The sequence below is a fragment of the Giraffa tippelskirchi genome, chromosome 2 (genome assembly GCF_054371585.1).
Source record: "Giraffa tippelskirchi isolate mGirTip1 chromosome 2, T2T-mGirTip1v1.2.pri, whole genome shotgun sequence".
Lineage (NCBI taxonomy): Eukaryota > Metazoa > Chordata > Mammalia > Artiodactyla > Giraffidae > Giraffa > Giraffa tippelskirchi.
In genome coordinates, this window is record NC_137276.1 from 124,752,924 (window position 1) to 125,329,639 (window position 576,716).

The window sequence follows — 576,716 nt, forward strand, 5'->3', positions numbered from 1 at the left end:
CCATTGTATATGTGTACCACATCTTCTTTATCCATTCATCTGCCCATGGGCATTTAGGTTGCTTCCATATTTTGGCTATTGTAAATAGTGCTGCTATGAACAGTGGGGTATGTGTATCTTTCTGAATTAGAGTTTTTGTCTTTTCTAGACATATGCCCAGGAGTACGATTGCTGGATCATATGGTAGCTCCACTTTTACTTTTTTAAGGACCCTCTGTACTATTCTCCATAGTGGTCATACCAATTTACATTCCTACCAACGGTATAGGAAGTTTTCCTTTTCTCCACATCCTCTCCAGCGTTTATTATTTGTAGACATTTTGATGATGACCATTCTGACTAGTGTGAGGTGATGCCTCACTAGTTTTGATTTGCATTTCTCTAATAATTAGAGATACTGAGTATTTCTTCATATGCCTACTGGTTATCTGTATGCCTTCTTTGGAGAAAGCTCTGTTTCAGTTTTCTGCCCATTGTTTGATTTGGTTGTTTATTTTATTATTATTACTATTTTTTTTATTGATCTGTATGAGTGGTTTATGTATTTTGGAAATTAATACTTTGTTGGTCATATCATTTGCAAATATTTTCTTCCATTCCATAGGTTGTCTTTTCACTTTGTTGATGGTTTCTTTTGCTGTTAAATTGCCTGTTTATTTAATGAAGCAAATAACATTCCTGTTATTCTGAAATATCTAATTTTCGGTGAATGTAAAATTAAAATAGAAGCATTTAAGCTTAGGCAGTCATTATTATTTAGAGTTGGAAGAAACTGTACTAAGTGCTCTGTTTTTTCCAGAGATTGTAAACTTGATGACCACAAGTTACATGTTTTAAACAACTTTGCATTATAGGCACAAGATAAGTATCTGCTTATTTAAAGCAGGGATTACAAATATGGCCTGTCGGCAACTGGCTATCTGTTTTGAAAATAAAGTTTTATTGAAACACAGCCACATTTAATGATCTCAGTATTGCCTGTGGTGCTTTCACACTGCAACTGTATAATTAAGTATCTGTGACAGAGATATGATACCTTGCAAAGCCTAAAGTGTTTACTGTTTCTCTAAAGAAAAAGTTTGTAGACTTCTACTTTAAAGCATGTTAACTTAAAAATATGTGTTGAATGAATAAATGAATGAATATTGGAGCAAGTGGAGTTATACCCATTAGTGTGAGGCAGAAAAGTAGCACTAATATGAAATATTAGTGAAATATTAGCACTAATATTACATGTATAATATATATTAGAGAATCTGAGACATTCTTTGAGCCAAATTTACTTTTATAACTATTGTTTCTATCATATTGATATATGAAAAATACCTATTTTTTAATGTGTCCTAATAATATGACCAGTTCAGTATTACATAATGGCTTTTCCTTCAAAGGATAAAAGTAATTTTTTATATCATTTCATGAACTATTATTGGCCAATAGTTTTGGATAATATTAGAAGGTATGACAGGGAAGTTACTAAATTCACAGTGTTGCCTTAAAAATGTTTATTTAGAACAAAACCTGCTAAGTTTCACTAAGAGTTGAGCTAATTGGTTTCTCTGTCCTTTCTCTGGTGCATAGATATCAATGTTTATAAATTCTTTATGAATCACTTTTCATGTGGAGCAAACCCCTAATTTAGAAATAGAATTCAAGTTGGTAAAATGTGTTTGACCAGCTGAGTGGCATTTTAATAGGTAAAGTTATCTCAGGCAGCAAAGAATTAGGTTTTGTTTATTCACTGGCCAATTTAAACACACAGTCTCCCTTCCTGACTTCTGACTTAAGTGACTCATATCAATTTTTTTTAAATTCTAGGTATTATAAACCTACCTTGATAGTATTTTTGGGACTGCTAAACAGAGATTTCTTAAATCTACTATAACTGTTCACCTTAAGTTTTAAAATCATAAAATCATCTTGTCAGTATCTGTGCAGCTGCATTGGATCAACTCAAGAAAATTTAAAATATTGCTAAACTACACAATTGTTCATTAGTTGCTCATTAATTATTATTAGACCTATCAATATGAAATGGAAAAAAGTGTAAGGATTTAAAACCTTTGTTTTGGTTTCCAGTGGAAACCAAAAAAAAAAAAAAACTGACAGTGCCTTTTCTTTCTTGCATTCTGGTGTTGGTAATCAGTGGTAGACAGTATGTATTTGTTGTTGTGTCTGTTAGGAAGAATATGAACAGCTATTATAAACCACAGTTAATTGTTCAATAGGTTTTCTTTATGGAACTTGTTGATTTGAATCACAGTGAGTTTCAAGTAACCTGATAAACTACTTGTCAGAATTTTTGAGTGTCAGAAAAAGTGCTGAAATGTACAACTTGGAGGAATGGTTTTCCTTAATGGGGTCCTGAATGGTGCCATCCTTGGGCTCTCAAGGTACTTTAATGAAGAAAGGATGTAGAGATAATTGAGTTCAAAAGGGATGTTAGCAAAAGTTGACAAGATGCAATTCTTGGAGCTCAGGGTGGCTAAATGCCACCAACCCCTCCAGACTACTTTTCAAATATTTTGGATTCCACAAAGATGAAAGCTTTTGGCCAAATTCTTCTTTTCTCTTACTCCATTTTAAACCCTGAATATGTACTTTTGAAGGAAATTTGAAACAGGACTTCTGAATAGCACCTAGTTAAGCAATCCAAAGTGGAATTTTCCCTAGATTATATGTATGTCTCTCAGCCCTGAGAACTAGTAGCTGGAAGGTGGATCACTGTATTTTCAGTCTTAATTCTGGTTGGAAGATACTGAGGCCTAGGAGACCCAACCAAGTTTAAGTCAGGCCTTTTATAACCTGATGTCCATTATTGAACTTTTGTGGAGGTCTGTGAAATCTTGGAAATGGCACACATATTTTTATATTATCTTTATCTGTTTATTTTGCTGGTATAACATCCATGATTTCATCAGGCTCTCAAAGTCTGTGAAACTAAAAATGTTGAAAGTGATACATAAGATAAATTGTTTTACAGAAAAGTTCATTGTTCCACTTAATTTTCACTACAATCCTATGGATTGGCTAAGTATCACAGTGGAAAGTTAAGATAGATTCTGCAAACAGACTGCCAAGATTCCAATCCCAGCTCTACTGATCATTGACTACATGTCCTAACTTCCTGTACTTCAGTTTCCTCACCTGCAAAGTGAAAAGTAACAGTTACCCTCATGGGATTGTGATGAAAAAATGAGTTAATATATATAAAGGGCCTAGTCATGGCTGTATAATAAATATATATAAAAAGCTAATCTAACGAAGGTGATATATATGTGTATATTTGTCATTCCCATCTCTGTGGAAAATTCTTAAAGAGATAGCAATACCAGACCACCTTACCTGCTTCCTGTGAAACCTGTATGCAGGTCAAGAAAAAACAGTTAGAACCAGACATGGAACAATGGAAAGGAGTATGTCAAAGCTGTATATTGTCACCCTGCTTATTTAACTTATATGCAGAGTACATCATGCAAAATGCCAGACTGGATGAAGCACAAGCTGGAATCAAGATTGCAGGGAGAAATATCAATAACCTCAGATATGCAGATGACCCCACCCTTATAGCAGAAAACGAAAAGGAACTAAAGAGCCTCTTGATGAAGGTGAAAGAGGAGAGTGAAAAGGCTGGCTTAAAACTCAACATTCAAAAAACTCATGGCATCCAGTCCCATCACTTCATGGAAAATAGATAGGGAAGCAATGGAAAGAGTGAGAGACTTTATTTTCTTGGGCTCCAAAATCACTGTAGACAGTGACTGCAGCCATGAAATTAAAATGCTAGCTCCTTGGGGAAAAGCTATGAGAAACCTAGAGAGTGTATTAAAAAAGCAGAGACATTGCTTTGCTGACAAAGGTCCGTATCATCAAAGCTATGGTTTTTCTAGTAGTCATGTATGGATGTGAGAGTTGGACCATAACAAAGGCTGAGAGCCAAAAAATTGATACTTTTGAGCTGTGTTGGAGAAGATTCTTGAGAGTTGCTTGGACTACAAGGAGATCAAACCAGTCAATCCTCAAGGAAATAAATCCTGAATATTCACTGGAAGGACTGATGCTGAAGCTGAAACTCCAATACTTTGGCCACCTGATGTGAAGAACGGACTCATTGGAAAAGATCCTGATGCCAGGAAAGATTGAAAGCAGGAGGAAAAGGGGATGACAGAGGATGAGATGGTTGAATGGCATCACTGATTCGATGGACATGAGTTTGAGCAAGTTCCAGGAGATGGTGAAAGACAGGGAAGCCTGGTGTGCTGAAGTCTATGGAGTCACAAAAAGTCAGACAGGACTAAGTGACTGAAAAACAACAATGTATCAGGTAGCAAGGCTAGACTTATGTTTATATATAAATATATATGTGAAAATATAAAACAATTTAAAGAACCTTGATATTAGCAAATGGATAAAGAAGATGTGATATATATATATATATATATATATATATATATACACACATACATACAGTGGAATACTATTCAGCCATAAAAAATGAAATAGTACCATTTGCAGCATCATGCATGGACCTAGAGATGATCATAGTAAGTGAAGTAAGTCACACAAAGAAAGACAAATATATGATGTCACTTATATGTAGAATCTAAAAAAAAAGTATGATACAAGTCAATTTATTTATAAAACAGACTCACAGACATAGAAAATAAATGGTTACCAAAGGGGAAAAAGGGTTAGAGGAGAATAAATTAGGAGTTTGGGATTAGCAGATACAAACAACTGTATGTAAAATAGATAAACAACAAGGTCCTACTTGCGGCACTTTGCTGTCCACCAGAAACTAACACAGCTAAGTAAATCAACTAAACTTCAAAGAAATTTATTTTTAGTTTCCTGGTTTTAGATGATGAAAGTGGTATAAGGATTTTGCCTAAAATCACATTGTTTGTAAGAGGAAGAACCAGGTCTAAAATTTGTGAGAGTAATTTTTTTTTATTTTTTCAGTTTAAATTCTGCCAATTATTGGTCCTTATCGGTTCTATATGGATGGCTCTTAGCTTCTATTCTTCTCTATTAAACCTGTCCAGAGTTTCAATTTGAAGACCACCTTCCACTCCATTGTACTCACAAACCCTCACAATCTCCCCAATTATTCATTTTGGGTCAAACTTTAAATTTTTGACAAGAACCAGATTAAAGGTAAAAGAAAGAATTGTTGTAGCACTAATCTCTGAGAGGTGGTGAATTATTGATGAAATAATAACATAAAAATTTGTTTATACAAACTTCTCTCTTGGAAAGTAAAATAAAGTACCTTTAAAATAGCTTTAAAATAGAGTAGAGGAGAAAGTTTCACAGACATCTTCCCTCCCATAGCATGTGCACACACACATTCACACACACCCCTATACCTCAAACAAACTCAATCCAAATTGCCAAATTGTTCTAATTTGTGTTTTTCTTTTGCCTAAAAAAGTGTGTAATTTTGGTGACAAATTCAAATTTTCTTAATGGGGGAGGGGAAGTTGATCCCCACTGTCAGTGTTGACGTTTACCTTTCTCCACACAGCTCTCAGCTTCAGAATTTTAAATTGTGGAACAAATACCCAAAGAATAAAAGTTCGAAGGGGCATCAATTATTAAGCCTTCCAAGAGACCAGTTTATCATCTTTCTTGGATGCCCTTGAGTCTTCATTTAGCCCTGCTTCTGACTATGATTTATTAAATCTTTTGGTGTATAATCTTGCCTCACCTGGATTATCCTTTATTGTCTGGATTAGAATCCATGGAGCATTCTAGTCCTTTAAGCCTATTTCTCTCTCCCAGCCTTCATTCCTCCTCAAACCAGCTACCCTCTATGTAGGGAGTGGTTTTTCTTTTCCAGGACTGCCAGAAACATTATGTAGTAGCAAACATTCCATTGGTGAAGTCATTTTCAAATCTTTATTCTCCAGTTGCTTGTGGTGTGATCTAGAGATGTTTATTTAGTCTCTGAGCTTCCTTTTCTTTTTGAGCTATAAAACTGGAAAATAGCATCTACCTCAAGGGTTGATATAAGGATGAAATGAAATAGTATACAAAAAAGATCCTGTCACAGAGCAGCTGCTCAGTAAAAAATAAATTCTTTCATTAAATGGTAGCTAAAGATTTATTCTACAAATATAATCTGTTACATTTTTTAGTGTTTTTAAACATGGAATTCTCCAGGCCAGAATACTGGAGTAGGTAGCCTTTTCCTTCTCCAGGGGATCTTCCCAATTCAGGGATCAAACCCAGGTCTCCCACATTGCAGGTGGATTCTTTATCAGCTGAGCCACAAGGGAAGACCAAGAATACCAGAGTGGGTAGCCTTTCCCTTCTCTAGGGCATCTTCCCGACCCAGGAATCAAACTGGTGTCTCTTGCATTGCAGGCGGATTCTTTACCAGCTGAGCTATCAGGGAAACCCTTTAAAGAGTTTACACAAAGAGTTTTTATGGGTGGTCCTACATGGCATGGCTCGTAGTTTCATTGAGTTAGACAAGGCTGTGGTCCACGTGATTAGATTGGTTAGTTTCCAGATGTTCAAGCTGGTTTTAGAAAAGGCAGAGGAACCAGAGATCAAATTGCCAATATCCGCTGGATCATCGAAAAAGCAAGAGAGTTCCAGAAAAACATCTATTTTTGCTTTATTGACTATGCCAAAGCCTTTGACTGTGTGGATCACAATAAACTGTGGAAAATTCTGAAAGAGATTGGAATACCAGACCATCTGACCTGCCTCTTGAGAAACCTGTATGCAGGTCAGGAAGCAACAGTTGGAACTGGACATGGAACAACAGACTGGATCCAAATAGGAAAAGGAGTACGTCAAGGCTATATATTGTCACCCTGCTTATTTAACTTATATGCAGAGTACATCATGAGAAACGCCGGGCTGGAAGAAACACAAGCTGGAATCAAGATTGCTGGGAGAAATATCAATAACCTCAGATATGCAGATGACACCACCCTTATGGCAGAAAGTGAAGAAGAAGTAAAGAGCCTCTTGATGAAAGTGAAAGAGGAGAGTGAAAAAGTTGGCTTAAAGCTTAACGTTCAGAAAAAGAAAATCATGGCATCTGGTCCCATCACTTCATGGGAAATAGATGGGGAAACAGTAGAAACAGTGTCAGACTTTATTTTTTTGTGCTCCAAAATCACTGCAGATGATGATTGCAGCCATGAAATTAAAAGACACTTACTCCTTGGAAGGAAGGTTATGGCCAACCTAGATAGTATATTTAAAAGCAGAGACATTACTTTGCCAACAAAAGTCCATCTAGTCAAGGCTATGGTTTTTCCAGTGGTCATGTATGGATGTGAGAGTTGGACGGTGAAGAAAGCTGAGCGCCGCAGAATTGATGCTTATGAACTGTGGTGTTGGAGAAGACTCTTGAGAGTCCCTTGGACTGCAAGGATATCTAATCATTCCATCCTAAAGGAGATCAATCCTGGGTGTTCATTGGAAGGACTAATGTTGAAGCTGAAACTCCAATACTTTGGCCACCTCATGCAAAGAGTTGACTCATTGGAAAAGACCCTAATGCTGGGTAGGATTGGGGGCAGGAGGAGAAGGGGACGACAGAGGATGAGATGGTTGGATGGCATCACCGACTCGATGGACGTGGGTTTGGGTAAACTCCGGGAGTTGGTGATGGATAGGGAGGCCTGGCGTGCTGCAATTCATGGGGTCGCAAAGAGTCGGATATGACTGAGTGACTGAACTGAACTGAGTTTCCTGTGATTGTGGTTTTCAGTCTGTCTGCCCTCTAATGGAGAAGGATAAGAGGCTTAAGGAAGCTTCCCGATGGGAGAGAGTGACTGAGGGGGAAACTGGGTCTTGTTCTGATGGGCAGGGCCATGCTCAGTAAATCTTTAATCCAATTTTCTGTTGATGGGAGGAGGTGTGTTCCCTCCCTGCTATTTACCTGGGGCCAAACTATGGTGGAGGCAATGAAGATAATGTGGACCTCATCAAAAGATCCCATGGATGTACTGCTACACTCAGTGCCCCCAACCCTGCAGCAGGCGACCACTGACCCATGCCTCCACTGGGGACTCCTGGACACTCACCGGCAACTCTGGGTCAGTTTCTTGTGGGGTCACTGCTCCTTTCTCCTGGGTCAGCAGTGAGCGGCAGAGAGGAGATACACCACGTCCAAGGTCAGAGAAACCGCAGTAAGATGGTAGGCGCTGGAGTGACTGTGAGGAGATACTCCACATCCAAGGGCAAAAGAGAAGCCCCAGCAAGATGGTAGGAGGAGCGAATTTGCACTTAGAATCAAACCCTATTTCCGCCAGAGACGCTAAGAGGGCTCAAACAAACCTCGTGTACATCAGGACCCAGGGACCCCACAGACACTGAAACAGAACTGTGTTTGAGCGTCTCCTGTGGAGGTACGGGTCAGCAGTGGACTGCCGCAGGGTCAGGGGCTCTGGGTGCAGTCGACTTGGGTAAGGCATGAGCCCTCTTGGAGGAGGTCACCATTAACCCCACCATAGAGCTGTCAGAACTTACACAGGACTGGGAAACAGAAACTGTGGGAAATTCTGAAAGAAATGGGAATACTAGACCACCTGACCTGCCTCCTGAGAAATCTGTATGCAGGTCAGGAAGCAACAGTTAGAACTTGACATGGCACAACAAACTGGTTCCAAATAAGAAAAGGAGTACATCAAGGCTGTATATTGTCACCCTGCTTATTTACCTTATATGCAGAGTACATCATGAGAAATGCTGGGCTGGATGAAGCACAAGCTGGAATCAAGATTGCTGGGAGAAATATCAATGACCTCAGATAACCAGATCATACCACCCTTATGGCAGAAAGTGAAGAAGAACTAATGAGCCTCTTGATGAATGTGAAAGAGGAGAGTGGAAAAGTTGGCTTAAAGCTCAACATTCAGAAAACTAAGAGCATGGCATCTGGTCCCATCACTTCATGGCAAATCGATGGGGAAACAGTGGAAACAGTGGCAGACTTTATTTTGGGGGTTCCAAAATCACTGAAGATGGTGACTGCAGCCATGAAATTAAAAGACACTTACTCCTTGGAAGAAAAGTTATGACCAACCTAGATAGCATATTAAAAAGCAGAGACATTACTTTGCCAACAAAGGTCAAGGCTATGGTTTTTCCAGTAGTAGTGTATGGATGTAAGAGTTGGGCTATAAAGAAAGTTGAGCACTGAAGAATTGATGCTTTTGAACTGTGGTGTTGGAGAAGACTCTTGAGAGTCCCTTGGACTGCAAGGAGATCCAACCAGTCCATCCTAAAGGAGATCAGTCCTGGGTGTTCATTGGAACGACTGATGTTGAAGCTGAAACTCCAATACTTTGGCCACCTGATGTGAAGAACTGACCCATTGGAAAAGACCCTGATGCTGGGAAAGATTGAAGATGGAAGGAGAAGGGGACGACAGAGGATGAGATGGTTGGATGGCATCACTGACTCAATGGACATGAGTTTGGGTAAACTCCGGGAGTTGGTGATGGACGGGGAGGCCTGATGTGCTACAGTCCATGGGGTCACAAAGAGTCAGACATGACTGAGCAACTGAACTGACCTGACCTGAGTTTTTCCTTTCAACTATATGTCATTGGCACTTAAGAAACTTTCAAAGAATTTGATAGTCATTTTAAACCCAGTTTTTTCCTGTGTTGTGTCACTTAACATTCATATTTCTTAGTTCCCTCATTTGTTAAATAAAAGAACAGAGCTAGATATTCTTTTAAATTGCTTGGCTATGTAGTTAGAATACCAAACAAACTAACATTCTCTCAATTTCCATAGCATCTAAAACATTAAAGCTGATTTCTGTTTTTTTTACTTAGTATGAAAAATTACTTATGATTAATTATTTTTTTAACCATGTATCAATATTATTGCTTAAGTTGTTTTTCCATAAGAATAATTAACTGAACTTCAAAATGACAGTGTAAGAATGTGTAATCATGTGGTATAATGATATTAAAGCAGTTCGTGAAATTTTCCCAAAAGTTTACTTTCTAGTCTTTAAATTCTTTGGTCTCAATTAAAAATAGAGAACTAAAAATTAGAACTGCCAGACTGTAATGTTATCTTAAATTACTGTAAAATTTTTATGCTTAATGTATTCTCTCCAACTGATAATCACTCCCTGCTGTTTCCAAGAATTAATGTGAATAAAACATGAAGTATTTACCTTTTACACCCAAATGACTTTGGTTTCTCTGTTTACATATGGCCTTTCAAAATAAGAGGAAGAGAAGTATATTCCAAAACAAACACTGAACTATGAGTGTTCTCTTCCTTTTCTTAGTTAATTGCATTGTCATTTATCTGTAAGTTAGAAAACAGCTTATGCTGAATTTTCCCACAAACTCACCTGTGCCTAAACATTCCCCTATTTAATCTGCCACTAAAACACCCCTTAAATGTGATGGGTTCTCTGTACTACCAACACTGTATCTCTTCTTAGACTATCAAAATTTGTTTCTATCATGTCTTCTTACCCCCAGGCTCTTTCATACTCTTCTTTTTCCAAGTGATCTTCCTATAATACACAAATTAATCATTTCCCTCCACTGCCTAGGATCCTTCATTGTTTTTTCCTCTTGACCATTGCCTTCTAGATAATGACCAAACCTCTCAGCAGGTAGTTTCTTCATGATTTGATTTTAGGACCCTTCTCTTTAGTCTTCTATTTAGACCTCACTAACTATATACCTTATACATGTATCATACAAATTATTCTCAGGGATACATGTCTTTGCATGTTTTCCTTGGTCCATATTTCTATAAACCTCTCCCTGACTGCCTCCCAATATGGAGAGCCCATGCTCATCTTATCAATAGCAACTCAAGTATTAGTTACTCTGGGAAGATTCCCTCAACTCTTCCCTCTACCTATGCAGAATTATGTGTCCTATTTCTGTGATACCATAGGTTTTGTACAATGTCTTTTATAGGATTTCTGCTGCATTTAATTAATTACTTGCCTGTCTATATTCTTCATTAGATTATGAGATCTTGAACCTGTGTCTGATTTATCTTATACCTCACAGCCAACATTAGGCCTAGTACATACCAGGTCATTAAAGGAGACATATACTGAATGAATGACAAATGCAAATTTTTAGTATTGATCCCATAGTTTATTGATTATGCTCTTCACTGGTCCCTAAATCAAAGAGAGTCAACAATGTTGGTGACTTAAAATAGTTGGCATGACAGACAGATGATGGTGGAAGCATTAATTAACAGTATGGGCTACAAATTGACAAAGCTTATATACATGACAAACAGCCAAATAAATGCATTAGATAGTAAGTGCTATAAATTCAGAGGCAGAGACTAGTGAACTTGAGTGATTTGGTAAAGGTTTTTAAAGGAGTAATTCAAGTTGAAACTTAAAGAGTATGTAGGATTTAATTAGCTAAATAGGAAGGGAGAGGGTAGTGGGAAAAGGGGATGAAATATGATGAAAGGCATAGAGATAGAAGAAAGTAAAGAAAATTCCTAAAGCAATAAGTTGACAAATTATGCTAGACTGAAAAATTAGGATGTGGCCACACAGTACATGGTTCTATGTGCCATGCTGAGAATAAGAGATCGTATCTGGAAAGCAAGGCTAAGTCATGACAATGCATGTAAGTAGGGATTATCATGGTATGAGTTGTGCTGTTAAAAGAATCTCTGGGTTGTGATACCACTGGAAAACTTGGTTGTGGATTTCAGAATCTGCCCTAAGGTGAAGTCAGTGAAACATTATAAAGAATACTATGAAACTGACACATTTAGGGGCTTCCCTCATGGTCCAGTGGCTAAGATTCCATGCTCCCAATGCAGGGGCCTGGGTTCGATCCCTGGTCAGGGGACTAGATTCCACATGCTACAACTAAAGATCTCATGTGCCACAACTAAGAAAAATCCCATAGGCCACAACTAAGATGGAATGAAGCCAAATAAACAAAATTAAATTTAAAAAAAAAAAGAAGAAAAAACTGACAGAGTTAGTGTCCGATAAGACCTGGGGCTATTGGTTAAAGAAAACAATAGAAACAACTCAAGTTCAAACCAGGAAAATCAAGTAATAGTAGTAATGTTAATAAAAGCTATTGTTATGTTAGCTAATATGTTAGCTATATTAAAAATAGCTAACATATGGAGAACAACCATGTATTATATGTTTGATGGATATTGTTTTCACCCTTCAAAAAAACTTCGAGTGTTGCAGTATTACTTTTAACTGATGAAAAGAGTGGCATTCAGGGAAGCTAAGTAACTTGCATTGACTTAGAACCCCGATGTGTATTATTTCAATTCCTATGGAAGATCCTGCAACTTGAACATATTTCCAGGAACAAAAAATTAAAAAACAAAACCGAAACATCTAAACAAAACAAAACACTAAAGCTGAGACGATCTAGAACTTCCAGTATCACCAGGAAGTGGGATATGGTGGCCAGGTTTCTTGTCTTACTTGGTTTTTGGATTAACCCTCCAAGTACCAGTTTAGTTCACTTTCTGGCCACTCCTGATGGAGCACATTCTATTCCTCACCAGCCTTTCTACTGGTAAAAGTCAAAATGTTAGTCACTCAGTTGCATCTGACTCTTTGCCACCCCATGGGCTGTAGCCCAACAGGCTCCCCTGTCCATGGAAGAGGCAAGAATACTGGAGTGGGTAGCCATTCCCTTCTCCAGGGGAATCTTCTCAACCCAGGGATCGAACCCAGGTCTCCTGCATTTCAGGTGGATTCTTTACCATCTGAGCCACCAGAGAATCCCTATCTTCTGGAAGCAACATTCAAAATACAAAGGAAGCCAAATGGAGCAACCAATTCATAAAAAATAATGGATTTCATTGTTAAATATAAATCATCAATACAAATGCCAGGCAGAAATATTCATCCCAGTATTGGAAATGTAGACCAGGATTTCAGGATGCAGATTAAGGCTATACAATACAGCCTTTAATTTAGAGGAATTTATTGAGAAGATTGGAGAAAATGGGAGCTCAAAGGGATTAAATAGAGCAGGATGGAAAACTGAAACTAGAGTAAAGTGTATCATTGGAGGACAGCTTAGAAAAGAAAAGCCACCCATAGAAAAGAATCTGGAGGGTGAAGTGATGCAGAAACTACAAGAGATGTCTTCAAGAATAGAGTAGTCAAGAGTGTTAATTATTACAAAAAGGTCAAGGAGGATATGCATTAAGAAGAAATGAATTAACCTGTCAATTAAGAAATAATAGGCAATTAGGAAATAATAGGCTTGAACAGAGTGCCTACTACATGTTGGTATCCTCTTAATCACCCACTATGGAGTTTATTGGGTTAAATAGAAAATTATCTCTCGACTTAAACTCTAAACTGGAAAAGAATCAGCACAAATCAAGTTAACATTTTGCCAGTATAAACCACCATTGGGCCAAAGAAGACACTGAGATAAATGATGCTTGCGTTTAGTCTTTGTGTGCCAATTCCTTTCTGCAAATGAGTGTCCTTCCTTCTGTGACTGCCTATGTGGAAAGTTGTGTCCATTCCAAAGACTGTATGTCAGTTCCCTCCTTCATCATTCGTTTATTCTTCTATCCACTCAATTATTCATTAGATGAGTAAATAAACATTTATGACTTGTCATTTCTGCCTGTTGCTTTTAATAATTCAATGAAAATATTTATGTTATTGAAATTCTCTGATCTCTGCCAAAAACAGTAGGAGCAAAAAGCCTGAACTTTCTTTGACGAGCTGTAACAATATTGTGTTTTATTTCCCATAATGTAGATTAAAAATAATAGAATGGAAGGAAGCTAAGAAAATCCAGGGGAAAAAGTCTTTTCCAACAGAGTTTATTTTCAGAAAACATTTATGGCTTTATCTTCAGCTTTAATCAGAGCCAAAATTATTTTGTTGGCCAAAATTATTATGTTGACATTTGTTTTTGAGGTCAACAGCCTCCCTTTTCTAGAATTTAATTTAGTTGATAGCACTGAAATGCTTTCCTATTCTTTTGCCTCCTATCAAAATCTCTTCAGGAAATGGCCACATCAGTTATCAATACCTTATTTTAACTGGAAGTCAAAAAGAATATTGGCATTTTAAACCTTCATTCCAATCATTGAATAAATAGACTTTGTCTCTTTTAAGAGATTTAAGAATCATCAAGGAGATAGGGAGAGAACTATTTTCAAAGAAGAGATCCCAGAGCTGAAAGCCAGAGCCACAAGAAAGCCAAACCTTCTCACTAACTACCACTACTGTCCTATACTATAACACAGTGGTGCTTGTAAAGCTGCTCTTCGCTCACAGAAATGGTATAATGTAAAGAAGTTACACTCAGGGAAAGCCATAACAATAATATAATCCTTTTGTATGTCCTACAAAGGCTCCCTTTTTAAAAATCACCCATTTTGAATTGTGTGCAGTGATCTCAGTATACTGACTTATTTTCTCTCAGCTTTCACATCTGAGTGTTATTTCTTTTTAAGATGATACTGTAACCAAGCATTTTTAAAAAGCATTTCATAACTTTTTATTTGATGATGACCATATGTTTTATAAACATGGCTGTTGGCCAAGAAAGCTCTTTATAAGGAAGTCATCAAAGCCTGTTTTGGGCAAAGCCAATCTGACCCATGTGTCACTGTAACTTTTAATGCTTCACTTACAGTTAACAATATCATATTGTATATTCAAATGTTGCTAAGAGAATAGATCTTAAAAGTTCTCATAAATTGTTATTACTAGATACTGGAGATACCATGTATTCATATTAAAAATGTATGCTGTTGTTGTATTGTGCTCACTGAGTTGTGTCTGACTCTTAGCAATCCCATGTAGCCCACCAGGCTCCTCTGTACATGAGATTTTCCAGGCAAGAATCTTGAAGTGGGTTGTCATTTCCTACTCCAGATGATCTTTCTGACCCAGGGATAGAATCCACATCTCCTGCATCTCCTGCATTGGTGGCGGATTCTTTACCACTGAGCCACCTGGTAAGCCCCAAAATGTATTCTAGTTGTATTCATTTTCCTCAAAACATATGGTTTATTTAGCTATAACACAAAAATTAACAAATATGTATGAGTTCTTTGAAATATTACCCTTCGTCTACAATGAGTTACATTTTATTCATTTTCCCTTGTGTTAATCTAAGAATTGAGGTCAAATGCCAAGTATTCCAGAACCAACCTCCACCACAGTCTCCCACACTGATTTTGCTCTCTGCTTTATTGTCTGGAGTTGCCACACAAAAGGAATGCATACAAACCTGGATGAAATCTTGCAGATTAAGTTATTTATTCTTTTAGTCAACAAATGTTTCCTAAAAGGGTATTTTGGTATGATGAATGTTAGGCAATGATGTGCCTGCTCTCATAAAACTTAAAGCTGGCAGAGCTGAAACAAAACCAAACAAATAGTTAAAATCTATTAAGCACTGGTGGCTCAGTGGTAAAGAATCTGCCTGCAATGCAGGAGACCCGGGTTCAATCTCTGGGTCAGGAAGATCCCCTGGAGAAGGATATGGCTACCCACTCCAGTATTCTTGGGGCTTCCCTGGTGGCTCAGATGGTAAAGAATCTGCCTGCAGCGTGAGAGACCTGGGTTTGATCCCTGAGTGTGGGAGATCTCCTGGAGAAGGGAATGGCTATCCATTCCAGGATTCTTACCTGGAGAATTCCGTGGACAGAGGAGCCTGGTGGGCTACAGTCCATGGAGTCACAAAGAGTTAGACACAACTGAACAACTTCACTTTCACTTTCTTTTCATTAAGCACCTACTATACGGAAGGCATTGTTGTAAGGGCTCTGTATATCATCTCCTCTTCAAATTTAATCCTAAACTCGGTGAGGTAGGAACTATTGTCCCCATTTTACAGATAAAGAAACAGCAGTACAGAGCTATTAAGTTGCTTGGTTAACCAGCTAGTAAGTGATGGAGTTGGAATTTTAACTCTTGTAATTTTTGGATCTAGAGCCTTTACTTTTAAATGAAGGAACTACATGCATAGGCATAAAAGCACCACAATGCTAAGGGCTATGAAAGAGAGAGAGATGGTACTACAAGAACATAGAATAACAATATAATTTGGGAAGATGGGGAGCCTGGTCAGTGCCAACTGATATCTTAAGGATGACTGGGAGTTAAGCTCTCATTTTTTTTTAGTTGAAGAAGGTGGCACTAATGGTAAAGAACCTGCCAGAGGAGACATAAGAGTTGTGAGTTCTATCCATCGGTCAGGCATGGCAACCCACTCTTGTATTCTTGCCTGGAGAATCCCATGGACAGAGGAGCCTGGTGGGCTACAGAACATGGGGTCAGACACTACTGAAGTGACTTAGCATAGATGCACATAACTGACATAATGTTATATTAGTTATAGGTATACAACATAATCACTTGATATTTGTATATATTGCAAAGTGATTTCCACAATAAGTCCAGTTAACATCTGTCATCATACATAGTTGCAGATTTTTTTTTGTTGAGATAAAAACTTTTAAGATCTACCATCTTAGCAACTTTCAAATATGCAATATAGAATTATGAACTATAGTCACAATGCTGTTCATTATATCCCCATGACTTATTTGTTTTATAATTGGAAGTTTGTACCTTTTGACTGCCTTCACCCATTTCACCTCCACCCCACTTCCTACACTCTCATCTTAACAATGGAGTGTTCATAAGTAAAAAGCCACTTCTTCTTATTCTCCCTTTTCAGGTCAAAGAAAAATGGTGCTTAAACTGCCTTCAAAAAGGTCAATATATACCTCTCACAGCATAAACCACCTCTTTTGAGCCACAAGACTCTTTCCTGGAAAACCCACTCCTACTTTTCCTTTCCAGAGGTACTGCTTGCAGTGAGTCTGTGGTAAAACAATAAAAAAAAAAGATCTAAGAAAGAGTGCACAGTTTATGGTTCTTTTCTAAGAGACTCTGGGCACATTGGGGATGGAGTACCCCTGCCCCCCAGTAAGAGAGCATATATGTAGTTCAGTGGAATGTGTTTACACTGAGCTATGAAGTTTTACCATGGAAACAGCATATAGCATACTGAGGCAGAAACATCTACTCATGTGGAAATATGTAATATCTTTGGGAGTGTTGGCAATAATCTTGCATTATTTGCTTAAAATCGTTCCTTTCTTCTCAAGAGCTCTCAGTTTTATAAGATCTTCCAAGATCTTTAACTTGAAACATAAAACTCATTAATGGCCCCAGAGATAAGAGTCCACTTTGTATGTTTACTCAGAATTTGTTCTCCACCAAAGTTTCAAGATATTAAATAAAGATAAAAGGAAGGTTTGAACTTTAGTGCTTTTCTGATTCATACTAGCATTATGATTTTGGAAAGTCCCTCTTTTAAAACAAAGAGTGTTAACATCTCATACTCGCGGTAGTCAAACAGTCAATTCTTGCTTCCTCTGTTTGCTCCCCAAAGAGGCTCTTGGCAGAAGATGTGCATACTACACTTTATAATTTAGGAAACAGTTTCACAATCTTCATCACCTTGGTCTTCACAACAGCATCACAATGGAAAAGCAAGTGTGTTTTTCACAGTCACACTGACTCAGGGAGGTCAGTTTAGAGTCAATCTCTGCCCAAATACCAATAACAACTCATCAAAACATAGTTCACTGCTTCCAAAGTAACAGGTTTCAACCCTTTGGCATTCCTAAAATACCTGATGGTGGTGGTGATGGTGGTTTTGTTGCTAAGTCATGTCCAATTCTTGCAACCCCATGGTGCTAGTGGTGCTAGGGTTAGAAGCTGCTTCATAAAATTTTGTTAAAATAAGAGAACATCCAGAAATTCTTACCTATTTCTTTTCCACTCAGTTTAGGGGGTAAGCATATTTAGAATAAAAAAGAATGATGTTCCTAATTAAATTTTAATTTCTTCCATTCCCTCGTTTATTGTTTTCATCAAATAATATAAATGCTTAGTGGCACCCAGCACATCTATCTAATACGCCAGGGTCCTAAGTGCACAAAATCTAGTTGGGAGAAGAACCGGTAAATCATGAGGATAGTGCATTATGGGGAGCACCGGCATAGAGGCGACCCGGGCAGGGAGGTTAGAAAGAGGTCATTAAGTCAACTGGGAGTTGATCAGGGAAAGCTTTGCAGAATAGATGTCATTACAATGTATTGCATTTGACTGCTTCATTTTTTTTTTTTTGGTAAGAAAACAAACACCCCCCACACACATACACACAAAATTGTGCAGTCCTAACTTGGTTAGCTATTAGTTTCTAGGAGTAAACACTGTGCATGGCCGGTGGTCATGTCAGGAGCAAGGAATCAGTGGTGATTGGAGGGAAAGCCAAGTTTAACCAATGATGATCATCCTTGCTAGCCCAGTAATCTACTTCCTCACAATCTTTTAACTTAAAGGCAGAGGGAATACCTGGAAGAAGAATGAAAGAAGCTGATGGCACAGCAGGATGATAGATAGGATCTGGGACTTGGGAGGCTAAACGCGGGGTATGGTCCCCTCACCCACCCTTCTCTATCATCCAGGAGAGAAGGGAGAGAGCAGAAGTTTCCGTACCTTCTGCACTTGGATGGACACATCTGCTCCAGCACCTCTTTTACTTCCTGAAATCTGCGTCCCTGCTGTGTTTCCGTCTGGTCCACATCTAGCATTTCAAAAGCAGTTACTATCAAGAAAGAAACTTTCTTGCATCTCCACTCAGTACTGCTTAGTCCTCATAAACACGAATAGTTAACTAAGCAAAACTGTCAGAAAATGCTTCTGCTGAATTGGTTGGAAAGGTCTTCATTTCATCTTCTTGATGTCCTCATGTTCCATTCCAAGAGCCATCATAGGATACATGTCACTCATTAGAGAAGCTTCTGAACTATATTCACTGAGTTCACAATCTATATTTTGGGCCACATAAAGGAGCTAAAACCTGATGTCCAGGAGCCTTTGGAACTGTTGTTGTTGTTTAGTCACTCAGTCATGTCTGATTCTTTTGTGATCCATGGACTGTAGCCTGCCAGGCTCCTGTGTCCATGGCATTTTCTAGGCAAGAATACTGCAATGGCAATGTTCATTGCAGCACTATTTACAATAGCTAGGACATGGAAGCAACCTAGATGTCCGTCGACAGATGAATGGATAAAGAAACTGTGGTACATATATACAATGGAATATTAGTCATAAAAAGGAATGCATTTGAGTCAGTTCTAGTGAGGTGGATGAACCTAGAGCCTATTATACAGAGTGAAGTAAGTCAGAAAGAAAAACAAATATCGTATGTTAATATACATACATGGAATCTAGAAAGGTGGTACTGAGGAACCTATTTGCAGGGTAGTAATGGAGATGCAGACGTAGAGAATAGACTTGTAGACACAGTGGGGAAAGGAAAGGGTGGGACAGATTGAGAGAGTAGCATGGATACATATGCACTGCCATATGTAAAATAGATAGCTAGTGGGAATTTGCTGTATAATGCAGGGAGCTCAAACTGGTGCTCTGTGACAACCTAGAGGGGCGGAGTGGAGTGGAAGTGGGAGTGAGGTTCAAGAGGGAGGGAACACTGTATACTTATGTCTGATTCATGTTGATATATGGCAGAAATCAACACAATATTGTAAGGAAATTATCCTCCAACAAAAATAAATTAATTAAAAACAAAAAACAAAAAACAGAATGCTGGAGTGGGTTGCCATTTTCCCTTCCAAGGGCTCTTCCTGACCCAGGGATTGAACCTGTGTCTCCTGCATTGGCCGGCAGATTCTTTACCCCGAACCACCAAGGAAGCCCTTTGGCCCTGTTAACTAGTATATAAATCCTTGAATTCTTCCCTGAAGTATGTTATCACAAAAATACTGAAATAATTTTTTTTAATTTGTTTAATTTGGCTATTTTGGCAGCATTTGCCTCTGGTTTCCATGAAGTCACTTCTGCATCACTCATTCCTCATATTCTTGCAGGGCACTTGGGTGTTCCAGACACTGTGGGACAGGGATGACCCTCAAGGAGGTTACAGTTTAGTGAATAATACAGACAGGTGAACAAACTCTTCAGTACACTCAGCTTCATCCTTTTAGAGGTAACTTTCAAAAGACTACTGGATGATGTCAACTATGAAACACAGAAATAGGTCAGGGTATTTTTTTTCAGTTTGGCCATAAAACTAGCTTATGACTACTTTTGAGGGCAATTTACTGAGGCTTTCTTTGTACTTCTGGAAAAGGTGTTGAGAATTTTTAATAATATCTCTAACTTATGTGTTTATCTGTATTGAAGCAAAATTCTAAATAACCATGTAAGCAAGAAAATCCTGAATCAAATCCTTTTTAAAAGGAAATTTTATTTCTTAATACCAGAATATAAATAGGTGGGATACAAAACAAGGACTCCATATTAAAAGTAGTTGATGAAAGAAATACCAGCATGCATATTTTCAGGTTGTTGTGAAGCAAGAAATGCTAAAACTATATTGCATAGGTTAAGCATGTCATGAATTACATGAGTTTGTGTAGGTTCTACGTTTACATTTTCCTCCCTGTGTTATGTAGCCTCTAAAATGTGCCCCAGTGATCCCTATCTCCAGGCATTCACACCTTTGTGTAATCCTCTCCTCTTGAGTGTGGGTTAGACTCAGTGATTCCCCTCTAATGAATAAAATAAGCAAATGTGGTGGGATGGTATTCCTGAGATTCAGTTCAGTTGCTCAGTTGTGTCTGATTCTTTGCGACTGCATGGACTGCAGCACGCCAGGCTTAGGTTACACAAAGGCTCTAACTTCATCCTGCTTTCTCTCTCTCTCTCTGTCTCTTTCTCTCTTGCTTTGAGTGAAACCAGCTGCCCTATGGAGTGAGAATACTCCACATGACAAGACACTGAGTGTTCCCTGCCAACAGACAGCATGAAACTGAGGTCCTCAGTTCAACAACTGATAATAAATGTAATCTTGAAACAACCACACAAATAAGCTTGTAAAGATATCCCCCTCCAGCCAAGCAGAGATCTGTGCAGCTCAAATGATGTGACAATACCTTAATCAGCCTTATGGAAGCCTTGAGTCAGAGCTCCAACTAGGTTGCAGCCAGATTCCTGACCCATAGAAACTAAGAGATGACAAATACTAACTCTTTTAAACTATTAATTATGGAGCAATAGATATCAAATGCACCTTCCTCTCAAAAATGAGGAAACTTTGGATTGGATCTTGAAAGAAATAAAAAGTCTGCTTTTGCAGGACCGTGAGCAAGTGGGGATGACTGATCTCGTCATAATCTTCCTTGTGTCTCTGTTTTTCCTCCTGTGTACTTCAGTAGCCCCTCTCTTCAGTCCTTCCTTCCCTGAGGCACAGAAGGTTAGAGGGAGCTGCAGAGGTTCCTCAGAGGAAATGTTCAGCGTGTGGGATAATGTTGGGGATGAGGCATGAGCAAAACCTTCTGCTCACTTCTTTCAGAGACACTCCATTTTTATGTAAATCCCAAATTGAGATTCCACTTAAAATTTCATGTGAAGAAAGCATCTCATTTAAAAAGCAAGTCTGAACTCTCATAAAGCACTTATCTAGCACTTGTTCTTTCTATAACGAAGGGCTGGGTGTTTGAATGGATGAGCCTTTTCCTGGGCCTGCTACACAGTTCCTGGAGTCCCAGTTTCCTCCTGTCTCTCAGATGAAATTACCTGTCCCTCCTTCATCACAAGATCATTGAGACGCTTATCTGTGAGGACTGTGCATGCCATCTGTTCCTGTGGCCTGGAACACTCCAGCCAGATATCTTAGGGCTTGTTCTCGTTTCATTCTGGATTCACCATAGATGTGAATCTTCCCTGACCTTCTCCTCAGATCACCTTGCCACCCCATCACTCTATTCTTTAACTCTGCTGACACATTTTCTTTTAGTCTCTCTAATCATCACCTGATACATTTCGTGTTTATTTGTCTGAGGTTTTAAAGATTTATTTGTCTACATCGCCCTAGGATACAAGCTTCAGGAGGTCACAGACTTAGTCTGTTTGGTTGTATTCCATATCCTCGGACTTACAACTGCCTGACACTTATGGGTGCTCAATAGACATGTCCTAAATGGGATAATGGGCTTCCCAGGTGGCGCTAGTGATAAAGAACCCACCTGCTAATGCAGAAGACATTAGAGTTAGAGGTTCAATCCCTGGGAAGGTCCCCTGGAGGAGGAAATGGCAATACACTCCAGTATTCTTGCCTGGAGAATCCCAAGGACAGAAGAGCCTGGCAGGCTACAGTCCATAGGGTCGCTAAGACTCAGACACAACTGGAGTGACTTAGCACACACGCAAATTGGATAATGAGTGAATGAATCAATGAGTGAAATGAGACAATAGCATGTGCTCCTAATATATTTAATGTGAAATTCCAAAATAAGTTCATCTTATGGAACTCCTAGGTAACAGCATCCCTTGGAGGCAAACACAACAGTAATAGATTTACCCCACCTCCAGAAGTTACTGCCCCTTGGTATTTTCAAAGTAACCAAGAGTTTCCAAACCAGCTCATCTGTACACATATTCTCTTTTAAATTTGATTTTTTCAAAAGAAAATGCTACATAAGATAAAAGCGCAGCTGCCACTCTTCCTCCACATTCCAGCGCAGGCGCATTATTGCACATTATTGCTATGACATCTCCCCCCTAGGAGCCCCTTGAAGAATCTGTGATGAGGTTCACATACCAAACCTTGTTACAACTCCCCCACCCTGCTGGCATCTGGAAAGCTTCCAGACCCTTAGCTGAGGGAAGCAAAATTTGGAGGCATAAAAGGAAGAAACAAAGTAACTCAGTTATGCTCCTTCATAATGTGAAGCTTTGTTTTGTGATACATTTTGGATTCCTGAGTTGGGTTTGAGAAGTGGTTTGTAAATAATTTAATATGAAGGAAAGCTAAAGAACAGCAAACAGTGTTTTGTTTTTTTTTTTTAAATTACTCTTCCCATTACAGTAAATATTGATTCAGGATTGCTAAACTTTTGAAATGACTTGAAATAATTTAACAAGTAATGCATTTCTAAGTACTGTATATGTGAGAGATACATTACTAACCCAAAGCTTTAAAGTATAATCCTCTGAAATATTTTCAGTTAGAAACATTATTTTTTCCCCCAATGATTTATTCCTTTAGGAAAAATAGGACACCAAAGAGCTGTCTTTTCTTCTCCCTTTGTACATAATCTCATTTTCAAGGTAAAGGTACTTAGCTTTCACCTGAGTGCTGATTTTCTAGCTACAAAAGATGATCTGAAGAATGGTAAGAATGAATTAGTTCATTCTTGAGTAGGTATGCAGAGTGGGTCCCTTAGAGCTACCACCTCAGCCAGCTATTGCCATCTTCATCTTGCTCCCAGGAAAGACTGAAGTTCAGCTTCCATCACATGCCCTGGAAATACTGGTTGTTTGCAACCAGCATATGTTCCCTTTGGACTGCTATATATTCAGATTAATTGTTGCCTGTGCTATCTGAATTGTTAAATATCTTAAGTACACTGCCCTTCACTGTAACCCTGAATTCCCACCAGGGATGCAGATGGTTCCAGAGATACTTAAGACTAAAGATGTAACCTTGGCTTCAGAGATTGCTCAAGAGTCGGCTAGTGAAGTGACCTCAAATTGGCTGGCAATTCCAGGACAGAAAGGCTCTTACTAGTTTTAGGTATTGGGAGGTGTAGTTGTGAGGGCTGGACCTGCTGCAATCACTTTGTCACCATGAAGAAAACTAGCCTGAGGAAAAAGCTGAGGCACAGTAAAGAGCAGATCTAGAGTATGGTAGAAAATTGTAGGTAGATTCCAGTAGAAGTTATATCTGAAATGTATTCTACCTCTGAACTTTTTGAGCTATGTGAACAAATACATCCCCTTGAATGATTTAGCCAATTGAATATAGATTTTTTAAATAATTTGAAACAAAAGTAACTTCAAATCATAGGGGAGTGATTTATCACTAGGGAGGGTAGGGTACTATTTTTAATAATACCATCTCTAGATGTCCAGAAACTTAATGATAGTGAAGAAGTTACAATTTATATCTATTATTTCTCAGTTACTTCACAATTATTAAATTTAATGTTGAAACAGTCCTATTAGAAGAAGAATAGTATCCCATTTACCAGAGAAGCCAAATAAAGCTCAGAGAGAATGTATTCCTAAGACCAACCAGATGATCAAACCAGAATTGAAACCCAGGACTCCTTGATTCTAAAATTTTTCAGAATCTTCAGCTTCCCATGCTACTCTGCCTCACACTGAACTAGATTGCTATACTTGACTGGATAGTAAACGGCCTTGCTTGCCACACTAATAAGTTTCAGAGAATATTATTTTTGGGTAAAGGAAGCCATGTCACAGTACATTGAGAATCCATTGAAATTTATTGACACTCTTCTTATGAAAAACATACTTACTGCTCAAACAATTTTCTGAGTGTAACTCCAGGGGGTTCACAGACCTCCAAGAAGGTCATGCACTTCTTCATCACCCCACTTCCAGTTTGAGAACTCTAGTATATTCTTTGTAGAATTATAGACAATTTTAAGTTAAATAATTGACAAAATGAGATTTGCATTCTGCAAACATAATTCTGGTAGCTTCCAGAGGACAGACTGGAGGGAACAGTGGCTGCAGGTAGGAAGCTGCATTAGAGTTTAGGACAAACTTCATCTGTGAGCCATGAGATTGGCATACACCCCAGTGAGAGGGCAGAGAAAATATGTAATGTGTGGGATGCAGAGAATGAAGCAGAAAGAGGCTTTGGAGATGGCTCCAAGGTCCTTACATTAGGTGACTTGACAGATGGATATAATTAGAGATATAAATAAGGTAGCAGTTGAAGAAATGGATTTAAATGATCGATATTATGATAAAGGGTGTGACTTGGGGTTAAGGTTCACATGAGAACTGTTTCCTAATGTGAATAAGCAGGGCTGGGGGCGGCCGGGTGGTGTGGTTCAGGAAATAGAGAGGTGTTGCATATATAAGAAACCTTATCTAAGAGCATGGAAAATTGCAAAGGAATATGGGCCAATGGAGAGTTGAAGAGTGTGTTTGCTTTTTCTCAAGAGGATATTTCAGTGATTATGCAATCTGCATTTCCCAGGTCATATTGGCCTGGGAGTAAAAACAGGAACAGAAGAGCAGAAACAAACAGTAATTTTGAGGGTCAACTTCCTTTACCATGGACCAGCCTCTTCACATGCATGTGAGAGCAGATCTCTTGCTTTTTCTGCCTTAACTGCTCAGCTAATACCTGAGAGCTGCAACGATCAAGAGGCAGCTGGTCTTGTAGTCTTGCTCAGACCCCTAAGGCTGGCCTCTATTCTGCTTTGTCCCATGCTGTCCGATGTTCTCAAGGACCAGAAGTCTGTAAAGGACCCTCCTTTGTATCTCCTAAATAAATACCCAGGCTTCCCAGGTGGCACTAGTGCTAAAGAACCTGCCTGCCAATGCAGGAGACATAAGAGATGTGGGTTCTATCCCTGGGTTGGGAAGAGTCCCTGGAGGAGGGCATGGCAACCCACTCCAGTATTCCTGTCTGGAGAACCCATGGACAGAGGAGCCTGGTGGACTCCAGTCCATAGGGTTGAAAAAAGTCGGACACGACTGAAGCAACTTAACATACTTAGCACACAAACAAATAAATACCCAGGTGATTGATGGGGGAAAAAGAGGTAAATCTTTTTATTGTATGGTTGCCAGTCCTTTTCCCTGAGCACCCTCTCCCATCTCTCTCTCACTCTTCCCTAGGAAAACTGGAGACAGATGCTCCACTGTATTCAAAATTGCCACCTTCCCTTTATCTTTGACCTAGGAATTAGCTTGTATACTTTAGATATCTATCCTTCAAAAGTTTGGTCTCTGCTACAAGTTGTTTGTGAAACACTATCCTAATAAGTTCCCTAGAAAATGCTACCACTATAAATTCCAGGAGGAAACCATTTTGTATTTATATCATACTGTTCCTGAGATAACAAAATGATTTTTAAAAATGAGGTCAGGGAATATTGTTTGATGTTGTTGCTTGTTTGTTGACATAGAATTACATTTTTAAAAATTCCAGTGTAAAACTTTTTTTCCCCTCAGAATTAACAACACAACAAACAAAACCACAGAAAAGTTGTATTGATTTAGTGTCTAGATTTTTGTTATGTAAATAGCTCAATATCATCTCAAGGAACTAAATTATACACTGAAAATAGAAACCCAAATCATCTTGGCTCTTGGTTTATGCTGATATCTCAAACCACAAGTGAGAGTAGAAGAGTTGGCTTTTTAGAGCCAGACCTCCCAACAAGATTCACCCCTCTGGCTTCTGTGGTTTCTCAGGCTGTGTTTGATGTTGCTACCGTATGTATTCTGTGGAGAGTCTCCTTCCTGGGAAACATTACCACATCACTAATTTGCTTTGAGTAAAAAAAGTAAAAGGAAAATAGGAAAGAAGGAAAAGAAGTCTCAAAAAAGACAGTAAAATGTCAAATTTTACAATTCAAATTGGGCCCCAAATTCACACGTGGAACTGTCAAATTAATCCCTTCTTCAGGCTTCCTCCAGGCTTATGGATAGCAAAAATTGTTATATTTCATAATAGACTATGAGTATCATGGACCAAAAGCAAGGATAGAGTGTCAGAAAACATTGCGCAGCAACCCTGAAGCAGCTTTACAAAACACACACACACAAAGAAGCAGTAACATTACACAGACAGCCAAGTATACTTGGAATCAGTTGGCAATGGAGAGGAACTTCCTGGAGGACATGCTTAAAAGCCAAATATGAGTGTGATAGAGAGAGATTCAAATGTGTCTCTCAACTAAATGTGTCTCTCAGCCACAAATTCTCAAATGGTCTTGGCACACTCTACAAAGGGTTGTTAGCTGCTTCTCAAGCTTTTCCAACCCGCTGGTGGTTCAGGCAGTGAAGAATCCACCTGCAATAGCAGGAGACCCAGGTTCGACCCCTGGATCAGAAAGATCCCCTGGAGAATGGAATGGCTACCCACTCCAGTATTCTTGCCTGGAGAATTTCATGGACAGAGAAGCCTGGTTGGCTACAGCCCATGAAGTCACAAAGAGTTGGACCCAACTGAGTGGCTAACACACAAGCACACAAATAGTAACTACCATGGATAAGGACTTCTTCTAGCAAGAAACACTGCAGCAGCCATTAATACAGATTATTTGATTATTAATTTGTGTATTAATATTTACACTGTATTTTTCCTGTATTAATTTTTACTACACTTCTTTGTAGTGAAGGCTGCCTTTGCAGGTTTAGGAATAGAGGCAACCATTTCAAATCTTTAAGGGAAAAATTCTCCCCCCATATTTATTGTAATTAACATTGTTCAAGTTTAAGGTGTACAAGTTGATGTTTTGATATACATATATATTGCAAAACAATTACCAAAATAAGGTTAGTTAACACATCCACCAACTCAGTTATGTGTGTGTTTGTGAAAAATTTTAAGATCTACTCTCTTAACAACTTTCAAGTATACAATTCAGTATTGTTGACTATGGTCACCATGCTGTACACCTGTAATTTATATTTTGGTTTGAGGTAGGAGTAAAGTCTCAATTTTTTCAATATTAATATTTTAATTGACCAGTTATTTTATTGCTAAGACTTGTCTTTTCCCTATAGGTTGGCAGTCCTAATGTTAGCATTTATCAAGTGTCTGTATTGTGTTGGTGCTTTCTGGGCTCTCTATTCTATATTATTGGTGTATGTTAGTCAATACTTCATCGTTTTAATTAATGCTGCTTTTCATTAAGTCTTGATGCCTAGTACTGGAAGTCTAGAGAGGGTCTAGGAAATAGGTTCTCTTTGCAGGTGCTGCCTTAAAACTTGGTTCTGGTTTCATGTGGTGGGGTGAATGAGAGGAGGGCATAGAGATCTGTCTCAGGGATCCATTAATATTTCAGCTTTCTCTACTTTTCCTCTGACTCATTTTCTTTACCAGCCAAGAGACACTTAATCTAGTCTCAATAATGGAAAACCTGGGCCCTTTGCCTAATCATGTATCCTTCTAAATCTGTTTTTTTATGTTCTGAATTCTTCCCTACACTCTCCTGAGAGAGGCTGTTGAAATCAAAAGTCCCAAGATTTACTTCTGCTTTCTGTTGCATCATTCCTCCCCTGAGGTAGTGGATTATTATGACTGAATTGATAGCAGAGTAAAAGTTATAAGAAAATGTTGAGGAGAAAACTTTAAATCATATCTCAAAACATCCCACTGAATTTGTCTAGAGTTCAAAAGATAGATATGGGTCAAAGACAAACATTGGAAAATCAAGTGAAAATTGATGATGAGTTTGAGTAAAATGTTGGGAAAAGACATTATAAATTATATAAATTAAAATTAATTAAATAATCTTATCTGAAAGTTCATTGGCTATAACTTACTCATCAGTGGCCAAAGGCAGTTGTTAACCAGGGCGAGTTAAAATAGCTATGCCATCGCTGTCTTCAGTGAATCAAATGAACTGCATATGTTTAGTTATCATAGAACTGCCTTGAGCCTAATTTATGGAGAACAGTATGGTTTTTGTATGAATATTTGGTGACTGCCTATTAGGAATTCCTGTTATAATAAAACCATCAAAGGTTGATAATATACATTGTTTTAAAATGTTATATTTAAATACACTTAAAAATGGAAAAGTAAGAAAAGCAAGATTTTGAAATATGATTTATGTTTCCATTTAGGGTATACTCAGAAGTTAGTAGTTTTCATAATTTTACTACTATTTTTAAATAATCCATTTTTTAAATAAATCCATAAAATTAACACAATCTTTCATGAAGGATTTTCTTGGAAACCAAAGAAAGTGTAAAGTCAATTTGCAAGCCTGGGGAATTCCTATTAATTTTCCATATCTTCCCATTAGCAGGGGCTTCCCTCATAGCTCAGTTGGTAAAGAATCTGCCTGCAATGCAGGAGACCCTGGTTCGATTCCTGGGTCAGGATGATCCACTTGAGAAGGGATAGGCTATCCAATCCAATATTCTTGGACTTCCCTGGTGGCTCAGCTGGTAAAGAATCTGCCTGCAATGTGGGAGACTTGGGTACAAATCCCTGGGATGGGAAAATCCCCTGGAGAAGGGACAGGCTACCCACTCCAGTATTCTGGCCTGGAGAATTCCATGGAATGTACACTCCATGAAGTCGCAAAGAGTCAGACATGACTGAGTGACTTTCACTTTCATTTCACCTTCCCATTAGCCACCATTAAGAGCATTTGTGTTGCCTTCCAGGCTGTATTAATCCCTGCCGTAGACAGATCTACATAGCACCATCGCTATGCTGGCGACACTAGTGTCTATATTTTTTCTCTCAGATTATAGATCCAAATACTTATTGAATATACTTGATTGAGCATCTACTCAGGTGCCCAAGATCTCAATGTCATTCTTGAGTCCTCTCTTTCCGTCACCTCTCACATCTAATAAATTACCAAAACTTCTTGGTTATTCTGAGTCTCTTCTTTCCTCTCCTTACTTACTACCACCACCCTAGACCAGGGTATTATCATAAGGGACTGAAAAACTACAAAAGATACTCCTGTTTCCACTCTTGTCATCCTCTAATCTATCATCCACATTGTAGAAAAGAAGATCTTTCTAAATTGCACATCTGACCACTCTGCTCTCTTACTTAAAAAGTTTTAATTTCAGCTTACTGCAACTCATTACCAAAGCACTAACAACCCCTGTTCTGTCTATCCAAAGCTGAATTATGTGTTCTTCATGAATTTTCCTTCTCAGAATAAATTGTGGTTTGATTTTCTCTTTCCCTTTCCCAAAGGGAAGAAACTGTGTTCTCTTCTTTTTTTAATTGTATCTCAAATACCAAGGGCACACTTAATAAATTTTTGTTCATTTACTATGAATATATCATATACTTAGGATTTCTTATCAGCTTCATGAGTGAAAAATGTGTCTACTTTTTACAGTAGAATTAGAGAGAAACTGGATAATAAGTGCTTTTAGTAGTAAGGCCTTTGACAGTCATAGTCTCTTTGGTTAAGGAGTTAAAGCTCATAGTAAATGAAGGGTTCTATATAATCAATGAGGCGGACAGTCTTTAGGAAGACCCATAGTGACTTTTACTCAAGGTTAGAGTCACACTGTACCATTTCATTGACAATAGTGTGTCAGGGGACGTTCAGCTTTAAGGTATCCAATATGTTATTCTTTTCTTTTGTGTGCCGTTTCTCAAGGATTCTCTATTCCTTATCAGTTCCTGGAAAACAGGAACGAGCAGAGCTGCATGCAATTCTCAGGACTGAGATCATGAGAGAGGGCACGTGCTTGGATTCCTTTCCGTGACTCCCTTCAATGACCTTACTTAAATGTAATCTATTCAGTTATGCCCCTCTTACTCAGGATATGGAATGCTTTCTGGCCCTTTGAAGACTGTTATTTGCTTGGCTTTGTTTTTGCTCAATTTTTTTTACTGCCTAAAGCTGCCTTGTATTAAGATATAAAAACATTCATTTCTGCAAATAAAGCACCCTTGTTTCACTCGAGACTTGGGTCCCCTGCGTCCCTCTTCTCATTGACTCCAGTCCCCAGGTCCCGGTCTGTAAAAGACCATAACAAGTGGCGCCCGAACAGGGACCTGTAGAACGCCATTGGCAAGTGGACGGAGTGACTGGGGACCTACTGTGGTCAGTAAGTGCGGGGTTATGGGACAAACAGCTAAAAAGTCCCCACGACTTTTCTACTTTACTTCATCATTTAGTTAAGATTCAAGGACTTTCGGTTTCACATCAACGGATAGAGGCTTTTCTCCAAATAGTGGTTGAATATAATCCCTGGTTCCCTGATGAAGGCAGTTTCGATTTAGAAATTTGGAACTGGGTCAAAGAGAATGTTGAATGAGCCACTAGATGGGGAGAAAATATTCCAATAGATTTCTGGCCCTTATGGGCCCTCATTAAAGCCGTGATCTTGCCGTTTCAAGACAACTCTAGCCCCCCTGATATTCATCAACAAGCAGAACGCACATTATATGAATATAAATTAGATGATGAAACTTTACAAAAGGCACAATTAGAGCAACATAAAATGTTTCAAAACTTTCCCACCATCCCTGCTCCAGCTGTCCCAAGTGTTCCTCCTCCCCTAGTAACAAGCACGAAACTGAAAGTCCCCTAAATTAGAGGACAAAAATGAATCTGATGATGATTCTTTTGATGCTCTCTTTGACACTAAAACCAACAATACTTTTTTTTGATGACAATGATAAACCCCTAACACACACTCATATTTATGAAAACAGACAATCCACTCATTCTCCTTCACGATGAAGGCTTTCTGATTTACTGGCTTTGCAATCTCGAGTCTCTGAGGCCAATGATCTTTTTGCCTTTCCTGTGTTAAGAAATATTAACACTCAAGGACAACTAATACCTCAATATGAAGACATTGATTTTTCTCACATGCAACAAATGAAAAAGGCTGTAACTATGTGCGGCCCTCATTCACCTTTCACTAAAGAACTTCTAAACGCTATGGCATCTTCTATTGGAAATTTTATTCCTTATGATTGGTGAATTTTGATAAAAGCTCTTCTTAAACCAGGAGAATATCTTCAATAGATAATGTGGTTTCATGATGTGGCCCGAGATCATGCCAATTCCAATGCTCAAGCTGGTGCTCCCCAAAACCAAATTACTATTATTTTATTTTATTTTTTAATTTAAATTAGTTTATTTATCTACTTTTTAACTTTACAATATTGTAATTGTTTTGCCATACATTGACATGAATCCACCATGGGTGTACATGTGTTCCCCTTCCAGAAGCCCCCTTCCACCTCCCTCCCCATCCCATCCCCCCAGGTCATCCCAGTGCACCAGCCCTGAGCACCCTGTATCATGCGTCGAACCTGGATTGGCAATTCCTTTCACATATGATAATTTACATGCTTCAGTGCCATCATCCCATATCATCCCGCCCTTGCCCTCTCCCACAGAGTCCATAATACTGTTCTATTTATCTGTGTCTCTTTTGATGTCTCGCATACAGGGTTATCTTTTACAATTAACTAAATACCATAAATATGTGTTAGTATACTGTATTGGTGTTTTTCTTTCTGGCTTACTTCACTCTGTATAATAGGCTCCAGTTTCATTCTCCTCATTAGAACTGATTTGAATGTATTCTTTTTAATGGCTGAGTAATATTCCATTGTGGATATGTACCACTGCTTCCTTATCCATTCATCTGCCTATGGGCATCTAGGCTGCTTCCATGTCCTGGCTATTATAAACTGCTGTGATGAACATTGGGGTACACGTGTCTCTTTCAATTCTGGTTTCCTCAGTGTGTATGCCCAGCAATGGGATTGCTGGGTCATATGGCAGTTCTATTTCCAGCTTCTTGAGGAATCTCCACACTGCTCTCCATAGTGGCTGAACTAGTTTGCATTCCCACCAGCAGCATAAGAGGGTTCCCTTTTCTCCACACCCTCTCCAGCATTTATTTCATGTAGTCTTTTGGATAGCAGCCATTCTGACGGGCATGACATGGTACCTCATTGTGGTTTTGATTTGCATTTCTCTGATAATGAGTGATGTTGAGCATCTTTTCATGTGTTCGTTAGCCATCTGTATGTCTTCTTTGGAGAAGTGTCTGTTTAGTTCTTTGGCCCACTTTTTGATCGGGTCGTTTATTTTCCTGGAATTGAGCTGCAGGAGTTGCTTGTATATTTTTGAGATTAATTGTTTGTCCATTGCTTCATTTGCTATTATTTTCTCCCATTCTGAAGGCTCTTTTCACCTTGCTTACAGTTTCCTTTGTTGTGCAAAAGCTTTTAATTTTAATTGGGTCCCATTTGTTTATTTTTGCTTTTATTTCCAATATTCTGGGAGGTGGGTCATAGAGGATCCTGCTGTGGTTTATGTCAGATAGTGTTTTGCCTATGTTTTCCTCTAGGAGTTTTATAGTTTCTGGTCTTACTTTTAGATCTTTAATCCATTTTGAGTTTATTTTTGTGTATGGTGTTAGAAAGTGTTCTAGTTTCGTTCTTTTACAAGTGGCTGACCAGCTTTCCCAACACCACTTGTTAAAGAGATTGTCTTTTTTCCATTGTATATTCTTGCCTCTTTTGTCAAAGATAAGTTGTCCATAGATGTGTGGATTTATCTCTGGGCTTTCTGTTTTGTTCCATTGATCTATATTTCTATCTTTGTGCCAGTACCATACTGTCTTGATGACTGTGGCTTTGTAGTAGAGCCTGAAGTCAGGCAGGTTGATTCCTCCAGTTCCATTCTTCTTTCTCAAGATTGCTTTGGCTATTCAAGGTTTTTTGTATTTCCATACAAACTGTGAAGTTATTTATTCTAGTTCTCTGAGGAATACCGTTGGTAGCTTGATAGGGGTTGCATTGAATCTATAGATTGCTTTGGGTAGTATACTCATTTTCACTATATTGATTCTTCCGATCCATGAACACGGTATATTTCTCCATCTATTTGTGTCCTCTTTGATTTCTTTCACCAGTGTTGTATAGTTTTCTATATATAGGTCTTTTGTTTCTTTAGGTAGATATATTCCTAAGTATTTTATTCTTTTCGTTGAGATGGTGAATGGAATTGTTTCCTTAATTTCTCTTTCTGTTTTCTCGTTGTTAGTGTATAAGAATGCCAGGGATTTCTGTGTGTTAATTTTATATCCTGCAACTTTACTATATTCATTGATTAGCTCTAGTAATTTTCTGGTGGAGTCTTTAGGGTTTTCTATGTGGAGGATCATGTCATCTGCAAACAGTGAGAGTTTTATTTCTTCTTTTCCAACCTGGATTCCTTTTATTTCTTTTTCTGCTCTGATTGCCGTGGCAAAAATTTCCAAAACTATGTTGAGTAGTAGTGGTGAGAGTGGGCAACCTTGCCTTGTTCCTGACTTTAGGGGGAATGCTTTCAGTTTTTCACCATTTAGGATAATGTTTGCTGTGGGCTTGTCATATATAGCTTTTATTATGTTGAGGTATGTTCCTTCTATTCCTGCTTTTTGGAGGGTTTTTATCATAAATGGATGTTGAATTTTGTCAAAGACTTTCTCTGCATCTATTGAAATAATCATATGGTTTTTATTTTTCATTTTGTTTATGTGGTGTATTACATTGATTGATTTGCACATATTTAAGAATCCTTGCATCCCTGGGATAAAGCCCGCTTGGTCATGATATATGATCTTTTTAATGTGTTGTTGGATTCTGTTTGCTAGGGTTTTGTTAAGGATTTTTGCATCTATGTTCCTCAGTGATATTGTCCTGTAGTTTTCTTTTTTTGTGGCATCTTTGTCAGGTTTTGGTATTAGGGTGATGGTGGCCTCATAGAATGAGTTTGGAAATTTACCATCCTCTGCAATTTTCTGGAAGAGTTTGAGTAGGATAGGTGTTAGCTCTTCCCTAAATTTTTGGTAAAATTCAGCTGTTAAGCCATCTGGCCCTAGGCTTTTGTTTGCTGGAAGATTTCTGATTACAGTTTCAATTTCCTTGCTTGTGATGGGTCTGTTGAGATTTTCTATTTCTTCCTGGTTCAATTTTGGGAAGTCGTACTTTTCTAAGAATTTGTCCATTTCTTCCAAGTTGTCCATTTTATTTGCATATAGTTGCAGATAATAGTCTCTTATGATCCTTTGTATTTCTGTGTTGTCTGTTGTGATCTCTCCGTTTTCATTTCTAATTTTGTTGATCTGATTCTTCTCCCTTTGTTTCTTGATGAGTCTGGCTAATGGCTTGTCAATTTTATTTATCTTCTCAAAGAACCAGCTTTTGGCTTTGTTGATTTTTGCTATGGTCTCTTTTGTTTCTTTTGCATTTATTTCTGCCCTAATTTTTAAGATTCCTTTCCTTCTACTCACCCTGAGTTTCTTCATTTCTTTCTTTTCTAGTTGCTTTAGGTGTAGAGTTAGGTTATTTATTTGGCTTTTTTCTTGTTTCTTGAGGTGAGCCTGTATTGCTATGAATCTTCCCCTTAGCACTGCTTTTACAGTGTCCCATAGGTTTTGGGTTGTTGTGTTTTCATTTTCGTTCATTTCTATCCATATTTTGATTTCTTTTTTGATTTCTTCTGTGATTTGTTGATTATTCAGCAGTGTGTTGTTCAGCTTCCATATGTTGGAGTTTTTAATTGTTTTTCTTCTGTAATTGACATTTAATCTTACTGCATTGTGGTCAGAAAAGATGCTTGGAATGATTTCAATTTTTTTGAATTTGCCAAGACTAAATTTATGGCCCAGGATGTGATCTATTCTGGAGAACATTCCGTGTGCGCTTGAGAAAAAGGTGTAATTCATTGTTTTGCAGTGAAATGACCTGTAGATATCAATTAGGTCTAACTGGTCTATTTTATCATTTAAAGTATGTATTTCCTTGTTAATTTTCTGTTTAGTTGATCTGTCCATAGGTGTGAGTGGGGTATTAAAGTCTCCCACTATTACTGTGTTATTGTTAATTTCCCCTTTCATACTTGCTAGCATTTGCCTTACATATTGCAGTGCTCCTATGTTGGCTGCATATATATTTATAATTGTTATATCTTCTTCTTGGATTGATCCTTTGATCATTATGTAGTGTCCCTCTTTGCCTCTTTTCACAGCCTTTGTTTTAAAGTCTATTGTATCTGATATGAGTATTGCTGCTCCTGCTTTCTTTTGGTCTCTATTTACATGAAATATCTTTTTCCAGTCCTTCACTTTCAGTCTGTATGTGTCCCTTGTTTCGAGGTGGGTCTCTTGTAGACAACATATATAGGAGTCTTGTTTTTGTATCTATTCAGCCAGTCTTTGTCTTTTGGTTGGGGCTTTCAACCCATTTACATTTAAGGTAATTATTGATAAATATGATCCTGTTGCCATTTACTTTATTGTTTTGGGTTCAAGATTATACACCCTTTCTGTGTTTTCTGTCTAGAGAAGATCCTTTAGCATTTGTTGGAGAGCTGGTTTGGTGGTGCTGAATTCTCTGAGCTTTTGCTTGTCTGTAAAGCTTTTGATTTCTCCTTCGTATTTGAATGAGATTCTTGCAGGATACAATAATCTGGGCTGTAGATTATTTTCTTTCATCACTTTAATTATGTCCTGCCATTCCCTCTGGCCTGAAGAGTTTCTATTGAAAGATCAGCTGTTATCCTTATGGGAATCCCCTTGTGTGTTATTTGTTGTTTTTCCCTTGCTGCTTTTAATATTTGTTCTTTGTGTTTGATCTTTGTTAATTTGATTATTATGTATCTTGGGGTGTTTCGCCTTGGGTTTATCCTGTTTGGGACTCTCTGGGTTTCTTGTTCTTGGGCGATTATTTCCTTCCCCACTTTAGGGAAGTTATCAACTATTATCTCCTCGAGTATTTTCTCATGGTCGTTCTTTTTGTCTTCTTCTTCTGGGACTCCTATGACTCACATGTTGGTGGGTTTAACATTGTCCCAGAGTCTCTGAGGTTGTCCTCATTTCTTTTCATTCTTTTTTCTTTTTTCCTCTCTTGTTCATTTATTTCTATCATTCTATCTTCTACCTCACTTATCCTATCTTCTGCTTCCATTATTCTACTGTTGGTTCCCTCCAGAGTGTTTTTGATCTCATTTATTGCATTATTCATTATATATTGACTCTTTTATTTCTTCTAAGTCCTTGTTAAACCTTTCTTGCATCTTCTCGATCTTTGTCTCCAGGTTATTTATCTGTAACTCCAATTTGTTTTCCAGATTTTGGAACATTTTCACTATCATTATTTGGAATTCTTTATCTGGTAGATTCCCTATCTCTTCCTCTTTTGTTTGATTTGGAGGGCATTTATCCTGTTCCTTTACCTGCTGGGTATTTCTCTGCCTTTTCATGTTGTTTATATTGTTGTGGTTCGGGTGGCCTTTTTGTTTTCTGGCAGTTTGTGGTTCCTCTTTATTGTGGAGGTTCCTTGCTGTGGGTGGGGTTAGACAGGTGGCTTGTCAAGGTTTCCTGGTTGGGGAAGCTTGTGTCGGTGTTCTGGTGGGTGGAGCTGGATTTCTTCTCTCTGGAGTGCAATGAAGTATCCAGTAATGAGTTTTGAGATGTCAGTGGGTTTGGTGTGACTTTGCTGCTGCTAAGTCGCTTCAGTCGTGTCTGACTCTGTGCAACCCCATAGACGGCAGCCCACCAGGCTCCCCCCGTTCCTGGGATTCTCCAGGCAAGAACACTGGAGTGGGTTGCCATTTCCTTTTCCAATGCATGAAAGTGAAAAGTGAAAGTGAAGTCGCTCAGTTGTGTCCGACTCTTAGCGACCCCATGGACTGCAGCCCACCAGGCTCCTCTGTCCATGGGCTTCTCCAGGCAAGAGTACTGGAGTGGGGTGCCATTGCCTTCTCCGGTGTGACTTTGGGCAGCCTGTATATTGAAGCTCAGGGCTATGTTCCTGTGTTGCTGGAGAATTTGAGTGGTGTATCTTACTCTGGAACTTGTTGGCCCTTGAAAAATATGGAACACTTCACAAATTTGCGTGTCATCCTTGCGCAGGGGCCATGCTAATCTTCTCTATATCGTTCCAATTTTAGTATATGTGCTGCCGAAGGGAGCACCAAATTACTTTTTAAATGTTAACTGGTACAGGACAATTTGATTTGGTGGAAGTTCAGATACAATGTCCTCCTTTGTTGCATGAGCAATTGAAAGAAGTTGCCCTTGAAGCTTGGGATCAAATTACTCCTCAAAGAAAACCTAAAGATAGCTACACAAAGATATCACAAGGGCCTAATGAAGCCTATGCTGATTTTTTAGCTAGACTGGGAGTTACTATCTCCCATAGTGTTGTCAGAGAGAAAGCCAAAGTACAATTAGAAAAACTGCTTACATATGAAAATGCAAATCAGAAATGTCAGAGAGCCATCGCTCCGATACATGAGACCAGAAATGTTATTAATTATTTAAAGGCTTATCACAACTTAAGATCGAAAACTCAGAAAATACAAATGTTAGCTGAAGCAATGGCTGCTACCTTTAAAAGGAAAAATGAAAGATATTTTATTTGTGGAGATAAGAGCCATTTGAAAAAAGGATTGCCCAATTACTTCTTTTATCTTACATTTCTATTAACTCCTCTTATGGTATACAGACAGATAAATTTGGTAATACAGATTAAAAACAATCCTTATGGACATCAATAATATCTAAATATGCATGACCAAATATAAATATCAAAATTAATGACAAAAGATTTTCTGGTCTTCTTGATACTGGATCCAATATTACTATTATTTCCAAACATTTATGGCCCAAATCTTGGCCTATACAGAGAATTTCTTGCCAAGTTGCAGGAGTTTCTCAAACCAAAATACAAGAGGTTTATCAAAGTGTCCAAATATATCCACGTGAGAGACCAGAAGACTCGCCTACATTACAACCGTATGTGATAGATACACCCCTTAATTTAATAGGAAGAGATTTACTTATACAATGACAAACTCAAATATATATTCCACATTTTTCCTAGGGGCCACTGCTCATTTAACAAACAATACAATTATTAAAATAACTTGAAAAAATGACGAGCCTATTTGGACAGAGAAGTGGCCCCTTACAAAAAAAAAAAAAGAATAACATATTGGATCCCTTAAAGCTGAATGTTCCCTGACAATAGTGAAGGATTTTTAAATTTTATAACCACTTTTTAGAAAGTTACCTATATTTTAATATATAAACCATTAAGTCATGATTTTCTTTAACTCTCTAACCAACGAGACTTTGACTGTCAAAGACCTTACTATTAACAGCACTTACTATCCACTAATTCTACTGTAGAAAAAACTCACAGTTTTTACTCATGAGGCTGACAAGAAATCAAAGCTATATGATACATTCACTCAACAGCAACATGAATATTTGTAATTATTGTGTCTTTCAGTAACAGTATAGTTTATGCCTATCAGGTATGTCTCTGTTTTTACTTTCTGAAGAAAACTAAGCTTTTTCTCCTATCTTCAGATCACTAGCTTAGCTGAGAGTCATATAAAATAATTTTATGTTGTCTGTTTCCTCAGTAACCATCGTTAGTAGGATCATGTGCTTTTTTTTCATTTGAAATAAATCTTTGAGGACTGGGAAATATACATCCAAGCTACATCAGAACATAATTTTGAAAACATATCTAAAGGACAAAAACCTTTACATGATTATAAAACATAGATACTTCTTCATAAGTATCATTTCAAAATGTCACCTCTCAGTGAGGTCAATTTCCATCCTCAATAACGTGATATCAGCTTCATTTTCGATACAAATAAACTGAGCCTCACAAAACACACATGAACATACTTGATGCATAGTTTTAACCTCTGTTTCCTTAGAAATCTTGCCGTGACTACCATGGCCAGCTGAGACTCACAGTAACAGACCCCTTTCATAAGTGAGTCCCAGCTCATTAAGTGTTGTCAGTCTAAATGCCACTGCTGCTGCTGCTGCTGCTGCTAAGTCACTTCACTCGTGTCTGACTCTGTGTGACCCCATAGATGGCAACCCACCAGGCTCCCCCGTCTCTGGGATTCTCTATCCAGACATAAATATCCAGTTCTTTTAAATGAATCCATACATTTTTTAAAAAAATCTTAGAAATATGGATCTCATCCTCTGTAAATAAAAAAAAGAGTGAAAGAGAAAAAAACAAGGAAGAAAGAAATCCTAAATGAGCAAGCCATGGAGATTCTTCAGTTAAATACAGGATGAACAGAGGTCAAAGGAGAGAATGACTGGGGGACCTCCGTCTGAAGCAGAGAAGACTGAAAAGGAGCCAGCCAGCCAGAGACTCTTAAAAGGAGGGGAAGGGGTAGAACAGCGGGATGACTCATGAGAGCAGGTGCTGCTTGCCAGGCCCATTGCTTTTGTTCCTTTCTAGCCCCTTTCCTGCTCTGCATTCTGCCCTCTGGTTTCTATTTAAATGCAGTTACTTCCTTTATTCATAGTTTTCATCCTGGATGTAACTATGTCTGTTATCAGCATCCGTGTTGCTTCAATGGTGCTTCCTCGTGTCCTTGAAGCATTTCCTGAGGTATGACTCCAACTGTTTGGATTCCAGGTGTCATCGGTGCCAACCATTAATCAAACATGTGCATCCTTGCTCCCACAGATGACTAGGCTGTTTGTTTATAGTTCTGTCTAGAAGGAGTCACTGTAAGGATGAGGAAGAACTTTAATTGCTCCCCAAATGTGTAATCACACCTTACACACTCCACAGAATAGAAAATCATTTCTAAATAAAAGAGAATGATAAAACACTATCACAAGTTTCTTTATCTAGGTAAATAATCTATATAAAAGCACTAGAGCATTAACAGACCTTTAAAAAATTGAATTATTTATTTCAGAAATGTGGCATGTTTTCAAAGCACTTCTATTAATGTTCCATTTTCATAATTGGCTTCAGAGTTGCTTGGCAATCTATTTCTAGTTTGTGAACTTCTTAGGAACTACATCTGTGTGCCCCTCTCTTCTTCATGTATCAGCAGCTAATTTTAAGAGTAAGCTTTCTTATTGTCACATATGTAACAAGAAATCTAAGAAGGACACATTTAGACAGCAGCTGCTCAATCATTATACAGCAAGACCAAGATCCAGTGAATAATCAACATAGAAATGGTTTTATTTTGTTTATAATATATCAAATGATAGGTCTGCTTATTTCAATATTGTTTTGGGTGACTCAATTGTCATACTTATGAGAACTAAGAATTTTTAGAACAAGGACCACCTGTCTTGGTATCTTATAATATGCCTATTATAACTTAGGGCTTTACATTTAATTGGTGAGTAATTAGCATTTATTGAATGAAAATACATTTTACCAAATAAAAGAAAGCAAAATTGATGAGACTGAAACCTGTTTACCTTTCCATGCTTTAGTATTTGGCCCAGAGTAATTTTCCACAAATAAAGTAACTCATAAATCAGGAAGAAATTAATATTGGAAGCATTAAGTAAAAAAAAAAAAAAAATCCTTTAGAAAAGAAAACATGTAATTGATTTTTATCCTCTTGTTAAAAATACAAGTCTGCACCAAAAGGTTTTTGAGATATGAGTACATTGGATTTCCTTTGGAACACAAAAAGTAACAAACTTTCTGTTCAGGAGTTTTAAAAATAATATCAAGTAGTTCTTGTTCTTGAGTGTGTATTTGTGATTTGTATTGAATCTTCAGGCAGGTTACTTATCAATTGTTTATTTGGTGGAAAAAAGGAGCAACATAAAAATAATAACCCACATACATGAATGATTGATCAGGCTCTCCAACACAAAATGTTTTGAGAAATTCTGTAACAAATGTCTCTTAACTTTATTTACACTACAGAACAAAATCATAATTCTCTCCTACCATGAATAGTCTGCAAAAGTAAAAAGAGACCTTCTTACTTAGAACTGAGAAGACTTAAACCCGTATATATTTGGTTTGTTTGTTTCAGAATCACTAAATTGTTTATCATTATTACATGTGAAGAGGTAGAATTCAGAAAAGGCAAGGTAGCAACTTAGAGTGGGTTAATTTCTAATTGGTCATCTATTTTCAATTAGCATATGATTTACAAGTAATAAATTGTGAATCTTTTTATTCATAATTATGAATAATTGAATATAATATCAAAATCTGCTACGAATCAAGCTTTCTATTTATTTCAATTATTTCTAATGAGTGTTAAGTCTCCAAATCGTGTTTGACTCTTGCCACCCCATGGACTGTAGTCTGACAGGCTCCTTTGTTCATGGAATTCTCCAGGCAAGAATATTTGAGTGGGTTGCCATTTCCTTCTCCAGGTGATCTTCGTGATCCAGGGATTGAACCCGGGTCACTTGCATTGCAGGTGGATTCTTTACCACTGAGCTACTAATGAATGTTTAGGCTCTTCCAACTAATTTTGGTGTTTCTGAAAGCATCTGTTGTTTCTCTTTCCTAGATGAAAAGACTTTTATATCTACAAAGGGAGTATTGTTTAAATGATATTTGATTCTTATCACTGTCCAGCAGCATTTTTAATGTTGATTTGTTACATGTTAGTGTCTGTTATCATCAGAATGGAATTTGATAAAAACTGTTTTTGTTGCACATTGACATATAGTAAGATGGTGTAGATGTGAACAAAGCAATGAGTTTCAAGTAAACAGTAAGTTTGGTAACACTGAAGATGATCAGTTTTACATTGTGGTTTAAAACCTTTACTCTCTGGGAACTTGTTCAAATAGGAATATTTTTAATAACTTTCTTTTTAATTTTCAATATGTTCTTATTTACGATGAAGACAAAATCAAAGCTTTGTTTACCATAAAATAATTGTATTTTTCTATCACATATCTTGGGATATCTTTAAATTAAATTTTGTAATTGAAAATTTTAAGTCCATTAGGTGAGAATATTCTTATTTAGAGGAAAAAACTCATAAAACTCTATGTACAACAGTTTCTCTGATGTTATAAACTGAAACAGAAGTTGGCAAACTTTTAAGGCCTAAACTTTAAAAACAGTTTTTCCATTTTTAAAGGGTGTTTAATAAAAAAGAATTATATGCAACCAAGATCTCACAAGCGGCAAACAAAGTCTAAAATACTTACCAACTGGCTCTTTACGAAAAAAAAAAAGTTTGTCAACCCCTAATCTGCAGGTAACCACTGACCTTTGAATAATAATAGTTCAGTTCAGTTGCTCAGTCATGTCCGACTCTGCGACCCCATGGACTGCAGCACGCCAGGTTTCCCTGTCCATCACCAACTCCCGGAGCTTGCTCAGACCCATGTCCATCGAGTCAGTGATGCCATCCAACCATGTCTTCCTCTGTCGTCCCCTTCTCCTCCTGCCTTCAATCTTTGGATAATAATAGAAATATCTACAAATCTGTCCGAGAGTCACAGTATCTCAATGTTAGGAAATATCTTAGGAGTAATTGATTCTTGACTCTGGTGGTTCAGGTGGTAAAGAATCTGCCTGGAATGCAGGAGACCGGGATTCGATCCCTGGGTCAGGAAGATCCTCTGCGGAAGGAAATGGCAACCCATTCCTCTGTTCTTGCCTGAAGAATTCCATGGACTGAGGAACCTGGCAGGCTCCAGTCCATGGGGTCACAAAGAGTTGGACACAGCTGAAGGCAACTAAAATACACAGTTGATTCCTATTATACTCATCAGAGACATCCTCCTCCTCAAGTGGTCAGACTCTATTCTTGTTACTGGTTAAGTTGCTTAACACAGTTTAAAGCAAGATGAAAGCTACAATGTGTGCTGTGCTGCGCTTAGTTGCTCAGTCGTGTCCGACTCTTTGCAACCCTATGGACTATTGCCCACCAGGCTCCTCTGTCCATGGGATTCTCCAGGCAAGAATACTGGAATGGGTTGCCATGCCCTCATCCAGGGGATCTTCCCAACCCAGGAACTGAAACCAGGTCTCCCTCATTGCAGGTGGATTCTTTACCGACTAAGCCACCAGGGAAGCCCAAGAATAGTGGAGTGGGTAGCCTATTGCTTCTCAAGGGGAAAGTTACAATACTTGTACCATAAAGTGTCATCACTAAAATCTTCCAGCTCATCAACAAATAGAACTTATTATTACAAAGGAGGCTGGAATAGTAAAAATAATATATTACATCACATAAATGTCATTGTTTTCAAGGCATTCAGATTGGACTGTCCCATAGTGAGTAGTTCTGGGGCAGAGTAGGAAGACTCCAAAAGCAGGCCTCTTTTCCTTCATTTAGTTGTCCCATACCCACAGCAAACTTTACCTATACTAACCTTAGAACTCCTTCCCAATAAACATGGATGCAGCCTTTTCATCTTTCTTCACACACTTCTCTTGATGGTTAGTCACTATCAATTAATCACAGTTGTCAGTTAACACATGAGAGCTTTCTGTCACATTTGTTCCTGAAAAATTACATGGAAGGGAGAGAGGAAGAGCAGTTGAAAGGGGATCTTTCAGCAGCTGAAAGGGGATCTGGTTGTAATAGAGAAGGGGAAAGCCAGAGGTAAGGTAAAAGAGGGAGGAAAGAAAAGGAGACAGCAACTTTCAGTGAAATGAGTTACATTATCCTTTTTGGAATAAACTAGCAAAGTATTTCAGAATTGTGTTTCAAGAATGAAATAAGCACCCAGGAAATGGCTGCATGATTTTCCAAAAGGCAGAAAATGGATTAGAAGAAGTTTAAACGCTCAAAAGATGAGGCTAGCAATGATAGAAAGGGAGAAGGGAAATTACAGAGACAGATCAAAGGGGATGTGTATATGTACATGTTTATGCCCCAGGGATTAACCTTAATAAAAGAGTAAGCCACATGGCTTACGAAAAATGCTTCTAATATCTAGGATAGATCTTTAAGGAGATAGAAATCCAGGGTGCTTAGCAGGCTGACAGAAACATTAGGACACAGTCAAGTCAGAATAGAATATCAGAGGTACCCAATGGTGTCAATTGCCTATACAGGGAATGGAAGTCTCATCAACCTTAGTGCTAAGTCTGTTTAGAAAAGCTGAGTCGCTTCACCAGAAAATACTTGGTGATTTTCTGTAGATCAGATATGTAATAGTGAATAGATGGGTCACCCAGTGATTTTGTTAATTAAATAATTTAAAGCATTTGTCATAATTTAGAACTGGACTGAGAAGTATCCAGCTTCACAAATGACATATTTTGTGCTTCCAGTGCTGGAGGTATGGGTTCAATCCCTGCCCAGGGAGCTAGTATCCCACGTGCTGCACATGAGGCAGCTAAAAAGAAATGACACATTTCAAGGGTCTATTATAAAATGAATGATTGTAGAGGCCAAACGTGCTCTCAGTAACAATATAGTCCTGCCTCCCCAGGTCATAGTTGAAATCTAAGCTCAAGTAGTTGAGACAGAATCTCAGCATTGCCACCCAGCCCTGCTGACTCAGTGTCCTTTAAACTATACCCTGTAGCCACTATGTCACTGAAATGTACAGAACCTCTTCACCTCAGAACCCTTGAGGCTAAGAAATAGCCTTGCTAAACATTTCTCACGTAGTATGGAAACTCTGTTGTCAGTTCTCAATAAAGCCAACAGAATTTCTTGACTGCTGCCTAAAATAAGACTATCTTTCACCCACAAGTGAGTTTAGAAGCATATTTAATCCTACATCTACTACATAATGCTAGCTGGTATGTGATGACATAAACAGAGAAAATGAGCCATCTTGAAATAATATGCTAACCAGGTCTTGCTGTAGATATAAGCAAATGAAGCCAATTAGGGATGATAAAATTCTGTAACATTCCATTTTTTAAATTAAATTGTCTTGTATATTTTTCTCAACTCTTTTCAAACATACATTTATGAAAATCCAGAGAAAAAGCCAAGAAAAAAAGAAAACATTTGCCCATGTACCAATATAAAATATAAACAAAAATGTGAAAATAGTTCTGAGATTAAATCTGCTGGATACCAATGTGTTGCTAACACAATCTATACTATAAGAGTTCAAGACTAAGCCCTGTTCATCCCTTGGGGATCCAGGAATTTGAACAAATGGAGGAAATTGCTTTCCATTCAAGTTTCTTAAATGAGCATAAAAAGGCATTGGCTACCAAGCTTCAGTATTTCTGAGAAAGAAGATGTTGACTTTTAAAGAAGAAAACTAAAGGGTTGAAAAGTTCTAGTCTTTATTTCTGAAGAAAATAAACTCAGTTTCCAAGACACTGAGTAATCTATCATTCTTACACCTAAAAAAATGAAAGATAGGGATGATTAATAAACACAAGGTAGTAAAACATACATTCGTCACATAAGAGAGACATAGTGAAAATCCAGTGAAAACTTGGTCCTTGTAATAACTTTGAAACAGATTGAACTGCTGTAAAAGAATAACACATATTATCATTAAGGTCTAATGTGACATTTAAAACTGATATTAGGGTTAATAAGTCATGACAGTAAAGAGTCAGTGATTGGCTCTCAAATAGAGATAACCTGGTGAAGTTTTCCAGAAAAAAAATAAATGATCCATGTCTTTGAAAATGAGGACTATATAGCGCTCAGAAAACAGCCTTTCAGTAATTTGTCTTTTTTAAGGTTCTCCAAATATAGAGGAATGGGAGCTTCACTGCAGCTTCTAAAAGCCAAGTCTGGGTTTTGCCCTTACTAATATCTGCCACAAATCAGAAATTTGTTATTGGCAAAGCTACTCAAATATAGCAAACCACTTTAAAATACACTATTATGCAGTAAAGCAGGTTAGACAAATGATTACAATTATTTTTCAAAATGGGAAATCAAAAATAAGTTAAATGTAAAATTGCTTCAACTGAACTGAGAAAATATTTACTCTCGTGACGCTGATTTCAGTAAACTTGCTTCTTCAGAGTTTTATGGCCCACTAGTTTTTGTGTTTATATTTCTGACTTAAGACTGAGTTATCACAGAGATTCTCTAAGATGGGTTTGTTTGTGTGCTTGGAGATTCTTGGAGTGGCTCTTTCAGAATTATAAATTTGAATCATAAATTTCCAGTAGTCATGTATGGATGTGAGAGTTAGACCATAAAGAAGGTTGAGTGCTGGAGAATTGATGCTTTTGAATTACGGTGTTGGGGAGGACTCTTGAGAATCCTTTGGACTGCAAGGAGATTAAACCTGTCAATTCTAAAAGAAATCAACCCTGAATGTTCATTGGAAGGACTGATGCTGAAGCTGAAGTTCCAATACTTTGGCCACCTGATGTGAAGAGCTGACTCTTTGGAAAAGACCCTGATGCTGGGAAAGAATGAATGCAGGAGGAGAAGGGGACCACAGAGGACAAGATGGTTAGATGACCTCACTGACTCAATGAACATGAGTTTGAGCAAGTGCCGGGAGTTGGTGATGGACAAGGAAGCCTGATGTGTTGCAGTCCATAGGGTAGCAAAGAATCAGACACGACTGAGCAACTGAACTAAACTGAGCTGAATCTCATCACTAGTTGAGGAAGATCTATATGTAGTATATTAATAATGTGATGAGAACAAGAAGTGATGCAAATATTCCTAAGATGAGCATGGGGAATGGAAAACACAGAAAAAGTTGTGGCAGAGATTATTATGTTCACAAATATACATTATTGTTTTCCCTCTTACTCAGATATCATATATTTTTCCAGTTTTTCTTATAGCTTCATGAGGTCATGTGAATTCTAAACAATGCAAAGTGGGCAGAATGATATATACCACCTCTTGGCATCAGTTCAGTGACTCAGTTGTGTCCAACTCTTTGAGACCCCATGGACTTCAGCACACCAGGCCTCCCTGTCCATCACCAACTCCTGGAGTTTACCCAAACTCATGTCCATTGAATCGGTGATGCCATCCAACCATCTCATCCTCTGTTGTCCCCTTCTCCTCCCACCTTCAGTCTTTCCCAGCATCAAGGTCTTTGCAAATGAGTCAGTTCTTTGCATCAGGTGACTAAAGTATTGGAGCTTCAGCTTCAGCATCAGTCCTTCCAATGAATATTCAGGACTGATTGCCTTTAGGATGGACTGGGACAGCCCAAGGGACTCTCAAAGGTCTTCTCCAACACTACAGTTCAAAAGCATCAATTCTTCAGCACTCAGCTTTCTTTATAGTCCAACTCTCATATCCATACATGACTGCTGGAAAAACCATAGCCTTGACTAGATGGACCTTTGTTGGCGAAGTAATGTCTTTGCTTTTTAATGTGCTATCTAGGTTGGTCATAAGTTTTCTTCCAAGGAGTAAACGTCTTTTAATTTCACAGCTGCAGTCACCATTTGCAGTGATTTTGGAGCCCAAAAAAATAAAGTCTGTCACTGTTTCCACCATTTCCCCATCTATTTTCCATGAAGCGATGGGACCGATGCCATGATCTTAAAATCTGAATGTTGAGTTTTAAACCAGCTTTTTCACTCTCCTCTTTCACTTTCCTCAAGAGGCTCTTTAGTTTTTCTTCATTTTCTGCCATAAGGGTGGTGTCATCTGCATATCCGAGGTTATTGATATTTCTCCCAGTGATCTTGATTCCAGCTTGTGCTTCATCTAGCCCAGTGTTTCTCATGATGTACTCTGCATAGAAGTTAAACAAACTTTTGGATACCAGAGGAGAAAAGATGAAAGTGATAAGGTGGGAGATTGGGTTTGACATATACTCACCACTATACATATATATTATAAATTAGATAACTAATAAGAAACTACTGTATAACACAGGGAACTCTAATCAATACTCTGTAATGACCTGTTGAAGCAGAAGATATTAAGAAGAGATGGCAAGAATACACAGAAGAACTGTACAAAAAAGGTCTTAATGACCTGGATAACCACGATAGAGTGATCACTTACCTGGAGCCAGATATCCTGGAGTGTGAAGTCAAGTGTCTCTTAGGAAGCATCACTACGAGCAAAGTTAGTGGAGGTGATAGAATTCCACCTGAGCTATTTCAAATCCTAAAAGATGATGCTGTTAAAGTGTTGCATTCAATATGCCAGCAAATTTGGAAAATTCAGCAGTGGTCATAGGACTGGAAAAGGTCAATTTTCATTCCAATCCCAAAGAAGAGAAATGCCAAAGAATGTTTAAACTACCATACAATTACTTTCATTTCACATGCTAGTAAGGCAATGCTCAAAATCCTTCAAGTCAGGCTTCAACAGTAAGTGAACCAACTTATACTTCCAGATGTACAAGTTGGATTTAGAAAAGGCAGAGGGACAGAGATCTAACTACCAACATCCACTGGATCATAGAAAAAGCAAGGGAATTCCAGAAAAACATCTGCTACATTGACTGCACTAAAGCCTTTGACTGTGTGGATCATAAAAAACTGTGGAAATTCATAAAGATATGGAAATATCAGACCACCTTACCTGACTCTTGTGAAACCTGTATACAGGTCAAGAAGCAATAGAACCAGACATGGAACAAGGGACTGGTTCCAAACTGAGAAAGTAATACATCAAGGCTGTATATTGTCACCCTGCTTATTTAACTTATATGCAGTGTATAGCATGAGAAATGCCAGGCTGGATGAAGCTGAAGCTGGAATCAAGATTGTGAGGAGAGATGTCAGTAATTTCTGATATGCAGATGATACTGCCCTTATGTCAGAAAGCAAAGAGTAACTATAGAGCCTCTTGGTGAAAGTGAAAGAGGAGAGTGAAAAAGCTGGCTTAAACTCAACATTCAAGAAACTAAGATCATGGCATCTGGTCCCATCACTTCATGGAAAATAGATGGGGAAACAATGGAAAAATGACAGACTTTATTTTCTTGGGCTCCAAAGTCACTGTGGATAGTGACTGCAGCCATGAAATTAAAAGACACTTGTTCCTTGGAAGAAAAGTATGACCAATCTAGACAGCATATTAAAAAGCAGAGACATTACTTTGCTGACAAATGTCCGTCTAGTTAAAGCCATGGCTTTTCCAGCAGTCATGTATGGATGTTAGAGTTGGATCATAAGAAAAGGCTGAAAGCTGAAGGATTGATGATTTCCCACTGTGGTGTTGGAGAAAACTCTTGAGAGTCCCTCAGAGTGCAAGAAGATCAAACCAGTCAATCCTAATGGAAATCAACCCTGAATATTTATTGGAAGGACTGATGCTGAAGCTGATGTTCCAGTACTTTGGCCACCTGATGCAAAGAGCCAACTCATTGGAAAAGACCTTGATGCTGGGAAAGATTGAAGGCAGGAGGAGAATGGGGTGACAGAGGATGAGATGGTTGAATGGCATCATTGACTCATTGAACATGAGTTTGGGCAAACTCTAGGAGAGAGTGAAGGACAGGGAAGCATGACATGCTGAAGTCCATGGGGTTGCAAGAGTTGGACATGACTGAGTGACTGAACAACAACAACCATGACCTATATGAGAAAAAAAGTTGAAAAAAGAGTGGATATATGTATTTCTAGATATATGTTATTCTTTGTGCTGTATTGCAGAAATTAACACAACATTGTAAATCAACTAAACTCCAATAAATATTTATAAACTATACATAGCTGAAGATTCAGTGTATTTGAAGAAATATTTGAGGGAATAAGTTAGATTTCAACACAGGAAGTTGAAGAGATGAAAAATGTGAGAGAGTTTAAGAAACACTGAAGAAATAATAAAAAGACAATATGTAAAAATAGAAGTTTCAGAAGAGAAGACAAATGATGAAAAGCCATAATTTTAAATATGGCTGAGAATTTTCCACAATTACAAAAATGTGAATCCTAAAATTAAAGGAATTGGAAAAGTCCTGGTTACAATAATTTAAAGGAATTTTACTTTGACTATATTCTAGTGAAATTTTACGTATCTAAAAGAAAATAAAGAAGAAAATATAAATGCTATCAGAAAGAAAAATTCATAATTAACAACAACAAAAATTTATTTTGCAGTAGTCAATTGCCCTGGAGAAGGCAATGACAACCCACTCCAGCACTCTTGCCTGGAATCCCATGGACGGAGGAGCCTGGTAGGCTGCAGTCCATGGGATCGCGAAGAGTCGGACACGACTGAGCGACTTCACTTTCCCTTTTCCCTTTTATGCATTGGAGAATGAAATGGCAACCCACTCCAGTGATCTTGCCTGGAGAATCCCAGGGACGGCCGAGCCTGGTGGGCTGCCATCTATGGGGTCGCACAGAGTCGCACACGACTGAAGTGACTTAGCAGCAGCAGTCAATTGCCCAAATAAATCCTGGAAGACTAGAATAACATTCCCATAGTTCTAAAGGTAAATATCAATTAACCAAAAATTTTTATACACAAAGTGTATCATGAAGATATGGATAAAAGGAGGGTATTTTTAGTCAAAAACTAAGAGAATTTGCCACTCACATTCCCTCCTTACCAGTTCTATTAAAGGTTGTACTTCAGGAAGAAATTTATTAAAACTCAGGTAGCTTTTTCAGTGCAAAATCAGCATAAATATAAATAGCAAATCCCACTAAAAGTAAAATAGAAATAAGATCCCAGTCACAAGAGCAACAAAATATATTAAGAATCTAAGATACATTTAGTACAAGATATCCAAGAACTTAATGAGTCAACAGACAATTTATATGTAAGAATTTGTTGTGTAGGTGAAATAATATCTTATGTCAGCAGAGATATTTAGTGATAAACATCAAAAAAGCAAGAGAGTTCCAGAAGAACATCTATTTCTGCTTTATTGACTATGCCAAAGCCTTTGACTGTGTGGATCACAATAAACTGTGGAAAATTCTGAAAGAGATTGGAATACCAGACCATCTGACCTGTCTCTTGAGAAACCTGTATGCAGGTCAGGAAGCAACAGTTAGAACTGGACATGGAACAACAGACTGGTTCCAAATAGGAAAAGGAGTACATCAAGGCTGTATATTGTCACCCTGCTTACTTAACTTCTATGCAGAGTACATCATGAGAAACGCTGGGCTGGAAGAAACACAAGCTGGAATCAAGATTGCCGGGAGAAATATCAATAACCTCAGATATGCAGATGACACCACCCTTATGGCTGAAAGCAAAGAAGAACTAAAGAGCCTCTTGATGAAAGTGAAAGAGGAGAGTGAAAAAGTCGGCTTAAAGCTCAACATTCAGAAAACTAAGATCATGGCATCTGGTCCTGTCACCTCATGGGAAATAGATGGGGAAACAGTGCATAGAGTGTCAGACTTTATATTTTTGGGCTCCAAAATCACTGCTGATGGTGATTGCAGCCATGAAATTAAAAGACGCTTACTCCTTGGAAGGAGGGTTATGACCAACCTAGATAGCATATTGAAAAGCAGAAACATTACTTTGCCAACAAAAGTCTGTCTAGTCAAGGCTATGGTTTTTCCAGTGGTCATGTATGGATGTGAGAGTTGGACTCTAAAGAAAGCTGAGTGCCAAAGAATTGATGCTTTTGAACTGTGGTTTTGGAGAAGACTCTTGAGAGTCCCTTGGACTGCAAAAAGATCCAACCAGTCCATCCTAAGAGAGATCAGTCCTGAGTGTTCATTGCAAGGACTGATGTTGAAGCTGAAACTCCAATACTTTGGCCACCTCATGCAAAGAGTTGACTCATTGGAAAAGACCCTGATGCTGGGAAGGATTGGGGGCAGGAGGAGAAGGGGACGACAGAGGATGAGATGGCAGGATGAAATCACCGACTCGATGGACATGGGTTTGGGTAGACTCCGGGAGTTGGTGATGGACAGCGAGGCCTGGCCTGCTGCGATTCATGGGGTTGCAAAGAGTCAGACACGACTGAGCGGCTGAACTGAACTGAACTGAATTTATTAAGAGAATTTTAAGACTTGACTGTCTCTATGGAATAATTCAATTGAATACCTTGTTTATACAGTGTGGAAAAATTAAATCAATATGAATAATAATCTAGACGTAAATTGTAAAGTAAGAGCCTGGCAGCCTACAATCCATGGGTCACAAAGTATTGGACATGACTGAGCGACTGAGCACACACACACAGTTGTATAAAATGACGCATCACTGTTGAAAACAATTTGGCAGTTCCTCAAAAAGTTAAATACATAGTTACCTTATGACCCAGAAACGCCAACCCTGGTTATACAAAAGAGAATTTAAAACATTTGTTTATAGAAAAATATGTACATGAATTTTTTCAGCCTCAATATTTGTAATATTCCCAAACTGGAAACACCGAAAATGTTCATTAATAAGTAAATTCATAAACAAAGTGAGCTAAATTCATACAATGGAAAATTATTTGACAATAAAGAGGAATGGCGTACTAATACATGCTATGGTATGGATGAACCTTGAAAGGTTCACTAAATGAAAGAAACCAAACACAAATGTCACTGTGTCGTTGGTTTCCAAGACTACCTCAGTCTCAATGATTCACTAGAAGAGTTCCTAAGAACCAGAGCTATTATGTTTATAGTTATGATTTACCATAGTGAAAAGATACAGATCAAAATCAGCAAAAATGAAAAAGTACATGGAGAGACATCTGGGAGAAACCAGGTATAAGCTTCCAGGTGTACTCTCCAAATGAGGTCACATAGGATGTGTTTAATTTTCATAACAACAATGTGTGAAAACACAAGCAAAGTATTACCACTCAGGGAAGTTGACATAAGCTTTGGTATCCAAAATTTTTATGTGGAATCAGTTCATAGACATGGACACCTACTCACACTTAGATACTCAATTTAGCTATTCAGACTCTAGACCCCAAGAGCAAAAAATAGGTGGTCACCATAAATCACATTGTTAGCATAAATCATCTGACACACCTTGCTTCAAGTCCTCCAGCATGCAAAAACACTCTTACCAGGTTGAGCATTTCAAGGGCTCAAAACACAGCTCCTAGGAGCTGGCCAAGGGCCAGTCTGAAAAATAGACCTTACCTGGGAATGTGCAAAGTTTAAGTAACCTAAGAAAGATGTGCTGACCTTCTCCTGAACAACCACATATTCTGTGGTTCCATTAAATGAAATATCCAAGATAAGCAAAACCATACAGACAGAAAATAGAGTAGTCATTGAGAAGAAATGTGGGAAAGGGGAATGGAGAATGACTGCTAATGGTTATGAGGCATTTGGGGGGCCACTTCCATTTTTATTAATTGGAGAATTATACAGCAATCATTTAAACTGAAAAGAACTGCATTTGGTGGATAATACATTTGGCTATCCCTAATACTTTTTTTCAGTGAAATGTTTATTTTCATCCTGTTATTAAGTTATTTTTAGTGTTGGGAAGTTTTCATTTTTTTAAATTGAAGTATAGTTAATTTACAGTGTTGTATTAGTTTTGGGTATTCAACAAAGTGATTTACATATAGATAGACAGATAGGTAGGTAAGTAGATATGTTTGTAGATAGATAGATATTGAATATACATACAGTATGTATCTATATATAGTATCTACCTATCAATCCCAAATTAGTAATGTATTTCCCCTACCTCCTGCTCTTCCCTTTGGTAACCATAACTTTGTTTACCATGTTTGAGTTTATTTCTATTTTATAGTAAGTTTATTTATATCATTTTTTTTAGATTTCACATATAAGTGATGTCCTATGGCATATGTTTTTCTCTGTCTGATCTACTTCACTTAATATGTTAATCCATGTTGCTGCAAATGGCATTATTTTACTGTTTTTTATGGCAGAGTAATACCCCATTGTGTATATTTTCCTAATCTTCTTTATTCACTCATACGTCGAGTGACATTTAGGTTGCTTCCATGTCTTGGCAATTGTGACTAGTGCTGCTGTAAACACTAGGATGCATGTAGCTTCATAAATTAGAGTTTTGTGGAGTTTTTTTTTTCTGGATATATGCTGAGGAATTGAAATGGAGGATCATATAGTAACTCTATTTTTAGGTTCAAAGAACCTCCATACTGTTTTTCATGGTGGCTGTACCAACTCGTTATACATTCCCACTAACAGTGTAGGAGAGTTCCCTTTTCTCCACACCCTCTCCAACATTTATTATTTGTAGACATTTTAATAATGACCTTTCTTACCAGTATAAGGTGATACCTCATTGTAATTTACATTTTTCTAATAATTAGCAGCGTTCATGTGCCTGTTAGACATCTGTATGTCTTCTTTGGAGAAATGTCTATTAAGGTCATCTGCCCATTTTTGATTGTGTTTGTTTTCTGATATTAAGCTGTATGAACTGTTTATATATTTGGAAAACTAATCCGTTGTCAGTAATATCACTTGCAAATATTTTCTCCTACTCTATTGGTTGGTCTCTTCATTTTATCTATGGTTTCCCTTTCTGTGCAAAAGCTTTTAAGTTTAGTTAGGTCCCATTTGTTTATTTTTGTTTTTATTTCCATTACTCTAGGAGATGGATCCAAAAAGAAATTGCTGTGATTTAAGTCAAAAAGTATTCTGCATATGTTTTCCTCTAAGAGTTTTATAGTATCTGGTCCTATATTTAGATCTTCAATCTATTTTTAGTTTATTGTTGTATATGGTGTTAGAGAATGTTCTAATTTCATTTTTTAGACATTTAGCTATCCAGCTTTCCAAGCACCACTTAATGTCTTTTCTGCGTTGTATGTTCTTGTCCCCTTTATCATAAATCAGTTGACCATAAGTGTGTGGTTTTATTTCTGGGTTATGTGGCACTTTTGATGAAAATGCTTATAAATTAGATAGTAGTGATTGGTACACAATTTTGTGAATATACTATAAACAAATGAGTTGTATACTTTAAAATAGTGAGTTTCATTATATTCACCATTATGTTAAAAATAAAATAATAAAATATTTTATTATAATAAAATAATAATAAAAATATTAATGAAATAATACAAATATAAAATATTTTATACTTTAAAGTTTTAAAGTCACTGTTTGAAGAATGTATTAATAGTAAGTATAGAAAATAGAAAATAATTTATGAAGCTACTGCAATAGTTCACATAAATTATTAAAATCCATTATGATAACAACATAGCAGGAAAAGTATATACAATGAGTATATAAAAGTATATACAATGGAGATGAGTCCTCCAGTAAGAAATGAATCTCTTTTAATGTTGTAAAAGGTTGATGATGAAACAGTAAGTGAGAATAATTTGGAAGTATGCCACAAAAGTCCTAAAATATAAATATTTGGCCAAAGAAAATCAATTAAATAAATTGCATCCTATATGATGACATAGCATGCAGTCATTAAATTACTTAAAGTATAGTTAATGACATGCTAAATACTCATAATATCAAGTAACATGCTAAAAAATTACATATTAAAAATAAACAATTTAAAAATAACTACTATAGGGGATTTCCCTAGTGGTGCAGTAAGAATCTGCTTGCCAGTGCAGGGGACATGGGTTAGATCCCTGGTCTGGAAAGACTCCACATACCCTGGAGAAACTAAGCCCATGTGCCACAGCTACTGAACCCATGCTCTAGAGCCCACAAGCTGCAACTACTGAACCTGTACGCTGCAACTACTGAAGCCTGCATGCTATAGAGTCTGTGCTCTGCAACAAGAGAAGCTGCTGCAGTGAGAAGTCCATGCACCATAACAAAGAGTAGCCCCTGACCGCCACAAATAGAGAAAAGCCCAGCAATGAAAACTCAGCACATCCAAAAAGAAATAAAGAAACAAATATTTTTTTAAAAATTTTTTTACCAATAATTACTAGATAAAAATGTAACCAAATATTTATCATTTTATGAAGAGATTTAGATACATTTGCTTACAAAATATTATGGTTTTATATTCAGAAAAAAAAATGCCCAAGATTATAATCTTTAAAAAATAAATACGAGGGAAATGATATGTTAGAGCTCAGGTATCTAGCATACTTAGGCATTGCTTACTAAATGTATGTTCTAGGTTCTGGGATTTGATTCACTGATGCTTTAATTTCCTCACTTGGAAAAAATATGATAATACCTAACGTAAAAGTCATTGGTATTAAAGTCATGAAATACACAGTTAGAAAAGAGAGGTGTTTAAAAAGTGACAGATATTAAAGAATTATTTAAAAATTCTTAAAATGTTCAGATGATAAACAGAAATAAATCTTATATAGCATTTTACATTAATCCTGGATATTTTGACTATGTGTAGTGCTCACTAGGGAGGTTTCAGAAACTGGAGAGAAAGGTTAGGTCAAGTCTTCTAAAACAAGTTAAAAAGTTTGGATTTCCAGAATTAGATAAAGATGCCACACACACAAAAAGAAAATCACAATCCAATATCACTGATAAACATAGATGTAAAAATACTCAACAAAATATTAGTAAACCAAATTCAACAATACATTAAAAGAATCATACACTATGATCAAGTGGGATTTATTTCAGGGATGCAAGGATGATTCAATATCCACAAGTCAGTCAGTGTTGATACACAACATTAACAGTTTGAAGAATAAAAGTCATGATCATCCCAATAAATAGAGAAAAAGCTTTAGACAAAATTCAGCATCCACTTATGATTTAAAAAATCCTCAGCAAAGTGGTTATAGAAGGGACAAAGCTTAACATGACAAAAGTCACATATGTCAAACCCACAGCCAACATTACATTCAACGCTGAAAAGGTGAAAGCACTTTCCCTAAGATCAGGAATAAAATAAGGATGCCCATTCTCACCACTTTCATTCAACATAGTATTGGAAGTCCTAGCCACAGTGATCAGACAAGAAAAATAAATAATAGAAATTCAAATTGGAAATAAAGAAGTAAAATTGTTGCTGCGGATGACATGACATTATATATAGAAAGTTCTAAAGATGCCATGAAAAAAATTATTATAATTAATAAAAGAATCAGGGTACAAAAGATACAAGATAAAAAACTAATATACAAAAATCTGTTGCCTTTTTATATATTAACAATGAACTATCAAAAAGAGAAATTAGGAAAACAGTTTGATACACAGTTTCATCAAAAGAATAAAATACTTAGGTCTAATCAAGGTAGTAAAAGTCCTGAACTCATAAAACTATAAGACAATAATGAAAGAAAGTGAAGACAACACAAACGAATTGAAAAATATACTGCACTCATCAATGGAAGAATTAATATTGTTAAAATGACCATACTATCCAAGGCAACCTACAGATTCAATGAAATCCTTATCAAAGTACCAATGGAATTATTCACAGAACTGGAATGAATATTAATATTGGAATAATGCTGGAGTAATAAATTGGTGTAGCCACTATGGAAAATAGGATTCCTTTACACATAAAGACTGGAATGACCATACTATCCATCAAATCCACTTCTGGATATCTATCCAAAGGAAACAAAAACACTAATTCAAAAAGATATATGCATCCCTGTGCCACCTGATGTTCGTTGTAGCACTCTTTACAATATCCAAGACATGGAAGCAAGCTAAATAACCACCAACAGATAAATAGATAAATAAGATGTGGTATATGTGTAATGGAATATTAGTCAGCCAGAAAAAAATAAATCTTGCCATTTACAACATCATAAAAGGCTTTAGAGGGTACTGTGCTAAGTGAAACAAGTCAGAGAGAAAAAGACAACTACCATGTAATATTACTTATAAGTGGAATATAAAAATTCAAACAAATAAAAAGAAACAGATTCATAGAACCAATGGATGGTTGCCAGAGAGGAGGGGTTAAGGGAAGAGGGGAATAGGTTAAGGTTATTAAGAGATACAAACCTCTGTTACAAAATAAATAAGCCACAAGGATGTAATACATAGCATTAGGAATAGATTTTAATAACTTTGTATAGGGACATAGAGTTACTAAATTAATAATGGTAATCATTTCATAATATGCAAATATAAATTAACTATGTAGTACATCTGAAAGCAACATAATATTGTATATCAACCATGTTTCAATTTAAAAGTTTGGATTTAAATACAAACAAATTAATAAATAATCTGATCACATTTATTAAGGCAAATCTTGTGGTAGAATGGAGAACAGACTAGCGAGTGCAGAGACTAGAGGTGAGGTGATGAGATATGCCTACTGGACAATGCTTGCAAGACAACAGTTTGAGCTGGGCTGTAGTGAAGACATTAAGGGGAAACTGAGTTCATAAGTCAGTACTATCCTTTTTATGGGAAACACAAATGTCCTCATCTATTAATTAAATTATATTCTTTGCTTATTTTATTTTTTATTTTTGTTACAGTAGGTCCTTGTTGGTTATCTATTTTAAATATAGCAGTGTGTATATGTCAGTCCCAAACTTCTAATCTATCTCTTCCCTCCACCCTTCCCCTTTGGTAACCATAGTTCATTTTCTAAGTCTGTGAGTCTGCTTCACTTTTGTAAATAAGTTCATTTGTATCATTTTTTTCTTTAGATTCCACATATAAGCTATATCATTCCATGTTTAAGATATTAAACCAGACTTTCCTCCTTTTTTCTTTTTCATTTTTTATGGAAGGGGTTAGGAATATGGCATTTCTTGTTTATACATAAAATACAGTCTCTTCTAAGAGAAGGTAGATTTTTTTTTTAAAGTAATGGATGAAAATGGTACAATAATGATTAATGTGATAATGATACATTTGTGTGGAACACTGTAGTTTACAAACTGCTTTTATAAACATAATTTTGATTTCTCATCAGTCTTGTGTGATGGGTAGAGTCATAACTGTACTCTCATTTTAAATGTGAGTAATCTCAGATTTGGAAATTTTTAATGACTTACTCAATCTCATCCGACTAGTTAATAATATATCTAGAACTCAAAATTATGGATTCTGATATAATGTCCATTGCAGCTACACTATAGGTAAAACACTTTCACAGAATTAGTCATCCAGTTGCTATAGAGAATGGATAAAAACATATCTTCAGATCACAATAAATACCATTCCCTGCTATAAATCATAGTGTATGGCTGAGTTATCTATATGGATCAAATTCACTTTTAAAATTTAGTTCTTTTTCATTACCTGTAGGAAGCCTCAATCTGTCAGAAAGTAACTCACTCTATGAAATAACAGTTGTTTACTTAAGACTGTAAATAACTCAAATGATAAATACTGAATTACATTCCTACTTCTTCCTCCAGACTAGATATAGAAAGTGTCTGTGATATGCTAATGAAGTTAAATAGCATCATGAATAATTCTCAAGTGTCTGGGGGGAAGCCTACAATATTTTTATACTGCTTTCAACATTTTTCTCAGTAGAATTTCTCTTACTCGAAGTTACACATTTGTGAACCAAAAGCAACTTTATATTATCAACATCATTCCATACTTTTATTATTCTCATTGAATACATGTAAGAAAATTTGATAATAAAGAAATTAAGTTAGAAAATATGTGCTATTTTGAAACCTTTCCATACAGGTATCATAATCATAGAACTGATAGACCTAAATTTCTTTGAGTGTTTTTTCCTCATTTTGACTCTATTTGCCCATCTAAGAAATGTCTCAGTGGATTTCTTATTCAGAATATATTCAATAGGTAGGTTTGAAAGAAATAGCAGGACAGAAACTCCAATCTGGAAAAAATTAAGAGCAAACAAAAAATGTTATTATTTTCTTTGTAATGAGTAACATGCTGATTTAAGGGCAAAATTGCCTTAAAGAGCAAATTTAACCCTGTTGAAGTTGAATATAGTTTTCTCTTTTAAAATTTTTGTTTGATAATATTGAAACATACTTGTTATAAAATGAAGCAATACAGTACAGAGATATTAAAAAGCAAAGCTAACTATCTCACCTCCCTCTACTACATTATCAGATAAACAAAATTTGAAGGGCTTTGTCACCAGCAGATGTGCACAATAAATATACTAGGGAAAATCTTGAAGCTGGAAGAAAATGTCATATAGAATTTCACTTCTCATAGAAATGAATAGAACTAGAATGTTTAATATGTGGGTAAATATATAATGTTTTTCCTCATTATTTAATTTTTTTTAAAAATAAATGATTGATTGGACTTTATCAAAATTAACTTTTATGCAATAAAAGGCACTATGAAGAAAGTGAAACCATAACCTATACAATAGGAAAAGAATTTTTAAATGATATATACAATGACTCTAGTATCTTAAGTATTTTTTTGAAAAAACTATAAAAAATTAAGAAAAAGAACCCAATTTTAAGATAAGCAAAATAGACATTTGGAGAATAGACATTTCTCCTAAGAAGATAGGCAAATGGCCAATAATCACAAGAAAATATACTCAACATCATTAGTCATCAGGGAAATGCAAATCAAAACAATAATGAAATACCTTTTTACACTCATTAGGATGGCTATTATCATAAAACTAAAAAGGAAATCAATTGTTGGTAAGAGTGTGGAGAAATTAAAACCATTATTCATTGCTGTTGGAGATAGTAAAATGGTGTAGGCAATGTAGACAATGGTTTCGTAGTTCATCATAGAGTTTACCATATTACTTCAAAATTCCACTTCTAGGTATATATCCAAGCAAAGTGAAAGCATATTTTCACACACACACATACATACATACATACATACGTATATGTGTATATATATATATATATATGTATATATATATATATTCATAGCAAAATTATTCATAAATACGCAAAAGTGGAAACAACCCAAATGCCCAACAACTGGTAGATTTTAAAATGTGGTATATCCATGCAATGAAATATTATTCAGTGACAAAAAGGAATAAAAGTTAAAAACAACTCATGTCCACTAGAATATAACAGATAAACAGAATATCTATAGGACTATTCATACAATGGAATCATACTCAAAAAGAATGACTTGATACACGCTACAATATGGATGAACTTTGTAAACATTAATGTATTTCAAGAAACGAAACACAAAAAAGCTAATTATTATATGATTCCAATTATACAAAATACCCAGAATAGGCAAATCTATAGAGACAGAAAGAGTAGTGGTTTCCATGTGACAGGGTAAGGGAACTGGGAGTGACTGCTAACAGGTACAGGGTTATTTGGGGATAATGAAAATATTCTGGAAGTAGATACGACAGCAGTTGCACAACATTGTAAATTTACTAAAAGTCACTGAGTTGTAGACTTTAAAATGATGCATTTTAGGTTACATGAATTTTATCTCAGTGAAAAGTTTTACATGAATAAATAATTGCTTAAAGCAATAATAATAATATATTATGGGACTTATAAGTAGAAATAGGAGGGAGAAGAAAAGTATATTGTTGAATAATTCTTACATAATATATGAAATATTAATAGAATAATATTATTTTTAAAAAGCTATAACATATATTCATATTATAAGCCATTGAGCAATCAAAAAAAGTTATAAATAATAAGTCAAGAGTATAGACAAAATGCTCAACTAATGCAAAAGAAGGCAAGGAAAAAATATATGGTAACAAAGATCAGACGGAAAAAGAGAAAACAGCATGATGAAAGATTTAAATTCAACAATATTGATAACATTAAACATAAGTATTATAAATATTATAATTAAAAGGCAGAGATTGACAGAATAGACAAACCAACCAACACCAAGCTATATATTGTCCATAAGAAACACAGTTTAATACAAAGTTACAAATGGAATAGACATAAAAGTATGAGTAGATATAGGTTACTAACACTAATGATAATAAGGCAGGTGCAAATTTGTTAGTATCAGATAAATTTAGGACATTGAATACCACATTGCTAGTTACCTTGAATATTACCAGAAATACAGAGCAGTATTTCATAATGGTAAATGAGTACTGAAGAGCTGATGCTTTCAAATTGTGGTGCCGGAGAAGACTCTTGAGAGTCCCTTGGACTGCAAGGAGATCAAACCAGTCAATCTTAAAGGAAAACAGCCCTGAATATTCATTGGAAGGTCTAATGCAGAAGCTGAAGCTCCAATACTTTGGTCACCTAATGCGAAGAGCCGACTCATTGGAAAAGACCCTGATGCTGGGAAAGATCGAAGGCAAAAGGAGAAGGGGACAGCAGAGGATAAGATGGTTAGATAGCATCACTGACTCAATGGACATGAATCTGAGCAAGCTCTGGGAGATAGTGGAGGACAGAGGAGCTCGGTGTGCTACAGTCTAAGGAGTCTCAAAGAGTTGGAGGTGACTTAGCGACTGAACAACAACAAAAGGGAAAGTTCATTGAAAGAACATAATAGTACATATGCTTGAATCTAATAACAAAGATTTAAAATTCAATCTATACATTGTTTTTACTAGTGTGCCTCAGTTTTATAATTATTTAATCTTGTCATTTGAAATATATAATTCTATTTCTTCTTATCAAATGTTTATGATTGTTTCATTTTCCTATTTTATATTCATAAGTACCTTTAAAATGTGTGATGTTCAAACAAGTGATTTATCTTTTTGGATGTATATTCCTGTTTCAAATTTTTATTTTATATTGGAGTATAATTGATTTACAATGTTGTGTTAGAGTCTGCTGTAAGCAAGGTGATTCAGTTATGTGCTGTGCTGTACTAAGTCTCTTACATATACATATATCTATTCCTTTTCAGTTTCTTTACCCATATAGGTTGTTAGAGAGTTTTGAATAGAGTTCCCTGTGCTCTATAATAGGTCTTTTTTGATTATCTGTTTTAGATATAGTAATATGGATATGTTAATCTCAACTTCCTAATTTATCCCCTTCCACCTTTCTCCATAAATTAGTTTTCTAAGTATGTGCATACATTTCTGCTTTGTAAATAAGTTCATTTGTTTCACATTTTAGATTCCACATTTAAGTGATATCATATGATATTTCTCTTTCTCTGTCTGATTTGCTTCACTTAGCATGATAACCTCTAGGTCACTCCATGTCGCTGCAAATGGCATTATTTCATTCTTTCTAATGGCTGAGTATTCCATTGTATACATGTACCAGATCTTCTTTATCCATTCATCTATCCATGGACAAGAATGGTTCCTTGTCTTGGCTATCATAAATAGTGCAGCAGGGAACTTGGGGTGCATGTATCTTTTCAAATTATGGTTTTCTCCAGATAGATGCCCAGGAGTGGGATTGCAGGGTCATATAGTAGCTCTATTTCTAGTTTTTTTTTTTTTTTAGAAACCTCCATACTGTTCTCCATTGTGATGGTACCAGTTTACATTCCCACAAACTGTAGGAGAGTATTCTTTTTTCCATACGCTCTCCCGGCATTTATTGTTAGTAGACTTTTTGATGATGGTCATTCTGACCAATGTGATACCTCATTGTAGATTTGATTTGCATTTCTCTAATAATTAGTGATGGTGAGCATCTTTTCATGTATCTTTGGCCATCTGTATGTCTTCTTTGGAGAAATGTCTGTTTAGATCTTTGCCCATCTTTTGATTGGGTTATTGTTTTGTTTTGTTTTATGTTGAGCTGCATGAGCTGTTTGTAAATTTTGGACATTAATTCCTTGTTGATTGTATCATTTGCAAATACTTTCTCCAATTCTGTGGGTTGCTTTTTTGTTTTATTTATGGTTTTCCTTGCCATGCAGAAGCTTTGAGTTTAATTAAGTCCCATTTATTTATTTTTGAATTTGTTTCCATTACTCTAGGAGGTGGATCCAAAAAAGTATTGCTGCAATTTATGTCAAAAAGTGTTCTGTTTATATTTTCTTCTAAGTGTTTTATAGTATCTAGTCCTACATTTTAGTCTTTAATCCATTTTGAGTTTATTTTTATGTAATGATGTTAGAGAATGTTCTCATTTCATTCTTTTACATTGGCTGTCTAGTTTTCCCAACACAATTATTGAAGGGTCAATCTTTTCTCCTTTATATATTCTTGCCTCCCCTGTTGTAGATTAATTGACCATAGGTGTTTGGGTTTAATTTGGGGCTTTCTATCCTGTGCCACTAATCTTTGTGTCTGTTTATGTGCCAGTATCATGCTTTTTTGATACTATAGCTTTATAGTATAGTCTGAAATCAGGGAGCCTGATTCCTCCTCCATTTTTCTTTCTCAAGATTGCTTTGACTATTCAGTCTTTTGTGTTTCCATACATATTTTAAGGTTTTTGCTTTATATCTGCAAAAGTACCATTGGTAATTTGATAGGGATTGCATTGAATCTGTAGATTGCCTTATGCATTATAGTCATTTTAATGATACTGATTCTTCTAGTCTAAGAACATGGCATATATTTCCATCTATTTGTGTCATCTTTGATTTAATTCATCAACATCTTATAGTTTTTTGAGTACAGGGCTTTTGCCTCCTTTAGTTCAGTTCAGTCGCTCAGTCGTGTCCGACTCTTTGCAACCCCATGAATTGCAGCACGCCAGGCCTCTCTGTCCATCACCAACTCCCGCAGTCTACCCAAACCCATGTCCATCGAGTCGGTGATGCCATCCAACCATCTCATCCTCTGTCGTCCCCTTCTCCTCCCACCCCCAATCCTACCCAGCATTAGGGTCTTTTCCAATGAGTCAACTCTTCGTATGAGGTGGCCAAAGTATTGGAGTTTCAGCTTCAACATCAGACCTTCCAGTGAACACCCAGGATTAATCTCTTTTAGGATGGATTGATTGGATCTCCTTGCAGTCCAAGGGACTCTCAAGAGTCTTCTCCAACACCACAGTTCAAAAGCATCAATTCTTCAGTGCTCAGCTTTCTTCACCGTCCAACTCTTGCCTCCTTAGGTAGAAGTATTTTCCGAGGTACTTTATTCTTTTTGATGCAGTGGTAAATGAGATTTTTTTCTTAATTTCTTTTTCTGATCTTTTGTCATTAGGGTACAGAAATTGAACAGATTTTTATGTATTAATTTTGTATCCTCTGACTTTACTGAATGCATCGCAGAGCTCTAGTCATTTTCTGGTGGCATCTTTAGTATTTTCTTCATAGAGTATCAAGTCATCTGCAAGCAGTGACACTTTTAATTCCTCTTGTTCAGTTTGGATTCTTTTTATTTCTTTTTATTCTCTGATTTCCATGGCTAGGACTTCCAAAACTATGTTCATTAAATGTGGAGAGAGTAGTCATCCTTGTCTTTGTTCCTGATCTTTGAGGAAACACTTTTTGCTTTTTATCATTCAGTATGATATTAGCTGTAGGTCTTTCATATATGATCTTTATTATGTTGAGGTAGGTTCCCTCTATGCCCACTTTCTGGAGAGTTTTTATCATAAACGGATGTTGAATTTTATCAGGAGTTTTCTCTGAATCTATTGAGATGATCATATGGTTTTTTTTCTTCAGTTTATTAATGTAGTGTTTCAATATTATCCACACTGATTTGTGGATATTGGAAAATCTTTGCATTCCTGGGATAAATACCACTTGATCATGGTACATGATCCTTTTAATATATTGTTGGATTTAGCTTGCTAGTATTTTGTTGAAGATTTATGTGTCTATGTTCAGTAATATAGGCCTGTAATTTTCTTTTATTGTGGTATCTTTGTCTGTTTTATAATCAGAGTGATGATGGCCTCATACAATGAGTTTGGAAGTGTTTCCTCCTCTGCAATTTTTTGAAATAGTTTCAGAAGGATAGGTGTTAACTCTTCTCTAAATGTCAAACATATGGTTTAAAATGTAAAATGCCTTATGAATTCCTTTGTTTTGATTAAACTAACAAAAGTAGTAAGATTTGATAAATGAATCCTTTACACAAACAACTACTAATCATTAAAATTACCAGAAAATAAGAAAATGTTTTTTCAGTTGCTTTTTGTCTTGAACTGTCATCTCAAAGTTCCTTTTTTTAAAAAAAAAATTACATCTCTTTTATAAAGTCAGTTTACAAATAGTCAGGCTATGAGGTAAGGATAGTGTAGGTCAAGATAGCAGTTTACAGGGAAAAAAAAAAAGCATAGTAAATATTTTTGTGAACTGTTTAATAGGTAGACTTTTCCTCTGAAACTATTGTTTTTGTTTCTAAATTAAATGTATCTTTCTGGATAATATTATAAAATATGACTAATAAATGCTTTTTAATATTGAGGAAGAGTAAGAAATTAGTATGCTGTTTGTACTTATTAAGGGAATGTTCCAAACTTTCCATTACAGAGATTGTATTCCCATCATTTAAGAGAGAAGCTTCATTTTAATTTACTACATGAAGAAATAATAATCAAAATGCAGAGCAATCTTATTTTTATTACTACAAATTCGCACACTAAATTTCTACTGGGAAGTTATGAGGGATTATATTTTTACATTCAGTATTATATCACAACAAAATTGTTTCTTTCAGAATGATAAGAGCCCAAATAAGCAAAACATAAGATACAAAAACTCAGTCGACATTAGTATAAGAATTAAGTCGACTTTATAATGTAATGGAGCCTCTTGTTTATATTGAAATAAAATAGAATTTGACTTTTTAATTGTGCTAGAAACCTTTTGTGTTAAGATTATGACTCATTAATGTGAAACCCCTTGGAGAAGGAAATGGCAACCCACTTCAGTATTCTTGCCTGGAGAATCACAGGGACGGGGGAGCCTGGTGGGCTGCCATCTATGGGGTCGCACAGAGTCAGCCACAACTGAAGCGACTTAGCAGCAGCAGCAAAGGTAACTGGATCCTGAATTAAAACTTGGAGGTAGGGATGGGGAAGAATTAACATCATACTCTAAAATATTACTGAATACCATACCATGAACTATATAAAAAGGCAAAAAAAATAGGACACTGAAAGGTGAACTCCCCAGGTTGGTAAGTGCCCAGTATGCTACTGGAGAACAGTGGAGAAATAACTATAGAAAGAATGAAGAGATGGAGCCAAAGCAAAAACAACATCCAGTTGTGGATGTGACTAGTGATGGAAGTAAAGTCTGATGGTGTAAAGAGCAATATTGCATAGGAACCTGGAATGTTAGGTCCATGAATCAAGGTAAATTGGAAGTGATCAAACAGGAGATGGCAAGAGTGAACATCGACATTTTAGGAATCGGTGAAGTAACATAGACAAGAATCAGTGACTTTAATTCAGATGACAATTATATCTACTACTGTGGGCAAGAATCCCTTAGAAGAAATGGAGTAGCCCTCATAGTCAACAGAAGAGTCCAAAATACAGTACTTAGATGCAATCTCAAAAATGACAGAATGATCTCTGTTCATTTCCAAGGCAAACCATTCAATATCACAGTAATACAAGTCTGTGCCCCACCCAGTAATGCTGAAAAGCTGAATTTGAATGGTTCTATGAAGACATAGAAGACCTTCTAGAACTAACACCCCCAAAAAATGTCCTTTTCAGTATAAGGGACTAGAATGCAAAAGGAGGGAGTCAAGAGATACCTGGAGTAACAGGCAAACTTGGCTTTGGAGTACAAAATGATGCAGTTCAAAGGCTAGCAGAGTTTTGCCAAGACAACGCACTGGTCATAACAAACACCCTCTTCCAACAACACAAGCAAAGACACTAGACATGGACATCAACAGGTGGTCGATACCAAAATCAGACTGATTATATTTGTTGCAGCCAAAGATGGAGAAGCTCTATAGAGTCAGCAAAAACAAGACCGGGAGCCGACTGTGGCTCAGATCATGAACTCCTTATTGCCAAATACAGACTTCAATTGAAGAAAGTAGGGAAAACCACTAGACCATTCAGGTATGACCTAAATCAAATCCCTTACAATTATACAGAGGAAGTGAGAAACAGATTCAAGGGATTTAATCTGATAGAGCGCCTGAAGAACTATGGACAGAGGTTCGTGACATTGTACAGAAGGCCGTGAACAAGACCATACCCAAGAAAAAGAAATGCAAAAAAGCAAAATGGTTGCCTGAGGAGGCCTTACAAGGAGCCAAGAAAAAAAGGGAAGCTAAAGGTAAAGGAGAAAAGGAAAGATATTCCCATTTGAATACAGAGTTCCAAAGAATAGCCAGTAGACATAAGAAGGTCTTCCTCAGTGACCAATGCAAAGATATAAAGGAAAACAATACAATGGGAAAGACTAGAAATCTCTTCAAAAAAATTAGAGATACCAAGGGAACTTTGCATGCAAATATGGGCACAATAAAGGACAGAAATGGTATGAACCTAACAGAAGCAGAAGATATTAAGAAGAGGTGGCAAGAATACACAGAAGAACTGTACAAAAAAGATGTTCATGACCCAGATAACCATGAAGGTGTGATCGCTCATCTAGAGCCAGACATCCTGGAATGTGAAGTCAAGTGGGCCTTAGGAAGCATCACTATGAATGAAGCTAGTGGAGGTGATGGAATTCCAATTGAGCTATTTCAAGTCTTAAAATATGATGCTGTGAAAGTGCTGCACTCAATATGCCTGCAAATTTGGAAAACTCAGCAGTGGCCACAGGACTAGAAAAGGTCAGTTTTCATTCCAATCCCAAAGAAAGGCAATGCCAAGGAATGTTTAAACTACCTCACAATTGCACTCATCTCACGCTAGTAGAGAAATGGTCAAAATTCTCCAAGCCAGGCTTCAACAGTACGTGAACCATGAACTTCCAGATGTTCAAGCTGGCTTTAGAAAAGGCAGAGGAACCAGAGATCAAATTGCCAACTTCAGTTGGATTATCGAAAAAGCAAGAGAGTTTCAGAAAAACATCTACTTCTGCTTTATCGACTATGCCAAAGTCTTTGATTGTGTGGATCAGAACAAAGTGTGGAAAATTCTGAAAGAGATGGGACTACCAGGTCACCTGACCTGCCTCCTGAGAAATCTGTATGCAGGTCAGGAAGCAACATTTAGAATTGAACATGGAACAACAAACTGGTTCCAAATTGGGAAACGAGTATGTCAAGGCTATATATTGTTTCCCTGCTTATTTAACTTATATGCAGAGTACATCATCAGAAATGCTGGGCTGGATGAAGCACAGGCTGGAATCAAGATTGCTGAGAGAAATATCAATAACCTCTAATATGCAGATGACACCATCCTTATGGCAGACAGTGAAGAAGAGCTAAAGAGCCTCTTGATGAAAGTGAAAGAGGAGAGTGAAAAAGTTAGCTTAAAACTCGACATTCAGAAAACGAAAATCATGGCATCTGTTCCATCACTTCATGGCAAATAGATGGGGAAACAATGGAAGTAGTGAGAGACTTCATTTTTTTGTGCTCCAAAATCACTGCAGATGGTGACTGCAGCCGTGAAATTAAAAGATGCTTGCTCCTTGGAAGAAAAGCTATGACCAATGTAGACAGCATATTAAAAAGCAGAGATACTACTTTGCCAACAAAGGTCCATCTAGTCAAAGTTATGACTTTTCCAGTAGTCATGTATGGATATGAGAGTTGGACTATAAAGAAAGCTGAGCAGTTAAGAATTGATGCTTTTGAACTGTGGTGTTGGAGAAAACTCTTGAGAGTCCCTTAGACTGAAAAGAGATCCAGTCAGTCAATCCTAAAGGAGATCAGTCCTGAATATTCATTGGAAGGACTGATGCTGAAGCTCAAACTCTAATATCTTGGCCACCTGATGTGAAGAACTGACTCATTGGAAAAGACCCTGATACTGAGAAAGATTGAAGGCTGGAGGAGAAGAGGCCAACAGAGGATGAGATGGTTGGATGGCATCACCTACTCGATGGACATGAGTTTGAGTAAGCTCCAGAAATTGGTGATGGACAGGGAAGCCTGGCATGCTGCAGTCCATGGGTTTGCAAAGAGTTGGACACAACTGAGTGACTGAACTGAACTGAAGTGAAAAATGTTACTATATAATTATCTGTTTTACTGGTTTGAACAACAGTTAATTCCCAGGTTTAAATAGCATGATGAAATACAGTATGTTTTTGTCAGAGAGGTGGTAAACTCCATGTTACTACACTTCTAGTTTAATCATTGATCAAAATCAAATTCAGTGAAGTATGGGAACTATATATTATATATTGCAGGATACCACCATAATATATCAACTGTTTCTATACCAGTAGCACTCATTCCCGTTCATTCAGAAGAAACCTTCAGTTTTCATGTTTCTACTATATTATCTTTCCATAAAATGAAGTAAAACAGAAAGCATAGCATTTGATATTGCAGCTGCTGGGAACATATGGAAGGGTAAACTGGATCAGGACCATAGGCAATGAGATTAACACACGCATGGCTAAGAAACAAAAATTTTTTTCCAGCTTCTATCTTACAATATCCATGAGTCTGGAGGAATAGAGAAAGGTGAGAAGGAGAGATTTACCCATTTTATTTTTCTCCTACAGCTTTGGACTCTTAAAGATTAATGATGCTCCTTTAAAATTAACATTGATAGGAATTTTAGAGCTGATTTGCTCAAAGTGAGTTTGCCAGAATCAAGCCATTCTCCTCCCCCATAAAGCTAGTAGGTTGAATGGGGTGTCAGTTGGCAAATCAGGATGATAGGTTTAGTGTCTGGAGACCACTTGAAGGAGGGTGTTCTGGTCATAACAGAGCCAGTAAAAAAAATTCTGGGACTTCTAAGAGTGAGCTTCATCAATGTGAGAATGATTGAGGGGGAAAAAACAGATGAATTTTAAATAATTACCGTGAACTATCGGAAACTTAAGTCTTGATTTCATAGGTTAGCAGATGTGAATTCAAGGGCGGGTCAGAATGTAAAGATTTGGGGTCAAAATATATATTTAGAGGCTAAAACCATCATCTCTAAAAATTTTTCATATTAATTTTGTTATTTATTCTTTAATCAACAAGCATTTATTTAAGACATGCCTTTTGTATGGAACACAGAAATTTGGAGTACAAAAGAAAATTCAACATCTTTCTTTAAGAAATGTATGATTATCCCAGATGTAGAAAAGTAATCTTTCAGATTAGTGGTATTCTAAGTTGATTATGTTTTCACGTATCTACAATTAGGTTTGATTTAACTGAGTAGTGCTAGAAAGATTGAGTTAGGTACAATAGAAGAAGCAATTAATAACAGTCTAGTTAATTTTGTGGTTCAGATTCCATAGGTATTTACTCCACTAGGTTTTTGTCTCAATAACTCCTAGGTAATTTTTGGAAAAGAAGTGATGTGTAAACCTCTCACGTTGATCCATTTGTCATATTGAAATAATGCCCAAGACTTAATCTTACCTGATTTAATTTTCTGATCATCTATCCCATCACTACTCACCTACATTATCTATCGTACCCTTTCGTCTCTTCACTCTATAAATTCCTCTTCACTTTTTTAAGGATAATTCAAAGTAATTTCTCAGCCTGAAGGTTAGGTGAAATATCTGAAGAATGTAATCAATAAAATGTGTTGTATGATGGTTAGAACAATAGAAATATTATAAGAAATATTTTTTGTATGAATAAAGTTGAGAGTTAACACACTGGTAAAAGTTATTAACCTATTAGCAATCAATAATACCACTCAAATTTCTAAGAAATAGTAAATATCTCTTCCTTTAACTATACTTCATATTATCTTTAAAATATGACTGAAGCTGAGTTTAATCTTTTTGCCTCAGTACATTTCGATTTACTACAGTAATTTCTTGGGATATTTGTCTTATTATTATTTTTTTTTTTACTTCAACTGGATTTTTAATTCTATTTAAAGTTTTTTTGAAGTATTGTTGATTTACAATGTTGTGTTAATTTCAGGTGTACAGCAAAGTGACTCAGTTATATATAATATATATTGCTGGTTAGGTATTTTAAATTCAGTGACCATTATGGTGGTTAGAACACATTTGTTTAGTTATTTATTTTTGTTGCCTGGACAGGGACTTGAACCCTGAGCCCTCAGATTAAAAGTCTGATGCTCTACCAGCTGAGCTACCCAGGCTCTATTTTATATATAGCAGTATGTATATGTTAATTCCAAACTCCTTGTTTGCCCCTCCCCTCCCCCCTTTCCCTTTGGTAACCTTAAGCGTGTTTTCTATGTCTGTGGTTCTCCTTCTGTTTTGTATATAGGTTCATTTGTATCATTTTTTTAGATTCTACATATAAGCAATATCATATGATATTTGTCTCTGTCTGTCTTACTTCACTTAGTATGATAATCTCTAGGTCCATCCATGTTACTACAAATACATTATTTCCATTCATTTTTATGACTGAGTAATATTTCAATATATATACTCAGTTTCTTTATCTATTCATCTGTTGCTAGACATCTAGGTTGCTTCCATGTCTTAGCTACTGTGAATAGTGCTTCAGTAAACATTGGGTTAACATGTACCTTTTCAAATTATGGTTTTCTCTAGATATATGCCCAGGAGTGGAATTGCAGGATCATATGGTAGTTCTAGCTTCAATTTTTTAAGGAACCTCCATGCTGTTCTCCCTAATGACTATACCAATTTATAGTCTTACCAACAGGGTATCATTTATACTTAGAGACAAATAAAAAATGAAAGCATGATGATCCAAAACCTATGGTACACAGCAAAAGCAGTTCTAAGAGGGAAAGAAGTTTATAGCAGTAAAATCCTACCTCAGGACACAAGAAAAATCTCAATTAAACAGCCTAAACTTATACCTAAAGCGATTAGAGTAAACAGAACAAACAAAACCCAAAGTTGGTAGAAGGAAAGAAATCACAAAGATCAGAGCAGAAATCGATGGAGATGAAGAAAACAAAATGAACAAAACCAAAAGCTGGTTCTTTAAAAAGTAAGCAAAATTGATACATCTTTAGCCAGATTCATCAAGGGAAAAAGAGGGTCCAAAACAATAAAACTATAAATGATAAAGGAGAATTACAACTGACACCACAGAAATACAAAGGACCATAGAGACAACTACAAGCAACTGTATGCCAATAAAATGAACAACCCTCTTTCCAAGAAATGGATAAATTCTTCAGTTCAGTTCAGTTCAGTCTCTCGGTCCTGTCTGACTCTTTGCAACCCCATGAACCACAGCACACCAGACCTCCCTGTCCATCACCAACTCCCTGAGTCCACCCAAACCCATGTCCATTGAGTCGATGCTATCCAGCCATCTCATCCTCTGTCGTCCCCTTCTCCTCCTGCCCTCAATCTTTCCCAGCAACAGTCTTTTCCAATGAGTCAGCTCTTCACATCAGGTGGCCAAAGTATTGGAGTTTCAGCTTCAACAGCAGTCCTTCCAATGAACACCCAGGACTGATCTCCTTTAGGATGGACTGATTAGATCTTCTTGCAGTCCAAGGGACTCTCAAGAGTCTTCTCCAACACCACAGTTCAAAAGCATCAATTCTTCAGCGCTCAGCTTTCTTTATAGTCCAACTCTCACATCCATACATGACCACTGGAAAAATCATAGCCTTGACTAGACAGACCTTTGTTGGCAAAGTAATGTGTCTGCTTTTTAATATGCTATCTAGGTTGGTGATAACTTTCTTTCCAAAGAGTAAGCATCTTTTAATTTCATGGCTGCAGTTACCATCTGCAGTGATTTTGGAGCCCAGAAAACTAAAGTCAGCCACTGTTTCTACTGTTTCCCCATCTATCTGCCATGAAGTGATGGGACCAGATGCCATGATTTTCTTATTCTGAATGTTGAGCTTTAAGCCAACCTTTTCACTCTCCTCTTTCACTTTCATCAAGAGGCTCTTTAATTCTTCTTTGTTTTCTGCCATAAGGGTGGTGTGATCTGCATATCTGAGGTTACTGATATTTCTCCCGGCAGTCTAGACTCCAGCTTGTGCTTCATTCGGCCCAGCATTTCGGATGATGTACTCTGCATATAAGTTAAATAAGCAGGGTGACAATATACAGCCTTGACGTCCTCCTTTTCCTATTTGGAACCAGTCTGTTGTTCCATGTCCAGTTCTAACTGTTGCTTCCTGACCTGCATACAGGTTTCTCAAGAGGCAGGTCAGGTGGTCTGGAATTCCCATCTCTTTAAGAATTTTCCACAGTTTATTGTGATCCACACAGTCAAAGGCTTTGGCATAGTCAATAAAGCAAAAATAGATGTTTTTCTGGAACTCTCTTGCTTTTTCGATGATCCAGCGAATGTTGGCTATTTGATCTCTGGTTCCTCTGCCTTTTCTAAAACCAGCTTGAACATCTGGAAGTTCATGGTTCACATATTGCTGAAGCCTGGCTTGGAGAATTTTAAGCATTACTTTACTAGCGTGTGAGATGAGTGCAATTGTGCGGTAGTTTGAGCATTCTTTGGCATTGCCTTTCTTTCAGACTGGAATGAAAACTGACCTTTCCCAGTCCTGTGGCCACTGCTGAGTTTTCCATATTTGCTGGCATATCGAGTGCAGCACTTTCACAGCATCATCTTTCAGGATTTGAAATAGCTCAACTGGAATTCCATCACCTCCACTAGCTTTGTTCGTAGTGATGCTTTCTAAGGCCCACTTGACTTCACATTCCAGGATGTCTGTCTCTAGGTGAGTGATCACACTGTTTGTGATTATCTGGGTTGTGAAGATCTTTTTTGTACAGTTCTTCTGTGTATTCTTGCCACCTCTTCTTAATATCTTCTGCTTCTGTTAGGTCCATACCATCTCTGTCCTTTATTGAGCCCATCTTTGCATGAAATGTTCCCTTGGTATCTCTAATTTTCTTGAAGAGATCTCTAGTCTTTCCCATTCTATTGTTTTCCTCTATTTCTTTGCCCTGATCACTGAGGAAGGCTTTCTTATCTCTCCTTCCTATTCTTTGGAACTCTGCATTCAAATGGGTATATCTTTCCTTTTCTCCTTTGCTTTTCACTTCCCATCTTTTCTCAGCTATTTGTAATGCCTCCTCAGACAGCCATTTTGCTTTTTTGTATTTTTTTTCTTGGGGGTGGTCTTAATTCCTGTCTCCTGTACAATGTCACGAACCTCCATCCATAGTTCATCAGGCATTCTGACTATCAGATCTAGTCCTTTAAATCTATTTCTCACTTCCACTGTATAGTCATAATGGATTTGATTTAGGTCATACCTGAATGGTCTAATGGTTTTCCCCGCTTTCTTCAATTTCAGTCTGAATTTGGCAATAAGGTGTTCATGATCTGAGCCACAGTCAGCTCCCGGTCTTGTTTTTGCTGACTGTATAGAGCTTCTCCATCTTTGGCTGCAAAGAATATATTGTAAAAATAAATGCATTAGTTTCTTATTATCTTTTGATTTATAAGAGTTCTCTATATAGTCTAGATACTAATCCTTCAATTTTATGTATTGTTTTCGCTGTTTGAGACTTTTCCAGTTTACGATGACTTTCCACATGTAGAAGTTAATTTTAGTGTTGTCTAGTTTACAAGTTACTTCTTTTATAGTCAGTGATTTTTTTAATAAAATTAAAATATCAGGATTCATTGCCTTTGGAGCAACAGAAGACAACTTACATTACCATAAAAAGACAAATAAAAATCGTGTCATTATTGCAAGAGTCTTTTAGTAATGATATCTTTTGGTACAGCTTGATTCAGGAGCAAATAACCATCAGAATTCCTCTCTCTGTTCATACTCATGAGAGTTGACTCTGTTCTTCATTCTCACACACCAGAAAATAGGCACTGGTAACCTTAGACTCATCTTGGTCATCACAAGATAACTGCACTCCAGATCCATACTCTCTTACTATCAAGTCTGCAGGAAATAGAGAAAACTTCTCTTTCCCAGAAGTCCAAATACTAGCTCATGATTTATCAGCTATCATTTGCATACAAGCCTATAATGAACCCATTATTATGGACAAAATGGGGCATGCTGACTGAGTCAGATCAATTTGAGTCCCCTCGTGCATCTGGAAACCTAGTCAACCCTTGAAAAGCACATGGGCTCAGAGTAGAAAAATAAGGGTAAGATTACCAAAAAATACTAACCTTCTGGGGCTAGGTGGCCCAAAAACCAATTAATGTCCAGATAATAATTACTTCTCATTTCATAAGTGATGCTGATAAATGATTGCTACTAAATTTAAGGATAGAAACTAGGTATCAAATACTGGCCTTTCCATCTAGTATATGATAATTATCTACTTTCTCTAAGTTACGGTGCTTCATATTTAAAATGGAATTGATAATATTTTTTAAGGTTATTGTGGATCAGGTAGAAATTATATGTAAACAGCTTGACCCACGCTTGATAAACACAGTACCATAACTGCTATTAACATTTGAGTGTTAATTGAAAGCTATGTGCCTCCTTTTCTAGAGGCAGTCACATGTGAAGCTGCCTCTCTGCTTATGGTATTAGTCCTTTGTTAACTGGACATCAGTTAAAGGAGATGAAGCCAGAGTGTAACACTCATTTTGAATGAGTGCCTGCCCCACTGAAATCCAGTCCAGGTTGATCTGTTCTGTTGATTGATGAAGAGAAGCCACACAGATGCTCATTCTCAAAAGCCTGACTGTTCTGTTTTAATCTGTTAACCTCAAGTTCTAGCTTTTTGCTTAAAAAAATGTACATTTAAGCAATTTAATTAGCCTTTCAGTGATTTCCTCATCTATAAAATGGGCAATAATATCACCTAAGATAATAAAAGCTAGATTTATCCTAGCACTTAGCCAAAATAGGGACTTGCAAACACAAATCCCTCCCTACTCCCCCTTTCCCTGCACTAACTGCAGGGTCTTTCTAGTCTTCCACATTTCTTTCATCTTCTTTCTAAGTCAACATATACCAACAAAAGCACACATCCTTTCAAGAAAACATTTGTTCTTAGGATTTCTCTAAGAAAATGCATTCCCAAGAAAAACCATCAGCCAAGGAATAGTTAAGGGAGAGAGCACAGTACTTCCCCTTTACTGTAAGAACATTACAGGAGGGCAGGGAGTCATATTTTTAATTTATTTTGCTTTGGTTTCTTGTGGTCAGTTTTGAACTCTTGCCTACACTTAGGGAAATTCCTCTTACAACACTTAGACTGAGAGGGAGAGATTTTGAGGGCAGTTAAGAAGCAGATGCACTTAATATAAATGTCTGGGGCCTTTTAAAATAGCCCGTTATTTGCTATTTGAGAAAGACTATCACAAAACAAAGTTCTACTGTTAATGTTCCATGAGAATATATTATATTATTATTACTAGTGTAAGAAGTAAAAGAAGCTGGTATTTATTTAACTAACCCACTAGAATGTCATACATTTCAAAATAGATCTCAAAGTACATTTTTACTGAGTGCCATGGATGTACCTACCACCATGCTAAGTGGATAAGGATAACCAAAGAAATGATCATTTTTTAAAAACATGAATGACTGCAGGCATGGCAGAATGTTAGCTTACCTTATGCACAAAAAGTGCTAACATAATCCAGTGAGGAGTAGCTGAAATATTCAAAAATCACGAGCCCTTTATTTGTCTTCTTCTATGTGTTCCTGAGAGGAGCTTGAAATTCAACTAGTACAGGATTTCAAAATCAAATTCTTGTATATTGGACCTATGTAAAAATTTTGGTAATTTCTACTCACCCAGAATATCTTGAGCCGATGGTTTATATAATTGAAGTTACAAAAAAAAAAATGGTTTTAAAAGATTTGAATAATAATAGTAGTAATAATAATAATAGTAATGAAAATAAATTATTCAGTTTGAATTACATGAATAATTGATCTTGTTACTTAATTAAAAAATCTTGAGATGGTTTTTTTTTATTATTCCACATGTCATCTTGCTCTTTGAAGCCTCAGAATCCAGAAGGCTGGGAAAGGTGCTCAACTGAAAATAAAGAGTTGTTGGTGGGAAGGAGCCTGGGGCATTCCACCTATGGGAGGGAGGAAGGTCAAGCTAGAAAAATATTTCAGACAGTTTGATAACCTGGACCACTCCAGCGGTAGTCCTGCACAGCTGCGGGAAGGTTTGGGCAACTTTCTACCAACTTCTCCAGGAAAAAGTGCAAGTGCTTCACTTTGGTAACAGTTGTCTCTTTATTAAGAGATCCAGTAAAAGAGGAGAGTGAAAAAGTTGGCTTAAAGCTCAACATTCAGAAGACTAAGATCATGGCAGGCTTAAAGCTCAACATTCAGAAGACTAAGATCATGGCATCCGGTCCCATCACTTCATGGCAGATAGACAGGGAAACAGTGGAAACAGTGGCTGACTTTATTTTTCTGGGCTCCAAAATCACTGCAGATGGTGACTGCAGCCATGAAATTAAAAGACGCTTACTCCTTGGAAGGAAAGTTATGACCAACCTAGACAGCATATTAAAAAGCAGAGGCATTACTTTGCCAACAGAGGTGTGTCTAGTCAAGGCTATGATTTTTCCAGTGGTCATGTATGGATGTGAGAGTTGGACTATAAAGAAAGCTGAGCGCTGAAGAATTGATGCTTTTGGACTGTGGTGTTGGAGAAGACTCTTGAGAGTCCCTTGGACTGCAAGGAGATCTAACCAGTCCATTCTAAAGGAGATCAGTCCTGGGTGTTCATTGGAAGGACTGATGTTGAAGCTGAAACGCCAATACTTTGGCCACCTGATAGGAAGAGCTGACTCATTGGAAAAGACCCTGATGCTGGGAAGGATTGGGGGCAGGAGGAGAAGGGGATGACAGAGGATGAGGTGGCAGGATGGCATCACCGACTCGATGGACATGGATTTGGGTGGACTCAGGGAGTTGGTGATGGACAGGGAGGCCTGGCGTGCTGTGGTTCATGGGGTCGCAAAGAGTCGGACGTGACTGAGCAACGGAACTGAACTGACTGAGTGGCTATTTGTTTGATGATGCATGATTCATTGATGAACTTAACAGAAATGGTCTAAAAAGGAGAAGTTTCCCTTTCAGTCAATCAGCAACCAATGAATTAGGTGGAGATGAGATGGTCCAATGATTTAGTCACTGCTGGGTTCACCCTGGTTTCCAGAGATGGCTGAGGGAGGAAATCTAGGCAGTGAGGAAACAGGAGAAAATGTAAGATGAAAAAGAAGTAACTATATGGGTGGTGGGGTGGTGATGAATGGGGAAGGACTACTCTAGCATCTTTTTTCCTTGATTAATTTTTATTTAAACTCATAATTTTATCCCCAATAGAAAGTCCTTGTGCACTGAGATAAGATCGTTTCTGAGCAATGAAAGGAGGTTCTTCCGATAGGAATATGATGCTATGTTTAGGAGATGATAAAAGAAGGAAATAGACTGCACTATGAAAATAATAAATAACAATATCAAAAATAATAATTGCCAATATTGTTTACCACCCATTTGCTCATGGCTTATGAGTTAATGTTTGTGTAGACTTCTGAGTTCATAGTGTGAGAGTAAATAGAAATAATTACCATTAAATACCAAGTCCTCATCCTAAAATACATTAGTTATAGGAGATGTTTTAAACACATCTCTGCAGAACAGTTAGCCAAATTGACCAAAGAAGAGGACCTTAGCTGAGAGCACTATAATTCAGCAATCACTGCATCATCTTAGTGTTGTAAAGAACATAGGGTAGCACTGAAATAAAGTATCCTGAACTACAATTTTATAGTCCCTTGTTTCTAACCCAAATGTGAAGGATTTATTTATCTTTTTAAAGTCATAGCTTTGGTATTGTTAAAATTGGATAATAATAACATTCTTTTAAGGTTGCTATGAGGATTAAGAATAGCATATATAAAATTCATCTAAAAGTATTAGCACATATTAGAGATACAATAAACTCTAGCTATTACAATGGTGGTCACAGGTATCTCATAAAAAGTCCCTACATTTTAGCTACTCTGTGTACTCTCTTACCTTTTTTTCAAAATCTATTAGCTCTATGCTAATATTTCAGTTATCTTTTTGCTTAATACTTAATTTTTAGTTGTCTGATTATCTGAAGAATAATTGGAATCCACTGTCTGCTTGATTTTCTTCATTCCAGCTTCACTCCTCAATGCCATATGCTGTATCTCCTCTAGAGCAGATGATCTTCAAGTGCCACTCAGTCCCTGCATCTATCCAGTTTAGAAGTGAACAGTCAGGGCATATCAATGAAGACTTTATGAATGAACTAGAGTATGACCTACAGCTTGAAGGAGAAGCACAATTGAAATTAAAGGGACTGTACATTTGCTTTTCAATATTCCATGTAGACTACAGAGTTCTGTTTTGTGTTTTCTCTCACAATGCCATCCTTCTTACTTCAACATTTTGACACAGCCTTTCTGTGTTCCAAGAATGGATGATGTAATCATCAGAGACTTAAGAAGTTGGCTTAATTTCTTTTTCTTATGGTAGGTCCTTAGACCTACCATAAGTTGGTTATCTGTTTTAAATATAACGGCATATACATATCAATCCCATGTACATATTAACTCCCAATCTATCACTTCACAATTCCCCCCTGGTAACCATAGATTCATTCTCTAAGTCTGTTTATGTTGTATAAATAAGTTCATTTGAATCATTTTAAAATAAGTTCACTGGTATCATTTTTTAATATTCTACATGTAAGTGATATCATAAGATATGTTTCTTTCTCTGACTTACTTTACTTAGTATGATAATCTTGAGGTTCATCCATGTTGCTGCAAATGGCATTATTTCATTCTTTTTAATGACTGGGTAATATGCCATTGTGTATATAAATATCACATCTACTTTATCCATTCATCTGTCAATGGACATTTAGATTACTTCGATGTCTTGGCTATTGTAAATAGTGCTGCTGTGAACATTGGGGTGCATCTATCATTTTGAACTATGCTTTTCTCCAGATATATTCCCTAGAATAGGATTGCTGGATAATATGGTAGCTCTATTTTTAGTGAAGTTGGCTTAGTTTTTACTGAAAACCAATTGGGTTGATTATTTCTTGGTAATATCATAGAACTTTTATTCTGTTGTTAGGTTCATAAACTCCTGTGCTGGTGGGATCATGAGTTCAATTGTTTTCAAATTGTCATTTGTGAAGCTGATGAGTTCCAAGGAAATATCCCAGGGCTCCTCCTAGGAAATTTAAGAGTATAAGTCATCTAAGCGTGCAGGCTGCATGTCTCTAACCTGAACATTCCATTTCTATTGCTTCATACTGGGTTCTAGGTAACATTTTATTTAGAAAATAGAAAAGAATTACACAGCTTCAAAAACAAACATATTTTGGAGACTCTCTGTTTCATATATAAGGAACCACAATCTAATCTATTAGCATGACCTATGTTGCACTGTTTACCTTTAAACTATTTAGATATTTAGCTCATCCAGTATTTACTGAGCATCTTTTCAGTGTGTGGTATGGCACTCATGCCTGACTATGATGGTGGTGGTGGTTTAGTCCCTCTGTTGTGTCCAACTCTTTGCGACCCCATGGATTACAGCCTGCCAGGCTCCTCTGTCCATGGGATTCTCCAGGCAAGAATACTGGAGTGGGTTGCCATTTCCTCCTCCAGGGGATCTTCCCAACCCAGGAATCGAACCCAGGTCTCCTGCATTGCAGGCAGATTCTTTACCAACTGAGCTACAAGGGAAGCCCCATACAAGGAGACAATCTCTGTCCTTACAGTGTAGATACCCTAGGGTAGCAGTGATTGCTGGATGACTACTCAATTTCCCTCCTTCCTTTCTTCCTTTCTAGTAGAATCACAATATAAAGCCAAGCAGCAATGTGCCCAATTAGAATATAATATTTCCTAGTCACTCCTGTAGTTAGGGTTAGCCAACAAGAAATGAGCTAAGGTATTGGGTGAGACTTGCAGGAAAGTACTTTAGAAGAAAACTTACGAGCTTGAATATACCTTTTATCTATTGCATTCTCTTCCTTCCTGCTGTCTGATAAGCAGATGTGATGGCTGGAGTTACCTTGGATATGCGGCAACTTTAGGTATGGAAACCATATGCTGAGTGTTTCAGTTCAGAAAAAATAAAAGGTCCTAGAAATCTGATGAGCTTGAAGCTGTCACACAAGTTCAGGACTGCTCACTTCTGGGTTTTCTTTACGTAAGATAAAAATAAACCTCCAACTTGTCTAAATAATTGTTGTTATTATTATTAATGTTAAGTCAAACTTAATCCTAATGGTTATAGACAAGAATGTAAAGAGGGAAATTCAAGAGGGTGATAAATTAGGGTGTTCAGTCACTCAGTCATGTCCAACTCTTTCGTGACCCCATGGACTATTGCCTGCAAGCTTCCTCTGTTCATGGGATTTTCCAGGCAAGAATACTGGAGTGGGTTGCCATTTCCTTCTCCAGGAGATCTTCCCAACTCAGGGATCAAACCTGCAGCTCTTGCATCTTCCAGATTGTCAGGCAAGTTCTTTACCACTGTACCACCTTGGAAGCCAAATTAGGGTAGGGATAGAAATTTTAGGAAACTATGAGGCTAAAATGTAGCCCAGGCATGCAAGTTTGGGAAAGATTTCTTAAAAGAAGTGATGTCTCAACTGAATTCTGTAAAATGAGTTGTAGTTAGCCAAGCAAAGAGTACAGGATGGGATATCAGGGATGTAGAACAGTGTGTGCCGGAACCTGGGGGCTGGGAAGTAGGGAGATGACCTAGTGCATTCTGGGAATTTAAAGTATTTCAGTGAAGATAGGGCAAAAGAGTGCATGGATGGGGGAGTGTAAGGCATGAGAAAGAATCATAAAGCATCTTGGCTGATTAAAAAGGGAGGCCACTAAAGTATTCTAAGCAGGGGAGTAGCATGATAATATTTGGATTTTAGACATATCATTTTAAATTGAAGTGATGGAAACCCAATTAGGAGACTGTTTTGATAATACTGACAAAAGTAGAGCAAAAGAAAAAGATTAAGAGGAAAATTTTAAGAACTGTGGCTATTGACAAATTGGATGGAGAAGATGCATCCATGAGGAAGAGAGAAGAAGCAAGGTTGATGGGTTTCTGAGTGGATAATTTCATTCCCTGATATAAGGAATCTGGGAAGAAGAACAGATTTGCTGTTTTCAAAGGTCACCAAAAGGTGAGTTAGATCTGCATATGGGAACATTTGTAAATGCCAATCGTAAAAGGTAAGACTTCTGAGACTGCTAGCTCAGTCTTTCCATGATTTAGCTGCCTTATTTCCTTTCATTTCATCTATTTCCAGCATCTATTCACTGATCTTCATATGGGATGGAAAACAATGGATGATTTTCTAAATCTAAATATTTTTCATCCTTTAACATAAAAGATCTGTCCTGATTTGTCCAATTTGAAAAGCATATGATACAATAGAGGAAAACACATATTTCAATAATAATTCTACTCTTTCCTGTCACTGGCTTTTTTTTCATTTTTTTAGTTGGTATCAGAAAATTCAGACAATACTTTGTGTAGCAGGGACACATTGATCAAATTATCCAACTCTCATGTCAGATTTCTTATATTCAACTATCCATACACTTTCTCTGCAACATACATTTTATCTTCAGTAGTGGATGTTGTGAAAATTTAATTTAATCCTAGTCATTGTAGTGAGATCAGATTCAAGAAGGAACTGCTAGGGAGTCTATACTCCTGAGGTAAAATAATGCAAGATTGCTTTGGATGGATGTAAAATGAATAAGGATGCTCACTAGCAGTTGCTGTTGTTCAATACCTAAGTCATGTGTGACTTTTTGTGACCCCATGGATTGCAACATGCCAGGTTTCCCTGTCCTTCACTGTTTCCCAGAGTTTGCTCAAACTCATGTCCATTGAGTCAGTGATGCCATCCAACCACCTCATCTTCTGTTACCCCCTTTTCCTCCTGCCCGCAAACTTTCCCAACATTAGTCTTTTCCATTGAGTCAGCTCTTTGTATCAGGTGGCCAAAGTATTGGAGCTTCAGTTTCAGCATCCATTCTTCCCATGAATAGTCAAGGTTGATTTCTTTTAGGATTGACTAGTTTCACCTCCTTGCTTTCCAAGACCCTCTACAGTAGTTACATACAAACAACAAATATATCTAAAGTTCTGGAACCCAAGGAAAGCAGATAATCAGGCAGTAAATAACAAAGAATCTCAAACAATATTGCTTTTTTTTTTTTTACTAATTTCTTCAACTGTTATGTATTAAACACCTACCATATTCTCATGAAGCTGAGAATCTAGCAACTGAGACAAATATTCAAGTAAATATGTAATTACAAATTATAACAAGTACTCTGGAAGAAATGTCAAGTGTAATAAAAGACTGTAACAGAGGGCTTGATTTACACTGAGGACAGGCCCTATACCATGCAAGGTTCAGGCTGCAGATAGCAGAAGCTATATTAGATGGCTTAAGCAGAAAGGTATTTGTTATAGAATATTAAATGGCTTTCAGAATGAGTGGTGAAACCACAGACCCTAGAATGAGCTGCCATGAACTGTTTCCAAAGCCATACCACAGAATTGGACCATTCTTACTGCTGACCACAGGATCATATCCCCTCTGCTAAGATATATACCATAAAAATGGGTGCCTTGCACCCTACTTTTCTCTTCAGTTGACTCAGTTCTTAAATCAAACCATCCATGGGAGCTTATATTTGGTAAACACAAGTCACATTCAGAACACAGAGAGCAAGGAAGTATGAGTAGTATAATTTTGATCTTTTCAGTTTCTTTGTTCAAGAGGCCACACCAAAGAAGGTTGGAAGAGGCAGTTAGCCAGAGAATCAGATTACCTGCTGCAAGTATAAGAGAAGGTCTTCCAGAGGAAATAAGTGAAAACTGACCCAGGCCAGGTCATACAGAACCTCATAGGTCATGTTAACAATTTTAACAATTTAAATTTAATGATATAATTTTTCTCCTAAGTAACATTGGAAGACATTTAAGAGTTTTAAGCTGAAAATTACTATGCTTAAATTAGCATCTAAAAAAACATCTCTGGCTGCTGCATGTAGAATCCATTTTAGGAGGGAGCCAGATCAAAGGTAAGGAGGCTGTTGGGAGGCTTCTGTTGTAGACCCAGTAAGTGGAGCTGTAGAGACAGAACTAAGGACATCACCTGGAGGGAGAGGAGCAACAGAACAGTAAACAAGGGAGAAAACAATGTACTAGCATTTACAGTAAATAAGAAAAAATTATTATTATATAATGCAATGCATTTCCCCCTGTCCCTCCCCTCCATGTAAAATGGTAATTCTTATATCAGTATATCAGGCTTCAACAGTACATGAACTGTGAACTTCCAGATGTACAAGCAGGATTTAGAAAAGCCAGAGGAACCAGAGATCAAATTGCCAACTCCGTTGAATCATCAAAAAAGCAAGAGATTTCCAGAAAAACATCTACTTCTGCTTTATTGACTATGCCAAACTCTTTGACTGTGTGGACCACAACAAACTGCGGAAAATTCTTGAAGAGATGGGAATACCAGACCACCTGACCTGCCTCCTGAGAAATTTGTATGCAGGTCAGGAAGCAACAGTTAGAACTGGACATGGAACAACAGACTGGTTCCAAATCAGGAAAGGAGTATGTGAAGGCTGTATATTGTCACCTTGCTTATTTAACTTATACGCAAAATACATCATGCGAAATGCTGAGCTGGATGAAGCACAAGCTGGAGTCAAGATTGCTGGGAGAAATATCCATAACCTCAGATACGCAGATCACACCACCCTTATGGCAGAAAACAAAGAAGACTAAAGAGCCTCTTGATGAAAGTGAGAGGAGAGTGAAACAGTTGGCTTAAAATTCAACATTCAGAAAACGAAAATCATGGCATCTGGTCCCATCATTTTATGGCAAATAGATGGGGAAACAGTGACAGACTTTATTTTTTTGTGCTCTAAAGTCACTGCAGATGGTGCCTCCAGCCATGAAATTAAAAGATGCTTACTCCTTGGAAGAAAAGTTATGACCAACATAGACAGCATATTAAAAAGCAGAGACAACTTTGCCAACAAAGGTCCATCTAGTCAAAGCTACAGTTTTTCCAGTAGTCATGTATGGATGTGACAGTTGGACTATAAAGAAAGTTGAGCACCGAAGAATTGATGCTTTTGAAGTGTGGTGTTGGAGAAGACTCTTGAGAGTCCCTTGGACTGCAAGGAGATCCAACCAGTCCATCCTAAAGGCAATCAGTCCTGAATATTCATTGGAAGGACTGATGCTGAAACTGAAGCTCCAATACTTTGGCTACCTGATGCAAAGAACCGACTCATTTGAAAAGACCCTGATGCTGGGAAAGATTGAAGGCAGGAGGAGAAGGGGACAACAGAGGATGAGATGGTTGGATGGCATCACTGACTCAATGGAAATGAGTCTGAGTAAACCTGGGAGTTGGTGATGGACAGGGAGGCCTGGCATGCTGCAGTCCATGGGGTTGCAAAGAGTTGAACACGACTGAGCAACTGAACTGGACTGATATCAGTATTGTTAAAAAAAGATGAAAGTGTAAATGACATTCATCCATTACTTGGATAAATACCCAACGTACACCATTTGTTTATCAGGTGGTATTAACTCTGTGTGGTCTTATTTCTTTAGTTCATCCTTCCTTTGTTGTTGTTTTGATGTGCTGTGTTTTTTACAAATATAAAATTGATTACTGTATTCTACCTAATACACTTTTCACTCAGAAAAACAACACTAAGGCTCCAGCTTTATTATGTCATATAGGCCCCCCAAATAAGGAAGCAATGATAGAAAGAATGAAAACAACTGAAGTAAATATAAAAGATGCATGAAAGACTGCAGGTTACAGAGAAATCAGCAAATGACTAGGAATTTGCAGAAGACACACAAAAGGCATACACAAAGTGATTTTCAAAAGTCAGTTTTGAAAAGGGATAGCAAAGTAGCATTTAAATGAATATACTTCATGCTCCAGTACATGATATTTCTCTTCAAGACCTTGTTTATGCATTTTTAACCTACGTAAGAAACATTTTCTATGCCTGCAGTCCTCCTCATAAGGAAGAGATATAGATCACTCAGTGTGATGTGAGCAAGGAAACAGGAAGCTAAACATCAAACAACAAAGTGCCATCAAGGGGGAAGAGGAGATTAACATTGAAATGCAGATAATGCAGAAAAGGGGAGAAAACTAGAGCAAAACAAAGGACTTAATGGAGTAGGAGGAAAGTGACAAATAGCCCCCAAATTTCTAAATTTATCTCTTCTACCTATTCTGTTACTTATTCTTTTTCTTAAAGTCCTACAATCTGGCTTCTCACCAGTCTCCTGAAGCTATCCTAGACTTTGTTGACCTAGTTCCTCAAGATAAAGGCCTTTTCCATAATTATTTTCTGTCTGTTCCACTTTAAAATGAAGTTTTATGCATCCTTTTCCCTAAATTTAAATGCTTCACTGTTTTACTAACCATAAAAATAATACTGAATATTTGTAAAAATAAACAAAATCACTCCAAAATTCAGGGCAAAAACTTACAAAGCATTAGATGAACATGCTTACTGACATTCTTTTTTTTTTTTATAAATTTATTTATTTTAGTTGGGGGCTAATTACTTTACAATATTGTAATAGTTTTTGCCATACATTGACATGAATCAGCCATGCTTTCTCATGGATGTATATGTACATGCTCACACCTAAAGAAGTGTATGCAGTTTTATCTGTACATGTTGTTTTGCCTTTTTTTCACAGTAAAATTTCATTTGTATAATCAAAACTATTATAACATATGGCAAAATAGATGGCTAATGACACTATCTTATTTGTATATATCATAACAGTTTACAAAGTACTTTCATTTACATTATTTCAATTAAATTCAATGAGTTGATTAATGGTGATTTTTGTTTCCAATAGTCTCTTCAGTATTAAAGCAGGAAAGGTAATGAATCCAATGTTCACTCTAATTTTCAATGAACTTTATATGTTTATAAATGTGAACTACAATAATTTCATTTTTACATTAAACTTAAAAAATCTTGATATTGAACCTGAAGCAAAATTTATAGAAATAATTAATTAGTTAATTGTTTAATATTTATTGAATATCTGCTATTCCCCAGAGAAGAGATTAGGGTATTCAAAGGTTTAAAAGAGAATTTTTACAAATCTAAAACTTGTCTCACTAGAAATGTTTTTCTAGCCTGCATTTTTAATTCAATAATATCAGTAAAGATTTGCGTCATCAATTTTAATGATATTGTAGCTTTCTTTTGCCTCTTTTGATAAACATTTCAGTTGTCTCTACTTTTTACTAAAATGTTTCAGAACATAAAGAAAGAAGAGAATCTCAGTTCATTAATTGAAAATACCAAAATGCTAATGTCAAAACTGACAGAATACACCAAAATAAACCATGCACTTCTCATTTGAGTGTTGAGTTGCTTGCAGGATTATTTTCTTGTGTTTATCAATAGTAGCTGGATCACTAGACTAAAAAAAAAAGATGTGTTTTCCATTTTCATACATATTTTAAATGCTGTTTTAAAAAGTCACTCAAATGTATATTTTAACTAAGACTGTCTATAAAGTTTCCAAAACCTTATAAATATTGAGTTTTGTCATGTGTTTCATTCTTCAAAATATTCATTCCTAGTTTCTTTCTTTGAGATGGATATCCTTTCAAATGTTCATTAGTCATATATACTTTTCCTTTCTGAAATGCCTTTCAACTCTTTTGTCTTTCTTCCTATCATGATGTGTACAGCTTTAATATACTTTAATCAATTTATTGAAATTAAAGAAATTAACTCTCTATATGTGATAGGTATTATAAATATTTCTCTTTAGTTCCTGAGGTTATCTTTAAACTCACTTATTGTATTTCTGCAGCTCTCTGTTATTTGGTCAAGATCTGTTCATACTTTCTTTTCTTCTTTCTCACTTCCTGTCTCCTTTGGTTTTGTGTGTGTGTGTATGCTTAGAAGCTTAGAAAGAACGTCCTCAACAAGATATTGTACATATTTTGACTTATACATTATTCTACTAATTTTAGGATTTAATTTTCCTCAAATATTTGGTGAACCCAGAATACGTTTTGAATGTTTTATTTTTCTAAATTGTTACTCAGTTATTATATCATTATCTTTTTTGCATAATGAATGTTTCTCCCTCCACATCACTTTAGATGTCGTGTTTATTACATTAAATTCTCACATGTTTAAGTTTATTTCATAGTTGCTCTGGTCAGCTGCATTAATGTTAGTCTACTTCTGTACCATACAGGTATTTTTATAAATGCTGTTTAGTGATATATTTTTCTATATGAAAGTATATACTTCTTTTTTTCTTCAGAATTCTCTCGATGTTTTTCCACATTTATACTTCCAGTTAAAGTTTAGAATCATTTCTATCAAATTAAGAAAACATCCAGTTGGTGTAGAGTCAGACACGACTGAGCAACTGAACTGAACTGAACTGAATGCACTTATAAGCCCTCATAGGAAGAATTGACATTTTAAAAATATTTATCATTAGATGTAAGATTAAGAACTGTTTTTCTATTTAAGTCTTTTATGGACCTTGGTAGTTTGAGTTTTCCTCACACTTGTGCTACATATTTCTATTATTAATTAGATAATTTGATATTTTGGAATGTTAATATTATAAATTATATCCTTCTATTATATTTTCTAATTAATTTTTACTCATTAAAATTATCTTTTTACTTATTAACTTTATTATTGGGCACCTTTATAAACTCTTAATTTACATCATATTTTTCTTTTTCTTTTTAAACTTTTTATTTTGTATTGGGGTATAGTCGATTAACAATGTTGTGACAGTTCCAGGTGAACAGTGAAGGGTCTCAGCCACACATATACATGTATCCATTCTCAGCTAAACTCCCCTCCCATCAGGCTGCCACATAACATTGAGCAGAGTTCCATGTACTATATAGTAGGTCCTTGTTGGTTATCCATTTTATTATAACAGTATGTATATGTCCATCCCAAACTCCCTAACTATCCCTTCCGCCCATCCTTCCCCCTGGTAACCATAAGTTCGTTCTCTGAGTCTATGAGTCTCTTTCTCGTTTGTAAGTTAGTTCATTTGTATCATTTCTTTTTATATTTCATATATAAAGGATGTCATATGATATTTCTCCTTCTTTGTCTGACTTACTTCACTCAGCATGACAATCTCTAGGTCCATCCATGTTGCTGCAAATGGCATTATTTCATTCTTTTTAATGGCTGAGTAATATTCCATTGTATATACATGTACCATATGTTCTTTATCCATTCCTCTGTTGATGGACATTTAGGTTGCTTCCATGTCTTGGTTATTGTAAACAGTGCTGCAGTGAACATTGGGGTACATGTATTCTTTTAGATCATGCTTTTCTCTGTATATATGCCCAGGAGTGGGATTGCAAGGTCATATGGTAGTGCCAGTTTTAGTGTTTTAAGGAACCACCATGCTGCTCTCCACACTGGCTGATTACCAGTTTACATTCTCACCAACAGTGTTGGAGATTTCCCTTCTCTCCACACCCTCTCCAGTGTTTATTGTTTGTGGATTTTTTGATGATAGGCATTCTGGTTGGTGTGAGATGATACCTCATTGTAGTTTTGATTTGCATTTCTCTAATAATTAGCAGTGTTGAACATCTTTTCACATACCTCTTAGCCATCATATGCCTTCTTTGGAGAATGTCTATTTAGGTCTTCTGCCCATTTTTTGATTAGGTCATTTGCTTTGATGCTGTTAAGCTTCATGTGCTGTTTATAAATTTTGGAGACTAATTGCTTGTCAATCAAATCACTTCAAATATTTTCTCACAATCTGTAGGTTGCATTTTTCATTTTGTTTATTGTTTCCTTGGCTGTGCAAAAGCTTTTGAGTTTATGTTGGTCCCATTTGTTTATTTTTGTTTTTATTTCCATTATTCTGGCATATGGATTAAAAAAGATACTGTTATGATTTATGTCAGAGAGTGTTCTGCCTATGTTTTCCTCTAGGAGTTTTATACTTTTTGGTCGCACATTTAGCTCTTTAAACCATTTTGAGCTTATTTTTGTGTATGGTGTTAAAGAATGATCTAGTTTCATTTTTTAAACATGTAGCTTGTTGAGGTCCTTTAATGGGCCGGAACCTGGTGGTACAGAGTTGACGATAAGAAAGAAAGAAGGAAAAAAAGAGGCTGATATTCCCTGGTTTACACAGTATGTCAATATAACTCTAGACAAAGAGTTAGCACCATCTATGTAGGCACAGGGCACCCTCTCCAGGAGGTCTTGAAAGCCCGGGCAAGTAAATAGACACAGTGGACACCTGTGCTCTGTGGAAACAGCCTGAAAGAGAGAGAGACAGAGGAAAATGAAGAAAGACACGGCGTTTATTCAACATATTGTGGGCATATATATACTATCTTACAAGATAGCTTTTTCAGCAGAGATAGGGATCAAAAATCTTATAAGTTATCCAGGAAGCCTGAGGCTAAAATCATTCTCAAGAGAGGGAATTGTAAGTTACTTTCCATATCAGAAGGGAAGAGAGTTGTAAATGGCTACTTTTCACCGTATGGAAAGGCTACTTTCCATACGAATGAGATACATAAATTCCTATTATTCCCGGGAGCTGGCTTGCCAGCCCCTCTCGCACCGGCATTCAGGGGCTTATAAGGAAAATAGGATTTATGCAAGACCGAAAGCAGCACACAGGAAGCTTCCTGTTAAATTGTTTCCTGACATAGCTGTCTAGTTTTCCCGGAACTATTTGTTGAAAAGACTCTTTTCAATACTCTGTAGTCTTGCCTCTTTGTGTGCTAAGTCACTTCAGTTGTGTCTGACTCTGTGTGACCCTATGGACTGAGCCCACCAGGCTCCTCTGTCCATGAGATTCTTCAGGCAAGAATACTGGAGTGCATTGCCATTTCCTTCTCCAGGGGATCTTCCTGACCCAGGGATCAGAACCATGTCTCCTGTATTGGCAGGCAGATTTTTTACAACTAACGCCACCTGGGAAGCTCTTTTAGTCCAGTTCAGTCGCTCAGTCATGTCCAACTCTTTGCAGCCCCATGGATTGCAGCATGTCAGGCTTCCCTGTCCATCATCAACTCCCGGAGCTTGCTGAAACACATGTCCATCGAGTTAGTGATGCCATCCAACCATCTCATCCTCTGTCATCCCCTTCTCCTCCCACCTTCAGTCTTCCCCAGCATCAAAGTCTTTTCCTAGGAGGCAATTCTTCCCATCAGGTGGCCAAACTATTGGAGTTTTAGCTTCAGCATCAGTCTTTCCAATGAATATTCAGGACTGATTTCCTTTAGGATTGACTAGTTTGATCTCCTTGCAGTCCAAGGAATCTCAAGAGTCTTCTCCAACACCACAGTTCAAAAGCATCAATGCTTTGGTGCTCAGCTTTCTTTATAGTCCAACTGTCACATCCATACATGACTACTGGAAAAACCATAGCTTTGACTAGACGGACATTTGCTGGCAAAGTAATGTCTGTGCTTTTAATATGCTATCTAGGTTGGTCATAGTTTTTCTTCCAAGGAGCAGGCATCTTTTAATTTCATGGCTGCAGTCACCATCTGCAGTGATTTTGGAGCCCAAGAAAATAAAGTCTCTCACTCTTTCCCTTGTTTGCCCATGTATTTGCCATGAGTTAATGGGACCAGAAGCCATGATTTTAGTTTTCTGAATGTTTTTTTTTTTTTTAACTTTACAATATTGCATTTGTTTTGCCCTACATTGACGTGAATCCACCATGGGTGTACATGTTTTCCCCTTCCAAAAACCCCCTTCCACCTCCCTCCCTATCCCATCCCTCCGGGTCATCCTGGTGTACCAGCCCTAAGCACCCTGTATTATGTGTCGAACCTGGACTGGCGATTCCTTTCACATATGATAATTTCCATGCTTCAATGCCAAGTTTTAAGCCACCTTTTTCACTCTCCTCTTTCACTTTTATTAAGAGGCTCTTTAGTTATTCTTCGCTTTCTGCCATAAGGGTGGTATCATCTGCATATTTGAGGTTATTCATATTTCTCCCAGCAATCTTGATTCCAGCTTGTGCTTCATCCAGCCTGGCATTTCGCATGATGTACCCTGCATATAAGTTAAATAAGCAGGATGACAATATACAACCTTGATGTAGTCCTTTCCCAATTTGGAACCAGTCTGTTGTTAGTCATAGATAACTGACCATAGGTGCATGGGTTTATTTCTGGGTTTTCTATCCTATTCCACTGATCTACTAAACTCTCAACTTATCTTATATTTTTCAATGTTTTCTTACAAATTCTATTCAAATATATTATCTGTATAATAATTTCACTTCTTTAATAGCAAGACATCATATTTTATTCTGTTATCTAATTGCAGTGACTAGATGACAATTATGTTCTTGATTTGAATGGAAATTTTTTAGTATAGATATTCAGAAATTATAAGAGGAGAAAATCTTCTGGACCATGATAATAGGTGAGCTGGGAAAAGAGGCCTCAGATTTGTTAGTTTATCCATTAAATAATTTAAACAATTTTCTTTTATACGGTGACTCAGAGTTCTTAAGATGTCTTTTATGTCTTTTACATTTCACAGACTTTTAGGATGTTCTTAATGGAGAAATTCCTAAGATTATTTGATCATATTTTCCAGAGTTAACCTTCTTAGATACACAATTAAGCCCAGTAAGACTTTTAGTTTTATGTGTAGAATATATACCATGAGTTTGTATGTGTGTGTATGTGAGAGCCTGTAGTGTGTTAGGTAAAACCTATATAATCTTTTCATTAAAAAATCAGAAATGAATGTGAGTTTTACTAAATACTTTTTGGGAAATCTATGGGAACAATAGTATTGCTCACTTGCGCATTATAATAATGATCATTTACAGCAATAGATTTTCTAGTGAGTTTCCTAGCATTGTTGTATTGAGTCTGTGTTGATCATGGAATTATAAGGCTTTCCATATTTTCCTGGATTCTAATTGTTAACATTTTATTTAGGATCCTTATATGAATATTTATAAGTGGGGCTGGACTGAAATTTTACCCTTTTTTGTTTTTATTAATAAGTAATATTTTTGAGTTTTGTTGACTTCATTTAAAATATGGAGCTAGCTTTTGTTCTTTATGTTCTGCATACATGCTAAGTCACTTCAGTGTGTCCGACTCTTTGTGACCCTGTGGACCATAGCCCGCCAGGCTCCTCTTTCTATGAGATTCTCCAGGCTAGAATCCTGGAGTGGGTTGCCATGCCCTCCTCCAGGGAAATCTTCCTAACCCAGGGATCAAACCTGCATGTTCTTTATTGGCAGGCAGGTTCTTTACCACTAGCACCACCTGTGAAACCTTTTTTGTACTATGGAATAGTTTAAATCACTTGGAAGTTATTTGTAACTTGAAGCCTTTTTGGTGTTTTTTTTTTTTCTCAGCAGCTAGATTTTTAACATTAATAACATTCTGCCATGTTTACTGTGTTTCTTTTAAAGCAAAACCCGATTCTTAAATATTTAAGAAGCACTGCTATAAAAATGGCATTTTCTTATATAACTACAGTATTGATATTGTGATACCAAGCAAAATTAGCAGGAAATTTTTATTATCTAATTTCTTCACCGTTCTTCAGATTTCCCTGGATATCTCCAATGTGTCATTGCTTTTAATAATTTTTATTTTATGTTGAAGTATAGTTGATTTACAATGTTGTGTTAGTTTCAAATGTACAGTAAAGTGATTCAATTATTTGTTGTTCATTCACTCAATTGTGGCAACTCTTTGCGACCCCATGGACTGCAGCACTTCAGGCTTCCTTGTCCTTCGCTGTCTCCCAGAGTTTGTTCAAACTCATGTCCATTGGGTCGATGCCATCCAACAATCTCATGCTCTGTCATCCGCTTCTCTTCCTGCCCCCAATCTTTCTCAGCATCAGGGTCTTTTCCAATGAATCAGCTCTTCGCATCAGGTAGCCGAAGTATTGGAGCTTCAGCAACAGTCTTTCTAATGAATATTCAGGACTGATTTCCTTTATAATTGACAGGTTTGATCTCCTTGCAGTCCAAGGGACTCACAAGAATTTTCTCCAATACCACAGTTCGAAAGCATCAATTCCCTGGCACTCAGACTTCTTTATGGTCCAGCTCTCACATCTGTACATGAATGCTGGAAAAACCACAGCTTTGATTATATGGACATTTGTTGGCAAAGCGATGTCTCTGCTTTTTAATACGCTGTCTAGGTTTGTCATAGCTTTTCTTCCAAGGAGCAAGTGTCTTTTAATTTCATTGCTGCACTTGCTGTCCATAGTGATTTTGAAGTCCAAGAAAATAAAATCTGTCACTGTTTGCATTGTTTCCTCATCTATTTGTTATGAAGTATTAGAACCAAATGCCATGATCCTAGTTTTTTGAATGTTGAGTTTTAAGACAGCTTTTTCACTCTCCTCTTTCACATTCATCAAGAGGCTCTTTAGTTTCTCTTCACTTTCTGCCATTAGGGTATTTCATCTGCATATCTGAGGTTATTGATATTTCTTCTGGCAATCTTGATTCCAGCTTGTGCTTCATCAAGCCCAGCATTTTGCATGATATAGTCTGCACAGAAGTTAAATAAGGAGGGTGACAATATACACCCTTGACATTGTCCTTTCCCCATTTTGAACCAGTCCATTGTTCCATGTCATTTCTGACTGTTGCTTCTTGACCTGCATACAGGCTTCTCAGGAGGCAGGTAAGGTGGTCTTGTATTCTCACAGTTTGTAATCTACACAGTCAAAGGTTTAGCATCATCAGTGAAGCAGAAGTAAATACTTTTTCTGGAATTTTCTTTCTTTCTCTATGTGCCTACATTCTTTGTCATTGCCTTTGGTAGTTTGAACTTTCTTTGGCGTTGCCCTTCTTTGCAACTGGAATGAAAACTGACCTTTTCCAGTCCTGTGGCCACTGTTAAGTTTTCCAAATTTACTGGCATATTGAGTGCAGCACTTTAACAGCATCAACTTTTAGGATTTTTTTTTTAATAAATTTGTTTATTTTAGTTTGGGGCTAATTACTTTACAATATTGTAATAGTTTTTGCCATACATTGACATGAATCAGCCATGGGTTTACATGTGTTCCCCTTCCTGGACCCTTCACCCACCTCCCTCCCCATCCCATCCCTCTGGGTCATCCCATTGCCCCGGCCCTGAGCCCTTGTCTCATGCATCGAACATGGAATGGTGTTCTGTTTCACATATGATAATATACATGTTTCAATGCTATTCTCCCAGAACGTCCCACCCTCACCTTCTCCCTCAGAGTCCATAAAATTGTTCTATGCATCTGTGTCTCTTATTCTGTCTCGCATATAGGGTTATCGTTACCATCTTTCAAATTCCATATATATGCATTAGTATACTGTATTGTTGTTTTTCTTTCTGGCTTACTTCACTCTGTATAATGGGCTCCAGTTTCATCCATCTCAGTAGAACCGATTCAAATGTATTTTTTTAATGGCTGAGTAATATTCCATTGTGTATATGTACCACAGCTTCCTTATCCATTCGTCTGCTGATGGACATCTAGGTTGCTTCCATGTCCTGGCTATTGTAAACAGTGCTGCGATGAACATTGGGGTACACGCGTCTCTTTCAATTCTGGTTTCTTCGGTGTATATGCCCAGCAGTGGGATTGCTGGGTCATATGGCAGTTCTATTCCCAGTTTTTTAAGGAATCTCCACACTGTTCTCCATAGTGGCTGTACTAGTTTGCATTCCCACCAACAGTGTAAGAGGGTTCCCTTTTCTCCACACCCTCTCCAGCATTTATTGCTTGTAGACTTTTGGATAGCAGCCATTCTGACTGGTGTGAAATGATACCTCATTGTGGTTTTGATTTGCATTTCTCTAATAATGAGTGATGTTGAGCATCTTTTCATGTGTTTGTTAGCCATCTGTATTTCTTCTTTGGAGAAATGTCTGTTTAGTTCTTTGGCCCATTTTTTGATTGGGTCGTTTATTTTTCTGGAATTCAGCTGCAGAAGTTGCTTGTATTTTTTTTTTTTTGCCCATAATCAAAACTTTATTGAAAAACTGACACCAAAATAGGAGAGCGCTGCTGTATACCTTACAAAATTAAATGTAATTACATTATCTTGGTAGATTAACTGGAATTACTGAACTGATAAGGCTTTCTGCGATAGAACACAAATTCAAGAAGTATATTTTTGAGATTAATTGTTTGTCTGTTGCTTCGTTTGCTATTATTTTCTCCCATTCTGAAGGCTGTCTTTTCACCTTGCTTATAGTTTCCTTTGTTGTGCAAAAGCTTTTAATTTTAATTAGGTCCCATTTGTTTATTTTTGCTTTTATTTCCAATATTCTGGGAGGTGGGTCATGGAGGATCCTGCTGTGATTTATGTCGGAGAGTGTTTTGCCTATGTTCTCCTCTAGGAGTTTTATAGTTTCTGGTCTTACGTTTAGATATTTAATCCATTTTGAGTTTATTTTTGTGTATGGTGTTAGGAAGTGTTCTAGTTTCATTCTTTTACAAGTGGTTGACCAGTTTTCCCAGCACCACTTGTTAAAGAGATTGTCTTTCTCCATTGTATGTTTTGCCTCCTTTGTCGAAGATAAGGTGTCCATATGTGCGTGGGTGTATCTCTGGGCTTTCTATTTTGTTCCATTGATCTATATTTCTGTCTTTGTGCCAGTACCATACTGTCTTGATGACTGTGGCTTTGTAGTAGAGCCTGAAGTCAGGAAGGTTGATTCCTCCAGTTCCATTCTTCTTTCTCAAGATTGCTTTGGCTATTCGAGGTTTCTTATATTTCCATACAAATTGTGAGATGATTTGTTCTAGTTCTGTGAAAAATACCATTGGTAGCTTGATAGGGATTGCATTGAATCTATAGATTGCTTTGGGTAGTATACTCATTTTCACTATATTAATTCTTCCAATCTATGAACATGGTATATTTCTCCATCTGTTTGTGTCCTCTTTGATTTCTTTCATCAGTGTTTTATAGTTTTCTATATATAAGTCTTTTGTTTCTTTAGGTAGATATATTCCTAAGTATTTTATTCTTTTTGTTGCAGTGGTGAATGGTATTGTTTCCTTAATTTCTCTTTCTGTTTTCTCATTATTGGAGTATAGGAATGCAAGGGATTTCTGTGTGTTAATTTTATATCCTGCAACTTTACTATATTCATTGATTAACTCTAGTAATTTTCTAGTAGAGTCTTTAGGGTTTTCTATGTAGAGGATCATGTCATCTGCAAACAGTGAGAGTTTTACTTCTTCTTTTCCTATCTGTATTCCTTTTATTTCTTTTTCAGCTCTGATTGCTGTGGCCAAAACTTCCAAAACTATGTTGAATAGTAGTGGTGAAAGTGGGCATCCTTGCCTTGTTCCTGACTTTAGGGGAAATGCTTTCAATTTTTCACCATTGAGGATAATATTTGCTGTGGGTTTGTCATATATAGCTTTTATTATGTTGAGATATGTTCCTTCTATTCCTGCTTTCTGGAGGGTTTTTGTCATAAATGGATGCTGAATTTTGTTAAAGGCTTTTTCTGCATCTATTGAGATAACCATATGGTTTTTTTCTTTCAATTTGTTAATGTGGTGTATTACATTGATTGATTTGCGGATGTTAAAAAAACCTTGCATTACTGGGATAAAGCCCACTTGGTCATGATGTATGATCTTTTTAATATGATGTTGGATTCTGTTTGCTAGAATTTTATTAAGGATTTTTGCATCTATGTTCATCAGTGATATTGGCCTGTAGTTTTCCTTTTTTGTGACATCTTTGTCTGGTTTTGGAATTAGGGTGATGGTGGCCTCATAGAATGAGTTTGGAAGTTTACCATCTTCTGCAATTTTCTGGAAGAGTTTGAGTAGGATAGGTGTTAGCTCTTCTGTAAATTTTTGGTAGAATTCCGCTGTGAAGCCGTCTGGTCCTGGGCTTTTGTTTGCTGGAAGATTTCTGATTACAGTTTCGATTTCCGTGCTTGTGATGGGTCTGTTAAGATCTTCTATTTCTTCCTGGTTCAGTTTTGGAAAGTTATACTTTTCTAAGAATTTGTCCATTTCTTCCAAGTTGTCCATTTTATTGGCATATAGCTGTTGGTAGTAGTCTCTTATGGTCCTTTGTATTTCTGTGGAGTCTGTTGTGATCTCTCCATTTTCATTTCTAATTTTGTTGATCTGATTCTTCTCCCTTTGTTTCTTGATGAGTCTGGCTAATGGCTTGTCAATTTTGTTTATCTTCTCGAAAAACCAGCTTTTAGTTTTGTTGATTTTTGCTATGGTCTCTTTTGTTTCTTTTGCATTTATTTCTGCCCTAATTTTTAAGATTTCTTTCCTTCTACTGACCCTGGGGTTCTTCATTTCTTCCTTCTCTAGTTGCTTTAGGTGTAGAGTTAGTTGATTTATTTGATTTTTTTCTTGTTTCTTGAGGTACGCCTGTATTGCTATGAACCTTCCCCTTACTATTGCTTTTACAGTGTCCCATAGGTTTTGGGTTTTTGTGTTTTCATTTTCATTCGTTTCTATGCATAATTTTATTTCTTTTTTGATTTCTTCTGTGATTTGTTGGTTATTCAGAAGCGTGTTGTTTAGCCTCCATATGTTGGAATTTTTAATAGTTTTTTTCCTGTAATTGAGGTCTAATCATACTGCATTGTGGTCAGAGAAGATGCCTGGGATGATTTCAATTTTTTTGAATTTACCAAGGCTAGATTTATGGCCCAGGATGTGATCTATCCTGGAGAAAGTTCCATGTGCACTTGAGAAAAAGGTAAAATTGATTGTTTTGGGGTGGAAAGTCCTGTAAATATCAATTAAATCTAATTTGTCTATTGTATCATTTAAAGTTTGTGTTTCCTTGTTAATTTTCTGTTTAGTTGATCTATCCATATGCGTGAGTGGAGTATTAAAGTCTCCCACTATTATTGTGTTATTGTTAATTTCCCCTTTCATACTTGTTAGTATTTGCCTTATATATTGTGGTGCTCCTATGTTGGGTGCATATATATTTATGATTGTTACATCTTCTTCTTGGATTGATCCTTTGATCTTTATGTAGTGTCCTTCTTTGTCCCTTTTCACATCCTTTATTTGAAAGTCTATTTTATCTGAAATGAGTATTGCGACTCCTGCTTTCTTTTGGTCTCCATTTGCATGAAATATGTTTTTCCATCCCTTCACTTTCAGCCTGTGTGTGTCCCTAATTTTGAGGTGGGTCTCTTGTAGACAGCATATATAGGGGTCTTGTTTTTGTATCCATTCAGCAAGCCTTTGTCTTTTGGTTGGGGCATTCAACCCGTTTACATTTAAGGTAATTATTGATAAGTATGATCCCGTTGCCATTTACTTTGTTGTTTTGAGTTCGTGTTGAAACATCCTTTCTGTGTTTCCTGTTTAGAGAAGATCCTTTAGCATTTGTTGGAGAGCTGGTTTGGTGGTGCTGAATTCCCTCAGCTCTTGCTTGTCTGTAAAGCTTTTGAATTCTCCTTCATATGTGAATGAGATCCTTGCTGGGTACAGTAATCTGGGTTGTAGATTATTCTCTTTCATTACTTTAAGTATGTCCTGCCATTCCCTTCTAGCCTGAAGGGTTTCTATTGAAAGATCAGCTGTTATCCTTATGGGGATCCCCTTGTGTGTTATTTGTTGTTTTTCCCTTGCTGCTTTTAATATTCGTTCTTTGTGTTTGATCTTTGTTAATTTGATTAATATGTGTCTTGGGGTGTTTCGCCTTGGGTTTATCCTGTTTGGAACTCTCTGCGTTTCTTGGACTTCTGTGACTATTTTTTTCCTCATTTTAGGGAAATTTTCAACTATTATCTCCTCGAGTATTTTTTCATGGCCTTTCCTTTTATCTTCTTCTTCTGGGACTCCTATGATTCGAATGTTGGGGCGTTTCATATTGTCCCAGAGGTCCCTGAGGTTTTCCTCATTTCCTTTGATTCTTTTTTCTTTTTTCCTCTCTGCTTCGTTTATTTCCATCATTCTATCTTCTACCTCACTTATCCTATCTTCTGCCTCCGTTATTCTACTGTTGGTTCCCTCCAGAGTGTCTTTTATCTCCTTTATTTCATTATTCATTCTATATTGACTCCTTTTTATTTCTTCTAAGTCCTTGATAAACATTTCTTGCATCTTCTCAATCCTTGTCTCCAGGCTATTTATCTGTAACTCCATTTTGCTTTCAAGATTTTGGATCATTTTTATTATCATTATTCTAAATTCTTTTTCAGATAGATTCCCTATCTCCTCCTCTTTTGTTTGGTTTTGTGGGCATTTCTCATTTTCCTTTACTTGCTGAGTATTTCTCTGCCTTTTCATCTTGTTTAGATTGCTGTGTTAGGCGTGGCCCTTCTGTATTCTGGTAGTATGAAGTTCCTCTTTATTGTGGAGGTTCCTCACTGTGGTTGGGGTTGGACAGGTGGCTTGTCAAGGCTTCCTGGTTGGGGGAGCTTGTGTCGGTGTTCTGGTGGGTGGAGCTGGATTTCTGCTCTCTAGAGTGTAATGGAGTGACCAGTATTAATTTTTGAGATGTCTATGGATTTGGTGTGCCTCTGGGCAGCCTGTATATTGATGCTCAGGGCTATGTTCCTGCGTTGCTGGAGAATTTGCATGGTATGTCTTGCTCTGGAACTTATTGGCTCTTGGGTGGAGCTTGGTTTCAGTGTATATGTGGAGGCTATTGGATGGTCTCTTATTAATTAATGTTTCCCCTGGCTTTCAATCTTATTCTTGCAGTAGCCTCAAGACTTCTCCTTCCATACAGCATCAATAATAAAACTTTTAGGTTGATGGTGAAAAGATTCTCCACAGTGAGGGATACCCAGAAAGGTTCACTGAGTTACATGGAGAGATGAGGTGGGGGGGGGGGGTTGAGGTGACCAGGAGGGGAAGAGGGGAATTCAAATGTGGAGAGAGCAATCTAGCCAGTAAGCACTTCCCTCTGTGCTTTCCACAGTTTGGAACCCTCAGAGTGGTTCACAGAGATACATAGAGAGGGGGGAGGAAGGTAATAGAGGTGAGCATGAGTAGAAGGGAGGAATCAAGAGGGGAGAGAGAGATCTGGGCAGTATCCTGTTCCTGAAGTGTCTTCCGGTACCTAGAACACCCTCAGAGATTCGCAGAATTGGGTTGAGAAGAGAAGGAGGAGGGTGGGATATAGAGGTTCCCTGGGGGAGAAGAAAGAGCATCAATAGGGGGAGAGAGTAATCAGCCCAGTGATCACACTCCTGAGTAAAAATGGGTCCTAAAGATTGGGTTCCTAAATGTACAAAATTGATATCAAATATGTAAAACAAAGATTAAAAATCTAGAGTAGAGGTTAGACTCTTATAAAACTTACAATATAAAAAAAAAGAAAAAAGAAAACAGTGTAAAAAGAAAAAAAACAGTAAAACAGTAAAAAAAGAAACAGTAAAAAAAGTAAAACAGGAAAAAAACCGTAAAAAAAGAAAACACAAAAGGTATAAGATATATGTATGCAGTTTTGCTTCAAAATTAGGGTTTTTTTTTGCAAGTTAATAGTGGGTTATGAAAATGAAAGTTAAAAGTGTAATAGAGGACTTGAAAAAAAAGAAAAGAAGAGAAAAAAAATTTTTTTTAATTTAAAAAAAAAATTAAAAAAAAAAAATAATAATAGTAAAAAATATATATATCCCGGACTTTCTCTGGAGCTGTTGTGAGCAGTGTGGAGTCTGCTCAGTTTCAGATAGATCCTTGTTCCTGCTTATACTTTTCAAGATCTATAGGTCCTTTTCAATGCAGTCGGTATTAACTACAGGGATTTTAATCTGTTGGCCTGTCCCTTCCAAAGCGCTTCCCTCTGTTTATTTGGCTTCTGTTTGGAGGTCTCTTCAGTATCTAATTTCCGCCCTGCAACAGAGGGGTGGAGGTGGTCTCTTTAGGTTCGCTTGTTCAGTCGTGCTGTGGGGAGGAAGGAACACTGCAACCTGGCGTGTGTGTGGTGAACTCGCAGTGTCTCGGCCGCACTGGGTTCGCCCCCGCTCACGGCGTGTGTGCTTTCCCTGTCTACCCTGCTCAGGCTTCAGGTTACTCGGCCGGGGAGTGGGCCGGGGAGTGGGCCCTGAGATGCGTGCACTTCCCAGGTCTAAGCCGCTCATGTTCAGGCTCCCGGTTACTCCATAAAGGCGCAGACTCGGTTTCGCCTACGGCTTGTGCTGTTCCCGGTCGGAGCTGCTCAGGCGGCCAGGAACTCGCTCTGTAAAACAAAGATTAAAAATCTAGAGTAGAGGTAAAACAAAGCGTTTTGGCGAACGCGCTCTCCCCTGTTGGGGCGGTGCGGCTTATCACCTCCCTGGTCCCCGCCTCGGTGTACGGGTGCGCCCGGCTCCGGTGTGCTTTGTGTCGGTTCTGGGGAGCTGGTCTCTGGCTGCGACCCTCCCGGCGGCTGTCGACCCTCTGGGATCTCAGGCAGTCTTTGCTTAGAAACTGGGAGCCTGTTTGCAGTTTGGTAGGGGGTGCCCTCAACTTTTAGGATTTTAAATAGCTCAGCTGGGATTCTATCACCTCCGCTAGCTTGTTGGCAGTAATGGTTCCTAAAGCCCACTTAAGTTCACACTCCAGGATGTCTTGCTCTAGGTGAATGATCACACCATTGTGTTTATCCAGGTCATCAAGACTTTTCTTTGTACAATTCTTCTGTGTATTCTTGCTGCTTCTTAACATCTTCTGCTTCTGTTAGGTCTATACCCTTTCTGTCCTTTATTGGGCCCATCTTTGCATCTTTGTCTGACTCTTTGCAACCCCATGGAGTGTAGCCCACCCAGCTCCTTGGTCCATGGAATTCTCCAGGCAAGAATATTGGAGTGGGTTGCCATTCCCTACTCCAGAGGGTTTTCCAGGGATTGACCCAGGGGTCCTGCATTGCACGCAGATTCTTTACCATTTGAGACACCTGGGAAGCCCAATTCAGTTAATCATATACATATATCTATTCTATTTCAGATTATTTTCCTATATAGGTTAATACAGAATATTGAATAGAGTTCCCTGTGCTGTATGGTAGGTCCTTGCTATTTATCTGTTTTATGTATAGTAGTGCGTATATGTTAATCCCAAACTCCTAATTTATCCCTCCCCTACTTTCTCCTTTGATAACAATAATTTGTTTTCTATGTCTATGAGTCTCTTTCTATTTTGTAAATAACTTGTATATATTTCTTTTTAAATTCCACATATAAGAAATACCATATTTGTCTTTCTCTGATTTACTTCACTTAGTATGATAATTTCTTGGTCCATCCATTGTGCTGCAGATGGAATTATTTTATTATTTTTTATGACTGAATCATATTCCACTGTCTACACTAACTTTAAATCCATTCACTTTGCACTCTCTCCACTAACAATCCTAATCTAAGCCAGTTATATCTTGCCTAGATTACTGAAGTGAATTCTCAAGTGATCTCCTAATTCTACTCTCGGTTCTCACATAGTATTTAAAAATAACTCTGTTGTTTAGTTAAATGAGCTTCACTGCTTAACCCTTCCAACAGATTTCTGTCCCTACCCCACTTAGAGTAAATTCACACTTTTAGCTCTGCTCACAAAGTATACAGATGCAGCTTGAGCCTGTCTATCAGTATCTTTCTCCTCTTTCCCCACCACCTCCAAACACACTGGCTATTTCCTTACTTCTCAAGTAGGTCAATGTTTTTCACTGTTTGAGTGTCTGCATTAGTGATTTGCATTTTCTGGAATGCTCTTTGCCCAGTTTTGTGCATGGAAGTTTCCTTCTTGTATTTTTATCTTACCTGAAATAGCAGTGTCTCAGAAATCTCTGATCAGATAGGCACTTCATATTTACTATATACCACGCTTCTTTTCTTCTCTCTACAGAACTCACTATTTTTGAAGCAATGAAATTTATTAAATTTTGATTATACAGCACTCACTATTAATCATTTTATTTTGAGATATTTATTAGTCTATTTCTGCATTCTATTAGAAATATTTTGAGAGCAGAAATATTGACTCTTTTAAAATTACTCAGTTACAGAAAAGTGTCAGCACATGGTAGACAGTCAAAATTTGTGAAATGGGTGATGAGTTATAATTGTAACACTCTACCTTAAAGATTTGTACTTAAATCCAAGTTTGTCTGATTTTAGCATGGTGACATCTGTGTCTGTATGATGGAATAACAGAGATGGGGATTTATCTCCCACATTGCACAACTAGAAAACCATACAGAATATATGAAACAACAGTTCTCAGGCATTGAACAACAGATAACACAGGTCAGTGGTTTGTAAGAAAAGGGAAACAAGTAAATTGAGACCTATGAATGCTCTCAGAGCAAGTTTCTGAATGTCAACAGAAGGAAGACAGAATGTGGAAGACTTGCTGAGTTTAAGAATTTAAAGTTCAGGAAAAGCCAAGATAAATAGGATTTGCAAGGCTGAGTACCAGGAAGGAGAGAACTGTATGAAGGGAGTGTAGGAGATGTGCTGAAATGTCCCCTCAATTTACTGGCTCAGTGTTGATCTGCACCTGTGTATTAGGAAGCAGCCCAACACTGGTGAAAGAATCACTGGAAAGGAATAAGCAAAATAATGCCAAGAGTGTACACAGGGACAAGCATAGTTTGTACTCCCAGCAGCTAGGGTAGAAAGCCTTACTAGTATGCAGAAAATTTGTCAGTCCTAATAAAATATTGCCTCAGTGATGGGGCCAAATTAAGCCTAGACTAAAGACTGTCCAGAATCGCTTTAACAAACCTTAAAAGCAAGGTTGCAAAGGACCAAATTGTTACAAGTAACATGCTGAGTGACAGAAAAATGCCCAATAATATTTAAAGGAAAGAAAAAGTAAAAAAGAACACCAAATATTATAAATACACACACAAATGAGACTCAGAACAAGCAATTTTAGAAAGGAAATAAATGTCCCCTTGGTAACCAAAAATTTATTTGTTTTGTCTGTGAGTCATTTCTGTTTTGTAAATAAGTTCCTTGGTATCATTGTTTTTAAATTCCACATATAAGTGATACCATATGATATTTGTTTTTCCTCTTTTTCACTTTACTCAATATTTCTCTAGGTCCATTCATGTTGCTGTAAATGGCATTATTTCACTCTTTTTTATGGCTGAGTAATATTCCACAGTGTGTGTGTATATATATATCACATCTTCTTTATCCATCACCATTGATTGATGGACATTTAGGTTACTTCCATGTCTTGGCTATTGTAAATAGTTCTGCCATGAACACTGAGGTGCATTTATCTTCAAATTTGAGTTTTCTTCAGATACATGCCCAGGAGTAAGATTGCAGGATCATACAGTAACTCTATTTTCAATTTTTTAAAGAACCTCCATACTGTTTTCCATAGTGACTGCAACAATTTACATTCGTACCAATAGTGTAGGAGAGTTCCCTTTTCTCCAGACCCTTTCCAGCATTTATTAATGGAGACTTTTTGGTGATGGCCGTTCTGAGTGGTGTGAGGTGATACATCATTGCAGCTTAGATTTGCATTTGTCTAGTAATAAGGAATATTCAGTATCTTTTCATGTGCCTATTGGCCATCTATATGTCTTCCTTGGAGAACTGCCTGTTTAGACTGCTATTTAGACTTTGGAACTGCCTATTTTCTCCTCATTTTTTAATTGGGTTTTTCTTTATATTAAGCTGTTTGAGCTGATAGAATATTTTAGAAATTAATCCCTTGTCAGTCACATCATTTGCAAATATTTTCTCACATTTGGTGGATTGCCTTTTCATTTTGTTTATGGTTTTCTTTAAGCACAAAAGCTTTTAAATTTAATTAGGCCCCATTTGTTTATTTTTGTTTTTATTTTCATTATTCTAGGCTCTTGTTCAGTCGCTAAGTCATATCCAACTCTTTGTGACCCCATGGACTATAGCCTACCAGGCTCCTCTGTCCTCCACTATCTCCTGAAGTTTTCTCAAATTCATGTCCATTGAGTCAGTGATGGTATCTAACCATCTCATCCTCTGCTGCTCCATTCTCCTTTTGCCTTCAATCTTTTCCAGCGCAAGGTCTTTTCCGATGAGTCAACTCTTCACATCAGGTGGCTAAAGTATTGGAGCTTCAGCAACAGTCTTTCCAGTGAATATTCTGGGTTGATTTCCTTTAGGATTGACAGCTTTAATCTCCTTGCTATCCAAGGGACTCTCAGGAGTCTTCTACACCACAATGTGAAAGCACCAAACTTTGGTGCTCAGTCTTATTTGTGGGCCAATTCTCACATCCATATGACTACTGCAAAAACCATAATTTTGACTATACAGCCCTTTGTCAGCAAAGTGATGTCTCTGCTTTTTAATACACTGTCTAGGTTTGTTATAGCTTTCCTTCCAACAAGCAAGCATTTTTTAATTTCATAGCTGCAGTCACCATCAGCAGTGAATTTAGAGCCCAAGAAAATAAAATCTGTCACTGCTTTCAATTTTTCCCCTTTTATTTGCCGTGAAATGATGGGACTGGATGCCATGATCTTAGTTTTTTGAATGTTGAGTTTTTAGCAAGCATTTAATGCTCCTCTTTGATCTTCATCAAGAGGTTCTTTAGTTCCTCTTCACTTTCTGCCATTAGATTGGTATAATCTGCACTTCATAGGTTGTTGATATTTCACCTGACAATCTTGATTCCAGCTTGTGCTTCATCCAGCCCAGCATTTCACATGATATACTCTGCATATAAGTTAAATAAACAGGGTGACAATATACAGTCTTGTACACCTTTCCCGGTTTTGAACCAGTCAGTTCAGTTCAGTTCAGTCACTCAGTCGTGTCCAACTCTTCAGGACCCCATGGACCACAGCATACCAGGCCTCCCTGTCCATCACCAACTCCCGGAGCCGAATCAAACTCATCTCCATTGAGTCGGTGATCCATCCAACCATCTCATCCTCTGTCATCCCCTTCTCCTCCTGCCTTCAATCTTTCCCAGCAACAGGGTCTTTTCAAATAAATCAGCTCTTCGCATCAGGTGGCCAAAGTATTGGAGTTTCAGCTTCAACATCAGTCCTTCCAATGAACACTCAGGGCCGATCTCCTTTAGGATGAACTGGTTGGATCTCCTTGCAGTCCAAGGGATTCTCAAGAGTCTTCTCCAACACCACAGTTCAAAAGCATCAATTCTTTGGTGCTCAGCTTTCTTTAGAGTCCAACTCTCATATCCATACATGACTACTGGAAAAACAATAGCCTTGACTAGACGGACCTTTGTTGGCAAAGTAATGTCTCTGCTTTTTAATATGCTATCTAGGTTGGTCATAACTTTTCTTCCAAGGAGTAAGCGTCTTTTAATTTCATGGCTGCAGTCACCATCTGCAGTGATTTTGGAGCCCCCCCAAATAAAGCATGACGCTGTTTCCACTGTTTCCCCATCAATTTGCCATGAAGTGATGGAACTGGATGCCATGATTTAAGATTTCTGAATGTTGAGCTTTAAGCTAACTTTTTCACTCTCCTCTTTCACTTTCATCAAGAGGCTCTTTAGTTCTTCTTCACTTTCTGCCATAAAGGTGGTGTCATCTGCATATCTCAGGTTATTGATATTTCTCCAAGAAAACTTGATTCCAGTTTGTGCTTCATCCAGCCCAGTGTTTCTCATGATGTACTCTGCATATAAGGTAAATAAGCAGGGTGACAATATACAGCCTTGATGTACTCCTTTTCCTATTTGGAACCAGTCTGTTGTTCCATGACCAGTACTAACTGTTGCTTCCTGACCTGCATACAGATTTCTCAAGACGCAGGTCATATGGTCTGGTATTCCCATCTCTTTCAGAATTTTTCACAGTTTATTGTGATCCACATAGTCAAAGGCTTTGGCATAGTCAATAAAGCAGAAATAGATGTTTTTCTGGAACTCTCTTGCTTTTTCTATGATCCAGCGGATGCTGGCAATTTGATCTCTGGTTCCTTGTCTATTCTAAAACCAGCTTGAACATCTGGAAGTTCATGGTTCACATATTGCTGGAGCCTGGCTTGGAGATTTTTGAGCATTACTTTACTGCCGTGTGAGATGAATGCAATTGTGGGGTAGTTTGAGCATTCTTTGGCATTGCCTTTCTTTGGGATTGGAATGAAAACTGAACTTTTCCAATCCTGTGGCCATTGCTGAGTTTTCCAAATTTGCTGGCATATTGAATGCAGCACTTTCACAACATCATCTTTTAGGGTTTGAAATAGATCAACTGGGATTCCATCACCTCCACTAGCTTTGTTTGTAGTGATGCTTCCTAAGACCCACTTGACTTCACATTCCAGGATGAGTTGTCCCATATCCGGTTCTGACTGTTGCTTCTTGACCCACATACAGGTTTCTTAAGAGAGAGGTAAAGTAGTCTGGTACTTCCATCTCCTTAAGAATTTTCCATAGCTTGTTGTGATTCACACAGTCAAAGGCTTTAGCATAGTCAATGAAGCTGAAGTAGATGTTTTCTGAAACTCCCTTGCTTTCCCCATTATCCAATGAATGTTAGCAATTTGATCTCTGGTTCCTCTGCCTCTTTGAAACCCAGCTTGCACATCTAGAAGTTCTTGCTTCACTGTGGCCTACAAATCCCCCCTAAAAATACTGCTGTGATTTATGTTGAGGAGTGTTCTGCCTATGTTTTCCTCTAGGAGCTTAATAGTATCTGGTCTTACATTTAGGTCTTTAATACATTTTGAGATCTTTTTTTTTAATAGGGAGTTAGAGAATGTTCTAATTTCATTCTTTTACATGTAGTTGTCTAATTTTCCCAACACCACTTATTGAAGTGGTATTTTTTGCATCCTTTGTCATAGATTAATTGATCATGGTGCATTATGCTTAGTCTCTCAGTCATGTCTGACTCTTTGTGACCCCATGGACTGTATAGGCTGCTAGGCTCCTCTGTTCATGGGGATTCTCCAGGCAAGAATACTGGAGTCAGATGCCCTGCCCTCCTCCAGGGGATCTTCCCAAAACAGGGATCAAACCCAGGTTTCCCACATTGCAGGCAGATTCTATACTGTCTGAGCAACTAAGTGTGTGGATTTATTTCTGGGCTTTCTATCCTTTTCCGTTGATCTATGTGTCTATGTACCAGTACCATATTGTTTTGACTTACCATAACTTTACAGTATAGTCTGAAGTCAGGGAGCATGATTCCTCTAGCTCCATTTTTCTTTCTCTAGATTGTTCTGGCTATTCAGGGTCTTCTGTGTTTCCATTCAAATTTAAACTTCTTTTTATTGTTCTATGAAAAATGGAACTGTTAATTTGATAGGGATTGCATTGAAACTGTAGATCTCCTTGGGTGGTATGGTCATTTTAATAATATTTATTCTTCCAGTCCAAAACACAGTATGTCTTTCCATATGTTTGTGTCATCTTCAGTTTCTTTCATCGCATCTTACAGTTTTAGTAATACAGAGCTTTTGCTTCTGTAGGTTTGTTCCTAGGCATTTTTATTCTTTTTAATGTGATGGTAAATGGGATTGTTTCCTTAATTTCTCTTTCTGATATTTCATTGTTAGTGTACAGAAATGCAACAGATTTCTACATAATAGTTATATATCCAGCAACTTGATCGAATTCACTTATGAGCTTGAGTTTTCTAGTGGTGTCTTTAGGATTTTATGTTTAGGCAAGCATTTATAGGTCTAGTTCTTTCTTCTAGTTTGGATTCACTTTATTTATTTTTCTTGTCTGATGGCTGTAGCTAAGGACTTACAAACCTATGTTGAATAAAAGTCATGAGAGTGGGGAATCTTTGTCTTATAATTGATCTTAGAGGACATGCTATCAGCTTTTAACCATTGAGTATTTTGTTAGCTGTTGTTGTTCAGGCACTCAGTCGTGTCTGACTATTTACGACCCCATGGGATGCAGCACACCAGACTTCCCTGTCCTTCACAGTCTCCCAGAGTTTGCTCAAACTCATGTCCATTGAGTTGATGGTGCCATCCAAACATCTGATCCCCTGTCCAACCCTTCTCCTCCTGCCCTCAATCTTTCCCAGCATCAGGGTCTTTTTCAATGAGTCAGCTCTTCGCATCAGGTGGCCAAAATATTGGAGCTTCAGCTTCAGCATCAGTCCTTCAAATGAACATTCAGGGTTGATTTCCTTTAGGATTGGCTGGTTTGATCTCCTTGCTATCCAAGGGACTCTCAGGAGTCTTTCCTAGCACCACAATTCAAAAGCATCAATTCTTCAGCCCTCAGCCTTCTTTATGGTCTCACATTCATACATGAGTACTGGAAAAAACATAGCTTTGACTAGATGGACCTTTGTTGGCAAAGTGATGTCTCTGCCTTTTAATATGCTGTCTAGGTTTGTTATAACCTTTCTTCCATGGAGCAAGCTGTGGTTTTGTCATATTAATATATGGCCTTTATTGTGTTGAAGTATCTTTCCTCTGTGCCCACTTTCTGAAGACTTTTATCGTAAAATGGATGCTGAATTTTATCAAGAACTCTTTCTGCACCTATTAAAATGATTATATGGTTTTCATTCTTAAATTTGTTAATGTGGATTGGTCTGTGGTCTGTGGATATGGAAAAATCCTTGCAAACCTGGGGTAAATCCCACTTGATTATGGTGAAGAATAGGTGTTAACTCCTTTCTAAAGTGTCTTTAAAGATGACTATTTCACTTAAAACTATTACTAACAGGCATATTTGACTTTACATCCTTCATTTTATTTTTCTTTCCTTTGGGTTTAATATTTTGTGATACAGTCTCTTTTATTTGTTTTTTTTTACCCCTGTGACTGCATCATAGACATCCTCATCCACTAACCCAAATCAACACAACATTCCTTAAGTAATCGGCAGGGTACAGATCATCTAATATTTTCCCTTAGTGTTTGCTTTTGCCCATTAAAACACATCTCTCCATTTACAAATGAGTTTAAAGACACATCTGTTGATTTTTTTACCATGATAGTTAAAGAAATTAAAGCAATTTTATCAACTCGTACTCACCAGTATAGTCCGTTGGTTTGCTTATTTGTGAATTCTTCATTTTAATGCATTTTTTGGTGTGACTAGAATACACTTGCAAATAAATTTTTTAGAACAGACACATGCAGACTTTTGAATCATGTATTCAAGCCTATTTTTCTAAAATGATATGTGAAAAGCTTAATTGAATATTTAATTCTTAGTTCACAATTTTATATTCAATACCTGTTAATAATATTTTTTATTGCTTTCCTATATCCAAAATTTCTAAAAGAGAAGTCTGATATCACTTGTTAATCTTTGTGTTGATCCACTTCTTTTACTTGCAGGATGAATGATCTTTTAAAATCATTGAAAATGATTCACCAGTATTACCTCTCTCTCCTTCTCTGTCTTGTCTCTCTCGTCTCTAATGGACAGTGAGTTTCTGAATTAAGAACCATGTTAATTCATTAAAGTATTTTAATTCTTGTATTTCTTCAAATATTTTTTCTGTTTTGTTTTTCAGAAAATCAAGTATCCATGTATTGGAATCTAATGTCTATTTTATAATTCTCAGTTAAGAATTTTTTCTTGATATTTTTAAAATGAAGTTCTCAAGTCAGTTACTGATTCTATTTTCTGGATGTGTCCTGATTTAAAATTAATTCTTTTATTTTAGAACAACATTTTTCTTCACTAGTTTTCTCCTTAGTATTGTTGTATTTATTGATGGATCATTTTACATCAAATTTTAAAGACATTTGGAATAAAAAATTTCCACATCATCTTCAGTTTTCTTGATAATGCAATACTGTTATGGTTTAGGCTTGTCTCCCATCTTAGGAAATGTAATATTCATTTTAGGAACTTTTTTTGCTTTATCAGATTTTCTTTTATATTTTGATCTGCTCATAACAATAATAATAACAGTTGCCGCCATCCTTACTGGTACTACCATATTATTGCTATGACTACTACCAATACAACTACTCCTGCTAATTATCACCACCAAAAGTTAACCCTTTTTAAATTATTCTTTATTTCTAGGCCCTGCATCAAAATTCTATTAGCAAAAAAAAAAAAAAATCCAATTCAGAAGATTCAAGAAATGTTTACCCAAGTAGCCTTTACAGAGCTGTGGTCAGGACTAAGGAAACCAATAAAGGATGTTGAGAAGCCCAGAGACCAGCAACAATGGGGAACACTTATGGCTTCCTTGATATGAAGAGGTAAGAGAAGAAAAATGGCATTGCTTGAGAACTAATCTGGGGGACCAAACAGAGAATAACTAGCAGAGTCATGTGCTAAATATCTTAAATATGTTATGTCTTTTAATATCCACAAGATAATACTACTATTACTTGCACTGTATATATGAGAGTATAGAGCACTATATAATTTGTCCAAGGCACAAAGCCAAGAAGATGCAGAAGTAGTCCTCTTAACCATCCCTCTAACTTCAGAATCCATACTCCTACCTTCTGTAATATAATTTGTTCATCAAAGTTTTAAGGAGCCCCCTTTATGCCAGGTGCTGCCAGAGGTACTGGGCATAGAATGATGAACAAAGTCATATGGTACTTTCCCTCATGCAACTTCCTTAACTTTGACTGGGGGCATACCTACATGTTCTGCTCAGTTCAGTTCAGTTGCTCAGTCGTGTCTGACTCTCTGCAACCCCATGGACTGCAGCATGCCAGGCCTCCCTGTCCATCACCAACTCCCAAGGTTTACTCAAACTCATGTCCATTGAGTCAGTGATGCCATCCAACCATCTCATCCTCTGTCGTCCCCTTTTCCTCCCACCTTCAATCTTTACCAGCACCAGGGTCTTTTCCAATGAGTCAGTTCTTCACATCAGGTGTCCAAAGTATTGGAGTTTCAGCTTCAACATCAGTCCTTCCAATGAATACTCAGGACCGATCTCCTTTAGGATGGACTGGTTGGATCTCCTTGCAGTCCAAGGGACTTTCAAGAATCTTCTCCAACACCACAGTTCAAAAGCATCAATTCTTTGGCGCTCAGCTTTCTTTAGAGTCCAACTCTCACATCCATACATGACTACTGGAATAAACCATAGCTTTGACTAGACGGACCTTTGTTGGCAAAGTAACGTCTCTGCTTTTTAATGTGCTGTCTAGATTGGTCATAACTTTTCTTCCAAGGAGCAAGCATCTTTTAAATTCATGGCTGTAATCACCATCTGCAGTGATTTTGGAGGCCCCCAAAATAAAATATGTCACTGTTTCCACTATTTCTCCATCTATTTTCTATTTTCCTTAAAATAAGGAGGGAGACATCTCCATGACTCCCTTCAGATCTTCCTCTTCACAAACTATATAGATGGAGGTTTGCAGGCTTAAGTTCTTATTCATTTTCTGAGGACCAAAGGAAGGAAAGTGGGGACATAGGTAACGTGGTCAAAGAGATTTCTCCTGCTGTTTCCCTCAGGGTTTATTGGAAGTCCAGGCTCCACATTTAGCAAGCCTGACATGCCACAACAGTACAGGTGGTGGTACTGGGAATTGGTTTGTTCTCCTGCTTCAGTCTGTCCACTTCTGAATGAAAAGTCAGCCAGATTGACATTCTATACCTCTGTTTTTAGTCCTTGAGTGTTTGGTCATTCGTTGTCTGAAGTTTGTTTCACTGTAGACCTGCTTTTAGATCATAACCCCTCTCAAGTAAGAACCTGCTTAGTTTAGGGCTTTCTCAGATTCTGGCTGAGTTGTAGTTGAGGAATTGACTCAAGACAATATTTCTGTTCTTTCCCACAGTCCATTCATGTTTATAGACTACACCTCTCTAGATAGTAGGGATTAATATTTTTAAAGCCCTACATATTCATGTGTTTGCTTGTTTCTGCAACATTTTTATTTCTTTCACTTAAGTGACAATTATTGTTCTGTGTTGAGAAACTAGTGTCCTGTGTAAATCAGACTGAACTTATATCTTGATGATGTTGTTGGGTTTTTATTATGAGGTTAAGACCTTTCTAAAGGTCAGCACAGATGGTTTTAGTTGTTCTTTTTTTAAAAAGTTCTTTTGGTTAGCTTTACTGCTATCAGGGAGGGGAGCTCTTGTAAATGTGTCTTTATGCCTACAAATATCCCACACCTGTTTGAAAGGATAAATGTTTTGGAGAGAATTTAGCTATAGCAAATAAAAGAAGAATGAGACCAAGCTCTCCTAATAGGTGACTGAACAAAGAGAAAAATAAGTAAGGTAGTATAATACAGCAGTTATTTTGAAAGAATGAGTTCATATTTTCTGTTCTTGGATTTGAGAAGAGAATAAGATGTTAAAAAAGAAATTTCCTGCGTGTAGCTGCAAATACGGACTTGTACTCAAACTCTAGGGCTGGCCTCAATGAGAAATGGGACAAATAGAGCAAATTGAGGGAGGAGAAGAAAATCTTGGGAAACAGTACAGAGCGGGAATAGGAACTGTATTTAACAAAGGAGATAGGAAGATAATGCGTATAGTGTTGGCCTATAAAAGTGCCCTATAATACTTCTTTTGAAGTATTTTTTAAGAGTTTAGCATCAAGAAATCCTTTGTCTCCAGGTTACAGATTTTTTCTGCTATCATTGATATTTCTGCCTTCTTTATTTTGTATATGCTTTGTCTTTTCCAATTAATTTAGGCACACTTTCGTTATTAAGACAACATTCAATAATGTAGCAATTCTGACTGGATGTCCTTATTAAAACAAACCTAAGTGTTGTACAACATAAAACCTCCATCACAGAATGAAAGTTAACAAGTCATTTTCATAGGAAATCTGTAATAGACAAATTTATGCTCCATGATTATTAACCCGGAAGTCTGATTTCTAAAATAAAAATCATTTGCACGCTATTTCTCATTTGATAACCAGATAGCTTTCATGATGCTAATTCTCTTTTGGTAGCAATGGTTACAGACAAGATCTGCTGGTCACAGATGCACTTCCCTACTCTAGGACTTCTATTCATTTGTTTAACATACTTTAATTAAGCCTGCCTCTATAATATAGTTTCCCAGGTTCCAAAAACAATTCAAAGATAATATCAGAAGAGTCTCTGTCTTCAAGGAGATTACTTTACAGGGATTATTAATAGTCATTGGAATCAATTTTTAAAATTACTTTGTTTTTGTTGAAGTCTTTTGGTATCTTTAGAACCTATGTAACAATGTAGAAAAAATTGTCATTTTCCAATTGAAAAATCTAATTAATTCATTCAAAGGAGAAAAGAAACATGAATTTAGGAACAAGGGAAATTAAACTCTTACCTTTCAAATTGAATGCTTCTCTCAGAAGGTATATCTGACATTAAAGGAATCATCCTTGAAGAATATTAGCATTGAGTCATAATGCTCTTCAATGGTTGATAATAATTTTTTTTAAATATAATTAATGATTATTTAGTGAGTCACTAATATAGGCCCTCATTTTGTCCAGTGCAATGCTAGATATGAGAGAATTTTAAAGTAATTATCACATGAATTAAGAACCAGAAGTAACATACAAAGTAAATTTAAATACACAAAACAGTACTTTATTGTTTACAAAGCATAGTCATGAACATTGCCTTATTTGATTATATATTATTGTCTCTTTTGAGCTGGCATAAATACCATAGAGTAGACAATCATTATTCAGTGGGGCAGATTAAAATGTTGCAGAAAGCAAAGAAGAGCAAAACCAGTTTGGACTGGAGTAGCAGGGGAATTTTCCTTAAAATTGCAATGTATTGTTCTCTATCTTTCAAAATTCTCTTTTCCTAGCTAGATGCCTCAATGTTCTTTTTTAATTCAGTTGTAATGTAGATTTGAGTGAACAATTAAGGGGGAAGTAGGTACTATTAAAGGCAAGTCTATAGGAAACAAAATAACATTCTTATAAAAATCATCATTGAAAGGAGTACAAAGAAGAGGTGACTATATGCTATTTCTTTTAGAGCTACTTCCTCATTTCCACTAAATCCTCTTTCTGGATTCCTTTCTGCACTGAGCATGCTGTGGGCCAAGGCTGCTTTCTCATGAATGTCCTGTTCTGGTCATAACTCCTGCCAGGAATGTGAGGAAGTGTTGTTTAGATCAACCCAGACAATTATGTGCTTTGTGCACATGTTTAACTAGACCAGTGATCAGAAATGACATTTTACTGCGAAATGACAAATTTGGATAGGGTGAGTGAACATTCCCTTGGTCCCTTTAATTCTCTCTGGGCCAAACAAAATAACTAAACACACATGCATACACAGCTGAAAAGTGCTTTTAAATACCTCAGGTTTTTGTATGTTTTTAAAAAATTTTCCCAAGACAGCTTGTACAAACCATTGCATTTTAATAATGGTGGCGGTAGTGACTTAAGTGCTGAGGTGCCTGTGCTCATCAAAGTTCTCTCCCAAGCCTCCCTCTGTCCCTCTCCTGTTTCTGCCTTTCTGTGTTACATTGCAGGCCTCATGTGTGCAGGTCACAGGTACAGGTTAGAGGAGATCACCATGGGGAAATAAGAGAAAGATAAAGGGAATCTTACCATATCTCAGTTCCTATGCGAGGAAGCATTTTATATTTCTTCAGTCAAAGGGGCATATAGGTCAGTCTTGGCCCTCTTATTTGAACTCGATGCTTAAAAGTGATTCAGACAAGACAGGAAATGGAATTTATTTGAGTAGAAGTATGTCATTTTTTAATGCATACACACAATATGAGTACAGTTTTTAAAAATTATAGTTAATTTACAAGTTTGTGTTAGTTTCTGGTGTAAAACAAAGTGATTCAATTATACATACATATATAAATACAATCTTTTTTATATTCTTCTCAACTTTAGTCTAAGATATTCACTATATTTCCCTGTGCTGTACAGTAGGACCTTGTTGTTTATATATTTCACATATAGTAGTTTGTATCTGCTAATCCCAAACTCCTAATTTATCCCTCACCCTCTTCCCCTTTGGTAACCATGAGTATGTTTTCTATGTCTGTGAATCTGTTTCTGTCTTTCAAACAAGTTCATTTGTATCATATTTTAGATTCCACATATAAGTGGTATATTTTTATTTCTCTGATTTGCCTCTTTTAGTACGATAACCTCTAGGTTCATCCATTTTGCTCCACATGGCATTATTTCATTCTATTTTATGATTGAGTAATATTACATTGTATATATGTACCACATCTTGTTTAACTGTTCATCTGTCATTGGACATTTAGGTTGATTCCATGTCTTGGCTATTGTAAACAGTGTTGCTATGAACATTGGGGGCCATGTATATTCAAATTGATTTTCTCAGGATATATGCCCAGGAGTGGGATTGTTGGATCATATGGTAAGTCCACTTTCAGTTTTTTAAGGAACCTCCATACTGTTTTCCATAGTGGCTGTACCAGTTTACATTCCCACTGACAGTGCAAGAGGGTTCTTTTTTCTCCACACCTTCTCCAGCATTTACTGTTTGTAGACTTTTTGATAATGGCCATTCTGAGTGGTATGAGGTTATACCTCATTGTAGATTTGATTTGCATTTCTCTACTAATGAGCTATACTGAATATCTCTTCATGTTCCTAGTGGCTATCTGTATGTCTTCTTTGGAAAAATGTCTGTCTAGTACTAGTACATTTAAAACTTAAAATTAGCATATAAAATAATCACAGTAGTGCCTCATGGCACTCTAGTTGGATAACATAGATCCAACATAGAATAGCCAGAGAATAAGTACCAGGTTGTATACTAACTAACTGCTAAATTATTAGTTAAAAGCAATAAAACCCAATACTGCCATATTTATTCTCTTATGTAAATACATACTTTTGAAAACCATTTTTGTTGGAATAACTATTCTACTCTCGGATTTATCACTATCTTCCAAAATGAAAAACATCCAAATTTCAACATACAGGATTCAGCTGCTGCAGCTGTAGCACCAAAAAAAAAAGGCAAATTCAAACCTAAGATGAACATATTTACTAAATAGCATTTTCTTTCTTTGTTGGCTTTCAGTCATTGTTATTTTGGATGATTTGATTTGGAGAGCTGACATTCAATGTTTTAACATTTCTAAGCCCCTTTTGGAGACCCCAACTGGAAACAGAAAAAGTACGAGGTAATTCAAAACTATTGAAATACTGAAAGTAAATAAATTCTTCAGGGGAATAAAACCTTTTATAAACCAAGAAAAGGAGGTAAAAGGCAAGAGGGTATAGAGAAACCAAAAAGACAAATTTGGAATAGAATAAAGAAAATAATAAAATGTATCACATTGTTACAAAAATACATAAATAAAGTCAGCATAAGGAAATCAGATGGAAAGGGAGAAATTGAAGGAAAAGGTATTCTCTAAAGTCAAAAGGCAGTTGCACATGAGACAGAAGACACGGGTTCCAACCTCACCTGTTGCTCATGGGTTGTGTGGCTCTACCGGATGTCCAAAGTTTCTGGGCTTCACTTTCAACTCTGTAAAATCACTTGAAATTCTCAAATTCTTTGAAAGAAGACATATTTGCATCTTTTCATTTCTTCTTTGCTATTTACTGCTGAACAATTAGCAGTAGTGAACTTGCTACTTTAGACTGACTAAAAATAGACATACTAATATAATACAGCCTGTTTTACAGGGTTAAAATAGCTGACAAGTCAAGTGGGTAAATAAGTCTTTTTTTCTCTAGGTCTAGTTTCCTGCAACTGTTCATAATTCTCCTGAGCGTATGTAGCCCACTGATACACTTAGAATGCCTAGCTGTGGACTGGTATCCCAGAAATACTAAATATTTCGTTAATGCTTCCTGACTAAAATGAAAACAAGAAAAGAGAGTGTGAATAATTTGTCTGTGGCAGCTGAGAATAAAAAGCAGACTGAAGGCTGTGGTTTTATAAAGACAAAAGAAATTATTCAGGCTGTTTCTACATTTTGCAAATGTATTGCTTCCACTTTGCTTTTAAGCATTTCATTTAGTATTTACACTTTGATTATAACTCATAACCAAAATGAGACAATCTATGTAAAGTGCTTATAGAGTGCCTAGTACATGGTAAGTGTTCAATAAATATTAGCCTACTATTGTTAACTTGAAAGTGTGTTTGTATTTTACAACTTTTACTTTCTATATAAAAAGATGGTTTAGCAGAGGCAGATTCATGCATTAATAGTAAAGGTGGAAACAAATAAAATAATAAAAAACCATAAGGAAGGCAGATTTGGGAAAGAAAGGAGACATAGATATACACATTAATTACTAAAATGAATTTGGGGCCATGATTTGTTCTATTCCACACTCTGTCAGTGTCCACACACACCCACACACACACAAACTTTAGAAATCCTTGTCCACAGTCAGAAGGAATATTTTTTTTTAATTCATGAATTAGAATTTGATTTATCACAAAAGGAAGTATCTTTTGGGCCTACATTTCTTATCAGCATATCTTAAAAATTGCTTTGTTTTTGTTTAGAAGGATATTCTGCCCCCTGCTCCAGTACATTCAGAAGAAAATAGCAATGCTACTTTGTGAACAGAAAGCATGTATCTGACAAAATCTACCTTTAAAAATAATAACAGAACACGCGGAGCCACTGCAGTGTATATGAAGTTTCCATCAAGAAGGAGGAGTTGGTAGAGTGAGAAGGACATATTGTGAGGAAAATCTTGTTCTCACTGGAAAGAAAGGATCATGATAGTGTAGGATGGTCTGAGAAAAATTAGATGTGATTGATCTTGATTTATAAATTCAGGTCACACACACAAAAATAAAGATGGGGCAACCACTAAGGCAGGTGAATGTGGTTCAGAGCCTTCCTTAGATTAATGTAAAGTTCGAGTCACAAAAAGCCACTTCTGCCCCCAAAATGTTTCCAATTAGGATTGAATAGTGAGGGCATTTCAATGGTGGGAACACTAAGGGGGAACACAGAACTATCTCACTGATGGATCTAATTTAGAGAAAGACAGGCTGTTAAACTCAAAAGTTTAAGCTTAAAATATTAATATCATCCCAAACCACCAGGAACATAGATGCATATCAGTTCTAATACTTTGCAATACTAAAAGCCAATAAATTGAAAAGTGAAAGTTATCATTAGAGGAGAATGAGGAAGCCAAAAGATGGACTAATCAATGACTGATCCAGCTGAGAATGGATATGAGAAAAAAAGCCACATAACACTTTTTTGATATTTCTTTTACTATTATTATAAAGTTGACATATTGTTCATAGTTGAGGAAGCCTTTTATATGACAGACACTGTGTTGGATAATAGAAAAATGTTGGCTGGCTTGAAGTTTCCTATCCAACCAGAGCTCAAACTTTTATGGATTTTAAGAAAAGAAATAAATTATTAAAGCATTGAGTTCTGGATGTTGAACATGTTCTAGGGAAGAAGACAGTGCTGTGGAAGCACAGTGCAGGGAGCAGCCCACACTGAGTGGGAATGATGGAGAAGGCATCTCAAGCAGGTGAGAGCTGAGATGAGCCTTGAAAAATGAGGTCAAGTTTTCTAGGCAGAGAAGAAGGAAGAGAGAAGAGAGTCCACACAGAATAAACAGCATGAACAAAATACAAATAAAAAAACAACAAAATACAAAAATAAAAAATCAAAGGCCAGAGACCATCTGGGGAAATGTGAAGGGTCTAAGGTGAAGGACATACTCAAGTATTGTGAGGACACCTGAGCCTGGAGATGAGGTGGCTTGCTTGGCCAAATGTGGAAGCTGGTTTTGTAGGTCCTGCTGAAGAGTTAGAACCTTATCCTGCAGGCCATGGGGATGAGTCACACTGAAGGATGTGTGCTTTTGAGAAATGACACTCATAATAATGTAGATGGTAGAAGAAAGAGGTTAAAGATAGAAGGCCTGTTATCATGCAGGTAAGGAAAAAGAAAGTCTTCGATGAAAATAGTGTCAGGGACGCAGAGATAATGAGGAGGGCCATTGGGGTTGAGTGATAGGACATCAAATGGAAGGTGGAGGAGAAAGAGCATCAGTGGTAACTTTGGTTTCTGTCTAGAGGAATGATGCTGCATAGTGAAGGGGATGAAGAGGAGGAACAAGGGACGGGTTTCAGTAGAGTCGGATAAGGCTTTTAATACCAGTGAGAAATCCTGGTGATTTCATTAGGAAGCCCCAAAGATCCATCCTGGAGATACAGATCAGGGGTTCAATATCTAATGGGTGTTACTTAAAAGTCATAGGAGTGAATGAGATAACCAGTGGAGCATATGTAAGAAAAAGTTAGATAGAATGAGCCAAGGAGAGAATCCTTGGAAATGCTGAAGATGCCAACAGGGGGAGCAAAGACACAACACTGTGCTGAAAGCAGCACTCAGAAGACAAGTGGGAGAAAAACTAAGAGAGTTATATTTTGGCCAAAGCATCATGTGAAAGATAGGAACATGTGCTAATATGTTACTATTATGTATCCTAATATGGGCAAATCTAATTTGTGGTCCTACAAAGTCATAACTAGATATCCCCACTCTCCTTGTGGAAATAACCAGAATTGCAGGCACAATAACTATAAGAAAATGTTATTCTAGGACTTCCCTGGTGGGATGGTGGATGAGAATCCACCTGCCAAGGCAGGGGACATGAGTTTGATCCCTGGTCCAGGAAGATTCCACATGCTGCAGGCAACTAAAGCCCACGTGCCACAACTACTGAACCCACGTGCCACAACTACTGAAGCCCATACACGTAGAGACTGTGCTCTGCAACAAGAGAAGCCACCACAATGAGAAGCCCATGCACCATAAGGAAGAGTAGCCCCTGCTCACCAAAACTAGAGAAAACCCACGTGCAGCAGTGGTGACCCAGTGCAACCAAAAAATAAATACATAAGTGTAAAAGAAGCAAACGTTATTCTAGAACTAGATAAGCAATGCAAAATCAATAAAGTGAAAGCAATTCCTATAAGATATTAAATATTGACTGAACCTAGACCCAGTTTGATTAAAAAATACATGCAATAAGATATCATTTTATAGGAGGCACTAAGGATTAATGAGGGTATAGACGAAGTGAAGTGACAGTCACTCAGTCATGTTGGGCTATTTGTGACCCCATGGACTATACAGTCCATGGAATTCTCCAGGCCAGAATACTGGAGTGGGTAGCCTTTCCTTTCTCCAGGGGATCTTACCAACCCAGGGATCGAACCCAGGTCTCCTGCATTGCAGGTGGATTCTTTACTAGCTGAGCCACCAGGGAACCCTAAGAATACTGGAGTGAGTAGCCTATCCCTTCTCCAGCGGATCTTCCCGGCCCAGGAATTGAACTGGAGTCTCCTACACTGCAGGCAGATTCTTTACCAACTGAACTATGAGGGAAGCCCCAAGGTATAAATGCTGAGTCCTGAAAAATAAATTTGGCCGTAAGCAGGTGAAAGACTCCAAATTAATGATGTTTCACTTATTTTCCTTTGCTTCAAATATTATTCAAATTATGCATTGAATAGATGTTCCTGTGCTCTTCACATTCTTCATAATATGTTTGCCTACACACATACATACACACAGAAGTGATGTACATAGCATGTACTATTTTGGACCCCTTTAAAAACACCAAGGTAACTATTCAGCCAGTAAAACTTAAATGATGTCTCTTTTCTGTTTCCAAGGGAAAAACATTACACAGCACTTACAAACTGAGTGTGTTTTTTCCATCAGTAAATATATGTCATATGTCAAAATAAACTGGCCAAGGAAATGTAAATAAATGATTCAGTACAACCCATTACTAGTACTGGAAAAAGACTCAAAAGTGTAACGCCTACAGATTGTGAGCCAGGAACACCAGGTTTTCACTAATGGGTGGTACATGCTGTAATGAGAAGCAGGGGATGGAGGGGAAGCTGTAACATGGATGGGTGCCAAGGCATCTTGTGCACACAGACTCACCATAACATGTTGCGATGCCCTATTTTGGGGCCTGTCTCCTCCAACTGTAAGTCTTCTCAAGGGAAAAAAAATAGCTTATATTCACCTTTTTACCACTATACATAACACAATTTAAACACTAAACAGATCCATTAGGCTGAATCAACTTATTCGAACCAGTTGATGTCAAGAGCCATGATAAACAGGTTAAGAAGGGCATGGCATTGTTCAACATAGTTCTGGAAGTCCTAGGTATAGCAATCAAAGAAAAAGAAATAAAAGGAATCCAGATCAGAAAAGAAGAAGTAAAGCTCTCACTGTTTGCAGATGATATGATACTGTACATAGAAAACCCTAAAGATAGTATCACAAAATTACTAGAACTAATCAGTGAATTTAGCAAAGTTGCAGGATACAAAATCAATACACAGAAATCACTTGCATTTCTATATACTAACAATGAAAAAATCAGAAAGAGAAATTAAGGAATTAATCCCATTCACCACTGCAACAAAAAGAATTAAATATCTAGGAATAAACTTACCCAAGGAGACAAAAGAACTGTACACAGAAAATTATAAGACACTAATGAAAAAAATCAAAGATGACATAAACAGACGGAGAGATATTCCATGTTCCTGGGTAGGAAGGATCAATATTGTGAAAATGACTATACTACCAGATGCAATCTACAGATTCAATGTGAGCCCTATCAAATTACCAATGGCATTTTTCATAGAACTAGGACAAAAAAATTTCACAATTCATATGGAAACACAAAAGACCTCAAATAGCCAAAGCAGTCTTGAGAAAGAGGAATGGAGCTGGAGGAATCAATACCTCCTGACTTCAGATTACACTACAATGCTACAGTCATGAAGACAGTATGGTACTGGCACAAAAACAGAGATATAGACCAATGGAACAAAATAGAAAGCCCAGAAATACACCCATGCACCTATGGGTACCTTATTTTTGACAAAGGAGGCAAGAATATACAATGAGGCAAAGACAGCCTCTTCGATAAATGGTGCTGGGAAAATTGGACAACTACATGTAAAAGAATGAAATTAGAATACTTTCTAACACCATACACAAAGATAAACTCAAAATGGATTAAAGACCTAAATGTAAGACCAGAAACTATAAAACTCTTAGAGGAAAACATAGGCAGACATAAATCAAAGCAAGATCCTCTATGACCCACCTTTAGAGTAACAGAAATAAAAACAAAAGTAAACAAATGGGACCTGATTAAACTTAAAAGCTTTTGCACAGCAAAGGAAACTATAAGCAAGGTGAAAAAACAACCCTCAGAATGGGAGAAAATAATAGCAAATGAAACAACTGATGAAGGATTAATTTCCAAAATATGCAAGCATCTCATACAACTCAATGCTAGGAAAACAAACAACCCAATCAAAAAGTGGGAAAAAGACTTAAACAGACATTTCTCCAAAGAAGACATAGAGATGGCTAACAAACGCATGAAAAGATGCCCAACATCACTCATTATTAGAGAAATACAAATCAAAATTACAATGAGATATCACCTCACACTGCTCAGAACGTCCATCATCAAAAAGTCTACAAACAATAAATGCTGGAGAGGGTGTGGAGAAAAGGGAAGGCGATTGCACTGTTGGTGGGAATGTGAACTGATACAGCCACTATGGAAGAGGGTATGGAGATTCCTTAAAAACTAGGAATAAAACCACCATATGACCCAGCAATCCCACTCCTAGGCATCCCACTCCTAGACTCTGAGGAAACCAAAATTGAAAACGACACAGGTATCCCATTGTTCATTTCAGCACTGTTTACAATAGCTAGAACATGGAAGCAACCTAGATGTCCATCGAAAGATGAATGGATAAAGAAGTTGTGGTACACATACACAATGGAATGTTCAGTTCAGTTCAATTCAGTCGTTCATTCGTGTCCGACTCTTTGCAACCCCATGAATCGCAGCACGCCAGGCTTCCCTGTCCATCATCAACTCCTGGAGTTTACCCAAACTCATGTCCATTGAGTCGGTGATGCCATCCAACCATCTCATCCTCTGTCATCCCCTTCTCCTCCTGCCCCCAATCCTTCCCAGCATCAGGGTCTTTTCCAGTGAGTCAACTCTTCGCATCAGGTGGCCAAAGTATTGGAGTTTCAGCTTCAACATCAGGCCTTCCAATGAACACCCAGGACTGATCTCCTTTAGGATGGACTGGTTGGATCTCCTTGCAGTCCAAGGGACTCTCAAGAGTCTTCTCCAACACCACAGTTCAAAAGCATCAATTCTGTGGCGCTCAGCTTTCTTCACTATCCAACTCTCACATCCATACATGACTACTGGAAAAACCATAGCCTTGACTAGATGGACCTTTGTTGGCAAAGTAATGTCTTGCTTTTTAATATGCTATCTAGGTTGGTCATAACTTTCCTTCTACAGAGTAAGCATCTTTTAATTTCATGGCTGCAATCACCATCTGCAATGATTTTGGAGCCCAAAAAAATAAAGTCTGACACTGTTTCCACTCTTTCCCCATCTATTTGCCATGAATTTGATGGGACCAGATGCCATGATCTTAGTTTTCTGAATGTTGGGCTTTAAGCCAACTTTTTCACTCTCCTCTTTCACTTTCATCAAGAGGCTCTTTAGTTCTTCTTCACTTTCTGCCATAAGGGTGATGTCATCTGCATATCTACTCAGCCATAAAAAGGAATCCATTTGAGTCAGTTCTTATGAGGTCAATTAACCTAGAACCTATTATACAGAGTGAAGTGAGTCAGAAAGAGAAAGATAAATATTGTATGCTAACACATATATACGGAATCTAGAAAAATGGTACTGAAGAATTTATTTACAAGGCAACAATAGAGAAACAGACATAGAGAATAGACTTATGGACTTGGGGATAGGTGAGGAGAGGGTGAGATGTATGCAAGAGTAACATGGAAACTTACATTATCATATGTAAAAGAGAGAGCCAATGGGATTTTGCTGTATGGCTCAGAAAACTCAAGCAGGGGCTCTATATCAAACTGGAGGGGTGGGATGGAGTGGGAGATGGGAGGGAGGTTCAAAAGGGAGGGGATATATGTTTACCTATGGCTGATTCATGTTGAAGTTTGACAGAAAACAGCAAAATTCTGTAAACAATTATGCTTCAATAAAAAAATAAACTAAAAAAAAAACATACAAAAAAAGAAAGGTATAGCAAGACTGTTTACCACACCTGGGAAATGTTTAAACTGATCTAAACAAGTGAAGCATGTGGTTGTCTGCAGGAAGCTCAGATAAGAAATAAGATGAAACCATGCAGAAACATGTGCTCTCCTCAAGCAGAGAAGAGAACAAACTGTAAGTGTTGTCAGTTAAAAGGGCCAGAATTCAGTAGGGAAGGGAACCTTACTTCAGCCAAGGTAGACAAAGCAATGCCATTCATGCCCCTGGCCAAGTGTCTAGCCATGCTTTACATTAAATTCTAAATTTATCTTTGTGGCGCTTTTATTTGTTGTTTGAACACAACTCCTCTGACTTTATTAGATTATAGGAAGTTGTCAGCAAGTAACACTGTGCCTGGAACATAGTGAAAATCACAAAAAATATCCAAATGAATATATTTGAATTTTCCCACTCAAACTGGCTATTATTAACTATAGCTACCATTAACTGTGGCTGAGAAATGACCACATGCCATTCTTGACTGAGCCCAAGCCTGGGCAGTAATAACACTAACAATACTGTTAGTAACAACCAACACAACATTTCAATAGTGCCAGTCATTCTTCTCAGTTGTTCATATGCATTAACTCATTTAGTCTTCACTGATAATCCTATTATTCTCCCAACTTTGTAGAAGAGGAAACTGAGGCATAGAAAGACAAGCAGAAATGAGCGACACATAAACACGAGGATAAAGAATCCCCCTCCAAGCTCTTATTGAGGAAGACCTGGCTGTTCCCAATTACCAAGTCACAGGTCCACCAGTTGTTAGAGTTCTGCTGAATATGAGGGACCGAGAATGGAGGGTATGGAACAAAGAAAGGCCATGTGCCAGGTGCTGCTGGCTCTCCTGGGATGCAGTGAAAAAAATCAAAGCTGGTGCACCCGGATGTCAGGAAGTAGCCATAGACCACCACAGTGGTAGCAATTTAGAAAGACCATGACTCTGTGTATAGAAGTCGGGCTTCATAATTATGTTCCAAGTGCTATATATAACCTTTGAGAATGACTCCATTTGATAGAGGGGAGAAAACCACCAGTATCTTGTCAAGTTGACAGCTCTTCAATTCTGGAATTTGGCATCACAGCCCAGGGAGTGCTGGGATGAATCTTGCAGGGAGAGGACTCTACTAAGCAAGGGATGACTGGAAAAAGGTAAATTTAAACTTCTTCAAGTCACACATTTAATCCCATTTTGAGTTTGAGAACTCACAGTTGGATTCAGGCATTTATACAGTGAAATTTAGACTGCATCATTGAAATTCAGGTCAGCTTTTCAAGTGGTATTTGAGATTATCCAATTCAGTTCAAACGTCTTCCTTCTGCCGTAAACAGGTACTTGTTTAAGTTGATGAGTTTTCTATCTACAAAAGACCAAGTGTAACTGAGGAAGGCAGTTTTACTGATCTAATAAGTAACACATCTAATAAATAAAGAAACATATAGAATAAATAGGACTCTCCATCCTGGTAATAAACCAAAATTTCATTTTCCAGGAAGGTGATGTTACCAGGAGAGGGCAAGATGAGGCTTTTATCTGTGATTCTTCTGAAACTCTAAGCAACGGTTTATGATCATGCGTTTTTTATGGAAAGAGTATCCTTAGCTTTTGTCTAATTGCTAAATCAGTCATGAACCTAGAAAATATTTAAAAATCACAAGTATAAAGATAGCGTGTTAGAATTAAGAAAATGTCCACTTTCCACACTGAATTGAAGGGATACCAAAAAGTATTTTCACCAGAGGTTAAACTGATCATCACTATTCATGCTCTTCTCTTATATACATTTGCATTTTAGTGGAATGCATCATAATAACTGGATAAGAGCCTGCCCTACTGTCACATCCTCAGGTTCAAATCCCAGATCCACTTATTGCCAGCTGTATAAACTGGAGATGTTGCCTAAGATTTTTCTTGTTTAGTCTTCTCATATAATAGCATCTACCTCCTACTGCTCTTGAGATTAAATTACGTCAAGTTTACAAAGCCCTTCTCAAAGCACCTGGCACTTAAGAAAGTAAGCTATTGTGGTTGTATACTTGTGGTAAAATTTTATGTTAAAATTTTTTCCAATTTGCAAGTTTTTTCTCAGAAATTCATGACGGCTCAGTTGTCAATCATAAAGAAAACAGATTGTATTGTCCTTTTGACTATTTTGTTAGGTACCAACAAATCAAAAGCTGCTTTTGTTTTCCAGTGTTGACATATTGCCAGATTTTTGCCAGTTTTCCTCAAATATGAGTTGTAATTTAATTAGTAAAACTTGAGACTCCCTTATCTTTGGGAAAATAGAGCTTCCTCTTCTTAAGACAAAGACTTAAAGACGTATTTTGAGTTTATACAAAACAACATGTGTGTATAAGGAATTAAGTAATCCAAAAATATATAATTAAATTTCCCTTAAAATAAGCATTCTTTCAGCTCTTATGTTTTTGATTAGAAGAGAAACATTTCCTAAGCATTGAGTTAGTTCTCTGAATTTTCAAGGATGACACACATGAAGAAAAAAAGGTAAAATGTTTACCCAAAATTCACTTGAAAGTGAAGTATGGTTTGTCTTAAGAATTTACGTATGGAAAAAGGGAAGAGTTTATTCATGTAATGATTTCACTTATTCCTTGAGAGAACACAGGCAGTCTAGCTTAAAATTATTGTCCCCAGAGACAGAAAAAAGACCCTGTGAAGATGGAGGTGGAGAGATTAAAGTCCTAAGAAAAAAATTATTGTGCAATTTTTAGTGAAACTTACTTGTTTTTATATTGTCATTAACAAAACCTCCCAAATGCTTATGTTCCTTTGTATTTTGTGAAAACAATTTTATATTTGGAAGTTAAGCTGAGGACATGTAGATCAGAAAATTTAATCATTGTAGCATTGATTATATTGTACTTAAAAATTATAGCTGTTTTTTCAAGCGACTTGCAAGTGCAAAATTACAGTTGTCTTGTTAAAGAAACACACTAAACTGAGAGGACAATGCATTTTTAAAAAGCCAGTTTTAACTCAACTCTGCAATAATAAAATAGTTTTAATTTTTATTATTTCTGGCATGAAAGGAAATAAATTGACCCAAATAATCTTTAAAGATCCACAATAATAGGGGAATTTACTACAAATAAACCTTTAGTCTATCTCCCAGTTTCTAGGCTGAATAATTTCTTAGCCATTCAAAATTACATTTATTCTCCCCAAAGTACAATTTCGAGAACCTTGTATAATAACGCATTCTAGGAAGTAAAATAGACTCAGATATATCATGTTTTCTTTTATCTTCCTGTCTGTGAAATGTGTTCATCATTTAACTCTGTTAAAAATCTTTAACTGAATTTCTTTAGTATTTTTTTCCAGTACTTCCAACACAGATGTCAAATTATTTATTGTTTTGAGTGGAGTTATCTTGTTAACATAGGCATATTTCCATGCACAGATGATCTATTATTTTGAAAATATTGTTTTCTAACCATGGCAGTTATTAGTTATTCCATCAATCCATCCCTCCACAGTGATCTGTTTCTCCATTTACAGAGCTAGACAACATTAACATTTCTAGGGTATTAATAAGTGCCAATCTCCTTTTTAGGTCACTTTAACTTCAATTAGCACTTATTAAATGCCTACTATGTATGAGGCACCTTACTTGCTGCTTTCACTAACATATATATAAACTGTCTTGAATGAGATTACTTTACATACTAAGATTATTTCGTAGGTCTTTGTGAGTGATAGCAACACAAGGGAAGTGTATACATATATGCTAAATCTACATTAGATGTCCAAATACTGTTCTGGCCAGTTACTTTACATACTAAGATTATTTCCTAGGTCTTTGTGAGTAATATCAACACAAGGGAAGTATAGACATATTTGCTAAATCTATATTGCTGCTGCTGCTGCTACTGCTAAGTCGCTTCAGTCGTGTCCGACTCTGTGCGACCCCATAGACGGCAGCCCACCAGGCTCCGCCGTCCCTAGGATTCTCCAGGCAAGAATACTGGAGTGGGTTGCCGTTTCCTTCTCCAGTGAATGAAAGGGAAAAGTGGAAGTGAAGTCGCTCAGTCGTGTCCGACTCTTAGCGACCCCATGGACTGTAGCCTACCAGGCTCCTCCGTCCATGGGATTTTCCAGGCAAGAGTACTGGAGTGGGGTGCCATTGATGCCCGAATATTCTTCTGGCCTTGCATTTTGAAATATCCTTTTTCCAAATGCTAACCAATACAAATTATATAAAAATATGTTCTCAAATGTTTACTATAAATTTAGAGCAGCTTACAAGTATCAACAATAAAGAAGTCAGACAGAGGTTTAATAAGTACTTTAGAAGACCAATGTTGTTGTTGTCATTGTTTAGTTGTAAGTCATTCTGATTCTTTCCAACCCCATGGACTGTAGCACACCATTCTCCTCTCTCCTCCACTATCTCCTGGAGTTTGCTTAAATTATGTCCATTGAGTCAGTGATACTATCTAACCATCTCATCCTCTGCCACCCTCTTCTCTTTTGCCTTCAATCTTTCCCAGCATCAGGGTCTTTTCCAGTGAGTCAGCTCTTTGCATCAGGTAGCCAAAGTATTGGAGCTTCAGCTTCAGTCATAGTCCTTCCAATGAAAATTCAGTGTTGATTTCCTTTAAGACTGACTGGTTTGATCTCCAACATACAAAATATCAAAATATGCTTGGCATAACACATAAGACTGAATGAGTTATGTCTGTACTTGAGATCAATTAGGGAAAAAAAATCCTTGGATTTTTCAGACTGAAAAAGTAAAGCTTTAAAGATGTGATATTACACTATATGTGGGAAAGTGTGGTTAAAAATCACCACACTTTCCCACAAATAATACTAAATTTTAAAATCACAAACAAATATAAATGTCCCCATCTACAAAACTAGGTAAATGAAGTGAAAATTCAAGTAGGTTTTCAGTTGGTTTAGGAGAATGAAACATCTGTACTTTTCTAAATGGCCTGGTGTTTAAGTCATCAAATATTTTGATCATCTTCTCTTCTTCTTTCTCATGCAACAATACTCTCCTGACATTCACTAGACTACTGTTAATATTAGCACTTCTGCAAAGCTCCTAGATCTGTGCCCCCATCCTGACATTGCTCCAGCACTAATATCCAAAAAGCTGCTCCATATTTCTACTTGCATATCCTACCTATACTTGAAGCTCAGTATGCACCAAAGTGAATACAGCCTCATCTCTCACACATATATTCCTGTATACTGATTCAGTTTATGACAGAAATATTGATGAAACTCATCAACATTTGCGTTCAAATTGGATGAAATATGCTATTGGTTATACAACTGGCAGATCTAGAATACATTCCCATCCCTGTAACTTCACGCGCATGCTCACAATCCAAACACTCTATCTTTCTTGCTTTGGCTACTGTGTTCTGTTAAATCCTTTTTCTGATATTTGCAGCTGCATCTATCTTTACAGCCTTACATCTTAGGCTATTGTTGGATAGATACAGCTTTACAAGCCAGTCTCTTCTCACACCTGGAGTAAGCACACCAGTCCTCTTCCCAACTTGCAGAACATGCTCCCACTGAATTCAGAGCACATTTAAATGAGCACCAGCGTACTTTATAGATTTTGCCCTTCCCTGCATCCTAATTCAAGTTTTAGTTGTGTTTTCTGCATTTTGCAATCAAAAGTGTTTCTGTTCCATAGCCTCAACTTCAGTTAGAATGAAAACCTTTTAACTCTGCTCAATGCCATCTTGTCAAGAGGGTATCCCTGAATCTCCCAGCTATGCATAAGTAAGCTGCTCAGGTATAACAGTTTATTTACATCTCTCCTGTGGCACCCTCTAATTTATTTCTAACTTCTATAATAATATTAGCATATGTGCATAACTTTCTCCCCTTCTAAGCTCTTTAGCAGAAAGACCTTGTCTATAATAAACACCCAATAAATATTCATTGAATAAATAAACGATTGGATGAGTGAAGAAAAAAAATCTTTGCAAAGGATTCTCTAAGGCTTTCAGTTTTTTTACCCAGATGTTTGGCTTCACAGAGACACTTGTGAAAAGGAAATAAATAAATTGGTAATAAACAACGTTTTTTCTCAGCTTCCCTTCAAATCATTGTAAACCCATATCAGCACAATGTTCTAGCTGCATGTTTGTGCTTCCTCAACTTTCACAGCCAAACACCTGCAGTTAACAAACCACACATACCAAAGTATTTTTAACATGACTCAAATTGACCTGGGGAGTTGACAGCTTGTCAGCATCCAGATGAATACCAAACTAAATGTCAGTATTTTCACAGAGACTCCTTTAATAACATGGGGAAGCCTGAGATTTCTCTTCTCTCATGGAACAATGCACTGATCTGAGTAAGCCTGTGCTTACTCTGTTCTATGTTCTTCCCCTGGGTGAACAACACGAACGTTCTATTGTGGATCCACTGAAACGATCTGGAAGTCCTAAAATTTTTATTTTCAAATGCTGCACATTAAGGTTTTTGACCCATTATCATTCCAGACAACTAGACTGAAAGAAAATGCGATTGATCCTAAGCTATTACAGCCTCTCTCACAGACTCTCCTTCCATTTCAATCCGTGGGTTTCAAGTTAAAAATGCTACTTAAATTCTTTTTCTCTTTAGAACAACAGTAATACCAGCTACATCACTACCTATCACTTTTAAAACAAGCTCCATGGCTTTCAAAATCCAGGTCAAATTGTTCTATGCTCAAGTCATCAAAAATATTTCCTTTAATAACTTTGTGTTTTAGAACGTTCCATCCTAAAGGAGATCAATCCTGGGTGTTCATTGGAAGGACTGATGTTGAAGCTGAGGCTCCAATACTTTGGCCACCTCATGTGGGGAGTTCACTCATTGGAAAAGACCCAAATGCTGGGTGGGATTGGGGGCAGGAGGAGAAGGGGATGACAGAGGATGAGATGGTTGGATGGCATCACTGACTCGATGGACATGGGTTTGGGTAGACTCCAGGAGTTGGTGATGGACAGGGAGGCCTAGCGTGCTGCAATTCATGGGGTCGCAAAGAGTCGGACACGACTGAGCGACTGAACTGAACTGAACTGAAGCTAGCTTTGTTCAAGATTATCTTTATAAAATTATCTCTGCAAAATCAGTAATACATGGCTAAATTTTTTTCCTGTATAACTAACATTGTTTTGTAAAGTTTGTAGTTATTTTTTAGCAACCAGACAGAATAATATTTCAGTTTAGATTTTGAATCCCTTAAGAAAACACCACCAAGGAATCCATTATTTATATTGTAATGACTAATGAATATGTTTTAAATATAATAGGATTATTAATGATTTTATAGTTAAAAGAAAAAAAGCTTTTGATTTGGGGAAAAAATTCATTTCTCTACTGAACAAAACTCAAAGCCGTATAGCATATTGATTTTAAGGGGTTTGCACGTAAGCAGAGGATGAGATGGTTGGATGTCACCACCGACTCAATGGACATGAGTCTCAGCAAACTCCAGGGGACAGTGAAAAACAAGGAAGCCTGGTGTGCTGCAGTCCATGGGGCCACAAATAGTTGGACATGACTGAACAACAAAAACAAATGTAAGCAAAATCAGTAACAAAATTGAACCTCAGAAGTATTAAATACCTACTATGAACATGACATCCTACTATGTTTTAAGCAGCATCAAACAGTTGACTTTTTATTTTCCAGAGGCTAGTTACATATTTTGAAGATTGTATAAAAATTATATATACACATCACTGTATATCCTCAACAGTGTTGCTTTAGATGTATTTTCTTGGACTGCTCTTAAAACCAAAAGGTGAATGTGCTATTTGAAAACCTTCTACATTAACCTTCTTATTCCTTGGCTTGCTTCTGAGACTACCTGTCCTCAAGGTGGTTGCTTCTATAATGTGCCTTGAAATCTCCCATCCCCTAATCTGTGATCTATGAGTCTAATAACGAGATCTAAAATCCCCACCATTATTATTATTATTCTAGGTTATGTTATTTTTCTGTTTCAGGGATAAATTTGACAAACTGAAGGGAAAAAGAGAAATACCAGAAACGTAGAGTGCAGTTGTAGGAGATCTTCAAGCTACTGAATGACAAGTTCTCTCTAACCTTTCACTGAATGAAATTGTATTACAACTTGCTATTACCTTCTATTTCTGAGTTTAGGTTTGCTTTGTTTTACTTTTTTGATATTTTATGCAGGAAAAAAAAGATCTTCATATGGGTGGGAGAGTGATTCAGGCTACTTTGAACCCTTCTAACCAGGCAACAAGGCTATTTTGCCTAGAACTCTTTTGAACTTCTCCCTGGGATCTCACAGAGCTTGGTGTAGGTGGAGTTTCCTGGGGATTTGGCTCTCTCCAGGTATTTTTAATTGCTTCCACATGAAGAATTGTGTTGCTCCAGACTGAAATTAGCCAGGCATATGAAAGCTACCATCCCCTTGAAACCTGGAAAAAAAAAATGGCAAAAATTGGTAGTCAGGTTGTTGCTACAATCAAACCATAGCATTTAATTCTATATGCATTTTTTAAGAAAAATATGTTTAAGGCACTGAACATGACCTCATGGTGTTTCACACATTGAGATAAAGAAGACTCTTACCGAAACCTACATGGTATATCTTTTAGTCTTTGCTTATAGGAGAAAGAAGCTGGGAAATGGATTCATAGTTATACTTAATTTTGATTTTGAGAAATGGGACCCAGGACTAAATAACCTTGAAAAAGACTATAAAAGACTAGCAAAAAATTCATTTTTGAGGTTACCAAGTGCAATAATTTAAGGCCTTCAAGTGTTCTTAATAAATTTGAACTATTATGTTTGTTATTGCAATTACTTTCTGTTTAACAACTAAAACCACATTTTTTTTTTCCACCTGTGAGAATCTGAGAGATCAGAAAACTAACATACATTGGGCAGCTAATCCACATCAGGCCCTACGCTAGGGATTAGTCATACATCTTTCAGCTTAGAGCAGTGCCAAAGTTGACCTTGGCACTCCAAAATGTTGCCAGGAAAACTAGAACATGTTTTAATTCCTAATCTAAAGGAATTATTTCTCCATGAAATAATTCCAAGCTTTGTCTGCAGCAAATTCTCAGGACATTAAATGCACTCATTTTCAAACGCAAAGGTAAATGCTAATGAAGTCTGAATTATCAACTGATTGGGACTCACTTCATTAACAGTGCTGAGCAGAGCCACGTTCGGGTTCAGTTCAGTCGCTCAGTCATGTCCCACTCTTTGCCAACCCACGGACTGCAGCATGCCAGTATTCGCTGTCCATCACCAACTCCTGGAGCTGGCTCAAACTCATGTCCATTGAGTCGGTAGTGCCATCCAACCATCTCATTCTCTGTCGTCCCCTTCTCCTCCTGTCTTCAATCTTTCCCAGCATCAGAGTCTTTTCCAATGAGTTAGTTCTTCGCATCAGGTGGTCAAAATATTGGAGTTTCAGTTTCAGCATTAGTCCTTCCAATGAATATTCAGGACTGATTTCCTTTAGGATTTACTCGTTTGATCTCCTTGCACTCCAAGGGACTCTCAAGAGTCCTCTCCAATACCACAGTTTAAAAGCATCAATTATTTGGTGCTCAGCTTTCTTTACAGTTCAACTCTCACACCCATACATGACTACTGGACAAATCATAGCTTTGACTAGACGGACCATGTTGGAGTAGACAAAAGAAAAATTATGTATTATATCTTTCCCTGTTTTGAACAAAGTAAAAAAAGTTAATAAAATTCTATGATGAAAATACTGTTCACGTACAAGTGTCAACTCTCATAGACCACCTGTCAGAGGGCACGAGGGGCACTGGCTGGGAACTATGAGCTGATTGGAAACAGTTGTGCAACAATGCAGGGTGGTCAAATAAATAAACAGCTTGCCTTTATTTAAAATTTTTATTTTGTTCATCATGGATGCGGAGAAGGCAATAGCACCCCACTCCAGTACTCTTGCCTGGAAAATCCCATGGACGGAGGAGCCTGGTAGGCTGTAGTCTATGGGGTCGCGAAGAGTCGGACACGACTGAGTGACTTCACTTTCACTTTTCACTTTCATGCATTGGAGAAGAAAATGACAACCCACTCCAGTGTTCTTGCCTGGAGAATCCCAGGAACGGGGGGAGCCTGATGGGCTGCCGTCTATGGGGTTGCACAGAGTCAGACACGAATGAAGCGACTTAGCAGCAGCAGCATCATAGATGTTTTGTGTATTGCAGTAAACATTGCATTAAAACTTTATTTTTTGAGTGCCCCTTAAATTTTACTTCAAAGCAAGTGGTACTAATGCTAGTCCAGCTCTGTCCATTATTGCAATTAACTTAAGGTTTAATTCAGTTTCAAAGTTTCTTTTCCATTCAGCTTGTTCAGTGAACCAAGCCTTTGGAACCTTTCTCGGGAACAGTTAGGTGATTAAAAAGTCAGACAGGATAGGAAAGGAATTTTAAAAATGAAGATTGATAATGTAAAACAAAACAGCAAGAAAGCAATGTACTGATATGTAAAAGTTGACTGTATTTCCCTAATAGTTTTCACTTGTGGTATTTTGAATGGTTTAATCTTATTTTGAGCAACATTAAGGTTTGCTATTTACTAGTGTTTTCTTTTCTATTTTCAGAGATACTATTACAATTATTTTGTTTACAGCTCAGCTGTAGATATTCGATCCTTAATGTAGATTTAAAGTAAATAAACTTTTTGAAAGGAAAAAATATTATCATTAAGAATTACAAAAGTAATACATTTTTTTTGTCTATGACTTTATGTCACTATATACTGCAGAGTCCATGAATAATACAGGAATCCTGATTAACTCACTTCTAGACTGTTTCAAGTGGAAATACCATTTCTTGAGTAACTTAACTGAACACATTTTACTCAGCTAAGTGGCAGAGATCAAATATGGAGAGATACAGTAAATTTGCCTTTTGGTGAATTTTTTTTCTAAATTGAATGCTGATTATTAGCATACATTATAGGCTCATTCAAAGACAGAAAAATATATTTCTTCAGTGTATTTGATCTAAATCTCAGAGTGAAGAAACTATCTATAATAAAGTAACTGGCTGAATGAATCCCTCTAAGTCCTTTAGAAAACAGAGCAAACATTTGAGGTCACAAAAAGTATTACCTGGCTACATCTGCATATCAGTAGGTGAACTTGGAAAATTGATGCATTTGTTTCCTACAGTTGACAAAATAACTAATGCCCTAGAGTCATAATTTTGTAGCAGGAAATGGCAACCCACCCCAGGGGGTATAGGTAATGAGTTTAGAGGTAGAAATATTTTGCATGTTATTAGGTTGGTGCAAAAGTAATTGCGGTTTTGCACTGTTGACCTTTGCTTTTTTATATTGGAATGCATTCTTAAATAAATGTTATGTTATACATCATTTTAATGTGCATTTCTCACTTTAGTTTTATTTATTTATTTATTTGGCTAATGACATTACTTGCTATTTATTTAATATTTGTTTTAGACTAGGGAAATGAGGTTAGGCAAAAAGCAAATTTGAGCTGTTTTCTTATTCAAGTCCAAAATGGGTTGTAAAGCAGCAGAGACAACTCACAACATCAACAATGCATTTTGTTCAGGAACTGCTAATGAACGTACAGTGCAGTTTGCAAAGGAGACAAGAGCCCGGAAGATATGAGCACAGTGGCTGGCCATCAGAAGTTGACAATGACCAACTGAGAAGATCATTAAAGCTGATCCTCTTACAACTACACAAGAAGCTGCCAAAGAACTCAAACTCGACTATTCTACAGTCATTCAGTCATTTCAAGCAAATTAGAAAGGTGAAAAAGTTTGATACATGAGTGCCTTATGAGCTGACCACAAATCAAAAAAATTGTTTTAGAGTGTTGTCTTCTCTTATTCTATGCAACAACAATGAAACATTTCTCAATCAGATTGTGACTTTCTACAAAAAGTGGATTTTATATGACAACCAGTGATAACCAGTTCAGTGTTTGGACCAAGAAGAAGCTCCAAAGCAATTTCCAAAGCCAAACTTGCACCAAAAAAGGTCATGGTCACTGTTTAGTGGTCTGGTGACCATCTACAGCTTGCTGAATGCCAGTGAAACCATTACATCTGGGAATTATGCTCAGCAAATCAGTGAGATGCACTGAAAACTGTAATGCCTGAAGCCGGCATTGGTCAACAGAAAAGGGCCCAATTCTTCTCCGTAACTACACAAATGCATGTTGTTAAACCAGTGCTTCAAAAGTTGAACGAATTGGGCTACGAAATTTTGTCTCTTCCACCATATTTACCTAATCTCTCACCAAATGACTACTACTTCTTCAAGCATCTCAACAACTTTTTGCAGGGAAAATGCTTCCATAACCAACAGGAGCCAGAATATGCTTTCCAAGAGTTCTTTGAATCCCAAAGCACAGATTTTTATACTATAGTAATAAACAAACTTATTTCTCATTGGCAAAAATGTGTTGATTGTAATGGTTCTTATTTTAATTAATAAAAATGTATTTGAGCCTAGTTATAATGATTTAAAATTCATGGTCCAAAATTGCAATTACTTTTTGACCAACCTGAATAATTTGGATCTGATTCGTTAGACATGGTTAAAAGATCCTCTCACTGTTTACAGTAGAATTTTAAGACTATTTTAAAACAACAATCTGTATTTTCTTTAATTTCTTAATTTCCTTTTGCATTCCAAATTACCATTGCATGTATATACTACATCTTGCTTTTCTTCATTATGAAGCAAATGATTGCTTTTATTTTGTCCCAGGTATACAACTTGATCAAGATTGACTCTGTCCTTTGCTGAAGTAATAATTTCGATCTCCTACACTACACTTAGCTTTCCCTCATTCTTTCCCCTTTTCTTTCCAAAGACAGTAGATCTTCTTTCTCTCTCTGTGTGTGTGTGTGTGTGTGTGTGTGTGTGTGTGCACACACATGCTTAGTTACTCAGTCATGTCTGATTCTTTGGGACCCCATGGACCATAGCCCTTCAGGCTCCTCTGTTCATGGAATTCTCCAGGCAAGAATACTGGAATAGGTAGCCATTCCCTTCTTCAGGAGATCTTCCTGACCCAGGAATCAAACCCACATCTCCTGAATCACAGGCAGATTCTTTACTGTCTGAGCCACATGGAACCCTAGATCTTCTTTCTACCTTAACACATTTAGTGAATCACTTTTAATTTTGGACCTCCAAGGAAACATTTCAGGAATGTGTTTAGAACTTTTGTTTTCTGATAAACTAACTCATCACTTGTTTCAGAGTCAGATTTTATTTGAACTCCAACTCCTACACCACCAAGTGATCCTAGTTTAGGTAAATTACATTACTCTTCTGATTCCCTTTCTGGCCAGATTCCTGTAGGCAGTAATGCTTACCTCAAAGCAGAATTGTAGGGATTAAAGCAGTAATATTATATCTAAGGTGCCTACTATTTATTGCCAGCAATTTCAAATGGTTCAGCTCAATGGATGCTGCCTTTCGTCCTTTCCCTGGAAAGAGGCAGGCCATTAAAGGACTTTCCAAACCAACTGACTTGCCTGAGGTGAAATGCAATGTATCCCCATGCAAATTCCATAGAAAACAAGCTGGACAATAAACCTAGGATACTAATCTTTGTAGTTTTCTAAGATGGTTGGTTTGCCTTTTTGGCTTTTGTTTTGGTAGACATTCAGCCAAAAGCTGGCTCTGCCCTTTCTTTTACAGAACTTTTCTAGAGGTATGTAAAATAAGTTCCTTTCCATATCTTTGGTCATTTCCCAGTTCTCTAAGGGTCATATTTGCTGAAGCACACAGTGACTTTTTTTATCTTTTCTGCCATAAGAACGTCCAAGATGGAATCTTAACTTCTTAAACAGTCAGTGTTTTGTTAAATTCCTGTCACAAGTTTTTATGATCTCTGATAAGAAAAGACTTTCAAAAAAGACTAGAGAGACCACAGGACACTCACTACTGCTTACAGATACTACTATTTCTAAAAGGCAATTGAATGAAAACTTCTAAATCACTAAAGTCAAATGTTGCCACAGCTTCTATATCAAATAACAAAGATATCTGAAAAAGTTTTATTTCAACTTCTAGACACACTTTTTTGCTTCTTTAACAAAAGCTAACTTCCTTTTCCTTTACTCATTCCCACTGGGCAAATCCTCATTCTGTTCCTAAAACCCATCAGTTTCCTGCCTCAGGGCAAAGTGCCATTTGACATTACTGGGAGCTCCAAACCTGGCCCAGAAATGTGGGGACAGGACACAGGGATAAGACTGTTAACCAGGCCATGGAATTTAATATTCAAAACCTCAGATTTACTTCCCATGATATTCAAGCAAAGGAATGAAAATAGATCAGCATTCAGTAAAACTCTTGCTATTCTTGCTAGCTTTATCATTAATTTATTTAGAAAGATGGTTGACAGAAATGGTTTGAGGATAGGAGGGAGACTGTAGAAACTTGAACTAGAGTTACAGATGGAATCCTGTTTTTCTCTAAAGGTTAGTCTAACATTTTCAACATGTTTTCACAGATTTTTCATTCCTTCCTCATCAGGTTTAAGCGCTGTGTAAACTGCAGTTTTGCCAACCCAAAACATCGTGACACTGAAAATCAGCTTTTCTGAATCAAAGCAAAATTGGCACAGACTAGTAATGAAACTAGTAAGTTACATCAATTCTTATAAATGTCCTTTAATCACATATAGGTAATTATAGGGCTTCCCAGGTGGCACTAGTGGTAAAGAACCTGCCTACCAATGCAGGAGACTTAAGAGATGGGGTTCAAACCCTGGGTCAGGAAGATATCCTGGAGGAGGGCACGGTAACCCACTCCAGCATTCTTGCCTGGAGAATCCCATGGACAGAGGAGGCTGGCAGGCCATGGTCTATAGGGTCACAAAGAGTCGGACATGACTGAAGCGACTTAGCACTCTTGCACAATCAATTTAAAGGAATCTTGGTCAAACCTCTGCACTTCTGGTATGTAAAACTAAGAAGTGATAATTGCTAGTTGTTCAATTATCGATGATTTATGAATGAATTGGTTATATTTTATTCAAGTTTTAATTGGGAACACTAGGGGTGGGAATTATAATTCCCACCATCTCAAAATGAAATTTTGTCCATGGCCATCTAGAGGTGATTTATAGCTAACCCAAAATGTTAATCATGGATAATTCTAGATGAGTATGGATGATTTTCCTTTTCTTTTGTTTTTTCTCTGTATTTTCTATAGCAATCATACTGTTTTAGTAATAACTTAAAGAATTTTAATCAAATGAGATGTAAGCTAACTTTTCCCAAGGACAAAGTTGCTCACAGTTTTGTGGAGGGGGTGTGTTTTGAACAAGATTCTGAACAGAGGTAGTGTTTTCACTTGTAGAGAGGAGCAGAGCTCAGAGAGCAGTAACAGATGAGGATTATTTCACAGAAAGCATCATCTGATGGCCAGCTTCGAAGTACATTTGAAAGTGCTTACAACTTATGGAAATTTATATTTACTGTAATTTTCCCAGCAAGGACAGTAAAAGGCAAATTTGTACTTTAAAATGACAATTCCTATATAGCAATGCTTGCACAAGTTAGATACTTTGTTAACAAATTCTCTTTGATTGATTGCTGATTACTACTCTGTCCAGTTCATTGGCTTTCAAACGTTTTTTGTTCATACTTACTCTATAAGAAATATATTTTATATAACAACTCAGCATACACACATACATTTACTTCATTACCTATATCTATATCAATAATCATAGCTACATTTATGTAAAAAGAATTGTTGTGCTATAATACTGACCCTTACTATACTTCTATTCTATTTAAAAAGAAATACTCATCATAATCAAGTAAATCAATCCTGTGATATACTTATGGATAGTGACCCATAGTTTTAAACATATTAATTAGTACATTCTTGGGTTACATAGTCCACAGCTTGAAAACAGAAATATAGCAATTACGTTATTGCAGCAGTCCTGGCTTAATATAAAAATAGTTTTAAACATACTAGATTAGTACACTCTCAGGTTACAAAGTCCCCAGCTTGAAAACAGAAGTATAGCAAATATATTATCGCAGCAGTCCTGGCTTAATAAAAAAATGCCCAGACTGATGGAAATAGAAAGCACAAAATAAGGTTCTAGAAACAGAACCATCATGACACAGAGACTTTTTGATGGAGGCAAGAGAGAACTGAAGATGACTCTAGTGTTATATACCTACAGGGTCTAAGGCAAAGTCACTCTGTGGATAGTGTTGGAAACACCAGAAATGGGTGATGATTTGAAAATACAACATGGCCTTTTACTTTTAATCACCTACTGAAATGTTTTATTAATTTTTCATCCATTTCAAACTTCTCAGTTTGTCTTTTTTCCTACTTTACTTTTTATGACTTTTTTGTCTTTTATCCTATATTAATTTTTAACTTACACTGGGAGTTATCCTGATTTCTACTTCCTTTTTCATTTGCCATAGTACTGAGTATGGTATTCTGCAAGGACTTGCGTGCCAGGTCTGTTAAAAATTGAACTGGTTTACTGAGATACGCTTCTTAAAAACCGCACGTGTACGCTTTTCTCCTCCTTGTTCTCCATTTCTCAGTGACCATTAGAAGGCATAGTCTGTACTCGAAAATTTCAACAGGAGTTTGACTTAAGACAGAGCTTAGTTCAAATCCCATCTCCTGACACCTAAATGTCTTGTTGTAACCATGGAGAAGAGCATAGTTTCTTGATTAGTCAGAGTGTTTTCAGTGGCAAGTGACAGAATCCCATCTCAACCTTCTCTGAGCAGAAAGGGAAACTGTTGGCTCACGTGATTAAGTCATTATATTGTAAATACTGATTCCAGGAATCCCCAGTTATTTCTGTCAATCCTCCTTCCTCTCTGTTGGCTTTATTCTCAAATCTTACAATATTTCTACTTGTGGTAGGAAAAAGCTTTCTAGCAGCTCCAAACTTACATTCCATAGCTTAACAACTCCAAGTGAAAGAGAATTTCTTTCCCAGTTTTTCCAGAAAAATGTCCTGAGGCTAATGCTGATTGTCTCTAATTTACCTGAGTTGGGTCATATGCACATCTCCAAGCCAATCATTCTAGCAAAGAGAATCCACTACCCTCATTTGCTAAGCCTGCAATAGGAACCCAGGTCTGGAGCCAAGGAATGATCCAACTGTCTGAGCACATGGATGGACAGTAAGAGTTCTCCAAAGGAAAATGAGGATATTCTTCTAAGGAGAAGAAAAGGCAAAAAATATAGATGTCTGCTTTATCTCTTAAAGCCTTAGCTCCCTTATTATTAAAATATGATTGATGTCACCTATGGTTGGGGTGAGGATTAGAAATGACAAGCAGATAAAGGCCATGGTAAAAGAGTAGGTATTCAATGAAAGTAAATAAAAAATGATAAAGCAAATGGGGTAAATTAGTAACAATAAGTTTAAAAAAAGAAGTTTTGAGAGTAGATTCTCAATAGCTATTTTTAATATTTCTCCCAAACCTAGGTCAACCATATTCAAGGTTACAAAATCTCTATAAGATAGCATTGCTTTTGGTCCTTCTAATTGTGTTAGAATCTTATACTATTAACAAATGCAATTTAATACAGATGTTGGTTGCCAGAGGAGTTAAATAAGCAATCTTTAAAAATTCTCTGAAGGTAGGTAAAGCTAGAAATACAATCATATTCATAGTTTTTTTATCATGCATCATAAATATTATAAAATATCAATCAGGGAAAATTCTATTGATCACCAGAGAGTCCCAGAGCTCCACTGGAAAATAATTTTACTCTAGATATGAAGCTCTTTGTATTTGATGAAGAAATCTATTCAGCCACTAAAATGATAGGAGAATAATTGAGAAATAAAGGTCCAAAGGGCTGCTCTAAGAATAAAGGAGCAAGGGGTTGCCATTATTTCTCAAGGCAGAAAAACAAGAAATAAAAAATGTATGAGGACAATCATAACCCATTTAGGAATTTTTAAAAATCACTTATATTTGAATTTACAAGAAAAAAAAATTTCTGTGAGCCATTGAAAAATTACTGTAAACTGTTGAGAACCTTGATTTGATCAACAGAACTCCCATTGTATCACATAATCAGATGTAGTTTGTGCTGTATGATATGAACAGCCCTGGAATGCCCTCTCTTGCTGAGGAATGAATGACTGAGCCCTCAAAACTGACAAGAGACAGGCTATACAAATCTTAAGACTGTCAGATTGGCCAGTCTATATGTTGGAGTACATTTTCTCATAGTTAAAAGCAAAACCACCCTTATGGACCATGGAAAATGTGAGATTTGTACCACTTGCATAAAAATGGAACTCAGGATAAAATGTCTGTATTCCTCAGACTTACTATCCTAAAAAAAAAAAAAAAAAGTGTCAGTTCACTTTTTACACTATTTAGCTCACTAAAGGGGAAAAGGGAAATGTGGAAATAGACATGAGGAAACAAATAGCAGTGAAAGGAAAATAACCACTAAAGTTAAACGTGACCTATTTTCGTTTTTTTCCTTGGACCAAATCTGACTGAAAGTTAAGGTTTCTGAAGGGAAAATAAGAACCTACATGCCTGAATATCATAAGTATTTAGGCCAGAAGGAAGTATTTAGCTTAGCTTTATTGAGCTTAAAAGAATGAGGACTTAGGTGAAGGAGTTCACTTTTCTGAATTACAAAGAAAAAGTATTTATTTATTCAGCAAAAAGTACATAACTCAGCACAGATGCAGATAAAAGCAAAGGAACCCTTAGATGACCATAGTGCCAAAAGTGTTTATTGTTGTTTAAGAATTCCCTGGCTTACCTGTTCTTAGTCTCCTGTGTTTAGTATCACATATCAGCAATGGGTTTGTGTGCATTTATTTCAGACTATTCCTGAGAGAAGTCCAGGGCAACTGAGAAGAGCTGGGTAGCAGAAGAAAATTAATTCTTCTGGAAAAAAACTAAATAAGGATCCCCCTACTAAGTTTCAGAACCTAGACATACAACATCTTTGTGTAGCATTGCCATGTACACAGTATATTTGTTGAGTTTTTGTTGTCGGCATCCATTCCTCTTGATGTATTCTCAGCCCTTTGGGTGAATCCTGCCTCACTGATATGTGTGCCAAGATCGTTTCTCCAAGCATCTCTAGTTAAATGATAGGCTTATGAGTTAAGCCAAGCCAACTAGATTCTCCTTTGAAGAACTATACATCTTGAGTCAAAATAGAAAGCCCTAAAACCTATAATTTTAATTTTAAAATGGAAGAGACGGCTCACCATTTCCTGCCACTTTCTCCTAGTTCCTGTCTTTCCCTGAATCGACACCTTCCTCTTTTGTTCAGTGGACCTAGCCAATATAATTTCATTTATTTGTGGCTGCGTTGGGTCTTTGTTGCTTTGAGCGGGCTTTTTCTAATTGCAGCAAGTGGGGGAATATTCTTTAGTTGTGGTGCACGGGCTTCTCATTGCAGCAGCTTCTTTTATTGCAGAGCACAGGTACTAGGCACTCAGACTTCAGTAGTTGAAGCCTGTGGGCTCAGTAGTTGTTGTTCATGGGCTCTAGAGTGTGGGCTTAGTAGTTGTGGCACAGGGGCTAAGTTGCTCAGAGACATGTGGAGTCTTCCCAGATCAGGGAACGAACTCAAGTCCCCTGCATTGGCAAGTAGATTCTTATCCACTGCACCATCAGGGAAGTCCTAGCCAATATAATTTTAAGTCATGTATTTTCTGTTTAAATCTCAGTCCTCAGATTACCCACAGCTTAGTAGGGGGAATGCTATATCTCAAGACCTAGTGCACTGTCCACTAGTTAGAAAACCTTCAATAGATATTTTTATGTAACTATTGTGATCAAGGTAAATGTTGGCCACCATTGAACCATACAAGGTGATAACTGTACATGATCTTGGGGTAGGTGTAGGAAAGGATTACGGAAGAACATGATTGAATAAGTAATCTTTTTATTCCCTCAATGCCCTGTACAGAGTAGGTCTTCAATAAATGTTTGGATCAAAAACATGAAATCCTGTAAAAATATGTTTCAGTGAAACTCAAAATAATATAGTTTTGTTAATTCTTTTTTACAACCTTCTAAGATTTGTTGTATTGTATTGAATAAGCCAACTTAGACAAAATTACAGCCAAAGTTGGGAATTCTCATTCCTCTTGCACTTTGCCATTGAATAACATTCAGTTCAGTTCAGTCGCTCAGTCGTGTCCGACTCTCTGCGACCCCATGAATTGCAGCACGCCGGGCCTCCCTGTCCATCACCAACTCCCGGAGTTCACCCAAACCCATGTTCATCCAGTCGGTGATGCCATCCAACCATCTCATCCTCTGTCGTCCCCTTCTCCTCCCGCCCCCAATCCTACCCAGCATTAGGGTCTTTTCCAATGAGTCAACCCTTCGCATGAGGTGGCCAAAGTATTGGAGCTTCAGCTTCAACATCAGACCTTCCAATGAACACCCAGGATTGATCTCTTTTAGGATGGATTGGTTGGATCTCCTTACAGTCCAAGAAACTCTCAAGAGTCTTCTCCAACACCACAGTTCAAAAGCATCAATTCTGCGGCGCTCAGCTTTCTTCACCGTCCAACTCTCACATCCATACATGACCACTGGAAAAACCATAGTCTTGACTAGACGGACTTTTGTTGGCAAAGTAATGTCTCTGCTTTTAAATATGCTATCTAGGTTGGCCATAACCTTCCTTCCAAGGAGTAAGCATCTTTTAATTTCATGGCTGCAGTCACCATCAGCAGTGATTCTGGAGCCCAAAAAAGTAAAGTCTGACACTGTTTCCACTGTTTCCCCACCTATTTCCCATGGAATGATGGGACCAGATGCCATGATCTTAGTTTTCTGAACGTTGAGCTTTAAGCCAACTTTTTCACTCTCCTCCTTCACCTTCATCAAGAGGCTCTTTAGTTCTTCTTCACTTTCTGCCATAAGGGTGGTGTCATCCACATATCTGAGGTTATTGATATTTCTCCCGGCAATCTTGATTCCAGCTTGTGTTTCTTCCAGCCCAGCGTTTCTCATGATGTACTCTGCATATAAGTTAAATAAGCAGGGTGACAATATACAGCCTTGACAGGCTCCTTTTCCTATTTGGAACCAGTCTGTTGTTCCATGTCCATTTCTAACTGTTGCTTCCTGACCTGCATACAGGTTTCTCAAGAGACAGGTCAGATGATCTGGTATTCCCATCTCTTTCAGAATTTTCCACAGTTTATTGTGATCCACACAGTCAAAGGCTTTGGCATAGTCAATAAAGCAGAAATAGATGTTTTTCTGGAACTCTCTTGCTTTTTCAATGATCCAGCAGATATTGGCAATTTGATCTCTGGTTCCTCTGCCTTTTCTAAAACCAGCTTGAACATCTGGAAGTTCACGGTTCACATATTGCTGAAGCCTGGCTTGGAGAATTTTGAGCATTACTTTACTAGCATGTGAGATGAGTGCAATTGTGCGGTAGTTTGAGCATTCTTTGGCATTGCCTTTCTTTGGGATTGGAACGAAGACTGACCTCTTCCAGTCCTGTGGCCACTGTTGAGTTTTCCAAATTTGCTGGCATATCGAGTGCAGCACTTTCACACCATCCCCTAAAAGAAAAAGGGCTGAGTACTTTCTCATCCAGGTCTAAGGAATAACAAACAGCCCTGCCTTTCTTTGAGTGCTAGAGCCAATAACAGGGAAGACTGGAGAAAATTCTCAGGAGGAAAAGCTAATTTGAAACCCTCTCCACAAAATGTTGACATTTGGCAGCTCTGTGTTTTCAGAATCTGTCATCAAGGTGTTAGAATAAAAGACGTATTTTAAGTTATAAACAGGGTTTGGAGTTCTTTGAAGAGAACCAACATGGGTTCTGGGAATTGGAAATATTTATTAGTCCTATGTAAAATTTGAGGAACTTTGACAATGTATTTTTTGCCCATAACCTTCTTAGTCTTTACTTCTGGGCCTCAAACAGCATTTTTTTCTTCTTTTACTACCAACGGTGAAGCACTGGGAAAACTACATACTTATTGAAAATATATCAAGAAAGACTTAAGAGTAGAATTACTGCCTACAATCTACCACTTTAGGATACTGCAAATAGGTTAAAATCGTATCCTGAGCCCAAGCAGCAATCTCTCATAATCATCCCTATTCTACTTAGGCTTCTGAGTTTTATAAGCATTGACAACTAGAGTATAGCAAAGTGCCCAAGAAGTTCTCAAAGAATTTGGGATACACCTTAGTGGGAAAAAAGTCAGTTCCAAACTTTTGTCATTTGGGACAAATGATAGGATAATGTAGGTCAATTATAGAACCAAATGGGTGAACAACAATCAGGAGATATGAGCTTGAGTCACTTTTGGTTACCAGCTGGAAAAATCATTTAGTCTCTGAGTTCTAGGTTCTTCATCTGCAAAAAATAATAGTATTTTTTATAAAGTGCTTGTGAGGTTTAAATGAAATAATATACATGAAAGCATTTTGTCCACTGTTAGATGCTATATAACAGATGATGAGGATGATAAGCAGAAAGAAGAAAAAAAAAAGTCACTTTAAAAGTAACATACCTTCACAAATCAGGCAAAGAGGTCAAATCACATCAGTGTCACATTCAGGTTGATCTAGAGGACTCTGCCACCTTTGCTGAGAATCTTTATTGTGCCTTTTCCTGCCCAAACTGGTGTTTTCTTCTACTATTCTGCTTTTCTTTTGTTTATTGTCTAATAACCTCTAAGCAAAGACTTGAAGCACAAGCACGGGGAAGGAGAATATTGGCGAACTTAGAAGGGGTGATGTGGTTTCACATCAGAACTGGGGTGGTCCCAGGAAAACTGCCCTCTGAACAGATAAGTCTCTATTGCTAGAAGGAAAGGAAGAATCAGAACTAGGTCTCTGGGCTCCTGGTGAAATTATACCCAGCAATGGTTTTGCAACTACTTAGCCATCTTCTGACTCTACCCGTTCGGGGCTGTTTCAGAACCCCAGGTGCCATGTTGGATGGCAGGTGGTGATGAAAAGCCTGATGAGTTTCTTATTGAGAAGTTGTTGTAGGGGCAGGCCAAGTAAACTTCACCTCTCCTTTCTAGGTCCAAGAGCAGAAATCTAGCCCCTTTCACCCTCCAGGGAAACTTTCTGTGGAAATTGCACAGCTGCCAACCATCCCAGTGCCGCTAATTCTGCTTCTAGGAGCTTTTACTACAGCTTCTTCACATTTTTCCTCCCTTAGTCCTTCAGGACTTTTCTTTTACATCTACTGTTAGATCAGTAAAAATGCGTAATATGTAGTGTGCTGATTCTAATCAGGCCCAGTAGCCTCATAAAAGAGAAAAATAAAGAAGGAACCAGAAAAAGATTCATATGTATAATAAAGAGCTCTTGTAATTTTTCTATTTGTTCAACAGCTTGACTACTAAAATTTAAAAGTCTGAAGATTTCCTCAACCAGTCTATTGGTATGTCAACAGTCATGAAAATTAACAGGGTATAAAGCATTTTACTAAATGAGTAAGATTATTAAAAACAGGCAGTCCCCTCCCTCAAACATTTTAGAATTTTCCAAAAAGCTTACAATAAATAAAATTCCCACTAGATGTCAATTTTCCAAAGAGCATGTTATAAAACTATGGGACTATTCATGTCAATTTTTTTTTAATCTTTTTTATTCAGATTATAAATTTGCTAAGCCCAGTACACAGAATAAATTAGTTTAAAATCAGATAAATGTAGAAATCACCCATAGTCTTACCACCAAGAGTTAACTTAAATTTGATATAGTTCTCTCCTTCTATGCTTATTTTCTGAGTGGTGTCTGTAGTATATATTCAATTTTCTAACCTATTTTTTCACTTGTTATGTGCATTCTCACTCATTAGAGAACATATATGTATAGTGTTTTAATGAATAACTGTTAAATAAATAGTGTACTAGTAAATTATATAATAGACATTCATTAAAACTCTATTCATGAAAATTTTTCTAATTAATATATATGATTTCAGTATATTTACTAGTATATTAATATATTTAATGTCTAAATGAAAGGTAAATCTAGAGGTAGTTTTACATCTTTTTAAATATTTGATGTGATTAATATTTCTGTGCCTTAAGTCTGTCTGTATCTTGGATTATTTCTTTCTGATATATTTTTCAAGTGGAGATATTAGATCAAACCACTAGAACTTAGTTTTTGTGTTATAATTACTTGGAAATCTTGATATATGGGACCACAGCAAATTTTAAATTCTGGGCCAATTTCATTCCAATTTACATTGAAGCCATAAAAATATGAGAATTATTTTTAATAACAGAGAGCGTTATTTACCTGTTTATCTATGCTCTTCTAAATTATTTACATACTGGATACCACTTAAATCTCCAATGATCCTAATCGGTAGGCTCTGTTTATTAAGCTAGTTTAACAGTATAGAACAGTGAGGACCAGAGAGTTGAAATTGACATAAGATTACAGTTAGGGATAGTCTGTGTCAGAATTTGAACCAAAGCAACCTGACTCCAGACCTCCATGTTTCACTACCTCCTGCCCACTAATAAGATAGAAAATTTCTAGCCCTCAAGACAGAAAAGCAGCAAACTCCCCCCTATAGAGTGTTAGCATTATTATTTGTTATCTGCTTCTTTCCATTAAGAAAGACAATCTAACTTGAATGTCAGCAGGATAAAATTAATCAAAGCACACACTGGCTGGCAGGGCTGAGATAGGATCCTGCTGAAAGGAGTAGATGTTCATAAAAAGTACATTTTAGGAGGAAACCACAGAGGGATGTGATAGAGGAAAGTCTATTTGGAGCATTCAGTCATAGCTCTTAACTAATGTTCCAGGTTTAACTGAATATAAAGGGCAACAGAGGGAAAAATTTGGTTTGGATGGAGTGTGAGAACCAGGAAATAACAGCTAGTTGAGCAGGAAAATTGATCCACTAACTTGTAAGTGCTCGAAAAGGACTCATGTCTTTTCTGCAATTATACACCAGTACGCAACTTACTGGGTTCCCCAGGTGGCTCTGTGGTAAAGAATCCACCTGCCAGTGTAGGAGACACAGGAGATGTGGGTTTAATCCCTGGGTCGAGAAGATCTCCTGGAGGAGGAAATGGAAACTTACTTCAGTATTCTTGCCTGGATAATCCCATGGGCAGAGGAGCCTGGCAGGCTGTAATCCATGGGTTACAGTCCATGAGGTCACAAAGAGTCCGACACAGCTGAGCGACTGAGCACTCACACACGCGCTCAACATACTGCCTAGCATACAGAAGCCTTCAATAAATGACTGTTGAACAAAAGTGAATTATGCTACTTGCCAGAGAGCCTCTGGAGGTCAACCCTCCAATCAGGGACAACTGAGAACCCAAGCTTATGAACAACCTGGTACTGTTCTTACTATGATATGAACAGTATGAAATAAAAAGAATGGATTTGTAAGAAGATATTCAACCTTCAGGAAGAGCAAGTGAAAGTTGAAGTTGTGAGCAGATTATAAGAAATAAGAGCCTACCTAAGACATTTTTACACAGAACATGTTTTGATTTTGTCTACAAACTCAGATAGTTTGAGCAGAATTGTACTAAAATTTTACATTTTTTTAAGAAATATTTCTTGAGTTAATTGTCAGTAAAATACAGAGAAGGACCTGACAACAAGGGGGTAAGGGAAAAGCCAAGGGAAGAAAAATAGAAACCCTAGGATGCTTAAGCCAAGGCAAGCCTGGACTCCTAAAGAAAAGTTATACATGTGGGTATTTAACCTGTTGTGATTTGTGCAACTTTAATTACACTAGGTATAATTTTTACATTGAAATTCTTGGTTTTATCACTTGATATCTTATATCCTTAGCAGATGACTTCTATCTTGTCCTTGCCCATAGATATTAAAATGGTAGCGTGTATCACTAAATTTCAAATGATGCTGGTAGGATCACAGAAAAATTAATGAAGAATTTTTTCCAAATGCATCTGCTTATTTACCAATCAATTCAGGTTTAATTAGAAAACAATTTACAATCTTATATGCCTGCTCCTCGCCAAGTTTACATTTGTATTTATAATTGTGCTGTATTTAATGGGGGCAGTGTTAACTGGTAGTTAAGAATATAGTCTTAAAGACCTGAATTCCAGTCCCAGCTCTCCTTTCTGGCTGTGTGAGCTTGAGGTAAGTTAACTGAGCTGCAGAGTTCTTATTAGAAAACATGGTAAATAGTATCTATATAATAAAGTTGTTATAAGACATAAATGTTAGGATGTATGGAAAGTGCTTAGCACAATGTCTGGTACTTAGTGGGCAACAAATTAATAGTAGCTGCTGCTGACCCTAATTCAACTTTTTGGAATTTGCAAAATGCACCATAAGTAGTACAAGAACGGGATTCCTCATGAGACTCCCATAACTTCCTGGAGATGGGTAGGCCAGAAATTCTCTGGGAACTGTTGAAACATTTGTTTCCAGATCTGATGAATTCCAGGGCTTGCGCAAAAAAAGCAGAAGTGAAAATCATTAACTAGCATCTGCAAAAATCATTATATATGAAAACTTGGGGTCAGTTCTCTTTGGATCCTAACTATATTCCACTTCTTAGTGTGAGTTTCTACATTTATTTTGTTTTTGCTTTGGGCTATGTTCAAATCTTTGGCTAACATCGGTGAGTTCCCCTACAAACAAACTTGTCCTCCTATGTTATACAGAAAAGTCGAAGACTTGATTATGAAGGAACAAAGACAAGCTCAGAAGATACTACTAGTATTTGACTTTACAGTTGAAAGAAATGTGTGACTCGGTAGTAAATTATTCTTTTTCCTATCTGTTCTTTTGTTCACTGTTTGGTTTATTGAAATCTAGAAAGGATACTCTCTCTACTTTTCCTCTTGACATTGTGTATTGTTCCCTTAGTTCTAAAGTAAATATATGATTCTAATAACAAGAAAATAAATTTTTTGTAACTATGTATGGTGATAGATATTAACTAGACTTATTGTAATTATTTTACAATATACACAGATATTGAATCATTGTTGTATATCTGGAACTAACATGTCAACTATAATTCAATAAAAAAAACACATGAAAGCACAATTTAAATATATAAAAACATTCCAACAAGCCCTCCATTAAAGATAATACAAGTATGTGAAATCACCAGGTAGAATTCATAGGAAAATTTCACTACCAGTGATATATAAAGCAAGGCCTGAATTACACACATGTGATACTTTAAAGCCTAAAAGATTGAATTGACTATTCTTTATAAGTGAAATTCAAAGTTTTACTATTAAATACACTTACCCAAAAAGAAAACAAAATTGTTAGTTTAAACTAGGCGGAAGTTTGGTTGTGTTAAAAAGGTCAGAAAAGCATAGACAGAAATCATCATCCTCCCTTCTTGAAGCACAAATTAACTTTCCATCTTCCACTTTATGGCATGGGCCATATTCCTGCTTTTAGTTTAATAAGTAGGAGAGTAATACAAATTTTTTTTTTAAGGGAGGGAACCTAATATATTAGCTGGTAATTTTGAAAATGAAGTAAACTGAAAGAAGATACTACCAGATAAAAAGGCAAATAATAAATCAGAAAAAAAAATAGACAAGATAGAGTAAAAATAAAAGTTATGAAAGAACTAAATAAATTTCATGTGTTCATTCTAAGTCGCTTTAGTCATGTCTGACTCTTTGCAACCCTATGGACTATAGTCTGCCAAGCTCCTCTGTTCATGGGATTCTCCAAGCAAGAATACTGGGGTGGGTTGCCATGCCCTTCTCCAGGGGATCTCCCCGACCCAGGGATAGAATCCCTATCTGTTAAGTCTCCTGCATTGACAGGCAGGTTCTTTACCACTAGTACCACCTGGGAAGCCCCAAAGAATTGCATAAATGCAAGCTAGTTAAAAATCAATAAAAAGCAATTATATAAATTAGTAAGAAAAAACAAAATAGATTTCAGATGATTAAACTGGAGTCTAAAAGGTAATTAAATAAATTAGTAATATTGTTATGATATAATTGGTAATTTGATAGAATGGGTATGAGGAGAATATAAACCAATAGTGGAGTGGGTGTGTGTACATGTTTTGCTTGCTACATTAAAATGATGATACAAATTCAAAAGCTTATTGCAGTCATGTAAAGTCAGTTAAAAAGCTCTCAGAATAAAAAAAGCTCCAAAGCTTAACATTCTGGCCCATTTTTGACCTTCTGTGTGTGGGGTTGCTTCATGAGTTCTGTGAACTGAGAACTGAGGGCTGATTGAGGAAACCCATGTTTCTACTCTGGACCTGCCATAACTATGTCATCTTCCTATTGTCCTGACCATCCAGAGATACCTGTATCAGGGAAAAGAGCCTCTCGAGTGAAGATGGAGCTAAGAGTTCCACTGCGCCAGCCCCACCCAGCAAGGTCATGCACACTACGAAGTGTAACCAATCTTACATCATTTTGGCAGCAGCAGAAGTCAGTCATTACATTGATAAAAGATATTCATTGCTCAGATTCTATTTTACCTAATTTGGACAAATCTTTTCTGCTTGATCATTGTCAAAGCTGTATTTTTCCCCCAATAACTTGGATGCAAAGCCTTTGGCAAATGTTTAGCTATCATTTTTTGATAACACTTCAAATGTTGAAAGCTAAGTTAAATGTGGTTCTTTTAACTTCACTTTGGAAGTCTGAATTGGCATCAAATAGCTCAAAAATTAATATCAGAATATGAATGTTGTAATTGATTAGAAACAGTTTTAACACATGATCTTGTGAGAATTTTTAGCTTTATTGTAACATCAACAATATTTTTCCTATTCCTCACCATGAAAATGTCTCATTACATTATGACTCTGATCCCAGACTGGTGTTTTGATTTAATAGCATTTTGTTCTTTTATAATTTTAAATGTTTCTTATTTTAAACTAAATGAACATCAGAAGCTATATTAATTTTTAAAGCTCTAATCACATGTCAGTCTAATTAATGTGTTTTCTTTATCAGACACCTCAAAATTCCTTTCACATCTGAAACATCTAGATAGCTTTCAATCTTCCACAGTCTTCGAGGTATAATTAGTCACTAGGGAGCATGGCTCCCTACCTTTTTATTTTCTTCTAGATACTGCAGTGTTACCAGGCCTCCCTTTTAAAATATTCAGAGCTTAGTTTGGAAGAAAATTATATCATTTGTCGCTATTACTGGAAAAGTTTGTCATCACCTGGTTATTCCTCTTGGTTATTTCATATCTTGGCAGTGGTGTGCCCTTCAAAATACATAATTAAGTAATGGAATTGAACTCTCCCCAAGTATTCCTTAAGAACCTATTTTTGTTCTTAAAATTTTCTCCCTTAGATTTTGTCCTTAGTTCAAAACTCTGTTCTCGCCTATATTCTGTCAAAGATGCACAGAAAATGTTTCTTATGGTAAAGATGTTTCAAAGGTATTCACTGTGTGACAGAGTTAGTGAGTCTCCACAGAACAACCCTTATCAGCTAATGGGCCATAGTAGAATGAGCCTATAGAAGTCACTGAAATACACAATGTTGGAGAAATTTACAGCCAGTCTATCAACAGGGTGTACTAGACATTTAGTCGTAAACTAGATGCCTAATTCAGAGTTGCTTCAGTTTAGTTCAGTCCCTCAGTCATGTCTGACCCTTTGCAACCCCATAGACTGCAGCACGCCAGGCTCCCCTGTCCATCACCAACTCCCGGAGCTTGCTCAAACTCATGTCCATCGAGTTGGTCATGTCATCCAACCATCTCATCCTCTGTCATCCCCTTCTCCTCCCGCCTTCAATCTTTCAATTGGTTACCTTTTGTCAAAGGTAGAGTCCCATGAAAGTCCCTCATCAGGGGTAGTTTCAGGAAAAACACAACTTCTTTGTTGGAGTTACATACCTATAACTGGAAGTCTCATTCCTGAAATTGTATGAGAAAGATGTCTATGATATTTAGCGTCTCTCTAGTAATTCCTGACATTGCATGATTCTAAAGTGTATTCTGTTCATTCCAAAGAAGTGGCTCTTTCTTAAAAGAACTAATTTTTTTTTAACTGATTGTCTTGGCATGACTGTGAAGATACAAATCAAGATACAGGGAAAGAACTCAAAGTATATTAAGGAAAAAGATAAAACTAAATTTAAAGCTATATAATAATAAAGATTTACATAGTATTTTATATAGATCAGCCACTGTTCTCAATACTTCATGTATTTTAAACATGTATTTTAATCCTCTCAAGAAGTCTATGAGCTTAGTTTTTTTTCCTATGAATTCCATTCTTTATATATGGATACTCAAACACAGAAACCAGCTCACAGTCACAGAAAACAATGATTTCAACCCAGGGAATCTGGCTCCAGGGCTGGGCTCATAAACACTACAATCACTACACTGTCTCTCTTTTTATTTTTTGGTCACATTTTAAATTTTTTATTTTGCATTGGGGTGTAGCCGATTAACAATGTTGTGATAGTTTCAGGCGAACAGAGAAGGGACCTAGTTATACATATACATCTATCCATTCTCCTCTAAACCACCCTCTGATCCACTGACCCGAGTTCCATGTGCTTTACAGTACGTGCTAGTTGGTTATCCGTTTTAAATATAGCTATGTATACATGTCCATCCCAAACTCCCTAACTTTCCCTTCCCCCTGGCAACCATAGATTCATTCTCTAAATCTGTAAGTCTCTTTCTGTTTTGTAAGTTCATTTGTATCATTTCTTTTTAGATTCCACACATAAAGGATGTCGTATGATATTTCTCCTTCTCTGACTTACTTCACTCAGTATGACAGTCTCTAGGTCCATCCATGTTGCTGCAAATGGCATTATTTCATTCTTTTTAATAACTGAGTAATATTCCATTGTGTATGTGTGCCATTTCTTCTTTATCCGTTCCTCTGTCAATAGACATGTGGTTTGCTACCAATTTTGGCTATTGTAAATAGTGCTGCAATGAACACTGGGGTGCATGTATCCATTTTGATCATGTTTTTCTCTGTATATAAGTCCAAGAGAAGGATTGCCGGGTCATATGGTAGCTCTATTTTAAGTTTTTTGAGAAACCTCCAGACTGTTCTCCATAGTGGCTGCACCTATTTACATTTCTACCAATACTGTAGGAGGGTTCCCTTTTTTCCACACCCTCTCCAGCATAAAATACATGACCTTCAGTTCAGTTCAGTCGCTCAGTCGTGTCCAACTCTTTGCGACCCCATGAATTGCAGCACGCCAGGCCTCTCTGTCCATCACCAGCTCCCGGAGTCTACCCAAACCCATGTTCATCGAGTCGATGATGCCATCCAACAATCTCATCCTCTGTCGTCCCTTTCTTCTCCCACCCCCAATCCTACCCAGCATTAAGGTCTTTTCCAATGAGTCAACACTTCGCATGAGGTGGCCAAAGTATTGGAGTTTCAGCTTCAACATCAGACCTTCCAATGAACACCCAGGATTGATCTCTTTTAGGATGGATTGATTGGATCTCCTTGCAGTCCAAGGGACTCTCAAGAGTCTTCTCCAACACCACAGCTCAAAAGCATCAATTCTACGGCGCTCAGCTTTCTTCACCGTCCAACTCTCACATCCATACGTGACCACTGGAAAAACCATAGCCTTGACTAGATGGACTTTTGTTGGCAAAGTAATGTCTCTGCTTTTAAATATGCTATCTAGGTTGGCCATAACCTTCCTTCCAAGGAGTAAGCATCTTTTAATTTCATGGCTGCAATCACCATCAGCAGTGATTTTGGAGCCCCCAAAAATAAAGTCTTTGAAATTCCAATTTTTAGAAAAAAATTTATTTGAAATATAATTGACATATAACATTGTATTAACTTTAGTTGTACAACAAAATGATTTAATATATGTATACTGTGAAACAATTATCACAATAAGTTTATTTTTACATCCATTACCACACACAAATCTAAATTTTTCTAGTGATGAAAACACTTAACATTTACCTCTTGGCAGCTTTCAAACATACAATGCATTATTGTTAACTATAGTCATCTTGCTGTACATTATATCACTTAGACTTATTTATAGCTGGAAGTTTGTATCTTTTCGTCACCAAATATTTGGGGTTGCTTTTCTGTATGTGTGTGGTTTTTACATTTTTTGCCCATGTGACACGGCATGTGGGATCTTAGTTACCCAATCAGGGGTCAAACCTGTGCCCCTGCAATGGAAGTGCAGAGTCTTCACCACTGGACCTCCAGAGAAGTCCACCATGTGTCTTAAAATACAACTTAAAGTTGTAATTTTTTTTTTTTTTTTTTAAGGTATAGGGGATGACTTTATTTTTTTTTTCTGTTCTTTTTTTTTTTTTACCTTCCAACCAGAATGGGTTGTCTTTTAATATATTATGGTGTATATTTTTTCCTAAATGATGCAAGGATTTTTAAAAAGCAGTACTGATAGAAATGAAAAAGGTGTGTCAGTTTAAACAATTTGGTAAAAGAAAATTTTTGGTATTGATTTATGTTATCATTCCAAATATTGTTTTTCTATTCATTTATTCTATTCATATTTACTTGGTCATTAACTACAGTTTACTTTCAAGTTTCTTAGAACCCAACCACATAATCAAACAATAATCTGGAAAGCCGTTTAACTCATGGGAAACTAAATTCTCTATAAAATATAACTGCATCCTTTTATGACATATAAACCCCCTGTTGTTTAAGTATTTTATTTATTGCATTTCTTAAATAAAGGTCTACAGAAAAGTCTAAGATTCATTTATATTTGGCCAGTGGATATTTTTATACTCTGTATTTTGAGTAAAGAAGAATCTATTTAAATCCTCTAACAAGAGGAAATGCATCTACTTCAGACAATTGAGTTTTGACAAACTCAGTTTCATTTTTATTAGGTTTTCATTCTGAGAAACAGCTGATGTCATTACTTGCCTTGTTGTCCTTGGTGATTCAATTTCACCTTTGTATATACAATAGTGGGGAAACACTGTAGCCTGGGCAGTTTTGGTTTACATTTGATCTCCTAGAATTTCATAGTAATAGTTTTGTTTGGCATCCAAATTCTATGTTAGTCCCAATTTATATTCCCCTTCAACTGAGTAATTACTAGTCACCACATTTCCATAGTCCCTGCCAACATTTTGTCCTTTCAGTGGTACTGGAAAGTAATTTTTGTTCTGATTGTGTTTGTTTGCCAAGGGCATTTATTACCAATACTTGATAAAGGCTCTCATTGGACCACATTTTCTTCAGCTGTTTCCATTCATACTCAAGACTTTGACTAGCCCAGCTGGTTTGTTTGTTTAAATTCAAGGTTGTTTTTTCCCCCACTACATGCTTTCATGATCTGGAAAGATTTAGGGAATTATTTTTTTAATCAACTATGGAATCTTTCGAAAGCCAGAAATGTAGAAAAAATAACTTCACTAGTTGAAACGCAGCATAGCAAAAGTTAACAGCTCAAAATTTGGACTCTTGGGCCAGACATATAGGTTTGAGTGCTGTCTCCACAACTTGCTGACCTCTCTGTACCCTTATTGCCAAGTCTTACAAATAAGGAAACCAATAGTTACCCAATATAAAAGGTTACTGTGAGTAATGACTTACACACAGTAAGTGCTGAGTGTTATGGAGTGCTAGATACACTCTGTCTTTGGAGTAAGTAATTCAATAAATTAAATCACTTAGGTATTAGGTAAACTGTAGTAGGCTAGTTGAATTAATCAATAGAGTTCTATGGTCTCCATACACATACTCTTTTAAGTTCAATTAATAAAATTTAGATGTATTAAATAACCTTAGTGCCTCTCCTAGGAATAAATATTAATCATGAACCTACATGTTCCTAAATTATTCCAGTAAAATGACAGCTCCTTCTTAAAAGTCATTAAATTCAAATTACCATTTTCATCAATTTAAAGACTCTTCTATTTCTTCAACATTTTAGCATCTCTTAGGATGCATTTTACAACCTGAGATTGTAAATCACAATCAGCCAGGCCTTGCCTAAACACGCTACAGATCAATCCTTTCCTAGCTTTCAAATTCCCATCATTGAGTTAAATGCCTGGTTAATACTATATGTGTTGAGTTTAATTGCCATAATGAATGTCTATTAAAAGATGACAGTATAACTCAGTATTAAAACAAAGAAGATGCTGTGTCTGCAGGAAGATATGAAAACAGAACAGTTGGGTATACATCTGCCGTTGAAGAAGCAGATATTCATCTTTGAAGGGATAGTCACAGTTCCATTTTTTCATCCACCAAATGCTTTCTAGAATCTAAGAAAGGCTAAAACAAGTATAACAATGTTACAGTTTGTTCCCAAAATACATAAAACTGTCTATTGACAGCTTCCAGTGAAGTCTGCAGTTTGTGGGGGAAAACCTGCAAATTATTTTGGAGAAATATTTTTTAAAGTGCTATACCCTCAATAGTTTTACAAAAAGATACTTTATGTTGTGCAATACTGTATTGTGCAAACCTATGTGGGAAAATCACAATATTCCATGACAATGTGTGGAAAACAGACATAAACAACACAAGCTAAAGAGTGAGTCAGAATCATTGGACTCAGAACATAAAGAAGTTTAAGAAATACCGTTACTAATTTAGTGGATTAATATTTTCCTTTCTATACTTAAGGAGAGGAATCTATGATTTTTTAAATTAAGTCAAAGTCAAAAAGAGCTCCTTCAGTAAATATCAAAAATGTAAGTGATGTGTAGATATGGCATATACTGGCAGCATTATTTTCTTCTTTTGTGATATATAAAATGATAGCACAAATTAAACTGGTAGAATCTTACAGTTTATAAAATATAATCAGTAACAGTATCAACCAGTACTTCTTAAACTTTCTGTGGTAAAGGGCCTAGTTGTTTTAATTTCTAATCCATCATAAATAGATATTTCGCAAACTATAAAAAAATGAAATGAAAAGAACAAAAATATAAGTTAATCCTTTACATTGTTAGATACAACAAATGTAAAATTACTTTTTCAAATTGCTCTAAATGTTTCCAGTGCTGATGCTTACATTCTAAACTTATCTTGCCCCAAATCAGTAACAGTTCACAGACTAGCCCAGTTTGAGGACCATGCTTTGAACATCACTGATCTTTGTCACTGTAGGAGTGACTTAATTGTTAAACTGTCAGATATTCTCAGTGATGCCAGGTACAGTTCATAAAAAGAAGAATCTTAGGTTTTCTTTCTTAAACATAGCATCTTATATCGATTGAACTTGACGGTTTATAAAACACTTGTACTAATGAAATCTAGTCAACTTAGCTGCATAGTTTTTCAGGACTTGATGTATATTTTGTACTCGAAATACATCCAGATTGCTAACAGAGACCCAAAAAACCATAGCCCACCTCAAAAACAAGATCAGCATTTTTATTGGACAGAAATGCAAAACAAAGGACGGGACAAAGCTGGAAGCAGGCAATCACAGCCAGGAATTTAACCAAGACGGAGTAAATGAACCAATGCCAGAAGGCAATAGAAATACTCACTACTTTAAGCAAGAGGCTGACTTGAGGCTTCCAAGCTGGTGAAAGAACACGGACAAAAATGGCTTCTCAATCAAATTGTATAAGAAGCTGTGAGCTGAGGAGGCAAGGATACCATTTTCAACTAGGTGCTGGACCAAGCCTCCTGCTGGTTCATCTGTGGAACTGCAACATCCTCAGCTATTAAAGAGCTTTATTGCGCCTCAGCTCAAGTGACCCTCTCAACTGCATGTGTCCTATGGAGGAAAACTAGATAGATGTATGCTATTATTCCTGTTTTACAGACAAGAAAACCGAGGCTCAGAGAAGTTGCCTAGGATCATACAGTATTCAAGCAAGTATCAGAATCAGGACTAAGACTCCTAGCTGTATTATATGCCCCACTTACTGTGTATCTGAAAAACACCACATGAGATATTACAGTATGCTGCTGCTGCTGCTGCTGCTGCTAAGTCGCTTCAGTCGTGTCCGACTCTTAGCGACCCCATGGACTGCAGACTACCAGGCTCCTCTGTCCATGGGATTTTCCATGCAAGAGTACTGGAGTGGGGTGCCATTGCCTTCTCCAATTACAGTATAGTTCGAGTTAATAGAATTGCTAGTAGAAAACTTGTTCTCTGCTTCCAACTTTAAGTATTTTTAAATTAAAACTGAATAGGTATTATAACTGGCGGCTTCAATAATTTCCCATCTCAAACCAAAGGATGTCAGAGTATTTTCAATAAAGTTTCAGCAGTAGGGGAAGCGGATAAACTTTTTCCTCTTACAATTTAGTATATTGATTTCCATCAAGTATTATCAAACTCTAAAGGGAAGATCTTCAAGAAAGAAGAGAGAGGATCTTCATAAATGATTAGGTGGGGAGAAAACCAGCAACAATATCATCTAAAACCTAGACAGGACTTTTCAAAGAGTTGAGAAGATAATGGAAAACGATATGCTTGGATCCACCCTGAAATTTTTCAAAATAATTCCAGTTTCAAAAAACTTTACTTCCTCTAATTAACATGGCTCAGGAGATTATAAATAAAAGTGACTTAATTCCAATGCACTGTATAAATCAAATCACAAAGTATGAAAAAACCTTTGTCAGATCTTTTAACCAGATTGTTTTTTTAATTCAGAAATTCTAGGCTACATTTGAGGGAGAGTCTCTGAAACCAAAGTACCAACCAGGTGGTTTAGGGGTCAGCCTTGAGCAGATACAGAAACTACTACAGGGAACATAGTTAAAGTATCAAACAGGAGAATCCTTGAAAGACACCCATACTTTGCCCAAGATCCTAACAAAACTCCCTCTGGCTAACTTTACCCCTGGTGTCTCCCTGCTGGCAAATAATAAAAGTTCCAGTCCTCCAGTTCTCTTCTCTAAGCTCACCAATTACCTTGGTCAGCTAAGTAAACACAGTATAGGAAAGGATATAACATTCTAAATTTCTTAAAATTATATGGAGTTTCTTAGTAGCTATGCTTTTTAGTTTAAAAAGTCAGTATATATTTATGTTTTAAAATTTACTCTTATTCAATGGTCTTTATTGTTCTGACAAGACGTTAAAAGTCATATTATACTGTCAAACTTAGATGTGTTTATATGTACACACTTCTTCCATTCTTGGCATATAATTCCTTGTTTGCACTTTGAGGTTAAGAGAAGTTATTTGATCGTTTCAGGGCATACAATGGAAGGGTTGGAAATGAACACATCTTGATTCCTTATACTATGGATAAGATACTAGAAATGCTTATCCCATCTTCTTCAAAAGTAATCTGAAGCAATGCCCTTAACTTCATCAACAATTAGGAAAATATTCCGCACATATTAGCTCACTTAAAAATTGTTAATGCCTCAGTCAGTCTGTTTCTTTCAAGATTATTAGATAGGTTAAATTATGAAGAGACTATTGAAATGTCTTAGTGATTAAGAGTATTCAGAAACAAACCATAAAATGCTATGATTAACATGTTCAGCCAAGCACTTATAAATTGAGGGGCATTTTTTTGTTGTTTTTAATTTCTAAAATGGAAATCTCATCTCATTTATAGAAGTAGGAAAATGTTTTTATTTTTCCTTTTGTTCCTTTTACTCTGTGACATTTCACAGAATCTTAGTGACTAAAGTCATTTTCAAATTCCATTCAGCAATTGACCTTACAGACCAGGTTCTGGGGAAAAAAAAAAAAAAGATTAGTCCTGCTGTGACACAGGCTTATACCCAAATGATGACTGGAATGCATTTCTAACTATTTAAGTATCCAAATAATGCTTAAAATCCTTTTCTATATAAAAGAGAAAACTGCCAGAACTTAGTGTTAGTCCTTTACTGATTGAAAATGATGTATCTCCATTCCTGTAGAGATTATTCAGCTCCAAATAAGCTATTAATTGCAGTATACATATACTTATTTGTAGTTTGGAAGTTGCAATATGCTTCCGGATTCAGGACTCCTACTGGTTTGAAAAACATTTAGCAGTGTCTGGCAGCTGACATTTATAGATATATCATTATCATAGATTTGAAACAGAAGGTCAAGAAAGCTTTTACTAGAATTTTTAACCTGTTTTTTTAAATTCAGAAGCTCTAGTCTATATCAGAGTGAAAGCCTCTGAATCATATCAGGAGCTAGTGAATTAAGATATTTGTTTTGTTGTTGTTGTTGTTGTTGTTTAGTCGCTAAGTTGTGTCCAGCTCTTTTTGCGACCCCATGGAATGTAGCCCACTAGGCTTCTCTGTTCCTCGGATTTACCAGGCAAGAATACTGGAGTGCGTTGCCATTCCCTTCTTCAGGGAATCTTCCCCACCCAGGGATCAAACCCATGTCTCCTGCTTGGCAGGCAGATTCTTTACCACAGAGGCACCAGGGAAACCCAAAGTATTTGTTTAGTAAGCACTTACTAAATACTTAGTATTCAGACACTCTTTTAGGTGCTGGAGATAAGACTAAGACGTGATTCATACCCTCAAGGAGCATGTACACTGTAAAAGAGAGGGCCACCAAAGCAACAAATGTAGCAAAGCTTAGTAGGTGCTGTGGTGGAAGTATATATGGAATTCACCTGGTTCATAAAGGAGGTAAGGGCTGACAGTTGTGTGGGGCCACAAGGAGTCAGGATGCTGGTAAGTGGAGAAAGTGAGGCTTGAAGTAAACCTAGAGAAAATGCTAGTTTTCATCAGCAAGTAGAGGTAATGGGCCCATGAAGGAGAGTCATATGAGTCAGGGTACAGTGGTGGGAAACAGCAGTATGGAACATTTGGAGAACTTGTGATACTTCGCTGTCCTATGAGCATCAGATACAAGAAGAACTGTGTTCAGTGAGCTACCAAGATGAAGACAGCATAAGTCAGAGTAGAGGGCCTTGTATCCCAAGTCAGAAGCTTAAACAATACCCTATGAACTCATCCTTGTCTATCTCAGTGAAACTAAGCCATGCTGTGTGGGGCCACCCAAGACCAATGGGTCATGGTGGAGAGGTCTGACAGAATGTGGTCCACTGGAGAAGGGCATGGCAAAACACTTCAATATTCTTGCCTTGAGAACCCCATGAACAGTATGAAAAGGCAAAAGGATAGGACACTGAAAGATGAACTCCCCAGGTCAGTAAGTGCCCAATATGCTACTGGAGATCAGTGGAGAAATAACTCCAGAAAGAATGATGGGATGGAGCCAAAGCAAAAACGCTACCCAGCTGTGGATGTGACTGGTGATAGAAGCAAAGTCCAATGCTGTAAAGAGCAATATTGCATAGGAACCTGGAATGTTAGGTCCATGAATCAAGGCAACTTGGAAGTGGTCAAACAGGAGATGGCAAGAGTGAACGTCGACATTCTAGGAATCAATGAACTAAGATGGACTGGAATGGGTGAATTTAACTCAGATGACCATTATATCTACTACTGTGGGCAAGAATCCCTTAGAAGAAATGAAGTAGCCATCATGGTCAACAAGAGTCCGAAAGGCAGTACTTGGATGCAATCTCAAAAAAGAGAGAATGATCTCTGTTCATTTCCAAGTCAAACCATTCAATATCACAGTAATCCAAGTCTATGCCCCGACCAGTAATGCTGAAGAAGCTGAAGTTGAACAGTTCTATGAAGACCTACGAGACCTTTTAGAACCAACACCCAAAAGAGATGTCCTTTTCATTATAGGGGACTGGAATGCAAAAGTAGGAAGTCAAGAAACACCTGGCATAACAGGCAAATTTGGCCTTGGAGTACAGAATGAAGCAGAGCAAAGGCTAATAGAGTTTTGCCACGAGAACGCACTGGTAATAGCAAACACCCTCTTCCAACAACACAAGAGAAGACTCTACACGTGGACATCACCAGATGGTCAACAATGAAATCAGATTGATTCTATTCTTTGCAGCCAAAGATGGAGAAACTCTATACAGTCAGAAAAAACAAGACTGGGAGCAGACTGTGGCTCAGATCATGAACTGCTTATTGCCAAATTCAGACTTAAATTGAAGAAAGTAGGGAAAACCACTAGTCCATTCAGGTATGACCTAGACCAAATCCCTTATGAGTATACAGTAGAAGTGACAAATAGATTTAAGGGACTAGACCTGATAGACAGAGTGCCTGATGAACTATGGACAGAGGTTTGTGACATTGTACAGGAGACAGGGATCAAGATCATCCCCATGGAAAAGAAATACAAAAAAGCAAAATGGCTGTCTGAGGAGGCCTTAGAGGAGGCCAGATAGCTGGGAAGAGAAGAGAAGTGAAAAGCAAAGGAGAAAAGGAAAGATATTCCCATCTCAATGCAGAGTTCCGAAGAATAGCAAGGAGAGATAAGAAAGCCTTCCTCAGTGATCAATACAAAGAAATAGAGGAAAACAACAGATTGGGAAAGACTAGAGATCTCTTCAAGAAAATTAGAGATACCAAAGGAACATTTCATGCAAAGATAGGCTTGATAAAGGACAGAAATGATATGGACCTAACAGAAGCAGAAGATATTAAGAAGAGGTGGCAAGAATATACAGAAGAACTGTACAAAAAGATCTTCACGACCCAGATAATCACGATGGTGTGATCAGTCACCTAGAGCCAGACATCCTGGAATGTGAAGTCCAGTGGGCCTTAGAAAGCATCACTACGAACAAAGCTAGTGAAGGTGATGGAATTCCAGTTGAGCTATTTCAAATCCTGAAAGATGATGCTGTGAAAGTGCTGCACTCGATATGCCAGTAAATTTGGAAAACTCAGCAGTGGCCACAGGACTGGAAAAGGTCAGTTTTCGTTTCAATCCCAAAGAAAGGCAATGCCAAAGAACGCTCAAACTACCACACAATTGCACTCATCTCACACGCTAGTAAAGTAATGCTTAAAATTCTCCAAGCCAGGCTTCAGCAATACATGAACCGTGAACTTCCAGATGTTCAAGCTGGTTTTAGAAAAGGCAGAGGAACCAGAGATCAAATTGCCAATATCCACTAGATCATCGAAAAAGCCAGAGAGTTCCAGAAAAACATATATTTCTGCTTTATTGACTATGCCAAAGCCTTTGACTGTGTGGATCACAATAAACTGTGGAAAATTCTGAAAGAGATGGGAATACCAGACCATCTGACCTGTCTCTTGAGAAACCTGTATGCAGGTCAGGAAGCATCAGTTAGAACTGGACATGGAACAACAGCCTGGTTCCCAATAGGAAAAGGAGTCTGTCAAGGTTGTATATTGTCACCCTGCTTATTTAACTTCTATGCAGAGTACATCATGAGAAACTCTGGGCTGGAAGAAACACAAGCTGGAATCAAGATTCCCAGGAGAAATATCAGTCACCTCAGATATGCAGATGACAACACCTTTATGGCAGAAAGTGAAGAAGAACTAAAGAACCTCTTGATGAAAGTGAAAGAGGAGAATGAAAAAGTTGGCTTAAAGCTCAACGTTCAGAAAACTAAGATCATGGCATCTGGTCCCATCACTTCATGGGAAATAGATGGGGAAACAGTGGAAACAGTGTCAGACTTTATTTTTGGGGGCTCCAAAATCACTGCTGATGGTGATTGCAGCCATGAAATTAAAAGACGCTTACTCCTTGGAAGGAAGGTTATGGCCAACCTAAATAGCATATTTAAAAGCAGAGACATTACTTTGCCAACAAAAGTCCATCTAGTCAAGGCTATGGTTTTTCCAGTGGTTATGTATAGATGTGAGAGTTAAACGGTGAAGAAAGCTGAGCGCTGCACAATTGATGCTTTTGAACTGTGGTGTTGGAGGAAACTCTTGAGAGTCCCTTGGACTGTAAGGAGATCCAGTCAATCCATCCTAAAGGAGATCAATCCTGGGTGTTCATTGGAAGGACTGATATTGAAGCTGAAACTCCAATACTTTGGGCACCTCATGCGAAGGGTTGACTCATTGGAAAAGACCCTAATGCTGGGTAGGATTGGGGGCAGGAGGAGAAGGGGACGACAGAGGATGAGATGGTTGGATGGCATCACTGACTCGATGGACGTGGGTTTGGGTAGACTCCGGGAGTTGGTGATGGACAGAGAGGCCTGACGTACTGCAATTCATGGGGTCGCAAAGAGTCAGACACGACTGAGCGACTGAACTGAACTGAACTGATAAACTCATAGCAATAGAGAGTAGAATGGTGGTTGCCAGGGGCTGGGGAGCGGGAGAAATGGGGAGATGTTGATCAAAGGGTACAAAATTCTAGTTATAAGATAAAGTTCCAGGAATCTAACGGACAGCATGGTGACTATAGTCAGTATTACTGTATTGTGTAGTTGAAAATTGCTAAGAAAGTAGATCTTACATGTTATTACAGGGGGAAAAAAGTAACAAGGTGAGGTAGTAGATGTGTTAACTAACCTTATTGTGGTAATCATTTTATAATACATAAATGTATTGAATCATCACTCTGTACACCTTAAACTTACACAATTTTCTGTATTAATTACACTCAATGAAGTTTACGAAAAAATCCTGTTAATAAAGGGCAACTTTTGATAAAGTCTAAACTGGTAGGGATACCATCAGATTTAAACTTTACAAATTAGAGAGGGTTAGATAAGGAACAGGGACTATATAGCAAGAGTCTAAGTGAAGGGTGCTAAAAACTGGATTAAGGCAGTGCTGGTTGAAGTAGAGGAGGAGACAGAGAGGATATAGGAAGCAGAATCCATAGAACTTGATCACAGATTGAATCAATTGTTAGATAGATATATGGATTAATGCTTTGTTGATCCATCCTCCAGGCCTTATTACTATTCATGAAATTAATTTGTAAAACCCCTGGACTTGAAAATGAATGCCTATGGGGAAGGGTAATATTTCTAATATTTAACAACCACAAATTTAATAGTGCAGGCACTTACACTGGTTTTCAATGTGGAACCAGGGCCAGGAATGCCCTTGCTATGCCAGAAATTAACCCCTTTTTGTTGGACCATTAGGAGGTCTAACAGAGTCCACGGGAAGAACTGGGCCACAAGGGGTTGTGGTGGTAGAGGGTTTAAGTATTAAATGAGCAAAAGGTCTTTCAGCATTTTAACAACTGGTATGGCTGAATATTATTAGCTTTGGCTGAGCTGAAGAATAAAAATAGTTAAGTCCTAAGAGAGATTTATCCTATTTCTAAACAAATCAATAACTACACACATTCATAGGAATCTGATCTGTGTATCACCAAGCACTTTCTACCAGTCCAAGATTTGGTAAAAAGGGAAAAAAGGTGGAGAGCTGGGAGAAGTAAGTTGGCATTCTGGCTCTGCTCTTTAATATTGTATGACTTCAGACAAATATTGAACTTCATTATTTTCCTTTATAGACTGGAACTAATAGCATTTACCCTACTACCTCCCAGGGCTGAAGTGTGGATCAAGTAACATAATATATACAAAAGAGCTTTGTAAGCTGTGAAGCTCTCTGTAAAAGTTGCTTATTGTTACAATATTAATGCTGTAACCTGAGTTTCCCTAGGTGTCCTTGGGCTGTGGAAGGCTTAATGACACAGGAATGATATTAATTTAAGCTGCAATAGATAGTCCTTGTTCCTGCCTGCTGACTTGGGGTCTCAGCCTCTGGAAGCATTCTCCTGATGACTGACCAGAGCTCTTAAACCAATTAGACGTTCACCCTCAGCTGCACAACCTTTGCTGGGCACCATCTCAAAGGATGGTTGTTGCTTGCCCCGGTTCAAATGAATACATTCCCATGACACGGCAGTCATATCACTGCTTCTACTGTGCCACTCAACCATGGCACTGTCCCACCAGGCACTATGGTTCAGCACCACTCCCCCTAGAAACTCCCTGCAGGGCCCACACAAGGGAGAAAAGCTGCCCAGGGCCTGAGGTAGTGATTCTCAACCCCAGCTGAACACCAGTCTCTCCTATGAAGATTTTTTAAAAATCCATACCTAGTCCTTCCCCTGCCAGGCTAATGAAAACCAAATCCCTGAAGTTAGAGCATGGGTATCAGTGTTTTTAAAAAAAATACAAGTGACTCTGATTCGAGTGAGTGTTGCAGGTCCCCCTGTGGCTATATGGAACATCTGTGTCTCCCCTGCCATGTTTCACCTGTTAGGCCAGAGAAACTATTCTTCCTGTGTCCCCTGCCTTAGAAGGACTCTCCAGAGATGCGGCAGAAACTGCCACCGGGACTTACCTGGTGGTCTAGCAATGAAGACTCTGAGCTTCCACTGAAGGGGGCATGAGTTCGATCCCTGGGTGGAGAACTAAAATCCCACGTGTTGTGTAGTATGGTCCAAAAGTTAAAAAAAAAAAAAAAAGAAGAAGAAAGAAAGAAATTGCTATATTACATTCTTCTTTATTATTCCAATCAGTAGTGATTGCATTCACTCCTTTAGGTGTGAAAAAGTGCTATTTTATTTTTACCTTGTTGTTGCCATTGTTGTTTAGTTACTAAAGTCGCATCCAACTCTTGCAACCCCATGGGCCTGCCAAACTCCTCTGTCCATGGTATTCCCCAGGCAAGAATACTAGAGTGGGTTGCCATTTCCTTCTCCAGGGAACCTTCCTGACCTAGGGAATCAAACTCACATTTCCTGCACTGGCAGGAGGATTCTTTACCACTGAGCCACCAGGGAAGCCCTTTTTACCTCATACTGTCACCTTATTTTATTTGTGTGCTTTATAATGTGGTACATAAATAGACAAAGAAATGTATATTTATATGCTCAAATATTTTACTTACAGCTGTATGGGAACAAGATTTTGTAGAAGACAATTGTCTTTCTATAGAAATTTATGACATCTCTGTGGTTCTTAATGTAAAATTAATGTTTCTAATCTGAAAAAGCATCTACCACTCTTTTATTAAATGGTCTCATATATGGGATATAAAACTTATGAAACAGTTGACCAAACACGAAAAGTACTAGTGAAAGCCACAAGCTTTAAAGGGTTTTTTTTTTTTTTTTTTTTTTTTTTTTTGCAGAAGAGGGTCAAACTGGTCTCCTGATTCCAAAACCAAGGTTTTTTTTCTTTTTTTACAATATTTGAATATTGCATATTTAAATGCTACATATTAGTGTACATATAATCAAAATAAAGAAAAATTTGCCTGTTAGATAAAAATAATAACTTCGAAATTACAGAGAGAAACTTTCTCAGATGTTTTCCAATCTAGTAGTAAAATGCCAATTTGTTTCTTAGCTAAGAAGAAAGCCTCAACCACAAGACATTTTTTTTCTTTTGGGATAATTCTGCAAACAAGACACTCCTTACTTAAGCAACAGCAAAATGCCCATCTAAATGACTCATCTCTACTACATTGCTTAGGGATTAAAAAAGGCTCCAATTACTAATAAAATTCCCCACACAGTTTTATACACACACACACATCCCTTTTTCATTCTGTGCTGTGAATTATTTACCCCATTGTACAAAATAAATTATTAAAGCAAAGTAGTTATAGAAAATCCACATTATCATGTTATAAAAATTTTGAATTTTATTCAAAGATGGAAAAACATTTCCTGTCATTCTCAAGTCAAAACCCTCTTGGGCTCCGATACAGGGTCTTTTGAAAACAGCACTCAAAATTGAGATGAGAAATTTTGCCCACCTAAGAACCTCAGATTCACTTTGTTTAGGAAGTGATGACTGAAATTTAATTCTTTGGATCACATGGCCTGGAACCACTCACTAGCTTGGACCCACTTTGAGTTTCCTTAATAACTTGATGTGTTTAGTTCAAAGATGTGAAGACCTGTTTGTTTATAACTATTTGGAAACATTTAACAAACTATATTAAGATTACCTTCAGGCACTTCATTTATAAGAAAAACTTCAGCTGTTTTCCCCTAGTCTATTTTTCTAGAGAGTACATTTCTTCCATTAAATTCTGTCACCAAGAAAATAATTTTGATTAAAAATGTTCATCAGTTCTCTTTCATCTAAATATCTACTCAAAGAAAATTAGATGTCTAAACTCTTCAAACAGCTCCTCTTACTAGAATGTCTAGCTCCTTTTTAGAGTTAGCTTAATGGGTCAGGAATGTAAACTTGTCTTTGGTTACTAAAAAGTGTTCATTTTAGATCTTTCCAATCTCATAATTTGGAGAAGGAAATGGCAGCCCATTCCAGTACTCTTGCCTGGAAAATCCCATGGACGGAGGAGCCTGACAGGCTATATAGTCAATGGTCGCAAAGAGTCAGATATGACTGAGCGACTTCATATATATATATATAAAATCTCATAATTTCATTCTAAGGTAATTTTTTTCTTTTCATCATATTTTCTCTGGTCATCATGGAAGCTGGACTTTTTGTTAACTCTTCATGTTTATGTGTTATTTATAAGAGGTATTTATTTACACATTGTAATCACCCTGGTCAGCAAAGTTACTCCAAATTTCCTTCATTTATGCACTACACTTTGTTGAGAAATTATAACCAAAGAATGGCATCAAAGATTGTGCTTTTACACAGAATTCTGCTCAATGCTATGTGGCAGCCAGGATGGAAAGGAGGTTTGGGGAGAATGGATGCATTCATGTGTATGGTTGAGTCCCTTAGCTGTTCACCTGAAACTATCATAACATTGTTAATCAGCTATATCCCAATACAAAATAAAATTTTAAAAAAAAGGAATACCTAATTCTTAAAGTATTGATTTCATCATAAATGTTCTTCCATATTATGATAGCAAATATGTAATAAAATCATTGGCAGTGAAAAAAAAAAAAAGACTGTGCGTTTATTAGGCAGGGAATTCAGATTAAAATAGTCTATTAGCTAATGAAGAAGACCAAAGTAAATTTTTAAGTTATTTACAAAAATTCTGCTTAATCTCTATTTTTAAATAGATAGGACTTTTCCAGGTGTTAGTCCCATAAAAATCAGTATTTAGTAAGTCTATAAATAAGTAGGATAGTGATTTTTTTCTTTATTTATTGATGTTTAGTTAATGTACAATTGAAGTTGCAAGTGTACAGTATACTGACTTACAATTTTTAAAGGTTATACTCTATTTATAGATATTAAAAATATTGGCTATGTTCTCTGCATTGTACAATATATCTTTGTAGCTTATTTTATACCTAAGAGTTTGTACTTCTTACTCCTCTACCCTTATATTACCCGCCTTCCCTTTCCTCTCTCCACTAGTAACAACTAATTTGTTCTCTGTAGCTATGAGTCTGTTTAATTTTTGTTATATTCACTAGTATGTTGTAATTTTTAGGTTTCACATATAAGTGTTATATAGTATTTGTCTTTCCTTTTCTAACTTCATTTAGTGTAACCCCAATCAAGTCCATTCATGTTGCAAAGTGATTTTTTTTTTAAGGTCAGTCTAGGAATTGTTAACTTTCTTCACTGAATCTATTTTCCAAATTTCTTGACAATTAAACAGTAATATTAAGGAAGGAAAGCAGGGAGTAGGCATGAGCGCAAACATGTATTACAGAGACATAATGATGTTCAGTATTAAATAACCTGCAATATTTAGAAACATGGCAAAATTTCCAATAATGGGCTAAGATAAAAGGAAGATAAAAAAAGAAAAAGCATCTTGTAACAGTTAAGTCTAAGGAATATGAGAAAAACAAAGCTTCACAAATAGCATCCTGTTATTCACTGGACTAGTTTTGTACAGAGAAAAGTACTTTAAGTAGTAATTTCATATTTTCACTAATGGTTTCTTCACATCAAAAACATACATGCACATGATACATAACAATGTATTATCTTAAAATACATGGAAGTAGTCTCTATGTAAAAGAGAAATTCTAGGGTACTCATTTATGAAAATAAAAAATATCAAAATACACATTAAGCAATTGTAGAAGATATATTGAACACCACTCACTAAATGAATAAACAAACTAAATTATATCCAACAGAGTAGTTCTCATATTGTGGTATTGATTGAATGAATTAGTAAAAGTAAAATATTGCCATTAATGAGAATTTGACAAATATAAAATAAAGAACAAAATATTTTTATCCATTGTTTCACCAGATGAACAAAGAGCAAGATTTTTAAAAGGGCAAAAAATCAGAACTGATTTGAGCAACAAAGAATAGCTAAAGGAAAATCTGTTCTACTCCACAAGTATTTGAAGGATAATGGCAACAAATTATGTTTAATCATTGGCATAAAGGATTGGATGTATTTGTTGGATTTAGCTTCAAGCAAGAGAGGAAACAGAAATAATCTTTGCTGAGCATCTACTGTGTTCTGCTATCTCAATTCAATCTCACAACAACTTTGCAATCTGAGGACTGTTATCTCTATTTAACAGATAAGGAAAGCAGGCCTTAGATGAGCTAACAACTCACCCAAGGTTTTATGTGGCTAGGAAGCAAGCAAGAGATTTAAAGCCAAGTCTGCCTGGCTCAAATGTCACTTCTGGGGTTTTTGATCATATTTGAGAAAGCCCCATGGATCCTCCAGCATGCCAAAGGGCAAGAGAAAGAGGTCTAAGGAATTTGGGTCTTATACCACTGTTTCATCTTTAAACAAAATAGTTCCATTTGTTCCTTATTTTGTACTGGAGATCTATGTGAGATTTCAGTAAAGACAAACAAACACTCTCCTGAATAAGTGCAAAAAGTCTACCATACAATGTTGCTTTCCAGATTAGCTTTTGGAAGTTCTGTACCTAAAAGAAACCTGTGGCAGATGAAAATGTGCAATTTAACTCTTTTTCTGGAGATGTTAAAGGGAAAAATGGACAATTGTATTTTGAGTATAGAGTACAGTCCCTTTTCTTCCTGTTGTACAAGAACGTACAAGATTGTTTCTCAGATATCCAGGATAAGGATGACAAATGTGGAGCACTCAAGCCCTTGGCCATCATGGCTATTCAGTCACTACTGGGTCAAACCAGAGTCTTAGAATGTTTTTCAACAGAATAGTCCCAACAGTTCAGCCAGTCAACCAAGTATGTGAACTATTTAATTTTATTTATACATCATCTTTTTCCCTTAAAAAAAAATGCTTTTTTTTTTTAACTTTTTCCTAGGATCAACATTTTTTTAAAAGAATTCAACCTGAATTTTCAAAATAAAAACATCTCAGTTGTGCCATGGTAACTAGTGAAGAAAACCATTAGACTGTGGCCTTTATTATTTTCTTCCTCATTGTTACCTGTGACTCATAACTCCACTCTTTTCCTTCTGCTTCCATGCTTTCATTGGTCTCTACTGGGCCACTTAGCACAAGCTAAATGGAAAGAGTAGAAGAAAAACTTCCTGTAGGATTCCCATCAACTTTCAGATGTATAACCCTTTTGGAATTACAGAACTTGTAGGTTATTACACTTTCATAAATGCAGTTCAAACAGTGTTAGTGTGAGTGCCAATTCCAAGAGCACTTCTCTTAATATCAGAGCATTTTGGAAGCGTCATGGAATGCATATGTTATGTCCCCATGCCCATTTCACTTCCACCTTCTCCATAAGAAGGACGTGTCAGGCATCAAGATCAAACTAACAGTGATAGAAATGTAAAGACTGAAGGAGCAAGGGAAAGTATTACTAAGTCTAGGGGTCAGTAAAGGAGACACATACTATTCTCCCCTTTTGCAAGAAAACATAAAACAAATTGGAATGTTAGAAACTTTGTTAGGCAAAAAGAAAGAATTTTAAAAGCTAAAAAAATTTAATGTAGGATAGGAGCAATTTTTTTTTTTCTTTTCTACCTTATAAGAGTGAAGATTTGGTTGATGGAAATTTGTCTAGACACTTTCAAGCTTTCAGGAGATTTACAGGACTGTTGAGATAGGTAGGAAAGGAAGTAAGGAAGATGATGTGTGCTTTCAAAATGTCTATGGAAGGCTGAGATGGAAGATCTAGATGTTGGCAAGAGTGACAATGGGAGCTTCAAGGTCTTCTTCGTACCTGTACAACAGTTTTATCATTAGGAGAAAAGGTAGAGATTTCAAGAGAATTGCTCTCCAGAAATAGAGATCTATCAGGCAGAAAAGAAACCCACAATATGCTGCAGTAACAACAGCAAAGCTTTATTGGTTTAAAATAAAGTTTTTTATCTTTTTCAATCTGCTTGCTTACCTACTCGGCTCAGAGTATTCATTCAGAGGACACCTGCCATCTCACAGTCTTGGTAGAGCCCCTACCATCTCAAACATGCCAGAGAGAAAAGAGAATTCTGAAAGTTCTTAGGCTATTAAATGATTTTCCTCTAAGTATTGTAACACATATTGTCTCTGCTCCTACATATCAGCCAAAACCAATTACATTGTCCCACTCAGCCGCAATGAGGATGAGAGATACAATCCCATGTGCCCCAAACAGGATATAACAGGGAATATTAGTGAACAGGACTAATAACCACTTAAAGAGAACATCCTCATGTCTCTCAAAAAGCTGAGCAAATCTAAAGGAGTCCCATTGCAGGCCAGAGGAAGACTATTCCTAACATTGCTTCTGCTTGCATATGAGAGCATAAAACAGAAGTTATATACAACATATTATAGAGAACCTCTAAACTGCCTGATTCCCCACTTCTGGCCCATACTAATAAAATTTATAATACTTGAAGCACCTAAGCCACTATGGAAAAGACTATGCAGTTGCCTTAAAAAACTAAAAATTAAATTACCAAATGATTCAGCAATGCTACTCCTGGGCATATATCCAGAAAATATGAAAACTCATATTTGAAAAGATACATGCAGCACAGTGTTCATAGCAGCACTATTTGCAATTGCCAACACATGGAAGCAATGTGAATGTCCATCAATAGATAAGTAGATAAAGAAGATCGGTATATGGCAACCCACTCTAGTATTCTTGCCTGGAGAATCCCATGGACAGAGAAGCCTGGCAGGCTACAGCCCATGGAGTCACAAAGAGTCGGACATGACTGAGTGACTAACACTCCTCCTACGTATCTATGTATATTATATATATATGATGGGATATTGCTCAGCCATTAAAAAAATGAAATAATGCCATTTGCAGCAATATGGATGGACCTAGAATTTATTATGCTAAGTGAAGTCAGTCAAACAGAGAAAAACAAATACCATATAATACCAATATACAAAATACAGATTAATTTATTTTACAAAACAAAAACAAACCTAAAAAAACAAACCTGTGGTTACCAAAGCAGACAGTGAGGGAGGAATAAATTAGGAGTTTGAGATCCTGAGCCCAGGGAAGCCCAGCTGCACACTACTGTATGTAAATTAGACAAACAACAAGGACTTATTGAATAGCCCAGGGAACAATATTCAGTATCTTGAAATAAGATATAATGAAAAAGAATCTGAAAAAGAATGCATATGTGTATGTATGTATATACATATATATATAAAAGAATGTGCATGTGTGTGTGTGTATTGAATCACTTTGCTGTATACTGAAACTAACACCTTATTATAAATCAACTATAATTCAATTTAAAAAAATCTTGGAGCACCTAGAAAATGCATCTATAGCAAAGATATAATAAACTGTTATAAAATGACTTGAGGGAAACCCACATTAATTTAATCAAAGATATGTATTATGTGCTCAGTCTCTCCTCAGTCATGTCCAATTCTTTGCAACCCTTTGGACTGTAACCCACCAGACTCCTCTGTCCATGGGATTTTTCAGGCAAGAATACTGGAGTGGGTTGCCATTTCCTCCTCCAGGGGATCTTTCCGACCCAGGGATCAAACCCGTGTCGCCTGTCTTCTGCAATGCAGCTGGATTCTTCACCCGCTGAGCCATTGGGAAACAACTATGTATTATGAAATAGCTGCAAATTAATTCAATACTAGTATTTATGATAAGAGTAAGAACTAGTTGGAACAATCATTGAAAATAGACTCTCAAGGAGATCTCTCCAACAGGAAGAAAAAAGAATATACTAAGAGCTAAGTTCATGTATTAAAAAGATAAATAAGTTACTACTTCCTCTTTCAAAAAGTCAGAGATGTCAACTGTATTTTAACAGTTGGTCAAAGGAAAAACTAATACTAGGTCTTTATTCTGCTGAACTAATGTCAATACCATCTTTCCAAATCCTCAGTAAAATGACATCATTGTCATTATTCCAGAATACTTAATGGAAAATAGTTTACATAAATCACCAAATAATCAGATTGAGTTCATTTATGTAGACTTAAATAACCAGGAATGTAATACATACCAAACATCTGGTGTATCATAGTCAAGCACTTGAAGAATGATTGATATGTCTATACTATCAAGTTACTGGTTTCATGGCAACCCAACTTTTCCTTGAAACAAGAAAGGATTCAGATTGGCATGAAGTTTTGTGATAAATTTGTGTTTGGAATAGTCTTCAAAGAACTAAAAACTAACGTTCCTCTGAAAAGTAATGAGAGCGTTTTTAATCCATCTAAAGTCATAAAGGACATATTGGCTATAGCTATTCATTCTTGCTTTACTTATGTTTTAACTGCTATTTTTCTATCATGAGAATAATAAATTAGAAAGCGTGAGGCATCATTTTGGATTGTTTAGTTGCAAATAACATAAACAACTCTAAATTACAAAAGCATAAAAGGAATGTATTGAAAGGATCACAGGTAATTTATAGAACCAAAGAGAAGCCTGCACTAGGCTTGAAAAATAACAGGCATTTGTGCATCAGGAACTGGACCAGGGTGAAGGAGTTAATCAACTACCACAGGGTGAGGAAGCTCCCATCAGCTTTTAGGCTTTTGCATCATTCTGCTCAACAGTCAGCATCCCAGAGGAGATGCTGACTGGCCAAGGTTAATTCACAATTCCACCCCTTAGCTAGGGTGGGGCAAAATACCTTGGTTGATTGCTGTATTAGTCTTGCACACAGTGGAAGGAAGGTAATTTTCTAAAAAGAATTTGGGTTATTTGCCTATTAAATGAATGCTTATTAAAACAGTTATCTACGATACTAGGGTATATTCTGAGGAGCTTTAGAGTTAATAAAATACTTCAGGGGGTGCCTACAAATTTCCTCAAAATTCCCTTTAAAACTCTGAAATTCTAATTCTGATCTTATTAGACTTTCACTCTATATACATTGCATGTGTATATGCAGTTATACATGCATATGTGTATACTTGTCTGTGCATAAACCAAGATTTGTTTTTTAAAAAATAAGTTACTAAAAGGCTATCAGGATGCAATTAGCTTATACTATAAAATCCTTCAAAACATTGGTAGTAGAAAGGAGAATCTGAATTACTTAAATTTAACTCTCAAGTACAAAGCATGAAAACATAACACATATTCCAGAGCAGTAAATATTGTGACAGCACTGAAAATTAACTTGTGTATGGGGGGGAGGGTGGGAAATCATATTTATATTAATAGAGATTCTAGATTATGAAGGACTTTGTATACCAGGGGTTTGGTATTTTACCATGTAGGCAATGAGACATCAGTAAAATTTATTTAAATATGAAATGATATGATCAAGCTTGTGTTTGCATTTGTTTAACCACTGATGGAAATGGATAGGCTAGATTAAAGGAACAAATCACAGGAAGTAACTTAGTTAGGCAACTGGCAATGATTTAGGCACAACTAAGAGCTGACTCATTGGAAAATATCCTGATGCTGGGAAAAACTGAGGGCAAGAGGAGAAGGGGACAACAGAGGATGAGATGGTTGGATGGACATGAGTTTAAACAAATTGAGGGAGATAGTGATGGACAGAGAAGCGTGGTGTGCTGCAGTTAATGGGCTTGCAAAGAGACAGACACAACTTAGAGACTGAACAACAAAGTTATAGGAACTTGACCTAAGACAAAGAAAATGAGAATGGATCTAGAAAGAAGGGAACTGTGTTAAGTCGTTTTTTCTCTACCACAACCTCCTCTAAATCTTGGAGGCGTGTAGCAACAACCATTTATTTTTCTTATCTATGGGAGGGGAGGGTTTTTCCCCACCACGATCATCAGGGGATATTTGTCAGTGTCTTGAGATATTTTGGGTCATCACAATGAAGAACAGTACTACCAGCATCAGTAAGTAGAAGCCAGGGATTTCACTAAACATCCACAGTACACAGGAGAGCTCCACCACCCGCCCCCCCACCCCCCCCAAGAACCATCTAGTCCAAAATGTCAGTGTTCTGAGGTTGAGAAGCCCTAATTAGCTTATGATTCCACAGGTCCAGTTTGGTCTGATCTTAGCAGGGATTCTAAGGGATTCTGCCCTCAGCTGGGTGGTCCATGTACATGTGGTCAGCTAGATGGTCAGCTGAGAGCTGGCTGCTCTGAGGTTCTGCTGTGAGAGCTCCTTTCTGATAACTATCAAGTCTCATCCTCCTGCAGGTTGACCAGGGGTCCTTCATGTACTGGAGGCAGGGCTCCAAAAGATGAGGAAGAAATATGCAGGATCACTTGGGGCAAACACTGCTGTGAGTCTCAGAGAGCAAACACTGTTGCCTGTGTCTCATTTTGTGAGTCAAAGCAAGTCACAAATTTAGCCCAGATTCAAGGGATAAAGAAATACTCTTGTGCCTTTTGATGTGAGGGCTGTAAAGAATGTGATCATTTTGTATTCCACCGTAGAGACAGACTCTTGGCATAGCTAGGAGGTAGAATCAAAACAGCTGATGGCTGATGGTGAAAAGGAAGAGATACTGACATTAAAATTGTATTGACCAAAGATCATGAATAATTGAATCTTGTTTTTGGCTACCTACTTCTTTGCATACTTCCCAGAGAAAAATGTATTCACAGAGAACCAAGCAAGGTGAAAATGACCCTCTTTATTTTTTTTTTAATATTTATTTTATTTATTTACTTGGCTGTGCTGGGTTGTAATTACAGCACGCAGGATCTTCGATCCTCAGTGTAGTATTCAGCATCTTTCATTTGTGGCATGCGAACTCTTAGTTGCAGCATGTGGAATCTAGTTCCCTGACGAGGGATTGAACCCAGGCCCCCTGCACTGGGAGTGTGGAGTCTTAGCCACTGGACCATCAGGGAAGTCCTGACCGCTTTTGTTTCTATCTGAAGATTTTGATTCAAAGAAAGTTTAATTCTAAAAATCTGCTCTAAAAGCAGAAAGAAAGATCTAGTCTTCTCTGTCTAGTCCATTGAAAAATGTAATTCTTTCTCCACTGTGGAGAAAGGACACATCTGTGAAGAGGGAAGGGAGCAAAGGAAGGAAAGGGAATCGGGGGGAAGGCATGGTGCTGGGTAAGAGAGGACAGAAGAGGAGACACATAGCTGATATGGTAGGATGCCCTGGGAGCCTGCAGCAGGCTCTTAGGAGAACAACACATCCTGAAAAGACTCCACCCATGCACACTTTCCCCACAAAGGCAAGGTCAAACGTAATGCTCCCAAACCTGGTCAGTCTCTGATACTGTTTCTCTGTCAACGAAATCTAGAGCCCTGCTCTTCAACCTGATCCACTCATTTGGAGAAAACAGCAGAAGGAAACTGTTCAGCCTCAGATTCCACCCCCGTACTGCTACTGCTACTGCTAAGTCACCTCAGTCGTGTCCGACTCTGTGCGACCCCATAGATGGCAGCCCAGCAGGCTCCACCGTCCCTGGGATTCTCCAGGTGAGAATACTGGAGTGGGTTGCCATTTCCTTCTCCAATGCATGCAAGTGAAAAGTGAAAGTGAAGTCGCTCAGTCGTGTCCGACTCTTAGCAACCCCATGGACTGCAGCCTACCAGGCTCCTCCGTCCATGGGGTTTTCCAGGCAAGAGTACTGGAGTGGGGTGCCATTGCCTTCTCCGACCACCCCTGTAATCCGTTGTAAACTGTTAGACACAGGGCTGACAGAGAGGAAAAACTCAAGACAACTCCCAAGTTTTAGACTAGGCTCAGGGAAGGCGGTGTTTCATCTCAATTAGACATACCCAACTATGATGAGAAACTTCCTCCCCAGCATAGTTGGTTGTGGATGTGGTGTGTATGAAGACATTACCCTTTCAGAGTATGTAAAATGAGAAAGGAAGCAAGCCAAGAGCGGGAACTTGGAAAGCATCAGTATTTAAACAGCAAGTAGAAAAAGAGGCTCATAGAGTAGGCTCAATAGACTGGCTGGAGACATAAGTAGAAATCAGGAAGAAGCAGGGGAATATTTTCTAAAGATCGAAAAATTCACAAGAGTGGGTGGGGTGTGGAAGGAAGTCTCAAGACGGAGGGGATATATATATATATATATATATATATATATACATATAGCTGATTCACATTGTTGTACAGCAGAAACTAACAGAACATTGTAAAGCAATTATACTCCAATTAAAAAATAAATAATAAAAATCAGAAAATTCAAAAGATGTGGTTGTGGTCAACACAGTCAAATGCAGTAGTGGTAAAGTAGGGATAAAAACTTAAATGAACATTGGCTTTGGCAATGGTGATTCATTGTAAATGAAAAATGAATTTAAGATTTCAAGTAATGATAATTATTTTATTGAATAGATATGGAGGAAGAACAGAGATATAAGAACACTTGTGATTAAGGGAGTTTTTTATGTAAGGAGATTTGGGTATATTTACATGCTGAAAGGAAAGATTCACTAGAGTAATTGAAGATACAGAAAAGAAGAGGAACATGATGGAGAAATCTCTCAAAAGAGAGAATAAATGAGTTGAAGAAGAGCATGTTGAAAGAGTCTCTTTTAAAGGAATAAGGGAGTACAATCAAGCAAGCAAAAAAGGTTCGGAATAGGAGGTTTTCATGCTGGTAGCTGTTGCTTTATCAAACAGGGAACAGCCATCCATCCATGTTCTAAATGAGATGGTGAAGGGGAATGGGGTGGTTTTAACTGGATGGCCAGAGGACAGTGATAAATATATTATTAGACTCTACACATGCAGTTTCCATTCTATAAAGATCGTGAGAAACTCAGAGTGAAAAAAAAAATAGTGATGACTAACATATCTACAATATATTATTTATACATTTCCACTGGACATTGAAATGGAAGATGATATGACACTGCTGCTGCTAAATCGCTTCAGTCGTGTCCAACTCTGTGTGACCCCATAGACGGCAGCCCACCAGGCTCCCCCGTCCCTGGGATTCTCCAGGCAAGAACACTGGAGTGGGTTGCCATTTCCTTCTCCAGTGCATGAAAGGGAAAAGGGAAAGTGAAGTTGCTCAGTTGTTTCCGACTCTTAGCGACTGCTTATCTTCAAATATAGGGGATAAGTCAGGAAACATCTATGAGCAGTACTGAAATGTATTTATTCCACATTTATTAAATAACCATACCATTCCTCCAAAAAATAAGGGATCCATCATCCCAACCGTTAAAGAGCTTGAAATTTGTCAAGGAGGAGAAAACCAAACAAATCATTGTAAGGGACACTAACTGCAGTAGAGATGATGCGCATGGTGCTCTGGAATTGGAGGGGGAGGCACTTAGTTGATCAAGAAGGAAGGAAAGGACTCAAGGTTGGAGAAGAACACAAGTGACAAACTGAGAACTGAAGAAGTTCATTAAGAGGCGTGTGGAGGGAAGGGGGTGGGGGATCAGAAAGGGCCATCTGAGAAACAGAATCAATGTGCAGAGATGGAAAGAGACTCTCAGGAAGAATCAACTCAAACAGGCAAGTCAGAAGCCCTTATCCCTCTACTAGTTGCTTAATCCCCTTTTCCCTTTAAAGTTCCCAAACCCCTCACATGCATTCTAGATTTTAAATAATGGGGGCAGGAAAATCAGAGCTTGCCCCTCCTCCACTCTTGTCATAAATGAAACACTTGCCAATATTATCCCCATCATCAAGTTCTTGCTACATAATCTGATGAATACAGTTCCACTGAGGAGTCATGATTCATCATTGCTTTGCATCTAACTCCTTATAAAGGCGTTTGCCTTCTGTTCTCATACTTCCAGACTCAAAGTCTTTATAACAAAGACCTGAGGAGAGAGAAAAGGGACGCAGAATGGAAGAGTGTTTCCCAGCATCTCTCCTCAAATCATGTCATATCACTTACTCCACTTGTACCTTAATCCTGGCTCTGAATAACTGAAAAGTTTGCATTGTGTCTTGAATTTTTAAAATTAATACAATGTATAGTCCACGCACCACATTAATTCAGGTTCAGGCTTGGACAAATTGCTTTGAACAACTTCAGCCCCTAAGCAGGGTTAACTGGAAAACGCACCATCCTCCATGAAGGGAACCTCTAAGGAACCTGGTGAATTTGGAATTTTAAAAGTAATTCAAATATGTACAGAAATGAGGGAACAAGAAGTATGGTTTCTTAAAAGCTGGTTAAAAATTCTATCTGGGTTCAATTTAAAGTGCTATTATTCTAATCTTTCTATTAAATGATAAAACATGAGAGAAAATATTATATGCTTTCCTAACCTTAGTTTATGCATAAGAATTAATTTATTTTTTAAAGAACACAAACACTACAGTAATTCTCAAAAACACCAAACTTTGAAATCCTCTTAGTTAAGAATAAAGTTTTTGAAGGACCTGCCTAGAGATGCAAGGAAGAGTAGATAAATGCATTTTTAAAGTAATCATAAAACCTATTTCATAATGTCCTCACCTGTGTTTGTCAGAGCCAGCAGTGGACAAGGCTAGCTTTACTATTAGTTTCACTTACAAACGTGAGGACAAACTTGAGCAGGATTTTAAAATCTAGAATCATGTTCTTTTCAAAATTAAAGAGAAGCTTGAATGTATCAGATAGTTTAAGGTGATATTAAATAAATTTCATTGCATTTCTTTTTTTTCTTTTTTTTACCAATAAGGCCCCAGAAGTGCTGAGGATCTATTAAGTAAAAACAAGCCCTGGGATGATGGTGGTACTAAAGCCCACAGGCACACCAGGCTCATTTGTTGTCTTAAAATATCAGATTGTGTCTCTGTCCCTGTCTCTCTCTCTCTCATTCTCACTTACCCCCCCACACACACACACATACACAGACTTCCATAAGAATACCTCTGATTGTTAAGCCCATATGGTATCGAATCCCTTTTTTTTAACGTATTAATATTAAATTATTTTCAGCCACAGAGTAGATAACATTTCTAAAGAACTCTCAGCTCTTATCAGGAAGGACAAATCAAGATGACTAAATTCACTATTATTCCTTATCTCTAAACAACTCCATTAAAAAGAAAACACACACACATAAATTTTTTAAGGACATACAAAAAATAGATAGACTTGATAAGGAAGATGCTTTCTTGGCACAGGCCTCAATTTCCTTGACAATAGGATATGACCATATGAAAATCTTATCAATGCAGACTTTAATAAGTTGGAATTTATGATCACTCAGAAAAAGATTAAGTCAAAGTATATCTGATTGTGTGAAAAGTTGTATTAGAAAGCTGTATTTCTAGGTCTGCAAATTATTTTTGGACATTTTTATTTCTGGAAATGCATAAAATTATAAAAAGCTTTTAGGCGATGTTGCCCTAACCACCACCTCCAGTCTCCCTCCAGCTCCCTTCCCATTCTCTTGTTCCATCTCCTTAGGCAAGAGCCTTAGAAGCACCCTAGATGAATGATTACAGGCTTCTTCTTCTTTTTTGCTCTGGAAAACTTTCTGGACATTGTTTTTGTTTTTCTTTTAAATAATTTTTATTGGAGTAAAGTTGCTTTACAATATTGTGTTAATCTCTGCTGTACAGCAAAGTGAATCAGCTATACATAAGCATATATCCCCTTTATTTTGGATTTCTTTCCCATTTAGGTCACCAAAGAGCACTGAGTAGATACGAGTTCCCTGAGCTATATAGGAGATTCTCATTAGTTATCTATTTTATACATAGTATCAATAGCGTACATATGTCAGTCCCACTCCCCCAATTCATCCCACCTTCCTCGCCCCTGGCTTGGTGTCCACACATTAGTTCTCTACATTTGTGTCTCTATTTCTGTTTTGCACAAATGATTACAGGCTTCCACTCATAAAAGTTCAAAAAGGCCACCACTTCTTTGAAAACGCCCCTGACAGAGCCACACACACCCCTGCCTTTTGATGCTCATCTTTCCAAACAAATTTATGCTACCATATCTTTTATCATGTATCTCTTTCCATTGTCATTAGGCATCATTACTTTCAGATCCCCTGGACTTTATATTCCTGGAATATATGGTGTTTCTTTTGAATTTCAGTTCAGTTCAGTGCTCAGTTGTGGCCAACTCTTTGCGACCCCATGGACTGCAGCACGCCAGGCTTCCCTGTCCATCACCAAGTCCCAGGGCTTACTCAAACTCATGTCCATTGAGTTGGTGATGCCATCCAACCACCTCATCCTCTGTCATCCCCTTCTCCTCCCACCTTCAATCTATCCCAGCATCAGAGTCTTTTCCAATGAGTCAGTTCTTCGCATCAGGTGGCCAAAGTATTGGAGTTTTAGCTTCAGCATCAGTCCTTCCAATGAATATTCAGACTGATTTCCTTTAGGATGGACTGGTTGGATCTCCTTGCAGTCCAAGGGACTCTCAAGAGTCTTCTCCAACACCACAGTTCAAAAGCATTAGTTCTTCAGTGCTAGCTTTCTTTATACTCCAACTCTCACATCCATACATGACCACTGGAAAAACCGTAGCCTTGACTAGATGGACCTTTGTTGGCAAAATAATGTCTCTGCTTTTTAACATGCTGTGTAGGTTGGTCATAACATTCCTTCCAAGGAGTAAGCGTCTTTTAATTTCATGGCTGCAATCACCATCTGCAGTGATTTTGGAGCCCAAAAAAATAACATCTGCCACTGTTTCCACTGTTTCCCCATCTATTTGCCATGAAGTGATGTGAACAGATGCCATGATCTTAGTTTTCTGAATGTTGAACTTTAAGCCAACATTTTCACTCTCCTCTTTCACTTTCATCAAGAGGCTTTTTAGTTCTTCTTCACTTTGTGCCATAAGGGTGGTGTCATCTGCATATCTGAGGCTATTGATATTTCTCTGGGAAATCTTGACTCAAGCCTGTGGTTCATCCATCCCAGTATTTCTCACGATGTGCTCTGCATATAAGTTAAATAAGCAGGGTGATAATATACAGCCTTGACATACTCCTGCCCTGACATACTCCTTTTCCTATTTGGAACCAGTCTGTTGTTCCATGTCCAGTCCTAAATGTTGCTTGCTGACGTACATACAGGATTTTCAAGAGGCAAGTCAGGTGGTCTGGTATTCCTATCTCTTTCAGAATTTTCCACAGTTTGTGGTGATCTACACAGTCAAAGATAGTCAATAAAGTAGAAATAGATGTTTTTCTGGAACTCTCTTGCATTTTCGATGATCCAATGGATGTTGGCAAATTGATCTCTGGTTCCTCTGATTTTTCTAAATCCAGCTTGACCATCTGGAAGTTCACGGTTCACGTACTATTGAAGCCTGGCTTGGAGAATTTTAAGCATTACTTTGCTAGCGTGTGAGATGAGTACAATTGTGCAGTAGTTTGAGCATTCTTTGGCATTGCCTTTCTTTGGGATTGGAATGAAAACTGACCTTTTCCAGTCCTGTAGCCACTGCTGAGTTTTCCAAATTTGCTGGCATATTAAGTACAGCACATTCACAGCATCATCTTTTAGGATTTGAAATAGCTCAACTGGAATTCCATCACCCCCATTAGCTTTGTTCATAGTGATGCTTCCTAAGGCCCACTTGACTTCACATTCCAGGATGTCTGGCTCTAGGTGAGTGATCACACCATCGTGATTATCTGAGTCATGAAGATCTTTTTTGTACAGTTCTTCTCTGTATTCTTGTCACCTCTTCTTAATATTGTCTGCTTCTGTTAGATCCCTACCATTACTGTCCTTTATTGAGCCCATCTTTGCATGAAATGTTCCCTTGGTATCTCTAATTTTCTTGAAGAGATCTCTAGTCTTTCCCAATCTATTGTTTTTCTCTATTTCTTTGCACTAATCATTGAGGAAGGCTTTCTTATCTCTCCCTGCTATTCTTTGGAACTCTGCATTCAGATGGGTATATCTTTCCTTTCTTTTCTCCTATGGTTTCCACTTCTCTTCTTTTCACACCAATTTGTAAGGCCTCCTCAGACAGCCATTTTGCTTTTTTGCATTTCTTTTTCTTGGAGATGGTCTTGATTGCTGTCTCCTGTGCAATGTCACAAACCTCTGTCCATAGTTCATCAGGCACTCTGTTTATCAGATCTAGTCCCTAAATCTATTTCTCACTTCTACTATATAATCATAAGGGATTTGATTTAGGTCTTACCTGAATGATCTAGTGGTTTTCCCTACTTTCTTCAACTTAAGTCTGAATTTGGCAATAAGGAGTTCATAATCTCAGCCACAGTCAGCTCCCGGTCTTGTTTTTGCTGACTGTATAGAGCTTTTCCAGCTTTGGCTGCAACGAATATAATCAATCTGATTTCAGTGTTGACCATCTGGTGATGTCCATGTGTAGAGTCTTCTCTTGTGTTGTCAGAAGAGGGTGTTTGCTTTGACCAGTGCATTCTCTTGGCAAAATTCTATTAGCCTTTGCCCTGCTTCATTCTGTACTCCAAGGCCAAATTTGCTCATTACTCCAGGTGTTTCTTGACTTCCTACTTTTGCATTCCAGTCCTCTCTAATGAAAAGGACATCTTTTTTGGGTGTTAGTTGCAGAAGGTCTTGTAGGTCTTCATAAAACCGTTCAACTTCAGCTTCTTCATTATTACTGGTCAGGGCATAGACTTGGATTACCGTGGTACTGAATGGTTTGCCTTGAGAAGGAACAGAGATCATTCTGTTGCTTTTGAGATTTTGTCCAAATACTTAGGTGCTGTTTATGTGATGCTTTCTGTGTGGAATCTTCTTCCCCCAGGTCTTTCTCACAATTAAAGTCTATTACTATTATCACCTGATAAAAAACACCTTCTCCAACTGCCCTGTCCCATTACCTTGCTTTAATGTTTTGGGTTTTTGTTTGTTTATTTGTTGTTTTTGTCTACCTTTTTTTTTTTTTTTACTGATGTGATCTCATTTGTCTGTTTACTTGTTTATTGTCTGTCTTCTCCTTCCTCCTCTCCTCTCATTACAATGTAAGCTCCTCAGAACTTAGGATAGTGTCTGGATCATGATATGCATTCAATAAATATTCCTAGAATAAATTTAAAAATGGATGCCTGTCTCCACCAATGATAGTGAGTTTCCTCAAGGCAGGGGCCATGCTTCATTGGTTCCTTGTAAATAACATTGTCAGTATGGAATAACATAATAAGAGTTCAATCGATGCTCACTAAATAAACAACCCGTTAATGAATGAGTAAACAATGAATAATTGTTTTTTTATTATACACATAGGATAATATTAACCTTAAACATATTAATATCTGCCTAAATTTGGTTGCACAGTTTTAGAAAGGATAACAAAAGCAGGGACGCTGTAAGGACTCTGAGACTTGGGGAATAGCCATAGATTTTTTTAAGCCTAAATAGTCTTAAAATAAAAGCTATATATGACAAACTCACAGCAAACATTATCCTCAATGGTGAAAAACTGAAAGCATTTCCCCTAAAGTCAGGAACAAGAGAAGGATGCCCATTCTCACCACTACCATTCAACATAGTTTTGGAAGTTTTAGCCACAGGAGTCAGAGAAGAAAAAGAAATAAAAGGAATCCAGATTGGAAAAGAAGAAGTAAAACTCACTGTTTGCAGATGGCATGATCCTCCACATAGAAAACCTAAAGACTTCACCAGAAAATTATTAGAGCTAATCAATGAATATAGTAAAGTTGCAGGATGTAATATTAGCACACAGAAATCCCTTGCATTCCTATACACTAACAATGAGAAAACAGAAAGAGAAATTAAGGAAACAATTCCATTTACCATAGCAACGAAAAGAATAAAATACTTAGGAATCAACCTACCTAAAGAAACAAAAGACCTATATATAGAAAATATAAAACACTGGTGAAAGATATCAAAGATGACACAAAGATGGAGAAATATACCATGTTCATGGATTGGAAGAATCAATATAGTGAAAATGAGTATACTACCTAAAGCAATCTATAGATTCAGTGCAATCCCTATCAAGCTACCAATGGTATTTTTCAGAGAACTAGAACAAATAATTTCACAATTTCTATGGAAATACAAAAAACCTCAAATAGCGAAAGCAATCTTGAGAAAGAAGAATGGAACTGGAGGAATCAACCTGCCTGACTTCAGGCTCTACTACAAAGCCACTGTCATCAAGACAGTATGGTACTGGCACAAAGACAGAAATATAGATCAATGGAACAAAATAGAAAGCCCAGAGATAAATCACGCACCTATGGACACCTTATCTTTGACGAAGGAGCAAGAATATACAATGGAGAAAAGACAATCTCTTTAACAAGTGGTTCTGGGAAAACTGATCAACCACTTGTAAAAGAATGAAACTAGAACACTTTCTAACGCCATACACAAAAATAAACTCAAAAGGGATTAAAGACCTAAATGTACGACCAGAAACTATAAAACTCGTAGATAAAAGCATAGGAAAAACACTCTCTAACATAAATCACAGCAGGATCCTCTATGACCCACCTCCCAGAGTAATGGAAATAAAAGCAAAAATAAACAAATGGGACCTAATTAAAATTAAAAGCTCTTGCACTACAAAGGAAACTATAAGCAAGGTGAAAAGACAGCCTTCAGAGTAGGAGAAAATAATAGCAAATGAAGCAACTGACAAAGAATTAATCTCAAAAATATACAAGCAGCTCCTGCAGCTTAATTCCAGAAAAATAAACGACCCAATCAAAAAATGGGCCAAAGAACTAAATAGACACTTCTCCAAAGAGGACATACAGATGGCTAACAAACATATGAAAAGATGCCTAACATCACTCATTATCAGAGAACTGCAAATCAAAACCACAATGAGGTACCATCTCACACTGGTCAGAATGGCTGCTATCCAAAAGTCTACAAACAATAAATGCTGGAGAGGGTGTGGAAAAAAGGGAACCCTCTTACACTGTTGGTGGGAATGCAAACTAGTACAGACACTATGGAGAACAGTGTGGAGATTCCTTAAAAAATTGGAAATAGAACTGCCATATGACCCAGCAATCCCACTGCTGGGCATACACACCGAGGAAACCAGATTTGAAAGAGACGTGTACCCAATGTTCATCACAACACTGTTTATAATAGCCAAGACATAGAAGCAACCTAGATGTCCTTTGGCAGACGAATGGATAAGGAAGCTGTGGTACATATACACAATGGAATATTACTCAACCATTAAAAAGAATACATTTGAATCAGTTCTAATGAGGTGGATGAAACTGGAGCCTGTTATACAGAGTGAAGTAAGTCAGAAAGAAAAACACCAATACAGTATACTAACTCATATATATGGAATTTAGAAAGATGGTAACAATGACCCTATATGTGAGACAGCAAAAGAGACACAGATGTATAGAACAGTTTTTTGGACTCTGTGGGAGAAGGCGAGGGTGGGATGATTTGAGAAAATAGCATTGAAACATGTATATTATCATATGTGAAACAGATCATCAGTCCAGGTTTGATGCATGAGACAAGGTGCTCAGGGCTGGTGCACTGGGATGACCCTGAAGGATGGGATGAAGAGGGAGGTGGGAGGGGGGTTCAGGATGGGGAAGAGATGTACACCCATGGCTGATTCATGTCAATGTATGGCAAAACCCACTACAATATTGTAAAGTAATTAGCCTGCAATTAAAATAAATAAATTTAAAAAAAAATAAATCTTAAGAACTTAAAAAAAAAAAAGAAGTAGGGGGATGGTGAAGATAAGTTGCAAGAAGGTCCAATCATTAATACAGAGCTATTATTTTCAGAGTAATGCCCTAATCATTAATTTTTATCCATTTATGTAATTAGTATAATTAAAGATAATTATTCTGTCAAAAAAAAAAAACATAAGGGAAGGGGGCAGGGAACAACGTTTAAAAGAAACTGGTTAGAACCAACTAGGTCCAAGAAGGCAGATGAGTCAATTTCCACTAGACATTGAGCCTCAGAATATGCTTACTGTAAAACATCAGCATGTTAAGTGACACACCCATGGATGCCATGACAGTTACAAGTTTAACCATAAAAGGTCAATTAGTGAGCAGTGGTCCAGTTCCTAGAAATTCCCACCCTTTCCCCAAAACAGCTGGACTACTCTCCCCACTTGTAAGCCTATATTTCATTCTTTGCAATACTATGGGCTAACCTTCTTTCTGAGCCCCCCAAAATTGTGAATCACATATGACATGAGGCTCAGAAATCTTAGCCAGTGTTTGACGCTAAAGCTTGAGGACTTCAAGAAGTATGAGGCTACCAGCACAGAGACCAGAGCCAGGACAGCAGGACAGAGGGTGAAGGCCTGCTGTGGGCCTTCTGCTCTTTCCAGGGGACAGAGAGAGACTCACTGCGGATGAAAAGATGCCACCCTCAGGGAAAGTGAATTCTCCAGTTATGTTAATTGTATTTTTTAAACCAAAATTTGTCACATGCAGCCTGAGAAGGAGACCTGAGTACAATAGATAAAATGCTTGGATCTGGAGCCAGTTCAGAAAATCTAGAGGTAATAGTTGCAATATTAATAGGGGAACAAGTTAGTCCTCAGATTCTTCCATGTTTGGTGAAGTGTCTCACAAAACTTCTCAGTTCCCCCGCTCTAATTGATTCCATGCTTATCAAGCTTTTCGTTCAGTTACTGTTTTATAAATACTAGTCAGAGGATCTCCATATTTGAGATGTAAGTGTTCTGATCTCCAGCACATGTAATCTTAGTGATGGGTTATAAACCTGTTTCTTGTGAGTTTTGTTAGTGCTGAATCACAGTCTCAGAGGACAAACAACTTGGATCCCTTAAGGTTCTTCTCAACTTTGAGAGCCTGTGGTTCTATGATTCAATTCCCTACACCCTAATAATCTCAACATGCACTGATGTCAACTAGTATGTGGGCTTCCCTGGTGTTCAACAGCAAAGAATCAGCCTGCAGTGCACGAGACACAGGTTCAATCCCTAGGTCAGAAAGATCCCCTGGAGAAGGAAACATTAACCCCCTCCAGTATTCTTGCCTGGGAAATCCCATGGACAGAGAAGCCTGGTGGGCTATAGTCTGTGGGGTCGCAAAAGAGTCAGACATGACTTAGTGACTCAACAACAACAAGCTAGTATGTGAGGTGTAGGACAGAGGGATGGATCCTGGAATCTGATACCTGAAGCCTGAAATCCTTCTATTAATACTTTGTTTTGACGCTTGGAAACAGAGCCTTCTCCTTTCTTAATCCAAAGCTCTGAGTTCAAAAATGTAGGTATATGGATAATTGCCCCACTCTTGACCACCAGCTTCTACCAAGGCCACAGCCTATTCCTGACACTGTCACTATGTTATCAAAGTATGGCCTTCTCTCTTTTTCATCATCTAGAATCTATCCTCACCATACTGCCTCTCCTAAACAATGGGAAAGTAGCCAACTTGCTTTGGCTTCTTGTCTTAGGTAAATTACTTGTCTACTCTAAGCTTCAATTTCTGCTTCTATATAATCTCAATGGCCAAAAATGTTCCATGTCCAGTTTCTCTTTGTTGAAATGTAGCTGAAATTCTATCAAACTAAGCCTCAGGAAAATTAGGAAGTGGAAAGAATGGTTCCAAAGGATTAAGTTTCCTGGATGAGAGGACTGTTGACCAAGTTATGTTAAAAGACCTGGCATTCAGTTTCAAAGTGTTCATTAACATTTGACAGAGAAACTGGGAGAGAGTGGGTAAAGTCCACACATTTCTCTAAGTACCTTTATCTTTTAATCAGTAACCCCCTAAATTGTCAACTAACTACAATGGGCTACACTTTGTATAGCATCTTGATGCTCAAAATTGCACAGATCAGAAGCATTAGCATCACTTGGGAGCTTGTCAAAATGCAGAATCTTGAGTTCCTACTGGATTTGAATCTGTGTTTTTAAAGGATCTCCATGTGATTCATATGTGTCTTATATTTTTGTAAAAGACTTGTCAAGAGCAGCCATTCTCAAGTACCAGGAATACCAGCATTGCCTGAAAACTTGTTAGAAATGCAGAACCACAGTCCCACTCTAAACTTACTGAGTGTAAAATTTTGGGGTGCAGCCCAGTAAAGTGTTTTAACAAGCCCTTCTGGTGATTCTGATGTATGCTTCAAGTTTGAAAATTTCTGCCTCTGGCTTTTCTCAATTTATATTCAAGAAAAGCCAGCTTTCAACAAAACTATTTTAATTCTAAAATTTCTTTAAGTGGCTAAAAGAACCATATATCTATCTGGACAATTTTTAAAATATGTTCAAAGCCCATTAGTATTTTCCAAAGATACACCATTATGATTTTATTTAAGCGGTAGTCAGAATTGATGAATGTGTATATTGAATACCATTTGTTAATTCATCTGGCATCTGGCAAAACCATATCACACTGATATGATGGATGATCCTGCTTCTTTGGAATGAGAAAACTTCCACATGGAGGCACAGTAATTATTCCTGAAGGAATGAACATAATATAAACTGTCATCATGGATCAGTTTTGTGGGCAAAGGATGCTGCTCACACCTAAAGCTGTTTTCAGAGTGTCTTGGACATTTCTGCCCTTTGTGGCTTTGGGCTTCATTTATCAGGTGATGGAATATTTCAAATTCCCTCTCCCTAAAGAATTTAAAATATTTTCTACTTTGAAATTTTTTGCTTCAAAAGTAAGGTCCAGAAGCCAAAATGAGTTCAACCAACACACTAGTGTTTTCCACAAGTGTAGCTTTGACCAATGAGTTTTTTAAATTGTTATTTTATGAAGAATGTTAACATACATGTAGCAATTTTCTAATGGAAACCCACTCCAGTATTCTTGCATGGAGAATTCGATGGACAGAGGATCCTGGTGGGGCTACAGTCCATGAGGTCATAAAAGAGTCAGATATGACTAAGTGGCTAACACTTTCGGCAATTTTCTAAATTAACCAATTCAGCAATTTCATTTCTAGAAATACACACTAAAATATATCCCCAAATGAACATGTATGTATATATTCACATAGATTTATCCATATGATAGATATATGAGCATATATTTACAAGAAAATTCATTGATATGGTGTTTGTTGGAAATAAGCAAAATGTCCATTAGCAGGGCATAGTCACAAGGGTATCAACCAGAGCCAGTTCCCTCAGGGATGCCCCCTGTGTGTGCTGGGCTTTGACTCTTAGTTTCCAGATTATGAGGAGGACAAGTATATTGAACTGCTCAGGCTGTGATTAATAAAATGCCACAGAATTTGCATTTATGTTTCTCATCTATAAAATCAATATAATGGTACCTATCTCTAAGATTGTTGTAAGGAATAAGATAATAATTTAAAATGCTTATAATTTTCCAGGCCCAAAGTAGGTGTTCAATAAACAAGACATTATTATGTCTCTGTATAAGCTTGCTTTTGAAAAAAACTCATACATACACACACACACCCGGAAATGTACTGTAAAACCACTCCACTAAATCACCTCTAAAGTCACTCTTAGAGTGACTATAAATGATACTTGGCTGCAATGTTTCACAATAAAAGGAATGGAACTTTTAGATACTTTTATTGCTTTCAATATAAAAATGAATGGTACTTTCCTACTCTGTGGGAATTCTATTTTTAACAGTCGCTTTGCTTGATTAACTATTTGTTAAAATGTATTTGTGTTGCCAGGTAAACAATGTAATCCTGATGTTAGATTACTTTTGTTAAAATGTATTTGTGTTGCCAGGTAAACAATGTAATCCTGATGTTAGATTACTTTTTCTGTGGCTAGCATATTATTAAACCTACCAATTATATGTTACAAATAAAATGAAATTACATGTAATCATTAATATTACTAAATATATACTTTTCTATAGAATTCTATTGAAGATATATTACTTTCAGTGACAGAAATGAAACACACAGAGATATACACAGTATGCTACCATGTATTAAAAAGTGCCCTTTTTTAATGTTTACATTTTTGCCATATGTATGCATTATCTTTTGAGAAAAATAATTTTAAAAAAACAAAATAGATGTTCTTTTCAAAGTAAAATACAGCAGGGGAGAACAGATGCCGCAAATTTCATTTTCAAACAGAAATCTCTATCAACAGCACTGCTAGCAGCTTCTGTTTGTCTTTATTTAATAAAGCAAAGCCTTCAATCTTTCCCAGCATCAAGGTCTTTTTCAATGAGTTGGCTCTTCTCATTAGGTGGCCAAAGTATTGGAGCTTCAGCTTCAGCATCAGTCCTTCCAATAAATATTCAGGGTTGATTTACTTTTGGATTGACTGGTTTGATCTCCTTGCAGTCCGAGGGACTCTCAAGAGTCTTCTCCAGCACCACAATTCAAAAGCATCAATTCTTCAGCACTCACCCCTCTTTAGGGTCCAACTCTCACATCCATACATGACTACTGGAAAAATCATAGCTTTGAGTATATGGACTTTTGTTGGCTAAGTGATGTCTCTGGATACAGACATATGTTCATCACTTATTTAATAATGATAGGTGAACTCTGTTAAATATTGGGGATATACAAGAAAGCAGAATACACATGTCAATTGCCCTCTTGAAAATTAGATTCTCACAGGGAGATAGATGGTAAACCAAACATCTTTTATGATAAAATTGTGGTAAGGTATATATTAGAAGTAGGGCAGGGCACCATAGAAACTCATATCAGGGGCATGTCATCACAGAAGATGTCAAGGCAGGCTTCTGGAGGAAGTCTGATGTAAAAGTAGGAGTTAATGTAGTGACTCCTGAGGGGACTATTCTAGGCCACCCACTAGCTTGGCTGGCCCTGGAAGATAATACTTGGCAGGTGAACAGTGAGTGACTAGAGCTCAAAGCAGCTCCTCCCTCTATTTATCTTGTCACGTGCAGTCTCTTCCAGTCTGCTGATGAAAGTAGAAGTTGCTGGGCACATGAGGGATGTGAGAACTGAGGCTCAGAGAGGAGTCCAGGGTCACACAGCTACTGAGTGGCAGAGCCAGCATGTTGATTATCTCTGCCATGTTTCAAAGATCAGTAGACTTTGTCTGATGATATGGAAATTCTGACTCAGAATAACCAAGGATAGGCTTTCAGTCATACTACATGATACCTAAAACACTGTTTGGTACGTAATAGATGTTCAGTAAATATATCTTGAATGAATGAATAAATCCCAAGTTTGAAGTATCCTGTTGAGGCATCCTCTATCTTTTGAATAATTTAAAGTAATCCATGTCTCAGTCCTTGAAGGGAAATTTAAGCATCCTAAAGGTCTTATGGAACTTCAAAACCCTCCAAACCAGGTGTTTTGAAACTGGATTTATTCTTTCTACAAAATGCTAAGGGACCATGATGGAACCTAGAGCCAACTCCAGGAGGTCTACTTGGGCTCTGAGATGTGTGAGAAAAGATATTATATAATAATAATCCAAATGAAGAGTTAGGAAAATAGGCTAAAAAATCAGGAAGAATCATCGAAGGATTAGGAACATGGCTCTCTAGGAAGAAGTCAATATGATCCATCTATTTGGAGCTGGCAAGAGAAATTTTACACATACTTCATAAAGATCATCTTGTTTACCTCTTACAACATGAATTCGATCCTCACTCCAGCCAGATCAAACAATCTAATACATTGAGGATTGTGCCTGATGATGAGAAGCAGAATGGCATGACTTGCTTTTCCCTCTTTTTACTTAAGACCAAGGTGTGGGGTCCTTGAGAAATTAAAGCTTCAGTGCACTGAACAAACTCTAGTGTTTTCTGAAGGACTTGGATCTTTTAGAATTACTCTGAGTATGCTGCTGTGCTGCGCTGAGCCTCTTAGTCGTGTCCAGCTCTTTGAGACCCATGGACTGTAGCCCACCAGGCTCCTCTGTCCATGGAGATTCTCCAGGCAAGAATACTGGAGTAGGTTTACACTGAGCATACTTTCTAGCATTTAAACATGGCATCCATGTCTTAATTGCCCTATTTTAACTCTGAGTAATCTAGTGCTGGGAGGTAAATTAGGCCACTTTAGTGGTCTATTAACTTTCTCCTCCCCCTAAGGGGAAATTTATTAAATTCTCTTTCTGTGTTCCAAGAAAGCAAAGCTTGGAACTGGCCAGTTAAGCATGTAAGAGCCTAATGATGATTGTGGAATGAGTTTCCACCAGCTTTTATTGTTATTTTAATTTATTCCAAATGTAGACTTAAACCATTAGCTAGCTAGATTTTTCTCTTTCTGTTTCTTCATATTCAAACACAGGCACACTCTGTCACTATACAACAATACAACAATACAAAGACTTTCTCAACAATACAAAGACTTGTATAAGTTCTACTCACATCTCATTTTCTGCTCATTTTCAGATCTCTCTTCTGCTCAAGATTTATATCCTGACCCCTAAATCTAGGTTCAGATGTTCCTCCAGTACACTCTTACTGCAATTACTTATTTGTTGCTCTCCATACTGACCTGTGCTTCCCTGGTGACTCAGGTGGTAAAGAATCCACCTGTAGTGTAGAAGATGACCCAGGACTGATCCCTGGCTCAGGAAGATCCCCTGGAGAAGAAAATAGCTACCCACTAGAGTATTTTTGCTTGGAGAATCTCATGGACCGAGGAGCCTGGCAGGCTACAGTACTTGGGGTCTCAAAGAGTCGGACACAGCTAACTTTTCTTTTATAACTGACCTTCAGACAATATGACAGCAGGAGCTATGTTCCTCCAATTGGTCACTGTATCCCTGATCCCTGGCAAAGTACTTGGTATGTGGTTGTCACTATGTTTTTGTAAATAAGTGAATGAATGAATATTAATCTTTTTTCATTTTTTTTATTTTATATTGGAGTATAGTTGGACTTAAAATGTTGTGTTAGTTTCAGATGTATGCGTACATTAATCTTGCTCTTTGATGTTTAGCAATATAAAGAAATATTAACTAAATCAATTATTTGATTATCCTCCATTACTAAAGAAGTCATTAGGTTCCCCAGATTAAGAAATTCTTCTTTGGAAATATGAAAACCTTCTCTTGAGAATCTCTGAAATAAATAGTTTTAATACTCAGAAAAGAAATATATATATAGTCAAGTTAACTGTATTTAATGACATTGATCTTGGATGGCCTAGGCCTGCAGCAGCTTAAAGCAGGGCTTGGGTTCCCAACCAGAAATCGAGGTCAGGCAGCTGCAGGAAATGCACTGAGTCATAGCCACTATGCCACCAAAGGCAATGACCAGTGGCAAGGCTTTGACCTATTAGCTGGGTAGACATGAATTTCCACATAGCGATGGAAAGTAATGAAGAAAGTTAAGTGTTTATTAGGCAGAACAGTGGAGAAGGAAATGGCAACACACTCCAGTATTCTTGCCTAGAGAATCCTGTGGACAGCGGAGCCTGGTGGGCTGCCGTCTGTGGGATCGCAGAGTCGGACACGACTGAAGCGACTTAGCAGCAGCAGCAGCAGGAAGAAAAGAGTACAGTACATGTGGATAGACACACAGGTAGTCTCAGAGAGACAGTTGTGTCCTTGTGATGGTTTGAAATCGCTTTTATGGGGCATTTTTTTCCAGTTTTCCTTTGGCCAATCATCTTGCTTTGCCTGGTTCTGAGTCTGTATTTGGTTTATCTCAGAGTCCTCGCATGTATGCACGCGCATCTCTTAACCAAGATGGATTCTAGTGAAGAAGCCTGTGGGTAGGCTGACATCACTTAGTATGTGGTGGCATTCCCTCTCTTTTGACCTCTGAGGAGCCTTTCTGCACAGGTGTAGCTGGGGAAGTCTCCTTGACTTCAAGAATGAGGAATATAGTATGTGGTCTTTTATCTCTTATCTGGTCATGGCCCAGCCTCTTCCATCATCTTGCTTTTGTGAAGTTTCTATCCACAGGGGAGAAACTTCTCAGCCTGAGGCCCATCTACCTTCTGCCTCAACATGTTTCCAAAAGTATTGGAAAAAAATCCATGAACAATATGATTGGCAATTGTGAATCAGAATTAGGTAGAAGTTAATATCCTTGTTGTTTTTTTTTTTTTTAGCAATTTTCAATTGCTAAATTTTTTTAGCATATTTTCAATATATTCATATCACAAAATAAGAGGGAAAATGCAGGTTTTTGACTCCCAGCTTAATGGTCCTTCAATATACTATGCAGCTAACAGAAAGGCATTAGGAAAAAAAAGCAAAGATTCAGAATTTAGGATTGGCACAAAGAAACTATTTTTGTTGTAAATAAGCAAATAACAGAAGTTGGCTTCTACAAGTATGTACTGAAAAATACAGGGAAAAATATAGGGGAAATAACTTACACTTAGATTTAGACCCTAGTACCAATTTTGAAAATGAAAACTTCATTTTACACCTCTGCATTTCACAAACTCATACACCAAGAAACATGAGGTCATCAAGTCATCAATTCTTGGAAACAAAGTAAATCTGTGGTTTACCTCCCAAGGTCTCTCGCTGGTTCCTGTTATCACTGGCAGCAGAGGTGGTGTTGGAAGGCCACTGTGAAATCAAGAATTCACACAATCTGAAACTGCTTATGTCAGGTCTTTCTTCAGGGTGAAAATAATATTCGACAACTTTCAGCATATGCTTACCACATCTGCACCCATTTTGGGTCAATTTCAAAAAAAAGAAAAGAAACTGCTGGAAAGAAATAAGCTACCCATTCAAAAGTAAAAACAGGGAAAGCCAGCTGCATACAAATACTACAGATTGTGCTGATGAGATCCATGGATGGGCAGAAAGAGCTGTTTCAGGAAAAGAAAATCTAACTGCTGAACAGAAAAGGCTCAGAACATAGATGGACAAAAGTACTTCTAGCAAAAGCAATTTCTAGGAGTTAAGTGAAGGTATTTTCATTTCATCCAAAAAGAATTCTCAAAAGAATATTTCTTTTCCATATGGGTTGATTGATTATTGATAGGCTGGTTTATTGACTGCCCCATCCCATTCTGTTTTTTTTAAAGAAAATACAGAAAAGCACAATGAAGCAAAGATGAAAAAATCACTCATAATCACATTACTCAATAATACCACTATTAAATTTTCACTGATGTTTGGAGCTTCACCAATAATTTTTCATGGTCATCATAAGTTGTAGGAAAGGATTTTCTAGTAAACTTTCTTCCAAAACATATATATTAATTCCTTCTTTAATCAAACCTCTCCCTCAGCGTGAGAGTTTTTAATCAGCAAGACAATACTCGAGATAGACTCTCGTGTGTTCCATAGTTGTTCAGACTGTTTAATGGCTTACATTTGTTCCATTTGCACTATGTGAGTGGACTGAGGCACAATTATGCCAGAATAGAGGTAGATTTGAATGTTAGAGAGATCTCAGTGCACCAGAGTTTCTCTCAGAGACATGAATGAGGAAGACACATGAGTCTTGAGACTTCCCTCAGTGGTTCAAATGATGAACCAACCACCCAAGCCTGCAACTGGTTAGCCTTCTTTACTGTCTGTTCATGAGGTCAGAACTCCAGGTTTGATTTCAGCATGGACAGAATACTTTTCTGTTTCCTCAAAGCCATAGACAGCATTGTTCACTGGTTATGTCTCAGAGATCGTCATTCATTCATGAATGAAGAGATTGGGAAAGATAGTCTAGAGATGTGTTGGAACGATAGTCTAGAGATGTAGAGTAATCCTGACAGGAAGCTGACTCTATTGACACCTATTGCATCTCTGGCGCCTTACCTACATCATTTCATGTTGTCATAACAGTACCTGTATAGAATGATTGTTATGATGCTTAGATAAAAAAATGAGACTCAGTCAGATTAATAAGTAACCCAAGATCATACTATTAATATGTGACAAAACCAGAATTCAAAACTCCAAATCCATGCCTTTCCCACTGTAACATCCTGCCTGGTTAGTGAGAACAATCTTTAAGTGTACCGTTTTTTAAATGACAGATGAATAAGAATGTTTTCACCTATAACTATTTAATTATATGACACAGTGACTCTAAAATTTGTAAGGTCTTGTGATGCCAAATGATCAAAGTCTCTATAGAACTTTTAGTAAAACAAATAAACCTCATATCTATATACTGTTTACATAAAAATAAACCTCTCCTCATATAGTGAAAATTAAAAGGAAGAAAATAAACGGGAATGTGATATGTAAACTATTAAACACTGTGAACACACAAAATACTATTGTCTGCCAAGTTCTCAAGGACATAGCTGATTTTTAAAAATCCTCTGCAAACAATAAGCGTTGAGAGTGCAATCCCAAAAAATATAGATTTCTTCTAAACTATCTAGGGAACATGTCTTTTGAATCCTTGTTCGGTCACTCAAAACACAGCTGTTTATTGAATTCTTTGGTGTCTTGACCGTGAGTCTGTACAGATGCAAATTCCTGCTTCACTTTTGTGAGATTTCCACAAGTAATCTGTCTGTAAGCCTATCTAGGAGTATAAGCAGAGCACAATGAGTGGCTCATATTGTCATCAGTCAGTGCTGTGTGATATGAAATAATGCCTACCCCAATCTCGCCACTGGCTAAGCAGGAAACATTCTCCTCACTGGACCTCTGGATATGTAGATGGACAGCAGATGTAAGTGGTCTGGGCAACAGACCTGTTTACTTAGTTTATAGCATGAAGTATCCAGAGGAGCTGAAAATTGGCCATGATTGCTGATTTCTTTCAATAGCACTAATAAGATTCCTGGAACAAACTATCGGCTATAACTAAAGATCTATATAAAGATTATATAAATGTATTATATAAATTTAAAATTAATATGAAGATTCATATGAAGATTTATATAAAGTTGGATTTTATAAGAGTTGACTGACATTTTCTTAAAAATTGCCCAATGTACTGACCCTATGAAATTGCTGGGAAAATCACATGAAACTGAATTTAAGGATAATTAATAGCATGCCTTTGGAAAAATAATTTTAAAAAAAGAGGAGTAAGGAAATAAAGAGATGCATAAAAACAAGGAGGGGATGGACAAGGAAAAGAAAATGAGAAAGGGGAAAATGGAGGAAGAAGGAATAAACTCTAGACAGATTGAATTTTATCGCTATTGATAGAGCCCCTGTCATGTGCAAGGACCCATGTGAGGTACTTGGGAAGCTACAGAGTGATGAAATACATCCACTCAACAAATTCAACAAATATTTAAGCTAGGGGAAAGGAGCCCATTTTAGTGTGCCATATCACTTGGAAATAAATCTAAGATTACTTAAATGAGAAATAAATCAGAAATGAACTTCAAAAGCATCCTTCTTATTTAAACATTTATTAGAAGTTTTATGCTGGGAAAGACTGAATGATGCTGGAAAAGATTGAAGGCAGGAGGAGAAGGGGATGACAGAGGATGAGATGGTTGGCTGGCATCACCGACTCGATGGACATGAGTTTGAGCAAGCTCCGGGAGTTGGTGATGGACAGGGAAGCCTGGCATGCTGCAGTCCATGGGATCGCAAAGAGTCAGATACGACTGAGCGACTGAACTGATACTGATTCTGATAGAAGTTTTAATTTTTTTTGAAGAAGCAAGCTTGTTCTTTGCACAGGATTGGGTGATGGCTGTTAGCTGTGACTAATAGGACTGGGTCCAGATCCATTGCCCACAGAGAACCATTTCATTACCTGGCAGCAAAGGGGCCTACATCACATGGACAATTTAGTGGTGATAGCAATTTCTCAGGTTTTCTGATTTCAGCATGATATGACATAGGATCAAGTAAGCTGTAGTTCCACACACTTGAGTTCTAAAACTTAGCTATGTCACTAATTTGTTGTTATTGTTTAGTCACTAAGTCATGTCTGACTCTTTTGAGACCCCATGAACTGTAGCCTGCCCAGCTCCTCTGTCCATGGAATTCTCCAGGCAAGAATACTGGAGTGGGTTGCCACTTCCTTTTTCAGGGGATCTTCCTGACCCAAGGATCGAACCTGAGTTGCCTGAACTGGCAGGCATTGGCAGACAGATTCTTTACCACTGAGCCACCAGGGACGTATGTCAATAATTAGCCTAGATATAGTCAGAGTAGATGCTCCAGTACATTTTTTGATTGTTGTTTGTTTAACAAATTTTGACTCAGTATATATGCCTCAAATAAATACAAATACTATCTTGAAAAAAATTCCCAAAGAGTTATATTTGAAAACAATAGGAACATTTAATCTTAGATCTTTTTTACTTTGAATATATGAAATGAATGTATTACAACAGAGAGGTTTAACACCTGGGTGGATCAAGAATCAATATTGTGAATATGAAAGAGCAACTGGCTAACTGGACTTCATCAACTTGCTTCTGTATCTTGAACATATCCAGAAAACTGCCAGCTAAGTCTTGAAACCTAAGTAGATCCACTGTTTTAAAGAATCACTACTATAAAACCAGTAGAATAGTATGAAAAATGATGCTGCTTTAGTGCACTAGTTTTCGAATGAAGCATACAACTCTGAACAAAGTTCAAGAATTTACGCCTTTGTTCTTGCCAAGATTTATTCAAAATACGTTTTCAGTGTCACTGGGAATGAAACTTTATATGGAAAAGACAATAGCTGGTAGTATAAATAATGAACAAATGAGTACAGATTGTCAGCGAACACCTCAAATAATTCTCTATAAATCAAAAGGACATGTAATTCAATTCATGACTTGCATATTTTAACTTGCTTCATTCAAAAGCATATTTTTATTAAAAATGTTATGGTCACTTTAGTCAAATGCCACTTGTGTCTAACTTTAGTTAGGTATTGGTTTATGTACCTGAGGGGACAACATTTTTCAAGTGTTAAAAGAAGGCAAGGATTACAAATGACATATAATACTTTTATGCACAAAGAGAGAAGGGAGGTGAGATATTGTGGGAGGTATTTCTGTCCATTAAAGATCATTATTTATGGAAAAAAAAGTGTTAAATAATCAGAAGAAACAATTCTTGGAATAAGCACTTTAATAGCAAGCTACACAACAGTTCTAAATATTCTAGGGCAAGTAAACCTAGAGAAATGAGGAACAGAGGGAGTATTTGCCCCTTTGCACAGGCTTACATACACTCGACTTGAGAGAAGGCCCAGTTCTTCATCTCCTAGTAATGGCTTCTGCTCAGTTCAGCTCAGTTCAGTTCAGTTGCTTAGCCGTGCCTGAATCTTTGCAACGCCATGGACTGCAGCACGCTAGGCTTCCCTATCCATCACCAACTCCCGGAGCTTTCTCAAACTCATGACCATTGAGTCGGTGATGCCATCCAACCATCTCATCCGCTGTCGTCCCCTTCTCCTCCTGCTTTCAATCTATCCCAGCATCAGGGTCTTTTCTAATGAGCCAGTTCTTCACATCAGGTGGCCAAATATTGGAGTTTCAGCTTCATCATCAGTCCTTCCAATGAATATTCAGGACTGATTTCGTTTAGGATGGACTGGTTGGATCACCCTGCAGTCCAAGGGACTCTCAAGAGTCTTCTCCAACACCACAGTACAAAAGCATCAATTCTTCAGTGCTCAGCTTTCTTTACACTCTAACTCTCATAGCCATACATAACTACAGGAAAAACCATAGCTTTTACTACACAGATCTTTGTTGGCAAAGTAATGTCTCTTCTTTTTAATATGCTGTCTAGGTTGATCATAAGTTTTCTTCAAGGAGCAAGCAGTAATTTCATGGCTGCAGTTGCAGTCACCATCTGCAGTGATTTTGGAGCCCAAAAAAGTAAAGTGTGCCACTGTTTCCATGGTTTCTGCATCTATCTACAATGAAGTGATGGGACCAGATGCCATGGTCTTAGTTTTCTTAATGTTGAACTTTAAGCCAACTTTTTCACTCTCCTCCTTCACTTTCATCAAGAGGCTCTTTAGTTCTTTCTCACTTTCTGCCATAAGGGTGGAGTCATTTGCATATCTGAGGTTATTGATATTTTCTGGGAAATCTTGATTCCAGCTTGTGCTTCATCCAGTCCAGCATTACTCATGATGTACTCTGTATATAAGTTAAATAAGCAGAGTGACAATATACAGCCTTGACATTCTCCTTTCTCCATCCGGAACCAGTCTGTAGTTCCACGTCCAGTTCTAACTGTTGCTTCTTGACCTGCATACAGATTTCTCAGGAGGCAGGTCAGTTGGTCTGGTATTCCCATTTCTTGAAGAATTTTCCAAAGTTTGTTGTGATCCACACAGTCAAAGGCTTTGGCATAGTCAACAAAGCAGAAATAGATGTTTTTCTGGAACTCTCTTTCTTTTTCGATGGTCCAACGGATGTTGGCAATTTTGTCTCTGGTTCTTCCAACTTTTCTAAATCCAGCTTGAATATCTGGAAGTCACGGTTCACGAACTGTTAAAGCCTGGCTTGGAGAATATTCAGAATTACTTTGCTAGCATGTGAGATGAGTGTGATTGTGTGGTAGTTTGAGCATTCTTTGGCATTGCCTTTCTATGGGATTGGAATGAAAACTGACCTTTTCCAGTCCTGTGGCCACTGCTGAGTTTTCCAAATTCGCTGACATATTGAATGCAGCACTTTTGCAGCATCATCTTTTAGGATTTAAAATAGCTCAGCTGGGATTTCATCACCTCCACTAGCTTTGTTCGTGGTGATGCTTCCTAAGACCCACTTGACTTCACATTCCAGGATATCTGACTCTAGGTGAGTGATCACACCATTGTGATTATCTGGGTCATGAAGATCTTTTTTGTATAGTTCTTCTCTGTATTCTTGTCACCTCTTCTTAATATCTTCTGCTTCTGTTAGGTCTCTACCATTACTGTCCTTTATTGAGCCCATCTTTGCATGAAAAGTTCCCTTGGTATCTCTATATTTCTTGCAGAGATCTCTAGTCTTTCCCATTCTATTGTTTTCCTCTATTTCTTTGCACTGATCACTGAGGAAGGCTTTCTTGTCTCTCCTTGCTATTCTTTGGAACTCTGCATTCAAATGGGTATATCTTTCATTTTCTCCTTTGCTTTTCACTTCTCTTCTTTCAGCTATTGTAAGGTCTCCTCAGATAACCATTTTGCCTTTTTGCATTTCTTTTTCTTGGAGATGGTCTTAATCACTGCCTCCTGTACAATGTCATGAACCTCCGTTCATAGTTCTTCAGGCACTCTGTCTATCAGGTCTATTCCTTTGAATCTATTTGTCACTTCCACTGTATAATCGTAAAGGATTTGATTTAGGTCATACCTGAATGGTCAGTGGTTTTCCCTATTTTCTTTAATATAAGTCTGAATTTGGCAATAAGGAGTTAATGATCCAAACCACAGTCAGCTCCAAGTCTTGTTTTTGCTGACTGTATAGAGCTTCTCCATCTTTGGCTGCAAAGAACATAACCAATCTGATTTCGGCATTGACCATCTGGTGATGTCCATGTGTAGAATCTTCTCTTGTGTTGTTGGAGGAGGGTGTTTGCTATGACCAGTGCATTCTTTTGGCAAAACTCTGTTACCCTTTGCCCTGCTTCATTCTGTACTCCAAGGCCAAATTTGCTCGTTACTCCAGGTGTTGCTTGACTTCCTACTTTTGCATTCTAGTCCCCTATAATAAAAAGGGCACCTTTATCGGCTATTAGTTCTAGAAGGTCTTGCAGGTATTCATAGAACCATTCAACTTCAGCTTCTTCAGCATTACTGGTTGGGACATACACTTGTATTATGAAATTGAATGGTTTGCCTTGGAAACGAACAGAGATCATTCTGTCATTTTTGAGATTGCATCCAAGTACTGCATTTTGGATCTCTTGTTGACTATGATGGCTGCTCCATTTCTTCGGAGGGATTCTTGCCCACTGTAGTAGATGTAATGGTCATCTGAGTTAAATTCACCCATTCCAGTCCATTTTAGTTCACTGATTCCTAAAATGTCTATGTTCATTCTTGCCATCTCCTGTTTGACACTTCCAATTTGCCTTGATTCATGGACCTAACATTCCAGGTTCCTATGCAATATTGCTCTTTACAGCATCGGACTTTGCTTCCATCACCAGTCACAACCACAATTGGGTGTTGTTTTTGCTTTGGCTCCGTCTCTTCATTCTTTCTGGAGTTATTTCTCCACTGATCTCCAGTAGCATATTGGGCACCTACCAACCTGGGGAGTTCATCTTTCAGTGTCCTATCTTTTTGCCTGTTTGTACTTTCATGGGGTTTTCAAGGCAAGAATACTGAAGTGGTTTGCCATTCCCTTCTCCAGTGGACCACGTTTTGTCAGAACTCTCTGCTGTGACCCGTCCATCTTTGTTGGCCCTAGGTGACATGGCTCATAGTTTCATTGAGTTAGACAAGACTGATGGTCCATGTGAGCAAATTGGTTAGTTTTCTGTGATTGTGGTTTTCATTCTGTCTTCCCTCTTATGGAGAAGGATAAGAGCCTTATGGAAGCTTCCTGATGGGAGAGACTGAAGTGAGGGGGAAACTGGGTCTTGTTCTGATGGGCAGAGCCATGCTGAGTAAATCTTTAATCCAATTTTCTGTTGAAGGCCTGGTCTGCGTTCTGTCCCTTTATTTGACCTGAGGCCAAACTATGGTGGAGATAATGAAGAAAATGTTTACCTCCTTAAAAAAGTCCCAAGCATTACAGCTACACTCAGTGCCCCCCAACCCTGCAGCTGGCCACCGCCTACCCACACCTCCACCGGAGACTCTTGGATTCTCACGGGCAAGTCTGGGTCAGTCTCTTGTGGGGTCACTGCTCCTTTCTCCTGGATCCTAGTGTACACAAGGTTCTGTTTGTGCCCTCCAAGAATCTGTTTCCCTGGTCCTGTGTAAGTTCTGGCAGCTCTATGGTGGGTTAATGGCGACCCCCTCCAAGAGGGCTTATGCCATACCCAGGTCTGCTTCCAGATCCCCTGCCCCTGTGGCAGCCCACTGCTGACCCGTACCTCCACAGGAGACACTAAAACACAGTTCTGTCTCAGTCTCTGTGGGGTCTCTGGATCCTGGTGCACACAAGGTTTGTTTGAGCTCTCTGAGCATCTCTGGTAGGCATGGGGTTTGATTCTAAACTCAATTTCGCCCCTCCTACCATTTTGCTGGGGCCTCTCCTTTGCCCTTGGACGTGGGGTAACGGAGAAGCCCAACGCTATAACCCCGAGGCAGCCCAGGGACCTTCGGCCACTGCTCCCTGTCTAAGACTCTTAGTATCACCCCTGTCGCCTAGCAAGTTTTCACCTAAGGAAAAGAAAAAAATATTAAACACTAAGCTTGTCACCTACAATGGCAAGGCCTATTTTTGATCATTTTAAATACAGATAGATGGTCTTGTTTGGTTCATGATGATGATAATGATAGAATGCTTTGTATGTATTTTACTATTATATCCTTGAATTAATTTCTTCCCATTTTATTTTAGTTCAATTTGTCAAAACGTGTTTATGAAGCATCTCTTTTCCTCCAGGCCCTGTACAAAGACTTGGTCAATGGCATGTATTCTGCTAACTACAGAACAAGGAGTTCAAACTATACACCATCAGTGTGCAGATAATGCTATGGGGACAGCAGGGAAGAACTCGGACTGTTAGGATGGAGAGGGGAAACAAAGGAGGCATTAAATCTAGGACATTAGAGAGAGAAGGAAAAGGACAAAAAGCAGAGGAGTGTGAAAGTGAACGTATGTCGACACACTAGTGAATGGAAAAAAATTAGGTTAAAAACATAGTTATGGGCCATACTATGAAATGAAAATTCATGAATGTCAAGCTGAGGGATTCACACTTTATTTTTCCTATGTAAAAGGTGAGAGGCCTGAGGAGGAGGAGAGTGAGTTATGAAACTAGTATTCACCATATTTTTTAAATTTAAAATTTATTTTTTTTAGAGAGAGTCATTTAAGATTCACAATAAAATTCAAGGAGAGACACAGAGATTTCCCATACTCCTCCTGTCCCAACACATGCATACCCCTCCCCATGGTCACCACCCCCCACAGTCATTCTCCTGACTCCCCTTACCCTGGCAACCACTGATCATTTTACTGTCTCCATAGTTTTGCCTTTTCCAGAATGTCATATTCATAGTTGAAATCATATGGTAACCTTTTTATGTTGGCTTCTTTCACTTAGAAATATGCATTTAATTTTCCTTCATGTCCTTTCATGACTTGATAGCTCATTTATTTTTAATGCTGAATATTAGTTCATTGTCTGGATATATCACAGTTTTTTTTTTTTTTTTTTAATCCATTCACCTACTAAAGGATAACTTGGTTGCTTCCAATCTTGGCAATTTTGAAAGCAGCTATAAATATCTCTGCAAAATTTGTGTAGACATAAATTTTCAGCTCTTTTGAGTAAATACCAAGGAGTGCAATTGCTGGGTCATATAGTGGACAGTCACCATCCTTTACTGATTCCAGGATGTACATTTTTGACAATTCTAGCATCAGAATGTATCTTTCAATGAACAGAGTCTTATAGCAGGGATTGTTACATAATTGTATTGCCAATACCAACAGCTTATATTTCCCTCCTTGTACATTTACAGAAATGATATACAATAAAAATCTGGCCAAATAAATTTAAGAGTGTCTTTAGAGAGAAAAAGTCTAATAAGAAAGAATTATTTTGTAGCATTTTTAAATTTGGTGATACATAAAATAACTATGTGGTAATCTGCTTTTAATATATATGGGTCACAATATTAAGTGCTTAAACAAGGAGGTGATGTAATCAAAGTTATTCTTAAAGAATTGTTCTTAGCATTCTCCTGTGAAATACTAAAGAATGTACTCAGGAGGAGTGAAGTGGAGTCCAATGACAAAGCTGGAGGCTATTTATATACTATAATACTATAGTACTGTGGGGGTTCCTGGGAGCTCAGCTGGAAAAGAATCCATCTGCAATGTGGGAGGCCCTGGTTCGATTCCTGGGTTGGGAAGTTCTCCTGGAGAAGGGATAGGCTACCCACACCAATATTCTTGGGCTTTCCTGGTGGCTCAGACAGTAAAGAATCCACCTGCAATGCAGGAGACCTGTTTTCGATCCCTGGGTTGGGAACATTCCCCTGGAGGGGGACATGGCAACCCACTCCAGTATTCTTGCCTAGAGAACCCCAGGGACACTGGAGCCTGGAGGGCTGCAGTCCATGGGGTCGCAAAGAGTCAGACATGACTTAGCGACAAAGCACACATAGTATTATGATATATATATATATATATATATATATATATACATATATATATATATATATATATATATATGTATAGCATAGTATATAGGACCTTCCCTGGTGACTCAGATGATAAAGCATCTGCCTACAATGTCGGAGACCCAGGTTTGATCCCTGGGTCAGGAAGATCCCCTGGAGAATAATGGCAATCCGCTCCAGTATTCTTGCCTAGAGAATCCCATGGACAGAGGAGCTGGTGGGCTATAGTTTATGGGGTCGTAAAGAGTTGGACACGATTAAGGGACTAACACTTTCACTTTCATATAGTTACTATATATATGGTATACTAATATATGTGGTATACTATATATATGCAGAAGGAAATGACAACCCATACCAACATTCTTGCTTGGGAAATCCCATGGACAGAGGAGCCTGGAGGGCTGCAGTCCATGGGGTGGCAAAAGAATTGGACACAATTTAATGATAAAGCAACAATATATTACATACACACACACACACACACAGACAACCCACAACAGTATAGACAAAATATGGGATATGAGCCGTGGAAGTGGTGTTAGACATTCAAGAAAGTCAAGATTCATTTTAAATATACATTTATTGAGAATAAGTATCCATCTGGATGTGATCTGATGAGGGAGAGGGAGATAGAAGTAACTTTCTCTTTGTGGGTTTTTGCCTTTTTTTTTTTTTTCAAACTATTGTCTGCATTTCCTATTCAATCAAATCAAAGTTCTGGTGTAGGGACATAATTTTGTAAATAACCAGCAGCTAAAAAAAGAAAACAAAATATCCTTTTCCCTTTGGCATTGTAAGCAGACTTCTTAAATCTCCAATGTATATGAGATGTCATTTTGGTCCATCTACACAGTCATCATGACCTTGACAGTGACCTATAGTTAACACTGAGCATCTGATACATAAAACCACCCATCTAGACAATGGGCTGAGCTGTCAGCTCAAATTTCCCAGGAGATAACCCCTGCCTCAAAGATACTAGGAAAAACTGCGGAACATCTGTGTCATCTCCAAAGCCATTCTATATCTGTTTGAAGGGCTAACGTCATGGTCTTCATCATACCTGACTCATTTTCACTTACCTAGCTCTTTAACCGGAGAAGGCAATGGCACCCCACTCCAGTACTCTTGCCTGGAAAATCCAATGGACGGAGGAGCCTGGTAGGCTAGAGTCCATGTGGTCGCTAGGAGTCGGACACGATTGAGCGACTTCACTTTCACTCTTCCCTTTCATGCATTGGAGAAGGAAATGGCAACCCACTCCAGTATTCTTGCCTGGAGAATCCCGGGGACGACGGAGCCTGGTGGGCGGCCGTCTATGGGGTCGCACAGAGTCGGACACGGCTGAAGCGACTTAGCAGCAGCAGTAGCAGCAGCTCTTTAACAAACAAACTTCCTAATTTATCTAAACTTCTGCTTCATTCTCTTATTATTTAGCCATTCATGTTTTGACAGTAAAATTTATCTAGCAACATTCACCATAACTTTCTTCCAAATTTTTATTTGAGGCCCCAACATTTTAGGTTAACTCATACTGGCCTTACTGCACACTATTGCTCCCCCACTCCTCAACTAGAAATAAAAGCAGAATACTGTGCATATGACAGACTCATCGGATTTTTAGAGTGGCACATAAGTGAATGAACATGTAATTTATTGTGCATAGCAGGACATTTTTGAGAATGAAGGACAACATTACTAATAATTACACAGGAACAGTGTGCACAATCCTGCTCAGGATGAAAGGTCATATTATTTATAAGGCCCTCGGTGATATGGCCTCTGACGAGATGCCCAGCTTTATTTCTATGTGTTTTCTTTTTTTTTTAGTTCTTTTTGAAAAAGTCAAATTCTTACAACATAGTTCACTTTTTGGTCAAGTCATCTCAGTTGAAAAGCAAAATGTTTGGTTAAATTAATTTAGTTTTATAACCTAATATTCCTAAAATAGAATTGGAATGATAAGGTTATAGTAGCATTACCCTGGGCATGGGCCAGAAATATTGTTAGAAGGATTCCACAAAAGTTCTGTGCCCCAAGAAGATGAAAAAACTCAGGCTAAGTGACTTTAAAGTGGTTCTCTAACTACAAGCCTCTTTAAAACCACTACTTGTTTAATCTCCAAGAGAGTGGTGAACTATGGTATGTGAATGCTAAGTTCCTTCAGTCATATCCAACTCTTTTGCAACCTTATGGACCATAGCCCACCAGGCTCCTCTGTCCATGGGATTCTCCAGGTGAGAATACTGGAGTCATTAGCCATTCTCTTCCCCTGGGGATCTTCCAGACCCAGGGATTGAACCCACATCTCTTATGTCTCTTGCATTGGCAGGTGGGTTCTTTACCACTAGTGCCATCTGGGAAGCCCCTATGATAGTTTCCCCAATTTATGAGAGCCTGGAAAGGAGATTAATGTTCTTCTGTTCTGTGAAACACTTTCTGAGAAATTCTGTTCAGGAAAAAAATTATACTTGATCTCCATTTAATAAGTTAAAGTTTTTGTTTGTTTCCATAGTTAATGCTTTAATACTTATTCATAACCCTGAAGTAGTAGCTTAAGCTGAGTTGAGGGTAATTAATTCCTTTTCCAATTTACTTCTGTGTCTTGGTATTGCTATGATTAGGTTTGAACAGATATATAAATGTAGCAACGAGACTTGTAGGATACAAAAATCACTGATATAGTGTTTTGTGGTTAGGAATCTCTCCAGTTCCGTAAACTGTCTATGACGGTCTAAAGAATTTATAGCTTTCCCTTCAAATTGTCTTTAGTAACCAGCTTCCTCTTTAACAACATGTTGTGAATGGACTGAAACCAACCTGGATGTTTCCTTTCTTGGTAATCAGGAGACAAGTCATGCTCTCTCTTAGTTTGATAAGACTATCAGGATGTGAAAAATAAATCTTGGCAGAGTTATTGGGATAAATCCTCAAACGAAACTCAGATAAAGTACATGTAAACTTAGTAACTGCATATCCTTTTGAGAAAAATAGAAAAACAAATTTAAAAGAACACAGTAAAAATGTTAGAACCTGCCATTAAAGACAATTTTTTAAAGGAAAATTTAGAACCATTGTCTCTCGGAGTATGATTTCTGAAAAAGCCATACTTTAAACATGGCTCTCTGTTGATAAGTGGGTAAGTTATTTCATTTTGCCTTGGAATTTTAAAATAATGTTCCATGTCATCTGATAAAACAGCGAAACCAGAAAAGGACCCCAGGAAGAGATTTATTAGTACCTTGTTTATTTTCCTTTGTTTTGTGACCTCAAAACTGACAAAACATTTTAATTATGATTAATCTTTAATTATAATTCTTTTAGAATATACTTCCAAACCTACACACACTGACCACTAAATCTCACAATCAGCTATATAACATATCAGAAATACTCAGCTTTATGAGGGTAAAATGCCAAATGTTACCACCTTATTTGGAGAAGTCTTATATTAAAAGTATATTCATTTCTTCATTTGTTTCTAAGAGAACACACATTGTAGTGGCCAAGACTTCAGACTTAAGATATATCTGGATTTAAATCCTAGTTCTATCACTGAATACTGTGACATTCTAAACATCTCTTTCACCTCACCTGCTAAATGAGATGCTAATAATGACTCACTTAAAGCTTCTTATAAGAATTTAATAAACAGAAATATGTAAAAATTTTTGGCTTAAGTTCTGGCACATAGTAAATGAATGTCACTATTAAACAGAATTGGTACATATAAATGCTTTCCATTAGTAGTTTGAGTTGGCATGATATGTACCAAGATTCTAGCTTTCCAATCATTTAGCATTTAGCATGTCTGTTTCTACTTAGCAGAAATGCATCTGTACTATCGTGCATCTTCTAAGTCACTATATACAAGAATGAAGTTCTTACTAGCTTTTCTTATCTTTCTCTTCACTTCTTTCTTCTACTAGCTTGTACTTTCCACTTTTTCTCCTTCCTGGGATTGCAGTTTTGAAAATTAAACACTTGTTGACATTGAAAGAAAATCCTATAGAGAAAAGAAATCTAAATAAAGTGAGGGTTTAGAGTCTGCCTGTCAGTGTTTCCAGGACCCAAAGACTGTTGCCCTTACCACCACCATACCCTAACATCACTCCAGAAAAACAAACCTATGTGAATGTTACAACCAGTCAATGTTAGCACCTCCTTCCATGGGACTATGCATTAATTGGCTAAGGCTGCCATAATGATATACTCCAGACTAGTGGCAATACTAGAGAAATGTAGTTTCTTACATTTCCAGAGGCTGAAATCCAAGATCATGGCGTCATCGGGGTTGGTTTCTGGTGAGAGCTCTCTCCCTGGCTTGAAGATGGTTGCCTTCTCGCTGTGTGTTCACCTGATCTTTCCTCTGTGCTCATGTACAGAGACAGAGAGAGCTCTCTGGGGTGTCTCTTCATCGTCTTATAAGGACATTAGTTTTATCAAAATAGAGTGAACACTTATGACTTCACTTAACCTTAATTACCTCCGTAAGGCCTTTTCTCCAAATTCAGTCACCTTGGAAATTAAGGCTTCAGCATATGAACTGAAGGAATTTTTAACACAATTCAGTCCATAACAATCCTGCTTTTTCCTATTACCATGAGGACTTGTAAACCCCTTCCCTCCTCCTATATTTAAACATCTTGAAAGGAGAAGCAGAGGAGGAAAAGGCTTATCCAGAGAAGAAGGAAATGATGGTAGATGGCTGAAGTGGTTTCAAATAATATATTTATTTTTTCACCTTTTCAGATTAAAACATCAGGTTTGTTTTTTTAATTCAAGTACAACACTAATTTCTTATCAGTTTTCTTTCATTCTAATGAACATGTATAGCACCTTCCTGGCTCTCTTAAAACACTTGTCACCTCCTTCCTGGCAATATTTAGTTGCTTACAGGTTCCAATTTTTAAATTAAATATAGAAGTGTCTTGAGAGTGGGATCTTTGTCTAGTTATTTTATTCCTGATGATAATTAACACAATGTTTAATACAGTGTTTTCAGAAAGCAATTTTTTTTTCAGAAAACAATTTTTCATTTTTTCAATAATTTTTAGTTCAATGCCTAGAAAAGCTAGGCCACTACTGCTTGATTAGAATTTTCTATTAAATAAACATAAACGATAATTATGAAATAAATTTATAAATAAACTCATACAAGTGTGAAATAAAAATAGTTGAAAAACTTAATGTAATACTCTTTTAACCCAACCTTTTAGGTATTTATAAAATGCATTTAAAATCTACCATCATTCCTGCCATATATATGAGCAAGTATATAATTCAGAAATATTTTTATTTTTATTCTACTTGTACAAAATTTAACAAGCTAATACCTTCAATGATATGTTTTGCAATGAGGGAAGAATTCAATTTTAATTGCTCAGCACTATTCCTGACATATGTTCATTGAATAGCAAATGCTAGTACAGTTTACAGAAATTCTACATGTTACCAGAGAGCAAATTCCTTGAGGACAGGAACTGGTTTTGTTTTATTAATATATTTGGTTGTCATAGTCCCAAAATGTTGTCTTGAATTTAGCAGTTGTTCTAAAATATTTATAGCTTAAAATAAAACAGAACTACATGTACTGGAGGGGCTTCCTGGGTAGTTCACATGGTAAAGACTCCGCCTGTAATGCGGGAGACCCGGCTTCAATTCCTAGGTCAGGAAGATCCCCTGGAGAAGGACATGGCAACCCACTCCAGTAATTTGCCTGGAGAGTTCCGTGGACAGAAGAGCCTGGTGGGCTACAGTCCGTGGGGTCGCATGGAGTCAGACATGACTGAGGAACTAACATACACACATACACACAGACATATTGGAAATGTTGTTTAATACAAGATGAGCTCTGAATAACTGTTCTCATTTCTTTTTATTTTCTTTTTAAATTAAAATATAGATGATTTGTTAGTTTCAAGTGTGATACATAATAATTTGGCATTCGCATATGAAATGATCACCATGATAAGTCTAGTACGATCTGTCCCTATATAAAGTTATTACAATATTGTTGACCACATTCCTTATGCTATATATTACATCCCCATGACTTTTAAATTATAAAACAGGAAGTTTACTCCTTTTAATCCATTTCACTTACTCTATTCCATTGTGTGTGTGTGTGTGTGTGTGTATATATATATATGTACCATATCTTTATCCATTTGCCTATCGATGGTCACTCAGGTTGCTTCATATCTTTGCTATCATGTATAATGGTGTGTTGAACATTGAAATGCTTATATTAGTGTTTTGCTTTCTTTGGGTAAATACCCAGAAGTAAAATTGCTAGATCGGGCTTCCCTGGTGGCACAGTGAGTAAAGAATCTGCCTGCCAATGCAGAAGACCTGGGTTCGATCCATGGGTCAGGAAGATCACCTGGAGAAGGGAATGGCAACCCACTCCAGTATTCTTGCCTGGAGAATTCCATGGACAGAGGAGCCTGGTCAGCTACAGTCCATGGGTTCCCAAAGAGTCAGGCACGACTGAGCAACTAGCAAAACGGTAGTTCTGCCTGGCAAACCCCACGGACAGAGGAGCCTGTTGGACTACAGTCCATGTAGTCTCAAATAGTTGGATGCAACTGAAGTGACTGAGCATGCACACAAAGTTATTGGGCTTCCCTGGTGGTTCAGATGGTAAAGAATCCACCTGCAATTCAGGAGACCCAGGTTCAATCCCTAGGTTGGGAAGATACCCTGGAGAAGGAAATGGCTACCCATTACAGTATTCTTGCCTGGAGAATCCCATGGACAGAGGAGCCTGGTGGATTACAGTCCATGGGGTCGGAAAGAGTCGGATGCAACTGAGAAACTAAGCACACACAAATTCTGACATGTGTGAGGTAGTATCTCATTGTGGTTTTGATTTGCATTTCCCTGATGATTAGGGATGCTGAGAATCTCTTCGTGTATCTGTGGCTATCTGTATATCTTATGTGGAAAAATGCCTGTTTAGTTTCTCTGCTCATTGTTAAAACTGAGTTGTTTGGGAGTTTTTTGATGTTGAGTTGTTGAGCTCCTTGTATATTTTGGATTATAATTCCTCATCAGATATATTGTTTCCAAATATATTCTACCACTGAAGAGGCTACATTTTTGTTTTGTTTACACTTTCCTTTAATGTGAAGAAAGGTTTTTAGTTTGCTGGAGTCCCATTTGTTTATTTATTCTTTTGTTTCCCTTGTGTGGGGAGATAGACATTGCTTAGCAAAGAAATATGGCTAAGACCAATGTCAAGGAGTATATCACCTATGGTTCCTTCTAGAAGTTTTACAAATTAATGTCTAAAATTTAAGTTAAATGTATCTTTAATTCATTTTTAGTTTATTTTTGTATATGGTATGAGTATGTGTGTGTGCTTAGTCATGTCTGACTATATGGTATGAGAAAGTAGTCCAATTAGATTCTTTTGCATATAGCTATCCAGTTTTCCCAACACAATTTATTGAAAATCCAGTCTTTTCCCCATTGTATATTCTTGCCTACTTTGCCATAGATTAATTGACCATATTAGTGTGAGTTTATTCCTGGGCTGTCTATTCAGCTGAATTGATCTTGATGTCTTGTTTGGTGCCTGTACTGTAGTATTTTTATAACTGTAGCTTTGTAGTTTAATTTAAAATCAATGAGCATGATACTTCTAACTCTGTTCTTCTTTCTTAAGATTGGCTAACATGGTTCCATACAAATTTTAGAATTATTTGTTCAACTTCTGTGAAAAATGCCTTTGGTATTTGGATAGTTATCTGCATGATATAGCTATCCATTTGTTTCTTCTTCAACTTATTTCATCAATGTCTTATGGTTTTGAGTACAGGTCTTTTTGGTTGAATGTATTAGATATTTTAATCTTTCTGGTATAATTATAAATAGTACTGTCTTCTTAATTTATCTTTTGACTACTTCATTGTTATTGTATAGGAATGCAACAAACTTGTGTATGTTAATTTTATATCATATGCAACTTCACTGAATCTATTTATTAGTTTTAATACTTTTATATAGTATCATGCTATCTGCAAACAGTGACAGTTTTACTTCATTTCCAATTTGTATTTTGTTGTTGTTGTTGTTTTCATTGCTGTGACTAGGACTTTTAATACTATGCAGAATAAAAGTGATGACATTGGCATCCTTGTCTCCTTCCTTGGAAATGTTTTCAGTATTTTTAACATTGAGTATGATGTTGGCTGTAGATTTGCCATACCTCACCTTTATTATGTTGAAGTATGCCCTCTTGACACCCACTTTGATGAAACTTTTATCATAAATGGATGTTGAATTTTGTCAAATATTTTTCTGAATCTATTGAGATGATCATATAGTTTCTATTGCTCAATTTGTTAATGTAGTGTATCATATTGTTTAATTTGTGAATACTGAACCATCCCTGTATCCCTGTAACAAATCCAAATTGATCATAGTGTATTATTCTTTTAAGGTATTGTTGAATTCCATTTGCTAATATTTTGTTAAAGATTTTTGCATCTATATTCATCAGGCATATTGGCCTTTAATTTTCTGTTTTTTCTAGGGCCACCTGGGAAGCCCATGTGAAATAAATGCATATTTTACTGCTTTGGGATGAAATTTTCTATAGATACCTATTAAGGCCATCTGGTGTAGTGTGTCATTTAAGACCAGTATTTCTTTTTTTTTTTTTTTAATAAATTTATTTATTTTAGTTGGGGGCTAATTACTTTACAATATTGTCAATGTATGGCAAAGACCAGTATTTCTTTACAGATCATCTTCCTGTCTGGATGATCTGTCCTTTAATGTAAGTGAGGTGTTAAATTTTCCTACTAATAATGTGTTGCTGTCAGTTTCTCCCTTTATATTTGTTAAAACTTGCTTTCTGCATTTAGGTGCTCCTATGTTGGGTACATACATATTTATAATTCTTATATCTTTTTATTGGATTGATCCCTTGATCATTATGTAATGTCCATCTTTGTCTACTGTTACAGTCTTTGTTCTAAGATCTATTTTCTCTGAATTCAGTATTGCTACCTCAGCTCTCTTTCATTTCCATTTGCATGAAATATCTTTTGCATCCCCTCACTTTCAGTCTGTGTGTCATTAGGTCACAAGTGAATCTCTTACAAGCAGCATATATAGGGGTGTTATTTTTTTATTCATTTAGCCATGCTATCTTTTCAATAGAACATTCAGTCCATCTATATTTAATTTTTGGTAGGTATGTACTTATTGCCTCTTTTTAAATTACTTTCTGGTTGCTTTTGTAGTTCCTTTTTGTTTCTTCTCTTGCTGTTCCTTTTCATTGTCCTTGAGTGTTAGGTTTGAATTCCTTTCTCTTTGTGTTTGTGTCTGTGTGTATTTATTATAGCTTTTTGGTTTGTGGTCCCCACGAAGTACATATATAGCAATAAATACATCCATGTATATATATATATATATTTATATACACATACATATACATATAAATATATAAACAACTATAAGTATTTATAGTTTTCAGTTGAGCCTCCTAGGTGGCACTAGTGGTAAAGAACTTGTCTGCCAATGCAGGAGACACAGATTTGATCCCTGGGTCAGGAAGATCCCTGGAGAAGGACATGGCAACCCTCTCCAGTATTCTTGCCTGGAAAATCCCATGGACAGAGGAGCCTGGTGGGCTACAGTCCATAGGGTCGCACAGAGTCAGACACAACTGAAGCAACTGAGCATATGCACAAACATAACTTCAAGTTGGTGATCCCTTCAATTGAAATGGATTCTAACCACCCTTTGTTTTTTACTCTCCCTTCCAGGTTTGATGTTTTTCATATCATATTTTACGTCTTTTAGTTTTCTGTATCCCCTTAACTACTAATTGTAGATATAGCTGATTTTACTACTTTTATCTTCTAACCTTCCTCATAGCTTTGTAAGTGGTTGATCTGCTACATTTGCATATGTTTGCTTTTACCAATGAGAATCTTCCTTGTGTAATTTTCATATTTCCATTTGTGGTCCTTTCTGTTTAGAGAAGTCCCTTTAATATTTCTTGTAAAGCTGGTTTAGTGCTACTGAAATCTTTTTAGTTTGCTTAACACTCTATCTCACTCTATGTCACTCTGAATGACAGCCTTGATGGATATAAGGGTTTGATTTTTTTTTTTTCCTTTCATCACTTTGAACATATTGTGCCACTCCCTTCTGGCCTACAAGTTTTTTGAGAAAAGTTTGCTGATAATCTTACAGGAGTTCCCTTGTACATAACTAGCAGTTTTTATCTTCCTGCTTTTAAGCTTCTCTCTTTGCCTTTTATTTTTGCCATTTTAATTATAATGTGTCTTGGTGTAGACCTTTTTGGGTTTATCTTGTTTGAGATTCTCTGTGTTTCCTGAACCTGAAATATCTTCCTCCATTTTCTGCCTCTCTAAAATGTTAGAAAAGCTTTTAGCTATTATGGCTTTAAATAAGTTCTTTGGCCTTTTCTTTCTGTCTCTCTCTTCACCTTCTGACACTCCTCTTCATAATGCAAATGTTATTATGGGTGATGTTGTACCAAAGGTCTCTTATTCTCATTTATTTTAGTTCTTTTTCTTTTTCTCTCTCTCTTCAGCTCAGATGATTTCCACTAGTTTGTCTTCCATTTTGCTGATCCATTCCTCTGTACCATCTAATCTACTGCTTTTGTGTTTTACTGTGCATTTTTTAAATCTCATTTACTATATTCTTCAGCTCTGTCTAGCTCTTTTTTATATTTCTTAACATTTTGTTAAAATTATCATCACTATTTGCATCAATTCTTCTCCCAACTTTGTTGCACATCTTTATGATCATTACCTTGAACTCTTTAGCAAGTAAATCACTTATCTTCACTTTGCTTAGTTCTTCTTCTGAGGTTTTGTTTTTTCCTTCATTCGGAACATATTCCTCTGTCTCCTCATTTTTTCCTAATTCTCTGTGTTTATTTCTATTTATTAGGTAGGTTAGCTACATTTCCTGCATTTCCTACTTAAAGAAGTTACATTTCCTAATCTTAGCATATGTAGGAAATATGCTATAGGACCCAGCAGCACACTCCCTCTAATCACCAGAGCTGTATGCACTGTGGCATTCCCTATGTGAATTGCATGGGCCCTTCTACTATGGACATATCTGGAGTTGGTGTCAACCTGCCAGTGGGAAGGGGCACTTCTCTAAACAGCTGGCTACAAGGTTCGGGGGGTGTTGGGACTGGTGCTGGCCAGCTGGTGGGTGGGAAAGCCCCTAGCATTAATAGGCTACAAGAAGACTCCAAAATGGAACTTGTCAATACCAATTTCTTCATGGTACAACAAGCTTCCCCAAATGGCTGTCACCAACATCTGTGTTCTCAGAGGGAGTACCAATTTCCTCTCACCTTGCCAAGAGTCTCTCCAAGATCAGTAAAGAGCTTTTAGATTATTGCTTCTGTGCTGGGACTCAGCATGTGTGAGAGTTTGCCTGTGTCCTTTAAGAGCAAAGTCTCTGTTTCATAAAGCCCTCCATCCGTCTCTCCTGCGTGGAAGCAATCTGACCTTCAGAGCCAGACATTATAGGGGCTTATCTTTCCAGTGCAGGGCCCCTCGCCCACTGCCTGATGTGGCACTCAGACTCCTGATTCTTGGGGGCAAACTCTGCATTAGTGATTATCCTCCTATTTGTGGTTTGCCTGCCAGAAAGTGTAGGTCTTGGCTGTATCACATCTTTGCCCTCCTACCTATCTTGCTATGGTTCCTTCTTTATAACTTCAGTTGTAGAAAATCTTTCTGCTAGTCTTCAGGCCATTCTCATGGATACTCTAAACAGTTATAATTTTGGTGTGTCTATGGCAGGAGGTGAGCTCAGGGTCTTACTACTCTGCGCTGCTGGCCACATTCTCCTTCACTTTCTTTTAACAGATTACCTCTACTATTAGCATAACCATAGATTGTTCAATACAATAGCCATTAGCAATATGTGGGTATTTCACACTTAAAATACAGCCAGTCCATATTGAGACTGGCCGTATTTTAAGTGTTGCAAGTAAAAGTGAGAGGTGTTGTAAGCATAAAATATTCACCAAACTTCAAAAATTTAGTACAAATAAAAGCAAGATTTTTTATTAATAATTTAAAAAATTGATTACGTATTGAATTGTTAATGTTTTTGACATACTGGATTAATAAAATGGGTCTCCCTTGTGGCTCAGTGGTAAAGAATCTGCCTGCCAGTTCAAGAGAGACAGGTTTGATCCCTGGGTTAGGAAGATACTCTGGAGGAGTATATGGCAACCAACTCCAGTATTCTTGCCTGGAAAATCCCATTGGCAGAGGAGCCTGGTGGGCTACAGTTCACATGGTCACGAAGAGAAGGACACAACTTAGCAACTGAGCACACACACACACACACACACACCAAAATATTATTAAATTAATTTCACATTTTTCCCTTTTTTTATGGAACTACTAGAAAATTTTAAATCTCACAGTTGATTGGCAGTGTATTTTTAATGTACACAGCTAAAGTGACCTCTTCACAGATGCAGGTTGTTATTTTGCCTAGAATTATACTATGCTAGCACAGTGAATGCTTTAAACTCTATTTCTGTAGAAATCCTTGGCCTCTTAAAAGCTTGTTGGAGGGAAAAAGAAAGATTTAGTACCTGATGTAGTCCAAACAATATATTTATTTTTTAGCACTTATTTAGAACAAGCTGTTGAATAGTTTGGAAATTCACAGTGTGACATGAAACATTTTAATTATTGTCATGTGGCTTCTCTACAATTAGTTCCTTAAACAGTACTCAGTTGTAGGCCAGACAAATTATAAATTGTTGTGGTTTAGGGTCCTTTATGCAGCATGAGGAAATTAAAAACTAGAAACTTTATAATAACCAACTCTAGAAAAAAGTAATTGGAGCTCCTGTGGCAGCAACAGTTTTGAGGAATTAAAAAATAATGCCATAGAAAGGAATTTTTATTTAGTAAGATTTTAAATACTAGTTTTGTAAATTGATACATCAGTGGTGTTTCAAGGTTGGTGCAAGCACTTGGGCGAGAATAAAATTAAGTTTTGTGTATTTGTCCATTAGAGCTGACAATCTTCAAAATTCTTCTGTTTACTAAATATATTTCCATATGTAATTTTACTTTCGTTTTGATTTCTGATATCAACAGTCTGAAAACTGCTGACATCAGTTAACCTCAATCATTTGATAAGTCATCTACCTCAAGCAGTTCACAATACCTTTTCATGTTGAATGCAGAGGTCATTTTCTTCCACCGTCAGTGCTAATAGGCCACCCCTTCCAATTAAATGCAATAACAGAGAAGTATTTCTAAGTGGCCAGGTGTCTCGTTTCACAAGAGATGTAATGATATCTCTTCTTTTGTGTCATCTGGAAAGGTTCAAATGGTATGAGAAGCTATTCTGCCACAGTTAAAAATGATGTTAAGTCTGAGAAGAATGCAAGAGTGGAGATATTAGTGAGGCCAAACTGCAAATGTAGGGGCCATTTTCAAAGCAGAGGGAACCTTAGAAGTGCAGAAGAAAAGGAGGCACACTTGTCTCTTTAAAAAGAGAATGAGAAAGTGTCAGTTCTCAGAGCTGAGTTCTTTAACCCCAGACAGCTGTGAACAATTTGTCAATGGCTCTGAAGTGTGGCAGAGTCAACCCCTGGGTCTTAGCCACATGGGTTGGGTACTGGTTTCTATGAGGCTAAACACACAAGAGGACACTGCTGCCTCAAGGACGTCCTAGTTGTCATTGCAACCCACAGAATATCAAAACAGTGGAAGAGTAAGCTTAAGAATTAAATGAACTAGACTAATAGGCACTCTGGGTGCATGAAAAAATTAGACCAGCAAAAATTAGCAAGTAAAAGTACACATGGCATGGCAGGAAATTCACGACCACTTGCCATGACACTGAATCTTGGGTCTATGATTTAATGTGTCACCTTAGGCAACTTCTTTAACTTCTAAGAAGCTTGGTTTCTTCTATAAAACAAAAGTAACACGTATAGTATTTAGAGGAATCATTCTACTTAAGGTTTCTGAGTATAATAATTGCTCTTTAATATATGGTAGTGCATGAGTGTGTGCTCAGTCGCTAAGTCATGTCCTACTCTTGTAACCCCATGGACTGTAGCCCACCAGGTTCCTTTGTCCATGGAATTTCCCTGGCAAAAATACTGGAGTGGGTTGCTATTTTCTCCTCCAGCAGATCTTCCTGATTCAGGGATATATATGGTAATATCTCTCTGAAAAAGCAACCTATAGCAATAAATGTACTGATAAAACTTAGAAAGAGGATTAGTTTGCTTTCACTCTTGCAATCTTTGTGATTTGATATGAAGCAATATAATAATATAGAAACTTTCTAGGCTCCTGTTTTGCTCCCCATGTTTCCTTAAATCAGACAAGGACTGATAGAGCTAACCTTTGGTATCCACGTGGCCCCTGAGTTACAGTATTCCTCACTACCCATCTTGAGCAGTCCCTAGACCTTGTCTTCTGCTTTGAATTTTATTTTTAAACTCTTCTCACCTCAAGTCCTGGTGTCAGCCACCACTCTCACCCTCAGTGATAAGAGAGCTACACTCCTATTTTTCCTTCCATTATCATTCCATGCACCTGTAGAAGGAATGGCCAAAGATCTGACAATCAAATATTGAAAATGTCTCCCCTGAACTCTAACCTCCCAGTGGAAAACCCCAGAGTAGAGGGAGGCTCCAATCATAGATAAGCTAGCCATACCTGTTGAAGGCCAGGCTCTGCCTTAGCTTTATGCCCGGCATCAATTCTATTGTCCTAGGGTCCATCCCAGTTACCCAATGAATACGTCCTCCCTATGCATCCAGTGAATGTGCTCAGTCACTTGGTCATGTCTGACTCTTTGCAACCCCACAGATTATAGCCTGCCAGGCTCCTCTGTCCATGGGGATTCTCCAGGCAAGAATACTGGAGTGGGTTACCATGCCCTCCTCCAGGTGATCTTCCCCACCCGGGGATTAAACCCAGGTCTCCCACATTGTAAGCAGATTCTTTACAGTCTGAGCCACCGGGGAAGCCCAATGAATAGCCAGACTTAAAACAAAGCTCCAGTATATGCAACTAGAATATGTAGTTTATTTACTTTAATTTTTCTTATAATTCTAAACTTAAAGTTGACTTGATTTTGTAGATTTGAGGTTAGGATACAGAAACTGTGATGCACTGTACCAAAAAAAAAAGTGATATTGAAGACAATAGTAGAGCTGTGTTTAGGATTTTTAGGGAAGACAACTGAAAAGGCTTATTTTGAATCAAGAAGTGAAATGTACACATTTCTCATTTTCATTCTTGTTCCTTACTTCTGAACTATGCTCAGACCTCCCTTTGGAGTAACTTGTATTTCTTACTTTGATTTGGCTCAAGATGAAAAAAAAATTTTTTTATCCTATAAGCATAACAATAGGGAAAAAAAGTGCTTTTCTTTATAATCCTGGGTAATATGTCTAATAAATTTGCCAGCAGTGAGGAATGAGCCTGTGAGGAAGTAAAGATACATATCTAATAGGCTCTAATGACATAGTACAAAGGCCTAATTGTTGCTAAAATTTATGAGTTCAGTGTCCTTTCTCTTTTCAGCCTGGAGAAACAGTCTTACCATATTCTGAGCATCTTCCATCCTACATGATTTTTCTGTATCTCCTTTGAAAATGACTGCAAAATGCTATAAACTCTTTGTTGCATGGCATTATGTGGAAACTAGATGTACTGGTTAATCCAAGAATTAATAAGCATTTTCCATATGTATAGGTGACAAAATGAGGACAAACCCACCTTAAAGTACATTATGCTTTCTCTGGTTCTAATAGCCCTGCTATCTCTCTCAGAGCCCTACAATAGCTATTAATTGTCTACACTATCTTTGTGCTACTGACAAGTACATGTATCAGTTGATCAAGAGTCCTCATTGCTGGAATGCCAAGAAACAACACTGTAGTTTTGTTTGTATTTTTTAAGTAAGGGAGAACATCATTATCTTCACAAGGCATACGGTAATGTTCCCCAAGTTACCCAAAGAGAGCAAAGCCTGTTGCTGATTAAATACCAAAGTTCTTTTAGTTAATGCTCATGGAGGGTATGGGGAAGTGTATGGACACCTGTTCTATGAAAACAAAAGACACAATTTTAAAAGGTTCTTCCTTTTTTCCTATTTTAGAGTTTGTTTTACTTTGCTTTATTTTTCCTATGGGATAAATTCTTCCCCCTAGTCCCCTCATGATTTCTTTCAGCATGATACATGAATAACTATGGATAGAAGCTAGTTGGGGTGGGGGTGGGGTGTCGAACAAGATAAAGCTATATTGACTTGTTTCATTTGAAACTCGTGATCTGAAACCTAAAAGCATATTTAATAGGCTCCTTCAATTTCTTCATAGAGGGGACTCAATAAATATTTCCTAATGGAATAATGCAAAGTTTTAAAATATTGTATTTAGGCAGGAAGCATCTCCTAAACATTTAAATTTAAAAGTTCATACTGTGTTTATTGGTCTACTATAATTACTGGCTGCACAGTTAATATTATTAAATGAGAAACTGGGCAAGTGTGTAACTCATCCATCCAGGGTATGCTGTGTGACATGTGGCCTAGGATGCACTGCCCAAATTGAACACTTTTTCTTTTCAAACAAGAAAATATTGACTATCAGAAATTTGATTATGAATTTCTCTGCCAATATTTTATATATACGATATCAACAAAAAGTCCAAAGGGACCAGTCAGGGCCAAATTAAACATAAATGTCCACGTGGAAGACAGCAAACTTCCATGAACAGCTAATTGATGAATGTAAAAGTGCATGTAGACACACATAAAACTGAGAGAAAATGATATTTGAATTAAATTCAAAATGTTGAACAACAGATTCAACTTCAGACAAGATACTCAGATTCTGAAGGAAAAAAGAAAAGCATGATGGCAAAGAGTAAGATAATTTACAAATTGGGTTTCACCACTGCCCAGAAATGCTAAGTAGAAGAGGGAATGAGATGCAGATTGGACATTTCATGTACAGTCATCCACACAGATAGTACCATAATAAGTAATGCTATCCTTGACCAGAATGACAATGGCAGACCCTTTTCGTTTATAGGTAATGTGGATGAATCATTCACAAAAGACTAAAAACTCTTGTTTCTAGATTGAACCCCAAAGTCTTTCAAGCTTGATTAGCTTATATTGTTTTTACATTTTTAAGAACCACAGTATGAAGTAGAATGATGTATCCATTTGTTCTCTGTAGTGGTGATATCTTTCAAGAGTTACACATCACTGGGTCAGTGTGGATGGATGTACAGTGGTAGCAGCCTGAAAATTCTCTAGAAAGAGTAGACATTATTTCCAAGTTATCATCTACAGTGAATTCTAGTTCTTAATTTTTATTTGCTTACAAATTACTTCTCCTGACAAAAGCTATATTTAGCTGAACCATGTGATTTGATTTTCAAATCCTCCACCCGCACACACATATATTTAAGTAATTGTTCCAAAGGTTCACAATCATCGCTTTGTAAGGAAGGAAAGCAGTTCATGCGTGCTTAGATGTTTAGTCATGTCTGACTCTTTTGCAACCCCAAGGACTGTAGCCTGCCAGGCTCCTCTGTCCATGGGATTTTTCAGGCAAAAATACTGGAGTGGGTTGCCATTTTCTTCCTCCGCAGGATCTTCTTGACTTTAGGATGTAACCTGCATCTCGAGTGTCTCCTGCATGGCAGGCATCCTTTACCCACTGAGACAGCTTCTGTTACAAGTAAAGATATCCCTTAGTTCAAATAATTAGTACCAAAAAATCCCTTAGTGCAAATTCCTGTAGGTGAAAATTATGTCTATCATCTGACCTTTGTGTCACACTTCCTTACAGTGTAAGTAGACAAAGCCCTTCAGAGAGCCACCCACACTGAGTAAAACTGCTTTGATAGGTTCACTACTTCTTTTGCAGTTTCAATGAAGATTCCAAATGATAGGCATAAACTAAATAGAACTGCATAGTAAATAGGAATGCGCCTTCTGTCATGTTAATCGGGAAAAGGCTGTAGTGCAGTTTAGACTGGAGAAGCAGCATGAAACCTCAAGTTAGGAGATGAAGGAGTCTGGTCCTTGTTCTGCCATTTGCTTGCTGAGTGACACTGGGAAAGTTGCTTAACTTTTCTGAGAAAATTTTGTGAAATTGGAGGATTATACTTAATCTTTACTGTTTCATGTATCTATTTGAAAAAATTGGTAATCAAACTGCTGTTTTAATCATATTTTCTCTTTACGTATCAATATATTCTTGGGCGCGGCAATGGCACCCCACTCCAGTACTCTTGCCTGGAAAATCGCATGGACGGAGGAGCCTGGTAGGCTACAGTCCATGGGGTCGCTAAGAGTCGGACACGACTAAGCGACTTCACTTTCACTTTTCCCTTTCGTGCATTGGAGAAGGAAATGGCAACCCACTCCAGTATTCTTGCCTGGAGAATCCCAGGGACGGCAGAGCCTGGTGGGCTGCCGTCTATGGGGTCGCACAGAGTCAGACACGACTGAAGCGACTTAGCAGCAGCAGAGATATTATAGATATAGACATGGCCCCTAGGTGGCGCAGTTGTAAAGACCCTGCCTGCCAGTACAGAAGGCACAAGAAACGCGGATTCAGTCCCTGGGTCGGGAAGATCCCCTGGAGTAGGAAATGGCAACCTGCTCCAGTATTCTTGCCTGGAGAATTCCATGGACAGAGGAACCTGGTGGGCTACAGTCTGGGGAGTCACAAGAGTCGAACACAACTAAACAACTGAGAACACACACAAACAGATATAGATATATGGATATGGATATCTATCTAAATGTGTGTATAAATATAATACACACATTTGAATATATGTATTAACAGAATTGGAGAAGGAAATGGCAACCCACTCTAGTATTCTTGCCTAGAAAATCCCATGGACGGAGGAGCCTGGTAGGCTACAGTCCAGGGGGTCGCAAAGAGTCGGGCACGACTGAGCGACTCCACATTTTTTTCTTTTTTTTCTTTTTTTATAAGCAGAATAGAGGCTTCTTTCCTGGTGGCTCAGACAGTAAAGTGTCTGCCTACAATGCAGGAGACCCAGGTTCGATCCCTGGGTTGGGAAGATCCTCTGGAGAAGGAAATAGCAACCCACTCCAGTATTCTTGCCTGGAAAATCCCATGGACGGAGGAGCCTGGGAGGCTACAGTCCATGGGGTCGCAGAGAGTTGGACACGACTAAGCGACTTCACTTTCACTTTTTCATGAGCAGAATAAGCATAGATATACCTAGCAGCTTGGGGGAGTTGTGGTTTTGTTTGTTTTTCACGGGTGCTTAAACAAGTACGTATCTCCTCTGTTGAGTGGAGTGCTAAGTAGTGTCAGTTCAATCCTATGTTGATTATATTGTTCAATTATTACTAGGTACTACTCATAGTTGCTTTTGTAGGGCATTGGGTCCTTAGATCTCCTTACACTGCCATTCTGGAAATAATGAGATTTTGAAACAGTGTTTCCTTTGTCTTTTATTTGCTATAGCCATTCTGGTAAAATTCTCCTGATATTTCTTAATTTCCTAATTCTGTGGTTTGATGGTTTGTTTCATTTTGAAATCTGAAGATTCACATTTGTATATTGTATTATTTCCATCTTTAGTCACTCTGAAAGAATTTAACATTAACATTCTATAAAAATTTGAAGCCATCCTTATAGTCTCCAAGATGTTTTAAAAACTGATAAATATAGTTTAATTAATAAGAAATTTAAAGAGAATTTTTAAGGAAACACAGAAATATAATGAGTAAGGACTATTTTTCTAGGAAATTTTTTTCTTCAATCTTATTACATTTGTTACCTGCAGTATTCCTAAAGTCCTCTTAATTGTCTATCTTCCAAGTGGTTGCTTTTCCTTATTATACTGTATTAGTTTACTAAGCCCGCCATAGCTAAATACCACAGTCTACGCTGTCTTTAAACAAACAAACAAAAAATCTATTTTCTCACAGTTCTGGAGGACGGAAGTTCAAGATTAAGTTGCCAATAAAGTTTCTCCTGAAGTCTCTCTTCTTGGCTTGCAGATGGCTACCCTCCTGCCACCTCTTCATATGACCATCGATCTGTGCATACACTCCTTTGGTGTCTCTTGGTGTGTCCAAATTTCCTCTTTTTATAAGGATACAAAACTTAGCCTTTGTGCCCACTGGTACTGAGTAAAATCTTGGAAACAGAGTTTTGGGTGAAGTAGTAAAGAATAGCCTTATTGCTTTGCTAGAACGTCCCTGGTGGCTCAGACGGTAAAAGCGTCTGCCTACAATGGGGGAGACCCGGGTTCGATCCCTGGGTCGGGAAGATCCCCTGGAGAAGGAAATGGCAAGCCATTTCAGTACTCTTGCCTGGAAAATCCCATGGATGGAGGAGCCTGGTAGGCTACAATCAATCCATGGGGTCACAAAGAATCAGACACGAATGAGCAACTTCACTTTCACTTTCACTTTTGATAGGCAAAGTTAGACACAGCAGGTTCATGCCCCCAAAACTCTGTGTCTCAAACTGGTGGGGTTTGTGAGGAGTTTTATAGCCAAGGGACAGGGTTGCTTCTAAGGACCAGGCTGCATGCAAGCTCTGCATTCCTTTAATCTGAGATCTCATGGCATCTCATGGTCTCATAATCTGTGGTTCTTGGTTCTTGAGGTTACTGAACTGTGACTTCCTCTCTGGAACATCTATCTGGTGGGGATTTTAGTTCTGCAGAAGAGCTCAAAGATATTGTTGTGAATACCTCTTGAGGAAGAACCAGGACCCTGCCCTAAGGCTTGTACTATTGTTTCTTGATTGCTCTTCCCTTTTTTCTGCATCCCCTCCCTTTCCTGGTTAGCAAATGTTTGAACTTATCCTTTGGAACTCAGGGGACAAAGAAAGGCTTTTGTGCTCAGGCACCCCATTTGGTCCTATTTGGTTTCAATACCAGTCACAACGGATTAGGGCCCCCGCAACAGCCTCATTTAACTTAAGCATCATAGGTGGCACAGCGGTCAAGAATCTGCCTGACAATACAAGAGACTCAAGAGAGGCAGGTTTGATCCCTGGGTCAGAAAGATCCCTTGGAGTAGGAAATGGCCACCCCCTTGAGTATTCTTGCCTGGAAAATCCATGGAGAGAGGAGCCTGGTGGGCTATATATAGTCCAACAAGTGAGACACAACTCAGCACATCATACAGCACAGTCATCTCTCCAGAAGCTCTCTCTCCAGTGAGAAGTATTGGGGTTATATGAATTTAGAGAGGGACACAATTAAGCTCATCAGATATATAGTCTAAGTCTTCCTTGTATTGATACATTGTTTAGTATTAATGAAAACATATTTTCAATCTAATAATCAACACACAACTGCTGTAGGAAAAACTAATTGAGACATCCCATTATAGTAGCCCTTATCCAGCCCTTGTTCTCTCACCCATTTAACCTACCATTTGTTCTCTCTCTCTTTCTTGCTTAATTGCTTTCTGAAAATGATTGCCCTCCAGCTACACCTGATGTTTACCCTTCCAGGGCAACACTGCCTAACACGTCTTTCCTCTGGGAGCAGTCTTCATTCCAGAAAGAATGTCACCAGAAGATGATCTCAAGGACCATCTGAACCTGTCTTGGAATCACCTGATGCCAGCCCTAATGATCTCAATGCCCCCAGGAGGAGGAGAAGAATGCAGGGCCACATCAACCTTGACCCTTATCTTCAGTCCCATTTTCCATCCTAAAACTATAAGACCTCTTCCAACTTCCCAAGAAGGTGGACACAGTCTTGAAAGCATTAGCTTGCTGTGGTCCCCTTTGCCCAAGAAAGCAATAAAGCTAGTCCTTTCTTCTCCTCCAAAACTCTGTCTCCGTATTTATATTCAGCAATGGTGAACAGAGACCTGTTTTTCAGCAACACAACTACTTTTAAACGGACTTTTAGTAGGCATTATCATTTTAATTACATGAATCAGTACTTATATGATTTTATAAGTATTTCCAGCAAATCTATTCATTTTTTCATGAAATGGTAGAGTACAATAATTTCCTGGTTTCTTCTTCCTTCATTCTTATACTTGACAAGGAAATTTATTAATAGATAATCATTCATAAACCAGCATTACAGAAATCCTCTGATACTACATAATCCTATGTCCCAAAGAATACCTACTAAACTCTTGTTAGATTAATTTAGTTAGGTTTGGGTCTTTGTTTTTTACTTGTAGGAACCTAAAGGCCAATAAAAACAGAGATAAGGATCTAGGAATCAAACTGCTATTTGCTATATGACACACAGTAAGAGTTGTTAAAAATCGATGCTAATGGATGACAAAGACTATGCTCTCCGGTTCTGTGTGTTGGTCGATGCACAGTTAACGACTTCACTCTCCTGATACAGCCCTGTCTCCGACACCTTTTTACCATTAGAGAAAACTGTGAATATGAAGTTGGGTCTGTGAAGGCAGTTCTCAGGATCTCTGCAGAATCTGTTAGCAATTTTAGAGTCTCTCTCCAGGGTTTTCCTGGCCTTTTAGAAAGCTTGGGATCTTAGCCAGAACAGGCTGACCAACCTCTGCAGGGACCTATTTAACCCTGTCATTAGCAAGAGAAAAACCTAAGCAATTCCCACGTCAGTTTAACAGAGGATGAAGCTAAGGGTCAAACAGACTAAGGATTTTGCCTGTGAAGTTCAAAGTCATAATATGAATAATTGATGAAGCTGCAAATTCCAGTCTAACCACTTTTATCCCAGAATGATTCCATCTTCTTTCACTGGTGTTAAAGTAGAAACTTGATAAGTCTTGCTAATTATATAAGATTATCAACTGTGTAACCATGTGTTAGGCAAATGAATTGCTTTCTTTTTACTGGAATGATGCCACCTAAGCTTCTCAGGTGTCACCAGTGGTAAACAATCTGCCTTCCAGGGCAGGAGACACAAGAGACTTGGGTTTGATCCCTGGGTTGGGAAAACCTCTGCAGGAGGAAATAACAACCCACTCCAGTGTTCTTCCCTAGAAAATTCTATGGACAGAGGAGCCTCGTGGGCTACAATCCATGGAGTCACAAAGAGTCGGACACAACTGAGCAACATGTACACATTCACAAACTGCTGGAGCAGATAACCTTCAGCAGTCTCATTAAACCAGAGTCAGATTTCAGGAAATTAGATTATTTAAGAGATGTGGGCAGAATTTTTTTTTAATAATTTTAAAATTTTTTAATGTTTTTATTTTTTTATTGGATGAAAGATTATTTAAATTCTATGATGCTTTACAATTTTCAGAAGTTTTACACACATGATTTCGTATAATCCTAGAATTACCCCTTTTCCCTGTCTACCTCTGTATTGCTCCTCCTGTCTAACTTCTCCCCACAGGTAACCACTGGTTTGTTCTCTGTATTTGTGAGTATGCTTCTTTTTTATTTTATTTATTAGTTTGTTGTATTTTTTAGATTCCACATATAAGTGATATAATACCGTATTTGTTTTTCTCATCTGACTTCTTTCACTTAGCATAATTGGGCAGACTTTTTTAGAGCTGTTGAGTATATTCAAAGATTTGTTAATTAAATCAGAATAGAAAGTTTTATGCCCATTCTTCCCTAGACGTGGTACACAAGATAAAAAATAAATAAATAAAGTTACTTAATGTATACACCTCTCTAGAACTTGCTGGGGAAAGAGACTGATCCAAAAAAATTCCTGGACCTTGTTAACCATCTTCTCCTTAGCACTAACCCAGTGCCTGGAAAAAGTAAGAGACTAACAATGTATTGGTGGTAGTTTACTTGCTAAGTCATGTCTAACTCTTGCAACCCCATGGACTATAGCCCACCAGACTCCTCTGTCCATGGGATTTCCCAGGCAAGAATACTGGAGTGGGTTGCCATTTCTTTCTCCAGGGGATCTTCCTGACCCAGGGATCAAACCCACATCTCCTGCATTGTTCATGGTCTCCTCCTGCACTGCAGGCAGATGCTTTGCTGCTGAACTGTTGATAAAGCACCTGCCTGCAATGCAAAATATACAAACTTGATCCCTAGATTGGGAGGATTCCTTGCAGAGGAAATGGCAACCCGCTCTACTGTTCTTAGCTGGGAAATCCAGTAGACAGGGGAGTTTGGCAAGCTACAGTCCTTCGGGTTGCAAAGAGTTGGACATAACTGAGTGATTAAAAAAACAACAATATATTATTTGAAATAAATTAGAGAATCAAAAATTTTTATAAAGTAATGGCTGTAATGGCAGAGAGTGAAGAAGAACTAAAGAGCCTCTTGATGAAGGTGAAAGAGGAAAGTGAAAAAGTTGGCTTAAAGCTCAACGTTCAGAAAACTAAGATCATGGCATCTGGTCCCATCACTTCATGGGAAATAGAAGGGGAAACAGTGGAAACAGTGTCAGACTTTATTTTTTTGGGCTCCAAAATCACTGCTGATGGTGATTGCAGCCATGAAATTAAAAGACGCTTACTCCTTGGAAGGAAGGTTATGGCCAACCTAGATAGCATATTTAAAAGCAGAGACATTACTTTGCCAACAAAAGTCTGTCTAGTCAAGGCTATGGTTTTTCCAGTGGTCATGTATGGATGTGAGAGTTGGACAGTGAAGAAAGCTGAGCGCCGAAGAATTGATGCTTTTGAACTGTGGTGTTGGAGAAGACTCTTGAGAGTCCCTTGGACTGCAAGGAGATCCAATCAATCCATCGTAAAAGAGATCAATCCTGGGTGTTCATTGGAAGGTCTGATGTTGAAGCTGAAACTCCAATACTTTGGGCACCTCATGCGAAGGGTTGACTCATTGGAAAAGACCCTAATGCTGGGTAGGATTGAGGGCGGGAGGAGAAGGGGACAACAGAGGATGAGATGGTTGGATGGCATCACCGACTCGATGGACATAGGTTTGGGTAGACTCCGGGAGTTGGTGATGGACAGAGAGGCCTGGCGTACTGCAATTCATGGGGTCACAAAGAGTCGGACACGACTGAGCGACTGAACTGAACTGAACTGAACTGAATGGCTGAAAGAGGAGGGTAGCGGGCAGTGCAAAACCTTTAAAAGAATGACGTTGTCACAAGGACATAAGATAAACTAATAAGAACCAACTAGGCCCAAGATGGCCGATGAGACTTCCAGTAGACCTTGAGCCTCAGTATACACTCACTATAACACTTCAGTACGCTAAATGACACACCCAGAGGTGTCATGACAGTTTCAAGACTGACTATAAAGGATCAAGAGGTGGGTGGTGTCCCAGTTTTCTGGAAATCCCCACCCTTCCCCCAAAATAGCTGAAATACTCTCACTTATTAGCCTATGAAATTACCCACCTCTGTAAAATCTGACAACCCCATACCCTGGTACCTCTTGCCTTCTGAGATGTCCCACATTCTGTCTGTGTAGTATTTTTTCCTGAACAAATTCGTTTATCTATCACTTTGTCTCTCACTGAATTCTTTCTGTGTCAAGATATCAAGAACTGAGTTTCATTAAGTTCTGAGACCACATGTGTGATCTCAGTTAAAAGACTGTGGCTTCAAGTCCCAATCTGAGTTACAGTTTCACAGCCCCCCTTCTTCCACCTTTGCTCTCCTGCAGTCTCTTCACATCTGGCAACCAAGTGATACCTGAAGAGTATAAACCAGAGTATGTTATCATCAGAACTCTTCAATGACTCCCATTCTTACTCAGGACAAAAGCCAAGGTCCTTGTAACAGTTTCGAAGGCTCTGCAAGATTGGCCTGTGTGTCCCTTTGAATCCATCTCGTACTTTCAGCTTTGCTTGTACCCCTCCATCCACTCGGCCTTCTTTGCTATTCCTCCAGCTTGCCAAATGTGTTGCCACCTGAGGAAGCACCTCCCCACCTCCCCATGCTGCTACCCTAGATTTTGCTGCTGCTCGTTCTTTGCAGTGCACAATTTAAAATGGAAACAAATCTCCCCAACTCCATATTCACCTCCCTAATCTATTTATCTCTCTACTCTTTATGAATTTCTAATAAATAATTGACTTGTTTATTGTGCCTATCATCTGTTTTACCCCAGCTGCAATGGGAATACCATAAGTACAGGGATTTTTGTTTGTTTTTCTAGTACCAGGAACATAATAAGTATTCAGCAAACACTTACTGAAAAAATAAAAATAGTACAGGGAAACGATCTACATTCAGTAAAATCAGTGTTTTCATGCAGGCAACGTTAAAGGATCTGTTAACACAGAAGGGAAAGACAAGAAACCATTTTCAGAATAAACTGGAAGGGAAGTTTTAGGTCTACAAAGGAAAAGTGAAGTTTATGCACCAGGCTTCCCTGGTGGCTCAGATGGTAAAGAGTCTGCCTGCAATGGGGGAGACCCGGGTTTGATCCCTGGCTCAGAAAGATCCTGTGGAGAAGGAAATGGCAACCTACTCCAATATTCTTGCTTGGAAAATCCCATGGATGGAGTAGCCTGGCGGGCTACAGTCCATGGGATCACAAAGAGTCAGACTCAACTGAGAGACTAACACACACATGTACAACGAGATAAATAAATAAATAAGAGGGGAGGAGGGAAGGAAGAAAGAAGTAAAGAGACTTTATTTAGACTTAAAGGATCCAGGTTAAGACATTGCTCTTCATAGAGTTTCCAAGTTCCCTTCGATCATTGGTCTGGAGAGAAGACAACTAGGACTTCAGCCCCCAACATCTGAATCTGCTCCTCAGTTTTATATCATTAATATTTTCAGTTTCTCAGATTTTGTTTTGAAAAAAAAATGCTTCAGATTAAAAATGATAACAGGAGAATGAAACTACTCCCAGAAAGTGTTACACTGGGCACTTTCTAAGAGCTGTTCACTGAAGCCTGCTGATAGAAAAGGTCAGAATCATAGAGAGTGGTCTGTAGAGAATCCCTCTCTCTTAACAGCCAGCCATCAAGTTCTGAAGCTCAGAAAGAGAGTGGCTGTAAGGCAAAGAAAAAGAACACCCGGATCTTCAGGGAAATGCACAACTTAACCTGGAGTTGAGGTGATCCCGTGGAGCAAGGAAGGAGAGGTCCAAGAAAGGAAAACGGCTCCAAAGATGGTTCAGCTGTTCATCTGAGGGAGTAAGGGTGTTGGGCAGAGCATTTACAGTCTCAGAGGACACCGAGATAAGAATACAAAGACATTCTTGGAAACTACTCAGAACATGAGTTGGAACTCTATGGAATGTGGTGGGAATAAAAATAAGCAGTGGGGTTTTTAGTGTTGGGAACAATGGTGTGGCCCCCTCACTGAGTATGAATTAGGGCTGTTCACTGTCATTGCTGGGAACTGAGGAGTGAGATTCCTTATCTGGTAGGAATTTGTGCCTGCAGTGGCTGGATTTATGCCTACATTGAGAGATTTGTGCCAAGTGTGTATATAAAGATGTATAGTGTATGAGTTTGGAGGAATTTATACTACCCAGGCTCTTGGCTTTGAATAGTTCAGTTCTAATTTTTTAAAAATTATTATTAACTATCAAAGTTTACTTGGAGTCTTGAAATCTGTTTTACACTGATATATCCTATGCTATTAGCATTTTACCTTATGCTGTTCTAAATATTCCCTGTGTGTCTTAGTCACTCGGTCATGTCTGACTCTTTGCGACCCCACAGACAGTAGCTCACCAGGCTCCCCTTTTCATGGAATTCTCCAGGCAAGAATCCTGGAGCGGGTAGCCATTCCCTTCTCCAGGGGATCATACAAGGATTGCATCCCAGTCTCCTGCATTGCAGGGAGATTCTTTACCACCTGAGCTACCAGAGAAGCCAAAATATTATCTGCCCATGCTTAATTTAATATATGTGATGATTCATGTTATTTGCACAAAAATAATAAATAAGGCTGGTAGTCTAAGGAGAGGACAAATAAAGTTGTAAAAGAGGGCAACTTTCATGTTATTCAGTCTTAGTCTCACATAATGATATTATTTCATTTTTTTCTGTTGGAATTGCCATTATTAACATGTGGCTGTTTTTTAGATACTTTTCCATTGATATTGCCCTGATTTGGCGATTGTGGTTAAGGAATTTAGGAATTTGAGTGTAACACAGAAATAGGAATTTTTGTCAAAAGGATAAATTTCCTATAAATATTCATATTAATATGTATAGAAACCATAATAGAAAATTTTATTTAACAATAAATAAAAGTGGTCCTGGGGCTTCCCTGGTGGCTCAGTGGTAAAAAGTTCACCTGCCAATGCAGGAGATGCAGGTTCAATCCCTGGATTGGGAAGATTCCCCTGGAGAAGGAAGTGGCAACCCACTGCAGTACTCTTGTCTGGAGAATTCTATGGACAGAGGAGCCTGGCAGGCTACAGTCCATGGAGTTCGGACATGACTTAATGACTGAACAACAGCAGCAACAAAAAAGTGGTCCTATCTGTATAGAAGTAGAGGAGAATTGTAGCAAATATCTTTGGGTGCACAGAAAGAGCTATGAAGTCACTGAAAATCATATTACATGAGAAGAAGCTGAAAAACCAGGATTTCTTAACTTGAGAAACAAGACCTGCTGAATGTAATACTTGTCTCCAAATAGTTGGAGGCTTCTGGAATTAAAAAAAAAAAAAGGAATTGGGCTTGTTAGGTATGGCCTGAGGGACAGATGATGAGAGATGCAGTTTCTTGAGAAAATGGAGCAGAATGTCTGTGACATTCACAACTCTACTTCTGACTCTGAGAGCACCGGGATGTGCAGCCTAGCCACGGTGGCCATGTGCTCACCAATGGAGAAGACAAATAAAATAGAGACATATTAACAGAGTGTCTGCTCTGCTGACAATGCCTGCATGATGGCCAGAGATAAACGGTGATGGGCTCCTAATTTGTTCTCCTGAAACCTGACCTCAGGTGTAAGAGAGATGTGTAAGCAAAGATGGAGACAAAGTAGAACCCAGGTGGTGTCAGACTTTTGTAGAGATTAACAGACACCAGGTATCAGATTTTTGCAAACCTTAGAGACAGTGGAAATTCCTAAGAAAGGCCTATGTGAGGACCACTCACAGATTCTGCACCTCTGGCCAATGCAGCTATGAGCATCCCTAGCAGCACCTGGATTGATTCGGTCTACTGCATGCTTGCCTCATGCTAGTCTCTGGGAAAACTGCTGCCACAAAACTTTGAATGCTAGGAGTTTGTGGGTGTCTGTTTTTGTCCTTAAAAGCTTAGTATCTGTTCATGAAGGCCCTTACAGCCTATGTCGGACAACTCAAGTAGTTAAAAGAAGTAAAGAGGTTAAGAACGTGTTTCCCTAAAATATACCACACGCAGGAGCATGGTAGCCTGCCTGATGCCACAGAGTCTAACTGACATGAGAAACATGCTATAGGATGTCAGAGAGACATAAGGTTGTCCAAGGGGCTGGGATTTAAATCCCATCTGCACACTGATTGGCTGTGTGACTTGGGCAAATTCTTTATCCTCTCTGTGCGTTTGCTTCCTCTTCTGTAAAACGGAGAGAACAATAGTAGTAACTACTTCACAAAATGAGGATTAAAGGAGTTAATTCATGGAAAAAGCTTATCTTAGTGCCTAGACATAGTAAGCAATTAATAAATGATTATTATTTGAGTATCAAACTATTTTATCATCGCTGAATTTAGTTAAATGCTTAATTAACTCAAATACAGAATCCTGCTTCCTTTTAAGAAACATAAGCTTAATATAAATATCTAAGTATTTGAGTGTGCTCTTGATAAACAAAAATGTAGAAAGATATATGCCCAGGGACAGGGCATATATCTTTTTTTATATGTCTTTTTTTATATCTCTAAACAAGAATTTTCCAGGCTCACTACTTTCTTCTGTCCATCTGACCACTCAGTAATTCTAATGTTCAAATTCTAACTTTCATTCATTCAAATATTAAACTCCCCAGTAGATCTGTAAGTCTAAGTATCTTGCAGACACCTCCCAACATTCCAAATATTGATGTCTAGTTCTTCCCTTTGCGTTTCTAATATTTATCAATATACTTAGCCCTTTCCAGAATCATCTTTCATTTAACAAAACTACCCTAATGAATTTCCCTCAACTCCATCTTTCTCTTTGGATTTTACTAGGGACCTTCTCAGATCAGGGCTTCTCGATTTATTGCCTGGACTGTTAAAAAGGATCCCAGCTCTAAACTTGTAATGTCTCCTATCTCTCTCCTTTCTTCTGCACAATGCTTCCCTTTCTACACAGTCATCTAGATCTTTCTACAATGCAGATTTGATCAAGTTTACACTCCTCATTACCTACATTTTAGAGTCTAAAGCCCTGGGTAAAGTATTTATGGTTCTTCATGGCTCCAATTTACCTTTCTAGTCCTGCCACTTCTTCCTGTGCTATTCAGACTTGAAGGCTATTGGTTAATTCTTCCCCACGATCTCCCCTGTCTCATATACACATAGAATGCCAAGACTGTTCTGGGCCTTTGCTAATGCTGATTTATTTCCTTAATGCTCTTTCTCCTTTCTCTACCCTGAGAACCTCCACTCGGTCTCTGAAATCCAGGTCAAATATCACTGCTGTAGAGGCTTCTTTGTCTTGGGCTTCCTTCCACAGAATCCCTTGGCATTGCTTTCATATAGCATTTTAACAGTGTTACAGTCATAGATGGCTTAAAGGCAACAGATTAAATGCATAAATGGCTTAGATTAGGTTGGATTAGGTGCTTTTTAAATATATGAATTCTTTCCTTTCTATATCTTAAACTCAGTAACTGGCTCAATCCTTAGCACATAATATTTGCTCAAAGAGGTTTATTGAAAGAATGAATGAAATTTACCTCCAGTATATTTTCACTTTTCATCAGCACAATCAAATAAAAGTTTGATTATTTTGCTTGTTTTAAGTTATCTATTTACTGATTTCTAGCAATCTATTTATGCATGGGTAAATGCCACACTAGATAGATGGTTCTGCTTTTCTTTTGGAATGCCAGTGAACTCAGCTACAGGAAAGGGGTGATGACCACCATTTATTCATTCATTTAATTGCTTATTATGTGTCAGGCCCTCTTCTAGGCTCAGGTGATTCCATGAAAAGAAATACAGACAATGCCCTGAGTTGATGCCCAATTAAAGATCTCTAAGATCTTTAATTCTCTAAAGAGACAGAAAATAATCAAGTAACCAGAAAAACAAGGTAATAGTGTCTAGTAATATGGGCTAAAAGGACTATAAAATGATATGTTGTTTTGCAACAGATTAGGGATGGAGGTTAGAGTGGGTGATTCTTCTCTGATGAGTGAGATCTAAATGTTGGAAAGGAGCCTGTCACGTAAGATCTGGGCGTGGGGAGGAGTCAGAACAGTCTAAAGACAGGAATTGGGAAAAGAAAGACACGTCATCGGGGAAGAAGCCCATAGAGTGTACCAAATACTCCACTACCTGCTTCCCATGTTCCTACTTTTATGTCTGATCACATCCTTGAAAGAAGACTATCCACATTTTATACAAGGGGAAGCTGAGAGTCAGAGAAGAGAAATAACTTTCTCAAAGTCCCATTTGTTGGAAATGGAAGGAACAATTATTCTAAAGAAATTTTGACTGTCTCAAAAGTTCAGGAACAAACTCAGACTTGAGCAAAACGATTCTAGATATCACTGTGTCTTTACAGCCTTTTGATAAACCACTGTGAGTGTGAAAAGAAGCAAATACACTGAAATCTCTTAATATATTGCTAATGTTAGAAGACAGTATTGCTTACCTTCAAGGCCAAATGTACTGTTTTAAGCTTTTCCTTATTTGCAAGTTATATATTTCAAAAACAACTGTTATCCGTTCAAAACCATGGTAGGAGCTATGAACAACATACTTCATTTTAATAGATCAAATTAAAATGTCAATTGATATAAATACCAATAAAATGAAAATTCATAGTTTGATGAGAATATATATTATTTCATTAGGTTTTTTTTTCTATTGAAGTATAATTAACTTACAATATTATATTGATTTCAGGTATATTACATAGTGATTCAGTATTTTTATACATTACAAAATGATTACTCCAATCTGGTTACTGTCTGTCTCATGCAAAGTTATTGCAATATTATTGACTATATTTTCTATGCTGTATATTACTTCCCAGTGACTTACTTTTTATAAGTCACTGGGAACTAACTTTATTTTATAACTGAAAGTTTGTCCCTTTTAACCCCCTTCCCTATTTTGTTCATCCCTTTACCCTCTCTGACCTGGGAACCACCAGTTTTATATGAATCTGTTTCTGCTTTCTTATATTCATTTTTTTTTTTTTTGGATTCTACAAATAAGTGAAATCACACAGTATTTGTTTTTGTCTGACTCGTTTAACATAGTGTAATACCATCTAAATTCATCCATATTGTCAGGAATGGCAAAATTTTATTCCTTTTATTGGCTGATTAATATTCCTCTCTGTAGTGTGTGTGTGCGTGTACAATGTCTTCTGTCCATGAACGCAGGTTGCTTCCATAATTTGGTTGGTTGAAGTGTGTGTGCTCAATCATGTCCAACTCTCTGCAACTTCATGGACTGTAGCCTGCCAGGCTCCTCTGTCCATGGAATTTTCCAGGCAAGAATACTGGAGCAGGTTGCCATTTCCTTCTCCAGGGGATGTTCCCAACTCAGGGATTGAGCCTGTGCCTCCTGCATTGGCAACCAGATTCTTCACCTCTGTTCCACCTGGAAAGCCCATATCTCAGCTATTTTAAATAGTGCTACAATGAATTGGGGTGGCATCTATCTTTTTGTATTAGGTTTTTCAGTCTCTCTGAATAAATACCCAGAAGTAGAATGCCGAATTGTATGGTAGTTCTATTTTTTATTTTGTACCATTTTCCATAGAGGCTACACCAATTTACATTTCCACCGATAACACACAGAGTTTCCTTTTTCTCTGCGTCCAATTCAACACTTTTATTTTTTACTCTGATGATAGCTATTTTGACAGGTATGAGGTCATAACTTACAGTGATTTTGATTTACATTTCCATGATGATTAGCTATGTTGACCATCTTTTCATGTGTCTGTGGCCATCTGTATACGTTCATTGGAAAAACTTCTATTTAGGTTCTCTACAATTTTTTATTAGTTTCTTTCTTTCTGTGGCCATCTGTATATGTTTGTTGGAAAAACTTCTATTTAGGTCCTCTACAATTTTTGATTGGTTTCTTTCTTCCTTTTTTTTTTCTTTTTTTGGTTACTGAGTTTTATGAATATTCAAAATAAATTTTTGATGTTAACTACTTATCATTTGGAAATCTTATCTACCATTCAGTAGATGGCCTTTTTTTTTGGTTGATATGCAAAGGCTATTTAGTTTGATGTAGTTTCATTTGCTTATTTTTGCTTTTGTTTCCCTTGCCTAAGGAAACAGATCTAAGAAAATAATGATACCATCAACATCAGAGAGCTACTGTCTATGTTTTTTCCTAGAAGTTTTATGGTTTCAGGTCTTACATTTAAGTGTATAATCCACTTTGAGTTGATTTCTGTGCATGGTGCAGAAAGACACCCAGTTTCATTCTTTTGCATATAGCTTTCCAGTTTATGCAATATTGCTATTTACAGCATCAGACCTTGCTTCTATCACCAGTCACATCCACAACTGGTTATTGTTTTTGCTTTGGCTCCATCCCATCATTCTTTCTGGAGTTATTTCTCCACTGATCTCCAGTAGCATATTGGGCACCTACCAACCTGGGGAGTTCCTCTTTCAGTATCCTATCATTTTGCCTTTTCATACTGTTCATGGGGTTCTCAGGGCAAGAATACTGAAGTGGTTTGCCATTCCCTTCTCCAGTGGACCACATTCTGTCAGACCTCTCCACCATGACCCGTCCATCTTGGGTGGCCCCACACAGCATGGTTTAGTTTCATTGAGTTAGACAAGGCTGTGGTCCGTGTGATCAGATTGGCTAGTTTTCTGTGATTATGGTTTTGGTGTGTCTGCCCTCTGATGCCCTCTCGCAACACCTACCGTCTTACTTGGGTTTCTCTTACCTTGGACGTGGGGTATCTCTTCACGGCTGCACCAGCAAAGCGCAGCCGCTGCTCCTTACCTTGGACGAGGGTTATCTCATCACTGTCACCCCTCCTGACCTGGAGTAGCTCCTCTCGGCCCTCCTGCTCCTGCGCAGCCACCGCTCCTTGGATGTGGGGTAGCTCCTCTCGGCCGCCGCCCCTGACCTCGGACGTGGGGTTGCGCCTCTTGGCCGCTCCTGCACCATTGCAGCCTGGCGCTCAGAAAGGCAATGCCAAAGAATGCTCAAACTACCACACAATTGCACTCATCTCACACACTAGTAAAGTAATGCTCAAAATTCTCCAAGCCAGGCTTCAGCAATACGTGAACCGTGAACTTCCAGATGTTCAAGCTGGTTTTAGAAAAGGCAGAGGAACCAGAGATCAAACTGCCAACATCCACTGGATCATCGAAAAAGCAAGAGAGTTCCAAAAAAACATCTATTTCTGCTCTATTGACTATGCCAAAGCCTTTGACTGTGTGGATCACAATAAACTGTGGAAAATTCTGAAAGAGATGGGAATACCAGACCACCTGACCTGCCTCTTGAGAAACCTGTATGCAGATCGGGAAGCAAGAGTTAGAACTGGACACTAGACTGGTTCCAGATAGGAAAAGGAGTACGTCAAGGCTGTATATTGTCACCCTGCTTATTTAACTTATATTCAGAGTACATCATGAGAAACGCTGGGCTGGGTGAAGCACAAGCCAGAATAAAGATTGCCAGGAGAAATATCAATAACCTCAGATATGTAGATGACACCACTCTTATGGCAGAATGTGAGGAGGAACTAAAGAGCCTCCTGATGAAAGTGAAAGAGGAGAGTGACAAAGTTGGCTTAAAGCTCAACATTCAGAAAACTAAGATCATGGCATCTTGTCCTATCACTTCATGGCAAATAGATGGAAACAGTGTCAGACTTTATTTTGGGGGGCTCCAAAATCACTGCAGATGGTGATTGCAGCCATGAAATTAAAAGATGCTTACTCCTTGGAAGGAAAGTTATGACCAACCTAGATAGCATATTAAAAAGCAGAGACATTACTTTGCCAACAAAAGTCCGTCTAGTCAACGCTATGGTTGTTCCAGTGGTCATGTATGGATGTTGAGAGTTGGACTGTGAAGAAAGTTGAGCACCGAAGAATTGATGCTTTTGAACTGTGGTGTTGGAGAAGACTCTTGAGAGTCCCTTGGACTGCAAGGAGATCCAACCAGTCCATCCTAAAGGAGATCAGTCCTGGTTGTTCATTGGAAGGACTGATGTTGAGGCTGAAACTCCAATACTCTGACCACCTCATGCAAAGAGTTGACTCATTGGAAAAGACCCTGATGCTGGGAAGGATTGAGGGCAGGAGGAGAAGGGGATGACAGAGGATGAGATGGCTGGATGGCATCACCGACTCAATGGAGATGAGTTTGAGTAAACTCCAGGAGTTGGTGATGGACAAGGAGGCCTGGCGTGCTGCGATTCATGGGGTTGCAAAGAGTCGGACATGACTGAGTGACTGAACTAAACTGAACTGTCCAGTTTATCCAACGCCGTTTATTGAAGACATTATGTTTTTAAAGTTTGAGGATAAAGTAAGAGGCAATTCAAAGTTAAAATACAACATTTGTTGTTGTTGTTAAAAATTGTTTCCTGTTGATGCTAAAACATTCAACCAATTCTTCAGGGCTGACATGGCACACTAAACTAATAACAAGATGCAACGATGAAACAATTGTGGACACTTCAAAAAGAGTATTCAGTTTATAGTGAATACAATGAACAGATACATCTCTGTTCTATTTTTAAAAATTAATCCATTAGTGGTCAGTAACCACAAAAAGGCTAATTAAAGGTTAATTAAAATACCATGTAATTATCTTCCCTTGGGCCAGAATAAACTCAAAGTAATATGGAAATTAATTCACTGACACTGGGAGATATTCCTTAAACCAAAGATACCAACAGATTCAAAATTAGAGTAGTATCTAAATTAATGGATATAGAAAATTTGGCCAATTGCCTAAAAGATTCAAGCTGCAGATTTTTAGAATGTACAAGTAAAAGCTAGCCTTCAGAGTCTTATCTAAGAAATGTCTTCATCTCAACAATGAGATTCAAGTTCTGAGTTACTGTGTATGGAGAGAAACTAGCATAGGAGGACTTTAACCTATCTAAGGTCATTATCATAAATCATAAAGAGGATTTGGGCATGTGTGTTCCTCAACCAGAAAAAAAATTAGCCACTAGTAAATTCCTGAGTCTTAGACACATGGCAGAATGTGCATGGGTTGTTTGCTAAGATTTATTTTTCCCTCCAGGTATGCTTTTCCTGTCCCAGCGATCTCCTGGTAATAATAAATATCTTACTGTACATCCAGAAACCTCATTAGAAATAAGGACTGTAGTTATCAATTTTATTTTAGGAGCCGGAGATTGGAAGTGATGTTTCTCTGACTTTGTACAGTCTGCCTCACTTCAGAAGAGGTGCAGAGCTTTGTTCATAAAGGGCTCTCCTTATAAACAAAGCAAACAATTTTTAAGGTTTTCTGTACATGCCTTAGCGATCTGTGATTGATTAGCTCTCAGGAGGCTAAGGAGGAATATGACTCAATTACGTTGAGATTTTTGTTAAGACACAGATGAAGGAGAAGCAGGAGTTTTATTTTGAAACCAACCCCCTTGGGTCTTCATAAAATATGCAGTAGTCATTAACACACAATTTGCCTCTTTGGTCCTTCCTAACAAAACTGGAAGAATTTTGAAGAACATGTGATTTCCATTTTACCCCATGGGTCTAGGTCTCTCGGTCAGTTTGGAAATCAAGCCTAAAACAACAACCAAAGAAAGTTTAAATTTATATCCAGGATAACAAACAGGTTTCATATTGCCTGCCCTGCCAGATCTCATCAATTAGAGGTGGCTGCCTGGAGTTCTCGGTCGAGCAGGATGGTAAAGTACACTAGCTCATGGGAAGGAAACCAGGATGAGTTACTTAGGTTTACCATGGACTCCGGGAGGGAATATGACAAGGCCCACTCAATGTGTTCACTGACTCTGGTGGAGACACTCAAAGAAACATGAAGACAGATGATTGTTTCAGGGAACCCTGATGGATGAAAAATGAAACTTCCATACCAAGAATGGTGTGTAGGTGCTCAGTTGTGTCTGACTCCTTGTGGCCCCATGGACTATAGCCCATCAGGCTTGTCTGTCCATGGAATTTTTCAGGCAACATTACTGGAGCATTTAAGGCTACTCCAGGGGGTCTTCCCAGCCCAGAGATCAAATGTGCCTCTCTTGTGTCTCCTGCATTGACAGTCGGATTCTTTACCACTGTGCCACCAATAAAGGAGAAAATATAAAAAATACACATGTGTATAGTGACTCCAGAGTAAAGCCATTTATTCATTCATTTAAAAGTTTATTGTATGTTGTTTAATAATAATTAAACTATTAACAATAATTTAAAAATATAATAATAATATTACTATAACATGTATTACATATAATACAAATATATTTTTAATATACTTACATATTGTAATGGAAAGCAGGCATTATATGCATTATATATGAATAATGAAAAAATTAATATTTGCTGAGTGTATTTTCCAGGTGCTAGAGATGTATAAAAACTAAAACAACATTCTAATTCTGTTATATTTCATGTGAGGAAAAGACCAAAAAAAAAAAAAAGCAATTAAACAAATAATTCTGGGAGTTACAAAGGCTGAGAATAAAAATAAAGTAACAAAAAGGAGCAGAGATTACTAGGAGTGCTATTTCATAAACAGTGGGTGAAGCCTTCTCTGAGAAGGTGGCCTGGAAGGAGGACCTGAAAGAAGCGAGTGGCCGAGCTGTGTAGACGTACAGAGAGGACACGTCTCCTTCAGGGAGGAGCAAGCACAAAGACCTGATGTCAGAGTGTTCTTGGTGTCTGAGAAGCAGCAAGGATTTCAGTGGGTGCGAGGAGCACTGATGAGAGTGAAGGAGATGAGGAGGGAACAGGGGCTGATGATGAGAGCTAAGCCTGGTCAGCCGGTGAGAAAGTTGTCTCTTATTCTGAGTTTGACAAGTTACCAATAGAGAGTTCTGAGCAGAAAGTTACTATGAATGACCTGGTGGTTGCTGAGAAAAACTGTGCAGGGAAGGAAAGGGGGCGGAAATAGAAGAAAAAAGACCACTCAGAAAAGAAAAGCAAAAACACTCAGGAGACAGCTGTGGTAATCTTGAACCAGTTTAGTTGTGGTGAAGGGGAGAAGTGATCATATCAGGAGATAGCTCTCTCTCTCTCTATATATATATATACACACACACACATACATACATATATATATATATATATATAAAACACATTTATATATGTGTATGTATATTTCCATATAATATTTATATTTTAAGATTTATATTTAATTTCTTTAAACCAGAAAGAAAAACTCAGCTCACCCATTTCTCCTACTCCCCACCCCCAACTCTTACAGCCACCAATCTGTTCTCTGTATCTATGAGTTTGAGTTTGTCTATTTGTTTAAATTCCACATCTAAAGGAGATTATATGATTATTTGTCTTTCTCTGTCGAGGTCTGTCTGTGCTGTCACAAATGGCTAGATTTCATTCTATTTTAGGGCTGAATAATATTTCATTGTATATATGACTTAAATAAGTTCGGGTTTGTTAAGGCATAGTTCAAGGAAACTGAAAGTTCTTTACAACTTTTTTATTCATTCATTCATTGTTGAACACCTCGGTTGTTTCCATATCTAGGCTACTGTAAATATGCTACAGAGAACATGATGATACATATCTCTTTTTCAAATTAGTGTTTTTGTTTGGAATTCCCATACTTTTTCCCACAGTGGTTACACTGATTTATATTCCCATCAAAAGAATGTATTCTGAAGGTAAAAGTGGTGGAATTTTTTAATGGGTTGGAAGTGATATGTGACACAGAATATCATGAAAGACTCCAGTATTTATGGCCTGAGCAACTGGAGAAATATATTTGTCATGTTTTGAGATGGGGAAGATTGTGAAAGCCACAGTTTTCAGGAAAAAATTAATAATTCATGTTTGAACACATTAAATTCTTTTTAATTTTTTTAAAATAGACTTCATTGAGGTATAATTCATAAACAATTAGACATACCAATTTAAAGTGTTCAGTTTGATGTGTTTTGACACATGTATACACTTGTGTAACTATCATTGCAAACAAGATACAGAGTGTTTACCATTACCTCCAGAACTTGTCCTAGTCCTTTCCCCAGCCACTACAGGCCCCAGGCAACAACTGCTCTGTTTTCTGTCCCTATAGCATAGATTATGTTATAGCATATAATCTTTGGACTGACTTCTTTCAGTCAAGACCAATATTTTTGTGATTTCATTCATGTTGTATCAGTAGTCTGTTTCCTCTTATTGCTGAGTATCATTTACCTTTTTATTACTGAGTTCTAAGAGTTTTACTGAGCTTCCTTGGTGGCTCAGACAGTAAAGAATTCACTTGCAATGCAGGAGACTGGGTTCGATCCCTGGGTCGGGAAGATCCTCTGGAGAAGGAAATAGCAACGCACTCCAGTATTCTTGCCTGGAGAATTCCGTGGACAGAGTAGACTGGTGAGCTACATACAGTCCATGGGGCTGCAGAGAGTCAGACACGACTGAGCGTCTAACACACACACACAAGGGTTCTGAAGATTACTCCTTTTTCAGATACATGCATAGAAAATATTTTCTGAATACTACTGAATTCTGAATACTACTCCTTTGTCAGATACATGCATAGCGAATATTTTCTCCAGTTTGTGGTTTGCCTTTTCTTTTGAAGAACAGTGTATGTTGAAAAGCAGAACTTTTAATTTTGTTGAAATCTGATTTATCACATTTCTTCTATGGTTTGTATATTTATGTCCAAAAGATTTTTTACGTACTCCAAAGTTGCAAAATTTCTTCTATGTTTTCTTCTAGATATTTTATAATTTTAACTTTCAAGTTTAGCTCTGTGATTTATTTCAAGTTAGTTTTCATATATGATATACAGGTTTTTCTCCAAATGTATATGCAGTTTTTCTAGCACCAATTTTTAAAAATAATTTACTTCCTCCATTGAGTAAGGTTGACACCTTTTTTTCAAAATTCAATTGACCATAAATGTGAGAGACTGTTTTTGGATGTTCCATTCTGTTGAATCGATCTTTATGTATTCTCATGACAGTATTATACTGTCTTGAATATTAATTTTATACTAAGTCTTGCTTTTTCCCTCCAGGTAGTGGTAGTGGCTTACTGAGTTACTAACATCTGGATTTTCTCACCAGCCCTTTGTTAGCTTCTCAGCTTCTAATTAGTTTTCTTACTAACAAATACATTAAATTCCATTTGTTGTAAATAGTTCAAGTGGTTTCCAGGTTAAAATTGACTAATATAAAGTCTCAAAAAATTGGTGAGAAAGTACTATAATTATCCCCACTTAACAGATGAGGAAATTGAGGCACAGAGAAGTTAACTATTTGTCTATTAAATAAAGAGTTAGTGAGTGGTGAAAGACAAGTTTCAAAGCCAGGTAATCCAGTTCCTGAGCGTTTGCCTGTAACACTCTGCTTTGCCACCAGCAAATATCACTATACCAATGATATTCAAACGTTAATTCACTAAGTGAATTCATGCAGAATGGAAACAGGAAGAGAAAAAAATCAGAGGACTGAGCTAGGAGTTTAGAGCTCAGAAAGATGAGGAAGAACCAACAAAGGAGATTGAAAAGAAATAATCCTTGAAAGAAAAAAATCGTAAAAAGGAGTGTCCTAGAAACTAAGGGAAGAAAGTATTCCCGGGAGGGAGTGATCAACTATGTCAAATGCTGCTTGTAGGTCAAATGAGGCGAGAGCTGGGAAATGCTCATGGGATTTGGCAACATGGGTTGTTGATCTTGATAAGAACAGCTGTGGTGGGACCATAGTGGGGAATTAGAGCTAATAGAGTGGGATCAAGGGAAAAGGGGAGAAGAGAAAGTGGAGAATGAAAGTGTACACACCTCATTAGCTGTGTTTGTTGTGAGGGATCGGGTGGTAGCTGGGAAGATAGTGGTGGTGGTAGATGTAGTCAGGTTTGTATGATGATGTGGATGACCTAATGAAGAAAGAAATATTGATGATGCAAAAGTGAGGAGAGGAAATTGAAGAATACAAATCCTGGAGGGGACAAGTGAAGATAGCAGTTAGACCCAGTGCCAAGCAGAAGAGTCAGCTGCAGGCAGAAGGGGAAATAACCTCTTCCTAGTAGTAGGATAATAAGGCAGAGGATGTGGTACAGGGTGGTTTGACAGGATTTGTGGTAGGGATGTGTGGGAGGGCTCTTCTGGGAGCTTCTGTTTTCTCAGTGAAGGAAGAAGTTGGACCATCAGCCGAAAGTGAAGAGGGGCAAGAAAATTGCAGAAACTTGATGAAAGTGGAAAAGATATCAGTTATGTGGTTGTGGTGGTTTAGTCAGTAAGTCATGTCTGACTCTTTGCAACTCTATGGACTGTAGCCCACTAGGCTCCTCTGACCATTGGATTCTCCAAGCAAGAATACTGGAATGGGTTGCCATGCCCTCCTCCAGGGGATCTTCCCGAACCAGGAACTGAACATGGGTCTCTGTGAGAGTAAGAATTAAATAGATTAAAGAAATGTAGTAGAATTGCCAGGTAGTAACACTGGATGCATGCTTGAGGGTAATGATCATACATGCAAAATGATAGTGAGTTAATACTGAATAAGCAGCTCTCATTTTTTTAAATGGCCATTTTCATTCCAATAATATTGTTGGGAAAAGTTAATAAGCTTAGATCTTTTATTTTTTTTTTAATTGGCCAAAAGAATGACCATAAAATTTGCCAATTAAATTGTACTATTTTACTGAAGATAATTTCCTGATTTTAATCAATTAACTATGGCTCTGTAGGGCTTCCCTGGTAGCTCAATGTAAAGAATTCGCTTGCAATGCAGGAGACATGAGAGACACAAGTTTGATCCCTGGATCTGGAAAATCCCCTGGAGGAAGAAATGGCAACCCACTCCAGTATTCTTGCCTGGAGAATCCCATGAACAGAGGAGCCTGGCAGGATCCATGGGATTGCAAAGAGTCGGACACAACTGAGTGATTAACACACACTCACTCATGGCTCTGTAAGAGAATTGCTTGGTTTTAGAAAATACACAATGAAATATTTGAGAAGAAAGGGACATTATTTCTGCAACTTACTCTTAAATGGTTCAGAAAATGAATAATGTATATATATTAGATTAAATGTATATATATATATACACATATATACATATATATATATAAACACACATACAACATTCAAAAAACTAAGATCATGGCATCTGGTCCCATCACTCCATGGCAGATAGAAGGAGAAACAATGGAAACAATGACAGACTTTATTTTCTTGGGCTCCAAAATCACTGCAGATAGTGACTGCAGCCATGAAATCAAAAGACACTTGCTCCTCGGAAGAAAAGCTATGAAACACCTAGACAGCATATTAAAAAGCAGAGACATTACTTTGCCAACAAACACCCATCTAGTCAAAGCCATGATTTTTCCAGTAGTCATGTATGGATGTGAGAGTTGGAGTATAAAGAAAGCTGAGTGCCGAAGAACTGATGCTTTTGAACTGTGGTGTTGGCGAAGATGCTTGAGAGTCCCTTGGACTGCAAGGAGATCAAACCAGTCAGTCCTAAAGGAAATCAACCCTGAATATTCAGTGGAAGTACTGATGCTGAAGCTAAAGTTCCAATACTTTGGCCACATGATGAGAAGGGTCGACTCATTGGAAAAGACCCTGATACTGGGAAAGATTGAAGGCAGGAGGAGAAGGGAACAACAGAGAATTAGATGGTTGGCTGGCATCACTGACTCGATGGACATGAGTTTGAGCAAGCTCTGTGAGTTGATGATGGACAGGAAGACTGGCATGCTGCAGTCCATGGGGTTGCAAAGAGTCGGATACAACCAAGCAACTGAACTGAATTGAACTGATAGGTATATTTTTTGTGTATATTATGTGTATAAATATATATATATATATGTGCATCAGAAAATACTGTTGCTTTGATCTCCCTTATTCATTCTGAATTACTTCCCTCACTCTGAATATATGATCTCTATGATCATCATTCTAGTCCATGTCACCACCATCAAAGCGCAGCAGACCTGTTTTTCCTATCACCTCTCCCTCAATATATTTTCTACATTCTAACCAAAGTCTATTTAAAGCCAGTCATGTTATACACGTAAAATATTCCAATTCATTTAGAATTTTCTGGGCCCTGCATATGCTTCCAAGCATCTCGCCTCTCCTCATCATTCCACATGTTCCAACAACACAGAATTTTCCTTGACTTCTAGAACAAGTCATGTCTGTTCCTATATCTGCACTCTTGACTGAAATGCCCTTCTCTCTCATCTCCCACATCTCATCATTCATTCAATAATGATTTATGAAGTACCTGCTATGTGCCAAGCACTGTTCTAGGCTTTGTGGTAACACTAGTGAAAGCATCTTCATGGTCTTTTCACAGGGCTTGTGTTCTTGTCAGTGACATACTCAGGATTCATAAAGCCTGAAGTTAACATAAATTTGGCCTGCTCTCACTAAGAAAAAAAAAGCTATAAATTGTGAGTGCCAAAGTAGATACAGAAGTTAGTAGTTATTTAGAATAAGAGAAGAAATTTCAAGCACTTTCTTGGCCTCGGAGTCTCAGACCCCTTTCTTCTGAGAAATCCTTCAGCAAATCGCTAGATGTGCTTACATGCTAAGGCTTCCTGATACAACTTGCTTTGCCCTCTTCACCCTGAACACTGCACAGCTTCCAGAAACTCCCAGCAGTTACAGGGCTCCAAGCAAGACAGAGCTTCCCTGGTGATTCAGATGGTAAAGAAACCTCCTGCAATGCAGGAGACCCAGGTTCAATCTCTGGGTCAGGAAGATCCTTTGGAGAAGGGAATGGCTATCCACTCCAGTATTCTTGTCTGGAGAATTCCACGAACAGAGGAGCCTGATGGGCTACAGTGCATGGAATCGCAGAGTGTAGGACATAACTGAGTAACTTCCACTTTCAAGCAAGATGGGGCTCTGAAGCTTAAATTTCACTAGCTTCATGGGAAATTTACTCCTAATTCTGTAAACAAGACAGATCATAAACAATTACAGCAAAAATGTTTTAAGGAGTGATAAGTATTATAAAAAGATAAAAGTAGGCCATGTGACACAGAATGCCCAGGCAGGCAGTATTAAATATAGTGGAAGTGAAGACCTTAAACTTGATTCCAGAGTAAAGATCATACAAAAGCCACAAGCATTTAAAGGTCACAAGTTCTTTGCTTTCTTGACTGTTCCTATTATAGCAAATTTTAAAAAGAGATTTCATAGAAGGTTAGCAGAAAGCTGTGTTGCATTTCTTATGATACAAAATTGTTTATATCTTTAAAAAATCCATAAATTTAGTTTTCTGAGAAAAGAAGGATTTTTCCATAAGATAAAGCAAGCAAAACAGGCAATTGTCACTTTTGTATCTGAGATGGTGGTTCAGATCATTTTGCAGCATATTAAAGGCATTTCAGCCTACTTACCCAAAGCCCTTTTGAAAATGGTCTTCAAACTCCAGGGTTTCTATTTAAACAGAAGTGCACAGAGCAGCATCTTAGAAAAGTGACTGGGAAGAAGGAATTGTCTTCAGTTTTAACAGAAAGCAAAGAGTGAGAGATGAGGAAATAGGGAAAAAAATGGAGAAAATTTAAACTCTTGAGTACCTCACCATAAATGGCAAAGACCTAAAGCCTGCGTGTCAATTTAAACCACTGAAAAGTATGCTCATTTCGAGTCAGAGGGAAATGGAAATTGTCAGCAGCATCGTACTGTCTTAACCTAAGAGAAGACAGAGTTGAAAACTACATGTTTCTAGACTGTTATTGAGCCACTGCTTTTAATCTTCTTGAAATTGGACTTTTTCATTTTACAGGAACACTACTTAGCTCTGAAAGATTATTTTAACAAAAGAGTATTTCAATTCAGGAGTTTAGAGAAATTAGTCAAATGGAGTTGCCTGTCATAATGACCATTCTGGTCTTCATCTTCACTGAAATAAAGTTCATAAACAGTCAGGAATGAGAGTGTTCCCACCTTCTCTTTCAAATTCTCCTGTCAGAAAAGTTCAGAACAATGGATACAAACTAGTTAAAGACAATTTTTATAATGGCATTCCTTCTGTCAGCCACTTTTTAATTTTTTTGTTTTGTTGTGTATGTGTGTGTATGTGTATGTGTGTGTAAAGGTTGGGGGTCTGGCTAATTTTTATTTTAGGTGATATGGACGTGTAATAAAAAAATTTAAAAATCAGTAGACAAAAACATATAAAATGAAAAGAAGATCTCTCTTCCCGTTTCATGGCCAATCTTTCTCCCCAAATGTAACTAGTAAGAATAATTTCTTACGGATCCTTCAGGGAATAGGGGAAAAATACACACATACACACACACACAAAGGTTACATATGTGTTTAATGTTTTACACAAATTGCATTATATGGCAAAGAATGTTTGAATCTTCATATTGTTCAATTTGAGTAATCATTGCCAAAATGACCTTTCAAAGAAATTGTATATTTTATTTTCCCACCAGAAATACATGAATTTCTGCACATAACCTCTCCAAATACATGAATTCATGAAGAAATACATGAATTTCTTCATAGACTCTCCAAAACTGAATGTTAGTAAACTTAAAATTTTTAATCTAAAATATAAAAGAAAGCACCATTTTTGCTTTTGCTAACTAATTATGAATGAAAGTGAATATTTTTCATGTTTTTTACCCATTTATATTTCTTTTTTCCCTTAAATGTTTATCACCTTTAAGGGCTACTCCGGTGGCTCAGCAGTGTTAATGCAATGCAGGAGATATGGAGAAGGAAATGGGGACCCACTCCAGTGTTCTTGCCTAGGAAATCCCATGGACAGAGAAGCCTAATGGGCTATAGTCCATGGGGTCTCAAAGAGTCAGACATGACTGAACACACACACACACACACACACACACACACACACACACATACACACACATTTATCACCTTTATATGTTTTTCCTCTATGTTTTCCTTTATGTGACAATTCATGTAAACCATTTGTAAATTTAGAAAAATCACCATTTGTAAATTATTATCTCTTACAAATATTTTTCCAAGTTAATCATTTTGGGGTATTTATTTTGCTTTTTTTTTCCCTTGTAAAATTGCTCTTGCAACCTTTTTGCAGTGCAATTTTTAAACTTTTTCATTTATGGCTTTAGTGTTTTTGTGTCCTACTTACAGTCTCCTCATAGTAAGATTATACAGAAGTTTGCCCAACTTTTCTTCTAGTAATTTTATAATTTTATTTTAAATCTCTGATGTACCTAGAAATTTTTTTGATATTTAGGAATCAACCTTATTTTTTACAAGATACTAGCATATTTTTTCAACACTATTTGTGAATCTATTCTTTCTCCTCTGTTTGGATATGCCACCCTCATAACACACTGATTTCCCATGAATTTATCTATTACTGGACTCTTTTTTATGTTTCCTAGATCTATTTCTTCTATACTACCAAATTCTTTTAGGTTTTTTTTCTTAACTTGATTACACATTTTATTATCTGGTAGACTAGTCTTCTTTTTTTCTGTAATTCTTTAACAATTAATTAATTTATTTATTTTTGGCTATTCTGGGTCTTTGTTGCAGTGCATGGGCTCTTTTTTGCTGCATCTGGGCTTTCTCTAATTGTGGCACGTGAGCTTCATATTGCAGTGGTTTCTCTTGTTCTGGAGCTTGGGCTCTAGGGCACGTGGGCTTCAGTAGTTGCAACTCCCAGGCTTTAGATCACAGGCTTAATAGTTGTGGTGCGTGGGCTTAGTTGACCCATGGCACATAGGATCTTAGTTTCCAGACCATGGGTCAAACCCTTGTCTCCTGCATTGGCATGCAGATTCTTAACCCCTGGACTCCCAGGGGAAGTCCCTAGACTAGTCTTCTTTTATTGCTTTTCTCTTCTAAAACTCTCCATATTTTACATATTTACAAAAATTTTGTCTGATTTCCCATAAAATCTTCTGGTGTTTTAATGAGATTGATTGACTTAAGTTAATAATTTATCATTAAGTGATCATTTTTTAACCTATCCATAGACAAAGTATCATTTCCTCTATCAATCTCAATAGAGTTTTTTAGATGCATTTCTAAAGTCTTAGAAATTCTATTAAGTTTCTTATTATTTATCTTTTTAGAACCATTGTAAGTGAGATTGTTTCTTCCTTTTTTATCTAATATGTTGTTGTGTACTCTTAGGAACGTTTCTAACTTTTGTGTATTTATTTTGTAAGTAGCCATCTTGATAAAAATTATTTTATTAATTATAAAAGAGTTTTGGGGTGATTCTTTTAAATTTTCTAGGTAGATAAATCATTTCACCTGCAAATAATATTTTCTCTGTTTTTCCATTTCTTTTTTTCCTTCCAGTATTTATATCGCTATTTTTTCTTGTTTAATTTGTATTGGCTATTCCTTCCTGAACAATATTAGTAATAGAGCTAACACTAGAAATCCTTACCTTTCTCCTATCTCTAATTTGAATGTTTATTAAGTCGATTCTTTATGCTGTTGTCAAATATCTTCAACAAATACCCTATTGGGAATAAGATAATCATTTTTCCTCCTTTAGCCCAGTATTGTGAGGAAGTATATTAATTAATTTCCTGATGTGTAAACAATTTTACATTCTTCGGGTGTGCCTCACCAGGCCAGGAAGTAGTGTTCCTTAATTGTCCACTTTATGCTATTTATGCATTTTTAAAAGATATTTGTATCAATATTATAAGTGGGATTAGCTTTGTAATGAAGGAGGGGCAAATTTTGTTATTACTTTTCACCTGATCTAGTAAGTAAAAGTTGAAAGCTTTCCTTCATTTGTGTATGTTAAGTTGCTTCAGTCATGTCCAACTGTTTGTGACCCCATGCCCACCAGGCTCCTCTATCCACAGGATTCTCCAGGCAACAATACTGTAGTGGGTTGTCATGCTCTCCTCCAGGGGATCTTCCCAACCCAGGGATGGAGCCTGCATCTCTTATGTCTCCTGCAATGGCAGGCAGGTTCTGTACCACTAGCGCCACCTGGGAAGCCTTCCTTCCTTAGTATTCATTAAAATATTTTAAATTAGGTTGAAATTATCTATAAAACCATTTGGACCATTTTTTCAGAGAGTACTATTAATATGTGTTCAGCAAATTTGATTTGATTCTTCCTTACCAAAAAGATATTATAAGTGTATAAATTTTCAGGTAGTTTTGGTTTGAGGATATTTTTTAAATTAATTATCCTTTAATAATTGTAGTCTCTTTGCTGATCTATTTATTATTTCCCTTCATAACAATTGATTCTCTTTTTCTTCTTTTATTCTTGAGCAGTTTACCTAAGAGTTGGTTGATTTTTTAGGTCTTTTCAATGAACCAGCTTTTTCTTTGTTAATTTTCTCTCTTGTCTGTTTCCATTCTTATCTTTATTATTTCCTTTCTTCTACTGACTTTGGGTTTATTTTTTATTTATTTATTTTTAAAATTTATTTTTACCTGTTCTGGGTCTTTGTTGCTGCATGCAGACACTCTCTAGTTGAAGCTAGGAAGAGCTACTTTAATTGAGGTGCGTGGGCTTCTCAGTTTGGTGGCTTCTCTTGGGCTGGAGCACAGGCTCAAAGCACATGCACTTTGATAGTTACAGCACATAGGCTCAGTAGTTGTGGCTTGAAGGCTCTAGACTCAGTAGTTGCAATGTATGGGCTTATTTGCTCCATGGCATCTGGGATCTTCCCAGACCAGGGATTGAATGTATGTCCATTGCATTGGCAGGAGGGTTCTTATCCACTGTATCACCAGAGAAGTCCCAGTTTATTTTTAAATGTTAGGCATTGATTTAAATATTTGTTCTTTTCTAATATCAGTATTTAAAATTTCAAGTTTCCCTCTTATTACATCTTTAGCTTTATCTCATAAACTTCAATATGTTATCTTTGAATTATAATTCAGCCAAAGTATTTTCTTCCTTCCCTTGTTTTCCATGGTATTTTTCGAGTTTATCCTGTTTGGGGTTTGCTGATCTTCTTGAATAAATAAATTTATGTCTTTCATCAAATTTAAAAATTTTCAGCTATTATTTTCTTCAACTATTTTTTGTGCCTCTGTATCTCTTGCACTGACTCTCTGGGAGTCTATTCATGTATATTAGACCTTTTGAGGTATCTCACTGGTTCCTGAGAGATGATGGTTTAAAAAAATATTTTTAATTTTTTTTTTCTTTATTTTTCAAATTAGATAACTTGTATTGACTTACCTTCAAGTTTACTGATTTGTTCCTCTGTTATTTCCATTCCACTTGTGAGCCTAACTTTCAGTAAGAGTTTTGTTTTAATTTATTATATTTATCACTTCTAAAATTTTCTTGTGCTTTTTTATATTCTCTATGAATCACATGAGACTTTTACTCATTCCATTGTTTTTTCAGTTGAGGTTTTCTACATCATGTTGTATAGCTATAAAATATCCATGATTCCAATACCTAGGTGTATCTCAGGGATGACAGCTGTTCCTTGTCTTTATTTTATTTTTTTTTTGAGAGTTAGACATATATTCTTGGTTCTGTGTATGTAATTTTCTATTATATCCTGGATATTACAAAAGGTATGTTGTGTAGACTGAGTCCTATTGTGATCCTCTAGAGAAACCAATATGATTTAAACAGTAAGATCTGTTTTATATTTATGAATGGTAATTCAAACCTCTGTGCAGTTTTCTGAGACTTTGCTAATCTGTTTTAGGTCTGGCCCATGCATTTAAAGTTCATGTGTTAGTACAAGACTTTTTTGAGTAGTCCAGTTTTCAACTCAGCTCTTTTTAAGCTTTTGTGTGGGTTGTTCCTGTGTAGGCATTGTTCCAGAAGGGCATGTTTTTGGGTTAAAGCTGAGTTTGTACATGTGGTTTAAATCTCAGTTCCATTTGGAAGAACTTGCTATGTGTTGGTTGAGGTCAAACCTGTACATGCATAGAGTCACAGAAGAAAGATAAATTCATGAATAAATGGAAAGTCACCCCATGTGAATTATTTCACTCAGTTTTTACTCTCCAACATTTAATTGGTTTTGTTTCTTTTTGGAGTCCTTGAACAATTCAGAGCATTTTTGTTTGTTTGTTGTTCAGAGTTGTTGTTTCATTATAATCATAGGGAGACACGGACTATAGTGAGAATATTTCTTGAGATTGTTGCATTGGTTTTATACTCTTTGCCCTTGTGCTTACTTAACAAGACTTGTAAAACTTTATTAACTCTTTTCTCAGAGCTCAATAGAAAGCTTGCAATGTCCTGAATGCAGACTTTTAAAACCTACATCCTTACAGAATTCTTTGGCCTTGAATTTTAGTATATTCTTCAGAATATCCCTTGATAATGAATACCTTGCATTAGTTTTTCATAGAACATGGTGAGCACTTTAATCTGTAGTTTCAGTTCTTCCCTTCCTTTTATAAAAATACTCATTATTCTATCTTTGAGTACTTTTTTCTGTTTCAGTATTTAGTTTATCTTATTCATAGATGCTGAAGATCTTTGTGTGAAATTTATTTTTGTTCTTTATATCTATTATGTGCCCTCTAATCGCTTTAATCGCTGTCTCTTTTATATGTAATCACTGCGATTATCCCAAACCTTTCCAAAACAGTCTGTCTTTAACATGTCTATTCTCAGTTCAGTTCAGTTCAGTCGCTCAGTCATGTCTGACTCTTTGTGACCGCATGAATTGCAGCACGCCAGCTCTCCCTGTCCATCACCAACTCCCGGAGTCTACCCAAACCCATGTCCATCGAGTCGGTGATGCCATCCAACCATCTCATCCTCTGTCGTCCCCTTCTCCTCCCGCCCCCAATCCTACCCAGCATTAGGATCTTTTCCAATGAGTCAACCCTTCGCATGAGATGGTCAAAGTTTACTAATTCTAATTTATTCATGACTTTTGTATTAAGCACCCTCAGTTTGTTTCCTTAGTCCTGAAATCTCACATTTCATCTTTTTCTGTCACTTCATTATTTATTTTTTATTCATGAATTCGTGCTTTTCTTGATCTCTCTGTGGTCAAATCTCCGTGGTATCTGTCATAGGTTGAATAGTGTCTGCTCTTCCCAAAAATTCATATCTATCCAAAACCTCAGAATATGACTTCGTTTGGAAATAGGGTCTTTGCAGATATGATTAATCTAATAATTGAGATAAGATCATGCTGCATTAGAGTGGGTCCTAAATCCTATGAGCCTGCTTTCATTTAAGACAGAAAAGGACAGAGAGACACAGATATGAAGGCAATGAAGGCCATGTGAAGATGGATACAGGGTAGGAGTAATGAGTGCTTCTATGAGCCGGGGAATGCCAAGGATTGCCAACAGTCCCTGGTAATTAGGAAAGAAGTATGGGAGAGTTTCTTCCTCAAACTTCAGACAGAACTGACCTTGTTGATTTTGTACTCCTGGCCTCCTGAGGTATGAAAATAATACACCTGTGTTTTTTCAAACTACTTAGTTTGTAATAACTTGTTATGGCAACACTAGGTATCTACACCTTATGTTGGTACTACAAAGTGAGGTGCTACAGTAACAAATATCTAAATATGTGGAAATGGCTTTAGAATTGAGAAATGGGTAGAGACTGGAAGAATTTTTAGGCACTTCTTGGAAAAAGTCTAGATTGCCTTGAAGAGATGATTAGTAGAAATATGTATGTGAAAGGCAATTCTGATGAGGACTCAGATAGAAGTTAGGAGCATGATGGAGAAAAAAATCTTAGCAAATACACATATCATTATGAACAGAATATGGGTAGAAATATGAATGAAGAGAGTGGAAAAGCTGACTTAAAGCTCAACATTCAAAAAACTAAGATCATGGCACCTGGTCCCATCACTCCATGGCAAATAGATGGGGAAAAGTGGAAACAGTGACAGGTTTTATTTCTTGGGCTCCAAAATCCCTGTGGACAGTGACTACAGCCATGAAATTAAAAGATGCTTGCTCCTTAGAAGAAAAGCTATGACAAAATAAACAGTGTATTAAAAAGTAGAGACATTACCTTGCTGACAAATGTCTGTATAGTCAAAGCTATGGTTTTTCCACTAGTCATGTATGGATATAAGAGTTGAACTATAATGGAAGCTGAGTGCCAAAAAATTGATGCTCTACAATTATGGTACTGGAGAAGCCTCTTGAGAGTCCCTAGGACAGCAAAGAGATCCAACCAGTCTGTCTTAAAGGAAATCAGTCCTGAACATTCATTGGAAGGACTGATGCTGAAGCTGAAGCTCCAGTACTTTGGCCACCTGATACAAAGAGCCGACTCACTGGAAAAGACCCTGAAGCTGGAAAAGATTGAGGGGAAGAGGAAAAGAAAGCAACAGAGGATGAGATGGTTGGATAGCATCATTGACTCAGTGGACATGAATTTGAGCAAACTCTGAGAGATGGTGAAGGACAGGGAAGCCTGGTGTGCTGCAGTCCATGGGGTCTCAATGAGTCAGACATGACTTAGAGACTGAACAACAATGAACATAAAAGATGCTTTTGGTGAGATCTCAGAAATAAATGAAGGATATATTATTGTCTTGGATTACCATGATATTGAGTGGTTTTCCTTGGAAACGAACAGAGATCATTCTATCGTTTTTGAGATTGCATCCAAGTACTGCATTTCGGACTCTTTTGTTGACTATGATGCCTACTTCATTTCTTCTAAGGGATCCCTGCCCACAGTAGTAGATATAATGGTCATCGGAGTTAAATTCACCCATTCTAGTCCATCTTAGTTCGCTGATTCCTAGAATGTCGATGTTCACTCTTGTCATCTCCTGTTTGACCACTTCCAGTTTGCCTTGACACATGGACCTAACATTCCAGGTTCTGATGCAACATCCGATAGATCATCAAAAAAGCAAGAGAGTTCCAGAAAAACATCTGTTTCTGCTTTATTGACTATGCCAAAGCCTTTGACAGTGTGGATCACAATAAACTGTGGAAAATTCTTCAAGAGATAAGAATACCAGACCACCTGACCTGCCTCTTGAGAAACCTATATGCAGGTCAGGAAGCAAAAGTTAGAACTGGACATGGAACAACAGACTGGTTCCCAATAGGAAAAGGAGTATGTCAAGGCTGTATATTGTCACCTTGCTTATTTAACTTATATGCAGAGTACATCATGAGAAATGCTGGGCTGGATGAAGCACAAGCTGCAATCAAGATTGCCAGGAGAAATATTAATAACCCCAGATATGCAGATGATACCACCCTTATGGCAGAAAGTGAAGAAGAACTAAAGAACCTCTTGATGAAAGAGGAGAGTGAAAAAGTTGGCTTAAAGCTCAACATTCAGAAAACTAAGATCATGGCATCTGGTCCCATCACTTCATGGCAAATAAATGGGGAAGCAGTGGAAACAGTGGCTGACTTTATTTTTCTGGGCTCCAAAATCTGCAGATGGTGACTGAAGCCATGAAATTAAAAGACGCTTACTCCTTGCAAGGAAAGTTATGACCAACTTAGACAGCATATTAAAAAGTAGAGACATTACTTTGCCAACAAAGGTCAGTCTAGTCAAGGCTATGGTTTTTCCAGTAGTCATGTATGGATATGAGAGTTGGACTATAAAGAAAGCTGAGCACCGAAGAATTGATGCTTTTGAAGTGTGGTGTTGGAGAAGACTCTTGAGAATCCCTTGGACTGCAAGGAGATCCAACCAGTCCATCCTAAAGGAGATCAGTCCTGAGTGTTCATTGGTAGGACTGATGTTAAAGCTGAAACTCCAATACTTTGGCCACCTGATGTGAAGAGCTGACTCATTTGAAAAGACCCTGATGCTGGAAAAGATTGAGGGCAGGAGGAGAAAGGGATGACAGAGGATGAGATTGTTGGATGGCATCACCGACTCAATGGACATGGGTTTGGGTAGACTCTGGGAGTTGATGATGGACAGGGAGGCCTGGCGTGCTGCGGTTCATGGGATTGCAAAGAGTTGGACACGACTGAGTGACTGAACTGAACTGATATTATTGTCAAATGGAAGAAAAATTGTCCTTCTCAGAAAGCAAAGAAACTTTTTCTGAAATGTGTTCTATAGTTTGGTGGAAAACAAAACTTCTAAGTTAAGAACTTGGATATTTACCTGAAGATACAAGAAAAGTATGAAAGGTTTCACCTAGTTCCTTCTTGCTGTTTATAGTAAAATGTGAGAGGAAAGAGATAAATTGAAGAAGGAATTGTTAAACAATAAGGAACCAGAATTTGATGATTTGGAAGATTCTCAGTGTATACAGTAGGCATGCTCTAGAGACAGAATCAAGCATTCTGGACAAACTCCTGCTAAAGAGATTAAGTATATATTAATAACATGTGAATCAAATCAACCATGTCAACAAAAGCCAAGAATAGAGATAGGATTATCAAGGAAAGGTCTGTAGAGGACTTTCTTGTCTGATGGCACAGATTACTGTGAATTGTGTGGCAGACCAACAGGCTTTTGAAACTGTTATACTAACAGAAACATTGCCAGCCTGGACTGAAAGAGATAATGGTGGGACAAAATGAAGGAAGACTGTCAGACTTCAGGACTATATAGACAAAGAAAAAATGGACTGACAAAGCTACTTGGCTGTAAAAGTGTACTGACTGTGAATAAAAAAAAAAAAAAAAAGAATGAATTCAGGGGAGAGCTGCAGATAGATGTAAAGGCAGAGATCAGAAAAAAATAGAATCATTCCCACAGGCTGAAAGGGTAAAACAACTGATAGAGGCCCAGAGGACAGAGTATCAAATCTTAGATGATTATTTTCAGCCTTTGAACTTAATGGAATTTGTCCTACTGGGTTTCAGATTTGCTTGGGATCAGTGACCCCTTTATTCCTTCCAGTGCCTCCCTATGGGAATAGGAATGTTTATCCTATGCCTGTCCCACTATTATATTTTGGAAGTGGATAACTTGTTTTCTGGCTTCACAGGTGCCTCAGTGATAAAGAACCTGCCTGCTAATGCAGAAGACACAGGAGACATGGGTTTGATCGTTGGGTAAGGAAGACCCCCCTAGAGTAGGATATGGCAACCCACTCCAGTATTCTTGCCTGGAAAATTCCACAGACAGAGGAGCCTGACAGGCTACAGTCCAGGGGGACACAAAGAGGTGGACACAACCGAGCATGCACGGAACTTGTTTTGTGGTTTCACCAGTCTAGATACAGAGAAGACTGCTAAGGATTTCCAGCAATGACCAGAAACTATTCATCTAGAATTGTAAGAGAATACATTTCCGTTATTTTGAGTCATCCAGATTGTGGTAATGTGCTATGACAGCCCTAAGGACACTAATACAGTGTGGAATTTACTTTAATTTCTTTGGCCTTTTTTATATGAGATATTTCATCTATTGGAGTTTTTTACACTATATTCTTTTCTTTAATGGTTTTTATTGTAGCAATTTTTATGTAGCTTTCCTATCATTTCTTTTTGTCTTTATTACTCATTTATGTTGTATTGTCAAAACCTTCGTTTGGTCCTAAATAACTTTGATACATTCTTCTTCTCTTTCTTCCGTGGTGCTAAGACCCAATTTTTTTTCTTCCTCAGAGCTTTGGTATGAATACCCTCATTTTCCTAGTTGTGCATGAATTGAAAGAGTTAAGTCCAGCTTTGGACAACTATAGGTAGATGACCTGGCCTATGTTCCCTCTCATATCATTTTGTTAGAAATTCACCATATATGAAAATGGACTCAAGGCTTCATTGAGTACCTCCACAAAAGAGGATATCCAAATGGCCAATAAAAATATAGCTAAAATGAAAATGACTGAGTTGGCAAGGATCTGGAATAATCAGAAATCTCATAGATTGTTGATATTAATTAGTTCAACCATCATGGGAAATTGTTTGTTAGCACCTATTAAACCTGATCATATATATACCTTATGACCCAGAAATTCAACTTCTAGATATATACCAAACAGAAGTGTATTCACACTTTCACTAAAAGACATACAAAAGATTCATATCATTTGTAAACTGGGACCTGCTTAAGAATGTGTCAACTATAAATTGTGATATGCTCACACAATGGAATACCACACAGTGGCTTCCCTTGTGGCTCATTTGGGAAAAAATCTGCCAGCAATGTGGGAGACCTGGGTTCAGTCCCTGGGTTGGGAAGATGCCCTGGAGAAGGGAAAGGCTACCCACTCCAGTATTCTGGCCTAGAGAATTCCATGGACTGTATACTCCATGGGGTCACAAAGAATCGTACACAACTGAAAGACTTTCACTTTCACTTTCAAAAAGAATAAACAAACTAAAACTGCATGCAACAACATGGATGAATCTCACAAAGATAATGATAACCAAAAATAGAGAGAAATCTGTGATGGATTGAATGTGTTGATGCAAAATTCATACATTGAAGTCTTAACTCCCAATATGACGTGTTTGGAGATAGAGCCATTTTGTTGTTGTTTAGTCGCTAAATCATGTCCAACTCTTTTGTGACCCCATGGACTGTAGCCCACCAGGCTCCTCTGTCCATGGGGTTTTCCAAGCAAGAATACTGGAGTGAGTTGCCATTTCCTTCTCCAGGAGATTTTCCTGACCCAGGGCTTGAACCTGAGTCTCCTGCATTGACAGGCAGATTCTTTACCTCTGAGCCACCTACAAAGCCCATAGAACCTTTAAGAGATAGTTAAGGTTAAATAAGGTCAAAAATGGCCACAATTAGATAGTGTTAGTGTTCTTAAGAGAAGAGACACTGGGGATCTTGCTTGCTCGTATTTTCTCTCCATCTCTGTCTTGTGAGCACACAGCAAGAAGATAGCCACGTGCAAGCCAAGAAGAGAGCTCCTGCCACAAGCTGAATATGCTGTGGCCTTGATCTAGGTCTTCTGGCCTCTAGAACTATGAGAAATTAAATTTCTGTCATTTAAGCTGCCCAGATTATGATACTTTTTATGGCATCTCAATCACACTATAAAAGAATTTATTACATAAATCCTCCAAATATATAAATTCAAAAGCAGACAGAATTAATCTATGGAGTTAGAAGTTAAATAATAGTCACTCTGGGGAGAAGTAGGAAATAACTAGAAGGGAGCCCAGAAAGATGCCTAAGGCTAACTAGGGATATTCTGTTCTTGATGTGATTGCAGAATGTCTTAATTTTGTGAAAATTCATTGGGATGTACACTAATGCATTTTCCTGATTTATGCATTTATGATGTATGCATTTTTCTAAATGTACATTTTGTGAAAAAAATTAGAAAAATTGTCTTTTCTAAAATTTCAGTGCCTTAGTTCCCTACTCCTAGCCAGGACACAGGTTTTTGGAATTTTTATTTATTTATTTTTTTACATAGGCCTACTCTCAGGATTCCTTTGTGGCTCAGACAGTAAAGAATCTGCCTGCAATGCAGGAGACCCAGGTTCAATCCCTGGGATGGGAAGATTCCCTGGAGAAGGGAGTGGCAATCCACTCCAGTATTCTTGCACCGGAGGGGAGGTGAAGAGTGAAAGGGTGGAGATCAGTGATCTTTCAAGGATGTAATTCATTTGCTTTCCCCTGACTGCTTACAGGATGGATGAAGTCTTCACAATGCCTATTGTATTCTGCCTTTCAGTTCAGTTCAGGTCAGTTGCTCAGTCTTGTTTGACTCTTTGCAGCCCCATGGACTGCAGCACACCAGGCTTCCCTGTCCATCACCAATTCCCAGAGCTTGCTCAAACTCATGTCCATCGAGTTGGTGATGCCATCCAACCATCTCCTCCTCTGTCGTCCCCTTCTCCTCCTGCCTTCAATCTTTCCCAGCATCAGGGTCTTTTCAAATGAGTTGGCTCTTCTCATCAGGTGGCCAAAGTACTGGAGCTTTAGCTTCAGCATCAGTCATTCCAATGAATATTTAGGGTTGATTTCCTTTAGAATTTACTGGTTTGATCTCCTTGCAATCCAAGGGACTCTCAAGAGTCTTCTCCAACACCACAGTTTGAAAGCATCAATTCTTTGGCACTCAGCCTTCTTTATGGTCCAACTCTCACATCCATACATGACTACTGGAAAAACCATAGCTTTGACTAGACAGAACTTTGTCAGCAATATCTCCACTTTTTAATATGCTGTGTAGGTTGGTCATAGTTTTTCTTCCAAGGAGCAAGCATCTTTCAATTTCATGGCTGCAGTCACCATCTGCAGTGATTTTGGAGCCCAAGAAAATAAAGTCTGTCATTGTCTCCATTGTTTCCCCATCTATTTGCCATGAAGTGATGGGAGCAGATGCCATGATCTTCGTTTTTTGAATGTTAAGTTTTAAACCAGCTTTTTCACTCTCCTCTTTCACCTTCATCAAAAGGCTCTTTAGTTCTTCTTTACTTTCTGCCATAAAGGTGGTGTCATCTGCATATCTGAGGTTATTGATATTTCTCCTGGCAATCTTGATTCCAGCTTGTGCTTCATCCAGCCTGGCATTTCGCGTGATGTACAGTGCATATAATTTAGATAAGCAGAATGACAATATACAGCCTTGACATACTCCTTTCCCAATTTTGAACCAGCTTGGTTTTATATCTATTTGTTGAACTCCTCTTGCCATACTAAAATTTTCCTTCATCCATTTCTGTAGCTGTTACTGTTTGAAACTTACTTTTAATTGTTTTATTTTTGGACAAAGAAGGATCTAAAATATAACTTTTTTCACTGTCTTTCCCCAGAAACCCCAAGTCAAGTTTACTTAACTACCAACTAACTTACCTAGTTACCATATCTTTTAAAATACATTAGGAGGTAGTTGACTTAAAAACAAAAACTTTTTATGAACCCCTATAAATAATAACAATAGTATTAATACATTTATGCTAAGTTAAAATTGTCAAGACTTTTAATAAAGATGCCCGATCATGATTGACCCAAAATGTTACATGGTAGAAGGCTTTCAATTCAGACCCCAAGAAAGAGAAAGAGCATCTCTTTCTCCTCAAAGGACATTTAACCACTGGATTTTTTTCATGTCAGTGACAATGGTTCAATTTATTGTTCACTGCCCTACCACCACTGCCAACACCATGGACAATGTCTAGTTCTAAATAATACTTAAGAATGGATAAATAAACTAATGAATGGGAATGTAATCATAACAAAGAACATGTAAATAGATCATGCTAAAATTAGAAAAATAGAAGAAGCATCTCTTAGCCATTTCTTCACACTTTTAAAGCAGTTATCCAGCACTGTGCCAAAAATCAAACTAAGCATTTCACTTAATAAGTTAGAAAATTAAAACCCAGGAAAAGAAAATATTTTTAAAATCGACACCAGAAATGAATGGAAAACAAACACACAAAGAATAAGTTGGTAAATGAAGCTGTAATTTGACTCTGAAAATGCCACAAAGTGAACCACAATTGTTTAAACCTCAACAGGAAAGAGATTGAAAATAAAACTCTATATTGATATATTTAAAGCATCTTAATATTTTGTACATAGTGTAATTTTCCAGTAAAACATCAATTTCCAAAATTACTCCAAGAAGAGGAAGAAAATATGAATTTGTCAAAGCACTACCCTCTCCAATGGATACAGTTTCCAAATGATTTCATAACTCAGTTATTTTAAATCTTCAAGGAATAAATGATTCTGCTGCTTTTTAAAGTGTTTCCAGATCTAGAAAAAGAAGGATCACTTCCAAGTATATTTTGTGAAGTTAGCATATTGATACCAAAACATGGCTAGAGAATGATATTATAATAGTGTCAACTTAAAAAATAGTCACAACCTAAAAGTTGAGTTATATTTTATTTGGTGGAAATTTTTCGGACTTCAAGCCTGGGAGACGGTATCTCAAGTGACCCTGAGAAAACTACTCTGAGGAGGCAAGGGGAGGAGTCAGGTTATATAGAAGTTTTGCAACAAAGGGCAGGTAGCCAGAACATCAAGAGATGATGGTTAGTTGAAAGAAACCAGATATCCTAAGTTAAGGAATTTTGTGCTTTTCTATGTGTGGGAAGATGCAAGAGTCTGAGTTCAGTGAAATCATTCCTTTCATATGCACCTCAGCTATCCTGAGGCCAGTAACCTGTGTTTTTCACATCCTGAGCTTCCTTGGGCTCACTGTAGGGAATGACTGCAATCTGATGGCTATTAGATCACAGGTATTTTTCTCCTCCCTGAGTGCCCTTAGCACTCAGGAGCTCACATTGGAGACCTAGAATCACTGATGATTGTGACATCCTTGTTTATTGATATGGCAGAAAATATTCCAATTCTCAATAAGCTATTGAACACTGAAAATGAGCTTTTATTATAATAAGCATTATTTAAGGGTCCTAGGAATATAAATACATTTAATTCTCACAAAATGCTTATGAGATAGATGCATATTAAAACTTTGCAGATAAGAAAACTTAGACACAGAGGTGCTAAATAACTTCTCCAAGATTTCACAGTTAGTAAATTGTAGAACTGGAATGCAAATCAAGTAACTTGATTCTAGAAGACAAGCTATCAACCATTACACTGTCTCCCTTTCATAGAAAACAGAAGTTACACCCCTACTTCATTTTTGAATGAAGATGCCACCATCTGAGATAAATTGCTAGCAAGTTTAATTCAGAAGTATATAAAGGTTGAAGAAGAAAACAAATATATATCATGACCAAAAGAGGGTTTTTTAAAGAAAATCAAAGAAACTAGAGTATAAAGACAATTTATGCAATTCTTAAATTTTAAGTAAATTAAAATTTTATGTATTCATTCAATCAGAAATCAATTTTATGTAATCATTCTCAGAGAACAGAGTAAACTATATATGAAAGAAGCAACAGTTACCATTAGTAATAAAAAATACAGTGAACAGAGGAAAACAAAATGAAAAAAAAATAATAATATGAAAATTCAATAAGAGGTTGTTGAATGGATTTGGCTAAGGGGCAACTAGATCCAGAGTCTGAAAGCAGGAGTTGTTACTCGATCACTCTCTTGAATGATAAGGATAAGGGTAGAAGGTAACTATATGCCACCTAAAATTACTTTAGGTCGCTTGGTCAGAGGTTATTGACGTCAAGAATAGACCTTCATTCTTGATCTTTGGGAAACTGAGGGAAAAATCAATGTCCTGAGAGTTGCAGCAAAAGAATGTAGTTTTGTATACGTAAAACTGCCTCTGATCTGCAAATGTCCCTTTGGGATAGCGAAAAGCTGAAACCATGTTATTAAAGATCCTTCTTTATAGCTAGAAGCGTTCTTAATCTGTTTATTGAAATGCCTATGGTCATGATGGTTTACTAAGGCATCTCTCCCATAGAGCAGGTGGTTTAGAGCAAGTATATTGGCCTCTTTTGTCTTCAGTTTATTCACTTGTAAAATGTGAAGGGTCAAACAAGATAACCTAAGACTTTTCCCAGACCTGATATGTCAAGATTTTAGAGTCCTCAGATCCTTCCCAGAGAGCAGATAGATACTGATGATTGTAATGCAAGGAAAGTCCTGAAGTCCTGATGACGTTGAGAAAGAACAAAACTTTCTCAATGAGGGTGAGTTGGGAAGGGGACTTGATGCAAGGAGGGCTAAAGATAAACCTGAATGTTTTAGAACTTGGTCTAAGGTATGCCTTATATTTATAAAAGGATAATTGTCATGTAACATATTAAAAAGGCTACATGTGCTAGCCATACAAATAAAAAGTATCACACATTCTTTATTCAACTTTGTTCTGAGTTAAGAAGTCATGGAGGGGACCCTTACCATAGCAACCACTTATTACTAAGATCCTGATAATATTTTTGAAGTGTGGTTTGCTTTTTTCCCAAACAATTCCCTGGCATCAGCTATGTGTCTGTAAATTTAACTCAATTCTGACACGTATACCTGAGGATAACATCAGATTCCATGGTTAAGAGTTCAGTCCTACAAAACTGCTCTCCATTTCAGGTGCTAACAGCAAGTCCGGATTATTACCTGTGCTACTAACAAACTGGCTATCAGTCAGTTTCCCATGACCCCTTCTTTGGTTTCAGTTAATTTGGTAGAGCAACTCACAGAACTCAGGAAACCAGTTTACTCACAAGGTTATTGACTTATTATGAAAAGTGAAAAAAAGTGAAAGTGCTAGTTGCTCAGTCATGTCTGTTTGCAACCCCATGGACTGTGGCCTGCCAGGCTCCTCTGCCTATAAATTTCTGCAGGCAAGAATACTGGAATGAGTAGCCATTCTCTTCTCCAGGGGATCTTCCTGACCCAAGGATCAAACCTGGTTTATCATAAAAGGGTATAATTCAGGAAGAGCCCAATGGAAGAGGTCCACCAGGGCAAGGTAAGAAGAAAGGATGAGGAGCATCAATGCCTTCTCTGAGCACCGTTCTCCCCAAATCTCCATGTGTTCACCAACCCAGAAGCTCTCCAAACCCTGATACTTTGAGTTTTTATGGAGACCTCATATCCTAGGCATGATCAATGAAATCTTTGGTCCTTGGTTATTAAACTCAATTTCCGGCCCCATTCCCTTCCCCAGAGGCCAGGGATAGAAGTGCGACTGAAAGTTCCAACCCCAGGGTTGGTTTCTCAGGCAACCAACTCCCATCCTTAGATGACTAGGGGCTTTCCAAAAGTCACCTCATTAACAAAGACACCTTTATTATGCTCATCACTTTGGAAATTCTGAGGGTTTCAGTAGTTCTGTGCCAGATAGAAACAAAGATCAAATATGTATTTCTAACTAAAAAAATCAGAATATCACAATTACAAACTTGTATTTGTTACAGGTATATAGAAATGCATTTGATTTTTTATATTTGCTTTTTATATATTTTATCCTTAATAAGCACATCTATTAATTCTAACAATTTATCTATAGGTTCTTTTAGATTTTCTAGGTACATAACATTACATTTGAGAATAACAACAGTTACATTTGTTCCTTTCTAAAACTTGTAACACTTTATTTCTTCATTCTGACTAATTGCCTTAGTTAGAATATTTTCTTTCATGCTTTAAATTTAAATGGTGGTAGTTGGCATCCTTGTCATATATTGTAATTTTTTTTCTAGAGTTAATTTTCAAACACTTAACATTTATTTAGATTGACCTATTTACCTTCGTCTTGCTCATCATTCCTTCCAGCCTTTTCGAACTTTCACCTGCATCCTTTTCCATAGGCAAAATATGGATCTTTTGGTAACAAATACCTTTAGTTTAGGGGCTTTTCAGGTGGTGCTAGTGATAAAGAACCTGCCAGCCAGTACAGGAGACATAAGAGATGCAGATTTGATCCCTGGGTCAGGAAGATCCTCTGGAGGAGCATACAGCAACCCACTCCAGTATTCTTGTCTGGAGAATCCCAAGGACAGAGGAACCTGGCAGTCTATGGTCTATAGGGTCACAAAGAGTCGGACATGACTGAAGCAACCTGGCAAGCACGCATGCCTTTAATTTATCTTCCTTTTTAAAGAAACTGTTCTTTCAAAAAGGCCTCCTTGGTGACTCAGTGCAACGAATACCTCTGCCAAGCAGGAGAGATAGATTCAATCTCTGGGTTGAGAAAACTCCCTGGAGAAGGAAATGACAATCCGCCCCAGTATTCTTGCTTGGGAAATCCCATGGAGCTTAGCAGGCTACAGTCCAGGCCACAGGTTGCAAAAGAGTTGGGTATGACTTAGTGACTAAGCAACAACAAAATTCGTTTAAAACTTTAAAGACTATCTTTCCATTGCCTTTGGGCTTCCATTCTTCGTGTTGAAAATTCAGCTATTACCCTAATTGTTAGTTCTTTGAGTTCCAGAGTGTTTGTCCCTAGTTACCTGTAAGAAATGAACATAAATTTTTATGGAGGAAGGTAATATACTTACAGGCTTGGAGCTATATCACAGAATTTTTGTATACAATCTCCGACACTCAATTTAAAGTAACCAGGCATCTGAGAAGAAAAGAGAACAGAAATGAAACTTTAGAGAAACAGTCGACAATACTGACAAAACTAAAGGTAAATTCCTGTTTCCCCAACCCCCACTGCTTCTCTGTTAACTGCTTTTGGGATTTATCTCCTTGACTTTAGCCCTCAACATTGTTATTATGATATTGTTGTTTAGTTGTGAAGTCATGTCTGACTCATTTGTGACCCCATCGATGATAGCCCCCAAGGCTCTTCTGTCCATGGGACTTCCCAGGCAAGAATACAGGAGTAGGTTGCATTTCCTTCTCCAGGGTATCTTCCTGACACAGGGATGCAACCTATGTCTCCTACACTCAGCCTTCTTTGTGGTCCAACTCTCACCTACATGGCTACTGGAAAAACCATAGCTTTGACTATACCCACCTTTGTTGGCAAAGTGATGTCTCTCCTTTTTAATATGCTATCTAGGTTTGTGAAAACTTCCCTTCCAAGGAGCAAGCATCTTTTAATTTCATGGCTACACTTACCAACTGCAGTGATTTTTGAGTACAAGAAAATAAAATCTGTCACTATTTCCATTTTTTCCCAATCTATTTGCCATGTAGAGATGGGACCAGATGCCATGATCTTAAGTTTTTTGAACGTTGAGTTTTAAGCCAAATTTTATACTATCTTCTTTTATCCTCATCAAGAGGATCTTTATTTCCTCTTCACTTTCTAACATTACAGTGGTATGTGAGTATCTGAGGTTGCTGATATTTCTCCCAGGAATCTTGATTCCAGATTGAGATTCATCCAGCCTGGCAGTTTTCTTGATGTTCTCTCTATTATATATGGTAAATAAGCAGGGTGACAATATACAGCCCAGACATACTTCTTTCCCAATTTTGAACTAGTCACTTGTTCCATGTCTGGTTCTAACCGTTGCTTCTTGACACACATACAGGTTTCTCAGGAGATAGACAAGATGATCTGGTATTCCAATCTCTTTAAGAATTTTCCACCATTTGTTGTGATCCATGCAGTCAAAGTCTTTCACATAGTCAATGAAGAAGAAGTAGATGCTTTGTGGAATTCCCCTGCTTTTTCTATGATCCAACAAATGTTGGCAATTTGATCTCTGGTTCCTCTGCTTTTTCTGAACCCAGGTTATAAATCTGGAAGTTCTCAGTTCATGTACTATTGAAGCCTAGCTTGAAGGATTTTGAGCATTACCTTGCTAGCATGTCCAATGAGCACAATTGTATGGTAGTTTGAACATTCTTTGACATTGTCTTTGTTTGGGATTGGAATGAAAACTGACCTTTTCCAGTCCTGTGGCCACTGCTGAGTTTTCCAAATTTGCTGGCATATTGACTGCAGCACTTTAACAGCATCATCTTGTAGGATTTGAAATAGCTCAGCTGGGATTCCATCACCTCCACTAACTTTGTTCATAGTAATACTTCCTAAGGCCCACTTGACTTCACACTAAAGGATGTCTGGCTCTAGGTGAGTGACCACCTATTGTGGTTATATGGGTCATTAAGATCTTTTTTGTATAGTTCTGTGTATTCTTGCCACCTCTTCTTAATCTCTTCTGCTTCTGTTAGGTCCTTGCTATTTCTGTCCTTTATTTGTACCCATCTTTGCCTGAAATATTCCCTTGGTATATCCAATTTTCTTGAAGAGATCCCTAGTTTTTCCCATTTTATTGCTTTCCTCTATTTCTTTGTATTGTTCACTTAAGAAAGTGTTAGTCGCTTAATCATGTCAGATTCTTTGTGAGTCTGTTCTATGAGTCTCCTCTGTTCATGGAATTCTCCAGACAAGAATACTAGAGTGAGTAGCCATTCCCTTCTCCAGGGGATCTTCCCAACCCAGGGATGGAACCTGGATCTCCTGAATTGCAGACAGATTCTTTACAGTCTGAGCCACCAGAGAAGCCCAAAGTCTTTCCTATCTCTCCTGCTCTTCTCTGGAATTGTGCATTCAGCTGAGTATATCTTTCCTTTTCTCCTTTCCCTTGCACTTCTTTGCTTTTCTCACCTATTTGTAAAGACATCTCAGATAACCACATTGCCTCCTTACGTTTCTTTTTCTTTGAGATGGCTTTGATCACCACCTCTTATACAATGTTATGAACCTCCATCAATAGTTCTTAAGTCACTCTGTCTACCAGATCTAATCCCTTGAATCTATTCATCATTCTCACTGTATAATCCTAAGGGATTTGATTTATGTCCTACCTTAATGGCCTAGTGGTTTTCCCTACTTTCTTCAGTTTAAGCCAAAATTTTGCAATAAGGAGCCATTGATCAGAGCCAGTCAGCTCACTTTTTGCTGACTATATAGAGCTTCTTTATATTTGGGTGCAAAAAATATGATCAATCTGATTTTGGTATTGACCATCTAGTGACATCCATTTGTAGAGTCATTTCATGTGTTGTTGGAAGAGGATGTTTGCTATGACCAGTATGTTCTCTTGGCAAACTCTGTTAGCCTTTGCCCTACTTCATTTTGTATTCCAAAGCCAAAGTATGTGTGAAAAAGTGTGAGTTGCTCAGTTGTGTCTGACTCCCTCACACCCCATGAACTGGTCTGCCAGGCTCCTCTATTCATGGCATTCTCTATGCAAGAATATTGCAGTGGGCAGCCATTCCCTTCTCCAGGTGATCTTCCTGACCCAGGGATCAAACCCAGGTCTCCTGCATTGCAGGCAGATTATATACCATCCGAGCCACCAGGGAAGTGCTGTTGAACATCTGGTGATGTCCATATGTAGTGTCATCTTTGGTGTTGTTGGAAGAGTGTGTTTGCTATGATCAGTGTGTTTTCTTGACAAAACTCTGTTAGCCTTTGCCCTGCTTCATTTTGTACTCCAATGCCAAACTTGCCTGTTACTCCAGGTATCTCTTCCTACTTCTGTATTCCAATCCCCTGTGATGAAAAGGACACCTTTTTTTGATGTTAGTTCCAGAAGTTCTTGTAGATCTTCATAGAACCATTTGAGTTCAGCTTCTATGGCATCAATGGTTGCGGCATAGACTTTGATCACTGTGAATGGTTTGCCTTGGAAATGAACCAAGGTCATTCTGCTGTTTTTGAGATTGCACCCAAGTACTGCATTTTGAACTCTTTTGTTGACCATGAAGACTACCCCATTTCTTCAAAGGTGTTCTTGCCCACAGTAGTAGATGTAATGGTCATCTGAATTAAATTTACCCATCACTGTCCATTTTAGTTCACTGATTTCTAAGAATTTAATGTTCAGTCTTGCCATTTCCTGCTTGACTGTTTCCAGTTTACCTTGATTCATGGATCTAACATTCCAGGTTCCTCTGCGATATTGTTCTTTCCAGCATCCGACTTTACTTTCACCATCAGACACACTCACATTTGAGTGCTGTTTCCACTTTGGCCTAGCCTCTTCATTCCCTCTGGAGTGTTTCTCTGTTCTTCCCCATAAAATATACTGGACATCTACTGACCTCGAGGACTTATCTTTTCCATGTATAGGAAGGTACAGGAGTCTGGGCTCACTGAAACCATTCCTTTCATATGCATTTCTTTTTAAATTTAGCTTCAGCTTTCTGAATTAGTTAATTGATACCTTTTATCCATTTTGGAAAATTCTCAGCCACTATCTCCAAACAATGTTTCTACCTTACTTTCTCTTCCTCTGGGACTTCAGTTACAAGTGAGTTAGATATTCTCAGTGTATTCTGTATCCTCCTGCCTTTTACCTTCTTTTCTTTATTGCCCACCCCTTTGTTTCCCAGTGTTTTGTCCTGGGTAATTTTTGCTTTGTTTTGATTTGTTTTTCTGACTTAGATTCAAGGTGAATAATCCTATATTTATCTTCAATTTAGTTCTTTCTTTTTTAAAGTTTCCAGCTATATGAAAAAGTATTCAGGCTTGCCTTTTATGTTTTGGATCATAATAATCATAATTATTTTAAGATCTATTTTTGATAATTCCAGTATCCATTACTTCTCAGTCACTTCTATTATATATTGTTTATCCAATGTTTTGTTTCTTTTCTCTCTTTTGCTCATGTGCCCGTTTATTTTTGACTGAGTGCTAAAAATTGTGTATTAAACATTGTGGAACAATTCTAAGCATAGTGTAATATTATTTTTTGAAATAATTTTTCTAAGCCATGGAGGGTTTAGATTTGCTTCTTTACTGGTGCGTGCATGCTCAGTTGTGTCTGACTCTTTGTGACACCCTGTGACTCTTTGTGACTCAGAGGGCCCACCAGGATCCTCTGTCCATGGAATTTTCCAGGCAAGAATATTGAAACGGGTTTCTTTACTGGTGAGGGGCTAACAATCCTGGGTTAACTTAATTAAATTTAAGGGATAGATATGTTTTACACTGAACTTCAGTTCCTAGAAGAAACAGGTTATTTTCAAACACTTTAATTCTTAAGGTGTGGTCTCAACTCAAAGCAGTGAGACATTTACTGTTTCGTTTGTTTTCTATTGGCTGGTGCTATACTCAATTTTTTTTTTTCTTTAATCTAGTTGTACAAAACTGTGACAAGCACTGCTCCATCTCAGGCTCTGACATCTCTTCAAAAATGAGCGTATGACCCTGTAGGAACAGTGCTCCAAATTGAGGGCTCACTTCCTAGATGATCTTTTTCTCCTGGATTTTGATCCTTTGATGTTCCACTATTTTTATTATATTATCTTCCTTGCTTTTTCTGTTGTTCACAGTAGAAATTTTGTTCTGAATTACGCAGTCTGCTGGGGATTCCTAGGTGGCTCAGTGGGTAAAGAATCTGCCTGCAATACAGGAGACACAGGAGACATGGGTTGGGAGGATCCTCCCTGATAGCTCAGTTGGTAAAGAATCCACCTGCAATGCAGGAGACCTGGGTTCCATCCCTGGGTTGAGAAGATCACCTGAAGAAGGGAAAGGCTACCCACCCCAGTATTCTGACCTGGAGAATTCCATGGACTGCATAATCCATGAGGTCGCAAAGAGTTTGACACGACTGAGTGACTTTCACTTTTGGAAGAGGGCATGGCAACCTACTCCAGGATTCTTGCCTGGAGAATCCCATGGACAGAGGAGCCTGGCAGGCTCCATAGGGTCCATAGGGAAGAGCCTGACCCTGCATAGCGTCACAGAGAATTGGACACAACTGAAGTGACTGAGCACATTTAGTCTGTTACTATAGATAAACCAATTCTTTCTAATTCAAACTCATAAGGTTTTTTGGTCATTTTTTTTTTAATTTATTAACCATGATATAGCTGAAAAGAAGTTGCTGATTATAGAATTACTTTATAATTTTTATCTTAAAAGAGGTAAAATAGGATTTAAAAATTGTATTTCTAGCTTTTCAAGATATAATTCAGAAAGAAATATTTATTTTTAAGGCAAGATAACAGGATCCTGTGTTCATGATGTGATTGATTTTGTTATGCTAACTGATCTCAGCAAATTTTATACCATATCATCATCTTATAAAAGATGCAATAGTTGTTATCAGGTAAAGGCAGCCAAACTATAAAATAATATTTAACAAAAATTATTTAGAATCACACAGTGTCATATGATGACCTTTCTGTCAGTGAGACAGTTAGAATGTAGCAGTTAAATGTAGAGTCTTTGGCAACAAAAACACCCATGCTTGACTTGTAGCCCATCATTTGCTGGGACAGATTAATTTCTCTAACCTTTAGTTTCCTCATTTGTAAAATGGTATTCATAATACTATGTACTAAATCAAGAATATCTTGAGGATAAAGAAACTATTGTTTAGAAATGACTTATTTAGCACAATGCTTGGTATCTGATAAATATTTAATAAAGATATTTATTATTAGCCATTATGCTAGGTCACAGTTTTCCAACCTTAGCTCTTGACATTTTGGACTAAATAACTTTCTCCAAGAAAATATCCTATATATAGTAAAATTTTCAGAGGTTATCTTGACCTCTGTTCATCATATGCCAGCAGTATCCCCTCAGTGGGACAACTAAAAGTGTCTCTAGACATTGTCAAATATTGCCTGGAAAACAAAAAATTCCTGGTTGAGAACTTCTTTGCTTGAAAATCATGTATGTATAATTAGTCATCAAACTCAAGTGGGAAAGACGCTAAATTTGAAATTAGAATACTTAAATTAATATGCTAGATTTTATCATTATTAATCTATGAACTTCAGAAAATTCCTTAATTTCTCCCATCTCAGCTTCCCCACTGTACATATACACACACAGATGCATATATATGTTCATATGCTATATAAATGTGGGTAAATATATGTAGCTATTTAATATATATGGCAATTCTTGGTATCCTTAAAAGGATCATACAAGAACAAACTGTGAAAAATAGCTTTGTGAAGTTTCTCAATATTTCATTGACCTGATAAAGAAGAAAATAATAATTGCTTACCTGTTAACGACCTACACCCTGTCCTCCAATTGTGAGGAGTATAGAAACAGAAAACTTGTCATTACATAACCTTTTACAGTGAAGTAGAATCTGTAGGTCAATCCAGCGATAGACAAAAATTAGGTAGAGCCAAAGTTACTCTTGTAAAACATGAGAAAGTTGCTAAACTGGAAACCTATTAATGATCTCTGAGTAATTAAGATATCCAGTTTTAGTTCATATTGGAATAGATGCATGTTTCTTCAGTTGAGTACCAGATGAAGTGTTTGGGGCCATGGTGTTTTTTTAAAAACTATATTTAACAACTGTATTAACCCTCCAATTTGCAAAATACTCAATGATGAGAGGCATAGTGACCAGCTTAAAAAAAAAACAACAGGCTAAAGTCTGTGTCTCATTTCTCATGTTCATTCTGTGGCATATGCTCAACTGTACAGCATGATGAGGAACATCATACGCTGGTTGTATTTATTATTCATTTAACCACACATAACATGTTGAATTGCAACTCAATTGTGTTGATGGGACTGTGCATACACTTCTATTCCTTTGCCTTTGAACATACTGGTACCTTTACCTAGAAAATCTTTCCCTTCAGTCTACTCAGTGAGCTCCTAGGTATCTGGACTAGTTTCCCAAGGACATCTTTAACAAAGTACCACCACTGGATGCTTAAAACAATCACGAAATTTATTGTGTCACAGCTCTAGAAGCTAGAAATTCAAAAGCCAAGTGTAAATAGGGCCAGGCTCCCTGTAAAGCCTGTAAGGGAGAATTCATTCTTGCCTCTTCTAGCTTCTGGTACTTGTTAGCAACCCTTGGCATTCCTTGGTTTGTAGAAGCACCACTCTAATCCTTGCCTTGACTGTTGCATGGTCACCTTCTCCCTGTGTGACTCTGCTCTGAGTCTTTTCTCTTCAAGGACACCAGGCATATTAAATTAAGACTCATTCTATTCCAAGACTTCCCAGGTGGCTCAGTGGTAAAGAATCCACCTACAGTGCAAGAGACACAGGAAATACAGGTTTAATCCCTGGGTTGGGGAGATCCCCTGGAGAAGGAAATGGCTACCTACTCTAGTATCCGTGCCTGGGAAATCCCCTAGACAGAGGAGCCTGGGGGCAACGGTCCATGGGGTAACAGAGACAGACACAATCGAGTGACTGAGCATGCATGCACTCCAATAGGGCCACATCTTAATTAATTGTACCTGCAGTGACCCTATTTCCAAATAAATTCTTAGTCTGAGGTTCCAAAACGACATGAATTTGAGGTGGGAATACTATTAAGCCCAATAAAGTAGTGTCTGGCAGTTTCTTCAAAGATAAGCTGTGTGAATTCTTCTTTTTTTTGTTTTTAATTGACCACTTTGGGCATTCTTTCATCAGGGTGAGTTTTGTATTATCTAACTTAAAATATGAGCTATATGACATGAACACAATCTACCTTGTAAAGCACTAGGAGGTGCCTTAAATAGACAGGCAGTCATTGTCCAGGGCAACCAAAGCTGAGGTGAAGTGAGAGGCCAGAGATTAACTAGAAGAAGCTTTTCATACAAAATAAGACACTGTGGTTGTAAAAGAACAGTGGCTTTAAATATGAACCCAAATTGTACTGATATGGGCTGATGTTCCTAATTACTATCACTGTTGTATATGGAGCTACTTTTACATGCGCAATTCCATATGTATAGTGCCTTCCAGGATGAATAAGGAGGGACTGATATTTTTAAGCCACTCAGGAGCTTCTAGCTGATTCACTTAATGAATCAAGGAGTGTTAGAGCAAGAAAGTATGCTAGATATCATGTAGTCCACCTCTGATTTTGTAGAAGTGAAACTGAGGCTCACAGTTTAAGTACTCTGTTTCAAAAATCAACTTTGAAAGACTATGTAATGACAGAAAATAAGCGTTTTCCAGTATTTATTTCTTAAAGAAATATATAAAATAATGACACAATCTCATTTATAAAATAATATGTTGTTGTTGTTTAGTCGCTAAGCTGTGTCTGACTCTTTGAGACTCCATAGACTGTAGCCCACCAGGTTCCTCTATCCATGGGATTTCCCAGGCAAGAGTACTAGAGTGGGTTGCCATTTCCTTCTCCAGAGGATCTTCGCAACTCAGGGATTGAACCTGCTTCTCCTGCATTGGGAGGCAGGTTCTTTAGCACTGAGCCATCAGGGAAGCCCCAAAATAATACACATGGACATAGAAAGAGAGTACAGGATATACACTGAAAGGAAATGATAGCACAAATGAACACAGATGATTATTGCCTTCTTTGCATTTTCTGATGTTTCCTATTTCCTATAAATAAATAACATGAGCTGTTATGATTGATCCCAAGGTTGGGCACCCTAAACTTGTTTGCTCATCTCTCCTTGCTTACCAATTGCCAATAATGAAGGCACCCCCATGTAAACTCTCGTTTCCTGTGGAACATAGTTTTAAAGTAATTAGGATAAATATTAAAGCAGTTTTTCCCAAATTTCAGCCGTGTGTGTGTGTGTGTGTGTGTGTGTATTTGGAGGAAAATTGCTTTACAATGTTGTGTTGGTTTCTGCTTGTACAACAACATGAATCAGCTATAAGTATATATATATCCCCCACCTTTGAGCCTCCCTCCCATCCACCCCCATCCCACCCCTCTAGGCTCTAGGTCATCTCTGAGCACTGAGCTGAGTTCCTTGTGCTATACAATTGCTTTCTGCTAGCCACATTTGTATATTATGTTAGTGAGTTTGGCATATCTGAGTATCAGTTGAATATTACTTACCTTATTGAAAGTTTTTAAAAATTATTTTTTAATAGACACTTTAACAAGCAAGATATAAGGATAAAAAACAGGCACATGGAAAGATTCAAAATCACTAGTGATTAAAAAATATATAAATTGAAATCACAATGAGGCATTATTACATATCTGATCCAATGGCTAAAATTAAAAGATTGACCATGCCAGTGTTGGCAAGGATGTGGACCAAACAGAACCCTTGTACATTACTGGTGAAAAGAGAGAAAGCTACAGCCACTTTGGAGAACAGTTTGGCAGTTTGTTGAAAAGTTAAACATGACTATCATATCCAATCATTTCACTCCTAGGTATTTATCCAAGAGAAATGAAAGCATATGCTCATAAAAAGACTTGTACATTAATTTTCATAGCAGTTTTATTTGTAGTAGCCTAAATGGGAAACAGCACAAAGACTAATGGATAAGCAAACTGTGGTGTACCCATACAATGGAACACCACTTAACAATTTAAAAAAAAGAATGGACTTTTGCTATTAAATGGATGAATAACTATTTTAAGTGAAAAAGCCAGGCAAAAAAAGGGTATACTTTTATAAATCTAAGTAACAAACTACATATTAATAAATATACATATATATGTGATTACATTTACATAAAATTCTAGAAAGTGAAAACTATGATATAGTGACAGAGAGCTAGTTAAATGTTGCCTGAGGATAAGAGAAAGGTAGAGGAGGGCAGGAGAGAAAGATTATCAAGAGGCAGAAGGAATTTTTGGAGAGTGATGGATAAATTTATTATCTTGCAATGATTCTTCCACTGATATGTACATATGCCAAAATTTATCAAGTTGTACACTTAAATATATGTCAATTAAACATAAATAAAGTTGCTGAAGCCAAAATAATCACCCCCAAAACTTGGATACTGTAAGCTTGCCTGATACCGTATCATTGGTGTTATTATCAACTACTTTGTTTGAAGTCTCTGTACTTATAAACATCTTTCTCATCTTAGTTGGCCCACCACACACTTAACAAGTTTTACTAAATTTAGTGTAGCATGAGTAACATATGAGACCACAGAAGTCTACAGCAGTAAGGAATTATTGAAACTTTTTGAACAGCTGAGGAGTAAAATAATCTGAGCTTCTATTTAAAACAGTCTACCAGAGAGTAAAGTGAACAATAAATTGGCATAAAGAAAAGATGAAATTGTGCATTTGTAAGAATAATAGTTAAAATGTTAGTATAATAATTCAGAAAAAGTAAGAGCATTCATGCTGGTAAATGTTAGCTTTGGAATGGGGCATAGGGGAAAAATTCAGCAGATCCTATAGAGGTAAAAACATTAGGACTTGGAAACCTATTGTATGGTTAATAATAAAGAAGTGCACTGAATGTGTAAAGCCTAGGTGAACCGGGACAATGGTGATTCCATAAAATATATGGGTTCATAAGAACATGGGTATGTGGAGTGTCCTGCAGATGGAAAGAAAGGTGGGTCTACCACTCAGGAAATACACTGGACAGACTGACATCAGTTTGGTAGTTGTCTGTCATGAGATCATAGCTGAGATGATGGGAATGGATAAAAATAATCAAGGAAGAAATCGTAGAGAGATGAAAAGAGAAGAAAAGATGCTTTGTTTACTAGACACACAGAGGGAAAAGAGGCCAGGAGAGGCCAGTGTAGGCACCGTGTTAGCGTAGCATGGCAGAAGCTGAGAGTTAAAAGTTCAAGAAATATATGTGTTAAGGATTTCAGGAGAAGAAATAATGGAGAAAGTTGAAGGCTTTCAGTAAGAGAGTGGACAACTCAGAGCTGAGAGCTTTGTCCAGGCCCAGGATAAGGCTGGAGAGAAGATGAACATCCCTGTAACTGAAGAGCACTAACCTGACCCTTTTTCTCTGAGGCACTTTAGAGGAGTATTAATTTCTTGCTAGAATGTGAAATGGTGCCCTAGCAATTTATTGAAGATATTGGAGGAGGAGAAAAATTGTAATTTATGGAGAAATCTTTTTTACTTTCATATTAACACCTACTTCAAAGAGTTCCTGGAGAAATTAATCTGGCCCTGAATTCCTTAGCAGAAAGAAACTCATTGAGTTTCAGAGGAGTAAGAAGCAATACCATCAGCTTAACAAACTGAGAATAGGCTCCATTACCTTCGGCTATTTTAATACCCAGATACTGACTCAATTTGGCAAGAATGAGACTGAACCTATTCCTTATCTTTGTGATGTCAGGCAACCCCAGCAAAAACACCTCTTTGGTATTTGCCTTACTACCCAGCTCCAGAAGCAGCCGGAAATGAGCATAACCAGAGAGAACAGGAAGAGATTATTTTCCCTTTGAAATGTAACTGCCACCACTACCCAAAACCAACAGATATCACAGGTGGACTAGGGGAAGAGACAATAACTTGTCTGCTGCTGCTGCTGCTAAGTCGCTTCAGTCGTGTCTGACTCTGTGTGACCCCATAGACGGCAGCCCACCAGGCTCCGCCGTCCCTGGGATTCTCCAGGCAAGAATACTGGAGTGGGTTGCCATTTCCTTCTCCAAATAACTTGTCTATACAAATACAATTAGTCTGATAGAAGTAAAAAACATGACAGACCACACAGTTTAATATTTCTGAAGCTTTCAATTACATCAATTTTGCCCTAGTGAAATTTCTTTAATTTTCCTGGCCCAGTTTTGAAAGTTACAATGCATTAATGTGTATTGAACAAACCTGTGAAGTAATATTCCCAAATCACTATACTTGAAAAGATTTTTTACATTAAAAAGTATCTTCTAGCAATGAGCAGTTGGTTTTATTTAGGAATTGACATTCAGAAATTTTAAACATTATTAAAAATATACACTAAAAGCCACTAGGTACATACATCTGTTTGTACAGATCGGATTGAATTTTTTTAAGTTTTCTTTACAATTGAACTTAAAGAATGTAGGTAAATGTAATAATCTGATTGGTAAGAATGACTGTCTGGTGGAGAGGATTAAGATGGATGGAGTTAAAGATCAGCTTTATCTTTGCAAATGAATTGGTAGAAACTAAAGCAGAAAACATGAGTCTAAAATCAAGATATTTCTATTTTACTTGGCACTTTTCCTGGAAACATTAGGCATTCAAAAGAAGTCGGGAATCAGTTATATTTAAAATATGAGTATATCAAGGTAAGATACCAGCTTTCCTCTTCAGGGATGCTTAGAAGACACATTTCTTTCCTTTATCGTGCTTCTCCTAGTTTTGACTATTTGTAAACATCCCTCTTCTCCCTCCACAGTCAGAGTCAGAAAGTACCAGATATTTAAAGGTAAACTGTCCCAAGGCTGAACAGCTGTCCCCAGTCTGGATTCTTCCTCTGACTGCTGCTGTGTAGTATTCAACTCCCTACTCTTACCCCAGAGCCAGGGCCACAGATGTCCACAGGAAATGCATCCGAGAGGTCTAATGGGAGTGAATCAGATGCACATGTTCCTTGGTATGTGGTGATGGGCATCCTCAAAGTACCAGCCACAGCCAGGACTCCCTCAGGCCAGAATTGGTTCCAGGTTTGTGAAGGCCGAAAGTCTGTGCTGGAAAACTGCCTCTCCTTCCCCTTCTCAGTACAGTGTCAATGATGAAATGTTAGAGTGTTGCTGAGATAAAACATGTAATCATCTTGGGGATGTGAGGGATGAGCACATCTTTCTAACTGAGCTTAGTCATGTTCTCATGAGAGGGGTGAGTGCAGCCTGTCCCCAGACAGATTTTCCTGCCCCACAATATCAGAGCACATGGAACAGTTTAGCCAGAGAAAAGGCTCAATTCCATGTTTTAAAATGCAATTTTCAGTCAGTTATAGTCAATCAAAAAATTGCTTGATGAGTGGAACTTGGTGTTACAATGTTTCTGAGCCTTATTTGTATCAAAATCACAATTAATGATTGCCTTTGGCACATAACAAAATATTTAGATGTTTTGCCAGTTTGTCAGAAACAACAAACAGCCCATTGTTATGTTCTGTCATTTGACAGAAATGCGGCAATTTCAACAATTTGTTCTACATTCTATCTACAACTCACCACCACCAAATGTTCCCTGTCTCAGTGAAGTGATAGATCCACCTACTTGCCCCAAACTACAGGAGTCATTCTAGATTTCTTCTTCTGTACCTTCAATATTAAAAAAAATCCGAAGTCCTATGATTCGACCTCAAAAATCTCTCCTTTGATTGCCTTAGATCATTTGCTTTTAAGACACCTCTCATAAGAACGATTGCACTAGCTTTCTAATAGATCTCTCTGCCTCCATTTTTGCCTCCTCCAGCCATGCTTCCCATTACCATCCGTGCAGCAGAGGTATTCTCATGTACCACTCTGATATTATTGCTCCTTTGTACAGATTTTACCATGCTTTCTACTGCATGCAACCAAATGTAACCAGTTTGTAGCACATACAAATTTCTTCATTATCTGGTTCCTACCTCTTCAGTCTTCTCTTGAGAAACTTCCTCATCTCTCCTCCCTCCCTATACACTTCAGCAATAACTAACCACTCAAAGTCATCAAAATATTGCAATGTATCTCATACAATATTCAAGACATAGAGAAGTTTCTCTATGTTCTGTCTGTCTTGACTGCTCTTATCCTCCCTTTTATCTGCCAAATACCTCAAATCAAATAAGAAATATATTAAATGATGAAGTGTTCTGATGTACCCAATGATAAAAAAAAATGCCCTGTCACATATTTCAAATGAACTTTATATATTACTCAATTATAAAAATAACTATGTTCTATTGTAAAAGTTTGTTTGTGTTTGTCTTACCCACTAAACTATAACTTCCTTGATTACCTAATCATCTTATTTTTTGTTTTCTTTTTATCTACACAATCCTGCAAAGGATTTGCTTGCTTTTTCACTCAAAATTTCTTTCTGAGTCATCCATATTGATTTGTTTCGCTGCAAATTGTTATTTTACATTCTGTGTAATATTCTAGGATTCCATTTTATGAATGTATTAGAATAGTTTATCCAATCTTCCATAAGTTGGCTTTTGTTTCTTGTATATTATTATTATAGAAAATATTGCCATGAAGTCTTTCACACATCTCCAGATGCACATGTGCACAACTATGAATTTGAAAGTAGAATTGCTGGAATGTCAATAATATACTTCAATTTTTCTAGACAATGCAAAAATTTTTCAAAATGATTTGCTAAAGTGCAGTTGTTGTTTTTTTTTCTTTTCAAAATTCTATTAGCCAGTAATAGAACAATGGAAACAGTGAGACTTTATTTTTTGGGCTCCAAAATCACTGTAGATGGTGACTGCAGCCGTGAAATTAAAAGACACTTGCTCCTTGGAAGAAAAACTATGACCAACCTAGACACCATATTAAAAGACAGAGACATTACTTTGCCAACAAAAGTCTGTCTAGTCAAAGCTATGGCTTTTCCAGTAGTCATGTATGGATGTGAAAGTTGGACTATAAAGAAAGCTGCGCGTTGAAAAACTGATGCTTTTCAACTGTGGTGTTGGAGAAGACTCTTGAGAGTCCCTTGGACTGCAAGGATATACAACCAGTCAATTCTAAAGGCAATCAGTCCTGACTATTTATTGGAAGGACTTATGCTGAAGTTGAAACTCCGATACTTTGGCAACCTGATGTGAAGAACTGACACATTGGAAAAGACCCTGATGCTGAGAAAGATTGAAGGGGAGGGAGAAGGGGACGACAGAGGATGAGATGGTTGGATGGCATCACCGACTCGATGAACATGAGTTTGAGCAAGCTCTGAAAGTTGGTGATGGACAGGGAAGCCTGGCGTGCTTCAGTCCGTGGGGTCGCAAAGAGTTGGACACAACTGAGCAACTGAACTGAACTGAACTGATTGGCCAGTAAAAATTTTTATTGGCCAGTGCTAGTTAAGTGCAATGTTTGGGATTATCATTTCAATGGAAATTAATAGAATTTCTGTCAGAGAAAGTTTATTTGTATTGTTTTAAACAATAATTCTTTTGATTCCTATCAGTTTCCTACAAATTACTAAATATTTGAATACATGTACTTTCCTATCAATTTCCAAAAATGGATAACTTTGCAGAGTTGTAAAATAGCATGGCCAATAAAGAGTCAACCAAAGTTGTACAGAATAATAGAATCAGAGAGTCCTGCGGAATCTGCTAGCCAGGGATCTGCAAGCTACCACTGGCTAGCCAAATCCAGTAGTAGCCTGCTTTTTAGATCCCACATACAAATTTTTTACATTTTTAAAGAGGTGTAAAAAAAGAGAAAAAAATGCTACAAATATATGTGGGCAACCCTAAAATATTAACTTTCTGGTCCTTTACAGAACAAGTTTTCCTACTTTTGTGCTAGCCAATTCCCTCAATTCCATTAAAAATAATCTCTTTTGTCCTTTACCAGGACAATTGTTTTTTCCTCCTGGCAGATTGAACAAATTAATACTCTTATCAGTGGTATGTAAGAAGTCAGGTGAGTAAAATTTGGTTTTATGTTGAAGTTTTAATTGATATCTACCTGTTAATTAATGAGATTGTGTATCTTATTATGTGCTGTGGTCATTTCTATTTAAAATGAAAGTGGAAGTCGCTCAATCTTGTCCAACTCTTTGCGACCCCAGGGACTATACAGTCCACGGAATTCTCTAGGCCAGAATACTGCAATGGAAAACCTTTCCCTTCTCCAGGGGATCTTCCCAACCTAGGGATCGAACCGAGGTCTCCCACATTGCAGGTGGATTCTTTACCAGCTTAGCCACAAGGGAAGCCCAAGAACACTGCAGTGGGTAGCCTGTCCCTTCTCCAGGGAATCTTCCCAACCCAGGAATTGAACTGGGGTCTCCTGTATTGCCGGCAGATTCTTTACCAATTGAGCTATCAGGGAAGCCCATTTCTATTTAATGTCTGTTTATGTCTCTTATTCATTTGGAGTGATTAACTTGGCTTCTATTTGCAGATCTTTATATATTCTAAGAATTTTCCACTTTTATGTGTTGGAGATATCTTTCCCTAGTGCATTATTTGTCTTTTTATTTTCTTTACAGTTTTTTTTTTTTTTTGGTAAGCAAATAGAATTCAATTTGTAATTATATTTATCAGTCTCTTTAGGTTTTGAACTTTTGAGGCTTTGAAATAATTCCATTTCATAAGATATTCTTTTATATTTATTTCTAACACTTTTAACACTTTAAAAATCTTTGCTTACCACATTTAAATTTCTAATTCACATATAGCTAATGTTTTGTACTGTATAGAAATGCAGTATATTTTCCATCTGAGATTTTATCACTATTTAAATAATTTTAAATTCTTCATCTATAAGCCAACTCTAAGGATATATCAAGTTTTCTTAAAAATGAATCCACATTTTCTATCCCTGTTTCATTTGATACATTTTGTTTGAACTGTAAACTATTGCTAATTAGTAAATTACTATTAAAATTAATTTGTAAGTCTTTTCTTCTAGAAGGTTAAATTCCTTCTACCTTGCTCATTTTCAGGATTGTCTCAGCTATAATTTTCTGTTTCTTTCGTGATCATTTTACAATCAGCTTATTATATTTCAAAAAAATATTTTGGCATTTGATTGACATCTAATTTAATCTATAGATTAAGAATTGATATTCTTATAATATTAAATATTCTACTCTGAGTTCTTGATTTGTCTCTTAATTTACCTGGTTTTCTTCATAACTTTTGGGAAGATTACTTCTAGGAAAAAAATTTTTCTATATCCATAATTATATTATATCATTATCTATCTATACATATATCAACCTAAAAAATAGTCACAACCTAAAAGTTGAGAGTTGTGTTTTATTTGGTGTGGATTTTTAGGACTTCAAGCCTGGGAGACAGCATCTCAAGTAACCCTGTGAGAACTTCTCCAAGCAGATAAGGGGAGGAGGCAGGTTATATGGAAGTTTTGCAATGAAGGGCAGATAGTCTGAACATGAAAAGACTATTGTTAACTAAAGAAAACCAGATATCCTAAGCTAAGGAATTTAGTGCTTTTCTATGTGTGGGAAGATGCAAGAGTCTGGGTTCACTGAAATCATACCTTTTATGTGCATCTCAGCTATCCGGGGTCAGTATCCTGTGTTATTTCACATCCTGAGCTTCCTTGGGGCTCACCATAGGGAGTGGCTTCAGTCCTGATGGCTGCTAGTTCACAGATATTCTTCTTCCAGAGTTTCCCTTAGGGCTCACCTTAAAGGTCTGCAATTGCTGATGACTGGAACATCCTTGTTTACTGATATGGCAAAAAATATTTCATTTCTCCCATATCTCCTATATATATATATATATAATTATATATTTATATATATATATATAACTATATATATATAATTTTCATTACTGTAGACAGGTCTTTAAAAGGTTACATTTTCTAAAATTTTATTTCTGCTATATAAAGATACAATTCAGCTTTTTAATACTGACTTTATATTCAATAATGTTATTACACTTTTACACATACTAACACTTTTTTAATATGTGTGAAAGTGTAATATATAGATGGGGAAACAGTGGAAACAGTGTCAGACTTTATTTGGGGGTGCTCCAAAATCACTGCAGATGGTGATTGCAGCCATGAAATTAAAAAGACGCTTACTCCTTGGAAGGAAAGTTATGACCAAACTAGACAGCATATTAAAAAGCAGAGACATTACTTTGCCAAAAAAGGTCCATCTAGTCAAGGCTATGGTTTTTCCAGTGGTCATGTATGGATGTGAGAGTTGGACGGTGAAGAAAGCTGAGCGCCGAAGAATTGATGCTTTTGAAGTGTGGTGTTGGAGAAGACTCTTGAGAGTCCCTTGGACTGCAAGGAGATCCAACCAGTCCATCCTAAAGGAGATCAGTCCTGGTTGTTCATTGGAAGGACTGATGTTGAAGCTGAAACTCCAATACTTTGACCACCTCGTGTGAAGAGTTGACTCATTGGAAAAGACCCTGATGTTGGGAAGGATTGGGGGCAGGAGGAGAAGGGGACGACAGATGATGAGATGGTTGGATGGCATCACCGACTCAATGGACATGAGTTTGGGTAAACTCTGGGAGTTGGTGATGGACAGGGAGGCCTGGCATGCTGCGATTCATGGGGTCGCAAAGAGTCAGACACGACTGAGCTACTGAACTGAACTGAACAATTTTTTATTGATTGCATTCATTTTCCCATATTGATGATCATGTAGCAGGGAAGGGCCAATTTTGACTCCGTGTTGGATCTGTTGTTTTGACTTTAACCATAGCTTTTGTTATATAATCTTACATAATGACCTGCTTCAGAGAACCCTGCCCACCTGTGAATGGCTACCAGAAAAGAAGAAATTAATACATCCTCTCCTATTTTGTGAGGCTAGTAAAGTAGTGCTCCAAATTGGCCAAGCCAGGCTTCAGCAATACGTGAACCATGAACTTCCAGATGTTCAAGCTGGTTTTAGAAAAGACAGAGGAACCAGAGATCAATTTGCCAACATCCGCTGGATCATCGAAAATATAAGAGAGTTCCAGAAAAACATCTATTTCTGCTTTATTGACTATGCCAAAGCCTTTGACTGTATGGATCACAATAAACTGTGGAAAATTCTGAAAGAGATGGGAATACCAGACCACCTGACCTGCCTCTTGAGAAACCTGAATGCAGGTCAGGAAGCAACAGTTAGAACTGGACATGGAGCAACAGACTGGTTCCAAATAGGAAAAGGAGTACGTCAAGGCTGCATATTGTCACCCTGCTTATTTAACTTATATGCAGAGTACATCATGAGAAACGCTGGGCTGGAAGAAACACAAGCTGGAATCAAGACTGCCGGGAGAAATATCAATAACCTTAGATATGCAGATGACACCACCCTTATGGCAGAAAGTGAAGAAGAACTAAAGAGCCTCTTGATGAAAGTGAAAGAGGGGAGTGAAAAAGTTGGCTTAAAGCTCAACATTCAGAAAACTAAGATCATGGCATCTGGTCCCATCACTTCATGGGAAGTAAGTGGGGAAACAGTGGAAACAGTGTCAGACTTTATTTTGGGGGGCTCCAAAATCACTGCAGATGGTGATTGCAGCCATGAAATTAAAAGATGCTTACTCCTTGGAAGGAAGGTTACGGCCAACCTAGATAGCATATTTAAAAGCAGAGACGTTACTTTGCCAACAAAAGTCCGTCTAGTCAAGGCTATGGTTTTTCCAGTAGTCATGTATGGAAGTGAGAGTTGGATGGTGAAGAAAGCTGAGCGCTGAAGAATTGATGCTTTTGAAGTGTGGTGTTGGAGAAGACTCTTGAGAGTCTCTTGGACTGCAAGGAGATCCAACCAGTCCATCCTAAAGGAGATCAGTCCTGGTTGTTCATTGGAAGGACTGATGTTGAAGCTGAAACTCCAATACTTTGGCCACCTCATGGGAAGTGTTGACTCATTGGAAAAGACCCTGATGTTGGGAAGGATTGGGGGCAGGAGGAGAAGGGGACGACAGAGGATGAGATGGTTGGATGCCATCACCGACTCAGTGGACATGGGTTTGGGTAAATTCTGGGAGTTGGTGATGGACAGGGAGGCCTGGCGTGCTGCGATTCATGGGGTCACAAAGAGTCAGACACAACTGAGCGACTGAACTGAACTGAACTGAACTGAACTGAAATAGCCTTTTTACCTTACTTCCTCACCTCCTCCCCCTCTCTTATTTTAAAAAGGAAACTGACATCCAGACCCTGATGAGATGGTTATTTTGTAACACTAATCTGCTATCTTCTCTGTCTGCTGGCTTTCTGAATAAAGTCATTATTCCTTGCCTCAACACCTGGTTTGTAAACTTCTTTGCCTGTTGTCCAATGAGCAGAGTAAGCTTGGACTTGGTAACAATCATACTATTTTCAAACAATGACAGTTTGCCATTATTTCCTTCATTCTTTCCCTCTTTTCTTCTTTTCTTTTTCCTGCCATCTTTTTCCTGCCTCCTCTCTTTCTCTTTCTTTCTTTGTTTAATTTCTAACTGTATTGCCTCAGTTCTCTAAATACAACACTTATTGTACAAACTTGTATTTCTAGCTTTTGGATCATTTTTATATACTGCCTGCATTGTTTACTATTATTTTGGTTTTGCTTCAAAACTCATGCATGAGTTTGATCTTAATTTTCCCTTCAGATACTGTTCTATTATTAGTGTCAAAGTTATATTAATTTCATAAAATGAATTAGGAAATATTGTTCCTTATTTTATTTGCTAGGAAAGGTTGTATGACAATGGAATTGCCCATTAATAAGGTAGAATTTGCCTTAAAAATGTCTAGGCCTATTTCTTTTTTCTTTTTGGGAAGATTCCTAACTGTTAAACTTATTGAATGATTATAAGATTATTTAGGTTCTCTATTTATTCTTGAAACAGTTTTTGTAATTTGTATTGTCCTAGGACTCTGTTCATTTTACCTAATTTCTTAAATATATTGGATATAACAGCATATAACCTTTTCATTATCTTTTAAATTCTGTTTTATTTTTTGTTTTTTCTTTTATTCAAGCCATGCAAGTTTCCGTTGTAACCTTAACTCATCCATCTTTTTTAGCCTTGCCAGTTTTATCTTTTCACAGATCCAACTTTGAATCTGTTGCTCTTCTCTATTATATGTCATGAATTTATTATTCTAAGGTAATTTTTTCTTTCCTTTCATTTTGTTAGAATGTTTCCTGTTGTTCTTTTCTTAACTTTTTAAGTTGAATGCTCACTTCATGAAGTTTCAACATTTTTATTTTTAAATTAAAAACATTTAAGACTGTAAGTCTCCCTCTAGATAAGTCAATTAATAGGCAGTATTTTCATTGTCATCCAGTTTTTTTTTTTTAACTTTCATCTTTGATTCATGTGTTATTTATTTAAAAACAATTCAATTGAGTAAAATATAAAAATCAGCAATTCTTAAAAGCAGAAATATTCAACCTAGCAGGTAGATAAGAGCTCTGAAGATTAATACAGGGTAAGATTTTATAGATACAAGGAAGGAGGAACACGGAAGTTGTACTAGAAAAAAAAAAAAAAGATTAGTTACTGCAAGATTATTTTCCTTTGGCAGGAGTCCACCAGGTAGATTAGCTAACTAGTGCTGATCAGGCAATCCTGATGGACTAGTTTAAAATTCCATTTTTGGAATAGCCTAAACTGTAATTAAGTTCAGTCGCAGTTTAAAGTGTTGTGGGGATTAACATACGCTACACTTCATTTGGGACCTGTATTCTTGTCTTTAACATGTGTAAAAGTGTTTGTGTGCATCATTTAACAATTTCTAAGTGTACATGTGGTTTGGATTTAGCTTTCTTTAATTGTGTTAAGTTCCAAGAGTATGTTATTTATAATGAAAGTCTTTGAAATTCATCGGCACTTGGTTAATGGTTTGATATGTAATCAATGTTTATAAATATTCAGTGGGTGCTTAAAAAATGTGTTTTCTCCAGTTCTTGGGTAAAATGTTCAATATATTTTCATTAGGCAAGCTTTTAATATTGTTATTTAGATCTTTTGTATCATTACTGCTATGTATACATGATTTGTCAAAAATCATGAACAATGGATTAAAATCACCCATTATCATGGTGAATTATCATTTTCCTCTTGCAATTCTTTTTTTTTTTTTGCAGTACATATTTAAACTTTATAGTACTGTTTAGAATTGTATCACCCTGCTGAACTGATTACTACCTTTTTTTGGTAAATTTTAAGTTTATTTTGTCTGATTACAATATAGCTACACCAGGTCTCTTTTGGTTAACATTTGTTTGAACTATCTTTTTTTAACATCGTTTTGCTTTCAACCATTCTATATTATTAGATTATATGTGTGTCTCTTGGGCTTCCCTGGTGGTTGAGACAGCAAAGAATCTGCCTGCAATGCAGGAGACCCAGGTTTGATCCCTGGATCGGGAAGACCCCCTGGAGGAGGGAATGGCAACCCACTCCAGTACTCTTGCCTGGAAAATCCCGTGGACGGAGGAGCCTGGTAGGCTGCAGTCCATGGGGTCACTAGGAGTCGGACACGACTGAGCGACTTCACTTTCACTTTTCACTTTCATGCATTGGAGAAGGAAATGGCAACCCACTCTAGTATTCTTGCCTGGAGAATCCCAGGGACAGGGGAGCCTGGTGGGCTTCCATCTATGGAGTCGCACAGAGTCGGACACGACTGAAGCGACTTAGCAGCAGCAGCAGCCAGTATTCTTCCTGGAGAATCCCACGGACAGAGGAGCCTGCAGGCTACAGTCTATAGGGTCACAAAGAGTTGGACACAACTGAAACAACTTAGCACGCATGTGTCTCTTAAACAGAAGATAGCTAGCTTTTATTTGTTGTATTACAATCTTTGTCCTATAATTGGAAAATTGGATCCAATTATATTTATTATAATTAATATAGTCTTTTCCATCTGAGCCAACAGGGAAGCCCATAATTAACATATTTGGATTAATTTCTATAATTTTATTTCTAGAATTTCATTTTTTTCTTTTTATCATTAGATTGCCTTTAATTTAATTCTAGTTATTTTCCTTATGTAAAACTTGACCTTACACTTTATTTTTTCTTTATGGTTAACTAGTAATTTTTACGTGTATAATTAATTTAGTAAGGTCTAAAATTAGTATCATTATCCTCCTTTCCAACAACCTAAGTAAGTGCTTTAGAGTGTTTGAACTCTATTTAATACTTTCCTGAGTTACACATCACCATTGCCTAGTGTTTCAGTTGATCTTTTTTATTCCCATACATTTTTTTCATCAGTGTCTCCTGAGATTTACCTATATTGTTACTATATTCTTTGCTTACTATTTCTTCTTGAATATAAGATCTCATATCTAGTGTTATTTTGTTTCACAAATTCATTCTCAACAAGTTCCTTCAGTGAGAGTTAGGTAGTGATAATTCTCTCTATTTTTGTTTGGCATAGTCTACCTGGGACCACTTTACTATGAATTTTTAACTTGGGATTTTCAGACTGCACAATTAGTATAAATCTCAGCCCTATATCCATCTGAGGTCTGGTCTGATCATGAATTTTCACTGGAAGCTTTTTGGTATAAATTTACTTACCTGAAGTGGAGGCTTAAAAACAAATATATTTATGTATTTATGTTTAGGGAGTAGGAAAGAGTGAAAGTGGGATTTGAGGTTTTTTTTCTTTTTTTCTAGTTCACCTTTTCACTGCAGATGTTCCTTTTTAGTCATCTCAACTTTATGTAGGAATCTGACCTGGCATTCATCTTGGTCTAGACTAGGTTTTGTAAGGAGACACAAATTTTGTTACAATTGAAACTCCAGATCGCCTAGGTTTGATAAGACCTTCTGAGATACGTAAATGTCACCAGGGCAGCACCACTTTCATCACTCAAATGCCTTTCTGGATTCCTAGCTTTTGGCTTTTCAGATTTTCCTCCCCTTTCTTGCTAGCTCAGTGGTGCACTTAAAGGGACTTTAAAAAATACTTTATCAAGAATTTGTAAGTATTGCATACAAGGACAGCTTTGAAGGATCTACTCTGCATCCTTCTAGAACTTGCGTTCCACTCTTAATAACTTATGCATAGCAGCCAGGAGGACTACTTTTGTTACCAAAAGTGTACCCCTTCCAGGTCCCGAGAGTGGGCTCTTGTCTACCACTCAGAAATGAATTGTCTCAGGAGAAACACATGCTAACAAAGCAAAAGATTTTATTGGGAATAGGCACTGGGTGGAGAGCAGGAGAGTAAGGGAACTCAGGAGAACTGTGTTGTCATGAGGCTGGCAGTCTTAGGTTTTATGGTGATGCGGTTTTCTTTCTGGGTTGTCTCTGGCCAGTCATTTTGCCCCTGCAAAATGATTCAAGACCCTTCCTGGCAGTGCACACATCTGTTAATTAAAGTGGTTTCCAGCACAGGGTTTCTGGAAGGTTGGCAGAACATATTATGGGCTGCATCCCGTCCCTCTTTTTGTCCCCTCCCAAATTCTCCCAGTTAGTCTTACAAGACATATCAGGAGATGGTATCTCCCACCTCTTTTTGACCCCTTCTAAATTCTCCCAGTTAGTTTTTAGCAGCAGCACTGTGTTCCTTATCATTACCTCCAGTTGTGCAACAACTCATGCCTGGCCAAAGATTCCCTAACATTTTCTCCTCCATCTCTGTAACTCACCAAACTACCTGACTTTGAAAAACCTCTACGAATCTCGGTTTCATGAGTTTCCTTAACTAGTGACTCTTTATTAGATCTATTATAAAAGAAATCTTCCCAGTTTACATAACCTCTTTCTAGGATGAGATTTGGCATTTTTGATAAAACCCTTAAATTTCTGGGGAACTTTAATGAGATTAAGATTTCTTGTAGGAAACACACACTTGACCAACAGCCAGAAGTTTCATTCTAAAAACAACTTTGCACTTTTTTTGTTAAATGTATACTCTATATCCAGTCTTTTCATCTATGAAACAAACTTATCAAAAGTGAATCTTTGAATTGGATTCTTTCAGAGTTTTGTTTTGTTTTGTTTTTTTTAATTGCAATTGAATAGACCTAACTATGAACAAAGCTAGTGGAGGTGGTAGAATTCCAGTTGAGCTATTTCAAATCCTGAAAGATGATGCTGTGAAAGTGCTGCACTCAATATGCCAGCAAATTTGGAAAACTCAGCAGTGGCCACAGGACTGGAAAAGGTCAGTTTTCATTCCAATCCCAAAGAAAGGCAATGCCAAAGAATGCTCAACTACCACACAATTGCACTCATCTCACATGCTAGTAAAGTAGTGTTCAAAATTCTCCAAGCCAGGCTTCAGTAATAAGTGAACTGTGAACTTCCAGATCTTCAAGCTGGATTTAGAAAAGTCAGAGGAACCAGAGATCAATTTGCCAACATCTGTTGGGTCATCGAAAAAGCAAGAGAGTTCCAGAAAAACATCTATTTCTGCTTTATTGACTATGCCAAAGCCTTTGACTGTATGGATCACAATAAACTGTGGAAAATTCTGAAAGAGATGGCAATACCAGACCACCTGACCTGCCTCTTGAGAAACCTGTATGCCGGTCAGGAAGCAACAGTTAGAACTGTACATGGAACAACAGCCTGGTTCCCAATAGGAAAAGGAGTATGTCAAGGCTGTATATTGTCACCCTGCTTATTTAACTTATATGCAGAGTACATCATGAGAAACGCTGGGCTGGAAGAAGCACAAGCTGGAATCAAGATTGCTGGGAGAAATATCAATCACCTCAGATATGCAGATGACACCACCCTTATGGCAGAAAGTGAAGAGGAACTAAAAAGCCTCTTGATGAAAGTGAAAGAGGAGAGTGAAAAAGTTGGCTTAAACTCAACATTCAGAAAACTAAGATCATGGCATCCGGTCCCATCACTTCATGGGAAGTAGGTGGGGAAACAGTGGAAACAGTGTCAGACTTTATTTTTTTGTGCTCCAAAATCACTGCAGATGGTGATTGCAGCCATGAAATTAAAATATGCTTACTCCTTGGAAGGAAAGTTATGACCAACCTAGATAGCATATTAAAAAGCAGAGACATTACTTTGCCAACAAAGGTCCATCTAGTCAAGGCTATGGTTTTTCCAGTGGTCATGTATGGATGTGAGAGTTGGACTGTGAAGAATGCTGAGCACCAAAGAATTGATGCTTTTGAAGTGTGGTGTGGGAGAAGACTCTTGAGAGTCCCTTGGACTGCAAGGAGATCCAAGCAGTCCATCCTAGAGGAGATCAGTCCTGGGTGTTCATTGGAAGGACTGATGTTGAAGCTGAAACTCCAATATTTTGGCCACCTCATTTCGAAGAGTTGACTCATTGGAAAAGACCCTGATGCTGGGAAGGACTGAGGGCAGGAGGAGAAGGGGATGACAGAGGACGAGATGGCTGGATGGCATCACCGACTTGATGGACATGGGTTTGGTAAACTCCGGGAGTTGGTGATGGACAGGGAGGCCTGGCGTTCTGCAGTTCGTGGGGTCACAAAGAGTCGGACATGACTGAGTGAACTGAACTGAGCTGACTATAATCTATGACATATGCTCTGTTAAGAATAGTCCGAAAACTTTTCATTAACAAATCTTAATTTTTATGAAAATTTAAATGAATTACCTTTGTTTTTGTGTTTCAACTCAAAGTTTAGAGGCACTATAAACAAATCAGACCATCTTTGTTTCTATCAGAATAAGATATTCCTGAACTGCAAGGATAAGTATTACCTTCTGTTGCTGCTGCTGCTAATGCGTCGCTTCAGTCGTGTCCGACTCTGTGCGACCCCATAGACAGAAGCCTACCAGGCTCCGCTGTCCCTGGGATTCTCCAGGCAAGAACACTGGAGTGGGTTGCCATTTCCTTCTCCAATGCATGAAAGTGAAAAGTGAAAGTGAAGTCGCTCAGTCGTTTCCTACTCTTCGCGACCCCACGGACAGCAGCCTACCAGGCTCTTCTGTCCATGGGATTTTCCAGGCAAGAGTACTGGAGTGGAGTGCCATTGCCTTCTCCGTTAGGTAGTTAGAATAGAAAACAGGAGCCCAACATGGCGGTGGCTGAAAGACAAGGAAGGGAAAAGCCCTCGAAAACAGAACAAAGGAAGGTCAAAGGAAGGTCCAAGGACTGGAGTGAGAACTTCAGGTAGAACAACACTCCTGACCAACCCAATTTACATAGGGCAGGCCCAGGGGGAGGAAAAAAACATATAAAAAGAGGAGCCAAAGCGCTCTCTCTCACTCTCTCCCGCGCGCTGCAGCATTCTTCTCTCCACGTCTTTGGGTCGGCATGCCCTAAGCTTAGAGGATGGATTTTCCTGCTATTATCTAAATAAAAGAGCTATAACACTGAGCTGTAACACCGATTCGTCTAAGAGCTATAACACTGTCTGTTCGAGACCTGAGAGCTATAACACAGTCTGTTCAAGACCCGAGAGCTGTGACCTGCCGGGGGCTTTAATGTCTGTCACTCCAAATCTTTGTTGTGATGAGATAGAACCGAGGAGCATACACTCGCCTGACATCTATGGTGCCGTGACTCGGATTTAACCTGGCTGAAACAACCTCGGCGTGGCCCCCCGCAAGGAGGAGGCCAAGCACAGCAGGAGCCCAACTCAGCGAAAGCTCCCAAAGGTAGACGCAAAGAAAATCCAGGGCAGGGGGAGTTAGAAGAGGCCTATCGTGCTGGAAACCAGGACAGCGAAAAATGAACTCAGCAGAAAGCTCAAGCGGCTCAGTCTCAGACTCCAGAAGACCTCTTGAGGTCCTCGCTCCTATGGCTGGAGGGACATATGCCTAACTAAATCTTAATTCCTTTACAATCTCTCGTTTCTTGTTTCCTTGAACCCCTCGTTAACAGGCGGGCGGCAGTGGGCACAACTGAGGGACTCTGGAGAGGCTACTGTTTGGTATGTCCCAAAGACACTACCTGCTGAGCCCCAGTAGCTGTTACCCAAGCCCGTGAAGGTTCTTCTGTCCTTACTCTTCCCTGTGCCAAGGATCAGGCCAATGAAAACTGTGAGCGCTAGTCAGATACTTAGCAGATTTTCCAGCAGGCTATGAAGGGGATTCCTTGGCACGTTTTTCCCATTGTTTTTTCCTGCTGTCCTTCAGCTCTCTCCCGGGACTCGAGCGCGGCCAAAACCCAGGATGCCTGGCTTCAGGACCTAATGAAGCTCAGGCTCTGATGTCTCATTGCAAAAATTCATTGAGAGACAAAGGGATAAGTAAGAGGTGGATGTTAGGATTCAGAGAGAGGGTGTAAGGCATTCCTAATATGCTAATGAGTGGGAGGATCATCCCAACCACTGGGGAGCCACCCACTCCTCCCTCTTTTGACAGTGCCTTAGAGCTGTCCTGCCACCTCTGAGTGTGTCTATTGGCTTATAGATTGGGGATTAAGGTTTACTTGAATTTGACTTGTCATCTTGGACCTAATTGATTTTAATTGGTTTACATTATGCCCTTGTGCTATGTCATTCTTTCAAAGGTTGTGCTCTGCCTCCTTCCCTCCTGTTTCATGATCCTTTCCTCAGCCCCATCCGGGCCCACAATGTTGCCTCTACAATCTTCTGGAGGGACAGCCAGAAAATACCTGGCCTTGGGAGGGAAAAACTGTATAATATCCAACCCCTTAATCCTACCCAGCACTGGTCATGCTGGAGATCTTGGGGACGCCCAACTCCAGTCCAGGGGTCCCAGGAGGTCATCACGCCTTGACCTGCCTAGGGATCTGGTCCTTGAAAGGTTGTCACGCCTCAACCTGCTCGGAGATCCGCTAGCCCCACGGGTCCCAGGAGGTCGTCACACCTCGACCTGCCCAGGGACCCGATTCTCGGGAGGCCGCCACGCTTCGACCTGCCCGGGGATTCGATCTTCTAGGAGGCTCTGATGCCTCAGCCTGCCTGGGGATCTGCACCCTGACCCGAGGACGCCTGGCTCTTGGGTTGCAACAGTACTGGGTAGGATAAGCTTCAGGAAGATTCACCCCTTAGGAAGTCCCCCCATGGAAACAGAAGGAAGCCTATTACTTGTGGGACTGTGCCTGGGTCTCAGCAATAACTGAGCCCAATGAGAACCCCATTGCCTTTCTGGAATGGCTAAAAGAGGCCCTCCAAAAGTTTACCAAAGTGGACTTAGACTCTTACGAGGGACAGGTGATTTTAAAGGACAAATTCCTGTCCCAATGTGCATCAGATATCAGAATTAAGTTACAACAGCTACAGCAGCAGGACCCTGCTCTCTCTTTAGATGATATGATCCAGACAGCCACCAATACCTTTTATAACAGAGAACAGGAGAAGGAGGCCAAGGCCCAGGAGAGAGAGAGAAGGAAAGAGACCAGGCATGCCCAGATGCTGGCTGCCCTCCAGAGAAGCCCTATGGCAAACCCCGAGTCCTTGAAGGACAAGACAAATGCCTAATCTGTAGACAGGTGGGGCAGTGGGCCAAAGAGTGTCCAAACCGTGACAAGTCTCCTAGAACGGCTTGCCACAAATGCAATGAACTGGGACATTGGGCGGCACTCTGCCCTCCGGACCCAAGAGCCTCAAGGTCAAGCGCCAAGCCTTCCCTCACGATGGTTCAACAGGACTGAAGCGGCCCTCTCTAGCCAGCCCGCCTGTCACAGATAACCATCACAGTGCTGGAGCCAAGGGTGCAACTGATGTGGCAGGTAGGTCTGAGAATTTCTTGGTTGACACAGGGGCTACCTACTCTGTCTTGATCTCCTATTCTGGAGCCTTCTCCTCTCAAACCTGAACCATTTGAGGTGCTACAGGAAAAGCAACTACTAAAAGATTCACCCAAGCACTTCTTTGTTGCTGGGATAGACAAATATTTTCCCACCAGTTTCTGCTGGTCCCTGAGTGTCCTACTCCCTTATTGGGAAGAGATATACTCACTAAACTGGGGACCACCCTTGTGATAGGAAGCTTTTCAGCCCCTAGAGCTCTACAACTCCTGGTTACTCTGAAGAACCCATTACACCTTCTCTAATAGAGAGGGACCAACAACTATGGGAGGACAAAATTAACCCCCAGGTGTGGGACCAGGGAATTCCTGGACGAACCCACCAAGCTGAACCGGTCATCATTGTCCTCTGAGATCCCACTCAGTTTCCTAACAGAAAACAATATCCCCTCAAAAGAGAGGCTTGGGAGGGACTACAGCCTTTAATAAATAAATTCCTTGCTTGTGGGCTATTGGTCCCCACCAGTTGACCATGTAACACCCCAATCCTCTCAGTAAAGAAAAAGGATGGAACCTGGCAAATGGTTCAAGATCTCTGGATCATAAATGAAGCTGTAGTCCCCCTCCATCCCACAGTACCCAATCCCTATGTAATCTTGGGAGAAACCCCAGCCAGTGCCAAGTGGTTTACAGACTTGGATCTCAAAGATGCATTTTTTTTTGCATACCACTGGCTAAAGAATCCCAATATCTTTTGGCCTTTGAGTGGGAGGCCCCAGGAGAAAAACACTAACAGATGACTTGGACAGTATTACCTCAGGGGTTCAGAGATAGCCCCCACCTGTTTGGACAGGCCCTTAGCCGGGATCTCCTAGATCTGGACCTGGGACCTAATGGGAAAATATTACAATACGTAGATGACCTACTAATCTGCTCTCCAGATGAGAAAAATGCCCAACAACATGCAATTCAGGTTCTAAACTTTTTGGCAGAAAGGGGATATAAAGTCTCCCGTGCTAAGGCACAGATGGTCAAGACAAAAGTCACTTACCTGGGAGTTCAGATTACACATGGGTCTAGGAGGCTGTCCTCTGATCGGGTACAAGGAATCCTCTAGTTGCCCTCCCCCATGACTCGAAAACAATTGCGAGCTTTCCTGGGGCTAACTGGGTATTGTAGAATCTGGATACCCAACTGTGGTCTAATTGCCCAGCCCTTATATGAAAGCTTAAAGGGACGGGATGATTCAATCACACTGATGTGGGGAACTCCTCAAAAGAAAGCAGAGGCTACACTAAAACAAGCCTTAACTCAGGCACCTGCCTTGAGGTTGCCAGACCCAGAAAAAGCATTCCAACTTTATGTCCATGAAAGAGAGGGAGTAACCTTGGGAGTGTTAACTCAAAGGCTAGGGTCTGAGCCCCAGTCTGTAGCTTACTTATCCAAGAGGCTCGATCCAACCGCCCGAGGCTGGCCCCCCTGCCTTCAAGATCTTGCAGCTATTGCAATCATGATAGAAGATGCTTTAAAATTCTCCTTTGGGGGCAAACTAACTATTTTTTCCAGCCACCAAGTAAAACAACTCCTAAATGGGAGATGCCATTTATGGATGTCTGATCAAAGAATCCTCAGATATCAAGTAATCCTGATGGAAAATCCAGGCCTCACTATATTCCCTTGTGAGATTCTTAACCCAGCCACCCTCCTGCCTACCCCCAAGGGCTCTCTCCCCTTTCACTCTTGTCTAGAAACCTTGGACCACTGGACAAAACCCTGAGAGGGATTGTCGGAAGATCCTCTGACCAATCCTGAGGAAATCTGGTACACTGATGGAAGCAGCTTTGTCTTAGATGGAAAAAGAAGAGCCGGATATGCAATAGTTTCCAATTTTGAGATCATAGAAGCTAAGCCTCTGCCACCAGGTACTTCAGCCCAATTAGCTGAGCTCATAGCCCTGACTCGAGCTTTAGAGCTGGGAAAAGGAAAAAGAATAGCCATTTACAGTGACTCCAAGTATGCCTTTCTGGTGCTGCATGCACATGCTGCTATTTGGAAAGAAAGGGGCCACTTGACCACCCAAGGGTCCCCAATCAAGTATGGTGATCAAATTCTTAGACTCCTGGAGGCAGTTCATCGGCCCACTGAGGTTTCAGTCTCCCACTGTAAAGGACACCAAAAAGAGAGCACAGAAGTGGCACAAGGGAACCAAGCAGCTGATCAGGCAGCTAAGAGAGCAGCATTACAGAACAATGACCTAATAGGGGTTGCCACCTTAGTTCCACAGACTAATTTGCCAGAAACTCCTTCATATACTGAAGGTGAGACTCAAAGCTAAGAGTGAGGGCTTTCAAGAAGATCATATGGGGTGGTTCCAAAAGGAGGGACTCCTTTTTCTGCCTGGAAACCTCCAATGGAAGTTGGTTAATTCCTTACATGCCACCACTCATTTAGGAGAAAAGGCCATCCAAAGATTACTAGAAAGGTCCTTCAGAGGAACAGGTCTCCAAACAACTATAAGGCAAGCGATCTCCTCTTGTCCCACTTGCCAATTAAACAACCCCCAAGGAGCTCGAAGACCCCAGATGGCCCAGCCCGTCCAATGACGTGGGACCTATCCAGGAGAGGACTGGCAGATGGACTTCACCCAGATGCTAGTTTCTCAAGGGTGTGAATACCTATTAGTCATGATAGATACATTCACAGGATGGATTGAAGGCTTTCCCACCTGGACTGAGAAGGCTGAGGAGGTAGTAAAAAAACTGCTCCATGAAATCATTCCAAGATTTGGTCTGCCCAGGTCACTACAAAGTGACAATGGGACATCATTTACTTCTAAGGTCACCCAAGGGGTCTCTAAAGCATTGGGCATTACTTATTATCTCCATTGTGCCTGGAGGCCTCAGTCTTCAGGAAAAGTAGAAAGAGCCAACCAATTCTTAAAATCAGCGATAAAAAAGATAACCCAGGAGACCTCCCTGGGATGGAAGGAGACTTTACCAATAGCCCTCCTCCGCACCCGTATTGCCCCTAAGGAACAGGTTGGTCTTAGTCCTTATGAGATGCTATATGGGAGACCTTTTGTTTATGTCAATGACCTCTTCCTAGATCCAGAGGTTCAGACCATGGCCATTGGGCAATTCCAACAGGACATACGCTTGTGGGGTGTGAACCAGGACCCTAAAGATTCTAAGGAGTCACCACTATATGCTCCAGGGACTCAAGTCCTAATCAAAGTCTGGAAAGATGTGTCCCCAAAGGCTCAACTCCAGCCCACATGGAAGGGCCCCTACCCTGTAATACTTTCTACCCCCACAGCAGTCAAGGTACCAGAACACAACTCCCGGATTCACTAATCATGAGTCAAGCCATTGAAGAAAACAGAAGAGGACATTCAATACACCTGTGAGCCCCTGGAAGCTCTCAGATACCTATTCAGAACTACAAATGAGTGCCATACTAATGAACACCCCCAAAATCTGATTTCTGGGGATAAGATTTCTCAGGATAGCTCTAAAGAGCCAACACAACTTGGCAGAGCTTGTACTCCAAAACAGACAGGAGATAGATACTCTGATCCCTGAACAGGGAGCCATCCTGGCAATGTGAATCTGGAATTGGCTAATGCCCCTACTAGTCCTTGTTATGCCATATTGATGCTGCTTATGATTACTCCATGTATTGTCAATTGTCTAACCTGTTTTTCTCTGCTCAGGTCAACAAGCTACAACATGCAGTGCCAGTTCAACAAAGATATAAAACTACAGCTGACCATGGAAAATATCACTCACCCTTAGATGGACACCTCTATGAGGACTCTGAGGCCTGAGACTAGCAAGAGGGGAAGGCCCAATATCCCTCGCCATCCCAATTCAGCAGGAAGTAACCAGAAAGACCTCGACGCCCCTATTCCCAAAGAATTGGGCCTCCCATCTCTTGAGGGGGAAATGTTAGGTATTTAGACTAGAAAACAGAAGTCCAAAATGGCGGTGGCTAAAAGACAAAGGAGGGAAAAGCCTATGAAAACAGAACAAAGGAAGGTCAAAGGAAGGTCCGAGGACTGGAGTGAGAACTTCAGGTAGAACAACACTCCTGGCCAACCCAATTTACATAGGGCAGGCCCAGGGGGAGGAAAAAAAAAAAACCAACATATAAAAAGAGGAGCCAAAGCACTCTCTCTCTCTCTCCCACGCACTGGGGCCTTCTTCTCTTCACGTCTTTGGGTCGGCATGCCCTCACGCTTCGAGGATGGATTTCCTGCTCTTATCTAAATAAAAGAGCTGTAACACTGAGCTGTAACACTGATTCGTCTAAGAGCTATAACACTGTCTGTTCGAGACCTGAGAGATATAACACAGTCTGTTCAAGACCCAAGAGCTGTGACCCGCCAAGGGCTTTAACGTCCGTCACTCCAAATCTTTGTTGTGACGAGACAGAACCGAGGAGCATACACTCGCCTGACACTTCCAAAGAAAATTTCTTTTTAAAAATTTTGTGCAAATTTGAAAACAGAACCTAGCTTGAAAAATTCAAATAGAAATGTTAGGACCAGGACTGAGTTTTACTTACATTTCCTGTTGATATGCAAACTTGGTGATTATTCTGGCCAAGGTATTCCCCCTCTACCACCAACTTTCATAACATATTAATGGGAAGAAATGTATTAAACTTTTAACGTACATGGCTCCTTATGAAGAAACTGAGGATTGACTACATTAAAAAAAAAAAGACTTTTCTAGCTCATTTTAATTTATTGTTAATTATATAAGGTTGAGATAACATTCTGATGATTTAGCTGGAAAGTAGTAAAAATTAAGTACTGGAGTGTTAGAAAATCTAGATTTCTCACAGATTGAGTAAATCACCGTTCTATACTTCAATCTTTCCTGTAAAGTGAGGATAAGAGTAACTCTTATTTGAGTCAAAATGAACTGGGTTCAAATTCCTGAGCTGAGCTCCTTATGCTTATTTGTGAGATAATTACATTCATATTGTAATATTGTGAGGATTAAGTAGTGTCTGCACCATACATCAAGAAAGAGTAGAGAACAGAGGTTTGAGGAGAGTATTTTTGATTTTGCTATATAATCTAATTATATAATGATTGTTCTTTTTCTTAATGTCTCTCCATTGTATCCCATTTACCCTTTCATTAGCAAGTATCACTTTTTCTCTTAGCTTTTCGGCTTTCTTTGTTATGAAAAAGATTCAAAATTTGTCAGTGCAAAGGGACTTCTCTCAAGCACTAAGTCATTGTGATGTTAAAAACAGTAACAGCAAGTTCAGGAAAACTCAGCCTGTATTCCAGTATAAATACCGCAGGATGTGTTATATGTGTGTATATGGGTATATACATGTTGACAAACATATAAGGAAAAAGAGATTGATGTTAAAGCTGCCTATATACTTGACATTGATTAACTGAACCAAAAATTATTGAAGAAAAAAAAAAAGGAATTAGAAGAGGTTTAATTCTTCTAAACTAAACTGTTTTTTGTGCCCTTGAAAAGGAATCGCATGTCTTACATGAAAATAGTATGTTGCTTGACTGCATTAAAATGATGAGGGTCCAGCAGAAACATTATAGCTAATTTTAATAGGTAGAGCAGACACACTTGAGTTTCTTTTTCTCTGACGTTCTCACTCCCCATTCCAGCCCCCCAGGTATGCACATTACAAGATTCCCTAGAGTCAGAAGATGGAAGTGGAGAGTTTCAGTACAGAAGGTAGCTCTGGACATCCCCAAGAAAAAGAAAGGAAGGGAAGAAAGAGATAAGAGGGTAAGCAAAGAGGAAGGTGGGGGGCGGGGGGGAACAGAAGGAGAGGAGAATAAAGGGAGCGAGGGATTGCAAGAAAAGAATGAAAGAAAACACATAAATGAAGGAGAGAAAGAAAATAAAGAAAAAACGAGAAAGGAAGGAAGCTTCGCCGATGGGAGCGAGAAAAAGGGAAAGAGTGTGAGGAAGAGAATTGTTTTTGTCTCAGGTCCATTAAGAAGAGAAATAGAACCTTTATCAGCACAACAGAATCTCGAAGAGGCAATGTATTGTTTTCTTGAAAGCCCAGAAGCTAAGCAATTCCAGGAATGTTTGGCAAAGACCTTTTGAGAAGGGTGAGGTGGGGGACGGGTGGGGAGGACTTTCCCATACCCCTAGCCCCCAGCCCTGGCCCCATCACAGGATGTGACAGGATTTGGGAGACCTAGAGGAAACCTTCAGGTCACTCAGGGAACTGCTCCTCTAGCTGGTCCTGCAGTAGCGAGGCGGGCTGGGGGGTGGGGGGTAGAGCGCCCAGACGCGCGGGGCGCGGAGATGTGCGAGTGGCGAAGGTGGACCCAGCGCAGGCGGGAGCAGCCGCCCAACTCCCGGCCCAGGATCTGCTGAGAGGCCACGGTGAGTCTCTCCGGGTGCGGGTCTAGAGATGCCCCGGTTCCCCGTCGCCCCACGGGCCCCGGCCGAGGCGGGCCCGGAACCTCCCCGGAGTCCGGCCTGGGCTCTGCGCTGCCACCCGCTGCCGGGAGCCCGCGCTGCTCCAGGCGCGCCTGGGCGGACGCACCTACCCACCCGCGCTCTGCGGGGCTCCCCGGCGCCCGCGGCCCCGTGCGCTCATTGGTCAGGGATGTGTCTGCTCAGCAGCCGCCAACTTCCCCGGAATCCCACGGGTGAGTCCCGGGAGAGCGAGCTGGCACCTGGGAACTGAGGGAGATGGGTCCAAAGGGCGTGAGATCTCCCCTGGGGCGGTGGGAGCTGCTGGGACGGGAGCTGGAGGGCCAAGCTGGCCGCGGGGCGCGGCTGCCCGGGAGGTGCACGGAACCGGGTCGACGACTCAGGTCCGGCGCGATCAGAGCGCCCGCGACCCCGCGGGCGAGGGAGGCGTGCCCTGGGAAAAGCCGAAACTGAGACTTAAAGAGTGAGGGACCAGGGCAAAGAGGGTAACCTGGAGGAGGGCTCAGCAAGTGATGTGAGGTCTACTCTTCAGGTTCATTTCCATAGCTTTCCTGCAGCCTCTTCCTCGGAGAGTTAGGTCTGGTTACTGAGTTCAGCGGTACCAGATTGCAGCGGGGCTGATTTGGGGACTTGGAATTTGCCATTCCGCTGGACAGACACAGTGTTTTTGTATATTCAAAGTAAGGTTTGTTTTCATTCTGGTTTCTGTCAGATTTTCTTCCCTTTTGTAGCTCACTTTTCTATTTTTACTTTCCCTAACCTGAAGATCTTTTTATTATCCCACCTCTTCATCTTGCTTTGAACCTTAGTTTCCTCTTACATAATTTATGCTGATAGAGTGCTTAAATCTCCCGAGGGTTGGTCGGTGGGAGTGGGGTGGGTAGTTCTTTAGCAGATGAAAGTTTCCTTAATCGGCCTCAACCAGTTTGTATTATTCGAACAAAAGGGTACTTGCAACCGAACTGTTCTCTTTAGCCACTTGATCAAGCCTACTCTTCTCCCATATACGATGCAAATAGTAATTTCATTAAACTGAAAAGTAGTACCTTGATTTGCAGTGTCAGCATTTGGAAGTTGCTAACCCACAAATCGGCTATGAAGGCATCTACCTTGCATTATTGCTGGGTTTCAGGACTTACAGAAATATTGTCCCACAGTTTCTTGCGCTCCATGCTGTGTCTTTTGTTGTATAGCTGCTACACTGCATATGAGAGTAATGTGGTTGGGACTTTGTGTTCAGAACTCCGTATATTATTAATAGATCCTGGAAACACCTTCAAGTTAATGTCTGGGGAAACAAGGAGGTGATCTCTAGCATATGTGCCTCCTCAGATCTGCGGCTACCATCTAGTATATGTGCTGCCGTCTAAATATGGGACCTGTTACCATCTCTTTTGAATATAAGTATAGTTGGTTTATAATATGTGTCAGTTTCAGGTGTATAAATAGTGGTTCAGTATTTTTGTAGATTATACTCCCCTATAGGTGGAACCTGTTTCTCTTGCTTCCTATGCCTCAGTTTCCATAATACAAACTGTAATTGCGTAGATTAACCTCAGGTACTAGTAGAAATGTTAAAGTACTGTGAAGATGAACATTGCTTGGATTTATAGACTTATTTTTAACAAACCAGTTATCCTCTGGATTCTTTGATTTGATGTTGTGATAAAAGTAATGTGTATGCTCAACTGGTATAAAAATTGCTACTTTATATTGCTTTGAAACTCGATTTCTACCTAGGCAAAATAATCCTTTTTTCTTTTGGAGATGTAGTCTGAAGTCTGCATTTTCTTAGGTTAAATGTTCTATTTCTCTTCTCCTGTAAGTGTCTACTTTTTTGCTGGAACTTGCCAACATATCTCCAATTGAGGTGAAATACTTTAAGGATGTAGGTATGTTTTGGCATATCCTGCTTTATATGGGACTACAAGTATCAGCTGTATAATTTTTATATTCTTTCATATTATTGCCTCCTTTACCCCTCCCTAAAACGGGTTGGATGTGGTTGCATTGGGCGTCTAAGTATCTGAGAGATAGTGGTAAGTTTCTTCCTGAAATTCAAGATACTGACACTTATTTCATATAAGAAAATAGTGAATCCACTGGAATTGACTGGAAATGAATAACAAAGTTAATTAGGCGGTTAAACATGCCTGCCTCGTTTTTGCTTTGGTAAGTGCTGTTGAAAAATGTGTCTTAGGAGCAAAGATTGCAAATTTACCGGGCGTTTACAAGAGGCGCAGATGGAGAGTTAGCATGTAGTTAAAAAATGATATTCTTTTGATGCAGGTGGAAGGACTAAACAGCCTCAGTCACTGCCTTCATTTATCCTTGTAACAATTTCTGCTGCCTTAGGTGCAGAACCATTAGGAGCTCAACTGCTACAGTACCCCAATCTCATGGGTAAGGAGGAGAAACCTGGGAAAAGTACCTCAGAAGACAGAAAGATACACATGCCTTCTAGTTTTCCTGTATAGTGGAAGCCTGGTGGCGCCAAAGAGCACCTTTAATTTAACCCCATGGCTGCCCTGGTTCCTGGCCCTGAGTTTTGCTAGAGAAACTGACTGTTGTTTCTAAGAAAGAACTAAAAAGAAAAGTGGGTCATAATATATCAGGATAATGTTTCTCTAGATTGTCTTCTGAACTATTATTAGTGAAGGGAGAGAAATACTCAGGAAAGGGAAATACTCAAGTAAATGTGATTAATATTAAGATGTTATTGAAGTCAGTCTTGAATTCATCTGGGAGAAGTGGGAAAATTTTTCTTTTTATTGTTTACCTTTCTGTACAGCATACAAGTGTTCAGTTTGTTTCCACATTTTCTTTCCCCACCTACCTCCCCTGTTAAAACTCCAAGGACTACTATCAATGCAATTCCATATCATAACCCAAGAAAGAGGCTGTGAGATGAAGCCAACATGAGTTACATAACCATTAAGACATTTTAACATTCAGGTACATTACATTCCATTTTTATTGAGTAGACATGGTTTTCATGGTCGAATAAACTATTTTTATTTGATACTCTGTCCTTGGTTATAGCCTCATGTAATCAAGGGAACAGCATACTTAAAAATATGTATCCAGAAATTTAAAGTCCAGTTGTGGTTCACTTAGTAATAACTCACTAGGGGTATTAAATTCCTAGTTATCTGCTGGATCACCCAGGCCATCTTTTAAACATAGAATCCTTATCTACTTTATCCTGTGCCTCAGTTTCCACAAAACACATTCTCAGAAAATTACAAAAATTTCTAACAGTAAGAGCATCTCTGAGCAGTCACTTCACCTGGGAACTAAATTATATGCTTAATTTGCATCAGGCTATAAACAGCTAATCTGTTAGTTTATGATCCTTTTTTCTACAATCAGCCAGGAAATTGAAGTCGTCTGCTCTAAGCTTTGGTGAATGGCTGATAAAGAGTGACTAGGCCTCTAAAAGAAACATAATGAAATTTAATACTTAGGCTTATATCCCCTTAATTTTACCCCCTAGACTTCAGCAATAAGGTTTAAAGTAGCTATCTTTCTATGATTATTCAATTTTATTTCAGAATGTATTCTTTGTAATTGTGTTCTTTGAAATGTATTCATTGTAAATGTATTCTTAGTTGTGTAGCTCTGGGCACGTTACTGGTTTTTCTTTGCCCCACTTTCCTAAGGTATAGAATTGGAATATTAAAAATCCACCTCACAAAGATTCAAAGAATTAGCACATGCAAAGCACTAAGAACTATGAATGACACAGAGGAAGTACTCAATAAATGTCAGCTATTATTAGTAGAAGTATTAATATTAGTAATTTAAAAACAAGTTAAATAAGTATCTTGTTATCTTGATCTGCAAGGTTGAATTTTTTTTTAATCATATTTTTTCCTCCTTTAGTTGCACAAGGAAGCTGTGATTGTGGTTAATATCTCTCATCCCAGGTTATAAACCATGACTTTTGATCCAGTGAATGACCATTTCCAAGACAGTCTTACCAGTTAGTAGATACTCATGTTAGCAGTTGTAATTTTGAACTGTACAAATAAACGATTTTTTTAAGACTGAAAAAAAAACTACCACAAAGGTTTGTTCACTTTTGTTTTTATCTGTATTCATATTTCAAATTATTATTTAGTCAAAACCACAAAGTATTAGACATAGATTTCCAAGCTTGTAAAGGAAGACAGTCGAACAAGATATAAAATTCACCTTTGATGTTGTCCAAAGTTCAGAAGGGTGAGTTTAAAAATTTCCTTAATGGTACAGAAGTTACTTGCTTATGAACAACTGAAGAAATTCTATGTGAGTATTTAAGCAAGTTTCCTTGTCTAATTTTGCTTGGATCTTTAGTGATATGTCAAAAAACCCAAAAGATTGTGGCCAGGATCTGTCTAATTTATATGGCTATATACTCTTTGCTTTCAGAATCAAAATTTTGACTTCCAGCAAAAAAATTTCTATTTCTAATTTATACTGAGTTAGCCTTTTACTTTTATTCAGCCACATTAGGCATTTAGAAAATTGTGTATAGATCTCTTCATTTTATCTATTTATTTGTTATGACTAGTTTTTAAAAATTAAAGAAAAAGTTTTTTGCAGATTTTAGGTAATGGGCAGATCAGAAAGTCAGATGGATATAACTGATATCAACACACCAAAGCCAAAGAAGAAACAGAGATGGACCCCATTGGAGATCAGTCTCTCTGTTGTTGTCCTGCTGCTCACCATCATCGCAGTGACAATGATAGCTCTCTATGCAACCTATGATGGTGAGTTATTGCCACACTCATGCCCACAAACAGGCAGAAGAGAGTGAAGTCTTTATCCTAGAATTTTCCCACCTATTAAACAATAGGTAAAGGAGAGAGACACTTAAAGACTGTGATATAAAGATTCCTTTATAAAATGTAATATCAATATGCCAAAACAATTAACTGACTAAAGTACAATGTTTTTTTATGCTTGAGCTAAGTTATGAATTGCCAAGTATAGTTAGTGCACTCATACTTATTTTATGAAGATTCTAATGTATAATTTTACTTGATGAAAATGTTCACAATTTTAAAACCAACTTCATTTGGTCAACTTTTGTTGTGGCATTGAAATTCTAAACAGCTTTACGAGAATTTAGGAGGTCTAATTTGAGTCTTAAAAGTTTTTCACAAGTGGGAAAAAAGTGGTTATCAGACTAAAACAACTGATATTTCAATTTAATAGTACTAAGGGCTTAGGGGACAGAGATGATATAGGAAATACATTCTCTTCGTTTAAAAATGTTTTAATTTAGGATTTGCTTATTTTATTCCTCTTTATTTTCTTCCAACTTCTGTCAGTGGTGTATGATACTCAGGGTTTAGTTCTTTCTCTAAGGAATTGATTATTTATTTGATAGTTTATAAAAGAAGAAAAGGTAGGGAGAAAATAGAAAACATGTATTGCAAATATTTATGCATATATCCTCCTTTCTCTAGATGGTATTTGCAAGTCATCAGAGTGCATAAAATCAGGTAAGGATATGTTTTTGAATTGAATAGTTTTCTAATTAATGTATAACATTTAAAAATCAAATGCTAACGTATCTCTATATTTGTGTATTTTTTTATTCATTATAAATCACTAATTTACAGTCAAAGAAAATAAAAATACATTTATGTAGTAGTTAATTTATTCATTCTAAAAAGAAATTCACTCATTTGTACCCCAGAGTATATGGTAGGGTAGAGATGGAGAACTGTATCTCTAGCTTTTTGAAGATTGCCTTATAATTGGAGAAAGAAAATCAGCACATTGAAATGGCACACATCGTATCATTTAGTTTTAAATTTCTCAGTGCAAATCATTAGAAGGCTTAGAATGAAGAAGGAAGTAACATGTAATCCTATAAAGCAAGGTGGAGAAACTGAGATTTGGGAGGGGTCTTAAAGTAGGGCTAGAACATGGAAGTGAAAGTACAGAAGAGAAAATTCCAAAATAGGAGAAAGGACAGGAATAAATCATGTAGAGAAGCAGTGAAAGTATAGATTTGATAGATAAAAGTTACAGAGAGCATTGAAAATTCATTTTAGCCCTAATTTTGTAGTAGGAGTAAAAAGGATATTTTCCTAAACAGATCACTCAATAAGGCAAAAATTGGAAGGTGATTCTGGGGATGCTAGGGTAGGTGGACTGAGTGAGAATCTAGGGAGAGTAGGCAGGTAGGGGCTGCTTCTGTAACTCAGGTATGAGCTGAGGAGGGCTACCTACGGTGGGATGAAAAAGCAATGAGACAATTGGATGGCTCAATAGCACTGATTTGCTAAATGAAGGATATGAATAATTTGAACATGACACCAAGTATGAAGCCTCAAGGGACTTGGGAAACTGTGGTAGCTCACACAGAAACAACGAAGTTAGGTAAGTTTGTTTTCGGTGAGGGATATGATTAATGTGGATTTAGACCTGTTGGGCCTAAGTCACAGGTAATATCAAAGCGAAGATCGACAGCAAGAAAGTAAAGATGGAGTGGATTTAGGGTCAGTCAGCCAAGAGGTGATGGTTGAAGCCTTGGGAATATTTGAGTTCTTAAAAGGAGAAGTATAAGGTTGAAATTAAGAGGACATCAAGAATTAGAGTAGAAGGAAAAGAAAAATCAACGAAGGGAACAGAGAAGTATATGACGCTTTTAGAAGTCGTATCAATTAGAGTGTGATGAAAAAAAGAACATTTTGACAAAGAAAAGAAAGGTGGCAGCAGATAGATGAACACCTTGGATATGGACATATTTATGCCCTTTAGCAAGAGGTTCTAAACTTCCTTTCTAATGTCTACATTTCTTCTAAGAAATAACCTGTCACAAATAAGTTTTAAACATTTTCTGTTGGACTGTCTTATGTGGTTTTTTTGGTTATTTACTGATTTGTGCAAAATAATGATGGGAAAACTGTGGGACTCTAGGTTATAATGTCCTGAGTGTATATGTGCTCTTTTGCCTATCATCCCCCACCACCACCACTGGATCTCAAGGGCACTAGCCACATAGACATTCTGGGACATGTTGGGGGTAGCTTAAGGGCAACCTGATTAGGATACCAGCCATTTGCTCCTCAGCATAACAACATGCACTTTCCCATCCAAGGGCCTTCCCAGAAACCAAGGAGCTTCCCTATTCCTGAGGGGGATGCCTGCACAGGTCCCTTGGCTGGGTGGTGTCCAGGGTCTCTGTGCTAGAGTTGGTAGTGCTCAAGTTGTCTGAATTACTGTTTGCTCTCTCCCTGAGTCGCATCCCTCCTTTCTCTCTACCAGTTGCCCTATTATATGCTCATGTTATTCTGTTTTGAAAAACCCCCACTTATGTGTTGACTTCTAATTATCTCTGTTTTTCAATACACTTCACAGACCTATTACATCTCTTAATCTGTAGATTCTCTCAGGCACTCTTTTTTCCCCTCTCACTTTTTTCTCTTGGATTTTATTTTTGAAGAAACTAGATCCTTTGATTCTGTAGGCTTAACTGGGTAAAATCCTGCAGGTGATTATACCCTAGAGATCTGAGCAGGTTTCTTCAGTGACACCCACCCAATGAGCAATGTGACATTTGGAATCTGAAATCTTACACATGACTTAATGTTTAGGGGTAAGGCTTTGGCTTTTTTTGATAGTGGCTTAACTCATTAAAATGTATTTAAACCGGATTCTTTAATTGTAGCTTAGAAATCATACCAAATGTAAAAAATATCTCACAGAACTGTATCTTGGCAGAGAAACCTATACAATAGAAATAACTTCAGTGATAAACAAGATTGCAGAATAGCTGTATGTTTTTCTTCATTCTGCTTTGTTGATTCACAAGCTGTTAAGAATACTTTCATATTCCTAGTTACTATTCCTCCCTGGGGGGAGAATGGTGAAACTTACACTTATGGATAGAGTCTTCATGCTCTACTTACACATACACACACACACACACACACACACACGTGTGTGTGTGTGTGTGTGTATTTTCTCTACTGGTTAGAAAATATTTTCTGTGTCAGAAAATACAACTGTCACTTTTGGAGGTTTCTATAGATTAAGAAAACTCTAGGGGGGATTTTGGAAAGAAAAAAAAGTGAGAGAGTGAAAGAGGGGAATGGATGGAAAAGAAAGATGGAGAAAAGGATGTTGAAAAAAATTTAAAGTCTCCCACCAGCAATTCTATAAATTACTTTAAAAGGTTGGGAAGATTCAAATCTGAGCACAGAAATTGTTGATCATTGGAAAGTTTAGGTATTGATACCCATGGTGATTATTTTAAGTAAAAATTGGTTTTGGCTTAAATCTTTCTCTCCGTGGAAGGGAAAGTCATGGCAAGTGTACTTCTCTCTTTGATCCTATGAAGTCAAGGGATGGAGGTCAAGCCATACTAAGGCAAAAATAAAATATTGCGTAGGCTGTGGATCATCTTGAAATTTAATGTTTGTCCTTTAAACCTCTATAAATTTAAATATTGGTTTGGCCAAAAAGTTAGTTTGGGGTTTCCATAAGCTGTTATGGAAAAATCTGAAAAACATTTTAGCCAACCCAATATTTATAATATATACAAAATGATGTTTATAATACATACTTTAACTTGCTTGTGTAAGAAATGCATCACTATGAAAGGTTACACCAGACCTAAAATGAAACAAACACTACTTAACAAGTTATGGCAGTGTTCAAAACCAGACTATTAAAGTATGAGTAATATTATTCATCTCTTATTTACCATACAAGGTTGTAAAAAACATGGAGTTATAGAGCCTGAATGTGATTTCTCAAATGTCTCTAAAATCTATATCTGAAACTGGCTTCCATTGCACTGAAACCTTACTGAGATGTCAAAGAATCATGAAATTAAATCAAGGTTTTCCAGTTACATCACATTTTGGGCTGGATCATTCTTTGCTGTGGGGAGGGGACTGTTCTTGGAACGGTAGGATATTTAATAGCATCCCTGGCTTCTACCACTAGGTGACTAGTAGCACCATTTCCCAATTGTGACAACCAAAAAATGTCTCTAGACATTGCCAGATGTCTCCTTGGGGCAGCAGAATCATCTCCAGTTGAGTACCACTGGCTTAAATAATCTCAGGAGATCAACCTAATGCTTTCTCTTTGTACTAGACAGAATAATGCTTCCCTAGAGATGTCCACTTCCTGTCCTTGGATCCCGTGAATGTGTTATCTTATAAGGCAAAGGATACTTTGCAAATGTGATTATTAAGTTAAGGATAACTCAGGGAGATTATCCTGAGTTATCTGGGTGGTCTTATGAGACCACAAGTGTTCTTGTTGGGTTGGCTAAAAGGTCCACCATTGTACCATTATAGAAAACTCCAAATGAACCTTTTGGCCAACCCAGTATAAGGGGAAGGGAACAGGAGGGTCAGAATCAGAGAGGAAGATGTAAGAACAGAAGCAGAGGGAAGCCAAAATTGGAGTAATACAGCCATGAGCCAGAGAATGTGTGTAGCCTCTAGAAGCTGAAAAGGGAAAAGCGTGGTTCTTTGTAGAGTATCCAGAAGGAATATATCCCTGTTGACCTCCAGAGCCATAAGATAATACATTTCTGTTAAGTCACTGTGTTTGTGACAGTTTGCTGTAGCAGCAATAGGGAACTAGTAATATACCCTTCTATAGTTCCTTTATTTGAGGCGTGTCTTTGACGAGTTAAGCATGCATACACAGTGTCTCTTGCTAAACTAGTCTTTTATTACTAAATTGTGTGTAACATATAAGAAAGAAATGTTAAATAGATTAATAGAGAGGTATAATAATACAGGAGAATAATAATAGAATATAATAAAGTAAAAATAGGAGATGATAAAATAGAATAATAATAGCTAACACTTACTGAATGTTTGTGTGTCTGACCCTGCTGCAGGCAGTTTACATTTGATCCTCATAGTGTCCTTGTGAATTAGGTACCATTATACATTCTTTTTACAGATGAACAAACTTGAGCTAGCATTGCATTCCAGGCAGCCTGGCTCTAGAGCCTGTATTTATGACCACTTCTCCATGTGGCCTTAAAGAAAATTAGGCATCTGTCAAACTTTTAATGGTCTATGCTTGTACATACAGTATTTGAGAGCAAATTGCCTCCCCTCGTGCTAGAACTTGGAATTAAAGGACATAAATGACTCTCAGAGAACTGAAATAATTAAATCCAAACTGAGAAGGAGAAGAATGGTATCTCTTTGACCAAGAACCAAACTACTTTACTGAGAACAATAAGCAACTTTATCAGTGATTTTAGTACATCAAACTCAGCTTGGAATTGAGGAGTTTAAAGAAGCAAACATTAGCAGTGTGGTCCTCAGCTCTCCAGGGGATAGGGAAACCAAGTTCAGATACATGATCAATACAGTTCTCAAGAGAGCAGGACCACCTGTACAGTTGTGCAGGTTGTACACTGCACAATTGTGGCAGTCCTGAGGGATAGATTTGTGGAGCACCAGGACCTGGATGAACCTCTCAGAACTATCCGTTTTCTTTACTTTAATTCTCTACTCACCAAGCAAACTTTGGATGAGTATTTAAATACCAATACAGGAAAGGAGCCATTCTGTTCACTTGATAGATATATTCAGCTTGGTGAGATAATGTATTCCTTTCTGATATATAATCACTTTTATGTGGCTAGAGCTATAAACTTTGAAGTAAATGAAACTTCTAAATATCTGATCATTTCTGCAAGGGCCAGATCCTGGTAGTGCCCTCAGTGACGCATCCTGTTAGCAACTGGCCTTTTCCTGGCAACAACAGGGAATATCTGCATTGATATGGGCCATGGTCCCTCCTTCCTTGTCTGTTGACACCCAAGAAACCTCCATGAAGAAAAATGACACAACTAGATGAGTACAGTGAAGACTGCAGACTGACTCACAAGGGCTGCCAGCCATGTAACAGCCTTTCAGAGTGGAAGATGAGGTGATTTCATTATGTAATTAAGCTTGAAAAAAATCCTTCAGGCAATAAAAGCACAGCAGGTATCTTAGTGGAAAGACTGGTGAAGCACAGCTTTGTTAATTTAAATGTGGCATGTGGCAATTTGCTTTGGGCTTCCCTGACACCATTCTCCTGACAATTGCGTAGAAATACTTGCTTCAAAAATTCTCCAGTCTAAATTAGCATCTGTCAATCAGATCCTTTCCAAGAAAGGGAGTCAATTATATGATAGATACACTCATATATAACATATTTTTCTTACCTTCTAGGTAGATTTTAAGCAGTCATGCACCATCTCTTTTTAGTATATGGTCAAGGTATGGAAAACATAGATAAATTGGATTCAGTGGCTAAATGGAAAAAAAATTGGCAATGTCTGATAAGTTCATTTGGTATCTTAAGGTTTATTTTACAGAAAAGGCAAAACTATAGGGGCAGAAAGTGGAATAGCTATTGCCTACAGGCTGGGATTGGAACAAGGATTCCCACAATGGACATAAGGAAACATTCTGGGGTGATGGAATGTTTCTAGAGTTGGATTGTGGTGATCATTGTACAAATATGTAGATGTATTAGAAGTCACTGGGTGAATTTTATGGTATGTGGTTTGAAAGCAACAAAACCACCCTTATCCCTTTTTTCCATCTCTCCAGTGTCCATCTATAAGTAGTTATCTTCTGTTTTGATCTTACACTTGCTATCATTAGTAAATGTTGAGTCCATTGATTCCCATTTCCACAATTCAAAGCAATTATGTGTCATTTTCTATGCCTACCAAATCACTAAATAATTTAAGCTTTTCAGTTTGAGTGAGTACCTATTATTTGATTACATTAGCATTATATTGATGAAAAGTCTATGGAAATAGTAAATCAGCTAGGAAGTTAAAATTATTTCAGAATTGGACATGGGAAGCATTGTTTGCATATGCTGGAGTTGCATTTTCAGAGGAAGTTGGGAATATATGTGGTACGGTATGCCAGGTAGATCAACCACCTCTTAATCAAAGGCAGGATACTGGGTCTACCACAGAGTGGTTCTTAGGGATAATCATGCTCCTGGGAAAAGGTGTTGGTTTTTCCTGAGAGTTCTGTGAATTGTTTCCCTTTTCACCCTGACTACTAATATGTCAAGAGATTTGTCTTTAACCTATAATTATAGGACCTCTTTGTATGCATTTGATTCATTAGCATTATCCCTGCCCTCCTTTTTCTTTTTCAGCTGATGTATATGATTTTATTTTATATATCCCCGTAAGGCCACTTTGAATTCTTTTATGAACCACATAGGTTAATAATTAGATGACTAGAATATAGAGAAATTCCAGTAATAGATATGTGCATGAGAAAGACTGTTAAAGGGTAAACTTTATTTCAAAGAGATGTGTTATGAATAATTAAGGGAAAATCTTTTGAAAGATTATGGCTTCTTTTTCCACAAAGCCAACAGCATGAAAGAACTGAGATGTAAGTTTGGGCCACTTCCTGTGTTGCTAGTATGTGATCTTAATTAAGTCAGTTTAGCTCTCTGCATTTCATTTTCCTTATCTACAAAATTGAAATTAAAAGTGTCTCATTTTACAGAGAAACAGCAAAGATTAATGGCAGCCTATTTCATCTTATGCATTCTTCAAGGAGATGCATCATAGGTATAATGCACAGATATATTCCATTTAATATGTTCTTTCATGAAAGTTGCAGATGCACTATTTATAGCTGATTTTTGAAGGGTAAAAATCTATTTATTGAGAATCAAAAGGCAGTCAATGTATTTTTTAAGTGGAAGGTGTATCTAAAAAAGAGAGAGGGTAGGAGTTGGAGGGGGGAAGAGAGAGAAAGTAGTATATTTTAGATACTCTCAGGTAAAAATGTGTCATCTCTTATTAACATTTTCCTTGACTACTGTGCTATATCTTAGCACAAGGAGTGACAGTTCAGCCTGAAAATCAGGTAAAATGAGCAAAATTAGTAATGGGCACTTGCATCCATGTTTCCTGTAAAGCAAACCACATTTTTAGGTGTGTGTGAAATCAGTCAGGCGCACTTTGATTTGAACACATAGCTCTTCTATGCTCCCCCTTGCAGACAGTCACTGTTATCCCTTCCCTCGCCAGTGATTAAACTCTAAAAGTAAAGAAGCCAGAGGGCTACAGGAAGAGGAGAATAACTAGATTCTTGTTATTCACAGTGTGGTCCACATACCAGCAGCATCCGCATCAGCTGGGAACTTGCAAAAACGCAAATTCTTAGATCCCAACTCAGACCTGTTGAATCTGCAACTGCATTTTTAGTCAAATTGCCAGGAGAGGACACTGCACAGTAAGGATTGAGAAGCACTGAGCAACAGTGATTCTCAACTATGGCTGCTTATTACAATAATTGGGGAAACTTTTAAAATATACCCATGCCAGCCTATCTCTTTTCCTTGACACACAAAGTTCCCAGTCCTTCAGCAGAGTGGTTTCTGCTTAGTGTTGGCAGAAAAGGAATTTAAGTAAATAAAATGACATTAAGGTATATAGAAATTCCCTAGGCATTTGCATTTTTACAAGAAGTTATATGTAACCAACTGATTGCTTTAAAAGGTGCAATTTTGGATAGTGCTACTCAGTGAAAACTAAGTCAGAGCTGAGGGACACTGGACCCGTTTTTTTGTTTTTTTTTTTAAACTAACTATAATGGAGAAGCTGAACCTGGACTGTTCCTTTGAATTTCCTAGTAGAATGTAGGCACGGATATTTCCATAGAGACTTCAGAACAACATCTTTCCTCATCTATTCCTCTCTTTATTCATTTATAGTTCCCCAAAACATTAATTGAACACTTTCTAAATATTGAGCACTTTTCTAGACACTGGGAGTTTGAACTTAGATATACCCTGTCCTCAGGAAAGTGACAGTCTGGTCAGCATGACAGGCCAGTAAACAAAGTTACCATGCAGTTTGGGTAAGTGCTAGGGCAGAGAGAAGCAGGGTGTGCCTCAGGCACTCTGAGAAAAGAGCACCTAAACCACATCAATCCTTATATAGCTTGGCAGCTAGAGTGATTGTAACAGAGCCAGGAAAGCATTTTCAAGAGGAAACATCGCCTGCTGGTTCAGGAGGCCAGTAAGGGGTTGGCAGGCCAGTGGAGCAGAGGGCAGCATGTGCACAGGCTGGATGCAATACGCCTGGGAAGCCTGGGTAAGTGTAGGGTCTGCAAGGAGTTCATGATGACTGGAGTGTAATGTGAAATGCACTGGGTTGTAATTCCTCTTCAAGTCTATAGAAAATGCATAAGTATGTTATAGGGAGCATCTAAAGGATTTTAAGCAGAGGTGGGGCATTGTCAAGCTTGCCTGCTAGCTCACGCCAACCTGGTGAAGTGGAGACAAAGCTTTACCCATACAAGGGAATACTATTTCTGTGTCCTGGGTATGAGGGAGAGCTTAGCAAGATCAAAGAACTGGAATAATGACTATAGGGCTAAGTCATAGAGGATGTGTGTGTGCATGTGAGAGTAGGGGTGATAAGGGTATGTCAGCATTGGCACAGGATTTTGTAGTCCATGGTAAATTCCATGGTAAAGTGTTTGAACCTTCTACTAATAGCAATGAAAAGTTATGGAATGAAGTTTTCAGTGAAGATCAGAATTGTTGAGAAGGTTCACTGACTGTAACTAAAGGAGGGCCATGGGCAGGGAATTAGTCTACTACCCCTTAACCATAACCCTAATAGTTGCCTGGATTTGATGGTAACAGAGTGGAGAGAATAGATGGACTTGAGAGATCTTTAGGAGTAAATATAAGGCAGAAAGTAAATATGTGAGGTTGTGAAAAAGAAGTGAGTAAAATGTAACTGACATTTCTGGCTTGGGAAACTGGGTGATAAGTGTTGCCAGTCATTCAGCCAGGCGACACAGGGGAAGAAATCAGAGAGTATGTTAAAAACTAGAGCCTGATCATTGGAGTTAAATGCAGCTGAGAGGTGGATAAGACAGAAATGAAAGCAGAAAGGAAGAGGTTGGGATTTCCCTGGTGGTCCAGTGGTTAAGTCTTTGCCTTCCAATGCAGGGGGTGTGGGTTTGATCCCTGGTCTGAGAGCTAAGATCCTACATGCCTCATGGCCAAAAAGCCAAAACATAAAGCAGAAGCAAAATGTAAAAAATTTAATAAAGACTTTAAAGAATGGTCCACATTAAAAAGAAAAAAAAAACTTTAAAAAAATGAAGGAAGAGATTGAAGATTCCATTGGAAGATGGGAAAAATGATGGATCTTGTTCCCAGGGACTTAAGAGAGGATACATCCAGAGAAAAGATAGCAGGGCTACTCTTAAACAGAGGAACCCCTCTTCCTCTCTTAACAGGGGGAAAGTGGCAATGATAGTGTGAAAGCTAGTATGGTTAGAGGCTGGCAACATCACCCAGTTACTTCAGTTTTCTCTTTGTAAGAGGAATTAAGGATTTTGAAGGCTGGAAAGGACCAATATGTGGAGTGAAAGGAAAGACTAACCAGGGCTGTGTAGAAAGGCTTTGCACAGAATTAATGGCCCTGTTGAAGTTTTATTATTTGAAATGGCATTAAACTAAGCAGTTACAGGGTTTTCCCAGCATCACAGATAATGTCTTCCACAGATATTTACTGAACATTGTTCCAGTTGCTGCAGATGTAGAAGTAAACAACACAAAGTCCCTGCTCATAATGAGAATGCAGTAAAAAGGGAGACTGACAATAAACAAGTTAATCAATAATTCTATAAAAATATTCTGAAATATCTTAACCCAGGGAGTTGGTGATGGACAGGGAGGCCTGGCATGATGCGTTCATGGGGTCGCAAAAATTCGGACACGACTGAGTGACTGAACTGAACTGAACTGAACTGAACTGAAAGTTGGAAGGGAAAAGGTAGGTGACAGGCAGCATTCAGGGTGGGCTCATTTGCAAGGGGAAGGGAATGAAATTCTCTGGTGAGGTGACAGTTTAAATGATGGCACCGTAGAATGTATCCTAATAGAAGGTAAAAGAAAAGCCAAGGAAGAGCAGAGTGGACCTGAAGTAAGAATTCTCAGGAAAGTAGAAGAGCCAGTACAGAGGGACTAAAGAACTGAGAAAGCTTCTGAGAATGGAAAGACTGATGTGTAGATGACGCAAGTAAAAGATTTCAAAGGTAACTATCCCATATGATAACATCAGAACATCACCCTGAAAATGCAGATATGAATGTGGAATGGAGATGAAGGTCATGAGACTTTGTAAGGTTAAGAAATTCTTTAGTCAGATAGTAGCAGAGATTGTCCACGTAGTCCCTGATGTTATCTGGGAACATGGTAGAACATCTGTCGTAGGGAAGACTGAGCAAGATGTCGAGTCTTGAATAAAGATGAATGTCTAGAAATTTAGTAGATGACAGAGATCAAACAGGTGAGGTGGGGATGGTCAGCTGGCAGAAGCCTAAATAAACCCAGTGGAGAGGAATGATCTGAAGCTGCGTAGAGTGACAGTAGGAGGCTGGTTTTGTTTTTCAGTGTGTGGAGTGCTGAGGGAGAGAGAGCTTCAGGGAAAGGGGCCTCCCTTATATCAGAGAGCTGGGGGAGCGTCCTGTGAGTAGGCTGTGTGTGTGTTAGTCACTCAGTCATGTCCAACTCTTTGTGACCCCATGGACTATAGCCCACCAGGCTCCTCTGTCCATGGATTTCTTCAGGCAAGAATACTGGAATGGGTTGCCATTTCCTCCTCCAGAGAATCTTCCCGACTCAGGGGTAGAAAATCTGGGTCTCCTGCATTGTGGGCAGATTCTTTACCACCTGTGAGTAAGCTTAAGGCTTAATAAATCATGCCTTCTTGTCCAAGATAATTCTAGAAATGCTCTTCTGATCCTGATCCTGATCACAGAACCCAAAACGCTTACTTTCCCTCTCTAAAGGCAGACTTGCAGGAGATACCCTTCTGAATGGAGGTAAATGTTTGCTGAAAGGAATCAGATTCTAGAATCATAGTATGGGCCACCCGATCTAGAAGCTAGTGCTGCCAGACATAGTAGCAATGATTATAATGTTTTATTAAAGTAAGTATGGGAAAATATTTCATGAAAGGTATCTTTCCAAACCCTTCTCTATACCCTGCCTTACTGTGAATAAATTATTTACATACCATTTCCAGGTAAAGTTTAGAATAGCTGTTCAGTTCCTCATTAGATGTGGACATTTTTGTTTTTGTTTTCAGAGATGAAATACAATGTATCATTTGTACTTTGGAAATGAGCCCACTCTGGTTAGGGTTTTCACCTTCTATGTATCATCAGTTATTGTATCATCCCAGTGGGTCAGCAGCAATGGGTAAGAGGAGATGCTGGAGGGCCACCTGTCCAGCATGTTGTGTGGGAACTCCATTTGATGGAATTAGAATTAGTCACGAATTAATTTTTATTTTATTTTTTTACCAGCCTAGATGAAAACTCATAGTGAACCAGTGAGTTCTTAAAATGGTTGTTTAAACATTTTTCAGAGGCATAATCAATCTTCCTTCAAAATTAAAAAAAAAAAAAAAGCCCAAACAAAATTGTCACATTTTAGACAGAACATGTCTTTAAAAAAAACTTTTTGAAGTACTACCTTAGTCTGAAACTAATAAAAAGGGGCTTGGTCCATAGCACAGACTAGATGGATTAGGAAATCAAATTGAAATCAATTAGCAGGTAACCAATAGCCAGCAGTACCTCTGTTTCTTTGGGATGCTTAAAGCAAAAATAAACAAGCCAACCATAAAGTGGTGAAGATGGCTTAGGCCACATCTTTTAAGTAGTTTCCTTTGTTAATTAAGACTTTATTGAACTTCAGAGAATTTCTTATTTAAAGAACTCACAAATCATTAAAGACTTATAATAAAACGTGGTTGAGGATCTAGTAGTTATTCAAAAATACTACCAGAAAAGAAAGTTTTTTGTTAAATCTAGGGGCTTAATTTTCTGCTTTAATGAAATTAATTGAGTGAAATTAAGATGTTTCTGATACCTCTTGCCAATCTGAAGCCAGAATGAATTCATTATCCCCAAACATATATATATATAGCAATTAATGATTTCACTAACTTAGAAACCAAGAAGCAAAGTATTAAAATTATATTTGTTCAGAGAAATAATTTAATTATATATAAGTGAATCAAAAAAAAGCAATATTTAAAAAGTCATTAACTGAACAGAATGTTTCTCTAAGCCCTGCGTATAATATTCTGTAGCAAGGAAGTGACAATGTGTTGAGAAAAAATGGTACAGATGAAACCTTGAAAGTCTCCTTAAACTCATATCCATGCAAATATGAATCTCTAAAAGAGAATATAAGGTAGAAACTACAGATGCTATGAAACATGATATATTTCAACAACTATGGTAATAAACATAAAGTAAAGAAGTGGAAAGATTTGCAAAGCTGACAAACTGGCTGAGTTCCATGCAGGCCCTTGTTGCAGGATCAGCTCCATTCCAGCCCCAAGCACTTACTAAGCCAAGGTCATTGGCTCTGGCTCCCTTGTCTGGTCAGTCTCTCGCCTGGTGAACTGCCTCTGACCCCACTCTAGTGACTGGGTTCCTACCTTGTCCCTTGGGACCTCACTTCTGGCTCATCCCCCAGTTCTGGAAATGAGTTTCTGCTTTTTCTTCCCTGTCTTCTGGGACTGGAACCTAGCTTAGCTCTTAACCTTATTGCCTTTTGCACACAGTCTGCTGGTTACAGTGCCCTCATCACAGCTGCCTGCTGCTCCTTGTCCCTGGGTAGCTTCTTTCCATTGCTATTAGCCAGGAACTTTCTCTGTTGCTGATCCCTCATGGTCTATCTAAACTGAGATTCAGTCTCCCTGGATTGCTCAGACTACTTCTACCTGAGCCCACTTTATGTACATGACAACATTTTATATGGAAGGAAAATGTTTCTTCATTTACTGACGAAGAAACAGCTCAGTGATGTTGTATGCTGACACAGAAAGCCAAGGATCTGGTTTTCTCTCAACTATCAGCCAATCATGCCTGTTAATTTTAAAAATTTACAGAGGGAGGAATCAGTTTTTTGTCTTGTTTTACTTCAATACAAGAAAATCTATGTGTCAAAAGTTCAAAATTTTTCAGATACTGCCTATCTGACTTTAAATGAACAATAAAAGCCATATTTAACTGTAGTAACAGGAAAAAAGAAGCCAGTATCAAAATATCTTAAGATTCTGATACAGTAAAAGTACAGCTTTAAAATAACAGGTGGTGATAATTCACTAACAGAAGACGAGAAGAAAGGGTTCTTTGGGAGTGTCTGTTATGGACTAGTCATTGTGCAAGGTATTGGAATTAGAATCATTGCTGTGAGTAAAGGGTGTACTTGTAATTATTATTGCTTTTATAGTCTGTGGATTACCTGGAAATATACTTTGAGTTAATTCTTAGAAACTGCACATCTCATACTGATAACTTATTGCATGATTGATAGTCTGAAGCTCCATCTCTAACCTAGCCATGCAGTCATACAAATGATGCCTTTATGTATGAATCTTACAGAAGACGTTAACCAGCAGCTTAATATCTGTAATCCATGAGAACTCTTCCTGAATTCATGGGGAGGCCTTGTCCAAGCAAGGGCTCCGGAAAGCCTAAGTTAACTGGGCAAGGTCATGTGCTGAAAGATGGTTTATATCTTTCTGACCAGCCATACAGATAGATTGAGGATCAAAAGGCCCATTTCTATTAGATGCACATGACGAGGACTTCCAGGACAAGGCTGGCTATTTCCTGCAACCTCAGCAAGAGGAAGTCCTTTCCCGTGATCAACTCCCTTCCCTGTTTCTTGGTTCCCACAGATCTCTTTCCACCAATTGAAGAGGCAGGGCTCCTCCGCAGGGAGGCTCTGCCCTGGGGATGTTGAAGCCCCAGGGATCTAGCCCTTCATTCTTTATCCATCCTGTATCCTTCCTTCTGAGGATGGCCTACCTTTCCACACTCACAGAGAGCCGTTCTACACTCCAGTCCTCTTTCAGTTGCCTCTTTTGTCTAGCCTGTCACTCACCTTCTCTGCCTGGACCACAACTCTGTTCCTGACTCTACTATCTGTTGAATGAATGAATGAATGAAATGTCTTCCCTCTTCCACTAACTAACTCCTAGCTAACTCCTTTGCTCCCAACACATCATATATGCTTACCCATAACTCACATCACACTTGTAGTTAGTTGTCCAATGTCTAGATTTGCCCTACTATAATAACTCTTTCTATCTTACTCATCAGTCTGTTTCTAGCAGCTAACAAGGTGCATGGCAAATAGTAACTCACCAATAAATACTGATTGTGTATATGAATATTTTATGTTTTATATTTATATATTTTATTTACATTTTATATTTGTTTATATTTATTCTGTCAGGTTCCTTATCTTGGTTACAAAGCCACTGTTATCTAGGCAAAGTGTTTTCAGGGCACCTGATACATAAATACAGCAGCAAAGAAGTGGTCTCCTTCTGACTGTTCCACATATGTAAATCAGATTTCTTAGTTTTGTATCTCCCCATCAAATTTCCCGAGTTTAACCCTTTTCTGTCTGATCTATCTCTTTTGCTAGCAGTAAAGTCAATTATTCTCTTCTTGGTGGTTTAATTTTCCTTGTTAATTCTACCCTTCTAAGCTAGAACTGGGTCAACAAGGAGACAGTTTCTGTATGTATTTCTCTTCCCACTATTTTCCTGTTTCAGGGAGATTTTGTAACTAATTTCCTACTTATATAAGCATTTCCAGCTTCATGTGACCAAAATCTCCACTAGTCTGGCCTTTCTTTTCCAACACCAGCTCTCTCAGAGCTTCTCCCTTCTCAATAACTCATCTCTGCTCTCCTTTAATGAGACCCCGTGCTCACCTTCTCTTGAGTGTCTCTGTTTGGCTACATGTGGCTGGTTTTTGACCATCATCCTTGAAGGTTCCTCTATCCCAGTTTGTTTCACTCATCATATGCTCATTCAGACTCCTGGTTAGTCCACACAATCACCCGTAATAAGCTCACTTATAGAAGCTCACTGCAAGTGTCTCCTTATCTCTGAGTTATAGAAAATAGAAGCTTGACCTGTCGACTGGATACTAGATAAGTTCGGGAATTGGAAATGAGTGTGGAGCATAACAGCCCTTCCTTTCTAGATATAGTTACTTTATAGGAATTCATGTGCATCATGAAAGAAATAGTCTTGTGTCAGAGGAAACCCTGCAGTTTCTGTGAGGACAGGGATTATATCTGTTTATTCATCACAACATATATTCAGATCCCAATAGTGTCAGACATGTAGGGGTACTCAAAAATAGTTGTTGAAAAGTTTCAGAGTCTTTTCATGGTCCACAAAGAAAAAAATCTTTTTTTGGAGAAGACAAATGATTTAACATAATCTTCTGGGTCTTCTGTAATAGAAGAGAGATATGTTTTAAAAAGATAAACATATGGAGCCTTGCACTACCTTGTATCCACTAGATGCCTAATTTGTTAATATGTACTCAATGTCACAGTGCCCATTAGAATTTTGCTTTGTTTTTATAATCTTCACTTCACTTTAGGCAGTATTCTAAAGCACCAGTGACCCAGTTTATCCTTCTATGGTGATCTTGCACCACTCCCTCTCCAAAACTGATGCAAAGGCAGAATGTTTTGAATTACTCCCAGTAATTATATATCATTGAAGTTGGACTGATCACTTTTGTTCAACAGCATGATCCAAAATAGCAAAATTTTTAAATGGGAGAAACATGGCTATGTAATCTCATTGCTTTCTCCTCAGAGACACCCACCAGCGTCCAGAGTTTGAGATCTACCTAATAGAGTTACTAAGGGAACAATGTAGCCTTTTCATAACCTTCTGTATCTTTCCTTAAATGAGAAACATTATTATTCATTAATATTATAATCAACATGCAGCCTTGATAACTTATTTTAAGTGATATATTGTATTTAAATTGCAGCATAATCTTTAATAGCTTTTTGCCAGCAGAAAATTTTTTAGGATTTAAAATGCAAATTGGACTTGAAAAAGAAAATTTATTTTTAGACTTAGGGCACTTTAACTTAATTGTAACACAGTTTCAGGGCTTCCATTTGTTAACAGGATGTTTTGGGTTGTGAATTTTGGAGGAATCCCTACTGGAAAATTATTGACTATCCTCTCTTGGCTATGAGCCATTCATTTAAATGGACTGTAAGATAAGGCTGAAGAACTTCGCTAATTTGGAAACGCCAACTAAGGATTATTACTGTAGGTCCATTAGACTTGAGATTTCTATAATTATCTATACAAGTTCTAAAGTCTAGGGTCAAACGAGGTGAAAAACTTTATGTAGCTATACTCATGTTATGAAGCAATTAAAGTCTTAATTGGGCATCAAAAAAAAAAACAGTGACTGCTGTATAATTTAATTTGGATTCTCTCTCTCTGTGGAGCTTCCAAAATGTTTTTTAGTGTTATTTGGAGTTACGGAAGGATGATTCTATAGAAAGACATCAGCTTAAACTAGACCTAGGCTCTCTCTAAAGTCGTATTGATAACTTCAAGCATGTAATCACTCTATGCCTAGATTTCCTTAAAATAAAGGTAATGTGTCCTATTTATAGAGCAATGGGAAGATGTTGTAAGAAAGAAAAATAATTAAAACCTTCAGCATTGCTACTTACCAACAGTGTGACTTTGCATACAGATTCCTTACCCTCAATTTCTTTAGCTCTAAAGTGGGGACTCAATTACTATAGCTCTAAAGTGGGCTTCCCTGTTGGCTCAGACGGTAAAGAATCTGCCTGCAATGCAAGAGACCTGGGTTCAATCCCTGGATTGGGAAGATCCCCTGGAGGAGGGCATGGCAACCCTCTCCAATATTCTTGCCTGGAGAATCCCCATGGACAGAGGAACCTGGCGGGCTACAGTCCATGGGGTCGCAAAGAGTCAGACATGACTGAGCGACCAAGCACCCAAAGTGGGGACAAAAATATTGTTGCCATACTTCAAACTTAAAGTTTGAAGCAAATGCAAAAGTAAGTGCTTGGTGCCTAACACATGTCAAACATTGACTTTTTATTGTTATTATGACATACGTATCTTTGGCCAAACCTTAATTAAAATCTTATAGTTTATATTCTACCTATAAATTTGACAGTGAGTTTATCTGTAAATCTGATAGCAAATGGATTCCAGGTTAACTCTGTATAGCTTGTGTCTGTGTGTATGTGGGTATGGAGCCTATGGGGTGTGGTTGTGAGTGTGTGTTTGTGCCTGTGCATTCAAGGTAAATTGGTCACATGGTACAGTGGTAAAGAATCTGCCTGCCAATGAGGGAGATGTGCCATATGTAGAATTCAATCCCTGGGTTGGGAAGATCCCCTGAAGGAGGAAATGGCAACCCACTCCAGTATTCTTGCCTCGACAGAGGAGTCTGGCGAGCTACAGTGCATAGAGTCACAAAGAGTCAGACATGGCTGAGCAGACATGCATGTCATATATGAGATATAATTTTAAACTGATTACTCTTCAAGCTAAAACACAAAAAGTAAATCTCCTTTCCTGGGATTTTCAACTCGACAGAGAAAATTCACTATCTTGAAACTTTCTTCAAATCTATTTCTGTGTATCCACAGTTTCTGAACAGTGGTATAGAGGTGACTTTTGGCACTGACCAGTTGGACTAGTGCAAGACTTGTCTTTGGCTTAGCTTGAACTTACCCAGTGGTTGACAGGGAGCGTTTGACTAAATGATTAACTAGCAGTTCTTATTACGTCCTGATTACATCTAGCATCAGGTATTCCCTCACCTGCTTCCCCCCAATCTTTCTTTAACTAAGGTACCAGAAAAGCCATTTGAAACAGGGATTTCATTTAAAAGGGAGGATTGGATTTTGCAAGAATCTGAACATTTATAATGAAAACGGTTTGGTTTTATTAGCATTAGTCTGTGTGCTTGCTAATTTTCAGTCATTTTCTCTTTACGAATGGTCCCCCAGATTCTAATTTCTACATTGCTGCCTTCTGAATGGAGTCCTTTGTGACCCGTTGTAATTACATTGCATTTTCCTTGTGTTCTTTCAAAACGTTCTGACTTCGCCTTAATTTTGGTTGGGAGATGGTGGGAGGAGGGTGGCAGCAGGGGAATGTCAGCAGTACTTTCAAAATGTTGTCAAAGGAGATTTTTAAATTGTCAAAAATTGCCTAGTAAGTAATAGCAAGCTTTGTGGTTTGTTGTTGTTTAGTTGCTTAGTCATGTCCGACTCTTTGCAACCCTTTGGACTGTAGCCTGCCAGGCTCCTCTGTCCATGGGATTTCCCAGGCAAGAATACTGCAGTGGGTTGCCATTTCCTTCTCCAGGGGATCTTTGCAACCCAGGATTGAACTCACGTCTCTTGTGTCTCCTGCATTGACAGGTGTGTTCTTTACCACTGAGCCACCAGGGAAACCTGAGTATCAAGCTTGGTATCTGTTAATAAAGCAGACAAGATAGGAGGTTGAGTCAGAAATGAATGTCCTCTGGTCTTCACAAAAGCGTTTGCTCCTAGATACCCAGTATTTCTCTGACGTCTTCTGGACACTTCCAAAATGGTCATAGACCAGGCTGATGATTATAGTAATTTTTAAGGTACCAAAATGAAAATGTCATGTGGTTGGGAGCAAAAAACCAAGGGCGTAGACCGATTGAGAGAGAATAAGCTGAAAACAGTTTTACTTAAACCTGGCTTAAGCAGGGAAAGAATAGTCAATGAAGAAATTTTGCCACCAAGCCAGGAATGTTTCATATATGTTGTAAATAAATAGGTGCCTAGTCTATTTAAAATGTTCACACTAAAACATATAGTGGCCAGGAATTTTTAATAATACAATAGTAACTGAGAAATGATTTGAATCCATTTCCACTTAATATTGTTGCTTGTTTTGCACATTTTCCTGGATATTTTTTAAAAGCCTGAAAGAAAAAAATGGACAAAAGTGTAGTTGACCCTAATCATTTACAAATTTTCTATTTGCTAATTTGCCTACTGGCTAAAATTTATTTGTAACCTCCAAATCAATCTTCACACTTTCGAGATCATTTATAGATTGATGAAAGATTTCCATCACCCGCACATGTGTACCCTGCTGATGTCCAATGAGATTGTAAACGAGGGTCTTTCCCTTGGTCTTTTTACTGCCACATGTTGCACATTTTTTATACTATTTGTTAATTATTTTATTGTTTAAAATGGTCCCCAGGCCTAGTGCTGAAGTGCTGTCTAGTGTTCCTAAGTGCAAAAAGGCTGTGACGTGCCTTACAGAGATAAGACGTGATGCATAAGCATCATTCAGGTATGAGTTGTAGTGCTGTTGGCTCTGACTTCAATGTTAATGAATCAATGATATATATTAAATCAGAAATTAAACAGGAACATATAAAACGAGGTTATGTATTGATCAGTTGATGAAAATGCTGTGTGATCAGAGGCTCATAGGAACCTAACATTGTATTTTCCAAGGGTCAATGCTTCAGTATTTTTAAAATTCATTTTTATTGGAGTATAGTTGCTTTACAATTTGTGTTAGTTTCTACTGTACAGCAAAGTGAATCCACTATACATATACATATAGCCCTTCTTTATTCAATTTCCTTCCCATTAAGGTCACCACAGAGCACTGAGTTCCCTGAGCTATACAGTATCAGTATTTGTTAATTCAGTGTTACTGTTGACTTTAGAACAAATCCATCAAATAATAGAAATTAACCCTATTCAACAGTTTAGTACAGTTCAGTTCAGTCGCTCAGTCATGTCTGACTCTTTTCAACCCCATGGACTGCAGCACACCAGGCCTCCCTGTCAATTACCAACTCCCAGAGTTTTCTCAAACTCATGTCCATCAAGTCAGTGATGCTATCTAACCATCTCATCCTCTGTCATCCCCTTCTCCTCCCGCTTTCAATCTTTCCCAGCATCAGGGTCTTTTCCAATGAGTGAGTTCTTCACACCAGGTGGCCAAAATATTAGAGTTTCAGCTTTAGCATCAGTCCTTCCAATGAATATTCAGGACTCATTTATGATGGACTGGTTGGATCTCCTTGTAGACCAAGGGACTCTCAAAAGTCTTCTCCAACACCACAGTTCAAAAGCATCAATTCTTTGACGATCAGCTTTCTTTATAGTCCAACTCTCACAAAGCTATGGAAAAACCATAGCTTTGACTAAACGGACCTTTGTTGGCAAAGTAATGTCTCTGCTTTTTAATATGCTATCTAGGTTGGTCATTACTTTTCTTCAAAGGAGCAAGCATCTTTTAATTTCATGGCTGCAGTCACCATCTGCAGTGATTTTGGAGTCCCCCAAAATAAAGCCTGCCACTGTTTCCTCTGTTTCCCCATCTATTTGCCATGAAGTAATGGGACCGGATGCCATGATCTTAGTTTTCTGAATGTAGAGCTTTAAGCCAACTATTTCACTCTCCTCTTTCACTTTTGTCAAGAGGCTCTTTAGTTCCTCTTCACTTTCTGCCATAAGGGTGGTGTCATCTGCATATCTGAGGTTATTGGTATTTCTCCTGGCAATCTTGATTCTGGCTTGTGCTTCATCCAGCCCAGCATTTCTCATGATGTATACTGCACATAAGTTAAATAAGCAGGGTGACAATATACAGCCTTGATGTACTCCTTTCCCGATTTGGAACCAGTCTATTTGGAACACTATTTGGAACAGTATGGTTCACGTACTGTTGAAGCCTGGCTTGGAGAATTTTGAGCATTACTTTACTAGCATGTGAGAAACATGAACTTCCGGATGTTCAAGCTGGTTTTAGAAAAGGCAGAGGAACCAGAGATCAAATTGCCAACATCAGTTGGATCATCGAAAAAGCAAGGGAGTTCCAGGAAAACATCTATTTCTGCTTCATTGAATATGCCAAAGACTTTGACTGTGTGGATCACAACAAAATCTGGAAAATTCTGAAGGAGATGGGAATACCAGACCACCTGGCCTTCCTCCTGAGAAATCTGTATGCAGGTCAGGAAGCAACAGTTAGAACTGGACATGGAATAACAGACTGGTTCCAAATAGGAAAAGGAGTATGTCAAGGCTGTATATTGTCACCCTGCTTATTTAACTTATATGCAGAGTACATCATGAGAAATGCTGGATTGGATGAAGCACAAGTTGAATCAAGATTGCCAGGAGAAATATCAATAACCTCAGATATGCATATGACACCACACTTATGGCAGAAAGTGAAGAGGAACTAAAGAGCTTCTTGATGAAAGTGAAAGAAGAAAGTGAAAAAGTTGGCTTAAAGCTCAACATTCAGAAAACTAAGATCATGGCATCCGGTCCTGTCACTTCATGGCAAAGATGGGGAAACAGTGGCAGACTTTACTTTTTGGGGCTCCAAAATCACTGCAGATGGTGACTGCAGCCATGAAATTAAAAGATGCTTGCTCCTTTGAAGAAAAGTAATGACCAACCTAGATAGCATATTAAAAACAGAGACATTACTTTGCCAACAAAGGTCCATTTAGTCAAAGCTATGGTTTTTCCATAGCTTTGTGAGAGTTGGACTATAAAGAAAGCTGATCGTCAAAGAATTGATGCTTTTGAACTGTGGTGTTGGAGAAGACTTTTGAGAGTCCCTTGGTCTACAAGGAGATCCAACCAGTCCATCATAAATGAGTCCTGAATATTCATTGGAAGGACTGATGCTAAAGCTGAAACTCTAATATTTTGGCCACCTGGTGTGAAGAACTCACTCATTGGAAAAGACCCTGATGCTGGGAAAGATTGAAGGCGGGAGGAATAGGGGACGACAGAGGATGAGATGGTTGGATGGCATCACAGACTCAATGGACATGAGTTTGGGTAAACCCTGGGAGTTGGTGATGGACAGGGAGGCCTGGTGTGCTGCAGTCCATGGGGTCACAAAGATTCGGACACCACTGAGCAACTGAACTGAATTGACTGAGAAGAGTGCAATTGTGCGGTAGTTTGAGCATTCTTTGGCATTGCCTTTCTTTGGGATTGGAATGAAAACTGACCTTTTCCAGTCCTTCAGCCACTGCTGAGTTTTCCAAATTTGCTGGCATATTGAGTGCAGCACTTTCACAGCATCATCTTTTAAGATTTGAAATAGCTCAACTGGAATTCCATCACCTCCATCGCTTTGTTCGTAGTGATGCTTCCTAAGGCCCACTTGACTTCTCATTCCAGGATGTCTGACTGTAGGTGAGTGATCACACCATCATGATTATCTGGGTCGTGAAGATCTTTTTTGTACTGTTCTTTTATGTATTCTTGCCACCTCTTCTTAATATCTTCTGCTTCTGTTAGGTCCATACCATTTCTGTCCTTTATTGTGCCCATCTTTGCATAAAATATTCCCTTGGTATCTCTAATTTTCTTTAAGAGATCTCTAGTCTTTCCCATTCTATTATTTTCCTCTGTTTCTTTGCACTGATCACTGAGGAAAGCTTTCTTATCTCTCCTTATTATTCTTTGGAACTCTGCATTCAGTTGGGTATATCTTTCCTTTTCTCCTTTGCCTTTAGCTTCTCTTCTTTTCACAGCTATTTGTAAGGCCTCCTCAGACAACCATTTTGCTTTTTTGCATTTCTTTTTCTTGGCGATGGTTTGATCACTGCCTCCTGTACAATGTCATGAATCTCTGTCCATAGTTCTTCAGGCACTCTATCTATCAGATCTAATCCCTTGAAACTATTTCTCACTTCCACTGTATAATCATAAGGGATTTGATTTAGGTCATACAGGAATGGTTTAGTGGTTTTCCCTACTTTCTTCAATTTAAGTCTGAACCCTATTCATAATTCCTGTTAATTCATTCACATAGGAATGTATCAGTGATCTACTAAGTAAGGATTAACATTAAATAAAATTAAATCCACAACAAAGTGCCACAGCACAAAGCTTCTTGCTATCCAGTCGCAATCATTTATTTCAGATTTACATTATTTTTCTAAGAGTCTTCCTAGGAACACTTTACACATGCAGAAGTCTCTTTCAAATATACATACATTCATATACACATAACCAGAAAACTGGCCTCTATGGAATGTACATGTATAAACTTAGAAATCTTTCTTGTGTATAGTGCCCCAAATTCCATTTTCAGTTAGCAAACCATTGATGTTATTTGAAAGCATGGCATATAGATAAAAAAGGGGGATCCTAAGACTTGAAAGTCATTGGCATTCAAAGGTAGACCAAGGATTACCCCTTCTTGATGTAGACCAGTAGCTGGTTTCCAGTGAAGTTAGAATTCCACCATGCCTAATTATGTCTGATAACTAGTGGAGTGGTTGTGTCTTAGGTCTGTTTTCTGAGAGGGCCAGGGTCCTCCCAAGATAGATAGAGCTCATCTCAGAGGAATAAAAAGTCAGGCTCAACAGAAATGTCTGTTGAAGAAAGCCTTTCCCATCAGAGAAGTGATTCTGTATGCAGTCCAGTTTTTGCTATTGTGGCTCTCCCACCAAACCAGGCCCACTGGTCCTTGCAGTTCTTGAGAGAGGAAGGCATGGAGATAAAATCAAGAGAGCTCCTCACCTGGAGGGGTCATGAGCCATGGCCTTAGAGGCCATGACTTCTCTAAGACAGTGACTGATGGAAGAGAGCATGTTTCATGCACCAGAGGTTGTGGATGGGATCCAGGAAAGGAAGTTGTGGAGGCAAAGCCAGTATAGTGGGGGCCTAAGGAGAGTGGGCTTGTACAGAAGACACTTGTGTGGCTCCCTGCCATACTGTGCTGGGGACTCGGAAAGGATCAGTGCACTTAGAAATATAGGTGGTCATGACATGAGCCCATTCACACTTACAAGCTGAAAGGCGAGAAGGAATAGGCCTGATCCATCCAAGTATGCCTGGAGTAGGAAAGGGCAACACACTACAGTATTCCTCCCTTGAAAGTTTCATTGATAGCAGAGCCTGACAGGCTAGAGTCCATGGGTCATTCGGGTCGAAAGAGTTGGACACAACTGAGCGCGCACACACACACACACACGCATCTAAGCATGGGACTGTCTTCACTTGCTGATATTGAGTTCTCTTGTTTTCATTTTCCATGTTTCTGTATTGTCTAATCTCATAGTTCTTCCCTTGGATGGACATTAGAATCATTCAGGAAGCCTTAAAAGATTCTGGAACCACCTCAAAGGTTTTGATTGATCAGGGATCTATCCTTGGCATCTTTATGTTTAAAAGGCTTCTAAGGTGATTCACATGGTTAACCAGAGTTGAAAGTTGTTGCTGTTAAATATATCATGGAAAATTTTCACTCTCCATCATCCATCCTGCTCTATCTAGAGGAGGCTTAGGCAAGAACCCTGCTACGTGTCCACCTCAAGAAGAGCTCTCCTGGATGTGCCTCCCTGCTTGCTCCTCTGTGAAGAATTCATCTGTTTCTTTCCCAGGAAGACCTGGCCCCTACAGACTCCAAATTCTGATGCCTTCTCCTTTCTTGGACTCTGCACTAGTTTCTGGTGATAAGCTCAACATTGAACAGAGGAGAAGAAGTGAAGAAGAGGGCAGGGCAAGGGGAGAATAAAGGATAATTGGGAAGAAGTGGAGGAGGAGAGAGGGATGGAGCACACTCACTGCATCTCACACACTCCGGCTATGGCCAGAGTGTGGATGGGAGAGTGTGAGCGGGAAACCACACACACCCAAGTGTAAGTTCTGGGTCTCCATCATTACTAGCTTCTGGATCTTGGGGAAGCTACTTTTGTGGCTTGTTTTCTTTTTGGCTGCCCTGGGTCTTCCTTGTGGTACACAGGCTTTCTCTAGTTGTGGACCACAGGTTCTACAGTGTGTGGGCTTCAGTAGCTGTGGTGTCTGAGTCCAGGCTTAGTTGCTTTGCAGCACGTGGGATCTTACTTCCCTGACCAGAGATCAAACCTGTGTCCCCTGCATTGGAAGGCAGATTCTTAACCACTGGACTACCAGGGAAGTCCAGGAACTACTTAGTCTTTTACAACTAAAAAGTGGGGAAGCTCAGGGATTCAAAACAAGTCTGACTGATTTAAGAACTCTAAACATTTTCTCAGCTTATGTAGCATCTTCTAATCCATACCCATACAATAGACCCTGGTAATGAATACAGCAATTAATAATGTCCCAGATGGTAGTTGAGCTTGTTTTTAAATTCCCATAGTCAAATAAGTTGGGCAAATATTACAAAAAGATTAACTGGAGAAAAAAACGGTGTGCCATTTATTATCAGCCTAGAACATTCAGAATTGTCATTCATGAGAAATAAGCTCATTGTTAAGAAAAGATTACTTTTCTTGTCTTTATGTGACTATTTTCTTAAATTAAAAATAAACTCTTTTCTTATTGTAAAAGCAAAGCATGTTCATCTAATACAAATTGGAAAATAGAGATAAGCAAATAACACAAAATTAAACACACTCATAATCCCTCTACCCAGATATAATTGCTGTAAAGACCTTTTAGACGTTCTCTGTTTTTATAGATTTTCAAAAAATCATAATATGCACTTTCTTTCACCTTTATAAACATCTGGTCAACAGCATTTCGTGTCAATACATTGGTATTTACTACATCATTTTTATGTCTGCTTAAGAAGGTAAAATAATTTTGTTTGTTTTAAAATCACATTTGTTTACTCAGAAGTCAGAAACCCACAGATTAGGAAACATCTGAAGAGCCCCAAGTGTGGCTTTGTGGAGAAGTTGAGTAATTCAAAACAAAGAGCAAAATATAAAAACAATTACAATCAGTTTGACAGTGGTGAGTCTGTTTCCTATGGCCCTCCTACCCATGAGTCTACCACTGGCTTCAAAGGAAAGCCAGCGCAGAGGAGGTCCAGAGGATAAGGTGCAAAACGAGAATCAAAACCCACGATAAGAGATTAAAGGAAGGTTGATCAAAGCCCCAGCATGAAAGTGCTAGCCCATGACTTGCCTTGGCCCATGGCCCCAAAATATTCATCAGAACAGAGCTTTCTTTGATGTGATTGGAAGCGCCTGTGCTCAGATGAGCTCACTGGTCAAAGGGAAACTTTAAAAGTGGCACGGAAGGGTTGGCAGAGGTGTGAGCTCTCTCTCTCTCTCTCATCTGCACATACCTCGCAAATTGCTTGAATGCTGCTTCTTTGGTCTGTTGTCAAGATGTAAGTAGTTTCACTGGGTATCAACTGAGGAATTCAATCTAAGATGGGAAGGATCGTCTTTTTCGTTGTGGGAAGTGAGGCTGTGTGAATGTGGCATGTATTTGCACTCACGAATGTGGAACTGCAGCCACTGCTCCTCCTTTTCATTCAGGATGGGTCAGTATGTGTTCGATGCCCTCCTAACTAGGAGTCTATGGCTCTTTGTGGTGTTAGAATAGAAGCCATCTATTTCCTCAGAGAATAGAAGAAAGTAGAAGTGCTTTCAAAATGGTGGTTGCCTTTACAACATTCAGCTTACATTTTTTAAAGTGTGTTGAAAGACAAGAGTTGTATAAAATCGCTAAAAAATGTGTGCTGAGAATGCCTTTAGGAAGTAATCCTTCAGGTTTCAGTTTTCTGGCTTTTCACTTTACATGATAGTCTTCTATTATTTAGGGTCTTTATTTTTATTTCCACTGTCATCATATCTTCATTTCCTTAAAAGTTTAAGCGATTTTCATTTTCTCTCTACCTTTTTAGGATCTATTTCTTAATCCTTACCTGAGGTTTCAAGTTAGAGTTTTTACTGACAAGTCTTGATCAAGCACAATGTTAGGCTCTTAGAGAAAACTGGAAATTGTATCTCTACCTTTATGGGAACCACAATCCAGGTGAAGAGGCAATGGATTTTCCAACAGAAAAATGAATGTCAGCCAATATGGGCTTTGTAGGGACAGTCCTTCATGAAGAAAAAGGATTTGAACTGGGCCTTGAACAAGCCTGAAATTTCTGAATGTGAAAAAATAAAAAAGGATATTTTGACAAGGGTTGAACCAACATAGTCAAAGTTACAGAAATGGAGAACTATAAGATGTTTCATAGCAGAAAATAAATACATTCATTTAATTGGGGCAGATGGCTCATGTAAGAAAGTGGTGAGAGAAGCTTCACTAGGTATATTAAGGATAGAATATGCTATGAATCTGGACTTTATTATGAATGCACGAGGATTATATTGAATACTTTGGAGTAGAAAACGGCTAAAATGCTAGGATGGTGTGAATCCAATTGACACACAGGATGGATGGCATGGGGAGAGGCCTGGGGCCATACTTTGGTGAAAGGGCATGAATAGAGCCTTAGAGAGAAAGGCCCAAGAAAGAATGGAAACAGTGGGAACTGGAAGTATGGGATTGACTCTGGAGGCTGTGAAATGAGAACTGGTCTGATCTGTAGGAACTAGGGAAGGAGATATGTAGGAGGAACAAGTAAAGGGACTCGCGGATGATTCAGTAATGTCATCATACAAACTTAACGCATTTTACTGAACATTCCAGGTGACAGGATTACAAAGAGGTTGAGTTCATCAACAGAATGGTCAGGAAGACTCAGCAGGTATTCATATGAGAAATTCAAAATAGCCTAATCTAGAGCATTTAAGACTGAGTGAGACAGTGACCTCCCAGGAGTTCAGAGAAAGAAATTTTCCCTAAAGTTTGGAAGAGATGGGACAGAAGCTGAACCTTGAATAGTGGGTAGAATTTGGAAAGAATGGGAGGAGAAGTTAAAAGGGTCAAGTTTCTACTCAGCCATAGAAAGGAACGAAGTTGTGCCGTTTGCAGAGTCATGGGTAGACCTTGACCATGTCATACAGAGGGAAGTAAGTCAAAGGAGGAAAAGAAATATCGTATATTAACACATATATGTGGAATCTAGGAAAATGGTACAGATGAACCTATTTGCAAAGCAGAAATAAAGACACAAACGTATGGATACCAAGACGAGGAAAGAGAAGGTGGGATGAACTGGGAGATTGGGATTGACATGTATATGCTACTATGTATAAAATAGATAACTAACGGGAATCTACTGTATGGCACAGGGAACTCTACTCATTTCTCTGTGGTGACAAAGAGGGAATATAAATTTATGTATAGCTTATTCACTTTGCTGTACAGGAGAAACTAACACAACGTTACAAAGGAACTGTACCCCAATAAAACTGTTTTTTAAAAAAGGGTGGAGTGAAGAGGAGAGAAACAAAGATGCAGGGTAGAGAAGCACAAGAGTGTTTGTGGCACATGCGGCAAAACCCACCTGGCCGAAGTAGTGTTTTTGTGAAAACCCAGAGAGGGAAAAAGAGAGAAGGTAGGGACTTTTGATTAGCCAAGTTAAAGAGTTCGTAATTTAACCTGGGCAGTGTCAAGTCACTGACATTTTTGAGCAAGGGAGTAGCTAGAGCAAAAAGGTCTTTGGGGAAGTTTAACCTGTGAAAGATATGCAATACATGTATAGAAGTAGAGAGATAATACTATTAATAGTAAGAGGAATAGTTGGCTGATGTCTAGTCAAAAGGGATGAAGATTTAAACTACGTTGACATTGATTGTCTAGAGTATAGGAAAAAGACAAAAGGGAGAGCGTGAAATACAGAATTCTACTCAAGATTTCAAACCTAGGAGGCTATGATAACAATTGTACTGTATGCCAAAGTACAAACATCCAGAGAGGACTGGTTTGGAGGCAACCCAGAGAGTTTAGTCTTAAAGAGATGGAGACTGAGATGACAGCCAGGCAAACATGTCCAGAAGTGGTCAGAAGCGGGGGCTCGAGGCTCAGCTGGAAGACAGATTTACCATTCCAAGCTGGAAGAATCCACACAGCTCAGCAATTCTTTAAAAGTGTTTAATTAATTATTTTATTCAGAAGGCAAAGTATTTTCAAAAGCTTACTTGAGAACTTATACTCTCTTGATACAGATGGATTCTCAATTGCTCTTTTGTTTTCCTTGCAAAACAGTTCAACTTGTATGAGAAAGAATGTGGGGAGGGCAATGGTAGGGTTTTCTCACTATTCCAGGTGTAGAAATTGTGAGCACAGGGGTCCTGTACATAATATAATATGCTTCTCTTCATACATCTTCTCTTTATACATCTTTCTATTAATTGAGACACCTAATACAGTCAGTGTTTTGCACACTGTAAATACTCAACATTGGTTGATTTGTTTTTTTCATCGTAATTCTCAAAGATAAAATCATGGATGAAAGAAAAACTAACAGGCTTACAGCTAATTTTATAATGACAGACTCTACATAAACAAATGCAAATTGGATATCCAGTATGAATTGCAGAAATTTTGTAAGCAGAGTCCAAGAAGTATTAACTGTAGCTTCATATCTTTACTGAAACAATAAAATCTATTAACAATCCCACATGCCTTGGAGCCTCGTAGATGTTCAAAGGTCACAGCATCTTGAAGAAAGAAGTCAGCAGCCCAAGTTATCAAAGTGAAGAGTGACTCCAGGCCCAGGACGGCTAAGACAGGCCTGCATTCTTTCTTTCATCTGAGGTAGAAACTAGCGAGAAACTTGGTTATTTAAAGAAAGAGGTAAGATGCAGTATAGGAGAACACAGACCTCTCAAGAATAAAACCAACCAACTACAGTAAAGGAAGAAGGAGTATACACAGGTAACATCATTCAACCTAAGTCCACAGTTCCACAAGTAAAAAGAAGAGCATCAGTCCAGTTGACTTGATCATAAAGAAGTAACGTGTCTCTTGTTTTTTTTTCCCTTCCAAACTGCCTATGAAACAAACCCTTCACTTTATCTCGTCCTTTGTCTGGTCTTTCAGCTGCTCGACTGATCCAGAACATGGATGCCACTGTTGAGCCTTGTGCAGACTTCTTCAAATATGCTTGCGGAGGCTGGTTGAAACGTAACGTCATTCCTGAGACCAGCTCTCGTTACAGTAACTTTGACATTTTAAGAGATGAATTAGAAGTCGTTTTGAAAGGTTAGTGAAGTTTAAGTCTATGTATCAAAGATTTCTGTCTTAATATATCCATTTTAAGGCCTTCCCAGGTGGCTCAGTGGTAGAGAATCTGCCTGCCAGTTCAGGAGATGTGGGTTTGATCCCCTGGGTCAGGAAGATCCCCTGGCGAAGGAAATGGCAACCCACTCCATTATTCTTGCCTGGGAAATCCCATGGACAGAAGAGCCTGGTGGGCCATAGTCTATGGGGTCACAAAAGAGTCAGATACAACTTAGCAACTAAATAACATCCATTTTCAAGATTTTTCTCTTAGCCATTACAGGGAGTGTCACACAAAATTAAAAGTTGATAATCCCTCCAAGTTTTGTGGACCGTTGCTGAGTTGCTGTAAGGATGGTAGACACTAAAATGAATATGTTGTCATCTCAGCGTTCCTGCTTTCATTTGTATGTAACATGATAAACGCTCTATTATCCATGAAGGTGGCATCTTTATGCATTTTACTGGAGAAATTCAATGATTGCCACTAAACAGCACATGCATGTTCTTTCTATCCTGGCCCTGTGTTAAAGTTGCTGTAAGATACTACCAAGATTTGCCTTCCTAGACTAGGTATATCTGTTCTAATCCAGATATAATCAAGACACTCTCCCTGGGAAGTTGAGGAAGTTGTGTCTAGTCCTTTGTTAGCCTACATTCTGTGTTCTTGTTTAGAAGTTAATTTGTAAAAAAAAAAAAATTTTTTTTACTATTTTTTAATATCCAAGCAAGTAGAACATTTCATTTGGAGCATGAACAGTATGATCTCACAAAAATAATTACCCTCCAACCATCAAGAAGACTATCATATTAAATTCCAAAAACAAATTTGTTTTCTTTTTAATCTCAATATCAGAAAATGTAACTTCTGTACAGCAGAGCAGTATGTATCACTGTTCACCAGAAACTAATAATCTAGTCAAAAAGACTTTTATCTGAGTTGGCTAATGAAAGTAACTCCTCTTGCTACACCAGGAATAATGATCTGATAAGGAATTTGGTTTTTCCCATAGGGTTTGGGAATGGGAGAGGTAAGAACATATACAAGTTTGGGTTTTTTTTTAACCAAATTTGCATTGAAAATGTTATTTAGAGCTGCAAATGAGCAATTATACTGATGTGTTTTACCAACACTCCATTTCAGATGTCCTTCAGGAACCCAAAACTGAAGATATAATAGCAGTGCAGAAAGCAAAAATGTTATATAGATCTTGTATAAATGAAAGTAAGTGCTCTTTATTTTATTTTCTTAGGAGTATGCCAAAATATGTATAGATTTCATAATATATTTATATTCATTATTTTTAAAAGCTGCTATTGAGAGCAAAGGTGGAGAACCTCTACTCAGACTGCTGCCAGATATATATGATTGGCCAGTGGCACTAGAAAACTGGGAGCAAAAATATGGTAAGACAGTCTTCTCTTTAAAAAAAGTATTTCTGTATAAAATCTGTTATTATTATACTATAGTATCATATTAATGCATTAAACAGCTAATGATAAACTTCACCTTTCATTTCTTTAGGTTCTTCTTGGACAGCTGAGAAATCTATTGCACAACTGAATTCTAAATATGGAAAAAAAGTCATTATTAATTTTTTTGTTGGCACTGATGATAAAAACTCTACAAATCATATAATTCATGTAAGTTTGTAGGGCCAACAGCCAGAGTTATCTTTAAATTGTGATAAAACATTTAGCATTGTTGTTACTGATATTTAGAAATAAGGAGGTTATTCTTATTTGAATTGTAGGAACAAAGTGGTAATAAATTCAAGGACAGATGCCTGGATTTCCAATTTTGAAAATGTTGTCTTGATGCTGTGTTTTAGACATTCAACTCTCCTTTCTGTTCTCTTTGTTTAGATAGGTCTCCCTTTATAAAAATAAATGATAAGAAATGAAAGACTTCAGGTCTCTCCTGTTTAGAAGAGGGGCTTCCCTGGTGGCTCAGTGGTAAAGAGCCCACCTGCCAATACAGGAGACTTGAGTTTGATCCCTGGGGCAGGAGGAAGATCCCCTGGAGGAGGGCATGGCTGCCCACTCCAATATTCTTGGCTTGGGAAATCCCAGGGACAGAGGAGCCTGGTGGGCCACAATCCATGGAGTCACAAAGAGTTGGACACAACTTAGTGACTAAAGAACAACAATTTAGAAAAAGCACTTGATTTCTCTGTATGTTCATGAAAGGAGCACAGTCTAGTTTATATAAGTAATACAGGTTGGAAATCAGAAATTCCTAATTGACTCCAAAAAGATCATAAAAATGGAATTTTGAACATAATTTTGATGCTTGCTACATCTGTACTTTTTTTCCCAGTTAAAGTAAGCAAAATGTCATTGTTCTTAAAAGGCTTTATTTGATTTTTTTTAGAGTGTAAACCATTCATTTAGGTTAACCTAAGACATCACCTAAGATGAGATTAGTACTTAATAAGTATGTTTGGAATGGAGTAAAACATTTTCAGAGCTTTTCTTTAGTCTCCTGTAAAAGAAACTACCAAAAGTTACAGGTCACAGAAGCTTATGTAAGTCATGGTTATATAAATCCTTATGGTCATTTGTATTAAAACCATGAAAACATTTGAACCTGATTCTTGTCTACAGTAGACCCTTTCTGTCTTCCTAGAGTCTCTCCTTTGGCTGTGGAATGCCAGTATCCTGCTTGATCACCACATGAGGGTTGCTAAGGAGGCTCAGAAGGTTAGAGAAGGAACAGGGCCCCTCCTGTGGGGATGCCTTCTGGCTCTTTCCCTGCCAGTCCTCTGGGTTCTCTTTCTTTTATATTGCCCTGTTTCTTTACACTGCTAGGATTCTCACTTCCACCCATAAATGCTCTGGTTTACCTTACCCACTTACCATTCAGCATGTAGAAGGGAATCTCACAAAGCTGCGAGGATGTCTAGGAGCTTTTGTGGGGTATCCAGGGTGGCGTGGACATGCTGGAGCAGAGATGGGTTACCTCTTTCATATGCTTAGCTGGCAGCTGTGTCTGCTGAGGTCCTGAGCAGGGCAGCTCTGAAGAGAACCGAAGAGGAGTCTCCTCTGTCGTCTTAGGGTGTTGTGTGTGTGTTTGTGTTAGTTGCTCAGTCATGTCTGACTCTTTGTCACCTCATGGAGTGTAGCCCACCAGGCTCCTCTTCCATAGGGATTCTCCAGGTAAGAACACTAACACATTCCCTTCTCCATGGAATCTTCCCGACCCAGGGATTGAACCCCGATCTCCTGCATTGAAGGCAGATTCTTTACCGACTGAGCTACTGAGGAAGCCCCCTCTTAGGGTAGAGAGTCTCAGAAAAATCTCTGGCAAGATTTCTACTAGCTTAGTATTTCTTGAGTCATCATAGAGGTTTTCTACCTTTTTTTTTTTTCATTACAGTTAAGGGTAGGGGTAGAAGAAAACGTCTGGCAAGGGAGTATATTAGAAGCCTAGGGACCTGAAATGTCCTATAAAAGTATAAAACTCCCCAGCCCTAGATTCTAATGTGTATTTGTTCATCTCTCCCATTGTTTTACATTAAACTCCTTCCCCATATGGTTTGTGTGGGTTTAAGATTTCATTGGTTTCTCTCAAATTTCTGCAGTATGATCTTCCAGATTGTCTCACCTACCCATCAGTTTAACACTGAGAAGTATTGTGGAAACCATTTCCTAATTGTATATTCACTCAGTGTTTGCTTGTTACATAGAGCAAGAACACTAAGATCTTGCTTACACATAGGTAGGCATGCTTATAATTTGTCAAACTGTTCTATATCAACTGAATATTTTCTTCCTTGTGCATTTTTTTATAGATTGACCAACCTCAACTTGGCCTGCCTTCCAGAGACTACTATGAATGCACTGCAGCATATAAAGAGGTAAAAACAAAAACAAAAACCCAACAAAACTAAACTACAGAATTTAAACTTAACCCTCTTATCTTCTTCACTCAGGCAGATACTGAAAATCATACATAATAGTGAGCTTCCTTTGACTGAATGAGTATTCTCAACAAAACAAATGAAGGTCTTTTAAGAAACAAAGAAACTTGAAATTCCTTGTTTGTGTCTTGATTCTTAGTATTTAAGTCACGTGGCCCATTTTTAAAAGCCAATTTTATTTACTTATTTATTTTTAACTTTTAATTTTATATTGGAGTATAGCCCATTAACAATGTCGTGATAGTTTCAGGTGAACAATGAAGGGGCTCAGCATACGTATGTTGTTGTTCAGTCACTAAGCCCTGTCCTACCCTTTGTGACCCCATGAACTGCAACACACCAGGCTTCCCTGTCCTTCACTATGTCCCACAGTTTGCTTAAACTCATGTCCATTGAGTCGATGATGCCTTCCAACTATCTCCTCTGTCGCACCCTTCTCCTCCTGTCCTCAATCTTTTCCAGCATCAGGGCCTTTTCTAATGAGTCAGCTCTTCACATCAGGTTGCATCAGTCCTTCAATGCATCAGGACTTCAGCATCAGTCCTTCCAAGGAATATTCAGGGTTGATTTCCCTTAGGATTGACTGATTTGATCTTGCTGTCCAAGGGACTCTCGAGAGTATTCTCTAGTACCACTGTTCAAAAGCATCAATTCTTTGGTGCTTAGCTTTCTTTATGGTCCAACTCTCACATCTGTACATGACTACTGGAAAAACCACAACTTTGACTATACGGACCTTTGTTGGCAAAATAATGTCTCTGCTTTTTAATACTCTGTCTAGGTTTGTCATAGCTTTTCTTCCAAGGAGCAAGTGTCTTTTAATTTCATGGCTGCAGTCACAGTGATTTTGGAGCCCAAGAAAATAAAATCTGTTGTGTTTCCACTTTTTTCCCATCTGTTTGCCATGCAGTGATGGGACCAGATTCTATGATCTTCAGTTTTTGAATGTTGAGTTTTAAGCCAGTTTTTTTACTCTCCTCTTTCACCATCATTAAGAGGCTCTTTAGTTCTTTACTTTCTGCCATTAAAGTGGTGTCATCTGCATATCTGAGGTTGTTACCAACAACCATATCATGGTGTATCCATTCTCCCTGAAAAGCCAATTTTAAATGTCTTATTTTCTCTATAAATTCGAATGATTTAAAAAAATGAACAGATGAATCATGGTCTAGATCAGTGCCAGTGAAGACCAGGGAATGGTCCAGGGGAATGGTCCAGTAGTACATCTGTTGTACTCAGCAGCATTCTTCTAGAGCCTTCCTATTTGACTTTCAGAGGGCTACCTACATAGGGGCATTCAGTTCAGACAAACCTTTGTGGCCACCTTCTGACTCTATTCATCACACCGCACAACACTGCTTCTTATTGTCTCACAGCCTTGCCTTGCTCAAGCTGGTGTTGGTGTGCACTGCTTGTTGATATAAAGGAACCACAGAAGATAAACTTAGCAGTGTAATGTATTAAGTATTTGGGGAAGGTTTTGGTTCCATAAATGTTTTCCTTCCTAATTTGATGCTCAGAAGTAAGTTTAGTTACCTTTTATTCTAATGGGTCAGAGGTGGTGTGGCTGAAATTACTTCTTAATTAAAATGGTTAGCTCTATATGTATGAACATACTGAGTGTGCATTTTGCCTCATTATAAAGTTCAAAAGCCCTGGAATAAATTCACTATAAAGTATCTTTATAAGTGGCTATACAGCATTGAAATGAAGAAAAATATAAATATAAAAGTCCACAATTAATATCATAAACAATCAAATGGATGTGGGATATTTGAGTTCTTGACAATGCAGGTATCGTGTGGGTTGTAGTTGTTGGCTTTACAAGCTGTCTAGCTGCTTCCTATTGCAGAGTTGAGGGTGATTGAAGAATTTAGGCTTATTATACTACATTTTCATTATTAACTGGAATGTTTCTCAAATTTAGGATTTTGTCCTGAAAACATACTAAATTTATCCAACCTTATAAAGATGTGTGAGGACTTCCCTGATGACTCAGTGGCAAAAAATTTCTGTGCCAATCCAGGAGATGTTGGTTCAGTCCCTGGTCCAGGATGATCCCCTGGAGAAGGAAATGGCTGCCTACTCCAGTATTCTTGCCTCGGAAATCCTGTGGACAGAGGAGCCTGGTGGGCTCCAGTCCATGGGGACTCAAAAGAGTCAGACATGACTTAGCAACTAAATAACAACAAAAAGGATACATATTTTTGTATTTTAACATTCCTGATAGCAAGGTATACCTGGCAGTCAGTGTATACACGTAGTGTGATAAAGTTTCCTTTTCGCATTTTTTCTCTTGGAAAAGATCCTGTTGTTAAGAGGATGGTGTATTTGTGCATTTTGTATTCAATATTGTCTCATAATTAATAGAATGTCATAATCTAGGTCATAGGTTTGAGTCACAGAGAGGCATTTTGTTTAACCTGTGGCTAATTTTTAAAAATTTTTATGTTAGTTGCCAAGATTTTATAAAAATTGAAGATTTTACTTGAGAATCCAGATCTCCTGATAAATTAGCAGAATTGGAAACCCTAGACCTATATCCCCATGTGGTTGTGGGACAGAGTTTTTTATGGTTATTCCTTCAGGTAGGGCCTTTGTTCTCCAGACTTGGGCAGTCAGCATTGAGATAATTCATTGATTTTTGTTGACTTTGTGGTTCCTCTATACATTTGAGTTTGTAAATTAGTTGGGGTCTTACTAAATTATAGCAAAAAAGACACTGAAAAATACTGTAGTTCAAGCAAGAGATAAGTTTATTTCTGTCTCCGGAGAGGTAGGAAGCTCTCTTCGTGGGAATGGCCAGGAGCACTGTTTTCTTTGACCTACTGCTCTAAAATCGACCTCCTCAAGTGTTTTATTTGTAGTCTGTTTGGTCAAAGTTGGTTCACCAGTGCCCTGTTCACATTTCAGTTCATAGGAAAAAGAAAAGAGGTAGTGATCGACAAGCGATTTCTTGTTATGTAAGTGATGCAGAAGTTGTATACATTTCATTGCTTAGAAGGTTGTCAAGTGGGCACAGCTAAGTATCAGTGAGGCTGAGAAATGTAGTATTAAACAAGTGGCCATGTGTGTGCCTTATTAAAATTTGGTTAATGGGAACAAGGTTCTATTACTGAAAAGAAGAGGAGCTCAGACCAAAGATATTTACATTTGGCAGTCTCTACTACTCATTGCATCCACTGGTTGGGAAAATACTGTATTTATAGTCAAACAATGGAGTGGAGATTAAATCTGGAATTAGTAATGTGATTAGAGTATATTATTGGGTAAGAAATCCAAAGCCCAAAGATTGTCAGTCTTTGTCAGAACCCTCAGTCAAACAATAGTAGAACCAGAGATAGAACTTTAGTCCCTTATCTTCTGTTCCTTCCATTACATCATTCCAACTTCCTAAGAGTAGTATTTCTTGTAGTAGAGTTGTTTAAGTAAACAAATGATTTAGAAAACTCAGTAGCACTAGCACTTTCAGCTAGGAAGTTATTATTAGCTGAAATTACATGGCCTCCTGTGATCTGGATAAGAAAAGCAAACACACAGCATGCTGGGTGCCTTACCCTGCTTCCATAACCATGGCTATATGGTCACTGCACTCTTTCCTTCTAACCACCGACCTCAGAATATGCCTTAGCTTAGTGCTCCAAGCAACGTCCTTCCAGTTGCAAGGAGTCTGTATATAATATGAAATTCTTTTTTTTTTATGAGATGAAATTCTGTCATCTTGAAAATGGGTAATTGCTAGAACATTTCTGCACTCTCCCCATCTTAAAATCCATTCTTTTGGAGTGTTAGGGGGAGGGGTAAGAGTATATAACTATGGGGAAAATTTCAATTTTCTACCTATTTCCCTCATGATAGTTGCTACTCTTTCCCAGTCATTACTACCTGTAATCCCTCACTTAGTTTCATCTGCATCCCCAGCCAGCTATCAAATAAAAGTTCATTCTAGTTTTTCCACTACTCTTCTATCTCTGAAAGAATTCATTCCCTTCAAGTACTTTTTTTTTTAGGGTTTTATCATTCATGGAGAAAAAATGGTGAAAAGGATAGGATAACAAAATAACACTAGTGGAGAATTTATAAAGCTAGAATAAATCTCGATATCATTGTATCAGTATAACAATGGTTTTCATTGATTTTCTCACTTATATACTTTTTTAATTCTTTCTAAAATATATTTATTTGTAATTGGTGGATAATTGCTTTACAGTACTGTGTTGGTTTCTGACATATATAACATGAAACAGCCATAGGTATACTCATGTCCCTTTCCTCTTGAACCTCCTTCCCACCCCCAACCCCATCCCACCCCTCTAGGTTGTTCACTTATATACTTTCATGTATGCTGTTTCCTTTGCCAGGAACACTACACACACACACACACACACACACACACACACGCACGCACGCACGCACGCACGCACGCACGCACCATCTGGCCAGCCCTCCTCTTTTTCTCCTAATCCCTTTAATCTAAGTTTGAATTTTATTTACTCATGAAGGGCTTTCCTGGAGCTTTTGTCTAGATGAAGAACATATATGTTCCCATAGCATGCAGATTTCTATATACTCCATTTAATGTCTATTGTTGAATCTATGGATGAATGGTTGAGAGGGAAGATATCAGAGGGAAGAGAGAAAAGGTGCTTTATCTTTGACTAGAGAAGCATGGCTTCTTTGTCTGTCACTCTAGCCAGTGATTTTCACACTATTATATGCATCTGGTTTGCAGATATGTCTCAGGGGCTGCGGAAGAGGAAGCATCCCTTTCTGATCAAAGAGAACCTAATTATAGATTTCCTTGATCAAATCATTACCTAAGGCCATTTCCCCCAGGTCTTTTTTGATCCCTCTTTCTAGGGAATCATCTTACAATTCTACAACCAGACTTCTTATGAGCAATGAAAACAGCACCTATAATTACAAGGAAGTCCATTCCACTACACTGAAGTGTTTGGGGGCTTCTGATAGCCTAAGAATGGAATTTTTGTGTTCTAATATTTGTTTGGCATTCAAAATAGTAAAATGTGTCATTATACCACTAAGTGATGAAAATAGATAATGCATTTTTTTCAAGAACTATGTCTAACCTCTTTCCTTAAAACAAAACCTATTTTTCTCTTGTTTAAAAAAAATCACTGCTTTTCAAACTTGTGTGCTTTTATTCAGCAGTTTTGAATGTTATATTTTGAGAAATGCATATTGTATTCTTCTGGTTATGGTTCTGAACTTAAATACCTCAGTTCCTTTTTGTTTTCTGTACTTTCCCTCCTAAAGAGGGAATAGGCCTTAAAGGCAATAGCAACTCAAAGAAATATATTCTTATATTTTTTACATGATAGTATCATGTATTTTCTTATTATATTTACTTATGCACAGACTTTAAGAGCTAAATGGGACATTAAAGAATTTAGTTCAACCCTTCATTTTAAAAATAAGAAAATAGAGACCCAAATAAGTAAAGTGATTTGCTCAAGTCGTGGATTAGAAGATCCATGTGTCATGAACAGTAATTATATGCAATAGAAACCTACTCTAACTTAAATTCTGTAAAAAATATTTTCTATTTGTTTGCCACACCTAACCGTAAAGTTCCAGGGATGAATCAAGCATGATTGGTTCCAGGGGTTCAATTGAATCATCTTAACTCTTTTTCCCATTCTCAAGGCTCTACTTTCTGCTGTGTTGGAGTCCTTTTCTAGCAGGCTATCTCTACTGCAGTATCAAAGATGATCCCTGGCAGCTTTGCAATCTAGAGAAAAGAAATCCAATCTCTGTTATTGTCTATTGATTTCTGAGGAAAGGGCTCTGATCCTGACTGAGCCATCTGCCCTTCTCTTGACCAAGCACTGTGTCCAGGGAACCAGGCTCTCTGATTAGCTAGTTGGTACTGTCAACCTCAGAGAAGGCAATGGCACCCCACTCCAGTACTCTTGCCTGGAAAATCCCACGGACGGAGAAGCCTGGTAGGCTACAGTCCATGGGGTTGCTAAGAGTCGGACACGACTGAGCGACTTCACTTTCACTTTTCCCTTTCATGCACTGGAGAAGGAAATGGCAACCCACTCCAGTATTCTTGCCTGGAGAATCCCAGGGATGGCGGAGCCTGGTGGGCTGAAGCGACTTAGCAGCAGCAGCAGCAACTGTCAACCCATCTCAGTGGCTCAGGAAAGTAGACCCCTTGATTGACTGTCAACCCATTTCAATGGCTCAGAAAAGTAGACCCCTTCTCCACCAAGAAGAAAGAGATCAGAGGGTTCTATTGTGAGAAGTTGATGAGAAATAGCTAGTATAGCTCCCCTCGTCATGATCCTGTCTCCTGATTCCCAAGTAGTTTCACTTCTAGATGGTGCAATTTCTAAAAAAAAAAAACCTGGAGAGCAGCTCTCATTGAAAATAGTGAATTAAGCTGGCTCATAGGGATGGCACAAGATGCCAAACTAGACAAACACTGTCTTTTTCCAGGCGTTTATAGTGTAAAACTGATAACACAGTGTCCCTCTGGCCGAATATCAGGCAGAAGGCCACATAGACATCTGTATAGATACTGAACAAATATAAAAATTGGAATTTAATTGTGCTCTCAAAATGGGTTCATTAAGGAGCCACTCATGCTAGAAGTCTCTTGCTGAAGAGATAGAACTTTATTTCTGAGGTATTCTGATTATCTGAAGAGATCGCTTAATGACACACTGCTACCTCAGAGGACATAAGTAATGAGATTTGAAACAACTCTATCCTGTACAAGAGTATACATTTTTCTATGCTAGGAAAACAATATGAGAGACACCCATTGCCCATAAAAAATAATCATCCCATTCACAGAATTTTAAAATGGAACCAACCAACTACTTCATGTAAGAAAGTGTTTGCATACTGATTCACTGAAAGGAATAACAACCTTAACTTTCTTGAAAAATCACACCTTCAGAAGAGTTTTTGAACTCTATTCGGGAGAATGGAATTGGTTTCAAATCTTCTCTTTCTCTACCTCCTTAGTGTTTCAAGGCTAATTCTTACCTTGTCCTCCTTCATAAGGAAATCTACAGGGTAGGTAACCAAATTATTGGAGCATAATTGGATTGTAGATATGTTTATGTTCTATGTTTGTCTGAGAAGGTAGAATAAGCCACGGTAGTGGTTTCTGAATGTTCGGACCACTTTGCATGTGCCAGTGACAGTGCTCTGTGTAGCCACACCTTCATGTATACATTCTTCAAGATTTATTTCACTTGTTTATACATTAACAAAACATTCATCTGAATAGAGCATTTCAGGGCTAAAATAAAAGTGAGAAAATCTCTCATCTAGTTAATGAAAGCCTAAGGAGGTAACAAAGGAGTTGGAGATCAGAAGCTGTAGAGTATATTGCTATGAGACATGGCAGGGTGGGAAGAAGAGGTCAGAGTTATGAAGAAATTTAGAGCAGTTAGAAAAAATGATATTCATTAAAAAAAAAAAAAGGAAAAAAGAAAACACTTTAAGGATGAAGACAGAGGACTTAGAATATGGCCGAGATGGTTAGAAGCCAAAAAGAGATGATCCAAGGCTTGGGTACTAAATAAGAGAAATTACAATCCAGGGAAATTCTCTAAGCTGTACCTACTCTGGAAATATCACAAACTGAGATTTTCAGTCCTTTATATGAGCAGGTTTTAGAACTTAAGGTAAACCAAAAAAGGATTTTGTTTGCCTGCTTACCCAAAATGCAAGCTCAGAGAAAAACTGCTCTGAACTTGGACTACGATTAGAAGGCTGACGACATAGTAAGTGAGGGAAATTTGTTCAGTATACTTACAATTTAACTATATTTTTATTGAGCTTCTACTATGTGACAGATACTCCTCTGGACAGGAAGGATACCAAGGAAACAAGGCAGAAATGGTCTTTAATTCACATAGAATTCTCATGTTCTAATCAGAGGAGATAGACGATAAAAAATAATTTAAGGAAATAAGGTGAATGGAGGCAGTGTTATAAAAGGTGAATGACTGGCGTTCCAGGTCAGTGGATTTGATTTGGTTTTTTAAAAGGATTGCTCTGACTGCTGCTTGGTTGACTTGATAAAACAGATCCTGCAAGGGCAACTGCTGACCTCATTTTGTTCTTTCTGGGCACCAGGTGATTAATAGTCAGGAGGCTTCACCCAGTCCAAGTATCTGTATTTAACAAAACATAAAGGAGCTTTTGAACTTGGAACTTAGTGGGTATGACAAGGGAAATTTTTAAGATCAACTGAACTCAGTTTGTAAAAAGAGGTACATGCACCTTCCCAAACGTAAACAACAAACCTTAGAAGTTACACAATAAATTCTCATGCGAATCTGCAGGTACTCTCATTAATAACCTGACAAAAGCCTTTGACCATCCCCGTGTTCATCCGTAGTGGATTCTCTTGTGTCCTATGTTTCTCCTGTCTCTGAGCCCTGCTAGCATCTGGGGACTTTCTCACTTCCTGTCCCCAGGAACTGCTGTGTGATTCTGTATGTCTGTATCCATCTTTGGGGAGCAAGTCTCTGTATTCTGGCAGCTGCATGATCCCTGACATGCTTCGTCAAGTGGAAAAAAAATCATAGTCTTCTGAGAGGAAACATACCTCTCCTGGTGGGGGCCCTATGTGTTCCCTCACAAAACATCCTGTGTAACACTATTAAATAATACCCCTGGCATCAGCAGCTAGGAATGACAGTTCTGTGACTTTTCAGTTGCTTAATGCTCCACATAATATCTGGGAAAGGGAAGGGCAGAAAATTGCTAAGACTGAGGTGTCCCGGAAATGAAACCTCTGGTCCATGGTTGTTGGCACACCAAGGTGCACAAATAGCAGGCAATATTTCCAGAGTGCTCTCTGTTCCTCCCTGGGACTTGCTGTTACTTATTAACAAAGATATTAAGTGTGAAGGACAATAGTTGAATGGCATTGCTCTCTTGCTCTTTGGCAACTCAAACAAATAACAGCTTTTTTTCTAAGCAGAAGGAATCCAATTTCTGAACAGAGCCAATATGTAAATATTATTGCCTGGTCCTGCAAGATAAAGAATTAGAATAAAAATTCCTGGTGTTGGGTACTGGTAAATATCTCACCAGTAATGTATAACTTAAAAGCTCACAAAACTGCTATTGTGGGTTTTATCCAACCATTTAAAACCAATTATCATCTTCGAACCTGCTATTATAAGCATTGGGATTTATAATGTTTTATTTTTAAAGGAAAGACTACATAGATATTTAGGTTTTTTGTTTTCTGTGTTTTTTTTTTTTTGGTCACATAAAGGATTCACTGTATCAAAGCTTCAACTAGGCTACCTTACAACTGTCAAAGAAGATAGCTGCCTCTCACCCTTGTCCTAATATCTAGTTGCTCTATTAGTGACAGAAAAGAAAAATTAAAATTAAAAAATATTCTCGCTAATATACTGTTTAAGGTTAAAATATGTGTTGATTACTTTCTCCCCAAATTATAATTGCTATTATTTGGCATTTTGCATATCTAGAAGTATCTCAAGGAAGAAAAATTAATATGTTAGGGTAGAATCATATCTTGTAGAAAAGACTTTTTAAAGATTTATTTATTTATTTATTTTGACTGTGGTGAGTTTTTGTTGCTGTATGGGATTTTCTCTAGTTGTGGCGAGTAGGGGCTACTCTTTGTTGCAGTGTGCAGTTTTCCCAATGAGGTGGCTTCTCTTGTTGTGGAGCACAGGCTCTGGGTGCTGCAGGCTTTGGCAGTTGCAGTGCAGGGGCTGAGTAGTTGTGGTTTGAGGGCTCTAGAGCACAGGCTCAGTAGTTGTGACACACAGGATCAGCTATTCTGTGGCATGTGGGATCTTCCTGAACCAGGGATCAAACTGGTGTCCCTTGCATTGCAGGGTGAATTTTTAACCACTGGACCACCAGGGAAACCTCTTTTGTAGAAAGGATTTAACAGCCGCATTAAGCCTGGATTCTGACAGCTACTGGATAAATTTGGAATCCAAAGAAGATAAAATCAAGATACTAAGACATACTTCACCCTGTATAACCAGCTCTAGGTTCATCTATCTTAGTTCAACTGACTCAAATTTGTTCCTTTTTATGGCTGAGTAATATTCCATTGTGGGCTTCCCAGGTGACTCAGTAGTAAAGAATCTGCCTGCCACTGCAGGAGACATAGAAGTTGTAGGCTCAATCCCTGGGTCAGGAAGATCCCCTGGAGGGGGAAATGGCAACCCACTCCAATATTCTTATCTGGAAAATCCCATGGACAGAGGAGCCTGGCAGGCTACAGCCCATGGGGTCACAAAGAGTCAGACACAACTGAGTGACCGAGCATGCAATATTCCATTGTACATATGTGCCACAACTTCTTTATCCAATTATCTATCAGTAGCCATCTAGGTTGCTTCCATGTCCTGGCGATTGTAGATAGTGTTGTAATGAACACTTTGGGATACATGTGTCTTTTTGAATTATAGTTTCTCAGAATCTATGCCCAGTAGTGGGATTACTGGGTCATATGGCAGTTTTATTCCTAGTTTTTGAAGGAAATCTCCAAAGAGAAAAACAAATACCATATTAATGCATATATATGGGATCTAGAAAAAATGGTACTGATGAACTAATTTGCAGGGAAGAAATTGAGATGCAAATGTAGAGAACGGACTTGTGGACACAGTGGGAAAAGGAGAGAGTGGGATAAATTGAAAGTAGCATTGAAATACATACATTACCATGTATAAAATAGTCAGCTAGTGGGAAGTTGCTATATTACACAGGGAGCTCAGCCTGGTGCTCTGTGATGACCTAGAGGGGTGGGATGGGGGTGGTGGTGGGTGGAAGGCTCAAGAGAGAAAGGATATGTGTATATATATATATATATATGGATATATGTATGTATATCCATATATATACTTACGGCTAATTCATGTTGTTTTATGGTAAAAAAACGATTACAACATTGTAAAGCAATTATCCTGCAATTTAAAAAAATAGATACTGAAACATGTTTTAATCAGTCCCACTGTAAAATTTTGCCAGGTAATGGAGCTCATTAAAGGAAAGAGTGTATTCTGTGTTAACTGTATTTAATATTCAAGCATCCCAGAAGTCCATGATATCATATACTTCTAGTTTTCTGGGAAACTTTACCAGTTCAGCAGATTGGAAGCATTGTACAAAGTTCTTGTGCTTGCCAAGTTCTGTAGCCTTTAAATACATCTTTAGGGATGAAGACACTGGAGTAACATCATTGCAGAGTCAATGAAACGGAGGAGAGCACTCTTGCTATTGTTTTCTCACCTCGTTAACAAAAAAGCATCCCATAGTGTACAAAAAAAATCTTAGAGATTGGTATTGGAAAATTCAAATTACCATTTCTTTGCAGTCAGTAGTAATTCCCTGTTGAATGCAGATGAATTTATATGATTTGAAATACAGTTAATTCCAAATACCGTGTGTTTGTACTTTGGAATAGTTGGTCCCATTAGGTATGAACTCAGACATGTTTGTTTTCTTCAAAGTGAAACAAGAATTCTGATTACTTTTTAATAGGAAAAGAATGGAGTTGGCAGGATTATACATAAAAACATCCTTTTATCCCTGTTACCTTAGTGATTAAGTGTTTAATACAGACACAGATGAAATTTTTGTTGAGTAGCAGGTCCAGGCTAGAGATGCTAGTTAGACAGCCTCCTAATTGCAGGGTATCCTTGGAAGAGAGAGCCCTCTCCCCAGGAAGTTGTTTACTTAGCATTTAATAATGGTCATGGAATACAGTACCTAAACGTTACTTAAAGATGTCCTCTTGAATTTCAAATTAATGATAGTTTACATTTTGCTTAGGTTCTTGTTTGATAAAATATTTTCATTTCCCTACAAATTTTTTGTGTGATCCTCTTAGTGAGTCACTGTGAATTTAAATGTGCCTTTTCACTCAAAGTGACAAGAAGGATGCCCCTTTCACTGATAATCAGTAGGGTTATAAAAACCCCTGGAAACTGTGAAAGGGTTAAGTACTCTTCAGCTCTTCTTCATATTTACCCTGTGTGGACAAATATTTGAAGCTCAAAACCACTCATTGATCCCAAACGTGTGGAATGGCTTTCCTAATTATAGTCGTCTAGTTGCTGTTGTATCCAATTTTTTTTTTTTTTTGCTACCTCATGGACTGTAGCCCATCAGGCTCTTCTATCCATGGGATTTCCCAGGCAAGAATATTAGAGTGGATCGCCATTTCATCCTCTAGGGGATCTTCCAGACCCAGGGATTGAACCCTAGTCTCCTGCATTGGCAGGTGGATTCTTTACCACTGAGCCACCAGGGAAGCCCTTCCCAAACTGATGTTGGGACTTGAAATTTTGAGTAAATTTTAACGTGGTGGGATCATAAGTTATTTAAACTGCTGATAGATAATAACTAAATAGCAATGGGCTGAGATTTATGAAAGTGGTATTCAATTTCCTGGGTTCAGTGCCACTCAGAACTTGCATAAGGGATTTACATATTCTGTAAAAGGTCAATAACATAACTAGGTTATACTTATCTTCATACAGTTAAATGTGTGTGGAAATAAAATGGAAAAATTTGAGTTCTTGAAAGAAAGCTTATAGTCAAAATGGCATATTAGAAATTTCACGGTAACAAGAACCAGCTATGGAATTAACTAAAGCCCACAGATTTGTCTTGGACGAGCTCATGGGAAAACAGTCTCATTTAAAAAAAATACTGCTTGGCTAGAGGAGACAATTACAAGATGTCTTGATAATGTGATATGCTTGTGGCCATCTCTTCATGGATAGTTGAAAAAAACATTTATATGAGCAGAGAAAACCTAATAAAAGAAAATTTGGCAAAAGAATGTATTTTTAAGAAAAAAATACTAGTTTACTGTTTACCAAGTGTTTTGCAACTTCATTCTTATTAAAGCAGTATAACTTGGTTAAAAGTTGAAGATTATAAAATCTCCATAACCAAATGGTTTTAAAAGCCTTAGTACTTCTAGAGTGATCCCTCATTGTTCTGTTCTAATTCAAAGGTACATTGAGAATCTGTTATGATTCAAAGACACACTGACTTTGAGAATCTGTGCAGGTCATTTCTTTTAAGATTCAGAAACAAATTTCTATTTTGTGCTTCATCTGTTACCAAAAATGAATATTGAATTGAAAATAAATTTTAATTTAAAGTGCCATGATGAATATTTAGAAGGTTCTTCAGTAATGTACTGTTATTTATTTCTTGCAGGCTTGTACGGCATATGTGGATTTTATGATTTCTGTGGCCAAATTGATTCGTCAGGAAAGAGGACTGCCCATAGATGAAAACCAGCTTTCTTTGGAAATGAATAAAGTTATGGATTTGGAAAAAGAAATTGCCAATGTAAAACACATATTCTCTGATACAATGAATAATGTCAACTACTTTTTATTTCTTTCTCCTCTCTATCATATTTTAAGGGTAAAAGGTACAACTCCTCAACCAAGTGATAAAAATGTACAGCTCAGTAATGGATCATTGACTTCAAGAGGACCTTTGAAACTGAAGTTTTTCAGTAAACCAAGTTCCAGACATCCAGGAGACATACTAATTTTGAAAAAGATTAAACTAGATTTGTTTAATGACCTATTATAACTGGAGCACTTCAAGATCTTAACTATTTACAGTCACACTGTTGTTGAGATGCCCTTGAGATTCAGGACACATGTGATGACTATTCAACAAAGCTGTTTTAATTTTAATGTACACAATTTTGCTTTATTTTAAAGTTTTAAAATTTAAGGTGACCACAGAAATTGTCTCTATCCCTTTGCTAAGAAGTATTAGCCTCTTAACATGGCTACACTACAGTATGAAATTCACTGAGTTCAGACTGTTAGGCTGCTTATTAGCTCAGGGGAGATCTGACAGGAGGAGTTTATCAGCAAAGCCTAAGGGGTCTGTTGCTGAGATTCCTCTGGTTCTGGGTGAGCCCTTAGAGGCTGAGTTGGCACATTCTGTTCTGACATACCTCTGATAGGATCTGCAGTCTCAAGCAAGTGAACTCTGTCTAAATAGCATCCAGGTTATTGACTGATCTCATAGTCGGTTTCAGTCTAGGATCCACAGAGCTGTGACATTGCCAGCAGCAACCTACAGTCCTAAATCCCCACCTGCTTGGCAGTTTGCCATCAGAATCTTGAAAATGAAAGATCTTTGAGGGCAATTTTAGCTTTCCTGGGGCCACATGAAACTAAAAGTCTAGAATCAGAACCAGACATTGGTTGGAGCTGCAGCTGGGTGAATGGCAGTTTGATGGGTTACATGTGGTTCTGTGATGGAAACAGAATTCTTAGAGAAGCATACTTTATTACCCTGGGTTTTTACCACTTGTACCTTATCAGACTGTGTGCTCCTTTGATCAGCCTCAGCTCTGTAATAGTCGTATCTTACTTCAAAATTCTTTATGTCTATATTTTCTCTCCTCTCAGACACTGAGATTTAGTGGGATCTTAATGCGCTCTGAATCACCTATGTGTCTCTAACAATGTCCAGCATATCATTGCAGGCAGATGTTACAAACATAATCTTAAAATTGTTGTTGTTCAGTTACTCAGTCATATCCAACTCTTTGTGACCCAAAGGACTGCAGCATACCAGGCTTCTTCTCTATCATTCACTATCTCCAGGAGTTTGCTCAAACTCATGTCCATTGAGTCAGTGATGCCATCCAACCATCTGATCCTCTGTCATCCCCTTCTCCTCCTGCCCTCAGTCTTTTGCAACATCAGGGTCTTTTCCAATGAGTCAACCCTTTGCATCAGGTGGCCAAAGTATTGGAGTTTCAGCTTTAGCATCAGTTCTTCCAGTGAATATTCAGGGTTGATTCCTTTAGGATTGACTGGTTTGATCTCCTTGCTGTCGAAGGAACTCTCAAGAGTCTTTTCCAGCACCATAGTTTGAAAGTATCAATTCTTTGGTGCTCAGCTTTCTTTATGGTCCAACTCTCACATCTGTACGTGATTACTGGAAAAACCATAGCTTTGACTATACCAACCTTTGTCAGCAAAGTGATGTCTCTGCTTTTTAATGCATACACTTTCTAGGCTTGTCATAGCTTTTCTTCCAAGGAGCAAGCGTCTTTTAATTTAATGGCTGCAGTCACAATCCACAGTGATTTTGGAGCCCCAGAAAATAAAATCTGTCACTGTTTCCATTCTTCCTCGTCTATTTGCCATGAAGTGTTGGGACTGGATGCCATTTTTTTTTGAATGTTGAGTTTTAAGCCAGCTGTTTCACTCTCCTCTTTCACCTTTATCAAGGGGCTCTTAAGTTCCTCTTTACTCTCTGCCATTAGAGTAGTGTCGTCTGCTATCTTAGGTTGTTGATACTTCTGCCGGCAGTCTTGATTCCAGCTTGAGCTTCATCCAGCCTGGCATTTTGTATGACATACTCAGCATAGAAGTTAAATAAGTAGGGTGACAATATACAGCCTTGACATAATCCTTTCCCAATTTTGCACTGGTTGTTGTTCTATATCCAGTTCTAACTGTTGCTTCTTGACCTACATACAAGCTTCTCAGGAGGCTGGCAAGGTGATCTGGTATTCCCAACTCTTTAAGAATTTTCCACAGTTTGTTGTGATTCATACAGTAAAAGGCTTTAGCATAATCAATGAAGCAGAAGTAGACTTTTTTCTGGAATTCTCTTGCTTTTTCTATGGTCCAACAGATGTTGGCAATTTGATCTCTGATTTCTCTACCTTTTCTAAATCCAGCTTGCATATCTGGGATTTCTCAGTTCACCTTTTGTTGAAGACTAGCTTGAAGGATTTTGAGCATTACCTTGCTAGCAAGTGAAATGAGAGCAATTGTGAGGTAGTTTGAACATTCTTTGGCATTGCCCTTCTTTGGAATTGGAATGAAAACTGACCTTTTCCAGTCCTGTGGCTGCTGCTGAGTTTTCCAAATCTGCTGGCATCTTGAGCACAGCACTTTAATAGCATCATTTTTAAGATTCGAAATAGCTCAGCTGGAATTCCATCACCTCCACTAGCTTTGGCCCATTTGACTTCACACTCCATGATGTCTGGCTCTAAGTGAGTGACCATACCATTGTGGTTACCCATGTCATTAAGACTTTCTGGTACAGCTCTTCTGTGTATTCTTGCCACCTCTTCTTAATATCTTCTGCTTCTGTTAGGTCCATACTGTTTCTGTCTTTTATTAAGCCCATCTTTGCATGAAATGTTCCCTTGATATCTCTAATTTTCTTGAAGAGATCTCTAGTCTTTCCCATTCTATTATTTTCCTCTGTTTCTTTGCTTTGTTCACTTAGGAAGGCTTTCTTATCTCTTCTTACTATTGTTTGGAACTCTGCATTCAAATGGGTGTATCTTTCCTTTTCTCCTTTGCCTTTCACTTCTCTTCTTTTCTCAGCTCTTTGTAAGGCCTCTTCAGACAACCATTTTGCCTTTTTGCATTTTTCTTGAAATAAATAAATAAATCAGTGAACTGAAGTCACGAGTCGTCGTTAACTAGAGAAATAATTCCCATTTTTACCTTTTGTCTCTCTTCACTTAAAATTGCTTCTACTCCTTTCAACCACTAGTTGGGGAGTTGTTATTGAAATTTTCTCTTTTCAGTCAGTGCAAACAGTAATACTGGATGCTGATGATAGCACTAAACTCATTAGGCCACATGAGCGGACAGTCACAGAAGTAAGTGCTAGCACTCTCTTCAGATAATTTGTCACCTAGCACTCTCCTCAGATAATTTGGCATTTACCTGCACTGTGTACTAGGGATTTTCTTGGTCTCACTTGCCTTCAGTTCTTGGCAGAAATCATTGTGTGTGTGTGTGTGTGTGTGTGTGTGTTTTCCTGTCTGAATTTTAACTAGGACACTGAATGGTGGTGGGTAGCAGACAGAGTGGGAGAAGGCAATGGCACCCCACTCCAGTACTCTTGCCTGGAAAATCCCATGGACGGAGGAGCCTGGTAGGCTGAAGTCAATGGGGCCGCTGAGTCGGACACGACTGAGCGGCTTCACTTTCACTTTTCAATTTCAAGCATTGGATAAGGAAATGGCAACCCACTCCAGTGTTCTTGCCTGGAGAATCCCAGAAACAGAGGAGCCTGGTGGGCTGCCGTCTTTGGGGTCGCACAGAGTCGGACACGACTGAAGCGACTTAGCAGCAGCAGCAGACAGAGTATTTGAGGGATTAATTGGAAATGACTTTGTTCAAGAAAATCATTATATGAACTAGCCACAGGCACAACTGAGCTCCCCATTAGCCATGGAAGAAAGGAAGGCTGATGTGGTTTGTTGTTATAAAAATATAAAAAGATTTTTGAAGATTCCATGGACTGTAGCCTGCCAGCCTCCTGTGTCCATGGGATTTCCTAGCCAAGAATACTGGAGTGAGTAGCTATTGCCTTCTCCAGGGGAATCTTCCCGACCCAGGGATCAAACCCAGGTTTCTTGCATTGCAGACAATCTCCTGCACTGCACACAGATTCTTTACTGACTGAGCCACCAAAGAAGCCCTCATACTTAACACTAACCAAGTCTTGATGATTGTTACTAAATATACTTAAAATCTCTTATATTTCTCTTTTCTTCTTGATATGACAAGATGAATTATGAAACAAATACAGAATAGAATTTAAATATAATTATGTTCTACCAATGCCATATTTCTTTCCCCCTTGTATATAGTTATATTTTTCAAAAGAATTCTTGGTCTAAAATAATAATAAAACATTAAATCCATAGGCTACAACTAAATCTGAAGATCGAAATGATCCAATGCTTCTTTATAACAAAATGACATTAGCTGAGATCCAAAATAAATTTTCGCTGGAATTCAATGGGAAGGTAAGTAGCAAGATTTAAGTACTTATGTCATTTTCAAAGTTAATATTAAAATGCAGTTAAAATTCAATGATTTTTTAATTTATTGAGATAAATTGAACATCAAAATGAATTTAGATGCTACCAACCATTTGACTTTATGAAAAGACTTGAAAAAAACTACTCTAAATCATTGTATTTATATTTAATTAGAGTGAATTTCAAAGGTAAAAAGCCCTTTCAAAGCAGCTATGGAATAGTATTAGAAAGTATCATAGAAAAGGGTTTGGAAACATTAAAAGTGAAAATCCTTCTGAAAGGCCATTCTATAACTATGGGACTTGGAAAGTCATGTAATATGAGTACCAGACTTCTTACCTCCAAAAAAAGAATAATTTATTCATAGAACTTGCCATGTTCTCATCAGGTCCATCTATGGAGATGTTCAAAGCAATAATGGAGAAATAGAACACAGGAAACAGAAAAATCTATAGGTACCATTTATAAACATCAATTGACATCTTTTTGCTTAGTTGTAACTCCTTAGCTAGTATCTAATAATCTCTTCTAAGCTATGCATATATTCTGTGTGTGAGCTGATGCACACAATTGGATAATGAAGCAACATTCATAAAATCTACAAACTACCACATTCAGTGATGGAATTCTATTTGGAATTGCAATAAACAATTGCAGTTCTTTTGTTTATTGTCTGATTGCAATAAACAAGGAATTTCTTACATAAAGCTTTTTAATATAATAAGTGTTTAATAAATGTTTTGAAAGAATAGTCCAAGCCACTAAAGGAAATCAAGAAAAGCCATAGCACCTCATACTGAGTAAGTGATCAGTGTATTTATGTACTTCTAGGTAGCCTAAAATATCAGTAATCTTAAACATTCTCAAGCATTGAAATGTGGCATTTCAGCAAGATTTGCATAGTCTTCACTTTTGCTATCTTTCCTTATATCCATTGGTGGTTGAATAACCACAGTTCCCACTTAAAGAATAATAGAGAAACAAGATTCTATCTTTCAGTAACTGCAAATCCAGCTTCTGAAGTGTGAAAACTGCATGTCTATAGACCTGACATTGATAGCATATAATACATTTTGTTCATCTTCGTGAGACCATGTATATTGTATCATTACCATTACTTATACCTCCGCTAGAACAATAATGTGCTTTCACTTTCATGTACAACACAGTCTCCACTGAAATGTATTACTGTGTTCAAACGAATTGTCTATTAATATACACTTTTAAGAAATACGCATATTATAACCAATTAAAATTTTGCTTAAACCTAGAAAACATTATAGCTAAATTTCTTTTTCTCTCATATGGGCTAGACCAAGAATATGACATTGAGCCTGATTTCTACCATATGACTACTACTCTTAGAGACTTTGTTCTTGCTCTTAAATGGTTGGTTTAATTCTGTATTTAAATAATTATGTGGCAGACCTAATTTTTATTCAAAAACTGACAGAAGCAATTAAAGAAGAAGCCCAAACAAATATCACACTGACCACTGTGATAATTATATAGTGATACAATTGACGCTGTAACCATGTCTGACCCTGTAACCATAACTGATTCTTGGAACCAAGAAGAAAAGTCCATAATTACTGAATGTTTTGTGCCTGATTTTTTCCAGCCATTCAGCTGGTCAAATTTCACAAATGAAATCATGTCAACTGTGAATATTAATATTCCACATGAGGAAGAAGTTATTGTTTATGCTCCAGAATATTTAACCAATCTTAAGCTCATTCTTGCCAAATATTCTGCCAGGTAGGTATGTCAGCGTGCCCATGTCCCCAAAGTTTGCATTTAATATCATTCTTTAGAAGCTTTGCAGCCTCATCTTTTCTGTTGCTGGGTGGTGGGTTTTTTTATACAGAGATCTTCAAAATTTAATGTCCTGGCGGTTCATAATGGATCTTGTAAGCAGCCTCAGCCGAAACTACAAGGAGTCCAGAAATGCTTTCCGCAAGGTGAAGAAAAAATCTCTCTTTTCTTAAGACCTAAAGCATAAAGAGATCCATGGTTATGAAGGCTTGCCATGTCCATTGCTAGAATGTGGTAAACTTTGTGAAGAGACAGAAGGCCAAATGTTGGTTACTCTTCCTGTATTCAAGCCATGTTGCCTAGGAAAGCCAGTTTTCAGGTGCTCTGTTGTCCTCTGTCTACTTTGGCACCATGATTGAATTGCTCTGGAACGAAGGGCATTTGGTTATTTGCACAGTTCGTGAAAGAGTACTGGCTTGGTTTGGTGTTGTGTTCCAAGTAATTTCAGGGCTATCTATCTCAATTAATTTGATTTTTCTAGTACTCACAGCACAGTAGACATACAAACAGATGGACTACATTGTGTGAACTACCCACTGAGAATACACCTACCTGGAGATACCCTTAAAATCTTTTATTAGGCTGTACCCATATTATTTAAACAATCATCATTTTGGTCCTAATGTGAGGGGAGAGAGAAAGTCCTAATGTGAAAAAAGGAGAAATTCTCACAAATGTATTGGTTGGTGTCATGGGAAGGGAATAATTTTGATTGATTGAAATTTTTAATTTTTTACCCTTTAAAAGAAAATGTAGACATATTTTAAAAATTAGAGAAGATAAAAGCTGTGTTTTGCTAAATTTTCCTTCCATAAATGTATCCCTTTATTGGTACTTAAATGTGTACACATGCAGTTCTTCTAAGTACAGGAAGTTCAGCAAAAGCATTGAAAAACAGCAATGTGTTTTCTTGTATACCAGGTCTCTCCCCTGTTACATATATTGAATATTGCTTCATGTTTATGTTTATGCAGTGGCAACAGCATTATTTGGAGATTTGGCGGGGCAGAGCTTTTTTCCTAAAGTGGTCCAGAAGGATATTAACTTGCAATAGCCAACAGTTCTTCTAGGACTTGCTACTGAAAATATACCTTATTTCCAGATCATATATAAGTAATAATTCTATTGGATTACATTTTTTCCTATGCAAGGACATCCTGACGTGTGAGGAGAAGCAATGAATATTGAAAGAATTTGAGACATAAGAGTAGAGTCCTATGAAATTTGTGCTCTCACCGTGCTTTGGCTGTCTACGCCTGCTCAGATGCCATTTCCTTTCTCTCTCCCATAGGCTCTTTATGGCACAACATCAGAAACAGCAACTTGGAGACGCTGTGCAAACTATGTCAATGGGAATATGGAAAATGCCGTGGGAAGGCTCTACGTGGAAGCGGCATTTGCTGGAGATAGTAAACATGTGGTAATGTTTTCAGCACAGTACTCTATCAGTTTGCATCAATGGGCAGTCAACACAATAGTCCATCATTTTGCTAAAATTTTACTGATTGGCTGAGAACTTCTGAATTACCATTTGCCATTATTTCCCAATAAATCTTATCCTCCTTTCCCCAAGGGTCTGCCTATTTTTCTAATCCAAATATTGTTTAACCCAAAGGCAATTGTCCATTTTCCAGAAGCAGTGTATTCACAATACCTAGTCACATGTTCTTATAATATAGTCATTTGTAGTCTCTTCTGTTAGCAAAATTGACAAGAATTAGTATTTTTTCTTAAAAACCAGAAAGTAAATCAGAGTTCATTTGAAGTATAAGACAAGTACTATAATTTTTATTGTTACTGAAGTGAAGATAAAGGAACTTAAAGCCAAGGTGAAAGAATCTATTGAAATGCTACTTCATGCTTAACTAAACTATTAATAGTAATGACAGCTACTATTTTATGTTAGTTCCTCTTTCTTGATAATGGAAACCATACATTCTAAAGAAGAATTTTATTAATGTATACATTAAGATCTATTCAATCATTAGTGTTGATAATGGAAGTGCTGCTTTAAAAATATAATTATCCATATATATCCATTTGTTTAGATCATTTATAAATTTATATTTATTAACATATTATTGAATCACATCAACACAGCTTATAATTCTATTTTTTCTTAATTTTTATTGCAAAAAATTATCTCATGGCTCATATTTGCTTTCTGTTGTTTTGGTTTAAGGTTGAGGATTTAATTGCCCAGATCCGGGAGGCTTTTATTCAGACTTTAGATGACCTAACTTGGATGGACGCTGAAACAAAAAAGAAAGCTGAAGAAAAGGTAAAGAGCAAGGCAGAGCTAACTACCAAAGAAAAATCTATAAGAAAAGGTGAACTTTTAAGATATTTGGGGAAAATATAGTAATCAAGAATTGTATAAAATAAAAACACACTCCTTCAAGATGTAACGTTTCCAGGAACAATTTTCATGGATGAAGTTTTTTTCTATGATTTTCATCTTTCATTATTTCTTTGCAACTAGCTCCTACTCTCCATGCTCAGCTCAAAACTTTAAAAGAAAAAAGTTTCCTTTTCTTTATAAAAGGAGTCTTCACAAACCAAGAAAATAAGAGAAAAACCTTGTGTGAATAAGAAAGCATTAAAAGGTATTATCAGTGGTTCATATTTTTCCTCCTTTTATGAAACATATTTAAAAGACTTTTACCAATATTCAATAATCTTTAATGCAAATTTCCAGCTAAAAAATTTTAAACATGTGCTATTTAGTGTTTTTTTTTTTAATATAACCTAGGAAAAATAATACCAAATTTCTATTAAGCCACTGTAAGGTAGTGCATTATTTGAATACTACAGAGTGTCCTACAGTTACAGAGATGTTGACGGAGCTCTTAATAAACTATTCTTATTTACCCCCACTATTCACCTTTTATTGAGATTTTTAACATCTTGCATAGAATAAGCAAAATGGAAATTCTAAAGAAATCTCAGGTTTAAATTTACTATGCCATTGTCTTGATAACTATATAAAACTAGAAGGAACATGTCCAGTGAAAACTGTATGTGCTTTATAAGCAGTATTCACATGCAACCTGATTATTCCTCTGTAGTTAGAGTAGCAGGAAGAACAGACCATTCTCTGAACTTCATACAGAAAGAGTCCATAAATCTACTTATAATAAGAGAATCCAACTGAAGTCTAGTTTTCTTTCAGGATTAGATCACACAGAAGGAGCGTCTCCTTCAGTGACCAGAGAACCCTGGATGACTCAGATCTAGAATTTGGCACCCCAGTATAGCTATCTTTGCAGCACTCTGTCTAGCTCCTCAGAAGTTCAGGCTGGATTTGCTCCTTTCATGTTCTAGCTGTCATGACACGGTTCTTTTTGATGTAACCAATTAAATTGTTCTAGATTTAATAATTTCCCAAGGGGATATAAAACTTTGGACCTGCAAGTTGCTTTGTGAAAGAGTCCCATACTCAAAAAGTTTAGGCAACACTTCCTGAAGGGAGGCTTCCCTGATCCTACCCTCGATTAGGTTACATGCCTCTAAGGTATGATTCTATGGCATCATACACCACACTTGAGAGTTAATATTCATTTTGTTGCCTACCATTGACCTTTACAATAAACTCTCCATGAGCAGAAATTTTTCCATTGTATCCTCAGCCCCTTACAAAGTACCTGGTTTGTCGTAGACCCTAGAACACAAATTGAATGAATAAATAGGCAAAATAATTCATCCTCTTGGACACTTGCAGTTACTTAATTGTAAACTCTAAGACGTCCTTCAGTGAAAGAGCCTGCTTCACGTTGCTGTCATAGTGCATGCGTGCTCAGTCACTCAGACATGTCCAACTCTTTGTGACCCCAGGGACTGTAGCCTGCCAAGCTCCTCTGTCCATGGAATTTTCCAGGCAAGAATACTGGAGTGGGTTGCCATTTCCTTCTCTAGAGGATCTTTCCAACCCAAGGACTAAACCCATGTCTCCTGAGTCTTCTGCATCAATAGGCAGATTCTTTACCTACTGAACCACCTGGGAAGCAGTCACAGTATTTATCCCGAATATTTGACAATATGTCCTTTCTTATGTAGTACCTCCCATTTCTGTAGATTTTGTATCACTTAGAATACCTTTTGGGGAAACATTTTCTAGAGAATAAAATACCACTGGAGGGGAGTGATTTATTATGGACTGACAGTATGGAAAAAAAATAGGCTGGGCCTATTAGATTAGCTGACACATCTGTCTGATCCACTGGGGAAATTTTAGACTCATGAAACAGATTTGTAACAAAACCACATCCATTTGATGGCAAAACAGATAACTCAGAGATGCAAGCTTAATACCTTATGAAAAATTTAAATTAGTTAAATTATTTAAGAGCAATGTGGTATGATTGAATCAAATATCTTTGAGAAAAATGAGAGAAGTAAAAAATAGAAATAGCAAGTAGTAAGCAAATGGGCTTCCCAGGTGGCACTAGTGGTGAAGAACTTGCCTGCCAGTTCAGGAGACATAAGCGACGCAGGTTTGATCCCTGAGTTAGAAAGATCCCCTGGAGGAGGGCTTGGCAACACACTCCAGTATTCTTGTCTGGAGAATCCCATGGACAGAGGAGCCTGGCGGGCTATGGTCCATAGCATCACATAGAATTGGACACAACTGAAGTGACTTAGCACCCACAGCAAGTGGTAATAGTGAAATAATTATAAGTAAACAATTTTAAGGATGGTCCACGTGGTGCTAGTGGTAAAGAGCCGGCCTGCCAATGCAGGAGACTTAAGAGACTCAGGTTTGATCCCTCAGTTAGGAAGATTCCCTAGAGGAAGGCATGGCAACCCACTCCAGTATTCTTGCCTAGAGAATCCCACGGACAGCGGGGCCTGGAAGGCTACAGTCCATAGGGTCACAAAGAGTCAGAGACAACTGAAGCAACTTAGCACACACATACACAAACACTAGTAAGCAAGTGGTAAATATGAGATGGTATAACAAGAAAAACCCTGTTTTCTGCTCATTTAACTAATATCGTTCATTTAACTATGGAAAGTTGGGTACACTAGCTCTGGAGACCGAAAGAGAACATAAAAACTCCAGGAACCAATATTCAAGAAGAATATTAGTACTGAACCTGTAAGCCCATATCTGTTTTCTCAGCCAAATTGGTGAAGTGGAAAGATGAGCTACTAGAACGGAAGTTCTAAATACTATTTCTCCTATAAGATTGAAGAAAAAAGCCTTGCAGAGAAAACGTTCATAAGAGTAATACCTCTGTTTGTAATACCTTTGTTCTAATACCTGTGGAACAAAGACTTGTCAGTTTTCATGTTAATTTTCTTGGGCAAGCTTCAGACTATGAGAATAGGGTATTAGAAGCTAAATTTCAGGACTCTTTTTTATTTTGAATTCCAGGAAGAAGCAAAGATCTTCTTGGCAAAGATCTCTGTTTAAATGTGGTCAAATACTCATTTTGTAAACAGTATGGATCAAGTTATTCAATTTCCAGTCAAGGGCACAATCATAATGTTTGCATTTGAAAGTTCATAATCATGCTCATATTCAATATTGTAATTTTCATAGGCCTTAGCAATTAAAGAAAGAATTGGCTATCCTGATGACATTATTTCAAATGACGACAAACTGAATAATGAGTACCTTGAGGTAAGTCTTAAAAAGACTCTACACTGATGATGCCTGAGGCTGTTGGCAATGTCGTTTCTTGCTGTGGGGGGCCAAGACGTATGTGGGCCTACACCCAGAGCTCTTATTACATTAAGCCTTTAACACTGAAGCCAGAACAATGTTTGTTTTAGTGTTAGCCTATTTTTTCATTGGCCTGGTCTGTATTTGGTTTTCTTATTTTGCTTTCCATATAGTCCATTTTAAGAGTAGTGATAAAAACTTGGTGTTTTTTTTTAAGAGCATCAAGGCATAGATATTTAAGTGATGAACAGACAGTACTCAGGCTTCTTATACATGCCTGAAAAGTCAAATCTTCAGGTTTCCTTCCAATTTCTAATTATTCCTCCACTGGATTAACCTGGTCATGTCTTCTCTGTTTGGAAAAAAATCATCTATTATTTGAGAATGAGAAACTATTTTATTTCCCTTGTGTAATGTAAATGATGAAACCAGAATTGATTGAAGTATGGATTTCAGAGTCAGCTAAGAGCTATTGCTAACCTTTCAGTCTCCAAGACTACTTTGCGCCTTGGTGACAAGGTGGTCCTTGCCTAGAGCCAGGGATGGTGATTTCTAATCTGTTGATTACAAGCCTAACTTGAGAGTTTGCAAGGCACAGTGTCCTCGTTTCTTTTTCCATTGCAGAAAAGCTTGACTTTTTAAAAAATGAGCTCACTGTAGCATGTGAGTCCTCAGGGCCCTTGTGGCAGGAGTGTAGTGGCTGAGCACATAGCCTCACAGCTGAACTGCGTGGGTTCAGATCTCAGCTATACCACACACTAACTGGCTAAGAGTATCAACTCAAAGTCAGACTCCTAGGGTTCAGATCTCAACTTCATCACAGATTAACTTGGACAAGTGACTTGTCTGTGCCTCAGTTTCCTCAACTTTAAAATGGTGATAACAGCCCATCTTCATAAAATTATTTTGAGGATTAGAAGAATAAGTGTTCTTATAACACAGTAAATAAGAATGCTGTTATCTGTCATGTAAGGATTGATGTCAATATAGAAAAGCTTGTTTGACACTTAGTTTCATTTGATTAATTAGAAAAGAATACACTGAAGGAATGATTCAGCCAGAGCAGCAGTGACTTGTATAGAATTAATTAGAACTTAATTTTTCTTTGGCAAGTTTTAATGCTCTCTGCTAATTTTATTAAGTGATAATCTCTTAATGCTCTTTAGCAAAACTTTGGAGACACGTTTTTAATATTGTCCTCAAAATTATTTTCAATTAATACAGTTGAGCTACCAGGAAGAAGAATACTTTGAGAATATAATTCAAAACTTGAAGTTTGGCCAAAATAGACAACTAAAGAAGCTTCGAGAAAAGGTGGACAAGGATGAGTATGTATATTTCAATTTTCTAATATGTTCATTCAGCAGAGGGCCTTTGTTGGATTAAAAACCTGACAGAATAATGTTAAAAGGTGGAATGTTCTCTTTCTATCGAGTACTTCTAAGAGCATCTAAGAATATAGGGGGATTTAATCAAGATACAAATTTTTTCCTTAAGATGTCAGACTACCTTTGGTTTCTTCTCATATTATTGTCTGTCCCTTCTACTTTGTTTGTGGACAGAGCTCCCTAGAACACTTTAGTCTAAACAGTCCTTAACTCCTTCAAACCTTCTTTGAGTCTATTACTGTACTCACAATTATCGTCTACCCTCAGCCCCACCTACCTTTCTATTGTTCATCCATCCTGCAACTCCATCCCCTACTTAGCTTGTCCAGGTAACACTTCTCTCAACCCTGTGAGAGCCAAATCTGAGATATCAGGATTCAGTCGCATTCACAGCTTTCAAATGATCTTAATCTCTGCTTACTACTGGTATTAGTACATCATAGTAATGATCAGCTTAATGTTTATTTTTCGGTTAAATGGATGTGTTTACAATATTTATCAACATAAGTGTTTATGCACTGAAATCCCTAGAATCATCTGTGTGGACTTTTTCCCGCTAGGCTTTTTGCTCCAAGAGAATAGGAGATCATTCAGCACAGTCCTGGATACATAGGAGATTTTCAATTAAAACTAAATTAATGAGTGAGCAAGTACAGAGTAAATACACTAACATGATCTTCGTGGCAACTGACACAATGCCATGCCAGTGAAGTGTATGGTTCACTCCTGCATTCCTTTATTCTTTCACTAACATTTATTAAGAGAACATTTTGGAATACTGACCAAGTCAAAGTGGGAACTGGAAAAATCAAAGGTGAACTTTGATTCAATTACATTACATTACATTACAACAGTAGAGTGTAGGAAAGATGTGTTATAATAAACTACCTCCAGGAGGGAAATGTGCCGAGAAAGGAACAAAGTGCAGAAGGACTGTTTGATGACAGAGTGTTCTATTCTCAGTAAACCAAGTACAGGTTGGACAAAATTCCCAGTATGAAAATGCCAATACATTTCAATCCCTGTACAACATTTTGAACCCTTCAGATATTCTGACAAAGAGATCAATTTCTTTTACTGACCTCTGTGTTTACACGGGAGAAAATGTTATGTTATCTGGTACTAAAAACAGGGCAGCAAATGTCAGAGAATGTTTAGTGTCCCAGGTGGGAAAGAAAGAGATTGGGTACATATGGCTTCTATCATACTCAGTTGTCAAATCCTAGCTCTAGAAATTGACAGAAAGTCATCAAAAAGAATCCTTTGTGGAAAAGTTTATAATCTGAGAAGCTCCTTATAAGTCTGAATGTTTTTATTTCTTTACAAAATATAGTTACATACCATATAGTTACATTTAACAATTGATAGCACTTTGTAAAATACCTGTATACAATTATCATCAAATATTCTTTCTGAAAAGAGGTAATATAAGCTGCATCCACCTGACATCAGAATATTTCCTCATAATTTTAAAAATTGTTGAATTATTGCTTGATGTTTTCTTTGGAAGTTAATATAGTCCCAGGTCCTTAATAATTTTGTAATGTAGTGTGTAATTTTCACTCCTTTTCATCATATGTGTTGATTTTCTCTGAGTTCTTTTCTCTTTACCACAGATGATCAATAGCAAATACTTTATCTAAGATTTAATGAATGTTTTCTCAATAGCATGCACAGCTCAGTAGTACTTTTTGGATCCTTACCATGAGCCTCTGACAGTCAATCACAAGTGCAATATGCCTTTTAAGGCCTTCACTGCCATATGAGGCTAGTTTTTCTTCCTTCCTCATCTTCTACCTGTATGCTGAGTATAAGGGTTCAACACTCTTGACTACACTTTAGATTCACCTGGAGAGCATTTGAAATAGACTGATTCCCCAGCTCTCCCACCCTAGATTGTGATGTACATGCCTCTGGGTGGGGTCTCAGGTACTGGTATTCTTTTTAAGTACCACACCCCCTTCTCAAGTCAGAATCTTTGCATTAATGTTAATTTCTTTTTATATTGAATCATACTTGCTCATATTCAATATTGTGAAATATTTTTACAAGATGATACCTATAATTTAGGAATTTTGATTTTTTAAAAAAAAATTAAATTTATATTGGACTATACTTGATTTGCAATGCTATGTTAGTTTCAAGTGTACAGCAAAGTGATTCAGTTATACATGTATCTATTCTTCAAATTCTTTTCCCATTTAGGTTATCTCAAAATAGTGAGTAAAGGTCCCTGTGCTATACTCTAGGCCTTTTTGGTTATCTACCTTAAATATAGCAGTATGTATATGTCAATCCTAAACTCCCACTTTATCCCCCTCCCCCTTTCCCTTTTGGTAACTATAAGTTTGCTTTCCTTTTTTTTTTATATATATTTATTTATTTATTTATTTGTCTGCACTGGGTCTTAGCCATGGCATGTGAGATCTAGTTCTCTGATTGGGGTTGAAACCCAGGCCCCCTGCATTGGGAGCACAGTGTCCTAGAAACTAGACTACCAGAGAAATCCCAATACAAGTTTGTTTTCTATCCCTGGGTCAGAAAGATTCCCATGGAGAAGGGCATGGCAACCCACTCCAGTATTCTTGCCTGGAGAATCCCATGGACAGAGGAGCCTGGCGGGTTACAGTCTGTGGGTCACAAAGAGTCGGACACGACTGAACGACTAACACACACACACACACGGGTTCATCATCCCAGAGCAATTCTTTTGTATCATCTCTGGCAATTGCTGTGATGTTTACTACAAATGCTATCTTAAAAAATGTTTATATCCACCAGCTGCAAATTAACTATTTTATTGGCATGAGGGCATGTGGATCCATCTTACATCTCCATTGTCATGCCTTATTCAGACATTTCTCATTGTTCACCAGAGTGATTACAATATTTTTCCTAATCTTATCAATCTTCTCACAGTTAATCTTGAGCTAATTCTCCAGGCTACCACCTTAGAGAGTTTTTAAAAACACAGATTGAGTCATGTTGTTTTCTGATGAAAACCTCTCAGTGTGTTTTGCCCATCTCATGAAGCTTGTACAAAGCTCTGCAATCTCCCGCTCACACTCCAGAATCCCTTGAGTCACCCTATCCCACAGCATTGTCCCAAATCTCCAGCCATAGGAATTACTTTAAGATCACTGCTCCATCTCTTCCTCTTCCTTATCCCTTACCTTGGACCATTCTTTCTTCCCTTGTTCATTTAACCTACACTTAGTATGATTTTTCTTGAGTGTTACCTCCTTACTCATGCATCCCTTATGTTTTTCTCTTCACCTTGTCCTTGTATGATACCTTACACACATTTTAGTCACAGAGCCAGTATATTATGTTACATTTAGCTGGAATAGCTCTTGTTGAAAGAAAGCAGAAGTCATGTATTTGTGTCACCAGAGATTGAACTTTGATGAATAGAATGTGGACCTACCTTCAGTGATGATAGAGTGAATGATTGATAAAATAGTAAATTTGTAACAGTGCTGATAAAGTGAACTCAGTCACTAAAATAAGTACTGATATATCCAAGCATTTCACCATCATCATTGGTGAATATGTCCAACATGATCTCTGTTTTCTCTGCTTAAAAATTCAAAAAATTGAGAAAGTCAGGAAGTTTGAGTGTGATCTGCCTAAGTTAATCATTTGGCTAAAAGGACCTCCTTCTGCTCATTCAAGCAGCTGGCAACTGTAAAGGACAAAGATTTAAATTTAAAAGGCTGTTAGTTCATGTGGTTTCTGAGTACCTAGCTTATGTTTCCAAAATTACCTCAAACATCATGTTCTCTGGGGACTTAATGACAGTTTGTAAATAATTTCAAGCACATCATGTTATCAAATAGTAATAATGTTAGATTGAAAATGTAATATCCATTGGCAAAATTACTTGGCAAAGTATCTGAAATAATTTACTTTCAGTAACATGATTATTCACTTAGACTCTATGGAACAAACATAAACCTCTAAAAAGAAACAATGTACTAGGACAAAATAAAGTGAACTCCTTTTCTTAATTTTAGACTTGACATTATTTTGTTAGTTTCTCAAGACAGAATTTTCTGTAATGTAATTTGGACAGGTAGTGCCAGCCCTGGTAAGTTATGACTGTTGAGCATGTAGAGTTGCATTTCATAAACTACAATGACTTTTTTCATTGCTGCATCTTTCTTGCCGTCGTACATCAAAATAAAAACAAGCTGACAGTAACAGCAGCCAACTGAATGAACATTTTGCCAAATGGCTACAAGTGTGCAAAGTACTGTGCTACATTGTAGAGGATAAAGAGATGAGTAAGACTCAGAGTTAGCAATCTAGTGGAAGAAGCAGGGATGTAACAATGAAAGCAGATGAAAGGCAGAGTAGGTTGTTGCAATTACAAGACAACAAGGTGCTAGGATAGCACTTTTTTAAAACCACAAATAAACCTTTACTTATTAGTAAAACATTCTCTGGAAGGAACATGTCAGCATTTAAATTAATGTTGAGGTGAACAGATTCAGTTAGAGCAAAACAAACAAAATGATTGATTCATTTCTTCTCCTTTATTGCTTCAAGTCCTTTTTTCTAATCTGGACTAACTAGATGTTTGCTATTCCCTGAAATAACTGGTGCTATGGAGGTTGGCAGCCAAGAGCTGTGGCTCTGTGTGGTTCTTCCAGAAAGATCAACAGCACCAAAAAGGCAGAGTGGCTGGTACCACTATAGTTTGGCCACTGCAGTGAGTTGCTATCCCTTTTTCGGTGTCTCAGCTCTGCCAGTTACTATCTGTAGCCTTTTAAAAGCCTTGAAGTTTCCGTATTTGTAAAATGAGCAGGTTGATTTAGACTCTATAACATCTTTAAGGTTCTTTCCAGCACTAAAATTTTAGGGCCCTTACTGTGATGTTTTGATAAGAGCCAAGATGTTTTAGTCCTTGGCATTTCCACAGGTGACCCAAGAGAGAACATATTCTTGGAAGGTAGGGATGTACCTCACTTCTTTCTAAAGTATTTCTTCTGCTATTTCCCCTTCAGTGATGTTTCTAGACTCAGTCTTCTAATTTAGTCTTGTATCATTGAACTTGAATTTCAAAAGAATAGCTATAGAGGATTTCTGTGAAGAAATGAGATGGCCCAGAGGTGGAAAATTGATAAGACCCATCCAGGGTGGGCGTTTAGAGTGCTGGAGACTTGGGACACAAGTGACTCTCCATGGTGTAGATGTATGGGAAGATACGCAATGCAGATAATTTGACTCATCAAGTACTACTTAGTCGCAAAGACTAAACCTGGACAAGTCACTCTGATTTCCTGTGGCAGTATCTGCCCTGATGTGCTCATGTTCTACACCTGTTATAATAGATTAAAATGTGAAGTTCCATCTATTTAGATTCCCATTAAGATAACAAACTGTGATTTTTCAACATGTTTTTGGATTATAAGCAAAATATATCTTATCAGTAAAAAAAAATTTTGCATTTTAATTAGCACCCAAGGAAGCTTTGTTTCAGAGGGGAAAGAAGAGATAGAGAAGAAAGGCTAATAATTTAAAGGTTGAAACTGAAGAGCTTTGCAAAAGAAGTCTAGAACTTGATACCAGTGTGCCCTCTTGAGAGGACAATGCCCAGATAGTGCGTGGCTTCTGGTTGTCATGACTCTCCACAGTCTGCATGGCAGCAGCGCCTCACCTAGTCTTACCACCCATGACCCTTCCAGGATTAGAAGAGTCAGTACTCTTGGGGCTTGAAGGACTCATTGGTTGCCAAGATATAAATGTGTGTATATGCCTTTCATGTTCTCAATATTGTGCTAAGCCCTAGAGATGCTTTAAGAACAAAGCATGAAATAAATAAGTGGGAGTGGGGCTCCTTGGAACTTAAAAGCTTCTGCCCAGCAAAAAAAAAAAAAAATTAAAGGTAACCTAACGAATGGGAGAAAATATTTGCCAATCACATATCTGGTAAGGGATTAATCTTCAATATATGTAAGGCACTCCTATAATTCAATAGCAGAAAAAAAAAACAACCCCCTAATAACCAATTTAAAATGACCCATGGACAGAAGAGCCTGGTGGGCTACAGTCCATTGGGACACTAAGAGTCAGACACGACTTAGCAACTGAGCACGCATACAAGGATTTGAATAGCTGCTGTTGCTGCGGCTGCTAAGTCGCTTCAGTCGTGTCTGACTCTGTGCGACCCCATAGACGGCAGCCCACCAGGCTCTGCCGTCCCTGGGATTCTCCAGGCAAGAATACTGGAGTGGGTTGCCATTTCCTTCTCCAGTGCATGAAAGGGAAAAGTGAAAGTGAAGTCGCTCAGTCGTGTCCGACTCTTAGCAACCCCATGGACTGTAGCCTACCAGGCTCCTCCATCCATGGGATTTTCCAGGCAAGACTACTGGAGTGGGGTGCCATTGCCTTCTCCGGGATTTGAATAGACATTTCTCCAAAGACGTACAAATGGCCACCAGATAGATGGAAAGATGTTCAACATCACTAATCATCATGCATGTGTGCTAAGTCACTTCAGCCATGTCCGACTCTACGACCTAATGGACCATAGCCTACCAGGCTCCTCTGTCCATGAAATTCTCCAGGCAAGAATACTGGAGTGGGTTGGTGTGCCCTCATCCAAGGGATCTTCCCAAGGGCCAAAGGGTCAAACCTACATCTCTTGTGTCTACCTGCATTAGCAGGTGGTTTCTTTACCACTAGTGCTACCTGGGAAGCCCCACTAATCATCAAGGAAATGCAAATCAAAACCCTAGTGAGATATCACATCACTCCTGTCAGGATGACATATTGTTAAAAAATAAATATATAAAAAGACAACAAGTATTGACAAGGATGTGGAGAAATTGGAACACAATTGGTGGGAATGCAAAAGGGTGCAAAAGTTATGGAAAACAACATGGACATTCCTTTAAAAGTTAGAAATAGAACTGCCATAAGACCCATTAATTCTGGGCCTATAGCCAAACTAACTGAACTCAGAATCTCAGAGAGACATTAGCACTCCCGTGTTCATAGCAGTACCATTCACGATAGCTAAGATGTGGAGGCACCCTCTTTCCCTCAACAGATGAATGGTTGGAAAAAAATTATCTGTATGCATTGGAATACTACTCAGTATCTAAAAAGAAGGAAATTATGCAGTATGCGTTGATGAACTTGAGAAAATGTACTAGTTGAAATAAGCCCAGAAAGATAAGTACTGCCTGATTCCACTGATTTGAGGTTTCTAAAATAGTCAAATCTCATAAAATCAAAGGAGGGAATCATTATTATCAAAAGCTGGGAGGAGAAGGAAATGAGAAGTTATTAATCAACAGGCAAACATCTTGCTCATCCAGCTAAGCAAGATGAATGAGTTACAGCATTGTGCCTAGTGTCAACCATAATGTACTAGATACTTAAAATATGTTAAATGGATAGATCTCATGATAAGTGTTATTGCCACAATTTAGAAAAAGGACAAAACATGAAACATTGCTGCCTTCATGGAGTCACTATTTCATGAGCTAGACAGACAATAGACTTGTAATGTCATGTTATGTCATTGCTAAGGGTTATATAGGATGTAAGAGCTTTCAGTTCTTTCCTGAAAGATCACAAGATTAGTCTCAGTCAGGAGAATAAACACCAAAAGAAAATTCTAACAGAAAAAATCCACCCACCCCTATATATTCCAAATTGGGAATTTCTCTGAATTTGACATATCGCTCACATGAGTACATACATCATGCATGTACACACATATAGAGTTACTGAAGACTAAAGCAATTGGGTTTTGTTGCCAACTTCTAACCATACACAACCAACTGATGACTTCTAGGAAGAAAATCAGTGATTTGGGGGGTTGGGTTTTTGGGGTTTTTTTTTGGTTGAAAGAGAAGTAGATTCTGTTATTGTGCTGTTAGAGTAGGAGCCTTGGCTCTCACCTCAGAGGATCAGGTGAATCACTCATAGTACTTCAGTCATGTTAACAACTCTTAAAGGACCAATTGATTGAGGCTTCTTGGTCCTACTGTGCTTTTGCCTTTGGATAAAATATTGTACTTTATGCAGCAGTGGAAAGAGCTTGTACTCTGGAACCAGGGGGCTGAGTTGGTGGGTAGAGAGAGTGAGCAACCCTGAGTTAAGATTCCTGCTCTGCCGCTTATTAACTGTGTGAACTTAGACAACCACCATGATACCTCTGAGCCTCAGTGGTCCCTTTATAAACTGAGGATAATAGCATTTACTTTTGCTTTGTGAGGTCATTGTTGTGTATTGTGTAGTGTGCTTGCCACATAACTTAGGTGGTCGTTATGATTGGGTCATGATGAGACTTCAGGGTGGTGTAGAAGCCAGCATCCTAAAGCTTGTTAGGGTAAAGGGCAGCCCTAAATATGAAGCAGTGTAAAAATGAGCATTGGGACTTCCCAGTGATTAAGACTCTGCACTTCCAGTGGGGCCATGGGTTTGATCTCTGGTCAGGGAACTAGGATCCTAAGCACAGTGTAGCCAAAAAATAAAATAAATCTTTAAAATAAAGATTAAAAATGTGAACACCTTCATTTTTAAAGAGGTTAGCAAGGAAATGGCATTGATTTTTGTAATGAAATTTTACGCATGATTCAGGTCAACATACTAGAAGTAGAGGATTGATTGGAAGATGAGGGTGTCATATTTCTCCATAGTTTATATATTCTTTTCCCAGTTGTATCACTAACTCTATAAATAAATTAGGAAAAAGAGTTTGATCTATGATGTACCTTAGTTTCTATACATGAAAATTGAGGTATCATCTATCTTATATGGATGGTTTGAAAGATGAATGAAAATATATAGAAAACTTTGAAGTCTTGCTGACGGGATATTAATAAATATAAAGAATTACAGTGGTAATTACCATTACAAATGAGAATTCTCCTTTCCAGAAGTATTTGAGGAAGACAGAGAAAACCATTGTATTGTACTGCTGATTTCAAAGGAGTTGCTTCAAAGCCACTAGATGCTGAGAAATTAAATGTTTTCAGGGAAAGGAGCATTCATGATTTTGTTGTTTAAAGATGTTTGTTTTAAAGTTACACATGAATGAGTGAAAGAAGTTTTATTCCATATGTCTTTGCAATCCAGTGGGTTTATTATACCCAAGAGGCTATAGGATCAGGCTGTAGGCTTCGGTTTTCAGTTCCCTGGGTAAAACGACGTCCTGTGCTTTCATCTCATCACCACTTAGGTTCCTCAGGGTAATTAAGAGGCAGAAGAGAAACCCGCCTGGGCTGCCTCTCCAGGAGATTTTGGTTGTATTTCCCAACTCCGGTTGTCAGTTCCTCTTTGAGGGCCTTGCTGCTTATAGTGGCACTTTGTTCTACAGTAAGTGCCCCCAAACCAGAATAAGATTACCTGACAAAATTGTTTCTCAGAAATGGAAAGTAAAGTTTGCTTACCTCTTGCTTCCCCACCCTTCACTTTATACCACACATACCCATCCTTCTGCAGCCACGTAGTGGAGGCAGGAAGAGAAGTCAAAGAACAGAGTGATACGCACTCTCTCTCAGGTCCGATACCTGCTGTAGGAGATGCTGGTGTCTGGCCTCCATACTTTACAGGTATCTTCAGATAACATGCACTATCCATTTTGTTACTGGACACTTGGTTCTCTCATTAGTTGTGCATTTTCTCTTTTCTGTGCTGCTGTTCAGGGTCGCATTTGCCTGTTTTCCATAAATGAAAGCCTCTCCTGAAACTCTGAGGCTACATCCAAATCAGATCTTACGGTTTTTGTTATATTACCATTTACTTTGAAAACTATATTCTTCATCCTTTAATTTAGCTTTTGTCATAACATAGTGAGATATTTCATGATTGACCACAAATATTAGACACTGAGTCTGTAACTGCTATCATCACTTTAAGATGAAATGATCCAATTACAGTACCTCAAGTTCTGGTCATTCCCAGGGACAAAGTGCCCTGTGCTTTTGGATCTGGATAATTACCCAGGGGTAGTCTGAGGATGTACTGTGAAAGATCTCAAGGAAGAAAAGGCAAACACTACACACCTGTGCTCTGTGAAACTAACCACCATAATTCTAATTCTATGTGAGTGTTCCGTAGTCATAAATAGCTACCTATTTTCTTGAAGGTGTAATTCACATTGGACATTTTAATATGTAAAACTTTCCCTGCTAAGACGTTAGAAACGTTGATCAAAGTGCAATTTTAAACAGAAGAGCAGAAAAAAAAAATCATTAAAACAATAGGTGGGACATTTATTTTTACAAAAGCAATAAACATGAGATGGATAATATAAACTCCATTCATCTGTGTCTGACTTTTGAGATCTGTTGCTATCTGCAACATCAGTTTCCTGTATCTAGTTCTGTTCCTCTCTAATATACTAATTTAAAAAAGAAAACATTTTGAATTGGCATCTTTTGTGTTTCATTATTAGTACTGTGCCTGAGTGAAAAACCCAACAATTTATATATTATCTGTGATTACCCACTAATGTCCATGCAGAGTATATTATCACTAAATCAGAAGTTCAGAACTGAACAACTGAGGCCTAGAAATATGTTAAAGTAATTTTTAAACAATTGAAATTCTAATAAGCATAAGCTATTTATGCATAAAATCTGTTATGTTGGCTATTATCAGGGAGGAAGAAATTTTCCTCTACCCTTCCAGGATCTTCTGGCTGGTCTATGAATTAAACTGACATGAGACAGATTAACAGGAGAAAAATCAAGGTTTAATACCATGTATACACAAGAGAGACCCAGGAAAACTGAGTAACTTGCCAAGAAGGCTGAACCACTCACTCTAAATGCCATCTTCAGCTAAAGACAAAAGAGGATGTTGGAAATAGTGCTTTGGGACCTCAAAGGGGAGGAAGGCAATTCACATGAAGATGGAAAATCCAATGTTGGGGAAACGCCGGTTCAGTGAGTCATGCTGTCACAACGGGATACAGAGGGGACTTTGATCTCTAGGCTCTGCCTAGCTCCCCCACCACATCTGGCCCATATTCTCTGAAGATCCCTCTGGTGATGGCTCTATTTCAGGAACAGGCCTCCTCTATCTAAATGTTTTTAGGCAGTTATGAGGCAGGTCAAAGTTTCTTCCTAAGTCTTTTGGGAGATTTGTTTTCATCTCAAAATTATTGTCATGCCAAAGAGACTTTTGGGGGGTGGCAAATTTTGCTCTCTCACACTTTCAGAATGTTGATGACACATCAGAAATACCTCTAAAGTGACCACAAGGAACAGTGATTCTCCTCAGGAGTAGAGTGAACATGTTTACTATTTTCTGCTCCTGCCAGATGGCCTTGAACCATACGTGAGTCATGTGCTTCTGTGTGAATTTATTTAAACATAGTCCTAATGCATCATTTTTCCTGATCATGAGTTTTATTTATCTATTTTCTTTCATAATACTTTTGGGTCACACAAAATCAACCTTTCCTATGTAGTTTTTGATCTCAAGATTTTAGTCAAACATCCCTGGGTTTACAAATACATGTTTTTGTTGTGAGTCACTACAAAGCATGTGGGAAGCAAGTCAAGTTTAATTAAAATAAATAAAATTGTATGCTTATAATCATCAACCTGCAAGAAATTAAAATATTGATGACTCAGCTGTGGTGAAATTAGGGAGGACTGAAATATTGGTCACACCATCCTGTTTGAAAATGTTTTTCTCTATTTGAAACAACAAAATCAAAGTAAAGAACAAACACGTTGATTGACCGTCCCCCAGCCCAAACCCTCCATCTTCAAACTTATTTTCTTCCTAAAGAAAAATTCTCAGAAATTCTATCTGAATTTTTTTTATCTATAGAAACTCTATCTGGATTTTTTTAAGTCATAAATCCTTCATATGAATGTCTTAGTCTTGTTATTGGAGGTAAAACTCATGCTTAATTAGAATTTATCCAACAGTTGTTATATGTGGCCCTGTCTGAGTTACTTTTAATAGATCAAAATAGGACTTACATCTGACATCTCAGAGTAGTTACTGAAATTTTAACTAAAATGCTGATTTGGGCAGCTGACTTTGGACTGCTTACCTTGCAAAGCAGAGTCTGGAAAGAGTTCTGATTTAACCTCATTGTGCTAATTACTGTAAACTCGTTTCATGAGTAGGATAATAATTGTCACTTAAATTGTTGCCCTAAAAGTGGAGTAACTATGCAGCCATTAGATAACAATATATGGTTGTCTTGAGTGTGTGTGTGTATGTGTGCTGACATTTAAGAAGATACCAGAATTCAAGTAGTGTCAATTTTTCAACTGACACTTTCAATATAAGGATATGTGTCTATAATGAGTATATAAGAATACAGCCTATCAAGACAATATTACTCCTGTTGCACAAAAGTGCTTAACAGTGATTTTTGATATGCAGTCTTCATAACATCTTAGCAGAAAGACATGGGAACACTGGCTCCATCCTTTAGCTTACTGCTGCCCTCAGATTGTTGTTTGGGGAACTGGATTGTTGGTTTTTTTCTCACTCACTCTTGTATAAGTTATTTATGCTTCTTTATCATCTCCTCAACTAGGGTCTTCTGAAGTCAAGAATTGTATTTTATAAAATCTCTAGGTCCAATATAGAGCCTAATTCATGGCATACACAGACAGATTTATTTAAGAATCACCTGGGTTTCATTTTGCAGTCATTATACAAAAATATACCTTTGCCCACTTACCTGTCATATTTAAAAAAAAAAAATTTAAGTGGCAATAATCAGAGGAGGCACACTACCCAAAGCTAAATACTGTCAAGGGGATCTCTTAGTCCCCAAAAAGGCTCTTTGTAAACTATGAATTTAAAAAGTTTAAATGTACTTTTAGCAACCTGAAATTTGCTGAATTGAAATTTTAGCAACCTGTATTCTATATTTTGTCAACTGTTCCAGAATTGTTGGCATAGTCACCTAGTATCAGGAACACAGAACTAAATAAATTTCAATATAATTTTAATCCATTGCAGTTTCCAAAGAGATGTGTTAGAATGGGTTTTGCACTGTGAGATGCCGTCATTAAAAATTTATGCAAATTAAATAACAGATTGCAGACCTGTGTATAGTCTCATTTTTCAAGAAGTAGAAATATTTTTAAATGAATTCGCTCATCTAGTGAATTGATTTTAATTTGTTGATCATATTTCAAACAGAAAATTAAAATTCATCTTGAAATAGTAATAATGCTTTTATGGTGGCGAACAGATTGAACCAGATAACTTAGTATCTTTTGTAACAAGTTCTATGTTTTATATAGGTGGATAAGCGGAGCAGCTGTAGTCAATGCATTTTACTCTTCAGGCAGAAATCAGATCGGTAAGGTCTATTCTTAAATAATTGGATAATATTTCTCTGTTGGTCCCACACTTTAGTGCTTTGCATGACCAATTTATTATGTTCCCTATAAAAGCACTGTTGAGGCTGAGTTACTGATTTATTGAATATCCTCCTTGGAAGTAAATGTATCCATGTACCTCTTTTCACTATAATAGCAAAATTTAAATTGGTATAAGTTACATTAAGTGGTTTTGTCTCTTTTATAACATTCTCATTTATAGCTAAATGGTTTATCTTATTGCTAAGTACTTTTATTTCAAACTGCTTTTTTAAAAAAATTCCCATATATCTCCATAAAGTTATATTAACTTTAGGACTTTCTAAGCAACAGCATCTTAAGTGGTTTAAGTTTCAAGAACCAAAGTTTCAGAAATCCGATTTTTTTCTGTTTTGTATGCAGGCATTGGTAGAGATCATCATGCTCTGTATCATTGTTTTTTCCTACAATGTTCCAAGAGAGAGGCTCAGAAAGTTGCAAAGTCAGTTTTACTAGGTTGAACCATGTGGAATTGTGTTTACTTAACCACTTTTGATCCAAAAAAAAATTTATGTTGACTAGTGGTAATATCACATAAATAAGCATAGGAATTAATACCTCAGTGAATAATACTATGAATAATGAAATGGCTTAATAAAGATATATTTTTTCTCTTCCTGGGAATACCTTGACATCTTGAAGCTCTCTCTTAAGTATCTTACAAATAGATACACTTTCTCCCCTCAAGGGTTTTAGTATGAAGAAAGACAACCAACTGATTTAGTACTTCAGTGGAAGTATTCTCAACAGTATAGCCAGCTTCTCCAGGTTTGTTCAGTCCAGCCCTTCATTTCTAAGTGTAGTCAAGAATCAAGTGGGAAGGTAAAGTTTGATGATACTTCTTCTCATTGCTTTTAAAACTAGTCTGATACATCTCCCAGCTAGTAAAATGATTACCTGAACCTAGATCAGAGCCTGTTTAACGATCAACTCAAAACATGTGCAGTCTATCCTTTGTAAAGTATTCCTAGAAACCATTCAGACCTTTTCCTGAAAGTTGCCAGTCATGTCCAACTCTTTGTGACCACATGGACTGTAGCCCGCCAGGCCCCTCTGTCCTTGGAATTCTCTAGGCAAGAGTACTGGAGTAGGCAGCTATTCCCTTCTCTAGGGAATTTTCCTGACCCAGAGATCGAACCCAGTTCTTCTGCCTTACAGGCAGATTCTTTACCATCTGAGCCACCAGGGAAACTCTTTATTATTAAAGACTTTTGCTTTTTCTCTGGAGAGTCTTTATTTTGAAGACCTCTTTGATATTCAGTAGTTCTGTCAGGTGTAAAGTCTAGTTCATTCTGCTGCTGCTGCTGTTAAGTCACTAAGTCACATCCAACTCTTTGCAACCTCATGGACTATAACCTGCCAGGCTCTTCTGTCCATGGGATTCTCCAGGCAAGAATACTGGAGTGGATTGCCATTTCCTTCTCCAGGGGATCTTCCCAACCCAGGGATTGAACCCGCATCTTCTGCTTGGCAGGTGGATTCTTTACTATTGAGCCATCTGGGAAGCCCCTCGTTCATTCAAGACTTAGACTAAATAGGATAATTGACTTTTAAAGGATTCCCAAGGCAAAGTGAGGCAGCCTTGACTTCAATTCTGCATTAGGGCAGACTAAAGGATACTGCTTTATATTAATCCAGCTCAGGATCCTATCAGACCTAGCGCTGAATCATCCCCAAGAGACCGCTCTGGCATGTTCATCCTCTCGGTCCTCTAGAGCAGGTCAAGACAGACTTCATTTGTCTCTAAATTATCCCATGTTCCTGAAAGTGAAAGTGAAGTCGCTCAGTCGTGTCCGACTCTTCGCGACCCCATGGACTGCAGCCTACCAGGCTCCTCCGTCCATGGGATTTTCCAAGCAAGAGGACTGGAGTGGGTTGTCATTGCCTTCTCCCTATAAAAACCCCTGCCACAAAACTTTCACTTTTTAAGATCTGTTTTTGCATGTTCCTGAAGCTGGCTCAAAATTGGTCGCCTCAGAGATTCCCTGGGCAGAGAAGACCTGGGTATGTTCTCATTTTGAATTTAATACCCTCAAACCAAGCAAGCTACACAGCAAAAGGAAAAAGAAGTTAAAAATGGCCTGACATCTCACAAAGCAGACAATTATCATCTGAATAATCAAGAATTGGCTGTAATAAGCATTCTTAATGTATAAGAAAGACATTAAAAATGCTTAATATAAATTCATTTGATGGAAATAAGAAATCTGAAAAATTGCTGACCTCTTTTCATTTGCTTGTCTACTAATAACAGCAGTTCAGAGAAAGGGAAATTGTCATGCATGAGGAGAAAGCTTTGACGTATACATTTTCTCCTTGACAATTCATTTAAATCTCCAAAATGGGGATTGTCTTAACTAAAAACAATTGAAGATCCTGATCTCTCATTTTCTTCTTCATAAAAGTGTATTTGTGTGCCTATCCATACCTAAATATATAGCTTTTGCAATACTCTCTTAATGGATTTGATATCATGTGCATCACAGAATTAGAATTGGTATATAGAATAACATGTCTCATAAATGACCCTCCCATTTTCACACAAATCCCCTAAACTAGATCACATGCAATTTCTTGCGGGATTGATCTTTTTATGTTATGGTAAAAAAAGAACTTGTTTTATTATATAGGGAGTTACTCATATTAATAATTTCTACTTTTTAATTCAGTTCCCACTACTTTTTGTCATAACTCACACGTGTAGGCTACATTCCAATTTTTATGTACCCTTGCCCCTTCTCAAAAACAAAAAGTCAACTTTCAGGACAGGAAGGCATGCGGAAAGTGTTAAATTCACTTGTTCCTCTTCCTTGTGTAATTGCACCATAGAGCTTTAGGGACATTTCATGTCATCAGAAAAGCTGCACTTGAATGTTTTGTCAAGTGTTTCTCTGTAAGTTTCAGGCACTATCCAATCATCTTATTAAACTTTCAAGTCTTATCCAAGGAAATGACAAGTCATTTGAGAAGTCTTACTACTACTGCATTCTCCTTTTTCAATAACAACAAAATTCTTTTCCAATTTTAGATAATTTATAAATAAATTTATAGTATATTCAGCCTGGGTGATCTATGACTACTTTGACATAATTAAACTTTCTAAAATTGTCTTACTCATCCTTAGGATTCTTATTCTCAGACTTAAGAGTAAATTTTTCCAAACATGTTGCTATTTCATTTAATATAAAAACGTTTTAATTTTTCCACCAGAATTGATTTTATCCGATTGCACTCTTGAGCTTTATATCAAAGATTCTAAAATTGAATTTCTTGCAACCTTAAAAAAATAAACCAGGGAAGTGAGGGAATAGGTGTGGGGAGAAACACTGTCTTTTGTTTCACATACCAATGGTGTATTTAATTAACTAACTTGTTGACAATTATGAACATAAAAAATGCACTACTAAGCAGTTGGTTATTATCAACAGTTGTGATGTCTACTAGTAACAATGATAAGACTAATCAGTAAAATCCTCATAAATATTTAGCTGACAGAGTAAAAGGAGAAATCATGATTTGCAAAGTTGAACTTGAAGACTAGTATTTAATATGAGCCATAAAAATCTTATCACTTGCCTGAAAAATGTATACCAGGGTATAATTAAAGCAGCAGGATCTTTACAGTTAATGTTTAGTCTTCATTGTGTGTTTCATAAGAGCATTTTATATAATGGATGGATTTTAATCAAAGTACATAGTGTGGGAGATAGTCCTCACTTTAAGTTAATAAAGTACTGCACATAATTTTTATACTTCAAGCTAAAAATAATTTCTTGGCACCGTTGATAGCTCAGGCAGCTACATGTGACGTATAATGTTCATCAGAATTCTCCAAGGACAAAAATTTTGTGTGTTTTTTTTAACTTAGTCATTTTGATTGTTAAGACAACTTTCCAGATATTTTTTAAAGATCTAAAGAGCACTTAAATTGCCCAGTGTATATTTTAAACTCTCCTCTGTAAATAGCTCGTATTTATCCCTGAAACACTTGCAAGTTAAGGTCATACTCACCCCAGCTGAATGACAAAAAACAACATTTGCTACTCTATATTAACTAGGTCTTATATTTCTTAAAATAAGGGCCTTTCTTTTGTGCTCTTGATGTCCCTTGCAGCAATAGCCCAGGCCTTTGCATGTAGTAGACGTTGATACTAATGATTTTTTATTTTTGCTTATAGCACATAACACCTTCAGTGAATACTAGAATTTTACCATGTGAAAGATAAAATCTCAAAACTATGAATGTTATGAGGGAAGGGGAGGGCATAGGGGAGGTGGAGGAGTAAAACACCATAGAGACAAAGGCCAGGAAGAATATGCTGTCTTTAGTTAGAGAACAATGATAAGCCATCCAAGGTGTTTTAGCAGGATAGTGATAATGAGCACAGTGGCACTTTAACTGGCAGGCAGGGTAGAGTAGATTTAGGATAGATTGCAGTGGGGGGAGACTGGAAGTAAGAAGACCTAAGAAAACCAATTAGGAAATTAAGTAATTTTTCAGATAAGAAATGAGAGTGTAAACTCAGAAGGTGGCAGTACGACTGATAGGAGGAGACAAATAGAAGAAATGCTACTGGAAAGAAGGTACAGGATCTGATTTTTTCCTTACTAGACCATGTAAGGACTTTGTAAAAAGAAAGGAGACATGAAAGATAAATAAAAAAATGTTCACTTTGGGTGATTGAGAGTCTTCACATGCTATTAGCAGAAATAATAAAGTCAGATGGCTTAGAAGGGAAATGAGGAGTTTGATGTGTGACACATGAAATTTAAACAGTGTGAAATGTCTAAGTATAGAAAATTAGCTAGTTAAGACAGATGTCAGGATAGATATAAAAATTACAATTCATTTATTTACAAGTCTTTAGGACACTGTAGGAAATTTACTCATTCATTCATCAGTTATTGATTTATTCAGCACATTTCCTGAGTACCTGTTAGGTTCCAGGCACTATCCAATTTAAGGTGCTAGAGATAATTAAAAATTGAAATGGACTCAAAAACAAATAAACAAATACATGTACATGCAAACAAATCTATGCTCTCAAAGAGCTAATACTAGAGGTGCTTTGAGGAAGACATGAAAAATGAAGGACTAAACAACCATTAATAAATAGTCACATGCCTTAATGAAAATTTAAAGAGGTTGTATAATTAGGGGGTACTTTTGATTGTCTCTGTTTATTTACTAAGCTATTGTAGATGGATAAACTGTTAGAGATGTTAAAAACAATACTTCTGTTATTAACTATTTCTCCCAAATATTTGCAGTGCAGAAAAGACTTGAATGAGGTGATAATTTTCCCTTGCTCTAAATTCCTTATAGCATGAACACAATCTTAACAGATGTTACACAGTCAGTTGTGATTGTAAATCACAGGTATGGTGCACTCTGGGATAAACTCTTTACTGTCATCAACAATAAATGACCTGGGGACTTCCCTGGTGGCCCAGTGGTTAAGAATCTGCTCTTTCACTACAGGGAACATGGGTTTGATCCCTGGTCGGGGAACTAAGATCCCGCTTGCCTTGACGGTGCACCCAAAATAAATAAAATAAAATATAAAGAAATAACAGCATCTTAATATCCTTTTTTAAAAAGCCAATAGATGACCTGCATTTGTTTCTGTCACAGAAGATTTTTGTATATAATTAAGTGAAACTGACATACTGGAAAGCAGCTTAGCAGGCAAAAAGCCAGTCCAGTGCCTGCCATTACAGAAAACAGCTACAAGTGATCTTTAACCATCTTCTTTGCTTATAGTCTTCCCAGCTGGCATTCTGCAGCCACCCTTCTTCAGTGCCCAGCAGCCTAAGTCATTGAACTATGGGGGCATTGGCATGGTCATAGGACACGAAATCACCCATGGCTTTGATGACAATGGTAAAGTACAACTGATGCTTTTATTTGCCTGAGATATACTCTAGTAAACCTAATTAAGAGTTATAATAATGTATCAATATGAAACATGTTTATTCATCAGTGTATCATTAGCCTAACAATCACTGCACTTTTAATGTTATTTTTAAATTGTTGCTTTAGAAGATCAGAATTTTCTAATAATGAGGTTTAGCAATGTGTGCTTTTTACTCTGACAGAATAAAACAATATCTACATTGAGAAAACATTGATATTTGTCAACACCAATGATAACGTTTGTTCTTATTTCATGATTATGTCTTATCTCTCCAGAATTTTAGAGGGCAGAGTCCATGTCTTAAAATTAGATGTAAACGCAGAAAGTAAGGTGCCGCCAGGACTTTTAAACTTCCTGTGGTCAGAGACTTTTTTTGACTGCGTCTCACACCTACTACCTGGTTCACAGCCTTGCAAATAGTAGGAAATTAAATGTTTACATGCTGCCCCAAATAGCAAAATAGATTTTGAGTTTCAATGAAATTTGAGAGGAATAGAAGTAAAGACATGAGATATGTAAAGAGGCAGGAGTTGAAGCTGTAACAAAGATCAGTTCATAATTGGAAAGAAAATAAGAACAGTAGAGGGAAAATAATTAAGCCTTAATCTAACTTCAAAGAGTCAGAGGAAGAAAAGGAGACAGGAGGGATATACTAAGGGTTTGTTAACTCAATTAAACTGTATAGCAATCTTCACAGGTAGGTATTAATATTATTTCCATTTTTCAAACAGATAAATATAAAGACGCATAAGACTTGGTCAAAGTTACAAAACTGGAAATTGGTGGAACCAGGATATGGGTTCAGGTAGTCTGTCTTCATAGCCCTTACCTTATTCACTACATCATAGAAAACTGTTTAAAAAATGACAAAATCAAGTGTCAAACATATAATGTATATAAATGCTGCTGAAGCTCAAGTACGAGAAAGATCAATATAGTTAGGATCAGCAAGAAAGCTCCAAGAGTAAAGGTGACTTTTTGTTTGTGCTTGAAGTAGGGCAAAACTGTGAGTCCGCAATTACTAATGAAGGGTTTGAGATAGGAAATGAAAGCCATAGTGAAATACTGACCTCTTTAAAAATCTCAAAACATCAAAGTAAACAGACTTGGTTCAGGCAAAAATCATCCAACAGAAACAAGTCATGATTTCAGGAGTATTTATCTGGTGGCCCTGGCCAAGATATCAACAACCAAGTGGGTGAAGTTGGATTAATCTGGATTGATACCAGGGCGTATCAGCAAAGAGAGCCCCAGTGGTCTGGTTTTTATCAACACTAGATGAGAAAGCAGAACAGTTTATCTACTCATCTGTCCAGGTTAATATTCTCTTGCATACTTGGTATTTCAGTCCTTGCACTTTGAATTAAAGATATCTTATTGCTACTCTTGATGTAATGAGTTCTCATTTTACTTAGATAAATATATATTCCAGGCAGAAATTTTAACAAGGATGGAGACCTCGTTGACTGGTGGACTCAACAGTCTGCAAATAATTTTAAAGACCTATCCCAGTGCATGGTGTACCAGTACGGAAACTTCTCCTGGGACCTAGCAAATGGACAGCATGTATGTCATCAGCATTCTCTTGAAAAGTTGTGTTCAATCTTAAGTGAATTACTGATGCTTTCTTAACAATCCAAACATAGTTAAGGATCTTTAAGTGTCTTTTTTTTAACAGCTCAATGGAATTAATACACTGGGAGAAAACATTGCTGATAATGGTGGTATTGGCCAAGCATACAGAGTGAGTAATAATATTTTCTTTCCATTTTAATGGTTAGAGTGCATATTGATCACATTTAATCATTCATTTTAAAGCTTTTTGCAAAAGATACATGTAACAATAGAAAATTGAAAATACACAAGGAGAAAGGGGGTTATAAATATGCTAATAAGAAGGGGCAATACAGTTGATAGGGTTGAGCTGAATACCATTCTCTAAGCTTGAAAGAAACTAAGGAGAAAAGGAAACAGAATATTATAATGACAGAATTGAGGAGGTATGCAAGTTCCATAGAGGAGGCAACATTTTTCTAAGCAATAATCTCTGAGATAGTTTTTTAGAAAAGATAGTCTACAAAAAGATTTATTATAGAATCATTCATTGACATACTGAGCAGGACCCTCAGTTTCTTGGCAGGTGAAGCAGTATTTGGGAATAATAATCAATATAAACCGAGTCCAATTACAGTGATAGTGAAGAACTGAAGTGATATGGTTGCTGCATGTGCCTTGTAATGGTCCATACCATAAACGCAGAGGAGTATATTGTTGGAATATCCCTTAGAATCTCATTTAGGCTTGCATTCAACAATACTTTCTGAGGCCTTCACTCTGTGTTTGGCACTATTCTTGTTGCTAAAGATCCAGCTTCAGACCCTTCATAAAAGATGCCATTATTTGATGATTTGAACCAGGACTAAAGATGGCCTAGTGGATACTATGTGCAGAAGAAAAAGTAGGGTTTTTCACAAAAGAGTGGGGGAATAATGGTCTTGGAAGTAAATATGGAGGGAGTATGATTTTGAGTTCTGAGATAGCCCACATGAGGGAGAAAATAGCAGAGGCTAGGTGAGAGGACATGGGACAAGGTGTCCACAGGATAGAATCAGACTACTGACATAAGATGGATGGAATATTCATTGTAGTGGATGAAGATGTAGTGTTATTTGTTCACCATAGGGTTGGAGGGGAGAAGAGACTTGGTGCTTGGGTCAGGAAGAAGGAATTATCAGAACAATGTGAGAGAGGTGACTGGTGAGGCCTGTGAATTGGCAGTGACCCCGGATGATCAAAGTGTGAGGCTTGGGAGATAAATCTGGCTGAAAAATTTCCAAAACAATGAATCCCAGCCAAGTCCTGGGGGATGATAGATTACTGCTTCTTTGAATATTTGTTTTTTTTTTTTTAACTGGATGCCAGACATTGTACATTTTACATCTTTGGGTGGAGAAAATTTTTGTTCTCCTGTTAATATTCTTGAGCTTTATTTTAGGGTGAAGTTAAATCCCTCAGAAATGGCTAGATCCTTTTAGATCTTGCTTTTACATCGTGTTAGGTATGTCTGGGGTAGTGCTCAGTCTAGGGATAGTTCTTCACTGCTGAGCGACACCCACTGTGTGAACCTAGAGGTCTTCCATTCTTGTGTTGTGTGAGTACCAGACATTTTATCTCTAATCCTTTTCTGCAGTTCCTTCCCTAACCTTGGATAGTTTGCCCACATATATAGTCAGGTACTCAGCTGAATATTGAGGGGATATTTGATTTCTGAGAGTCTCTTTCTCTGCATTTTCTCCTCTTCACCCTGTCCTTGGTGTCCTTGAATTCTCAGTGCCTTTTCCTCACCCTTTCAAGAAGTCCACCAGCCTCCACTGGGGTTTCCTGCTCTACTTTGTGATACAGAGTGCTCAAGTTATAAGCTAGGGCAGTCACAGGGCTCCTCTTGTTTACCATTTCCTAGAGATCAATTTTTGCCTGATGTCTAGCGTCATGCAAACCATTGTTTAATATATTTTGTCTATAATATATTTTGTCTATCGTGTGGTTGTTTCAGTGGAAGGATAAATTCAGTCTCAGTCACTCCATCTTGCCTGGAAGTGGAAGGCATTGACCCTTTTAATACTCCATGGTGATTCTAATGCACAACCAGATTGAGAATCACTGCTGTAAAAATTCGGCCAAAGTCTGGGTTAAGGGTACTTCTGTGGAGATTCTCATGTAGAACAAGTACAGGTTTATAATAACGAAGCAAATTACAATTGTGCAAATATATTACTATATATGAAGTCTTGACTTGTAATACTCCCTGGTAGATTGTGAACTCCCTCAGAGGAGTAGGTTCATGTCTTTCCTATATCCCCAGCATCTTTGCACATTAGAGATGCAGAAAATCTATGTTGATGGCAAGCAAGAAGAAATGAAATATATATTCTGTGTATCTAATTATTACCTTTCTTTGTATTCAATTAAAGCTAACACATCTCCGAAATTTGTTGTCAATCCCATTCTTAAGTATATTTTGTAGTGGAAAATTATATTTTCCAATAGTGTCTGTAAAGCCTTAAGCATTAAGGACATTTCCTGACATTCCAGTAATCTAAATTCCTTCTTCATAGGGTGACTGAGGTTCAGTTTATTTTGCCCTGTCTTCAGGGGCCATAATAATTGCTCATCCTTATTCTTAGAATCATATGGTGCTAAACCTCTAAGAAATCTCAGGAGACTCCCTTAACTTTTCACAAGAATCTCTCAAATGAAATCTGTTGTGAGTCTCTTTTTACTGAGAGTGATAACCCAGCCAAGTATAGCAATTTCAGATTCTCCTGGCTACTCTTTCTTCCAACTGGCTAGACTTACTCATTTATAGAACAACATTTAGATAAGTTTTTCATCACTTATGTAAATCCATTCTTTCATTCAGTTAACATTTGTTGATCTTCTGACATTAGCTAGGCTTTTATCATCTGTTAGTCATTAATATTATTCTTTTCAGAGTATTTGTAAGTAAATTCTAGTTTTCTTTCTAATCCATTAAATACTTGAAGGTTGCCATAACTAAATGTATTATTATGGTGATTCTGATATAAAAGGTTAATTACTTGGTCACATGATCTTCAAATAGGTTTTTATATAAATTTAGAAATTATAAACATCATGTTTCTATTTCATTAACTGCCTAGGCCTATCAAAACTATGTTAAAAAGCATGGTGAAGAAAAATTACTTCCTGGACTTGACCTAAATCACAGACAACTGTTCTTCCTGAATTTTGCCCAGGTATTGTTATCTTTCTTGATTGATAGATATGAAAATCATTTGGAATTATAATTTCATACTAAGTTAGATATTGCATACTGAGTTTTCTTGTTTTAATCAATTGTGGTAGAGCATTTGATTGACTGACTTTCATTGTGTGTAACAGTCTGTCAGACCATATTAATGATAATTATGTTTCTGGTTGCCTTTTATTAAACATTATTTGAAGAGTAATTGGTTGTGAAATGCACAATTCCTATTTAATTTTTGCAATAGGAAGTTTGCTTTTCTTCCAAACTGCCCAAACAAATAATCCTTGATGCAACCTGAGTACACTGCTTTCATTTGTCTATTTCTATCCTAGGTGTGGTGTGGAACCTACAGGACGGAGTATGCACTCAACTCCATTAAAACAGATGTGCACAGTCCAGGCAATTTCAGGTGTGTGGGTATCAATAGTGTCAAAGTGCTCCAATATTGGCTCCATGATTTCAGATTTGGAGGGTTGTTTTTGACTCTGATTCTGTACAATTTGGAAGTCCAGTGCTTTTCTTTTTCCTTTCTTTTTTTCTTTTTGTTTTTTGAGCGTCTCAGAAAGAATTAACCGAACACAGCAAGATAAATGTCATGTTTACACAAGCATAGCCTTGGCTGCTCTTATCCTCAGATTGTATATGACCTAGGCCCAGTTGTTGATGAATTCCAACAAAGATATCACCTCAGAACAGCGACTCTATTTAAAGCTAGCAGAGACATTTCTAAGAGGCTACAAAAGGCAAAGGCCTAGAAACAGTGAGTAGCTGTTCCAAAAAGATTTCCATTCAACACAGAGGAAAATTTTCTACTAATTAAAGGTCCCAACGTGGAGTCAAGTTGTTCCCAAAACTCCAGGAAAGAGTATGATGAAGCAGAGGTCAGAGTACAACCTGGTAGGGATGCTGGAGGAAAATTCTGTGCAGAGTAGAAGGTTGAAATATAAGGTATCTCAGGTCCCTCCCAATTCAGAAAACCTAAGAGAACACCAGATTGTTAGAAGATCAACCAACTATCATTTGAATGTTAAATTGTAGATTCCTGTGTGTCTGTTTTAGGGTGGAGTTCCTAATTCCTACCCCTTCCTCAGGTACTAAAGTCTTCATCACCGATTTGCTGATCAGCAGCAGCACCTCTCAGGCATGAATGTGTGAGAAACAAATTAAAAATTCTGTAGGCTTATTGGGAAACAGTTTGAGAACAAAAGAAAACTAATAGACTAATTTTAAAAGCTTCTCCTAAAACAAGCACAAACATACTATCCAGATCATTCACTCCTGAAAAAAATACACATTCAATTGTGAAATAATAAAAAAGCATATTTAAAATTAAAGAATTTACTCATCTTATTCTTGTATCATCATCACCACTTAGTATTTGCCTTAATAGTTCTTTCAAATTCATTCGTTCAACAATTGATTATTGTATGCCTATTATATGTATAGTGCAAACTAAATTTATCCTTGCTAGGATGTACAAATTAGGTTCTTTTTTAGATAAAAAAGTGAAGTGTTAGTCACTTAGTCATGTCCAACTCTTTGCAACCCCACAGACTTCAGCCCGCCAGGCTCCTCTGTTCATAGGATTCTCCAGGCAAGAATACTGGAGTGAGTAGCCATTCTTTTCTCCAGGGCATCTTCCCAACCCAGGGATCATACCCAGGTCTCTTGCATTGCAGGCAGATCTTTTACTGTCTAAGCCATGAACAGCATAATCCCTTGACCAGTTCTCATTACGGTTTTGTAATTTTTAGGGTTTTTTTTTTTTAATTTTACTTCCAGTTTTATTGAGATATAATTAATATACAGCACGGTATAAGTTTCAGATGTATAGCATAATGGTTCAAATTGCATACATCATGAAGTGATTACCATAACATTAATAAATTTATTGAACTTCTATCATCTCAAATAGATACAAAATTAAACGAAAAAATACTTTTTCCTTATAATGAGAACTCTTCTGTCTTACTCTCTTAACTGTCATGTGTAACATACAGCAGTGTTAATTTTATTTGTCATGTTGTGCATCTCATCCCTAGTACTTATTTATTTTATAACCGGAAGTTTGTACCTTTCAACTACCTTCATCCAATTCCCTCCCCCTGATAACCACAAATGTGATAGATTTTCCTCTGAGTGTGTTTCTTTATTTTTGAGTATAATTGACTTACAACACCATATTAATTCCTGCTGCACAACAGTGATTCAATAGCTTTAATTTTTTAAAGTTGTCTTTTTCCTTACTGAAGTCTTTAGAAGTTAAAGTCTAACAATGTGGAGATAACAGAGTATTTATAAGGTCACACAAATCACCATAACAATCTAATCTGTCAAATCTCTGCCCTATATATTCTCATGAACCAAAGCATATATCCATAAAAAGCCCAGATTAATTTAAATAGTTTTAATACAGTACTTTGTATGTACAGCATCCTCAAAGAACAAGGGGTGGCATATTAATTTTTTGACAGCTAATGTTTGTCTCTTGAGTATTACCATTTTTATTTTACCAATGGATTAAAATTTCTGTGTTTAAAATAAATTTTCCAACTTCCTGCCTTATTAACACAGTATCCTGAAGAAAACCTAAGTTTTCTTTTTTGATAATGCAGATTTTTGTTATGAGTAATACTTATGATTTCACTGTTTATTAGGTTAGTGAAGGCCTCAGAGGCTCTAACATGTGGAGTTATTCCCACACTATAGAGCCATTATGGCGATTTTTTTGACTTTTCAGTTTAGGTTTTTCATTAGGTTTTTTCTACCTGTTGTCTCTTTCCTAGTTTTTTCTTATTATGAAATTGCCTGCCTTCAGCCATCCCATTTCTCCATTCCTGTTGGCTCAAAAAACATATCCTTACAGTTTATGGTAGAAAATGAATGCAAGCCTTGAATTAAGAAAAACGCTGAGTTCCATTCAGGGCTCTGCCATATATGAGCTGTTCCTTAACCTCTGGGTCTCAATTTCTTGAAATATAAAATGAGAAGTAAATTATAATGAGAGTTGCTTGGAGGGTTAATGTTAATGTATATGAAATCTCTATACATGTATGTGCTTGAAAATTAGTACCTGAATTACTTTTATGTGAGAGAAATGTGAACAGAATAAGGTTCCTATGAATAAAGCACATGGATTTTGCAATCATTCCCTATTAGCTAACAGTCAAGGGTTTTGGGGTTTTTTTTTCCTCATTTCTTATGTCTGCATAGTTCAAAATGTCAGTAACTGATCACCAGTAAGTGATCATATAGGTAAACAAGGAATTTTTTTCTACCCCCAATTTTAAACTGAAAATAGTATTTTGTTATAAATATGTAAAATTATTTGTAACTTTTATTTTCTTTGTTCTGGCCCAAAAGATGCCTCTTGGACTATTTTTCATTCATAATAAGAGAAGCATGTGTTGATTTTTTATAAAAAGGTAAATGGAATGCCAACCTTTTGTCCAGGAAAATTATTATTTTCTCTGGAGGTAAAGGGATTTCCTTGGCAAAAGGTTGAGGTCACATTTAGTTTTGGAAACAGGCTGCTTCCTGGCTGTACAAAGTAAAATGCATTTTTTTTAAAGAACCTTAAAAACTAATAGACATTGAGTTGCTATTGAAAAATTGTGCATAGTGGTTTCTGTAGAAATATTCCTGAAATGAAGGGAGATTTTGTAACTTTATGCTAAAATAACCACACTATCAAAAGTATAAGGCCAAGTATAGTTGCTATAAAGTTGAATCTATAGAACCACATTGTGTGTGTGTGTGTGTGCTCAGTTGCTTTGTCTTGTCTGAGTCTTTGCAATCCCACGGACTGTAGCCCGCCAGAATCCTCTGTCCATGGGATTTTCCAAGCAAGAATACTGGAGCCAGTTGCCATTTCCTACTTTAGGGGATCTTCCCGACCCAGGGATCAAACCTGCATCTCTTGCATTAAAGGTGGATTCTTTACCACTGAGCCACCTGGGAAGCTCCAAAACAACACTAGGTCTAGGCTACAATTATTTTATCCCTCCTAACAGAAGTCTTATGTACTTTAAACTTTAGTGTTTAAAGTAAAATCCTTTCCTCCTGATATTCTAGAAATTTAAATGACTTCATTTTTGGAAATCTAGTTTTTGTTAGCTGTCTACAGTCACTTCAGGGAACGGTTGCTATGATACTATTTATTATACAATCTATAAATGTGTTTCTAAGTTTATTCAGTTATAATATTTCTGTATAAGATATAAGGGTCTGATCATTTTTTAAAGTAAATCCAAATAGACAAAATGATACCCATGTCTGCTTCCTAGATAGTAAGGGTGCTAATCTAGATACTTAGATTGCTTGAGATCATCCTCCAATCAGAATAAAGTGTATTTTATAGATCCTAGTAGTAGTAGTCCAGTCGCTCAGTAGTGTCTGACTCTTTGCAACCCCATGGACTGCAGCACGCCAGGCCTCCCTGTCCATCACCAACTCCTAGAGTTTACCCAAACTTATGTCCATTGAGTCGGTGATGCCATCCAGCCATCTCATCCTTTGTTGTCCCCTTCTCCTCCTACCCTCAATCTTTCCCAGCATCAGGGTCTTTTCAAATGAGTCAGTTCTTTGCATCAGGTGGCCAAGGTATTGGAGTTTCAGCTTCAACATCAGTCCTTCCAGTGAACACCCAGGACTGATCTCCTTTAGGATGGACTGCTTGGATCTCCTTGCAGCCCAAGGGACTCTCAAGAGTCTTCTCCAACACCGCAGTTCAAAAGCATCAATTCTTCGGCGCTCAGCTTTCTTTACCGTCCAACTCTCACATCCATACATGACCACTAGAACAACCATAGCATTGACTAGACGGACCTTTGTTGGCAAAGTAATGTCCCTGCTTTTTAATATGCTGTCTAGGTTGGTCATAACTTTCCTTCCAAGGAGTAAGCATCCTTTAATTTCATGGCTGCAATCACCATCTGCAGTGATTTTGGAGCCCAAAAAAATAAAGTCTGACACTGTTTCCACCGTTTCCCCATCTATTTGCCATGTAGTGATGGGACCAGATGCCATGATCTTAGTTTTCTGAATGTTGACCTTTAAGCCAACTTTTTCACTTTCCTCTTTCACTTTCATCAAGAGGCTCTTTAGTTCTTCTTCACTTTCTGCCATAAGGATGGTGTCCTGCATATCTGAGGTTATTGATATTTCTCCCGGCAGCCTTGATTCCAGCTTGTGCTTCATCCAGCCAGCATTTCTCATGATGTACTCTGCATATAAGTTAAAAAAGTAGGATGACAATATACTGCCTTTATGTGCTCCTTTTCCTGTTTGGATCCCATCTATTGTTCCATGTCCAGTTCTAACTGTTGCTTCCTGATCTCCATACAGGTTTCTCAAGAGGCAGGTCAGGTGGTCTGGTATTCCCATCTCTTTCAGAATTTTCCACAGTTTATTGTGATCCACACAGTCAAAGGCTTTGGCACAGTCACTAAAGCAGAAATAAATGTTTTTCTGGAACTCTTGATTTTTCGATGATTCAGCAGATGTTCGCAATTTGATCTCTGATTCCTCTGCCTTCGCTGAAACCCACTTGAACATCTGGAAATTCATGGTTCATGTATTGCTGAAGCCTGGCTTGGAGAATTTTGAGCATTACTTTGCTAGTGTGTGAGATGAGTGCAATTGTGCAGTAGGTTGAGCATTCTTTATCATTGCCTTTCTTTGGGATTGGAGTGAAAACTGACCTTTTCCAGTCCTGTGGCCACTGCTGAATTTTCCAAATTTGCTGACATATTGAGTGCAGCACTTTCACAGCATCATCTTTCAGGATTTGAAATAGCTCAACTGGAATTCCATCATCTCCACTAGCTTTGTTCATAGGGATGCTTCCTAAGGCCCACTTGACTTTGCATTCCAGGATGTCTGGCTCTAGGTGAGTGATCACATTTTGTGATTATCTGGGTCAGGAAGATCTTTTTTGTACAGTTCTTCTGTGTATTCTTGCCACCTCTTCTTAATATCATCTGCTTCTGTTAGGTCCATACCATTTCTGTCCTTTATTGAGCCCATCTTTGCATGAAATGTTCCTTTGGTATCTCTAATTTTCTTGAAGAGATCTCTAGTCTTTCCCATTCTATTATTTTTCCCTATTTCTTTGCACTGATTGCTGAGGAAGGCTGTCTTATCTCTCCTTGCTATTCCTTGAAACTCTGCATTCCAATGGGTATATCTTTCCTTTTCTCCTTTGCTTTTCGCTTCTCTTCTTTTCTCAGCTATTTGTAAGGCCTCCTCAGACAGCCATTTTTCTTTTTTGCATTTCTTTTTCTTGGATAGATCCTACACCACTATTGATGCTAGAAATGTTTTCCACAGCTTAACATCTAATATTTTTAAAAGAATATTCTTTCTAATGATTTATTTAGACATTTTAAAGTTAATGTGGCTATTTTGTTCCTTATTATTCTGTGATTTGTGCTTCCCTGGTGGCTCAACTTGTAAAGAATCCACCTGCAATGGAGGAGACCCCAGTTCTAGTTCCTGGGTTTGAATGATCCCCTGGAGAAGGGATAGACTACCCACTCCAGTATTCTTGGGCTTTCCTGGTGGCTCAGATGGTAAAGAATCTGCCTGCAGTGAGGGAGACCTGGGTTCAATCCCTGTGTTGGGAAGATCCCCTGGAGGAGGGCATGGCAACCCACTCCAGTATTCTTGCCTGGAGAATCTCTATGGACAGAGGAGCCTGGTGGACTACAGTCCACGGTGTTGCAAACAGTCTGATACAACTGAGTGACTAAGTACAGTACAGCACATTCTATGATTTAGCATGCCTAAGCTAAACCCTCTTTGAAATACTGATGTTTCCTCCATTTACCTTAAATATTAGCATTCATTTCTGGTATTTTATACATGGTGTGGATTTTATTGGGCCTTGTAGAATTTCTTTTAGCACTTACTAATCTTTAGCCCATGCCTGGGAATCTATCCACACATTTATTTCTTAATAAATTTATAGTGGAACACGTGTGGACCAATGTGACCTTACCTTAAAAGAATCATGAAAGTTAGTTAATGATAAATTTTGAACAGTTTATTCACGATTGAAACTAGTTAACCTTGTAACCCTGTTGTCTGTTTTAAAAAAGTAGCAAAAGATTTTCAGAGAACTCATAAATTGTTAAAAGCTCATTCAGTAATTAAAAAAACAGTTAATTTCAAGCAGGAGTAGTCAGATATGTGTTAGATAAAGTTCATTCTTGATTACATGATGTTCATCTCCACATCTCTTAGATATTTTCAGTATAAGCGATTATTTGCCAAGGTAATAAACAGTAGGAATATGATAAAATAGCAGTAGTATATATTTTATATAATAAACTAAAATTTTCAAGAAAATTACTTTAGGAAATAATAAAAAATGTTATAGTCTCCTGTTATTATAAACACAAACACTGCATAGTTTTCATATAGCATTAAAGAAATGGATGAAATATGATCCTATTCTTAGAGAAGAAATTTATGTTAATTAATAATGTATCCACTTTTTAAAATAAATTATTTATGTCATCCATCCAAAGAGTTGATGTTATAACAACCAAGCATTAGTTAGAGTCCTAGGAAAGTAAGTGAAGCCCTGGTACATTGTTGACCTAATTTTTCAGAATCAGATTATCTAAATTGAAGTTTTTGGATGGAAAGAAAGGAACTGGAATGGAAATGGAGGGCTGAGTGTGCCTTACTTGGGGTGTCATTGCATGGTCAACTCTCAGTGGTGTTTTGTGGGCTTTCTTGTTTTGAGATATATTCCCTTAAATTTCTTTAATAGTTTTAAGAGAAAGGTAGAATTAAGTCTTGGATTTGGACATTTTTACTGAAATACTTGTCCCCATGTGGTGATATCTAAGATAACGATCCCTTGAAAAAATATTAATAAAATAAGAGCAAAGGGGCAGCTCTTCCAACCAGTGATGCTCAAGTGCTCATGACCGCATCCATCAGGGAGCCTGCTCCTCAGTTAGAGGAATAGTTAGACCACGAGCATACTGCCCCTCAGCGAGCACTTAGGGCTTCTAATGAAGGAAGAGGATCAGATTAAATGAACCAAAGCCCTTCTCTAACTCCAAGTCTGTGAGCCTAGAACCTTAAAGACTAAGTACTACTCTAAATCCCTGATGTCTGAAATCTTCCTATTGTTATATGTATGATCACTTTGACCAGGTATCAAGTAAATTTGTTCATGAACTTTCAAGTGTAAGAAATGACACATGGACATTATTATTATTATTAATCAAATTAATTCAAACTCTAAGCTCCCACCCTAAGCCAGGAGGTGAGAAATTCAGTTTCAGTCATTTTCGGTGTACTCCTTCTGAGGGTCATACAGGAATCCAAAGGCATCTCGTGAGGCTAGAAATCAAGGAGTTACCTCCTCTGGCCTGCCACGGGTGCTGGCATTCTTGCAGTCCTCTCGTCCTATCTGAAGTCAAGTGGCTCCATTTCCTTCCATTGGTCATGGTCAAGCTAGGCAGCAACCACTGCTTTTGACATTCAGCCTGACTGACAGCCACGTTCCATCCTATCAGGGATCCTCTCTGGACCCTGCTCAGAGAGGCAGACACGTCCCTGTCATTCACACAACCTGCCTTTACTGGGCCCCTCTTGAGGCTTGAGGAAACCTCCCTCTTCAGCCAGTGAACAGATAGATGTGAATTCTTCTGCTCTACCCCTCTATCTTACCCCACTTCATGCCGGGAAGATTCCTTTTGATCTTTAATACTGCTCTGAGTTGTGTGCATGAGAGATCACTCAGTCGTGTCCGACTCTTTGCAGCCCCATGGGCTGTAGCCCACCAGGTTCCTCTGTCCATGGGATTCTCCAGGCAAGAATACTGGAGTGGGTTGCCATGCCTTCCTACAGGGGATCTTCCCAACCCAGAGATCGAATCCGTGTCTCCTGCATCTCCTGAATTGCAGGCAGGTTCTTTACTGTCTGAACCACCAGGGTAGCCCCAAGATTGCTCTGCTGCTGCTGCTGCTGCTGCTGCTAAGTCGCTTCAGTCGTGTCCGACTCTGTGTGACCCCATAGACGGCAGCCCACCAGGCTCCGCTGTCCCTGGGATTCTCCAGGCAAGAATACTGGAGTGGGTTGCCTTTTTCCTTCTCCCGTGCATGAAAGGGAAAAGTGAAAGTGAAGTCACTCAGTTGTCCGACTCTCAGTGACCCCGTGGACTGTAGCCTACCAGGCTCCTCCGTCCATGGGATTTTCCAGGCAAGAGTACTGGAGTGGGGTGCCATTGCCTTCTCCCAAGATTGCTCTAGGAGTCCTCAAAAACATACAACCAAAAAAGTTTACATCCTCCCTGAACGGGAAATTTGAGAAATAACTGATGTGGTGATGGGTTACACATTAGGAAGCAGGACTTTTACAAATTCGATGTAGAATGAAATGGGGGGAGGAAATGCTTTCTTTCCCTCCTGTTGTTTCATTGTAACAAATAAACCAAAAACACTGAGCTTTGTTTTTCTTTGTAATGTCCTGTTACTCTCTACATGTAATCACCATGACCAGGTAACAGGCTCATTCATTATTTCTGGAGTTCTGCAATAAACAAGGACTGTGCTAAGCTGTGGTGGAGGAGCAGGGAGCAAAGTAGACTCCATATGTTGCCCTCATAGAGATTACAGTGTCGAGAGTATTTCAGGAAGGAAAGAAGGGGAAAAAAAATCATCACATTTCATGATAAGTGCTGTGATGGGGCTGGTACAGGTGAGAGGGGCTCACATGGACAGTATTCCAAGAAGGCCTCTAAGATGATGTGTTGAAGCAGGGGCTGAGGAGTTAGCTGCATAGTAAATGGGGAGTAACTTTGCAGGAAATGGGGTCGGCAGTCACAGCAAGGCCAGACAAAGGCAAGAGCTTAGCCAGTTTGCATGATGGAAGGTGGATCCATGTAGTTTGAGCCTAACGAGGGATAGGGGAAACAGACCATGAGGGGGCTGGAAGGTAACTGGAGCCATCAGGACATTGGAGATGATGGAGAGGAGTTTGGATTTTCTTCAAGTCTCTGGAAGGTTATAAGTAAAAAAGTTACTGATTTAAATACTTGTAAAATTTGTATTGGGGTATAGCTGATTTACAGTGTTGTGTTATTTTCTGCTGTACAGCAAAGTGAATCTGTCATACATATATCCCCTCTTTTTTGGATTTGCTTCCCATTTAGGTCACCACAGAGCATTAAGTAGAGCTCCCTGTGTTATACAGTAGGTTCCCATTAGTCATCTGTTTTATACATAGTAGTGTATATATGTCAATCCTAGTCTCCCAATTCATTTGACCCCTCCTTTTCCTGCTTGGTGTCCATAGGTTTGTTCTCTACATCTGTGTCCCTATTTCTGCTTTGCAAATAGGTTCATCTGTACCGTTTTCTAGATTCCACACATATACATTAATTTACAATATTTGTTTTTCCCTTTCTGACTTACAACATCACTCTGACTGCTGTGTGGAGAATGGGTTAGAGGGGGAGAGAAATGCTGGGATGTATACAGTTCAAAAAGGAAATGGCAACCCCCTTCAGTATTCTTGCCTGGGAAATCTCATGGACAGAGGAGCCTGATGGGCTACAATCCACAGGTCTCAAAGAGTCAGATGCAACTTAGTAACTAAACAACAACAGTAATGCAGTTCATATTTCTGCCATGTAGGGAGATCTCAGCAAGTTAGAACATGTTCATAGTCTTCTGACCACTCCAGTCTGCTTGCCTCCGAACCCCATGCCCCCAACCCAAGGTGGCTGAGGTAGGATGGTCCCAGTGGAAAGAGAAGGGAAGGAGCTGGTTCATGGTTGATAGGAAAACATCACCTCTCCATCACTGTACTGACCCATGTCCTTCAAATACTGCTTAGTGCCAATAGTGGGTTGGACAGTGTTGTTTTTGCCCATTGGGGTTCAGAGATAAGAGGAAATTGGCATTTTGCCAACCCTTCCCAGTTACTCAGGCTAAATCCAGTTTCTGATATCTATGGGGTTCTTTGAGGGAGAAAGGAAAATAACTGTTATCTTCTCTATTAAATCAACAGATACCTATTTAAAGTCTATCATAAAGTTACATTGTGATACCTTTCAAGATACATTCAGTTCAGTTCAGTCGCTCAGTCATGTCCAACTCTGACCCCATGGACTGCAACACTGCCAGGCCTCCCTGTTCATCACACCTCCTGGAGCTTGCTCAAACTCATGTCCATTGAGTTGGTGATGCCACCCAACCATCTCATCCTCTGTCATCCCCTTCTCCTCCTGCCCTCAGTCTTTCCCAGCATCAGGGTCTTTTCCAGTGAGTCAGTTCTTCACATCAGGTGGCCAAAGTATTGGAGTCTCAGCTTCAGCATCAATCCTTCCAATGAACACTCAGGACTGATCTCCTTTAGGATGGACTGCTTGGACCTCCTTGCAGTCCAAGGGACTTTCAAGAGTCTTCTCCAACACCACAGTTCAAAAGCATCAATTCTTCGGTGCTCAGCTTTCTTTATGGTCCAACTCTCACATCCATACAAGACTATTGGAAAAACCATAGCCTTAAGTAGACGGACCCTTATTGGCAAAGTAATGTCTCTGCTTTTTAAGGAATCATAATTTTATTCTTTGACCAAATTCTTAAAATAACTGCACTTCCAAACTTGAATTATTCATTTATCATACCAACATATATAGAGTATTTATAAATTAACTCTCCAAACCAAGCTTAAAATGAAGATGATATTATTATACACATTTTACAGAAAAGGAAACTGAGGCACAGAGAGGCTAAATAAAAACAGCTCATAACTGGGATTCAGAGCATGTGGTGTGTCTTCAAAATCTGTGCACTTAACCCCAGTAATTTGCCATCTCTCTGTTTAAACATTCTGTTAATGAAAAAGAATGGGCTCATTCTACCAGGTTTTTTGTTTTGTTTTGTTTTAGTTTCCTTTTAAACTGAAAATTCCAAACTCACTCACTTGATCTACATAAATTCTGTAGAGCTCTTACATGGTATGGACATGAGTATCAAATGCTGATGGTGACGTTTGTTTGTTTCCCAGGATTATTGGGACTTTGCAGAACTCTCCTCAGTTTTCGGAAGCCTTCCATTGTCGCAAGAATTCATACATGAATCCAGAAAAGAAATGCCGGGTTTGGTAATCTTCAGAAGAAGTGGTGCATCCCTTGGCTAAACTGGCCCAAATCACAGAATTGGGAAACTATCCAAGAGAGAAGGGGTCAGAGAGGTCACTGATTACGTGGAGGTAGTTCTCAGGGGTGAGAGCATGGCAATAAAAATGAAGTTAGGTTATTCTGGAAAAGGTGTGGAGGGAGGAGGGGTCTAATGTCTATCAAATCACTCATTCTCACTGTGTAAATTATGCTTAATCTCTAGACAGAATATTACCATTCATTTCGGTTTCCCATATGATCTGCCAATTTGATGTTGTCTGTTGATGTGGACCAGAATTTCTAATCAAAGGGAGAAAGAAGAGGTAGAATAATTCACTCGGCCCCAAAAGTACAGCAGTAACATAAGAATTAAAAACATGAAGCCTGTGTACCTATTTTTACCTTTATTTACAACATTTACACTCCTTCAGAACTCTTCCAAAGAATTGTTATACATATCGGGGCCTTGAGACTCAACATAGTTTTTATCTAATTTTACCAGTCATCAGTTATTCATTCTGAGAGTATTCTAAGCACTCTTAGGGCTAAAATGTATGTCTAAAACTGTTTTTTGTTGTACCTGCTTTCACTGATAATGAGATTCTTGAGGCTCCCTGCAATTTTCTAAGCAGTTTCTTGTTATCTCTCAAAACTTGGTCTTTTTAAGAGATTTGTAGTAATGTATAAATAATAATTTTTATATTTAATTATTAACTACATTTATGACTAAATAATTGTTATTATAAGTAACCATTGAATATTGAAGCTTCAGACCAAGATAAATAGTTAATGAACCAACAAGGTCTGTAAAGTGATGTACAGATGAAGATTTGAGACTTTTTAAACTTATAAATCATATTGATGAAAAGCTTTAAGCACAAACTTTGGGTTAAAAACTGCCCCTGGACAGTTGGTTAGAGGTACATAAGAGTTGCGGTTTAAAGATAACATAAGAGTTATAGTTTATAAGCAGGATTTTCAAAATGAAATCTTCTCTGAGGATGACTATGATAAAAGGGCACAACTGCATTTATGTAGCTCTGCATCTCCTGTCTTTTCCGATTTGTCATGATGGAAATATTTTGATAATAAATTGAAATTGTGAACCCATTATTCACTAAGCTTATTGTGCCAGCCGTCCAGCTTTGGAAGTGCATTTCTGAATAGAAATAAGAGGCTTCTGCATATCCAGTGGGCTTGTTTCCTAAAACTCTAACTCACCTAGAGTTCTGGGAGAAGGAATCTAGTCCCTGATAGTAATTCAGTTCTTGAGGCTTTTCCGTTTCTCTTTTCTTGTCCTTTTGGCTAGTTCAGTTCTTTACTTGAGTAATATTTTACAGAAGAGGTCCAAAATCCGTATTTTCCTAATGAAACATGAAAATGGAATATCCAAAATACAAGTGTTGGTTTTCCTACCTCTTGAAAAATTCCTGTTTACATTTTTTAATGGTATTGAAATATTTATACCAAAATTTCATAAAGCATAAGTGTACAACCCAGTGAACTTTCTTCAGCTGAACACATCCTGTAGCCTAGGACTCTGAGAATTCAACATTATTAGTGCCTGAGAAACCTCTTCTCCCAGTTGTCAACTTCACTCTTCCAAGGACAACTACCCCATCTTTTCCTCCTTTATCACTTCCATTTTTATTGTGAATAAAATACTTATGTGTATATTTCCTTTAAAAAGATTTAAAACATTCCTAAGTAATATGAATAGTTGGAGTATCCTGCTCTGAAGAGAAAAGCTATCTCTGAATTATTTAATTTTCATCCTGTCAGAACAGCTGAAGAACCAGAACTGAAAAGCAACTAGTACAAATTATAATAAAGCACTGGACTCCCCACTGCCAGCTCTTAAAAACATCAGGCTCCCATCCTCATGAAATCTCTAGTGCCTGGATCTTTTTATCTTCAGAAATAGAAGGCTACCAGATAGACCAAAGTCAGAATACCAGTACCTCCCCACCCCTCACACAGTCAGTCAGTTCAGTCGCTCAGTCGTGTCCAACTCTTTGCGACCCTATGAATCGCAGCACGCCAGGCCTCCCTGTCCATCACCAACTCCCGGAGTCCACCCAAACCCATGTCCATTGAGTCGGTGATGCCATCCAACCATCTCATCTTCTGTCGTCCCCTTCTCCTCCTGCCCCCAATCTTTCCCAGCATCAGGGTCTTTTCCAATGAGTCAGCTCTTCGCATCAGGTGGCCCAAGTATTGGAGCTTCAGCTTCCACATCAGTCCTTCCAATGAACACCCAGGACTGATCTCCTTTAGGAAGGACTGGTTGAATCTCCTTGCAGTCCAAGGGACTCTCAAGAGTCTTCTCCAACACTACAGTTCAAAAGCATCAATTCTTTGATGCTCAGCTTTCTTTATAGCCCAACTTTCACATCCATACGTGACCACTGGAAAAACCATAGCCTTGACTAGACGGACCTTTGTTGGCAAAGTAATGTCTCTGCTTTTTAATATACTGTCTAGGCTGGTCATAACTTTCCTTCCAAGGAGTAAGCGTCTTTTAATTTCATGGCTGCAATCACCATCTGCAGTGATTTTGGAGCCCAGAAAAATAAAGTCACACATGTGGACATCATTCATTGTATGTGGCACTGTGTCGAGTTGTATGGGATGTTACGGTCTCTCTTAACTATGCCCAATCACTTGGTATTATCCCATCAGATAAAAGCTATCTGTAACGATCTCACACATAAATCTAACCATGCTCGAATCCTGGTCAAGAAGAGTTCATAAGCTGAGACACTAAGGGTTGGGGGCTGATGTTACTCAGGAATGAAGATTGGAAAAAGTTCTTGGCAACAACTCTGGTGAGGTGCCTGCTCCATGCTCCACTGTCTATGTAAATTCTAGGAGCAAAGTGGGAAGGATGCTATCCTGGGAGAGGAGTCCTTTGTTATCAGGTTCCAGTCTCAAAAATATATAGTGAAAACACATATATTTCATACTATTGCTCTTATTTCTAGTCTCTGTTCCAGCCTCCCCACCACCCCTCATGTAAACCCTCACAGCATTTATGCCTGGAAAAACATTAAGGCTAAATGGAGCATTTGTCACTGTAATCTTATACTTCCTGCTAGCTTCAAATTGAATCTTTTAAAAATGAATGACAGATGCTATTTGACTTGTATTTTCTTGTTTTCACCACACCTATCTTGCAAAGATACCATAGTTTTCTGATCTGATTTGTTTCCAGAAGTTAAGAAAAAAGGTTGCCAAATGCTATAGAGAATTACAGGTATAATCAGATGACTTAGGCAGGAACCAAAGTGTTTATGTGCAATGTACCAGGACTGAGACTTGACTTTTGGTTGATCGGGTGAAGAGAGAAGCCACATGTGACTGGTGTCCAAGTGGCACGTGTTTATTGCATTCTAGACTTTAACAATGCTGCCTTAATTTAAACTCCTTTGTTTATTTGTTTGGGGGAGGGGGGTTGTTTGTTTTGCATTTCCTCTAAAACAGTGAGAAATACTACTAGCATTTTCAACCTCATGGTCAAACTGCTTCTATTTTGTTTGACAAAGCAGATCCTCTAGGTTGTACAAGCGAAGTCTAGCAGAAGAATGGGCACTGGCTTTTGCTGGAAACAAGAATGGACTCTCAGCTTAAGGAGTGAAGAAAGATGACATCTAGCCGTTATGACTAATTTTTATACTTCTGGCCAAAACTAACAATCATTTTTTCAGGTCACATCTGATTCGACTTTGGTAAATGCACTTGCTGTCATTTCTGACCTGATCATCTCAAATTCTAATGCATCCTGAAAATCTACTCTACATCCAAGAAGACAAAAATGGATTATCAATTTTTGTCAAGTACCTGGATTATTGATTGAAAGTGAAGTCACTGAGTCTTGTCCAACTCTTTGCGACCCCGTGGGCTGCCAGGCTCCTCTGTCCGTGGGATCTTTCAGGCAAGAATATTGATTAGCTCGGTGTTAATCCTTCAACACATATGCTCGCCAAGCTCTCTGTTCCCTACAATATGTTGTCAAAGATGCAATGAATGCTAAAATGGTCGCCATATCTTTATCCATGATACTGAAGAAAAAAACAAACAGCAGAAAATGTTTAGATTTGTTCAAAGAAAATATGAGGAGGACACAGTGCTGAGTATGCATTATGATTTCAATCATGTTTAAATACAGTTGCATAGGAAAAGAGTTGGAAGAATATATGCCAGAAATTAGTAGGGAATATCTCCTGTTGATGATATTTCAGGTGGTTCTTATTTCCTTTTTTTCTTGCATTTTAAATATTTCTATAATGTGAAAATGGTACATTTTGCCATTTGGAAGAAAGGAGGAAGTATGGGAGCAAAGATGGAAGGAAAAGAATGATGGGGGAAAAAAATGACCAAAAAAGAGAAATATAATTCCCCTGGATTTAAGCTATGTTGATTTATTTAAGAAGCTAGTCAGTTTGGTATCTCAGTTTACTTGGACCCAAGGAACTCAGTGCAGAAAATCTGGGTCAGGAGCTTCCTTCCCTCATCTTCACCTGCCTTGCCACACAAGCACACACAAAACAGGCTAGACCTCAGATTTATGAAGTGGCTTCTACACACACTGCCTAACATAGGGCAGGAGATTTTGATGGACTTCCCACTGACTACTTGAAGTGGTTCTGTGAGAACAGAGATGTGCTCTAGGAAGGTCCACTTGGGTTTTTTTCCCCTGAAAATGCTAAAGGACTGATCTGGCCACCCTCTCCCGTTGGTCTCCCTCCATACAAAATGCTATCATTTGCCAAACACTGGCCAAAGTTAAGGATGCAGTCTAGGACTGAAACAGAAGGCAGTCAGCTATACAGTGATCAGACTTATATGCTTCACCAGAGGGTCAGATGCTAATGTGTGGAGACTGAGCAGGAGGAGACACCAGGATACAGCTAATTCTAGGTGAGCCACTGCTTATATCTGACTTTAGTTATAAATGTGAAATGCAAACCCTAGTTTAGCCAAAACTGGAGATTGTGTTGATCCCATAATCCAATTTGGGATAGTAAGAGTACCAGGTGACTCAGTGTTAAATAATCTGCTTGTCAATACAGGAGATGCGGGTTTGATCCCTGGGTCGGAAAGATCCCTTGGAGTAGGAAATGGCAACCCACTCCAGTATTCTTACCTGAGAAATCCCATTGACAGAGGAACCCAGTGGGCCACATGAATGGGGTCGCAAAAGAGTTGGACATGACTAAGCAACTAAATAACAAGAGTAACTGGGGCTTCTTTCCATGTGGTTACTTTATGATTGGCAGTCAAATTTCACCAAAAGGAAACCTTGCTGGTCATCCATGACAGGCTCAAAGAGTCTCTGTTTCCTTCCCAGGGGAAGTACAGCCTCTAGCTACAATATACTTTACAAATCCTGGAGAAAACCAATTGGCCTGTTTTAGAAACATGCCTACCCATGTGAATAAGGTCATGGGGAAGTGAGGAGGTTGTAGAAATTATGATCATTGATTCCCTACAGAGTAGGAGAAGGGCAGTTTCCCAAAAGAAGAAAAGCACTGTCCCTAGAAGAGAAAGGAAGACACAGATGTCCCAAACGCCAGCTATACTAGATATTTCTTTGAAACTTTGCAAAACGCCTCAGTTTGGATTATATTGTGCATATTAAATTCTGAATGTGTCAAATGAAGACATGCATTTTACTTAGATACAATATTTAAGAAATACATTTTCAATAAGAGGATGGGAAGGAAGAGAATATATTTTTATTATGAGTAAGGCCCATGATTTAGGTTGTTTGTATGAAGTTTCCATTTACTGTAGCTTCCCTGTGAGTTAATGTTAATACTCCTATTTTATAGATGGTGAATTTGAGTTTGAGAGTTTAACTAATTTGCCCAAATTCACAAAGACAGTAAATGACAAGACCAGTGACCAAATCAAGATATATTGACATCCAAAATCTATATAAATTTACTATCAGTTTTCAATGTCACTATAAAATGGATTTTAGCCTATCAATATCAACTCACTAATAGCTAAAATTCCCAAAACATATCTTTTTTATTTTTAAAGCTTAAGTAATTTTATTCATTAGTTTTCATCAGGATTCTATCTTTTGCCATGTCTTGGCAAAACTAGTATCTTTTATAGGAAACAATACAGTTTCCAATTTATTACTTTATATAAGCCTTTGTTATTTTTAAAAGAATATTTAGTGTTTTAAACAATTATAGCAGTAAACACGTATTGAGCATATGCTATATTCAAGGTACTCTACTAGAAACAAAATAAAAATAGAAAAAACAAAGCAAGATAAAGTGATAGTCTTTGGTGGGCACTGCAGTTGTCCACTACACACATTCACTTATTCATTGACCAAATGTTGACCAGCTCTTATGTGTGATGCAGTATATTGCATATAAAAGAGTCCTTAGAAGATTACCTTCTAGCGGGATCATTAGCAGATAAAAATAAATGAAAACAGCTGGACTTTTAGTACAGACATTAAAATGTACACAAATACTTATGCAGCTGAATGTGTGATATGCCAAGAAATACAGAGAAAACACAACTTGAGAATTCAGGGGATTTTCCTAGTATGGCAAAGACATTCTGTTAGAAGTAATACATTGTATTTGACAGGATGGATGGGGTTTTGACAATTGGAAAATGAGATAAAGAATATTGCTATGTGACCCTGGAGTAGGAAATGTCAACCCACTCAAGTATTCTTGCCTGGAAAATTCCATGGACAGAGGAGCCTGGGGGGCTACAGTCCATGGGGTCACAAAGAGTTCGACATGACTGAGCAACTCCACACACACACACCTCATACAAAATTAGGCAACTAAAGTACATAAGAACCCCATTACTCTAGGTAGCAATGCTAATTCTGGAAGGACACAGCCAAGGGGAGTATGCACTCTGAGACTGAAACAGTTGTTCATTATTCACAGCTCTTGACATGTCTTATACCAAGAAAAGGGCCTTCCCCCCCCCCCAGGTATCTTAAACTATTCTCAAAGTTTATTCACTGTCATTTTACTTTGAAAGAAGTTCTGTGCATTTTTTGCATTTGCCAGAATTTATGTGATAAAGATAACATTTGTTTCTATTACTGGGAATTTAGAATACTACTCATTCTAGTTCTGTTGCTAAATCACTGCATTAAGCAAATAATTTCTTTGCATTTCCATCATCTCAGAATTAAAATCAGTAAAGATCAAGGCTTTTTCTAAACCAGAAGTTGGGCAGATTGAATGTTTTGCAAATCGAACCTTTTGGAGATGGCTAAAGATATTACAGTGCAGAAGAACTAGGTCACAGTGTTGTGGAAAAATTTGAATCCAGAGTGCTCCATATAGACACAGGGACACACAGGGCAAGGACTAGCCAAATGCTGACACAGCAAGCATTTGGCTCCTCTAAGCTTCAATTTATTCTTCAAAATGGTCATAATTACACATACCTCTATGAAAAGGTTACTGTACCAGTTGCCAGCAAATTGTGTTTTCAACTACATTGAAATTTAATATCTTGATTAAACCTGTAGATCTTTAAAAACATGAGGGCTTTGGCTTAAAGACTAGAATTTTATTTTTATTTTTACCATATTTTCTGTTCTGTTGCTCTAGGTGAGTCACTTACTTAATCCCTGTCGAATCATTTTTCTCTCTAGACTCTTGAAACAGAAAAGACAAAAAACGTGCAATCCTTTAAATAGCAGAAGATTTCTTCAAAAGTAAGAAAAAGCAAAAGCAGCACACTCAAAACAAAATTGAAGTTTTGAGTGAAATGATGATCTGGGGGAAAACAGTTATGCAAGTACCTTTACTTTGCTCGGAAAATGGCATTGGCACAGAAATCTTGGGAAAGCTGCTTAACTCCTTTGAAGCTTAGTTTGCTCAGAAGTAGAGTGTAAAAATGTAAATGTATTTTTGTCCTGTGATTCTGTGGTAGGCAGAATAACACCTCTCTCCCCACTCGAAGAGATCCACATCCTAATTTCCAAAACCTGTAAAGATGTGAGGGCATGGGGTAAAGGTGAATTAAAGTTTGCAGATGGAATTAAGTTTGCTGATCAGCTGATCTTAAGGTGAGAGTATCCTGGGTTGTACAGGCAGGTCCAGTGTAATCACCGGGTTCTTAAAAGAGAAGCTAGAGGTAGAACTCAAACCCAGGCAATATGAGAAAATGACCAGCTGTAGATAATTGAAGATAAACAAAGAGGGTCACGAGGTAAGGGGTGAAGGCTGCTTCTATAAGCTAGAAAAGGTGAGGGAGTGGATTCTTCCCTAGCACTTCCAGGAGGGACCGGACAAGCAGGGACCATTTTGGCCCAGGGAGACCACTCTCCAACTTCTGATCTACAAAACTGTAATGTAACAAATTTATGTTGTTTTAAGTCATAACTTTGTGTTAATTTGTTACAGCAGCTACAGAAAATGCACAATATAAATATTCGCTATTATCTTCTAATAGCAAAATATATACAACTATAAAATGTTGGTCAAAGGATATTTATTATTCTTCACTTATCTGTTATTAGATAGTGAAGTATATGGACACAACACCAGTTTGAGATAACTAGATATGAGTTGCCATTATTCTCAACTAATGTGCATAGTCATAATTGAGTCACTCATGCAAAAAGTCCAACATTGACCTTTATAAAATAAACATAATCTATCTTATAGAAGTTAGGTGTTTGACACTTAACGAGCCTTGCCTATCACCCACCTGTCATCTCAGCATGAAAACTAATTAACCATGAAGAGGACCTTCCTTGTATAAGCACTAATATGTCAGGAAAATATTTATAGCTTTATCCACTAAAGTAGCTAAAATGTAAATTGTTTAGGCAAAGCTTTGAGAAAATAGAAACCCAGGACCAAGGAAATAATAATCATAAGACAGCCTTGAAATTTTACTGCACTTGGCACATTGCGTTTTCCTGAAAGGTTATTTATAGGTATTATTTTTACCTTAGGCAAGCTAATGAATTGCTATGTTCTCAGGAACTTCTGTACTTCAGCCTCAGAAGTGTGTCATAAAAAAGATATATTACCCCAGTGCTCAAATATTAAAGAGATAGTTACACTGGCAAATGCTGTTGTCCTTGGTAGCAACACCAAGCATATTCTTGAATTTTTTCAGGTACAATACCTGTAAGTTTCATATTTGCATTGCTTAGGGCTTCTTCATTTTTATTTTTTTTATTTTTTTCCTGAGGCTACTTAAGTGCTGGCTGATGACAGCTCTAGGAAGGTAGGCACTCGCTGCTTTCTTGGCAGTTGTCCTTTCAGCCAGTTGCGTTTAGGTACTCATTCAGTGACTCAGTGAAATGCAATTTAAGAGCTTAACTTCTACAATACTAGTCAAAGATTTTGTTTTGTTTTTTCAACTGTGGTAAAATATATATGACATAAAATTTACCATCTTAACCATTTTTAAGTGTCGCAGTTTTGTAGTGTTAGGGACATTCACATTGTTGCCACCACCCAACTCCATAATCTTTTTATTTTACCAAACTGAAACTACAAAACCATTAAGCAATAACTCTATTCTTCCCTTCCCTCAGCTCCTGGCAACCTCCATTCTACTTTCTGTCTGTATGGATGTGACTTCTTTAAGTACCTCATATAAATGAAATCATATGTTCTAGTTTTCTGGCTGATTTCACGTAGTATAATGTCCTTAAGATTCTTCTATGTTGCAGCATGCATTAGAATTTCCTTTCTAAGACTGAGTAATTCATTCTCTCTCTCTCTCTGTGTGTATATATATATGCCACATTTTATTAATCCCTTCACATATCAATGAAAACCTAAGTTGATTCTGCTTTGGCTATTCTATAATACTGCTAATGAAAAAGAGCATGCAAATATCTCTTTGAGACCTTGCTTTCAATTCTTTTGGGTGTATACTCAGTAGCGAAATTGCAGGATCTGTAATTCTGTTTAATTTTCTGATGAACTGCCATACTGTTTTCCCTAGTAGTTACACCATTTTACATTTCTACCAGCTGCGCAAGGGTTCCAATTTCTCCACCTCCTTGCCAACATTTGTTACTTTCTTCTGTTTTATTTTGGTTTTCCATCCTTATGGGTGTGAAATAGTATCTCATTGTGGTTTGCATTCGTATTTGCATTTTAAAAAAATTATTACTGATGTTGAGCATCCTTTCATTTACTTAATGGTTATTTGTATATCTTCTTTGGTTAAGTGTCTATTCAAATCTTTTGCCCATTTTTTAATCAGGCTGATTTCTTGTTGAGTAGTAGACCCCGTATCTGATACATGGTTTGCAAATATTTTCTCCCATTCCATGAGTTGCCTTCTCACTTTGTTGACTGTAACTATTGATGCACAAAAGTTTTTAATTTTTGTATGGCTTATTTTATCTATTTTCTTTCATTACCTGTGCTTATGGTGTTAAAGAAATCATTGTCAAATTCAATGTCATGAAGCATTTCCCAAATGTGTTTTTCTGAGAGTTTTATTTTTTTATATTTTTTGGTGGGGTATAGTTGCTTTACAGTGTTGTGTTGGTTTCTGCTGTACAACAAAATGAATCAGCTGTATGTATATAGATATCTCTTCCCTCTTGGACCTCCCTCTCATACACACCCTCATCCCACTCCTCTAGGTCATCACAGAGCACCAGGCTGCACTTCCACTGGCTATCTCTTTTACACATGGGAGTGTATATATTAATATGTGCAAATGTCTATGTCTCTATTTCCTACCCTGCAAATAGGTTCATCAGTACCATTTTTCTAGATTCCACACATATGGCTAATATATGGTATTTGATTTGTTTTCTCTGTTAGAATTACTTCACTCTGAATGACAGACTCTGGGTCCATCCACATCTCTACAAATGCCCCAATTTCATTCTTTTTTATGCCTAATATTCCATTGTATATATATACCACCTCTTCTTTATCCGTTCATCTGTTGGTGGACATTTAGGTTGCTTCTATGTGCTCTCTATAAATAGTGCTGCACTGAACACTGGTGTGCATGCGTCTTTTTGAAAAAATCATTTGCTACGGATATAGGCCCAGGAGTGGGACTGCTGAGTCAATATTTATTGAGTTCTGTAGATATAAAAAATGAATTAGCAAAGCCAAGCCCATTATGTACTGGAGTCAGCACTATCTCATGAGAGCCAATTTTTAAATTTTCATGGATTTTGCAAGCCAGTTGATGTCATCTTGGTAATTTGATATCAGCTAACACTATAAATCAGGATTGGCTGGTTGGTTCATTGGTTGATTTTCCCAGGAAGCCAGGTATTCAGAATTTACTAGCACACCACTAACCATGAACAATGGCAAATCACAACCTAGTAAGTAAAACCTGGGTGACCATCTAAAGGCCAACAGAATCTCAGGGACTTCTTATATTTCTTAGATACAGTAGATTTGTATGGTTGTAACTTTTCTCACAGATGACTGTAATTATTTTACTGTAACATATTACAACAATTTCCCAATAGGTAAAAGTAAAATATCTTGAAGAAGAAGTACTTTTTTCTAATTCACCCAATTGCAATGTGTAGGCTAATGGTAATTTAAGAAAGTTAAGTCAGAGTAACTATGATGTTGGATTTAATCATGATACAAATGAGACTACATCTATTTGCAAAGGTTTTAGGAAGATTCATCATTGAACTAGGTTCTAAAGATGGAGAGACTTGCCTTAGGACAAGTAGCAGGCCAGGAATTCCAAGACAAGAGAACAACCTGGGACCAGGTTGGTAACTGTGACAGTTCTTCAAAGAGTCAGTTGGGTTGTCTCAAACTAACCAGAAGAAAATTCACTTCTCAAGATATTTTGTGGACTAATTGTTGGGATCTAGAATTCCAAACTAACAAGTTTACATTTTGGAAGTCCATTTGAATTTTTAAAGCCTGATTTTTCTGCCCAAAATGGAATTATACTAACATGAAACAAGAGACCTAGGGAACAATGTGAAAATTCATGTCTGTTGTATTCACCATTGTACCTTCAGGGCTTGGTATAGACCCAGTTCATCACAGCACTCTTTTTTTTTTTCTATTTAGGGATCATGAGCTGAGTTTATGCCATTGTCCTTAATCTTTCTACCATGAAATGCACTTGTTAAAACATTTTTAATACATCACAACTAAGCCAATCTCAAATCATTTCATAAGCCAGTTTATAAAGTGACTTTTACATTCTTCCCTCTGGTGAGATATTTTGCCAAATAAAATTAAGAGGTTAAAGTTAAGAGGCAAGACTAATGATAGGCAGACATCATTAGAATAGAAAATTCCATTCTACAAAGATTAGAAGAAAGGAAATTGCTTAATAGTATGGTTTCCATCTTGTCATTAGAGCCTTGAATCAGAAGCAGCAAATGCTAAAAGAGTGGCCAAGGTAACAGAAGAAACAATAAAATTAAATGAAATGGGGGATACTTTAGTAAAGAGGATCATTAATTTCAGCCTCAGGATGCTTATTCCTTGAGTGAAAAGTGTGCCAGGCTGGAGCCCTTCCCTCCTCTGAGAGGCTAGGCAAATCAGTGGCAAAGGCCAAGGGGGACAGGCAGCAAGGCTTGGAGCTCTACCAGATAAGGCCTCAAGTCCTAGATCAAATAGATCAAGAACACTAGCTGTGAGTCCCTATTAATAGAGAAAGTGTCACAGTAAATGTCACTAAACAGCCTCTCCCAGTCTTCACTCCCATCCGTCATGTAGGAACAAATTCCTGATTTTCTCACCTTCCTCTCAAATATTTCTGAGAGTCCAATGGGGACCACACACACATTCCATATCAAACCACCTTCAGAATTCTTGACCACTCAAGAATTCCCTCCTCTCTTGCTCCACTTTTCTGCAAAATCTTCTGTTAATGCCAGTTCCTTATGCAGCAGCTCTGCTCCTGTGCTCACTGAGGGATCTACTGCGACTAACCCCCACCAAAGGCACAGCCACATCCCCATTGCTCCAGCTCTCAGAGTGCTGATGCCAGACACTGAGGGCATTGTCATCTGACTGAAGGGCTCTGTCTCCTGATACTGTCAAAGATCCCAGCATGGAATCTTTCAATTGCATCACTACCATGTTACTGACATCTTTGTTCCTATAGCCTATAAAGACTTTTATTTTTATTGGGAAGGAGGGAAATACACACACACACACACACACACACACACACACACACACACACACACACATATTATTTGCCCTGTTATTACAGACTTCTTGATTTAGGACTTAAAATCTGAACTCGTGGCAACATTCTGAGTGACAGACAACGCACAGTCTCCCTTCTTCCAAGCCAAACTTTTGAATTTCTGCTTTCACTTCCCTGAGGATAAATTATTTCCATGAGACTCTTCATTTCACTCTAAACAAACTCCTGTTGAGTTTTCCCCACCCTAGACAGGATTGACACTCAGCTGGTAGATGCCTGTATGGGTGTCCCATTTGTTTACCCCTGGCACCCATTCTGATTGATCAATGACAAGTCTTTTGACTCATCTCCTGCCTTCAGAACTTCCTAAATCCAAGAGAAAATACATGAAGGTTCATAGAGTAACACGTTAAAAAATATTGCAGGAAAGTACGTGTTCCATGCCTTCATTCCTTGAAAATTGGAAAAAAATAAAAGATTGCCATATGATAATAAAGGTACTGTTTATTATTTCAGGGGATGTCAATGATTTTCATTTGCAAGGGTATTAACTGTAGAATAGTACAAAATACGACAGATTCCTTCTGATAGTCAAATGTGGCTGAAAGTCCCAATGTGGTTAGTCAGGTAAAAACTGCTGTATCCCCATGTCCCTTCTTCTCCTTCCTTTTTATAGCAGAATACACGTGTTTTGTCTGGACACACAGCTACAGAGCTTAAGACCACATTTTCTAGCCAGGGGTGGACGTGTGACTGTTTCAGCAAATAGAGTATGAACAAAAGTGATACATTCAACTTTTGCATCATGTAGTTTAGGAAAGACATTGCTTGCACTCCATGGTGCAGACTCAAACATACAGATGTGGTGCTTGCTTCCACCTGGGTTGGAAAAGTAACAAGATTGATAGGGTGTGGGCCCTGGGCAGCCTCACTGTGGGCCTATTCTAGACTAATAACAGAAAAATCAACTCCTGCTTGTTTGAATCAGAGTGTTTTGGGGTGAGGGAGGGGACTCTTCATTACAGCAGTTTAGTCTATGTGCAATCACATGCAAAGAGTCATTATACAGTCATTTGTCTCTGGAAGGAAGACATATAGGTTTAAATATCTATATCTGAATGACCAGAGAAACTATATGATACAACCTTAGGGACTGTGTAATCAATGTGAAAATAATATCTGTTGAGAAAAAAAATTGTGGGCTTAAACTTTAGATAAACTATGTTACATTACTGCACAACAGTCTGGAAGACTGCATTTGATATGATGAAATAATTATTCAATATATTAGAGAAATTGTCTGATACCATCTAAAGCTACTGCTGCTACTGCTAAGTCGCTTCAGTCGTGTCTGACTCTGTGTGACCCCATAGACAGCAGCCCACCAGGCTCCCCCGTCCCTGGGATTCTCCAGGCAAGAGTACTGGAGTGGGTTGCCATTTCCTTCTCCAATGCATGAAAGTGAGAAGTGAAAGTCAAGTCGCTCAGTGGTTTCCAACTCTTAGCGACCCCATGGTCTGCAGCCTACCAGGCTCCTCCATCCATGGGATTTTCCAGGCAAGAGTACTGGAGTGGGGTGCCATTGCCTTCTCCTCTAAAGCTACTGCTTCATGTTAATTCCCAGGCCATCAGAGTCAAATTAATAACTAACATTTAAAAGACAGTTGGGTGTGTTTAGGTAATTAATATAAGCTATTGTAACAGTCACAAACCTGGAGAGCACAAAGTTCTTCACATGAAATCCTCTGGAGTGGGACAGTTTTACTGGGTGACTCTTCTCTTACCCATGACTGTTACCTGGCTCCTTTTCGAGTTTTTACCATCATCTTGGAATTCTTTGCTTCTTATCCCCATGTGGATAGTGGGTTGGAGGTTGGGGATGTAGAGAGAGGGACTGAGCAGTACACAAAAAATGCACTATCACACAGACCTAGAAGTGACAGCCAAAATTTTCACTCATATTTTATTGCAGAGCTAGTCAAATACAAAACTGGGAAATGTAGGGAGCTCATCAGTATTTGGACTTCACAGTCGGCACAGTGATAAATAATCCACCTGCAATTCAGGAGGTGCAAGAGATGCAGGTCTGATCCATGGGCTGGGAAGATTGCCTGGAGAGGGAAATGGCAACCCGCTCCAGTATTCTTGCCTGGCAAATCCCATGGACAGAGGAACCTGGTAGGCCACAGTGCATGAGGCTGCAAAGAGTCGGACACGACTGAGCACAATGCACGCAAGAATATTCATGAGTATTTTTGGTCTCTTCTGCAGCAGCCATTCTGACTGCTCTGGAAAGCAACAACTCCAAACATACTGGATATACTCTCTTGTCCCCTTAAACACTCCATCTCCTGCAGCTTTGGGAAGTATGCCCTGAGATGCCGTCTATAACACATGACAGCATTAGGAAAGATTCAGAATAGCCCCCGTTCTACAACACTGGTCCTAATCTTACAGGAGCTGAGAGTCTAAAATTTATTTTTACATTCTTTCTTTTGAAAACCTTGATGAAATGCTGAAATTACATCTTATTGTTGCCATTAAGTCACCTAGTCATGTCCGACTGTTTGAGACCCCATGGACAGCAGCATGCCTGTCCCTCACCATCTCCTGGAGTTTGCCCAAGTTCATGCCATTGAATCAGTGATGCCATCCAACCATCTCATCCTCTGTTGCCCTCTTCTTCTTCTGCCTTCAGTCTTTCCCAGCATCAGGGTCTTTTCCAATGAGTTGGCTCTTCACATCAGGTGGCCAAAGTACTGGAGCTTCAGCCTCATCATCAGTCCTTCCAATGAGTATTCAGGGTTGATATTGTTTATGATTGATTGATTTGATCTCCTTACTATCCAAGGGGTTCTCAAGAGTCTTCTCCAGCACCACAGCTCAAAAGCATCAGTGCTTTTTTCTTTTTATTTATGAGGATTACTTTAATTTTTTTTAATTTTTAATTGATGATTGGTTTAAAATATTAGTTTGATTTCTATCATACATCAACATAAATTAACCATAGGTGTACATACGTCCCCTCCCGAAAGCATCAATTCTTAACTTAGTTCCAACTTAAATTTTTTTTGGGGGAGGGGTTGCTGCACAAGGTCTTAGTTGCTGAACACAGGATCATTGATCTTCATTGCAGCACATGGTATCTTTAGTTGTAGCAAATGTTAGCTCTTAGTTACAGCATGTAGGATCTAGTTCTCTGACCAGGGATGGAACCTGGACCCCCACATTGGGAGCACAGAGTCTTAGCCCCTGGACCACAAGGGAAGTCTCCCAACTTAGAATATAATTGACCTTTTCCTGTTATACCCATAAACTGTTGTGGGCAATGATGCACCACCTTTAAAAACAAAAAAAAAAGCTGTGTCAGGAGACAAAAGACTTGTGGAGTCAACCAAGCTGTGTCCCTAACTGGTTCTGTGAATTTAGGAGAATCTCAGAACCCTGTCTGGGTTCTTTCTTCATCTGTGAGAAAATAAGCAAGTATTAAAGGCTGGAGAGAAAGGAATTGAAATAAATGATTTTTGTGGCATCTGTCACATCTAGTATTCCATGGATTGCTAATTTTGTTTTTAATTTTTATACAGTTTTTAAAGATTTCTTTCCATTTACAGTTATTACAAAATATTGGTTATATTCCTCATGTTGACAACACATCCTTGAGCCTATTTTACACCCGGCAGTATCTACCTCCCACTCCACCACCCCTGTGTTGCCCCCTCCAGCCCCTCCCTCAATGAAAGTGAAAGTGAAGTCACTCAGTCGTGGCGACCCCATGGACTGTAGCCTACCAGGCTCCTCCGCTCATGGCAGAGGAGTACTTTTCCAGGCAAGAGTACTGGAGTGGGCTGCCATTTCCTTCTCCAGGGCCTCCCCCACTAGTAACCACTATTTTGTCCTCTGTATCTGTGAGTCTGCTTCTTTGTGTTATGTTCACTAGTTTGTTGTATTTTTTAGATTACACATATAAGTGATATCATAAGTATTTATCATTCTCTGATTTATTTCACTTGGCATAATGCCCTCCAAGTCCATCCATATTCCTGTAAATGACAAAATTGTATTCTTTTTTTGTGGCTGGATAGCATTTCATTGTATATAAATACCACATCTTTATCTGTTCATCTGTTGATGGGTATTTTGGTGGCTTTCATGTCTTGGTTCTTGTAAATAGTACTAGTGTGAACGCTAGTGTGCATATATCTATTCAAATTACGGTTTTCTCCAGATATATGGCCAAGAGTGGGACTGCTGGATCATATGACAACTATTTTTACTTTTTGAAGGACCCTCCATACTGTTCTCCATACTGGCTATACCAATTTACATTCCTACTAACGGTGTAGGAAGATTCACTTTTCTCCATATTCTTTCCAGCATTTATTGTTTGTAAACTTTTTGATGAAGGCCATTCTAACCAGTTTGAAGTGATATCTCATTGAAGCTTTGATTTGCATTTCTCTAATAATAAACCATGTTGAACATCTTTTTATGTGTTTTTTGGCCATCAGTATGTCTTTTTGGAGAAATGTCTATTTAGATCTTCTGCCTGCTTTCTGATTGGGTTGTTTGTTTTTTTGATTTTGAGCTGCATGAGCAGTTTGTATATTTTGGAGATTTATCCCTTGTTGGCCACTTTGTTTGCAAATATATTCTCCCATTCTATGGGCTGTCTTTTTGTTTTGTTTATGATTTCCTTTAATGTGCAAAAGTTTTTAATTAGTTTTTAATAAATAAACAAATTTCCCATTTGTTTATTTTTCTTTTTATTTTCATTACTCTAGGAGGTGTATCCAAAAAGATATTGGTGTGATTTAAGTCAAAGAGTATTCTGCCTATGTTTTCCTCTAGGAGTTTTATAGTATTTGGCTTTAAATTTTGAGTTTATTTTTGTATGTGGTATTAGAGAATGTTCTAATTTCATTCTTTTACAGGTAGCTGTCAGTTTTTCCAGCACCACTTATTGAAGAGACTGTCTTTTTTTCCATTGAATTTTCTTGCCTCCTCTGTTGTAGATTAATTGACCATAGGTGTGTGGGTTTATTTCTGGGCTTTCTATTCTGTTCTCTTGATCTGTAAATCTGTCTTGGTGCCAGTACCATACTGTTTTGAATCTACAGTCTGAAGTCAAGGAGCATGATTCCTCGAGCTCTCTTCTTTCCTGGGGTTGTTTTGACTATTCAGGGTCTTTTATGTTTCCATGCAAAATTTAAAATTATTTGTTCCAGTTCTGTGAAAAATTGGTAATTTGATAGGGATTGTATTAAATCTTGACATGGAACAATAGACTGGTTCCAAATTGGAAAAGGAGTACATCAAGGCAGTATATTGTCACCCTGCTTATTGAACTTATGTGCAGAGTACATCATGAGAAATGCTGGGCTGGATGAAGCACAAGCTGGAATCAAGATTGCTGGGAGAAATATCAATAACCTCAGATATGCAGATGACACCACCCTTATGGCAGAAAGCGAAGAACTAAAGAGCCTCTTGATGAAAGTGAAAGAGGAGAGTGAAAAGGTTGGCTTAAAACTCAACACTCAGGAAACTAAAATCATGGCATGTGGTCCCATCACTTCATGGCAAATAAATGGGGAAACAGTGGAAACAGTGAGAGACTTTATTTTGGGGGGCTCCTAAATCACTGCAGATGGTGACTGCAGCCATGAAATTAAAAGATGCTTGCTCCTTGGAAGAAAAGCTATGACCAACCTAGACAGCATGTTAAAAAGCAGAGACATTACTTTACCATCAAATGTCCGTCTAGTCAATCTATGGTTTTTCCAGTGGTCATGTATGGATGTGAGAGTTGGACTACAAAGAAAGCTGAGCACCGAAGAATTGATGCTTTTGAACTGTGGTGTTGGAGAAGACTCTTGAGAGTCCCTTGGACTGCAAGGAGCTCATAGCCAGGCACTGAACACATATCAGTTAAAGAATAACAAGTGAATGTTAGCAGATCCAGAAACTGAAAGCAGCATAAAGTGTAAAAAACACCTGGAGAAGATAAAGAACAAAAGCACTCAGATTAAATCATGATAACCTGTGGTTTAGTCAGCTAGATCTAATTCTGTGGGTCTTGGGTAGAAGTTGTCTACTTCATATAGCTGTCAAGTGTGTGTGTGTGCAAGCGCGCTAAGTCGCTTCAGTTCTGTCCAACACTTTGAGACCCCGTGGACTGTGGCCTGCCAGACTCTTCAGTCCCTGGCATTCTCCAGGCAAGAACAGTGGAGTGGGTTGCCATTTCCTTCTTCAGGGGATCTTCCTGATCCAGGAATTGAACCTGAATCTCTTGTCTCCTACATTGGCAGGTGGGCTCTTTACCACTAGTACCACCTGGGAAGCCTTGATCCAAATATCTCTCTTCTTGAAAAGTATCTGTTTCTGGAGGATACCCAAGAATCATCACCTTAAAGCTCTTGGCTAGGAGTCTCCTATGAGCTGCAGATGGTTTATACCTCTTAAATTGGTAGACATAAATCAAGAATCAACCCCTCAAATATTTACTATGGTGCTAATGGTTAACAGGTGAGTGCTAATGTTGATTCCATAAGAATTCCAGGACTATCCATCTTTGATATCTTGAGAGTTGGACTATAAAGAAAGCTGAGCACTGAAGAATTGATGCTTTTGAACTGTGGTGTTGGAGAAGACTCTTGAGAGTCCCTTGGACTGCAAGGAGCTCAAACCAGTCAATTCTAAAGGAAATCAATCCTGAATACTTATTGGCAGGACTGATGCTGAAGCTGAAGCTCCAATACTTTGGCCACTTGATGCGAAGAACTGACTGATTGGAAAAGACCCTGATGCTGGGAAAGATTAAAGACAGGAGGAGAAGGGGATGACAGAGGATGAGATGGTTGGATGGCATCACTGACTCAATGGTCGTGAGTTTGAGCAAGCTCCGGGAGATGATGATGGACAGGAAACCCTGGCATGCTGCAGTCCATGGGATCACAAAGAGTCGGACACGATTGAGCAACTGAACAAAACTGTATTAAATCTGTAGCTTGCCTTCGGTAGTATAGTCATTTTGACAATAGTTATTCTTCCAATCCAAGTACCCGGGGTAGATTTCCATCTGTTTGTGTCATCTTTGATTTCTTTCATCAGCATCTTACAGTTGTTGGAGTACACATTTATGCTCGTAGGTAGGTTTATTCCTAGCTTTTTAATTCTTTTTAGTGTAGTGGTAAATGGGATTATTTTACTTAATTTCCCTTTCTGATCTTTTGTTATTAGTGTGTAAAAATGCAACAGTTTTCTGTATATTAATTTTATATCCTGTGACTTTAATGAATCCTTTGTTGAGCTCTAGTAATTTTCTGGTAGCATCTTTAGGATTTTTCTATGCGTAGTATTGTGTCATCTGCAAACAGTAACAGTATTACTTCTTTTTTTCCAATTTGAAACACTTTTATATCTTTTTCTTCTCTAATTGTTGTGGGTAGGACTTCCAAAACTATTTTGAATAAAAGTGGTGAGAGTGGACATCCTTGTCTTGTTCCTGATCTTAGAGGAAATGCTTTTAGTTTCTCACCATTGGCTATGATGTTAGCTGTGAGTTTGGCGTATATGACTACATTATGTTAAGGTAGATTCTCTCTATGCGCACTTTCCGGAGAGTTGTTTTTTTTTTTTTATCATAAGTGGATTGTGAATTTTATCAAAAGCTTTTTTTGCATCTACTGAGATGATCATATGGTTTTTATTCTTCAATTTATTAACATGGTATATCACACTGATTGATCTGCAGATATTGAAAAATCCTTGCATCCTTGGAAGAAATACCACTTGATCATGGTATATGATTTTTAATGTATTGTTGGATTTGGCTTGATAGTATTCTATTGAGAATTATTGTGTCTATGCTTATCAATAATATTGACCTGTAATTTTCTTATATTGTGGCATCTCTGGTTCTGATATCAAGGTGATGGTGGCCTCATAGAATGATTTTGGAAGTGTTCCTTTCCTCTTCAATTTTTTGGAATAGTTTCAGAAAGATTGATGTTAACTCTTCTCTGAGTGTTTGATAGAATTCTCTTCTGAGGCCATCTGTCCTGGACTTTTGTTTTTAATCATAGTTTCAAATTCAGTACTTGTAATTGGTCTCCTCATATTTTCTGTTTCTTCCTGGTTCAATCTTGGGAGATTGTACCTTTCTAGGAATTTGTCCATTTCTACTAGGTTGTCCATTTTATTGGCATGTAGTTACCTATAGTAGTCTCTTATGGTCTTTGTGTTTCTGTGGAGGAGTTGCTTGTAACTTCTCCTTTTTCATTTCTAATTTTTTGATTTGGGCTCACTCCCTTTTTTCCTGATGAGTCTAGCTAAAGGTTTATCACTTTTGTTTATCTTTTCAAAGAACCAGCTTTTAGTTTCATTCATCTTTTCTACTGTTTTCTTAGTCTCTATTACATTTATTTCTGCTCAGATCTTTATGATTTCTTTCCTTATACTAACTTTGGGTTTTGTTTGTTCTTATTTCCCTTGTTGCTTTAAGTGTGAGGTCAGGTTGTTTGAGCTTTTTCTTGTTTCCTGAGATAAGCTTGTATCATTATAAACTTCTCCCTTAGAAATGCTTTTACTGCATCCCAGAGATTTTGGAATATTGTGTTTTCATTTGTTTGTAGATATTTTTTTATTTCCTCTTTCACTTTTTCAGTGATCTATTGCTTATTTTGTTGCGTGTTGTTCAGCCTCCATGTGTTTATGAGTTTTGCATTTTTTTCCCTTGAAGATGATTTCTAATCTCATAGCATTGTGGCTAGAAAAGATGCTTGATATAACTTTAATTTTCTAAAACTTACTGAGGCTTGCTTTGTGGCCTAGTATGTAATGTATTGGGCCTCTCTGGTGGCTCAGCAGTAAAGAATCTGCCTGCAATGAAGGAGCTGCAGGCAGCATGATTTCAATCCCTGGATTGGGAAGATTCCCTGGAGGAGGGCATGGCAACTCACTCCAGTATTCTTGCCCAGAGAATCCCTTGGACAAAGGAGCCTGGCAGGCTACAGTCCATAGGTTTGCAAAGAGTCGGACACTACTGAAGCAACTTAGCACACACATGTAATGTATCCTAGAGAATGTCCCATGTGCACTTGAAAAGAAGGTATATTCTGCTGCTTTCAGACATAGATCACTAATTTTAAATTTAATGTCTTCCATAGAAACTAAGGCATTTTAACAGCTTTCTAGACCTTGAGTATTTTAACTTTTTGCTTCATCCTACTACATACCAAACATATTGAAAGGTACTCAGATTTTACATGAAATATAAATTATATGTATCTGTACATGTGCTTCATATTTTTGAGTCAATAACTTTTACTTCTAAAATATTTCTTTTACCTTAATACTACAGGCATGTAGGTCCCAATGATACATAGAGCATCCAAAGAACTATTCTTCAGATTCTCATAAAATGCATTTCAGTTTGACTTGGTGGGTCCCAGCATGGAGAGCTGCTCCAAAATGGAACATATATTAAAATACTCTATATATAAGCAATAATAGCCACACAAGTCACTACATTCACTAGGAAAATCAAAGGAACTGGAATAAGTAAGGACTGGCAGAAAGGGTAGCCTACCAAAGTGAAGAAACTCAGAGCTATTCAAGCAATGTGAGTCAACAGTTTGATGGCTTTTATATGGTCTCAGAATATGAGTGTGAGAAGAAGTTAGCTGTATTTTAAATGTCTAAGATTTGAAAGGGAATTTTTTGTGAAAACATTACAGCAGTTGAGGTACAAGAAAATGAGATGTAGTCACCTTAAAAACTACATGGGTTATCAGACTAATTGGGCTGTAATCCAAAGAACTTCAGTGAGTTGAACCCTTCCTACAAAAGTTTAGGCAGTTAGCTCAATCAATATTTTGTACAACTTCCGTGAGCCCAGAGAGAATTATTGCTAAAGACTAGGTCTGCTCTTTAACCTAGAAGGGCAATCTAGCTAGAGATACTACATAGGGATTTTTGGAAAGAACAAGACCTTTTCAAAAGGACTTTCTGCCCAGGGATCTTCAGTCCCTGAACAGAGGTCAGGAAATGGCATGGCCTATAAACCCAGACTCAGCTCAACCAGACAAGTACCCCCTTATACTGCTCATTTACTAGGATTCCAACTCTTTGTTGATAAAGTCATCGAGTCAGTGAGACAATCTGAGCTGGTGAATACTGTGTCAACCCAAGAAATTCTTAATGTCACCGAGTCAAAATAAAACAACATTTTGATCACACAGACTTTCAAAATTTTTGTTACCACAGGTTGACCTGGTGATCAATAAGCTTATTTGTCACTTGAGTCTGCAGAAGGAAGACAGGAAATGCTTCTTTTTTGAAACTAATAAAACTGAATATGCAATAAATGTCTGCAAGATACCAACTTTAATAAGAAAGATAGAACTAACATAATAATCCCTTTGTTGGAATGCCTGTGGCTTATGTATCATGTAGAACAAATTAAGAATTACTTTGCATTCCTAGACTTTATCATTATGAAATAACTATTTTTTAATCCAAAATTGCAAATAAAATTATGTAAAACCACTAGTAAAAAATTAGTGAAAGATATTTTAAAACTATGGTTCATTTTGAAATCAACTAGATTTGGCAAGTATCTAACTAATTACAAATCTATTTTGTAACTTGGAATTAGGCCAAGCTATTAAGATAGCCTGTTCAAAACAGTACAGGCTGGTAAAAGTGGAACACAAAAATTAGGATGAACCCAAAATGAGCAGAGCAGCTGCCTAACACCTGGCAGTTAACGAAAATCAAACTTAAATTGTAAGAATGACTAATAAAATGGTTGAAATATACATAGTAATGGACCTTCTCTAGACAAGTATCTATAGAAAAAGAAGGAATACTGCAATGAGGAGGAAAGGATTCAAGTTTTCCAAGGTAATGGGTTCTATTTGAAACAATTCAAGCTCAAATCACAAAGAATCTCAGACTAACCAATAACTTAATTTTGATCAAAATAAAGAAAATATAGAAGCATGTCTCATGTAGAAGTATATATAGAAATTGACAGTTATAAAATTAAAATGATCTCATTGCTGTCTCTTAACAACTCCAAAAGGAAAGAGAATAGGACTGGAAGTAAGAAAAACTGTTATGAAGGAGGCTGTGACCTTGAGCAAGTGACTTAATCTCTGCGTGCTTAAATTTCACTTTCAAGCTGGGGCACTTAGACTAAGTGCTGTTCCAGCTTTAATGTTGTATTTCATCAAAAGATTTCTGAAGTGTTTAAACAAGGTTACGGTAAGAAAAAGGAGGTGATGGGAATCCCACGCTCTCTTCATTTCTTGTCATTGAATTAGGCCCATAGTGCCTAGATTCAAGGTTCTCTCCTCACTTCCTTAATAAGACATTGTTTCCAGTGTTTAATAGATAATATTCATGATATCATGCAAAGTAACCTATAAAGTTTTCGATGTGCTGTTTTGAAGTTTATTGTTTCTTAATTTATTTTATTTATTTTTGCCTGCCCAGGGTCTTCATTGCTGCATGGGGGTTTCTCTTATTGTGGTGCATAGGTTTCTCATTGCAGTGGTATCTCTTGTTCCTGAGCATGGGTTCTAGAGCACAAGGGCTCAGTAATTGTGGCAAAGGGGCTTAGTCACCCTGAGGCATAAGGGATTCTCCCAGACCAGGGTTCAAACTCATGTTCTCTGCATTGGCAAGCAGACTCCCAACCACTGGACCACCAGGAAAGTCCCTAAAGTGTATTTTTAATAGTACAGTCATAAGAAAACTATTGAGCCTTACCTTTTCGTGATAAGAAGCAGTGTCTATGGTTTTTCCTCTCCCATCAGTACTAGTTCTAAGATATAAGTGAAGTGGGTCCTTAGAGCCTTACCTTTATCACCCATAATTCTGTTGTTGTTCAGTCACTCAGTCATGTCCGACTCTGCAACCCCATGGACTGCAGCACACCAGGCTTCCCTATTCTTCACTACCTCTCAGAGTTGGCTCAAACTCATGTCCACTGAGTCAGTGATGCCATCCAACCATCTCTTCCTCTGTTGCCCACTTCTCCTCCTACCCTCAGTCTTTCCTAGCATCAAGGTCTTTTCCAATGAGTCAGCTGTTTGCATCAGGTAGCCAAAGTTTTGGAGCTTCAGCTTCAGCATTAGTTCTTCCAATGAATATTCAAGACTGATTTCCTTTAGGATTGACTGGTCTGATCTCCTTGCAGTCCAAGGGATTCTCAAGAGTCTTCTCTAGCACAAACATTTGAAAGCATCAATTCTTCAGCACTCTGCCTTCTTTATGGTGCAGTGGCTCAGCTGGTAAAGAATCTGCCTGCAATGCGGGAGACCTTGGTTCAATCCCTGGGTTGGGAAAATCCCCTGGAGAAGGAAAAGGCTACTCACTCTAATATTCTGGCCTAGAGAATTCCATGGCCTGTATAATCTATGGGGGTGCAAAAGTTGGACATGACTGAGTGACTTTTCACTTTCACTTTTCACATCCATGCATAACTACTGGAAAAACCATACTTTGAGTATACTTTGAATAACTGTCTGGTGGAATAGAAGGATGTGCGCTCATCTTGTCCTGCAAGAACTCCAAAATTACAACACACTGCTGAACAAGCATTGACAGAAGATGTTGGATCCCACCAAAAAATATACCCCCATACAAGGGCAAAGGAGAAGCCCCAGCAAGAAGGTAGGAGGGATGAAATCATGTTTAGTACCAAACCCCATATCCACCAGAAATGCTCAGAGGGCTCAAACAAAACCTTGTGCACGCCAGGAGACTCCACAAAGACTGAGCCAGACCTGCCTTTGAGGGTTTGAGTGTCTCCTGCAGAGGTATGGGTCAGGAGTGGCCTGCTGCAAGGGAAGGGGCTCAGGGTGCAGCAGACCTGGGTAAGGCATAAGCCCTGTTGGAGGAGGTCGCCATTAACCCCACCATAGATTCACCAGAACTTACAAAGAGCTGGTGAAACAGACTCTTGGAGGGCACAAACAAAACCTTGTATGCACCAGGACCCAAGAGAAAGGAGCAATGACCCCACAAGAGACTGACCCAGACTTGCTCATGAGGGTCCAGGAATCTCTGGTGGAGGCATGGGTCAGTGGTGGCCTGGTGTAGCATCTGCAGCACTCAGCGTGGCAGTGCAAGCACAGGACCTTTTGAAGGAGGTCCCCATTATCTTCATTACCTCCAACATGGTTTGGCTTCAGGTCAAACAACAGGAAGGGAACACAGCCCCACCCATCAACAGAAAATTGGATTCAAGATTAACTGAGCAAGGCCCTGCCCATCAGAACAAGAACTAGTTTCCCCCTCAGTCAGTCTCTCCCATCAGAAAACTTCCATAAGCAACTTATCCTTAGCCATCAGAAGGCAGACAAAGTGAAAAACCACAATCACAGAAAACTAATCAAACTGATCACATGGACTACAGCCTTGTCTAATTCAGTGAAACCATGAACCATTCTGTGTAGAGCCACCCAAGATGGACAGGTCATGGTGGAAAGTTCTGACAAAACGTGGTCTGCTGGAGAAGGGAATGGCAAACCACTTCAGTATTCTTGCCTTGAGAACCCCATGAACAGTATGAAAAGGCAAAGAGATAGGACACTGAAAGATGAACTGCCCAGGTCAGTAGATGCCCAATATGCTACTGGAGAACAGTGGAGAAATAACTCCAGAAAGAATGAAGAGAAGGAGCCAAAGCAAAAACAACACCAAGTTGTGGATGTGACTGGTGATGGAAACAAAGTCAGATGCTGTAAAGAACAATGTTGCATAGGAACCTAGAATGTTACATCCATGAATCAAGGCAAATTGAAAGTGGTCTAATTGGAAATGGCAAGAGTGAACATGGACATTTTAGGAATCAGTGAACTAAAATGGACTGGAATGGGTGAATTTAACTCAGCTGACCATTATATCTACTACTGTGAGCAAGAATCCCTTAGAAGAAATGGAGTAGCCATCATAGTCAATAAAAGAGTCCCAAATACAGTACTTGGGTGCAATCACAAAAACAACAGGATGAACTCTGTTCGTTTCCAAGGCAAACCATTTAGTATCACAGTAATCCAAGTCTATGTCCCAACCAGTTATGCTGAAAAAGCTGAAGTTGAACAGTTCTATGAAGACCTAGAAGACCTTCTAGGACTAACACCCAAAAAAGATGTCCTTTTCATTATAGGGGACTGGAATGCAAAAGTAGGAAGTCAAAAAATACGTGGAGTAACAGGCAAATTTCGCCTTGGAGTACAGAATGAAGCAGGGCAAAGGCTAATAGAGTTTTACCAAGAGAATGCACTGGTCATAGCAAACACCCTCTTCCAACAACACAAGAGAAGACTTTACACATGAACATCAGCAGATGATCAACCCCAAAATCAGACTGATTATATTCCTGCAGCCAAAGATGGAGAAGCTCTATACATTCAGCAAAAACAGGACTGGGAGCTGACTGTGGCTCAGATCATGAACTCTTTGTTGCCAAATTCAGACTTAAATTGAAGAAAGTAGGGAAAACCACTAGACCATTCAGGTATGACCTAAAACAAATCCCTTATGATTATACAGTGTAAGTGACAAATATATTCAAGGAATTACATCTGATAGACAAAGTGCCTGAAGATCTATGGTCAGAGGTTCCTGACATTGTACAGGAGGCAGTGATCAAGACCTTCCCCAAGAAAAAGAAATGCAAAAAGGCAAAATGGTTGTCTAAGGAGGCTTTACAGATAGCTGAGGAAAGAAGAGAAGCTAAATGCAAAGGAGAAAAGGAAAGCTATACCCATCTGAATGCAAGTTCCAAGGAATAGCAAGGAGAGATAAGAAAGCCTTCCTCAGTGATCAGTGCAAAGAAATAGAGAAAAGCAATAGAATGGGAAAGACTAGAGATCTCTTCAAGAAAATTAGAGATGCCAAAGGAACATTTCATGCCAAGATGGGCTCAATAAAGGACAGAAATGGTATGGACCTAACAGAAGCAGAAGATATTAAGAAGAGGTGGCAAGAATACACAGAAGAACTATACAAAAAAGATCTTCCTGAACCAGATAAACATGATGGTGTGATCACTCACCCAGAGCCAGACATCCTGGAATGTGAAGTCAAGTGGGTTTTAGGAAGCATCACTATGAACAAAGGAGTGGAGGTGATGGAATTCCAGTTGATCTATTTCAAATCTTAAAAGATGATGCTGTAAAAGTGCTGCACTCAATATGTCAGCAAATTTGGAAAATTCAGCAGTGGCCACAGGACTGGAAAAGTTCAGTTTTCACTCCAATCCCAAAGAAAGGCAATGCCAAAGAATGCTCAAACTACTGCACAATTGCACTCATCTCACACGCTAGCAAAGTAATGCTCAAGATCCTCCAAGCCAAGCTTCAACAGTATATGAACCATGAACTTCCTGATGTTCAAGCTGGATTTAGAAAAGGCAAAAGAACCAGAGATCAAATTGCCAACGTCCGCTGGATCATTGAAAAATCAAGAGTTTCAGAAAACCATCTACTTCTGCCTTATTGACTACGCCAAAACCTCTGACTGTGTGGATCACAACAAACTGTGGAAAATTCTTCAAGAGATGAGAATACCAGACCACCTGTCCTGCCTCCTGAGAAATCTGCATGCAGGTCAGGAAGCAATAGTTAGAACTGGACATGGAACAACAGACTGGTTCCAAATTGGGAAAGGAGTACATCAAGGCAGTATATTGTCACCCTGCTTATTGAACTTATATGCAGAGTACATCTTGAGAAACTCTGGGCTGGATGAAGCACAAGCTGGAATCAAGATTGCTGGGAGAAATATCAATAACCTCAGATACGCAGATGACACCTCCCTTATGGCAGAAAGCGAAGAACTAAAGAGCCTCTTGATGACAGTGCAAGAGGAGAGTGAAAAAGTTGGCTTAAAACTCAACATTCAGAAAACCAAGATCATGGCATTTGGTCCCATCACTTCATGGCAAATAGATGGGGAAGCAATGGAAACAGTGAGAGACTCTATTTTGGGGGGCTTCAAAATCGCTGTAGATGGTGACTGAAGCCATGAAATTAAAAGAAACTTGCTCCTTGGAAGAAAAGCTATGACCAACCTAGACAGCATATTAAAAAGCAGAGACATTGTTTTGCCAACAAAGGTACATTTAATCAAAGCTATGGTTTTTCCAGTAGCCATGTATGGATGTGAGAGTTGGACTACAAGGAAAGCTGAGGGCCAAACAATTGATGCTTTTGAACTGTGGTGTTGGAGAAGACTCTTGAGAGTCCCTTGGACTGCAAGGAGATCCACCCAGTCCATCCTAAAGGAAATCAGTCCTGAATATTCATTGGAAGGACTGATGCTGAAGCTCCAATACTTTGGCCACCGGATGCGAACACCTGACTCATTGGAAAAGAGCCTGATGCTGGGAAAGATTGAAGGCAGAAGGAGACTGGGACGACAGAGGATGAGATGTTTTAATGGCATCACCAACTCGAAGGACATGAGTTTGAGTAAGTTCTGAGAGTTGGTGATGGACAGGGAAGCCTGGCGTGCTGCAGCCCATGGGGTCACAGAGTCGGACATGATTGAGTGACTGAACTGAACTGAACTGAGTATACGGCCCTTTGTCCACAAAGTGACGTCTCCACTTTTTAGTATGCTGCCTAGATTTGTCATAGCCTTTCTTCCAAGGAGCAAGCATCTTTGAATTTCAGGGCTGCAGTCACCGTCTGCAGTGATTTTGGAGCCCAAGAAAATAAACTCTGTCATGTTTTCACTTTTTCCCTATCTATTTGCCATAAAGTGATGGAACCAGATATCATGATCTTCATTTTTTGAATATGAGCTTCAAGTCAGCTTTTTCACTTTCTTCTATCACCCTCATCAAGAGCCTCTTTAGTTCCTCTTCACTTTCTGTCCATTAGAGTGGTATCATCTGCATATCTGATGTTGTTGATGTTTTTCCCAGAAGTCTTGATTCCAGCTTGTGATTCATCCAGCCTGGCATTTCACATGATGTACTCTGCATATAAGTTAAATAAGCAGGGTGACAATATACAGCCTTGTCATACTTCTTTCCCAATCTTGAACCAGTCTGTTGTTCCATGTCCAGTTCTAACTATTGCCTCTTGAGTTGCATACAGCTTTCTCAGGAGACAAGTAAGATGGTGTGGTATTCCCATCTCTTTAAGAATTTTCCACAGTTTGTTGTGATCCACACAATCAAAAGCTTTAGCATAGTCAGTGAAGCAGAAGTAAATGTTTTTCTGGAATTCTCTTGCTTTTTCTATGATTCAGTGAATGTTGGCAATTTGATCTCTGGTTCCTCTGCCTTCTAAATCCAGCTTGTACATCTGGGCATTCTCGGTTCACATAGTACTGAAGCCTAGCTTGAAGGATTTTGATAACCTGGCTATCATGTTACTTGAGCACAACTTTAATGGCATCTTTTCCTCAGGACCCTCCCTGTGGCCTCATCCATCCTCACATACAGGACTGTGACTGTACAGATACCTCTTGTCCACAGACAAATAACCTTCCTGTGGTAGGAAAAGGTAAGCCTTGTCAAAAGCAGACATCAGCGCTGATCTGAATGCCTGGCACAGAGAAGGAGCTCAGTAGATACCAGGTGAATAGCCCACAAGCATTTTAGATGTAACAAACCTGATCTCATCACTTCCCCTCAAGACCCTTTTGGCTCTTCCAGTGAATAATATCCACGCTCATATTCATCAGGCGTCTAATATCACAGGCTAGTGTGTTCATGTGACAACCACCAAAGTCAGAGGAAAACATTTGTTTTAAAAAAAAAACAACCTGTTGAGACTAAGTACCTTCATGCTAATTCCTAACCCAGGAGTCAGAATGGAAGACAGAAGAAGAGTTCAGAATCATTGCCTTTTTACAACATATCTGCAGCCTCATTCTTCAAACACTTAAAAAATTGCAGTAGGGTGCTATAAATTTTTCACTTATTTTAAGCCAGTAGTATGGGAAATTTTAAGGCTTAAGGCAAAAAGGAAAGGAGAGTGGAAAAGGGATTGGGAGAGAAGGGAAGTTCTATTTTTGAGCTCTGCTAAATTACAGGTACAGTTCTGGGTGCTTTACATAGCGTCTCATTTAAGCCTCAAGCTGTTAGATCTTCTGTTTACTGACAAGGAAAAAGAGGCTTGCAGAATTTGGTTTGCTTATATATGGTTACTTGACTGGGAAAATGACAGAGCTGGAACTAACATCCAGCTTTTTTTTTTTTTTTTTTACTATATCTTTCAATAAGACCTTTCCGTTTGTGTTTGGCTCAGATGTGACATAGTAATCAAAGGAATAACAATAATCTCATGACCATGGCTTGTCAGATATTTTGTCTTTCCCCACCATCCCTTGTATGGCCCCTTCAGACCCAGCTCAACGCTTGAAAGAGGTTTTTATTTCTTATCAGCTTTGCCTTACACTGATCCTTGAAAGTAACATGCCACTGTTATGAATTGAATTGTCCCTCAACCTCCCCTAACTCTGCAAAGATGTTAAAGTCCTAATCCACAGTAGCTGTGAATATGACTTTATTTGAAATAGTCTTTGTAGATGATCAGGTTGAGTTCATTATGATGAGCCCTAATCCAACAAGACTGGTGTCCTTATAAGAAGGGGAAATTTGAACACCAAGGCAGACATGGTAATGGGGAGAAGTTCATGTGAAGATAAAGCAGAGTTCAGGGTGATGTATTGACAAGACAAGGGATACCAACATTTATCAGAAATCCATGGGAAGCTAGGAAAGAGGCCCAGAATAGACTCTCCTACACAGCTCTTGGAAGAAACTATCCCTGCTGACACCTTGATTTTGGACTTCTAGCCTATAAAACCGTAAGACAATAAATTTCTGTTGTTTAAGACACTCCATTTTGGTGTTTTGCTATGGCAGCCCCAGAAAACTGAGGACCACCATGCAGTGAACACTCATACATGGGACAATAAGGGAATAGATGCAAATTATATAACACAAAATTATTCAGAAGACTCAAATAAAAATTCAGAAGGCAAAAGTAATCCACTATTTGATCAATGTGTATTCTACTCTGATCAGCACAGTATTCAGAAAATGAGCCTGTCAGATGTAACCAAGTATTTTAATTATATTAATTGCTCCCCAAAATAAAAGCTTTTAGTATGATAATTTTAATGCCTCCTAAAACTATATTCTCCAAGATTCCTGCATGTGAAATTGACAAGCATGTTTTCAATTCACATAGAAAATTGAAATTGCCCCAAAACAGGAAGATATTTAACTACTGAAACTCAGTCATAGCTTTCAGCTCAGGGCAGGAAGGTTGTGATTCTGAAGTTCTAGAGAATGAAGGGTGACAAGCAAGAACAGCCTTTATAGCTACATTTCCCCAAAATATTTAGGAGTAGCTTCAAACCATTAAACTCCAACCATACTTTCCTATGCATTTTTGCTTTGCTTAAGAGTGCAAAGGGAAAGGAGTCAAATAATATGAAAAATGAGAGTATGTTTTAGTGGATTCAGTTCAATTTGTTGGCCATGAGATTGTGTTTTTGTGGATCCAGTTCAATTTGTTGAAATTCATTTGTGAATTAGTTGGAAAATCACCAAACACAGAGTTAAGGTAATCATGATTCCATTCTGTAGCAACTGAGGTTAGTGAACACTGAGAAAAGAAAAGAGACCATGATAACAGTTTACACAGATTAGCACATTCTGTATTTTGCTGTCTTACTTCTTGTCGGCCACCAATGACCACATTTCTTACAGTTCTAACTCATAAAAATGCATTATTCAACAAACTATTTACTGGGTAGCTATTTTTTTTATTAATTCAACAAATATTTATATTTTGCTTCTATAGTAGGCCAGGCACCATCCTGGGATACACAGGTAAACAGAACAGGCATAGTTTCTGCTTTCATAAAACCTATTCCTTGATCTCATTTGTAAACTTGGGTTTAGTGCAAAAGGAGTACACAGAAATATAATATTCTCACAAAAAGTTTATGGTGTATTACCATGGCCAGCCACACCCAAGATCTCTCAAATAACAATACAATAGACAATGACTAACAGGTGACGTAAACAATTACTCCTGAGTTAAGGAAAATCGCTGTCACAGACACTCATTGCTGTTCTGCCTAGAACCCCTCTCCTTCTATGAACTGACCCCATCCCCACTCCATCGCCAGGATTTCGATGTGATCCTGACCCCAGGAACTACACACATCACCTACAATCATCTATAATCTAAAATGGATTATGCTAACTGGCATAATTGAATTGAAACCCAAATAGCAGCTAAGATTTTGCTGTCACTTGGGATGTAAATAAAATTGACTTTAATCCCCATTTTTGTCTTATGACTCATAAGTACCTTCAGTCACCAAGTTCTGTTCTGCTGATTTTTCTTTTTTTTCTCTCTGCTCAGGGAATGTGTCTTTATTTCCACTGTTTTGAACCAAATAAACTTCTCCAAAGTAAGATAAAAGCCTCACTTTCATAAGGACTTTAAATGTGTGGCATACTTTACTGAAGGCTTTAGGAATATAGATAGGAATGTATGTCATTTAAACAGAGACCCTTAAATGGAACATCGATGTTCCTGACTTAATGCTTTAGACTCCTCTGCCCTGTTACTCAACTGTTTCCTCCAACCTCCACCTGCTCTGTTCAGTTCAGTTCAGTCGTTCAGTTGTGTGCAACTCTTTGCGACCCCATGGACAGCAGCACACCAGGCCTCCCTGTCCATCACCAGCTCCCGGAGTTTACTCAAACTCATGTCCATTGAGTCGGTGATGTCATCCAACCATCTCATCCCTCTGTCACCCCCTTCTCCTCCTGCCTTCAATCTTTCCCAGCATCAGAGTCTTCTCAAATAAGTCAGCTCTTCACATCAGGTGGTCAAAGTATTGGAGTTTTAGCTTCAGCATCAGTCCTTCCAACGAATATTCAGGACTGATTTCCTTTAGGATGGACTGGTTGGGTCTCCTTGCAGTCCAAGGGACTCTCAAGAGTCTTCTCCAACAGCACAGTTCAAAAGCATCAGTTCTTCGGCACTCAGCTTTCTTTATAGTCCAACTCTCACATCTGTACATGACTACTGGAAAAACCATAGCTTTGACTAGACTGACATTTTTTGGTCCACCCCCTCTACCCTACTTGCTGCAAACTCCTATTCTTATGCAAAGCAGTTGGGCCACGTACTATATTGCCAGATCTTTTGCTATTCAATTATGTGTTGGGGGATGATCAAGACTTTTTCCTAAACAAAGGCAATTCTTCCCTAAAAAGTTGTGTTCCCTGTTAGTGAGATTTTTTTAAAGCCCACTACAGACTATAACCAAGTGCTTTGAGGAGACTAAATTGATGTCCAAAGGGGAATTAACCATTGCGCCTATTATATCTAACATCCAGGGTAAAGCAGATGGTCATTCAATGTTTATTTAATTAGTCGTTAGATAATTAAATACTGGGTTGTCTGGGCTCTTTAGATGGCTTTGCCTACTCAATCATTCAGTAGTATCTGACACTTTGAGACCCTTTAGATTGTAGCCCTCCAGGCTCTTCTGTCCATGGTATTTCCCAGGCAAGAATACTGAAGTTGGTTGCCATTTCCTTTGCCAGGAGATCTTCCTGACCCAGGGATCAAACCCTCATTTCCTGCATTGCAGGTGGATTCTTTACCTGCTGAGCCATCAGGGAAGCCCCCTTAGATGGCTCTACTTTCTGATAAAATCCTCTGACCTTAAAGGAAATCCACAACAGTTCTAATCCCTGAAAAAATTTACAGCTCTTTTCATCCTAACTTAAGCCTTTAATATTGGTCTCTACTCAAAGTGTTTCTGTAGAAGACTTTGATTGATCTCCCTGATGTCAAGGTTTAGATCAAGGCATGATCTAGCTTTTCTTTGTTCTCATGTTTTCCTCTGTGATCCCTCAGTAATTTGTCTTATCTTTTTTTTTTCCTTTTTAGCTCTTATGGGTTTTTGTAAACTTATATTAAAGTTAAAAATGTGCATAGTTTAAGGAGTCAAATAGTTTTACAAAACTTGTTGTGAAAAACAGCAATCCTCTAGCTTCCCAACCTATTCCCCACTCTCCAAAAGGAACCATTTCCAAAATGCTTAGCTTTCTAAATAGCACACTTGTACTGTTACTTTTTGATGTTTTATTTCTAACCATTATGTCTTATTCTCCCACTATAGGAAAAGAAAAGCAACTCTTTCACAACCAACCCACCATTGCACACCTGTACACTTTCTTTTCCTCTCTGTGTGATATTATAGATCTGATAGACAGAGTGCCTGATGAACTAAGGATGGAGGTTCGTGACACTGTACAGGAGACAGGGATCAAGACCATCCCCACGGAAAAGAAATACAAAAAAAGAAAAATGGCTGTCTGAGGAGGCCTTACAAACAGCTGAGAAAAGAATAGAAGCAAAAAGCAAAGGAGAAAAGGAAAGATATACCCATTGGAATGCAGAGTTCCAAAGAATAGCAAGGAGAGATAAGAAAGCCCTCCTCAGCGATCAGTGCAAAGAAATAGAGGAAAACAACAGAATGGGAAAGACTAGAGATCTCTTCAAGAACATTAGAGATACCAAGGGAACATTTCATGCAAAGATGGGCTCAATAAAGGACAGAAATGGTATGGACCTAACAGAAGCAGAAGATATTAAGAAGAGGTGCCATGAATACACAGAAGAACTGTACAAAAAAGATCTTCATGACCCAGATAATCACAATGGTGTGATCACTCACCTAGAGCCAGACATCCTGGAACGGGAAGTCAAGTGGGCCTTAGGAAGCATTACTACGAACAAAGCTAGTGGAGGTGATGGAATTCCAGTTGAGCTATTTCAAATCCTGAAAGATGATGCTGTGAAAGTGCTGCACTCAATAGGCCAACAAATCTGGAAAACTCAGAAGTGGCCACAGCACTGGAAAAGGTCAGTTTTCACTCCAATCCCAAAGAAAGGCAATGCCAAAGAATGCTCAAACTACCCACAATTGCACTCATCTCACACACTAGTAAAGTAATGCTCAAAATTCTCCAAGCCAGGCTTCAGCAATACATGAACCATGAACTTCCAGATGTTCAAGTGGGTTTTAGAAAAGGCAGAGGAACCAGAGATCAAATTGCCAACATCTGTTGGGTCATCGAAAAAGCAAGAGAGTTCCAGAAAAACATCTATTTCTGCTTTATTGACTATGCCAAAACCTTTGACTGTGTGGATCACAATAAACTGTGGAAAATTCAGAAAGAAATGGGAATACCAGACCACTTGACCTGCCTCTTGAGAAACCTATATGCAGGACAGGAAGCAACCGTTAGAACTGGACATGGAACAATAGATGGGATCCAAATAGGAAAAGGAGTGCGTCAAGGCTGTATATTGTCACTCTGCTTATTTAACTTATATGCAGAGTACATCATGAGAAATGCTGGGCTGGAAGAAACACAAGCTGGAATCAAGATTGCTGGGAGAAATATCAATAACCTCAGATATGCAGATGACACCACCTTTATGGCAGAAAGTGAAGAGGAACTAAAAAGCCTCTTGATGAAAGTGAAAGAAGAGAGTGAAAAAGTTGGCTTAAAGCTCAACGTTCAGAAAACTAAGATCATGGCATCTGGTCCCATCACTTCATGGGAAATAGATGGGGAAACAGTGGAAACAGTGTCAGACTTTATTTTTTTGTGCTCCAAAATCACTGCAGATGGTGACTGCAGCCATGAAATTAAAAGATGCTTATTCCTTGGAAGGAAAATTATGACCAACCTGCTGCTGCTAAGTCGCTTCAGTCGTGTCCGACTCTGTGCGACCCCATAGATGGCAGCCCACCAGGCTCCGCTGTCCCTGGGATTCTCCAGGCAAGAATACTGGAGTGGGTTGCCTTTTCCTTCTCCAGTGCATGAAAGGGAAAAGTGAAAGTGAAGTCGCTCAGTCGTGTCCGACTCTTAGCGACCCCATGGACTGCAGCCTACCAGGCTCCTCCGTCCATGGGATTTTCCAGGCAAGAGTACTGGAGTGGGGTGCCATTGCCTTCTCCGAAGACCAACCTAGATAGCATATTAAAAAGCAGAGACATTACTTTGCCAACAAAGTTTGGCAAAGGCCATGGTTTTTCCATTAGTCATTCGTGGATGTGAGAGTTGGACTGTAAAGAAAGCTGAGCGCCGAAGAATTGATGCTTTTGAACTGTGGCATTGGAGAAGACTCTTGAGAGTCCCTTGGACTGCAAGGAGATCCAACCAGTCCATCCTAAAGGAGATCAGTCCTGGGTGTTCATTGGAAGGACTGATGCTGAAGCTGAAACTCCAATACTTTGGGCACCTCATGCGAAGAGTTGACTCATTGGAAAATACCCTGATGCTGGGAAGGATTGGGGGCAGGAGGAGAAGGGGACGACAGAGGATGAGATGGCTGGATGGCATCACTGACTCCATGGACATGGGTTTGGGTAGACTCCGGGAGTTGGTGATGGACAGGGATGCCTGGCATGCTGCAGTTCATGGGGTTGCAAAGAGTCGGACACGACCGAGCGACTGAACTGACTGAACTGACTGATATTCAGTGTTTATGTAAACTCTTTTCACAGCTGTATCATGTAGTAAGCTCTGATAACATTTTCTTCTTGCATAGTTTTTGCATCCATGGAATTAGTTTCTTTTTTTTTTATTTCTTTTGTTTCCTATATTCCTATCACTAACTCTACAACAAAACTATATCAGTTGTCCAAATTTGCTCCCTATACCTTGTTGTAGATATTGTTTCTATTTCATCTATTTGAAGGAATTTCTCATGAGGTTTTCCACTAGGTTGTACTCTTTTCTTAGTGTAGAACTTTTGTTCCAGAATCCCTTCTCTTTTGCCATGGGGATTTCCCCTCCTCTCCTTTCTTCCATATCTACCTTGGATGTACATAAAAATCATCTGGGGAAATTTAAAAGGCCCAGGCCTCCTCCAGACCAATTGCTTCAGAACTTTTGGAGATGGGCCCCCCTTGTCAGTGCTTCTTAAAGCATCCTGGTTGATTCCAGCAGGCAGCTGTGAATGAGAACCACTTCTATCTGTGTCTTTCTTTGTTTGCTTTCTAATTTAGGTGAAGCTCTGAGAAAGAGTACTTAAAAGATAAAATGTTGAGATGTTTCTTATCGGTGATGCTTTCATTATGCTCTCCATTTGACTTATTTGTCTAATGTAGACTTCATACTCAGAAATAATTTTTTCTCTAAATTTTTGAAGACATTGCTCCACTATCTCTCAATGTTGGTTTTGATAATTCTGAAGGTGTTCTGATTCCTACCCTTTTGTATACCATCTGTGATTTTCCCTCTAGATTTCTATGGGATCTTCCCTCTGTCCCCATATTTTTAATTTTTTTAAATAATTGTCTTGGTGTGGATCTGTCTTCATCTATTTTCTTGCATATTCCTAGAAACTTTTTAATCTTGAAACTTGAGTATTATAATTCTGAGAAATTGTCTTAATTTTTTTTTTATTAAAGACTTTATTCTTCTCTACTTTTCCTCTGCACTTTTATTCCAGAGTTCATATTTTTTCAGGTGTTGGATTTTCTTGGCCCATCCTCCACCATTCTTTCCTCTTCTTTCCAGTTTTCCATTTCTAAGTCTTCTTGGTCTATGTAATGGGATGAATTGTGTTCCCCCACATTCATAAGTTAAACTCCTATCTGCCAGTACCTCAGAATGTGACTGTATTTGAAGATAAGGTCTTTACAGAAATAATCAAGTTAAAATGAGGTCATTAGGGTGGGACCTAATCCAATATGACTGGTGCCCTTATAAGAAGAGGAAGATAGAATACACACACACACACACACACACACACACACACACACACACACAGAGAATGCCATGTGAACATGAAGGTGGCCACTAAACAAGTTGAAGAGAGAAACCTCAGAAGAAACCAAATCTGCTTATACTTCAATCTTCAACTTCTAGCCTTTAGAACTGAGAAAATAAATTTCTGTTGTTTAAGACACCCAGTCTGTGATACTTTGTTATGGCAGCCCTAACAAATTAATAGTCTGCCTTTCTCTACTTTATAATATTAATTTTATACTTATATCTGTTATCACTTTTTTTTTGTTTCCGAGTTTTTTTGGTTTTGGCAGGAAAGTAGGATTCACTGATGGACATGAGTAAGGAGGAGACAGAGCCAAGGCTCTCGTGAGTGCAGGGCCCACCATTTGTGCAGGGGCCACAATTAAGGATTTATTTGACACCAGAGCCATCTGAGATGAACTGGTTTTCTGCCGTCATATTTTCAAATTCTTTCACATTAAACTTAGTAAATCCCCACTTCTTGGAGCTGTGGATCTTCTGGTGGCCAGGAGACTTGAACTTGCCCTTGCAGAGGTACTCGATCACACACTCCTGGTTCTGCAGCTTGGTACAGATGGACATGATGACTTGGCCAATGTGGACCCTGGCCACTGTACCCTAGGGCTTTCCAAAGATACTACACATACTTGTCTGGAGCCTAGATTTGGGACAGCATGCAATCAGACATGAATGTGCACTGGAAAGGCTTGTTGCCAAGGTCCCATAAGGAAACCGGGATACCGGCAAAACGCTGCATACCCTACTGAGGAGGCTGCTGTTTGAGGCCACTGAACACTGGGCCCTGAAAAGGAAAAGAGCACAGTTGGCTTAATTGGCTGCAAATATTTCTGAGGTTTTTTTTTTTTAATGTTCCTTTAATAATAGCATCTTGCTCACATTTCAAGGACATAATATCCTCTCTTATCTCTCTAAGGATATTAATGGTAATTTTCCTTTCTATGTTCTCACATTTATGCGCAGTTTTGATTTCCTCAAGTTGTCTATTTTTATGTGTGTTTTTTAGCCTTTATCTTATTTGTTAAGATTCCTCAGGTATCTAATTATCTGCTCATCTTTTAAGAAAAAGGTGAAAAAAAAAAAAGCAGTGAGGGATAGAAAGATTTGTTGACTGTGGGCTTACACCCTTTGATCTTTAACCCAAAGGTTGAAAACTAGTCCACCGCAAACTGTCTGAAACAAATGCATCTGCATTTTTTTTTCTTCAATTAGAGTTGTGTGCCTTTAGCTGGGAACAAAACTTCTATGTGCAAATCCCACCACTCCTTTTTGATTTAAGCTACTTGGAAGTTTGAAATTCTTACCTAATATTTTTTCTACTAGTCACATTCTTGCTTACTGTTTAACCCAATCTCAGATGTCTCTTTCTCTGTGATATCTTCTCTGATACTCTCAGGCTGATGTAAACTTTACCTACTCTGGATTTCATCACATTTCATTTCTCCATTAAAGCTGTTGCTATGGCCCTCCTTCATGTGATAGATACTTGATGTGTAGTTGGCTACTCCATGTGACTGTCCTGTGGAGGCAAGGACTCTCTTTCAGGTGTGTTAGTATTTTATATAGAAACTTTGGCAAAAACTCAGAAAAAAGTTACTTGAAAATCTTTAAGCTCAATGGGGAGGGATGGAAAGGGGGAAAGGAGAATGGGAGAGCATAATTTGATGTTCTTTCTAGATCAGATTTGATATTCATCTCTGAGTATTTGATTAATAAAACCATGAACTATAATTCCCCCCACCCCCACCCCCAAAGTAAGCAACATGCCATACCAGGCTGAAATGTGGCTTTAATATTCTTCCAGATGATTGCACAGAGCCAATTCTGTTTCACATGATAGAATGTTGCTCAAGCTGTAACAACAGAAAGAAGGAAAAAACACAAACTCCAACATATATAAATGAAAATGAGAATATTTCTGCCTGCAGAGAGGTAATTTATCCTCATTTGTGATCATGTGCCCTTTCAGAATTCAAATCGGATAAAGTATAAATTTTAACACATCTTCAAAAATGCCCATGTACAATAAATCATAGTTCGTGGCAATATTTTGAAAGCAGTGTTCAGGTATCTGAGGCCTTAGAATTTTGACTACTATTATTTCACAATGGCCTCAGTTGTAAAGTGTCCTCAGAGTTCCTAAGGGGTATGAATTTTTGCTGCACTTTCCATCCATTACTACTTCAGGCTTTGGGAACACAATCTGCCCTTTCATCCTGGTCACATCCCATCTGTAACTTAAATTGTCTTTTTCATTTCTTACTCAGCTCCTCACGCTGGCCTAATTAGGCATCATTGGCTAACTCTTTGTTCCTATTAATCTTTCCCTCCCAGGACAGTTTGAACATTGTGGCTTTTAAATTACTGAGAGAGCCCTGGGAGTTACCAAATACAGACTCATTCATGTGAACAGTAAACAAAGTAAGTTTGGATTCACACAAATTTATGACTCTGCAAAGACCTTGAAGCCCCGATGGGTTTTAAGAACTGTGTCTCCAAGTACTCTAAACGCGACTTCGTGGTTAAGGGTCGAGTATGGTCCAGACTACCTGAGTTCCCATCAAGCTACAACTCGTATTATAAAGACTGTGTGACCTCAGGAATTATTCGGCTCTCTATAAGCCCCAGTCCCCATCTGTGAAATGGGCAAAATCATTGTACCTATTTCAGAAGACATTTGTTGAGATAAAATGAAGTAATGTGTTTGGCACACACTCAGTATCTGTTGCTGTGTTGTTTTTTTTTTTTAATTAATGAAAACATCTCAGCTAAAACAGTGTCATACAAATAAACTACAAGAACCATTGCCTGTAGTTGAGAAACTGGCTAGACCCCTATACCTGCCAAGTCCAAACTGGAATAAATTAGTTGAATGAAGTCAGACATATTCAGAATTTAATATTTAGACAATTTTTAATGTAACATTGGGGAACTAGAATGATAAAGGAAAGAGAAGCATATGGCTTCCAACTTTTTTAATGTTATAAAGAAAACTTCAGAAAGCAACAGACTTCCAGGTTAAAACCAATGTTTTGAGAATATTTTGCTCTTATCAGAAACCTAAATTTAAAAAATTTTATATTGGAGTATAGCTGATTAACAGTGTTGTGATAGTTTCAGGAGGACAGCAAAGGGACTTGGTCATACATTACATGTATTCATTCTCCTCCAAACTCTCTCCCATCCAGATTGCCACCTAACACTGAGCAGAGTTTACAGAAACCTAAGTTTTATGAGCCCTACTATTCAATTCCTTCCTCCTTCCCAACAGTGTATATTGTGGCCCATATGCAGAAACCATACCATTTTCAGGAAGGAGGATCTATTTGGCAATGACAGAGGCCATTGGCAAGTCAAACTGAACAAAAGAATAAACCATTGCCTAAGAGAGAATCGGACTTCCCTGGTGGCTCAGTGGTAAAGAATCCATTTACCAATGCAAGAGACATGGGTGTGATCCCGGGGTTGGGAGGAAGATCCCCTGGAGAAGGAAATGGCAACCCACTCCAGTATTCTTGCCTGGTAAATCCCATGGACAGAGGAGCCTGGCAGGCTACAGTCCATGGGGTCACAAAAGAGTTGGACACAACTTAGTGACTAAACCACAACAAAGAATTAGCTTAACCACTTTTATTTACCTTTCTGGTTCAAAAAACACAAAGCAATAGTTTTAAGGCAGAAGTTTATTATAAAATGTATTTTTCTTTCCTGTCCATTTGTTCATTATGTTTGCTCTAAGACCATGGTAAGTTGACACACACAATATACAATAGTTAATGTTGTTTTCCCTGAGTATTTAGATAAATCGATTGATTTAAAATTAATCTAAATTAGCCTTTCCCTAACTGTCAACCACAGAACATTGTTCCTAAAATGCTAATAAATATGCTAGGAGAGAAATGTATGAGCACAAAATAAGTTTGAAATAGAAGGTTTCATTACATACATTTATCAGCATGTCAAAAGCACATTAGCGTAGAAAAGACTAAGTTGTTCTGTGGTGAAGAAACCTATTTTGTCCTTTAACTTACATTTTCCCAAAATTACTTGAGTCTGGAATCCAGTTTTCCCAGCTCCCTGTTAGCATCATACAGAATATAGTTTGCCAGATTCCAGTTTGGGGACACCATGAGTACATTTTGGCAGGGTTCATCTTGCAATTAATAGAAAGGCTATCAAACTAAAAATGGTTTATGTTTCACATATCAATAATAAAAGGTACCACTTATGGAACTGTTAGTAAATCTTAGGGAAATGCTTCTTCCCCACTCCTTGAGCAGGATTTCCCCTCAATACCCGTAAGTTTCTGTCTCACTCTCTGAACTCTTCTTCTTGGAGGTGGAGAGCTATCGGTGGCTATCATAATAGCCATTGGTCAACATTTCTCAGTTAGATGGAGCTAACATGTCAAATGGCACCCCACTCCAGTACTCTTGCCTGGAAAATCCCATGGATGGAGGAGCCTGGTAGGCTACAGTCCATGGGGTTGCTAAGAGTCAGACACGACTGAGCGACTTTGACTTTTCACTTTCATGCATTGGAGAAGGAAATGACAACCCACTCCAGTGTTCTTGCCTGGAGAATCCCAGGGACGGCAGAGCCTGGTGGGCTGCCGTCTATGGGGTCGCACAGAGTCGGACACGACTGAAGCGACTTAGCAGCAGCAGCAGCAGCAGCAACATGTCAAAAGTGGGAAGGAACAAAGACACTAAGCCTGTTGTCTTTCCTCTGAATCTGGGTCAGGGGCAGTTAGTACCCTGGGTTCTGTCTTCTGTTCAGAGTTAGTACCTCTGCTCCCATGAAATAAAACTTCCCTCAGATAGAGTCTTCCAAGGTCAAGAATGGGAAGAAGTTAGCAAGCCCATTTGGTTGGTCCAACCAAGTTGTATCTAGCATCTTAGCCCTCATCTTTATTAATGCTGATATCTTAGTTCTTCATGGACTAACTTTACTATATTTTAACTAGCTCAGAACTTGGGCAGTGAAAAGAGGTGCTGTTTTGAGTCCTGCTCATAACCTCATCAGCGTGTATCATGAATTCTTCATGATATTTTACATACATTATCTCATTTAGGCTTCTCAACAACCTTTCAAGGTGGATACTTATATATCCCCATTTTACAGACAAGGAAATTGAAACAGAGAAGTTAAATAGCTTTCCAGAGGTTATATAGTAAGTGACTGGCTCTCAACATTTTAATGAATGTAACAGTGCGCACTATTTAATTGTGCTATTATAACTATTACTAGTGCATCTCATAAGATGGTGTTTATGTTTGGATCCCTTTATTATTTATCTCTCACTCCTCTTCTATGATGAAGGAGGAAATGAGTACCCACTCCAGTAACCTTGCAGGGAAAATGCCATGGATGGGGTAGCCTGATGGGCTACAGTCCAAGGGGTCACAAAGAGTTGAACACAACTGAGCAACTGGGTACACCTCTTCTATGATGCAACATGCGTATTTTTATGTTTTTTTAAAAGTATTTATTTTCAATTCGAGGGGTAATTGCTTTACAATATTGTGCAACATGCATATTGATCTATGAGACAAGTCATATGGAACAAACATTAAAAAAACACACACACATAATCTTGGTCAGTGAATAAGATTCTTGGGGAAGTTGAAAGTGAGAAAGGTTTAAATCTGAAATTTCAAACTGTCAGCCAGCCCACAGACTTACTTTGTTTGACTCCCAAAATGCTAAAGAGTTGAGTTAGTTATTAGGATAAGAACATAAATTTCTGGCTTCTCTGAAACTTGTGAACATCTGGGAAGCCATGAACCTGAGTTGATGCATCCTTGGATGGAGCGTGTGCTGCACAGTTCACCTTGGTCCCCACTATGTCACTTCATTTGCATGCTTTGTCTGCATGTGCTACTGAAAATGCTTCAATTTGCCACCCTGGTGTGAGATAGGATGGCTCCACCCTCTCCCCATCCTCCCCTGGGAACATCAGAGCCGCTGCAAGAATCCTGAGGCTGACTGTCAGTGACAGTAGGTGCCTTGATGTGAAACAGTCAAGCTGTAAGTGGCAGGCTTTCAGAAGGGAGACCACTTAGTGCGGGTGTTTATCTCAGTCCCTCTAGAAAAAATGTGCCAGGTACACCCTGGAGAGACTTCAGAGAGTGAGGAGAGCAACTGGAATAAGGGGGGTGAGTCTACCACACACGCTCACCAGTCGGCATCTGCTTTAGGTATGGGACATCTGTGTAAATGTTATTAAAGTATCAGTTTCTGTCACTTCTAAAAACATTGTAAAACCATTTGCCTGAACCCTCTATGGTCTAATCCTCAGCACTAACCTTTCTTTCTGCACCATTGTCTGTTACGTAGCAGTTGCTCGATAAGTATTTTAAATGAGTAAATGAATAGGCAGACTTTGTAAATTCTAAGCAGATAATTGTCCTTCCCTTAAGAAGTGTGTGTTTAAATGAGTGAAGAATGCCCCATCAAGGCCTCTTTTCACCTTTTTGTTATCTCTTTTCTTGAATCTCACCCCCATGCCATCACCAGGAGGACCAAGGCTTTTTCTCATTAAGGTTAGGTATTAACTCTTCCAAGGGAATCAACATTTAAACAACTTTCTAAAGATAACATGAAAGCTGTTCCTTCTAGTAGGGAGATCAAGAGTCGGAAATCAGGTAGAGTAATTATTGGGGCTGGGCACCTTCTTACTTCAAAAACAGGTCTTATAAACCTGAACTTAAGATTAAATGAAATCCAACAAACCAAATTTCAATAAATCATAGATCATATTCAAAAATGAAAAACCATAGAATCATACAACATTTGCTGGAACTGGAAGGAAGTGTTGCAAGAAACCATCAAACCCAAAATTCCATCATGGTAATCATGACACTAAATGCCACCTGCACTAGATTACTATAAATTTCAATTTGCTGAATGGTTGTGCAATGTTGAGTATTGTATGTTTCTTGAAAAAGCTGGTCATCAAAGAGTGATCAACATAGAATTTTAATAGAGGAAATATTTATATTGTACTTTAGTGCATTATGGGCTTCCCTTGTGGCTCAGTGGTAAAGAATTCACCTGCAATGCAGGAGACCTGGGTTTGATTCCTGGGTTGAGAAGGTCCCCTGGAGAAGGGAAAGGCTATCCATGAGGTTGCAAAGGGTTGGACACAACTGAGCGACTTTCACTTTCACTTTAGTGCATTATAAACCAGTTGGAAATAAGGGCATGTTCTGGGTGTAATGGCAGATAGACATCTTATTAAAATTGTGTTTCCTAATTAAAAGTATTCTCTTCCACTTTACAAGACTTGGCTTACTAATTATTTGATAGAACTGAAAGGTCATATGAAAATTTTTAAGGTCAAGTGATCAGAACTGCCTTACAAACTACCAAATGTGCTGAAATAGTCTAAATAATCCAAGCCAGACAGGCTTGTTAGGAGATTTCTTTTCTTTTAATATTTATTTATTTGACTGCGCTGGGTCTTTATGGCATGTGGTATCTTTAGTTGCAGCATGTGGGATCTAGTTCCCTGACCCAGGATTGGACGAGGCCCCCATGCACTGGGAGTGCAGAGTCTCAGTCCCTGGACCAGGGAAGTCCCAGGAGATTTCTTAAAGAATGTGTCATTTGACCATTAAAGCATTCAGTGAAGAGATTTTCTCAGGTTAGTGAAGAGCTTACTCATAACCGTTTTTAAAGTATACAATATAATAGTAACTAATATAAGCATGGGGTTTGAATACTGAAATGATAGCATGCATGCAGCATAAGGGGCACTACATTTTACAGAGGCACAAGACTGCTGGGAAATTCGTAAAGGGTAGAAAAGTCCAGGAAATTCAAAGAAATCTTTTGTTTCATCCTCTTTTAATATGAGCTTCCCTGATGGCTCAGTGGTAAAGAATCTGCCTGCCAACGCAGGAATGCAGGTTCGATACCTGGGTCAGGAAGATCCCCTAGAGAAGGGAAGGGCTACCCACTCCAGTATTGTTGCCTGGGAAATCCTATGGACAGAGGAGCCTAGTGGGCTACAGTCCACGGGGTCACAGAGAGTCGGACACAACGCAGTGACCACCAGGTGGCCTGCCCTTTGCAGTTAATTGGATGTTATCTGTTAGGTAGCCAGCCCTCAATGTCATTGCTCTTCGCCGTTTCTGCTCCTGCCATGGAAGCTGGCAAACTAAATACCTACTTTTCCACCCTCACCCCCTTGCATTTAGGAATGGCTGTGTGACACAATTAAGCCAACAAGGCAAGAAAGAACTGCTGCTGCTGCTGCTGCTGCTAAGTCGCTTCAGTCATGTCCAACTCTGTGCAACCCCATAAATGGCAGCCCACCAGGCTCCCTTGTCCCTGGGATTCTCCAGGCAAGAACACTGGAATGGGTTGTCATTTTCTTCTCCAGTGCATGAAAGTAAAAAGTGAAAGTGAAGTTGCTCAGTCGTGTCCCACTCTTCGCGACCCCATGGACTGCGGCCTACCAGGTTCCTCCGTCCATGGGATTTTCCAGGCAAGAGTACTGGAGTGGGGTGCCATCGCCTTCTCCAAAGAAAGAACTATGCCGGGGTATTTAGGCAAATTTTTTTCCTTGTAAAAACAATGGCTGGCATGCATTGCCTCCTTTCTATCCCCCTTGAAGGGGCTTATGTTTATGTCTGTTCACGTCTGGGGCTTTGGAAGCAATTTTGTGTCTTTTCTGAGTCTCTAAAGCAATGTCAGAGACCTGCTTCCTCCTGGTTATGGGACTATCAGAAGGTTTTTTGTCACTTGCAGCCAAAGTACACAGGTGAGGACTAGTAACACCTCTTTGTGGTTTTGAGTCTCTGTAATAACATTTCAGTGAATGAATTTCTCTCTCTCTCAGGAGAGAAAACCTTGTAGCACTCATGGTTCATGTCTGGTCCACTCTCACTTTGGAAAAATATAGCTGAAGTTTCCTGTTTATTACACTATTTGCTTGGCAAATTTTCCTCTTGTGTTTGGTATTGGACAGTCTGTAGTTTCCTCACTTCAGTTTGAGCAAAATGTTATTTTTATTTAAAACACTAATTATCCACATGAAATCTGCATATTCTTTCTTTTTCATAGAGGCTCTAAAATTTTATTTAATTTTTTAGATAGGTAATACAGTCATCTGTTCATAAAACAAAACAGTATAAAAAGGATTACAATGAAAAGTCTATTCCATCATTATAACCAAATTTAAAAACTAAAGACGGGCTTTCACTGCCGTTGGCCCAAGTTCGATCCCTGGCTGGGGAAATAAGATCCCACAAGCTACGCAGCAAGGCCAAAAAAAAATAACAAATTAAAAAAAAAATAACAAATTAAAAAACTATTGTTAGATATCTTTCTTTCAAATAAACTATTAGTCATATGGTGATTGCAAAACAAACAAACAAAACAACAACAACCCACCCATGCCCGAATCCGGTTAGCTCCCACATCCTCAATCATTTCATTAGTTTCTCATTTATTCCAAAGATTTTTCATTCGAATACAAGGTAATAGGGATGTGTACTTTTTTATTTTCCCCTTTCCTACAGAAAAGTGAGCCTAGACACACTGCTCTGGGCCTTGCTGTCTTTGTGAAACCACATATCTTGGAGGATTTCCACTTCTGTGAATGGCATCGCATGTTTATAGTGGCAAAGTATTCCATTGTTTGAATGTACATTAGATGTTTAACTATCCCCCTCTGTTGGATGTTTGACCTGTTTCAACACACAGTGGTGGAATCGAAAACGTCAAACATACATCATCTTGCACAAGGGAAAAAATTTCTATTAAGACAAATACCCAAAGGTGGTCTTGTCAAGTCAAAGGGTAAATGCAGTTATAATTTTGATCATTAGTGTCAAATTATTCTCCACAGGAGTTGTACCAATTTACATTCCCACTAGTAACATATGCATGTACCTGAAGGCAAACAGATTTTTATCAATCCGATTGGTGATAAATGGTATCTTAATACAGTTTTAACTTGCATTTATTTGATTATGAGGAATTTTGAACATCTCTTTATAAGTTTTAGGGACCATTTACATTTCTCTTTCTATATTTTTTAAAAATTAGTCATGATTTGTCATTTAAAGGAGTCCTCTCTATATTCAGGATGTTCTCATTTGTACTATGAGCTGAAGAGCTCTTTCCTAGTTCATTGTTTTGTGTTTTCGTATATTTCTGGTGAATAGTTTTTACATGAAGAATTTTTGATTTTTACTTTAATCTTTTAGGGAGTCTGAAATTTGAATCATAGAAAAGAGCTTCCCTATTCAAATATTATAAAGAAATTTATTATTGTTTTGTTTTTAGTAATAGTATGATTTTGTTTTTTTACATTTAAACTTCTGGTCCATTTGAAATTTATAACAGTGAACAGTATGAGGTAGAGATCCAGCTTTTTCCCCCCAGTGTTATTTATCCAATTGTATCAATGGTAGTTACTAAAAGTTCATGTTTCTAGTGTCCTCAAATATGAATTTTAAATGTCTGGCTAAATGTAGTAAGGTTTTGTTACTTTCAAAGCTAATATTCATAAAAGGGTCTAGACAAATATTCACTGAAGATGGCAGCAAAAAATGTGAATTTGTTCTTGGGAGTCTGTTTTTAGATAAACAGTAAACAGATGAACACAAATGTAGAAAGTTTTATAGGAAAAATATTAGGTTATGTTAAGAAAGTATCACTGCGGCTTTTTATTGTTTTCCTTTGACAGATGTAAAGCAACGATTACACAGGGGACTTGGAGGAAATAACTATTTTCATTATAAGTGAATGAATAACCTAAAACAAAATTGGATACAAAGTGACTCAGCGAGATTTCCAGACCCCACACCCTAAACTATGGAATCAAAATATCTAGATCTGGAACCAGGGAAGCTGTTCTTGCAACAAGTTCCCAGATGGTCATAATGCAGATGGGCCTGCAAAAGTCAGTGAACTTACATTTAGGGAACTCTGATTTCTGCCAAGGTAAGGGCAGAAGCCAAGTAAGCCAGGTTTAGAACCCCAGAGCTGGAAAGAATGTGATGGCATGACTGAGCCCAGCCCACTGTCTTTATTCTAATTAAAGGATACGAAAGTGCTGGTCCCTTCAAAATCTCAGAAATCCACAAGTGTCATAAAAAGCTCAATTTCAAAGTCACCACCCCAACAATCAAGAATTCTTGTCTTTCCACAAATGATCTGGGTTTAGTCTGAATCACTTTCTTTTGGATAAATCCTACCCCAAGAAAGGAACAACTATTCCTTGAGCTTTGCGAGTATGCCAAGCAGTTCACATACCTTAATCTTCTAATTTGGTCTTTCCACAAACCTCATGAAGTAGATACTATGGTCTCATATTACAGTTAAGAAAGCCAAGGCTTGGAGAGATTATGTAACTAGTCCAAAGGCACTCAGTAAATGCTAGAATAAGTATTCGGGACTTGATTTGTTATCTTGTCATAGAGAAGAAAATGATTGATCAGCATCTCTCCTTCAAACAATACCTATGATCATTTGAAGATAAAGTAATAGAGAAAAATTTAGCCTTATGTATTTAATTTAATTCTTGTAAATACTGTTTTAAACCGTAAAAGCCTGTTTTTAAAAAGCACCCCGCCTACCTTATCCCTCTCCATCTCTTCACCTGCTTGGAGTTTCCTCAGCGTACACCTCAGCGCCTGACTGTAGTGCTCTAATCTATAGGTGTATTGCCTGCCTCTGCAGCCAAGATAGAAGTTTCTCCAGGGCATGTGCTTGGTCTGCCCTCTCCACTATATCCCCAGGACTGGGAACACTGGAAGTGCTCAGTCGATATTTGCTGAAGAAATAACTGAAATCGAATTTTTTTTTTTTTTTAATGGTTGCACCGGGTCTTCATTGCAGTGCTTGAGGGCTTTCTCTTGTTTTGAAGAGCAGGGGTTATACCTCATTGTGGTGCGCAAGCCTTTGGTTGCTGTGGAGCACATGCTGTAGGTGTACGGCTTCAGAAGGTACAGCATGTGAGCTCAGTAGTTGTGGCTTGAATGCCCTAGAGGCTGCAGGCTTCAGTAGTCGCAGCTCGCAGGTTTACTTGCTCGGTGGCATGTGGAATCTTCCAGGACCTGTGTTCTCTACACTGGCAGGTGGATTTCCATCCACTGTGCCACCAGGGAAGTCCTGGGACTGAATTCTTTACTAGTACTGACTTGCTTTCTTCACAACTGCCCAGGTTTGAGATTTTGTTTTGTTTTCAGATCTTGGGCATATAGCTGGATGTTTGGTTTAGTAGCTGATTTAGTAACCTGCTAACTGGAATCTCCCTGCTCTGCTCCACGGGAAGATGAAGATCTGCAGGAAGCAGAGCTTTGAAAATCATTTTCATCATATCTCAGCCTTCTTCTCTTGATGCGTGATCCTGATATCCCTCCGCTCTTACTTTTTCCGGTCTGTATTAGTCTCCTTCCTCTCCATTACGCACAGTCTAGAACACTGTCGTCCACCGAAGACTGTTCTGTCAGGGAGTATAATTTGTGTTTTATAAGGTATCTCATTAAATCATTCCCCAAATCTCAATGAAGTGCCTTATCCCCATTTTTTATATGTGAACACTGAAGTTTGAAGAGATTACTGTCATCTGTTCAAGCAGTTGGTACTGGGCTAGGACTCAAACCCAGAATTTATTCAACCTAAACTCCATTTAAATCCCAAGCTTTCCTCACAACATCTATGTAGGAGAAACCTGATTGGCTATAACATCTCTACAGTTTCTTATGCTACTATTTTCCAAAGACCTGGTACTAAATGACCTCTTTGTGCAAAAAAGTAGGGGAAAATAACATTTCTTTACTTTCCTCAATCATGTTCAATATGGTTCATTCTATAACTCACTAAGGTCTGTGGGAATTATAACCTCAGATACTCTGTGGGATGTTTCAGTTAGGAAAAGCCTCCAGCTGCCCATTAACTGAGACTTAAAGTGGCTGAAAGTCATATAAAAGTTACTTCATCAAGTGAGAAAAGTCTGGAAGTAAGAATTCCAAATGTGGAGTCTCCACTGGGTCTTCTAATTCCCTAGAGCCTTCCAGTTTTCTGCTCTGCCATTTTTAGGGCACAAGTTTCATTCATGAAATTGTCTCAGGGTCCTGGGTGACTATAGGAGCTCTACTTGGTACTTTTAAATTCCAGACAGACGGCAAGGAGAAAAGGTGAGGGGACATGTCTTGTTAAAGAACTTTGCTGAAGATTCACTCTAATTCCTCCTCCCTCTGTACCAAATGTGGCCACAGAAACCTCCATGGCTCCTAATCCCTGGCACTCAGTGTGCTCAGTTTCCCAACAACCATGCAGCATCCTTGAATATGAAGTTATGTTACTTCTAGGATACATTGAAGAAAGTTCATGGCTGAGTTAGAACAAGATGCAAGTCTCAGCCACCATGTTACCCACCACCAATTCCTTATTCCCAATCTTAGGCAGACTACCTGTTTCAGCCATCTTTTGCAGCATAACAAGTAACCCCTAAATTGAACAGCTTAAAATACCATCAGATATTTCCTCATGAGTCTTCAATCTGGGCAGACCTTAGTGGGAAAATCTCATCTTCCTTCCATGGGGTGTTGACTGGGAACATTCATGCAGTCAATTTCAGCTGGGAGCACTAAAGTCCAAGATGGTCTTCTCTCTTCCTTCAAGGACTCTCTGCATGGCCTCTGATCCAGTGGTCCGGTCCTTGCTTCTTCCATGGTGGCTGGATCCAAAGGGGGAGGCTTCCGAGAAGAAGTAATAAGAAGCTGACAGTCCTGAAAGGAGCTGGGCCAGAAACTGACAAGATATGTGTTCCTTCATGTTCTATCTGCTGAGATAATCCATAAGGCCAGCCCAAATTCAAGGGAAGAACCTCTACCTCTTGAAGGAATGTGGCTGGTGTAATCCACCATTCTATGGCCTGCCTTGGATGTTAGACCACTCTTCTTCCTTTAAACATCAGCTTCCTTATACTGCATCCTTTCAGGAAAAACCCATGATAATTCCATAATGGACCTAACTTCTTAAAGCAATGATTTCCAGGCTTGAAACACAAGAAATTGCTAACACAATCCACCTGCCTCCTTCTAGGCAAGGGAACTCATAACGTTAGGCTTCTTATGAAAAAGAATTGTTCTTTTCTTTCTTTTTGGAAATGAAAAAACAGCAGCAAAATGTCAAGAAATTTATTATTTCAACAACTTATTCAGTTATGGTCACACTCATTTTTTAAAATATAATGAGCTTCTGATTCTCTGTTGTAGTTTGGTAGAGTACAGACATAAGAAAACAAAGCCTAACAATATTTATAAAGATTTATTTTGACGGCTTCGACCTCATTTTTATTCAAACGTAGTTATCATACCCCTTCAAAGGAGTAAAAAAATCAGGACAAGAGTTGGCTCTCATATCCTCTCCTTCTCATTATTTAAGAAAAAATATGGGGAAGTGTTAGTATAGAAAATCAGTTCACAGTAGCTCAAGCAAAAAGAGAACCTTTTGGTTCCTAAGCCTGGGAAATTAGGTGAGTCTGATTTGAAGTGTAGCTGGACAGGTGTTCAAATATTATCATCACTGCCCTGTTTTTGCCCTGTCCATGGCTGCAGTTCTCAGTCACTTGGCTGTTTTCCCTCCTGCTGCCAATGAACTTCCTCCATGTAACCATAAAGATAGTGGCCTGCAGCCCCAACATAATTTTCTGCAAGATTAGCCACTCCCTGGAAAAATAACTTCTCCTCCCATCCTAATAAGACTCCCTGGGAAGGCCTTAATTTTCCTGTTGAGGTCACATGTCCACCTTTGGCTGGATTACTTTTCCAAATGGTGGTGCATTATACAGAAAAATGACACCATCCACAAAGATATTCACATTCTAATGTCTTTCACCTGTGAATTCATTACTTTACATGGCCACAGGGATGTTGCAGAAGTGAGTAAATTAAGGATCTTGTGAGAGGAGAGTAGTCAGGATAATACAGGTGGACCCAATGATGTAATCACAAGGATTCTTAGATGAGGAAAGCAGGAAGAGTCAGAGTCAGAGTGATGCTGGAAGCAGAGATCGAGTTGTGCTTTGAAAATGGCAGGAGCTGCAGGCCTTGGAATATAAGTCGTGTATAGAAGCTGAAAAAGCCAAGGAAACAGATTCTCCTCTCTAGAATATCCAATGGAACCAGACCATCTTGGACTCTCGCATCTAAAACTGTAAGAGTACATGTTTAATTTTTTTTTTTAACCACTAAGTTTCTGGTAACTTGTTATAGCAGCAGTAGAAACTATTACAAATGTATTTTCTGATGTGACTCAGTTTGGTTAACAATTTTTGACCTGTGGTCAAGAATGAAGGTGGGAGATACCAGGGGGTAAGGTGGGTGAGAGTACATGATTGATGGTATAATCAAGACCACATTAAATCAGGGATAATTTACCCCCAGATAAAATTCCTTTGTTACAGACCAAGTGGATAGAAAAGGAGGCTTAGTAAATAAAATTAACAAGCAAACAACAACTCCATAAGCAATAGCTACCATAATCTAGTACTAGCCAGAAGAAAAAGTGCTGAGTCAGGCAGAAGGAGAGAACTCAGGGAGGCAAACAGCTATAGGGCTTACAGCTGGGCCTGGGTAATCAAGACGCCACAGAAGTAACATTGTTTTCCTGCTCTAATAGCCTGAAAGTCAGAGAATTATAAAGAATAAAGCACATGTCTGAAGATCAGTAATAACTAAGCTCAAATGCACCACTAAAAGCTGACATTGTAATCTTGGTTTTCAATGGTAAAATGAGAGAGCTGGTGCTTCAGAAACTCTTCCACAAAGAATGCCCAGTATCATAGAAGAGGAAACCCAACAAGAACGCTGAAGGCCTGGGAGCCTCACCAGGGACCCTATGCAAGTAAAAGTTTCCTTGAGTCTTGGTTTTATTATTTTAAATCCAGGTTATTTACTTTACTATAAAACTCATATTTTAAAGGCTCTGTGAGTAATTTTCTCTTCTTAAATATTTGTTGATTGGTGCTCCAGGAAGGTTTACCACTTTTAATCTAGCTCTGATTTAATACTCTCTAATTCGAATGATGTATACGGCATGGGTAGTCCAGCTATGGAACTAGGAGCAGGTCCCTCCTAAACCGTATTTCTAAGGCAATCACCATAGCTCTGCTGTCTCCACTATCTGCCCCTGAGACCTGAGCTAGGAGGATGGCATTGTCAGCAGTACTGAGAATTTAATTGTGATGCTGACGAAGCTGCTGCCAAGTTCCCTTCAGAAAACACTTCAGGGGTACAAAGAGAGATCTGAAGTAGTAGTTTTTTGGCTTTTTATTGATGTATAGTTGAATTACAATGTTGTGTTAGTTTCAGAGGTACAGCGAAGTGATTTAGTTATACTTTTATCTATATAAAATACAGATCTTTTCAAATTCTTCTCCATTATAGGTATTAAGATATTGACTTTAGTTCCCTGAGCTATACAATAGGTCCTTGCTGTTTATCTATTTTATATATAGCAGTATGTCTGCTAATCCCAAACTCCTAATTTATCCCATACCTGCCCCTTTAACCTTTGGTAATAGTAAGTTTGTTTTTTTTTATGTGTATGAGTCTATTTCTGGTTTGTAAATAAGTTCACTTGTATCATGTTTTTTAGATTTCACATATAAGTGATATCATATGGTATTTGTCTGATTTACTTCATTTAGTATACTAATCTATAGATCCATACATGTTGCTGCAAATAGCTTTATTTCATTCCTTTTTATGGCTGATGAATATTCCATTGTTTGTATATATATATGACATTTTTTTGCTTTTAATTTATTTTTAATTGGAGGATAATTGCTTTACAATATTGTGTTGGTTTCTGCCATACAAAAACATGAATCAACCATAGGTATACATATGTCCCTTCTCTCTTGAACCTCCTTCCCATCCCATCCCACCCCTCTAAGTTGTCACAGAGCACCAGATTTGAGCTCCCTGCATCATATAACATATTCCCACTGGCTATATAAATGTACATATGGTAATGTATATGTTTCAATGCTACTCTCTCAGCTACCACATTTTCTTTTAAATTTTTATTTATTTATTGGCCATGCTGGGTCTTCGTTGCATGAGGGCTTTTTCTAGTTGCAGTGAGGGGAGGCTACTCTTCATTGCAGTGTGTGAGCTTCTCCTTGTGGTGGCTTCTCTTGTTGTGGACCATAGGCTCTAGGCACTTAAGCTTCAGTAGTTGTGGCTCACAGGCTCTAGAGCTATGCCATGGAGCATGAGCTTAGTTGCTTTGCAGCATGTGGGATCTTCCCGGACTAGGGATTGAACCTGTGTCCCCTGCCTTGGCAGGTGGATTCTTAACCACTGGACTACCCGGGAAGTCCGTATCACATATTCTTTATCCATTCATCTGTCTGTTTACATTTAGGTTGCTTCCTCGTCTTGGCTGTTGTAAGTAGTGCTGCTTCCAGATATGTGCCCAGGAGTGAAATTGCTAGATCATGCGGCAACTCTATTTTTAAAGAAGCTTCATGCTGTTCTCCATAGTGGCTGCACCAGTTTACATTCCTGCCAGCAGTGTAAGAAGGTTCTCTTTTCTCCAAACCGTCCCCAGCATTGGTTATTTTCTGATGATGGCCATTCTGACTGGTGTGAGGTGATACCCCATTGATTTTCATTTCTCTAATAATTAGTCGCTCAATTGTGTCCAACTCTTTGCAACCTCATGAAGTGTAGCATGCCAGGCTCCTCAGTCCATGGGAGTTCTCTAGGCAAGACTACTGGAGTGGGTTGCCATGCCCTCCTCCAGGGGATCTTCCCAACCCAGGGATTGAACTCGTGTCTCCTGAATTGCAGGTGGATTCTTTACCATCTGAGCCACCAGGGAAGCCCAATAATTAGCAATATTGAGCATCTTTCTGTATGCCCATTAGCCATCTGTATGTCTTTGGAAAAATGTTTGTTCGGAAATACTGCCCATATTTTTTAATTTATTTATTTTAGTTGGAGGCTAATTACTTTACAATATTGTAGTGGTTTTTGCCATACACTGATATGAATCAGTCATGGGTTTACATGTGTTCCCCATCCTGAACACCCCTCTCTCTTCCCTCCCCATCCCATCCCTCTGGGTCATCCCAGTGCACCAGCCCTGAGCACCCTGTCTCATGCATCGAACCTGGACTGGCAATCTGTTTCACATATGATAATATACATGTTTCAATGCTATTCTCTCAGATCATCCCACCCGCACCTTCTCCCACAGAGTCCGAAAGACTGTTCTATACACATGTGTCTCTTTTTCTGTCTCGCATATAGGGTTATCGTTACCATATTTCTAAATTCCATATATATGTGTTAGTATACTGTATTGGTGTTTTTCTTTCTGGCTTACTTCACTCTGTATAATAGGCTCTCGTTTCATCCACCTCATTAGAACTGATTCAAATGTATTGTTTTTTATAGCTGAGTAATATTCCATTGTGTATATGTACCACAGCTTTCTTATCCATTCATCTGCTGATGGACATCTAGGCTGTTATAGATGTCCTGGCTATTATAAACAGCACTGTGATGAACATTGGGGTACATGTGTCTCTTTCAATTCTGGTTTCCTCAGCGTGTATGCCAAGCAGTGGGATTGCTGGATCATATACTGACCATTTTTTGATTGGGCTGTTTGTTTTTTGTTATTGAGCTTTTTGAGCTGCTTTTATAATTTGGAAATAACCCCTTGCTGGTTGCATCATTTGCAAATATTTTCTCCCATTCCAGAGGTTGTATTTTCATTTTGTTTATGGTTTTCTTTGCTGGGCAAAAGCTCATAAGTTTAATTAGGTCCCAATTTTTTTTTTTTCTTTTCCTTTTTCTTTTGCTTTGGGAGACTAACCTAAGAAAACATTGCTACCATGAATGTCAGAGAACGTTTTGCTGATGTTCTCTTCAAGGCAGTTTATGGTTTCATGTCTTATATTTGAGTCTTTAAGCCATTTTGAGTTTATTTGTGTGTGTGAGGGTGTGTTCTAACTTCATTGACTTACCTGTGGCTGTCCAGCTTTCCCAACACCACTTGCTGAAGAATCTCTTTTCCTTTGTATATTCTTGCTTCCTTTGTTGAAAATTAATTGACTATTAATTTTATAGGTGTGTTGGGTCTATTTCTGGGCTCTCTATTCTATTCCATTGACCCATGTGTCTGTTTTTGTATCAGTACCACACTGTTTTGATTACTATATATTCCATTGTTGTATTGTCTGAAATCCAGCAGTGTTATGCCTCTAGCTTTGTTGTTGATTATTTCCCTCAAGACTGATTTGGAAATTCCGGGTCTTTGTGGTTCCATATAAATTTTAGGATTATTTCTTCTAGTTCTGTGAAAAATGTCATGGGTGATTTGATAGGGATTGCACTAAATCTGTAGATTACTTTGGGTAGTATGGCTGCTTTAACTATATTAATTTGTCTTATCCAAGAGCATGGGCTATCCTTCCCTTTTGTTTTGAATCATCTTTAGTTTCCTTATCAATGTTTTATAGTTCTCAATATGTAAGTCACCTCCTTGGTCAGGTTTATCCCTAAGTTTTTTAAAAGGAGATTGTTCTTTTTGCTTTCCTTTTCTGATATTTCATTGTCAGCATAAAGAAATGCAACTGATTTCTCTATGTTAGTCTGTTTCCTGCTACCTTGCTGAATTTCTTTCTTTTTTGTTGTTGTTAAAAATATTTTACTACTTTTTTAAAAATTTGTTTTTTAATTAAAGGATAATTGCTTTACAGAATTGTATTGGTTTCTGCCAAACCCTTGTCAAATTTCTTTATCAGTTCTAGTAGTTTTTGTGTGAAGTCTTTACAGTTTTCTATATATTGTAACATGTCATCTGCATATAATGGCAATTCTACCACTTCCCTTTTAACTCAGATACCTTTTATTTCTTTGTCTTCTCTGATTGCTGTGTCTAGGACTTCCAATATTATGTTGAATAGAAGTGGTGAGAGTGGGCATCCTGATCTTGTTCCAGATTTTAGCAGGAATACATTTAGCTTTTCACTGAATACTACATTGACTGTGGGCTTTTCATAAGTAGATTTTATTATGCTGAGATATGCTCCCTCTATACCCACTTTGGCGAGTTTTTATCATGAATGGAATGTTGAATTTTATCAAATACTTTGTCTGCCTTTATTCAGATGACTGTGTGTCTTTTGTCTTTCATTTCACATGGCTTTTGTCTTTCCTTTTGCTTATGTGGTGTATCACATTAATTTTGCATATGTTGAATCATTTTTTAACCCTGGGATAAATGCCATTATACACCCATGGTGTATAATTCTTTCTATGTGTTGTTGAATTTAGTTTGCTAATATTTTGTTGAGAATTCTTGCATCTATATTCATCAACAATATTAGTGAATTACAGTATTACAACTGTAATTACAACATTACAATATTAGCCTGTAATTTTCCTTTTTGGTAGTGTCTTTGGTTTTGGTATCGGGGTGATGGTGGTTCATAGAATGACTATGGAAGTGTTCCCTCCTCTTCAATTTTTTGGAAGAATTTGAGAAGGATTGGTATAAGTTCTTCTTTGTATGTTTGGTGTAATTCTCCAGTGAAGTCATCCGGTTCTGGACTTTTGTATGTAGGAAGTTTTTTTTTTCCTTACTACAGATTCTATTTCATTTCTAGTGATTGTTCTGTTCAGATTATCTATTTCTTCTTCATTCAATATTGGTGGACTGTACATTTCTAGAAACCTGTCCATTTTTTTCCCTAGGTTGCCCAATTTTTTGACATATAATTGTTCATGCTAGTCTCCTTTTTTGTATTTCTGCTGTATCAGTTGTTATTTCTCTTCTTTCATTTCTTATTTTGCTTAATTTAATCCTCTTTTCTTGGTGAGCCTGGCCAGAGATTTGTATTTTTTTTTGTATCTATTCAGCCAATCAATATCTTTTGGTTCCAGCATTTCGTGCATTTTACATTTAAGGTAACTATCAATATGTATTTCTTGTTGCTATTGTGTTAATTATTTAGGACTTTTTTTTTATCTTCTTCCTCTTTTGTGTTCTCTTGTGACTTGATCACTATCGATCTTGTGACTTGACTGTCGTTAATGTTATGTTTGAATTCCTTTTTCTTTGTGTATATATTTACTCTAGATTTTTGATTTGCATGATGCTGATCTTAGTTTCAGATACATTAAAAAAAATCTTGCATTTGTACTCTCCTCCCTTCATGATAACTGTTTTTGATATTTTTCATCTGATTGTTTTGTGTATCCTTTAACTGCTTACTATGGATACAGATTTTACTACTTTTCTTTTACCCTTTATATTAGTTTTGTATATGGATAATTTCCTACTTTAGTCTCTTTGCCTTTACTGGTGAAATCTTTCATCCTGTAATTTTCTTATTTCTAGTTGTGGCCTTTTTTTTTGTCTGGAGAAGTCCTTTTAACATTTGTTATAAAACTAGTTTGGTGGTGCTGTATTCTTTTAGCTTTTGCTTATCTGTAAAACTTTTGATTTCTCCATAAAATCCAAATGTGGGGCCTGCTGGGTAGAGTATTCCCAATTGCAGGTTTTTTCCTCTCATTAATTTAAATATATCATGCCACTCCATTCTGGCCTGCAGAGTTTCTGCTGAAAAATCAGCTGATGGCTTTCTAGGAGTTTCGTTGTATGTTATTTGTTGCTTTTCCTTTGCTGATTTTAGTATTCTCTCTTTAACTTGAATTTTTGTAATTTTGATTATAATGTGTCTTGATGTGTTCCTCTTTGGGTTCATTCTGTATAGGACTTGCTACTTCCTGGACTTCAGTGGCTGTTTCTTTTCCCAGATTAGGGAAGTTTTCAGCTATTATCTCTTCCAATATTTTCTCAGGTCCTTTCTCTCTGTCTTCTCTTTCTGGGACCCCTAAAATGCAAATATTAGGGTGCTGGATATAGTCCCAGTGGTCTCTTATCAGTTCAGTTTAGTCGCTCAATCTTGTCCTACTCTTTGCAACCCCAAGGACTACAGCATGCTAGTCTTCCCTGTTCATCACACCTCCTGGAGCTTGCTCAAACTCATGTCCATTGAGTCGGTGATGCCACCCAACCATCTCATCCTCTGTTGTCCCCTTCTCCTCCTGCCCTCAGTCTTTCCCAGCATCAGGGTCTTTTCCAGTGAGTCAGTTCTTCACATCAGGTGGCCAAAGTATTGGAGTTTCAGCTCCAGCATCAATCCTTCCAATGAACACTTAGGACAAATCTCCTTTAGGATTGACTGGTTTGATCTCCTTACAGTCCAAGGGACTCTCAACAGTCTTCTCCAGCACCATAGTTCAAAAACATCAATTCTTCGGCTCTCTGCCTTCTTTATGGTCCAACTCTCACATCCATACATGACTACTGGAAAAACAAGAGCTTTGACTATACAGACCTTTGCTGGCAAAGTAATGTCTCTGCTTTTTAATATACTGTGTAGGTTGGTCATAGCTTTACTTCCAAGGAGCAAGTGTTTTTTTAATATCATGGCTGCAGTCAACATCTGCAATAATTTTGAAGCTCAAGAAAATAAAGCCCGTCACTGTTTCCATTTTTTCCCCATCTATATGCATGAAGTGATGGGATGGGATGCCATGATCTTAGTTTTCCAAATGTTGAATTTTAAACCAGCTTTTTCACTCTCCTTTTTCACTTTCATTAAGAGGCTCTTTAGTTCCTCTTTGTTTATGCCATAAGGGTGGTGCCATCTGGATATCTGAGGTTATTGATATTTCTCCCGGCAATCTTGATTTCAGCTTGTGCTTCATCCAGTCTGGCATTTTGCATGATGTACTCTGCATATAAGTTTAATAAGCGGGATGACAATATACAGCCTTGAGATACTCCTTTCCCAATTTAGAACTGGTTCATTGTTCCATGCCCAGTTCTAACTGTTGCTTCTTGACCTGCATATATGTTTTTCAGAAAGCAGGTAAGGTGGTCTCATATTCCCATCTCTTGAAGAATTTTCCGCAGTTTGTTGTGATCCACACAGTCAAAGGCTTTAGCATAGTCAGTGAAGCAGAAGTAGATGTTTTTCTGGAACTCTCTTGCTTTTTCTATGATCCAACGGATATTGGCAATTTGAGCTCTGGTTCCTCTGCCTTTTCTAAATCCAACTTTAAGACAGCTATAAGAAGTCTATGATAGTGTCTCCATTTTTTTCATTCTATTTTCTGGTCAGTAGTAGTGACTTCCATTTCTCTGTCTTCCAGCTCACTGATCTTCCAGCTCTTCTGTATCATTTAGTCTACTCTTGAGTCCTCTTAGTATTTTTATTTCAGTTATTATTTTCTTCATCTCTGTCTGGTTCTTTTTATTTCCTGACTCTGTTAAAAAAAACTTCCAACTTCTTGCTCTGTGCATCCATTCTCCTCTCAAATTCTTCAGTCATCTTTATAATCATTACTGTGAACTCTTTCTCAGGTAGATTACCTGTCTCCTCTTCACTTAGTTTTTCTTTGGGAATTTTATCTTTTTCCTTCATTTGGAACATATTCCTCTGCTGCCTCATCTTGTCTACGTTGCTATGTGTATTTTTATGTTTGTAATAGGTTAGTTATGTTTCTCCACCTTGGAGATGCAGCCTTCTACAGAAACATCCTATGTATCCCAGCAGTGTACTTCTTATCACCCAGGCTATAAGCTTTAGGGGTTCCCCCTAAGAGGGTTGCATATTGGGCTGACTAGGTAGGCAGTCTGGTAGGCTTGATTGGCCCTTAGTCTGGTAAGTTGCCAGGTCCTACCTTGTGTGGCTGCTGCTGGCTGCTGTTTATTAGGACCTGGTCATGAGGTGGCTAGTACTGGCTCACTGGTGGGCAGAGTCAGGATCCTGAAAACACTAGGTCTGTTGCCCACCCACTGGCAGGTGAAACCAACTCCTGGGATTAGCGCTAGACTACTGGTAGGCAGAGCTGGTTTTCTGGAATCTGGCTACAGGGCTCAGGGATTCTAGAGCTCATTTCAGATCATTCGCTGGCAGGAGCTGGTTCCTGACACAGTTGGGTATGGAGTCCAGGGTGGCCCAAATGTTGCATTGACCTGATGGTAGACAGTGCCAGGGCCCAGCTGGTCCCAGGGTAGGATCTGGCTTGCTGTTGGCAGACTCATTCTACAGGCTGCAAGAGCATAGTTTTCTTGCTTCTGGTGCCTGCCACCTGTTAGGTGAGCCTGGTCTAGAGACTTGTTTAGGTTTCCTGGCACAAAGTGCTAATGCCTGCCCACTGGTGGCTGGATCTAGGTCCTGGTCCTCTCATGGCCAGGGTCGTACCTAGGGGCATGTCAAGGGGTGGCTGTGGGCTCAGGCCATTTTTAGGCAGCCTGTATGCTGATAGATGGGGTGGTGTCCCTGCCCAGTTAGCTGTTTGACCTGCAGTGTCCCAGTACTGATGCCTATAGGTGGTTGGGTGGGGCCAGGTCTTGGCACTAATGAGCCAAGCAGGCAGCCTTTAGCAGTGTGTTCATGGGGTTGAATGTTCCCAAATATGTCTGCCACTAATGTCTATGTCCCCAGGTGAGCTACAGTCAGCCACCTCCCCATTTTTCCAGGAGTCTCTTCAAAACCAGCAGTTAGGTCTGGTCCAGGCTTTTATCGAAATACTACTTTTGCCCTGGTTCCCACTGTGCATGAGATTTTGTGTGCTCTCTTTAAGACTGAAGTCTCCATTTTCACCAGTCCTGTGGTGGACTTGCAGTTAAGGCCCACTGGCCTTCAAAGGCAAATGCTCTGTAGGTTCATCTTCCAGGTGCCAGACCTCCAGACTGGCAGGATCAGGGGATCCTGATGCGGGCTCAGAACTCGCACTCTTGTGGGAGAACCTCTACAACATAATTCTTCAGTTTATGGGTCACTCACCCAGTTGGTACAGGATTTGATTATATTCTTGAGTCCTCCCCTCCTACCTGTCTTGTTGTGGTTCCTTCTTTTGTCTTTAGTGGCAGAAGATCTTTTCTGTTAGGTTCCAGTCTTTTTCATCAATGGTTGTTCTGAAGATAGTAGTGATTTTGTTGAACTTGTAAGAAGAGGTGAGCTCAGAGTTTTTCTACTCTGCCATCTTGGACACTTTCCCCTAAGTTGTAGTAGTTCTAGAAAATGTCTGCAAATTCTTTGACAGTACTCCTTTTAAGAGGTGAATACAGTGTCCTCTTCCTTTAAAACAGGACAGGGCTTTGTGATGCCTTTGTGACTAAGAATGCAGCCGAAGTGAAACTATGGGATTTCTGAGGTTGTTAGAAAAGGCAATACAGCTTCCACTTTCTCGCTTGGAATTTTGACCTTAACACATTATTGACTAGGGGATTTTTGCAGAAACTAACACCTGTGGCCAGCAAATTGTTATGTAAGTGAATATTGAAACATCTCCAGTCAATAATGTTTGGGTAACAAAAGACATATTAATACTGCTGCTGCTGCTGCTAAGTCACTTCAGTCATGTCCGACTCTGTGCAACCCCATAGATGGCAGCCCACCAGGCTCTGCCATCCCTGGGATTCTCCAGGCAAGAATACTGGAGTGGGTTGCCATTTCCTTCTCCAATGCATGAAAGTGAAAAGTGAAAGTGAAGTCGCTCAGTCGTGTCTGACTCTTCACGACCCTATGGACTGCAGTCTACCAGGCTCCTCTGTCCATGGGATTTTCCAGGCAAGAGTACTGGAGTGAGGTGCCATTGCCTTCTCCGCATGTTAATACATCTCTGATCAATAATGTTTTAATGCTCAGTTGCCATTGTGTGAGGAAGACAGGCCAAATGGGGAGGTGGCAAGTAGGCGTTCTAGCCAACAGCCTCCACTAAGATTCCTGTCATAGTCTCCATCAATTGTCAGACAGGTAAGTGAGGAAGGCTTTGAGCTGACTCCTGTCATGGTCATTGTTAAGGAAGGCTTTGAGATAACTCTAGATTCACTTACTGTCTGACTGCAACAGCAAGGAGACCTTAAACAAGAACAGCCTCAGGCCTCTCAGTTCAAAGAACAAAGAGAAGTAAATAATAATAGGTTATTGTTGTTGTTTTACATCACTACTAAATTTATGCAACAATAGATAATCAAATCAAGGGTAAAGTCTGTAGGACTGAATCGCTGGAAATGGAAAAGGATAGAATATGTAACTTAGCATAATTTTTATATGTCCAGGGCCCCAGATTCAACTGCTTCACCTCTAATTTCACTTTCTATGTTGGATTATAAAGTTGTCTATTTACTTCTTCATCTCCCTTTTCTGAAAGATAGTGGGTACTTCATAAATGTATGGGGGAAAGAGAGAGTGAGGGGATGGGGGAGGCTGAAAATTGAACCCACATGATGAAAGCAACAATTCAGGACTCCTCTGAAATCTCTTGTGGGTTGAGTTTGGTGAAGAGTTCCAAGCAGTACAATGTTGCCTTGCTGGTGATACCACCAACTCCAGAACCTACTAACTGAGTCACCACGGCACTTTATATGCTAGGGTATGTTTCTCACGCTGGAGGACATAATACAACAAAATCAACAAGGTGTATCTTCCAGAAGTACCAATTGTACTCCACACATTCATTTCACAGATACTTATTGAAGATCTGTTGTATGATAGGCACAAAGGTAAGCAAACCAAAACAAAATTTGGAAGTAAACACAAGTGTATTATGAAGAAGAAATGTAAAGTTAGCCTAGTTTTTTGCCATTATCATAAAAAAGCATTTATTAAATGTCAAGCACAGATTTTTTAAAGAAAAAAAAAACCTTCAAAGAACATTCACACTTGCAGTGGCATCATCCTTTATCTCCAAAATCTCAGAGGTAGGAGTTCAGAGTTGTAGAAACTCCCATGTAAGGCATCAGTGAAAATGTCTATATTGTAATGTTTCCTGTACCACAGGTCAAAAATTGGTAGCTCATAACCCAATTTATAGACATATATTATTTGAATTATAGAGTGATTAAATTAGTGGCCGATATTTAAAAATCAGCATGTCATTTACTAAGTTGGATTTCTGGCTTCTCTTGAAAAAACTGGAAGAACTATCAACCGTGGGCCCACCTCCTCATGTGTCCTCAACTGGTTATTGCCAAGCTTCAGCTTCTTCCTCTTGTTTAGTTGAGACTGGGTCCCAGCACTCGCCATGGTCCTCAGCACATCCTGTCCATACCACACACCGGGTTCGTGGCCTGCCTCTTTTGTCCACGGTACCTGCCTGGGTCTGGGAAGTATTTGAATGTATATCTCCAGTTCTAGGTTGAATTGTTTGGGTCATTTTTCAATATTTAATGTTGACCTTTCCAAGTTTCTAAAATTTTCAGGATACTAATCTTTTTTTTTATAATTATGTACTCCGATTATCTTTTTCTTTCAGTTTTATTGAGATAAAATTGACATACAGCACTTTATAAATTTAATGTTTTATAGCATTCACTTAATCATTAAATGATTACCACAGTAAGTTTAGTGAACATCCATCATTTCATAAAATGCAAAATGAGAAAAAAACTTTCAGGATACTAGTCTTAACAGTCCGATCCAGAAATTGAACCTTATCCACCTAAGTTCCAAATCACAATTATAGAGCTGGAGTGGACCCACTTTTCTGATCATGGTCATAGGATTGTGAAGGCTGCCGCATAACTGCTGAGATCATAAAGAGTCCCAAGATAACCTGACTTACTTTCAAGGAAAAAAAATCAAACTCAAAACATTCATCTTCCCCAAACACAGAGTCCCAGGCAAATCAGGCAAAGAAGAAATAAGAGGTTAAACCAGGTTATTGTGGATCATGCCCTCTTTTTTTTTTTTTAAATAAATTTATTTACTTTAGTTGGGGGCTAATTACTTTACGATATTGTAGTGGTTTTTGCCATACATTGACATGAATCAGCCATGGGTGCACATGTGTTCCCCATCCTGAACCCCCCTCCCACCTCACTGTTTACAATAGCCAGGACATGGAAGCAACCTAGATGTCCATGAGCAGACGAATGGATAAGGAAGCTGTGGTACATATACACAATGGAATATTACTCAGCCATTAAAAAGAATACATTTGAATCAGTTCTATTGAGATGGATGAAACTGGAGCCCATTATACAGAGTGAAGTAAGCCAGAAAGAAAAACACCAATACAGTATACTAATGCATATATATGGAATTTGAAGGATCATGCCCTCTTAAGGGACACAGACTCCTTTCTTCAGTGTTGGGAAAAAAGGAGATGGGCTCCCCAAATGTCTTTGCATTCTGTCAAAGACAGGCTGGGGTGGCCTCCTCTCTAGGATATGGATAGCTAGGTAACTGAGTCCAATTTCCTGAAGTTGAGTATGTGTAAGTGACTGTATCCACCTCAGGGGCAGTGAATGTTCACCATGAGTCATGGTTTTGTTTTCTGCGCTCAGCAGCCTGAGGGCTGGCAGGGACTGAGGTCTGGGATTTTGCAACAGCTGTTCATGTCACCTGGGAAGGCAACTGAATATGCGCTGGGATTTTTTTTTCTTTTTTTTCCCACTGAGATCATTTTATCATCTTATGAGCACAGACTTTGCTTGCCAAAAGGCCATGATTCTCAGCTAGAAAAATAACATTCCTATCTGGAACCTGTATGGTGTCTTAAATGTCGGTGTCTAAATTCTTTTCTTATGCCACACACTTGTAAATTGCTCACATGCTCTCTAATTCCAATTTAAGATGATTAACTCCTAAAAGGAATGGCTATAACATCTTTTCAGAAGCTATCATAAGGCAGAGAGAATCATCAGTAATTAGACTGGAGATGACGTCTCATTCTACTTCTTTAACTTATCTTAAAATGACTTTCTTATGGTTTCAGGAAATAGCAGCCCTGTTCTCCATTCAGGAATGTAATACACAAAGTTCTCTACTAGGCAACTGTTCAGGCTCCATTATATCACGTTGTAGCCCTTGTCTTTCTAGATCGCATTTTTAGCCCATCATCTGTGAAAGTCACCCTAATCCCTTGTTCTTGCATTCACCTCACCCTGAACCCTTTCGAGCCCATCCATGGAGAGAGGCACAGTGTTCTTTGGGCTCCAGCCAAAGGAGAAATGCTGATTATGTGATGACCACAGGCACGGCCTGTCCCCTTCAAATGGCACACAGCAATGGCAGAGGGATGCCACTGGGGAATGCTGGCTCCCCTCTTGCTGGGTGAACCTGTATTAACATGTTTGGGATAATGAAACCAGCTAATTTGGTCAGCAGATGTAACATAAAAACTTTTAACAAGCATACTTCAATAACAAAGGTCCATCTGGTCAAAGCTATGGTTTTTCCAGTAGTCATGTACGGATGTGAGAGTTGGACTATAAAGAAAGCTGAGTGCTGAAGAATTGATGCTTTTGAACTGTGGTGTTGGAGAAGACTCTTGAGAGTCCCTTGGACTGCAAAGAGATCAAACCAATCAATCCTAAAGGAAATCAATCCTAAATATTCATTGGAAGGACTGATGCTGAAGCTGAAGCTCCAATACTTTGGCCACTTGATGAGAAGAACTGACTCGTTGAAGAAGACCCTGATGCTGGGAAAGATCGAAGGCAGGAGGAGAAGGGGACGACAGAGGATGAAATGGTTGGCTGGCATCACCAACTTGATGGACATGAGTTTGACTAAGCTCTGGGAGTTGGTAATGTATAACAAAGCCTGGTGTGCTGCAGTCCATGGGGTTGCAAAGTGTCGGTCACAACTGAGTGACTGAACTGATCTGAAGCATACTTTGCAAGCAAACCAAAGATGTGAGCCATAATTAAGTCTTGCAAGACAGTTAAAAGCCTAAAAAGTCATAACAAGTCTATCAATACCACTAATTGGGAACTTTTCAAAACTCTCTTACCTAAATGCTTGCAAAATAAGATGCTTATTTTGAAGGCTACCTGGTGTAACAAAGGGAGGTCTCAAGTCAAAAAGCATTTACATGTATGTAATATTAGAGGAGAGTGGAAATTTTCATTTAGGTCAGTATTTAATTACCTGCCTGCTATTTCCAAATCAAATTATAGTATTGATAGAAGACAATTTTAGAAAAAAATGTATTGCCATAAATTTGTATGATTGTGGCTTTGACATGCAATGATTTAATAGTAATTCTTAGTCTCATCAAATCTGTATCTCTTAATACAAAGAACTAACTCCTGCACTAAATAATTCTACTGTAACATTTTTTCCCTTTGATTCTGTGGAGTTATTAAGGCTTTTGGTCTTCAGTGCTGTAAGATGCAAATAATAAGAGAGAGAGAGACAGCATACTTTTTGTTATCAGTGGGTATCTTGGAGGAAAAAAAAATGAAGTTTTTAGAAAGGATTGATTATCAGCAGAGGATATAAAGGGGATTCAGGAGAGGCCTCAGAGAAATAGAGCAGGAATAAAGAGTGCTCGTGTGTGCACGCATCTTCAAATTTGGAGGAAGTGGTAGGAGGCAATTCTAGAAAGGAATTGGAAAATCTTTCCTCCTCCTCTTTCCCCATGCAACTACTTCACAATTTTGCCACAAGTTAGCCCTGCCTCTAAGGTCTCTAGTGACTTGTCCACCTTCCATCTTATTCCATTTATAAATGCACATGAAGACCTAAGATAACTGCTCTTGGCACAAACCAAAGAAGAGTAATTGAGAAGAGTAAACAAGGAAGCCAACTCTAAGTGGCTCAACATTATATAGGGGCAAAGAATAATGGATTGGTTCCAAAAAGTGCCACATTACTCAAATGAGGCCACAAGCTGCCTGTTTCCAGGACATTCTTGGGGGTCAGTTACTCCCAGGAAGGGACTCTGTTGCATGCAATCCTTTGAAAAGCCAAGCATGCCTCCCTAATGAAACAACAGACCAGCATGCCAGCAGATTAAGATATTGTTCTGGGACAAAGGGGAACATATGTAGGCTATTCTGAGAAGGCTAAAAAGTCCTGATTGCCCCACAGATTGGCCCAGACAATTTCATCAGCCTTGAGTGCATTGCAGAAGAAAAATTTTTATTAACATAATTTTCCTTTTTGTTTGATACAAGTTGTAATTCTTTTCTAATTATCATGAGTTGATCCAACAAAGAGCAAAAGAAGAAATATTTGCTCTTGATTATATGCACTGCTGTTTTCTTGGGAAAGGAGATGAGTGGGGGTGAATATTGAAAAGAAGGAACCAGAAGGCATAAATAAGACTATATTCTTGGCTCCCACTTAGAAGGAAGCAGAATATTTGGAGCAATAGCACAGACATCTGCTGAACAGCCATGCTCCTTAGTCTACCACAAATTGGCTCTTTCCAGATTATAAATATATGTTTTTCCAAAAGAGGAGCATCAATACTATTGCTTATTCACACTATTTTTTTTTAATGTTAAAGTTTCACCAGACATACAATATTATGAGGAATCTTTTTCAAGTCTTGCCTATTTTTCCTTCTTAGAAAAAGTTGAGGTTCTCGGTGTGAGATTCTTGTGAAACTTATTTTTGAGGCAATTTCTATAAATAAACTAAAACATTGTTTTGTGGCTAATTTCTCTCTCAACTAAGATAGTTTACATCAGTTGATGTTGGCAGGAAAATACCCATCTATTTCATCTTGATTGATTATTTCCTTCAACTAAAAAAAAAACAAAAAACCACAAAGATAATTATGTCCCAGGAGATAGTTAAGCAAAAGTGTAAAATATACAAAAAGAATACCATCTTGTGAGCTGCACTGCTAGAATGACAATAAAACCTTAACCCTAGGAAGTAATGCTATGGTGTCTAAGCAGGTGCCCTCATGTTGTAATATGAGCCACTGAGTTGATGGCCCACACTGAGAGGACCACATCCTTTCCCTACATGGATCCAGACACTGTCTTGTCCTTGGGTCTCAAAGGGAATGACCTTGTTAACTCTGTGACCTAGAACCAGATACCCTGGAAAAGCAAATGATTTGGAGAGACTTACCAAGGATTCTAATCTATTTTGGGCAGTGCCACTGGGTGTGATATTGAGTGGTTTAGGAAGCCAAAGAAAATTGACTGCAAGATGACAAAGGAAAGGCCCAACGGATTTCAGGTGTTTGAATTCAGAAGAGAGCTTCTTGGTTTTAACAAACTTACCCCAAATCCTGGAAATATCAGCTAGGGAATACCAGCTAAAATGTATGAATTGTTTTGAGTCAAGTGGTAGAAGTAAACTCAGTAAGCATTTATTATTTTAAAATGCTGATTCACAGTTAAAGGAAGGGTTTAGATAAATTCATCATATAATATACTTCCACAAAACAGAGACTTAGTTTGAGTTGCAAAAGCCTGAAATGTCATGTAGTTCATTCTCTTAATTTTACTAGAGGAAGAAAATACGGTCAAGAGAGGCTAAGTGATTCAGATAAGATCACACAGCCAATTCGTGACTCTCAACTAGATGCCAGACCTGAGGAGCCCAACTTTATCGAGACTATTTTAAAAAAAATGTTGTAAGAGATATATACATATGTATACATATATAATCATTTGAGATTCAAAATGTGCATTATCACATAAAAATTCCAAGTAATCTTACTGTAAAGAAATCTATTCAGCTTTATTAAACTCAACTTTTCTAAACTCACTTGACCGCAGAGCCCTTTTGGACATGCAACAATTATTAAGATCCTATGAAACTAAATCATGAAAATTCTGCATGAAAACTTCATTTGCGTCCATAATTCTATCGATTTGCTGTCTCATTTTTTAACCTGCTTAATTCAGGCTAGAAATCTGGGCAACACATAAAAATGGATTATTAAATAAAACCCCACACAATTTTTCACTCAGTCAGGTCATTAAAGTAACATTGAAATTCCAAGGTTATGCCTACACAGATCTGCTGCATGGCTAGAACCAAAGGGGGCCTCTGTATTTTTTTTACACACTTGCCAACTAATGCAGCGTTGGTTCACTTTTTCAAAGGCAGATAGCCATAGCATCACACATGTACCAACTGATTTGAAGAGAATTGTCTTCAAAACTGATAGGTATTTTGTGTTATAAGGCAAAGTAGTTCAAACAACAGAGCTATGTCTGCAGACCTTTAATGTATTGTTGAGAGCATATTTAGCTTGAGCTATATCCTTATCTCTGAATTAAACAACAAGGAGCTTAATGCCTCATACTAGAGATTTATAAAAGCTTCATTCTATTTTAAAACCTACTCAGCAATTCCTGTGGCCTTGTCATTTCACCTCTGTGAAGTGAGAATATAATGCTGTCAGATGATATAGAAATTCTTATATTCTTAAGTGTTTCTGTGATTTTCTGGCTCAAGGAAACAGACATGGAGAGGTAGCATTCACTGCTGCCAAATGCTGCAGAACTCTGTTAGGTACAGTAACACTACTCATTTCATCCCTCATGTCAGAATGATTTCTAGTAGAATCATGCATAACCAGCCAGTGTTAATGTCAACTGAGTTCCCTTGAGATGAGCATACTTCACACACACACATACACACACACCAAACTCACAAATGCCTGGAAAGTACTGACATCCCCTTGGGCTTAAATGTACCCAGCACTAATACTTGACTTAGGAGTTTTAGGAGTTTTAAATGCCAATCTAGTCAATATTCTGCCCAAGTGTCACCAACCTATTCATGTTGATTCCCTGTAGAGTGCTCCTCTTGAAATAAATGCTAAATTAAATTGAAAAGTACCAAAATACTCATGTGATTATCATAGTCTAATACTGCTAAACTGCAACTTATGCAATTCAATTTAAGAGGAAATTACATTTATACCTCCAATCAATGAACCAATGTTATGACACATTTGGTAACTAGCACTTCTTTTGACTTTGCCCATCCCTACCCTTGAATGGATATTTTTAGACTGAGGTGGAAAGGGTTATTTGTTGTAAGCTTGCCCTTAATACTGCTTTGAGTATGTTTCTATATACATAATTGGCTCTATGAGATTTGGAGGGTAATAAGATTGTTAAGGAGGACTAAAACCTCTATAGTTGTAAGTTTCAGAACATTTCTAGAACTTGAAGTAATTTGAAAAGAGGTTTCTTTGAAGGGTGGTTTTTCTCTATTTGTCTCATAGAATAGTTAAAATCAACTCTGATTTCTTTGTAGGTCTGGTAAGTTGAGTAACTGGCTGCCCTATATTTTAGTTCTTCCAAGACTGCTTGCAAGCCAAAAAGTGTAAAAAAAAAAAAACAAAAAAAAAACGGCGAGATGATACATGACTCTAAGATCAGGTCAAGTCAGGCTTTTCTGTACTAACTCATGCTTTTTGATACTAACGGATTACGATAAATCACAGTAGAACCAGAGTTTAGCTATCTGGGTAAATCATGAATACAATTTTGGTGATATTTTCATTCCCGTTTCTTCTAGAAGCAGTTTATAGAAGTACCAATTTCTCTTGAGATCAAGAAGATATTTCATTTGAGTTGCCATTTTAAGATGGTATCCTTACATTTTTAGTAGCCAATACCCAATATTCTTCCTACTGGTATCCACTTTAAAATTGTGCATCCATCATAAAACCATCTTTCCAAGAAAGTGGTATTCCGTTTTCAGTTCAGTTGCTCAGTCGTGTCTGACTCTTTGTGACCATATGGACTGCAGCACACCAGGCCTCCCTGTCCATCACCAACTCCTGGAGGTTACTCAAACTCATGTCCATCAAGTCAGTGATACCAGCCAACCATCTCATCCTCTGTCATCCCCTTTTCCTCCTGCCTTCAATATTTCCCAGCATCAGGGTTTTTTTTCCAGTGAGTCAGTTCTTTGCATCAGGTGGTCAAAGTATTGGGGCTTCAGCTTCAGCATCAGTCCTGCCAATGAATATTCAGGACTGATTTCCTTTAGGATTGACTGGTTTGATCTCCCTGAAGTCCAAGGGACTCTCAAGAGTCTTCTCCAACACCACAGTCCAAAAGCATCAATTCTTCAGTGCTCAGCTTTCTTTATAGTCCAACTCTCACATCGATACATGACTACTGAAAAAACAATAGCTTTGACTAGACAGACCTTTGTTGGCAAAGTAATGTCTCTGCTTCTTAATATGCTGTCTAGGTTGGACATAACTTGTCTTCCAGGGAGCAAGTGTCTTTTAATTTCATGGCTGCAGTCACCATCTGCAGTGATTTCAGAGCCCAAGAAAATAAAGTCTTTCACTGTTTCCATTGTTTCCCCATCTTATTTGCCATGAAGTGACGGGACCAGATGCCATGATCTTAGTTTTATAAATGTTGAGTTTTAAGCCAACTTTTTCACTCTCCATTTTCATTTTCATCAAGAGGCTCTTTAGTTCTTCTTTGTTTTCTGCCATAAGGGTGGTCCCATCTGTATATCTAAGGTTATTGATATTTCTCCTGGCTGTCTTGACTCCAGCTTGTGCTTCATCCAGCCCAGCGTTTCTCATGATGTACTCTGCATATAAGTTAAATAAGCAGGATGACAATATACAGCCTTGACATACTACTTTCCCAATTTGGAGCTGGTCTGTTGTTCCATGTCCAGTTCTAACTGTTACTTCTTGACCCACATACAGATTTCTCAGGAGGCAGATAACTGATAGTCCCATCTCTTGAAGAATTTTCCACAGTTTGTTGTGGTCCACATAGTTAAAAGCTTTGGTGTAGTCAATAAGGCAGAAGTAGATGTTTCTCTGGAATTCTCTTGATCGATGATCCAATGGATGTTGGCAATTTGATCTCTGGTTCCTCTGCCTTTTCTAAATCCAGCTTGAACATCTGGAAGTTCATGGTTCATGTACTGTTGAAGCCTGGCTTCGAGGATTTTGAGCATTGCTTTGTTAGCATGTGAGATGAGTGCAATTGTGCAATAGTTTGAACATTCTTTGGCATTGCCTTTCTTTGGGATTGGAATGAAAACTGACCTTTTCCAGTCCTGTGGCCACTGCTGAGTTTTCCAAATTTGCTGGCATATTGAGTGCAGCACTTTCACAGCATCATCTTTCAGGATTTGAAATAGCTCAACTGGAATTCCATCACCTCCACTACCTTTGTTCTTAGTGAGGCTTTCTAAGGCCCACTTGACTTCACATTCCAGGATGTCTGGCTCTAGGTAAGTGATCACACCATCGTGGTTATCTGGGTCAGAAAGATCTTTTTTTGTATAGTTCTTTTGTGTATTCTTGCCACCTCTTCTTAATATCTTCTGCTTCTGTTAGGTCCATACCATTTCTGTCCTTTATTGAGCCCATCTTTGCATGAAATGTTCCCTTGGTATCTCTAATTTTCTTGAAAAGATCTCTAGTCTTTCCCATTCTATTGTTTTCTTTTATTATTCCCTTTATTATTAGTTGCATTGATTCCTGAGGAAGGCTTTCTTATCTCTCTTTGCTATTCCTTGGAACTCTGCATTCAAATGGGTATATCTTTCCTTTTCTCCTTTGCATTTAGCCTCTCTTATTTTCTCAACTATCTGTAAGGCATGCTCAAACAACCATCTTGCCTTTTTGCATTTTTTCCCCTTGGGTTTGGTCTTGATCACTGTCTCCCATACAATGTCAGAAAGCTCCATCCATAGTTCTTCAGGCACTCTATCTATCAAATCTGATCTAATCCCTTAAATCTATTTGTCACTTCCACTGTATAAGTGTAAGGTATTTAACTTTTGATAAATAAATGCATTTATTGATGGTGGAGTAGAAGGACATGGACTCATCTTCTCCTGCAAGAACTCCAAGATTACAGCTTGCTGCTGAACAAGCATCAACAGGAGAATGTTGGATCCCACCAAATAAATATACCCCATGTGCAAGGGCAAAGGAGAAGCCCCAGCAAGATGATAGGAGGGGCAAAATCGTGTTTAGAATCAAACCCATACCCACCAGGGACACTCAGAGGGTTCAAACAAAACCTTCTGCACACCTGGGAATCTCCCCAGAGACTGAGCCAGACCAGCCTTTGAGGGTTTGAGTGTCTCCTGTGGAGGTACAGGTCAGCAGTGGCCTGCTGCAGGGGAAGGGGCTCTGGGTGCAGCAGACCTGGGTATGGCATAAGCCCTCTTGGAGGAGGTCACCATTAACCCCACCATAGAGCTGCCAGAATTTACACAGGACTGGAAAACAGACTCTTGGAGGGCACAAACAAAACCTTGTGCACACCAGGACCCAGGAGAAAGGAGCAGTGACCACACAAGAGACTGACCAAGACTTTCCCATAAGTGTCCAGGAGTCTCCTGCAGAGATGCGGGTTGGCGGTGGCTTGCTGCAGGGTCAGGTCCACTCAGTGCAGCAGTTCATGCATGGGACCTTTTGAAAGAGGTCGCCATTATCTTCATTACCTCCATCATAGTTTGGTCTCAGGTCAAACAACAGGGAACGCAGCCCCGCCCAACAACATAAAGTTGGATTAAAGATTTACTGAGCATGTCCCCCCCCCCACCAATCAGAACAAGACCCAGTGTCCCTTTCAGTCAGTCTCTCCCATCAGCAAGCTTCCATAAGCCTCTTATCCTTATCCATCAGAGGGCAAACAGAATGAAAATCACAGTCACAGAAAACTAACCAATCTGATAACATGGACCACAGCCTTATCTAACTCAATGAAACCATGAGCCATTCTGTGTAGAGCCACCCAAGATGGACAGGTCATGGTGGAAAGTTCTGACAAAACGTGGTCTACTGGAGAAGGGAATGGAAAACCACTTCAGTATTCTTGCCTTGAGAACCCCATGAACAGTATGAAAAGGCAAAAAGATAGGACACTGAAAGATGAACTCCCCAGGTCAGTAGATGCCCAATATGCCAATGGAGAACAGTGGAGAAATAACTCCAGAAAGAATGAAAAGAAGGAGCCAAAGCAAAAACAACACCAAGTTGTGGATGTGACTGGTGATGGAAGTAAAGTCCGATGCTGTAAAGAACAATGTTGCACAGGAACCTTGAATGTTACATCCATGAATCAACATAAGTTGGAAGTGGTCAAATAGGAGATGGCAAGAATGAACATGGACATTTTAGGAATCAGTGAACTAAAATGGACTGGAATGGGTGAATTTAATTCAGATGACCATTATATCTACTACTGTGAGCAAGAATCCCTTAGAAGAAATGCAGTAGCCCTCATAGTCAACAAACAAGTCTGAAATGCAGTACTTGGGTGCAATCTCAAAAATGACAGAATGAACTCTGTTCATTTCCAAGGCAAACTATTCAATATCACAGTAATGCAAGTCTATGTCCCAACCAGTAATGCTGAAAAAGCTGAAGTTGAACAGTTCTATGAAGACCTACAAGACCTTCTAGAAATAGTACCCAAAAAAGATGTCCTTTTCATTATAGGAGACTGGAAGGCAAAAGTAGGAAGTCAAGAAATACGTGGGGTAACAGGCAAATTTGGCCTTGGAGTACAGAATGAAGCAGGTCAAAGGCTAACAGTTTTGCCAAGAGAACACACTGGTCATAGCAAACACCCTCTTCCAACAACACAAGAGAAGACTCTACACATGGGCATCACCAGATGGTCAACACCGAAATCAGATTGATTATATTCTTTGCAACCAGAGATGGAGAAGCTCTATCGAGTCAGCAAAAACAAGACTGGGAGCTAACTGTGGCTCAGATCATGAATTCCTATTGCCAAATTCAGACTTATATTGATCACTTAGGAAGACTATTATCTCTTCTAATATTTTCTCAGGACTTTTCTCTCTCTCTTCTCCTTTTGGGACTCCTTAAATGCAAATATTAAGGTGCTTGATGTTGTCCCAGAGATCTCTTAAACTGTCCTTATTTCTTTTCACTCTATTTTTTTTTTTTCTGTTCAGTGGCAGTGATTTACACTACTCTTTTCCAGCTGACTCATTTTTTCCTTCTATATCATTTAATGCATTCTAGATTTCTTCTAGTGTATTTTTTTCATTTATGTATTTTTCTTCTCTGGTGGTTCTTATATTTTCTTACTCTGTTAAAAAACTAATTTCTCTCTTGATGCATCCATCCTCCTTCTAAATTCTTTGATCATCTTTATGATCATTACTCTGAACTCTTTCTCAGGTAGGTTGCCTATCTCTAGGTCACTTAGTTCTTCTTGTGTTTTTTTGTTTTTAATATTTATTTATTTGGTTGCACTGGCTCTTAGTTGCAGGCGGCAGAATCTTTTATCTTCATTTCAGCATGCAGATTCCTTAGTTGCAGCATGTAAACTCTTAGTTGTGGCATATGGGATCTAGTTCCCTGATCAGGGATCAAACCCAGGCCCCCTGCACTGGGAGTACAGTCTTAGCCACTGAACCACAAGGGAAGTCCTTTCTTCTGGGGTTTTATCTTGTTCCTTCATCTGGAACATATTCCTCTGCTGCCTCATTTTGTTTAAATTGCTATGTGCATTTTTATGTATTTTGCAGGTTAGTTATATTTCTTGATTTTGGAGAAGTGGCCTTCTGTAGGAAATGTCCTTTGCATCCAAGCAGTGTTCTACCTTCTCATCACCCAAGCTATAGGCTCTAGGTTTTCCCCCTAAGAGGGCTGCGTGTGTCCTCTTGGTATCATAGACTAACTAGGTGAGCTGTCTGGTAGGCTTGATTGGCTTCTAATTTGGTGGGTCGTCAGGCCCTGCCTTGTGCAGATGCTGCTGACTGCTCTTTAGCAGGACTTGGTCATGAGATGGATATTTGTAGAGCCCTAGGGTTCCCTGGAGCTAGTGCTGGCCTACTGATGGGTGGAGTCAAGGCCCACCAACTGTCAGGTAAACAGGTAAAGACAGATTCTGGGGTGAGTGCCTGATGGTTGGCAGGCAAATCTTGTTTCTAGAGTCTGACTGCAGGCCCCAGAGATCCCAGGGCTTGTTTTAGATCATTGATGGAGGGGGGCCAGTTCTTGATATGGTTGAGTTTGTGGTCAATATGTGCCAAAGTTTGCATTGGCTTGCTAATGGAAAGGGCCACGGCCCAGCTTGTCCCAGGGTATGGTCTGATTTATTGTTGGCAGTATCATTCTGTAGGCTGCAGGATCATAGTTTTCTTGCTTCTGGTGTCTACGCTCTGGTGGGTGAGGCTGGTTTAGAGGCCTGTGCAGGTCTTCTGGCTAGAAGGGCTGGCACCTGCCTACTGATGGGTAGAGCCAAGTCTCGACCCCTCTGGTGGGCAGGACCATATCTAGGCAGCTTTGGGCTCAAGAAGTCTTTAGGCAGACTCTCTGCTGACAGATGGGATTGTATCCCCACTCAGTTGTTTGGTCTGAGGAATGGGTGTGTCCAATCTTGGCTCTAATAAGCCAACATGGCAGCTGCCAGGAATGTTCATGGAACTGAATGTTCACAAACATATCTGCCACCAGTGTCTATGTTCCCAGTGTGAGCCTCAGACACACCAGTGTCTCCAATAGAATCTCTAGGACCAGCAGTTTGGTCTGGCCCAGGCTCCTATCAAATTACTGCTCTTGCCCAGAGTCCTGGTGTACATGAGATTTTGTGTGCACCCTTTAAAGATGAAGTCTCTATTCCTCCCAGTCCTGAGGGCTCCTGCGATTAAGCCTATTGACCTTTAACGTGAAATGCTCTGGGTGCTCATCCTCACTGTGCCATACCCGTGGGCTGGGGAGCCTGATGTGGAGACAGAACTGCCACTCCTGTGGGACAACCTCTGCTATAATTATTCTCCAGTTTGTGGGTTGCCCACCTGGAGGTTATGAGGTTTGATTATATCACATCTCTGCCCCTCGTACCCATCTTGTTGTGGTTCCTTCTCCCAGTCTTTTTCACAGATGGCTGTTCTGCACATAGTTGTAATTTTTGCTATGCTTGTGAGAGGAAGTGAGCTCAGGTTCTTAATACTCTGCCTTCTTGGCTGCTCCTCCCCCACCGCCCCCAAACTTTCCAGTTTTTACTCTTAAAGTCTTCCTTCACTCCTGTCTTTGTGGAGGTCTCTCCTCCAATGCTTTGCCTGAGTAAACTTTTCACTAGTTTCTGGTTTTCCTAAGCGCACTTTTCTTTCTTTTGTGCTTCATCTGGTTTCACTTGCTCTTTGGGTCCCACATTTAGAAGCTTTGTACCCAGCTCTTCAGAGGAGAGTTCTTTGTTCAAAAATCTGTATTTCTTTAATTTTGTATCTATATGAGATGAAGGTTCACTCAACTTATTGTGTTAATTATTTCATGATGTGTGTAAGTCAAATCATTACACTGTATACCTAAAACATACAGCGCCATATGTCAATTATTTCTCAGTAAATCTGGAAGAAAAAAGAGACCCTTTGTCTAAATTACATTTAAAACTACAGTATAGTTTCCAGAAGTCCAACAAAACAAATATAAACTCATTTTAACTTAAAGAATATTTTTTAGATATTGAGGTGAAGGAGATGAGGGGAATATATGCTAACAAGAAAGTTAATATCATTTCTTGAAAGGGGGGGAAAAACCCAGAAATGTCATTTTCTTTTCTAAACCTTCACTAGATGAAAGAAAATTAGTAACACTTGGTTTACTTATATTAACTTTTTATCCAAAAGCCCAAGAGTCCTGTATAGTGGTGATCTTAGATCAAAAAAGTATATCTTCCATTAATTTCTCTGCCTCCCCATACTTTGATTTCTTTTCAAGTTGCAGCTGTCTTGTATTTGCTCTTGCATATATTTCTTAATGCTAAGTGAAATCAGATGAGGAAATAAGATCAAGTCATTGTAAAAAGATCTTAAAGTTGCACAAGTCTTTAAAATTTATAGACCCTACTTTGGTTTCCCAAAGTTTAACACAAAGCAAAGAAATTTACTGTACTATACATTTTTATTTTATTTACTCTGATATATATGTGTGTATATATTATATATTAATATAAGTAATTTCAACAGCAATCAGAAAATCACTATTTACAAATTCTTCAGAGTAGATTTTAAATAGATTTTTTTGTTTGTTATATTGACTTCAGTGTAAACCAAAGATTATAGAAAGATATGTTCTAAAGGCAATATTCTTTTAAATATATATTTTAGTGAACTTGAGCAGGAAGGAGCAAGGCCTCCATTTGTTAACAAAGTTGTTAATATTTTCTACTTTCTTACATTGGTTTTCCATCTCTCTTAACCTCTGCTATCTTGCTGTCCCCAAAGGCATATGAGTCAGGGATCCATGAATTATCGATGTGTATATTATAATAACATAGAATTCACTATGACTAAGTTAGTGCCAGATTCAGGAAGAGAACAAAAACATTTGTGTAATCTTTAATTTAAAAAGAAATTCATGGATTTCAAATAGCCTGTGTTAGTATTTTTGATGTATGTCCAAGCTGAGGTGATATTTTAGGAAAGTTGGAGAGATGGCTTGGAGACAGTGGTTCTCAGACTTGAGCAACTGTACATTAGATTCACCTGGAAATCCTGTTAAACCTGATTGCTGGGCCTACCCTCAAAGTTTCTGATTCAGTAGCCCTGGAGTCCAACCAAGTATTTTCCTTTCTAACAGGTTTCCAAATGATGATGATACTACTTGTTAAGGGAAAAAATTTTGAAAACTACTAGAGTAAGAAATACCCAGAGACTTGGTATAGTTTTATAGTTTTGGGGTATTTTTTGTAGAATTGTATATGAGTTTTTTTTAACTGGAGGATAATTGCTTTACAATCCTATAAATCAATACAACAACATGAGTCAGTCATATTTATATTTATATGTATCCCCTCCCTTTTGAGCCTCCCTCCACCTTATTCCACCACTCTAGGTTGTCACAGAGTGCCAGGTTGGGCTCCCTGTGTTATACAGCAGCTTCCCGCTGGTTACCTATCTTACACATGATAGTATATATATATGTCAATGCTACTCTCTCAATTTATTCTACCCTCTCCTTCCCCTACTGTGTCCATGAGTTTGTTCTCTACATCTGCATTTATATCCCTTCCCTTCAAATATGCTCATCAGTATCATTTTTCTAGATTCCATGTATATGCATTAATATATATTTGTTTTTCTCTTTCTGACTTACTTCACTCTGTATGACAGACTCTAGGTTCATCCCCCTCAGTTGAACTGACTCAAATCCATGCCTTTTTATAGCTGAGTAATATTCCATTGTATATATGTACCACAACTTCTTTATCCATTCAATTGTTAATGGACATCTAGGTTGCTTCCATGTCCTAGTTATTGTAAATAGTGCTGCAATGAACATTGGGGTACATGGGTCTTTCTGAATTGTGGTTTTCTCAAGGTATATGCCCAGGAGTGGGATTGCTGGGTCATATGGTAGTTTTACTCTTTATTTGTTAAGGAATCTGTGTGTGTGTGTGTGTGTGTGTGTGTGTGTGTGTGTGTGTGTGTGTGTGTGTGTGTATGCTCAGTCATGTCCAACTCTTTATGATTTGATAGACTGTAGCCCACCAGGATCCTCTGTCCATGGAATTTTCCAGGCAAGAATACTGGATCCAGTTGCCATTTCCTTTTCCAGGGTATCTTCCCAACCCAGAGATCAAACCCACATCTCTTGCGTCTCCTGCACTGACAGATGGATTCTTTCCATACTCTTCTCCATAGTGGCTGTATCAGTTTATATACCCACCAACAATGCAGTAGGGTTCTCTATAACCCACATCCTCTCCAGGATTTATTGTTTGCAGTTTTTTGTTGATTACCATTCTGATTGGTGTGAGGTGATATCTCACTGTATTTTTGAGTTGCATTTCTCTAATAATGAGCAGTGTTGAGCATCTTTTTATGTATTTATTGACCATCTGTAAATCTTCTTTGGAGAAATGTCTGTTTAGGTCTTCTGCCCATTTTTTGATTGGATTGTTTTTCTGATATTGAGCTGTATGAGCTGCTTATATATTTTGGAGATTAATCCTTTGTCAGTTGCTTCACTTGCGATTATTTTCTCCCATTCTGATAGCTATCTTTTAATCTTGCTTATTGTTTCCTTTGCTGTACAAAAACTTTTAAGTTTAATTATGTCCCACTTTTTAATGTTTCTTTTATTTCCATTACTTTAGGAGGTAAATCAGGCTTCCCTGATAGCTTAGTTGGTAAAGAACCCACCTGCAATGCAGGAGACCCCCGGGTTGATCCCTGGGTGGGGAAGACCCACTGGAGAAGGGATAGGCTACCCACTCCAGTATTCTTCAGCTTCCCTTGTGGCTCAGCTCATAAAGAAACCACCTGCAATGCAGGAGACCTGGGTTTGATCCCTGGGTTGGGAAGATCCCCTGGAGAAGGGAAAGGCTATCCGCTCCAGTATTCTGGCCTGGAGAATTCCATGGACTGTATAGTCCATAGGATCACAAAGAGTCAGGCATGACTGAGCAACTTTTACTTTAGGAGGTAGGCCAAAGAAGATCTTTCTGTGATTTATGTCAGAGTGTACTGCCTATGTTTTCCTCTAAGAGCTTTATAGTTTCTAGCCTTACATAAGTCTCTAATCCATTTTGAGTTTATTTTTGTATATGGCATTCATAAATGTTCTAATTTCATTCTTTTACATATAGCTGTCCAGTTTTCCCAGCACCACACATTGAAGAGACTGTATCTTTTCTCCATTGTATATTATTGCCTCGTTTGTCAAAGATAAGGTGTCCATAGATGCATAAGTTTATCTCTGGGCTTTCTATCTTGTTTCATTGGTCTGTATTTCTGTTTTGGTGCCACTATCATACTGTCTTGATGACTGTAGTTTGGAGATAGGAAGGTTGATTCCTGCAGCTCTGTTTTTCTTTCTCAGGATTGCTTTGGCTCTTCAGGGTCTTCTGTGTTTCCATACAAATTGTGAAATTTTTTGTTGTAGTTCTGTGAAAAATATCATTGGTAGTTTGCTAGGGATTGCATTGAATCTGTACTTTGCTTTAGGTAATATAATCATTTTTACAATATTGATTCTTCCAATCCAAGAACATGGAATATCTCTCCATGTGTTGTCTTTGATTTCTTTCATCAGTGTCTTATAGTTCCTTGCATACAGGTCTTTTGTCTCTTTAGGTAGGTTTATTCCTAGGTATTTTAATCTTTCTGTTGCAATGGTGAATGGGATTGTTTCCTTAGTTTCTCTGATTTTTTCATTATTAGTGTGTATGAATGCAAGAGATTTCTGTGTATTAATTTTATATCCTGTGACTTTACAATATTCATTGATTAGTTCTAGTAACTTTCTGATGGCTTCTTTAGGATTTTCTATGTACAGTATTGTGTCATCTGCAAACAGTGAGTCTTCTTCTTTTCCAATCTGGATTCCTTTTATTTTTTTTCTTCTCTGATTCCATGGCTAGGACTTCTAAAACTATATTGAATAACAGTGGCAAGAGTGGGCACCCTTGTTTTGTTCCTGATCTTAGAGGAAATGCTTTCAGTTTTTCACCATTGAGAATAATGTTTGATCTAGGTTTGTCGTATATAGTCTTTATTATGTTGAGGTAGGTTCCTTCTATGCCTATTTCCTGGAGAGTTTTTATCATGAATGAATGTTGAATTTTGTCAGAAGCCTTCTCTGTATCTATTGAGATGATCATATGCTTATCTTTCAGTTTGTTAATGTGATGTATCACATTGATTTGTGTATATTGAAGAATCCTTGCATTCTTTGGATAAACCCCATTTGATGATGGTGTATGATCCTTTTAATGTTTTGTTGGATTCTGTTTGCTAGAATTTTGTTGAGGATTTTTGTATTTACGTTCATCAGTGATATTGGCCTGTAATTTTCTTTATTTGTGGCATCTTTGTCTGGTTTTGGTATCAGGGTGATGGTGGCCTCGTAAAATGAGTTTGGGAGTTCTTCTTCCCCTGCAGTTTTCTGGAAGAGTTTGAGCAGGATAGATGTTAGCTCTTTTCTAAACATTTGGTAGAATTAACCCATGAAGCCCTCTGGCTCTGGGCTTTGGTTTGTTGGAAGATATTTGATCAGTTTTGATTTCAGTGCTTGTGATTGGTTTGTTCAGATTTTCTATTTCTTCCTGGCTCAGTCTTGGAAGGTTATACTTTTATAAAAATTTGTCCATTTCTTCCAGATTGTCCACTTTATTACCATATAGTTGCTCATAGTAGCCTCTTATGATCCTTTGTATTTCTGCACTGTCTATTGTAACTTCTTTTTCATTTCTAATTATTGATATAGTTTTAAAAGGAAGGAAACTTCTTTGTCAGATTTCTCTTTCAGAACACATACATACAGCCACACAGACTTTATTTTCTTTACTAAATGATGCAAATTCCGCTAGATAGAGCCTAATGGGAATAACAATGATAGTAGTGAGTTACTGAAAAGCAGTAAATAAGATTTAGAGGGGATGCATAGGGATGAGTTAAAAAGGTGATTTGAGGGGTAAGTTTTATAAAACAGAGTACACTGACTTGCAGGCTTCCTGGGTGGCTCAGTGATAAAGAATCTGCCTCCCAATGCAGGAGACACAGGAGATGTGTGTTTGATCCCTGGGTTGGGAAGATCCCCTGGAGAAGAAAACGGAAACCCACTCCAGTAGTCTTGCTGAGGGAATCCCATGGACAGAGGAGCCTGGCGAGCTGTAGTCCATGGGGTTGCAAAGAGATAGACAAGACTGAGCATACATGAACACTGGCTTGACATATACCAGTCCTTACCCAGACAACAACAAACAATAAAACTTTGGATACTTATTTGCAAAGATGATTCATACTACCCAGATCTCTGGTCTGGTTATAAAACACATTTTTATCAGCTTGCGTGGGGAGAAAACATATCTGTTACACTCTTCTATCACACTATGGACCAGACACGAAAAAAGAAGCAATATGTTGAGTAGTTTTGTCAGAGATCAGTCCAATTAATTACAAATAATTGACAATTACTGAGCCTTTAGGTTCCCATCATTCTTCAAGTTCTTCTACAAGTGGTCACTAGTTCATATACCATCTATCCCAAGGGCATGCATGCATGTTATGTTGCTTCAGTCGTGTCCGACCCTTTGCGACCCTATGGACTGTAGCCTGCCAGACTCCTCTGTGCATGGGATTCTCCAGGCAAGAATACTGGAGTGGGTTGCCATGCCCCTCTCCAGGGGATCTTCCTGACCCAGGGATCGAACCTGTATATCTTACACCTCCAGCATTGGCCCAAGTGTTCTTTACCACTAGCGCCACCTGGGAAGACCCAAGGGCAGAGGAATTCTAACCATTTTTTCTAAAGCTGGGTATTGAGTCAGATTATTGTTTCCTAGACTAAGATGATTAATCAGAAGGCACTAATATTTTCACTCCGTGGGCTATGGCCTTCCCCTAAAAGACAAAATTCCAGTGATAACTGTTAAGCAAAATTATCTCAGGCAGCGAGTTTCAAATGCTTCTCAGTAGCTAAATTTCTTACTTTGACATCATTGAAAACTCAGATATGGTTTGAAAATGTAACATGGATCTTTGCCCTCCACTTGACCTTGGATTTCCTTTTCTCCAGGTGATGCATCACAAAACCTTGCTGTCTGCTTTGACTCCATTCTGTTCCTATGACCTGATGTGTTTACACACCATGCCTCTTTTCTTCTCAAAAGTTTCCTTGTCACTAACTGTGGCCATAAAATTACAAAGATTGATGAGTTGTTGTTGCTGCTGCTTTTATTGTTTTAAAACCTCTTTGGATTCCTGGATTACAGTCACCAGTAAAATGTCCACTGATTTATTTTTTCACTTTTCTCTAAAGTAAATTTTATGTGGATATAGTTTTTATAAAGTCTTCTAAAGGATTATTTTTGCATCATATATAAGTCCCAAGACTGTGAAGCAAAAGTCCCTAAACTTCGAAGTTTTTAAATCATCACTTTCTGGAGACATTTACCAGGCAGCCCCCAGGGAGACTTTCAGATCTCCCACATCACTGTCACTTTACACTGTTTTCAGTGGATACACAGTGAAGAGTGGAAGGAAAGTGAATACCTCTGTCATAGAAGAAGAAGAAAAAGAAAAGGGGAAGGAAAAGGAGAGGAAAGAAGGTCGACTATTGAACATCTCACACCAAGCAAGGCTATTCAGAGTATTTTAAATACATGAAGATGTGGTCTGCATGTGTGCTAAGTCTCTTCAGTCACATCAGACTCTTTGCAACTCCATGGGATCCCACCAGCCTCTTCTGTTCATGGGATTCTCCAGGCAAGAATACTGGAGTGGGTTGCTATGCCCTCTTCCAGTGGATCTTTCTGACCCAGGAATTAAGCTCACATCTCTTACGTCTCCTGCATTGGCACATAGGTTCTTTACCACTCACGCCACCTGGGAAACCCAAAGGTACAGTCTAATGGGATACAAAAATATAAACAATAGGTATGTGCAGCAGCATAAATAAGGTCTAAGACATTTGCTGTAAGAGTACAATGCTGACTACAGCTCTAGTAGGCTTAAATACACAGACTTCAAGATGGAATTGACTATAGCAGAAATAATATGCAACATAACATAGTCATCTCCAGGCTCAAAAGGAGATTTCCTGGGTTCAAGTTCTAATACCCAAGGAGATTTCTTGGGTTCAAGTTCTTGGTACAAGTTCTGATACAGTCTAACTGTGTGGCTAGAGCTTGTTACTTAACCTCTCTGAATATCTCTTCATCTTTAAATGGACATAAAAATCACCCTAGTTAAGAAGGCTGTCCTAAGGAGTAAGTGAGCTAACACATGCAAAATGCTTAGAACAGTACCTGACAAGTGATTCAGAGCCCTTGGTCAAGAATTTAAGTTATGCTGAGCTGGTAACCAGCTATGAGACTTGGGACAAATCCACCTTCATAAGTCTCATAACACACACCTAGATACACCTAACTTTCATGAGAATCAAGCAAAATAATGTATAAGACAGTATTTTTACAATTATAACATACAAGATATTTTGTAATTGCATTGAAATGATTTTGGATTGATACCCACTAAATTGCTAATAGTGGTTGGCTACCTCTGAGGAAGGGAATCTAAGCTTTTTACTTTCTTCTGTATTGCTTGAAATGTTTGGGAAAAGAGGTCACTTTTTACATATGTATCTTTTAGTGATAGTCTTTTTCACATGTTATTGTTAGCGAGAACCAGGAAAGCATTGAAAACCCTTGACATGTAGGGATTTTAGTTTTACTTCTAAGCACAAGCATCTCCGTACAGTGATTTACAATGTGAAAACCCTCAATTTACTCTCTGTATCTGCAGATATAGAGAAGGGTTTAAAGTTCTATATCTCTTTGCTTCTTGGAAGAGACTCATGTTGAGACAAAATTTAAAAGCTGGAAGGAAGTAGTTGTATAAAATATAGATTCTGGGAAAGGGGGTGAGGTATGCTAGGGCCAAGAGTAGTTCTTTTCTGGAACAGAATGTACAAAACGGGCTTAGAGCAGGCAGCCCAGATATAGCTGATCAAGAACCTTTAAGTTCTGTGATACAATATGCCCTTATACCAAGGGACTTAAAATCTAAGAACTTGATCACATTGCATAGAATGAGACTGAAATAATAGAAAACTGAAAGGAAGTTAGAGAAAGGAAATAAGGGTGATCTTGCTAGAGAATTTAACTGTGGAGTTCAAGAAGCATGAAAATAGTGTTGCCCAGAAGAAACAAATGTAGGTTGATGATTTCCTTCTTCTGAAATTTGGTGCATCTCACAGTATAGTTGAAAAAAACTGTAATTTGGTGATCATATAGCATAGTTGAAAAGCAATTTGGAATTTGGAATCAAAGGACATAGGTTCAAGTTCTGGTTGTATCAATATTAACTATATAATCATGAACAGGTCTCAATATCTCTGCACTCCTGTTTCCACAGCGTGGAGATGATGACAACATCTACTTCAGGGAGTTGCTGGGTGCAATAAATAAGAATGTATGTAAGAAGTAATGAGGAAAATTGTGATATTAATAATAACTAAAATAATCCTTTATACTAATTGGACATTTAGTAAGTGCTAGATGCCCTGGTGGCTCAGTCCGTAAAGAATCCACCTGCAATGTGAGAGACCTGGGTTCGATTCCTGGGTTGGGAAGAACCCATGAAGGAGGGCATCACAACCCACTCCAGTGTTCTTGCCTGGAGAATCCCCATGGACAGAGGAGCCTGGTGGGCTGCAGTCCATGGGGTCATAAAGAGTTGGACACGACATAACTAAGCACTAGATGCTGTGCTAAGAGCTTCACACACTTGTATCTCATGAGGCTGTTAGATTAAAGGTAATGTTTAGACATTCATTCATTTATTCATTCCATTCCTTTGACATATATCTACTGGACATTTTCTAATTATACCCAATGAATCCTACATTGTCACATATCCTACATTAAAAAAGTTTAGTACCTAGTGAAAGGTTGCTACTGCAAGTAGTGTGCCAGTATTAGTGACCTCCAGAGGAGAGGATTTCGATCCGGGGCCAGAGACCAGGCTTGACCACTTGCAACATTTTGTGAAACAGAATTTTATTAAAGTATAAGAAAGATAGAGAAAGCCTCTGACATAGACATAAGAAGGGGGCAGAAAGAATTTTGCTATTTTTTAGCAAGGTGTTTTATGTCTGTTTGTGAGCTGCTAATCACATAAGAGGGACACCTCAAGGCTGAGGGAGTTTCACCAGGCTCCTCTCCCACAATATGCATTTTTGAAATAGAATGGCATGAAGTATGTCATGCCCAGCCATAAAACAATTGACAGGAATACTGGTTTGTTGAGTCATTATCAGCCCAAGGTTTGCGAAAAGAAAAAAAGTTAGTTTTAGGTGGAACCACTTTGGAAAAAGGCAGTTTCCAAAGCAAATACATAGTTTCATTAACATAGCTTATGAAAAATATTTCCACAGGAAAAATGAATTGGTTAGTTCAAGGCAGAGCCAGGTGTTGTCAACACAGAATTAAAAGAAGCGTCTTTTAATTTTGTATAGAGAAGGGGAAAAAAACCATCTGCCACTTGCAGTTTATTTCCTCCTCCAGCTTGGGGACCTCTGGCTTTCCTACCTGTTACCCTCTCACTAGTAAAGGTTCCATTCCCACTATTTGATTAAGTATGCAAAAGGGAAAAGTTCTCACTTAGGAAGAACAAAGAAGCCTAGGGGTGGATGAGTGGATGGGTGTGTGGTGTGTGTGTGTTTGAAGATGTGGGTGGTCAGAGAAAACTCTTACCAAGATGGTAATGTCTAAAAATACTGAATTTTAAGTAATGTGTTTCAAACTGTGGGTCAATCCACTGATTTTGAAATCATTTTGGTGAGTTGAAAATAGTATTTTTTTAAATTGGAGGATAATTGCTTTACAGTGCTGTGTTGGTGTCTGCCATACAACAACATGAATCAGCCATAAGCGTGCGTGTGTTCCCTCCGTCTTTACCTCCCTTCCACAGCACGTCCCCAGCCCACCACTCTAGGTTGTCACAGAGCACTAGGTTGAGTTCCTTTTTATACAGCAACTTCCCACTAGCCATCTGTTTCACATGGGGAAATGTATGTGGCATAGGCAGCACTGTTTGAGAACTCCACAAACAGCAACTTAGCCATAGACCACAACTATGAAAGCTGTGATGGGAGAGATGGGGAGAAGTGGGAAGCCATCCACAGTGCCTGGGAGAAACAGGGGGTTTCTGAAGAGGAGAAGTGGTGACTAGAAGGAACAGATATTTATGTACCCTCCTGGGCTCCTCATCAGGAGAGAGGCAACCACCAGGGAAGTTTGAACTCCCAGTACTAAAGGTGATCCCATTATTTTGCATGGGCTACTGAAACCAGAAGTGAAGTGTTGGTTACATATTACCTGAGTATAGGAAAAGTGAGCGGCTATTAAATAAAAAGACAAGAGCAGAAAGGGAAAAAAGAAACTAGATGAATCTGGCTGCTTGCTTAAAAAGGAGCTTATTGTCTGACTCCAAAGCAATCTGTCCATTGATTGTCAACAGGTTCAAAATCAAGTTTCTACCTTTAGAAAGATAAATGAGGAATACACCCAATGTCTACAACATGCTGATGAGCTTACCATGTTTGTTAGACTAAAGAACTGTATTTTCTAAATCAAAGTGCACTCTATCCTGAGTATACCTTCACATGGTGTAGTTGAGAGAAAATGTGGCTTTGAGCACATCAATATGCAAACCACTGAGAAGCCTATTTCCATTTACTTTTCACTTCTGGACCAATTTCACAGAATGAGTAACTTACAAAAACTCGAAACGATTTCTCCATGATGCTGTTTCATTCAACATCAAGATTCCAATCAATGTCCTATTTCTTTTAATATTCATAGGCATAGACCCCTAAAAGAACTTGGACAGATACATATTTGTGTCATTTGGAATTTTGAATTTATAAGAGCATATATAAGAAAATGACTGAAAATGAACTTAAATCTAGAATAATAACCAAAGTGTTAAACTCTGCACTATTTCTGACCTTCTGAAAAAATCCACAACTCTGGGCCCACTCCAGATTCATTCAGATGATTTATAAGAAATTGCATAGCCATCTCACTCTTTGCAAACCAAGAAATCACTTTCAAACAAGAGTGGAATGAAAGTAAAACATTCATCCCTCTCAATCTCTGGGAAATGACCAACTCAAAATAGTATTCTTCAGCTTTTGGTGTTCTTTCTTTTCCTATAAAGGAATCTTAAGCTAGTACATATTTTAAGCAGAATTCCTCTGTTTGTCCAAAAAGAAAAGAGAGAAAAAGTGAGAGATCATGTCTGAGAAATAGTAGTAGCAAAAATAAAGGATAGCAAATAAAACAATAAAAGTAGGAGATAATTTCCTCAGAAAATAAAAAGAGAAAATTCATTTAATTACAAGATCTACAAATGGATATTAGAGCAATCCTTGTGTATCTGCGGGGGATTGATTCCAGGACCCCTGCAGATACCTAAGTTCACAGATGTTCAAGTCTCCTGTATAAAATGGCATAGTATTTGCATATAACTTATGCACACCCTCCTGTGTATTTTACTTTTTATGTATCTAATTTTATTTAATTTTTATTTTATATTGGGGTATAATCGATTTACAATGTTGTATTAGTTTTAGGTGTACAGCACAGAGGTTCAGTTATACATATATCCATCCATTTTCAGATTCTTTTCCCATATAAGTTATTGCAGAATATTGAGTAAAGTTCCCTGTGCTATACAGTAGGTCCCTGTTGGTTATCTATTTTATAGTAGTGTCTATGTTAATCCCAAACTCTTAATTTATTCACCCCCATGCCTTCCCCTTTGGTAACCATAAGTTTGTTTTTGAAGTCTGTGAGTCTATTTCTGCTTTGTAAATAAGTTCATTTATCCTCTTTTTAAATTCCAATGTAAGCTATATCATATAACTTTCTCTGTCTGACTTCACTTAGTATGATCGTCTCTAGGTCCACACATGTTGGTGCAAATGTCATTATTTCCTCCTTCTTTATGGCTGAGTAGTGTTCCACTGTATATATGTACACGCCTTCGTTATCCATTCATCTGTCTTTGGACATTTAGTTTGCTTCCATGTCTTGGCTGTTGTAAACAGTGCTACAGTGAGCACTGGGGTGCAGATATCTTTTAGAATGATGGTTTTCTCCAGATAACTGCCCAGGAGTGGTATTGCTAAATCATATGGTAATTCTATTTTTGGTTCTTTAAGGAACCTCTACTGTTTTTCATAGTGGGGGTACCAATTTACATTCCCACCAATGGTGTAGGAGGGTTCCCTTTTCTCCACACTCTCTCCAGCATTTACTGTTTGTAAATGTTTTGATGATGGTCATTCTGACCAGTGTGAAGTGACAGTAATATCTCATTGTGGTTTTGATTTGCGTTTCTCTGTTATTAGTGATGTTGAGTGTCTTTTCATGTGCCTCTTGGCCATCTGTATGCCTTCTTTGGAGAAATGTCTATTTAGATCTGCCCATTTTTTTTAACTTTTTATTTTGTATTGGGGAGAAGACTCTTGAGAGTCCCTTGGACTGCAAGGAGATCCAACCAGTCAATCCTAAAGGAAATCAGTCCTGACTATTCATTGGAAGGACTGATGCTGAAGCTGAAACTGCAATACTTTGGCCACCTGATGCAAAAAACAGACTCATTGGAAAAGACCCAAATGCTGGGAAAGATTGAAGGTGGAAAGAGAAGGGGACAACAGAGAATAAGATGATTGGATGGCATCACTGATGTGATGGACATGAGTTTGAATAAGCTCCAGGAGTTGGTGGTGGACAGGGAAGCCTGATGTGCTGCAGTCCATGGGGTTGCAAAGAGTCAAACACGACTGAGCAACTGAACTGAACTGACTGACAGCCAATAAACAATGTTGTGATAGTTTCAGGTGAACAGCAAAGGGACTCAGGCATACGTGTATATTCTCCCCCCAAACTCCCCTCCCATCCAGGCTGCCATATAACACTGAGCAGAGTTCCATGTGCTAATCAGAAGGTGATTGTTTGTTACCCATTTTAAGTATAGCTGTGTGTACATGTCCATCCCAAACTCCCTAACAGTTGCTTCTCCCCATCCTTCCCCCAGCAACCATAAGCTCATTCTTGAACTTTGTGAGTCTGTTTCTGTTTTGTAAATAAATTCATTTGTATCATTTCTTTTTAGATTCCACATATAAGGGATGTCATATGATATTTCCCATTCTCTAACTTACGTTACTCAGTTTGATACTCTCTAGGCCCATCCATGCTTCTGCCCATTTTTAATTGGCTTTTATTTTTTATATTAAGCTGTCTAAGCTATTTGTATATTTTGGAGGTTAATGCCTTGTCAACCTCTTCATTTGTAAATATTTTCTCCCATTTTTCATTTGGTCCATTGTTTCCTTTGCTGTGCAAAAGCTTTTAAATTTAATTAGACCCCATTTGTTTTTGTTTTTATTTTCATTACTCCTGGAGGTAGACACAAAAAGATATTGCTGTGATTTATGTCAAAGAGTGTTCTGTCTATATTTTCCTCTAAGAGTTTTATAGTATCCAGTCTTACATTTGGATGTTTAGTCCACTTTAAATCATTTTCTAGGCTACTTATAATACCTAACACAACATAAATACAATGCAAATAGTTATAAATACAATGTAAATCTATGTAAATTGTTACTGGCATGTAGCAAATTCAATCTGAGGAACTTTCTGGAATTGTTTTTCAAATTCTTTGATTTGCAGTTGCTTGTATCCACAATGCAGAACTTGTGGGCACAGAGGGCCGACTGTACTTGAAAACACTGCTACAGGTCTTGTGCACAGGGATCTCACCTCTAGCCTTCTGTTCTCTAGGGAATCTCCTCAGCTCTACCAGGTTTGGTTGCTCATGATGAGTTTCCTTAGATATTTCAGAACTCATTGGAATTTATTTCTGTTCTCAGATATAGTGAGTAATAAAAAGCTTTAAGAGGTTCTTATGTTTTATGTCCTAATACAGGGTATGGAGAAATTAACATTTTTAGCTCTGACATCAATACATACCTTGAGAGGGAGGGGCACAGAGCGAGGGTTGTGATGATGTAAGGTGGGAAGTTATGCAATCAAAATGATAAACAGTTGACTCAGTCTTCTTCTCAAATAATTACATCTGTATTTACGTAAGCTGAAGATTTTGTAAATTTAAAGCATATAAGATTCTATGCCTTGTGAAATCTGTATGCTGCCACCTACTTAATCCTATTGTTCACAGATCACTAATCACTTCTTTGAGAATTCGTATCCAGTTTACATTGCTCCAAAGACATCTAGAAAGTTTAAAGTTAGAACATCAACACTGTGCATTCAAGAATATTGTAAGGGAGAAATAATTACCCATTTATTAGTTGTATGACACATTTCTTAGTTGTGTATTTTGATATTTTATACTATGACTTGGAGAGATGAGAAATACATTCATCCATAAAGGGCTTAAACTTAACAGAAAAAATTCACATGTATGAAAATATGAATGAACAAATAATATGTCATTAATACTTCATGTAATTAAAAAGTATGATGTAATATAAGCTCATACAAAGTGCTGATTTTCTGTTGTAGCAATAAACAGAAACATGGTTGAGACTTACCAATATAAGCTGTCATTGATCAGGGTCTTATGTATCAGAGAAGTAATGCCTACATACATACACACATATATATGATAGGTATTTTTCTAAACTTCTGTGATGATAAAAATCACCTGGGGAATTTATTTCTTAATAGGCCATCTCTTGACCTACTGAAATGAACTCTACAGAGCAGAAGTTTGAGAATCTGTCTTTTTAACAAATGATTCAATTGTTTAAGTTCAGGCAGGCTTAGCAAACATTGCAGTCTTCACAATTCCATGAAAACATTCTTATTCTTCTATTATAGTTGAGAAAACTAAGGTTAGAGAGATTAATTAACTTCTCAAGGGACTCCTAAACTAGAATACAACAATCTGACTTCCAAAACTTTTGTTCTTTTCACTGCACTAAGCTTTCTTTGTTCTCTGAGCAAATGATCAGGTTGGATATGAAAACACAGCATTAAAATAATTATAGAAAAATTCATTTCTACTACTGCTTGAAAACAACATTACAATCTGTTTTAAAGTGTTAAAGAATATTGAGCTCTTGAAGTAAGAAAGTCTTTGTTCAAGGTGGAAAGTTAAAATTTGTGGGAATGCTGAAGCTTTTGTGTTTCAGGGGAAAGTTGGACACACATTTGAACAAGAAACGAGATATCCTATAGCTTCAAAAAACTAAGGAAAAGGACCAGTGTGTAGGGAGGAAAAATACTCCAGACTAAAGAAAAGAAAGTTGTTCTGACAAAGTACATAGGTTACCTCAATCTTGTTTTCTAACTTTCTAATCTAATGTCAGAACTCTGTGGTATAGAGGTATAAAAATGCAATAAACCTGACAGGTCATGCACAAATGGTATCAGCAGAAAGAAGTAGAGAAAAACCCAGTCTCTAGGAAGAAAGCTAAAATATGAGGTGATGTCCTTAACCCCAAGTGAAAGCAGAGGCCAGTTGTAAAGAAGCCTAAAACCTTCAGAAATTTAGTGACAGCCCATGGGCTGCTTCACCTGGCAAGTCTTTCAGGAAATCAAGTCTTTCAGGAAATCCATTGAAATAGCATCTACAGTTTTGTTTGAATGTATGTGTTCTGAGAAAGCTATGGCTTTCATGGGTTTCTCATTAAAGTCTATCACACAGGAAGAGGTCAAGGGAATAGAACAACCATATTTTTAATTAATTCAAACAATGTGAAGAAGGTGGCCAATGGCAGATGGTTTTGAAACCCTTACAAACCTCTGTAAGTATCAGGGAAGTCTAGAGGATTCAGGTCAGCAGTGTCCTGGTGAATGTTTAAAAACTGGCTGTTCAGTGGGGAAAAGCCCTGATTTATGGTACTTGTTGATTTCTGTGATGTAAATACTTCCACCGTGGCCAATTTAAAGCTGCCAATGAGACAGAGACTAATTTAGAAAATTCCTGAAAATTTAACAATCAGCTTTCACAAGACGACAGGAGCCAGATCCAGTGGTCCTCTGATTCAGGATGAGTTCAATCTTCTCAAGTCATGAGAAAATGAAGATTAGATCAAGTTGTTCATCAGGAGAACTGTTGGGCCTAATTTTATATACATTTTCTGTTAGCATTTTTAAAATACTGCTTGAAACAGAAGTTTTTACAAGTTTTTTCGAAATGTTTAATCAAGTCTATAAGATAAGAATTACTGAACAAAGCCAAAGCATTCCCTAATATTTTTGATAAGAGATTTTCCTTTTCTACAAAAAATTAGTTGTCTAGAAAAGGATGCTGTAGTTAAAAAGGAAGAAATTGGGGCACTGATCCCATTCGTGAGGGCTCCACATTCATACTCTGATCACCTCCCAAACCTCACCCCCACTGCCAAATACCATCAACTTTAGGGGTTAGGTTTTCAACTTAAGAATCTTGAGGGGACACAAACACTCAGACTATAGCACTTCTAGAGGAGTGGTTCTCAAACTATGGATTTTGGCCCAGGACCATCAGCATTACCTGAAAACTTGTTAGAAATGAAGTTATGAAGTTCTCAGCCATTTGTGGCTCCTCTATTCTGGTATTTTTAATACATGCAGGTATGTGTGCATGTTGGTATAGCCCCTCCTTTCTTACACGAGAACATAGATTGTTTTGTACCTGTTTTGGGTTTTTGTTTTTACCAGAGATGACATCATATCACTGTATAGAGACCCCCTTCATTCATTCCTTTTTCTACTGGAGTGGGTTGCCATTCTCCTCTCTAAGGGATCTTGCTGACCCAGGGATCGAACCCAGGACTCCCACATTGCAGGCAGATTCTTTACAATCTGAGCCACCAGAGCAGAGAAGCCCTTTACAGATGCTTAAGTGCCACAATATGTAGATTGACTACAGTTTATTCAGTTGGTCTTCTATTAATTAATAGATATTTGACTTTTTCCAGGGTTTTGCTCTACTAGATTATGCTATAATGAATAGACTTGTGCATATATAGTTTTGTATTTTTACCAGTGTATCTGAGGAAACATCAGTATTCTTAGAAGAGGAATAGCTGGGTCAAAAGTTAAATGCATATGTAATTCTGGTACTTTGATTGCTAAATACCCCTAAAAGTATTGTATCATTTTGAATTTCTAAAAACAGTATACAAGAGTACTTATTGCCCCACAACCTTACCAATATATACTGTCAAATATCTTCATATTCCCCATCTGACAGGTGAATAATGCCTCTTCCTTACAGAGTTAATTACAATTGTCTTATTATAATAAGAGTTTTAAGGGACAAGTTTACATTTACATTTTGTTTTCTATGAACTATCTCTCTTATTTCTGGCTCATTTTTTCTATGTTTAATTTACCAAATGTTTTCCTATTGCTTATGCATTTTAAGTCATAGTTAGGAACATTTTTCTTACTCTCAGGTGATAAAGAAATTCATCTGTATTTTCCTATAGTTATTTGTACCCAGAATTTTTAAATATGTTTCTGAAGAGAGTCTTATGTTCAAAGTAACAGTTTACAAATGGAAGTATAAACTGATGTCAAACATTGCAGTTATTTACATGAGAAACATTTAATTATCTGTCATTTCATGCTTTTCTTAATTCTTCTAAATGATGTCAATCTGAAGTCTTCTGGCCTGCATGATAAAATGTTCTATTAGTTAAACAGGTAAGATTATTCCTGGAGTAATGTATACTCTTAATGAATAAACATTCAATTATCGAAAACTTTACCTTTCTAAGAGAAGACAACATAAACCATTACGATGCATCCCACAATCCAGCCAATTAAGAGAAGAATAGGAACCAAAAAGCGAGATAATGCAGCCTCTGCTGAAAAACAAGAAAAATTAGATTAGAATGGTCATGTTGATATTAAATCTTCTGAATCAAGAGGATAAGAGGAAATCTGATATAATACCAACGGAAAAAAATACACTCTCTAATGACACCCATACATGATTATTTTCTTTTCTACAAAGGGTACTTGTGACTCAGCTGGGTATTCAAAAGAGAAGTGTGTGTGTGAAAGCCACCTGATGGCTCAGATGGTAAAGAATCTGCCTGCAACCCAGGAGAGTTGGGTTCAATGCCTGGGTTGGGAAGATCCTCTAGGGAAGGGAAAGGCTACCCACTCTAGTGTTTTGGCCTGGAGAATCCCATGGACAGAGGACTGTGTTCAAACCATATGTTTTCCTTTTACAGTTAGGTGACCTTGGGCAATCCTGAGCTTGAACTTCCCGATTTGTAAAATACAGAGAGTGAAACTCATGACATCCACCTCCAGGGATTGTTCTAAGAATCAAATGACATTGAGTAAAGTGCCAAGACTTTGTAAACTCTAACCACCATGTGTGTTTTTGCTGTATACAGAACACATTCCTGCATTTGTTCAACAACACAGAGACAAGCTGTTTACATAGAAACACTGGAAAGTGAGGTAATTCCTACTAAAGTAGGGAAAGGTGTTGAAAACTGTTCTTAGATTTGATAGATGACTTTGTCATAGGAAAAGGAAGCATTACACCTTACGTAATCATGTAATCATTCCTGAAAGAGCAAAGAGATTCTATTTTTTCAACTGGTTCAGTATAGCAACCAACACTGATCCAACACACACATAGAAGACAAAAGTATAATAACTCCTCCTGTGTTTCCTACTTATACCCTTACCTGTAAAAAGGCAACTTATAAAAGTATTTTTTCACTGCATCTCAATCTTACTTCAGACACCACACAAAATAGTTCAAAACACAGAAAGACATCATATAGAATAATGCCCTGTGTTAAAGGCTCAGATATATTCTTAACTGAAAGCACAATTAGATTTTATGCTATTAGCTAACAAAGAAAATGCATTAATTTAGCAACTGCATTCATATTACAATTTCCATCACTCTAAAAGTGAAGATTTTTTTAATGCAGTTAAAATCATCAAGAAATGAGACATTTCTATAATTTGGAGACATAATAGCAAATCTCCTGAAATTAATATGAATTTTAATAGCTTATGTTTCCAAAATTGTTGGAGTCTCTCAACTCGCACAAGTTCAACAGCTTTACTTAGCTTCTCCATCACACTGTGACCTTGAACAAAGCATTAACTATAACAATGTGAAAAAATTTTTCTCTTTACCTGCCATGTGGCATTGCCTTAAGGATAAAGGGAACATTATGATATGCTCTTTACTCTCATTTGGATAAAAGCCTTTTTATGAATTAAGGTACCATTACACTGGAAGTCACAATAACTTTTTTGAACTGTCTCTATATTGATTTAGTATTTTTTCCTGATTTCAAGGAACTTAGAATTAATACCAGTATTTTAACTGAGCATTTGTAAGTATTTCATACAAGCATATTTTACTACAATTCTAAAATGTACATATATACCACTACTTTTAGCACTTTATAGTATCTCATTACTTAACGATTCCTTGAAAAAAACAATATAATTGATTGTGCTTTTAAATACTCAAAGCATACCTGCATTTGTCTTCTGTTGACACTAGTATTTTAAGTTTTATTATAATATGTAGCATTGGTTTGAAATAGGAATATATAGGAACATAACATTTGCATTTGTCACTTAGATCAATAGTACAAATAAGCACAAAATCTCTTTTTAAATATGAAGAATAATTTCAAAATGCTTCTCTCTGATCCTGAGCATGTCCAAGCAGGTAGACTTGTACGCATTAAGAACACTGTGCTCTGGGATAAGACTATCCAGGTTTAAAACCTGGTGCCACCACGCTCTTTCATATGATTACAAGCAAGTTACTAAATTTTGTTATGCCTCAGTTTCCTTATCTGTAAAATGGAAAAGGTGATATCTCATGAGATTGTTGTCAGGATTAAAAGCATTAATTTCCATTGACATTTAAAGCTTTCTTGGATACAGTATATATATTCAGCCCATCTTATCAATTATTTTTCTTAGATATAAAAAACATTTAAAAACCAGAAGAAAAGAAATTGAGATGTGAAGCATCTTAGAAATGACTAGGCCTATTTTATTTATTTTTGAAAGTCAGAAAACAGACACAGAAAGGTAGAGGAATTTTCCCAAATTCACATGGCCATTTAGTAGCACATCCAACACAAAATTAAAATATCCTTAATTCTAGCCGAGCACACCACCGTACTTCAAATCCAAATCCAGTACAACACTGGAGAATAACCTGCTTCTAACTCAATTTTCAAAACAAGCATGAGCAAATTAAACTCTTTTGTTTCTTTGAACCTTTCAAAGTTACTCATTTAATGCATATCTAATGCATTTTTGCAGTCACACTAACATAATGTGGTTAATGCTCCTTTAGAAGAGATACTGTCACGCGAACGTATGTTCCTCGGTTCTTGTCACGTCAAAACAAAGATTAGGAGTGACGATACCACGCTCTTCAGAATAACAGGGAAACAGAAAATAAACCTGGGAGCCTGGAATATTTTTTGCCAAGAGAGCTGGATGCCTTAAATCTTACCTTTTTCAGCCATTCTTCCTGTTGTTGGGTGGGCTGGTCAGGGCTACACTAACCTCTTTGTTATTGTTATCCAGTGTCTCTTTGAACTTTAAATAGATATGTGAAGAGTGTGGCAGCTGCCTGACTCCTGGCTGCCAACTGTCTGGGTGATGTAAGACACTGGAAAGCAGAACTCCTCTGTCTTTTTCTTTATCCTATTATTATGGAGGAAACAAGGGACTGCAGGATCTAAAGTTGAGCTGAATAATCCTAACTCAGAGATATGCAGATTTTTTTACTCACTCAATGCCTCAGACAACATGAAGGAACTCTTCAGGGAAGTGGGTGTACAAGGAAAGAGGACATTGCAATTAGACAAGTCCTATTAAAGAAGAAGGGTGGTATGATGGAGAGAAAGGACCTTGAAGTTGGAGAGACCTGGCTTCAAATTCCAATTGCTATTTCTGTAATAAATGAAAGTAGCTTAACTGAGCATCAGCTTTTTTAGTTTTAAAATGAAGATACTAATACCTACCCAAGGAAGAAGTGTCAAAAAGATGAAAAAACTACATGAAATTTAGACAATTCTGTATTACATTACAGAATGCAAAAGATAAAATAAATGGTGCCCCTTCCTATGCACCAATCTAAAAACAGAAAATTGTAGTATAAATGTCCTAGCAACTTAAACAATAAAAATTGTGATATTGCCTAGTCTTCTCAGAGAGCAGTCATAATCTTGTTTTTATTAGCAATATATAAAAATAGGACATTCCATTTTTCAAGTCCAACCTGGTTTATGTAACATGACCTAGACTAGGCTCTAGATTCTCATTGGAGTAACTTTTGGGTCTAGATGGAAAAGTTTTGCAAAATGACCTGTAACTGATGTTGAAAAAATCCAGCACAAGACTGAGTGTCCTCCTCTAAAGACACTTACCTGATCTGATCCACCTCCACAGAGTTCCAAGAGTAATGTTTCCTGCAAACAACCATGTCTTATCACTGATCAAAATCCACCAATGGTTCTCCATCTCCTAGAGAATAAAAAGCAGATTTCTTGTTAAGATCCCTAAAAAATCTTACCCCTCTAATTTCCCATTTGCAATGATGCTTCAGCCACACTGAACCTGCTGTTGTATGAATCCAGGATGCTACCACCCACACAGGCAAGGATAACCTATGAATTTCTGCATATAGATTAGAGTGTGCAGCCAAAAAATCTGGTAAATTTACTGCATGTTTAATATCACTTAAGCCAAGCTGTCATCTCTCTTCAATTTAATATTGAAAAAATGACTGGCTCTAGCAGATAAGAAGAGAGGTTATGTAACAAAATCCCTGGTAAAGTCAGGAGGTGTTTTCCCAATATTAAATAGCTATATGTTGAACAAAACTTGAGGGCAAGATAGACAGAAAAAGAAGAAAGATATGATGATCGATCTCATTAAAAGCTGAAAACTTTAAATAAAAAGGCTCAAATGAACACTCTTAAAGGAAAAAAAAAAAAGATATTCAAAGGAAACAGTAAAGTACCATCCAAAGAACAAATAAAGATACATATGTATTCAGTTCAGTTCAGTTCAGTTCAGTCGCTCAGTTGTGTCCGACTCTTTGCGATCCGATGAACTGCAGCACACCAGGCCTCCCTGTCCATCATCAACTCCCGGAGTCTACCCAAACCCATGTCCATCGAGTCAGTGATGCCATCCAACCATCTCATCCTCTGTCGTCCCCTTCTCCTCCTGCCCCCAATCCTTCCCAGCATTAGGGTCTTTTCCAGTGAGTCAACTCTTCACATGAGGTGGCCAAATTATTGGAGTTTTAGCTTCAACATCAGTCCTTCCAATGAACACCCAGGACTGATCTCCTTTCGGATGGACTGATTGGATCTTCTTGCAGTCCAAGGGACTCTCAAGAGTCTTCTCCAACACCACAGTTCAGAAGCATCAATTCTGCAGTGCTCAGCTTTCTTCACCATCCAACTCTCACATCCATACATGACTACTGGAAAAACCATAGCCTTGACTAGACGGACCTTTGTTGGCAAAGTAATGTCTCTGCTTTTAAATATGCTATCTAGGTTGGCCATAACCTTCCTTCCAAGGAGTAAACGTCTTTTAATTTCATGGCTGCAATCACCATCAGCAGTGATTTTGGAGCCCCAAAAAATAATGTCTGACACTGTTTCCACTGTTTCCCCATCTATTTCCCATGAATTGATGGGACCAGATGCCATGATCTTAGTTTTCTGAAAGTTGAACTCTAAGCCAACTTTTTCACTCTCCTCTTTCACCTTCATCAAGAGGCTCTTTAGTTCTTCTTCACTTTCTCTCATAAGGGTGGTGTCATCTGTATATCTGAGGTTATTGATATTTCTCCCGGCAGTCTTGATTCCAGCGTTTGTTTCTTCCAGCCCAGTGTTTCTCACGATGTACTCTGCATAGAAGTTAAATAAGCAGGGTGACAATATACAGCCTTGACGTACTCCTTTTCCTATTTGGAACCAGTCTGTTGTTCCATGTCCAGTTCGAACTGTTGCTTCCTGACCTGCATACAGGTTTCTCAAGAGACAGGTCAGATGGTCTGGTATTCCCATCTCTTTCAGAATTTTCCACAGTTTATTGTGATCCACACAGTCAAAGGCTTTGGCATAGTCAACAGAGCAGAAATAGATGTTTTTCTGGAACTCTCTTGCTTTTTTGATGATCCAGCGGATGTTGGCAATTTGATCTCTGGTTCCTCGGCCTTTTTCTAAAACCAGCTTGAACATCTGGAAGTTCACGGTTCGTGTATTGCTGAAGCCTGGCTTGGAGAATTTTGAGCATTACTTTACTATCATGCGAGATGAGTGCAATTGTGCAGTAGTTTGAGCATTCTTTGGCACTGCCTTTCTTTGGGATTGGAATGAAAACTGACCTTTTCCGGTTCTGTGGCCACTGCTGAGTTTTCCAGATTTGCTGGCATATTGAGTGCAGCACTTTCACAGCATCATCTTTCAGGATTTGAAATAGATCAAGTGGAATTCCATCACCTCCATCGCTTTGTTCGTAGTGATGCTTTCTAAGGCCCACTTGACTTCACATTCCAGGATGTCTGGCTCTAGGTAAGTGATCACACCATTGTGATTATCTGGGTCATGAAGATCTTTTTTGTACAGTTCTTCTGTGTATTCGTGGCACCTCTTCTTAATATCTTCTGCTTCTGTTAGGTCCATACCATTTCTGTCCTTTATCGAGCCCATCTTTGCATGAAATATTCCCTTGGTATCTCTGATTTTCTTGAAGAGATCTCTCGTCTTGATGCAAGTGAAAGAGGAGAGTGAAAAGGTTGGCTTAAAACTCAACGTTCAGAAAACTAAGATCATGGCATCTGGTCCCATCATTTCATGGCAAATAGATGGGAAAACAGTAGAAACAGTGGCAGACTATTTTGGGGGGCTCCAAAATCACTGCAGATGGTGACTGCAGTCATGAAATTAAAAGATGCTTGCTCCTTGGAAGAAAAGCTATGACCAACTTAGACAGCATATTAAGAAGCAGAGACATTACTTTGCCAACAAAGGTTCGTCTAGTCAAAGCTATGGTTTTTCCAGTAGTCATGTATGGATGTGAGATTTGGACTATAAAGAAAGCTGAGTGCAGAAGAATTGAGGCTTTTGAACCGTGTTGTTGGAGAAGACTCTTGAGAGTCCCTTGGACTGCAAGGAGATCCAACCATTCCATCCTAAAGGAAATCAGTCCTGAATATTCATTGGAAGGACTGATGCTAAAGCTGAAACTCCAATACTTTGGCCATCTGATGCAAAGAACTGACTCATTTGAAAAGACCCTGATGCTGGGAGAGATTGAAGGTGGGAGGAGAAGGGGACAACAGAGAATGAGATGGTTGGATGGCATCACCAAGTCAATGGATATGGGTTTGAGTAAACTAAAGGAGTTGGTGATGGACATGGAGGCCTGGTCTGCTGCAGTCCATGTGGTCGCAAAGAGTTGGACATGACTGAGCAACTGAACTGAACTGAATCATAAATGGATGGTGAATTTTGTCAAAGACTTTTTCTGCATCTATTATCATATGGTTTTTATCTTTCAATTTGTTAATATGGTGTGTCACACTGGTTGATTTGCATATATTGAAGAATCCTTACATCCCTGAAATAAACCCAACTTGATCATGGTGTACGGGCTTTTTGATGTGTTGCTGAATTCTGTTTGCTAAAATTTTGTTGAGGTTTTTTGCATCTATATTCATCAGTGCTATTGGACTGTAGTTTTCTTTTTTTGTGTTGACTTTGTCTGGTTTTGGTATCAGGGTTATGGTGGCCTCATAGAATGTGTTTGGAAGTGTTCCCTCCTCTGCAATTTTTGGAAAGAGTTTTAGGATAGGCATTAATTCTTCTTGAAATGTTGATAGAATTCTCCTGTGAGACCATCTGGTCCTGGGCTTTTGATTTTGGGGAGATTTTTTTTATCACAGCTTCAATTTCAGTGCTTGTAATTGGGTTGTTTATAATTTATATTTCTTCCTGGTTCAGTCTTGGAAGATTGAACTTTTCTATGAATCTGTCCATTTCTTCCAGGTTATCCATTTTATTGACATACAGTTGTTCATAATACTCTCTTATAATCCTTTGTATTTCTGCATTGTTGTAACCTCTCCTTTTTCATTTCTAATTTGGGTGGTTTGATTCTTCTCTCTTTCTGTCTTGATGAGTCTGGCTAAAGGTTTGTCAATTTTGTCTTCTCAAAGAACCAGCTTTTTAATCTTTACTGCTGTTTCTTTCATTTATTTTTCGTTTCTTTCTGTTCTGATCTTTATGATTTATTTCCTTCTACTAATTTAGGGGGTTTTTGTCCTTCTTTTTCCAGTTGCTTTAGGTTTAAAGTTAGGTTGTCTATTTGATGTTTTTCTTGTTTCTTGAGGTAGGATTGCATTGCTATAAACTTCCCTCTTAGAACTGCTTTTGCTGCATCACACAGGGTTTGAGTTGTCGTGTTTTCATTGTCATTTGTTTCTAGAAATTTTTTTTATGTCCCTTTTGATTTCTTCAGTAATCTGTTAGTTATTTAGATACGTATTGTTTAATCTCCATGTGTTTCTGTTTTTTACAGCTTTTTTTTCTTGTAATTGATATCTATCTCATAGCATTGTGGTCAGAGAAGATGCTCGATACGATTTCAGTTTTCTTAAGTTTACTGAGGTTTGATTTGTGACCCAAGATGTGGTCTACCTTGGAGAATGTTCCATGTGCACTTGAGAAAAAGGTGTATTCTTCTGCATTTGGATGGAGTGTCCTGAAGATATCAATGAGATCCATCTCATCTAATGTATCAATTAAGACTTCTCTTTCCTTATTAATTTTCTGTTTTGATGGTCTGTCCATTGGTGTGAGTGGGGTGTTAAAGTCTCCTACTATTATTGACAGTGAAAGCAAGTGAAGTCACTCAGTCATGTCCGACTCTTTGCGACCCCATGGACTGTAGCCTATCAGGCTTCTCTGTCCATGGGATTCTCCAGGCAAGAGTACTGGAGTGGGTTGCCATTTCCTTCTCCAGGGGATCTTCCCAACCCAGGGATTGAACCGGAGTCTTCCACATTGTAGGCAGATGCTTTACCCTCTGAGCCACCAGGGAACATTATTATTGTGTTACTGTCAATTTCTCCTTTTATATCTGTTAGTGTTTGTCTTATGTATTGAGGTGCTCCTATATTGGGTGCATAGATGTTTACAATTGTTATGTCTTCCTCTTGGATTGATCCCTTGACCATTATGTAGTGTCCTTCCTTATCTCCTGTAATCTTTATTTTAAGGTCCATTTTGTCTGATATGAGGATTGCTACTCCAGCTTTCTTTCACTTTCCATTTGCATGGAATATATTTTTCCATCCTCTCACTTTCAGTTTATGTGTCTTTAGGTCTGAAATGGGTTTCTTATAGACAGCATATATATGGGTCTTGTTTTTGTATCCATTCAGCCAGTCTGTATCTTTTGGTTGGAGTATTTAATCCAGTTACATTGAAAGTAATTATTGATATATATGTTCCTATTGCCATTTTTTTAATTGTTTGGTGTTGATTTTGTAGATCTTTTTCTTCTCTTGTATTTACTGACTATATCCTTTAACGTTTGTTGTAAAGCTGGTTTGGTGGTACTGAATTCTCTTAACTTTTGCTTGTCTGAAATGCTTTTGATTTCTCTATCAATTTTGAATGAGATCCTTGCCAGGTACAATAATCTTGGTTGTAGATTTTTCCCTTTTAGTACTTTAAATATATCCTGCCATTCCCTTCTGGCCTGCAGAGTTTCTACTGAAAGATCAGCTGTTAAATGTGTGGGGTTTCTTTTGTATGTTACGTGTTGCTTTTCCTTTGCTGCTTTTAATATTCTTTCTTTGTATTTAGTCTTTGTTAGTTTTAATAGCATGTGTCTTGGCATATTTCTCCTTGGGTTTATCCTGCATGGGACTCTGCACCTCTTGGACTTGATTGACTATTTCCTTTTGCATGTTGGGGAAATTTTCAACTATAGTCTCTTCAAAAATTTTCTCATACCCTTTCTTTTCCTCTTCTTCTTCTAGGACCCCAATAATTCGAATGTTGGTGCATTTGATATTGTCTCAGAGGTCTCTGAGGCTATGCTCAGTTCTTTCATTCTCTTTACTTTATTCTGCTCTTCAGAAGTTATTTCCACCATTTTATCTTCCAGGTCACTGATTCATTCTTCTGCTTGAGATAATCTGCTGTTGATTCCTTCTAGAGTATTTTTAATTTCAGTAATTGTGTTGTCTGTCTCTGTATGTTTATTCTTTAATTCTTCTAGATCTTTGTTGATTGATTCTTGCATTTTCTCCATTCTGTTTTCAAGGTTTTTGATCATCTTTACCATCATTATTCTGAATTCTTTTTCAGGTAGTTTGCCTATTTCCTCTTCATTTATTTGGACGTCTGTGTTTCTAGTTTGTTCCTTCATTTGTGTAGTACTTCTCTGCCTTTTCATTATTTTTTTTTAACTTATTGCGTTTGAGGTCTCCTTTTCCCAGGCTTCAAGGTTGAATTATTTCTTCCTTTTGGTTTCTGCCCACCTAAGGTTGGTTCAGTAGTTTCTGTAAGTTTCATATAGGGTGAGATTTGTGCTGAGTTTTGTTTTTGTTTTTCCTCTGATGGGCAAGGCTGAGTGTGGTGGTACTCCTGTCTGCTGGTGATTAGGTTTGTATTTTTGTTTTGTTTGTTGTTTAGATGAGGCATCATGCACAGCGTGTTACTGGTGATGTGTGGTGCCCGGTCTTGTATTTCAAGTGTTTTTTTTCCTTTGTGTGAGTTCTCACTATTTGATACTCCCAAGGGTTAGTTCTCTGGTAGTCTAGGGTCTTGGAGTTAGTGCTCCCACTCCAAAGGCTCAGGGCTTGATCTCTGGTCAGGAACAAAGATTTCAGAAGTGGTTTGTTATGGCATTAAAAGTTTGTTATGGCATTAAAACAAATACCCAGAAATGAGAAAGCAAAGATGAACCCCAGACAAATAGCAATTACAAAATCAGGCAAGTAATAATTAAAATAATGGAATATACACATATACACCCATAAGCAAAATCAAAACAGTCCAACAAAAATAAAGTACAGTAGATTGACCTGGCAAACAAAGGAAATCAAAAATTAAATCTACCAGCTAAGAACAAAACTAACTAAAGCACAAACTGGTAAACAAAACTAGAGCAAGGTGTCAAGTGGGGAATAAAACAATGAAAACATAACTAACAAATATGTTGAGAGGAAAGAAAGAAAGAATAAATATGCAAAGTTAGACAGAGGTAGATAAAGATTTATATACATTAAAGATTAACTGCAAGGAGAAAAGAACAGTAGGAAAAGCAAACAAAGGAATAAAGGTAGAAAAAATGATAGGTTTTAAAAAATTAAAATGAGAAAAGAAAAAAAAGGAAGAAGAAAGAAAAAAAAAAAAAAAGGAAAACCCCACAGAACTGCAAATGCCCAATGTAGAGGCAGAGGTTTATAACAACAATAAAAAATGTGACTGAGGGGGAAAAAAAGCTCAAAAGATTAATTAGATTTCATAGTGCCAATAAAATCGACAATTACACCAGAAGGGGGAAAAAGCGAAAAAAAGTAAAAAAAAAAAAATCCAAAAGACTCTACAGAAGTAGTCAAAACATAAGAATAATGAATGTTTTTCTTGAGCCACTGCTGTCAGAGTCCTTTCCCTCGCTGGGAGTCACAGTCCACCTCACCTCCCTAGGATGCCCTCCAACACTGTGCTGGTCCCTGGACCTGCTGTGGGGGCAGCTCAGATTCTAAACTGGTCCTACTCCTGTGTGTTCTAGCCTCCAATGTCCACCACTATCAAAACTAATGTGGTTTCTTTTGTGTGAGCTCTCAATGATCTTTTATATATTCCATAGACACAGAGTGAATTTAATCTGCAGCTTGTACAGTTGGTGGGAAGGTTTGGGTCTTCTTCCTTAGCCACACTGCCCCTGGGTTTCAATTGTGGTTTTATTTCCACCTCTGCATGTGGGTCGTCCACTGGGTTTTGCTCCTGAGGCTGCCCTGGAGGACTTGGGTTTGCCCCTGTGAGGGTCAGGTGTGAAGGTGGTGCAGCTGCTTGGGTCGCAGGGTTTCTGGCAGCACCAGGCACTCCTCAGGGGAATTGGCAGCTAGGGCAGCAGGAAATGTAGTGCTCTAGAAGGGTATGGCAACTAGTATTGGCCTATACACTCCAGTATTCTTGCCTGGAGAACCCCCTTGACAGAGAAGCCTGGCAGGCCATGGTCCACAGGGTCACAAAGAGCTGGACACAACCAAAGCAATCTTGCATGCATAGATGCAAGACTTTTTTTGCCTGTGGCATCTCTGCCTCAGTGAGGGCTAAGCGTGAAGGTGGCACAGCTGCTTGGCTTGCGAGGACCCTGGCAGCGCCATGTGTACAGGGACATAGGCTGCCTCCACCACAGGAGTTATAGCCCTATCAAAGTCTTTTTTCAAGCCTCCTGTAGCTGGCAATCAGAAGGCCTCTTTGGCCTTTCTCCGTAGCTCCGCCCATTCAGGCACTTAGAGGGCTCCCTCTCCCTTGTCTGGGGTCCTTCTCTGTTGTTCTGCATCAGACACATGGAGGAACCCCCCTGGCTGGGGTCCTACTCTGTAGTTCAGTGTGTCAGGCATTTGATAGGCCAGCCTCTCTATTGTTCAGCTGCTGATGCTGGCCTGTGGGGAGAGAGAGGCTATGGTGATGGCTCCACCCCCTACATGTGACTCAACAGGACTGCCTTGCTTCCATGGCTGCTTGGCTTTCCTCCACAGGCATTTCCCACCATGATCTCCTCCCTCACATCCCCTTGATTGGTCTCTCCACAGTCAACAGCAGCTCTAGCCCTGGGATTGCTCCACAATCCCTAAACTCCAGCTCCCAGCCGCTGCACCTTCTAGGGAACCTGCAGCCCTGTCTGGGGTATGTATGGCTGCGGCAAGGACTGTCTGATTCTCATTCCATTTAGGCTCCCACAGATCAGCTGTTTCACTCTCAGCCTTTAATATTTCTCCTTTGACTCGGACAATTCCCCCGATGTGGGGATCAGATGCCTGCTTCAGTTCCCCCATCCACCAAAGGCAGGTCCAGTTCTACTGACACTTCTGTTTTTCCCCTTAATTTCTTTGTCCTACCAAGTTTTGTGTGGTTATATATTTCCTTTTCCTCTGGTCAGGTTCTCCTATCTATTCTCAGCTGGTGTTCTGCATGCACTTCTGTGTGTGAAGGTGTATTCCTGATGTATCCGTGGAGAGAGATGTACTCCATGTCCACCTACCCCTCCACCATCTTGTTCTCTCAAAATTTTTGTTTTTAAAAAAGATGTTTGCAGAGCACCTACTGTGGGCCAGACCCTATTCTAGGCACTTGCAAAACTTCAGTGAAGAAGATCCCTACCCTCCCAGAGTTATGATTCAGAAAGGTAATAATAAATGCTATGAAAAAAGAAAACTAGGGCTGACTAAGGTTAATAATTAGGGTGATCTTAGAGCTGGCTTTTCCTGGCAGGACTGAAGAAAAACAAGAGGTTAGTGTGGCTCCAGCAGGGTGAACAAGGAAGTGAGCTATAAGGGAAGAAGTCAGAAGTGAGTAGGGAGGGCTTTATCTGCCGTTGTTAGGATGTCAGAATCTTTCCCTCTGAGTGAAACACAGAACCAAAGGAAAGTTTTAGAGAGAGAACTAACATAATCTGACTTAACATTTTTAAAGTATCATTCTGGCTGCTGTGATTGGGAGCAAAGATAGAAGCAGAGAGACTTATACTGTAATAATTCAGACAAGGGTCAGGAGATGATGGAGACCCAGACCAGGGTGGTACTTGATTAATTCTCAAGAAGGGGAACTATCGATGAGGCCAAAGTAAGGTGGGCATTGTGGTGGGTCTGACTAACTTTCCCCTATTATTAGCTGACTGAGTTGCTATGTGGAGAGGTTTATATATTCAAACTCCAATCAAAGAGTTTAGCAAACTGCAGTAGAATGTATTGAGTAAGATTTATCCAATCTGAGAGATCCAAAATGTGAAATGTATCAAGACTAACAAATAAGAGTCAACAAAGGATTACAGACTACCTGATCTCCTCTGGGATCCCTTCTTCACGTCACCAAAAGGGAAGAGTGGTTCAGAGCAGAAAGTGGCACTATGATGATGGAGAAGCAGGAACTTGGGATCATTTCAAGCGCAGGGGTCCCCAACCTCTGGGTCACGAACCAGTACCTCCTGTTGGATCAGCAGTGGCATTAGATTAGGAAAAAGTGCACAATAAATGTAATGTGCTTGAATTATCCTGAAACCATCCCCCCACCCTATACTGTGGAAAAATGTCTTTTATGAAACTAGTCCCTGGTGTCAAAAAGGTTGGCAACTGCTGAAGTAGAGGGCTCATATCTGTTGATCCTCAGGCCCCCCAGCAGAAAAAGGGTTGCAGGAGTCTATTTTTCAGCTTCTACTCATTCCTCCATGCAAATTTTCATTTGGCTTCAGCCTGCATCTCTCCATTAAACAACTTATTTTGAAGACCACTAAGATCTAAGATCGTGCGACTTCTGTGTTGCTGAAGTCAATGGAAATTTTTTAGTCCTGATCTCACTTACCTGATGACCTTTTGGTATCACTTGATACCATCAGTTACTTTATCCTCCTTGAAATCCTCTCTTCTCTTGGCTTCTTGGCATCAGACTCTTCTGACTTTTCCCATTTTTGACTGTTCATTCTTAGCCTTGTGGGTTTATCCTCATCTACCTACACAATAAATAATGGCTCCTTGATAAAAATATCAGAATTGAGCTTTCATGATATGGGAAGATGAATTGGAGAGAGCTGGTAAGTGAGATCTGTCATGTGTATTTACAGAGCCTGAGACTTCCTCCCAGGGCGAGCTTACCAGGCATGCAACCTGTATAGTCACTTAGGACTCCAAGCTGAGAAGGACCTCATGTTTGTTTTAGTACTCTCTGCTCTCAGTGCCTTGTAATTCTTAATAATTTTATCTTTGAACTTACGTTTTGTCAGCAGTGATGGAACGGTGGAGCATGTGCATAAGCAGGGGTGGTACAGGGTGGCAGCACATCTGAGCTGTAGTGGTCCTCCAGCAGTCAGTGGGTATGCAAGCTCAGGCTCCAGGCACCGCAAACTGCATCCACAGAGCATTCAGTCCTGGGTGTACATCAGGGCCTGGAATTGTCCAAAGATACAGAGTGTAAGGATGGGGAACCAGGCCAGGACCTGGGCACAGAATGCCAGTAGGGATGGCAGCAGGCATGCCTGGATGAACTGCTGGTGGGTAAGTGGACAGTTTCAGCAGTAAACTGTGAAATCTGTTTTCAAAACTGCTACAACCTTGCAAGACAAAATAGTCACAGGTTTCGAAATAGAAATTAAATGTAAAGATTGCTATGTTCAGTGGAAAATAACAATATTTTCACAGGAAGCTTTGGATGAACCAAATATTAAGAAGACAAAATTTTTTTCTTACAAATGAAGATAAGACAATAGGATGCATAACAGACATTTTGAAATACATACAAATCGTAAAGCTACTTTTGATTTCTTGCACAACTTCCATAAATTACCAAAAGTGTCAGAAGAAATATTGAAATGCCATTGTATAAATATACATTTAAACTTAAATTCAGACTTACACAGAACTGATTTGTATGGAGAGTTAAATCTTTTTCTAGAAAAAGAATAATCAGCTCCAGATGTACTAAAATTTATGTTTTGATGGGTTTTTATATAAATTTATCATAAATGTGTCCTAATACTGTCACCACCTTTCAAATACTCTTCATATTTTCCAGTAACAGTTATATTGGCAGAAAGATATTTTTAAAAATTATCAAAAATTATTTGCAATCTTGCATTTGTCAAGAGTGACTAACATTGCTGTCGATTTAATAGTAAATGAAATTGCTTAAAATATAAATTCTGATGATCCAATGTATAATTTGCAGAAAAGTGAGCCAAAAAAATCTTATGGTCAATAAAGATATGAAATTATTAAAAAAATCTTATGGTCAATAAAGATATGAAATTATTAAAGTGCTATTATATATTATATTACAAAAAATTATGGCACCTGAAATATTTTTTGCAGTTTGTAAGTTTATGCTAATACTCATATGTCACAACTACACCTTTACACTTAATGTCAAATATTTTTAAAGGAAAACATTTCATAGCACATTTAATGCCACTCTTTAATTTTTTGAACAGCATTTCTGAATTTTCATCTTGCACTGGGCCCTCCAGAGCTTGTCGTCAGCCCTTATTCTTTCCCTAAGGAAAAGAGACAATGGGGTAGCAAGAAGGCAGGGCCTTCCACATCTGTTTCTTTCTCGTTTCCTGTAACCATAGTGTTCTCCGTGCTTACAAAGCTTAGATACCTCCCATCTGGTGCAATCACACATATAGGAAGAAACAAGCTAATGTACAGAAAAGTGAAGTGACTTTTCTATTTTTCCTAACTTTAGGGTCAGCCTCCTGACTCCCAACCTCTAACCATCATGCTATTTTCCTGGTATTTATGACTCATCCAGGTGACATGACATGTTCAGTGATTACATGAGAGCCCCTTTTCCGAGAACCCAGTTTGGAAACCCCCTATTATTAGCCTACTTCAAATGTAAAACAAGAAAGAAGGTTGGCAGGAGAATACCCAAATATGAGCATCTATTTATCTATTTCTTATTCCAAGAGACATTCCCTAAACTTCAAGTCACTAATACCAAGATCCCTACCTTGCAAAGCAGTTTATAGAATATGCTCCCTGCCTAAACCTATCTGTTTCTCAAATGTTTTAATATAGATACAGAAGTATAAAAATTAGGTGCCATTTAAGTGCCAATTTTTAAATTGGAGTATGGTTATTACTTAAAATATTAGCTTCAGGTATATGATAGTGGTTCAATATTTTTATAGATTATACTCCATATATAGTTATTATAACACATTGGCTATATTCCCTGGGCCACACATTGCTTCCTTGTAATCAAGGGGTTACTATCCAAAATAGATAGATAATGACCTCATACAACTCAATATCAAAAAAAGACTGATTTAAAAATGGGCTGAAGAAGTATCAGGCATTCTTCCAAAAAAGACATATAGATGACCAACAGGCACATGAAAAGATGCTCAATGTCATTCTTACTGCTGTGTTCATGTTCCTGAGATCTGTGGTCTCAGCAGTCTCCACTAATGTAGAAACAAAAGGTGCTATTACTTCAGATTGATGTTTATTGATTGATTCAGATGGTTTTGCCATCCAGAGAGCCCTTGTGCTTCAGAGATGCCTTGGCTATGAGAGATAATTATCTGCACAGACCTGATAGATTCCAACATTCTTTACAAATAAAAAACAAGTTAACATTACTGAATCATTACAAAGCATTGACTACCAAGGCTAGTTCATGCAGTGACAGGGGTTCAAATCTTTGCTCCTCTAACTGATATTGCAGGACCTGGGGGCAGGCTACTGTTGGAAAAATTCTCCAAACTCAGAAATAAAGCCAAGAAGTGGAGGCAGATTCTTTCAGTATCACGGGGACAAAGGATCACCCATGGAGTGTCAAGATCTGTACTTAGTTCATCTCATTTTTACTATTGATTAAAGTTTCCATACATAAAAAATTTACTTGCTAACTTGTAGTTTTTTGTCCAGTAGAGATACAAATAATTTCCATGCAATAAAACAGATAACCCCCCAAATCAAGGGCCAGCTGAACATTAAATAATTCTATGTCTAAGTCTAGGGGCTTCCCTAGTGGCTCAGATGGTAAAGAATCTGCCTGCAATGCAGGAGACAGGGTTTCAATCCCTGGATCAGGAAGATCCCCTGGAGAAGGAAATGGCAATTCACTCCAGTATTTTGCCTGGAGAATTCCATGGACAGAGGAGCCTGGTGGGCTACAGTCTGTGGGGTCGCAAAGAGTCAAACATGGCTGGGTGATTAGTAGATCTTCTCATGTGTCTAACTCTGCAATCTCACCCTAACAATTCTTTAAGTTACCGACAAATACGCTAGGTTCTTACAAGTTCTTTGAACTCATCACATCTTTTCCCCTCCTTAACTAATAAATTCAATAAAATATTTGATAGCTTGCCCCTTTTATATTAGGGCTTCCCTGGTGGCTCAGATATTTCAAATCCTCAAAGGTGATGCTGTGAAAGAGCTGCAGTCGATATGCCAGCAAATCTGGAAAACTCAGCAGTGGCCACAGGACTGGAAAAAGTCAGTTTTCGTTCCAATCCCAAAGAAAGGCAGTGCCAAAGAATGCTCAAACTACCGCACAATTGCACTCATCTCACATGCTAGTAAAGTAATGCTCAAAATTCTCCAAGCCAGGCTTCAGCAATACGTGAACCGTGAACTTCCAGATGTTCAAGCTGGTTTTAGAAAAGGCAGAGGAACCAGAGATCAAATTGCCAATATCTGCTGGATCATCGAAAAAGCAAGAGAGTTCCAGAAAAACATCTATTTCTGCTCTGTTGACTATGCCAAAGCCTTTGACTGTGTGGATCACAATAAACTGTGGAAAATTCTGAAAGAGATGGGAATACCAGACCATCTGACCTGTCTCTTGAAAAACCTGTATGCAGGTCAGGAAGCAACAGTGAGAACTGGACATGGAACAACAGACTGGTTCCAAATAGGAAAAGGAGTACGTCAAGGCTGTATATTGTCACCCTGCTTATTTAACTTATGTGCAGAGTACATCATGAGAAACGCTGGGCTGGAAGAAACACAAGCTGGAAACAAGATTGCCGGGAGAAATATCAATAACCTCAGATATGCGGATGACACCACCCTTATGGCAGAAAGTGAAGAAGAACTAAAGAGCCTCTTGATGAAGGTGAAGGAGGAGAGTGAAAAAGTTGGCTTAAAGCTCAACGTTCAGATAACTAAGATCATGGCATCTGGTCCCATCACTCCATGGGAAATAGATGGGGAAACAGTGGAAACAGTGTCAGACATTATTTTTTGGGGCTCCAGAATCACTGCTGATGGTGACTGCAGCCATGAAATTAAAAGACGCTTACTCCTTGGAAGGAACGTTATGGCCAACCTAGATAGCATGTTTAAAAGCAGAGACATTACTTTGCCAACAAAAGTCCGTCTAGTCAAGGCTATGGTTTTTCCAGTGGTCATGTATGGATGTGAGAGTTGGACGGTGAAGAAAGCTGAGCGCCGCAGAATTGATGCTTTTGAACTGTAGTGTTGGAGAAGACTCTTGAGAGTCCCTTGGACTGCAAGGAGATCCAATCAATCCATCCTAAAAGAGATCAATCCTGGGTGTTCATTGGAAGGTCTGATGTTGAAGCTGAAGCTCCAATACTTTGGGCACCTCATGCGAAGGGTTGACTCATTGGAAAAGACCCTAATGCTGGGTAGGATTGGGGGAGGGAGGAGAAGGGGACGACAGAGGATGAGATGGTTGGATGGCATCACCAACTCGATGAACATGGGTTTGGGTAGACTCCGGGAGTTGGTGATGGAGAGAGAGGCCTGGCGTGCTGCAGTTCATGGGGTCGCAGAGAGTCGGACACGACTGAGTGACTGTACTGAACTGGTGGCTCAGATGGTAAGGAATCTGCCTGCACTTTTGGAGACCCAGGTTTGACCCCTGGGTCGGGAAGATCCCCTGGAGAAGGGCATGCAACCCACTCCAATATTCTTGTCTGGAGAATCCCATGGACAGAGGAGCCTGGCAGGCTACAGTCCACAGGGTTGCAAAGAGTCGGGACACAACTGAACAACTAACCCTTTCCCTTTCCTTTCTTTTTTATATTTGCCCACGAGTTCTGATTTTATCTTTTTTAAAATTACACTTTAGCACAATTAACTCTCTTGGCCTCAGTTTCTTATCTGTAAAATGAAGGTAAGACAAGAATTGGTAGGGCAAGTCAGGCACTTAGCACAGCACCTGTTGACAAGGAAATGCACATGAGACCTGGAGCTTTGGAGCTTGAAACCTGAGTTTCTAACGAGGGTATTAAGGCAGGTGGAATCAGGGGTGTGGTCCAGGCCCTCACTGGTTGGCTTCTGCTCCTTTGCCGAAACACATATTACAAACTTGCCTGAAATGACTCTTCTGCTTCCATAATCACATTCTTTAAAATCTTATTTGCTGACTCTCTGCTAATTATATACTCATGGAAATAATGCCCATTGGGAACTATGTGTAAGAGCTGGGTGACCTTCATCACTGAAAGCTTTCCAGTGCTTGTTTCCAATAGGGCTCAGGCAGGCAACAAGTTTAAAAAGCCTCAGTATTGCCAATGAACTACATTTAAACCAGAAGACAAGGAAGGTTTTTCTCAGAAACTGTGCACTAGCATTTCCATATTTCAAATGGAAAGTTTTCAAGATACAAAAGGGTGACATGAGATATAATATTATCAATGAAGAAATCCTGAGAAGATACATTCAGTTGAAGTCATATGCTGTACAATGTTTTCACACCTTTCCCTCCCTGAGAGCTCTCAAAACTATACTATGTGCTGTGCTTAGTCGCTCAGTCGTATCTGACTCTTTGCGACCCTAAGAACTGCAGCCCTCCAGGATCCTCTGTCCATGGGATTCACCAGGCAAGAATACTGGAATGGGTTGCTATGCCCTCCTCCAGGGGATCTTCCCAACCCAGAGATCGAACCCATGTCTCCCGCATTGCAGGCAGATTCTTTACCATCTGAGCCACCAGGGAAGCCCTGGAAGCTCAAAACTATAAGGTCCTCATATATTCAAATTTCTAATAATATATTTCCCTTTTTCCACCAAAATATATACACCCTTTCCCACTTCCACACTGCAACTAAAAAGAGCCCCATTTTACCCATCAGAGTCTAAGCATGTCTTTAAGGTTGAGGATGCCTGGCTGTTTCCACCTGGCAGCAAAGTGACCTCTGCCAGGAGCTGGGCTGAGTTCCCTGGAACCCCACTGTTTCCAGACTCTACACAGAACAGCAGAACAATGCTCTTTCCAAAACACCCACTCCATGCAGTCTTTGAGAAATATAAATATAAGGTTGAGTAGTGTAAAACCTCAGAAGACAAATAGTTAAATAATAGCACTTTATGAACTACCCAGAACTGAATAAACTGATGTAACTCCTTTTAAGGTAAAAAAGAGCAACTTAACAAAAAACTGAAAGGAGTGAATAGTCACCATGCTTGAACAGCAGAACCATTCTGGGCCTGAACAACATACACTCTGATACAGTGACGCATTTTTCTCCTAGACCTTTAAACACGTGTAGCCCCTGGGGATCAGATCTCCCCTTGCTAACCCACATGGCTCCTGGCTGGAAAGCCTCCGCCCAGCAGAGAGCTCTCACAGGAAGTGGAGCCAACTTTCTGGGCAGCCTTACAGGTCAGGACACCAGGAAACACTAGACAATCTGGGAAATTGACCCCAGGAGCAACTCTGCTCCCCACAGCCAACCCTTCCCCCTGGCATTCTGGTTCTTGAAACTATTACAGAAACAGAAGTCTTTCATTCTATAATGAAAGTTATGCTCTAAAGATCCTAAAGTTTCTTTAGTGTTCTAAATTTCTCTATACACTATACATGATGAAAATTTTAAGCTCATGTCAATGTTGAGATAATTTTACTAATTACAAAATTTTCATTTTTGCACTCTGCTAGTCAATCATTAATCCATCTTATTTTCTGATTTGTTTCAAAATAAATTGCAGATATCAGTGCACTTTGCTCCAAATGCTTTAACAACAAGGTACTACTGTATAGCACAGGGAACTATATTCAATATCTTGTAATAAACTATAATGGGAAAGAATCTGAAAAATTACATATATATATATGTTTCTGAATACTTTGCTGTACATCAGAGACTAACACAACTTCGTAAATCCACTATACTTCAATAAAAAAAATTAAACATAAACCAAATATTTTAGTAAGCATGCCTTTAGACTAAAGTCTAATACATTTTCATGGGTTTTTTCGTTCAAAATAAACTTTACATACAATGTGCAAGAAATGTACAGGTCTTAACCATACATTCATTGAGTTTTGACAAATACATATACCTTTGTAACCCAAACTTCTGTCAAGATATAGAACTGAATCTATTGACTTACTAGCTTTTATTAATGATCTGCCTCTTCATACCCTATAACAATCTGGTTTAAAGATCCCAGCTTTACAACCAACAAGGGATTAATGTCCAAAACATACAGACAGCTTATGTGGCTCAACATCAGAAAAGCAAACAACCTTATCAGAAACTGGGTAGAATATCTAAATAGACCTTTCTCCAAAGAAGACATACAGATGGATAAACAACATATGAAAGGATGCTCAACATCACTAATTGTTAGAGAAATGCAAATCAAAACTACCATGAGGTATCACCTCACACCATTCAGAATGTCCATCATTAAAAATCCTACAGTCTACAAGCAATAAATGCTGGAAAGGGTATGGAGAAAAGGGAACCCTCTTACATTGCTGGTGGGAATGTAACTTGGTATAGTCACTACGGAGAACAATATGGAGGTTCCTTAAAAAACTAAAAATAGAACTACCGTATCATATGACCCTGCAACCCCACTCCTGGACATCAACCTGGAGAAAACCATAACATGAAAAGATATGTGCACCCCAGTGTTCAGTCCATTACTATTTATAGTAACCAGGCATGAAAGCAACCTAAATGACCATTGACAGAGGAATTGATAGAGAAGACGAGGTACATACATACAATGAAAAATTACTCGTCCATTAAAAACAATGAAACAATGCCATTTGCAGCAACATGAGTGGACCTAGAGATTCATGCTAAGTAAGTCAGAGAGAGACAAGTATATGATATCACTTATACATGGAATCTAAAATATGACACAGACGAACGTATTTACAAACCAGAAACAAGCTCATAAACTTCAAAAACAAACTTATCATTACCAAAGGGGAACAGTGAGGAAGGAGGAGTACATTAGGAGTTTGAGATTAACATGTACATACTACTATACATAAAATAGATGATCAACAAGGACCTACTCTATAGCACAGAGAACTCTATTCAATATTCTGAAAACAACCTATATGGGAAAACAATCTGAGAAAGGATGAATATATGTGTATGTATAACTGAACTGCTTTGCTGTACATCTAAAACTAAAACAACATTGTAAATCTATACCCCAATATAAAATAAAAGTTAAAAACATAAAAATTCTAGCTTTAAAATGTTTTAAAATCTGCACCTCTTATTCCTCTTCATTACTCTTATTTTCAGAATTATTTTGATTATTATGGCATGTTTAATTTTCTTCTTAAGTTTTCAAATCACTTAGTTCAAAAACAGGTAAGGAAAGAAAAGGAAAAACTTCTGTTATTATTTTTAATTGACTTACATTAAGTAGAGTGATTAATTTGGAGATACAAGAAGCATTGTAATTTTCAGTCTTCCCTTCCAAGAATCAGTTCAGCTCAGTCACTCAGTCGTGTCCGACTCTTTACGACCCCATGGATTGCAGCACGCCAGGCTTCCTTGTCCATCACCAGCTCTGGGAGCTTGCTCAAACTCATGTCCATCGAGTCGGTAATGCCATCCAACCAACTCATCCTCTGTCATCCTCTACTCCTCCTGCCTTCAATCTTTCCCAACATAAGGGTCTTTTCCAATGAGTCAGTTCTTCGCATCCGGTGGCCAAAGTATTGGAGCTTCAGCTTCAGCATCAGTCCTGCCAATGAATATTCAGGACTGATTTCCTTTAGGATTGATGTGTTTTATTTTCTTGCTGTCCAAGGGACTCTCAAGAGTCTTCCCCAACACCACAGTTCAAAATCATCAATTCTTTAGCACTCGGCTTTCTTTATAGTCCAACTCGCACATCCATACATGACTACTGAAAAAACCATAGCTTTGACTATACAGAACTTTGTCAGTAATGTCTCTGCTTTTTAATATTCCTTCCAAGAATAGCAGGTACTTTTCCATTTATTCAAGCCTTCTTTTGTGTGTTAGAATTTTCTTCATAAAATTATTACACATTTCTTAAGATTATTCCTTTTTTAAAATATTTATTCACTATTAACATGTTTTTCCCACCATGCTTTTTACATGAATTTTGTATACAAACAACTTACCAATTTTCTTTATGGTCAATAGGAATTTTTTAATTGATTCTCTTAGGTTTTAATATATAAATCATTGCCTATAAACATTAATTTTACCTCTTTCTTTTAAATTTGTCTTTTTTTTCTTACCTTTGTAATTGCATCTAAATGCTAGTGCTCTCATAAGGAAGCATTAGTGCTTTAAACAACTTTCATCAATCTCTTGTATTGTAAATGAACTCTGAATAAATGGCCTTCTTCTGAGCATGGTTTTAGCAATTTACCTATTTCTAAAAATTATTCCATTTCACTTCAGTTTTGAGTTGAACAAAAATCAATTATTTCCATTTCCTCTGTATCTACGGTCATTTATCCATTCTTTTTGGGGGGGTGGCGGGGAGAAGAAAAATTTTAATAAATGAAAATACAAACTATCATTTATTGAAACTTTATCTCATTCCAAAATACTCTGATAGATCCTTTATAAAGATTAATTTCCTTGTTCTCACCATGAGTCTATGAAGCCATTATTATGAACATCCCCATTTTTGCAAGTGGGGAAAATTGAGACTATGAAGATTTAAAAAATAGTCTGTACAAGTTAACATTTACCCATCCTTATTTCTTATTTTGTGCTCTTCTCCTTTTAACTAGCTTTTCAAAGAACCAGTTCTTGAATTAATTTTTCAGGCTTATGGTTTTTCTGTTTTGCATTTCGTTAATTTTTGTTTTTAACTTGTGAATTCTCTCATTCAATTTTTCTTTAGGTTTATTGTCTTGTCTTTGACTAACTTTTTAAACTGATGCTTAATTCATTTAGTCTCCTTCATCTGTAAAAACACTGAAGGTTGGGTTTTCCTCTAAGCATGGTTTTAGCTGTATCCCATGGGTCCTGACATTTAATGTTTTAATTAATGATATTTTCTAGCTATTCTGACATTTTACCTTGATTTTTCTCTTTGACCAAGAATTGAGAGAATTTTAAAAATTTCCAGGTGGCATTTTGCTTTTAAAATAAATCTGTGACATTTTTGTAGGACAAAGACTTTAATGTCAGGTACTATGTACTTATGTATCTGCTTAAGGAGTTTTGTTTCCCATAAGGATTTTTTTTCTACAAAATACTCCTACTTAATGTATGCATATGTATATGTGCATACTTAAATATAGGCTTCCCTGGTGGCTCAGATGGTAAAGAACCTCCCTGCAATGTGGGATACCCGGGTTCGATCCCTGGTTTGGGAAGATCCCCTGGAGAAGAGAATGGTCACCCAGTATTCTTGCCTAGAGAATTCCATGCACAGAGGAGCCTGGCAGGCTACAGTTCATGGGATTGCAAAGAGTTGGACATGACTGAGCGACTAACATTTTCACTTTCATACTTTAGTATATTTTAACTAATAGATGTTAAATACTATGTGCTAACATTTTATTTGTGACCTAAATACAATGATTAGTTTTTTTCCTTAACTATCCTCCTATATTTGGAGGAGGAAATGGCTATCCACTCCAGTATTCTTGCCTGGAGAATCCCATGGACAGAGCAGCCTTGTGGGCTACAGTCCATGGGATTGCAGAGTCAAACACAACTGAACAACTAACACACACATATATCCTCCTTTAGTATAGAAGATTCAGTCTCAGAGGGATGAAGCAACTTGTCAAACACCACACAGTGAGCCTCTGAATCAAAACAGTAGAACGTGGATGCCTGCCAGGTATGTCTGATTTCAAGGAGGACACAATTCTACCTCCCAGACTACATCGCTGGAACCACGTGACAAAGCAAAGTACAAACTGCAGATCATCTATAGGAAATACATACCAAACACAGCACCACCACGTGCGATCCTTTAGGATGTTAGGAATGCCTGTTGAGGAATGCAGATGTGTTATTTCACATTTCTGGAAAGCTTAAGGCGTTAGTAGATTTCAGATGTGGAGAGTGCTCCAGGAGAATCATTCTGCTTTCGGAGTTCTTTCAGATTTTAAGGTATTCCTTTCAATGTTTTCCTCTCACCATCAGGAAATTCCTCTTCATACCAACCTAATTATTTCAGGCTGAGGCTTAGCCCTCTCTTTGGGATTCTTGAGATGGAGAACAGCTGGTCCCTATTCTCTGCAATAATAACCCTTCATAAACTTGAAGCCTTCCCTAGAAATTGTCTCTGAGATAAATACTTCTAATCTCTAAATCCAATCTTTTTCTTTCAAAAATGTTTTCTAAAAGTGTGATTATTTTTATGCCAGGAGAGAAGGATGCTGTTTATGAGGCCTACATAAAGTAGTTATGTTGACCTTTAAGGGGCTATTGCATACAGAAGTGATGAGGTGGCTGTAATATGACTGCTTTATGATATCTATGAGTCTAGTTTGTTCATGCCTCTCGAGGCCTTTTAACCTAGGTCAGAAGATTCCAGACACTAGCCATCCATCCCTCACACTCAAGGTGCTGAGGAAAATCAAAACTGCACATGTCTAAGAAAAGCATATGAACAGCAAATGAATTTGAGAGCTTTGCAGTGTTTTGTGGAGTGCATTTATTCTTATTTTTAAAAGTCAGAAAAATTTGAGAGTAGAAAAATAAAATGAACACCCAAGGTCTGTAATAACAGTAGAAAAACACTTTTTAAGTAAAGGAAAGAAAGATAGTCCATCAAAGTTGCTTCCCATTTTGAAACAATAGAGTGATTTCTGAGACATCGGTATCTCTAGAAATAGTCTGTTAATGATGGAAATCTAGTCACATTTTACTGACTACAAAAAGATGAAGAGATTTATTGGGATTGGGTCACTATACAAAAAAGAAATTATCATTACAAATGTGATTTTTATAAAGATAAAATCATCAGTTCTTATAGTATACTGCTTGAAAGAATAAATTAATTCTATAAGGTATCACAAAGAAATACTAATAAGAGATAATAATTATCAAGAACTTTACTAGGTGCCAGGCACTGTCTTGGGCACATGACAGGCATCAACATTTAATTCTCACAGTTCACTTCAGTTACTTAGTCATGTCCAACTCTTTGGAACCCAAGAACCACAGCACGCCAGGCCTCCCTGTCCATCACCAACTCCCGTAGTTTACCCAAACTCATGTCAATTGAGTGGGTGATACCATCCAACCATCTCATCCTCTGTCATCCCCTTCTCCTCCTGCCTTCAATCTTTCCCAACATCAGGGTCTTTTCAAATGAGTCAGCTCTTCTCATCAGGTGGCGAAAATATTGGAGTTTCAGCTTCAACATCAGTCTTTCCAATGAACACCCAGGACTAATCTCCTTTAGGACCACAATTCTCACAACACTCTATCAAAGAGAGTTTCTTGATCCAATTTTTACACATAAGAAAGCTGAGGCAAAGATGTTTAAATTATTATATGGTGAAAGTCACACTGGGGTACATGGCAAATTTTGAATCCCAACACTGGTGGTCTGACCAAAGGGTCTTTAATCACACTGTCTACCAATACCAGAAGACTTAACCCAAGACTGATCTATTGAATCCACTAATTCAACAAAACCATTTCCAAACATTCAGAGAAATGAATTTCAATTGCAACATTTTCTGTGCTCTGATCACAGGTTTGATTAAGGAAGACCATACTTGTAGTTGGGTTCTAAAAGAGGTCTTACACCAGATCTGTGCTGCTGGTTCAGATGGAGATATTCTTTTAACCCTCTCCACTAGAATGCACTTGGATAACACACTTCAACCCCAGTATTTCTACTTTGAGTTTAGTCACTCCAGTGTCCCTGTCTTTTTATGCAATTCTTCTAAGTATTACTTGAGGCTGTATCTGTTTCCATCACTAAATGACAAATGCCTAAAAGAACAAGGACTCCGCCCTCTTTATCCTTGTATTATCAGGCATTCAACTATCTGTAATGTTTCTCCACAAAAGCAGGGGCCAATGGAGGGTGCTCCCAGGCAAGTGTTCTACTTCAGCCAGAGCAAAGTGCCTTAAACATCAGGGGGGTCTGGTGTATAAGATCAGGTGCTCAGTACTGAGTCATACAAATAGTCCAAACACTATAGTGCCTAGTCCGGAGACTGAGATGAAAAAGAGGAAATAAACTCAGCAAGGGAGAAACTAGACATAGGAAAAATGAATTAAGACTAAGGAAGGTAAAAGTAAAATGTACTTTTGTATATCAGCAGACAAGCATCTATCTCATTCAGTCTCCATAGTGAACAGTTCAATGAAAGTCAAGAACAGGTCATGGAAGAAAGACAAGATGGTGAAGTGGAAGGATTTGAGCTCACCTCTTGTCACAAAAACACCAAAATCACAACTAACTGCCAAATAATCACTGACAAAAAAGACTCCACTCTACCAATAAAAGATATTCTACATCCAAAGCAAGAGGCCACAAGAGATGATAGCAGAGGCACTTTCTCAATATAATCAAATCCCATACCCACTGGGTGGGCAACACCCCAAAGGGAAAATAATCATAGCAGAGAGGTTTTCCCATGGGAGTGAGACTTCTGAGCCCCACATCAGGCTACCCAGCCTGGGGGTCTGGCATTAGGAGGAGGAGCCCCCGGAGCACTTAGCTGTGACGGCTGGCAGGGCTTATATGCAGGAACTCTACAGAGCTGGCGAAAACAGAAACTCTGCCTCTGAGGGTGTATACAAGGTTTCACATGCTCTGGGACCCAGGGAAAAGCCACAAGAATCTGGGCCAGACCTACCTGTGGATCTTGGAGGGACTCCTGGGGAGGCAGTGGGTGGCTGTGGCTTACTGTGGGGCAAGGACACTGGTGGCAGAGGTCCAAGGGACTATTCATTGACATGAGCCATCCTGGAGGGCTCCATTTAGCCAGTGAGACCTGGCCCCAGACAACAGTCTCTAGACTCCAGAGCTGGGATGCCTCAGGCCAAACATCCAATAAAGTGGGGACATGCCCCCACCCATCAACAGTTGTTCAGTCCCTAAATTGTGTCCAACTCTTTGCAACCCCATAGACTGCAGCCAGACTTCCTTGTCCTTCACTGTCTCCCTGAGTTTGCTCAAATTCATGTCCACTGAGTCAGTAATGCTATCTAACCATTTCACCCTCTGTCATTCTCTTCTTTTGTCTTCAATCTTTCCTAGCATCAGGGTCTTTTTCAATGAGTAAGTTTTTCACATCAGGTGGCCAAAGTACTGGAGCTTCAGCATCAGTCCCTCTGATGAATATTCAGGATTGATTTCCTTTAGGGTTGACTGATTTTATCTCCTTGAAGTTCAAGGGACTGTCAAGAGTCTTCTCCATCACCACAATTCAAAAGCATCAATTCTTCAGTGCTCAGCCTACTTTATGGTCCAACTCTCATGTCCATACACGACTACTGGAAAAACCATAGCTTTGACTAGGTGGACCTTTGTCAGCAAAGTAATGTCTCTGCTTTTTAACATGCTGTCTAGGTTTGTCATAACTTTTCTTCCAAGGAGCAAGCGTCTTTTAATTTCATGGCTGCAGTCACCATCTGCAATGATTTGGAGCCTAAGAAAATAAAGTCTGTCACTGTTTCCATTGTTTCCCCATCTATTTGCCATGAAGTGATGGGACCAGATGCCATGATCTTAGTTTTTTGAATGTTGAGTTTCAAGCCAGCTTTTTCACTCCCCTCTTTCACTCTCATCAAGAGGTTCTCCCATCAGCAGACAGGTTACCTAAATTCACCCTGAGCCAACAGCCACCTATAAGCACACTTCTTGACATGGCCCTACCCACCATAAGAACAAGAACCAGGTCCACCCACCAGCTGGCAAGCACCAGTCCCTCTCACTACAAAGCCTGCACAGGCCTTTTTACACTAGCCTCACTCACCAGGGCACAGACACCAGAAGCAAGAGGAACTCCATCCTTGCAGCCTGAGGAACAGAGACCACAAACACAGAAAATTTTCTCACAAAATGAGACAGCAGAGATATATGTTCCAAACAAAAGAACAATATATAACTCCAGAAGATTACATGAAGTAGAGATAGGTAATCTACCTGAAAAAGAATTTGCAGTAGTAATAGTAATGATGATCCAAGATCTCAGAAAAAGAATAGAGGCACAGACTGAGAGAATACAAGAAGCTTTAATAAAGAGCTAGAAACTGTAAAGAACAGAGATGAACAATAAAATAACTGAAGTGAAAAATACATTATAAGGAATCAAGAGTAGAATAAATGAGGCAGAATAAATAAGTGAGCTGGAAGACAGATTGGTAGAAATTACTTCTGCAGAACAGGGGAATCAAAGAAGAATGAAAAGAAATGAGGACAGTGTAAGGGACATCTGGTACAATATAAAACATACCAACATTCACATTATAGGGTGCTAGAAGATGATGAGACAAAGGGTCCGAGAAAATATTTGAAGAGATAATAGCTGAAAACTTCCCTAACATGGAAAATGAATCACTCAAGTCCAAGGAGCACAGAGAGTATCATACAGTATAAACCCAAGGAGGAACACACTGAGATATTAATCAAGTTAAAAATTAAAAACAAAGAGAAATACTAAAAGCAACCAGGGGAAAGAAACACATAACAAAATAACATACAAGGGAATTCATATAAGGTTGTCAGCTGATTTTTCAGCAGAATCTCTGCAGACCATAAGGGAGAGGCATGATATATTTAAAATGATGGAGAAGAACCTACAACCAAGAATACTCTACCCAGCAAGGCTCTTATTTATATTCAGTGGAGAAATCAAAAACTTTACAGACAAGCAAATGTTAAGAGAATTTAGCACCACCAAATGAGATTTACAACAAATGCTAAAGGAGCTTCGCTAAGTGGAAAAGAAAAGGCCACAACTAGAAACAAGAAAATTATTAATGTAAAGCTTGCCATTACATCAATTGTACATGCATGTCAGACAAAATAGACTTTAAAATAAGAGACAAGGACACTACCTAATGATCAAGAAATCAATCCAAGGAATAAGACAATTGTAAATATATATGCACCCAAGATAGGAGCACCTCAATATATAAGGCAAATACAGCCATAAAAAGAGAAATCGACAGTAACAAAATAATAGTGGGGCACATTAACACTCCACTTACGTCAATGGGCAGATCATCCAGACAGAAAGTCAATAAGGAAACAAAGGTCTTAAATGACATATTAGACTAGATGGACTTAATAGATATTCATTCCATCCAAAAGCAGCAGAATATACATTCTTCTCAAGTGCACTTGGAATATTCTCCAGGACAGATTACATGTTGGGCCACAAAGCAAGCCTTGGTAAATTTAAGAAGACTGAAATTATATCAGGCATCTTCTCCAACCATAACACTGTGAGATTAGGAATCAATTACATGAAGAAAAAAAAAAAACCTGTAAAACACACAAACATGTGGAGGTTATATAATATGCTGCAAACACCAATGGATCACTTAAGATATGAAAGAGGAAATCAAAAAATACCTAAAGACAAATGAAAATGAAAACATGCTGATCAAAAACCTATGAAATGCAGCAAACACAGTTCTAAGAAGGAAGTTTATAGTGATACAAACTTAGCTCAAGAAATAAGCAAAATCTCAAATAAACAACCTAACCTTACACTGACAGATAATAAAGAAAGAACAACAACAACAAAAAAAAAACCCAGAGTTAGTAGAAGGAAAAAAACCATAAAGATCAGAGCAAAATAAACTAGAGACAAAAAAAAAATAATAATAGAAAAGATTAATGAAACTAAAAACTGGGTCTTTAAAAAGATAAAATTTAGAAAATTTTAGCTAAACTCAGCAAGAAAAAAAGGGAGAGGGCTCAAATCTATAAAAAGGAGAAGTTACAAGGGAAGTTGCCATAGAAGTTACCATAGAAATACAAAGAATCATAAGAATCATTCTTTATGATTTAAAGAATCTCAAGCAACTATATGCCAATAAAATGGACAACCTAAAAGAAATTGGTAAATTCTGAGAAAGGTACAATCTTCCAAGAATGAACCAGGAAGAAATAGAAAATATGAACAGACCAATCACAAGTCTGAAATCGAACCGATTTTAAAAACTTCAGCAAACAAAAGTCGAGGACAAGATGGCTTCACAGGAGAATTCCATTAAACATTTAGAGAAGAATTAACACCTCTCCTTCTCAAAGTATTTCAAAATACTTCAGAGGAAGGAACACTTCCCAATTCATTCTATGAGGCTGCCATCTCCCTGATAACAAAACCAGACACAAAAATATACCACAAAAAAATAGAATATTAGAGGCCAATATCACTGATGAAAATAGATGCAGAAATCTTCAACAAAACACTAGCAAACCAAATCCAGTTCTGTTCAGTCGCTCAGTCATGTCCGACTCTTTGCAACCCCATGGACTGCAGCACGACAGGCTTCCCTGTCCATCACCAATTCCTGGAGTTTACTTAAATTCATGTCCATTGAGTTGGTAATGCCATCCAACCATCTCATCCTCTGTCATCCCCATCTCCTCCCACCTTCAATCATTCCCAGCATCAGGGTCTTTTCAAATGAGTCAGCTCTTCACATCAGGTGGCCAAAGTACTGGAGTTTCAACTTCAGCATCAGTCAAGTATACATTAAAAAGTCATAAACCATGATGAAGAGGGATTTACCCTAGGGATGCAGGATTTTTCAATATCTGCAAATCAATCAGTGTGATACACATTAACAAACTGAAGAATAAAAACCATATTGAACAGATGCAAAAAAAACTTTTGATAAAATTCAATATATATCCATTTATGATTAAAAACAAAAAACCAAACTCTTCAAAAAGTGGGCGTAGAGAGAAACTACTTCATCACAATAAAGTCCATATATGACAAACACAGAGCTAACATCATACTCAATGGTGAAAAGCTGAAAGCATTTCCTCTAAGATCAGGAATAAAACAAGCATGTCCATTGTTGACACTTTTATTCAGTGTAGTTTTGGAAACCCTGGCCACAGCAATCAGAAAAGAAAAAGAAGTAAGAGAAATACAAATTGGAAATCGGCATCTATTTGCAGATGTCATGATACCATACATAGAAAATCCTAAAGATGCTGACCAAAAACTTTTAGAGCTCGTTAATGAATATGGTAAGGTTGCAGGATACAAAATTAATACATAGAAAACTCTTGCATTTCTATACACTAACAACAAAACATCAGAAAGAAATTAAAGAAACAATTCCATTTACTATTGTATCCAAAAGAAGAAAATATCTAGGAATTAACATACCTAAGGGGACAAAAGACCCGTACTCTGAAAACTATAAAATGGCAATGAAAATCAAAGAAGGAAAACAGAATTCCATGGCCTTGTAGGGAAGAATCAGTATTGTCAAAATGACTATACTACCTAAGACAATCTATAGATTCAATGCAATCCTTATTAAATTACCAGTGACATTTTTCACAGAACCAGAATAAAAAAATTTTAATTTGTATGGAAACACAGAAGAACTTAAATAGCCAAAGCAATCCTGAGAAAGAAAAATGGAGCTGGAGGAATCAGGTTCTCTAAGCTCCGACTATACTGCAAAGCTACAGTAATCAAAACAGTAACAGTACTGGCACAAAAACAGAACTCGAGATCAATGGAATAGGATAAAAATCCTGGAAATAAATGCATGCACCTATGCTTAATTAACCTATGACAAATGGGACAAGAATATACAATGGAGAAAAAACAATCTCTTCAATAAGCAATGCTGGGAAAACTGGACAGCTACATGTAAAAGAATGAAACAAGAAAATTCTATAATACCATACACAAAAATAAACCCAAAATGGACTAAGGACCTAAATAAATGTAAAATTGGATACTATAAAGCTCTTAGAGGACAACATAGGCAGAACATTCTTTGCCATATTTGGATCCACCTCCTAAATTAATGAAAATAAATATGAAAATAAACAGATGAGACTTAAGCTTAAAAGTTTTTACAAAGCAAAGGAAACCATAAACAAATGAAAAAAACAACCTATAACCTTGTATATCAACTATACTTCAATAAAAAAATTTTTAAAAAGACAACCCACAGAATAGGAGAAATATTTGCTAATGAAGCAACTGACAAGGGATTAGTCTCCAAAATATACAAACTGCTTATGCAGCTAAACATCAAAATAACTTAATCAAAATTATCAGAATATCTAAATAGATATTTCTCCAAAGAAGACATACAGATGGCCAAAAAGCACATGAAAATATGCTGTATATGAAAATTGCTAATTATTAGAGAAATGCAAATCAAAACTACAATGAGGTATCACTTCACACTCATCATAATGCCCATCATCAAAAAGTCTATCAACAATAAATTCTGGAAAGGGTGTGGAGAAAAAAGAACTCTTCTGCACTGTTGGTGAGAATGTAAATTGATACAACCACTATGGAGAACAGGGCTTCCCAGGTGGTGCAGTGGTAAAGAATATGCCTGCCAATGCAGGAGACACGAGAAATGTGGATTCAATGCCTGGCTCAGGAAGATCCCCTGGAGTATGAAATGGCAACTCATTCCAGTATTCTTGCCTGGAAAATTCCTTGGACAGAGGAACCTGGTGGGCTACAGAACCATGGTGTCACAAAGAGTCATACACAACTGAACATCTTTACACATGCACACACATACACACTATGGAAACAGTATGGAGGAGCAACTTTATACACACACACTATGAAGAACGGTAGTTCTAAAAATAGAACTACTATATGACCCAGCAGTCCCACTCCTGAGCATTTATCTAAAGAAAACTGTAATTCAAAAAGATACATGGACCCCAATGTTCTTAGCAGCGCTATTTACAACAGCCAGGACATGGAAGTAACATAAATGTCCATTGACAGAGGAATAGATAGAGAAGATAAAATACATATATACAATGGAATATTACTCAACCACTAAAAAGAATGAAATAATGCCATGTGCAGCAACATAAATGGACCTAGAGATTATTATACTGAGTGAGGTAAATCAAAGAAAGACAAATATCGCATGCTACTACTAATACATGGCATCTTAAAAAATGATACAAGTGAACTTATTTACAAAACAGAAACAGACTCACAGACTTTAAAAACAAACTTGTTGTTACCAAAATGGGAAGACAGGGGAGAGATAAATTAGGAGTTGAGATTAGCATATACACAATACGATACATAAAACAGATGATCAACAAGGACCTACCCTATAGCACAGGGAACTCTACTAAATAATTTGTAAGAACCTACTTGGGAAAAGAATGAAAAAACTGGACATATGTATATATGGAACTGAATCACTGCTGTACACCTGAAACTAACAACATCGTAAATCAACTATAATCTAATATAAAATAAGAAAGAAATTTAAAAAAATAAAAATGAATGTCACCAATTTGACTCTGGCTTTGTGGCCATCTTTGCTATATTGGGATATTTATTCAATTATTTTGATATTTATTTTTATTTCATAAAAATGAGTGGAAAATGAAAAATTGCAATGTACCTTATTATAAAAATGAAAAACACTGGTCTTACAAAATTGTGACACAGATGAAAGTCCTTCTCTATGCCTTCAGTGATAATGCTTGAGCTTCAAGCTACAGTTCAATGGATTTATGGTGATCAAATGTGGGTTCAATGGTGAAGGAAAAATGCAGAGTTTAAAAATACGGAAAAATTACTGCAATCACAGCCTCGTAATGTGCTACTGAATGCAATGGTAAGTTATTTTCTTCTATAAAAAAACTCTTTAGAACATAAATATATTGCTCACCTTTCAGACACTGACTTCAGATTTTTCAGAAACTCATTATAAAAAAAAAATAGAGAACTCTTTTATAAAACTTTAAGAACAGAAACCTGACTATATTAGACCAGTAGTTCTCAAATAGGGGTAATTTTACCCTCAAGGGGATATTTGGAATGTCTGGAGCCATTTCTGGTTGTCACTGATGGAGGAGGACAGGTGCTGTGAGCATCTAATGAATAGAAACCAGAGATGCTATAATGCATAGCCCCCACAGCAAAGATTTACCTAGTCCAATAATAGTGCAAAGTAGAGAAAACTTGGCATAGGGTAAGAACAGAGCTGTTAAAAAATTAAAAAATAAAACTGCCTACAAAAGCAAAACAAAACAAAAAATCCCTCTGTCCCTGCAACTTGCCACGGCAAAGGTTTATTGCCTCTGTAATAATTCAATGTGGATTGCTGGTGGGGTCTCTGCTCCTTACAGGCATTATCTCTGTAATTATAGTCACTTATCCCTAAGGCTTAGAAATCTTCTACCACATCTTTTTGGGAGGCAAAGACAGAAAAAGAGCCTTTACAGAAATACACAGGAAACATTTTGGGTTCTCTCTAAAGAGAATGTAATTTAGTAACTAAACCAACCACCCAACCAAAGGTGAGTGTAGGTCAGTCTCCCTACATTCCATTGGCTAAAACTCTATCTCATGTCTGTATCTAATGCCAAAGGAGCCCAGGAAATGTAACCTAGCTATGTGTTCGAAAAGTGGAAGTAAGTTTGATGAGTACCTACCCATCTCTGCTATCATGTCTGGTTATCTTTGTGACTAACAAGATATTTTGCTCATAGGTACTTTTATTAACAATAAATTAATAACAGTTTATACAAAGAAATTTGTATTAATGCAAAGCAATATTTCCTTTTAAAAATTATAACTAGAAGAATCTGAAACTAACATTTAATTTGAGGGCATCTACAAATTTTATTTTTAACAATGCTTGTCACACCATAGGAAGATTTGATTGTTGACTAGCCAGATTTTTAAGTACTGTTTCTAAAACAAAGTGTATATATTACTCCATATTTATCTTAGACTTGTCATACTCATATTAGCTAACGTCATATGTTTCTTTTCTAATTCATTTTTTAAGATTTCCTTTTTGTGAATTTTTTAATTGCTTGAATTTTAAAATAAAAAGCATGCAACATTTAGATAAATAACATTATTCTTTTAAGATTAATGTAAAATCAAAATTGGCTTTTTCTATCTACCATTCTAACAAGGAAGAGAGACAAAATAGTGACAAGGATCGACAGCATAATATTTTAATTTGACCTTCTGACATCTTTAAAGAGATATTTTTAAAGCAGTTGCTTCCATAGGCTTCCTTTTAAAAAGGAAAAGAAAAGGCTTACTTAAAAATTATGAGTCTCACACCATATCCCAAATGTCAGCAATCTGGAATTTTCCAAGCCCAATTCCCAGTTGAATGTTTATTTCTATTAGGGAGAAAAATAAATTTGAGTACCATCAGCAGGTAAATTAAGTTACTAGGCAATCACCTTTTCAACTGCCAATATTGACACTGTTCTGAAATTAACTATTGGATTTAGTTTGCTGTGAATAACATATTGTTCAAAAATAACCAGTTTCAACAACTTCTGTATGATATTTTTCTCTTCATTCCTTTCTGAATGCCAAAGTTCCTCTCACTAATGGATTGTTTATCATATGCTAAGGAATCCATCACCAGTATAAAGGTAGAGATAGAATGTAGTCATGATGAAATTGCTGTATTCCGTCACAGAGGTGATAAAAATGCAGGGTGCCTCACAAATATTTCTGACACGTTTGCTTACAGGGATGGAAGTATTTATGGTTTGGAAATCTCTGGCTATAAAAATGCATTCCAGTTTATTCTATGCTATCAAGTAGCCTTTTGTTAAAGAAGTTTTATGAGTAAGTTATTACTGGGAAATCTGCCTTTAGAACATTAGTTTTGCAATAAATTCCATCCAGTCCATCTAGGCTATTTTGGGCAGAACTATGTCTAAATGAGCCAACTGCATTTCACCAAAGCTATTATATTCTATTCAGAGGCTTATATGTGATCTTCGTGGTCCTTGTCTTTTTGAGATTAGTAAAAGCAGGAATAGTCATGATAGGAGTTTCTTTAGAGAATTTCAATCAGAAAATGACCAAAAATCACTGAACAAGAATGGGTTCAACCAAGTTAAACCAAGTAGTAACTAACTGAAATGATCTTTTTTAGCAACTGAATCATACTGCAAAGCTAGTGGAGGTGATGGAATTCCAGTTGAGCTATTTCAAATCCTCAAAGGTGATGCTGTGAAAGTGCTGCACTCGATATGCCAGCAAATTTGGAAAACTCAGCAGTGGCCACAGGACTGGAAAAGGTCAGTTTTCGTTCCAATCCCAAAGAAAGGCAATGCCAAAGAATGCTCAAACTACCGCACAATTGCACTCATCTCACATGCTAGTAAAGTAATGCTCAAAATTCTCCAAGCCAGGCTTCAGCAATACGTGAACCGTGAACTTCCAGATGTTCAAGCTGGTTTTAGAAGAGGCAGAGGAACCAGAGATCAAATTGCCAATATCTGCTGGATCATCGAAAAAGCAAGAGAGTTCCAGAAAAACATCTATTTCTGCTTTATTGACTATGCCAAAGTCTTTGACTGTGTGGATCACAATAAACTGTGGAAAATTCTGAAAGAGATGGGAATACCAGATCATCTGACCTGTTTCTTGAGAAACCTGTATGCAGGTCAGGAAGCAACAGTTAGAACTGGACATGGAACAACAGACTGGTTCCAAATAGGAAAAAGAGTACGTCAAGGCTGTATATTGTCACCCTGCTTATTTAACTTATATGCAGAGTACATCATGAGAAACGCTGGGCTGGAAGAAACACAAGCTGGAATCAAGATTGCCGGGAGAAATATCAATAACCTCAGATATGCGGATGACACCACCCTTATGGCAGAGAGTGAAGAAGAACTAAAGAGCCTCTTGATGAAGGTGAAGGAGGAGAGTGAAAAAGTTGGCTTAAAGCTCAACATTCAGAAAACTAAGATCATGGCATCTGGTCCCATCACGCCATGGGAAATAGATGGGGAAACGGTGTCAGACTTTATTTTTGGGGGCTCCAGAATCACTGCTGATGGTGACTGCAGCCATGAAATTAAAAGATGCTTACTCCTTGGAAGGAACGTTATGGCCAACCTAGATAGCATATTTAAAAGCAGGGACATTACTTTGCCAACAAAAGTCCGTCTAGTCAAGGCTATGGTTTTTCCAGTGGTCATGTATGGATGTGAGAGTTGGACGATGAAGAAAGCTGAGCACCGCAGAATTGATGCTTTTGAACTGTGGTGTTGGAGAAGACTCTTGAGAGTCCCTTGGACTGCAAGGAGATCCAATCAATCCATCCTAAAAGAGATCAATCCTGGGTGTTCATTGGAAGGTCTGATGTTGAAGCTGAAACTCCAATACTTTGGCCACCTCATGTGAAGGGTTGACTCATTGGAAAAGACCCCAATGCTGGGTAGGATTGGGGGCGGGAGGAGAAGGGGACGACAGAGGATGAGATGGTTGGATGGCATCACCGACTCGATGAACATGGGTTTGGGTAGACTCCGGGAGTTGGTGATGGAGAGAGAGGCCTGGCGTGCTGCAATTCATGGGGTCGCAGAGAGTCGGACACGACTGAGCGACTGAACTGAACTGAACGGAACATACTGCAACTACTGAAAATAGCATGTGAAATCCATGAAGATATTTTTCTATCTTGAACCCCTTGAATGTGAAGTTTATAATTGATTGTTTCAAATTTGTATGAGCACTTTGAAATAATAGTTCTTTGGCTGTATCATATGTGTTTGTTTCCAAATTAGACTGAAATACATTGATATAAATGATCGCATATTCACAAGAGGCAGTTCAGTTTTGGAGTCAGATGTCCTGGGTTTCATTGATGGTTCTGCCATTTATTAGCTATGTGGCCTTGGACAACTTACAGAGCAATCCTTGTATTTCTATTTTGTGAAGATCAATTAAGTGTTTGCTCCTATTACTATTATTCTCCTTCTGTATGTTCTTGCTCACAGAGGCCTGCAGAATAATGGCATCTCAGGTGGCACTCAGCTATATTTATTGAATAAATCGGCCACAGTAGATTTTATATGGTTATAGAGGAATATAGTAGCCTAGTACAGGTGAGAAGAGGAGGGGAGGCAGAGATTGGGAGTCTTAAAGAACTGAAAGTCTACTTTATTTGAAATATATCCTTTGCTGAGTAATTAAGTCTTGGTTTTTCTCCTCTGTAAAATGGTGCCAAGAAAATGATCTTAAAAGATCATTGGAACTGGAAAACAGTATATGATGAGCTTTGGCAAAATATCTGGCACTTAGTAAATGATAGCTATTACTAGTGCCATGATCTGTTTCCAGTCTCAGAACACGTTTGACACCAAACATGTGAGGGTTTTTCCCACACCAACCAATTCTCCAACACTGTGCCTTACAATTCAAGTCTGACACTCACTACCTGAAGTTAGTATAGACCCCACAGGCTGAGGGCTTGGACCCACAGGACTAACCCCACTTCAGACACTAATCGCAAGCCTGGACTTCCTGTCCTCCTGATTAACTGGCTATAAATCGAGGGTTCCCAGGACCTTCAGGTTTGCTCGTTTTTTCAGATTTCAGGAAAGCTGTTTACTTACTATGACTGGTTTATCATAAGTCTTGTAATTGAGGAACAGCCAAGTGGAAAATGTGCAAGGGCGAAGTGCAGCAGGCAGAATGGAGTTTCCAGTCCCTCCCTTGGGTGCCCCATCCTCTCAGCACAAGCTGTGTTCACTAGCCTGGAAGTTCTTTGAACTCCATTGTTCAGGATTTTTGCAAAGTTTTCATTAGTTCATTACACAGGTATGACTGGTTAAAGCATTGGTCATTAATGATCAACTCAATCTTCAGCCCCTCTCCCTTCCCTGGTGACCTGGGGGTGGAGATGAGAGTTCCCACCTTCTAATCACATGGTTGGTTTCTCTAGCAACAAGGAACCATCCTCCAAGAATCACTTCTTTACCATAAACTCAGGTATAGTTGAAAGAGTCTAGTTATGAATAAAAAAGGTATTCCCCTCTCCACAGTCACTCAGGAAATTCTAAGAGCTTTAGGAGCTCTATGCCAGGAACTGGATAAACCCACGTACATATTTCTTACTGTCACAGCGTCACTATAAAGCATGCAGGATGGTGCTAAGAAAATGACAACAGTGATCTACAGACACCGTTTGACCACATTTTATAAACGTTTACAGTTGCAAGGTACTTTGTTGGTGATGTGGATAGAGAGAGAGAAAGGACAGGCCTTCTGTTTCCAAAACAGAAACAACACCCAGTTGTGGATGTGTCTGGTAGTGAAAGTAAAGTCTGATGCTGTAAAAAACAACAATGCATAGGAACCTGGAATGTTAGTTCCGTGAATCAAGGCAAACTGGAAGTGGTCAAACAGGAAATGGCAAGAGTGAACATTGACCAGTGAACTAAAATGGACTGGAATGGGTGAATTTAATACAAATGACCATTACATCCACTACTGTGGGCAAGAATCCCTTAGAAGAAATGGAATAGCCATCATAGTTAATAGAAGAATCTGAAATGCAGTGCAATCTCAAAAACGACAGAATGATCTCTGCTTCCAAGTCAAACCATTCAATATCACAGTAATCCAAGTCTATGCCCCAACCAGTAATGCTGAAGAAGCTGAAGCTGAACAGTTCTGTGAAGACCTACAAGACCTTCTAAAACTAACACCAAAAATTGATGTCCTTTTCATCATAGGGGACTGGAATGCAAAAGCAGGAAGTCAAGAGATACCTGGAGTAATGGGTAAGTATGGCCTTGAAGTACAAAATGAAGCAGAGCAAAGGCTAACAGAGTTTTGCCAAGAGAACACACTGGTCATAGCAAACACCCCCTTCCAACAACTCAAGAGACAACTCTACACATGGACATCGCCAGATGGTCAATCCCAAAATCAGATTGATTATATTCTTTGTAGCCAAAGAAGGAGAAGCTCTATACAGTCAGCAAAAACAAGGAGCTGACTGTGACTCAGATCATGAACTCCTTATTGCAAAATTCAGACTTAAAATGAAGTAGAGAAAACCACTAGGCCATTTAGGTGAGACTGAAATTAAGTCCCTTACAATTATAGAGTGCAAGTGGCAAATAGATTCAAGGGATTAGATCTGATAGAGTGCCTGAAGAAATATGGATGGAGGTTTTAACACTGTACAAGAGGTAGTGATCAAAACAATCTCCAAGAAAAAAGAAATGCAAAAAGGCAAAATGACTCTCTGAGGAGGCCTTACATAGCTGAGAAAAGAAGAGAAGTTAAAGACAAAGGAGAACAGGAAAGATATACCCATCTGAATACAGAGTTCCAAAGAACAGCAAGGAGAGATAAGAAAGCCTTCCTCAGTGATCAATGCAAAGAAATAGAGGAAAACAATAGAGTGGGAAAGACTTCAGAACTCTTCAAGAAAATTAGAGTTACCAAGGGAACATTTCTTGCAAAGATGGGCACAATAATGGACAGGAACAGTACTGACCTAACAGAAACAGAAGATATAAAGAAGAGGTGGCAAGAATACACAGAACTATACAAAAGAGATCATTATGACCCACATAACCATGATGGTGTGATCACTCATTTAGAGCCAGATATCTTGGAGTGCAAAGTCAAGTGGACCTAGGGAAGCATCACTACAAACAAAGCTAGTGGATATGATAGAATTCCAGCTATGCTATGTGCTTAGTCACTCAGTCATGTCCGATTCTTTGCAACCCCATGGACTGTAACCCGCCAAGCTCCTCTGTCTGTGGAGATTCTCCAGGCAAGAATACTGGAGTGGGTTGCCATGCCCTCCTCCAGTATATCTTTTCAATCCAGGGATCGAACCCAAGTCTCCCGCATTGCAGATGATTCTTTACCATCTAAGCCACCACAGAAGCCCAAGAATACTTGAGTGGGTAGCTTATCCCTTCTTCAGGGGATCCTCCTGACCCAGGAATTGAACTGGGTCTCCTGCATTGCAGGCAGATTCTTTACCAGCTGAGCTGTCAGGGAAACCCAAAATTCCAGCTAAGCTATTTCAAATCCTAAAAAATGATGCTGTTAAAGTGCTATACCTACTATGCCAGCAAATTTGGAAAACTCAGCAGTGGCCACAGGACTGGAAAAAGTCAGTTTTCATTCCAAACCTAAAGAAAGGCAATGCCAAAGAATGTTCAAACTACCACACAATTGCACTCATCTCACTCACTATCAAAGTAATGCTCAAAATTCTCCAAGCCAGGCTTCGACAGTACTTGAACCATGAACTTCCAGATGTTCAAGCTGACTTTAGAAAAAGGCAGAGGAACCAAAGACCAGATTGCCAACATCCATTGGATCATTGAAAAAGCAAGGGAGTTCCAGAAAAACATCTACTTCTGCTTCATACTACGCTAAAGCCTTTGAACTGTGTGGATCACAACAAACTGTGGAAAATTCTTAAAGAGATGGGACTACCAGACTACCTTACCTGCCTCCTGCGAAACCTATATGCAGGTCAAGAAACAACAGTTAGAACCAGACATGGAACAATGAACTGGTTCAAACTGGGAAAGGAGTACGTCAAGGCTGTGTATTGTCACCCTGCTTATTTAACTTGTATACAGAGTACATGCGAAATGCCAGGCTGAATGAAGCACAAGCTGGAATCAAGATTGCTGGGAGAAATATCAATAACCTCAGATATGCAGATGACACCATCCTTATGATAAAAAGTGAAGAGAAACTAAAGAGATTCTTGATATAGGTCAAAGAGGAGAGTAAAAATGCTGGCTTAAAACTCAACATTCAAAAGACAAAGATCATGACATCCTGTCCCATCACTTCATGGCAAATAGAAGGCGAAACAATGGAAACAGTGAGAGACTTTATTTTCTTGGGCTCCAAAATCACTGCAGATGGTGACTGCAGCCATGAAATTAAAAGACGCTTGCACTTGGAATGAAAGCTATGACAAATCTAAAGAGTGTATTAAAAAGCAGAGACCTCAGTGGCACTCAAAAAAATGTAAATCTGGAACCCAGAAGATGGGTCTAAGTAACATGGTGTAAATAAAATAGAAATGCACTTTTTTAGTATAAACTGCTGAGAACCCACGTATACTCCTCCAATACCAGAGATGGTATCAGACAGTCAGCTCCCAGGGGTGGCTTCTCCAGCCTAACAGAGCCCTGCTCTCACATGGACAGCTGAGGCCAGAGGGCAGTACCTCTCCATGAGGAACAAGGGTGGTGTCCGAAAGCCCAGTGCACTCACACTGTCATAAATATTTCATCTCCTTGCATCCTCTGAATTGTTTTTTTGTCAGTTAGGTAATGAAAAACAACTTTGTTGCTCAAGGTAGTAGTTTTCAAAAAAGAAAAAGAAGAAAAGAAACTTGTGTTGGTTAATAAATCTCATTGATCCTCAAATATGGGATCTATTAGGTTGGAGAAGCCACCCCTGACAGCTGACTTTTGTTATCTGGCCCATCTTACCAGAAAAGAAACTGAAAGAGGTACAAATTATTTGCATTATTTTAGTGATTTTCAAAGCATTGGAGGAAAAAAAATAAAGCTTCCAAACTCATTTTACAAAGCTAGAAAAGCTTTAAAAAAATATAATCAAAAATAAAACTATAAGTCAGCATTTCTGAAACTAATCCAGAAATGCCTCTTATATATATGAATGAATGGTATACACATGAAAAAGATTTTATGATCAAACAACTTGGAAAAATGCTACATATGTCATCACTTTCTTGAAGACTCATAAAACATTTTCATATAAAAGGCTCTATAAGAAGTTCTCAGTAAAGAAACCAATGTAACCAAGAATTTCCCAAATTTATTTAAATGATTGTAAGCATTAACTCTCTCTTTTTGGGACCCCAAACCTTTTCTAAAGCAAAAAAGGTAAAAGACACTACCTTACCTAATGATGACCAAGTCAATTTAGAAACATCAGATTTCATCAAGAGAATTGACACAGACCACAACTCCTACTCCAAATGTTAATAATGACTTGATAATACTTCGTAAGTCTGACAGATATTACACAATTCTCCATTTATATATTATATTAGTGCTTAGATGTTTCAAAGGACATTTTAGTCCCTTAAATGTCAGCATTAGTGCAATTTGTTACTATGTTTGTTTTTTCTTCGTTGGCTTTGAGAGACAGAAGTAAAATTTGGAAGAGCCAGAATTAGCCCGAAAAAAGGTTTGACCAATCAGAAATCATGTTTGAAATGTCTACTCAGAATCTTCTTTACCTTGACACTTAAGTAGAAAAACAAGGATGGAAGAGAATGAGCTTCCAGACAGGTTGTGTAACTTTTTTAAACAAGACTATTCTCTAAACTCTATAAATAGCATGTGTCTTGCTGGCTCTGTTTTACCATGTCCATAGCCATGATGCCTCTCTGCCGCTAGCTCCATGTTGGCAGAGGGCAGGCGCTCGCTGGAAATAGCCTTCACAGTAGATGCTAATGATTCACTGTTTCCTTGTCCCAGCTTGAACAGCTCCATGACCCTCTCAAGATCAATCCACTCAGACAGCTGGCATCTGATAAAGGAGAACATCCAGTATGTATACTGCATTGGGCTATGAACATGCTGGGCTTGGAACAAGCCAGATTTTAAAATGTCAAGTATTACATTCCATGCACAAAAATTTGGAGAGCTTTAGGCTAAAATAAATTTTCAAATGTACCTTGATTTCAGTACTGAAGAGTCATAATTTTGTTTCACAAAACATATTACAAAATTATGAATTCCTCTATTTACCAGAGAAATAAAATTTCTGTATGTCATGTTTATTAATGTACATCAATCAGTATGACTCAGGGAACTCAAACTATGCCTCTGTAACAATCTGGAAGGGTGGGATGGGGAGGGAGGTGGGACAGAGATTCAGGAGGGAGGGGACATAGGTATACCTATGGCTGATTCATGGTGATGTTTGATGGAAACCAACACAATACTATAAAGCAATTATCCTTCAATTAAAAATAACTAAATTGAATTTTTTAAAAGGAAAAGAAAAAAGATTAATCTCCAAAATAAACAAACAGCTCATGAAGCTCAATTAAAAAAAAAATGTACATCAATCAAAATTTCTAGGCATCACTTGTATATAAAATCTACTTTGTTTTGTTTGCTAATTTCTAAAACTAGCAAGAGATACTACTACTAAAAACCCAACATTTTCTCTAAGAGGCACAAATCAAGAATCTCAGTTGATTATCTCTTTTGGCTTTGTTAAAAAGTGGGAAAAAGTTTCTAGATCAATTATGACTCCCCCCCAAAAAAATTCCTAAATATTTCCAAAAATTGTCTTTTCATACAAAGCACAAGGTATAGGCATGTGGACTGGTAATAATTAGCAAGAGTTAGGCTGTCTCTTTAAAATTTTCATTGTTTTTTGTGGTTGTGATTTGAGTCACAACCATGAAAAAATAATTAGTCATAGAAAAAAACAGTTATGTGTGTGGTTCAGCTACATTTTTTTTCTTATGAAACTAATATCAAGCATTTTAATTTTTTCTTCTAATGAAGATGAAAAAGGCTAGTGGATAAATCATATAGCAACACTACAAAAAGAAGCAGGGATTATCACATTGAGCAGTATCTTGCAATTTTTTGAAGACTGCTTCAATATTCCCTCAATAGAGGAAATGAGGTTTTAAGGATACTTGCAATAAGCAAAAGGAGTAATTTTTACTCCAGAATCATAAAAATCACATTTTTTTCCAAAAAGCTACTAATCAATGCAGGAGACTCGGGTTCGATCCCTGGGTTGGGAAGATCCCCTAGAGAAGGGAATGGCAACCCACTCCAGTATTCTTGCCTGGGAAATCCCATGGACAGAGGAGCCTGGTGGGCTCCGGTCCATGGGGTCACAAAAGAGTTGGACATAACCTAGTGACTAAACAACTAGACACTGGACTGAAAACCACAAACACTGAATTTAATGTGTTAAAATTCCAGACAGTGAATATTAACTTTTCCAGAAGAATTCACTTTATTAAGATTCAGTGTGGACATGGAAAATTCATGCCATTAAATGGTAAAAGGTCCATGTCTTTGATCAGTTCCAGGGAAACAGATGCTGAAGCTAGAATTAGCATGCAGGAGGCTTATTGGGGGGAAGAACACCAGGAGGTAGAAAGGAATGTGGGACTGGGTAGAGGGGAAAGTTGAATTGTGATGCAGCTGTGATCAAAGCCCCAGTCTGCTCCAGGGAATCCCGTATGAAACTGAGAGCTGGGATGATCCTTCAACACTGTGCAAACTTGAGGCAAGGGAGCCAGGCCGTCGTATCTCCACATTGACTGGTTTTTGGACATGGAGCCCAGGGAGGAGATGGCAGCGGGGACAAGCTCACCCCCTCTGGCCAAGAGTGATGCCTAGGGAAGGACTCAGCTGTGAACTAGCTGCATGCGATACTCAGGCAGCTGGTGGAACAAAGGGTTCCCAGGCTTTGCAGGGAGCATCCACTACTGGTCCCGAGAGTGGGGACTGTTACTAATCTGTGATATTGAGCTGCAAGAATTCCTGACATTAGTGAAATGCAATGAGAAATGCATTTCATGCTTGTCTACTCAGGTAAAATCCAAAGAAGAAAACTCAGCAGAACCAAAATAAATAAATGCTAGAGTGTAAGTTTGGGAAGAACAGCAGTAGATGTAATTCTGAGATAATTGATACTGGCTGAAGTCTAATGTTAAGTGTTTATTGAGATTTTTCTCCCTCACGCGTATGCACATACCAAACACAGCATGATCCTTTAGTTAAGAAAATTTAGTCTAGCCATAACTCCTGGTCAGAGAAATGTGACACAACTTTATTGAACAGATATCCACAGGCTATTGTTTAACTCGGGCCAAAATGAAAATCACACACTTGTAAGTAATACGAATGCACAGGGACCTTGGCTTAGCAATAGCATTTTATTTTCCCAGTGATGGTGTTTGGGCTGCTTAGAAAGTCCTGTTTCCAAACACCTAACCCAAATAAAAAGTAAAATGTAACTCTCTATTTCCTATTTCTCAGTCTTCACTGCATCTCAAATCTAAAATGGCTCACACCAATATCCCCCAAAAATTCACTCAGATTATTTTCAAATTAACAAGCTAAAAAACAGACAAGATAGTTACATGATGCTCTCAGTTGCATTCACTAAAATCAACCTGAAAACCATGAAATCATTAATTATTTTCAAGTCACAGGAACAAAATATACTAGAAATCCAATCAATTTTCAGTAGCACAATTTTGGGGTGGAGATGTTGATGAAATATATATTGTGTATTTTTTTCTCACCCAGAAACTTACTCTTTTTTCCAGACTAATACACATAGTTTCAGAATCATATATATATACACACACACACACATATATATAGGTACCTAAAATACATTGAACTATTACATGTGAAGCATATAGATTCAGAGTAAGAAAGGATCTTAGATCATCTAGTAAAATCTAGCCATTTTATAGATAAGGAAAATGAGGCCAGAAATGAGAAACAACTCAAAGAACACAGAGCTAATCAGAGCAACTGCCACCTAAAAATCCAACTTTCAAAGCAGTGTTCTTTCTGCAACAATAGCTCTATTGACATTTCAGGAAGTTTCAATGTGGTCTTGTTTTCTATGTCACTGCAATTAACATTTAATCCAGAGGAGACTGTGGTTCCTAATGTGGTGGCTAATGTTTAAGCTACTTTGGTATTTTGTGAACAATACAGGAAACTGTAGCTAGATTTTGTATCTCAGATAAATGTGGTTATATGTTTTGTATGGCTCTTAAAGCTAGGTAATGTGGTTACCAAGTCACAAAATTTTAAATCCATCTAATGTTAGTTCTTTACCTAGGCTCCAGACCCATGGAAGAGAATTGAGTCCATGAGACCCATATGTATTGATGGAATCAGCGGCTCTAATAACTGCCAGCGATGTTCTGTCTGGCAAGAGGCTTCCAGCTCGAGAGGATGCATGGCTCAAAGCCAGCACCAGTCTTATAGCATGAAAAATTAAAACCAGAATATAGCTTCAAAATCTGTAAGGCATTTTGAATGTCTGGCTAAGCCTGCTTTGTAATTTTCATTCTAGCTTTCCCACTTTATTCAGAATGGGATTTTGTGTTAAGACTTTTAAAGAAAATACAGAGGAAAAAAATCCATAACCATATATCTTCCCAACCTCTAAAAGTTCTTTTACTACTTTTTGCTTTTGCTATTATGGGTTTCACATGGAAAAAATATATATATATATATATTCTCATATTTCACATAATTTCATCCTCATTTCCAGACATGATACACTTTTGCTGAGAAAATTTTATATATGATGTATGGCACTTTGGCTTCTTCCATGCTTATGAAGCCCAGGTTAAAAGTTCAACTGCAACAAGAGTCAATGTCCTTCACTCTGACCTGTGGCCTTAGACAGTATTCCAGAACCTAACTACCCTCCAATAAAAGATGTTAGGAAAACCCCATAAAGGAGAGAATGGCCTCCTGGCTCTATTGGAAATTATCTTCAATGGCGCATTGTCCAATGGCACAATGTCCACAGGCCAGTAGCACTATTTCCATATACACAAAGCAGAGGCATTGACACTTTAAAAAAAAAAATGAACTACATTCCAGGCCTTTCCCTGGACCCTGGGGACAGACATATTAGTGAGAAAGTTAGGTACAATCCCTGGATTCTAAATTCTGCTTTTTCCAGGAAGCTTATTGGAAAATTTTGACTAACTCCGATTCCGCTCTTCTTTGAGCTCTTATAGCACTTAAGAGTTTGTAACCAGGTGTTAGAGCATGTTCCACTGGTATCTCTTGTATTTTCATTCGTTCTGCAACACAAGAGGGTCTCATTGCCCTAACTAGGTTACAAACTCCTTGAAATCAAGAACCATCACTCTTTATTCTCTGTCCCACGTAGCAGTTAACACGAGTTATTACTCTGTTAGGGGCTTCCCTGGTGACTCAGGTGGTAAAGAATCTCATCGTAATGCAGGAGACCCAGGTTCAATACCTGGGTCAGAAAGATACCTTGGAGAAGGAAATGGCAACCCACTTCAGTATTCTTGCCTGGAGAATTCCATGGACAGAGGAATTCCTGGCCGGCTACAGTCCATGGGGTCGCAAAGAGTCGGACACGACTGAGTGACTGATACATCACACACTTCATCACTCTACTGATACCAACTGATTGTTGCTTTTTTATTGCTCTTAAGCAGCTAAAAAAAAATTACACTTGAGAAGGAAGATGGTGATTTCAGATAAAATTTTGACAGAGAATTTATTTCCTTGAAAATTCTCTCTCAAAACATTGAGAATAACCTTTAATCCACACAAAACGCAAAGCCTAATCATAAACCAGTAAGTAATATATTCATATATGAATGTTAATACACAGTCTCTGTATAATATCAAGTGAAAACCAAATTATTATCACTATACGTATAGAAAAATAAGCACAGGTATTACATTAAACCATAGGAAATTGTGGGGTTTTGTTTTTTTTTTTTTTTGCTCAATAACATTCAGCTGGACTTCCCTGGTGGCTCAATGGTAAAGAATCTGCCTGGCAACACACATTTTGATCCCTGATCCAGGAAGATCTGACATGCTGCGGAGCAACTAAGCCCATGCCGCACAACTACTAAGCTGTGCTCTAGAGCCTGGGAGCCGCCAACACTGAAGCCATAGGGCCCATGCTCTGCAACAAGGGAAGCCATCACAACGAGAACCCCACGCATTGCAACTGGAGAGTAGCTCCCTGCAACCAGGGAAAGGCCCACACAGCAATGAAGACCCAGCACAGCCAAAAACAAATAAATAAATAAAATTCAAAAAGAATATTCAGCTCCCAGAAAGTCCACATGGCTAAACCTGTTATTAATTGTGTTTAGTTCTAGATGTGAACATTATAAGTAAATTAAAATGTTCTTTGTATTTTGAGGTATTTCTATTACTTTTTCTATTTTTCTACCTTGAGCAATTATGTTTAAATTAGAAAAACAATTGAAAATGTTCTGTGGTTTATTCACCATACTGGGAAAGATTATTTTTTAAATTAATGAAAAGATGGCTCTGCCACAGGGAATCTGGCATCTAGTCTCCCAAAGTCTTGGTTGGATTTCCTGCGTTAGATCCAGCGCAATGTGTCTTGAGAAGGCAGCTCTTTAGTATCTAACTCCCTCTAGTGAGCAAACTGCAAAGTCTCAGCTCACTCTTGGAATTGCATTTGAAAACAGAGGACCCAAACATGAGATGCTAGCCTTCTTTCCAGCAGTTTTTAATTGCAGAATATTCCAAGCGCATTCCTAAATGAGTTGTTTTTATTTTCCTAGGCCAACATGTCCAATATCTCCTTTATTAACAGGTCCAGTCCTTAACTTCAATTCAATTTGAATTGCAAAGACTCAGAGTAGAGAATGGTATCACAATGTTAAAGACATCAGGGTTAGCTGGATGGTCCCCCACCTTTCTCACTTCACTGCAGCCTACCTCTGTTACCTAGTGCACATGCCACAGGGAGAATGTCCACAGAACTGACAGAAAGAACCAAATATGTGACCTAGTACAGATGGGCTGAAGGGTTAAATGCTACACAATGAAACTGGGAACATGACTTTTAATGTTGGCACCTATTTATTCAGCAATTTTATCAATATCAGTCATCTACAGAATTTCAGTTTATCCTTTGGTTGAACTACTGCGGTTTTAGCTTTATTGAGAAAATTCTAATTTGATGCCTCAAATGAATAAATGAACATCTACAGTATGTATTCATCTGTAATTATACCTTACTCACTTACTAGATCTATCATCCATTGCTTCCCTGAGGTCGACACACTCCTGATGGAGATGCTGTTGGCACATCTCTGCCCCAGGAAGGTCCCAGCAGCAAGTCCACACACAGTCTTTTCTTTCCCTTTAGACTGGGAGGAGGGCTCTTCGTGACATCTGAACCTCCGGCTGAAAACCATCTCACATCTACTACATCTGAAGGTTCAACAAACACTACTGTGATCCCTTTAGTAGTTAAGTTATTGTGATGTATAGAATGTAAAGATGAACTAACCTTTTTTTGAAAATGGAAAATTCCCCCAGGCCAACTGCTCATCTAGCAAAGACACTCACATCTGTATGTAAGTAACTGTAAAGTGAGGCAGATGTGACAAGAGGCTCCTGTGAAAGGTGCAAATGAAGGGGGTTGTGAGGAGGCGGTGGTGCCATTGTCACAGATGACTTCAGGGAGAAGGTGGCCCAAGGTCTTAAACACCAACTCAGCTCAAAATCTTTCCTCCCCTCATTCTTACCCCATTCTCCTCTGCACCAGCCTCTCCTCTTCCAACAGGTTCCTTGTGTGTGTGTATGTGTGCGTGCCTATCACCCTTCAGAACTAAGTCATAGCTAGGGGTTGATCAGAAGTCAAGAGGGAGGTAGACATAGGGGAAAAAACAAACAAACAAAAAAAGCACGGAGGACAGAACATAGAAGAGAAAGACAAAATGCTCCAGAGAGACAGGCAAAGGGTTCGAGGCAGGGGCAGCAAATACCTGCTGTAGGTCCCCCTTTCAATGTGTAACTTGGGGCAGGCCCAAGGGCAAGGGTATCATGTAGGTGAAACACATCTACACCAAGACGCGTACGTGCTTAGGGCTCCAAGTAAACATGGCCCTTCTATTGGCCAAGTGACAGCTATAGTGCAGAGAAGAGTTGCTTTCGTGATGACCAGCCCAGGGAGGAAGCAACACTCCCAGCAAATTCAAAGCTTTGAGCTCAGGCTCACTTGGTTTGAATCATCACATTTCATTATGTTGAGAAAGCAGGAAAAGACTCATCCTTCTTAAAATAGGGAATAGAATGGACTTTTTTTCCCCAACATTCCTAATAGTCTCCTGTTGTCAGCATGAGATAGGATGGAACAGACCTGGGGCCACAGTCCTTCAAGGACACAGCCCCACTTTTGTTGTTTAGTAGCTAAGTCAGGTCCGACTCTTTGTGACCCCATGGACTGTAGCCCACCAGGCTTCTGTGTCCATGAAATTCTCCAGGCAAGAATACTGAAGTGGGTTGCCATTTCCTCCTCCAGGGGCTCTTCCCAACCCAGGGACTGAAATGTGTCTTCTGCTTGGCAGGCAGATTCTTTACCACTGAGCTACCAGGGAATCTATTTGCTGGCATATTGAGTGCAAGAGTCGGACACGACTGAGCAACTGAACTGACTGACTGACCAGGGAATCCCCACATTACAACCTGACATCAACAACAGAAACCTGAAAGGACCCAAACCATGCAGAGAACCAGCCAGCAGGCCTCTTCTGTTCTCTTATTGACACCACTCCCTCTTGCATGGTCCCCTGCCTGTAACCATGCCCACCTCGCCCTCCAAGCTTTCAAACTCTGCCCTCCAGAAAGACTGGGACTATCCAAGAGTCATTTAATCTAAATTCCTCCCTTCCTTGCTGTAGAATGGAAACAATAAAGACTACAGAAATGAGAGGATCTCATGAGATGATATTTATAAATGATTTTATGTATGTAAATGATTACAGGTGAGGCCGTGTGCACGTTTAGATAATGTTGTCTAGCACACAACCGTTCTTTAGCCCCCTTGCTGCTGTCACTTTGGATTTGCTGTGTCTGCCCTGATTGGTGTGGCTCCTCTGATATCTCAGTTGGTAAAGAGTCCACCTGCAATGCAGGAGACCTGGATTTGATCCCTGGGTTGGGAAGATCCCCTGGAGAAGGGACAGGCTACCCACGCCAGTATTCTGACCTGGAGAATTCCATGGACGTATAGTCCATGGGGTCGCAAAGAGTTGGACACGACCGAGCAACTTTCACTTTCCAGATGGTTTCAAACACCTTGTCATAGAGATGGGATGTAGTAGTCTTTGAGCATCTCTGCTCTCCTTGGATCTCCACCATCACATAAGGCCTCTTATAGGTGTGCGAATGTACACAGGGCTTCTCATAGGTGTGCAAGTGTACACACACACATGCGCGCAATCCTGCAACATTGAGCCTGCTTCCCTCCAAACTCTGCTCTCCATCAGAAACTGCAGAAGGGAGTGTTTCTCTTTGAGTTTAAGGATCAGAATCATTCACTAAGGAAGTTTTCATTTTACACGCATAAGTTAAGGCCAGAAAGGCCACAAAGCTAAGCTTGAACCAGTTCAGAGAGGGCCAGACCCAGCTGGAATCCAAGCCTCCTCTTCCCCTGCCACCCCACATCCACACTGCCTCATGCTGGCTTCTGGCTTTTAGTCTGGGGTCTAATTCCCTGGAGGTGGGTATGGCAACCCACTCCAATATTCTTGCCTGGAGAATCCAATGGACAGAGAAGCCTGGTGGGCTACAGTCTACAGGATTGCAAAGAGTCAGACATGACTGAGGCAACGTAGCACGTATGCACACTAAGGTAAACCCAAATTCCAGCATCATTAGCCATATAAGCTATTTTAAGGGAGAAGACTTGGGTAAATTATGCTTGTTTGGGTTTAATGCAACACTGATTCCAAAACAGATGGTAATGAAGAACTTTATTCCCACAAATGGATGAGGAACCCAGTTTATGCTCCTCAGTGATTTACAAATGTTTTTTTAATAACTCAATTTTTAATATATTAATAGACTCATGCAACCATCACAAACATCAAGTTTTAGAATATTTCTATCATCCCCAAGATTTCTCTGTGCCCATCTAAGGTGAATCCCTGTGTCCACCTCCAGCCCTAGGCAACCACTGATCTTCCATGTCTCTACAGATTTGCTTATTTCTGGAAATTTTACACAAATTGAATCATACAATGTGAATCTTTTGTGTCTGGTTTCTGTCATGTAAGCAAAATATGTTTAAGGATCATCTCTGTTGTAGCATGGTTCAGTACTTTGTTCCTGCCCATTACTGAGCAGCATTCTACTATACGGATAAGTCATATTGTACTGATGAACACTTGGATTACAACAGGTTTTGTTCTGATCTAACCAATGTTTAGGTCTAAGAAGAAAACTGTTTTCTTCTGAATGACATTTATTTTTCCCTCTTTGTTTGAATAAAAAGAAATCTGAAATCTAATTTTATTCATTCATCTGACCCCAAATATATTACAGTATGGCTCATAACCAGATACAGTGGAGGCTCTGTGGAAGGATATTGAGATAAACATGTGTGATGTACCATCAGATCAAAACAAATAGGTCTGGTCCATCTACACTGGGACATTCACAGACAGTCCAACAACTGGAAGTTAAAGAGAATAAATTTTAAGGAGACCTGATTACTTCTGGGCTTCAAAATCACTGTGGACGGTGACTGCAGCCATGAAATTAAAAGACACCTGCCCCTTGGAAAAAAAGCTATGACAAACCTAGACAGCATATTAAAAACCAGAGACATCAATTTGCTGACAAAGGTCTGACTAGCCAAAGCTATGGTTTTTAGTAGTCATGTATGGATGTGAAAGTTGGACCATAAAGAAAGCTGAGCACTGAAGAATTGATGCTTTTGAATTGTGCTGGAGAAGACTCTTGAGAGTCCCTTGGACAGCAAGGAGATCCAACCAGTCAATCCTAAAGGAAATTAGTCCTGAATATTCATTGGAAGGACTGATGCTGAAGCTGAAGTTCTAATAGTTTGGCCATCTGATGTGAAAAGCCGACTCATTGTAAAAGATCCTTATGCTGGGAAAGATTGAGGGCAGGAGGAGAAGGGGGCAACAGAGGATAAGATGGCTGGATGGCATCACTGACTCAATGGACATGAATTTGAGCAAATCTGAGAGATAATGAAGGACATGGAAGCCTGGCATGCTGCAGTACACGGAGTCACACAGAATTGGACATGACTTAGTGACTGAACAACACCTTACTTCTGACTCTAAATGTGAAGACTTAATAAAATCGTGAAGGTGCTTGGACCAGAGCAGTGGTTCCCAGATTTGGCTGATGTTTTTTCAAGACCTCCTTCCAGATATTCTGATTTACAAAGCAGATAAGTATGAAAGGTATGTGTTTTTAAGCTCCCTAGGTGAATCTGATAAACCTGATGTCAGGAATGTGTTCGTCTTGTCTTGTCGCTAGAGGATCTTTGATGTCTCTTCCAAAATAAAGCACCCTCATCACCGTGGGAGACAGCCAAGGGCAACAGAACCAATTCCTGATGGGCCCTTTATCAGCTGAAGCCAGAGCTGGGAGTCCTGTGAGTTTTGAAAGCAGTCTATTTGGAAATAGAGGTGGGCCTTCTATTATGCTTATGGGCCTTAAAACATGTTTTCTATACACATATGTATCCAAACACTGGTAATATATATATATCAACCAAAGGCAATTAACAACATGAAGGTTAGAAAATGCTATTATGCCATTTCCAAAAGAGAGCCATTATTTCAGTCTTTTAGAAAGCACCATATGTGGTGAGTACACTCTTGAGGAAACATATCAATGTTTATAGTTATAGAACAGAAAGCAATGGGATGCATAATATTGCTAATCTACTTTACCGGAAAGTAATTAGAACACTGAGCATTGGCTTATATTCCCTTTTCAGGGAATCATTTTAACTGAGAGCCAAATAGACAGCACAAAGCTCTGTAACTTAGATAAAAAGTTATTAAAATTGTCAAAGCCCATACATACTTAAGGATAAAAGTAAACTGTAGCTGATGCCTTCTTTCCATTGGACATGTGCTTGTCAATTCAAAATTATTAAGTTCCAAATGAGTCATTTGGTTAGTTTTGATGGAAATGTCTGAGATGCTTTTTGGATGTTATTTCTGAAATAGAAATGATGATGTATTTCTACTGATTATTGGCAGATTTATGTTTACATATGAACCCTCAAGTAGTCTCTCCAGAAATATGCCGTCTTAGTAGAAGATCTTAGGATAAAGGTCTTCAGCGCCAATGTTCTCCTTTGGGTTCCTGCATCATCACCATCAAAGCCATTCTTTGGACTTTGCTGTATATTCCTGATTTGTTACAATGTAGGTGTTTTTGGTTTTTGTTAAGCACTTCCTGGTAGACAACTGTTTTCAGGCTAGGTCCTCTGTCCAGGTTAGAAAGAAGGGCCTGTTAGACCGTCCATGTTGACACTGGCGTGCAGTTACCTCAAGTGTCACCCTGGCTCTCCTCCTTGGGGGACAGGGTTTTGGTGTGATCAGCAGAGTCCAAGTGAGTGTTTACCTTGTTCGTGAATTTACGGTTGAGATCAGCATCCTTAGTCAGTGGCTGTAATACCCACATTGGGTCCTCAGTCTGTGAAATAAGGGATCTCATGGTGGGGAAAGTCAAATTGAAACTTCTAGAACTGTCAACCCCCAAATTTCAAAAACTATCATATCTCAGAGGTGGGGGACGGTAGGAATCAGTGCCACCTTTAAGGATCTAAAGGATACAGGGATGGTGGTCCCCATTTAGACCTTCATTTGATTCTCTAGCCTGACCCATGGGGGAAAAAAAAAACAGATGGGTTCTAAAGAGAATCCCCCTACATTGTTGGTAGAAATGTAAATTGGTGCAGCTACTATGGAAAACAGTATGGAGGTTCCTTAAAATGCTAAAAATAGAGTTGCCATATGATCCATCAATCCCACACCTGTTCACATATCCAGAAAAAGACAAACTCTACTCAAAAAGATACGTTCACCTCAATGTTCACAGCAGCACTATTTCCAGCCAAGACATGGAAACAACCTAAATGTCCATCAACAGGTGAATGGATAAAGAAGGTGTGGTATATACATTTATATAGTGGAATAACACTCAGCCATAAAAAAGAATGAAGTAATGCTATTTGCAGTAACTTGGATGGATTTAAAAATTATCATATTAAGTAAAGTCAGAGAGATAAATATGATGTAATATCACTTACATGTATAGTCTAAAAATATGATACAAATGAACCTATTTACAAAATAGCAACAGACTCACAGACATAGAAGACAAATTTATGGTTACCACCAGGGGCAGTAAAGGATACATTAGGAGCTTGGGATGAACAGATACACACAACCAAATATAAAGTAGATAAATAACAAGGACCTACTGTATGGCAGGGGGAACTACATTCAACATCTCATAATAACCTATAGTGGAAAAGAATCTGAAAATATATCTGTATAACTGAATCACTCTGCTGTACATCTGAAACTAATACAACACTGTAAACCAACTATTCTTCAATAAAAAGTTGGTTTGAAAAAAAAGAAATAGCAGAGGGGTTTTAGAGCGGACCTTTAAAGACTCAACTAGGTAACTGCCCCAGTTGCAGCCACTAAATGATATTTTTCTAGAGCCGATGAAAACAACCTCAGGTAGTCCCTTGGTATGTGACTACTCATTTGGCACATGTATGTGGTTTTTTTCCTATTCTAATCATAAACAATTTGCGTTGTTTTTCATTGTTTCTCATTGATGAGAAACAATTTGCATTCACATGAACAGGCTGCACTGTACATTTACAATTTGCCCAAGAACTATATTAACACTCCCTCTAATCATAATATATTCCAAAATATCTAGACTATCTATATCTCCCACAAAGAAGCACATTCATTCATTACACACATAACAACTAGGCTGGATAAATGAGAAATTTAGCATACTTGAGGCCTTGGTAAGAACCATGCACCCCAGATGGTGGTTGACAACCCTTACAAAGATTCAAGGGGCTACATCAGGAAACATTTTGGCCTCCAGTGGTGCTAGGCATGCCAACAAATCCTCTCCAAAGTAAAAGAATGACTGCAACTTACCTTCTACCCTGAAATAGAAAGCGCAGTGCATTCAGGCTCTGATGGCAGCATATTCCATACTTGGAAACACTGCTCCAGTCTGTGTACCAGGTGACATGACGTACAGCCAGCCTTGGGTGGGGCTACAGGAAGGATAGAGTTCTTCCACAGGTCCAGACTGGTGGTACAGCTCTGCCTTCCGAGTCTTCCAAACCAGCAGAACCTACAGTGGTAGAGACATCCATGATGGGAAGAGATGCCGTGTGGAGTGTACAGACGCCTCAGAGGAGAATCACAACACAAGTCCACGCAGCAAGGCCATGCCGTGGCAGGGAAGAATTAGACACCTTTTTAAAGATAGCTCCTCATTGACTGCTGAGCCCTGGGAGAGACAGAGTGCTTGGCCACGGGCAGCCATGCAGATCAACTGCTCAGCCCAAGCTTGGGCCAGTCAGACCCACTGAGTGATAATGTCAAGTGAGCCCAGCAGCGATTCACCACAAAATGGAAAGAGTCAAAAGCCAGCTGGAGAAGAGGGCATAAGCAAGCTGTGTGGGCAAGCAGCTTAGACCCCTCGTCAACCACTTTGCCCTTCGCTCGGCTCAAGCCCACAGCCATTTGGGGAGTTGCGTCTGATCAGCTGACCACCACGCTTTAAGCATGGGTTGGCTCAGGGGGTGATGCAAACTAGAAATGGATGGCAGCTGTGTCAGCCTCTCTTGAAAGTAGAGTTTCAGGGCCTCTGACTGCTTACATCAGGACCAGAAAATAGTTCAGCCCATGGAAGTTAAACACCAGCAGCACCTGATCCATGCTGAAAGGATTTATTTTTCAATGATGGATACCCAGGATATGATCATTGTCACAGGTGTTCATTATCCAGCAGATGCTAACTTTCTTATATTAACTGACAACCTGAAGGCCAGGCAGCTGGGCTACCCTCAAGCTAATTGTAAATGATGTAATTCAGTGGCCCAGGTCTCCTCAGTTTCTAACATCATCTTCTTTACCTACAAAGGGGATAAGGCTTTGATACTGGGTCACCTCATATCACAATACAAAACAGGTTTTGCCAGAAGCCTATAGCAGTCTAGGATACAGGCATGTCCTCAGCAATTTGCAGGAACAAATGCTTCTGCCCATTTTAATTACGTTAAGTGGCAAAACCTGGCTGCCACTTAAAATAACACACTTAAAAGGAAGGCTGGTTCTTTGAAAAGAGGTAAACAAATGACTATCCCTTCTTGGAAACCTTGTTCAAAAAAAGCGTTACATTTCACATGCAGGAAGACAAATACACAGTCATTTTAATCACACTACACCCAGGAATCCAGTCCAGCACCTACTTTTATAGGCAACTTAATTAGCTTTCTCTGATTATCACCTTTGCTGCCACACTTTTGAAATGACCACTTTTCAAGCACAATCACGTTCATATGTAACACGCTGCCCTGTGACTGGTCCTTGCTACGTGACAGTGCTCTTTGCCAAGTCTGGCACATGGTGCCTCCCCTGGCTACGTCGTCTTATCTGAACCCGGCAGGGACTGTACAGAACGTTTCTGTTACCTGTCCAGGAGGCAGTGCCCACCATGGGGCCATCCTGCTTTCTTAAGCCTGTCTTTACTCAGCATATGGAAAGAAATAGGAGAGCTTTTCCCAACCAACCCTAAGCAAAATTGACAGCTAGTTTGAGAAAAACATAGACCTGAAAGGAAACCTGGAATTCATCTAGACTAATCCACAAATTGAAAATTCATTTCCTAAATAGAGGATAAGACGTCTACAAGTCCACGTAGCTTGACAGCAGGGTATGCAGTTATGACAGTGCACCCTGCCAGAGAGAAGGCATCAGCTGAAGTGCCTTAGAAACCCAGCCCCAGTGACTGCCTCCCACATAATCCCAGACCTTTTCTCTGGTGACTGACCCTCTGCTCCATCTTCGGCATCTCTCTGGTTAGTTCCAGCTGTTCCTCTTGGTGTATGGTGTCAGCTGGGGTCTAGTCAAGAGGATAGTTATGCCAGGTATTTAAAACAGAGGGGATTTCCACTACTGGGCAGGAGTAGAGAACAGACATGTGGACACGGAGGGGGAAGGGGAGTGAATGAGTGAAAGTCACTCAGTCATGTCAGACTCTTCACAACCCCGCAGACTATAGCCTGCCAGGCTCCTCTGCCCATGGAATTCTCCAGGCAAGAATACTGAAGTGGGTAGCTATTCCCTTCTCCAGGGTATCTTCCCAACCCAGGGATCAAACCCAAGTCTCCTGCATTGCAGGCAGATTCTTTACCATCTGAGCCACCAGGGGAGCCCCCAGGGGAAGATAAAGGTGGGATGAACTGAGAGAGTAGCACGGACATATATATACTACTATGATTAAAATAGATAGCTCGTGGGAAGCTGTTGTATAACACAGGAAGCTCAGCTTAACACTCTGTGATGATCGAGAGGAGTGGGATGGGGGAGTGTGGAGGCTCAAGAGAGAGGCGATATGTGTATACTCAAGACTGATTCACTTTGTTGTTCAGCAGAAACTAACACAATATTGTAAAGCAATTATCCTCCAATTTAAATTTTTTTAAAAATGAAACAGAAGGAATTGAATTCAAGGACTTAGTTATATGGTTATTGGAACACTGAAAGAGCAAAAAGTAGCAGGCAGAAATAACCCAGAGATTACTCATGTCAGGACGCAGCCACCACCACAAGTGGGAGGACAGCAGGAAAGAAGGGGTGTCACCAGAGGCTGTGCAGTCACAGGAATGCTCCCCAGGATGTAGATGTGTCAACAGCCAAGGCTAGAACCCTCAGCTGGTGCCTTGTGACTGATACCCGAAACCACGAAGGAATTGCCACATGGTCATTGCTGGACAAATCATTCCAATAGAACTTACTCTACTGCTAAAGAAAAATCATTTATGAAAATAAACTCGTTTACAACAGCTGAAAGACTTGTTATGCTAATGAAAGATCATTTTTATATAATCATTAAAACCAGTCCCTTAAGGATATATACTAGGCAAAACTTTGTAGCCTGGTTCTAATCACTGCATACAGTTAAAAGTAATCAAAAGCCATTTCTTCAAAAATATTCTGTAATTAAGATGGCTCATCAGTCAGATTTGACTTTTTCCCTATCCCAACTTGTCCAAATTAGTAAAGTTCTTACCAAGAGCAATGAATCAAACCCATTATAATTACACTGACTGTGTTCAGCCTCATCCATCATAGGTCTGTAATCATTTGACCTATAATTGCTTTAATCATTGCCTCAGGCTTTAGTAACAAGAATTGCTGCTATTTATTATGAGTTGATTATGTACCAGGTAAGTTATAAAAATTTCATTTGATTATTGCACCTTATCTGAGAAGTATTATTCGCATTTTAGAGATGAAGCAGCAGTTCTGAAAATATCCATCACTCACTTTCATGGAGATCTGTTTTAGGAGTTACTTTATGATTTCTAATATTTATCTCTGTTCTTTATGCTATTACAGAGATTAGTGGAATTACCTTAAAAATAACCAAAAAAACACACAGCAATAAAACTACCCAAAATAGAGAATATGGTGCATTTTTATTATAGTTGTGGTAGCATCTGCATGCTCAGTTGCTTCAGTCATGTCCAATTCTTCGCAACCCCATGGATTGCATCTTACCAGGCTCATCTGTCCACGGGATTTCCCAGGCAAGAATAACTGGAATGGGTAGACATTTCCTCCTCCAGGAGATCTTCGCCATCCAAAGACTGAACCCATGTCTCCTGCATTGGCAGGCTAGTTCTTTACCACTGGGGCCACCACCTGTGTCTGCTAATTCCATTACCTCAACACTTTCTACTCTGTGTCTACTCATGAATTTTTCTTCTGATTATAGGTCTTATTTTCCTACTTCTTTGAATATCTGGTATTTTGGGTTGAATTTTGTTCCCAATAAGATAAGTTGAAGTCCTAGCCTCTGGTGAGCTTCCCAGGTGGCACTAGTGGTAAAGAATCCACTTGCCAAAGCAGGAGACATAAGAGACATGGGTTGGATCTTCCCTGGGTTGGGAAAATCCCTTGGAGGAAGGCATGGCAATCCATTCCAATATTCTTGCCTGAAGAGTTCACATGGACAGAGGAGCCTGGCAGCCTACAGTCTATAGGGTTGTGAAGAGTCGGACAGGACTGAAGAGGCTTAGCACATAACACCTGGTACTTCAGTGTGTGATCTTATTTAGAAATACGGTCGTTGTGGGTGTAATTATTTAAGATAAGGTCATACTGGATGTGGGTGGACCCTTAATCCAATATGACTGGTGTCCTTAAAAGAGGACAGGGCAGAAACACACAAGGAGAGCATCACAGGACAGAGGCAGAAGCTGATATTCTGCAGTTAAAAGCCAAGGAGTGCCAAGGGTTGACAGCCACCACCAGAAGCTAGGAAGTGGCAAGAAGGGGACTCTACCCAGAGTCCTAGAGGGAGGACAGTCCTGCAGAGCCCTTGGTTTCATCCTTCTAGCCTCTAAGACTGTGACGGAATCCATCTCTGTTGCTGTAAGCCACCTAGTTTGTGTTCCTTTGTTACGGCAACCCTGGGAAACCAACACACTTGCCAATTTGGATCGCATGCTGGATACTGTGATTTTTGCATGTTTGGGTACTGGATTTAAGGAGTATTGGACTCGGTTCCAGCATGCAATTAAATTATTTTAGGAACAGTCTCATCTTGGTGAAACTTGTTTTCTTAAACTTTATTTTATTTATTATTATATATATATATTTTTGGCCACGCCATGTGGCTTGCAGGATCTTAGTTTCCCAACCAGGGATCAAACCTGGCAGTGGATACGCAAAATCTTAACCACTGGACCAAGGAATTCCCAAAACTTGTTTTCAAAGTTTTAGTCTAGTGCTAACACCCTTCTTTGCCCTCTACTCAATGCCCAGGTCTTACAAGGCTTCCCCACTCTGGCTGATGGGACCATGAACTGTTTCTAGCCCAGCGTGAGCTCTGGGAAATAGTTCCCTGTTGCTGCCAATGGACTTTCCCCAGCCTCGGGGAGTTTCTCCTCAGATTCTGCAGGTCAGGACTCAGTCAACCACTGGAGAGGACCCATCTCAGGAATTCTCCGGGTCACACTCTCTTCTCTGGTCTTCTCGCTCACAAATTCTCGGCACTTTCTCTCTCAAAATTCCAATTTCTATCTTCTCTACTCAGCCAGACCTCTGGGCTCTGCAACCTGGAAACTGCCTTTGGGCAGTACATTGAGCCGATTGTGGAGCTCATTTTATTGATTTGACTGTTCTTTTCTCAAATATCACAGTCCTGCACTGCCCTTAGCTAATTCATGGGAGTCTTTGTTTCACATATTTTATCTGATTTTCTGGTATTTTTGTTGTTGTTGTTGAAGATTGAATCCAGTCTCTATTACAACATCATGGCTGGAAGGAAAGTATGCTATTTGTTTTTTTAAGTAAACAAGAATATGGTGTTTTCAAGTTTCTTTTTCCCTCCCTTTCTTAGTAACTGGAATGCACGTCCCATGTCACTACTCCATACAGATGTGAAACATCACGTATCATTTTGGCACCAGTAGGTTTGCTGTGAAGCCTCCAAGAAAGAGAAAACTAAAGAGTGAATCAGAGCCTGGCAGATCAGATCCAAGGAACCCAATCTCAATAAACATCTTAGGTTACTGATGACTGTAAGAGGCAAATATAACAGAAACCTCATTTTGCTTTCTGAATGATTTCATGAGCCAAGCAGATGGCAGGCTTCCTCGCTAGTCAACAAGTGCAAACCCTGTGATTGCATCTTTGAGACAATCTTACCTCGGCACCATGTGGGGCCAGGCAAAATGGGAACCTGGGGGAGACAGAAAACAGTCAGACAACAAATGAAAGCAGATGTCTTGTGTGGTGTATGGTGTGATCATCAGAAACTAGGAAACTGACATAAGAGTAAATTGGCCAAAAAGCAATCCTCTCTACTAAACACATGCTAAATTATAGAGAGTTTATAAATATGCCAAACTCTGTATTTGTATAGCAATTCGTAAATTATAAGATACTCTCACTTTTTTTTTTCAAACCTACTCTATGTAGTCTTCTGTTCCACACCTGATGAAAATTCCATTTTCCAGATGTTCAGCCAAATGCCCAGGTCAGTACTGGCCCTTTTCCTCTCACACACCTCCCATCTAATTCAATCCAGCAAATCTAGTAAGTTCTAACTATAAAACAGATCAAGATATAACCATGCTTTGATACCCACGGTCTGAGTAACTCTCCACTCTCTCTGGATTCTTGCCAGAGCCTCCTAACTAGTGAACCTGCTTCCATCCCAGCCTTCCAAGACTTTTCAATCCAACAATCAAAATGGCCCTAATATAAATCAGATTATATCACTCTCCTACTCAAAACACAGTGATGGCTCCCTATTTCTCTCAGAGGAAA

General features: G+C 38.2%; 2 protein-coding genes, 2 long non-coding RNA genes and 3 other non-coding genes across 20 annotated transcripts; 2 read left to right on the forward strand and 5 right to left on the reverse strand.

The window, feature by feature from the left end:
• Positions 1-37,414: 37,414 nt before the first annotated feature.
• Positions 37,415-37,521, reverse strand: LOC145540097 (U6 spliceosomal RNA). The gene has a single exon (XR_014078214.1). It is a non-coding gene; the product is annotated as a U6 spliceosomal RNA (small nuclear RNA).
• Positions 37,522-71,964: 34,443 nt separating this feature from the next.
• On the reverse strand, positions 71,965-72,037 carry TRNAK-UUU (transfer RNA lysine (anticodon UUU)). The gene has a single exon. It is a non-coding gene; the product is annotated as a tRNA-Lys (tRNA).
• A 32,986-nt stretch (positions 72,038-105,023) lies between these two features.
• Positions 105,024-415,430, forward strand: MME (membrane metalloendopeptidase). 9 transcript variants are annotated; one of them, XM_081532121.1, is made up of 26 exons: positions 105,024-105,152; positions 112,852-113,033; positions 141,429-141,535; positions 310,840-310,963; positions 316,217-316,386; positions 317,089-317,124; positions 347,285-347,446; positions 348,609-348,689; positions 348,776-348,871; positions 348,990-349,108; positions 351,259-351,324; positions 364,609-364,743; positions 369,116-369,217; positions 370,854-370,990; positions 371,100-371,193; positions 372,339-372,467; positions 373,230-373,328; positions 376,593-376,673; positions 377,940-378,043; positions 391,351-391,409; positions 397,232-397,351; positions 398,818-398,951; positions 399,064-399,129; positions 402,065-402,160; positions 402,504-402,580; positions 414,208-415,430. In XM_081532121.1, exons 5-26 carry the CDS (start codon positions 316,227-316,229, stop codon positions 414,305-414,307), a joined length of 2,253 nt encoding a protein of 750 aa, XP_081388247.1. In that variant the 5' UTR covers positions 105,024-105,152; positions 112,852-113,033; positions 141,429-141,535; positions 310,840-310,963; positions 316,217-316,226; the 3' UTR covers positions 414,308-415,430. The 9 variants fall into 9 exon arrangements, with proteins under 9 accessions (XP_081388247.1, XP_081388217.1, XP_081388268.1 ...); XM_081532091.1 differs by lacking the exons at positions 105,024-105,152; positions 112,852-113,033; positions 141,429-141,535; positions 310,840-310,963 and adding an exon at positions 311,400-311,575; XM_081532111.1 differs by lacking the exons at positions 105,024-105,152; positions 112,852-113,033; positions 141,429-141,535; positions 310,840-310,963 and adding an exon at positions 311,539-311,844.
• A 38,219-nt stretch (positions 415,431-453,649) lies between these two features.
• Positions 453,650-455,586, reverse strand: LOC145538479 (uncharacterized). Its single transcript, XR_014076888.1, has 3 exons — positions 455,099-455,586; positions 454,740-454,845; positions 453,650-454,110 (listed from the first exon to the last, which is right to left on the reverse strand). It is a non-coding gene; the product is annotated as an uncharacterized LOC145538479 (long non-coding RNA).
• On the reverse strand, positions 454,014-454,150 carry LOC145540031 (small nucleolar RNA SNORA70). The gene has a single exon (XR_014078158.1). It is a non-coding gene; the product is annotated as a small nucleolar RNA SNORA70 (small nucleolar RNA).
• A 26,818-nt stretch (positions 455,587-482,404) lies between the features above and the next one.
• Positions 482,405-503,015, forward strand: LOC145538486 (uncharacterized). The gene is made up of 2 exons (XR_014076892.1): positions 482,405-482,926; positions 500,609-503,015. It is a non-coding gene; the product is annotated as an uncharacterized LOC145538486 (long non-coding RNA).
• Positions 503,016-508,884: 5,869 nt separating this feature from the next.
• On the reverse strand, positions 508,885-543,501 carry STRIT1 (small transmembrane regulator of ion transport 1). 6 transcript variants are annotated; one of them, XM_081570600.1, is made up of 8 exons: positions 541,690-543,501; positions 541,520-541,563; positions 537,519-537,564; positions 526,610-526,781; positions 525,680-525,827; positions 516,005-516,101; positions 512,333-512,428; positions 508,885-512,235 (listed from the first exon to the last, which is right to left on the reverse strand). In XM_081570600.1, exons 6-7 carry the CDS (start codon positions 516,096-516,098, stop codon positions 512,337-512,339), a joined length of 186 nt encoding a protein of 61 aa, XP_081426726.1. In that variant the 5' UTR covers positions 516,099-516,101; positions 525,680-525,827; positions 526,610-526,781; positions 537,519-537,564; positions 541,520-541,563; positions 541,690-543,501; the 3' UTR covers positions 508,885-512,235; positions 512,333-512,336. The 6 variants fall into 6 exon arrangements, with proteins under 6 accessions (XP_081426726.1, XP_081426724.1, XP_081426723.1 ...); XM_081570598.1 differs by having other exon boundaries at positions 512,333-512,431; XM_081570597.1 differs by lacking the exon at positions 537,519-537,564 and having other exon boundaries at positions 512,333-512,431; positions 541,690-543,497.
• Between the last annotated feature and the right edge of the window lie 33,215 nt (positions 543,502-576,716).

Bases quoted from the DNA above. Each gene is read 5' to 3' on its own strand.
- MME (XM_081532121.1), top strand. From the start codon at position 316,227: ATGGGCAGATCAGAAAGTCAGATGGATATAACTGATATCAACACACCA. The intron at 316,387-317,088 runs GTGAGTTATTGC...TCCTTTCTCTAG, and splicing joins TCTCTATGCAACCTATGATG to ATGGTATTTGCAAGTCATCA. The intron at 348,690-348,775 runs GTAAGTGCTCTT...TATTTTTAAAAG, and splicing joins TAGATCTTGTATAAATGAAA to CTGCTATTGAGAGCAAAGGT.
- STRIT1 (XM_081570598.1), bottom strand. From the start codon at position 516,098: ATGGAGAACCATTGGTGGATTTTGATCAGTGATAAGACATGGTTGTTT. The intron at 512,432-516,004 runs GTAAGTGTCTTT...CTTGTTTTTCAG, and splicing joins GTGGAGGTGGATCAGATCAG to CAGAGGCTGCATTATCTCGC.